Source organism: Ranitomeya variabilis, chromosome 4 (genome assembly GCF_051348905.1).
Source record: "Ranitomeya variabilis isolate aRanVar5 chromosome 4, aRanVar5.hap1, whole genome shotgun sequence".
NCBI lineage: Eukaryota > Metazoa > Chordata > Amphibia > Anura > Dendrobatidae > Ranitomeya > Ranitomeya variabilis.
Window position 1 is genome coordinate 304,286,236 of NC_135235.1, and position 560,164 is coordinate 304,846,399.

General features: G+C 43.7%; 2 protein-coding genes and 2 long non-coding RNA genes across 14 annotated transcripts; 2 read left to right on the forward strand and 2 right to left on the reverse strand.

The window, feature by feature from the left end:
- Positions 1 to 69,353: 69,353 nt before the first annotated feature.
- On the forward strand, positions 69,354 to 69,774 carry LOC143768876 (uncharacterized). The gene is made up of 3 exons (XR_013214098.1): positions 69,354 to 69,409; positions 69,507 to 69,602; positions 69,738 to 69,774. It is a non-coding gene; the product is annotated as an uncharacterized LOC143768876 (long non-coding RNA).
- A 28,918-nt stretch (positions 69,775 to 98,692) lies between these two features.
- Positions 98,693 to 239,521, reverse strand: GPR153 (G protein-coupled receptor 153). Of its 2 annotated transcripts, none has more exons than XM_077250326.1 (6): positions 239,092 to 239,521; positions 164,445 to 164,950; positions 161,288 to 161,717; positions 121,827 to 122,016; positions 120,839 to 121,023; positions 98,693 to 100,243 (listed from the first exon to the last, which is right to left on the reverse strand). In XM_077250326.1, the coding sequence occupies exons 2-6, from the start codon at positions 164,819 to 164,821 to the stop codon at positions 99,470 to 99,472; spliced, it is 1,956 nt and encodes a 651-aa protein (XP_077106441.1). In that variant the 5' UTR covers positions 164,822 to 164,950; positions 239,092 to 239,521; the 3' UTR covers positions 98,693 to 99,469. The 2 variants fall into 2 exon arrangements, with proteins under 2 accessions (XP_077106441.1, XP_077106440.1); XM_077250325.1 differs by lacking the exon at positions 239,092 to 239,521 and adding an exon at positions 237,954 to 238,202.
- LOC143764607 (uncharacterized) lies at positions 190,344 to 273,716 on the forward strand. 2 transcript variants are annotated; one of them, XR_013213231.1, is made up of 3 exons: positions 190,344 to 190,402; positions 190,892 to 191,017; positions 273,501 to 273,716. It is a non-coding gene; the product is annotated as an uncharacterized LOC143764607 (long non-coding RNA). The 2 variants fall into 2 exon arrangements; XR_013213232.1 differs by lacking the exon at positions 273,501 to 273,716 and adding an exon at positions 197,185 to 197,302.
- ACOT7 (acyl-CoA thioesterase 7) lies at positions 267,267 to 485,330 on the reverse strand. 9 transcript variants are annotated; one of them, XM_077250330.1, is made up of 11 exons: positions 485,172 to 485,322; positions 475,291 to 475,400; positions 445,921 to 446,038; positions 409,730 to 409,886; positions 379,727 to 379,818; positions 368,128 to 368,242; positions 353,852 to 353,866; positions 344,404 to 344,490; positions 318,526 to 318,642; positions 295,889 to 296,073; positions 267,267 to 269,527 (listed from the first exon to the last, which is right to left on the reverse strand). In XM_077250330.1, exons 2-11 carry the CDS (start codon positions 475,341 to 475,343, stop codon positions 269,423 to 269,425), a joined length of 1,044 nt encoding a protein of 347 aa, XP_077106445.1. In that variant the 5' UTR covers positions 475,344 to 475,400; positions 485,172 to 485,322; the 3' UTR covers positions 267,267 to 269,422. The 9 variants fall into 9 exon arrangements, with proteins under 9 accessions (XP_077106445.1, XP_077106446.1, XP_077106448.1 ...); XM_077250331.1 differs by lacking the exon at positions 485,172 to 485,322 and adding an exon at positions 481,411 to 481,449; XM_077250333.1 differs by lacking the exon at positions 475,291 to 475,400 and having other exon boundaries at positions 485,172 to 485,330.
- Between the last annotated feature and the right edge of the window lie 74,834 nt (positions 485,331 to 560,164).

Genomic DNA, 560,164 nt, shown 5'->3' on the forward strand with positions numbered 1-560,164 from the left:
TGCTTCTCACAAAATTAGAATATCATCTTAAAGTTATTTTATTTCAGTTCTTCAATACAAAAGTTAAACTCAGATATTATATAGAGTCATTACAAACAGAGATAACTATTTCAAGTGTTTATTTCTGTTAATGTTTGATTATGGCTTAGAGCCAATGAAAACCCAAAAGTCATTATCTCAGTCATGATCCAGACCGGGTTTGAGTCCTGTTTTCCCTTTTTCTCAGTCTGGTTATGTCAAGAGGTAACTTTTCACAGCCTCTGTCTTGGCTCAGGTTGGCTATTTATGGCCACTGCTTCCTGTAGGCGATGTCAGTTATAGTTTTTGCCTAGTGCTGCTGTAGCTGACTCTGATTGCTCTGATTTGTCCTGCTGCATTGCTGTTTGAACCCGTGTCTCTGTTTTCCCCTATTTCCGTCTTGACTCCATGTTTCCCGTTAGTGTGCTGACTCCCTGGTTTTGACTTGGCTTGTATCCTGACTTGCTTCTGTCTTTTGGCTTATCCGCTCCTGACCGTTACTGACTGCCTGGCTTGTCTCTAACTGTGAGTTTGCTTATTCCTTTGGTACTGCCCTACAGTCTAGGATTTGACCTGGCTTGTTGGACTTTCTGCTACCACCTGTGGTAGTCTTACTGCTGCACTGCAGGCCAGCTCTGTATAGGTGCAGTCCTGCTTCCACTCTACTGCCATCTAGTGGAGCCTGCACATACCTGCATTGCAGCAGCGTGAAATTATAACTGACCAGAAACAGACAGTTTTGTGTTTTTTCTCTGCGCTGCTTTCTATGGATCTGCTCCCTACCTTGGCAGATCAAATGACTAGTTTGACACAAATGATGCAACATAGGAACATAGGGACTTGGCTACTTCACATAACCACCTGCAAAGACGGCTTTCTCACACGGTAAAATCTTTGCAGGAATCTTCTTCCCAGTCTGTCTGTAAGCACTCTGACACTGTTGATGTCTGATTGTACTCTCCTGAACCTACGGTCAGGCTCCCAGATACCTTCTCCGTGGAAAAGGAGAGGTTCTGTAGGTTTAAGGAGAGTTGCAAGCTATTGTTTTCTCTTAGACCTTGATCTTCTGGAGATGAGTCTGATGAGCCTGACCAGGTCAGTGTGGCAGAGAACACAATCATGAGTCTCTTTCAGGGTAAGCTCTTGGCTGAATGGTATAGCTACGAGTTCCGTCGATGGTCCACTGAGGTATCCTGGGATGACTCTGCGCTGAGATGTCTGTTCAGGAGAGGACTGTCGGATCACATGAAGGACGATCTAGCTCTCCATCCACCACCCAGCTCATTGGAGGAGGCTATGACTCAGGCTATCCATATGGATCGGAGGCTGAGGGAGAGAGGTGTTACACAGCGAGAGGTTCCATTGCTCCCTTCTAATCCTGTTGTTTTGTCACCATCTGAACCTATGGAGGTGGGGGCCACCAACCTCAAGGAGAAGGAGAGGAGACGGCGACATGAAGGAAAGCTGTGTTTTTACTGCGGAGATCCCGGACATTGGAAAAAGGACTGTTCCTCCTGCCCACCAAATAACAAGCGGCTGAGTCTGGGTGATTGTCCAGGAGGTCACCCAGACTCCCAGGTACCTTTTTCCTCATTCTCTAAAGTATTGTTTGAAGTGGAACTTAGTTGTGGGAGTTGCTTCACACCCACTTCTGCTTTCATGGACTGCGGGTCATCCATGAACTTTATTGACTCTGACTTGGTGACCAAGTGTAAATTAGGGACAGTTAGGCTGGAGACTCCAATTCATATTGTGCCATTGACAAAACACTGCTGGCTAAGATTATCATTAAATTTGTCTCTGAGAAGTTCCTCCTTAAAGTGGGTTCCTTACACCATGAACATATTTCATGTTTTGTTCTGGACAATCTGCGGGACTGGTGTTGGGGTTTCTTGGTTACAGTTACATAACCCTGTGATAGATTGGGAATTTCGGGACATTGTCAAATGGGGTCTTAATTGTGTCAAAAATCGCCTTACTACTGTACTTGTCATACGTTAATCTGGAAGGTATTCCGAAGCACCTGAAGGATTTTGAGGATGCTTTTTCTGAAAAGGAGGCCGAGGTCTTACCATGACACCGCCCTTTTGACTGTACTATTAATCTGGTTCCAGGTGTTAAATTGCTCAAGGCCCATTTGTACAACCTCTCTGGCCCGGAGCGAACCACTATGAAGGAGTATATTTCTGAAAGCCTACATAAAAGCCACATCCGTCCCTCTGTCTCACCTGTGGTGCCTGGATTCTTTTTTGTAAAAAAAAAAAAAAAGATGGTGGCTTGCACCTGTGCCTCGATTTTCCGGAATTAAATAAGATCACATTGAGAAATACCTATCTCTTCCTGCTTATCCCTGATTTGTACAATCAATTGTCGGGGGGCCAAATGGTTTTCTAAATTGGACCTCAGCGCAGCATATAATCTAATCCGTATTCGGGAGGGGAATGAGTGGCAAACAGCATTTCACACTTCTGAAGGGTTATTTGAGAATTTGGTTATACCCTTTGGTCTCACTAATGCACCAGCTTTTTTCAGAATTTTATCAACCATGTATCTTCTGATTTTATTGGGCGCTTTATGGTGGTATATTTAAATTATATCCTTGTGTTTTCATATAAGAAACAAGTTCACATGGATCATCTACGTGCGGTTCTCCAGAGGTTACGGGAGAACTCGCTCTTTGCAAAACCTGAAAAATGCACATTTTTTAGTCCAAGAATTGTCCTTTCTGGGGTTCATTCTGTCTGACAAGGGGTTTCGTATGGACCCCCAGACAGACGAGGTGGTTGCTTTTTTTTTTTTCACGCTTTAATTTTTCTATCACCTTTCTTCATGGTTCCAACAATGTCAGGCGGATGCCTTATCTTGGAGCTTGGATCCAATATCCCCTCCCGAACCTCCTTCCTCCATTCTTCAACAATGGGTGGTCGTGGCAGCAGTGTCCTCAGAATTGGAGCAGGAGATTCATGAGGCTCAGTCTCTTGCTCCTCCGTCTTTGCCTGACAACAAGATCTTTGTCCCGGTTCAGTACGGTTGAGGGTGCTCCAGGAGTTCCATGATTCTGCTCTTAGTGGGTATCCTGGAATCTCGGCCACTCATAGAACTATTGCTAGGCTGTTTTGGTGGTCCGCTATGGCTTTTGATGTCGCCGTGTTCGTGTCTTCCTGTGATACTTGTGCCCGTGCTAAAAGCTCTCATAACCGGCCGGCCGGAGAATTGGTGCCATTGCCAATTCCGGATGAACTTTATCACGGATCTCCCTCCTTCCAATGGCAAAACTGTGGTCTGGGTGGTGGTGGATAGATTCAGTAAACAGGTGCATTTTGTACCTTTGGCTGGACTGCCTAATGCTGAAACACTTTCTAGGTTGTTTGTTGAGCATGTGGTGCGATTGCATGGTGTGCCTTTGAATGTGGTTTCAGATAGGGGGGTACAATTTGTGTCCAAATTTTGGAGGGCTTTTTGTAAAAGGTTAGGTATTACTCTGGTCCTCTCCGTCTGACCATTGGTTTAAAGAGGATAGGCCGAGGATCAGTCTCTTGAAAAAAGCAGGATGACTGGTGTTCTTTGTTACCAGTGGCTGAGTTTGATTTTAATAGTTGTATTAATCAGTCCACGAGCGCCTGTCCGTTCTTTTGTAATTTTTGGCTTTCACCCCCATTTTGGTGAGTTTTCCAGGATGGACTCAGGGTGTCCAGGGGCTGATGCAGCCATTCAGCAGCTATGGAGTGAGGTCCAGAGGAACATTGAGGAAGCTCAAGGCAAACATAAACAGTTTGCGGATAAGCGACCATCTACAGGACCGCATTCCTGGTAGGAGATAAAGTATGGTTGTCTACCAAGAACATTCGGCTGAAAGTTCCTTCCGCTAAGCTAGGTCCCAGGTTTATAGGTCCTTATGATGTAATTGAGGTTGTTAATCCGGTTGCCTTTCGCTTATGTCTACCTCAGTCACTTCAGATCCCCAATGTATTCCATAAGTCTCTCCTGAAGCCATTTGTACCTTTCTCTGATGTGTCTCCATCTCCTCCGCCTCCGGTTTCTGTGAATGGGCAGATGGAGTATGAGGTGAAACGGATTGTGGATTCTCACATGGTCTGCAGTTCACTGCAGCATTTGGTCCATTGGAGGGGTTACAGTCCTGAGGATAGATCCTGGGTTCTGGCGCAATCGGTTCATGCCGATTGATTGATTCGGGCATTTCATGCGCGGTATCCTGGGAAACCTGGGAGTCCAATGGCACTCCCTTGAGAGGGGGGTACTATCATGATCCAGACCGGGTTTGAGTCCTGTTTTCCCTTTTGTCTGGTCATGTCAAGAGTTAACCTTTCTCAGCCTCTGTCTGGGTTCAGGTTGGCTATTTATCGCCATCTAGTGGAGCCTGCACCCACCTGCATTGCAGCAGCGTGACAATCTCATTAAATTAGAATAATGAACAAAAAACACTTGCAAAGGGTTCCTAAGTGTTTAAAGAGGTCCCTTAGTCTGTTTCAGTAGGCTCCACAACCATAAGAAAGACTGCTGACTTGACAGATCTCCAGAAGGCAGTCATTAAAACACTCCACAAAGAGGATAAGCCACAAAAGGTCATTGCTTATGAAGCTGGTTGTTCAGATTGCTGTATCCAAGCATATTAATGGAAGGTTGAGTGAAAGAAAAAGTGTGGTATAAAAAATTACACAAGCAACCGAGATATCCACAGCCTTCAAAGGATTAAGAAAAGGTCATTCAAATATTTGGTGGAGATTCACAAGGAGTAGACTGATGCTGGAGTCATTGCTTCAAGAGTCACCACATACAGACATATCCAGGACATGGGCTACAAGTGTCGCATTCCTTGTGTCAAGCCACTCATAACCAATAGACAAAGCCAGAAGCATCTTACCTTGGCCAAGGAGAAAAAGAACCAGACTGTTCTAAGTGGTCCAAGGTGTTGTTTTCAGATGAAAGTAAATTTTGCATTTCATTTGGAAATCAAGGTCCCAGAGTCTGGAGGAAGAGTGGAGAGGCCACAATCCAAGCTGCTTCAGGTCCAGTGTGAAGTTTCCACAATCAGTGATGGTTTGGGGAGCATTGTTTTCTGCTGGTGTAGGTCCACTGTGTTTTTATCAAGACCAAAGTCAGCGCAGATGGCTACCAGGAAATTGTAAACTTCATGCTTCCCTCTGCCGACAAGCTTTTTGGAGGTGGAAATTTCGTTCTCCAGCAGGACTTGGCAGCTGTCCACACTGGCAAAAGTACCAATACCTGGTGTAAAAACAACAGTATCACTGTGCTTGATTGGACAGCAAACTCGCCTGACCTTATTCTCTATGGGATATTGTCAAGAGGAAGATGAGACACCAGACCCCACAATGCAGACGAGCTGAAGGCTGCTATAAAAACAACCTGGGTTTCCATAACCCCTCAGCAGTGCCACAGGCTGATCGCCTCCATGCCATGCCGCATTGATGCAGTAATTGATGCAAAAGGAGCCCCGACCACGTATTGAGTGCATTTACTCAACATACATTTCAGTAGGCCAACATTTGGGATTTTAAAATCATTTTTCAACCTGGTGTTATAAAGTATTTTAATTTACTAAGATAATGACTTTTAGGTTTTCATTGGCTGTAAGCCATAATCATCAACATTAACAGAAATAAACATTTGAAATAGATCAATCTGTGTGTAATGGCTCTATATAATATATGAGATTCACTTTTTGTATTGAATAACTGAAATAAATTAACTTTTTGATGATATTCTAATTTTGTGAGAAGCACCTGTATAGTGTGAGACATACACTATCTATTGTGCAAAGGTCATTGCGAAAGCAGGGGAGCAGGGTCAGGTGTGACATCACCTTTCGTGATTAGTGGATCCCGTATTTTCAGCTGCATATAGAGGAGTTACCTGTCGTTGTAATCCTGCCTGTGGTGATAAGGAGCCTTGTGAAAACTCTCCCTGAAAGGACAGGAAGAATGAGTCTAAAAAGCCCCAGTGGCATTTTGTGTTTGAGATGCTTCTCAATGGTGGACATGGCCCTGAATCAACTTTTTTTGAGTTGAGTTGCTGACATCAATTTCTAAGTGAGTTAATTTTTTAAAAATATTCTCACAAAAACATATAGCCAAGGAAATTAAATCAAATGTGTAAACATAAATCTCCTTAAAACAAACTTTTAATGATAATACAGATAATACAAATATTAAAAAACACCTACCCAGCAAAAAAAAAGGGTTTGATACCAAGATAAACTGACCAACAAATTTGCCTAAAGATTCCCTGTAACAGGCCTACATCTGTCCCTACCTGACTGTGGAGGTTGGCACCCTAAAGAAACGATCTGGCGCCCCCACTCAACGTGGTCTATCCCTCAGTCCCCTATCACAACACTAATAATAAAGGTAGGAAAACAATGTCTCACAGAGTAGTAGGGATGAAGAAAGCCTTAAATAAAATCTACTATTGTTGTTCATCGTTCACCATCTCAATAAATGTAGACTTAAGAACCTGTACAGTCTGTTTATTGAGGCAATGGATGAAGGTTTAGCCGTATGCTAGAATCCACACCGCATCATACGTGGAGGAAGGCAGAACAAGTGAGCAAAACGACGCCAACACTCGCAGGTGTCCAGACAGGTTGCACATCAATGGGCGATCTGGCAATGGTGTGGCCATGGTTTGTCGATGGTGAGTCTCCGAACAACAGTATCAGGGGCTTTTTTACATGGTTTAGACAAAGGAAACTACACATTGCAGCAAACGGCGTATACATGATAACCTCATACTGCAGAGAGACGTGTATTTTAGGCCGATTTCACATTTGCGGTTGTGTCCACAGCGTTTCTTCCGCAAATATCCGCATGCGTTGTGTATTCCTATATTTAACATTAGGGACGCATTTGTCTGCGATCGTTCGCGTTTTGCCACGTTTGACGGCGCATGTGTCGTTTCATCGTCTGCGGTTTGCGTGTGGAAATGCAACATGTAGTAATTTTTAGAGGCGTCAATTTGCTGCCTGGAAACGTATGCGGTCAAAAAGCATTGCTGTCTATGTGATCGCATGCGTTCGCAAGCACATGCGTTTGCTTGCGTTTGTGAATGCATGCGTTGCACCAGAGAAAAACATGTCTAGACACTAATTAGCCACCCCCCACATACAAGGTGATAAAGGGAGGGAGTGGGCATTTGCAGGTCACTACTCAGCAGACAGCCAAGCAGACGAGACGCAGGCTACATCCTTGGAGGAAAACAAGCCTCTGAACAATGTGAGTATATCCTAGCCAATGCCAATATTTTCTATTTTCTGTCTCTACATGTCCTAATTTCTGCCATTTCTTTCTGCATGCATCAGAATGTCGTCTTCTTCTTCTTCTGATGAGGATCAAACGCCTGGGCCTGCACAAGCGGAAAATGTCAGCGAAGTGAGTATTCACCTCCTCAGATTGGTAAGTATTCACTGTCACATCTACACATATGACAATTTATTTTTTCCTTTTTTCAGAGCACTTCCTCTACTGCGGCAGAGACTGGGCAGGAGCAGCGGAGTCACGGTCGGGTGGCACGGCGGCAGCGTGTAAGTATACCTGGCTGACTGTTTATTGTATACTCGCTTTACATTTCTTGAATCTTCATTTCTTTACTTTTCTCTTTCTTTACCTTTTGCTTCTGCACTCCTTTTTTTTGAATGTCAATATTCATGCCATTTCTCTGCTTCTGTTTTCTTTCTTCCTTCTGTTAATGTCTCCAACATTTATGTCCTTTTTTTTTTTTTAGGTTCCAGAACGGGATGAGGACCTCATAGACAATGACCACCTCATCTCCCTGTTCCAAGTGCGAGTCCCGTTGTGGGACACCTGGGTTCCCCAGCACTCGGACAACGTAACGATCCGGCGCCTATGGAATGAGGTGGCCAAAGCGATGTGGGATGGCTGGGCCAATGCCCCGACTCGGGTCCGAACTGCATTTGGTAAGTATTGCAATGCAGTGTGATGCAGCAAAGACCTTGGCCATGCTCACACAACTGTGTATGATGAGAGAAAGTCATGAGATTTTCTCTCAGCACACACAGTTGTGTGAGCACGGTCAAAAGACCATTGTCTAACCATTATCTTTTGTTTTTTCAACAGTGGCCAGAGTCAAAACACGTTGGCGATCGATGAAGGACCGCTTCAACAAGGACCTGCGTCAAGAGAGCCGGCTTCCTAGTGGTTCTGGAGCAAGGATCCGAAAATACAAATACCACCGCATCCTTGCATTTTTGAGACCTGTCCTTGCCCAGAGAACATAAGTATATTTTTGGTGAAAAAAAATATGTTTTGTACTGCATTGGGCTCCCTGTCACACTAGCATTTGTTGGTCACTATTTTGCATCAGTATTTGGAATCCAAACCCCGGAATGGTTGATAAATGCAGAAGTGGTGCATATGTTTTTATTATACTTTTCCTCACATTGTTCCACTCCTTTTTTTGGCTTCCAATAGTGATGTAAAATACTGAGCAAATACTGACAGTCTGACGGCAGCCTACACAACAGATCTATAGTCATCAAGTCAGGTGTCAGAAATAATGAATTCATGATGCACAAATTAATGCCTCATGAAATCATTATTTCTGACACATGTCCTGGTGAGTATAGATATGCCTTGTATCACCTCCATCGTCCCTTCATATTTTACATCAGTATTTTGGAATCCAAAACCAGGAGTGGGTGATTAATGCAGAAGTGGTGCATATGTTTCTATTATACTTTTCCTCGTACTGTTGTACTCCTTGTTTTGGCTTACAAAGTCTGATGCAAAACTCTGAACAAATACTGCTAGTGTGACCTCAGCCTTAATCTGTATGTTTATATTCCACAGGACTTTGCGTTTTGTAAATGTTTGGTATTAATTTTTTGTCTTCTTTTTTCACAGCACATGGAGCACCACTGTTGGCCCAGGTTCAGGAGCAGTCCTTCATCAGACAGCTACCCGTCCCAGCCATCCTCCAGCGCTGCAGCAAGTGGGCCTGCTACACTAACTGGAGACCAGGAAGCTGGTCCATCAGGTGATCCCCTTCCCCAGTCCTCTGCCTCTGCCCATTTTTTTTTGGGCTCCTCCCGGCAGCGGCAGAGGGCCGCGGACAGGTCACTCATGCCCGAGTTTTTGCACTTGAGCTCGGTTTTCCACGAGGGACTCAAGGCGATGGGTGACTGACTGGATACTGCCATTAGCCATATGAGTACACATATCCAGGAGGTTACCACAGCCCTTGCCAAAGTGAAAGCCGACCTCCAGAGGCCAGCACATCATTTTTTTTAATCAAATTGAACAGGGCATGTCAGAGCACCTTACTCCCGATCTCCAGATTAGTGATATGCAGGCCTGCAATGCTGCTTACGTGCAGGCTATGCAGCAGAGTCGGTTTTTTCAGCAGACAGTGGGGGAATTTCCACCTGTGCCCACACTGTCACGCTTTACCTCTATGCTGACCTCTGCTGCATACCACTGCACGGCCACCTCCATTCCAAGCACTGCCGGACACCACTATAGCACCACCACCATGCCGAGTGCTGTAGGACAGTCCACCGCCACCACCATGACAACCGCTGCTCCTGCTTGGACCTCCTCCACTGCCACCACCATGCGGCAGCCGCAGGACCCTGGCATGGCCTTCACTACCGCCACCACAAGAATGCCGCTGCCGGACCCTGGCATGGCCTTCACTACCGCCACCACAAGAATGCCGCTGCCGGACCCTGGCATGGCCTTCACTTCCGCCACCACAACAGCAGTGCTGCTGCCGGACCCTGCCCTGGCGTTCCCCGCCTCCACAACAGCAATGCCACTGCCGGACCCTGCCCTGGCGTTCCCCGCCACCACAACAGCAATGCCGCTGCCGGACTCTGCCCTGGCGTTCCCCGCCACCACAACAGCAATGCCGCTGCCGGACACTGCCCTGACTTTACCAGCCACAACAGCAATGCCGCAGCACAGGCACACGGACCGTGACAGGTTGGCCACCACGGCCAGGCCAATACCAATGAGCCCAACGAGGCTCCCAGGACAGCTGCGCCGATCCAAGAAAGGGAAAGGCAAAAAAAACCCAAAAGACGATAGCTATCCCTCCCCCCTTACCTCCCAATGTGTCTGTAATGTCTGGTTTGTCTCACCCTTCCAGTGTGTCTCTGCCCTCTCATGTGTCTAGCCCAATCCCCGAATTTCCAGACCCCAGTAATTTTATACCACCTTCTCCAGCCACCCCTGCGTCGTCGACAGTTAGCCAGCCCTCACTGCTCCACACCCCCCATTTCCGTCAATCAACCCCAAGCAGGTGCAGTTAATTTTTTATTTTGGTTTGTTTTATAAAAAAAAATATTCATGTTTTTTGCCCCCTATAAGGTTTGGTTAATTGTGTATTTCGATGCCGGCAACACACACCGTGCGCCAAATAAAAAAATGCTCCAAACACTTTTTTTGGGGCCACCTCCTAGCTCCAGTAGTTAGTCAGTACAACACTGAAGCTTTGTTTGTGTTTGGTATAGAGCTATGAGGTGGCCCAAAAAATAATACTTGTATTTTCTCCAAAAACTCTTCTTTCTGTTTACTCTGTGACTTTTTGTCGCAGACTGAAGATAAAATGGTGGTAATACACAGCTGAATACACAGCAGAACTATACTCAACAGGTCATGTGTTAAAAAAATGATTAGTTATGCCACCTGACCTGGTGAGTTGAGAAATGCCTTGTATTACCTCCATTTTATCTTCTTTGTACATTAAATCTATTTCACACAAAGTGAAGGGACGATGGAGGTGATACAAGGCATATCTATACTCTCCAGGACATGTCATAAATAATGATTTCATGAGGCATTTAGTTGTGCATCATGAATTCATTATTTCTGACACCTGACTTGATGACTATAGATCTGTTGTGTAGGCTGCCGTCACAGTGTTAGTATTTGGTCAGTATTTTACATCACTATTGGTAAGCCAAAACCTGGAATGGAACAATGTGAGGAAAAGTATCATAAAAACATATTCACCACTTCTGCATTTATAAACCACTCCTGGTTTTGGCTTACAAATACTGATGTTAAGTACTGAACAAATACTGCTAATGTGACGGCACCAAACAGCCATCGTCTCTTCAGTCTGCGTCAAATAGCTACTGGTGAACAGTCAGGACGCAATGACGTCAACAACCTAAAGCCCAAAAAACCAAAGTGGTTTGTAAAGGAAATACATAGGAGACATGGTGAAGATAATAAAACACTTTTTTTTATTACAACAAACATTAGTAACATTTAAAACATAACTGTTACAGACCCGAAGCAAACAGGACATTTTACACAATATTGTCCTGCCATGCCACACGTCCAATCTCAAAATCAAAAAAGGCAGCAAATTGGTCTCACATGTGGCCAACTTCAAAAGTTGACCGCAGCGGGTGATGCCGGTAATCAGGCAAAGGGTTTGCAACTTGTTCATCAAGTTCAATGGTGGGTCGCTCCATAGCCAGAATGTAATTGTGGAGAACCACACAGGCTTTTACCACCTCATCGACTGTCTCCATTTTTAGATTTATGGCTGTTGCAAGAACGCGCCATTTGGACACCATAATCCCAAAGGCACTCTCTACTGTTCTGCGGGCCCTGGTTAGTCTGTAGTTATAGATCCGTTTTGTGCGGTTCAAGTCCCGACTTGAATAGGGCTTCAGTAGATTTTCACTCATCTGAAATGCCTCATCCCCAACTATTACAAATGGCATCGGTGGGCCTTGAGTGTTGGGGAGAGGTCGTGGCTGTGGAAAATTAAAATTCTTGCCATAAACACGTCGGCCCATATCTGCGTTTTTGAAAGTCTGTGAATCGTTGCCACGGCCAAAAGCACCAATGTCCACGGCAATGAAGCAACAGTCCGCATCGGCTATTGCCATGAGAACTACTGAAAAATATTTTTTGTAGTTGAAGAACTGTGATCCCGTTCTGGCTGGTTTGATAATCCGGATGTGCTTCCCATCCACCGCACCCAAACAGTTGGGGAAATCACACACAGTCCAGAATTTATCAGCTATTTCCATCCACATGTCCTCGGTGGGTATGGGTATAAATTCTTCACGGAGAATGTTCCACAAAGCCCAGCAGGTGTCAAAAACTATTCCGGACTCTACTGGAATTGCTCTACGGAGCTGGGTGTCCTGTCTCCGGATCATTCCTTGAACACGAGCAAGCAACTCCAAAAAAGAGTCTTGCGACATCCTGGTATATTCCGGGAATTTGTCCGGGTTGTCATTGAGCTCGCCATACAGTGTGTGATATGCACCACGGCTCTCCCGCAGTTCTATAATGGGGTGTTGCCAAAAACGCCTACGCTGTGTCCTTCTCCATCTTTCACGGTTTCGGTGTTGCTCCCAAGCAAACGCACAGGCAATAAAAAGCTTGATGCTTAGATCCAGGTTGAAGTAAAAGCTATCCATGTGAAGATCCATCATGACACAGGATACAGTAGCACACTGGTAAGATTTCAGCAGTCCTAGGTTCTATATATAGATATCCCATAATACACGCCCTCTGTAGTCCCATTGGTGGGGTCTGGTTATCTAGATTTTTCTCCTGTAAAATTATCCACCATGCGCACTAAAACGCAAACGCATGAAAAAGCATGGAAACGCAGCGTTTTTTAACCGCATGCGTTCACGCATGCGCCTAAAAACCGCTGCGTTTGTACGCGCTTCTATGCGTTTTTCCGGGACTTGCGCATGCGGATTAAACGCTGCAGATTTTAACGCAGATGTGAAAGTAGCCTTAGACAACAAAAAAAAGTAATAATGCAGCATGATGAAGCGATCGCCGGGGGACCACCACGGTGCAGGAAGACTACTGTACACAAGATGAGGTGCAAACAACAAAGGGTAGATTTATTGGAAGGCAAGGAATGAAGTGGATGAGGAAGATGCAAACAGGGGTAAACAATGGCAAAAGACAATTTACAAGAATTATAAACTTTATCTTTTCCGTAAAATAGCACGGTGCTCCAACTATTACTCAAAATATGTCTAACAAGCAAATGTAAACAATAAACAAGTGATGATGCTACTCTACATATAACCTCCCTGGCCTTTACTAAGCAGGCCACACGGCTCCCGTGTACTGACTATTGAAGCCTACACTAGGCCCTAACAGGTGCATCAAGCAGGAACACACTCACGGTGATGGTGGGGATTCAGCTCCAGTCCCAGGGGGCCCCCAGCAGTCTAATAAGGTGGTGCGCACTGCTTTCTGTCAGCTCTGTGAAACGGGGTCTTCTCCTTGCTTCTGGATCCTAGGGATGCTCCTGGAAATTGTAAATTCCTTTCTCTGTATCTTCGTGGCTCTCTTGCAGCTATATTAGGACACAGTTCTTCTCTCTTTCTGCTATCAGCACCAAAAGTCCTCTCTGCAGCAGCCTCAGCTCACACACGCTGCTCCAGCTCCACACCTGCACTCTGCACAGACTAGTTCATTACAGCGACTATTGCAGGGGAGAAGCAGAACATTCCATCACGCCAGACAAGGGGGTGCAGCCTCTTAAAGTGACAGCGTGTTCCTTACTGTCCATAACAGCACCACCCTCTTACAATGACAGTATTTCACCAAACTTTATTACAATCCATAAATCCCCATGCCCTTTTTAACTTACAGTTGTGGCCAAAAGTATTGACACCCCTACAATTCTGTCAGATAATACTCGGTTTCTTCCTGAAAATGATTGCAAACACAAATTCTTTGGTATTATTATCTTCATTTAATTTGTCTTAAATGAAAAAACACAAAAAGAATTGTCCTAAAGCCAAATTGGATATAATTCCACACCAAATATAAAAAAAGGGGGTGGACAAAAGTATTGGCACTGTTCGAAAAATCATGTGATGCTTCTCTAATTTGTGTAATTAACAGCACCTGTAACTTACCTGCGGCACCTAACAGGTGTTGGCAATAACTAAATCACACTTGCAGCCAGTTGACATGGATTAAATTTGACTCAACCTCTGTCCTGTGTCCTTGTGTGTACCACATTGAGCATAGAGAAAAGAAAGAAGACCAAAGAACTGTCTGAGGACTTGAGAAACCAAATTGTGAGGAAGCATGAGCAATCTCAAGGCTACAAGTCCATCTCCAAAGACCTGAATGTTCCTGTGTCTACCATGCGCTGTGTCATCAAGAAGTTTAAAGCCCATGGCACTGTGGCTAACCTCCCTAGATGTGGACGGAAAAGAAAAATTGACGAGAGATTTCAACGCAAGATTGTGCGGATGTTTGATAAAGAGCCTCGACTAACATCCAAACAAGTTCAAGCTGCCCTGCAGTCCGAGGGTACAACAGTGTCAACCCATACTATCCGTCGGCGTCTGAATGAAAAGGGACTGTATGGTAGGAGACCCAGGAAGACCCCACTTCTTACCCCGAGACATAAAAAAGCCAGTCTGGACTTTGCCAAAACTTACCTGAAAAAGCCTAAAACGTTTTGGAAGAATGTTCTCTGGTCAGATGAGACAAAAGTAGAGCTTTTAGGGCAAAGGCATCAACATAGAGTTTACAAGGAGAGAAAAAAGGCATTCAAAGAAAAGAACATGGTCCCTACAGTCAAACATGGCGGAGGTTCCCTGATGTTTTGGGGTTGCTTTGCTGCCTCTGGCACTGGACTGCTTGACCGTGTGCATGGCATTATACAGTCTGAAGACTACCAACAAATTCTGCAGCATAATGTAGGGCCCAGTGTGAGAAAGCTGGGTCTCCCTCAGAGGTCATGGGTCTTCCAGCAGGACAATGACCCAAAACACACTTCAAAAAGCACTAGAAAATGGTTTGAGAGAAAGCACTGGACACATCTAAGGTGGCCAGCAATGAGTCCAGACCTGAATCCCATAGAACACCTGTGGAGAGATCTAAAAATGGCAGTTTGGAGAAGGCACCCTTCAAATATCAGGGACCTGGAGCAGTTTGCCAAAGAAGAATGGTCTAAAATTCCAGCAGAGCATTGTAAGAAACTCATTGATGGTTACCGGAAGCGGTTGGTCGCAGTTATTTTGGCTAAAGGTTGTGCAACCAAGTATTAGGCTGAGGGTGCCAATACTTTTGTCTGGCCCATTTTTGGAGTTTTTTGTGAAATGATCAATGTTTTGCTTTTTCCTTCTTTCTCTTTTGTGTTTTTTTCATTTAAGACAAATTAAATGAAGATAATAATAACAAAGAATTTGTGTTTCCAATCATTTTCAGGAAGAAACTGAGTATTATCTGACAGAATTGTAGGGGTGTCAATACTTTTGGCCACAACTGTAAGTTAAAATAGGCATGGGGATTTATGGATTGTAATGAAGTTTGGTGAAATACTGTCATTGTAAGAGGGTGGTGCTGTTATGGACAGTAAGGAACACGCTGTCACTTTAAGAGGCTGCACCCCCTTGTCTTGCGTGATGGAATGTTCTGCTTCTCCCCTGCAATAGTCGGTGTAATGAACTAGTCTGTGCAGAGTGCAGGTGTGCAGGTGTGGAGCTGGAGCAGCGTGTGTGAGCTGAGGCTGCTGCAGAGAGGACTTTTGGTGCGGATAGCTGAAAGAGAGAAGAACTGTGTCCTGATATAGCTGCAAGAGAGCCACGAAGATACAGAGAAAGGAATTTACAGTTTCCAGGAGCATCCCTAGGATCCAGAAGCAAGGAGAAGACCCCGTTTCACAGAGCTGACAGGAAGCCGTGCGCACCACCATATTAGACTACTGAGGGCCTCAACTGTATTACATAGCCCTTTCTTGTTAGATATAAAATGACTCTTGATGGACCAACCGGTGACCAGAAAATCCGTCCATCAGTCATTTAATTTAATATCTAACAGGAGAGGACGCTATGAAGTATAGAACAGGATGCTATAAACAATAAAATATATATATATATATATATATATATATATATATATATATATATATATATAAAATATTACATCTGTAGCTAGCACCGATCGTGGGCATTTAACCCCTCTGATGTGCTGCGCTCTCCCACCGGAACAACGCGATGCAATCGTGTTGTTCCAGTGGTCCCCATGGAGACCCCAGATCCAAAATAGCTGCGGGTGTCCTTCCGGGTCCTTCACTGAGGTGGCTTGCCGGCGCCTGCTGAGAGCAGGCGCCGGCAAGCCTCCTACACTGCCTGTCAGATCGCTGATCTGAAACAGTGCTATGCAAAGTGTCAGATCAGCGATCTGACTTTATATAGTAATGTCCTAATCTGGGACAATGTAATAAAGTAAATAAAAAAAATAGAATGTATAAAAAAAAAATCTCCAAATAAAGAAAAAAGTAAATAAATAAATATTTTCCAATAAATCCATTCATTTATGTAAATAAAAAAAATAAATAAAAGTACATATATTTAGTATTGCCATGTCCCTAACAGCCTGCTCTATAAAACTATCCCACTAGTTAACCCTTTCAGTGAACACCGTAAAAAAATAAATAAAAAACGAGGCAAAAAACAAGGCTTTATCATCATACTGCCGAACAAAAAAGTGCAATAAAAAACGCGATCAAAAAGACGGATATAAATAAACATGGTACCGCTGAAAACGTCATCTTGTCCCACAAAAAAAGTCACCATTCAGCTCCATCAGCAGAAAAATAAAAAAGTGATAGCTCTCAGAATAAAGCGATGCAAAAACAATTATTTTTTTATATAAAAATAGTTTTTATTGTGTAAAAGCGCCAAAACATAAAAAAAGATATAAATGAGGTATCACTTAATCATACTGACCCAAAGAATAAAACTGCCTTATCAATTTTACCACACGCGGAATGGTATAAACGCCCCGCCTTAAAAAAAATCAGGAATTGCTGGTTTTTGTTCATTCTGCCTCCCAAAAATCAGAATAAAAAGCGATCAAAAAATGTCATATGCCCGAAAATGGTACCAATAAAAACGTCAACTCGTCCCGCAAGAAACAAGACCTCACATGACTCTGTGGGCCAAAATATGGATAAATTATAACTCTCAAAATGTGGTGATGCAAAAACTATTTTTTTGCAATAAAATGCGTCTTTTAGCATGTGACAGCTCCCAAACAAAAATCCGCTATAAAAACCAGCTATAAATAGTAAATCAAATCCCCTTTCTTCACCTCCTTAGGTAGGGAATAATAATAAAATAAAAAAATTTATTTATTTCCATTTTCCCATTAGGGTTAGGGTTGGGGCTAAAGTTAGGGATAGGGTTGGGGATAAAATTAGGGTTATGTTTGGGGCTTAAGTTAGGGTTGGGGCTAAAGTTGGAGTCAGGGTTTGGATTATGTTTAGGGTTGGGATTAGGGTTAGGGGTGTGTCAGGGTTAGGGTTGTGGTTAGGGTTGGGATTAGGGTTGGGATTAGTTGTGTGGTTAGGGTTATGGATAAGGTTGAGAATAGGGTTGCGATTAGGGTTAGGGGTGTGTTGGGGTTATGGTTAGGGTTGGGATTAGGGTTAGAGGTGTGTTTGGGTTAGGGGTGTGGTTAGGGTTATGGTTATGATTGGGATTAGGGTTAGAGGTGTGTAGGGGCTAGGGTTGGAGTTAGAATTGGGGGGTTTCCACTGTTTAGGTACATCAGGGGCTCTCCAAACGCAACATGGCATCCGATCTCAATTCCAGCCAATTCTGCGTTAAAAAAGTAAAACCCACATAAGGGGTATCAGTGTACTCAGGACAAATTGGACAACAACTTTTGCAGTACAATTTCTCCTGTTACCTTATATATTAAATGTTTTTTATTTTCACGGCTTTGCGTTATAAACTTTAGTGAAACACTTGGGGGTTTAAAGTTCTCACAACACATCTAGACAAGTTCCTTGGGGGTCTAGTTTCCAATATGGGGTCACTTGTGGGGGGTTTCTACTGTTTAGGTACATCAGGGGCTCTGCAAAAGCAACGTGACACCCCCAGACCATTCCATCAAAGTCTGCATTCCAAAATGACGCTCCTTCCCTTCTGAGCTCTGTCATGCGCCAAAACGGTGGTTCCCCCTCACATATGGGGTATCAGCGTACTAATGACAAATTGCACAACACCTTTGGGGGTCCAATTTTTCCTGTTACCCTTGGGAAAATAAAAAAATGCGACCTAAAAGATAATTGTGTGAAAAAAAAAGGATTTTTTAATTTTCATGCCTCTACATTATAAACTTTAGTGAAACAATTGGGGGTTCAAAGTGCTCACCACACATCTAGATTAGTTCCTTAGGGGGTCTACTTTCCAAAATGGTATCACTTGGGGGGGGGGGGGGGTGTTTAGGCACATCAGAGGCTCTCCAAACGTGACATGGTGTCCGATCTCAATTCCAGCAAATTTTGCATTGAAATGTCAAATAGTGCTCCTTCCCTTCTGAGCTCTGCCATGCGCCCAAACAGTGGTTTACCCCCACTTATAGGGTATCGGCGTACTCAGGACAAACTAAACCTGATTCGGTCACTGCCCAAATATTTCTGGACCTAACTGTAAATGGAACTGGGTATCACCAACTTGTATTCTTCGCCTATCAGTTAGAAGGGGAAGGTGTCACATCGCTATAGACAGTTATGCATTACATTATCTATTTTATTGTTATTAGATGACCAGGGAGCTTTAGAGAAACTAGGAGACAGAGGACTAACAGAACAAAATGGTAAGATCAGGTCATGTAGACAACTAAAATACATGTCATTTGGTGCTTTTTGTGGTGCTGTGTATTAGGATAGAAAACGTGGCCTCTCTCTCCTAGACAAAAGGTCACTCTTTTCCATGGTCTGTTTCTGGTATCCATGTGACTGAACTGTAGCACCCAGCAGCGGCCACTACACATTGAATGGAGCTCTGCGTAAAGTGTGTACATCCGGTAACCGCAGGAATAAAGAACAGATTATGAAATAATTGCATCCTAGATTTCATCCAGAAAACTTGGACAATTTTCTAATTTTCATTGGATTTTAATCTATGCGCCATCCGTCTGTGATCTGCTTTTATACAACTACTTTAAAACACGTCCATGATCACATACAGTTTCCTAGGTTTCCATGTGGGATCAGATTTTTTTCTCGCACCCAAAGACTTCAGTGTGTGAGTCTCATCCGAGTGCCTGATGAGCTTTTATTCTCATGGACAGTTGAAGCGAAAAAAAAAATCATTCAACTGAACAGCCCTAATGCATAACATTGCACATGGACATTGCAGTGCAGTGTCCATGTGCAATCTGATCACAAATCAAGACAGCAGAAGGCCCCTGTAATGCTTGTCTGCATGAGCCCCAAGGCCACATTCACACATCCATTGTGAGAGATAAAATCCAAGAGAAACAGACCAATGTTTCCTCAGGTGTCATCCTAGTTATACCTATTTGCTTCTGTGTGTGGAGGAGTCCATGCTTCCAAGGCAATAAAAACCTTTGGAAGTTCACGATTTTACTCAGGTTTATCACTAAGCAACAAATCCGTGATGAAAAACGGAAGCAAATGTGAAGCCTCCGATCTGCATCTGTGTCTCACGGATCCCCATAGACCTGAGTAACCGAGTCTGATCAGCTGATAGGATAAGATTAAGAACTGTTCTGAGTTACAGGGATCTCGCTACCAGATCTATGGTTATAACAATGTGTGAATACATCTATTCTTCTTTATGGGACAAATATGGAAAAAATTAAAAATTGAACAGCACCCAGACAACATGGACTGACCTCATCACCCGAGCATGACAGGTGTATAGACATACACTCAGGTCAGGAGAGCCGTCGGCCAGTCCGAGCACTGCGATGTGATAGCCATCCAAGTTATATAGCCTCCTGACTGCGCCTCAGGCCAAGGTCCTGCAATGAGTCTTTTGCTACATGCAATTTATTGTGTTTCCACACATATAGCCCAGCAACCTCATATGTACCCCCATATAGCTCTGCATATGTACCCCCACAAAACCCTGCAACCCCCCTATAGTCCTGCATATGTACTCTCATATAGCCCTGCAACCCCCCACATATGTACACCCATATAGTCCTGCATATGTACCCCAACTATAGCCCTGGAACCCCCCACATAGCCCTGAATATGTACCCCCATATATTGTTGCAACCCCCCTATAGCCCTGCATATGTACCCCCACATAGCCCTGCAACCCCCCCTATAGTCCTACAACTCTCCATATAGCCCTGCATGTGTACTGCTGCTCTACCACTAAGCCACAGCTTATAATGAGAACCAAGAGAGAATTTGGTCATCTTCACCTCTATTGCAGGCACTGAACCCAGTAACACAATATACATAGAGATACATTGGATATATAACAATGTATTTCTATGGTCCCTGTATACTGAGGTGAAGAAAAATACTTTTTTTCCTATAAAAGTAGTAAAAATACTAATAACCAATCATAAAAATATAATTTTATTTATATATCTTTGCTTTTTCTCCTGTGAGCAGTACTCCACTAGGACTTGAATTCATGTTCACAATGTTTATAAGCTGGTGCGCTACCACTGCACCACAGCTTATAATGAGACCCAGAAAGAATTTGGTCATCTTGACCTCTGTTATATCCATAGAGATACATTGGATATATAACAATGTATTTCTATGGTCCCTTTATACTGAGGTGAAGAAATTTTTTTTTTTACTATAATAGTAGTATAAATATTAATGATCAATTATAAAAATATAACTATTTATATATTTGCTTTTTCTCCTGTGAACAGGACTCCACTAGGACTTGAATTCATGTCCCAGTGTTCAGAGTTTATTGCTCTACCAACTTGCCACAACCTGTAATGATGCACACAGGAGGATTTGGTAATCTTGACCTCTATCGCAGTAAGTGAACCCAGAAACAGAATATACATATCCATATATATACATTTGATATGTAACAATGTATTTTTATGGTCCCTGTATATTGAGGTGATGAAAAAGATTTTTTTTGCTCCTATAAAGGTAGTAAAAATAATAATGACTAATAACAACAATATCATTCCTTTCACTGGTTCTCCACGGTATTTGAACCCACAATCTCAACACTACAGGAGAGAGACTAAGCTACTGCACCACAAACTCTGGTGATCTTACTAGGAGGCAGATTACATAGAGATACATTGTGAACAGCGAGAGAATACGATTTTTTCATCCTTTTAAAATTAATAAAAAATAATAATGAAAAACACTTGATAATGAAAAACAAAATGTCATGTTTATTATTTAAACTGAAAATGCATTAAAAAGCACAAAGACATAATTGGTGTCACTGTAATAACCTGCACAATCCCCCAGGACTAGAGTTTATGTCTCTATTTTGAGGCTGTTGCTCTAACAATGATCCACAGCCTACAATAATACACAGTATTGTATTATGCCCGCAATAAGAATTTTGAGAGGCCTACCTGTAACATTCTTTTATATGTACATGTATACCCACAGGGGTAAATGTTTTTCAGCCCATGCACGTAGTTCATGCGCATTACCAGTGTAGGATACCCACTCCTTAGTAATGGGAGAAAAATGTTTTCTGAGGTCCTCCACTATGTGTCTTCAAAGGGGTATTGTAGTGCCTCCTTCTAATTTTTGGCATCCTTGGTGCTTAGTGCATACGCTTTATATGTTTTCTACCAACAACCCCTACTTCTACTATATACTATGCTTTGGTAGATATGTAGGTGACCTGCTTCTTGCCTGGCAGGGAAATCCATCTTCCATAGAGGGTTTCTCGTGGTATCTGAGCTCAAATTATTATAATCTAAAATTTACTGTCAGCAGTCCCTCCAAACAGACTCCCTTTTTGGACATTAAATTGTCTGGTAATCCTGTAACACATAAAGTGGAAACCTCCTTGTTACGTAAAAAGGTCTCTGCAATACAGTTCTGCATCACTCTAGTTCACATCCTCCCATACCATACAGGCTATACGTGGTGAGTGGAATTGAGCTTAACACATTTGCTCTACTGCAAGACTTTTATGGACGAAGGTGCCACTATCAGTAAACGCCTTGTTGACAGGGGTTATAATCATCAGGAGATAAAACGGGTTTTGAAAACTATTTCCAATAGACCCAGACCTCCCTTATGTCCTACTACACGACCACCCCGCGGGAGTGATACCCAGTCCGTGGTCACCTATTCGACTGCTTACAGTCCACAATTTAATGCAATACGTAGTATTATACCCAAATATTTGCCTATTACCAACCAGGATGATGTTCTACGCACTATTATTAACCAAGGTTGTAGGTGTGTTACCAAAAGAGGACTCACCCTTGGCAACATGTTATCTGCTCAAACATCGTATTCCTACGTCCAATTGGGTTTCTATCAAGGGCTTCCACAAATGTGGTGGGAATAGACGCATTGTATGCCCTTATGGCCTAAACAAAATAAAATCCTTTCCTATGTTATTATTATTATTATTATTATTATTTATTGTTATAGCACCATTTATTCCATGGCGCTTTACATGTGAGAAGGGGTATGCATAATAAAAACAAGTACAATATTCTTAAACAATACAAGTCATAACTGGTACAGGAGGATAGAGGACCCTGCCCGCGAAGGCTCACAATCTACAAGGGATGGGTGAGAACAGGCTCAGACTGGCCCACCGGAGAACCGGAGGATTCTCCGGTGGGCCCAGGCACTGACTGGGGCCCCCACTGCTCCAGGGGCCCCCACTGCTCCAGGCCCCCCCCCGGCCAGCCGCCTCTCACCGTTTCCAACCCACCCCCCTTCCTTGAAGACGATACTCACCTTTCTCCAGCGATGCCTGTCTCGGCGTCTGCAGCTCGTCCTGAATGAGCGGTCACGTGGTACCGCTCATTAAGCTCATGAATATGCACATATTCATGAGCTTTAATTAGCGATATCACCTGACCGCTCTCGCAGGAAGAAGGTGCCGCGCCGGTGAGGACAGAGCGGATGTCGGCGCGGCCGCGCGGTGTGTCTGGGACAGCCAACAGGTGAGTATGAGGGACGGGGGCAGGAGACGGGGGATGAAGGAGGAGGACATAAGCAGGAGCGGAGCGAGCGGGCAGGGGACCCGATAAGCCATGCATTCGGGGGGGGAGGGGGAAGAAATATGAGCCATGCATTCGGGGGGGGGGGGAAATATGAGCCATGCATTCGGGGGGGGGGGGGAAATATGAGCCATGCATTCGGGGGGGGGAATATGAGCCATGCATCCGGGGGGGGAGAAATATGAGCCATGCACTCAGGGGGGTGGAGAAATATGAGCCATGCATTCAGGGGGGGGGGGGAGAAATATGAGCCATGCACTCAGGGGGGGGGAGAAATATGAGCCATGCATTCAGGGGGGGGAGAAATATGAGCCATGCATTCAGGGGGGGAGAAATATGAGCCATGCATTCAGGGGGGAGGGGGGGGAATATGAGCCATGCATTCAGGGGGGGGGGGAGAAATATGAGCCATGCATTCAGGGGGGAGGGGGGGGAAATATGAGCCATGCATTCAGGTTCAGGAGGGGAGGGAATATGAGCCATGCATAATACAGGAGGGGGGGTCATTATGCAGTATTAAGCATCATGTGGGATCATTATACAGTATGGAGCATCATGTGCAGCCATTATACAGTATGGAGCAACATGTGCGGTCATTATACAGTATTGAGCATCATGTGGGGCCATTATATAGTATGGAGCATCATGTGCGGCCATTATACAGTATGTAACATCATGTAAGGCCATTATACAGTATGTAGCGTCATGTGCGGCCATTATACAGTATGTAGCATCATGTGCAGTCATTATACAGTATGGAGCATCATGTGTGGCCATTATACAGTATGGAGCAACATGTGCGGTCATTATACAGTATTGAGCATCATGTGGGGCCATTATATAGTATGGAGCATCATGTGCGGCCATTATACAGTATGTAGCATCATGTGCAGTCATTATACAGTATGGAGCGTCATGTGTCATGATTCCCAATGGCAGGGAAACATCAGAACACAAAAATAACGAACGAGCTCTGGGTGATGGAATCTCGAGCTGACCGTGAGCTAAATCTACCACACAACTAATAGTAGCCAGGGAGCATACCTACGACTTCCTAGATGCCACGCGCCAGCCGGAGGACTAACTACGCCTGGTAGAGGAAGGAACAGACCTGGCTTACCTCTAGGGAAATACCCCAAAAGATGATAGCAGCCCCCCACATGTAATAACGGTGAGTTAAGAGGAAAAGACATACACAGTATGAAAGTAGATTTAGCAAAGAGAGGTCCACTTACTAGATAGCAGAAGGATACAAAAGAGGACTTCACGGTCAACTGAAAACCCTTTCAAAAAACCATCCTGAAATTACTTTAAGACTCCTGTGTCAACTCATGACACAGGAGTGGCAATTTCAGCCCGCAAGAGCTTCCAGCTACAGAGAATAACAAAAACTGCAAACTGGACAAAAGATACAAAACAAAAGGACAAAGTCCACTTAGCTGATCAGCAGACTAGTAGCAGGAACATGCAACCGAAGGCTCTGGTTACAATGATGACCGGCAAGGAAATGACTGGAGAGCAAGGCTAAATAGGAAACTCCCAAACACTGATGGGAGCAGGTGAACTGAGACAGCAAAGCACACACAAGTCACCAGTACCACCAGCAACCACCAGGGGAGCCCAAAAAGCGGATTCACAACAGTACCCCCCCCTTAAGGAGGGGGCACCGAACCCTCACGAGAACCGCCAGGGCGATCTGGATAAGCCCTATGAAAGGCACGAACCAAATCCGAGGCATGAACATCAGAGGCAGTTACCCAATAATTATCTTCCTGACCATAGCCCTTCCATTTAACCAGATATTGAAGTCTCCGTCTGGAAATACGGGAATCCAAGATCTTCTCTACAACGTACTCCAATTCACCCTCCACCAGCACAGGAGCAGGAGGTTCAGTAGAAGGAACCACCGGTACCTCATATCTCCGCAACAACGACCGATGGAATACATTATGGATAGCGAAAGATGCCGGGAGGTCCAAACGAAAGGACACAGGGTTAAGTATCTCCAAAATCCTATAAGGACCGATGAACCGAGGCTTAAACTTAGGAGAAGAAACCCTCATAGGGACAAAACGGGAAGACAACCACACCAAGTCCCCAACACGAAGGCGAGGACCAACACGACGATGGCGGTTAGCAAACTGCTGAGTCCTCTCCTGGGACAACTTCAAATTGTCCACCACTTGTCCCCAAATCAGATGCAACCGATCCACCACCGCATCCACTCCAGGACAATCCGAAGATTCCACCTGACCAGATGAAAAACGAGGATGAAACCCTGAATTGCAAAAGAAAGGAGAAACCAAAGTGGCAGAACTAGCCCGATTATTAAGAGCAAATTCTGCCAACGGCAAAAAGGCAACCCAGTCATCCTGATCCGCAGACACAAAACACCTCAAATAAGTCTCCAAAGTCTGATTAGTTCGCTCCGTCTGGCCATTAGTCTGAGGATGGAATGCAGATGAAAAAGACAAATCAATGCCCAACCTGGCACAGAATGCCCGCCAAAATCTAGACACGAACTGGGTTCCCCTGTCAGAAACGATGTTTTCCGGAATACCATGCAAGCGAACCACATTTTGAAAAAATAGAGGGACCAACTCAGATGAGGAAGGCAACTTAGGCAATGGTACCAAATGAACCATTTTAGAAAAACGGTCACACACCACCCAGATGACAGACATCTTCTGAGAAACAGGGAGATCAGAAATAAAGTCCATAGAGATGTGCGTCCAAGGCCTCTTCGGAACAGGCAAGGGCAACAATAACCCACTAGCCCTAGAACAACAAGGCTTGGCCCGAGCACACATATCACAAGACTGCACAAAAACACGCATATCCCGAGACAGGGAAGGCCACCAGAAGGATCTAGCCACCAAATCTCTGGTACCAAAAATTCCAGGATGACCTGCCAGCGAAGAAGATGACTCTACTGGTCCAATCATCAGGAACAAACAGTCTACCAGGCGGACAACGATCAGGTCTATCCGCCTGAAATTCTTGCAAAGCACGTCGCAGATCTGGGGAGACAGCAGACAAAACCACCCCATCCTTAAGGACACCAGCAGGTTCAGAATCCCCAGGAGAGTCAGGCTCAAAACTCCTAGAAAGAGCATCTGCCTTAACATTTTTAGAACCCGGTAAGTATGAAACCACAAAATTAAACCGAGAAAAAAACAACGACCATCGTGCCTGTCTAGGATTCAGGCGCCTGGCAGACTCTAGATAAATCAGATTCTTGTGATCAGTCAAAACTACCACCTGATGTCTGGCACCCTCAAGCCAATGATGCCACTCCTCAAATGCCCACTTCATGGCCAAAAGCTCCCGATTACCAACATCATAGTTTCGCTCGGCGGCCGAAAATTTTCGAGAAAAGAACGCACAAGGTCTCATCACTGAGCAGTCGGAACTTTTCTGCGACAAAACCGCCCCCGCTCCGATCTCGGAAGCATCGACCTCAACCTGAAAGGGAAGAGAAACATCAGGCTGGCGCAACACAGGGGCAGACAAAAAGCGGCGCTTAAGCTCCCGAAAGGCCTCCACAGCAGCAGGGGACCAATTGGCAACATCAGCACCCTTCTTGGTCAAATCCGTCAGAGGTTTAGCAACGCCAGAAAAACCAGTTATAAATCGACGATAAAAATTAGCAAAGCCCAAGAATTTCTGAAGACTCTTAAGAGAAGTAGGCTGCGTCCAGTCACAAATAGCCCGAACCTTGACAGGGTCCATCTCAATAGAAGAAGGGGAAAAAATGTACCCCAAAAAGGAAATCTTTTGAACCCCCAAAACACACTTTGAACCCTTTACACACAAAGAATTCTCCCGCAAAACCTGAAAAACCCTCCTGACCTGTTGAACATGAGACTCCCAGTCATCAGAAAAAATCAAAATATCATCCAAATACACAATCATAAATTTATCCAAATATTCACGGAAAATATCATGCATTAAGGACTGAAAGACTGAAGGTGCATTAGAAAGGCCGAAAGGCATTACCAAATACTCAAAATGGCCCTCAGGCGTATTAAATGCGGTTTTCCACTCATCCCCCTGCTTAATTCGCACCAAATTATACGCCCCACGAAGATCAATCTTAGAGAACCACTTAGCCCCCCTTATGCGAGCAAACAAATCAGTCAGCAAAGGCAACGGATACTGATATTTGACTGTAATTTTATTCAGGAGTCGATAATCAATACAAGGCCTCAGAGAGCCATCCTTTTTAGATACAAAGAAAAAACCAGCTCCTAAAGGAGATGAAGAAGGACGAATATGTCCCTTTTCCAGGGACTCCTTAATATACTCTCGCATAGCAGCATGTTCAGGTACAGATAAGTTAAACAAACGACCCTTTGGAAATTTACTGCCAGGAATCAGATCTATGGCGCAATCACAATCTCTGTGGGGAGGGAATGAACCAATTTTTGGCTCCTCAAAAATATCACGATAATCAGACAAAAATGCCGGAATCTCAGAGGGAATAGATGACGAAATGGAAACCAAAGGTATGTCCCCATGAGCCCCCCGACATCCCCAGCTTAACACAGACATTGTTTTCCAGTCAAGGACTGGGTTATGAGATTGTAACCATGGTAATCCAAGCACCAAAACATCATGCAAATTGTACAACACAAGGAAGCGAATCACCTCCTGATGGTCTGGAGTCATACGCATAGTCACTTGCGTCCAGAATTGTGGTTTATTACAAGCCAAAGGCGTAGAATCAATACCCTTCAGAGGTATAGGGACTTCCAGAGGCTCTAAATCAAACCCACAGCGCCTGGCAAAGGACCAATCCATAAGACTCAGAGCGGCGACAGAGTCCACATAGGCATCCACGGTAATAACTGATAATGAACAAATCAAGGTTACAGACAGAATAAATTTAGACTGTAAAGTGCCAATTGAAATAGACTTGTCAACCTTCCTTGTACGTTTAGAGCATGCTGATATAACATGAGCAGAATCACCACAATAGAAGCATAACCCATTTTTACGCCTATAATTCTGCCGCTCGCTTCTGGACAGAATTCTGTCACATTGCATTTTCTCTGGCATCTCTTCAGAAGATACCGCCAAATGGTGCACGGGTTTGCGCTCCCGCAAACGCCAATCAATCTGAATAGCCATTGTCATGGACTCATTCAGACCTGTGGGCGCAGGGAACCCGACCATAACATCTTTAACGGCATCAGAAAGGCCCTCTCTGAAATTTGCCACTAGGGCGCACTCATTCCACTGAGTAAGCACAGACCATCTACGAAATTTTTGGCAGTATATCTCAGCTTCCTCTTGCCCTTGAGATAGGGCTATCAAAGCTTTTTCAGCTTGAATCTCCAAATTAGGTTCCTCATAAAGCAACCCTAAAGCCAGAAAAAACGCATCCACATTGAGCAACGCAGGATCCCCTGGTGTCAATGAAAATGCCCAATTTTGAGGGTCACCTCGCAGCAAAGAGATTACAATCTTAACCTGCTGGACAGGATTTCCAGAGGAGTGAGGTCTGAGAGAAAGGAACAATTTACAATTATATTTGAAATTCAGGAACCGAGATCTATCTCCGGAAAACACCTCTGGTGTAGGAATTTTAGGTTCAGACATCGGAGTATGTATAACAAAATCTTGTAAATTTTGAACCTTGGTAGCAAGATTATTTAAACCTACAGCCAAACTCTGAGGGTCCATCTTTAAACAGGTGAGATCAGAGCCATTCAAGGATTAGAAGGAGAGAAAGGCAAAGGCTGTAATTAAAGCTGAAATACAACTGATCCAACTATGGAGCAAGCATAGGGGGGAAAAAGAAAAAAAAAAAAAATCTACAGACTTCTTTTTTCTCTCCTTTCTTCTGCCAATAACTTTAACATAGGCCGGTCATACTGTCATGATTCCCAATGGCAGGGAAACATCAGAACACAAAAATAACGAACGAGCTCTGGGTGATGGAATCTCGAGCTGACCGTGAGCTAAATCTACCACACAACTAATAGTAGCCAGGGAGCATACCTACGACTTCCTAGATGCCACGCGCCAGCCGGAGGACTAACTACGCCTGGTAGAGGAAGGAACAGACCTGGCTTACCTCTAGGGAAATACCCCAAAAGATGATAGCAGCCCCCCACATGTAATAACGGTGAGTTAAGAGGAAAAGACATACACAGTATGAAAGTAGATTTAGCAAAGAGAGGTCCACTTACTAGATAGCAGAAGGATACAAAAGAGGACTTCACGGTCAACTGAAAACCCTTTCAAAAAACCATCCTGAAATTACTTTAAGACTCCTGTGTCAACTCATGACACAGGAGTGGCAATTTCAGCCCGCAAGAGCTTCCAGCTACAGAGAATAACAAAAACTGCAAACTGGACAAAAGATACAAAACAAAAGGACAAAGTCCACTTAGCTGATCAGCAGACTAGTAGCAGGAACATGCAACCGAAGGCTCTGGTTACAATGATGACCGGCAAGGAAATGACTGGAGAGCAAGGCTAAATAGGAAACTCCCAAACACTGATGGGAGCAGGTGAACTGAGACAGCAAAGCACACACAAGTCACCAGTACCACCAGCAACCACCAGGGGAGCCCAAAAAGCGGATTCACAACAGTCATGTGTGGCCATTATACAGTATGTAGCATCATGTGCAGTCATTATACAGTATGTAGCGTCATGTGCGGCCATTATACAGTATGTAGCATCATGTGCAGTCATTATACAGTATGGAGCGTCATGTGTGGCCATTATACAGTATGGAGCATCATGTGCAGTCAGGCTCGGACTGGCCCACCGGAGAACCGGAGGATTCTCCGGTGGGCCCAGGCACTGACTGGGGCCCCCACTGCTCCAGGGGCCCCCACTGCTCCAGGCCCCCCCCCCCCCCGGCCAGCCGCCTCTCACCGCTTCCAACCCACCCTCCTTCCTTGAAGACGATACTCACCTTTCTCCAGCGATGCCTGTCTCGGCGTCTGCAGCTCGTCCTGAATGAGCGGTCACGTGGTACCGCTCATTAAGCTCATGAATATGCACATATTCATGAGCTTTAATTAGCGATATCACCTGACCGCTCTCGCAGGAAGAAGGTGCCGCGCCGGTGAGGACAGAGCGGATGTCGGCGCGGCCGCGCGGTGTGTCTGGGACAGCCGACAGGTGAGTGTGAGGGACGGGGGCAGGGGACGGGGGATGAGGGAGGAGGACATAAGCCGGAGCAGGAGCGGAGCGAGCGGGCAGGGGACCCGATAAGCCATGCATTCGGGGGGGGGGGAGAAATATGAGCCATGCATTCAGGGGGGGGGGGAGAAATATGAGCCATGCATTCGGGGGGGGGGGAAATATGAGCCATGCATTCGGGGGGGGGGATATGAGCCATGCATTCGGGGGGGGGGAGAAATATGAGCCATGCACTCAGGGGGGTGGAGAAATATGAGCCATGCATTCAGGGGGGGGAGAAATATGAGCCATGCATTCAGGGGGGGGGAGAAATATGAGCCATGCATTCAGGGGGGGGGAGAAATATGAGCCATGCATTCAGGGGGGGGGGGAGAAGTATGAGCCATGCATTCAGGGGGGGGGGAGAAATATGAGCCATGCATTCAGGGGGGGGAGAAATATGAGCCATGCATTCAGGGGGGGAGAAATATGAGCCATGCATTCAGGGGGGGAATATGAGCCATGCATTCAGGGGGGGGGGGAGAAATATGAGCCATGCATTCAGGGGGGAGGGGGGGGAAATATGAGCCGTGCATTCAGGTTCAGGAGGGGAGGGAATATGAGCCATGCATAATACAGGAGGGGGGGTCATTATGCAGTATTAAGCATCATGTGGGATCATTATACAGTATGGAGCATCATGTGCAGCCATTATACAGTATGGAGCAACATGTGCGGTCATTATACAGTATTGAGCATCATGTGGGGCCATTATATAGTATGGAGCATCATGTGCGGCCATTATACAGTATGTAACATCATGTGAGGCCATTATACAGTATGTAGCGTAATGTGCGGCCATTATACAGTATGTAGCATCATGTGCAGTCATTATACAGTATGGAGCATCATGTGTGGCCATTATACAGTATGGAGCAACATGTGCGGTCATTATACAGTATGTAGCATCATGTGCAGTCATTATACAGTATGGAGCATCATGTGTGGCCATTATACAGTATGTAGCATCATGTGCAGTCATTATACAGTATGTAGCGTCATGTGCGGCCATTATACAGTATGTAGCATCATGTGCAGTCATTATACAGTATGGAGCGTCATGTGTGGCCATTATACAGTATGGAGCATCATGTGCAGTCATTATACAGTATGGAGCATCATGTGCAGTCATTATACAGTATGGAGCGTCATGTGCGGCCATTATACAGTATGCAGCGTCATGTGTGGCCATTATACAGTATGGAGCGTCATGTGCAGTCATTATGAAGTATGGAGCATCATGTGCAGTCATTATACAGTATGCAGCGTCATGTGTGTTCATTATACAGTATGGAGCGTCATGTGCGGCCATTATACAGTATGCAGCATCATGTGTGGCCATTATACAGTATGGAGCATCATGTGCAGTCATTATACAGTATGCAGCGTCATGTGTGTTCATTATACAGTATGGAGCGTCATGTGCGGCCATTATACAGTATGCAGCATCATGTGTGTTCATTATACAGTATGGGGCACTGTGTGGCCATATTTTTTTGTTTATAATTATTGTATATGAAACAGTATGATTAGCAGTGCTAAATGGGTGTGGTTGGGACGTGGATATGGGTGTGACTAATTATGAATGGGTGTGGTCAGAGGTGTGGCCTAAAATTTACCGCGACGCGCTTCGCGCGCCGCAAACTTTGCCCCTCTTTCCCATCTTCAAAAGTTGGGAGGTATGATATACAGGATGTGTCCCGTGTGGTGTAATATATAGAGGATGTTTCCCTTGTGTAGTATATATTATACTATTTCTATATAACTGCATGGTGGGCCCCAAGAATGACTTTTCTCTGGTGGGCCCCAGGTACTCCAGTCCGACGCTGGGTGAGAATACAGTAGGTGAGGATAGAGCTGGTTATGCAGCGGTTTGGTTGATCGGTGGTTACTGCAGGTTGTAGGCTTGTTGGAAGAGGTGGGTCTTCAGGCTCTTTTTGAAGGTTTCGATGGTAGGCGAGAGTCTGATGTGTGGTGGTAGAGGGTTCCAGAGTAGGGGTGATACGCAAGAGAAATCTTGTATACGATTGTGGGAAGAGAAGATAAGAGGGGAGTAGAGAAGGAGATCTTGTGAGGATCGGAGGTTGCGTGTAGGTAAGTACCGGGAGACGAGGTCACAGATGTATGGAGGAGACAGGTTGTGGATTGCTTTGTATGTCATGGTTAGGGTTTTGTAGTGGAGTCTCTGGGCAATGGGGAGCCAGTGAAGGGATTGACAGAGGGGAAAGGCCGGGGAATAGCGGGGGGGACAGGTGGATTAGTCGGGCAGCAGAGTTTAGAATAGTTTGGAGGGGTGCGAGAGTGTTAGAGGGGAGGCCACAGAGCAGGAGGTTGCAGTAGTCAAGGCAAGAGATGATGAGGGCATGGACTAGGGGTTTTGCAGATTCTTGGTTGAGGAATGAACGGATTCGTGAAATATTTTTGAGTTGAAGTCGGCAGGAAGTGGAAAGGGCTTGTATATGTGGTTTGAAGGAGAGATCAGCGTCAAGGATTACCCGAGGCAGCGAGCTTGTGGGATAGGGAGAGTGGGCAGCCATGTACTGTAATGGATAGGTTCGTTGGGGGGGTCGCGTGAGATGGGGGAAAGATGATGAATTCTGTTTTGTCCATGTTAAGTTTCAGAAATCTAGCGGAGAAGAAGGATGAAATAGTGGACAGACATTGAGGGATTCTGGTTAGTAGGGAGGTGATATCTGGTCCAGAGATGTAGATCTGTGTGTCGTCAGCATAGAGGTAATACTGAAAGCCATGAGATTCTATGAGCTGTCCCAGGCCAAAGGTGTAAATGGAGAAGAGCAGGGGCCCAAGGACTGAACCTTGTGGGACTCCGACAGATAGGGGGCGAGGTGAGGAGGTGGTGTGTGAGTGGTAGACGCTGAATGTCCGGTCTGTTAGGTATGATGAGATCCAGGATAGGGCCAAGTCTGTGATGCCGAGGGATGAGAGAGTCTGTAATAATAGGGAATGGTCCACTGTGTCAAAGGCAGCCGACAGGTCGAGCAGGACAGAGTAGTGTCGCTTGCTCTTGGTGGTTAAGAGGTCATTGGTGACCTTAGTTAGGGCAGTTTCAGTGGAGTGGTGTGACCGGAAGCCAGATTGTAAGCGGTCAAAGAGGGAGCAAGAAGAGAGATGGGAGGACAGTTCAAGGTAGACGTGTTGTTCCAGTAGTTTGGAGGCATAAGGGAGAAGTGATATAGGGCGATAGCTAGATACAGAGGATGGGTCAAGAGAAGGCTTTTTGAGGATAGGTGTGATTGAGGCATGTTTAAAGCTTGAGGGGAAAACACCAGTTGTTAGTGATAGGTTGAAGAGATGGGTTAGGGTTGGGATGAAGACTTTGGTGAGGTTTGGGATGAAGTGGGATGGGAGCGCGGGTCAAGTGCACAGGTGGTGAGATGCGATCTTGAGAGTAGAGTGGAGAGTTGATCTTCTGTAATGGTGGAGAAGTTGGTTTTGGAGGTGGAGGGCTGGGAAGTCGGGAGGAAGGGCTCTGGGGGTTGTTGACCAAAACTGTCTCTGATGTTATCAATCTTCTGCTTGAAAAATGAGGCAAAGTCTTCAGCTGAGATAAGTGGGGAGGGAGGAGGTGCTGGGGGACGGAGGAGAGAATTGAAAGTGTTGAATAACTGTTTAGGGTTGTGAGACAGGGAGGATATGAGAGATGAGAAGTAGGTTTGTTTAGCTGTGGCGAGTGTGGTCTTGAAAGTAGTGAGGGACTGTTTGAATGCGATGAAGTGCTTGTTGGAGTGGGATCTTTTCCATCTGCGCTCAGCAGCCCTGGAAGCTCGTCTAAGTTCTTTGGTCAGGCTGGTGTGCCAGGGCTGTCTGTTGATTTTGCGAGCTTTGGTATGTGTAAGTGGGGCAGCAGATTCCAGAGCTACAGCTATTGTGGTGTTATATAGAGCGGCAGCGTCATCCGCATTGTGTAAAGAACTTATGTCTGTGAGAGGGAGGAGGGATTCAGAGAATGAATGTAGGTCAAGATGTTTAAGATTTCTGCGAGGGTGTGAAAGTTTGTGGGGTGGGGATTGTAGACATGGAGTGGAGAGGGAAGAGAATGTGAGAAGGTTGTGGTCAGAGAGAGGAAGTTAGAGTTAGAGAGGTTAGATAGGGAGCAGAGGCGGGTGAAGATGAGGTCCAGTGTGTGACCATCTTTGTGAGTGGCTGCAGAAGACCATTGAGTGAGGCCAAAGGAGGAAGTGAGAGATAGAAGTTTAGTGGCAGCTGAGAGGGAAGTGTCAATGGGGATGTTGAAGTCGCCCATGATGATAGTGGGGATGTCCGCGGAAAGGAAATGAAGTAGCCAGGTGGTGAAGTTGTCAAAGAAGGTCGTGGCTGGCCCTGGGGGGCGGTAAATGACAGCCAGTTGGAGGTTGGAGGGGGAGTAGATGCGCACAGAGTGCACCTCAAAGGAAGGGAGGGTAACAGAGGGTGGAAGTGGGATTGGGGTGAAGGAGCAGTTATCTGACAGGAGACAACCAACTCCTCCGCCATGTTTGCTGCTGCAGTGGGGGGTGTGAGAAAGGTGGAAGCCACCGTAAGAGAGTGCAGCAGGGGAGGCTGTGTCGGAAGGGGTGAGCCAGGTTTCGGTGATGGCGAGGAAGGAAAGTTTGGTAGTAACAAAGAGATCATGGATGTAGGAAAGCTTGTTGCAGACAGAGCGAGCGTTCCACAGAGCTACTGTTAGTGGGACTGGGGAAGTGGGGGCTGGGCGAATGGGTATAAGGTTAGAGAGGTTACGGAAATTTGTGATAGAACGTGGATGGGCGGTAGAAATGACTGTGGGAATGTGGTGAGGAATATGTCACCCACATCTAATCAGAACATTACTTCTTTCATTAATTGTGACACAAACTATGTTTGGTATTGCGTTAGATGCCTAGATTGTCAGATTTGTTATATCGGTTGTACAATCCGCAAACTTAAAAAAAGGACTGCGGAACATATATCCAATATATGGTAATTGGTAAGAACAGCTCCTACTCTGGAGCAACAAAACATTTTACATGCACTCACGAAGATGACCTTTCACACTTTGCGTTTTGTGGGATTAGAAAAAGTTGGACCTCTGAGACGAGGTGGTGACTGGCAGAGAAATCTATTGATGAGGGAAGCTTTTTGGATTTTACGTTTGGATACCAAGTTTCCAAACGGAATGATTTTCAAAAGGAATGTATTTTATATTTATTGGTGGTATATTGCATGTTGACTTGTCCTTTGGTATGTGATCATCTGCTGTTTCTAATATGTAATCAGGGGATACGCTTTTGATTGGATTTCGTCCTCTACTTATAGCCATAACAATAAACTTTTATGTTTCTGGAGAATAACTGCTATAAGTCTTTAAATTATGTATAAATGCTGATATAGCCATATTATGGGGAATGCTGGGGTAAAGAATATTCACATCACAACTTAACCATATACATGATTTAGACCATTGTTTTTTATCCAGAGAAGAGATTACATGTTTAGAGTTACCAGGGTCAGACTGGCCTGGCGTGGTATCGAGAAAATCCCCGGTGGGCCCTTGGCAGTGGGAAGAAGGAGAGGAGAAAAAAAAGGCTGTGGTTTTTAGGGGCATGGGCCCTTTAAGAGCGCAGACAGAGAAGATGCAGGGGCACGCGCACGCAGTGTTCATTACTTGAACTGCGGCGGCACACGTCCTGATCGTATCTGTCAAGTGTGCACCCGTCATCACCGGCGTATGACGTCATTGTCATGCGCTGCATGTGATGGGCGCACATCAGCAGCCGGACTTTGCAAGGTCGGCAGCCAATTTACTATGTTTGCACCGGACCTGCAGAGGAGGAGGACGCCTGGCACTAGGAGCACAGGAAAGTAAGAGGAATCTTTTTGTCTCTCTCTCTCTGTCTCTCCATGAAGCCAGGATAAGGGGCCAGGATGGATATATGGTGGCAGGAAAAAAGGACCAGGATGGATATAAGGGGGGCGGCAGGATGGATATATGGGAGGCAGGAAAAAAGGACCAGGATGGAAATAAGGGGACGGCGGGATGGATATATGGAGGCAGGAAAAAAGGACCAGGATGGATATAAGGGGGGCGGCAGGATGGATATATGGGGCAGGACAAAAGGACCAGGATGGATATATGGGGGCAGGACAAAAGGACCAGGATGGATATAAGGGGGGCGGCAGGATGGATATATGGGGGCAGGACAAAAGAACCAGGATGGATATAAGGGGGGCGGCAGGATGGATATATGGGGGGCAGGAAAAAGGACCAGGATGGATATAAGGGGGGCAGCAGGATGGATACATGGAGGGGCAGGAAAAAAGGACCAGGATGGAAATAAGGAGGCGGCAGGATGGATATTTGGGGGGCAGGAAAAAAGGACCAGGATGGATATAAGGGGGGCAGCAGGATGGATATATGGGGCAGGACAAAAGAACCAGGATGGATATAAGGGGGTGGCAGGATGGATATATGGGGTGCAGGACAAAGGACCAGGATAGATACATATGGGGCACGGGGAGCCAGGATGGATACATATGGGAAGGCCAGGATAAATATATGGGGGGGCAGGACAAAGGACCAGGATGCATATATATGGGGGAGCCAGGATGCAGATATATGGGGGCAGGATCGATATATGGGGCGGGGGGGCCAGGACAAGGGACCTGGATGCATATATATATGGGGTCCAGGATGCATATATATGGGGGGTCCAGGATGCATATATATGGGGGGTCCAGGATGCATATATATGGGGGGTCCAAGATGGATATATATTGGGGAGCCAGGATTGATATATATTGGGGAGCCAGGAAGGATATATATGGGGGAGCCAGGATGCATATATATATATATATATATATGGGGGATCCAGGATAGTTATATATGGGGGATCCAGGATGCATATATGTGGTACCAGGATGGCTATATTGGGGGAGCCAGGATGGATTTATGGGGTGAAGGCTATAGGACAGTGGACCAGGATGGATATATGTGGGTGAAGGAGAGATATATGGGAGGGGGGCAGGACAAGGGACATATGTGGGCCAGTATGGATAGCTGGGGGGCAGGATGGATATCTGGGGGCCAGGCTGGACAAGGGACATAGGGGGCCAGGCTCCATAAAACTTCCCCATTCTTCCGATCGGTGCAGTTTCTAATGGTCAGACTTAAGCGAATCACCTATCCTGTGGAGCCCATGGATCGGTGATAACTTGTTTTAACCATAGAACCTTTAATGTAAAATACTGTAATTGTACATCCCAGTTATGGGGTCGCACAGTAGATGTGCAGGAGCAGCCTGTGTTTTTCTCTCGATGCTCCACTATAATGGGGATAACGAATTACAGATATTTGCGTGTAGCTGTAGGGTGGGCCCCTAGAGTCAATTCCCCTAGTGGGCCCTGTACGACCCTGCTTGTAATACATGCAAGTACTTTTAGTTCCACCACAGCTAAAGAGCAAAAGGTTACCCTAGTGTATACCATTACTTTTCTTACACGTGAAGGCTGCAGTGGGGTCCAGTGTGCAGAATCTTCTCCTTTAAATGCAATAAAATGTAACTTTAAGAACAAATTCCCATTTGAAAGGTGCAGATCAGGCTGCTGTATTGGATGTGGTATCAGCATAACAAGGAGCCTGCTGATCAGTCACAGGCTCACAGCCCATGTGAAAGGCTGGAGGAGCAGAGCAGTTTATGACAAGGAAGAACATCATTAGGTAACAAATTGCCCTAAACAAGACCCCTAGTTCTCCTGACAATGGGAGGTCACTGCATGTCCACACTCATCTGCCCACACAATGGAGCTGCTGCCTGCACAATGCAACACATCATCTCTGCAAATGATTGTGCTCAGCTCTAATGGGGAAATCTACATTCACTTCATTCAGAGATGTGAAGCTGGAGCGTGCTGTGCCCAGCAGCCTGTCACTAAGATGTCCCCTACCACTACAATTACAGGAGCCCACTCATAAAGTGCTGCCTGCCGCTATGCAGATGTGTAGTGTGTAAGGAGACCTACTGCATCTGTCTATTATCTATGTATCTATTACCTATCTATTATCTATCATCTATTGATTTATGTCTATCCAGTGGCATAACTGGAGTCTGACGGGCCCTGACATGATTATATATATATATATATATATATATATATATATATATATATGTATATATACACTCCCTCCATCCATGCTGCCCCCCCAGAGGCATACATAAAGGTCATGGGACCCCATAGCAGAAGCATAATGTACTCCTCATAGTCCTCCATAAAGTATAACTCACAGCCCATAGTCGACCCTAAAGTATAATGCACTCCCCATAGTCCTCCATATAGTATAATGCATCCCATTGTCCTCCATATAATATACTGCACAGCCCACAGTCCTCCATGCAATATAATGCACAGCCCATAGTCCTCCATAAAGTATAATGCACAGCCCATAGTCCTTCATACAATATAATGCACAGCCCATAGTCCTCCATAAAGTATCAAAAAGAACCTGAAGACCTACCTCTTCCGACAAGCCTACAACCTGCAGTAACCACCGATCGACCAAACTGCTGCACGACCAGCTCTACCCTCGTCTACTGTATCCTCCCCCATCCCTTGTAGATTGTGAGCCCTCGCGGGCAGGGTCCTCTCTCCTCCTGTAAAAGTTGTGACTTGCATTGTTTAAGATTATTGTACTTGTTTTTATTATGTAAGTGCAGCACCCCAGAGTTCTGGTTGCTGCAGTAATGTTATTCTTCCACCAGGAGGAGTGATATTACGTCTGATGGCACTAAAGGAGTTCATCTTTCCAGGTATCATGGCATCACACACACTTCACACTCCAGACCACCAGGGGGAGCCATGCTCCTATCTAGTAGGGCACTCCTCACAGAAGGGTAAAACTGGTGGTTTGGATAGAAAGTTAAGGAGAAGCTGACTGGGCCCAGGCAACACCTGTCAGGCAGACAGGGGAAAGGAGGAACATCTGAGCTGCAGACAGAGGGTCCCTGTCAGGGGTGGGATCCTGGCAGAGGCCAAGCACGAGATAGAAAGCTACGGAGCTGCGCCTGCCCCACGTGCGGCAGTATCCTAAGAAAGAACAAGAGGAGAAGTGTATTGTAGAGAGTGAGAAACGAAGTCACTGCACAAGGAGAAAACACCGGGAGGAGTTCTGCCCCGAGACAGGCAGCCTCCTTCTGAGGCGCGTAGCCGGTGGCCGGAATACCGAGGGAGTAATTGACTCTACGCATTACTTCAGAGACCGGCAGGACAGTCAATTCCAAGTTGGCTACCCGACCTTAATACCTAAGAAGACACGGTGGCAAATTGTGGGGGTTGGGGCGTCTCTAGGGTCCCTATAAACAAGCCTCAGGCCATCCCAGTCATACGGGTTTGTCCTAGCCATACCATCTGGGGGACAGAGAGAGAAAGACATCTAGAACATCCACGAAAGTTGTGAGGACTATCCCGTGGTGCTCAGCAGGGAAGTACTACAACACACAGGCGCTAGTAGGAAGGCTACTGATTTCCACCTGGATAAGGGAACTCTGGATTTGCCTTCGGACCGGCCAGACTCTGCCTGCCCTGTGATCTGTACTCTGGACTGTGGACGCTGAAGTCTTCAGTAAAAGGTAAAGAGACTGCAACCTTGTGTCCTCGTTATTCCCTGCACCTCACATCGTCCACCATTACCATCTACACTTCTGGGAAGCCCTGGGGAAACACTTCACCTGTGGGAAGGTATACCATCTTGCTGCCATAACACCACCCCAGTGGACCCCTAAGCACCGTCGGTCACCCTGACCGAGTACCACAGGTGGCGTCACGAACACCGTACAAACTACACCTTTAATTGGACGCCCCTCAAAGGGCCACGGACCAGGTCAGGCCACCGTGACATCCCCAGAACCGAGAGGGATCCGGTACCGAGTACCCCATTGCCCTTGCGTGGGGGCGCTCCATATACCCCTCCTCACATGTAAAGCACCATGGAATAAATGGCATTATAATAATAATAATATTGCACAGCCCATAGTCCTACATATAGTATAATGTACAGCCCATAGTAATACATCCAAGCTCTTGCCACCTCCTGTCGCCTCCAGCTCAAAAATATTTCCAGAATCCGTCCTTTCCTCAACCCACTCTCTACCAAAATGCTCGTGCATGCCCTAATCATCTCCCGCCTCGACTACTGCAACATCCTCCTCTGTGGCCTACCTTCTAACGCTCTCGCACCCCTCCAGTCTGTCCTTAAAGGTACCGTCACACTCAGCGACGCTGCGGCGATATAGACAACGAGCCGACCTAAACTAGATCGCTGGAGCGTCGCTGTTTAGGTCGCTGTAGAGACGTCAAACACAGCAACTCCAGAACGATGCAGGAGCGATCCAGTGACGTAACGGTGACTCCCTTCTCGTTCTCGCTGGTTGTTAGCTCCATGTCAAACAGCCGGAGTGTACCGACTGGCTAGAAGGAGACGCTGCGACGCCCCCTATGCTCGTTGCTGGCGTCGTTGCTTTTGATGTCAAACATGACGATACACGCCGACCTGGTGACGAAATAAAGTTCTGGACTTCTAGCTCCGACCAGCGACGGCACAGCGGGATCCAGATCGCTGCTGTGTGTCAAACAAAACGAGATCGCTATCCAGGACGCTGCAATGTCACGAATTGTTGTCGTTCTCTTTGCAAAGTTGCTGAGTGTGACGGTACCTTTACTCTACTGCCCGACTAATTAATCTCTCTCCTCACTACACTCCTGCTTCCCCTCTTTGCAAATCCCTTCACTGGCTCCCGATTTCCCAGCGTATCCAGTTTAAATTACTAACACTGACCTACAAAGCCATCCATAACCTTTCTCCTCCGTATATTTCCATACTAATCTCTCAATATCTTCCCTCACGTAATCTCCGATCCTCCCAAGACCTTCTCCTCTCCTCCACGCTTATTCGCTCCTCACCTAATCGCCTCCAAGACTTCTCCCGAATATCCCCCATCTGGAATTCTGTGCCCCAATATGTCCGGTTATCCACTACTTTTGGATCCTTCAAAAGAAACCTAAAAAAACCCACCTCTTCAAAGAAGCTTACAACCTGTAAAGACCACACGGCCACCTCAACACCATCGGAGCTACTGCAACCCTTAACCTACTGTCTCCTTCCCCATAATCCTGTAGAATATAAGCCCGCAAGGGCAGGGTCCTCTTCCCTCTGTACCAGTCTGTCATTGTTAGTTTTGTTAACTGTAAGTGATATTTGTATTTTGATGTAACCCTTTCTCATGTACAGCACCATGGAATTAATGGTGCTATATAAATAAATAATAATAATACATGTAGTATAATGCACAGCCCATAGTCATACATAAACTATCATGCATATCCCATAGTCACCCATATGGTATAATGTACAGCCCATAGTAATACATGTAGTATAATGCACAGCCCATAGTCATCCATGTAGTATAATGCACAGCCCATAGTCATACATAAACTACCATGCATATCCCATAAGCCCATAGACATATAAAATAAAAAATAATATATCAAGAGAAAATGCTTAAAGGTGGCAGAGAAATCTGTAAAATTAGTAGTGAATTTAGAATAAGATGAATGAGTAAATATAGAGTAATAGCCCTGCGGCCAAGAAGCCAGACCAAAGTAGTGATAAGTGGACAGTCGGGAATTGGAAAAAAACAAAAAGTGAGAACCACAGAAAAAACGACCAAAAAGTCCCGTATATTGTAATATGAAAACACAATAATTTATTAATTGAACAGGTACAATAACAGAAAAAACATCAATAAAAATATTACATTAAAATTACATACCAAAAAGGAATGTGAAGAAAAAATAATCTGCATGGTACAGCACCAAGTAAGGTGTGTACAAATGCACACTGGAATAATAAGAATAAATTGTAAAATTGAGACCTAAGTAGAAGGTGACTTACAGTGGCAAAAAGGATCTCTGGCACCTCCCCGTTTTGGCACGCTGCCTTCGAATGAAGCAGCACCAGCCCCAACATAGGGTCCAAGCCTATCTCTATACACCAGCATTTTCCTGAAAGCAGTATTGCCCAAGAAAACTTAGTGGTGGAGCCAGCGTCTAATAACGCTGTGTGCACGAAGCCTAATTCGGCAAAAAAAAATCTGTTTTCTTCATGTGAATTTTGCCTGGTATCTGCCTGAAAAAGTGCTGCAAAAGCGCCCAATAAAGTAAACACAGTGCACAGCAGTGTCAAAACTGTTGTGAACATGTTCTGTCTATGTCACGTCTTAACCATTTCAGGGTTCAGAAACCTGTGACATGCCCATTCTCATTCTTCGAGTGGCTTCCACGTATAAGCCGCCTGCTCTCCATGTTTCACAGTGTATAGAGAAAGACGCAGGGTCATTCTCCTGAAGCGGCTTCACCCGGGAAAACTTGGGGTATGTGCACACAGCATCTTTTTCAGGTGGGTCTGCACAATACACTGACATTGCAGTGCACATGTTCTGTCTAAGGCAGCAATGTTAAACTCAAATACACAGAGGGACAAATTTAAAAGCTCGGACAAAATCGCGGGCCAACCTTGATATTTATTACAAAAATTTCTACAATTCAGGAAGGTTGTCTTTATCAAATATAACGATTAACTTTTTCATATGGAAACAGACTTAAAGGGGTTATTCCACTAACAAAGTACATTTAAATTAATAGATCTTAGAATAACATATTTTAATAATATAATATGTTATGTAAGAGCAGTAAAAAGCATATGGCCCAATGGCATAATTTAAATATGTAATAATGGATAAAAAACCCTTAAGAAATACAGATAATAAAGTATGATGCTAACAAGTGCCCCCACAGTATGATACCCCCACAGTGAATACCTCCATAGTACCCTCCACATGCACAATATGATGATATCCTGCTCCCTCAATCCCCTCAACAAAGAATGGTGACCCCCATCACAGTATGATTCTCCAACTGTAATGCCCACACAGCCCTCCATACAGTACATATCCCTCCAAACAGTATAACGGGGCTCTGCAGTGCCTTCTCTACGGTACAATGGCACCACATAATGCTCCATACAGTATAATGGCTCCACATAGTCCTCCATACAATATAATGCACCCCACATAGTGCTCCATATAGTATAATAGGCTCATATACTGATGCATACAGTATAATGGGCTCACATAGTCCTCCATACAGTATAATGCCGCCCTATATAGTCCTCCATACAGTATAATAGGCTCACATAGTGATCTGTACTATATAATCCACTCCACATAATGCTCCATGCAGTATATTAGGCTCACATAGTGCTCCATACAGTATTATGGGCCCCACTATGTGCTCCATACAGTATCATGGCCTCACATTAAAAAAATAAATACTCACCTCTGTCCGTCCCCCTACTGCTCTTCATGGTTTTTTCAGATCCTCTGCACATCTCAGTTCAGCAGGCGTGTTGTAGTGTGCAAGACATCAGACACAGAGGGGAAATGATGGGAGAGGGAGCGTCAGCTGACACTCCCTACTCCATGATTGATTTCAACTGTATCGGCATTTTGGATGTTTTTTCGGTCAGATCCTCAGTTTTTCTGATGTTTTTTTATGAGGATTTGTCCATGGTTTTTGTGATGTTCTTTTTACTATTATTTTTTCACTCCATTGAACCATGAAGAAACCACCAGCACTGTTTTACCCCTTTCCAACATCAGGCGTGGTAGTACGCCAATGTTGGACTCCCCCTGTTTAGTGCAGACTCCTGCAGATATATACAGCTGACATGTGCCCACAACTAGTTAAATGCCGCTGTCAATCTCTTGACAGCAGCATTTAACTTGCGCTTGCCGGAAGCCCGTCACTACACCCGCCCATCGGTGACCCCGTCACATGATCGCGGGTCACCGATGGCTTGGCATGACAACCAGAGGTCACCAGCAGACCTCTATGGTTGTCATAGCCAGATTGCTATGAGCGCCGCAAGTGAGCATTTCTGCAACATACAGGCGATCTGATCATTGCCTGTATGTAGCAGAGCTAATCAGACAACTGCAGCTTCTAGTTTCCCATGGAAACTATTAAAGCATGCAAAAAGCCCATGACACCAGATATATACAGCTGACATGTGCCCACAACTAGTTAAATGCCGCTGTCAATCTCTTGACAGCAGCATTTAACTTGCACTTGCCGGAAGCCCGTCACTACACCCGCCCATCGGTGACCCCGTCACATGATCGCGGGTCACCGATGGCTTGGCATGACAAAAAACTTTAAAAAATATAAAAGTTCAAATCATCCCCCATTCACCCTATTCAAAATAAAACAATAAAAAAACAAATATACACATAATTGGTATTGCCGCTTTCAGAATCCCCTAATCTAGCAATATAAAAAAGAGAATTAACCTGATTGTTAAACGGCGTAACGAGAAAAAAAGTCAAATTGCAAAAAATACATTTTTTGGTCGCCACAACATTACATAAAAATGCAATAACGGGCGATCAAAAGATCGTATCTGCACCAAAATGGTATAATTTAAAATGTCAGCTTGGATCACAAAAAAATAAGCCCTCACCCAGCCCCAGATCACAAAAAATGGAGACACTACGGGTCTTGGAAAATGGCACAATTTATTTAATTTTTTTAAGCAAAAGGTGTAATTTTTTTCACCACTTCAGTAAAAAAGAACCTAGACATGTTTGGTGTCTATGAACTCGTAATGACCTGGAGAATCATAATGGCAGGTTCAGCATTTAGTGAACATTTCACCACACTTGGAATTTTTTCCCAATTTCCAGTACCTGATATGTTAAAAGCAATGGTATTGTTCAAAAGTACAACTCGTCCTGCAAAAAAACAGCCCTCACATGGCCATTTTGCCTAAAAAACAAAAAAGTTATGGCTCTGGGAAGAAGGGGAACAAAAATCGAAAATGCAAAAACAAAACTACCTAGGGTAGTTAAGGGGTTAAGCAAAATGATGATAAAACACTATACACTGTATACTATGTATAGAGCTTCTGTATATAATGTCACTTATAGTAATATTAGTAGTGTGGTTTTTTTAATGCTCAGTATTGTAGTATTTGGTCACTATGTGGTAATATGTGGTCTGGCCATGATGTGGTGGTATTTGTTCCTTGTATGTGGTGTTTATTCAGTCACTATATGGTGGTTATATGTGGTCTGGTCATGGTGTGGTTGGATTTGTCCCTTGTATGTGGTATTATTTGGTCAGTATGTGGTCTGGTCATGGGGTGGCAATATTTGTGCCTTGCATGTGGTATTATTGGTCATTTTAAAAAATGGATGCGACTCATTCCCTTAAAGAAAAATAAATAAAAATATACCTAAAAAGAGTATTGGGTATTTTAAGAAATGTTTAATAAGTTAGAGTAGAGTAGGGCCTGCCAAGAGTCTACCTTGTCCTGGTGGCGGCTTAAAAAATCTTTTTGCCAAAGCAAAATCTGATGGCTATATGTGTGATATAGTGTTCTATGTGAACTGATAATGTGTGATTGGTGAGGACATGGTGCAAAAGGGGAGTTCTTCAAAGAGTGGGCGGAAGGACTGTGGAAGGTTCAAGTGGTGGAGGCAGAGCTGGGGTGGAGCCTGGGCGGAGTCTTAAAGGGCCTGAAAATTTTGCTAGTATGGGACCCTGAAATTCCTTGTGGCAGCCGTGTACACAGCTCCTGTTGCAATGAATGGGATTAGAGAGAACTCCAATCCTGGACATTTAATGTGTTAAATTCTGAGATATTAGTGACTGCGGCATCTAAATGGTCATACAGAGGGAGGGGGAAGGTTGCTGATGGCAGATCGGGGATGAAAAAAGGCCCTCTAGGGTCTGTCAATCTTAAGGTTGTGGTTACATGGAGTCATAGCGCAAGTAAATAAGGCCCATTTCAGCACATAAGGTAGTACAACAAGCAAGTCACATAAGTTGGATTTCTTATGGTTTCTTGTCACAGTCAGCCTAACTTGTGGGACGCAATGTGACCCAATTCACTTGCATTATGCTGCAATCTTTGGCCACATGATCAAAAAGATGACATGTAGCCCAGCCTAATGCTTGTATTAAAATATATATATATATATATATATATATATATATATGTATGTATGTATGTATGTATGTGTATATATAAGTATGTATGTGTATATATATATATATATATATATATATATATATATATATATGTATGTGTATATATATGTATGTATGTGTATGTATATATATGTATATATATATATATATATATATATATATATATATATATATATATATATATATATATATATATATATATATATATATATATATACAGCGCCCCAGAGTCCTGGTTGTTGCAGTACTGTGGCTCCGCCACTAAGGGGAGCTATGGTACGTCTGATGGCACTGAAGGAGTTCATCTGATCAGGTATCACAGACACCAATACATTTCACCGCCGGGCCTCCAGGGGGAGCTAAGGGTTCTATTCATTAGGCCACTCCTCCCACACTGGTAAAACTGGGGGTCAGGCAGGAAGTTAGAGAGAAAGCTGACTGGGTTGGAACCAGGCAACACCTTGTGGCAGAGGGTGTTGTGGGGGAAGATACAGTAGGGTCTCTGTCGGGGGTGGGATCCTGACAGAGACTTGGCAACTTGAGCGAACGTAACGGGACCGTGCCTGCTCAGGATAGTGGCGGTGCCCAAGGAAGGATCAGAAGCGAGATAGATTGTGCTGAGTGAGAAACGAGATCAAAGCAATAAGGAGAACACCAGTAGGAGTCGTGCTGTAAGACCGAGGCAACATCCTACTGAGGCGCACAACCGGTGGCCGGAACGCCGAGGGAGTATTACAATATTCAGCTTCAAGCAATACTCTAAACAGCGGCAGGACAGTCAGTCTAAGGCGGGCTGTCTCACTTAAATCACCTATGCAGTCTTGGGGGGCAACTTGTGGAGAGGGGCGACTCTAGGGTCCCGGAAGAGCTCCGAGCCTACCCGTCAAACGGGTGCCGTCCTAACCGTAACATCAGGGAGGGACGGAGGATTAGCAGAACATCATCTAATCGAGTTGTGAGGGAACTTAAGAAACAGACACAACAGTTGTGGGGACTTTCCGTAAGCACAGCAGGGAAGGACCGCAACACATAGCGCTAGAAGGAAGGCACAGATTTCCACCTGCTAAGAGAACTCTGGAGGTGCCATTGGGCCGGCCGGACTTGCGCAGCCTGGTTATCCAGATTCCGGACTGAGGACCCAGAGATCTTCAGTAAAGAGGTAAAGAGACTGCAAAGTTGGTGTCCTCGTTATTTACTGCACCGCACCATCTACATCCGTCACATCATTCACTGTGCGCCCCTCGGCAGGGTCACGGATCGGGCCTAGCCACCGTGACAACCCCAGAGCAGAGACTCAGAGGCCCGGTACCGGGTACCCCTCGGCCCTGCGGCAGTGGGGGCGCTACATATATCTATATATATATATATATATATATATATACTGTATATATACAGTGGGGCAAAAAAGTATTTAGTCAGTCAGCAATAGTGCAAGTTCCACCACTTAAAAAGATGAGCGGCGTCTGTAATTTACATCATAGGTAGACCTCAACTATGGGAGACAAACTGAGAAAAAAAAATCCAGAAAATCACATTGTCTGTTTTTTTATCATTTTATTTGCATATTATGGTGGAAAATAAGTATTTGGTCAGAAACAAACAATCAAGATTTCTGGCTCTCACAGACCTGTAACTTCTTCTTTAAGAGTCTCCTCTTTCCTCCACTCATTACCTGTAGTAATGGCACCTGTTTAAACTTGTTATCAGTATAAAAAGATACCTGTGCACACCCTCAAACAGTCTGACTCCAAACTCCACTATGGTGAAGACCAAAGAGCTGTCAAAGGACACCAGAAACAAAATTGTAGCCCTGCACCAGGCTGGGAAGACTGAATCTGCAATAGCCAACCAGCTTGGAGTGAAGAAATCAACAGTGGGAGCAATAATTAGAAAATGGAAGACATTCAAGACCACTGATAATCTCCCTCGATCTGGGGCTCCACGCAAAATCCCACCCCGTGGGGTCAGAATGATCACAAGAACGGTGAGCAAAAATCCCAGAACCACGCAGGGGGACCTAGTGAATGAACTGCAGAGAGCTGGGACCAATGTAACAAGGCCTACCATAAGTAACACACTAGGCCACCATGGACTCAGATCCTGCAGTGCCAGACGTGTCCCACTGCTTAAGCCAGTACATGTCCGGGCCCGTCTGAAGTTTGCTAGAGAGCATTTGGATGATCCAGAGGAGTTTGGGGAGAATGTCCTATGGTCTGATGAAACCAAACTGGAACTGTTTGGTAGAAACACAACTTGTCGTGTTTGGAGGAAAAAGAATACTGAGTTGCATCCATCAAACACCATACCTACTGTAAAGCATGGTGGTGGAAACATCATGCTTTGGGGCTGTTTCTCTGCAAAGGGGCCAGGACGACTGATCCGGGTACATGAAAGAATGAATGGGGCCATGTATCGTGAGATTTTGAGTGCAAACCTCCTTCCATCAGCAAGGGCATTGAAGATGAAACGTGGCTGGGTCTTTCAACATGACAATGATCCAAAGCACACCGCCAGGGCAGCGAAGGAGTGGTTTCGTAAGAAGCATTTCTAGGTCCTGGAGTGGCCTAGCCAGCCTCCAGATCTCAACACTATAGAAAACCTTTGGAGGGAGTTGAAAGTCCGTGTTGCCAAGCGAAAAGCCAAAAACATTACTGCTCTATAGGAGATCTGCATGGAGGAATGGGCCAACATACCAACAACAGTGTGTGGCAACCTTGTGAAGACTTACAGAAAACGTTTGACCTCTATCATTGCCAACAAAGGATATATTACAAAGTATTGATGAAATTTTGTTTCTGACCAAATACTTATTTTCCACCATAATATGAAAATAAAATGATAAAAAAACAGACAATGTGATTTTCTGGCTTTTTTTTTTCTCAGTTTGTCTCCCATAGTTGAGGTCTACCTATGATGTAAATTACAGACGCCTCTCATCTTTTTAAGTGGTGGAACTTGCACTATTGCTGAATAACTAAATACTTTTTTGCCCCACTGTATATATATATATATATATATATATATATATATATATATATATACATACCCAAGAGAGGCATGTTTAGCAGGATAGGTACCCATCAGGGGGAACCTTGCCATGGTTGATGGGCATATATGAGTGGGCCAATTAAGAACTTTCACTTTTTTAAGTATATTTTATTTAGCAACAATGCAGTTTAGATCTCACATATTCAAAATGTGCATTAATCTTGGCCCTTGTGTAGTGGTTTCCATATATATGGAAAGACTGACTATTTTTATAGGAAAGTGATATTTTTGTGTCCCATAGTGAATATTAGCTCTATAGATATGGGAATTTTCTAATGACGATTATTTGCTGAGTTGCATTAATGCCCCTCGCATGCCAATGAACCAATTTGCTCTTACCCCTTTTTTCCTCCTTTCTTTGTAATCTGCACATTTCCCGCCAAGATACAGTATAATGACCCTGCTCCTTGGTTATTGGGTTACTTATGCATGGCAGATGCTTAGCAATTCAAAGTAGCCAAGTGTCAAATGTCTCCTGTATGGGGACAAAAGTGTGGGCTCCCTAAGTGCCACAAGCCCCATTGTCCGGGGCGCAGACAATGCCCAGTAATCCTATAAGTAGCCCCGATGGCCTCTCCGGGGGGGATTCTGAGCCCTCTCTTGTTTATCTGCATTTGTCTCCATTTACCATTCTCCCCAGTACAGTTTTTCTGGAAAGTCTTTGTTCTTCTTCCAAGTCAGAAAACTTTAAACAACTTTTACAAGTCTATAGAAATTCTCCAGGGCTGAGTGTTTGGATACAGGAGAGAGCAGGATGGAGACACGTGCCTGTACCCCTGTTCTGCTGGGGCTTGTGGTGCTCCAGGCAGGAGAGGTCATTTTGCTGGAGCTATACACCACCTGCCCTCCAGATAGGACAGGTCTCGCTGTTGGGCATTATCGTGGGCAGGTGATTCTACTGAGACTTGTGGTACCTCAAGCAAGAGAAGGTCAAACAGGACAATTTATTCTGCAGGGAAGTATCAAGCGCCAGATTATTTTTCTGAGACTTGTGGTTCCCCATGATGTAGAAGATACCTTGATAGAACTTGCACTCGCCATGGCATTAACACAATCCCTATGTCCCTATGCTATAAGGGAGTTTGTTCTGCTGAGGCTTCTAGTGCCCCAGGCTGGGCAAGTTTATTAGCGGAGACTTGTGGTGCCTTACGCTTAACCCTTTTCTGCATTTGTGCTGCCCAAAATACACGTGGTTCCTCTGAAACTAAAAAGTAAGGTCACCCAGCTGTGTCTCCTGGCTCCGCAGGAAGTAGAGCTTGCGCTTCTGAGACTTGTGGTGCCCCAATGAGAACAGTGCAGCAGAGAGCAGCTGCATATGAAAGGCTGACACTGCTCCTTGTAATTTTCCACACTGTATGGTGTCATCCTGCCATGGGGGGCTCACACAGAGAGGGGCAGGGACTCAAATCAGGAGCAACAATACAAGGGAAAGTAGCAATTACTCAGGATGACTGGCAGATAAGAGCAACACACTGATATGTGGGAGACTGGACAAGGAACACCAGAAAGCTGTCTATAAGGCTAATATCGATTCTATGTATCTAACTCATCTGTCTACTCATTTATGTTATACCTATCTGTCTATCTATCTATCTATCTATCTATCTATCTATCTATCTATCACCCATCTATTTATCTATCTATTATCTATCTATGATCTATTATCTATCCATCTATCTATTATCTATCATTTATCTATTATCTATCTATCTATCTATCTATCTATCTATCTATCTATCTATCTATCTATCACCTATTATCTAGCAATCATCTTTTTATGCATCTCATATTTCTTCTAATTTATCTAATATTTGGCTGTAGACATATTGCTATATGAAGGATTAGAAAGAAATACAAATAACCTACATACTGGGTCTATATGGCTATGGGAAGCCAAGCACAAAATACTATAAAAACCATTCACTTAAATTGGCACAGGCCACAAATATTCCTACTTTGAAAATCTCCGATAATCACATGGATTTTCTTTCCCATAAGGAACAATTGAATTTGCCCCATAATCTACAAGTGACTTCATGTCTAATATAAACATGGCCATGTAAATATTAAAAGAAAGTTAAAGAAACGTGCCAATTTTGGAGGAATCTGCCCATCTCATATGTATGGGGTGTCAATGTGTCATGTCTATTCTTAGAGGGCAGATGTTTGGGGAAAGAAACATGTTGAATTTCACAACACATGAGCTGAACGTTGACCACTAATGGGATTCTATTGGGATTATATAGGAATCTACGGTGATCTGGGTTTTAATTCAGTGTTGCAGATTTAATATGGACCCTGCAATGGGGCTTTATTGTGGCCAACTAGAGTAGATTTTACGCCTATATCACATTAGGAAGCTGATGTTGTATCTCATCATCACACTAATCTCAGACTTCTGTTATGTGTTAAGTGTGAATATTTAATTTTTTTAGAGAAAACAACAACACCCAAAGCTGAAACTTTCTATGCTTGTATACAGTATATACACAGCCCACTATAGGGAGGACAGTGACATATGCCTGCAGTGCAGAGTTTATGGGGCAATACTCTACCTAGGACATTGGATCCTGCCATAATGTCCAGTCTTGTTTTGTTCCTTTTAACTGCAAATGACCGGTGGCGGCCTGGTGACATTCCCCCTGCAGGCACAGCCAGAGCATCATTAAATAACAAATTGCCTCTCCAGCTCTGCTAATTTGTTAATTTGAGGCTCTTGTGTTGCACACCACACTGTTCTAATGCACAGAGGTGCTGACTTATTGTACTGCTGAATTACACCTATTAACTGCCAGTCACAAAGCCCTACTGTAGGACATATGCAGGGGGCCCCGCTCTGTTATGGAGGGAGAATGTAAAATTATACCTCCCCTGGTCCTAAATTCAGGATTACTTTACTAGGAGTCACAATGGTTGACACTTACTTTTGCTATTCTGCTCAAATAACAATATAAATTGTGTCTTCCTTGTGGAGCAATTCAGTTAAGAAGAAACAATTAGTTTAATTTTTATTTCCTAAATCAATAGTATACATGAAAATAAGCAACTTTATGATATATCCTATCAAAGAAATACACTTTTGTACCCTCCTGGAATGATCTTTCACTCTCAATTCATGGGTAAAATCAGTGACCTGAGATAGGAGATGACAGTGCTCACAAGATTCTATGGGAAGAGGAGGAGCTGGAGGCAGACAGACATTCTGCTGCAAAGACAAATTCAGTTCTCCATAGAACTTCATGAGCACTAACTGTCTTCTCATATTTTGGTAATTGGAAAATCTGAATTCACCGAAAACAGATTTTTACCTGTGAATTGAGAATTTTGAGAATGAAAGATGAATACAGGAGGAGAATTTACCCCTTTACCCCCCAAGGGTGGTTTGCACGTTAATGACCAGGCCAATTTTTACAATTCTGACCACTGTCCCTTTATGAGGTTATATCTTTGGAACGCTTCAACAGATCTTGGCGATTCTGACATTGTTTTCTCGTGAGATATTGTACTTCATGTTAGTGGTAAAATTTATTCGATATAACTTGCGTTTATTTGTGAAAAAAACGGAAATTTGGCGAAAATTTTGAAAATTTCGCAATTTTCCAGCTTTGAATTTTTATGCCCTTAAATCACAGAGATATGTCACGCAAAATGCTTAATAAGTAACATTTCCAACATGTCTACTTTACATCAGCACAATTTTGGAACCCAAATTTTTTTTGTTAGGGAGTTATAAGGGTTAAAAGTTGACCAGAAAGTTCTCATTTTTACAACACCATTTTTTTTAGGGATCACATCTCATTTGAAGTCATTTTGAGGGGTCTATATGATAGAAAATACCCAAGTGTGACACCATTCTAAAAACTGCACCCCTCAAGGTGCTCAAAACCACATTCAAGAAGTTTATTAACCCTTCAGGTGTTTCACAGGAATTTTTGGAATGTTTAAATAAAAATGAACATTTTACTTTTTTCACACAAAATTTATTTCAGCTCCAATTTGTTTTATTTTACCAAGGGTAACAGGAGAAAATGGACCCCAACACTTGTTGTACAATTTGTCCTGAGTACGCTGATACCCCATATGTGGGGGTAAACCACTGTTTGGGCGCATGGCAGAGTTCGGAAGGAAAGGAGCGCCATTTTACTTTTCAATGCAAAATTGACTGGAATTGAGATGGGACACCATGTCGCGTTTGGAGAGCCCCTGATGTGCCTAAACATTAAACCCCCCCACAAGTGACACCATTTTGGAAAGTAGACCCCCTAAGGAACTTATCTAGATGTGTTTTGAGAGCTTTGAACCCCCAAGTGTTTCACTACAATTTATAACGCAGAGCCGTGAAAATAAAAATTCTCTTTTTTTTTTTCAGAAAAATGATTTTTTTAGCCCCCAGTTTTGTATTTTCCCAAGGGTAACAGGAGAAATTGGACCCCAATAGTTGTTGTCCAATTTGTCCTGAGTACGCTGATACCCCATATGTGAGGGGGAACCACTGTTTGGGCGCATGGCAGAGCTCGGAAGGGAAGGAGCGCCATTTGGAATGCAGACTTAGATGGATTGGTCTGCAGGCGTCACGTTGCATTTGCAGAGCCCCTGATGTACCCAAACAGTAGAAACCCCCCACAAATGACCCCATATTGGAAACTAGACCTCCCAAGGAACTTATCTAGATGTGTTGTGAGAACTTTGAACCCCCAAGTGTTTCACTACAGTTTACAATGCAGAGCCGTGAAAATAAAAAATCCTTTTTTTTCCCACAAAAATGATTTTTAGCCCCCCAAATTTTTATTTTCCCAAGGATAACAAGAGAACTTCGACCCCAAAAGTTGTTGTCCAATTTGTCCCGAGTACGCTGACACCCCATATGTTGGGGTAAATCCCTGTTTGGGCGCACGGGGGAGCTCGGAAGGGAAGGAGCACTGTTTTACTTTTTCAACGCAGAATTGGCTGGAATTGAGATCGGACACAATGTCGCGTTTAGAGAGCCCCTGATGTGCCTGAACAGTGGAAACTCCCCAATTCTACCTGAAAGCCTAATCCAAACACACCCCTAACCCTAATTCCAACGATAACCCTAACCCTGACACACCCCTAACTCTAATCCCAACCCTAATCCCAACCGTAAATGTAATCCAAACCCTAACCCTAACTTTAGCCCCAACCCTAACCCTAACTTTAGCCTCAACCTTAACCCTAACTTTAGCCCCAACCCTAACCCTAACTTTAGCTCCAACCCTAGCCCTAACCCTAACCCTAGCCCTAACCCTAACCCTAGCCCTAACCCTAACCCTAGCCTTAATGGGAAAATGGAAATAAATACATTTTTTAAATTTTATTATTTTTGCCTAACTAAGGGGGTGATGAAGGGGGGTTTGATTTACTTTTATAGCATTTTTTATATCGGATTTTTATGATTAGCAGCTGTCACACCCTAAAAGACGCTTTTTATAGCAAAAAAGTTTTGCGTCTCCACATTTTGAGACCTCTAATTTTTCCATATTTTGGTCCACAGAGTCATGTGAGGTCTTTTTTTTTGCGGGACGAGTTGACGTTTTTATTGGTAACATTTTCGGACACGTGACAGTTTTTGATCACTTTTTATTCCGATTTTTGTGAGGCAGAATGACCAAAAACCAGCTATTCATGAATTTCTTTTGGGGGAGGCGTTTATACCGTTCCACGTTTGGTAAAATTGATAAAGCCGTTTTATTCTTCGGGTCAGTACGATTACAGCGATATCTCATTTATATCATTTTTTTATGTTTTGCGCTTTTATGCGATAAAAGATATGATTTATAGAAAAAATAATTATTTTGGCATCGCTTTATTCTGAGGACTATAACTTTTTTATTTTTTTGCTTATGATGCTGTATGGCGGCTTGTTTTTTGCGAGACAAGATGACGTTTTCAGCGGTACTATGGTTAGTTATATCCGTCTTTTTGATCGCGTGTTATTCCATGTTTTGTTCGGCGGTATGATAATAAAGCGTTGTTTTTTGGCTTGTTTTTTTTTTTTCTTACGGTATTCACTGAAGGGGTTAACTAGTGGGACAGTTTTATAGGTTGGGTCATTACGGACGCGGCGATACTAAATATGTGTACTTGTATTGTTTCTTTTGTTTTTTTTAGATAAAGAAATGTATGTATGGGAATAATATATATATATTTTTTTTTACACATGTGGAAATTTTTTTTTTTTACTTTTTTACTTTGTCCCAGGGGGGGACATCACAGATCGCTGATCTGACAGTTTGCACAGCACTCTGTCAGATCAGCGATCTGACATACAGCCGTGCAGGCTTACCAGTGCCTGCTGTGGACCCGGAAGTACTCCCTGCAGGACCCAGATGCAGCCCCGCGGCCATTTTGGATCCGGGGACTGCAGGGAGGAGACGCTCGGTACAAGGTGAGTACATCGCCTTGTACCGATCGTCTCAGGGAAGCACGCAGGGAGCCCACGCCCTGCGCGATGCTTCCCTGTACCGCCGGTACACTGCGATCATGTTTGATCGCAGTGTGACAGGGGTTAATGTGCCGGGGGCGGTCCGTGACCGCTCCTGGCACATAGTGCCAGATGTCAGCTGCGATAGTCAGCTGACACCCGGCCGCGATCCCCCCGTGAGCACGGCCGATCGCATATGACGTACTATCCCGTCGGTGGTCATACGGGCCCACCCCACCTCGACAGGATAGTACGTCAAATGTCAGAAAGGGGTTAAGCAGTTTTTCTGATAATATACACTGCTCACAAAATAAAGGGAACACTAAAATCCCACATCCTAGATATCACTGAATGAAATATTCCAGTTGTAAATCTTTATTCATTACATAGTGGAATGTGTTGAGAACAATAAAACCAAAAAATGATCAACATAAATCACAACTAATATCCCACGGAGGTCAGGAGTTGGAATGATGCTCAAAATCAAAGTGGAAAATGAAGTTACAGGCTGATCCAACTTCAGTGGAAATGCCTCAAGACAAGGAAATGATGCTCAGTAGTGTGTGTGGCCTACCCGCGCCTGTATGATCTCCCTACAAATCCTGGGCATGCTCCTGATGAGGCGGCGGATGGTCTCCTGAGGGATCTCCTCCCAGACCTGGACTAAAGCATCCGCCAACTCCTGGACAGCCTGTGGTGTAACGTGACGTTGGTGGATGGAGCGAGACATGATGTCCCAGATGTGTTCAATCGGATTCAGGTCTGGGGAATGGGCAGGCCAGTCCATAGCTTCAATGTCTTCATCCTGCAGGAACTGCTGACACACTCCAGCCTCATGAGGTCTGGCATTGCCCTGCATTAGGAGGAACCCAGGGCCAACCGCACCAACATATGGTCTCACAAGGGGTCTGAGGATCTCATCTCGGTACCTAATGGCAGTCGGGCTACCTCTGGCGAGCACATGGAGGGCTGTGCCCCTCCAAAGAAATGCCACCCCACACGATTACTGATCCACTGCCAAACCGGTCATGCTGAAGGATGTTGCAGGCAGCAGATCGCTCTCCACGGCATCTCCAGACTCTGTCACATGTGCTCAGTGTGAACCTGCTTTCATCTGTGAAGAGCACAGGGCGCCAGTGGCAAATTTGCCAATCCTGATGTTCTGTGGCAAATACCAAACGTCCTGCACGGTGTTGGGCTGTGAGCACAACCCTCATCTGTGGATGTCGGGCACTCAGACCATCCTCATGGAGTCGGTTTCTAACAGTTTGTGCAGACACATACACATTTGTGGCCTGCTGGAGGTCATTTTGCAGGGCTCTGGCAGTGCTCCTCCTGTTCCTCCTTGCACAAAGGCTGAGGTAGCGGGCCTGCTGCTGGGTTGTTGCCCTCCTACGGCCCCCTCCACATGTCCTGGCCTGTCTCCTGGTAGTGCCTCCAGCCTATGGACACTATGCTGACACACAGGAAACCTTCTTGCCACAGCTCGCATTGATGTGCCATCCTGGATGAGCTGCACTACCTGAGCCACTTGTGTGGGTTGTAGAGTCCGTCTCATGTTACCATGAGTGTGAAAGCACAACCAACATTCAAAAGTGACCAAAACATCAGCCAGAAAGCATTGGTACTGAGATGTGGTCTGTGGTCCCCACCTGCAGAACCACTCCTTTTATTGAGTGGGTCTTGATAATTGCCAATAATTTCCATCTGTTGTCTATTCCATTTGCACAACAACATGTGAAATTGATTGTCAGTCAGTGTTGCTTCCTAAGTGGGCAGTGTGATTTCACAGAAGTTTGATTTACTTGGAGTCATATTCTGTTGTTTATGTGTTCCCTTTATTTTAATGAGCAGTGTATATTACAAAGTTTATTAATTTCACATGTACTGTTTATTTTATGAAGCAAAAAGTAGACATTTCAAAAGTGTCAAGAAAGCGGGCATGGATTTGACAAATCTAAAAAATGTGCAAGATTTATAACTGACTTGCATTACTTTTTGGTGGAAATTTTTTACACCAACTAAAGTAATAAATAGAAAGTGTCTAACAGGATGGCACAAATCTATTAAATATAATGCATGCCTGTCAAAAATTTGGCACATTTTTAAACTGCATGAATTTGGTTTACAGCACTAGTAAATGTGGGCTAAGATTTCTATAATTTCGTTTTATTTCTGATATTTTTATACACCAGCCTGCTTCCCCCATATCGAAAAGATGACACATAACCACAGTGAAGAACTACTGTCCATTGCTTTGGTAGATCCTCAAGGTCCACGTTGGCTGGGTACTGTTGGTGGTTAAAGGGTTACTTCTAACATACCGCTTCCACCAGAAATCCTGTAGCGAATAAATGGAGCAGTATGCTCGGGTTCCTATTTATGCAGATGGGTCATCTGGGAGCCCCATTCTTAGGATTCCAGTGGTCGGAGTCCCACTGATCCTTAACTTATTACCTGCAGATATGCGATATCTTTAATTGCTTTTAACAGTCCATTGAATATACAGGTTCAAAAAAGCAATCTATAATGGAGGTGAGCTTCAATTATATATATATATATTTAGTTTTATTACCTTGATGGCATGTGCAGGTGACCAGGTTAAATCAAAAGGGCTGTTCAGATGACAGCAGTATTCTCTTCCGAGTCTCAGATAAGACTCACCCATTCAAGTCTATGAAATCCATATGGAACATGTGATTTAAATCTGATTTTTATGGATATCTTGCCATTATTAACCTAGCAAACTGTAATTGAGCATGTACATTTTAAAATGCTGATGTATAAAAACAGATGACACACGGATGTAACACAGATGACAATATGGATGAAAATCACCTTAGTTTTCCATAAACTTAAACACGGCCTTGAATACTACCTTGTATCTTTCCATATAAATAAGTCTACAATTCTGTGCTGATTAATTGCACAAAATCTAACTTCTTACCAACAGGAGCTGTTTTTTAATACACCTGCACACCAATGGTTAAATATGAATATTTTGGTTATCTACAACCACCACAAGGGGGAGTTTTGGAGCTCAATTTAGAAGCAAATGAAGTCGGCTCCCCCTAGTGGCAGAAGAATGCAGCAGAATTTTTAAATGATATGAAGTCTGTAATAATTTTGATGTCTTAAGTTGCTACCCGTCTAGAACAATGCTAGAGAAGGAAATGCAGACATACCCATGTTTGCCATCACTGATGAAGCATACATTAGAACATGCGAATATCTCCTGACCTGCACTGGACAGGTGGGAAGGGTTACTGTCATTAACACAGGACACTTTATAGATGAAGGAACGCCAAGCAGACACTTCATGAGTCATTTACATACAGTTAAAGTGGTTGAAAGTTCATTTTGTTAGATATACACTCACCGGCCACTTTATTAGGTACACCATGCTAGTAACGGGTTGGACCCCTTTTGCCTTCAGAACTGCCTCAATTCTTCGTGGCATAGATTCAACAAGGTGCTGGAAGCATTCCTCAGAGATTTTGGTCCATATTGACATGATGGCATCACACAGTTGCCGCAGATTTGTCGGCTGCACATCCCAAAGATGCTCCATACAAGGCAGGATGGATCCATGCTTTCATGTTGTTTACGCCAAATTCTGACCCTACCATCCGAATGTCGCAGCAGAAATCGAGACTCATCAGACCAAGCAACGTTTTTCCAATCTTCTACTGTCCAATTTCGATGAGCTTGTACAAATTGTAGCCTCAGTTTCCTGTTCTTAGCTGAAAGGAGTGGTACCCGGTGTGGTCTTCTGCTGCTGTAGCCCATCTGCCTCAAAGTTCGACGCACTGTGCGTTCAGAGATGCTCTTAGGCCTACCTTGGTTGTAACGGGTGGCGATTTGAGTCACTGTTGCCTTTCTATCAGCTCGAACCAGTCTGCCCATTCTCCTCTGACCTCTGGCATCAACAAGGCATTTCCGCCCACAGAACTGCCGCTCACTGGATTTTTTTTCTTTTTCGGACCATTCTCTGTAAACCCTAGAGATGGTTGTGCGTGAAAATCCCAGTAGATCAGCAGTTTCTGAAATACTCAGACCAGCCCTTCTGGCACCAACAACCATGCCACGTTCAAAGGCACTCAAATCACCTTTCTTCCCCATACTGATGCTCGGTTTGAACTGCAGGAGATTGTCTTGACCATGTCTACATGCCTAAATGCACTGAGTTGCCGCCATGTGATTGGCTGATTAGAAATTAAGTGTTAACAAGAAGTTGGACAGGTGTACCTAATAAAGTGGCCAGTGAGTGTATGTTATTACTGTTGGCAAACATGGTTATAATTGCACTTCTTTTCCTAGAATCTATTTAGGTGTGATAAGAGCTAAAATGGGTTGAAATGATCATTCCCATTCCTTCTCTGTGCAGAGGATTCAGAGCTTTGTATAAGAAAAAAAAAATTCAGTAAAAGTGGAAGAGAATTCCTGCCCCCCTCCGGTCTCCAGCCTTTTCTCTCTGATTCGCCACACTTTCTTGGAAGAAGAATGCAGCTGAGAGGACAGTGACAGCAGCTGGGCAGCTCCAGCAAATACCCAACATGTCAGCTCTGATGTATCCGGAGAGTGACCAGACTGGGCATAAGGCAAACACATAGGAAATAGATATGAGAGATAGATAATAGATGGCTTAAATGCACCCATTTAACTTTTAGTGCTGTTCCATTTCTTCTATCTAGATAGATAATAGATAGATAATGAATAGATAGAAAATGGATAGATAATAGATAGATAATGTATAGATAGATAGACAGGTACAGACTGGGGGTGATATTCAGCCCTGGCATTTGGAATCACACAGGCCCATGTTGTCCCCGTCCCCAAGCACCAGATGGGATATATTACTAATATTACCCTGGATGGAGGAAAGGAAGATTTTCTACCAGACCAATATTTCTAATGAGACCCGTGGCCTCCTGGGATAAGTGACAGAGTCAGCAGCTTTGTGTTCTGTCACAACTCTTAACAGTATGGGTATCTTGAGAACACCGATTCTATTAACAACGTAGCAGACATGGTGGCCCATGACCAGACAGGCCCTTCCGGCATTTGCCAGAATTGCCAGATGGCCAGTCCTGCCCTGTAGATAGATAATAGATAAATAGATAGATGATAGATAGATAATAGATATATAATGGATAGATAGATAGATAGATAATGGATAAAAAAATTGATGATTAACATATAAATGATAGACAGATAATAGATACATAAATAGATAATGGATAGATAATAGATAGATGGATAACAGATAGATTATTGATGGATAGCTAGATAGATAGATAGATAGATTATACATAGATAGATAATAGATGATATATAGATAGATGATAGAAAGATAATAGATGATAGATAATAGATGATACATAGATAATAGATAGATAATAGATGATAGATAGATAATAGATGATAGATAATAGATAGATAATAGATGATACATAGATAATAGATAGATAATAGATAGATAGATAATAGATGATAGATAGATAGATAGATAGATAGATAATAGATGACAGATAACACTGGTCAACAGCATTTTTGGTGCCAAAGATATTTAATCGAATTTAGGGTATTTTTGGGGTGCTGATTCTGAATATGCTATCAGTTTTGCCAGATTGGCTCAAGTTTTTGAGATTTTTGGTATCTTATTTATAGCACTTGTTGGTAAATGCGACGCATCATCTCATTAATTTCTTTGGATTAGTACTTGAACTGAGCAGTTCTCAATATAGTTTTGTGTTAATTAGTGTTCTAAAAGTTTGTTCATAGCTTGATTTTTGCACTAACTTTATGTTGTTGTCTGTTTTCCAGTGAAAAGCATGAACTCATCAAGAAGAAGTTGTCTTAACGATCCAGACTCATTCTGTTACATTTGTGGTGAATACACACTGCCAAAACATAGAAGAAACATAACAGACTTTGTAAAAAAAAGTGTATTTTGCCTATTTTGGGGTTATGCTTGGGGACCAAGACAAGTTTTGGGCACCACACATAGTGTGCAAAGCATGTATCGAATTATTACGAAAATGGAGCAAAGGACAAAGAAAAAGCTTCAAATTTGGTGTTCCAATGGTGTGGAGAGAGCCAAAAAATCATCATGATGACTGTTATTTATGGTAAACACAGGTACAGGCACATCTTCACAATGAGGGACAGGCCTTCTTGCAGATTCCATGTTACTCCCATTTTCGTTTCTTATGCTTATTGAATCCTTGCACTTGCACTGCACAGAAATAACAGTCATCATGATGATTTTTTGGCTCTCTCCACACCATTGGAACACCAAATTTGAAGCTTTTTCTTTGTCCTTTGCTCCATTTTCGTAATAATTCGATACATGCTTTGCACACTATGTGTGGTGCCCAAAACTTGTCTTGGTCCCCAAGCATAACCCCAAAATAGGCAAAATACACTTTTTTTACGAAGTCTGTTATGTTTCTTCTATGTTTTGGCAGTGTGTATTCACCACAAATGTAACAGAATGAGTCTGGATCGTTAAGACAACTTCTTCTTGATGAGTTCATGCTTTTCACTGGAAAACAGACAACAACATAAAGTTAGTGCAAAAATCAAGCTATGAACAAACTTTTAGAACACTAATTAACACAAAACTATATTGAGAACTGCTCAGTTCAAGTACTAATCCAAAGAAATTAATGAGATGATGCGTCGCATTTACCAACAAGTGCTATAAATAAGATACCAAAAATGTCAAAAACTTGAGCCAATCTGGCAAAACTGATAGCATATTCAGAATCAGCACCCCAAAAATACCCCAAATTCATTAAAATATTTTGGACACCAGAAAAAAATTTTTTTTTTGTTGACCTGTGTAATAGATAGATGATAGATAGATAGATAGATAGATAGATAATAGATATATAGATAGATGATATATAGATAACAAATGATAGATAGATAATAGATAAATAGATGATAGATAGATAATAGATGATAGATAATAGATAGATGATAGATAATAGACATTGCTAAATCCCTTCTGATTTCCTAATAAAAGGTTGACATGTTAAATCTTTTCCCACCTTTTTAACCCCTTAATCCCATATGACGTACTATCCCATCAAGGTGACCTGGGACTTAATTCCCAGTGACGGGATAGTACGTCATATGCGATCGGCCGCGCTCACGGGGGGAGCGCGGCCGGGTGTCAGCTGACTATCGCAGCTGACATCCGACACTATGTGCCAGGAGTGGTCACGGACCGCCCCCGGCACATTAAACCCCGGCACACTGCGATCAAACATGATCGCAGTGTACCGGCGGTACAGGGAAGCATCGCGCAGGGAGGGGGCTCCCTGCGTGCTTCCCTGAGACAATCGGTACAAGGTAATGTACTCACCTTGTACCGAGCGTCTCCTCCCTGCAGTCCCCGGATCCAAAATGGCCGCGGGGCTGCAGCCGGGTCCTGCAGGGAGTACTTCCGGGGTGCAGACCAGGCTCTGGTAAGCCTGCACTGCTGTATGTCAGATCGCCGATCTGACAGAGTGCTGTGCAAACTGTCAGATCGGCGATCTGTGATGCCCCCCCCCCCGCCCCCGTAAAAAAGTAAAAAAAAAAAAAATTCCACATGTGTAAAAAAAAAAAATCCTAAATAAAGAAAAAAAAAATATTATTCCCATAAATACATTTCTTTATCTTAAAGATAAAGTCCGTAACGACCCAACCTATAAAACTGTCCCACTAGTTAACCCCTTCAGTGAACACGGTAAGAGAAAAAAAAAAAAAACGAGACAAAAAACAACGCTTTATTATCATACCGCCAAACAAGTGGAATAACAAGACGGATATAAATAACCATGGTACCGCTGAAAACGTCATCTCGTCCCGCAAAAAACGAGCCATGATACAGCATCATAAGCAAAAATATAAAAAAGTTATAGTCCTCAGAATAAAGCGATGCCAAAATAATTATTTTTTCTATAAAATAGCTTTTATCGTATAAAAGCGCCAAAACATAAAAAAATGATATAAATGAGGTATCGCTGTAATTGTTCTGACCCGAAGAATAAAACTGCTTTATCAATTTTACCAAACGTGGAACGGTATAAACGCCTCCCCCAAAAGAAATTCATGAATAGCAGGTTTTGGGTCATTCTGCCTCACAAAAATCGGAATAAAAAATGATCAAAAACTGTCACATGTCCGAAAATGTTACCAATAAAAACATCAACTCGTCCCGCAAAAAACAAGACCTCACATGACTCTGTGGACCAAAATATGGAAAAATTATAGGTCTCAAAATGTGGAGACGCAAAAACTTTTTGGCTATAAAAAGCGTCTTTTAGTGTGTGACAGCTGCCAATCATAAAAATCCGATATAAAAAACGCTATAAAAGTAAATCAAACCCCCCTTCATCACCCCCTTAGTTAGGAAAAAATAATAAAATAAAAAAAATGTATTTATTTCCATTAGGGTTAGGGCTAGGGTTCAGCGCTAGGGTTAGGGTTAGGGTTAAAGTTAGGGCTAAGGTTAGGGCTAGGGTTAGGGTTGGAGCTAAAGTTAGGGTTAGGATTGGGGCTAAAGTTAGGGTTAGGGTTTGGATTACATTTACGGTTGGGATTAGGGTTGGGATTAGAATTAGGGGTGTGTCAGGGTTAGGGGTGTGGTTAGGGTTACTGTTGGGATTAGGGTAAGGGGTGTGTTTGGATTAGGGTTTCAGGTAGAATTGGGGAGTTTCCACTGTTCAGGCACATCAGGGGCTCTCCAAACGTGACATGGCGTCCGATCTCAATTCCAGACAATTCTGCGTTGAAAAAGTAAAACAGTGCTCCTTCCCTTCCGAGCTCTCCCGTGCGCCCAAACGGGTTTAACCCAACATATGGGGTATCAGCGTACTCGGGACAAATTGGACAACAACTTTTGAGGTCCAAGTTCTCTTGTTATCCTTGGTAAAATAAAAATTTGGGGGACTAAAAATCATTTTTGTGGGAAAAATTTTTATTTTTATTTTCACGGCTCTGCGTTGTAAACTGTAGTGAAACACTTGGGGGTTCAAAGGTCTCACAACACATCTAGATAAGTTCCTTGGGAGGTATAGTTTCCAATATGGGGTCACTTGTGGGGGGTTTCTACTGTTTGGGTACATCAGGGGCTCTGCAAATGCAACGTGACGCCTGCAGACCAATCCATCTAAGTCTGCATTCCAAATGGCGCTCCTTCCCTTCCGAGCTCTGCCATGTGCCCAAACAGTGGTTCCCCCCACATATTGGGTATCAGTGTACTCAGGACAAATTGGACAACAACTTTTGGGGTCCAATTTATCCTGTTACCCTTGTGAAAATACAAAACTGGGGGCTAAAAAATAATTTTTGTGAAAAAAAAAAGGAATTTTTATTTTCACGGCTCTGCGTTGTAAACTGTAGTGAAACACTTGGGGGTTCAAAGCTCTCAAAACACATCTAGATAAGTTCCTTAGGGGGTCTACTTTCCAAAATTGTGTCACTTGTGGGGGATTTTAATGTTTAGGCACATCAGGGGCTCTCCAAACGCAACATGGCGTCCCATCTTAATTCCAGCCAATTTTGCATTGAAAAGTAAAATGGCGCTCCTTCCCTTCCGAGCTCTGCTATGCGCCCAAACAGTGGTTTACCCCCACATATGGGGTATCGTCGTACTCAGGACAAATTGCACAACAACTTTTGTGGTCTAATTTCTTCTCTTACCCTTGGGCAAATAAAAAATTGGGGGCGAAAAGATCATTTTTGTGAAAAAATATGATTTTTTATTTTTACGGCTCTGCATTATAAACTTCTGTGAAGCACTTGGTGGGTCAAAGTGCTCACCACACATCTAGATAAGTTCCTTAAGGGGTCTACTTTCCAAAATGGTGTCACTTGTGGGGGGTTTCAATGTTTAGGCACATCAGGGGCTCTCCAAACGCAACATGGCGTCCCATCTCAATTCCAGTCAATTTTGCATTGAAAAGTCAAATGGCGCTCCTTTCCTTCCGAGCTCTGCCATGCGCCCAAACAATGGTTTACACCCACATATGGGGTATCATCGTACTCAGGACAAATTGCACAACAATTTTTAGTGTCCAATTTCTTCTCTTATCCTTGGGAAAATAAAAAATTGGGGGCGAAAAGATCATTTTTGTGCAAAAATATGATTTTTTATTTTTACGGCTCTGCATTATAAACTTCTGTGAAGCACTTGGTGGGTCAAAGTGCTCACCACACATCTAGATAGGTTCCTTAGGGGGTCCACTTTCCAAAATGGTGTCACTTGTGGGGGTTTCAATGTTTAGGCACATCAGGGGCTCTCCAAACGCAACATGGCGTCCCATCTCAATTCCAGTCAATTTTGCATTGAAAAGTAAAATGGCGCTCCTTCCCTTCTGAGCTCTGCCATGCGCCCAAACAGTGGTTTACCCCCACATATGGGGTATCAGCGTACTCAGGACAAATTGTACAACAACTTTTGGGGTCCATTTTCTCCTGTTACCCTTGGTAAAATAAAACAAATTGGAGCTGAAATAAATTTTGTGTGAAAAAAAGTAAAATGTTCATGTTTATTTAAACATTCCAAAAATTCCTGTGAAACACCTGAAGGGTTAATAAACTTCTTGAATGTGGTTTTGAGCACCTTGAGGGGTGCAGTTTTTAGAATGGTGTCACACTTGGGTATTTGCTATCATATAGACCCCTCAAAATGACTTCAAATGAGATGTGGTCCCTAAAAAAAATGGTGTTGTAAAAATGAGAAATTTCTGGTCAACCCTTATAACTCCCTAACAAAAATAAATTTGGTTCCAAAATTGTGCTGATGTAAAGTAGACATGTGGGAAATGTTACTTATTAAGTATTTTGCGTGACATATCTCTGTGATTTAAGGGCATAAAAATTCAAAGTTGGAAAATTGCGAAATTTTCTAAATTTTCACCAAATTTCTGTTTTTTTCCCAAATAAACGCAAGTTATATCGAATAAATTTTACCACTAACATGAAGTACAATATCTCACGAGAAAACAGTGTCAGAATCGCCAAGATCCGTTGAAGCGTTCCAGAGTTATAACCTCATAAAGGGACAGTGGTCAGAATTGTAAAAATTGGCCCGGTCATTAACGTGCAAACCACCCTCGGGGCTTAAGGGGTTAAGGAAGATTGATAAGCAGAAAAAAAAGTATCATTTTTCACAAAATAGTACAAAAGGACATGAAACAGAAGACAGAACTGGGAGATCGATAAATAAAAATAGATATTCTCAAAATATTCAGAACATAGAGTATGATACTCGCTGCTCCTATTAATATCCATGTGGCAGCCCCCAGAGGTCATTTTCCCCAGCAGGTGACCCCCACACTGAGCTGGGGATATGGCCATTGAGCCTTTTCTTGGCTGGTTTCATGCTCCTTCCTAATCTACAGCCTCCTCCTCATGCTCAATGTGCTGATTAATAATAGTACTTTTCTGCTCCCTGTAGGTCGGAAGTAAAAGATGATCTAATGTTCTGCTTGTGATGAAGACATAAGAACCACACAGTGCAGTTATCTCCCCCTCACCATCCACCGGTGTCCCCCAATCCACACTGCCCCTCCACCAGCACATCACTATGAGGTCTATACAATGCAGAGGACTCCAGAGAGACTGCAGTAATCCATGTACAGTACATTACATCTACAGACAAGTGGAGCACAGGCCATATTCCAATCTATTTATGTTTTAGTCCAGTATCTATTTAGCATCTATATATCAATGATCCGTCTATCTAAAGATTAAAGGGAACCTGTCACCCCCCCAGTCGTTTCAAACTAAAAGAGCCACCTTGTGCAGGAGTAATGCTGCATTCTGACAAGGTGGCTCTTTTAGTTCTGGGTGCTGTAACTAGAGAAATAATCAGTTTTATAATTTGTCAGAAATACCTGGTCCTCAGTCAAGTGGGCCGGCATTTCCCCCTTGCTTCAGACGCCACACAGCCGTCACTCAAATCTTCTTGGCGCTGGGCGCCGCCTCCTCCTCACCGCTGTTTTCAAAATAGCCTGCGCCTGCGCTCTTTTCCCCTGCCTGGTGCAGGCGCAGTGAGCGCTGGCCGTCTTTCCTCATATGCAGCCCAGCTGACTGCGCCTGCGCGGCCGCCCTGCCTGTGATTCCCCGCCCCGCAGTGTCGTCTTGTTTATGCATACTACGGGGCTGGGATTCACAAGCAGGGCGGCCGCGCAGGCGCAGTCAGCTGGGCTGCATATGAGGAAAGACGGCCAGCGCTCACTGCGCCTGCACCAGGCAGGGGATAAGAGCGCAGGCGCCGGCTATTTCGAAAACAGCGGTGAGGAGGCGGCGCCCGGCACCCGGCGCCAAGAAGATTTGAGTGACGGCTGTGTGCTGTCTGAAGCAGGGGGGAAACGCAGGCCCACTTGACTGAAGACCAGGTATTTCTGACAAATTATAAAACTGATTATTTCTCTAGTTACAGCACCCAGAACTAAAAGAGCCACCTTGTCTGAATGCAGCATTACTGCTGCACAAGATGGCTCTTTTAGTTTGAAACAACTGGGGTGGGGGTGGGGGGGGGGGGTGACAGGTTCCCTTTAAAAAAAACAAGTTGCAAACTTTTGGACTCCAGCTGTAACCCTCTGTATACAACCTTGAAAGAGTCCATAGGTTTGGGATGAAATTCTACAAATCAGGGTGAATAGCTTTTTTTTTACTGAATTATTTGCAGTGTTGGCAATGGCAACTTTTAGATTTTTGTTATCTTTGGATCAATCTTCCTATATTGCATTCTGTATATTATTTATCTGTATTCTATCAACTATTTATCTATCTGTCTGTCTGTCTGTCTATATTATTTCTATCTATTGTTCTATTTATCTATCTACAGTGTTATCTATCTATTATCTATCTATTGTTCTATCTATCGTCTATCTATGATCTATCTATTGTTCTATATATTATATATTGTTCTATCTATTATTATTATTATTATAGCGCTATCTATCTTCTATCTATCTACTTATCTATTGTTCTATCTATTGTTCTATTATTATTATAGTGCTATCTATCTATCTATCATCTATATGTCTGTCTATATTATATCTATCTATTGTTCTATTTATTGATCTACAGTATTATCTATCTATTATCTATCTATTGTTCTATCTATCATCTATCTATTGTTCTATCTATTATCTATTGTTCTATCTATTATTTATTATAGCGCTATCCATCTATCTATCATCTATCTATCTTCTATCTATTATCTATCTATCTATCTATCTATCTATCTATCTATCTATCTATTATCTATCTCTCTCTCTCTATCTATCTATATTTCATCTATTTATCTATCTATTATCTATCTATCCTTATAGATGTCTGTTGAAAACAGAAGCGGGATCTCTTTTGTAAAGTAGGTTCTATAAAATCAGTGTTTCTTCAATCATTGAGCTATGAAAGAGTTCATGGTTGATTGGACATTGGAGAGGGTCTTTGTCTTGTGATGGCCAGAGGCCACAGGTCAAGTGCCCTTTTCAGATGTAAATGCCTAGATTGTATAAATGGGGATTCCTTCAGTGGCATCATCACACTTGCAGCTTATCTTCCCAGAGAACCATTACCAATCTCCACCATGGTGACCCATCCTGAGTCCAGGGAGCCCAGCAGCTTCAGAAAGGTCAGTAACATTTCACTATGGTGGCATCTTTCTTCAGCTGGTGTTAAATAAAGTACAGGTGTAACAGACTGACCCTAATGTTCTCCTTATCTTACAGGTCTCCAAACCACTGATGGAAAAGAAGAGAAGAGCCAGGATCAATGTGTCCCTGGAGCAGCTCAAAACTCTTCTAGAAAAGAATTATTCACAGAATGTAAGTGACTGGTTTATAACTTGACAAATGTTCCCTAGATCCATTCCTTAGATGTTCTATATGTAATTATTAAAGATCAGATACATGGAAAGCAGAGCTGTTTGTAATTAATGGCATTCATTTATTCTTTTACAGATTCGAAAACGCAAGTTAGAAAAAGCAGATATTCTAGAACTTACTGTGAAATACCTGAAAGCTCTCCAGAACTCTGTACAAGGTAAATCATCTCTCTTAATATGAGTAGTTTTCAGATCTATCTATCTACTATCTATCTATTATCTATCTATCTATCTATCTATCTATCTATCTATCTATCTATCTATCTATCTATTATCTATCTATCTATCTATTATCTATCATCTATCTTTGTACTATCTATCTATTATCTATCTATGTAATATCAATCTATTATCGATCTATTTATCTATATATCTATTATCTATAATCTATCTATATATTATCATCTATTTATTTATTATCTATCTATTTATCTATCATCTATCTATCTATCTCATATCTACATATTATCTATCTATTGTATGTCTATTATCTATATATTATCTATCTATCTATCATCTATCTATCTATCTATCTATCTATCTATCTATCTATCTATCCATCTAATATCTATCTATCTAATGATTTATCTGTCTATTTTTCTATCTAGCTTCTATCCAATCTCATATCTAGCCCCTGCCATCCCTGTTTTTTATTGAAGCTGACCAGTGATGTATTTTTCAGCAGGTGCCACCATTTTCAGAAGTTCAGAATATGAGGCTGGATTCAGGAACTGTCTGAACAGTGTGAGCCAGTTCCTGCTGAAGTCTGAGGAGTGTGGTGGACTCATAGGACATCTCTCCTTGGTTAAGGACCAGTCCCTGATGTTGCAGACATCTTGCTTCAGCACCAAGAACAGCAGCCCCATTCCCACTGCGGTATCTCCTCCAGCAAATGTCGCACACCCCAATACCTGGAGTCATCAGCCCCATAAAGTCACGTCACCATGTCATGAGCCAGCAGAGTCTGTATGCAGCAGTAAGCAGCCAGCCCTGTCCATAGCCCATAGTCCTGTCTTCCTGACCCCCAGTATCAGTAACTGTCCGGTGCAGAATGTGTGGAGACCCTGGTGATGCCTCCAGACCCACATAGCTTCCCTGGAGCCAAACCTTCCTGTTCTTTATAAGAATACATGTAATCTGGTGTATACCGGTGATAGAGAGATTGTATATAGATTATATGAATAGTTCTATTTTTTTTAACTGATAATTGTATATGCGATGTCAAATAAAGGCTGAAATGTATCAATATAAAGCATGTGGTCAAGTGTTTAAAGTAACATAATAATTTGGGGATTTTATGCATTTTAATGGGGAATAGGGAAATGATGGTCCTTGTTTGGCTTCCTCTATCCCTTTTTAATTAACAGGGTGAGAATAGCCAAACTGGTCAAATTGACCTGAGTATTGATAATTATTTGTGACCCCCTGAGTAACTAAAAGTAATCTATGGGGGAATCTGGCAAGTTTTACCTTTCCTGTGGAGTCACTACATTACACAGCCCCAGAGAGCTGCTTGTGGGAAGCCAGGAAACCAGAGCCGCAGGCACTCAGCGCACTCAAATCAGCAGCTGGTCTCTGGAAGATAAGGGAACATATTTTTTTTTCACTCAAGCTGCCCTGATAGATTATTATTTTTTAAAGCACATCCCTTACAGGCACAGTTTACATATTATATTGATAAGAGTATGTAATCAGAGGCCTGGATTTTTCCTATGGTGCATAGTCTTGCTTTTTGGCATCAAAATATGCTGCCTGGTATAAAGACACTATGATATAGTGGTAGGTGCTTTATCTGGAGTTATGTATGCATCATGTTTGATATAAGGAGGGAAAATAATGTTCAGTCTGAAATAATGTACGTACAATGGAAAAAAGAAGTACACAATAATTAAGAGCTTAACACGTCTCAGAAGGTCTCTGAGTGCTGGGGGCTTATTAATGGCTCCATCTGACTCTGAATTAAATGCTGATGTACTAAAATAGTTTTCTTTTTCTGCATGAACTGTTCAGGGCATTATATAGTGGTCACAATCAGAGAAGAAAATCCTGTTTGTTACATTTTATTCCAAAGCAAAACAGAGAAAACGTGAATGAGGAGAAGATGTGATGACAGGACAAACTAATCACTGAGGAGACAATCTGATCTTCACCAGACCAAACTTTTTAGAAAGCAGGGTATATGTGTGCTTTCACAGAGTCATCATAATAAAGCTTGATAGATAAATAAATAGATGATAGATAGATAGATAGATAGATAATAGATAGATGATAGATAATAGATAGATAGATAATAGATAGATAGATAGATAGATAGATAGATAGATAGATAATAGGTAGATAGATAATAGATAGATGATAGATAGATAATAGATAGATGATAGATAATAGATAGATACATAATAGATAGATGATAGATAGATAGATAGATAATAGATAGATACATAATAGATAGATAGATAGATAATTCAAGAAATAGGAGGGAGCACACCATTCAAAGTGAAAAAAGTGCTGTTTAATGGCCCATCACGGCGATCTTTCTTTTCTTGAGGAAGGTTCTCACTTTAGATCTGAAACGTCGCCATGATCGGCCATTAAACAGCACTTTTTTCCACTTTGAATGGTGTGCTGCCTCCTATATCTTGAATTATATTGAAGGTTTGGTCTGTACTGAGGAGACCTGGCACCCAGATAATGATAGATAGATAGATAGATAGATAGATAGATAGATAGATAGATAGATAGATAGATAGATAGATAGATAATAAATGGATGGATGGATAGATAGATAATAAATGGATGGATAGATAGATAGATAGATAGATAGATAGATAGATAGATAGATAGATAATAGCTAGTCAGATAATAGATAGATAATAGATAGTCAGATAATAGATAGATAATAGTCAGATAATAGATAGATAATACATTGTCAGATAATAGATAGTTAATAGATAGATATGCAACAGATAAATGATTGATGTGAGATAGATATGAAATAGATATAAGAGGTATGTAGAGAGAGAGATATTAGGTAGATAAACGTTATAATTTGTGGCATAATTAATTTGTCAATTAGCTTATCTCATCATTCTTCTGTAGACACATAAACACAAGTAGACCATAAATACAAAATATTATACGTTAGCTCAATGTTTTTATCCATTATTTACATATGACAAATTATTATGTAATGTTAATGAGGTTATATTGTAGAAATATAGATAAATAAACCACCAAAAGGAAGGCAGCATTTCATATTAAATGTAAAATAGGTGGCCTTTATTAATCGCAAATGGCACGTTTCGGTTCACAGAACCTTAGTCAAACCTCAAATTAGTATGTAATAATGTTAATGAGGCTATATTATAGATATCTAGATAAATAAATATGAAACAGTTATAAGATAGATAGATGATAGATAGATAATAGATAGATTATAGATAGGTAATAGATGGATGATAGATAGATAATAATAGATAGATGATAGATGATAGATAGATAATAGATGGATAATAGATAGATAGATAGATAGATAGTGTTGTGTGGGTCTCTGGGATGTCGCACTTCTCTGTAGATCCTTCTCACTGGCATAAATAATTGGTACAAACTGCTTATCCAGCAATTCTTGTCCCTAACCTCCATTAATAGCTCCAGTCCATTCTGACATTAACTAGTGGAAAATTAGGAGACATGTTCAATTAAAGAGAAGCTGTTCTGGTCCCAGGAGGGGTGCTGCCTCTTGTGGGATGGGGCTGCTCCCTCCCGGGATGTGTGGAATCGGTTTCACGGTCTCTCCAGGAGCTTCTGCCAACAACCAACTTGTCTCAGCAAATTTGCAATTGTATACGGTCCTACAAATAGTCCACAACAGGTCCCCGGCCTCCAGGATAGACCCCCAAGCCCTAACACAGAGCACATATAGTAACAGTTATAGCAGGGGTGTACTAAGCTTTATTGTCACTATTGCTGTTATTATTATTAATACTTCAACTACTGCCACTGATGGTACATAGTAATAATACTTGTATTGCCAATACTACTGTGATCAGTAATACTAGACTAGCGATAAACCCTCCTTCTACAACTAAAATAAATAACAGTAGTTTTAATAGTAATAACAGTGCTACTGCCGCTACTATGACACTATTAGTTCTATTACTAACACAATAATACAATGATAATGAATACTACTATAATAATTACACTACTTATAATTATAGTAATAATTTTAATAAGCTACTACATCAGAGAATGTTAAAAATGATACTAGCTCCACTACTTCTAATGATACTACTACTATTACTACTATAATACTACTAGTATTACTACCACTTCAACTACTGCTAATATTATTACAATTACTGCAACTATTATTCATACTTTAACTACTACTATCACTACTTCAGCTACTACTACTATTACTATTACTGCTACTATTATTAATTCTACAAGTACTACTATCACTACTAAAACTATTACTAATATTATTACTACTATTATATTAACACTACTACTACTACTACTACTATTACTACTACTGTTACTATTATTAACACTACAACTACTACTATCACTACTTCAACTATTGTTTAAATTTGGGTTTTCAGGATATTATTAAATAATATATTTGTATAATTTTTGATGCCTATTTCTATAAATAATATGACATTTCCAAATGTATTAAATCAAATTTTGTAAAACCCTAAAGGAAAGTATTCATTTTAAAAAAAATTTATTAACTGATACATTATTGATAAAGGTTCCTTTGGGCTTTTATTCTGCAGGATACACAGGAAAACTTTCAATTCATCATTGTGAAAAAGAAGGTTGACAATGACAATGTGTCGTGCTCACTAACCCGGGAGCTGCCTCCTATATACCTAATATCAATCTAGAGGGAAAGTCACAGAAATATGGAAGACAGGTAAGAGTGACAAAGACTTCAGAGGGCACGTGTCCATCCTGAGCCCCCTCCGATCAGAGCGGAGGCGTCTATGGAGCTGGCTGGGGAGTTGTTTAAGGGCTCGGGCTTTGGTCTGGGGACAATGGCGGATACTTCAGCTGGGCATTTGATGTGAAGAGCAGAACAGGGGCCTGGAGGCTTATTAACATCAGATTGTGTCGCTCAGCCTCTCCATGGACATAATAAAAGGGAAAGTAGATTTATCTGCCCCATTGTTGGTGAAGGGCTCTTACCCTTTGTGGTGCAACTCTAGAAGAAGAAGCCTCCATAGAGACAAAGGCTGCGGCTTCATTGTTATACATGAGGCCCGGGCCATTGTCTGCTGTGAATTAGTAAACATCTGTCCGGCCACTAAAGCCACTTTACAAGCCCAACATGACAAAGGGGCAGGGAGCTGTGCCCACTGGAGAGAAAGCTACCGGCAAACTGCCCGGCGGAGTGCCTGCACCAGTGTGTACAGTGTCTGCCCATCCCCTGACACAGGAGCTCTGTATTATCTGTGTATACAGAAACAACCCAGAGCCTCATCTTTATACATATCAAGGTTTATGATAAAATAAACCTTTATCAATCCTCTGAAAGGCTCTATGAACTGTAATGTTGCCATTTGTGCTTAATAAAGTCTTATTTTTTCAACTTTATTTTTTGGATTGGAGTGCTGCTTTCTTTCTATTTATCTATCTCTATCTATTATCTATCTATCTATCTATCTATCTATCTATCTATCTATCTATCTATCTGTATATCTATCAATTATCTCTCTATCATCTATCTATATTCTATCTTTCTATCTATTTATCTACACTGCTCAAAAAAATAAAGTGAACACTTAAACAACAGAATATAACTCCAAGTAAATCAAACTTCAGTGAAATCAAACTGTCCACTTAGGAAGCAACACTGTTTGACAATCACTTTCACATGTTGTTGTGCAAATGGAATATACAACAGATGGAAATTATTGGCAATTATCAAGACACCCCCTATAAAGGAGTGGTTCTGCAGGTGGGGACCACAGACCACATCTCAGTACCAATACTTTCTGGCTGATGTTTTGGTCACTTTTGAATGCTGGTTGTGTTTTCTCACTCGTGGTAGCATGAGATGGACTCTACAACCCACACAAGTGGCTCAGGAAGTGAAGCTCATCCAGGATGGTACATCAATGCGAGCTGTGGCAAGAAGGTTTGCTGTGTCTGTCAGCGTAGTGTCCAGAGGATGGACACTGTGGCTGGAGTGTGTCAGCAGTTCCTGCAAGATGAAGGCATTGAAGCTATGGACTGGCCCGCCCATTCCCCAGACCTGAACCCGATTGAGCACATCTGGGACATCATGTCTCGCACCATCCACCACCACGACAGACTGTCCAGGATTGGTGGATGCTTTAGTCCAGGTCTGGGAGGAGATCCCTCAGGAGACCATCCGCTGCCTCATCAGGAGCATGCCCAGGCATTGTAGGGAGATCATACAGGCACGTGGAGGCCACACACACTACTGGGCATCATTTCCTTGTCTTGAGGCATTTCCACTGAAGTTGGATCAGCCTGTAATTTGATTTTTCACTTTGATTTTGAGTATCTTTCCAAATCCAGGCCTCCATGGGATATTCATTTTGATTTACATTGATCATTTTTATGTTTTATTCTTCACAACGCTTTCCACTATGTAATGAACAAAGATTTGCAACTAGAATATTTAATTTAGTGATATCTAAGATGTGGGATTTAGAATATTTAATTTAGTGATATTTAAGATGTGGGATTTTAGTGTTCCCTTTATTTTTTTGAGCAGTGTATTATCTATCTATCTATCCATCTATCTATCTATCTATCTATCTATCTATCTATCTATCTATCTATCTATCTATCTATTATCTATCTATCTATGTAGCTATTATCTATCTATCTATCATCTATCTATCTATCTATCCATCCTTTATCTATCTATCTATCTATCTATCTATCTATCTATCTATCTATTATCTATCTATCTATCAATCATCTATCTATCTATCTTATCTATCCATTATCTATCTATGTTGACCATTTATATTATATTAACTCTTTTATCAGCTGTGAAGTCTTCTTTGTACAATGCCTGCTGCTGATTCTCACTTTCTGCAAGAATTTGAGCATTTTGAACAAGAACAAATCACTCTTGTGTATCTGTGGAGAAAATAAAGCTTCTATGGCAAAATCCCAGGGAACTTTGGACACTCCAGAGCGAGGAAAATTGCTGCAACGCCCCTGCCTATTCACTATGAGATGGGTTTTTGGGAGATGTCATCTTCCCACCATGACAAAAAGCTTGCAATCTATGGCCATAGCAGAGCTCCTATGTCGCTGCATATCTATACATGAAGGTATTGGGGCTCATCCAGTTATATAATCAAAGGAGAACACAACCAGAACTATGGGGGATATCAACCAAATCTAGTGATTGTTAAACCAAACTCACTCCCAGGGGACAGAAAGTCAGTAAAGTGGGAGGAAGCTCGGGATCCATTAACATAACAGTGAGCTGAGTCAGTAGGTGCAGGGCAGTGAGTTACACACAATGGGCCTTTATGGCCTCTTAACTAACAAATCTTTTGTGAAGACATTTTTCCTAGACGAAAAAGTTAAAGGGCAAATACATTGAGAAATCCTCATTTTTTGAGAAAACAATACTAGAGAATAATAAGTGAAATGCCTCCCCAGCAACAAACAGAACAACTTCATCAGTAGTTGGAGTTAACATAGGGAAGACTGATTTAACCCCTTAATGACAGCCAATAAGTCTTTTAACTGACCTGAGATATAAGAGAATAGCATTCCCATACAGGTGACAATCCAGCAGCTGTCGGCTGGACACTATAGCTGATAACTTGCTGCATCATCCACGATCAGTGTTTGCAAATCGGTTTAACCCCTTAGATGCTGCTGTCAATAGTGACTACATCATATAAATGGTTCACGGAGTGTGGGGGCTTCCTATTTATCCCAATTGGTGCTCTCAGATCATGATTTTGTGGTCCTGATGTTTGCCGTGGCAGTTCATGACCAAATAGCGGCCTTAGAGTCTGCCGGCTGTAGTAATCTGTTCAGAACTTAGAAGCATTTAGGTGGTAAAAATACACATTTTCATTTCTGTCATGTCACTTTGCATTAATTCCTGAAAAGCACCTGAAGGGTTAATAAACTACCTGACAGCAGTTTTCAATATGTCAGGGGTGCTATTTTTTAAAATTGTATCACTTTTGGGGGTTTCCCAATATATGGGTCCACTAAAGGCACTTCAATCATGGATAGGTCCCTATAAAAATAAATTTTGTAAATTTCCTTGAAAAATGAAAAATTACTGCTACATTTTTAAACCTCCTAAAATGCTAACAAAATAAAATAACATTTTACAAATGGTGCTGATGTAAAGCCGACATGAGGGAAATTTTATTTATTAATGGTTTGCTGTAGTATGACCATCTGGATTAAAGGGATAATCATTCAAAGTTTGAAAATTGCTAATTTTTTTAACATTTTTCTCAAATTTCTGATATTTTTTATAAATAAACACAAAACATATCAACCTAAATTTACCATTATCATAAAGTATAATGTGTCACGAAAAAGCAATCTCAAAATCACTGGGATTTGTTGAAAAATATTTAGAATTGAGAGTCCTCAGTGGTTGATACCTTTTAATGGCTAACTGAAATATTTTCAGTTAGCCATTAAAAGGTATCAACCACTGAGGACTCTCAATTCTAAATATTTTTCTATCTACTGGCTAACACGGTACCAAGATATATATCTTTCCTGTATCAAAATGGGATTTGTTAAAGTATTCCAGAGTTATTACCACATAAAGTGACACTGGTCAGATTTTTAAAATTTGGCTCCGTCACTAAGGGGGTAATAACTAGCAAAATAAATAATCCGATTGATAGATATAGAGAGGTAGAGAGTAGTGATGAGCGAACGTGCTGGGATAAGGTGTTATCTGAGCATTCTCAGGTGCTAACCGAGTGTCTTCGGCGTGCTCGAATAATATGTTCAAGTCCTATTCGACAGTTGCAAAACATGCCGGATTGCCTGCTGTTGAACAGCCACGGTGACTCAAACATGTTTTCAAGCATGCAAAAATCACTAGGTTAGCGCCCGAGCATGCTCGGATAACACATTATCCACACACGTATGTTCATCACTAGTAGAGAGAATAAAAGATAGAGTAATAAGCAGATAGATATATATGAGATAGAACAAAACATAGATATACAGCTCTGGCAAAAATTAAGAGACCACTGCAAAATTTTCAGTTTGATTTTTCTCTTTATAGGTATATTTTCGAGTAAAATGTAAATTGCTCTATTATTCTATAACTTCTGACACCATGTCTCTGAAGTTCCAAGCAATAAATTTTGTATTTATTTTCTGAAAATGAGAAATGGTCAAAATAACAAGTTCATACTCATTTAGGAACAGCAATACTAATGTTTTATCTCATGAACAGTTCAGAAATCAATATTTAGTGGAATAACCATGATTTTTAATCACAGCTTTCATGCGTCTTGACATGCTTTCCACCAGTCTTTCACACTGCTTTTGGGTGACCTTGTGCCACTCCTAGTACAAACATTTAAGCAGTTCTTCTTTGTTTGATGGCTTGTGACTATCCATCCTCCTCTTGATTACATTCCTGAGGTTTTCAATGGGGTTCAGGTCTGGAGATTGGGCTGCCCATGACAGGGTTTTGATGTGGTGATCCTTCATCCACACATTGATTGACCTAGCTGTGTGGCAAGGCGCATTGTCCTGCTGGAAAAAAAACAGTCCTCAGAGTTGGGGAACATTGCTTGAGCAGAAGGAATCCACTGTTTTTCCAGGATAACCTTGTATGCAGCTTGATTCATACGTAATTCGCAAAGAACAATCTGCCCAATTCCAGCCTTGCTGAAGCATCCACAGATCATCACCGACCCTCCACCAAATTTCACAGTGGGTGCAAGTCACTGGCTTGTACGCCTCTCCAGGTCTCCGTCTAACCATTAGACGACCAGGTGTTGGGCAAAGCTGAAAATTAGACTCATCAGAGAAGATTACCTTACTCCAGTCCTCTATGGTCCAATCCTTATTGTCTTTGGCAAACTTCAGCCTGGCTCTCCTTTTCTTCTCATTGATGAAAGGCTTTTTTCTAGCTTTACATGACGTGAGTCCTGCCTCTAGGAGCCTGTTACGAACTGTTTTTGCCGTATACTTCACACCAGATGCCATTTGCCATTCCTTTTGTAGGTCACTTGATGTCATCCTGCGGTTGCTGAGTGACATTCGAATAAGATGACGGTCATCCCGGGCAGTGGAGGGTTCTTTTAGCCCTCTGCCGGTCTGTAGCTTTGTTGTCTCCAATGTCTCCTGCTTGACCTTGTTGTAATTTACTGCCGTCTTAGAAATTTTAAGGATAGAGGCAACATGACGCTCACTGTGTCCCTTTGCTAGTAAAGCCAGAAGTGAGCCCTTCTTTTCCTCAGTCAAGACTTTTCTTTTCAACTCCTTTGGCATGGTTAAAAGTTATTTTTTCATTCCTATCACTTTTGGGATATTCCTAGCACTTGTTTTGCCATCCAGCTTGTCCTATTGCACGAGGATTGTGAACACCACAGCAGTGTTTTTTATACTTTCCTTTGTTAAATAAGATTTGGTTCAGGTAATCACCTAATCAGAAGCACATTAAGTAGAGTGAGGTGTACTCTGGTTGGAATTCAACTGACACTGGAATGGAATGACTATCAGACATGTAGAGAAGCTGATTTTTATAAAACTGTGCAGTGGCCTCTTAATATTTGCCAGAGCTGTGTGTGTATATATATATATATATATATATATATATATATATATATATATATATATATATATATATATATATATATATAAAAGTAGCACTGAATAAGTGATGGAATCAAGTACATTTCTTTATTTGCTCATGTGAAACATTTGCCTATCAATATCAGAGCCTTTTTTGACCAAAAGGGTGCACATGCTTGAATAAAGAATCCTACTGTTTTCATTACTGTTACGCACCTGTCCCAGTTCTGGGTTTTGTTTCCTTCATCCGCTAAACTCTGTTGTGCTCCACGTCAAGCTTTGCAGATGGCCCGGTATGATCGTTTGCCTGGGCCTATATAAGGCTCACCAAGACAAGCACCTGTTTCATAGCATTAAGACTTTAGTGTTTCTGAGTCCTGTGTGCCTGCGACTTCCAGTACCTCTGCTACATACCTCTCTGTGGTCTCCAGGACATGTCCTGTCTGTTTGCAGCTTCCTGGACCTCTGCTACTTGTCTGAGATCTCCGAGATGTCTCCTTTCTGCCTGTAGCTTCCAGTACCTCTGCTCCCTGTCTGAGATCTCCAGGATGTCTCCAGGATGTCTCCTTTCTGTCTGCAGTTTCCAGTACCTCTGCTGCTACCTCCCTGTGGTCTCCAGGACATATCATGTCTGCTTGCGGCTTTCAGGACCTCTGTTACCTGTCTGTGGTCTCCAGGACATCTCCAGTCTGCCTTTGGCTTACAGTACCTTAGCTACCTGTTCCCAGTCGCTTGTCCGACTGCGGTCTCCAGTACTTTCACTACCTTTCCCGCTTGCCTACTGCATTATCGCCTGTGTGCCCACCTGGACCTTGGGCTTGGAGGATGTACTTCACCAGGTGAACCTAACAATCACATTTACAGGAATCCTGTCTGTTTTTGGATTTATGTTAATGGTGACCTCTCTGTGCCAGAGGATTATTGCCTTTGACTAGTGCTTCAAAATATGTATTTTTTCAATATAGATAGATAAATAATAGATATAAGGCAGGTAAGACCAGACTAGGATAACAAAGCAGCCCTGGCACACAAACTCCACCAGCTCACATCGAATTTCCCCTCTACATCACAGAACAATTATAGCTTTAATTGGCAACATAACACCCCTCACGTATTTCTTAAAGGGAACCTGTCACCTAGGAAAATGCTTTATACATGCCGGTAAAAGGTAAATCCACTAGTAAATAGCATTACAATGTTACCTGTCTGCCTCTGAAAGTGCAGATACCAGGAGATAATTAACTTATTTTCTCCTGGGAGCCGCCGACTTTCAGTCATAGGGGCGGAGCAGGGAGCGAATACAGTCATTGGTCACAGCACTCTGGTATGTAAGCATTATGCTGTGGTCGCAGCACTTCTCACTTTAATTAACAGTCTGCTCCGAAGCGCATTATGTGCAGAGCGATATGTTAATCAAAGCGTCAGGGTGGGCTCACAGCCACCATTCCATATAAATATATCACTCCTCAACATTGAAATCACAGGATGGATAGACAAGGTAATGATCTGCAAATTATGACAAAAATGGAGACAACATTATCAAAACATACTATTAATGGGGAATGTAATGTAGGGGTTTTATACTGTGTGTGTGGGGGGGAATGTACTGTGGTGCATCATACTGTGTGTGGGGGGGGGAATGTACTGTGGTGCATCATACTGTGTGTGGGGGGGGGAATGTACTGTGGTGCATCATACTGTGTGTGGGGGGGCATGTAGAGTGGGACTGTATGTGGGGGAGAATGTACTGTGGGACATTATACTGTATGTGGGGTTGTGCTGTGGGGTATTATGCTGTGAGGAGATTGTTTGAAGTAAAGCTGGATAACACCCAAAATAGCTGCCATTACAGCTTTTACAGAGCGTATTGCAGGGCTTGTAGACAGACCACAATGCCTGGTGCTGACCACCGGTCTCCTGACCCAAAGTAATAGCCTGACGGACACATATGATGCTGTGAGTTCAGGTTTGGAGCCCCAGAGTCTGTATAGTTAATGTTCTGTCCAGCAATATAATTGCTGTCTAAAAAGTTTAGTCATTTTTGTGTCTCAGTTATCACAGACATTGTATTTTCTGTTTATATTAATCCTTCGTATATTTTTGTATTGTAAGGTAACAGCACCATCTGCTGGTGGTTTAATGTATACATTCTAGTTTAGTTTGCAATGTATTATGGGAAGTTCCTAGAGCATTGTAGGATTGTTCCTGTGCATTGTGGTGTTATTATGACACTGTGGAAGGAACAGCAGCCATTGTACCTGTATGCTTCTGAGGAGAAACCACATCACTGGTTTTTCTGCATGCTCCTTGTAAACAGCCTGTCTAAGCACAGTTGGTAAGTCACTATCTATGTGTTACAGCCCTGTGTTTATCAGTATGTTTGATGTTTTGAATAGGTAATCATCAGCTAATATTACATCATGTTACTGTGTACTGCAGACTATCAGTATCGTATGCATTGTACAGTTATATATTCTGAAATGCTCCTGTTGCTGCATCTTATAGTTTCACCCTTTCCTGTCATGTCTGCAATCAATGAAAGAAGGTTACAACTTTACAGCCTCTTTTCTTAACCCCTTCAACTCCAGAGCTTTTTTCACTTTTGCGTTTTCATTTTTCGCTCCCCTTCTTCCCAGAGCCATAACATTTTTTCCGTCAATATGGCCATGTGAGGGCTTGTTTTTTAGAAACGAGTTGAACTTTTGAAAGACACTATTAGTTTTACCATGTAGTGTACTAGAAAAAGGAAAAAATTCCAAGTGCGGTGAAATTGCAAAAAAAGTGCAATCCCACACTTGTTTTTTGTTTGTCTTTTTTACTAGGTTCACTAAATATTAAAACTGATCTGCCATTATGATTCTCCGGGTCATTACCAGTCAGTGGCGTAGCTAGAGCTTTCGCCGCCCGGGGCTGTTCCCGAGTTTGGCGCCCCCCCCCCCCCCCCCCCCGGCCCCATACCACACAAAGGTTACCAAAAATAGTATACGACAGAAGGCGCAGAGCCCCACGTATATGGCAGACGGCACACAGCCCCGCGTATACAGCAGAAGGCGCAGAGCCCCGCGTATACAGCAGAAGGCGCAGAGCCCCGCGTATACAGCAGAAGGCGCAGAGCCCCGCGTATACAGCAGAAGGCGCAGAGCCCCGCGTATACAGCAGAAGGCGCAGAGCCCCGCGTATACGGCAGAAGGCGCAGAGCCCCGCGTATACGGCAGAAGGCGCAGAGCCCCGCGTATACGGCAGAAGGCGCAGAGCCCCGCGTATACGGAAGAAGGCGCAGAGCCCAGCGTATACGGAAGAAGGCGCAGAGCCCAGCGTATACGGAAGAAGGTGCAGAGCCCAGTATATACGGAAGAAGGTGCAGAGCCCAGTATATACGGAAGAAGGTGCAGAGCCCAGTATATACGGAAGAAGGTGCAGAGCCGGCCCCCGCGTATACGACTGACGGCACAGAGCGAGGTTCCCCTATAACAAACACCTAGCCGATCTTCTTACCTGAACATTCTCATGTACACTCATACATCGGTACATACTGCGCACTACATAACCCTCGTACAGCAGTTAGTACACAGCACAGCCGTCAGCCTACATTGTGACGAGTCCTCCCACACACGTGACTGATCACAGGTATCTACGACGTCGGGGTCAGGAAAGGTCCTTTGGCTCAGTCCATCCTGACCGAAGGGGGGGGGGTGTTACAGTGTCCTGGGCTATGGAGATGTGTGCACGCACTGTGTTAAGCATGCACGCCACCCCCACAAGTCTCTCCACTCTTTAGAGACACCACACTCTGCTCCTTTTCATCTGCAGCGTCTCAGTGATGCAGAAACAAGCACTAGTGATGGAGTCGGAGCGTCACAGCTTTGGACTACAATACGCCCCCCGCATTGTGCCGCCCGGGGCGGACCGCCCCCCCCCGCCCCCCCCTTCCTACGCCACTGTTACCAGTTCATAGACAACAAACATGTCTAGGTTCTTTTTTTTTCTAAGTGGAAAAAAAATCCAATGATATCGGGTTGGGTGAGGGCTTATTTTTTGCGCGCCGAGCTGACGTTTTTAATTATACCATTTTGGTGCAGATATGATCTTTTGATCGCCCGTTATTGCATTTTAATACACTGTCACGTCGGCGACCAAAAAAACGAAATTCTGGCATTTTGACTTTTTTTTCTCGCTACGCTGTTTAGTGATCAGGTTAATCCTTTTTTTTTTCATAGATCGGGCGATTCTGAACACGGCCGATACCAAATATGTGTATGTTTGATTTTTTTTTTGTTTTATTTTGAATGGGGAGAAAGGGGGGTGATTTGAACTTTTATATATTTTTTTTATATTTTTGAAAACTTTTTTTAAACTTTTGGCATGCTTCAATAGTCTTCATCGAATAAACTGGAGAGATCAGCGCAAATAGGGTCATATCCGATGTACAGTGAGGTAACAAATGGATTATACTCACCAGATGAAGCTATTGTTGTAGCGTGTACAAATATCCGCTGCAGCAGATCCATGGGTTAGCTATTGACCATACTAAAGATAGATGAAGGGGTTAATGTGGATAGGGTCCGCAAATGGTATTTGTGTAGTATTCTCTGATGAAGAAGTCACTAAGACTTTGAAATGTGTTGAATAAACCACCATTCTTTATATGAAATATCTTTTGGATTTACTATATATCTGCAGCACGGACCGAATCCACATTAACCCCTTTATCTGTCAATAGTCTTCATGGGAGACTAGAAGGTGCCACAACCCGCTCGGCTCTGCTACATAGAGGCGATGATCACATCGCTTCTATATAGCAGAATTACTTGCTATGAGCACTGTCCACTGGTTGGCGCTCACAGCCAGCTGGCACTGACAACCATAGAGATCTCCAGGAGACCTCAGGGTGTCATGCCAACACACCGCTTATCCGCGATCACGTGATGGGGTCACCGGTGTGCGTATTTCCAGAGCGATTGCCAGAAGCGCTTGTTAAATGCTGCTGTCGGAGTTTGACAGCGGCAATTAACTGGTTAATAGCAGAGGGTGGATCGCGATTCCACCCTCGGCTGTTGCGAGCACATGTCAGCTGTTCAAACCAAGTGACATGTTCCAAGAAAGATGTGGGCTCACCACTGGAGCCCACATCAAAGAGAGGGAGTCTGCCATCGGCATACTATTATGCCCGATGTCGGAAAGGGGTTAAAGAAGACAGGGGGTTTTAGCTACATGTCTCATTACACACCGTGCTAACGTGTAATTCATTCTGGATACAGGTGACTTCTTGAACAAATTACATGATATCAATCAGGTTCCACCTGAGAGCATTCTATGTACCCTAGACGTAAACAGTGTATATACCTCTATTGTCCATGACAAAGGAATAGAAGCAGTACGCCTCACTTTACAAGAAGCCAACATTGACAGGGGGTCTCAAGATCTATGCCTAGACCTACTTAATCTCATCCTGAGGGAAAACTTCTTTCTTTTTGAAGACGATTTCTATATACAGACATGTGGGACCGCGATGGGGTCTAAAATAGCCCCGGCATAAGCAAATCTATATATGGACCATTTTGAACAAGAGTACATATATTCTAATCCCTAACACCAGGCCCTGACGTGGTATAGATATATTGACAACATCTTTTGCATTTGGCAGGGTGACCAAACTAGCCTCTTAAGAGTTCTACAACTATATCAACGCTATTAGACCTGAACTAACATTTACATTATCGTACCAAACTGATGCAGTCACATTCCTTGACACTAAGGTCCTCAAGGACACTAGGGGAACACTAAGCACTGACATCTATATCAAACCTACAGATTGCAATAGCCTTCTCCTATACAGCAGCTGTCACCCTAAAGCAACAAAAAACAGCCTCCCGAGATCTCAGTTCAAAAGGGTGATCAGGATCGTATCCGACACTACAATTAGAGAAACCAGACTACACGAGATGGCCGAAAAATTTAAAGTTCGGGATTACCCATCACAACTGCTTGAAGCAGAATCCAGCAGGGCATTCAACTAGGCTAACGCTAGCACAATTTCAACCAACAAGACCCCGAGACTGCCGTTTGTCCACAACCATCACCCATCTATGCTTAGGGTTCATAACATGATCCGGAGACACCACACGTGTACAAGATGCCCAAAGAACATAAGAGACAAGGTGGTTAGGGCTGAGCTAGGATCTTGCAAGTCTACATCAAGTAGGACTCTCAGTGGGCACAAAAGGACGGATACATTCCCATATTTAAATTGCATGAGTTGCTCTAATGTAATCAAAGGTAACGAGATGGTTTATCCACGAACGGGTAAATCCTATCCCATTAAGGACTACTACACTTGTGAGTCCAATTTTGTCATCTACATCATTAAATGTCCCTGTGGCTTACTATATGTGGGCGATACAACCCAAGCCATTAGGGACCGCATTTCTAGTCTCAAATCGACAATCAGATGTGAGAAAATATGGTTACCCCTACCGGCCCATTTCAAGGATGCCAAACACAATGTGGCCCAACTCAGGTTTCAGGTAAAAGAAAAGGTCCCAAGACTGAGGAAGGGTGGTAACCATATCCAGTTGTTGAAACAGCGGGAAACATACTGGATTTACACCCTTGACACACCTCACCCTAAAGGTCTCAATCGTGAAATGGATTGGTTAACATAATAAACCTTTGGTCTCTTTCTCCTAGATCAATTGACTTTATGCACATGTAGTCTTGACCCATATCGTATCTGAGATGGTAAGATTCATCGTTCAACCCCCCACACCCTAGGTCTTTGTATAAGTTTCCTTCTTTCTCTATTTTTTCTATTTTCTCTTTTCTTTTTTCTAATTTTCTCTACAGTTTGGACTCCTAAGTTGTTTTTTATTTGATTTTTATTTGATTTATTTATTCATATTCATGATTTCCATTGGATGTATTTATTTACCTATGTTTATTTACTCATCTCCACTTATGATCTATATGATTTACATCTATTTATTTATCCATACTTGTTTATTTATTTACTTATTCATCCTCACTCATTTGTATGTATGATTTTCATTTTTCATAATTTTTCATATTGTTGTATTGGTCCACTTCGGTATCAATCGATTTACTTGGTATTCACTATACATCCTTGTTATAATGTATAATGCTTCCTTCCATTTATGTTTCTTTCATTTATGTATACATGGATACAGGTTCTAACAATGCATCTGCTGAATATGCGGCACCTTATTCTCTCCTCCCTCTAACATCTCACATACCATAACGCTGTAATTATTCCATTTCCTCACTACTTCAATTATATCAACACACTGCATTATACGAACGCGGCCATGGCAACATGTAAACATTGCACTGTCAGGACACGCAGCATTAGGAAGCTCTTTTCCTTCTGCGCATGCGCTGGCGGTGTCCGTCACAGTGGGGTGCACTGGCCATTGCAGCCTCTCCTCCCACTTAACCACCAACGTCGGCTTGTACAGCCACGACTTTCCAGATACCACCGGATGTAAGCCCATCTTCAGTTCAGATAAGTACCAGTCTATATATAACCATAATACTTACCAGTACAAACTTTTGCCCTACAGCACTAAGAGTGCATGTCATTAACAGTACTGCGGCTACAACATTATCCTTATTTAACGTGGTAAATATGTTTTTCCTTACTTATTTCCAACATAGATATTTATACAGACATCATCTGAATCCTCATCTATGTAATCCTTTCCCCTTTTTAGTCAAACTACCATTGAGCATACCAATTTTGCAACTCCAGTGCATGCTTCATCCAGTGTGGTAAACTTGGCTCCCCTTATTCAATGTTCCACCACATTATTTCACGGATCCGTACATTCCTAAACCAAGAATCTGCAAAAACCCTAGTCCATGCCCTCATCTCCCGCCTCGACTACTGTAACCTCCTGCTCTGTGGCCTCCCCTCTAACACTCTCGCACCCCTCCAATCTATTCTAAACTCTGCTGCCTGACATCCACCTGTCCCCCGCTATTCCCCGGCCTCTCCCTTCTGTCAATCCCTTCACTGGCTCCCCATTACCCAGAGACTCCAGTACAAAACCCTAACCATGACATACAAAGCCATCCACAACCTGTCTTCTCCATACATCTGTGACCTCGTCTCCAAGTACCGTATTTTTCGGACTATAAGACGCACCGGACTATAAGACGCACCCAGGTTTTAGAGGTGGAAAATAGGGAAAAAAATATTTGAAGCAAAAAAGGTGGTAAAATATTTAGTAACATACTATTATATGTGTTGTTATTATATATAATAGTATGCTATTATGTTGGAAGCTACGGGACCAGTGTGGTGGCTGTGAAGTACTATATATGAAGACGCTGGAGGGTGAGTATAAGAATGGGGGCACAGGGCTTATATTTAAAGCACCACTCCAGCACTGAAAAATAACACTGGAGTGCTGTTTTAAGAACCCATGGGAGAACTATAACTCCCAGCATGTCCTGCAGATCCTATGGCGTGCTGGGAGTTATAGTTCACCACAGGAGTGGCAGAGTGCTTTATTGTGTGTTGTAAAGACTAACCTTTTAATTGTGGCAGCCAGCCAGCTGTGGTGAGGTAAAATGCTGGAGCATCCCATCCCATGACACCACAGAGCGCTCCCTGCCTCTCCACAGCACAGGAGGAAGCTTGCAGATTGTAGTGTGGTGTCTGAAGGACCTGTGATGACATCAGAAGAGGGAGGGCTCTGTGCTGCCATGTGATGCTCCAGCCCGCCCACTCCTGACATCACACAGGTCCTTGTGCTGGAGCACTCAGCACCCAGCACAGCCCCAGCCCAGGCAGGTATGCAGCGATCTTGTGTCTCCTCTCTGGCCCCTGCTGTTCCTGCCTCCTCCTCCACCAGACACACAGATCTCCCCAGCTGCTGCAGGAATCCAGCGCTGGGGAAACCATGTGTGTCCCTGTGAAGGAGTATTCATTTGCAGCTCCTGGATCACTGCTCAGCTGACAGGTGGGCAGGGAAGCAACTAATGAATATTCACTGCACTTTAATGATCGGGACCATGTGGTTTCCCCAGCCATGATTCCTGAAGCCAGGCAGGGACATTTTTCTGCCTCCTAGTGCAATCCCACTCGCTGCTGCCCCCTCCCCACCTTACATCCCTACCATAAGACGCACCCACACTTTCCTCCCAAATTTGGAGGGAAAAAAGTGCGTCTTATGGTCAGAAAAAGACGGTACTTACCTGCACAAGATCTCCTTCTCTACTCCCCTCTTATCTCCTCTTCCCACAATCGCATACAAGATTTCTCTCGCGCATCACCCCTACTCTGGAACTCTCTACCACAACATATCAGACTCTCGCCTACCACCGAAACCTTCAAAAAGACCCTGAAGACCCACCTCTTCTGGCAAGCCTACAACCTGCAGTAATCACCGATCGACCAAACCGCTGCATGACCAGCTCTACCCTCGCCTACTGTATCCTCACCCATCCCTTGTAGATTGTGAGCCCTCGCGGGCAGGGTCCTCTATCCTCCTGTACTAGCTGTGACTTGTATTGTTTAAGATTATTGTACTTGTTTTTATCATGTATACCTCTCCTCACATGTAAAGGGCCATGAAATAAATGGCGCTATAATAATAAATAATAATAATTATTACTTCCCTTCCATTTTTCATTCCCTCTCCATACCTCATAATCACTGTACCAATTATACACATTGTCTTTCCTTATACCCCACCACTGATAACTTGACACATCCTTTTTTTTCCTTTGCATGCGTTGCCCATTCCACCATACCACTCAGTATCCATTATAAATAAAACTATCTACAAAGGGAGTTTACGATACTCTATTATTCCTAACAGGACATACCTATCAATATATCTTTTCCCAAAGGGGATGCACGAGTACGACTTGTTGATGCACCAATAGAACTCTATGTCATTTTTTTTCACTTGTTCATTTCTTATTTTTATCTTTCCATCTCACTACGCTATACAACAACACCATTGATTAGTCTTGACAACCCCTTTTTTACTTAGCCTCTGATTGATGTTCTCACACCAATGACACGGGTCCTTTATCCAACTGTGATCAGTGAATAACCCGACTCATTTGTTTTGGATTCTACCTGACATGTTTTCAGTTTCTCTGTAAATATGTATGATATGTCTTATACCTAAGTGATTCACTGTATATACTGTACATTATATATATTTTTTTTTCATTTTTTCAGCGACATTGTGATCAAGGCCACAGTATTCACGCACTGAAGTGTGGTGTATTCAATGCGTTTCAGGGTACAATGACCCGTTCATCAGGATATGCCACATGTGCCCGCATATGCCCGGCATGCCAAGATGAGGAGACTTTTAAGCTTTGCAATGTTCCTCTGTGAAATTAAATATGCAAATTGTCTCTTTAGAGAGGAAGAGGATTAGAACTCTAGTGCCACCTCTGTAAGACTTGTAACAATTTTTTACTTTTCACAGTCAAATCTCTTTTTTTGACCCCCGAAGAAAACAAGATGCCTAATAATTCTGCACACCTTGATGAGGGGCATTGTATCTTGAGGCTGCACCCACCTCATTACACAAATACATATCTGATCTGCTTCCAATGAACATTCACAGTTGAACAGCGTGGAGGTGGAAAATCTACAAAAAAATGATGATATGGTCAAAATACAAATAATTGTCTAATAATTGTGCACACATTGGATGGAGGTGCGTTTTGCCAGTCCATTAAAAATATTTACATATGGCCACCTCCGGACCACATAATAGCTCATCTGTCAGGGTGTCAGATGTCAGACCCCAACCATCTAATATCGTCATCAATACGTCAGGAAAGTTTTTTATGAGTTATTTAACCTCTAAAGTTGGTGAAGTTTCGGCAGGGGACTGTGTTGGCCCCTATATTTACCCTCGGGGTTAGATGTTCTGTAGGGTTACACATTGACATAGTTAACTTACAAAACTATATGCTAACACAATATAGTAGCGCCCTCTACTGACACAACTTAGTTATTAGGACCATCTACACTATACACTTACATTTTCTGTAATTCCTAGGAGTCTACTCCATATTTTTATTGGTTCCAAACATTGAAGCTCCAGAATACGGAGCTAAGTCAGATAAAGCAGTTATCTTGTTTCTCAAAAATACAGCATTGTCCAAATTAGTCCTGTATTTCCCAGATACATGGACAGTTTTCGATAGAAATACCCTTTTTAATATATCATGAAAACACGACGTAAGAGCTGAAGTCACATGGAAACGCATCTTAAAAAGTGTATAATATTAACGTTTAATCTTCATATTACATAACATCCACACACATGCGTCATACAAAGTCATCAGTTCTTAATCATGCATGCAATAATCATAGACATGTATCCCCCGCATCGAGGTAATCCGGTAATCCGCACATGGAGATCCGGGTTGGATTTCTAGGATTACATTCAGTCACATTACAGATGCAGCAGAGCTGGGCTTCTCATGTCACCCGCCGTGTGTTATCCGTACATGTGCATAGGACTATAGGTTGGTTTATTTTGTTAATCATGAAGTACAGAAAAAAAGTTAAATAATAAATTCATTTCTGCTACATCTGTATAAGACATAATGTATCAGTTCACATAAACAGTGATTGCAAAATATTCAGCAAAAATGTTAAATCTGTAACGAAATTGCACTTGGTCAACAGCAACCAGGCAGCGTCACACTATAGGAGGCGCTATAATGTAGGTCGCAGGACCTGGAGGGATATGGCTTGTTCACTATGAGGCTGTCGTCACACTAGCAGTATTTGGTCAGTATTTTACATCAGTATTTGTAGCCAAAACCAGGAGTGGAACAATTAGAGGAAAAGTATAATAGAAACATATGCTCCACTTCTGTATTTATCACCCACTCCTGGTTTTGGCTTACAAATACTGATGTAAAATACTGACCAAATACTGCTAGTGCGATGGCAGCCTAATTGGTAGGAAAGGCCAGGTGATGCAAATTTCCCAGCGTTATAAAAACCCAGCCTCCTCTAACCTTGTGCCAAAAAACTGCAGCCATGGGTTCTTCTAAGTAGCTGCCTAGCACTCTGAAAATGAAAATGGTACAGGCCCAAAAAGCAGGAGGAGGCTATAAGAAGATAGCAAATCGTTTTCATGTTGTCCTTAATTCAATCCAAAATGTAATTAAGAAACGGCAGTTATCAGGAACAGTGGAGGTCAACATATGGTCTGGAAGACCAAGCAGAATTTTAGAGAGAGCTGCTCATAGGATTGCTAGAGAGGCAAATCAGAACCTTCGTTGACTGCAAAAGATCTTCCGAAGGATTTAGCAGACTCTGGAGTTGTGGCACATTGTTCTACTGTTCAGACACCTGCACAAATATGGCCTTCATGAAAGAGTCATCAGAAGAAAACCTCTCCTGCATCCTCACCATAAAATTCAGCTTCAGAAGTATGCAAAGGTGAATATATTAAAAACCTGATACATTTTGTAAACATGTCCTGTGAACCGATGAGATTAAAATATAGAACTCTTTGGCCCCAATGATCAAATATACGTGTGGAGAAAAAAGGGCACAAAATTTCAGGAAAAGAACATCTCGTCAACCACTAAGCATGGGGGTGGATCAATCATGTTTTTGGGTTGTGTTGCAGTCAATGGCACAAGGAACATTTTAGGGGTAGAGGGAAGAATTGATTCAATGAAATTTCAACAAATTCTTGATGTAAACATAACACCATGTGTAATAAAAGTTGAAGTTGACAAGAGGAAGAGGATGGCTTCTACAAACGGATAAGGATCCTAAACACACATCAAAATCCATAAATCCAAGGAAGAATGGATGAAATCCCTCAAACAAGAATTGAAAGACTCTTGTCTGGCTACAAAATGTGTTTACAAGCTGTGATATTTGAAAAATGGGGTGCTACTAGGTACTAACCATGCAGGGTGCCTAAACTTTTACATTGTCCCATTTTCCTTTATGTAATTTTTAAAATGTAAAAAATGAAAAAAAAAAAGTATATATTTTTTTCCTAAAATACACAGGAAATGTGTCATCTATAACTTTCGACCTTTTAGAGATCATTTCATCTTTATCTTGCTTAACTTTTACATATCACTGTACATCCTGTATTATACCCCAGAGCTGCACTCACTATTCTGCTGTCAGAATCCTTATGTAAATACATTACTTATGTGGGACTGATTCTGTATTATACCATAGAGCTGCACAAACGATTCTGCTGGTCTGTTGGAAACAGTCAGTAAGCTTGTTGTCAGAAATGCCCCACAGAGCTAAGCTTTGCGTCTATAATCCTACAGCCTGCATTTTTCCCAGTTTGCCAGTCCTTATATCGCTCATGTGGCGCTCTTATAGGACATGTGTAATAATAATACCTTTCTCACTGTCGTTGGCTTCTCTCACTCAAACAACCCCTTGAGTTACAGAGCTGCAATGGTGATCATCCGATCGCTGCGGGATAAACTGCTGCTAACCCTGAGCAATTAGTGATTATATTAGGGGGAGATGCAGCTAAATGTATATGTATCCAGCCCTAGTGCACCTGAGGAACAAACTAATGTCGGTGGAGTGTCCCCGTAGCACCAACATTAGCCGACATTTACACCAATGGCTGCACTAGTAATCACAATGGCTGTAGTAGTAATCAGATTTTCCTAAAAAAAAAAAAAAAAAAAAACAAATTTGCAAGGAGAATTTCATTTAGTCTTTACTGCAGATTTTCACTTTGAGAAATCTTAGTAAATTACCCCCCTGCCCCAGCACAAGACATAAATCACATGAAATCAAGGCCATTAGTGTAGATTAAATGGAAGAGCGCCTCAGAGTCCAATAAAGGGATAAAAAGATAAAAGCAGTAAAATAAATGTCAACCTTGAACTGTAAAAATGTAATAATAATCCATAAAATCTAATAATCCAGCTGCTGCCCGGTCCAGCATCAGAATAATGTTACTTACTGTACATAGAGAGCTGGGTGACAACTTGATAGGAGCTGTAATGGCCGTCGTTGGCAGTAAATGGCAGCCCCACATTTTAATTCTAGCAAAACTCCCAAATCATGGGAAATTTTGCAGCAAAAGACACATAATAAATGCAAAATTGGTCAAGAAAGATTCTTTCCTCCCTGTGCGCCGAAAGTTGGGTGAAAACTAAGACTGGTGGGAGTAGTGATGAGTGAACGTGGTGGGATGGGGTGTTATCCGAGCATGCTCGGGTGCTAACAGAGTGACTTCGGCGTGCTCGAATAATATGTCCGAGTCCCTATGGCTGCATGTCTCGCTTCTGTGCTACAGTTTTGTGTATACAGCTCTTATGCAGATGTGTCTCCATGGCTACAGACTACAAACAAGACCTTTGTAGTCTCACATGCAGTCAGGCTGCACTTCTACCTTCTCTTGGTAATAACTAACAGAGAAAGTTGTGGCTGTCGGGAGTCAAGAAATAGCAGGGGCACCCGGCACGGCCCCGGAGCCGGTACAGGCAGCAACCTTGGCCTTCACCAGAAGAAACAAAAAACCATCCAGTGTCAGACAACTGCCAAAGAAGCCACTTCTGTTCCGATTCATCATTTGCAATTTTTGGAAGTCACTTTTTTTTTCTCTTTTGACATTCTCTGGGGGGGGGGTTTGGCACCAATTTCATCAAAATAGTGCACAGTTCATGACTTTTTGCACAAAAAAAAGCTAATTATTTTTGTCTTTAGTCTGCCTTGTTAATTTTTAGAGCAAAAAAGTTGGCTCTCTACTTGAGCTATACATACACAGCTGTTTGTCTTTGTCAATGTGAATACTTGTGCAATAAATAATGGAGATATACACTGAGTGTATAGCTAGGTAATGTTTGCAAACACCCAAGCAGCTGTTTGAATCTTTAGCTTTTAGTGCTTCCAGGTCGTGTAGATGTATTAAATGGATTAATCATGGCTATTTAATTTTTTACTACTACGGGCCTAAGAACCAAAAAGTCAGGTAGTTTCTAACGGTCACAGACCGCTCCTGCCAGCGATTCAACGGCTTCCGCTGATGTCACATTGGCACAGCAGCAGCTTCTCTTCTGTTCTGCCTTGTTGATGAGGCATGACTGCTGACATCATGCTGATTGACAGCCGGCTCCCCATTACCTGACTGCAGGGAGCCCATTGTCAATCGGCATGACGTCGGCAATGACGCCCCGTCAACAGAGCAACCCGGCAGAAAAATAGCTGCTCTCTTGACGTGGGGCAGCTGAATCGCTGGAAGGAGCCATCAATGACTGCTCTGCGCCGGCTTCAGATAGAACAGGCAGATAGTTTACCTTTAAGAAAGTGAGAAAATACAGAGAACATATAGGAGCTGTACATACATAATAGTTTATATAAAGTTTTAAATCCCCTTTTATCAATCGTTTTGATAAAATTAGGCAAAAGACAAAGCATTTTTCTTGGACTGTAGTTAGAGGATCTCCAGGGAGATATCTCCCATGCCAGATGAGAACATTTGGTAATTCAGCATAATTATTATTATTTTTCTGTTACTTGTAAATTGTCTTTATAGCAATTATTTGTATAATTTTATGCTGTTTCTGCCATAATACAATAAGTACAAATCATAATTTACTCTCATAAGGCAGATTATATATATATATATATATATATATATATATATATATATATATATATATATATATATATATATATATATATATATATATTATATATACAGTACAGACCAAAAGTTTGGACGGTGTGTCTCATTTAAAGATTTTTCTGTATTTTCATGACTAAGAAAACTGTAAATTCACACTGAAGGCATCAAAACTATGAATTAACACATGTGGAATTATATACTTAACAAAAAAGTGTGAAACAGCTGAAATTATGTCTTATATTGTAGGCTCTTCAAAGTAGCCACCTTTTGCTTTGATGACTGCTTTGCACACTCTTGGCATTCTCTTGATGAGCTTCAAGAGGTAGTCAGTGGGAATGGTCTTCGGACAATTCTGAAGGAGTTCCCAGAGATGCTTAGCACTTGTTGGCCCTTTTGCCTTCACTCTGCGGTCCAGCTCACCCCGATTGGGTTCAGGTCTGGTGACTGTGGAGGCCAGGTCATCTGGCGTAGCACCCCAACACTCTCCTTCTTGGTAAAATAGCCCTTACACAGCATGGAGGTGTGTTTGGGTTCATTGTCCTGTTGAAAAATAAATGATGGTCCAACTAAACACAAACCGGATGGAATAGCATGCCGCTGCAAGATGCTGTGGTAGCCATGCTGGTTCAGTATGCTTTCAATTTTTTAATAAATCCCCAACAGTGTCACCAGCAAAGCACCCCCACACCATCACACCTCCTCCTCCATGCTTCACGGTGGGAACCAGGCATGTAGAGTCCATCCGTTCACCTTTTCTGCGTCGCACAAAGACACGGTCGTTGGAACCAAAGATCTCAAATTTGGACTCATCAGACCAAAGCACAGATTTCCACTGGTCTAATGTCCATTCCTTGTGTTCTTTAGCCCAAACAATTTTCTTCTGCTTGTTGCCTGTCCTTAGTAGTGGTTTCCTAGCAGCTATTTTACCATGAAGTCCTGCTGCACAAAGTCTCCTCTTAACAGTTGTTGTAGAGATGTGTCTGCTGCTAGAACTTTGTGTGGCATTGACCTGGTCTCTAATCTGAGCTGCTGTTAACCTGCGATTTCTGAGGCTGGTGACTCGGATAAACTTATCCTCAGAAGCAGAGGTGACTCTTGGTCTTCCTTTCCTGGGGTGGTTCTCATGTGAGTCGGTTTCTTTGTAGCGCTTGATGGTTTTTGCCACTGCACTTGGGGACACTTTCAAAGTTTTCCCAATTTTTCGGACTGACTGACCTTCATTTCTTAGAGTAATGATGGCCACTTGTTTTTCTTTACTTAGCTGCTTTTTTCTTGCCATAATACAAATTCTAACAGTCTATTCAGTAGGACTATCAGCTGTGTATCCACCAGACTTCTGCACAACACAACTGATGGGTCCAACCCCATTTATAAGGCAAGAAATCCCACTTATTAAACCGGACAGGGCACACCTGTGAAGTGAAAACCATTCCCGGTGACTACTTCTTGAAGCTCATCAAGAGAATGCCAAGAGTGTGCAAAGCAGTCATCAAAGCAAAAGGTGGCTACTTTGAAGAACCTAGAATATAAGACATAATTTCAGTTGTTTCACACTTTTTTGTTAAAGGGCCACTGTCACCCCCCCCCAGCCGTTATAAACTAAAAGAGCCACCTTGTGCAGCAGTAATGCTGCAGTCTAACAAGGTGGCTCTTTTAGTTTTTGATTCATTTATTACCTCAAAAAAGCGTTTTAAAAATTGGCCACACATACCAGATATTGTACCTGGAGGCGGTCCGAATCGTCCTCTATCAATCTCCCAACTGCCGTCACTCTTCTCTTCAGGGGCGATGGTCGCCGCCCCCTTCGCGCTGTTGCTTCTTAAATCCGGTGCCTGCACTGTGCGTGCCAGCCTGGGGCAGGCGCAGTCTTCATTGTCAGTCACAGCTCAGACGCAGGGTGCCTGACTGCGCCTGTGCGGGCAGTGCGGCCACCCTGTTCCTGAATCCCCGCCCCGCACTGTGTTATTCATTATGCACAGTGCGGGGCTGGGGTTCCTGGGCATGCGCACTGCGCTGTTTAGACGCTCCCCAGCTCCGACGCTCCCCAGCTCCCCCGCCTTCCCAGGAACCCCAGCCCCGCACTGTGCATAATGAATAACAGTGCGGGGCGGGGGATTCAGCAACAGTGTGGCCGCACTGACAATGAACACTGCGCAGGCCCCAGGCAGGCACGCACAGCGCAGGCGCCGGATTTCAGAAGATAACAGCGCTCAGGGGGCGGGTACCATCGCCCCTGAAGAGAAGAGTGACGGCAGTTGGGAGCTTCATACAGGACGATTCGGACCGCCTCCTGGTACAATATCTGGTATGTGTGGCCAATTTTTAAAACGCTTTTTTGAGGTAATAAATGAATCAAAAACTAAAAGAGCCACCTTGTTAGACTGCAGCATTACTGCTGCACAAGGTGGCTCTTTTAGTTTATAACGGCTGGAGGGGGGTGACAGTGGCCCTTTAAGTATATAATTCCACTTGTGGTAATTCATAGTTTTGATGCCTTCAGTGTGAATTTTCAATTTTCATAGTCATGAAAATACAGAAAAATCTTTAAATGAGAGGGGGTGTCCAAGCTTTTGGTCTGTACTATATATATATATATATATATATATATATATATATATATATATATATATATAATATATCATTTTTGGAGACTAAGAATTAAAAAGGCGCAAACTTCAGCATTGATGACCTTGTCATACAAAATCAACATACAGCAAATTACTTCCGCTTCTTGTTAAAAAAAGATACATTACAGAGGATACCATACAGAATAAGTACAATATTTTGAGATTTTTCCTTTTTTTTTTTTTTTAAATCATAACTTTTTTTTTTCAGTAAAACAATTTTTTTTTTAACTCATTAGCAAAACCCACACAAAACAAAATTTCATTCAGTAATAGAAAATCTTAAAATGTATATCAAAAAGTCACTTATAGAGAGTGGACGGAGGAATTACATAGGCATGCATAATATATTTATTGATGACGTGTAAAGAGATAATGATTTTTTTAAGACACATTTTTGCATGTACAACAAATTGGATGCATTATTACAATTTTTTTTTTAGAAAATAAACGTATTTAGCATTTTTTTTCCTTCTTTTTTCTACATCAGGAGAATCCAAGATAATAGTAACCTGTAAATCTGTATTCCTGATTTTAATTTTTTTTTTTACATTTTTTTCCCTATGAAAAAAAGTTAAAGTTTTTTTCTGTTGAGATAAGTAAAATACAAAGTTATCTTCTTTGGTGCTGTTTCCAGTTCCGGGTATTAAAATACAAGAAAAAGAGAAATTTATAAACCCTGAAACAAAGTACCTGTTCTTGACCAAAAAGGATATGTCCAAAAATTACCCCCCAAAAATGAATCCCTAAGACGTAGATCCAATGGAATCTGAATGAAATGTTATGTAACCGGATGACGCAGAAGGTGAACTTAAAAAGCTGTTTGTACTTCCCTTATCTTCTATCTTGTTGGGTTGGTCCTGTCCAGTCCATGTATTGCTTAGCCCCTTCTGACAATTGTTTGAGTCACCAGAGTTATTTTTGGACGATACCTCATCCAATTTCTGAGATTCAGCCTTCTGAACATGTCTTTGACTATTACGGGCTCTTCTGTGACCTTCGGTGTAGAATCTTTTGTGGTCATCATGAGGTCTATGATGACTAGGAACATTTAGAGTACAACTTTTCCCATGAGGAGAAAATCTCCGTAATACCTGTGGCTCTCGCTCAAAGTCCGTCAGGGTAAAATGAGTAAGTGTGGGATGCTGTAGGGCATCAGGAATGAGAGCAATAGAAGAAGACCTAATGGGACCTTTCCTTGGACTTGGCAGAGGAGTGTCATCGATAAAACTGACCACTTCTTCTCTGCTAAAGCACTTAAAGTCGTCTCTGTAAAGTTCTTCCAGGGTGAAGTGTTTTAGTGAAATGAGGCTCTCGGAGGCTTTTCGGCACTTTCGATAGGGCAAGCTGGCGTCTTCATGGTACATTATTAGGCTACTGCGTCTTTCACGTCTCGGCAGTGTGAAGAATGAAATAGCAGCAATATCTTCTGCGGATCCCCAGCCGTGAATGAATGCCGGTATCTGTCCCGTAGTAAAAATATCCGTTTCATCATGGGAATAACGTCTCGTTGGAGGGACCTAGGGTAAATATTCCAGAAGACATTAAAACAGGCCGCCGGGTCACCTTGTTGGGACAAGTAAACTTTTAATCTACGTAAAAAAATAAAACAAGCAGTCTTCATAAAACATCATGGCTTGGTGTCAATCATAATGAATATTGGTAGAAAAGATGATTAAATTATAGATGACTAATATGAACATAGTCTGGTACTATATGGTACTATGAGCCTGTAGTCAAGAGAGCAAGATGTCCAAAGGCCTTTATGTCTTAAGACTATGGTGTGTTTGGCTGCAGCGGTCTAGAAAACATAAGAATGAGGGAGACTTGGCCAATTGGATGAAGGAGGGGGAATAAGGCAACCAGAGGGAGTATATATTATTAATTTTTGATACCATAAATAAAACTGCAAAAATCTCTGAAAATTCCCTTTAAGGCCTTAAGTCATACTTTAAAGAAAGTTTTTGCAGATTTTTTTAGTGTGTTTTTTTGGCGCAGTACATGTTTATAAAGTTATTTTTTTCACCAAAAAAGCAGCAAAAACCCATGGTTGTGTTTTTTGCACTCTCATTGCTTACTATGGTGAAAAAAATGCTACAAAAATGCTTAAAGAATTGACATGCTGCAGTTTTCAAAAACACAGCAGTTGTCCAATTCAGTCAGGAAAAAAAACAAACAAGCATGTACATGAGATTTTCTGAAATCTTGTAGTTTTTACTGGTGCTGTAAAACACAGCTTTAATTTGCATAAAAATACCCAGCAAAAATGCAATGTGTAAACATAGCCTTATACAGGTCCCTTTTCCTGTTACACACCATTTAAACGGTACTGTTCTACTCTTATGTGGCAGAGTGGTCAACAGGACAAATACACATTTCCAAATTTTATGCCCCCCCCCCTATTCGTACTGTACTAACAGTGTTTCTACACAAACCAAATTCTGCAAAAATACCACAAAAAGACCTTACGATGACACGAAGACTTGACAAGTAAAGTATTATATTTATTCTCTTCTTTCTGAAAAATAATATAAATGATAAAAACTTGATTGATAAATTTAAGAAATTTGAATTAATCCTACCAATAAATTCTAAAATCTCCTCCCCTGTAATTCCACAATATCCAGCCAATCAAAGTTCAAGACTAGCACAAGTGTTAGCAAAACTTATGACTTTAAAGGAAACCTGACATTTTCTCAAATTCTATTAACCTGCAGATATAAGGTTAATCTGTATGTTAATAGTGTTACAATGTTAGCCGGCTGCAGCACTGAAAGCACTAACCTTTAAATATTATTTTCCCGTGAGCCGCCGGCTTTCAGTTATGGAGCAGCTACAGTCACCGCTTAATAGACAGTGAGCATTGACTGTTGGCAATTTGATTGACAGATAACTCTATAGCGTATCTGTGCAGAACAAACTATCAAAGAGCCGGGGTGTGCTTACAGCTGCTGCTCACAGTACTGTGGGCACTGAGAGGGGTGACGTCGGGCACGCCTTTATGACTGAAAGCTGGCAGCTCCCTGTAGGAATAAACTTAATTTTTTTCCCAGTAGGTGCGCTTTCAGTAAGGTGGCTGGACACCATTGTAATGCTATTAACCTGCAGATTAAAGGGAACCTGACAGCAAATACATGCTGTCCGATCCATGGGCAGTATGTATCAGACACTGGCTGCGGTATTTCAGAGAAAAACATACTTTAAAAGCTGTCGGGGCCCGAGCCACATGGAGGACTAATCAGAAAGACTTGTCTACGGTGGCTTCTCCCCACTCGCTGCCAGTGACAAAAGTCTCTCCCTGTGTGTATATATATGGAAGGACCTTTCACGCCAGGACAGCGGGCGGGAAGAAGCTGCAGCAGACGCGCCTGTCTGACTAGACTCCCATGTGGATCGGTCTCTGGTAACTTTTTTAAAGTATGTTTTTCTCTGAAATGCCGCTAAAAAGTGGATAGGCAGGATGTGCCTGCTGTCAAATTCCCTTTAACGCTATATCTGCAAATTAAAACCATTTGGGGACATGACAGGTCCCTTTAAAAACTCAAAAGAAAACACTCCTTTCAAACTTTGATACAAATATTACATGGAAAATTGATGTATGATCCTATGAGAAAATCATCATCTTATAGATCAATTTCTAAATGTATATTTCAGACTACTGAATACGATAATGCTTGTCCAAACTCCCCCTAAAAAAAATTATTTTACAGTACAGACCAAAAGTTTGGACACACCTTCTCATTTAAAGATTTTTCTGTATTTTCATAACTATGAAAATTGTACATTCGCCCTGAAGTGATCAAAACTATGAATTAACACATGTGGAATTATACACTTAACACAAAAGTGTGAAACAACTGAAAATATGTCTTATATTCTAGGTTCTTCAAAGTAGCCACCTTTTGTGTTGATGACTGCTTTGCACACTCTTGGCATTCTCTTGATGAGCTTCAAGAGGTAGTCACCGGTTTGCGTTTAGTTGGACCATCATTTATTTATCAACAGGACAATGACCCCAAACACACCTCCAGGCTGTGTAAGGGCTATTTGACCAAGAAGGAGAGTGATGGGGTGCTACGCCAGATGACCTGGCCTCCACAGTCACCAGACCTTAACCCAATCGAGATGGTTTGGGGTGAGCTGGACCGCAGAGTGAAGGCAAAAGGGCCAACAAGTGCTAAGCATCTCTGGGAACTCCTTCAAGATTGTTGGAAGACCATTTCCGGTGACTACCTCTTGAAGCTCATCAAGAGAATGCCAAGAGTGTGCAAAGCAATCATCAAAGCAAAAGGTGGCTACTTTGAAGAACCTAGAATATAAGACATATTTTCAGTTGTTTCATACTTCTTTGTTAAAGGGAACCTGTCACCCCGTTTTTTCCGTATGAGATAAAAATACCGTTTCCCGTTCAGGAAAATGGCCGCCGAGATCTCCATCTGCGCACGCGCGGCATCCCGCGGCCATTTTCCTGAAGCCCCGGGCAGCAGAGCGCTCCATCTGCGCACGCGCGGCCACAGGAAGATGGCCGCCCCCACCGATCACCAGGGGAATAGCGCAGATCGCGCTCTTTTCCTTCAGCTGCGCAGTGGATTCGCCTGTTGGGCATGCGCAGACCACTACGCCACCAACGGACAGATGAGCAGGATCTGAGGGAGAAACAGCGATGTCACCACACCCATATGACCAGACCAGCGTGAGTGACAGCCCAAAACGGCGACTTTACAAAGGTATTGTGGCAGCATAGGTGGGGAATAAAGGCACAAAAAATACACTAATGTAAAGCACAGCTCTGCCCCTATTTAACGCTATTTTTATCTCATCTTGAAAAAACGGGGTGACAGGTTCCCTTTAAGTATATAATTCCACATGTGATAATTCATAGTTTTGATGCCTTCAGTGTGGATGTACAATTTTCATAGTCATGGAAATACAGAAAAATCAGTAAATGAGAAGGTGTGTCCATAGTTTTGGTCTGTATTGTATGTACACAAATATATATATATATATATATATATATATATATATACACACACACACGGTTGAAACCAGAAGTTTCCATACACTATATAAAAAGACACATATGCATGTGTTTCTCACTATCTGACATGAAATCGGGATAAACCTTTCCCGTTTTAGGTCAATTAGGATTAGCATAACTATTAATATTTGCCTAATGCCAGAGTAATGAGAGAGAGAGAATGTTTTACGGTATTTTTATTACTTACTGCAAAGTCAGAAGTTTCCATACACTAAGATTACTATGTCTTCAAACAATTCTGGATTGCCAATGTGATGATGTCTTGTGTTTGGAAGCTTCTTTTTTGCAACATCTGAGCTAATTAGAGACACACCTGTGGATGTATTTTAATGCACACCTGAAACACACTGTTTCTTTGTGTAGCATCATGGGAAAGTCTAAAGTAATCAGCCAAGATATCTGGAAGAGAATTGTGGACTTTCTCATGTCTGGCTCATCCTTGGGTACAATTCCAAGATACCTGAAGATGCCTCGTTCATCTGTACAATTATATATAAGTTCAAACAAGATGGGAATGTCCAGCCATTATACCTCTCAGAGTGGAGACGGGTTCTGTGCCCCAGAGATGAATGTGCTTTGGTCCAACATGTGCATATCAACCCAAGGACAAAAGCAAAAGACCTTGTGAAGATGATGGTGGAAGCTGGTAAGATGTGTCAATATCCACAGTGAAATGAGTACTGTATCAACATGGGCTGAAAGGCCACTCTGCCAGGAAGAAGGCATTACTCCAAAAGAAACGCAACCAGATTAATGTTTGCAAATGCACACAGGAACAAAGACCTTAATTTTCGGAGATGTGTCCTGTGGTCTGATTAAACTAAAATTGAACTTTTTGGGTATAATGACCATTGTTACATTTGGAGGAAAAAGGGAGAAGCTTGGAAGCCTTAGAACACCATCCCCACTGTGAAACATGGGGGTGGCAGCATCATGTTGTGGGGTTGTTTTGCTGCAGGAGGGACTGGTGCATTTCACAAAATAGATGGCATCATGAGAAAAGAAGATTGTGTGGCAAAACTGAAGCAACATCTCAAGACATCAGCTTGGAAGTTAAAGCTTGGGCGGAAATGGGCCTTACAAATGGACAAACTGTCAAAATAGTAACAAAGTGGCTTAAGGATAACAAAATGAATGTTTTGTAGTGTCCATCACAAAGCCCTGATCTCAATCTTATTGAATATTTATGGGTAAAGCTGAAAAGGCCGATGTGAGCAAGGCGACCTACAAACCTGGATCAGTTACACCAGTTTTGTCAGGAGGAATAGGCCCAAATTCCAACCAACTATTGTGGAAAGCTTGTGGAAGGAGATCCCAAACGACTGACCCAGGTCATTTAGTTTAAGGGCAATGGTACCAAATACTAATGAAATGTATGTAAACTTTTGACTTTGCAGTAAGTACAGTTTCAACTGTCAAATAACTCGGTATACAGACTTCTTCTCTTTAAAGCAATGCTTCTTTAATCATTTATCACAGAATTTACATACGGCAAGTACGATTTGAGGGTTAACGTTTCTTTTTATGAAGAGTGACAAGCCAAGCCTGGCATGTCAGAGTGAGGAGACTTATAGGCCATTCAATGCTCCTCTTGCTTCTTTAGAGAGGAAGAAGACTAGAACTCTAGTGCCACCTGTTGGAAGTAGCAATCCTAAAAGTCAATATCGACCCTTTAATGAGCCTTGTCACAAGGCTTAGGATAAAAGCCAAAGCAGAATCTCAATTTGCAGACACGGTGTTTTGGTATTTTTTGCATGGGGTAAGAATAAATGCAATTGTACACCCACCATATTCACCACAGTGATCCTGATACATAGGTTTGGTGTGGATGAATCCTCTTCACTCAGCCAAGCCGACAATATGAAGAGTAGAGACGCTGCTCGACACTGAAGGAAACCGTGCCTGTCGTGATGTTTTGGGAATCCTTCCCCTTTTTCAAGCTCCTCATTCTAATCCTTTTCCTTCCTTTTAAAGGATCCCCCAAGTGGCAACCTCCGCCAGACTTCAAATGAATATAAAACCAGGTATGATCATTACAATCACAATCGCCGTAGTTATAATTAAGACCAAAGCAAATGTGCATGTTAATCAGTATATCCTTCTAGGTACATTACCATGCTAATTTATTACATATTTATTTTACTACAAATATACATAATGAAATAGATGCAGAAAAACTCATCAATGAAGCGCATTGGAGAAAATGAACAACCAGCATCAGCAAAGTAATAAATACATCATAAAGAAAACCCGCAAGATGGAAAAAAATGGGACTTATGTATATTTGTAGTAAAATAAATCTGTATTAAATTAGCATGGTAATGTACCTAGAAGGATATATCGATTAACATGCAGATTTACTTTGGTCTGAATTATAAACTACACCAATTGTGATTGTAATGATCATACCTGGTTTTATAGTCATTTGAAGAATTTGGTGGCGGTTGTCACGCTTTTATCCCAAGTCATATTGCAAGGCTTGTTAAAAGGAAGAAAAAGGATTAGAATGACAAGCTTGAAAAAGGGAACGATTCCTGAAATGTCACAATAGGTTCGGATTTTGAGCAACATCTCCGCTCTTCATACTGTCGGCTCGGCTGAGAGAAGAGAAGAGAATCATCTACGTTGTACTTATGTGTCTGGATCACTATGGTGAATATGGTGGATGTGTGATTGCATTTATACTTACTACATGCCAAATCAAATCTCATACTTTGCGCTGATGAGCAGCAATAACCTGTAACACAGTGTCTGCAAATTGAGATTCTGGTTTAGTTTTTTTCCTAAATTATTATCACGGTTCCACCCCTCAGTGTGTCTAGGATGCAATTACTGACAGCTTGGACATCCAATCTGTTACAGGGGTGTACTGAGCTGCCAGAGTGTTGATTGACAGCTCAACTATCCAATCTGAGACTTGGAGGCGTCAGCTGTCTCCAAGTGTTCATTATCCCGGGTGATTGCCGTACTACTTAACTGAGCTGCTTCTCCCAGACCTCTGCCAGATGTACATTCAGCTTGTGAGGTTGTACTCCTTGTGCCTCGAGTTCTGCATGCTTTTTTGTTGCCTGACCTTGGATTTCGTTCTGAACATCCATCTGTTTAACTCCTTCTGCTCTGATCCGTTTCCATCCTGGTATTCTGACCTCGGAACGTCACCTGACCAAGTTTTTGTCTCTTCCTTCTGTTTATGACGTAAACTCCTGACCTTGGACTCCTTGACCATTTTGATTCATGGCTTGGCTGTGAGAAGTGACTGGCGTCACAGTTATATTGCAAGGCTTGTTAAACAGTCGATATTGACTTTTAGAATTGCTACTTCCAACAGGTGGCCCCAGAGTTCTAGGCTTCTTCCTCCCTGAAGAGGCAATTTCCATATTTAAATTTCCCAGAGGAGCACTGCATGGCCTAAAAGTCTCCTCACTATGACATGCCAGGCTTGGCTAGTCCCTCTCCACATGGAGAAACGTTACCCCTTAAACCCTACTTGCCCTATGTAACTTCTGTGATAAATGAGAAAAGAAGCACTGCTTCAAAAAGAAGACATCTGTAGACCGCGTTATTTGTATTGCGAGATTTATAGCAGCTTTGGGAACAGCCGAATTGTGGCGAGTTCTGATGGGTGTAGAGTGACCAATCTGAAAGTCTAGTTTCTGTCGTACACAGGTTAATCAAGAATTGCGCATCTACAGCATGTGAAAATCAGTATAGAAATAAAATTTGCACCTGTAGATTTTTTTTGCCATAATATTATGAAGTTTTTGCTTTTCGTTCAGTATACCGAATGAATGACTAAATCAGAATTTTAGATAGATAACCCAAGCCAGATGTAAAATGATAAGACAATGGCACATCAACGCATGCAGATTGAAATAAAAAACAAAAAGTTGCACATGTTGAATTAATAAATCGAAGCTTAATAGCCCTAAAGATAAAAAATAATCAGGTTATCTCCACCACCAGCGAGAGTTTACAAGCCTCTGGAGAACATTTTTGCAGTAGACTGGTATGAGGTACACAAGAGAGATGGATGGGTATGGGTTTGGTTGCACTTGAAGCCACTCCTTTGTAATAATAATAAAAAAAAATAAAAAGAATCGGGTAAGAAACAGACCAATCAGAATTTAGAAAGCAGAAGAAAGATTGACATAAACGTCCCAAAAATCAAGAAACAAAATAGCACAAGACACCAGGGCAGCCGAAGTGCAAGCAAACAGTCCATAGAAGTAAAAATTCCTTTATAAAACAAAGCAAAAAAGAAAAATAAAATTACAAAAAAAAAATGTTGTTTTTTTATTTTTATTTTTTAAATCAAATCAGCAACATAATTTTAGAAATAACTAAAATTCTGGAAAAAAAATAAAAAAATATTACGTGCAAATTGTTAAATCCCTCTGTGCTGCCATTCTTCATTTTGCCCAGCATAATAATCATGTATACTAAAAATAACAACAAGAACACAATAGTCAGACATTCAAGAGTAAGAATCCCAGACCGAATGCAACTTGAAAATTCCGGCAGATTTTGACAAGATCAAGTAAAATGTTAAAGTGAATTCGTAAATTGGGAGTAAATGATAGAATCCTGGTTAGGTGTTTGGATATATGTTTTCATTATGCATTCAAATACTTAAAAAGGACACGTCCGTCAAATATAGGTATTTTTATATTCATATTTAAAGGTGTTGTCCAGGATTGGGGTTCCAGTCTGGATTCACTGCACGTGACTGCAGACTTGTAAATCCTCACAGTGTGCACTGTCAGGATTCTTTGGTACCGCAACAGTCATGTAACTGCAAGTATGCGATTTGCATACTTCTGGACACATTCCAACTAGACATGTTCGGCCTTTCTCAAAGCACTTGCACTGAGCAAGGCAGTACATGTCTAGTTGGCACGTGACTGCATGTATGCAAATTGCATACTTGCGATCTCCCAGCAACGGAGAATCCTGACTGCGTGTACACTACACGCTGTGAGGATTCAGAAGACTTTAATTCGCATAGTTACTAGAGGCTGGTACCCCAAACCTGGACAAGCCCTAGATCATTTTAGGGGGGATTTTGCCAGTTTTTATTTTCAACTTCATCAATATAATGCATTTAGAAAAGAAATATGAGATACAAAATATTGTCCTTTTCAAGCAGTGAACACAGTAAGGTAAAGAGCCTGAGAAGGACTGGAGTTTACTATTGCCAATATAATAGTAGGTGGCGGAGTAGAATGACTGACAGCATCTCAGCTTTATTCTCTTGATAACATAATAAACATGACAAATACAGACAAGGAAATATAGGAAAAAAGTCAACTGTAGTCTTAAAGGGAATCCGTCAGCAGGTTTTTGATATGTAATCTGAGGACTAAGTTAAAATACAGATCTCAGTGATGCCTCTCTTATCAGGCTCCCTAGTTTTGTTTGCTTCCAATGATTGTTTTAACACCAGATTATCATTGCTGTGACTCTGCAGAGCATGTATGCTAGTCAGACACGCCCCCTCCTGTGATAGGCAGCTCATTGTCTGTGGACATTGTATATAAAGAGCCTGGTGTGGGCGGGGTTAGCTTCCTCAGCTCTGCTGCATTGCCAAATCTAAAAACTCTGATTGTGTCAGAACGGTTGCACTCAGTAAATTAAGTGATACATAGTTGGATTCAGCTTCTCTTTGCCTACATCAGGCTGCTCTCAGGTGAGGTAGCAAAATTCTGCTGACAGATTCCCTTTAAGTAAGTGTCATCACTGAACCGTAACTCAGCTTTTCCAACAATGGCAGCAGGTTCACAATGTATCATTACTGAACTGCAACCCTGCTTTCTAAGTTTTTATAACAGTTTTATCATCACTGCCACATGGGGACTCTGCGAACCGCCTCCTACCTGATGGTTTCCTCTACTCCTCTTTCGATTAGCCTGACGCTAATTAAAAGAGGTGCTGGACATGGCAGCCAATAGTAGGCAGTTCACAGGGAATATTCATGTGGCCACTGGACTAGGGCCCTGCAAATTGATTCTCTCATTGCTACGAACCACCAATTTTTCTTAAAACTAAATTCTATATGATCACCAAAACATCTATGAATTAAACAAGAACTAGAATGCTGATTTCTTCCCTACAGGTATCTATTAAATCATTATAAAAGTGCCATTATGGCCATACCTTTATTTTAACATACTAAATTGTGATGACAGGTTCCCTTTAATACGAGGACTTTTTTGTTGGATGTGTCCCTTTAAAGGAACACTCCAGGAAAAACTCATCCACTGTGTTATACCTAATGTAGGGTATGAGGGTTTGACTTCTCCAGCATTGTCCTTTTCGGGCTCTGTATAAAGCATAACAAGAAGTATTTTTCCAGGCATGTTACTTTAAATATTTACTTTCATTCTCCAAAAAAGTGCCTGGATGCATTTTTGTTCCAGCATTTTTACACTTCCTCATTGCTTTCTAGGGTGAAAAATGTTGCAAACACGCTGAAAGATTTGAAATGCTGCAGTTTTAAAAAATAATAAAAAAAGTTTTCCAATTCAGTGAAGAACAGGAAAAGCAAACATGTGCATGAGATTTCTTAAATCTCATAGCTTTTGCTTTAACTGTAATAAGCAGCTTTTAATTTTTTAACATAAAAAACATGAAGATACCCATAATGAGCGAGGAAAAAATCTGCAACAGAAATGCATTTAAAAAACTAGGCAAAATCGCGCCTATTTTATGCACCGTGCTTCCTGCCAAGAGATGCCGAAATGGTGCAGAAAGTTCTGCTGCAAATTCTTAACTGATGACTTGATCTAGTGGGGGCAGGTGTTTTTTGGCTAGTTTGGCATAATTTAGACTGAATAATATTTTAGCTGTTTTTTGCCATTTGGATAAAAACAATCTTTTTGTTCCCTGAAAGCAAAGATGTATAATATGGCAAAGAATTAAAACAAAGTATGTTACGAAGTTGTAGAACTTTTCATTATACAACGATTACGTGTTATATACGGTGCCTTGCGAAAGTATTCGGCCCCCTGGAACTTTTCAACCTTTTCCCACCTACCATGCTTCAAACATAAAGATACCAAATGTAAATTTTTGGTAAATAATCAACAACAAGTGGAACACAATTGTGAAGTTGAACGAAATTTATTGGTTATTTTAAATTTTTGTGGAAATTCAAAAACTGAAAAGTGGGGTGTGCAATATTATTCGGCCCCTTTACTTTCAGTGCAGGAAACTCACTCCAGATGTTCATTGTGGATCTCTGAATGATCCAATGTTGTCCTAAATGCCTAATGATGATAAATATAATCCACATGTGTGTAATCAAGTCTCCGTATAAATGCACCTGCTCTGTGACAGTCTCAGGGTTCTGTTTGAAGCACAGAGAGCATCATGAAGACCAAGGAACACAACAGGCAGGTCCGTGATACTGTTGTGGAGAAGTTTAAAGCCGGATTTGGATACAAAATGATTTCAAAAACTTTAAATATCCCAAGGAGCACTGTGCAAGTGATCATATTGAAATGGAAGGAGTATCATACCACTACAAATCTACCAAGACCCGGCCGTCCCTCTAAACTTTCATCTCAAACAAGGAAAAGACTGATCAGAGATGCAGCCAAGAGGCCCATGATCACTCTGGATGAACTGCAGAGATCTACAGCTGAGGTGGGACAGTCTGTCCATACGACAACAATCAGTCGTACACTGCACAAATCTGGCCTTTATAGAAGAGTGGCAAGAAGAAAGCCATTTCTCAAAGATATCTATAAAAAGTGTCATTTAAAGTTTGCAACAAGCCAACTGGGAGACAGACCAAACATGTGGAAGAAGGTGCTCTGGTCAGATGAAACCAAAATCGAACTTTTTGGCAACAATGCTAAATGATATGTTTGGAATAAAGGCAACACAGCTCATTACCCTGAACTCACCATCCCCACTGTCAAACATGGTGGTGGCAGCATCATGGTTTGGGCCTGCTTTTCTTCAGCAGTAACAGGGAAGATGGTTAAAATTTATGGGAAGATGGATGGAGCCAAATACAGGACCATTCTTGAAGAAAACGTGTTGGAGTCTGCAAAAGACCTGAGACTGGGACGGAGATTTGTCTTCCAACAAGACAATGATCCCAAACATAAAGTAAAATCTACAATGGAATGGTTCACAAATAAATGTATCCAGGTAAAAGAAAAAGGAGATTACCGCGCTGATGAGGCACTTGTGGATATCCGGATGATCCTGTGTGTGATGGGCAAGATGGCGTAGGAGCTTCCTCCCCACTGTCCGTTTGTGCCTAATGCGGGAGCGTCCTCCCCAAGGCTGAAGAGCTCACGACCGCTCACTGCCTGAAACCACCGCTGCGCGCCTCGGCCGATGGCGCCGCTGTCAGGGTAGCGTGGTGAGCAGGGGGCGTGATGGACGAGAGGCGTGGTTGTGTGGTGACGTCACCTGTCTGTCTGTAATGGACATATGTATGGGCCATCCCGACGCGTTTCGTGGGAAACGTCCCTCTTTCTCAAGGTATGGCTACTACACTGCCGTTACTCCCTTTATACCTATCCACGCCTCCCATGCTCTCCACCCACCAATCCCACAAAATGCTTAATCGCACTAAATCACAGCAAGTTATTATCCCTGTATGTCCCTATGTCTCTCCGGAAATACACAATCTCACTTATAGCAGCCACTACTTACTAGGAACTGCTCCCACAAACAACCTATTTGCAAATTGTTAAAAAAATACATAAATACCCCCCAATATAAAATTATATTTTTATTCAATGCATCCCTAAAAACCTTTTATAAAAAGAAAAAGACCCCTACTTAAATATCCCCTAAAAATAAAACAAAAATGATTAATATTTAAAGCCTATAAAAAAGACTAAAATTTTTTTATAGCTAGAGGCAATTATCAATTCCCCATAAATCCTGAAAAGCGTACCGTTCAATTTCCTGATTCAGTCCCTTAGGGGCTAAACTATCTAATGTAAAAAATTTAATTAGATTCAATGCGGGACATATTCTTAATGTAGTCCCCCCCTCTTGGATTTTTCGGGACGGTTTGAATTCCGCAAAATGAGATTCCTTCACATGACTTCTTATGCTTAACTGCAAAATGACGCGAGAGGGGGTGCCCCTCAAATCCCTTTGCAATATTGTCCAGATGCTCCTTCATTCTGTCCCTCAATCGTCTCTTGGTGCGGCCCACATATATTTTATCACAGGGACATCTGATCATATAAATGACTCCCGTGGAGTGACAGGAAATATTTTCTTTAAAATGAAATTCTCTAGTTTTGTCCATATCCCAAAAAGATTCTTGTATTGCTTTTGGGCATTTAATCCGTATACAACATGGACAATTTCCACAATGGATAAAACTCCCCCTACTGGGGTTCGTGCTATTTTTGCCCTTAAGGGTCTGAAAACCCAGACCCATTTTTATGGTGGGTGCTACAATATTTCCAATGTTTTTGACCTTTTTATAAACAAATTTTGGTTTAGCGGGCAGTAATTCCCCCACAACCTTATCCTTCTGTAAAATAGGCCAATATTTTCAAATAATCCTTGAAAATTTACCATGATCTGCGTGGTATTGAGTAATCAAAGGGATCTTGCCAATTTTCTTTGCCACAGATGAAGGATTACCCTTGGGTCTCTCCATTCCATGGATCAAATTATTCCTTGGTATAGCTCTAGCTTCCTGACTAGCTTTTTCAAGGGATAAATGGTCATAACCTCTCTCTGCAAATTGTTTTTGCAGCACCTGCGATTCTATCTCAAAGTCCCTCTCTCTTGTACAATTTCGTCTGATCCGAATAAATTGACTTTTTGGGATGTTGCGAAGCCATGAGGGGAGATGACAACTATCCGTCTGGATGTAACTATTACAGTCTACCTCCTTATGATGACATTTCGTGTACAAAGTATCATTTTCAACAAAAATATTCAAATCCAGAAAATTAACCTCCGTTTTACTCATGGTAACTGAAAATTACAAACCATATTCATTATCATTAAGGCCTCCCACAAATTCTCCCAAGAGGTGCTGAGAGCCTTCCCAAATGAAAAGAATGTCGTCGATATACCGACGCCACATAATCAGACCCTCACGCAATTGACCATCCAGAAAAATATGGGACTCCTCCCATTTTCCCACATACAGATTAGCATAGCTAGGGGCAAACTTTTTCCCCATAGCTGTTCCCCACGTTTGTAGATAAAATTGTTTCCCATACACAAAATAATTGTGTTGGAGGATGAATTTCATACTCTCTATGATGAATGCCGTTTGTGTGGGATTATAAATACGGGATTTGTTTAGAAAGTATTTAGCGGATTCACACCCTTTTTCTTGATTGGTTACTGTATAAAGGGACTTTATATCCAAAGTCCCAAGGGTGTATTTGTCAGTCCACTCAATACTTTCCAAGGCCCTGATAGTATCTCGGGTATCTTTAAGATATGCTGGGAGTGATGGAACACATTTTTGTAGATGTATATCCACATATTCTGATAAATTTGCCATTAGGCAATTAATCCCTGATATGATTGGTCTCCCCGGGGGACATTTAGAGTCCTTATGTATCTTTGGGATATGATAAAATATGTCCAAACTCAGTGTTTTATTGTAGATTAATTCAAATTCCTTTTTATTTAAAATCCCCGCTGTCTTCCCTTTCGTGGCCAAAAGATACAATTTTTTCACAAACCGGGAGGTGGGGTCTCCCAGTAATTTCTTATATGTAATGCTGTCATTTAAGAGTCACAAGGACTCCTCATGATATTGACTACGGTCCAACACTACAATACTTCCACCTTTATGCGCACTACGGACCACTATGTCATTGTCATCCTGGAGATGAATGAGAGCTTTCCTTTCTTCCCTAGTGAGATTCTGTGAGCTATATCTCAAGTTCCCTTTTTTCATCTTTCTTATATCTGAGGTAACCAAAGTCTCAAATGTATGGAGAGCATTTGAATACTCACTAATAGGATTAAATGCTGACGGTTTGGCCAATGTTGTGTGGACATATTCACTTGCATTAGGATGATTTAAATTAAGTCCTGCTATTTCTTTCTTCAGGAAATATTTTTTAAGGGCTAAATTCCGAAGGAATTTCTTCATGCATACATAAAGATTTGTTTATAAAAAGGTCAAAAACATTGGAAATATTGTAGCACCCACCATAAAAATGGGTCTGGGTTTTCAGACCCTTAAGGGCAAAAATAGCACGAACCCCAGTAGGGGGAGTTTTATCCATTGTGGAAATTGTTCATGTTGTATACGGATTAAATGCCCAAAAGCAATACAAGAATCTTTTTGGGATATGGACAAAACTAGAGAATTTCATTTTAAAGAAAATATTTCCTGTCACTCCACGGGAGTCATTTATATGATCAGATGTCCCTGTGATAAAATATATGTGGGCCGCACCAAGAGACGATTGAGGGACAGAATGAAGGAGCATCTGGACAATATTGCAAAGGGATTTGAGGGGCACCCCCTCTCGCGTCATTTTGCAGTTAAGCATAAGAAGTCATGTGAAGGAATCTCATTTTGCGGAATTCAAACCGTCCCGAAAAATCCAAGAGGGGGGGACTACATTAAGAATATGTCCCGCATTGAATCTAATTAAATTTTTTACATTAGATAGTTTAGCCCCTAAGGGACTGAATCAGGAAATTGAACTGTACGCTTTTCAGGATTTATGGGGAATTGATAATTGCCTCTAGCTATAAAAAATTTTTAGTCTTTTTTATAGGCTTTAAATATTAATTAATCATTTTTGTTTTATTTTTAGGGGATATTTAAGTAGGGGTCTTTTTCTTTTTATAAAAGGTTTTTAGGGATGCATTGAATAAAAATATAATTTTATATTGGGGGGTATTTATGTAATTTTTTAACAATTTGCAAATAGGTTGTTGTGGGAGCAGTTCCTAGTAAGTAGTGGCTGCTATAAGTGAGATTGTGTATTTCCGGAGAGACATAGGGACATACAGGGATAATAACTTGCTCTGATTTAGTGCGATTAAGCATTTTGTGGGATTGGTGGGTGGAGAGCATGGGAGGCGTGGATAGGTATAAAGGGAGTAACGGCAGTGTAGTAGCCATACCTTGAGAAAGAGGGACGTTTCCCTCGAAACGCGTCGGGATGGCCCATACATATGTCCGTTACAGACAGACAGGTGACGTCACCACACAACCACGCCTCTCGTCCATCACGCCCCCTGCTCACCACGCTACCCTGACAGCGGCGCCATCGGCCGAGGCACGCCGCAGTGGTTTCAGGCAGTGAGCGGTCGTGAGCTCTTCAGCCTTGGGGAGGACGCTCCCGCATTAGGCACGAACGGACAGTGGGGAGGAAGCTCCTACGCCATCTTGCCCATCACACACAGGATCATCCGGATATCCACAAGTGCCTATCAGCGCGGTAATCTCCTTTTTCTTTTTCCTTGCATTGTATACACACAGGCCGGTGTTCACGCCACACCAGTCCGATTACCTGCTGCTTTGTCTTTCTGGCACACGTGCTCAGTGCCATTGTGATATATTGTTGTAGTTCTTTGAAATGTATCCAGGTGTTAGAATGGCCAAGTCAGAGTCCAGACCTCAATCCAATCGAGAATCTGTGGAAAGAGCTGAAAACTGTTCACAAACGCTCTCCATCAAACCTCACTGAGCTCGAGCTGTTTGCCAAGGAAGAATGGGCAACCAATAAATTTCATTCAACTTCACAATTGTGTTCCACTTGTTGTTGATTCTTCACCAAAAATTTACATTTGGTATCTTTATATTTGAAGCATGATATGTGGGGAAAAGGTTGAAAAGTTCCAGGGGGCCGAATACTTTCGCAAGGCACTGTACATTAAGCTCCTTTAAAGGCAGCATGAAAAAAGGGTATTTATTGAAAAGGACATAAATCCCCCCCCCCAAAAAAAATACAGAAATAGCAGCCATACTTACCAATACTAAGGCACTGCAGTGCTTTATTATTGTGACCAGGTGTTGGTAAGTATGGCTGTTTATTCTTCTGTGATAAAGAAGGGATACAATAATAATCCTAATCATCTTCTTAAGATTTGCATTGGATTGGAATCTTCAAAACTGAAGGCCCCGGATATGTGCCTGTGTCTTACTTGTGTTTCCACAATTCACTGTTAATAAGCCTTAAAGAATAAACACCATTTTAATTTTTATTTAATAAACCAATAGTACACGTGAAAATAAGCAACTTTGCAATATATATATAAAATCTGTTTTCAATGAAGTTAGATGCTCTCATTGGTGAGATAGGAAATGACAGTTGGTGTTTTTAAAATTCTATGGAGAGGGAGGAGCTAGAGGCAGACACAGACATTCTAGGAAAGAGCTAGAGGGAGACACAGACATTCTAGGGAGGAGCGAGAGGCAGACACAGACATTCTAGGGAGGAGCCAGAGGCAGACACAGACATTCTAGAGAAGAGCTAAAAGGCAGACAAAGATATTTTAGAGAGGAGCTAAAAGGCAGACACAGACATTCTAGGGAGGAGCTAGAGGCAGACACAGACATTCTAGGAAGGAGCTAGAGGGAGACACAGACATTCTAGGGAGGAGCTAGAGGCAGACACAGACATTCTAGGAAGGAGCTACAGGCAGACACAGGCATTCTAGGGAGGAGCTATAGGCACAAACATTCTAGGGAGGAGCTATAGGCACAAACATTCTAGGGAGGAGCTAGAGGGAGACACAGACATTCTAGGAAAGAGCTAGAGGGAGACACAGACATTCTAGGGAGGTGCTAGAGGCAGACAGGCATTCTAGGGAGGAGCTAGAGGCAGATACAGACATTCTAGGGAGGAGCTAGAGGCAGACACAGACATTCTAGGGAGGAGCTAGAGGCAGACACAGACATTCTAGGGAGGAGCTAGAGGCAGACACAGACATTCTAGGGAGGAGCTAGAGGCAGACACAGACATTCTATGGAGGAGCTAGAGGCAGACACAGACATTCTAGGGAGGAGCTAGAGGCAGACACAGACATTCTGGGGAGGAGCTAGAGGCAGACACAGACATTCTGGGGAGGAGCTAGAGGCAGGCACAGACATTCTAGGGAGGAGCTAGAGGCAGATACAGACATTCTAGGGAGGAGCTAGAGGCAGACAGACATTCTAGGCAGGAGCTAGAGGCAGAAACAGACAGTCTAGGAAGGAGCTGGAGACAGACACAGACATTCTAGGGAGGAGCTGGAGACAGACACAGACATTCTAGGGAGGAGCCGGAGGCAGACAGACATTCTAGGGAGGAGCTAGAGGCAGACACAGACATTCTAGGGAGGAGCTAAAGGCAGACACAGACATTCTAGGGAGGAGCTAGAGGCAGACACAGACATTCTAGGGAGGAGCTAGAAGCAGACAGACATTCTAGGGAGGAGCTAGAGGCAGATACAGACATTCTAGGGAGGAGCTAGAGGCAGATACAGACATTCTAGGGAGGAGCTAGAGGCAGACACAGACATTCTAGGCAGGAGCTAGAGGCAGAAACAGACAGTCTAGGAAGGAGCTAGAGGCAGACACAGACATTCTAGGGAGGGAGGAGCTACAGGCAGACACAGGCATTCTAGGGAGGAGCTACAGGCAGACACAGGCATTCTAGGGAGGAGCTAGAGGCAGATAGACATTCTAGGGAGGAGCTCAGGCAGACGCAGACATTCTAGGGATGAGCAAGAGGCAGATACAGACATTCTAGGTAGGAGCTAGAAGCAGACACAGACATTCTAGGCAGGAGCTAGAGGCAGAAACAGACAGTCTAGGAAGGAGCTAGAGGCAGACACAGACATTCTAGGGAGGAGCTACAGGCAGACACAGGCATTCTAGGGAGGAGCTAGAGGCAGACACAGACATTCTAGGGAAGAGCTAGAGGCAGACAGACATTCTAGGGAGGAGCTCAGGCAGACGCAGACATTCTAGGGAGGAGCAAGAGGCAGATACAGACATTCTAGGGAGGAGCTAGAAGCAGACACAGACATTCTAGGCAGGAGCTAGAGGCAGAAACAGACATTCTAGGGAGGAGCTAGAGGCAGACACAGGCATTCTAGGGAGGAGCTAGAGGCAGACACAGGCATTCTAGGGAGGAGCTAGGGGCAGACACAGACATTCTAGGGAGGAGCTAGAGGCAGACAGACATTCTGGGGAAGAGCTAGGGGCAGACACAGACATTCTATGGAGGAGCTATAGGCACAAACATTCTAGGGAGGAGCTAGAGGGAGACACAGACATTCTAGGGAGGAGCTAGAGGCAGACACAGACATTCTAGGGAGGAGCTAGAGGGAGACACAGACATTCTAGGGAGGAGCTAGAGGCAGACACAGACATTCTAGGGAGGAGCTAGAGGCAGACGGACATTCTAGGTTCGAGCTAGAGGCAGACACAGACATTCCAGGGAGGAGCTAGAGGCAGACAGACATTCTAGGGAGGAGCTAGAGGCAGAGACAGACATTCTAGGGAGGAGCTAGAGGCAGGCACAGACATTCTAGGGAGGAGCTAGAAGCAGACACAGACATTCTAGGGAGGAGCTAGAGGGAGACACAGACATTCTAGGGAGGAGCTAGAGGCAGATACAGACATTCTAGGGAGGAGCTAGAGGCAGATACAGACATTCTAGGGAGGAGCTAGAGGCAGATACAGACATTCTAGGGAGGAGCTAGAGGCAGACACAGACATTCTAGGGAGGAGCTGGAGACAGACACAGACATTCTAGGGAGGAGCTGGAGACAGACACAGACATTCTAGGGAGGAGCAAGAGGCAGATACAGATATTCTAGGGAGGAGCTAGAAGCAGACAGACATTCTAGGGAGGAGCTAGAGGCAGATACAGACATTCTAGAGAGGAGCTAGAGGCAGATACAGACATTCTAGGGAGGAGCTAGAGGCAGACACAGACATTCTAGGCAGGAGCTAGAGGCAGAAACAGACAGTCTAGGAAGGAGCTAGAGGCAGACACAGACATTCTAGGGAGGGAGAAGCTACAGGCAGACACAGGCATTCTAGGGAGGAGCTACAGGCAGACACAGGCATTCTAGGGAGGAGCTAGAGGCAGATAGACATTCTAGGGAGGAGCTCAGGCAGACGCAGACATTCTAGGGAGGAGCAAGAGGCAGATACAGACATTCTAGGTAGGAGCTAGAAGCAGACACAGACATTTCTAGGCAGGAGCTAGAGGCAGAAACGGACAGTCTAGGAAGGAGCTAGAGGCAGACACAGACATTCTAGGGAGGAGCTACAGGCAGACACAGGCATTCTAGGGAGGAGCTAGAGGCAGACACAGACATTCTAGGGAAGAGCTAGAGGCAGACAGACATTCTAGGGAGGAGCTCAGGCAGACGCAGACGTTCTAGGGAGGAGCTAGAGGCAGACAGACATTCTGGGGAAGAGCTAGGGGCAGACACAGACATTCTATGGAGGAGCTATAGGCACAAACATTCTAGGGAGGAGCTAGAGGGAGACACAGACATTCTAGGGAGGAGCTAGAGGCAGACACAGACATTCTAGGGATGAGCTAGAGGGAGACACAGACATTCTAGGGAGGAGCTAGAGGCAGACACAGACATTCTAGGGAGGAGCTAGAGGCAGACGGACATTCTAGGTTCGAGCTAGAGGCAGACACAGACATTCCAGGGAGGAGCTAGAGGCAGACAGACATTCTAGGGAGGAGCTAGATGCAGAGACAGACATTCTAGGGAGGAGCTAGAGGCAGGCACAGACATTCTAGGGAGGAGCTAGAGGCAGACACAGACATTCTAGGGAGGAGCTAGAGGCAGACACAGACATTCTAGGGAGGAGCTAGAGGCAGGCATAGACATTCTCCTGCAAGTTCTCCTGGAATGACAGTTACAGTTCTCCATAGAACTTTATGGGAAACAACTACCATTTCCTATCTCAGTAATGAAGCAGTGTGTTCACTGGATACTGGTAAATTGAACATTTTGAGAATGAAAACTTAGTCCAGGAGGAGAAAGAAGATCTTATTTTCACATCTACTATTGATTTAAAAAATAAATAAGTAAAAATTAAAATGACAGTTACTCTTTAATAACATTGCTGCTAAGAACGTCACCATACCTGGAGATAGTGCATTTTATCTTCTTGAGTCTCCTTCATAGGATACATCTGCGGGATTCCCCTCTCTAAAGCCGAAAAGTCATACTTGGTAATGCGTTCCATAGCCATGATATCACCCCCATAATTGTAGTCATAAGGTCTTTCATATATGAGATCAGAGTGCACTCCACCATCAGGACTGTGGTCTGTACAAAATACAAGAGACAGAGAAGGTGTAATGTGATGTCCACGTACCACCATTGAGCACCAACCAAGAGCACCACCCATGAGTATGTACATGATCACCACGTAAGAGCATCACCTATTGGTACATACATAACCACCACCTAAGAGCACCCCCCAAGATCACTACCAAAGAGGACCCTTTGTGAGTACATCCATGACCACCTCCTAAGAGCAACCCTCATGAGTACATCCTTGACCACCACCTAAGAGCACCACCTATCAGTACATCCATGACATCACCCAAGAGCAGCAGCCACGAGTACTTCTATGACCACCACTTAACAGCATCCTCATAAGTACATCCATGTCCCCCACCTAAGAGCACCACCCATGAGTACATTCTTGATCACCATCTAAGAGCGCCACCTACTAGTACATAAATGACCACCATGGACCACCCATGAGTACAACCATAACCACTCCCTAAAAGCACCCCTAATGAGTACATCCATGACCACCACCAAAGAGCACCCCTCATGAGTACATCCATGACCACCACCAAAGAGCACCCTCCATGAGTACATCCATGGCCAGCTATCCATGAGTACATCCATGACTACCACCCAAAAACACTAGCCATAAGTATCATCTGTTAGTACTGTCTAAGAACATCACCCAAGAGTATCAACTTTGATTTTCCAGCACCATCCAAAAAGTAAGTACCCCAAATTAATGACATCAACATAAATGCATCGTTGTAACCATCCTACCAGAACCGTGGGATGATCATTTTATTGATGTCCTCCATTGCTTTGTTCCTCACCTTCATTTTCATCATCATTGGACATAATGGCTATACATTTGTCCCAGACGGCTTTCACATCTGCTCGGTATCGGTCACAGGCCCAGAGGAACATCGGCAGTAGAAGAGCTTGAACTACAGAACACCAGAGGACACCCAGGACCATCCATTCATCTGATTTGTCAAACTTCAGGCTGGCAAAACTTACAACCTGTGTATATAAGAAGACATATCAATTAGACTTATAAAAAAGAATCCAATACTCCCAAGTGGTAGGAGGCGACGCTGGGCAGGGAGTAGAGCTGGAGTGACAGAGGTTTCAGATCTACCAAAGCTCTTTATGCTCATTTGCATATCATTTACACTGCTGATTTCTCAGTAATGGAGAAATGGACTGTCCATGTAGAGACATTGATGGAATTGTCTTTGAAAGAGCTACATGTGCAAATAAATATTTTGATTGGAGTTTGGGGTGATGTGAAATCCTGCTTAGAGATTCCCTTTAACTCTGCTAGATGTGACAAGCTCAGCTCTGCATCCTCTCATTATACTTAAAATTTGTATTTTTAGGATTTTGGCCAGGTGTTTGATCCTTAGATAAAAAAATAAAAATCAAAGTTTTGGTGTAACACTAGACTCAACCACCAGAGGGCAGTGTTAGCAGTTTCGTTGCACCAGTCCTTCCATTGTTCAGTCGCTTCCTCTGGCAATATACAAAATATCAGGTAACAAGATACAGAAGACAAATACAACATACAACAATGCGGAATTGCTGGAGACAGAGACATCAATCCTGTACCAGCATAATCCAAAATTTATGCACTGATTAACCACTTGAATACCAGTTGATTCCATCAGGCTGCGTGAATCCGACATTGGCTGCGGACCGGCCATGGACCATGGGTCTAATATTAATATATCTACGTAGTAGAACTTTGATTTCTGACTTCTATAACTCTGGCTGCATTTAGCATTTTACTGGGGCAGTAAAATTGCACATAACATAAGTTTATACAGGCCATACTGTAGGCCAGTGATTTTCAACCTTTTTTGAGCCGCGGCACATTTTTTATACTTAAAAAATCCCGAGGCACACCACCAACCAAAATGGCACAAAATGGTGCGTCCAGGTTTGAGATGAAAGTCTGCAGTCATTCTGTGTGACTGCAGGCTTCTGAATTCTCACAGCGCAAGCACTGCACACTTTCAGGATTCTCCCTTGCCGGTGGCCAGAGTGGACGGTCATGACAGCACAAGTATGTGATTTGGATACTTCTGGTCACATTCTAACTAGACGTGTCCGGCCTCAGTCAATTCATTTTCATTGAATGAGGCCACACATGTCTAGTCAGCACGTGACCGCATGTATGTAAATCACCAACATCAGAGAATTATGATAGCAGTGTGCACTGTGAGAATTCAGAAGTCTGCAGTCACATAGTATGACTGCAGACTCATCACAACCTTGGGCATCCCCTTTAATGTTCCTAACAAATAAAAATGAGAATTAGTATCACAAAAAAAACACATTTACATCCAGGTACCTGATAGATGACGTTGTTTGTGGAGTCGCCTCTTTCTTTTCATCTTCACCTTGTCCAGATGCCATGATGACTCTTCTCATCCACCGGCAGAGCTCGTTTCTGCAGACTTCCATCTTCTCCTGTCTTCTGCAGCACATCCCGACACAACACCCTTAAAGATAGCAGTGTTATTATAATGCTCCGGAATAACAATATCTGCCCTAGGCTGAGCCTCTGAGTAAATAATTGCCCCTCACTTTATTCCCAGCACATAATATGACCCTCACTGTCCCTCTTATGGTACATGCCATCCACACTACCCTCTCTCTCTTTTCCATACTTCACACTGCCTTCTCATACGGTGTCCCTCATAGAGAGCCCAGTCTCTCTACTGTGCCCCTTCATTACACTCCTCCTACTTGGCATACTGTCTCCTCCTGGCTGTTACCCTCACACTACTCAGTATCTATTATGTGTCCACTCACACTTTCATCCCCCCATACTGTCTGCACACATTTCTAATAGCCTCCTCCTGTACATCCCCCCCCCCTGCTAACATACCCCTTTGCTCTCTCCATATTTCCTCCTCACACATTCCCCCCTCACACATTCCCCCGACTCCCCATACTGTCCTCACACATCCCATCACCGTTGTTCCCAGTACTGTCAGCACACATTTTTCCCCTCGCTACTGTGTCCACCCCCATCTCCCCACTCACCCCCACAGAATATATCCACTGCCCTTCCGATAGAATAAATCCATCCCCTTCCACAGAATAAATGCACCCTGCCCCACACATGCTAAATAAATTCCAGCCCCCCCCCACGTACACACTGAATAAATCCCCCACACACACTGAATAAATCCCCCCACACACTGAATAAATCCCCCCCCACACTGAATAAATCCCCCCCCCCACACTGAATAAATCCCCCCACACTGAATAAATCCCCCCACACTTAATAAATCCCCCCACACACTTAATAAATCCCCCCACATACTCCCCATAAACCCACCCCACGCTGAATCTTCGGTGTCTTCAGCTCCACAGCACAGGAGCACTTACCACCAAGTCTCTTCTTTCTCCTGCGCGCCGGATAGTGACGTCAGCAGCGTGATCACATGACTTGATCACGCTGCTGGCGTCGCTCTGACCCGGCAGTCAGAGCCTCAATTGTACTCGCAGCTGGTAGATGTCTGCGAGTACAATTGATCTCCGGGAGCCGGCGCGCTGCAGCTTCTCTGTGCCGGCTGTCAGCTTGACAGTCGGCACAGAGAACAGCTGACTCCCGTTCCCCGCGGCACACCCGACCATGTGTCGCGGCACACTGGTTGAAAAACACTGCTGTAGGCAATGGGAGCTGGAGCAATGTGTATGCTGTGAGCTCCCCCTAGTGGTGTCTGCAGGCAACCACAATAGCAATTTAGTGACCGCTCTCCTGCCTACTTAGACCCAATATCAATTATGCCCCCTATGGTAGGTACGCCACCTGCTGGCAATTATAAGATTTACACACAATGTTCAAAATGTTAAAAATAGTTTCCCCAACTTTTGTACATATAGATCCCCCTCAATGCTCTGAACTTATTGGTCAGATTAACTGGAATTATTAGTCTAATCGTAGAGGGCTTAGTAATGAAGACTAAATGAGAACTCCACTATTGGTGGTCTCTATGGATGGGAGTTCTCCTGTTACCCCCAACATGCAATGTGAAGGTACCTTACGGGGTAAATAAACTTTCTGCCTGATCTTCCATATGTTGCAGGCACATTACCTGCAGATCTGTGGGGTCCGGACGGGTCTTCAGAATTCTAGAGGCAGCTTTGTATGTGACTAGAGTGTCGGCTGTGATAAATGGGGTGAAATGAAGACTAATCTTCTGGATTTACGACGCTGCCTATAATACGACTTTACAGGTTATTCCTATATTTGGTTTTTAAAGGTTACCAGCGACGTCTTATATGCGGGCTGCTGCTTAGTATAAATTTTACATTAATCTTTCATTTCATATTAAATTACAAGCCGTGAGAGCTTCAGATGACGAGTAACCAAAAGAAATGCGATCATAGATCAATGTTATTCGTTCATTTCGGGATTTTACTGCTTCCTTTACCTACAGAAAGGGGAGTTTCACCGGCTCAGCATCTGCAATGTGCCTGCCATTATTACTACATATTTTTCAGCAATGGCCCTTACAATCCTCACTACAGTTCTGGGAAGGAAAACTGAACTTATTTCATGCAATAAAATACAAATTAATTATGCAAAAATCATACATTGTGATTTTCAGTTTTTTTATTTTTAGATTTTGTCTCTCACAGGTGAATTGTACCTATGATAAATATTACAGACCTCTCCATTCTTTGTAGGTGGGAAAACTTGCGAAATCGGCAGTGTATCAGATACTTATTTTTCCCACTGCACTAGTGAACATGATGATGGAGGCAGGAGCCGTGTGGGGGTACATCATACTGTATGAGGGGGCTGTGATGGCCGTTATACTGTGTGTGGAGGGCTGTGTCGGAACAATATACTGTTTGAGCTGATGTGATGGCAATCATACTGTGTGGTGGGACTGTGAGGGCCATCATACTGTATGTGGGACTGGCGGGCCTCCATACCTGTGTGGTGGGACTGTGGGGGCCATCATACTGTATGTGGGACTGGCGGGCCTCCATACCTGTGTGTTGGGACTGTAGGGGCCATCATACTGTATGTGGGACTGGTGGGCCTCCATACCTGTGTGGTGGGACTGTGGGGGCCATCATACTGTATGTGGGACTGGCGGGCCTCCATACCTGTGTGGTGAGACTGTGGGGGCCATCATACTGTATGTGGGACTGGCAGGCCTCCATACCCGTGTGGGGGGCTATGGTGACACCATGCATTTTGGGGAGTTGCGGGTAAAGCCATGCTTTGTGTGGGGATGTAGAGGCACTTTACTGTGTAGGGGGTCTGTGAGGACATCATACTGTGTTGGGGTCTATGGGGACATCATACTGTGTAGGGGGTCTGTGAGGACATCATACTGTGTTGGGGTCTATGGGGACATCATACTGTGTAGGGGGTCTGTGAGGACATCATACTGTGTGTAGGGAGCTTTGAGACCATCATTCTGTGTTGGGGGCTGTGGTGGATCAGTTAATGTTAATATTGAGCAGAATTAATTTCAGCTTGTTGTTTCTGCCCTCCATAGCACTCATGGTCTCTTGTGTGACTCCTCTGGAAAAATAATTGCCCAACCATGTCTTAGAAGCATCAGCAGTCTGTAAAGGGGACAAAATACCCCATAGGGCTTAAAAAATGACACATAAGTAAGTTTGTTGGGTTAAATTAAAGAAGGAGGGTCCCAAGCAAAGATGAAAATGGACGCCCTATTAAAGCTCCAGATTTTATGATCCAGAACAGGGCCGGACTGGCCATAGGGCAGTTCTGGCAAATGCCAGAAGGGCCGGTGGCAGTAGTGGGCCGCTCGAATGTGCCGCTGTCGGCACACTCTCCCCGCTGTCGGCACACTCTCCACGCTGTCGCGGCACACTCCCGGCCCCGCATTCAACTATACCGGCGTCATAGACGCCGGTACAGTTGAATGCAATGATGGAGGAGAGAGAGTCTGCTGACGCCCCCTCTCCCATCATTCCCCGCTCTGCCTGCCGCTGACACTGGGGTGCGCGATGACGTCATATCATCGCGCACCTGCTGTGTGACCGGGCGGGCAGACTGCGACTGCTGAGACCAGAGCCAGAGCAGTGCGGGACACGAGGAGAGAGGTGAGTAGAGTGTTTTTTTTTTTTAATCAATGAGTGATGACTGGATTGTGGAGCTATTGGGGGGGGCTGCCTGCCTGCATTACTTTCTATGGGGGCTGCCTGCCTGCATTACTTTCTATGGGGGCTGCCTGCCTGCATTACTTTCTATGGGGGCTGCCTGCCTGCATTACATTCTATGGGGGCTGCCTGCATTACATTCTATGGGGGCTGTGCTGCATTATATTGTATGGTGGCTGCCTGCATTACATTCTATGGGGGCTGGCTGCATTCCATTCCATGGGCCTGTGCTGCATTATATTCTATGGGGCTGGCTGCATTCCATTCCATGGGCCTGTGCTGCATTATATTCTATGGGGCTGGCTGCATTCCATTCTATGGGCCTGTGCTGCATTATATTCTATGGGGCTGGCTGCATTACATTGTATGCTGGCTGTGCTGCATTATATTGTATGGGGCTGTGCTGCATTATATTCTATGGGGCTGTGCTGCATTATATTCTATGGGGCTGTGCTGTATTACATTCTATGGGGCTGTGCTGCATTTAATTCTATGGGGCTGGCTGCATTACATTCTATGGGGGCTGTGCTGCATTACATTCTATGGGGCTGGCTGCATTACATTCTATGGGGGCTGTGCTGCATTACATTCTATGGGGACTGTGCTGCATTAAATTCTATGGGGCTGTGCTGTATTACATTCTATGGGGGCTGCCTGCCTGCATTACATTCTATGGGGGCTGCCTGCCTGCATTACATTCTATGGGGGGCTGCCTGCCTGCATTACATTCTATGGGGGGCTGCCTGCCTGCATTACATTCTATGGGGGGCTGCCTGCCTGCATTACATTCTATGGGGGCTGCCTGCCTGCATTACATTCTATGGGGGGCTGCCTGCCTGCATTACATTCTATGGGGGGCTGCCTGCCTGCATTACATTCTATGGGGGGCTGCCTGCCTGCATTACATTCTATGGGGGCTGCCTGCATTACATTCTATGGGGGCTGTGCTGCATTATATTGTATGGTGGCTGCCTGCATTACATTCTATGGGGGCTGGCTGCATTCCATTCCATGGGCCTGTGCTGCATTATATTCTATGGGGCTGGCTGCATTCCATTCCATGGGCCTGTGCTGCATTATATTCTATGGGGCTGGCTGCATTCCATTCTATGGGCCTGTGCTGCATTATATTCTATGGGGCTGGCTGCATTACATTGTATGGTGGCTGTGCTGCATTATATTGTATGCAGCTGTGCTGCATTATATTCTATGGGGCTGTGCTGCATTATATTCTATGGGGCTGTGCTGCATTATATTCTATGGGGCTGTGCTGTATTACATTCTATGGGGCTGTGCTGCATTTAATTCTATGGGGGCTGTGCTGCATTACATTCTATGGGGGCTGTGCTGCATTACATTCTATGGGGCTGGCTGCATTACATTCTATGGGGGCTGTGCTGCATTACATTCTATGGGGACTGTGCTGCATTAAATTCTATGGGGCTGTGCTGTATTACATTCTATGGGGGCTGTGCTGTATTACATTCTATGGGGGCTGTGCTGCATTACATTCTATGGGGGCTGTGCTGCATTACATTCTATGGGGGCTGTGCTGCATTACATTCTATGGGGCTGTTCTGTATTACATTCTATGGGGCTGGCTGCATTACATTCTATGGGGGCTGTGCTGTATTACATTCTATGGGGGCTGTGCTGTATTACATTCTATGGGGGCTGTGCTGCATTACATTCTATGGGGACTGTGCTGCATTAAATTCTATGGGGCTGTTCTGTATTACATTCTATGGGGCTGGCTGCATTACATTCTATGGGGGCTGTGCTGTATTACATTCTATGGGGGCTGTGCTGTATTACATTCTATGGGGCTGGCTGCATTACATTCTATGGGGGCTGTGCTGTATTACATTCTATGGGGGCTGTGCTGTATTACATTCTATGGGGGCTGTGCTGTATTACATTCTATGGGGGCTGTGCTGTATTACATTCTATGGGGGATGTGCTGTATTACATTCTATGGGGGCTGTGCTGTATTATAGTCTATGGGGGCTGTGCTGTATTATAGTCTATGGGGGCTGCGCTGTATTACATTCTATGGAGACTGAGCTGTAATGCTGGATACAGCTGTAATTATATGTTATATAGTCGTGTTACACTCCCCTCACTTCTTGTAGCCTACAAGTGTACAAAGATATTATACAGTCACCATGCGACAAGTGGGCCTGTGTGACTTCAAATGCCAGGGCTGAATTTTAGTCCCAGTCCGGCCCTGATCCAGAATACAAGGTCCTGTTTTTTGGTTTTGTTCTCCTTGCTCATCCGTGACCATCCAAGAGGATCCTTATCTCTTAGCCAGAATGAAAAACATCCACAAACAGCATCTGCGATCGTGAAGTACCTGACCTGTGCCAATAAGTGGCTACATCGGCAATGTGCTGTACTACTGGCACGTGACTGCTGCAGCCACTGATTGCCTGCAGCGGTCACATGCAGTTGTCATATAAACTAAAACTGGAAACTCTGCAGCAGGGTCAGCGCTGGATCATTGGGCAAGAAAGTAGGTGAGTACTGATACTTTGAATTTGGAAAATGGATAACCCCTTAAAGTCACTGGGGATATCAGTAGAGGGAGACTCTGAACAACTTTTTTCAAGGGCTACTTCTAATAAGGCCGGTTTCACATGTCAGTGTCTCCGGTACGTGTAGTGACAGTTTTCTCGCGTACCGGAGACACTGACACACGTAGACACATTCAAATGGATGGGTCCATGCACATGTCAGTGTGTTTTGACAGACAGTGTGTCCGTGTGCAAAACACGCAGACGTGTCCGGGCCCGCGAAACATGCAGCACACAGAGAACAGTGCACACTGTCCTCCGTGTGCACGGACGGCCGCCGGAGAAATAGTGCTAGTGTAAGCGCTGTTCCTCTGCGTGTGGTGCTGAAGCCGGCTGTCATCCCTTCTCCCCTGCTCTGCCGGTGAGCAGCGTGAGCAGGGGAGAATGAATGAAAGAAAAACCCGACGTGGGGTCCCCCATGTTTTTAAACCGACCCGGCAAAACTCATAGGTGTGGGCTGCTATTCTCAGGCTGGTAAAGGGCCATGGCCCCCCCAGCCTAAAAACAGCAGCCCGCAGCTGCCCAGAAAAGGCGCATCTATTAGATGCGCCAATTCTGGAGCTTTGACCAGTTCTTCCCACTTGCCATGTAGCGGTGGCAAGTGGGGTAATGAGGAGTTAATGTCACCTTACTATTGTAAGGTGACATTAAGCCGGCATAGTAATGGAGAGGTGTCAATAAGACACTTATCCATTACTAATCCTATAGTTGTTAAAGGGTTAATAAAACACCACACAGTTAGAATAAAGTCTTTTAATGAAATCATACACCACAAAGTTTTCCATCTTTATTAATCTACCAATCCAAGCAAAGCCCTCGATCTCCTGTAAAAAAAAAAAAAAAAAGTAAAAATAATAAACCAACAATATACCCATACCTGTCCGGCGTACGGTCAGTCCTACAGCGTAATCCATATCTGGGAAATGTACAGTTTACAAGCGGGAGCGGTGCTAATGTGACCGGCCCCAGCTGTAAACTACTGGGGAATGAATGAGAAGCAGCGGGCGCAGGCTCAGTGATGTCACCACTAGTTACTGAACCTGCGCCCGCAGCGTCTCATTCATTCCCCAGTAGTTTACAGCTGGGGCCGGTCACATTAGCAGCGCTCCTGGTTGTAAACTGTACACTCCCCTAGATATGGATTACTGCGTGGGACTGACTGTACGCCGGACAGGTATGGGTGTATTGTTGGTTTATTATTTTTACAGGAGATCAAGGGCTTCGCTTGGATTGGCAGACTAATAAAGATGGGAAACTTTGTGGTGTATGATTTCATTAAAAGACTTTATTCTAACTGTGTGGTGTTTTATTAACCCTTTAACAACTATAGGATTAGTAATGGAGAGGTGTCTTATTGACACCTCCATTACTAAGCCAGGTTAATGCCACCTTACAATAGGAAGGTGACATTAATCCCTTATTACCCCACTTGCCACCACTACAGGGCAAGTGGGAAGAACCCGGCAAAGCTCCAGAATTGGCGCATCTAATAGATGTGCCTTTTCTGGGCAGCTGCGGGCTGCAGTTCTTAGGCTGGGAGGGCCATATCCATGGCCCCTTACAAGCTTGAGAATAGCAGCCCACACCTGTGAGTTTTGCCGGGTTGGTTTAAAAACATAGGGGGGACCCCACTTTGGGTTTTTCTTTAATTCATTCTCCCCTGCTCGCGCTGCTGCCGGCAGAGCAGGGGAGAAGGGATGACAGCCGGCTTCAGCATTCAGCACCACACGCAGGGGAACAACGCTTACTGTAGCGCTGCTTCCCCGGCGGCCGTCCATGCGGGACTGATGTGGCACATGGTTGCCACACATGTGCCGCACATAGTACACAGATGGACACACGGACACATATCTCCGGTACCGGTTATTCCTGTACCAGAAATATCAGGACATGTGAAACTGGCCTAACAAAGTATTCAGACCCCTTCTAATTGGATGCCCAGTCTTATAAAACAATAGTTATCATCATCATCATCATCATCAACCCTCAAGTGGGCACTTAACTGTTGCAATGACTTACAGATGGCATACAGAAAAGTCAAAAATCATTTGAAAAGGGATTGCAAAAAAAATGGACATTTCCTTTAAGGCAGAGTAAGTTGTAATACTGATTTGTGGCACTAGATGGCATTTTCACTTGAAGCCTATGAATGATGTGATCAGATAAATCCATAAGGTTACTTTCTTCATAGACATTTTGCTTTTATCAGTCTCTCGGGGTTAACGTGAATGCACTCTTCATCTGCTTCCGAGCTGGATCAGGTTTAATGTCTCTTTTATCAATTTAGTGATTGGTGGGAATCTTTATATTATAAGTTTGAAAAATCCTGACTGTAAAGTTTTGAATGAACTTTTCACCTTGACATTTTTATCTTAGCAGCAGCATTAAATCTATGTATAGGTTTAAAGACCTGACAGAAAAGGGAGAGACTTTTCCAGAACATTACAGGGAGAGTGCTGAACTTTTGTGGAAAGGTGAAAGTGAATGGCAGAAAACAGAAGACATGCGATAATATTCAGATCTGCTCCAATTACCCAGAATCTTATGTTAAACATTTCGCTCACGATCTTGCTTTTTTGGTGCAGAATGTGACAAATGATCTTTCTATGTACCTCATATTGTTATGTTTAAATAAAGTGGGTTTTGAAGTTTTGGATATAATATTAATTAGTAGAAATATATATAGTCCACTGGCACTAGACACAAGGTTCTGTGGGAGTTCTAGCTGCCTTTTTGGGTGACAACAACCAACTGTTGTCAAGAAGTAAAAATTGGAACAAAATTAGTAAAAGTCCAAAACGGTGCTCAGAAATCAATCGCTATGCCACTAGTGGTAAAGTGAGGCCGCAAGAAAAAAGAAGGTATGTCCTCACATGGAAATATTCCAAGGGCCAGTATACAGGAAAATACGGTTCCTGGAACCTCGCTGGGGGAAAGTATATTTAATATCACCGGAAGGTGGAAGATGCGGAAACAACTAGGTCCACACGATAAGGGTATAGATCTGGCAGCGGTGTGCCAGAGGGGTCACCAAGAGTGCGGTGAAATTCCAGGAGAACAAAATGGACACCAAAAAATTGTATATAATGACTCAGATAAAATATATTAGGTCCCAGGGTCCTCCAGTGAATTATACCAATGATCCGGTGCCCTAAGTGCCACTACTAATAGCAATATTTATACCATGCAATTAATAAAAGAATTACCTTAGTCATTGTAGGTTGATCCTGGCACAGTGCGTTGGTTGCAGAAAGAAGATGGATAGCGATCAATGTTGGGAAAGCTGGGTGCACTGGCTGTTAGGAGAGCCACACCATAATGACTGCTGTGGAAAGCTGGGTGTGGTGGTAGCAATCTGACTATGCTGCTGATGATGCGTTGGTTGTAAAGAGAAAATGGATAACGATCAATGTTGGGAAAGCTTTATCCTTGGACTAACATGAAGCAGGTCAGTGGATGGTACAGCCCTGCACCCAGCTTTCCACAGCAGCCTTCACAGTGTGGCTTTCCTAACAGCCAGTGCACCCAGCTTTCCCAACATTGATAGCTATTCATCTTCTTTCTACAACTAGCGCACTGTGCCAGGAACAACCTACAATGACTAAGGTAATTCTTTTATTAATTGCATGGTATAAATATTGCTATTAGTAGTGGCACTTAAGGCACCGGATCATTGGTATAATTCACTGGAGGACCCTGGGACCTCATATATATTTTATCTGAGTCATTATATACAATTTTTTGTGTCCATTTTGTACTCCTGGAATTTGACTGGACTCTTGGTGACACCACTGGCACACCACTGCCCTAATCTATACCCTTATCGTGTGGCCCTAGTTGTTTCCACATCTTCCACCTTCCGGTGATATTAAATATACTTTCAACCAGCGAGGTTCCAGGAGCCGTATTTTCCTGTATTCTGGTCCTTGGAACACTTCTATGTGAGGACATACCTTCCTTTTTTCCTTGCGGACTTGCTTTACCACTAGTGGCATAGCGACTGGTTTCTGAGCATCGTTTTGGACTTTTACTAATTATGATATTAATTAATATAACCAGCAATATAACCATAAAACATTTTTAAGAGATATTGACAGATAGAGACCTAATGACAATGAACACCTCAGAGGCTTCAACAGTGACAGTTACAGTGCCCCATAACAGTAACATCTACAAAGAGTCATAACTGTGAGTGCTGCAGCACCGCCATACCAGTGACAGACACAAAGCTCCATGGCAATGACAGGCATAAAGCCCAATAACAGTTACAGGCACAAAGCTCCATCACAATGACAGACACAAAGCTCCATAACAGTTACAGGCACAAAGCCCCATAACAGTGACAGCTACAAAACGTCATAACTGTGAGTGCTGCAGCACCGCCATACCAGTGACAGACACAAAGCTCCATGGCAATGACAGGCATAAAGCCCAATAACAGTTACAGGCACAAAGCTCCATCACAATGACAGACACAAAGCTCCATAACAGTTACAGGCACAAAGCCCCATAACAGTGACAGCTACAAAACGTCATAACTGTGAGTGCTGCAGCACCGCCATACCAGTGACAGACACAAAGCTCCATGGCAATGACAGGCGTAAAGCTCCATAACAGTTACAGGCACAAAGCTCCATCACAATGACAGACACAAAAATGCATAGCAGTGACAGGCACAAAGCTCCATAACAGTTACAGGCACAAAGCCCCATAGCAGTGACAGGCACAAAGCTCCATAACAGTTACAGGCACAAAGCTCCATCACAATGACAGGCAGAAAGCTCCATAACAGTTACAGGCACAAAGCTCCATCACAATGACAGGCAGAAAGCTCCATAACAGTTACAAGCACAAAGCCCCATAGCAGTGACAGCTACAAAACGTCATAACTGAGAGAGCTGCAGCACTGCCATATCAGTGATGGCCATAGACACTCATAACAATGACCGGCACAAAGCTCCACAACTGTGACAGGCACAAACCTCCATAACAGTGAAAGGAACAGACTTCCATAACCGTGAAAGTATTTTTTTAAATGTTATTTTTTACTTTTACAACAACATTTTTTTATGTTAGTTTTCCCCCCCCAGCATTTTCTGGACAACCACAGTGCCCCCATAACAATGACCACTACTACTGTATCTATCTCCTACAAGTTTGAGGCCCCAAATCATTCTAAAAGTGGCAACCACAGCACTTAACAGTGACAGCCACAGTATCCCAGTAACAGAGCCACAGGACCTCCACAACAGTGACAAATGCAGTCCCACGTAAAAGTGACAGCCACAGGACCCCCACATCTGTGACAGCTGAAAACTCACATAATAGTGACCGGCACAGCACCTGCATGACAGTGACAGCCATAGACCCCCATATCAGTGACAGACACGGAACCCCATAACAGTGACATAAAGTGAAAATGTTTGAGAGCTTCTATTGATCAAGTTAGGATCATTTTGATGGACGTCTACCTTGAGGTAATGATCATCAAATTCCCTAACAATTTTGCTCTTCTCCTCAGTTGTAGCTTATGAGCCCAGTGGGCGGTCCTTCTAAGTGACTCTAAGTCTTCCCTATGTAGGTAGAGCCGCCCACTGGACTCATAAATCCAAAGTGACCAGTGATCTAGATCAATGAAAAAAGATATACTGCGTCTGACCCATAATAGTATCAGTCTGCTCAGCTCCCACTACCCCAAAACATGGTGCTGACAGGTAATTGCTGCACTGTGAGGGACAGTTTTGCCTTTAAACGCCGTCAATGCAAGTAAAAATTCAATGAACTCAACAGCATTGTCCTTTCAGTCACACGTGTCCATTATGCGCCTGAAGGGGACACATGACAGGAAATGATTCTGGTAAATGTTATTACTTGTGTCCGATCCACAAGACGCCGAAGACGGACGGGGGATCTGATCGACTCATTATTTATATGTAGCATCTGGCGGAATTAGAGCCGTGTAACGCAGCTGATTGAATCAGAGAGTTTAGAGGGAGATTAGCGACCCTGAGCTGCAGTCACAAACTGTAAGAAACGTCGTATAATATTGACAGGTTAATCTGGATTTCAACTGGGATTCCCTAAAATCCGATAATACCTATTGTGCCGTAATCGCTTGTTGAGTGATGCTGGAGCCTACATAGTTTACACGGAAGAGAACGATAATTACTGACTGGGAACTAGGAAAGACCCGTCTCCCGATAATCTTGCCATCTAGACAGGCTGCCAATAGCCTGACGAATGAGCAAAATCTGGTGAAATGATCCTTTGTGCTGCTCAAAAGATCATCGTCCTCGGCAGCACATCCTCCTGTGTAAACAGGACTCGTGCTGCCGAGAACTTCGCGATTTATGTGCAGTGGACAATTTATTATAGATCATTCCGTGCCCAGCTAAAGAAGGGGTTGGTCAGTGTAAGAGGCTATTAGACGACAGCCGACCACCTAACATGTTGACGGTTGGGGTCCATTTAACACCGCGCATCCTGTGTAAAGAAGCCCCATTTTTTAGGTTTGTGTTCTGTTTTGCGTTTTTCCACGGATAGGCCACATTACGATTTATGGAGCTGTTCACATGTCCGTATTTTATGCTGACCGTGAGTCCGCCAAAAGCAAATCACAGAGATGCCCCTTTCGATCCAAGTCACAGATCAAAATTACCCTATGGGTCCGTGAAACTTTCACTGATGGCACACATCGCCGTCCACACACTGTCCGAATTTAGCATTGTAATACATAGGAGAAGCTTTGCAATCTTTTTTCCATACGAGAAAATCACTGATGGAACACTGATGGTAAAAACTAGCACTGAGCAAACTGATAAAAATATGATCCAAAACATTGATGGAAAATGTATAGCTTTTTTTTTTTTTATACCTGTACAATTACTCTTGTCTGAATGAGGCCTTAGACCTCCATTATTCTGATCAGAGTTTGATCAGAGTGTGGTATGTCATCCGATTTTCTTGTAGGTGGAGAAATTTAAGGGAACCTGTCACCTCAAATTGGCGGGATATTTAAATGTCCCGCAACACAGCAAAATACTTCCGGGACATAGTGCGCGGGCGCATGCGCAGTAATACTTTTTGGCTTTGCCTGCAGTTGGGCAAAGCATACTGCGCGTGCGCCACCGAAGATTGCATTGCGCACGCGTCAACTATGGCGCACACGTACTCTAATTCACTAACATATTGCGGACAACAGGGACGGACGGGGTGGAGAACAGAAGAAGAAAGGCCGCCCATCGGACCGGTAAAAACTTATTTAAATATCCCGCCAATTTGAGGTGACAGGTTCCCTTTAAGAAAAAAGTTTCTCAAACCTTCTCCTTTCTGACAGTCCATAAAAATCGGACCGCACTCGGATGTCATCAGAGTGATGTTAGATTTATTTCACAGACCCATTGCTGCATTGCTGATTTTGGTCCAACCCTTGGATCAACGTTTTTGCCACTGTATTAAAAAAAAAATGTGAGTGGAAGAAAAATTCCTCAAAATAAAAAGTACCATGATTGCAACCTACGAACTCAGCCTAAGAGCCCTGCAAGGACAGTGTAGCTCCTGCAAAGGCTATGACCCCCTTAATGCTTTACGTGATATTTCGCAAAACGGAGGCCTCGGAGCACCATGGACTCATTGATTTGTTGATTGAAATGGTCAAATGATATTTCACCAAAGTCTGCACAAGAGCTCAGAGAACCCACTGTTCACTGATCACTGGTGATCCCCACAAATTACGCTTTATCCGCAAGGTGCCCATACACATTAGACTTTATGCACATGGTGCCCATACACATTAGACTTTATGCACATGGTGCCCATACACATTACACTTTATGCACATGGTGCCCATACACATTAGACGTTATGCACATGGTGCCCATACACATTTGACTTTAACCACATGGTGCCCATACACATTACACTTTATGCACATGGTGCCCATACACATTAGACTTTATGCACATGGTGCCCATACACATTACATTTTATGCACATGGTGCCCATACACATTACATTTTATGCACATGGTGCCCATACACATTACACTTTATGCACATGGTGCCCATACACATTAGACTTTATGCACATGGTGCCCATACACATTACACTTTATGCACATGGTGCCCATACACATTACACTTTATGCACATGGTGCCCATACACATTAGACTTTATGCACATGGTGCCCATACACATTACATTTTATGCACATGGTGCCCATACACATTACACTTTATGCACATGGTGCCCATACACATTAGACTTTATGCACATGGTGCCCATACACATTACACTTTATGCACATGGTGCCCATACACATTACACTTTATGCACATGGTGCCCATACACATTACACTTTATGCACATGGTGCCCATACACATTACACTTTATGCACATGGTGCCCATACACATTAGACGTTATGCACATGGTGCCCATACACATTACACTTTATGCACATGGTGCCCATACACATTACACTTTATGCACATGGTGCCCATACACATTAGACTTTATGCACATGGTGCCCATACACATTACACTTTATGCACATGGTGCCCATACACATTACACTTTATGCACATGGTGCCCATACACATTACACTTTAGCCACATGGTGCCCATACACATTAGACTTTAATTAGGGTGACATCGTAATAATTGTTCATCAATCAATGGATGTTCCACCATCAATCTACTTCTAATCTGTGTCCGACCACCTTCAGGATTGGACATTAATATATGATCTTAACTTTTTAACACATTTTCAAATATATGAATATTATCTTTTTATGCGGCTGCAGGAAAGTCTTGAATTGTGTCCTCCCTGCATGGTATTATTTCCCTTATAGACATTTCATAGGTAATGTGATCTAATTACAGTCCATTGGTTCACTATTATCACTGATCTGGATTTAGACCCATTAAGTCTCAGCTAGGGGAATCCAATAAAAGCCACTATAAATAACCCAGGACTGTCACATTTCCACGTCTCAGTGCTGATGGAGACTTATACTGTCATTCAGTTATGTCGTTGTCTGGATCATTGAAAGGGACTGTATTTTTTAACATCACCTTAGCAAAGTGTAGTGAGCTGGAGAGGGAAATTACTCAGTACGTATTGGAATTTATGTGTAACTAGCTGAAGAGCCCGGCGTTGCCTGGGCATAGTAAATATCTGTGGTTAGTTATAGCACCTCACTTCTCTTATTTTCCCATCACGCCTCTCATTTTCCCCATCACATCTTTCATTTTCCCCCTCACATCTCTCATTTTCTCCCTCACACCTCTCATTTCCCCCTCACTCCTCTTATTTTCCCCCTCACTCTTCTCATTCCCCCCTAACACTTGTCATTTTGACCACACATCTGTCATTTTCCGATCACTCCACTATTTTCCCTCACTCCTCTCATTTTGCACTCACACCTTTTCATTTTCACTTCACACCTCTCATTTTCACCTCAGTATATACATGTTTGTCATCTCCCTTATATATAGTATACACCTGTATGTCATCTCCTGTATATAGTATATACCTGTATGTCATCTCCCCTGTATATAGTATATACCTGCTGTGTGTCATCTCCCCTGTATATAGTATATACCTGTATGTCATCTCCTCCTATATATAGTATATACCTGTATGTAATCTCCTCCTGTATACAATATATACATACCTGTGTGTCATCTCACCTATAAATAGTATATATCTGTGTGTCATCTCCTCCTGTATATAGTATATACCTGTATGTCATCTCCTCCTATACATAGCATATACCTGTATGTCATCTCCTCCTGTATATACTATATACCTGTAGGTAATCTGCTCCTGTATATAGTATATACCTGTGTGTCATCTCCTCCTGTATATAGTATATACCTGTATGTCATCTCCTCCTGTATGTAGTATGTACCTGTATGTCATCTCCTCCTCCTATATAGTATATACCTGTGTCATCTCTCCTGTATATAATATATATCTGTGTGTCATCTCCTCCTGTATATAGTATATACCTGTATGTCATCTTCTCCTGTATGTAGTATATACCTGTGTGTCATCTCTCCTGTATATAGTATATATCTGTGTGTCATCTCCTCCTGTATACAGTATATACCTGTGTGTCATCTCCCCTGTAAATAGTATATACCTGTGTGTCATCTCCTGTATATAGTATATATCTGTATGTCATCTCCTCCTGTATTAGACCTCGTTCACACGTTATTTGGTCAGTATTTTTACCTCAGTATTTGTAAGCTAAATTGGCAGCCTGATAAATCCCCAGCCAACAGTAAGCCCACCCCCTGGCAGTATATATTAGCTCACACATACACATAATAGACAGGTCATGTGACTGACAGCTGCCGGATTCCTATATGGTACATTTGTTGCTCTTGTAGTTTGTCTGCTTATTAATCAGATTTTTATTTTTGAAGGATAATACCAGACTTGTGTGTGTTTTAGGGCGAGTTTCGTGTGTCAAGTTGTGTGTTGAGTTGCGTGTGGCGACATGCATGTAGCGACTTTTGTGAGATGAGTTTTGTGTGGCGACATGCGTGTAGCAACTTTTTGTGTGTCGAGTTGCATGTGACAGGTTAGTGTAGCAAGTTGTGTGCAGCAAGTTTTGCGCATGGCGAGTTTTGCGCGTGGCGAGTTTTATGTGTGGTGCCTTTTTTGAGTATGTGCAAGTTTTGTGTGAGGCAACTTTTGCATGTGTTGCAACTTTTGTGCATGTGGCAATTTTTCCGCGTGTGCAAGTTTTGCATGTGGCGAGTTTTCCATGAGGTGAGTTTTGCACGTGTGGCGAGTTTTGCATGTGGAGAGTTTTGCGCGTGGCGAGTTTTGAGCGGCGACTTTTGTGTTTCGACTTTTATGTGGCGAGGTTGGTGTATGTGTGGTGAAATGTGCGCTGAGGGTGGTATATGTGTTCGAGCACGTGGTAGTGTGTGGCGCATTTTGTGTGTGTGTTCATATCCCCGTGGTGGTGTGGTGATTATCCCATGTCGGGGCCACACCTTAGCAACTGTACAGTATATACTCTTTGGCGTCATCGCTCTCATTCTTTAAGTCCCCCTTGTTCACATCTGGCAGCTGTTAATTTGCCTCCAACACTTTTCCTTTCACTTTTTCCCCATTATGTAGATAGGGGCAAAATTGTTTGGTGAATTGGAAAGCGCGGGGTTAAAATTTCACCTCACAACATAGCCTATGACGCTCTCGGGGTCCAGACGTGTGACGGTGCAAAATTGTGTGCCTGTAGCTGCGACGCCTCCAACACTTTTCCTTTCACTTTTTCCCCATTATGTGGATAGGGGCAAAATTGTTTGGTGAATTGGAAAGCGCGGGGTTAAAATTTCACTTCACAACATAGCCTATGACGCTCTCAGGGTCCAGACGTGTGACTGTGCAAAATTTTGTGGCTGTAGCTGCGACGGTTCAGATGCCAATCCCGGACATACACACATACACACACACACCCATTCAGCTTTATATATTAGATAAATAATGTTGGTCCTCCACTCAGAATTTCTCTAAATTCTTATAGGGATATAGAAAAAAGTTACTGTAGCCCACTTAAAGGGGATCAGTCACTAGCCATAAACTTGTATTTTTTTAACCTGGTGTAAATGGAGCGCCCCCACGCCGCCGCAGGGCCGAGGGGTACCCGGAGTCGGGCCTCTGAGTCTCAGTTCTGGGGTTGTCACGGTGGCTAGACCCGGTCCGTGGCCCTGTCTGTCAGTGGGGGACGTCCGGTGCAATAAGTGGTGTTGTAACGGTGCAGTTGTGGGGTGCAGGTCGCAGTAAATAATGAGGACACCAGGTTGCAGTCTCTTTACCTCTTTACTGAAGATCTCTGGGTCCTCAATCCAGAATACGGCTCACCAGGCTGCGCAAGTCCGGCCGGTCCAATGACACTTCCAGAGTTCTCTTCACAGGAGGAAATCTGTGCCTTCCCCCTAGCGCTATGTGTTGTAGTCCTTCCCTGCTGTGCTTACGGAAAGTACCCCACAACTGTTGTGTCTGTTTCTGATGTTCCCTCACAACTCGACTAGATGATGTTCTGCTAATCCTCCGTCCCTCCCTGAGGTTCGGGTAGGAACGGCACCCGTTTGACGGGTAGGCCTGGAGTTCTTCCGGGACCCTAGAGACGCCCCTCTCCCACAATTGCCTCCCAAGACTTCATAGGTGATTTGAGTTAGACAGCCCGCCTGAGACTGACTGTCCTGCCGCTGTTTGGAGTATTGCTTGAAGCTGAATGTTATTCTACTCCCTCGGCGTTCCGGCCACCGGTAGTGCGCCTCAGTAGGATGTTGCTTCGGTCTTACAGCACGACTCCTACTGGTATTTCTCCTTTGCGTGATCCCGTTTCTCACTCAGCACAATCTATCTCTCTTCTAATCCTTTCTTGGGCACCGCCGCTACCCGGAGCAGGCACGGTCCCGTTACGTTCGTTCTCGTTGCCAAGCCTCTGTCAGGATCCCACCCCTGACAGAGACCCTACTGTATCTTCCCCTACAACACCCTCTGGCACAAGGTGTTGCCTGGTTCCAACCCAGTCAGCTTTCTGATCTAACTTCCTGCCTGACCCCCAGTTTACCCACTATGGTGGGGAGTGGCCTAATGAATAGCACCCTTAGCTCCCCCCGGAGGCCCGGCTGTGAAATGTATTGGTGTCTGTGATACCTGATCAGATGAACTCCTTCAGTGCCATCGGACGCACCATAGCTCCCCATAGTGGCGGAGCCACAGTACTGCAACGACCAGGACTCTGGGGCGCTGCACTCCCCCCTGGTTAAACACAGTACTCCGGGACTGAGAAGAAAACAAAAATACAAGTTTAGCAAAAAGACATACAATTTTTGTTGAGTGCAAATAACAATACGTATACTTGAACAAGCTTCCCTTTATGGGAGGTGAGAATACTTGAACGTTACAAAACATGGTTAAACATTAAACATTATAAATTACAGGCTATAAATAACTCCTGTTACCCAACCGGGTATTCTACTAAGTGCAAAAATTGCTGAACAATACTTTAACATTGCCTTTAAGGACATACACTCTGTATCCACCAAAGACCTTCCTATAATCACATTATAAGGTAAATTAACTTTTTTCATTCTCCTTCTTTGAATCTGCAGGACCGCCTGTCCTATCGGCACCAGACCTACTGCCTCTCCTTTCTGTTACAGGACCGCCCCGTTCAGCCAGGGCCTACTGCCTTTTCAACTTCTATACACAGTATAGATCATAACATTACTTTCAGTTTTAGAAGCACTGAGCCGTCTACGTATGGCTCCTAGGAGGACTCACTACCCAACCCCTACGGGTTCACTTTCTGTCTTCTGTAACACATTATTAACTCTTTCTTTACAATAACTAACTTACTATGGAGGACTCAGGGTTTACCTTCTATCCCTAGTTTCTTATCAACATTCTCAACTATCCCCTTATAACATCAATCTTCATTACTATTTTCTTTCTGGAAACATCATCTGCATTTCTCTACATTTAACCAATCAAATACATATAACTTTTACATGTAAGAATTATCATCACTTTCGCTCATCAAGACATTATTGCTATCCATCAATCTTAAAGCAATACGATTCTTCAAATATACACGTGGATGTCCCCTTTAAGAAGGGACCAAGTCTTCAGGAGGTAGCATTTGTTCTCTAGCTACCAGTCCATACTCAGCAAAGGCTCCGGTGCGGTATCTTCGCAAAGAGTCTCTTTCTAAGTAAAACCAGTAGGAAACACCCTTAAGAAGGTGTGAACTATGTACAAGAAGTTTGTATCATGCACTGTTCATGATTGCGGCAGTTTTTTAAGACTTGTGCAAAAACTTAGAAAAAAATAAACAAAACAACAAGGATCCCGGGTCAACAAAGGGATCCATAAGGAATTAACCCTGAACGGGTTTAACAGCAACAGTAAACAAACAGTTAAAAAAGAAGAACTATTTACACTTTCTTAAAGCATTCATGCTTACTCTTTTTCAAAATCCCCCACGAGGCGCCACCTGGCGGGTGAACCCCTGCAGCCCAGGTTCCAGGTCCACTCCCGCTGCCAGGTACACCCCATGGGTTCGGGTCTGTTGCACAACCAGGTCGTGTGCGGTAATAAAGGTCTGTGTCCCCACTTCTCTCTGTGCTGGCACAGCAGGAACACCGGTCACTCGAGGAGGCGCCTCCTTGGCCACTACAGTGGTGGTGGTGGTGGCCAGACTGCAGGTCACAGTTTCCGTTAATGTACAGGTGGGGGTGACCAAGGTGGCCACCGACCGGTCACACGGGGACACTTTGGCTACAGGGGCCGGTTTTTCCGGCACCTTGGGCGGGGGTTCCATTGACCTCTTCTTGCGCACATTCAGAGCGAACCACCCCTTCTCCCCGAAATGTCTGGTGTAGATGACACTGTCTCCTGGGTAGAGGTCTCGATCGGGGTGGCCCTCCCTGAGATGCGACTCAACGTCCCGGCGGTTAACAAAGACCTCCGCGTATAACCCCGGTTCCTTAATAAAGCCCCAGCCTCCTCGGAGCTTAAAGGTGGTGATGATGCCCTGCCTGCGCGGGGCCTGGTGAGCGGTGGGGTCCTTGCGGGCCCGATCCTTTACTGCCAGGTCCTTCTGATGATAAGCCTCCATCCCAGCCCGGTGTAACAGGCCAGATTATACCCCCAGGCCAGACTATACCCGGGGTTAAAGTGGCCTAGGCTAGATTATACCCCGGGTATACTTTGGCCTAGGCCAAACTATACCCCGGGGTATAAAATAGCCTAGGCCAAAGTATACCCCTCCAGGCCAGATTATACCCCCCAGGGTAAGCTGAGGGAAAGCTGCTCATTCTTCTAGGTCACAGCTCCCCCTCCCATCGGGCACTGCTCCTTTTCAAGCTCCTCCACCTCTGGTGACGCCAGGGATCTCCCTTTCTAAGCCCCACCCCCTCCCTATAGTCACATGTGACATGAAATCTTCAGCCCTGCTCGTGCCAGCTCGTTGTCTTGGCGCCTTGGATATGCTTGGAAAAGGGCTTTGTATACCTAGGGGGCACTGACGAGCACTGAGGGGTGGGTGGGGAACCCCTTTACTGGTTGCTATGGGATATAGCATGATCACTCTATCCTAGCAACACCTTGGATACGCTTGGAAAAGGGGTTTATCTATCTTGGGGGCACCATTGCAGCACTGCGGGTGGGTGGGGAAACCTTTTACTGGTTGCTATGGGATTTTACATGATCACTCTATCCTAGCAACGCCTTGAATACGCTTGAAAAAGGGGTTTATCTACCTTGGGGGCACTCTCGCAGCACTTAAGGATAGGTGGTTAACCCCTTAGGTGGTTGCTATGGGATTTTACATGACCACTTTATCCTAGCAACGGCTTGTATACGCTTGGAAAAGGGGTTTATCTACCTTGGGGGCACCCTTGCAGCACTGTGGGGAAGCCGGGGAACCCTTTTACTGGTTGCTATGGGATTTTACATGACCACTTTATCCTAGCAATGCCTTGTATATGCTTGGAAAAGGGGTTTATCTACCTTGGGGGCACCCTGCTTGCTATAGGGTTTTACATGGTGTAAGTACCTTAGATTGATCATTTGAAATCGCTTAGCAACCAGGAAAAGAGTTCCCCAGCCTCCATGCAATGCTGCGACAGTGCCCCCAAGGTAGATAAGCCCCTTTTCCAAGCGTATCCAAGGCGTTGCTAGGATAAAGTGGCCATGTAAAATCCCATAGCAACCAGTAAAAGGGTTCCCCGGCTTCCCCGCAGTGCTGTGAGGGTGCCCCCAAGGTAGATAAACCCCTTTTCCAACCGTATCCAGGGCGTTGCTAGGATAAAGTGGCCATGTAAAATCCCATAGCAACCAGTAAAAGGGATCCCCACCCACCCCGCAGTGCTGTGAGGGTGCCCCCAAGGTAGATTAACCCCTTTTCCAAGCGTATACAAGGCGTTGCTAGGATAAATTGGTCATGTAAAATCCCATAGCAACCAGTAAAAGGGTTCCCCGGCTTCCCCGCAGTGCTGTGAGGGTGCCCCCAAGGTAGATAAACCCCTTTTCCAACCGTATCCAGGGCGTTGCTAGGATAAAGTGGCCATGTAAAATCCCATAGCAACCAGTAAAAGGGATCCCCACCCACCCCGCAGTGCTGTGAGGGTGCCCCCAAGGTAGATTAACCCCTTTTCCAAGCGTATACAAGGCGTTGCTAGGATAAATTGGTCATGTAAAATCCCATAGCAACCAGTAAAAGGGTTCCCCGGCTTCCCCGCAGTGCTGTGAGGGTGCCCCCAAGGTAGATAAACCCCTTTTCCAACCGTATCCAGGGCGTTGCTAGGATAAAGTGGCCATGTAAAATCCCATAGCAACCAGTAAAAGGGATCCCCACCCACCCCGCAGTGCTGTGAGGGTGCCCCCAAGGTAGATTAACCCCTTTTCCAAGCGTATACAAGGCGTTGCTAGGATAAATTGGTCATGTAAAATCCCATAGCAACCAGTAAAAGGGTTCCCCGGCTTCCCCGCAGTGCTGTGAGGGTGCCCCCAAGGTAGATAAACCCCTTTTCCAACCGTATCCAGGGCGTTGCTAGGATAAAGTGGCCATGTAAAATCCCATAGCAACCAGTAAAAGGGATCCCCACCCACCCCGCAGTGCTGTGAGGGTGCCCCCAAGGTAGATTAACCCCTTTTCCAAGCGTATACAAGGCGTTGCTAGGATAAATTGGTCATGTAAAATCCCATAGCAACCAGTAAAAGGGTTCCCCGGCTTCCCCGCAGTGCTGTGAGGGTGCCCCCAAGGTAGATAAACCCCTTTTCCAACCGTATCCAGGGCGTTGCTAGGATAAAGTGGCCATGTAAAATCCCATAGCAACCAGTAAAAGGCTATAGTCTGGCCTGAGGGTATAGTGTGGCCTGTTATAGTTTGGCCTAGGCTGTTTTACATCCTTAGGTATAGTTTGGCCTAGGCCAAAATATACCCAGGGTTAAATGTAGCCTAGGCCACTTTAACCCTGGGGGGTATAATGTGGCCTGGAGGGGTATAGTTTGGCCTAGGCTATTTTACACCCCGGGGTATAGTTTGGCCTAGGCCATTTTATGCCTGGGTATAGTTTGGCCTAGGCCAGTTTATACCCCGGGGTATACTCTGGCCTAGGCCAAATTATACCCGGGGTTAATCTGGGACGGGGTTACTTTGGCCTGTTACACCGGGGTTAATCTGGGACGGGGTTACTTTGGCCTGTTACACCGGTACACCTCGTCCTCTTCCTTCCATTGCTGTTCCAGCTGGGCCTGGTATGTGTCCCAGCTCAGGGCCTGCACCATCTCCCCTTCCCGCGTCTCCACCCCGGGGAATCCCATGAGGTCGGGTCCGGGGTTCACCCAGCGGTATACCGTGCGCTCCACACGGGTCTCGCAGGACAGGGTGATTGGTGTGATCGGGGCCTTCATACGATGTTCCATGCCCGTAGCTTCCTCCCAGGGCAACAGACGTTGGAGCTTATGAGTCCCAGGGGAAGGGGGCGCTGCAACGGGGCCCACTAACACACCCTCTGCTAGCGGGGCAGGATCGGCGGACTCACCAACCGGTGCGAGTTCACTTTCCGCGACAGGTCCCGCTGGTTCCTCCGGTGAGGTCTCCGATGTCCGGGAACTCTCTGCCGGCACCACTAAGCGCGGAGCCTGGACCCCCACATTCAGTTGGAGAAGTTGGTTGAATAAGTCCTCCATCTCGGCCCTCGGGAATCTGGTGTTGTCCACGGAAGACGGGCTGCTGTGCTCATCCGGGTAGTCGGGGGAGATTTCCACTTCAACCCCACTGTCGGGTTCAGAGCTGCTGGCCATGGCGTCCTCCACGTGGGTCACTTCCGGGTCTCTTTCCCGCTCTCTCCTTCGTGGGCGGTGTCGTTTTCTCGGTCTTCGCCCTCCATTGAGGATTAGGAGGCGGATCTCTGCCGCTGACGGACACGTCCTCACCGTGCAGAAATATTTAGACTGGGCGGCCATTGTTTTTCGCGCTCTCCAGCTTGCCTACGCCCACTCCACGCCCCTCTTCTCTTCCGGCGCTCTCCTCAGCGCTGCAATGGCGGCGGATTTTGGCGGCAAGTGGCGCAGCACACAGTCTTTGCAATAAAGTACAGTCCAAGCACAGTAAATCACAGTTCCAAGGCACACATGACCTGATTCTTCAGGCTTAAGTAGATCCTGTTCATGACGCCAAGTTGGAGCGCCCCCACACCGCCGCAGGGCCGAGGGGTACCCGGAGCTGGGCCTCTGAGTCTCAGTTCTGGGGTTGTCACGGTGGCTAGACCCGGTCCGTGGCCCTGTCTGTCAGTGGGGGACGTCCGGTGCAATAAGTGGTGTTGTAACGGTGCAGTTGTGGGGTGCAGGTCGCAGTAAATAATGAGGACACCAGGTTGCAGTCTCTTTACCTCTTTACTGAAGATCTCTGGGTCCTCAATCCAGAATACGGCTCACCAGGCTGCGCAAGTCCGGCCGGTCCAATGACACTTCCAGAGTTCTCTTCACAGGAGGAAATCTGTGCCTTCCCCCTAGCGCTATGTGTTGTAGTCCTTCCCTGCTGTGCTTACGGAAAGTACCCCACAACTGTTGTGTCTGTTTCTGATGTTCCCTCACAACTCGACTAGATGATGTTCTGCTAATCCTCCGTCCCTCCCTGAGGTTCGGGTAGGAACGGCACCCGTTTGACGGGTAGGCCTGGAGTTCTTCCGGGACCCTAGAGACGCCCCTCTCCCACAATTGCCTCCCAAGACTTCATAGGTGATTTGAGTTAGACAGCCCACCTGAGACTGACTGCCCTGCCGCTGTTTGGAGTATTGCTTGAAGCTGAATGTTATTCTACTCCCTCGGCGTTCCGGCCACCGGTAGTGCGCCTCAGTAGGATGTTGCTTCGGTCTTACAGCACGACTCCTACTGGTATTTCTCCTTTGCGTGATCCCGTTTCTCACTCAGCACAATCTATCTCTCTTCTAATCCTTTCTTGGGCACCGCCGCTACCCGGAGCAGGCACGGTCCCGTTACGTTCGTTCTCGTTGCCAAGCCTCTGTCAGGATCCCACCCCTGACAGAGACCCTACTGTATCTTCCCCTACAACACCCTCTGCCACAAGGTGTTGCCTGGTTCCAACCCAGTCAGCTTTCTGATCTAACTTCCTGCCTGACCCCCAGTTTACCCACTATGGTGGGGAGTGGCCTAATGAATAGCACCCTTAGCTCCCCCCGGAGGCCCGGCTGTGAAATGTATTGGTGTCTGTGATACCTGATCAGATGAACTCCTTCAGTGCCATCGGACGCACCATAGCTCCCCATAGTGGCGGAGCCACAGTACTGCAACGACCAGGACTCTGGGGCGCTGCATAAATGCCGCTGTTCTCCTGAATCTGGCGTGGTTTTTCTTTTGTCCCTGCGCCTCTCCATTCATGAGATATGGTCTCATCTTCCCTGTTTGTGAATCTAGGCTTAGGGTACCGTCACACAGTGCAATTTTGATCGCTACGACGGCACGATCCGTGACGTCGCAGCGATCGTATGATTATCGCTCCAGCGTCGTAGACTGCGGTCACACGTTGCAATCACGGCGCTGGAGCGATGCCGAAGTCCCCGGGTAACCAGGGTAAACATCGGGTTACTAAGCACAGGGCCGCGCTTAGTAACCCGATGTTTACCGTGGTTACCAGCGTAAAAGTAAAAAAAAACAAACCGTACATGCTCACCATCTGATGTCCGTCCGGTCCCTTGCCGTCTGCTTCCTGCTCTGACAGATCCGGCCGTACAGTGAGAGCAGAGTGCAGCGGTGACGTCACCGCTGTGATCTGCTCTCACTTTCCGGCCGGCAGACAGTCAGAGCGGGAAGCGGACGGCAAGGGACCGGACGGACATCAGATGGTGAGCATGTACGGTTTGTTTTTTTTTACTTTTACACTGGTAACCACGGTAAACATCGGGTTACTAAGCGCGGCCCTGCGCTTAGTTACCCGATGTTTACCCTGGTTACCAGCGAACGCATCGCTGGATCGCTGTCACACACAACGATCCAGCGATGTCAGCGGGTGATTAAGCGACGAAAGAAAGTTCCAAATGATCTGCTACGACGTACGATTCTCAGCAGGATCCCTGATCGCTGCTGCGTGTCAGACACTGCGATATCGTAACGATATCGCTAGAACGTCACGAATCGTACCGTCGTAGCGATCAAAATTGCACTGTGTGACGGTACCCTTACTATCTAAGAGGGTGTGGTCATCAACTCTTCTCTGCTGGAATCTTCTCTGCTGGAATCTTCTTGAGGATCACTCCCACCTAGCTAAAAAGGACATATTTAAATGCAGTGAAAAAGGGGCCAAATCTCAGGAACGGAGAGGCGCAGGAACAAAAGAAAAACAATGCCGGATTCAGGAGAACAGCGGCATTTACACCAGGTGAAAAAAATTACATATTTATGACATGTGATAGGTTCCCTTTAATGCCCTTTCTGAATGGAAATTGAACAAACAATAGTGTGTCCCTTACTTTTGCTGTATGTGATATCCAGTGTTCCCAACTTTTTATTTTTTTCTTAACAGCTTATCAAAAAATCACGGACAGACTATTATAGACACATTGTAAAACCATAATAAATCATTATAATCCTACGTGATACACAAGTACAGCCCATCATTCTGATAAGATGACATCAGCTGTATTTACTGTAAAATGATAATTACAGTCAAAATAATCTGGGTAAGTTTCTTCAGCTTAAAAAAAATCATGGTTGCCTCAAATCTATTTTTACAGACAAGGAAGGCAAAAATGTGCCCTGTTTTTTTTTTTTTACTGTCCTGGAATTCCTGGACAATCCAGATGATAGCTGGAACAAAAAACATCTGCACAAATGCATAAGAATGAATAAAAACAGCATGCACGGCAGATGCTCCGTTTCATATACAACAATTTTCTCAAAACATGGAAAAAAAAATCTCCCTGGATGGGGAATGTTTACATTCTGGAAAAAATGATTTTATTCAATGCTCCATGCAGTGGTGACCTGGCATGCAATGTGCCCTACATATGCTTGACCAAACAGCTGTATCCTGACATCTGCTGGTTAATATGAAAACATACAGATCTAAAAAAGACTAGAAGTACAGGATCCACCCCAAGAAGACTCCTGCGACCAACCAACTGCACCATGATTAGTTAAAGGATCGCTGGAGGAGAGGCTTTAGATTCGGGTCTGGAGCGGTACTGTGTCTCCTTATGGAGACTACCAACTGGAATAAGGGAGTCTTAGGGTGTGAACACACTTCATTGTTTTCACACTTTCTTTGAACTGGCTGTTCCGTAAAATGCCTGAAAGAGTGCTCAGAAAACAATTAAAGCACAAGAATGTACAAAAAAAAGTCAACCTTAAAAGTTAAAGGAATATGGCAAAAAAATAGCCTTCCCACATGACTTATAATAAAAGCCAAAACATAATCTCCATTTGCAGACATGTATATCAGGGTTTTGCCTCTCCTTAGGGCAAGCATTGCATGGCCTATAAGTCTCTTTACACTGTCAAGTCAGGCATGTCACTTTCCACAAGGAGAAACATTACCCAGTTGTTAGACCCCAGTTAGAGGCCTGTCATACAGCCAAATCAGAACTCATGCTTTTCACTGAGGAGGGGCAATACCCTGAAATAAGTGTCTGTATATGAGGATTCTGGTTTGGCTTTTATCCCAAATCGTGTGGCAAGGCTGGCTAAAGTGTAGATATTGACTTTTAAGATTGCTGCTTCCAGTAGGTGGTGCTCTGAAGAGGCAATTTTCATATTTAATTTCACACAGGAGCGTTGCATGGCCTATAAGTTTCCTTACGTTCACATGTCAAACGTTCCTCCTTATGCCCCATATCAGCCAGGCAATACTTCTTGGGTGAAAGAGTAAGCGAATTAACTCTCCCCCAGAACAATGAAAGCTGTCTATACTGTGCTACTTAATGGTGGAAGCCATTCTATAAGTCAATCTCCAGCCTTTTAAGAGGCCTTGCCAATTATTTTAGCCATACAAGAGTGTGAAGGATGGCACCAGAGAGATCACACAGGATTCCACTGCTGCCACCACATGTGATGAACCCGCACCTCATCACCCCACCTGATGTTACTTATTGTTGCACTGTGTGACAGTACCCTAACACATGGACTCCGCAGGAGGTCCTCCTGTAGGAGTTTGGATACTAGCTAGTGTGGTTGGACCACCTGCTGAGCCAGGTATCCTGTTACAGCTAGACATGCTTTCAGAAGGATTGTAAGATGCCATTAAATCCCCCATTCTTCACAAAGAGTATTTTCCAAAAGAAAAAGATACTCATCCGAAAACCACAGTAGTCTCAACATCACTTGCAAAATGCAAGCCGCTGTAAAATGCAACCGCTTTCTTTCTGAAAGTTTATTAAGAAATAACTACAGAAAATCGTATTGCTGTAACTTGTAAATATCATTCAAAGTGGATCTACATTTTAATGGATAGGTCACAGACAGCCATGTGTTCTGCTTTACAGCAAAGATCCTGCACATGACAATCCACAAACCCGAAATAAACTCGTGATGATATTGTTACTTTGTCGACACGAAAGATCATATTTATGCAAAATGTCTTCTTGAATGATAATTTCTCAGTCACTGGATGCCAAACCATTCCTTAAGAGAATTACATGATGACAGTGGGAGCAAGCATTAACATAACGAATGAAAATAGGTTAATTACATTCCTAGTTGGCAACTGTAACAAGTGCTGTACTTGGCGAAGAATCTGTATTATTGAGCTGAAAAAATAAAATAAAAACAAGAGCGGCTCCAAATATTGTGTCTAATACAATAAATCTGGGTCTGTATGATCACAGCTGGCCGTAGACATCAGATTTTTGCTACTACAACGCACTACATTCGGCGGGGTGGGAAGGAAATGACAACTCGTGGTGAATATCTCTGTGCCATCTATCATCTATCTATCTACATATCTATCATCTATCTATCTATCTCATATTTATCTATCATCTATCTATCTCTATCTATTCATCCAGAGTCGGACTGACCCACCGGAGAACTGGAGGATACTCTGGTGGGCCCAGGCACTGACACCTGCTGGCATACAGGACCGGTAGCTGCCTAGGACCCCCCGCTGCTCCAGGGGCAACCAGCCAGTGGCATGTCGCTAATAGCGGCACACCATGCAGCTGCTATGGGGCCCCTGAGTCAGGGGTGCCCGCCTGGTGCCAGCAGAGCAGCAGTGGGAGACAGGAGGCAGAAGCCTGTCTCCGCTGCTAAAGAGAAATGAATATTCACTATTCTCCATGCCCCCATTGGCATGGAGAGGGGTGAATATTCATTTCACTTTTAGCTGCAGGCTGCAGCTAACATACCACGTGTAAAACTGGTGTGGCTGCACCGGAGGTAGAGGGGAGCCCCTGCAGGCGGCTAACACTGAGGGCTCTGGGGGCCACCTGGCCAAATTGCCCTCATGTGCAGAGGGCACTGGGGGTGATGGGGCAGGAGGCAATGATGAAGGTGGTGGAGTGGGCAATGATGGGGAGAAAGCAATGATAGAGGTGGTAGAAAAGGCAATGATGGGGTTGTGAGTGAGAAGGCAATGATGGAGTTGGTGGGGAGGAGGCAATGATGGAGGTGATGGAATGGGCAATGATGAGTGAGAAAGCAATTATAGAGGTGGTGGAAAGGACTATGATGGAGGTGGTAGAAAGGGCAATAATGGGGGTGATGGGGAGAAGGCAATGATGGATGTGGTGGAAAGGACAAAGATGGGGGTAGTGGGGCAGAAAGCTATGATGGAGATGGTAGAACAAATATGGGGTAGTGGAGCAGAAGGCAATGATGGAGGTGGTGGAAAGGGCAATGATGGGGTGGTGGGTGAGAAGGCAATGATGGAGGTGGTGATGAGGACAATGATGGAGGTGGTGGAGAGGGTAATGATGGGGGCTACATTCTATTCTATGAGGGGGGTTACATTATATTCTATGAGGATTGCATTGTATTCTATGAAGGGGCTACCCTGCTACATAATTAAGACGTGTACTACCTTATATTATAACCTGATATTAGCGTGTTTTACCGCACAATCGGTGGTCTTGTATTTATTTCTATGTAGCTACATAGTGGGCCCCAACAATGATTTTCTCTGGTTTGTCCAAGGTGCTCCAGTCCGATGCTCCATCTATCTATCTATCTATCTATCTATCTATCTATCTATCTATCTATCTATCTATCTATCTCCACTAATTTTGGACATTTGATGAAATATTGCTTCCTATCCTGCTTCTTGAAAAACAAAATGAATGGAAAAAAAAAATCAATGAAATACAGTGCGTTTCATAGAAAATTGGAAGAGATTCAGCAATATATTCATTGTTCTTTTCCTGTGTGTGGACGTTTGTACAATCATTGCCAGAAAAGCTTTTATGTCCAAGTCTAAATGAATGTAGTGTTGATTTTAAGGTGGTTGCTCATTTTAGCGAGTGGTGAATTATTACAGCAATCATCATTTGTTGAAGCCAGCGAACACCAAGCGGCCGGGAGAAAGGCTGGGACATATTCGTTGGTGGGAGCAATAACCCTGGGACAAAAAACAAATCTGCCCAGCACCTCCGAACAAATGAAACAAATGTGAACAGGTGCCAGCTGCTGTGACTGCAGTATGTACATATCAAAGACTGCAGCAACAGAAAGATATAGGCAAATGATTCTAACTAGTGTTAGAAAAAAATCAGAAATTTGTGAAATTTTTTTTCTTCCATTTTCCAAGACCCATAACTTTTTCATTTTCACGCTGATGTAGCTGAGCGAGGGCTGTTTCTTTTTGCTTGGCGAGCTATTGTTTTTATAGATACCATTTTGGGGTAAATACACCTTGATGTTGTATCTACACTAAAACGATTTCTATTAAAACATTTCTTCTTGCATTTTTTGGTGGAGCTGTGGCAACTGGAAAGCCACAATTCTGGAGTTTCCATTTTTAATATATATATATTTTTTTAATATCTTAACGACATTTGTCAATGGGGTTAATTAATTCTACATTTTGATAAATTAGACTTTGAAGGACAAAGCAGCACCAGATAGGTTTATGTTTTAAATTTGTTTATACCTTTATTTTTAATGGGGAAAAAAAAACCAGAAGTTGAATTTTTCTTTAAAAAAAAAACTTTTATTTTAGCCCCCTTGGGGCCTTGAACCTGCAATCGTCCGATCACTTATCCTATATATTGCAGTCTAATATACCGTATATACTCGAGTATAAGCCGAGATTTTCAGCCCAAATTTTTGGGCTGAAAGTGCCCCTCTCGGCTTATACTCAAGTCACGGTCCGTGGCAGGGTCGGCGGGTGAGGGGGAGAGGGCGCTGAGGCATACTTACCTAGTCCCGGCGACCCTGACGCTCCCCCTGCCCGTCACACTGTCTTCGGGTGCCGCAGCTCTTCCCCTGTACAGCGGTCACGTGGGACCGCTCATTAAACTTATGAATATGGACTCCACTCCCATAGGGGTGGAGCCGCATATTCATTTCTCTAATCAGCGGTGCCGGTGATCGCTGATAGAGGAAGAGGCTGCGGTACCCGGAGACCAGCTGTCTGAGGGAAAGAGCGGGACGCCGGGAGCAGGTAAGTATCGCATATTTACCTGTCCACGATCCACACGCCGGGCGCCGCTCCATCTTCCCGGCATCTCTCCGCTCTGACTGTTCAGGTCAGAGGGCGCGATGATGCATATAGTGTGCGCGCCGCCCTCTGCCTGATCAGTCAGTGCAGAGAGACGCCGGGACAGGACGCTGGGGAGCTGCAAGCAAGAAAGGTGAGTATGTGTTTTGTTTTTTTAATTGCAGCAGCAGCATTATATATGGCACAGATTTATGTGGAGCATCTATGGGGCCAAACTGAACGCTGCAGAGCATTCCATATGGGGCAGCTTTATAATGAGCATCTATGGGGCCAAACTGAACGGTGCAGAGCATATAGGGCACAGCTATATAAGGAGCATCTATGGGGCCGAACTGAGCGGTGCAGAGCATATAGGGCACAGCTTTATAAGGAGCATCTATGGGGCCAAACTGAACGGTGCAGAGCATATAGGGCACAGCTTTATAAGGAGCATCTATGGGGCCAAACTGAACGGTGCAGAGCATATAGGGCACAGCTTTATAATGAGCATCTATGGGGCCAAACTGAATGGTGCAGAGCATATAGGGCACAGCTTTATAATGAGCATCTATGGGGCCAAACTGAACGGTGCAGAGCATATAGGGCACAGCTTTATAATGAGCATCTATGGGGCCAAAGTGAATGGTGCAGAGCATATAGGGCACAGCTTATAATGAGCATCTATGGGGCCAAGCTGAACGGTGCAGAGCATATATGGCACAGCTTTATAATGAGCATCTATGGGGCCAAACTGAATGGTGCAGAGCATATATGGCACAGCTTTATATGGAGCATCTATAGGGCCATAATGAACGGTGCAGAGCATTGTATATGGCACAGCTTTATATGGAGCATCTATGGGGCCATAATGAACGGTGCAGAGCATTGTATATGGCACAGCTATATATGGATAATATATGGGGCAATAATCAATGGTATGGAGCATTATATATGGCACAGCTTTATATGGAACATCTATGGGGCAATAATGAATGGTATGGAGCATCTATTTTTATTTTTGAAATTCACCGGTAGCTGCTGCATTTTCCACCCTAGGCTTATACTCGAGTCAATAAGTTTTCCCAGTTTTTTGTGGCAAAATTAGGGGGGTCGGCTTATACTCGGGTCGGCTTATACTCGAGTATATACGGTATATACACTCACTGGCCACTTTATTAGGTACACCTGTCCAACTTCTTGTTAACACTTAATTTCTAATCAGCCAATCACATGGCGGCAACTCAGTGCATTTAGGCATGTAGACATGGTCAAGACAATCTCCTGCAGTTCAAACCGAGCATCAGTATGGGGAAGAAAGGTGATTTGAGTGCCTTTGAACGTGGCATGGTTGTTGGTGCCAGAAGGGCTGGTCTGAGTATTTCAGAAACTGCTGATCTACTGGGATTTTCACGCACAACCATCTCTAGGGTTTACAGAGAATGGTCCGAAAAAGAAAAAAAATCCAGTGAGCGGCAGTTCTGTGGGCGGAAATGCCTTGTTGATGCCAGAGGTCAGAGGAGAATGGGCAGACTGGTTCGAGCTGATAGAAAGGCAACAGTGACTCAAATCGCCACCCGTTACAACCAAGGTAGGCCTAAGAGCATCTCTGAACGCACAGTGCGTCAAACTTTGAGGCAGATGGGCTACAGCAGCAGAAGACCACACCGGGTACCACTCCTTTCAGCTAAGAACAGGAAACTGAGGCTACAATTTGTACAAGCTCATCGAAATTGGACAGTAGAAGATTGGAAAAACGTTGCTTGGTCTGATGAGTCTCGATTTCTGCTGCGACATTCGGATGGTAGGGTCAGAATTTGGCGTAAACAACATGAAAGCATGGATCCATCCTGCCATGTATGGAGCATCTTTGGGATACCCGTTACTAGCATGGTGTACCTAATAAAGTGGCCGGTGAGTGTATACACACTGGAGAAAATAAGTGTTTGATACACTGATGATTTTGCAAGTTTTCCCACCTACAAAGAATGGAGAGGTCTGTAATTGTTATCGTAGGTACACTTCAACTGTGAGAAACAGAATCTAAAAATAAAAACCAGAAAATGACATTGTATGATTTTTACATAATTAATTTGCATTTTATTGCATGAAATAAGTATTTGATAAAATAGAAAAACAGAACTTAATATTTGGAACAGAAACGTTTGGCCCATTCCTCCATACAGATCTTCTCCTGGTTTCAGGGCAGTCGCTGGGCAACATTGAGTTTGAGCTCCCTCAAAAGACTTTCTATAGGGTTCAGGTCTGGAGACTGGCTAGGCCACTCCAGGACCTTGAAATGCTTCTTATGAAGCCACTCCTTAGGGTATGTGTCCACGTTCAGGGTTGCATCAGGATTTGGTCAGGATTTTATGCAGGTAAAATCCTGACCAAATCTGCACCTGAGGTCACTGGCAGGTCACCTGCGTTGTTCTTGCGTTGTTTCAGCAATGCAAGGACATGCTGCGTTCTTAAAAGACGCGCCGCATGTCCGTTTTCGCGGGTGTGCCGCATGCGTCTTTTACTGCATAGTGGAGACGGGATTTCATGAAATCCCCTCCATTATGCTGTAACATCTGGACGCTGCGTGTTTGATGCTGCGGCTCAACGCAGCGTCAAACACGCAGCGATTCCTGAACGTGGACACATACCCTTAGTTGCCTGGCTGTGTGTTTCAGGTCAATGTCATGCTGGAAGACCCAGACACGACCCATCTTCAATGCTCTAACTGAGAGAAGGAGGTTGTTGGCTAAAATCTTGCGATACATTACCCCATCCATTCTCCCTTCAATAAGGTGCAGTCATCATGTCCCCTTTGCAGAAAAGCACCCCAAAGTATGATGTTTCCCCCCACAATGCTTCACAGTTGGGCTTGTTTTGTTGGAGTTGTACTCATCCTTCTTCCTCCAAACACAGCATGTGGAGGTGATACAAAAAAGTTATATTTTGTTCATATTACCTAATTACCTTCTCCCATGTCTCCTCTGGATCATCCAGATGGTCATTGGTGAACTTCAAACAGGCCTGGGCATGTGCTGGCGTGAGCAGGGGGACCTTGCGTGCCCTGCACGATATTAATCCATGACAGCATAGTGTATTACTAAGGCCGGAGTCACACTACAGCGAGATACGGCCGAGCTCTGGCACCGACACTCCTTAGTGTGCGGCTCCATGTATTGCTGTGCGGCCGCACGCTCCGCTCTGGAGTGCCGGTGCCAGAGCTTGGTTTTAACCCTCGAGACTCGGCCGTATCTCGTTGTGTGTGATCCCTGCCTAACAGTAATGTTTGAGACTGTGGTCCCAGCTCTCTTCAGGTCATTGATCAGGCTCTCCCATGTAGTTTTGGTCTGATTCCTGACCTTTCTCAGAATCATCTTGCTGATTCTTAGGCGATCTAATACTTATTTCATGCAAAAAATGCAACTGAATTATTTAAAAATCATACAATGTGATTTTATTGATTTTTTTTTTTTTTTTTTAGATTCTGTCTCACAGTTGAAGTGTACCCTATGATAAAAATTACAGACCTCTCCATTCTTTATAGGTGGGAAAACTTTCAAAATCGGCAGTGAATCAAATACTTATTTTCCCCACTGTATATATACTCTGGTATTACAGTACATAGGACAAATCATGGTCTCTTATGAAGGCCAGCCACAGGTGTTACAAGAGTATCATCATAACAAGTCATGTTGCAGGAGAACCAGTGGGCAAACGGAATTGCGCCCCCTAGGCTACGTGCTCTAAATGATGCTGCCAGAAATTTCACAGAGGCATTTGAGAGGTTAATAGCAGCGGGAGGCGCTCCGCTTCAATAGTGAAAATGTTGTAAAACGATCCTGCTTCAGGGCAACGCTGCAGTAGACGGCTGTGTATTCTCTCATTCGAGAGAATAGGGTCATTTATGGACTGACACAATGGAGAAAGTGGAGGAATTATTTTCTCAACTTCTCCATATTGGAAAGAACTGGATCACACTCTGATCAGAGTGTGATCAGAGTGTGATCAGGTTCTCTTGGATAAGGAGAAGATGAAAAAAAAAATTCCATCTTCTCCATTGTGCCAGTGTGTGGAAATGATTTAGGGTACGTCTCCACGGTCCGTTTCGCCGGCGGGATCGCCGCAGCGGCGAAGCCGCTCGGCGCTAAGCCCCACCCCCTTAATGGGACGCGATGGTGCCGGATGTGTACAGTACACATCCGGGATCATCGCACCCCTCGCCATAGGGCCCTGTGATATGCCTTGCGGGGACGCTGCGTCCCCGCAAGGTGTACGGACATGCTGCGTTCTGAAAAGACGCGCAGCATGTCCGGAGTCGCAGGGCCGCCGCGTGCGGGTTTCCACGCATAGTGGAGACGGGATTTCATAAAATCCCCTCCACTATGCTGGAACATCTGGACGCTGCTTGTTTGACGCTGCAGCGTCAAACAAGCAGCGTTTACGTACCGTGGAAACATACCCTAACACAAACTCATTGACGTGCATGGTTGCGTGCGATCCGAATATCGGATCAAACTCGGACATGCTGGATGTTTTTCATCGGACCGGCTTGGTCTAAGGAAAAAAAAAAATCACAGATATGTTCGGCCCCATAGACTAACAATAGTCCGATGTTTTGTCGGATTGCGCTCAGACCGAAAATATGGTCACGTGCACAAGTCCTCAGAAGTATAAACTTCAGTAGTTAAAACATAAGGATACGGTGTTCTTTAAAAACGCAACGAGTTTCAATATAGAATATCATAGGTACAAGAGCTACCCATGAAAACCACAGACAGGCCTCGTACGAGAACATTGATTGCGTGCACGAGCCCTATACACATGGGCAGCATGGTGGCTCAGTGGTTAGCACTGCAGCCTTGCAGCGCTTGGAGTCCTGGGTTCAAATCCCACCAAGGACAACATCTGCAAAGAGTTTGTATGTTCTCTCCGTGTTTGCGTGGGTTTCCTCCGGGCACTCCGGTTTCCTCCCACATTCCAAAGACATGCTGATAGGGAATTTAGATTGTGAGCCCCATTGGGGACAGCGATGATAATGTGTGTAAAGCGCTGCGGAATATGTTAGCGCTATATAAAAATAAAGATTATTATTATTATACACGTTTACAACTTGCCATACATGACTTGTTGCCTATCTCAATAAATTGCCTCCCGTGTGCGTGCGTTTCCTACAGGTGTTAACAAAAGGAGGTTAATCTGATACATACTGCGGGCATATAAACATGGATTTCTTTTTTTAATCTCATATATGCCAAAAGTAAGGACGCTCTGAGTTTTTTTTGGTGACTGCATTCTTCACATTCATCCACACTTGGAAAACGTGAGCTGTGTTTCCATTTTACTTGCTCAGCTTCAATAAATGCTATTAGAGGCAGATGCCGGCTGTATAACACAGCCAGCACCAGCCCGGTACTACGCACCTTCAGCTCCAGAGCCGGCATCATCTACGACAGTACAGAAAAGTATATGTCCAATTATGAGAAGGGGTTAAGATGCATTCATGCTCTGTAGAGTTTACTTATAAAACGAAGGGCATGGCAAAACCAAGCCGTAAAAAGTGTCCGGTTAATGGGCATCATGGCATTTTTTTTTTTGAGCATTCACATCCCCAATATTATATTAAAAATATTTAATAATAATGATGCATACAGTCTCTGCTTCTTCGATTTCTGTCACGCCTCGAGATTTGTGTCTGATAGCAATAAAATAGCCATGGCCAGTCCTAATATTCATTCATAGATTGACCTAATTGATGCCGCTTTGTATGCCAACCTATATATATAAAAAATCAATCTAAGCATCAAACGCTTTAAGTTCACATTGCCAACGGCCAGAACATATACACCCGAACCAGGAAGAATGAGCCCGCACTTACCAGTATTGGGAATCCCATCAGGAAGTCATATATAAATACAATCCCAGATATCAAATAGGTTATCTGCAGGGACGTTTTAATGGGTTCTGATCCATCAATTGATGACCTTCGTTTTCCATGAGCGTCCTCGACCACAATAGTGGGCACATTGAATTTATTTTTGTCAATATTCTGCCCGGTTTGTATAGAGAATGTCTGAAAAAGGGAGATTCCAATGCAGACGACCCCTACCACCACGCTGCCACTGATCAGTAAGAGGAAACACAGTCCGAAGCCCAGTCCAATTTCTGTAACAATAAAGCGGCAGTCCCCGGCATAGAATCTCTGAGTGGGATTGTGCCATCCAACGGCAGGTAAGGTGGAGAGGATGAACGATACCATCCATATTCCCATCACTGTGTGCACGGCTTGCTTCTTTGTATTGCTTAACCTAAGGGTAATAAATGCAAAGTTACCATTAAATAGCATATACAACACTTATTTACAGTAGACAGAATTAAAGAGTATGGCTATCCTATATTGTACTCTAGAGCTGCACTCACTATTCTGCTTGTGCAGTCACTGTGTACATACATTACATTACTGATCCTGTACTGATCCTGAGTTGCATCCTGTATTATACTCCAGAGCTGCACTCACTATTCTGCTGGTGCAGTCACTGTGTACATACATTACATTACTGATCCTGTACTGATCCTGAGTAACATCCTGTATTATACTCCAGAGCTGCACTCACTATTCTGTTGGTGCAGTCATTGTGTACATACATTACATTACTGATCCTGTACTGATGCTGAGTTACATCCTGTATTATACCCCAGAGCTGCACTCACTATTCTGCTGGTGCAGTCACTGTGTACATACATTACATTACTGATCCTGTACTGATCCTGAGTAACATCCTGTATTATACTCCAGAGCTGCACTCACTATTCTGTTGGTGCAGTCATTGTGTACATACGTTACATTACTGATCCTGTACTGATCCTGAGTTACATCCTGTATTATACTCCAGAGCTGCACTCACTATTCTGCTGGTGCAGTCACTGTGTACATACATTACACTACTGATCCTGTACTGATGCTGAGTTACATCCTGTATTATACTCCAGAGCTGCACTCACTATTCTGCTGGTGCAATCACTGTGTACATACATTACATTACTGATCCTGAGTTACATCCTGTATTATACTCCAGAGCTGCACTCACTATTCTGCTGGTGGACTCAATGTGCACATACATCACTTATATTGTACTGATCCTGAGGTACAGCCTGAATTAAACTCCAGAGCTGACAAAACAATGCTACAGGTGACAATCTGCAAAGTTGTTACCCCCTGCTTGTTGTGTACAATGCTTGCTCTGGTGATTAGAATTCTTTGAAATATTTCCGAGCACTGTGCAGAATTTTGAAGGTGAAACTAGCTGTACTAAACTTAACTTAGTTGTTAGGGGTGTGTCTATCATCAAGCATGTTGACAGATTCCAGAAAATATACTGTAGCAGAATTATGAATACAGCTCTGGAGTAAAAAAACCCACAAAGTAAATATTATGTATTTAAAAAGTTTCGCATCTGGTATGAAGGTAGAACACTATGTGGAAGGACTATAAAGCCAGGAATAATGCAATGACAAGGCCAGGCTCTACGTAATTCTCTGCCTATCTGCAGGGGACCTTCACCTTTGTAGTGCTTTTTATATTCCCCCTTCTTTGGTGGAATCGTACACGTCTGTACAAGTCTGATATATTTATCCTGTATGTTCAAGGAGAAAATAAATTCAGGCATCCAGCCATGAATTCATTGTGGATCTGAAGGTCAAAGAAAGAATGTGATCTTACTAGGTCACAGGATCTCATAAATAACCATGGAAATCCACTACAAATGGGAATTTGTGATAGTGACTATTAATATAATGACAGTAACATCCATTAATATGTTACTTGTAGTAACACACAAAACATTAACAATTCCCCTGGAACAATCAATAGAGAAATTTTATATGTTTGCCACGTCTCAAATTTTGCCTTTGACTTCCTCCTCTAGAATTTCCACATTATCCGAAGATAAGGCAGGAATAAAATATTAGCTATCCAATAACAAATATAGACTCTGACACCGACCACACCTACAGATCAATAAATATTAATCACTGGCCACCCCATATCGATTTATAGGCTAATTTATTTTTCGCTTTCATTATTGACCAAAAATATCTACAAAATGGAAGATTAATCAAAAATGGTTAATCTATTCTTAACTTTAACGTGTTTATTTATTCATGTAATGTATATAGTTTAGAAACACTGAGTTGGCTTATCTAGTCATTCTCTGTGCAAGCTTACATTGAGCAGATCCAAAAAAACAGACATTTTATTTCTTGCTGGGGCACCCAACCAGCCCCATCTACCTCCATTTTAGCAAGACATAAGGGCCTGGCCTGGCACTCTCCTTCCCAATATATTGTGGAGAGGAAGAAGACTTGTTTGTCCCTCTCCAACAAATGCCAAACACAAAGCTATTGGGTCAAACTGCAAAATTGGTAGCGAGAAACCTAACTATTAAGCATCATTTATAGTCCTCGTCTACTCATAGGCTCGCATGAGGCAGAAGGACGTTTGGCCTTCTTCAAGATCTTGAACCAGGGGTGAATTATTCTGCCCCCCACTCACTTAAGGTATTGAGTTGAGAGGACGACTATGGATAAGTGTAAGGACTCACATGTTTGTTGCAAAATCCGCTATTCACTACATGTACAGTTTTTTGCTCTAAATACTATGGCTTGTTGGCACCCTCCTGACACTAGGCACCCAGCGTAATTGGGATCAGACATCTTTCAGTTCTCAACCTTCCAACCTTGGTTAAATATCTATGGATATCTCACATGGTAGGTAAAGACCACGCTTCCATATTTTCCAAATGATTAGAATCATGATGTTCCTCTTAAATTTTCCAACATGTAGGCTACATATGGACATTTTTTCGCACTTTTGGGAAGATGTGGCTATATACTGGGGGTCCCTATATTCATTGGAATACATTTAGTGACTAATTTTCATCTATAATACTTGATAGGATAGGGTCATGGAGAGATTGAAATGTTTCTTCACTAAGAACTAGAAATTGAGGTCTTTTTTTTGGATTCTGGAGACCTACCTGTAGTTTACTGGCCAGCGCACCATCCACATACGATGATAGGATAAAGAGGTGACAGAGAAGCAGGTGACAAGGCTTAAGGTGTAGAACGTAGAGACAAACACTTTGCAGACCCCTTCGTTCCATTCATAGTCCGAGTGCTGTTTTCTTAGCTGAACCACCGAGTACATGGTGATGGGTATGGCCATATTAAGGATATGAGTTCCGGCCAATGTGCAGATTAAAAATTCCAAAGGCTTCCATTTCTTCTGTTTGGCACTTATACTAAGAATCCCCCAGGCATTAGCTAAAAGTGAGATCCCTGAACATATTAGCCAGGCTACCGCGTTGTTGTGCAGTCTCTGCTCATCATTCATGGTGGAGGGTGAAGGCACCATTAGGAGAAGATAGTAGTGGATCAAATTTGGAGACCAGGAATAATGTTAAATGCATCTTCTGGTACAAGTTGTTTGACTAGTGGAACTGTGTTCTGGAAAATAACAATATACCCATTGTGGTTGGGAAACCTGTAAGATATAAATATGTGAAGATTATATTAACAAAATATCGCAGTGCAGGTATCATTGCTGTATCACAGTTTAATTCTGAGCAGTGGGAAGAAACCAATAGCTATGTGCCCATACTGTACCGCTGTATGCCATGGATGTCTACATTGCAGTTGCAATGGGAGAGATGGGTGACAACTGCTCTGAGCAGAAACCAGTTTTATAGAAGTGGTTGTCACAATACCAGTCCATTTAACCATTAATTTTACTTTGCAAGCACTCTATAATATTGGTCCCATGAACAAGAATATAAGTACTATACCTCTTCCTCCAATGTACGAGAACATAACTAATGTAATACTGTCCCCTTTTTACAAGCGTATGACTACTGTACTACTACGTCCAATGTACGAGAATATAACTACTATAACACTGATCCTATGCACAAGAATAAAGCTACTATAATACTACTAAACTCTATACAGTGTGGGCCGTGTATATGGATACACCTAAATAAAATGGGAATGTTTGGTGATATCAACTTCCTGTTTGTGGCACATTAGTATATAGGAGGGGGAAAACTTTTCAAGATGGGTGGTGACCATGGCGACCATTTGAAGTCGGCCATTTTGGATGCAACTTTATAAATGGCCCATCCAGGTGTATCCATATAAATGGCCCACCCAGGTATATCCATATAATTGGCCCACCCTGTATACAAAAATATAAGTACTATAATAATATTACCCATGTACAAGAATATAACTACCATAATACTGCCTCTACATACAAGAATATAACTATAATACTGCCCCAATGAACAAGAATATAACTACTATAATACTGCCCCAATGTACAAGAATATAACTACTGTAATACTGCCCCTATGTACAAGAATATAACTAATCTGATACGGCCCTACGTTCAAGAATATAACTACTATATTACTGCCCTCATGTACAAGAATATAACTACTATAATACTGCCCCTATGAACAGTAATATAACTACTATAATACTGCCCCTATGTACAGGAATATAACTAATATAATACTGCCCCTACGTACAAGAATATAACTACTATAATACTGCTCCTATGTACAAGAATATAACTACTATAATACCGCCCCTATGTACAAGAATATATAACTACTATAATACTACCCCTATGTACAAAAATATAACTACTATAATACTGCCCCTATGTACAAGAGTATAACTACTATAATACTGCTCCCTATGTACAAGAATATAAGAATATAACTACTATAATACTGCTCCTATGTATAAAAATCTAAATAATATAATACTGACCCTATGTACAAGAATATAACTACTATAATACTGCCCTTATGTACAAGAATATAACTACTATAATATCGCCCCTATGTACAAGAATATATAACTACTATAATACTGTCTCCTATGTACAGGAATAACACTACTATAATACTGCCTCTTATGTACAAGAATATAACTACTATAATATTAATATAACAATGCTTCTTCCCATTAGAAAATATATATATACTATTTGGACAAAATGATTCCTATCCTACTGCCCCTTAGGGTGAAAAATGTGGATCTGAACAGATAGAAGAATGTTCTTGACCAAAGTGTCAAATCCAGGAAGAGACATGGTGATGTAAAACGGGTCTATCAAAAGCCAGTCATCCAGTTCCATCCTATCTGTAGGTAACAGCTGCTGTCCTCAGGGATGACGTTCTCTCTCAGGACACTGAGTTTCACTTGTAGGAAAGTGCAATTTCCTATCATAAGTGCTCTACATTTTCCTTCAGTTTTTCAATCTGAGCTGTAACTGTGTCTGTAATGTCTTTCTGCGGAGATATTTTGTCTTAAAGCCTAAAGCCTTGAACATCAATCTGAACACCTTTTTCTCAAAGTACAGAATGTAATAAAACGATGAATCACCAAAGTGTGGGTTTCATAATGCAACAGATAAAAATAACCTGAACGCTGATACTTCTGTCAAGTGACCTTTACATCTTAATAATCACACTAATCTCCATGCCAGGCATAATCTTTTAAAGAACTTGTTTAAATGGAAGATATATATTTGGTCTCTGAGCAGCTTCTATCTTCTAGATATTTTGGGGAAAAAATATATTACCATACTTCATTGAAAACCATATCGAACGAACACTCATATCTCTGGTTGGAATTGTTCTACGATGAACATTTTTATGTTTTTTTCGCTCCTCTAATCATCTTGGACAAGATTTTAAAACTGTGAGTTTCAAACTCTTTTAGTTCAACAGAAAAGTAAAAACATTTCTTATATGCCCGAAACTTATGGCAAAGCACGAGTGACCTGTTGACGTACATCCCAAACCTTTCCGTTCTTAGTTTTTGGACACGTACACAAAATGATGTGGTGCTCCAAGAATGCAACAATTGTACTTTGAGGCTTATTGGGCCAACATTTGCCAATATTTACAGTGCAAATTTGGGAAATTTTGGGAAGGCTAGGAATGTCCCAAAAATGCTAATTAAACCCTTTATGCTATTCTTTGCCCAATTTGTACTCCGGTTGAATAAATGATCCCCTTCCTACAATGTTCCATGATATGGTGTCTCCTTATGTGGCAGAGGGGTCTTCGAATTTCCCCTTTACCAGGGTCTGGGTGTAACTTGTACTTCTGCACAGATATTTGCTAACGAGGAAAAACAATAAATTGTCAAGATTAAGACATAAAACGAGTAGTTTTGTTACGGCTACTTTCATGAAAGTTTCTCATTCTTTACCGAGATCCCTATGAATTGGTTTTCGGAGAGTTCTTCAGTGGATACATTTTTATTGTGTCGGGAAATAAGGTATGCTTAGGTCAGGTGAGGATTTCCATATCCATGGATCATTATAAACCCACTAGACTGTGGCCCGATTCTAATGCATCGGGTATTCTAGAATATGCATGTCCCCGTAGTATGTGATTCGCGGCAGACTGTGCCCGTCGCTGATTGGTCGAGGCAACCTTTATGACATCATCGTCGCCATGGCAACCATTATGACATCATCGTCGCCATGCTGTGCCCATCTCTGATTGGTCGAGGCCGCCCGACAAACCGTCGACCATTCCATATAAGGTATGGTCTACAAACCGCCAACCACTCCATATAAGGTATGGTCTACAAACCGCCGACCACTCCATATAAGGTATGGTCTACAAACCGCCGACCACTCCATATAAGGTATGGTCTACAAACCGCCGACCACTCCATATAAGGTATCCTGTTTGTAGACCATACCTTATATGGAGTGATTTCCAGGACAGACAGACAGACAGACAGACAGACAGACAGAAAGACAGACAGACAGACAGACAGACAGACAGACAGACAGACGGAAAAACCCTTAGACAATTATATATATAGATGGGCTGCAGTACATCCTGGATAATGGGGTGCCCCATCTCATACAGATCACTGTCAACCACCCCTCCTCTGGGTTTTGATTCCACTTCAGAAGTTCCATCACAATATTACATGGCACTAACTCAAATACATCAGTTTATCACAAACTGTCTTATTTTTGTGGTTTATTGGACCTGGAATGGAAAATTGGTTTTCAAGTGTTATCCTTGTTTTCTAATTTGCAAATAGTGGAAAGTTTACATACCAGAAGTATAGCCCTTGTGGCTCTTAAAGGAGACTGAAGACAAAGGGGCACAACCTAGGTGGGCTTCATCCTTCCACGTAGTCATAGCAAATATTACAGAGGGGGAACCTAAGGGACCGTAACATTGGAAGCTTGGTGGCATGAACAAAGCAGCAGGCTACATTAAAGCAATCCATATATGGAAACAGTACAGTATTCACATCCACCGCACGAAACGGCCAAAAACGGGCAATTATGATAAAAATGCAAGTATATAAAATCCATCTGTAGACAACATCTCCTTATGTCAGGCATGTGAAACAAAACGTTTCCAATTAGACCGGCCATGGAAAATGTGATTCAGTGGTTTTCAGTTGAGCCAAATACAGGAAACTTATTTCAGTAGAAAGCAAAAGTATGCACCCGAAAATTACATGTTGCCTTTTTTTTTATGGAAAAACCCTGGCGGCAAGGGGTTAATGCAAAATATACAAAACACTGTACATTGCGGAATCCAGGAGAAGTGATGTGTGATGAGGACCGGCCCCAGATCGTGTTTATGTTGCAGCTTGTTGCACAATGTTCTCTATAGGGAACAAAGAAAACTTTTTCTTTTTTTAGTTAGCGACTTGGGATATGAGATGGATGCACAGAGAGATAGAGTAGTGCGCAGCGAGGCATTCATGATTGATTTTCTGAGCAAACAGATCTGCTCTGAAAGAAAGGCAAGAGCAGGTCAGCCACATCGCTACAAAATACCCATTTTTTTTTTATATAATGGCGTGGTCATATCCACTTTTAAAGGGATCCGGATTCTAAAAAAAAGAATTTCTACTCTACAAACAATTTTATTTTAAACTTAATATTCTCAAAAGTTTCAGCTGTTTGATTTTTTAAAATAGCTTTATAGTGATAGGAGTTTTGTTATTTCCTATACAAGCTTCAAATTCCCTATATGAATAGAAATGAATCAGATGTTGGCTACCTGTAGTCACCACTAGAGGGTGCTTACGAGCTCGCTGTATATAGCGTATACATTCATTTCATAAATCAATAGTACACATGGAAATAAATAACTTTGTAGTATATCTTATCAGAGACATCTGTTTCTTTCTCCTACAGAACTGATTTTTAACTCTCAATACCAACATATGCTCTGGCTCAATTTTTTTGGGCTAGTTTTTGTACCTTGGACAAACAAAGGGCGTTGCTTCCCTTTTTTGGGCTGTTCATTTGTTTGTATAGCTTTCCACAGGCAGGAGCCTGAGCAGTCAGTCAGGACCCAGGTCTTAGGCCTTCTTCACACGTCCCGGCGACTCCAGTACAGGAAAAACCAGTACTAGTGAGATCTGTGGTCAGTGTGCCATGGTCTTCAGCTGTAAGCGCCTGGGAACAGCGCAAACTGTAACACTTTTTCCCAGGCGCCGACAACTGTGGAAGAGCTGCTCTGCTGACGTGAAGCAGCTGAACCACTGGCAGGAGCGGTCAATTCTCAAAATCAGATCATAGATGATTATATAGATTTTTGTTCACTTTGGGGATTATTAGAATTTAATTTCGCCATTTTATTCTAGCCATACTAATGTATCCAATAGATTTTTAGGAACTCTACTCAAAATCTTTGTCAAACTAACCTTAGATATCTCGTACAAAAAGGTATCAGGCCAGTTAAATTTCAACTAGTCTAGTGTCTATGATCTGTCCGACATAAGCAGCGCCAGATTACTAATTAGGTATAGTAGGCACCAGCCTACTGGCCCTGTGTCTTTTGGGGGTCATGTGTAAGGGATGAAAAAATAACATTGATTTGATGTTGAAAGAAATTCACAAGCAGTGTGCTGGCAGTTAGGGCCAGCTGGAGCCACGCAGCTCCGATGTGAACATTAGTAAGCGGCAGTGAAATGCTGTTTCGGATATTGTCAGGTACATTTCAGAATTCATAAGTAGCAGCAGAAGCAGCGATCCTCAAAGACAATATCGACTCTTTAACGAGCCTTGCAATATGACTTCGGATAAAAGCCAAACCAGAATCTCAATTTGCAGACGCAGTATGTCAAGATGTTGTAAATTGAGATTCTGGTTTTGCTTTTATCCTAAGTCACACTGCAAGGCTCGTTAAAGAGTCGATATTGACTGTTAGGATTGCCACTTCCAGTAGGTGGCACTAGAGTTCTAGTCCTCTTTCTTTTCTATTTAATTTCCCAGAGGAGCATGCATGGCCTATAAGTCTCCTCAATCTGACATTACATGCCTGGCTTGTCCCTCTCCACAAGGAAAACTGTTACCCCTTACAACCATGGTGACATGTTAAAATCTGAATATAAATGTAGACTTCCAGTCCCACCGATGGCTGAAGACAGGAAACAGCTTGAATTCAACATAGTAAATGAAATATTTTTAGGTTTAGTTTCCCTTTAACTCCGAGACAAAATCTCATGATGCACAGCACACTGACACATACAGGCTGAAAAAAAAAGTGACAAAATCAGCAAATAATCCAAATAATTTCCCATCATTAAAGCATTTACTAAATTAATTCTAATTATTAAAATGGGGAAATCCATGTGCAAATTATCGTCAGCTCTTTGGGTGAACCACAAGAAAACCGGAGTCTGATGAAAAAGATTTTATTTTTTTGAAAAGCTTTTCTCGAGGTGCCTGTCTTATCAGAAGTGAAGAATAAATGATTCAATACTTTCTTTTCTAATAATAGCGGCGCTTAAAGTGGAACTAACGCGATCCGGGCCGCTTAATATAATCTGATTCTGATTAAGAATTTATACGGCCCACATACAGCTCCAAATGAGAAAAAGATTGAACGTCTATCTCCCGATATGAGAATGGGATTCTGAATAATGTATTTTACCACGCTCAATACATCACCTTAGAAATAATGGATTTATTATGTTTTTTGTCAGTGGGTAGGAAGATGTTTTTTTTTCTCAAGAAAAAATAAGCCTGGAAAAGTTCACATCGGAACTTTTTTCCATATGAAGAGCAGGTGTATTCTGCAGAGAACGCCACCACATAGGACGCGTTTTCTAGTGGAAACTGCTCCACTTTGGGGAGTTTTTGGAGGAGTTTTTTTTAAGAGTTTTTGCATTTTTTCTAAATCATTTTTCAAAGCCTTTTGATTGGCCATTGACTAGTTTGGAGCGTTTTTCCATCAAAGAAGTGACATGCACTTTCATTCGCCCCACCAGATTTTTTTTTTCTTTTGGAAACAAGAAGCAGGAAAAAAAATGCTAAAAAAACTGAACGAATGAATAGCAAGTTGTTTTACTATAGAAATGGAAAGCAGAATCTTTCTAGAGTTTTTCGAGCGTTTTTTCATGCAAGTTCGCACCAAAAGGCTCCTAATGAAAAACTATGTGTGCATATTCACTAATTCTGCAGATTTACCCAAAATCTCAGTATAATGATCTTCAGATATTTCGCATTAGTGAAAAGAGGGATCAGACTGGATTTCAACCAGTCTGATCCTATTACTCTGTCTGAGACAAGCAGCGCTAGTAATGCCTGTCAGTCACTCCTCTCCGCTCTACATAGAAGCACCATGCCATACGGGCAGCCTTGGTGAAGAAATATTTAGAATTGGTCCAAAGTTTATAAACAGTGGGTTTAGGAGGAAATAAACATCAGGTTAGGCCCTGGACAATCCAAAAACAGATCTCCTACTCCACCTTCTCCTCCTCCTCCCAGGCCATCTGTAACAAGTACTCTGTGCAGATTTCAGTGTTAAACCCAAAGGAGGGAGCTAATGAGAGAATAAAAGTGATCCACAAGAGGACCCTAAATGGCTATATATTACACAGACTACAAAATAAATTGGATAGGCTTGTGCAATACTTTTTTTCCCCTGTGGAGGCACTGCAGAGAAACTGAATACATACTGCCAGGTTCCTGGATAATATGAGAACCCTATATTTTTTAAATTATTCTACTTAAAAGAGTCTTATTTATCAAGAGACTATAAGCAATGGAAAAACTGGCCTTATTTCTGTCAATCAAAGCTCCGCTATCATTTCTGCTTTGGAAATATGAGCGTCACCCTGTGATTTGTTATCATAGACAATACGGCCTAGATTTGTGAAGAATGGTTAATGTGTTTTCTGTGGATCCTGAGATTCAACTCTACTGTATTCACTCATTCACCGTCTACAAAGAGCCTTTGTGGAGCTAGTATCTACCGCCATATGGTCACTACATAGGTACGATACTGGTCTCTCTGTAGTGGATTTATTAACAGCATGGTAAAATTGTTTAGTCACTATGGAGTTACAATGAACAAGGTCATGGTATGGCAGTAATAGTTGGGATTTGTGTTGAGGTAATTTGGGGCTTTATATAGTGTTTTGTTGATTAACAGAATGCAGGTAATATTTATGTCATGCTGTTATGGTCTTCAGTAAGGAAGAGGGGCCTCAAACGGTCCCTGGAACTAGGATCCTAACCATCCCAGTTCCGGGGGTACTCTTAAAGGTAGAGAGGCCTGAGTCTCCAACCTTACTATGCTACTGTAAAAACCCTAATCTGTCCCCACCCCAACCCATGAGGAATGGGACAGAAATGAAAGGTAAACCAGACACAAAACAGGGATAACGGAATACCTCTATCATACAAAAACATTAAATAACAATTGGGAGGAGCATAGGGACAGGGAGGAATAAACTAAATGGAAAAAGGGAACAGGTGATGAACACACACGTACAACTTCAACTCCAAAATTCAACTACTTAGCTTTAGCACACAGCACAGGAAGATAAACATCCAATAGCAACAACAAACTCCTATTCAGCACAGCATCTCCTAAGAGTAAAGAAGCAGGATTTTCACTGGCAATGCAGAGAGGGTCTGGCCAGGTATTATAGGAAGAATTACAATCAGATCAGAAGCAGCTGAAATGGAGCTGCATGTTTCTGACCAGCATAGAAAGGGTCGTTAACCTCTTCAGCAGTAAAGGAAACCAAATTAAATTTATATGGGATCAAAACACCCAGAATAAATGGAAGATATGCAATTCACAATATGCAGTGATATTCTACCCCCAGATTTTGCAGTTTGGAGTGACACACTCATGACAATTTAACCACTATAAGATTGTAAACATTCTTTAAAGAGGACCTTTCACCAAATTGTTCATGTTGAACTGGACCCCATAATGTAATAGTGGTTGCAGAGTGGAATAAAACTCTATTTTTTATTTTGCCTCTCTGTTGCAGACATATTAGCAATCAAAGTTTTGGCAACTCATGAGTTAACTTTTACGTCCAAGTGGGTGTTATAATATAACTCGCCCCCAGTGATAACAATTCATACAGGGAGAAGTGCTCGGCTCCAGTGATAACAACTCATATAGGGAGAAGTGCTCGCCCCAGTGATAACTCATATAGGGAGAAGTGCTCACCCCAGTGATAACAACTCATATAGGGAGAAGTGCTCACCCCCAGTGATAACAACTCATATAGGGAGAAGTGCTCACCCCCAGTGATAACAACTCATATAGGGAGAAGTGCTCGCCCCCAGTGATAACAATTCATATAGAGAGAAGTGCTCACCCCCAGTGATAACAACTCATATAGGGAGAAGTGCTCACCCCAGTGATAACAACTCATATAGGGAGAAGAAGTGCTCGTCCCCAGTGATAACAACTCATATAGGGAGAAGAAGTGCTCACCCCCAGTGATAACAACTCATATAGAGAGAAGTGCTCGTCCCCAGTGATAACAACTCATATAGGGAGAAGTGCTCACCCCAGTGATAACAACTCATACAGGGAGAAGTGCTCGCCCCCAGTGATAACAACTCATATAGGGAGAAGTGCTCACCCCCAGTGATAACAACTCATATAGGGAGAAGTGCTCGCCCCCAGTGATAACTCATACAGGGAGAAGTGCTCGCCCCCAGTGATAACAACTCATATAGGGAGAAGAAGTGCTCGCCCCCAGTGATAACAACTCATATAGGTAGAAGAAGTGCTCACCCCCAGTGATAACTCATACAGGGAGAAAAAGTGCTCACCCCCAGTGATAACAACTCATATAGGGAGAACAAGTGCTCGCCCCCAGTGATAACAACTCATATAGGTAGAAGAAGTGCTCACCCCCAGTGATAACAACTCATATAGGTAGAAGAAGTGCTCACCCCCAGTGATAACTCATACAGGGAGAAGAAGTGCTCACCCCCAGTGATAACAACTCATATAGGGAGAAGAAGTGCTCGCCCCCCAGTGATAACAACTCATATAGGGAGAAGTGCTCACCCCCAGTGATAACAACTCATACAGGGAGAAGTGCTCACCCCCAGTGATAACAACTCATATAGGGAGAAGAAGTGCTCGCCCCCAGTGATAACAACTCATATAGGTAGAAGTGCTCACCCCCAGTGATAACAACTCATATAGGGAGAAGAACACACCTCCAGTGATAACAACTCATGTAGGGAGAAGAAGTGCTCACCCCCAGTGATAACAACTCATATAGGGAGAAAAAGTGCTCACCCCCAGTGATAACAACTCATATAGAGAGAAGAAGTGCTCGCCCCCAGTGATAACAACTCATATAGGGAGAAGAAGTGCTCGCCCCCAGTGATAACAACTCATATAGGGAGAAGTGCTCGCCCCCCGTGATAACAACTCATATAGGAAGAAAAAGTGCTCGCCTCCAGTGATAACAACTCATATAGGAAGAAGTGCTCGCCCCCAGTGATAACAACTCATATAGGGAGAAGTGCTCGCCCCCAGTGATAACAACTCATATAGGGAGAAGAAGTGCTCGCCCCCAGTGATAACAACTCATATATGGAGAAGTGCTCGCCCCCAGTGATAACAACTCATATAGGGAGAAGAAGTGCTCGCCCCCAGTGATAACAACTCATATAGGGAGAAATGCTCACCCCCAGTGATAACAACTCATACAGGGAGAAGTGCTCACCCCCAATGATAACTCATATAGGGAAAAGTGCTCGCCCCCAGTGATAACAACTCATACAGGGAGAAGTGCTCACCCCCAGTGATAACAACTCATATAGGAAGAAGTGCTCACCCCCAGTGATAATAACTCATATAGTGAGAAGTGCTCGCCCCCAGTGATAACAACTCATATAGGGAGAAGAAGTGCTCGCCCCCAGTGATAACAACTCATATAGTGAGAAGTGCTCGTGGAGCGCCCCCACACCGCCGCAGGGCCGAGGGGTACCCGGAGCCGGGCCTCTGAGTCTCAGTTCTGGGGTTGTCACGGTGGCTAGACCCGGTCCGTGGCCCTGTCTGTCAGTGGGGGACGTCCGGTGCAATAAGGGGTGTTGTAACGGTGCAGTTGTGGGGTGCAGGTCGCGGTAAATAATGAGGACACCAGGTTGCAGTCTCTTTACCTCTTTACTGAAGATCTCTGGGTCCTCAATCCAGAATACGGCTCACCAGGCTGCGCAAGTCCGGCCGGTCCAATGACACTTCCAGAGTTCTCTTCACAGGAGGAAATCTGTGCCGTCCCCCTAGCGCTATGTGTTGTAGTCCTTCCCTGCTGTGCTTACGGAAAGTACCCCACAACTGTTGTGTCTGTTTCTGATGTTCCCTCACAACTCGACTAGATGATGTTCTGCTAATCCTCCGTCCCTCCCTGAGGTTCGGGTAGGAACGGCACCCGTTTGACGGGTAGGCCTGGAGTTCTTCCGGGACCCTAGAGACGCCCCTCTCCCACAATTGCCTCCCAAGACTTCATAGGTGATTTGAGTTAGACAGCCCGCCTGAGACTGACTGTCCTGCCGCTGTTTGGAGTATTGCTTGAAGCTGAATGTTATTCTACTCCCTCGGCGTTCCGGCCACCGGTAGTGCGCCTCAGTAGGATGTTGCTTCGGTCTTACAGCACGACTCCTACTGGTATTTCTCCTTTGCGTGATCCCGTTTCTCACTCAGCACAATCTATCTCTCTTCTAATCCTTTCTTGGGCACCGCCGCTACCTGGAGCAGGCACGGTCCCGTTACGTTCGTTCTCGTTGCCAAGCCTCTGTCAGGATCCCACCCCTGACAGAGACCCTACTGTATCTTCCCCTACAACACCCTCTGCCACAAGGTGTTGCCTGGTTCCAACCCAGTCAGCTTTCTGATCTAACTTCCTGCCTGACCCCCAGTTTACCCACTATGGTGGGGAGTGGCCTAATGAATAGCACCCTTAGCTCCCCCCGGAGGCCCGGCTGTGAAATGTATTGGTGTCTGTGATACCTGATCAGATGAACTACTTCAGTGCCATCGGACGCACCATAGCTCCCCATAGTGGCGGAGCCACAGTACTGCAACGACCAGGACTCTGGGGCGCTGCACTCCCCCCTGGTTAAACACAGTACTCCGGGACTGAGAAGAAAACAACAATACAAGTTTAGCAAAAAGACATACAATTTTTGTTGAGTGCAAATAACAATACGTATACTTGAACAAGCTTCCCTTTATGGGAGGTGAGAATACTTGAACGTTACAAAACATGGTTAAACATTAAACATTATAAATTACAGGCTATAAATAACTCCTGTTACCCAACCGGGTATTCTACTAAGTGCAAAAATTGCTGAACAATACTTTAACATTGCCTTTAAGGACATACACTCTGTATCCACCAAAGACCTTCCTATAATCACATTATAAGGTAAATTAACTTTTTTCATTCTCCTTCTTTGAATCTGCAGGACCGCCTGTCCTATCGGCACCAGACCTACTGCCTCTCCTTTCTGTTACAGGACCGCCCCGTTCAGCCAGGGCCTACTGCCTTTTCAACTTCTATACACAGTATAGATCATAACATTACTTTCAGTTTTAGAAGCACTGAGCCGTCTACGTATGGCTCCTAGGAGGACTCACTACCCAACCCCTACGGGTTCACTTTCTGTCTTCTGTAACACATTATTAACTCTTTCTTTACAATAACTAACTTACTATGGAGGACTCAGGGTTTACCTTCTATCCCTAGTTTCTTATCAACATTCTCAACTATCCCCTTATAACATCAATCTTCATTACTATTTTCTTTCTGGAAACATCATCTGCATTTCTCTACATTTAACCAATCAAATACATATAACTTTTACATGTAAGAATTATCATCACTTTCGCTCATCAAGACATTATTGCTATCCATCAATCTTAAAGCAATACGATTCTTCAAATATACACGTGGATGTCCCCTTTAAGAAGGGACCAAATCTTCAGGAGGTAGCATTTGTTCTCTAGCTACCAGTCCATACTCAGCAAAGGCTCCGGTGCGGTATCTTCGCAAAGAGTCTCTTTCTAAGTAAAACCAGTAGGAAACACCCTTAAGAAGGTGTGAACTATGTACAAGAAGTTTGTATCATGCACTGTTCATGATTGCGGCAGTTTTTTAAGACTTGTGCAAAAACTTAGAAAAAATAAACAAAACAACAAGGATCCCGGGTCAACAAAGGGATCCATAAGGAATTAACCCTGAACGGGTTTAGCAGCAACAGTAAACAGTAACTATATACATACTCATGGTATCGAGGTTTATTCTTACTCAGGTGGCCTTGGCCCCTGGCCCCCGACTACTGTGGCACGGATACCAGCGGCAGGCCCCGCAGGGACCACCAGGTCACCCGGTGTCTGAATTTGAAGACTGACCTTGCTTGCGAGTTCAGCAGCCGCTACTACGCGTACGGTGGTGATGGTCACAAGATCTGACAAATCCGGATCTGTCATGATCGGGGCAACAGGTGAGGCCCCCTCAGGTTCACATCGCCGAACATCCCGAGCACACCATCCTCGTGTGCTCCTGTGACGGGTGTACGTCACCTGGTCCCCCCTTCGTAGTGGATCGCCATTCCGGTCGCAGCAGGGAGTCTTCACATTGTAACTTGTAACAAAGACGTCAGTGGGTAGCCCCGGCTCCTGGATGGAACCCCAACCCCTCTTTGGGTGGAAGGCCAACACAGTCCCCCGCTTTACCACGCCTTTCCTGCCCTGCACAGACTTTCTGCGTTGCGTTTCCGGGTGTTCAACCTCGTCTCGATCCTTCCAGTGATGGATTAGGCATTGCTTATATTGCTCCCAAATAAGCACGGCAAGGGTGAGGCCGTCCTCCTGGGCTCCACCTGGCCCGGTCCAGGGGGTGGCCCACCGGAGGACCACCCCGTCTGGGCCCACATCTATGGGTTCTCCCATCTGGGTTGGTAGTGGAGGCACTAGCTTCCCCATCGTGCTAGAGGTGAGGATCACCCGCTCCACCGAGAAGAAACGATTATTGCTGGGGTGAGGAACGCTCACAGGAGCGGGATCGATCAGGGGAACCGGATCGGTCAGGGGAGCAGAATCGGCCGGGGGAGTAGGGGCGCTTTCCATACCTGCGCCTGATATGATTCCATCGATGTCGATCCGGTCCGCTGACAAGAACGCTGGGGTCGGCTGCTGCTCGGACCGCGGCTCCTCCAATGCGGTCCTCGAACGCGGCTCCGCTCGCTGTGGTCCCTCCTCCGCTGGCTCCGGGGTCGGGATTGGTGGACTCAGCTCCGCTATCTGTTCCAGGGGCTTCGAGTCCGCCTCCGATAAATGAGGGTAAACCGGGACTGCTCCTTCCCCGTTCCGGCGCTCGCTGTTCTTCGTCATGATCCGCTGATCGGTGGCAATGCATGCATCGGACTCCGCCATTTCTCCGGGGCCGAGCTTCTCCATCTCCTGCTTCCCGCCGTTGCAAATCAGGGGGTCGTCCTCTGCTTGAGGGCAGGTCCTCACCTTGCAGCCAGAAGCGCAGGGGGCGGTAGCCATTTCTCGCGCCACTCTGGTAGTCTCCTCCCATGGCACGCCCTCCTTCTTCTCTGGCGTAGCAATGGCGGCGGCTTTTGGCGGGAACTTCTCTTGGTCAATGGCAATACACAGTCTCTCAATAAAGTACAGTCCAAGCACAACAAATTACAGTTCCAAGGCACACATGACCTGATTCTTCAGGCTTTAAGTAGAGCCTGTTCGTGACGCCAAGTTGGAGCGCCCCCACACCGCCGCAGGGCCGAGGGGTACCCGGAGCCGGGCCTCTGAGTCTCAGTTCTGGGGTTGTCACGGTGGCTAGACCCGGTCCGTGGCCCTGTCTGTCAGTGGGGGACGTCCGGTGCAATAAGGGGTGTTGTAACGGTGCAGTTGTGGGGTGCAGGTCGCGGTAAATAATGAGGACACCAGGTTGCAGTCTCTTTACCTCTTTACTGAAGATCTCTGGGTCCTCAATCCAGAATACGGCTCACCAGGCTGCGCAAGTCCGGCCGGTCCAATGACACTTCCAGAGTTCTCTTCACAGGAGGAAATCTGTGCCTTCCCCCTAGCGCTATGTGTTGTAGTCCTTCCCTGCTGTGCTTACGGAAAGTACCCCACAACTGTTGTGTCTGTTTCTGATGTTCCCTCACAACTCGACTAGATGATGTTCTGCTAATCCTCCGTCCCTCCCTGAGGTTCGGGTAGGAACGGCACCCGTTTGACAGGTAGGCCTGGAGTTCTTCCGGGACCCTAGAGACGCCCCTCTCCCACAATTGCCTCCCAAGACTTCATAGGTGATTTGAGTTAGACAGCCCGCCTGAGACTGACTGTCCTGCCGCTGTTTGGAGTATTGCTTGAAGCTGAATGTTATTCTACTCCCTCGGCGTTCCGGCCACCGGTAGTGCGCCTCAGTAGGATGTTGCTTCGGTCTTACAGCACGACTCCTACTGGTATTTCTCCTTTGCGTGATCCCGTTTCTCACTCAGCACAATCTATCTCTCTTCTAATCCTTTCTTGGGCACCGCCGCTACCCGGAGCAGGCACGGTCCCGTTACGTTCGTTCTCGTTGCCAAGCCTCTGTCAGGATCCCACCCCTGACAGAGACCCTACTGTATCTTCCCCTACAACACCCTCTGCCACAAGGTGTTGCCTGGTTCCAACCCAGTCAGCTTTCTGATCTAACTTCCTGCCTGACCCCCAGTTTACCCACTGTGGTGGGGAGTGGCCTAATGAATAGCACCCTTAGCTCCCCCCGGAGGCCCGGCTGTGAAATGTATTGGTGTCTGTGATACCTGATCAGATGAACTCCTTCAGTGCCATCGGACGCACCATAGCTCCCCATAGTGGCGGAGCCACAGTACTGCAACGACCAGGACTCTGGGGCGCTGCACTCGCCCCCAGTGATAACAACTCATATAGGGAGAAGAAGTGCTCGCCCCCAGTGATAACAACTCATATAGTGAGAAGTGCTCGCCCCCAGTGATAACAACTCATATAGGGAGAAGAAGTGCTCACCCCCAGTGATAACAACTCATATAGGGAGAAGTGCTCACCCCCAGTGATAATAACTCATATAGGGAGAAGTGATCGCTCCCAGTGATAACTCATATAGTGAGAAGTGCTCACCCCCAGTGATAACAACTCATATAGTGAGAAGTGCTCACCCCCAGTGATAACAACTCATATAGGGAGAAGAAGTGCTCGCCCCCAGTGATAACAACTCATATAGGGAGAAGTGCTCACCCCCAGTGATAACAACTCATATAGGGAGAAGTGCTCGCCCCCAGTGATAACAAATATAGGGAGAAGAAGTGCTCGCCCCCAGTGATAACAACTCATATAGTGAGAAGTGCTCGCCCCCAGTGATAACAACTCATATAGGGAGAAGAAGTGCTCGCCCCCAGTGATAACAACTCATATAGTGAGAAGTGCTCGCCCCCAGTGATAACAACTCATATAGTGAGAAGTGCTCACCCCCAGTGATAACAACTCATATAGTGAGAAGTGCTCACCCCCAGTGATAACAACTCATATAGGGAGAAGAAGTGCTCGCCCCCAGTGATAACAACTCATATAGGGAGAAGAAGTGCTCTACCCCAGTGATAACAACTCATATAGGGAGAAGTGCTCGCCCCCAGTGATAACAACTCATATAGGGAGAAGTGCTCGCCCCCAGTGATAACAACTCATATAGGGAGAAGTGCTCGCCCCCAGTGATAACAACTCATAGAGGGAGAAGTGCTCGCCCCAGGGATAACAACTCATATAGGGAGAAGAAGTGCTCACCCCAGTAATAGCAACTCATTCAAGTACAAGAAGTGCTCGCCCCCAGTGAAAAGTCATACAGGGAGAAGAAGTGCTCACCCCCATGATAAAACTCTTACAGGGAGAAGAGCATGCCTCCAGTGAACTTGGACTTGCCTAAAGTTAACTCATCAAACTGTCAAATACTTTCGGTGCCAATATCTCTGCAATTGAGAGGTGAAATAGTAAAAAAAAGGTTTACTCCTTTCTGCAAACACTATTACTTTGTGTGTCCAGCTCCAGCTCAACATAAAAAATTTGGTGAAAGGTCTTATCTTCCAACAGTCAATTGGGTTAAATCTCTCCCGCTTATTTCCACTAGTGCACTGGTTTATAATAACCTGAAGAAAACAGACCACTTCCCACACCACAGGTCAGCTAGTCCCCCATCCGCTTGTCCCTTTTTCTCTGTTCCACAGTGCTCACTGCCCCACACATGGCCTCCAATCAGGCTTACATAGCTCACAGACTTTAGAAGACACACTGCCTTTTCATTTGTACACTCTGACATTGGTGGCACCAATTTGACACCTATAGGCCTCTATCTTAACATTAACGTACCGACCGTGCAATTTCCACTCATGCACACCATCACTCATTACAGCTTCCATCCAATGGTCATGCTCCTCGCTAAACTAGTCCAGACCTGCTGCACTCGCTGATCTATGAAAAGTTCCTCAACTCACAAACACCATCTTCTCAGTGAATAGACTCAGGCTCTCACTCATTTTTTCGTCCCTTGTCCCTCTGACTCACTTGATACTTGAAATCCCAGTCTACTCACTTCACACAATTTAAGCAGGGTCCCCTAACACAACATGTGGCTGCAGCCACACACTCACTCACTTTCTGCTACCAGCTCCCTTATATCATCTTCTGGTTGGAAAGATATTACATGCAGATATACAATCTAGATACCTGTAAATATTAATCTTCAGCATGACCACACCGTGTCTACCACAGCCTCCTTTAGACATACACTAGCTTATTCGAGATTGATGAGGCTTCTAATGTCGAAAACACACATCCACAAAGTATTTACTAGGAAGATAAGAATGTCCATTAATCATGCTGAATAAACCACAATGACATTGAGCACTTGACAATATTGCCACTTATATAAATGCAGTAATTAACAAAAAGGAAAAATAACAGTGATTGGGACGAGTTCTCCGAGTCAGTGCTGAACATCCTGTTATGGATTAATATGTCTGGCTCCAGTCGACATCAAGCTGGCCGCAAAATACACTCACACTACACCATTTTTTCTCTCTCCTTTAGTCATAATGAGACATAATATCAGTAAATTACAGGAGAAGACAGCGGTGTGACAACTTCACAACAATTTACTACCACCACATGGAAATTAATGCATCCAGGAACAAATAATACATAATAGAGCTGCGGTCTAATGGTGGAAGACAACCATTAATATAGACCCTATGCGGCCCAGGGGTCATCTATAAGGTCTAGTGAGGAACAGTAATGGCCGCCTTGTCTTCATTTTATTATTTGGAATAGGAAAATGTCATCTTAAATGTGATTACTTTTCTTTAGAGGCATGAAATGTGTTATTTATGATACTATAATCCTCTCCACTGCCTTTCAGCCCTTTTCAGCATTAGGACACATTGTGACTGCTGCCCCTGCGCCCCCTTTGGATGTATATCTTATATATATTCTGAGATGTAGCCATAGGAGTTGTCCTGCCAATAGAGATGTAATTTGGACTGGGTCTGCTGAGTTCTCTTAGCCAGAAGAAAAAAAATAGTTGAGCAGTATGGTGGCTGTGGATAAGTTCAAGACAGAAGTGGAGGCAGCATTGTGGGACGATAATAAGTATAATATGGGCACTGTTCATAATTTTATATTTTGTATTGTAGATGCTATATGGGCATTGATGAAAACTGTGTGGATACTTCTTTATATTGTGTGCAGGATATTGTATGCGTATATTGTGTTGCACCACCCTATATCTGCTCCTCATCGCTGTCTACATCTCCACCCTCATCTCTATTTATCACCCTACCCATTTTCTCCATAGTTCTGCACCAACCTACATCTCCTCCCTCATCTGTTTATCACTCCACCCATCCTCTCCATAGTTGTGCACAGCCATTCATCTCATCCCTTTTTTATGTCTACCACCAGTCCTCTCCATAGTGCTGCTCCGCTCTACATCTCCTCCACATCTTTGTCAACTTCTCCTCCGTACCCATCCTCTCCACAGTGCTGCAGTGTGCTACATCTTCTTATCATCTCTGTCTACATCTCATCCTTCATCTCTGTCTATCACCCTACACATCCTCTCCACAGCACTGCACAGCCCTAACACCACTTCCCTGATGTCGGTCTGCCACAATAACCGTGCTGTCCACAGTGCTGCACTGCCCTACATCTCCTCTCTCATCTATGTCTACCACCTGTCTCCTCCACAGTGCTGCACCACAATATATTTCCTCTCTAATGTATGTCTACCACCCATCCTCTCCACAGCTCTGCACCCTCCTATATCTCTTCCCTCATTTATGTGTACCACCCATCCTCTCCACAGTGCTGCATTACCCTATAGCTCCTCCCTTATTTCTGTCTACCACTGGTCCTCCCCACAGTGCTGCAGCACACGACATCTCCTCCTACATCTCTTTCTACCACCCTACCGATGTTCTCCAGAGTGCTGCACCATCCTACATCTCCTCGATAATCTGTCTACCATCCTACCCATCCTCTCTACAGTGCTGCAGCACCCGACATCTCCGTCTACATCTATTTCTACCACCCTACACGTTCTTTGCGTTCTGATAATTATCCAATACTCCTAAAACCTCTTTCATAATACAGGCCTCCCACTCCCATCCCCAAGACTTGTCTCGTGCTGCATCAGTTCTCCGGAATTCACTACCTGTGGCAATCAGGTTAATTTCTAGAGTACACAGTAATAAGCATGCCCCTAAAACAATTATTTTAAGACAGGCCTATCACAACAACTCACTAATCTAACTTTTCTCTATACTCCTACATTATTCTCAGAATCGTGTTCTCTCAACTGTAACCACACCTTCCATGCACTCAGGATCTCGACATACACACATATTGATTAATAACTGGTCCATGCCACTTTACATGAGCACCCTTATACAATATGGCCGGTTCATACCATACTAGCACTTTGCACCCTCTAGTCTCCAGCGTTTCCTCATAGAGTGTAAGCTCTTGAGTTCATGGTCCTCATTCCTCTTGATGGAATTGCTGAATTATGTGTTATGTCTGATATTGATTGTGCCCGTATCTCTGAATTGTAAAGTGCTACTAATATGTTGGTGCTATGGACGCTGCTTATTATTGTTTAAGTACATCTGTATGTTTTAGGCTGGGGTCACACATGCGTGTTTTACGTACGTAAGAGCGCAAAAACTACGTACGTAAAACTCGCATTACATACGGCACAATGCTTCTCAATGGGGCTGCTCCTATCAGCCGTATATTACGGATCCGTAATATACGGCTTTCTACGGCCGTACAAAATCGCAGCATACTGCGTTTGTCAGCGTATTGCGCAAATAATACGCCAATGAAAGTCTATGGGGGCGAGAAAAATACGGATTCCACACGGACCTGCAGTGTGACTTGCGAGAAATACGCAGCGCTGTTAGTGAAAAGTCGGTAATTCAATTGCCGGCTTTTCATTTCTCCTGCACAAACACGACAGGATATGAGACATGGTTTACATACAGTAAACCATCTCATATCCCCTTTTTTTTGCATATTCCACACTACTAATGTTAGTAGTGTGTATGTGCAAAATTTCAGCGCTGTAGCTGCTAAAATAAAGGGTTAAATGGCAGAAAAATTTATTAATCCATTATTAATCTGGCTTAATGTCACCTTACAATAGCAAGGTGGCATTAACCCTTCATTACCCCATATCCCACCGCTACAGGGAGTGGGAAGAGAGTGGCCAAGTGCCAGAATAGGCGCATCTTCCAGATGTGTCTTTTCTGGGGTGGCTGGGGGCAGATGTTTGTAGCCACGGGGGGGCCAATAACCATGGACCCTCTCCTGGCTATTAATATCTGCCCTCGGTCACTGGCTTTACCATTCTGGCGGAGAAAATTGCGCGGGAGCCCACGCCATTTTTTTCCGCCATTTAACCCTTTATTTCAGCAGCTACAGCGCTGAAATTTTGCACATACACACTACTAACATTAGTAGTGTGGAATATGCAAAAAAAAAGGGGATATGAGATGGTTTACTATATGTAAACCATGTCTCATATCCTGTCGGGTTTGTGCAGGAGAAATGCAAAGCCGGCAATTGAATTCCCGACTTTTCACAGATCTCGCGCTGAATGAAATCTAAATACAGAATATATATATATGTGTCTCAATGACATATATATATATATATATACTGTATATATGTTTTCCCTAACATTTGAGCACATAAATCCATTAGATGTCGGTTTTTCAAGCCTGCGCGAAAATCTCGCAGTACGGATGGCATACGGATTACATACGGAGGATGCCATGCGCAAAATACGCTGACACACCCTGCCTACGGATCACTATTTTGGGAACATTTCTCCGTATTACGGCCGTAGTACGGACGTATAATACGTGGCGTATTGTCTTACGCCATGTGTGACCCCAGCCTTATAGATACTGCATAATAATGTACTGGCATTACTAAATAGTGTATGGAAACGGATGTAAATAGTATGTGCACAGCTCTAAATTACAGGAGCACTAGTGAACACTGTATGGGCATTTAATTATATGTACCATACATTGTATCGGCATTGTTGGATATGCACTGCATGCCGACTATGTGTTGTACAGTATGTGCATGTACTGTATATATATATATATATATATATATATATATATATATATATATATATATATACACACATATATGTACTGCATGAGCAGTTTAGACCAGTATTTTATTTTCTATTTTGTATTGTCACTGCTGTATATTATATTACCATTATTTTATATATTATAGCAACAGTATATCCTATATGGAAATAGATATGACTGGTGCAACTGTAGAAACACTTATAAATAGGCAACTATTTAAAAATGTCTTCTCTGCGAGGTTACTATGGTGCCATGGTGGGGTTGAAAAGCCATGGGCGTCACATGCTGACATACAATAACAACTAAGTATAGTGTTGATTATAAAGGGATGTAAAAAAAGTGTAAAGAGGACCTGTAACGTGCTCAACAGATTGAGTTAAATACCTTGGAAAATTCCCTGACCTCTCCTGATTCTGCTGGTTTTTTTTTCTGCTTTGCGCTGCATTGTTCCATTAGTGAGATATTCACATTTTATGATTTTATAGCACAGTATGTGAAATCTCTGCTTGCAGTGCAACTGGGCGTTTCTTCAGAGTCTTCTTGGAGGGCGTGTGCTTTCATCCTCTATCCTAGATGCTGCCAATGACAGCTTGGCAGTGTTTGAAACTGTTGGTGCTGTGACTGGCAACATCTGGGAGGGAGAAAACGCCCAGTTGCACTGCAAGAAGAGATTTCACATATTGTGCTCCAGAAGAAGCAAATGTGAATATCTCTGCAATGGAGCGACACAGTGCAAAGCGGTAAAAAACTACAGAATCAGGGGAGCTCTGGGATTTTTACAAGATATTTACTCAAATTTTTAAGAAAGTGGCAGGTCCTCTTTAAGTATAGTGTTGACTATAATGAGATGTAAAAAATATATAATGACTAGCTGTTTCCAGCCAGCTAACGCTCGGCATGCTCATTGCTATCTAATTAACGCTGCTAGTGATTAAACTAAAGTAAATAATGACAACATTCAATAGCGCTGGTAAATTAACTTAAAATGAAGTTAATAACAAAAATAATAATTAAAAATCAGAAAAATACTAATACATTTCACAGTGTAAAATCAAAAGCAAACTGGATTTGTGTGGTAATGTGTGGGGACAGAGCCTCGTGTGGTAATGTGTGGGGACGCAGCCTCGTGTGGTAATGTGTGGGGACGCAGCCTCGTGTGGTAATGTGTGAGGACAGAGCCTCGTGTGGTAATGTGTGGGGACGGCGCCTCGTGTGGTAATGTAGAGGGACGGAGCCTCATATGGTAATGTGTGGGGACAGAGCCTCGTGTGGTAATGTGTGAGGATGGAGCCTCGTATGGTAATGTGTGGGGACAGAGCCTTGTGTGGTAATGTGGGGGGACGGAGCCTCGTGTGGTAATGTGTGGGGACGGAGCCTCGTGTGGTAATGTGGGGGGGCGGGATTATGTGTGGTAATGTGGTGGGGGGGCGGGATTGTGTGTGGTAATGTGGTGGGGGGCGGGACTGTGTGTGGTAATGTGGTGGGGGGGCGGGATTATGTGTGGTAATGTGGTGGGGGGCGGGATTGTGTGTGGTAATGTGGTGGTGGTGGGGTGGGATTGTGTGTGGTAATGTGGGGGGTGGGATTATGTGTGGTAATGTGGTGGGGGCAGGATTATGTGTGGTAATGTGGTGGGGGATTATGTGTGGTAATGTGGTGGGGGGCGGGATTATGTGTGGTAATGTGGTGGGGGCGGCATTATGTGTGGTAATGTGGTGGGGGCGGGATTATGTGTAGTAATGTGGTGGGGGGCGGGATTATGTGTGGTAATGAGGTGGGGGGCGGGATTGTGTGTGGTAATGTGGTGGGGGGCGGGATTGTGTGTGGTAATGTGGTGGGGGGCGGGATTGTGTGTGGTAATGTGGTGGGGGGCGGGATTATGTGTGGTAATGTGGTGGGGGGGCGGGATTATGTGAGGTAATGTGGTGGGGGGCGGGATTGTGTGTGGTAATGTGGTGGGGGGCGGGATTATGTGTGGTAATGTGGTGGGGGTGCGGGATTATGTGTGGTAATGTGGTGGGGGCGGGATTATGTGTTGTAATGTGGTGGGGGATTGTGTGTGGTAATGTGGTGGGGGGGCGGGATTGTGTGTGGTAATGTGGTGGAGGGCGGGATTGTGTATGGTAATGTGGTGGGGGGGTGGGATTGTGTGTGGTAATGTGGTGGGGGGGCGGGATTATGTGTGGTAATGTGGTGGGGGGGCGGGATTGTGTGTGGTAATGTGGTGGGGGGGCGGGATTATGTGTGGTGATGTGTGGGGCGGAGCTACTGTGCAGGGGGCGGGATTAGCGAGTAATCACGATGCCTCTTATATATATAGATATTAAGTATCATGTTGACTATAAACGGATACTAAAAAAGTAACAAACAAAATAACAATAACATGAAAACAAATTTCTTTTCATTTTATTATAACATACCCTATATAGTGCAATAAACCTGGATTTAGTACACCCTGGGTTTAGTATACCCCCGGGTTTAGTACACCCTAGGTTTAGCGCATCTTAGGTATAGTACACCACAGGTTTAGTACACCCCAGGTTTAGTACACCCCAGGTTTAGTACACTCCAGGTTTAGTACACCCTAGGTTTAGTACACCCTGGGTTTAATATACCCTAGGTTTAGTATAACCTAGGTTTAGTACACCCTGGGTTTAGTATACCCTAGGTTTAGTACAACCTAGGTTTAGTACACCCTGGGTTTAGTATACCCTAGGTTTAGTATAACCTAGGTTTAGTACACCCTAGGTTTAGTACACCCTGGGTTTAGTACACCGTAGTTTTAGTACACCCTGGGTTTAGTACAACCTGGGTTTAGTACACCCCAGGTTTAGTACCCCCTCGGTTTAGTATACTCTGGGTTTAGTACACCCTAGGTTTAGTACACCCTGGGTTTAGTATACCCTAGGTTTAGTATACCCTAGGTTTAGTACACCCTAGGTTTAGTACAGCCTGGGTTTAGTATAACCTCGGTTTAGTACACCCCGGGAAGTACACCTTAGGTTTAGTACACCCTAGGTTTAGTACACCCTGGGTTTAGTACACCCTAGGTTTAGTACAACCTGGGTTTAGTATAACCTCGGTTTAGTACACCCTAGGTTTAGTACAGCCTGGGTTTAGTACACCCGGGTTTAGTACACCCTGGGAAGTACACCTTAGGTTTAGTACACCACAAGTTAGTATACCCTGGATTTAGTATACCCTAGATTTAGTATACCCCAGGTTTAGTACACCCTAACATCTACCTAAATCTCCAGTTATTGTGCAGCTGAAAACATTCTATTGTTTTCTGTTAACAGCCACATTCCTAAGTCGACTGCACAGAGAATCTTCTAAATGTTTTATTAGATTATTTCCACTCACACAATATTTTCCACTCACTCTATTTATAGATCATTTTACACCTGAAGCTAAAAATAGACGAAGCGATGTTTGAGGACAATGACTCCCCGAGAAATCCTCCTAGACTTCAATGGTTGCTATGGGCTTGTCTCTTGCTTTTAGGTGACAGAATATTATGTGGAGTGACCGCGGTACATCCTGGGATGGGGGAGTAGTAAAACATTACATGAAAGAGTAAACATCCCCCCCCCCCCCCCCCCCCCCCCCCGACCAACAACTCGCGTGCATAAGGATATCCTAAAGTCTAACGCGTGTCTCAAGGGAACAAGGCCCAAGGAATGGTCTGTACTGGTTAACAGTAAGTGTTGTGCTGCCACATTATATGACAGAGGGGGCGATGGAGGTGTGAGGAGCTGGTCTCTATAACTGCCGCAGAGGTTATGTTGCCTAGCAACAGCACAATGGAAAAGTATCTTACATTGTAAAATAGCAAAGAACCTATGAAGCAGAATTTTAGTATAAAGGACACCTTTCTAGGTGAAACCCCCCCCCCCCCCCCCCACATACGTATATAGACTTCTGTAACCTTATTGCTTCCACTATAGGGTTACACAGGTATAGACCTTTTTTTTCTTGGATGCTGTTTTGTATGATCTTTACCAAAGGGGTGGTGCCCACAGGATTCTTTTGGGGCGTATTTTTAGGGTGCACTGCAGAATTAACCTGTGAGCAACCATCAACATTTGCATATTGAAAGCACTAAATCTAAAGCGCCCCCACCCCCACCCCCGTAGTGATGCAGCTCTTCCGTTATCTAGATTAGTATGGATCCCTGTAGATTGGACTTAATTTTTAACATATTTAAGACCACCCCAGAGGTAAGACCCCTGCTAATAGTCAAGCCCAGTGATACACCATCACTTTTTAGAAGGGAATACCCCTTTAAATCACTTTTTCACTGTAATTGCTCATCCTGCAGGTCACGATGTGCATATGAGGACAAATGTGGAAAGATTACGTGCTGATAGTGGAGGAAAACAAATACAGAACACTGGTATATTGTCACTTAATGTGGGTCATTAGTATGTCATTTATAATCTTCAGGCTGGCACACTGGGAAACCATTTGTCTTTCTGGAGAACGATAATTGTAATCTGGACATCTTGCAAATTACCGAGAGCAAGGAATGCATTAGTATTTCCCAATGCCCACTGGAGGAAAAATCTCAAGGTATGGCCAGTAATTACATCCCAGGAGAAGTTTATATTTGCGGTATTTGTTCTGGTCAACAAAATCTGAGGCGGTGTAAAATCCCCCCCCCCCACCTCCGTCCCTGCCCCATGCCAACCCCACTGTCACCTGAAAACAGCGCAGGGAGTGTGTTCACAGCTGATTATGCAGAGCTCAACAGACGAGATGAGTTTGTCATTGGCTGCTGCGCTCTGCATAGGCAGCAATTTAAATGAGAAAGCTTTGCATAACGAAGTGAGCTTTTTGATCTCGGTCTCTACCTATGCAGAGATGATGACAAACTCATCCCGAGTTTGGAGCTCTTCATAAACGTCAATCAAGATGACAGAAAATGAGACGATGATGAATGAAAACAGTATTGTATCACGTACAATGCATACGATTCGCTACTGCCTTCATTCATTACTAAGAGCTGCTTTTATATTTGTATACTGTTTATCACCCCAAGTAGGGTTAGGGCTAGGGATTGTTACTGTGAGCAGCTTGCATAGCCTAAACATGCTACCATGGCCTGCAGCGTCTCCAGACTTGTCTCCATCGAGCACATCTGGGGCGTCATTGGTTGGTAAATGTAAAAGGAGCTGCCAGGAACGGATCTTGATGATTTGCCCAAGTGCAATCACTCCCTTCAGATAAACTTTTGATATTAAAATGAGCTTTCTATGAGCCCAGCTACAAGAAAAAATAGTCAGTTTATTATAAGGAGCATTTAAGAGATGAATTTAATTGTACTACAACTCTGCACAATTCTCTTCAATGGAGCGAAGCTGCATTACCATATACAACCTGCAGACAGGTGTGGCGCTCTTATTGGAAGATAGCAGCCATGTTATTCTAAAGCTGTGCAACCTCATAAAAAAATATAGTCCCTTAGTATTTCATATGTCTACATAGTTTTCTTTGCTCCTGATTATGACACAGAAAACATTTATAAAAAAGGAACCCCAGTCATTAACACAGATCTGTCTCATATGGAAATAGCTTGTAAAAAATCATCGGTCTTCCGGGATGTTATAAACTTGATTAAAGACACTTTCAAGAAATCTTTTTGTTGATTGCAAGTGAATATGAAGCATGCTGGCTTGTCTGGAGTACTGATCTGTGCACTGATGTGTGGATCAGCACCGGGCATTATTATCAGGACTGGTATATAATCGTACATACAGTTGTGGCCAAAAGTATTGACACCCCTGCAATTCTGTCAGATAATATTCCGTTTCTTCCTGAAAATGATTGCAAACACAAAATCTTTGGTATTATCTTCATTTAATTTGTCTTAAATGAAAAAACACAAAAAGAATTGTCATAAAGCCAAATTGGATATAATTCAACACCAAACATAAAAAGGGGGTGGACAAAAGTATTGGCACTGTTTGAGAAATCATGTGATGCTTCTCTAATTTGTGTAATTAACAGCACCTGTAACTTACCTGTGGCACCTAAGAGGTGTTGGTAATAACTAAATCACACTTGCAGCCAGTTGACATGGATTAAAGTTGACTCAACCTCTGTCCTGTGTCCTTGTGTGTACCACATTGAGCATGGAGAAAAGAAAGAATACCAAAGAACAGTCTGAGGACTTGAGAAACCAAATTGTGAGGAAGCATGAGCAATCTCAAGGCTACAAGTCCATCTCCAAAGACCTGAATGTTCCTGTGTCTACCGTGCGCAGTGTCATCAAGAAGTTTAAAGCCCATGGCACTGTGGCTAACCTCCCTAGATGTTGACGGAAAAGAAAAATTGACAAGAGATTTCAACGCAAGATTGTGCGGATGTTGGATAAAGAACCTCGACTAACATCCAAACAAGTTCAAGCTGCCCTGCAGTCCGAGGGTACAACAGTGTCAACCCGTACTATCCGTCGGCGTCTGAATGAAAAGGGACTGTATGGTAGGAGACCCAGGAAGACCCCACTTCTTACCCCGAGACATAAAAAAGTCAGGCTGGAGTTTGCCAAAACTTACCTGAAAAAGCCTAAAACGTTTTGGAAGAATGTTCTCTGGTCAGATGAGACAAAAGTAGAGCTTTTTGGGCAAAGGCATCAACATAGAGTTTACAGGAGAAAAAAAGAGGCATTTAAAGAAAAGAACACGGTCTCTACAGTCAAACATGGCGGAGGTTCCCTGATGTTTTGGGGTTGCTTTGCTGCCTCTGGCAAAGGACTGCTTGACCGTGTGCATGGCATTATGAAGTCTGAAGACTACCAACAAATTTTGCAGCATAATGTAGGGCCCAGTGTGAGAAAGCTGGGTCTCCCTCAGAGGTCATGGGTCTTCTAGCAGGACAATGACCCAAAACACTTCAAAAAGCACTAGAAAATGGTTTGAGAGAAAGCACTGGAGACCTCTAAGGTGGCCAGCAATGAGTCCAGACCTGAATCCCATAGAACACCTGTGGAGAGATCTAAAAATGGCAGTTTGGAGAAGGCACCCTTCAAATATCAGGGACCTGGAGCAGTTTGCCAAAGAAGAATGGTCTAAAATTCCAGCAGAGCATTGTAAGAAATTCATTGATGGTTACCGGAAGCGGTTGGTCGCAGTTATTTTGGCTAAAGGTTGTGCAACCAAGTATTAGGCTGAGGGTGCCAATACTTTTGTCTGGCCCATTTTTGGACTTTTGTGTGAAATGATCAATGTTTTGCTTTTTGCTTCATTCTCTTTTGTGTTTTTTCATTTAAGACAAATTAAATGAAGATAATAATACCAAAGAATTTGTGATTGCAATCGTTTTCATTAAGAAACTGAGTATTATCTGCCAGAATTGCAGGGGCATCAATACTTTTGGCCACAACTGTACAATGTACATACGTCCCTGTATTACAGTACAGGGTAATGAGCCATCACCACCCTCCTGCTGCGGCAGACACTATAATGTCATCTCAGACACACGACTATTACAGATGATTATTTATCAGTGGTGTGAACATTATAATGCACTTTTTTTGCCATTACTCTACACTTTGCTGCGGAATTTATTAAATTTTACATTTAATCCTTCATTATCAAATCCTTCAAATTCTTTGCTGTTTGTAAACATGAAGATGTTTGTTTGGACGCAAGACTCTGTTCACACATCCGTTCCAACATTCTGTCAGTTTTGTTTTAGGAATGGAATTCCTGATCTGTTACATCACTTATGCGGACAGAAGGAGAAGGGTACTGTTTGATTTCCGTTTTTTTAGAAAGAAAAAAAAAAGTCCTGTAAGAAAAATGTATTCATTCAAAGAAAAAAAAATCAAACCAGATGGACCCCATAATAATCATTGGGGTAATAATCATTGGGGCCCCTCTGCGCAACTGATCCAATGCAACTGATCACTTATCCTGTTTGTTGAACAAAGTCTAAGGCTGGTTTCACACTTGCGTTTTTGTCTGCAGCGTTTTTTGCACAAAAAACGCATGCGTTTTTTTTTTCCTATATTTAACATTGAAAACGCATGCGTTTTTTGCACATGCGTTTGGTCGCGTTTTCAAACGCATGCGTTTTTTGTCTGCATGCGTTCATTTTAAAAAATGCTACCTGCAGTATTTTCTTGCGCGTTTTTTTGCAAAAAAATGCATTGCTGTCTATGTAAACGCATGCGTTTTTAAGCACATGCGTTTGTTTGCGCTAAAAACGCATGCGTTTTTATAGAAAAAAACCAGAAAACACACTGAAAAGCCACCCACCACCATCAAGGTGATAAAGGGATCCAAACCCTAACCCTAACTCTACCCCTAACCTCACCCCTAACCGTTTAATGAACATTTTCTGACAGTCATATTGCCACGTATTTAAGTGCCACGTATCACGTATTTCAGTGCCACGTATGCCACGTGCCACGTATTTAAGTGCCACGTGGCACATATTTAAGTGCCACGTGCCACGTATTAAAGTGCCACGTGCCACGTATTTAAGTGCCACGTGGCACATATTTAAGTGCCACGTGCCACGTATTTAAGTGCCACGTGCCACGTATTTCAGTGCCACGTATGCCACGTGCCACGTATTTAAGTGCCACGTGCCACGTATTTAAGTGCCACGTGCCACGTATTAAAGTGCCACGTGCCACGTGCCACGTATTTAAGTGCCACGTGCAAGTGCACGTGCCACGTATTTAAGTGCCACGTGCCACGTATTTAAGTGCCACGTGCCACATATTTAAGTGCCACGTGCCACGTATTTAAGTGCCACATGCCACGTATTTAAGTGCCACGTATTTAAGTGCCACGTGCCACATATTTAAGTGCCACGTGCCACGTATTTAAGTGCCACATGCCACGTATTTAAGTGCCACGTGCCACGTATTTAAGTGCCACGTGCCACGTATTTAAGTGCCACGTATTTAAGTACCACGTATTTCAGTTGCACGTATTTCAGTGCCACGCATTTCAGTCACGTTTAGGGTTAGGGTTAGGGGTAGGGGTAGGGTTAGGGTTTTCTTGTTTTTTCTTGTGTTTTGTGTTTTCTTGTGTTTTTCTATAAAAACGCATGCGTCTAAAAAACGCATGCGTTTTACCGCGTTTACATGCGTTTTTCACACATGCGTTTTTTTAAAAAAACGCATGCAGACAAAAACGCAAGTGTGAAACCAGCCTAAGGCCTCATTCAGATGTGCAATGGTCACCTTTAGCTTTAATGGATAGCACACGTACCTGAGAGGCCACCGTCACCGCTGTTGCTTTCACTTTCAGTTTAGGGCCGGCGCTTTAGTGTCAGGAAGCAGAGGCTGGGGGACGCGCAGGTGAGTATGTACTGTTTGTTTTTTTAACTTTTACGCTGGTAACCAGGGTAAACATCGGGTTACTAAGCGCGGCCCTGCGCTTAGTAACCCGATGTTTACCCTGGTTACCAGTGTAAAATATCGCTGGTATCGTCGCTTTTGCTGTCAAACACGGCGATACACGGCGACCTAGCGACCAAATAATGTGCAGACCTTCTAGCAGCGACCAGCAATTTCACAGCGGGATCCAGATCGCTGCTGCGTGTCAAATACAGCGATATCGCCATCCAGGTCGCTGCAACGTCACGGATTGCTGGCGATATCGCCTAGTGTGACGGTACCTTTAGTTTTCATGGACAGCACTCGTACCTGAGGGGCCAATAACTTGTCAGTGATACCCTTAATTTTTATGGACAGCACTCGTACCTGAGAGGCCATTAACTTGTCCGTGATACCCTTAGTTTTCATGGACAGCACTCGTACCTGAGGGGCCATTAACTTGTCCGTGATACCCTTAGTTTTCATGGACAGCACTCGTACCTGAGGGGCCAATAACTTGTCCGTGATACCCTTAATTTTTATGGACAGCACTCGTACCTGAGAGGCCATTAACTTGTCCGTGATACTCTTAATTTTTATGGACAGCACTCGTACCTGAGGGGCCATTAACTTGTCCGTGATTTTTCACGGAGACATGTCTAATTTTGATCTGCGTGTCGGATCAAAATCGACAATGTGAGTCTATGGGTCCGTGAAAAAATAAGGATGAAAGTCAAGTGTGGTCCAATTTTAATGGGCTTTCACATTGGAGAAGGTACATAAATTATTTTTTTTTCTTCGCATATGAGAAAAGTTGATGACACTTAGACCAAAATCTGATCAAAATAATCAATCACTTTTCTAGTACGTGAGAAAAACTGAGGTCTTAGGCTGCGTTCACTCATCCATATGAAATGTCCGTGTGCTGACGATTTTTTTTTATCGGACAGCACATGAACCCATTGAGTAAAATAGATCTATTCGGACATCCATTTAACAGAGGGGTCCAAGAAAGAGATCCGTGAGACTCAAAGCATGTCCTATCCTGACCCATACTCAATGGGTCTGTGTGCTAACAGATAAAAAACGGACACGTCACCTGGATGTGTGAACGCAGCCTTATACTGTTCACAATTGGAGATCTACTACAATTGTGTCCAGTTTTCACAATGAGAGATAAACACAAGTGCACAATTTCCCTTTTGCTCTGACAGTTTGGTAGAATGTGGTAAAAGCTGGAATCCAGACTGAATGATGCTCTCAGCGGTGTGCAATGCCCGTCTACGCAGATGCCCTGTAACGAATCCATCTGTCGTGTCAGCAGGACAATGTCAGGGTCTCATATCAGCACGACAAGGTCAGGGACTGTTACATTTAAACAATGAATATTACCTTTTACTAACAGCGAGAAAAAGATCATGAAAATTATGAAGAATATATAATACTGCAACGTGGCGCTGGCATTTACTAAAGAGCAGCATTTCCTGTACTATTTGTCATGAAAAGAGCACCGGAGAAAAAAGGTGAGAAATGTACCCAGAACCAACAATGAGGAGCACAGAAATGTGACATCGATACACGTGACTGGGGACGCACGCTCTCAATGGACTACCAGCGACAGAACAATATGGTGCATGAAAGACTCAGAACACATAACTTTTACTGAGATGAAAAAATATGCAATAAAACCACTAGTACAACAACCGAGTAACCCGATGGAGGACCACATACACAGATACATATGCTCAGAAATAAATCTTACTAGGTTAAATAACCTTACTGGAGCCAATGATGATTATATATGGCAGGTAGTGATAGCACGTGGCCCTGGCACCCCAACGCGCGTTTCGCCCTTGCTTCAACAGGGGACACCTTACCCTTCCACTAGGGGTGTAAATGTACAGCATTACACTTGGTAGTAATATTTATTTCTGAGCATATGTATCTGTGTATAAGGTCCTCCATCTGGTTACTCTGTTGTTTCATTACTGGTTTTATTGCATATTTTTTTTCTTAATAGATTGTTGCATCATTTGCCAGTCTGTGCACCAAACAAAGCAAATCGACACCTGCTATGGTATGGGTTGGTGAAGATCTGTGCAACAATTTATGTCAATTTCTGGCTTCCATTATAGTGTTTTTTGGGGTTATGGGAGACCACGACCCTTCATCTAAGGGCTTGTGCAGACGACTGTATAACTTGGACAAGTGCTACCTGTGGTTTTGATGGATAGCGCTAGTCCCCATATTATTTAATCAGGCCGTGCACATGCCGATTTTTCCCTTGGACTGAGTGGTGCACCGAGTCATGCACGATTTACATTCATGTCTATGGGTCCGTGAAAAACATTGGACCGCACTTGGATGACGTCTGATGATGGGTGACAGACTGAATGGAGAAGATGGATAAATTTTTTGATTTTTAATTCTCCAATCAGATGACACTCTGATCACACTCTGATTTGCATAATTGGCCTGACTTTCTGAGATGGAGAACATACGGTTGTGTGACCTTAGTCTAAATCTGATCCCCTTTCTTTAGGAATGCTATAAAAATAATATAATAAAATAATATTGCACATTTTTCCACAGAACAATAATTGCATCCAAAAATTTACTTATATTTTTTTACATGTAAATTACTCAGCAGGGGGCGATAGAGTTTGCATCATCCATGTCATATTCTGTCTATCTATCTATCTATATCTCACCAATGCTCTGCTCATCAGTATGCAAATGCATGCCTTGCCGGCCACATGGGCGTCTACAGTAAATACATGTAGTGAATACATGACACCTACACGTCATCCAAAGTCTCCGAGGCTTCAGAAAGCAGACATGAGAAAGTCCTGGTGCATCGCACCATCTGTTCTTTTTTATATTTACTACATAAATATCCTGATAATATGCATCCAATTAACGCATGGCGTATAGAGAGCAAACTGCAGAACATAAGTGGCAACAGCTGATCTGAGAGTTATAATCCCAGTTATTCCAGTGCAGCTATTACAGTTTATTAGCGTGTGGTCATTTGTAGTGTACCCACACTGTGATACCAGACCAATGGCCCAGTATGAGCTTCACTCCCGGGGACCTTATGTTATTGGACCAATTCCAGTCATTATTTTATCTTGTTGGCAATTTCTCTGCTACTATGCCCGAGGATATATCAAAATAGTCAAATGCTTTACAGAAAACTATCCCCGAAAGCGATTGTAAAAAATGTTTCACTAAATTGCCCGTCATAGATAGCTTTATACTGTGTCAACACCCAACTGAAAAGGACATGAGGGAACACCCACAGTAATGATGATAGGCTGAGAACAGTCACATTGCTCCTCCCACAGGTCCTTTTCAGTTGGATGCAAGCACAATATACTTTCTTTTCTTATGATGGAGTCTTGAAAGAGTGTTTTCATATCCAAAGGGTATGCCAAAAGTGCCTAATAGATGTACAGTGCCTTGCGAAAGTATTCGTCTCCCTGGAACTTTTCAACCTTTTCCCACAGATCATGCTTCAAACATAAAGACACCAAATGCAATTTTTTTGGTGAAGAATCAATAACAAGTAAAACACAATTGTGAAGTTTAACAAAATGTATTGCTTATTTTAAATTTTTGTGGAAATAAAAAAACTGAAAAGTGGGGTGTGCAATATTATTTGGCCCCTTTACTTTCAGTGCAGCAAACTCGCTCCAGAAGTTCATTGTGGATCTCTGAATGATCCAATGTTGTCCTAAATGCCTAATGATGATAAATGTAATCCACCTGTGTGTAATCAAGTCTCCGTATAAATGCACCTGCTCTGCGATAGTCTCAGGGTTCTGTTTGAAGCACAGAGAGCATAATGAAGACCAAGGAACACAACAGGCAAGTCCGTGATACTGTTGTGGAGACATTTAAAGCTGGATTTGGATACAAAATGTTTTCCAAAATTTTAAACATCCCAAGGAGCACTGTGCAAGCGATCATATTGAAATGGAAGGAGTATCATACCACTGGAAATCTACCAAGACCCGGCCTTCCCTCTAAACTTTCATCTCAAAATCTCAAACAAGGAGAAGACTGATCAGAGATGCATCCAAGATGCCCATGATCACTCTGGATGAACTGCAGAGATCTACAGCTGAGGTGGGACAGTCTGTCCATAGGACAACAATCAGTCGAACACTGCACAAATCTGGCCTTTATGGAAGAGTGGCAAGAAAAAAGCCATTTCTCAAAGATATCCATAAAAAGTGTAATTTAAAGTTTGCAATAAGCTACCTGGGAGACACACCAAACATGTGGAAGAAGGTGCTCTGGTCAGATGAAACCAAAATCGAACTTTTTGGCAACGATGCCAAACTATATGTTTTGTCGTAAAGGCAACACAGCTCATCACCCTGAACACACCATCCCTACTGTCAAACATGGTGGTGGCAGCATCATGGTTTGGGCCTGCTTTCCTTCAACAGGGACAGGGAAGATGGTTAAAATTGATCGGAAGATAGATGGAGCCAAATACAGGACCATTCTTGAAGAAAACCTGTTGGAGTCTGCAAAAGACCTGAGACTGGGATGGAGATTTGTCTTCCTACAAGACAATGATCCCAAACATAAAGCAAAATCTACAACGGAATGGTTCACAAATAAACGTATCCAGTGTTAGAATGGCCAAGTCTGAGTCCAGACCTCAATCCAATCGAGAATCTGTGGAAAGAGCTGAAATCTGCTGTTCACCATCGATCTCCATCAAACCTCACTGAGCTCGAGCTGTTTGCCAAGGAAGAATGGGCAAGAATTTAATTCTCTCCATGTACAAAACTGATAGAGACATACCCCAAGTGACTTGTGCAGTGCCCCAGAGACCTGGTCGTTGCAGTAACGTCGCTCTGCCGCTAAGGGGAGTGATGGTACATCTGATTGCACTAAAAGAGTTCACCTGACCAGGTATCACAGTCACACATTACACTTCACACTCTGGCCACCAGGGGGAGCAAAAGGTTCTATGTATCAGGCCACTCCTCACACTCTGGTAAAACTGGGGGTTGGATAGGAAGTTAGGGAGAAGCTGACTGGGTTTTGCCCAGGTAACATCTAGTGAGAGGAGAGCGTTACTTGGGAAGATTCAGGGGGGTCCCTGTCAGGGGTGGGATCCTGACAGAGGCCTAGCAAAAGGACAGATAGTTACGGAGCCGTGCCTGCACCTCATTGCGGCGGCATCTTAAGAAAGGACACGAAGCGAAGGATATTGTGGAGAAGTGAGAAACGAGATCAGAGCACAAAGGCGATAGAACCAGTAGGAGTCGTGCCCCGAGATCGGCAACATCCTACTGAGGCGGCCGGAACGCCGAGGCAGTAATAGACTCTACGCATTACTTTGAACCAACGGCAGGGCAGTTAACTTTAGGTTGGCTGTCTCACCTTTTACACCTAATAAAGACAATGGAGGCAATTGTGGGAGAGGGGCGTCTCTAGGGTCCCTATAAAATAACTCCAGGCCTACCCCGTCATACGGGTGCGTCCTATCCATATCATCTGGGGGACGGAGAGAGAAAGAACAGAAACATACACGACAGTTGTGAGGACTATCCCGTGGTGCTCAGCAGGGAAGTACTACAACACCCAGGCGCTAGTAGGTAGGCTACTGATTTCCACCTGCAAAGGGAACTCTGGATGTGCCTTCGGACTGGCCGGTCTCAGCCAGCCCTGTTAGCAGTGCTCTGGATTGCGGATGCCGAAGCCTTCAGTAAAGAGGTAAAGAGACTGCAACCCTATGTCCTCGTTATTTACTGCGACCTACACCGTCACCTACATCTTTAATTGGGCGCCCCTTAGCAGCGCCACGGGCCGGGTCAGGCCACCGTGACATCCCCAGAACCAAGAGAGACCCGGTACCGAGTACCCCGCTGCCCTGCGCTTGGCGGCCGCTCCAAACGTGGCGTCACGAACAATCTACTTAAGCCTGAAGAATCAGGTCATGTGTGCCTTGGAACTGTGACTGAATTGTGCTTGAACCGTGATGTATTGCAAAGACTGTGTATTGCTATTCGCCGCCAAAAATTCCCGCCAAAACCGCCGCCATTACAGCGCCACGAGGAGCGCAGGAGAAGAAGGGTGTGGATTTGTGGGTGTGGACAAACTGAAGAGCGCGAAGAACAATGGCCGCCCAGTCTAAGTACTTCTGTACCTTGAGGACGTGTCCGTCAGCAGCCGAGATCCGCCTCCTGATCCTCAATGGAGGGTGGAGACAAAGAAAGCGAAACTGCCCACGAAGGAGAGAGCGGGAAAAAGACCAGGAAGTGAGCCACGTGGAGGACGCCATGGCCAGTCGCTCAGACCCAGAATGCGGGGTTGAAGCAGAGGACTCCCCCAGCTACCCGGAAGAGCCTAGCAGCCAGATCTCCACGATTGGAACCGGCCTCCTGCAGATCGAGATGGAGGAATTGATTGAGCAGCTCCTCCAACTACAGGCGGAAACCAAGGCCTCCTACCAGGAGACGCCAGCGGAGGATTCCCCGACATCGGTTCCTGTACCGCTGCAAGAGCTGCTGCCGATGTCTCCACCGACGTCATCGCCAGCGGAGCCAGCCGCGATGGAGGACGCCGCGCCGGCCGGTAAGCACGCTGACCCTGCCCCGCCAGCCGAGGACCTGCTGACAGGCCCCGTCGCAGCACCACCTCCCCCTGGGACCCATAGACTCCTGCGCCTTGCACCCTGGGATCAGGCCACGGGTATGGAGCAGTTCCTCAAGGCCCCGATTTTGCCAACCACCGTGTCGGGTGAGGTCTATGCGGAGTGGACTGTATGCCGCTGGGTGAACCCAGGGTCAGACTTAATGGGGTTCCCCGGGGTGAAGACGCATGAAGGGGAGATGGTGGAGGCCCTTAGCTGGGAGGAATACCAGGCCCAGCTAGACCAACGGTGGGAGAAGGAGGAGAAGGAGTACCAGGCCCGGAGGGAGGCCCACCACCAGCGGGACCTAGCGGTGAAGGACCGGGCCCGCAAGGATCACACCACCCACCAGGCCCCACGCAGGCAAGGCACCGTTATAGCCTTCAGACTCCGTGGGGGTTGGGGCTTCATTAAAGAACAAGACCTGTATGCCGAGGTCTTTGTGAACCGACGAGATGTGGAGTCCCACCTCAGAGAAGGCCACCCGGACCGGGATCTTTACCCGGGAGACATTGTCACCTATACCAGGCATTTCGGGTAGAAGGGCTGGTTCGCGCTGAATGTGCGCAGAAAGCAAGACCTAGTAGCACCTTCACCCGGGGTGCCAAGGAAAGTGTCTCCCGTGGCCGTGGCGTCCCCTCGTGGTCAGGCTATGGTTACTACCAAGACCACCGTGGCTACCCCGACGTGCACCATCGTCAAAACTACGACCTGCACCGTTGCCACCACCACCACTGTTGTGGCTAAAGAATTGACCGCAGTGATGGCTAGTGCCCAGGCCATCTCAGGATCCAAAACTGTGGGTACCCAGACCCCTGTCTGGAGTGAGGGAGCTCCTGGTACAACACCTGGTAGCCGCAGGTATCCGGGCAGATGGACTCACCCATTGCTACCTGTGGAGCTACGGTCGCGAGAGCAAGAGTAAACCTCGGAGCCATGAAACTGTAAATAGTTCTTTCAAACCGTTTTTCCTGTTTTTGCTGCTAAAACCCGACCAGGGTTAGTTCTTAAAGGGATCCCTTCGTTTACCCGGGATCCCTGTTGTTTTATGTTTGTTTTTGCGCAAGTTGACTACGTTTATCAAAGACTGCCGAATCATGGACGGTGAATGATTCACAAACTGTTGCTGTATATAGTTGCACCTTCTTAAAGGTGCCCCCTACTGGTTTTACAAAGAAAAGAGCTTTTTGAAGAGACTGTTCCTGGATACAGCGCAGAACTTCTTGTTTACCGCAGACTTGCAAATTAATAGTTTGCACTACCTCAAAGAGACTTGAGATGTCCATCTTAAAGGGAATGTTCATTGTTGCAATAAGCCAAAATATAATGTTGCCTTAAGAAAGTTAAATGGTAATGTTTTACATAGTAGTAGTATGTAGATAAAAAGATAGTGATAAGGAATAGAAATGTTGATAATGATATGTGAATAAAATTGAAGTTAAAGTGATTATCGGAACTAATGATAGAGAGCCAAGGAAAGATGCAGTAGGCCCATGGGGTAGACGAGAGAGTCCTGCATATGAGAAAGAGAGCTCAGGAAAATGTTGAGTTGCACTTTTAGTCTTGTAGCATGCCTTTAGTGGGTACCTGCCCTTACGCCCTTAAAGGAAAAGTTAAATTATTGTTCGAGAAAAGTTTGCACTTAAGTAGATAGTAGATAGAATGCTTGGCTGGGTAATGATAGTTATTTATAGTCAGTTATTTAATAAGTGTTATTTAAAATCTTAAGCACCATGTAAATATGTTTCTGTTTGTAACGTTCAAGTGTCCTCACCTCCCATAAAGGGAAGCACTGTTGAAATTTACTTGTTTACAGCATTTCAAAATTTTGTATCTTTTACTAACATGTATTGTTGTTCTTCTTTCCCAGTCCGGGAGTACTGGATTTAACGGGGGGGGGGGGGGGGGAGTGCAGCGCCCCAGAGACCTGGCCGTTGCAGTAACGTCGCTCTGCCGCTAAGGGGAGTGATGGTACGTCTGATTGCACTAAAAGAGTTCACCTGACCAGGTATCACAGTCACACATTACACTTCACACTCTGGCCACCAGGGGGAGCAAAAGGTTCTATGCATTAGGCCGCTCCTCACCCTCTGGTAAAACTGGGGGTTGGATAGGAAGTTAGGGAGAAGTGTTGTGAACTCTGTTTTCAGGTTCCCTCTTGTGGTCACTGGTGGTATGGTGTGACTTTTGCTTTGGGCTCCCCCTGGTGGCTTTGTTTGTTATCCTGCTGGTCTCTGGCTATCAGCTGGTTCGTTATCCTCTGGGAGGTTCCTATATAGCTCTGTTTTACTTCCACTTGTTGCCGGCTGTCGATGTAATCAGTGCTACTCAGATTTCTTCTGACTATCTCTCTCCCTGTCCATCCAGGACAAGCTAAGTTTTGTTTGCTCATTTTTTGATCAGCAGTGTTTATCATGTTTTCTTGTCCAGCTTGCTAAAATGTGATTCCCTCGCTTGCTGGATGCTCTAGTGGGCTGAGTTTCTCCCCACACACCATTAGTTGGTGCGTGGGTTCTTGAAATCTCAGGATGGATATTTTGTAAGGGTTTTTTATTGATCGCATAGACCCCTGCTCTATTTTCTGCTTTCTAGTACTAGTGGGCCTCTTTTGCTGAATCTGATTTCATCCCTACGTATGTGCCTTCTTCTTACTTCACCGTTAATATTTGTTGGGGGCTTCTATATCTTTGGGGATTATTTCTCTGGAGGCAAGCGAGGTCTTTCTTTCTCTCTAGGGGTAGCTAGTTCCTCAGGCTGGCTCGAGACGTCTAGGAATTTTTTAGGCACGTTCACCAGCTACCTCTAGTGTGTTGGATAGGTTCAGATTTGCGATCAGTCCAGTTACCATCTCCCTAGAGCTTGTCCTTAGTTTATTCACTTGCTGGCCTATTCGTGATCCTCAGCCACTAAGGATCATAACAGTACAGCCGGCCCATAAAGTGTTAATTGCATGGCAGAAGCAGGAGAAAAGAAGCCTTGAGAAATTTTTTTTTTTTTGTGTTGTTGTTGCCGTGTGTCTAGCTGCTGTGGCTAGCTTCTCTCCTCCTCTTAATCTTGGTGTGGCTCTGAGTTCAGCTGCTGACATGGATGTCCAGAGCTTGGCTTCCAGTCTGGATCATCTTGCTGCTAGGGTTCAAAGTATTCAGGATTTGGTTGTTCACAGTCCTATGTCAGAGCCTAGAATACCTATTCCGGAGTTGTTTTCTGGAGATAGATCTAGGTTCCTGAATTTTAGGAATAATTGTAAGTTGTTTCTTTCTTTGAAACCTCGTTCCTCTGGTGATGCCGTTCAGCAAGTTAAGATTATCATTTCCTTTTTGCGTGGTGACCCTCAAGATTGGGCCTTCGCATTGGCGCCAGGGGATCCTGCATTGCTTAGTGTAGATGCGTTTTTTCTAGCCCTTGGATTGCTCTATGAGGAACCTAATCTTGAGAACCAGGCTGAAAAAACGTTATTGGCCCTCTCGCAGGGGCAAGATGAAGCAGAGGTGTACTGCCAGAAATTTCGGAAATGGTCGGTGCTTACTCAGTGGAATGAGTGTGCCCTGGCTGCAAATTTCAGAGAAGGTCTTTCTGAAGCCATTAAGAATGTCATGGTGGGGTTCCCTACGCCTGCAGGTCTGAATGAGTCAATGACTCTGGCCATTCAGATTGATCGGCGTTTGCGGGAGCGCAAACCTGTGCACCATTTGGCGGTGTCTTCTGAACAGACACCTGAATCTATGCAATGTGACAGAATTCTGACCAGAAGTGAACGGCAAAATTATAGACGGCAAAATGGGTTGTGCTTTTACTGTGGTGACTCAGCTCATGTTATCTCAGCACGCTCTAAGCGCAAAAAAAAGGTTGATAAATCTGTCACCATTGGTACTTTACAGCCTAAGTTCATTTTGTCTGTTACCCTGATTTGTTCCCTGTCATCTTACCCGGTTAATGCTTTTCTAGATTCAGGTGCCGCCCTGAGTCTGATGGATTGGTCATTTGCCAGGCACTGTGGTTTTGATTTGGAGCCTTTAAAATTCCCTATTCCACTAAGGGGAATTGATTCTACACCATTGGCTACGAATAGACCTCAGTACTGGACACAAGTGACCATGTGCATGACTTCTGTTCATCAGGAGGTGATTCGCTTTCTTGTACTGCATAATTTGCATGATGTCGTCGTGTTGGGTCTACCATGGTTGCAGACTCATAATCCAGTCCTGGATTGGAAAGCTATGTCGGTGTCAAGTTGGGGTTGTCAGGGAATTCATGGTGACGCTCCTGTGGTGTCAATTGCTTCGTCCACTCCTTCTGAAGTCCCTACGTTTTTGTCAGACTACCAGGATGTATTTGAGGAGCCCAAACTTAATTCTCTACCTCCTCATAGGGACTGTGATTGTGCTATAAATCTGATTCCTGGTAGTAAGTTTCCTAAGGGACGACTTTTCAATTTATCTGTGCCGGAGCATGCTGCCATGCGGAGTTATATAAAGGAGTCTTTAGAGAAGGGACATATTCGCCCATCCTCATCCCCTCTTGGTGCAGGATTCTTTTTTGTGGCTAAAAAGGATGGTTCCCTGAGACCCTGTATTGATTATCGCCTTTTGAATAAAATCACGGTCAAATTTCAGTACCCTTTGCCATTGTTAACTGATTTGTTTGCTCGCATTAGGGGGTCTAGTTGGTTCACCAAGATAGATCTTCGTGGTGCGTATAACCTTGTGCGTATAAAACAGGGTGATGAATGGAAAACTGCATTTAATACGCCTGAAGGCCATTTTGAGTACTTGGTGATGCCTTTTGGACTTTCTAATGCTCCTTCAGTCTTTCAGTCCTTTATGCATGACATCTTCCGTGAATATCTGGATAAGTTTATGATTGTGTATCTGGATGATATTCTGTTTTTTTCGGATGATTGGGAGTCTCATGTTAAGCAGGTCAGGATGGTCTTTCAGGTCCTGCGTGACAATGCTTTATTTGTGAAGGGCTCAAAATGTCTTTTTGGAGTCCAGAAGATTTCTTTTTTGGGTTTCATTTTTTCTCCTTCTACTATTGAGATGGACCCAGTCAAGGTTCAGGCTATTCATGACTGGACGCAGCCTACATCTGTTAAGAGTCTTCAGAAGTTCTTGGGTTTTGCTAATTTTTACCGTCGCTTCATAGCTAATTTTTCTGGCGTTGTTAAGCCTTTGACGGATTTGACCAAGAAGGGTTCTGATGTGACTAATTGGTCTTCTGCGGCTGTGGAGGCCTTTCGGGAGCTGAAGCGTCGGTTTTCTTCGGCTCCGGTCTTATGTCAGCCAGATGTCTCACTTCCCTTCCAAGTGGAGGTTGATGCTTCCGAGATTGGAGCGGGGGCTGTTTTGTCGCAGAGAAGCCCCGATGGCTCTGTGATGAAGCCATGTGCTTTTTTTTCAAGAAAGTTTTCGCCTGCCGAGCGGAATTATGATGTCGGTAATCGGGAGCTGTTGGCTATGAAGTGGGCATTTGAGGAGTGGCGACATTGGCTCGAGGGAGCTAAACATCGTGTGGTGGTCTTGACTGATCACAAGAATTTGATTTATCTCGAGTCGGCCAAGCGGCTGAATCCCAGACAGGCTCGTTGGTCATTGTTTTTCTCTCGATTTGATGTCATGGTCTCGTACCTGCCGGGTTCGAAGAATGTGAAGGCTGATGCTCTTTCTAGGAGTTTTGTGCCTGACTCTCCTGGAGATTCAGAGCCGGCTGGTATCCTTAGAGAAGGGGTGATTTTGTCTGCCATCTCCCCAGATTTGCGACGTGTGCTGCAAGAGTTTCAGGCGGATAGACCTGACCGCTGTCCACCGGAGAGACTGTTTGTCCCAGATATATGGACCAACAGAGTCATCTCCGAGGTTCATTCTTCGGTGTTGGCGGGCCATCCTGGAATATTTGGTACCAGAGACTTGGTGGCCAGGTCTTTTTGGTGGCCTTCCTTGTCGCGGGATGTGCGTTCCTTTGTGCAGTCTTGTGGAATTTGTGCTCGGGCTAAGCCTTGCTGTTCTCGTGCCAGTGGTTTGCTGTTACCTTTGCCTGTCCCGAAGAGGCCTTGGACGCACATTTCCATGGATTTTATTTCAGATCTCCCTGTCTCTCAGAGAATGTCTGTCATCTGGGTGGTGTGTGATCGTTTTTCTAAGATGGTCCATTTGGTGCCCTTGCCTAAGTTGCCTTCCTCCTCCGAGTTGGTTCCACTGTTTTTTCAAAATGTGGTTCGTTTGCACGGGATTCCTGAGAACATTGTTTCTGACAGAGGATCCCAGTTTGTGTCTAGATTTTGGCGGACCTTTTGTGCTAAGTTGGGCATTGAATTGTCTTTTTCGTCGGCCTTCCATCCTCAGACGAATGGCCAAACCGAGCGAACTAATCAGACCTTGGAGACTTATTTAAGATGTTTTGTTTCTGCTGACCAGGACGACTGGGTTACTTTTTTGCCGTTGGCCGAGTTTGCCCTTAATAATCGGGCTAGTTCTGCTACTTTGATTTCTCCTTTTTTTTGTAATTCGGGGTTTCATCCTCGTTTTTCCTCGGGTCAGGTGGAGCCTTCTGACTGTCCTGGAGTGGATGTTGTGGTGGATAGGTTGCATCAGATTTGGAATCATGTGGTGGACAATTTGAAGTTGTCACAAGAGAAGGCTCAGCTCTTTGCCAACCGCCGTCGCTGTGTGGGTCCCCGACTTCGCGTTGGGGACTTGGTGTGGTTGTCTTCTCGCTTCGTTCCTATGAAGGTCTCCTCTCCTAAGTTCAAGCCTCGGTTTATCGGTCCTTATAAGATTCTGGAAGTCCTTGGCCCTGTGTCATTCCGTCTGGACCTCCCGGCATCATTTGCTATTCATAATGTGTTCCATCGCTCGTTGTTGCGGAGGTATGTGGTACCTGTGGTTCCTCCGGTTGAGCCTCCTGCCCCGGTGCTGGTTGAGGGAGAATTGGAATACGTGGTGGAGAAGATCTTGGATTCTCGTGTTTCTAGACGGAGGCTCCAGTATTTGGTCAAGTGGAAGGGCTATGGTCAGGAGGATAATTCTTGGGTTGTCGCCTCTGATGTTCATGCGGCCGATTTGGTTCTTGCCTTCCATGTGGCTCATCCTGATCGCCCTGGGGGTTTTCATGAGGGTTCGGTGACCCCTCCTTAAGGGGGGGGGTACTGTTGTGAACTCTGTTTTCAGGCTCCCTTTTGTGGTCACTGGTGGTATGGTGTGACTTTTGCTTTGGGCTCCCCCTGGTGGCTTTGTTTGTTATCCTGCTGGTCTCTGGCTATCAGCTGGTTCGTTATCCTCTGGGAGGTTCCTATATAGCTCTGTTTTACTTCCACTTGTTGCCGGCTGTCGATGTAATCAGTGCTACTCAGATTTCTTCTGACTACCTCGCTCCCTGTCCATCCAGGACAAGCTAAGTTTTGTTTGCTCATTTTTTGATCAGCAGTGTTTATCATGTTTTCTTGTCCAGCTTGCTAAAATGTGATTCCCTCGCTTGCTGGATGCTCTAGTGGGCTGAGTTTCTCCCCACACACCATTAGTTGGTGCGTGGGTTCTTGAAATCTCAGGATGGATATTTTGTAAGGGTTTTTTATTGATCGCATAGACCCCTGCTCTATTTTCTGCTTTCTAGTACTAGTGGGCCTCTTTTGCTGAATCTGATTTCATCCCTACGTATGTGCCTTCTTCTTACTTCACCGTTAATATTTGTTGGGGGCTTCTATATCTTTGGGGATTATTTCTCTGGAGGCAAGCGAGGTCTTTCTTTCTCTCTAGGGGTAGCTATTTCCTCAGGCTGGCTCGAGACGTCTAGGAATTTTTTAGGCACGTTCACCGGCTACCTCTAGTGTGTTGGATAGGTTCAGATTTGCGATCAGTCCAGTTACCATCTCCCTAGAGCTTGTCCTTAGTTTATTCACTTGCTGGCCTATTCGTGATCCTCAGCCACTAAGGATCATAACAGAGAAGCTGACTGGGTTTTGCCCAGGTAAAATCTAGTGAGAGGAGAGCGTTACTTGGGAAGATTCAGGGGGGTCCCTGTCAGGGGTGGGATCCTGACAGAGGCCTAGCAAAAGGACAGATCGTTACGGAGCCGTGCCTGCACCTCATTGCGGCGGCATCTTAAGAAAGGACATGAAGCGAAGGATATTGTGGAGAATTGAGAAACGAGATCACAGCACAAAGGCGATAGAACCAGTAGTAGTCGTTCCCCGAGATCGGCAACATCCTACTGAGGCGCGTAGCCGGCATCCGGAACGCCAAGGAATTAATAGACTCTACGCATTACTTTGAACCAACGGCAGGGCAGTTAACTTTAGGTTGGCTGTCTCACCTTTTACACCTAATGAAGACAACGGAGGCAATTGTGGGAGAGGGGCGTCTCTAGGGTCCCTGTTGTGAATTCTGTTCTCGAGCTCCCTCCTGTGGTTATGAATGGTACTTCGGCGAGTTCTGTTCATGGACTCCCTCTGGTGGCTGTGAGTGGAGCTGCTGGTTCTGAGATTCCTTCTCCAGCTGATCTCGTTCAGTCCTTGGCTGGCTGCTCTATTTAACTCCACTCAGATCGTTACTTGATGCCAGCTGTCAATGTCCCAGTACTGGTTCAGTTCTCTTGGATCTTTCAGATGACCTGTCTACTTCAGCAAAAGCTAAGTCCCTGCTAGCTTATTTGTTACCACTGTGTTTTTGTCCAGCTTGCAATTATATTTATTCTTGTTAGCTGGAAGCTCTGGGATGCAGAGTGGCACCACCACGCCGTGAGTCGGTGCGGTGGTTCCTTTTGCACACTCTGCGTGGTTTTTTGTTAGTTTTTTATGCTGACCGCAAAGATACCTTTTCTATCCTCAGTCTGTTTAGTTCAGCCTGGCCTCCTATGCTGAAACTTATTTCATTCCTGTGTTTGTGACTTCCATCTTAACTCACAGTCAATATATGTGGGGGCTGCCTATTTCTTTGGGGCAAGGTAGGCTGTATTTTCTATCTTTAGGGGTAGTTAGCTCTTAGGCTGTGAAGAGACGTCTAGGCAGAGTCAGGAACGCTCCACGGCTATTTCTAGTTGTTGTGATAGGATTAGCGGTTGCGGTCAGCAGAGCTCCCACTTCCCAGAGCTCGTCCTGTATTGCTAGTTTGCTCATCTGGTCATTTCTAGTGCTCCTAACCACCAGCCCAACATAACAGGTCCCTATAAAATAACTCCAGGCTTACCCCGTCATACGGATGCGTCCTATCCATATCATCTGAGGGACGGAGAGAGAAAGAACAGAAACATACACGACAGTTGTGAGGACTATCCCGTGGTGCTCAGCAGGGAAGTACTACAACACCCAGGCGCTAGTAGGTAGGCTACTGATTTCCACCTGCAAAGGGAACTCTGGATGTGCCTTCGGACCGGCCGGTCTCAGCCAGCCCTGTTAGCAGTGCTCTGGATTGCGGATGCCGAAGCCTTCAGTAAAGAGGTAAAGAGACTGCAACCCTGTGTCCTTGTTATTTACTGTGACCTACACCGTCACCTACATCTTTAATTGGGCGCCCCTTAGCAGGGCCACGGACTGGGTCAGGCCACCATGACATCCCCAGAACCGAGAGAGACCCGGTACCGAGTACCCCACTGCCCTATGCTTGGGGGCCGCTCCACTTGCAGCTGTAATCGCAGCAAAAGATGGCGCAACAAAGTATTAAGTTAAAGGGGCCGAACAATATTGCACGCCCCACTTTTCAGTTTTTGAATTTCCACAAAAATTTATAATAACCAATAAATTTCATTCAACTTCACAATTGTGTTCCACTCGTTGTTGATTCTTCACCAAAAATTTACATTTGGTATCTTTATGTTTGAAGCTTGATATGTGGGAAAAGGTTGAAAAGTTCCAGGGAGCCGAATACTTCCCCTCTTACTACCTAAACAGCTGAGTAAAAGAGTTGTTTGTTCATCTAACACTCATAGAAGTAAACAGTGGCGTAACTACAAAGTTATGGGCCCCGGTGCGAACTTCCAAATGGGCCCCCCCCCGCCATAAAATTAAATGTAACCCCCATAGAATACAATGCAGCCCCCCTCATAGTATAATGCAGCCCCTCCATACAGGGGCAGTGAGAAAGACACAAGCAAATGGTGACGAGGGGGCAGGGGAGAGGGCACAAGGGGGCAAGGAAGACAGGCACAAGGGGACACATGGGGGCTAGGAGTCAGGGGAGAAGGTTACAAGGGGACTAGTGGGCAAGGGAGACTGACACAAGGGGACAATGGAGACTGACACAAGGGGCACACGGGGACAAGTGGACAAGGGAGACTGACACAAAGGGCACACGGGGACTAGTGGGCAATGGAGACTGACACAAGGGGACACACGGGGACAAGGGACAAGCACAAGGGGACAAGGGAGACAGGCACAAGGGGACACACAGGGACTAGTGGGCAAGAGACTGACACAAGGGGACAAGGGATACAAGCACAAGGAGACGCACAGGGACAAGTGGGAAAGGGAGACTGACACACAGGGACTAGTGGGCAAAGGAGACTGACACAAGCACAAGGGGACAAAGGAGACTGACACAAGCACAAGGGGACATAGGAGACAGGCACATGGGGACACACAGGGACTAATGGGCAAGGGAGACTGGCACATGGGGACACAAGCATAAGGGAGACAGGCTCAAGGGGACACACGGCCCCCTGACCTTCCAGAGCCGCTTGCAGCTGCGACCGTGGTAGTTACGCCGCTGCCTCACACATACACATACTACAGATATCACACACACACTACAGATATCACACACACACATCATACTACAGATATCACACACACACACACACACATCAGTTATCACACACACACTACAGATATCACACACACACACACTACAGATATCACACACACACATCAGTTATCACACACACTACAGATATCACACACACACACACACACACATACTACAGATATCACACACACACACACACACACACACTACAGATATCACACACACTACAGATATCACACACACACACATCATACTACAGATATCACACACACACATCAGTTAACACACACACACATACATACACATACTACAGATATCACACATACACTACAGATATCACACACACACATCATATTACAGATATAACACACATACTAGTTATCACACACACACTACAGATATCACACACACACACATACTACAGATATCACACACACTACTGATATCACACACACACACACCATACTACAGATATCACACACACACTACAGATATCACACACACACACACATCATATTACAGATATCACACACATACTAGTTATCACACACACTACAGATATCACACACACACACACAGACCTACTACAGATATCACACACACACTACAGATATCACACACACACACATCATACTACAGATATCACACACACATACTACAGATATCACACACACACTACAGATATCACACACACACATCATACTACAGATATCACACACACATACTACAGATATCACACACACACACACACACACCAGAGATACCAGCTCATATACACAACTCACAATCTCATCTCTGGTACTAAAGCGGCTCTGTCCCGCACCTCCCCCCTGCTCTCGCCTTCTGTCCCGGGGTTATTTTGGCTTTCTCTTAAATACGATCTCATTCAGACGTACATGAGATGTATGAGGGGGGAAAAATACAGACTGAGAAGCTGTCTCATCGTGATGACTGGAGCTGCTTCCTGTCTCTCACGTGCCCCGGTTGCCCCCTTCCCCTAGATACGCCTCGGACTGTTGCCGTGCAGGAGGAATCTCCTGCACTGCAACATGGTGTTGGGTGACAGCACAGCCCGCACAGTGGTCTATCCAGCACATCCCGCACAGTGGTCTATCCAGCACAGCCCGCACAGTGGTCTATCCAGCACAGCCCGCACAGTGGTCTATCCAGCACAGCCCGCACAGTGGTCTATCCAGCACAGCCCGCACAGTGGTCTATCCAGCACAGCCCGCACAGTGGTCTATCCAGTACAGCCCGCACAGTGGTCTATCCAGCACAGCCCGCACAGTGGTGTATCCAGCACAGCCCGCACAGTGGTCTATCCAGCACAGCCCGCACAGTGGTCTATCCAGCACAGCCCGCACAGTGGTCTATCCAGCACAGCCCGCAGTGGTCTATCCAGCACAGCCCGCACAGTGGTCTATCCAGCACAGCCCGCACAGTGGTCTATCCAGCACAGCCCGCACAGTGGTATATCCAGCACAGCTCGCACAGTGGTATATCCAGCACAGCCCGCTCAGTGGTATATCCAGCAGAGCCCGCACAGTGGTATATCCAGCACAGCCCGCACAGTGGTATATCCAGCACAGCCCGCACAGTGGTATATCCAGCACAGCCCGCACAGTGGTATATCCAGCACAGCCCGCACAGTGGTATATACAGCACAGCCCGCACAGTGGTATATACAGCACAGCCCGCACAGTGGTATATACAGCACAGCCCGCATCTCTCGCCCCCCCCCCCCCCGAGAATGCCCCCACAGTCCAGTAAAAAAAAAAAAAACACTCTCCTTACCTTTCCTCTTGCCAGCGTTGCTTCCTGCTCGGCTGCAGTCTGCCCGGGACACAGTAGGTGCGCGATGATATGACGTCATCGCGCACCCGCAGTGTCAGAGGCAGAGCGGGGAATGATGGGAGAGGGAGGATCTGTGGACGCTCTCTCCCCCGTCATTGCATTCAACTGTACCGGCGTCATAGACGTCGGTATAGATGAATGCGACGGCAGGGGGGTGAGTCGGCGGCGGCGGGGGGAGGCGGATTGAGCGGCCCATGACTGGCACCGGCTCTTCTGGCATTTGCCAGAAGTGCCCGATGGCCAGTCCGGCCCTGCTCTGACCTGCCGGCCCCGGGCCCCTGACCTGCTGGGCCCGGTCGCAATGGCGACCGCTGCAACCGCGGTAGTTATGCCCCTGTCCATACTGTACAATGGCCACACATAGTGCTCCATACTGTACAATGGCCACACATAGTGCTCCATACTGTACAATGGCCACACATAGTGCTCTATACTGTATAATGGCCACACATGATGCTCCATACTGTACAATGGCCACACATGATATTGCCTACAGTATAATGGCCACACATAGTTACTCCTACACACGCGGCTGAGCTCCGTACACATTGCACATGCGGCTCCCCTCCGTACACCTCGTACACACCCGGCTCCGCTCCGTATACCTCGTACACACATGACTCCGCTCCGTACACCTCGTACACACACGGCTACGCTCCATACACCTCGTACACACACGGCTACGCTCCGTACACCTCGTACACACACGGCTATGCTCCGTACACCTTGCACACACGGCTCCGCTCTGTACACCTCATACACACGCGGCTCCGGTCCGTACACATCGTACACACCCGGCTCCGCTCCATATACCTCATACACACATGGCTCCGCTCCGTACACCTCATACACACCTAGCTCCGCTCCGTACACCTCGTACACACCCGGCTCCGCTCCGTACACCTCGTACACACCCGGCTCCGCTCCATACACCTCGTACACACACGGCTCTGCTCCATATACCTCATACACACCCGGCTCCGCTCCGTACACCTCATACACACACGGCTCTGCTCCATATACCTCGTACACACGGCTCCGGTCCGTACACCTCATACACACGCGGCTCTGGTCCGTACACCTCGTACACACCCGGCTCCGCACCATACACCTCATACACACCCAGCTCTGCTCCGTACTCCTCATACACACCCAGCTCTGCTCCGTACACCTCATACACACCCAGCTCCGCACCATACACCTCATACACACACGGCTCTGCTCCATACACCGCATACACACCCAGCTCCCCTCCGTACACCTCATACACACCCAGTTCCACTCCGTACACCTCGTACACACCCAGCTTTGCTCTGTACACCTCGTACACACCCGGCTCCGCTCCGTACACCTCATACACACCCAGCTCCGCCTTGTACACCTCATACACACACGGCTCCGCTCCGTACACCTCATACACACACGGCTCCGCTCTGTACACCTCATACACACACTGCTCTGCTACATCCACACAAACCCCTCCTGACCTCACACAAAAGCTTACCCTCCTCCAGCACGATGACAACCAGCACTGCACTACTGTCCTGCACTACACGGAAGCCCTTGATCATGTGACTCCGACTCCTCCCCTCCTGTGACCTCATCACAAGTCCTGTGCGCACAGAGCAGCTGCAGCCATAGTTGTGGTGTGCGGCTCTCTGCGGTGGAGGGGCTCTGCTGCGGGACAAGTGCAGTCCCACCCGTGATCTCGCATGCACTGAGAGAGTACACGCGCACCAGGGCCTGTAAAGAAGATTTATTTAAAGGGCCGGCGGCCCATTTTGTAGCTCAGAGTTCTTAGGGGCCCACCCAGTCTGCTGGACTGGGCGGGCCCCTAAGCACTGCGGGCCCCGTCGCAATTGCGACCCCTGCGAACGCGGTAGTTACGCCCCTGGAAGTAAATCTACTAAATCTAGATATCCTGGACAAAACAGAGCAGCACCCTAATTTTACTAGTTCCCCTATCTATACTCGAATTAGTATTCTTCTAAAGGTCACTATTTACCCTTTATAGGACAGATAGGAAGCCAAAACAGAAACTCTATTTGCAGACACATGTTTTGTGGTTCTTGCCCCTCATTAGTACAAAGCATGAGAATTGGTTGTCTGGGTGAGAGGTCATTGACATGGGATATAAGGGGTAACGTTTCTCCTTGTGGAGAGCACCAAGTTGGTGTAGGGAGATGATACACTGGGAATTGATATATGTAAATCAGAGAAGAAGAGGACGGGGACTCCAGTGTATTGGCTTAATGAAGAATTTACACAGTAGCAAACTTCTTAAAAATGGATTTAATGTTTTCTCTTAAAGTAGAACATTTGCTTATCTGGCACTTTCTGGGTTAAAGGTATTTTCTTGTAGCTGACATCATGGCTAAAACCGGATGTGAAAGCTACTCTGCGCTCACTCTCTGTATAAGACCTGAGGTGACAGATGCCTCTATGTATAGAAACCAATGGAATGGGAGGTCAAAAAGATCTTCTCCGGGTCACTAGGACTTCTGGCCGCTTCCTGGGCGTCTTCTCCATTTACTGTCCTTGTGGCCTTTTTTTGGAAATCGCACTATATTATTTGATGTGAGTGAGAGCCTAGAGGAAAAATCTCAGAAAGGAAACAGCTGAAAAGATACCTAGAATGTAATATATCATGTACCAGGAGCACAACACGAGCCAGAACCCACAGCCTCAGATAATAATAATATACTGTATAATAATGCTAGGTTATAATGTATCAGCATGCATGTATTCTGCTGAGCCGCTGTGTGTGATACTGCACAGACCATCATAGAGCACTACAATCACCATCATGGGCTGATGACTTTCTATACTTATTTATTTTCCTTATAAATTCCACAGCAATTTACACACATTATTGGCACTGTCCCCACTGGGGCTCACAATCTAGATTCCCTATCCGTAAGCATTTGGAATGTGTGAGGAAACCGGAGAACCTAAAGGAAACCCAAGCCAACACGGGGAGAACATACAAAGTCATTACAGATGTTGTCTTTGGTGGGATTTGAACCCAGGACCCCAGCGCTGCAGAGAAACCATGCTTACCCCAGTGCTGCCCCCAATATCTAAACCCATCATGTATGATGCTCTCTCTCAGGACCAGACTCCACTCCATTCCCCATCATGTCAGCACAGAATTTCGCTATAATCTCTAGTTATAAAGAACTGCAAAATCTATGTATCTAAGCACATTGCGTGTGATACAGCCCCAGGGAACCACGCTGCACCATTTTTTCCCATTATGAAATGTAATTGCCACTATGTAAGAATTTTTAGAGGCAATGTGCTATTAGGACTGAAATCTAATATGATCATATAAGACTTCTGTTAAATGTTGTGACCATCCATGGAAATTAGGGGCAGTTGTACACTATGCAAACAGTGATGCACATATATATAAATATACTAGATGGTGGCCCGATTCTAACGCATCGGGTATTCTAGAATATGTATGCATAGTGTATAGCACAGCCCATGTACTATATTGCACAGCCACGCAGTACATTGCGCAGCCCACGTAGTACATTGCGCAGCCCACGCAGTACATTGCGCAGCCCACGCAGTACATTGCGCAGCCCACGCAGTACATTGCGCAGCCCACGCAGTACATTGCGCAGCCCACGCAGTACATTGCGCAGCCCACGCAGTACATTGCGCAGCCCACGCAGTACATTGCGCAGCCCACGTAGTACATTGCGCAGCCCACGCAGTACATTGCGCAGCCCACGCAGTACATTGCGCAGGCAACGCAGTACATTGCGCAGCCCACGCAGTACATTGCGCAGCCCACGCAGTACATTGCGCAGCCCACGCAGTACATTGCGCAGCCCACGCAGTACATTGCGCAGGCAACGCAGTACATTGCGCAGCCCACGCAGTACATTGCGCAGCCCACGCAGTACATTGCGCAGCCCTCGCAGTACATTGCGCAGCCCTCGCAGTACATTGCGCAGTCCTCGCAGTACATTGCGCAGCCCAAGTAGTACATTGCGCAGCCCACGTAGTACATTGCGCAGCCCACGTAGTACATTTCGCAGCCCACGTTGTACATTGAGTGGGGGCGCTAACTGTACCCTTTTCCCTGCATAAGTTTGAGGACCTGCAGTGGTGTCATGATCACGTGACAGTGCATGTGATGTTACCTCACCTGTGGGTGTGGTTACAGGCTACCTAAAGGAGGTGTGTTTAGCTGCACATAGTAGTGAGTGTTTGGGAGTCTGTCAGGGTGGACAGATTTCCATGTGTCCTGGCTGGACACTACAGACAGGAGTCTGTGTGTTGAGAGGAAGAAGCCCTTCTGTGTCTGTGGCTTCAGACAGAGCCTGAGTGCTGGACATTGCACAGTCTGTGTGCCGTCAGGCCTGAGAAGAGCAGAGCTCTTCTATGGACTTTTATGCTATGTCGGCCTGATGTACGGACTGTTTTCCTTTTTGTTGCTGCCTTGCTGGTTTATGGAGCAAATAAACCCACATGGACATTAAAGAGAATGTGCCTCCTGTTTCCCCCTATGCATCTGAGCGGGTACAAACCTTACTATATATATATACGTATGTACAGTATATGGTGATTTACATATATACAGATCTGCATACAGTGATAGACACACGCATATATACATATATAGGTATGCATAAAGTGATGTACATAATGTATGCATACAGTAATGTGTGTATACACTGTATATATATATATATATATATATATATATATATATATATATACAGTATATTCACAGGTATACCTATATATACCATACTGACATGCATAAAGTGATGTACAAATATATACAGGTATACCTATATATACTTCACTAGTATGCAGCCAGTGATGTACATTTTATATATATGTCTGTGTGTATATATATATATATATATATATATATATATATATATATATATATATACCTCACATAAATTTGCCCTCAATGTTTTGCCCCATAACCAGGGGAACAAGTACCACTAGGCACAATATATAAGTCACTTTTTTTTGGAAGATCTATAGTATATAAGACTCCAAAACAGGTGATACTTAGAATTAAAATATGAATTTATTGAAAAAAGACTTAAAACCAAATATACATATCAGTCAATCAAAAAAATAAATAAATCAACAAGTGCAGATTCCATTAAAAGAGGGACTGTTTAGCCATAGGGAAGCCACCAATTGTCTACAACGCTATGATGTCTGGTATATTACAATAATAAGAATTACTATTAGATGCAAAACTAAATTGCAAAATAATATACTGCCAAATATTAGATCCCGTGAGTAACCATAATAGCCTTTGTAAATAATATAATGTCAAGGTTCTAACAAGTAGGTAACCCTGATATAGTTACATTTAAGGCTTACGATGTTACATGGGCTAATGATAGTGTGGTAATAATGGCTAAAAGAGAGATGAAAACAAAATTACGATGTTACTTTACCAGAGCGATGTAGTGTGGCTGTGCCTCGGCGTCCCTCTGCCCCGACGCGCGTTTCACAGACCGCTTCTTCAGGAGGCGTGTCTAGGCAGGGGGAAGGCCGGTTTTTATATGTGAAGAACCTTATGCGATTGGAGGAAAATTCCGTTGCAGGAGGACCAAAGAAATGATTACTTCCGGCCGCGGCGTCACTATGGATACTTCCGGCCGCGGCGTGACCATGGATACTAAGATGCCTGGAATTGTCTATATTGGATATTCTATCTAAAGGGTGTTGCGCATGCGTAAATAGCACTAAATATAGGCGTTGCAAATGGGAACATACAGAAGCCATTAATGTAATGCCATGGGCATAAACTAAAGCTGAACATAATACGAGACGTCTGTAAATAACTATATAAGTAAGGCAGTATAAACGCCTATTACGGAAGACCAAAGAAATTGGTTACTTCCGGTTGCGGTGTAACCATAGATATTTTTAACGCCTTGAATAGCCGATACTAAATTGACTTACTGGTAAGTATTGCGCCTGCGTAAATGACGTCATCTAAGACGTTACTATAATGTGAACAAAACTAATTAATAAAACTAATTAGTAAAGTACTAAGTGCATCAACTAAGGTAAGACATAAGTACATGGTGCGAACAAGTCTTGAAACTGCTATATTAACTCTGTAAAATACGTCGGCTGGGACGTATAGAAGGGAAAAAAAAAAAAAAAAAAAAGGACGAACTAAACATATGTGAATAAATATCTGGCAATATATGCATAATTGTCCATAACTAAAATAACTGGGACAATGGCATTAAAAGAGTGATGAAAGGAAAATTTTTTCTCACTCACATGTCACATTAGCACAGTAAAGACTATTTTCATACACTTCCAATTAGAGAGGTGCGCATCCTCACGTGTTGGTACCTGGTGGAGATGGGGGGTGGACACGGGCGCTGCTCTGGGCCATCCATCACACTGATGGTGGGCCTGGGTCACCGCCAGTCTACCCTGCACATCACCCACACACAGGACCACCATTTAGGCATGCGCCGTAACTCTCTCCATTTCACAGTGACCTTCCACAGAGGTATCAACCTCCCAGGTTTTCCTACAATATTTATCTTGTCATCACACATAGGTTATTTTGCTTAAATGCACTATAGCACACAGTACCTTTCACTTTATCACCCTTACAATGTCATTGTCCTAGTCATTCCAGTAATGGACAATTAAGTAAACATTATCAGGTACTCATTCACATATATTTTTTGTTGGTTTTATTTTATTCCAATACGCTCCAAGGAGGCGTATTCTACACAGTTAATATAGTAGCTTTAAGACTGATTTTCACCTTGGTTCATGCACTCAGCACTTTTATTACTCGGTTGAGTTCATATTTTCAGTAACGCCCTGGATGGCGTCATTTACGCAGGTGCAATACTTACCAGCAAGTTAGTTCAGGGGTATTATCTTTTCGTCTTTTTTTGGTTGGCCATCACATGCAGTTTTAATGCACCACAACACACAGTATTTTCCTTTCATCACTCTTTTAATGCCATTGTCCCAGTTATTTTAGTTATGGACAATTATGCATATATTGCCAGATATTTATTCACATATGTTTAGTTCGTCCTTTTTTTTTTTTTTTTTTTCCCTTCTATACGTCCCAGCCGACGTATTTTACAGAGTTAATATAGCAGTTTCAAGACTTGTTCGCACCATGTACTTATGTCTTACCTTAGTTGATGCACTTAGCACTTTACTAATTAGTTTTATTAATTAGTTTTGTTCACATTATAGTAACGTCTTAGATGACGTCATTTACGCAGGCGCAATACTTACCAGTAAGTCAATTTAGTATCGGCTATTCAAGGCGTTAAAAATATCTATGGTTACACCGCAACCGGAAGTAACCAATTTCTTTGGTCTTCCGTAATAGGCGTTTATACTGCCTTACTTATATAGTTATTTACAGACGTCTCGTATTATGTTCAGCTTTAGTTTATGCCCATGGCATTACATTAATGGCTTCTGTATGTTCCCATTGCAACGCCTATATTTAGTGCTATTTACGCATGCGCAACACCCTTTAGATAGAATATCCAATATAGACAATTCCAGGCATCTTAGTATCCATGGTCACGCCGCGGCCGGAAGTATCCATAGTGACGCCGCGGCCGGAAGTAATCATTTCTTTGGTCCTCCTGCAACGGAATTTTCCTCCAATCGCATAAGGTTCTTCACATATAAAAACCGGCCTTCCCCCTGCCTAGACACGCCTCCTGAAGAAGCGGTCTGTGAAACGCGCGTCGGGGCAGAGGGACGCCGAGGCACAGCCACACTACATCGCTCTGGTAAAGTAACATCGTAATTTTGTTTTCATCTCTCTTTTAGCCATTATTACCACACTATCATTAGCCCATGTAACATCGTAAGCCTTAAATGTAACTATATCAGGGTTACCTACTTGTTAGAACCTTGACATTATATTATTTACAAAGGCTATTATGGTTACTCACGGGATCTAATATTTGGCAGTATATTATTTTGCAATTTAGTTTTGCATCTAATAGTAATTCTTATTATTGTAATATACCAGACATCATAGCGTTGTAGACAATTGGTGGCTTCCCTATGGCTAAACAGTCCCTCTTTTAATGGAATCTGCACTTGTTGATTTATTTATTTTTTTGATTGACTGATATGTATATTTGGTTTTAAGTCTTTTTTCAATAAATTCATATTTTAATTCTAAGTATCACCTGTTTTGGAGTCTTATATACTATAGATCTTCCAAAAAAAAGTGACTTATATATATATATATGTATATATTTTATATACATATATTCACACAGGTATTCATATAGTGATGCACCCATATATTCTGGTGTGCATACAGTCACGTACATACATAATGTATGTAGTGATGTACCTATATATACAGGTATTCCTACATATACTGCACAGGTATACCTATCTATACCATTTACATATGCATGCAGTAATGTACATATACAGCTCTGGCAAATATTAAGAGACCGCTGCAAAATGTTGTTTGTCTGATTTTTCTCTTTATAGGTATATTTTTGAGTAAAATGTTAATTGTTCTTTAGTCTATAAACTTCTGACAACATGTCTCCGAAGTTCCAAGGAATACATTTTTATATTTTGTATTTTTTTTCTGAAAAGGAGAAATGGTCAAAATTTAAAAAAACTCAGTGCTTTCAGACCTCAAATAATGCAAAGAAAACAAGTTCATAATCATTTAGAAACAACAATAATGTTTTAACTCAGGAAGAGTTCAGAAATCAATATTTTGTGGAATAACCATGATTTTTAATCACAGCTTTCATGCGTCTTGGCATGCTTTCCACCAGTCTTTCATGTGGTGGTCTCTACATTTTCATCAGAGCTGTATACACAGGTTTGATGTATAAATAAATAAATATATATATATATATATATATATATATATAACTAAGCATACAGCGAGGTACTTATATACACAGCTAAGCATACAGCGAGGTACTTATATATACAGCTAAGCATATATAATAGAGTGCAGGGTCGCGTATGTCACCACGGAACAGACAGACCAACTGTTGAGGGGAATTTATTAACAGGAGTAGATTCTCCTCGCAGGGAGTAAACAGGGGGTTAATAGAGGTAAATCAATAGTAAACAGTTAAACGGAAACGAAAGGGTTAACGAGCGTTCTTGTAACTTATCAGTCCAGCGAGGTCCTGACTGAAGGGTCCTTATTCCAATGTGGGTACAGTCACCAGCAACACTTGAAGAGTCTGAAGTCTTTCTGGCCTTCTGAGAACTGGAGACTCCTGCAGACTCCGGGGTTAAACTTTTGCAGTCTGTTCTTCTCAAAGTGAAACTGGAACCAGGAAATAGCACAGTCTCCGTCGCTGCTGCAAGAGCCTCTGTGCACCAGGCCGACAGTCTCTCTGTAGTAACGGTGTCACACACACACTGGGCAGTTACTTATCACACTCAGGGATCTTTGCTTGTCACTGCGGTCACCAGGGCTGCACAGTCACTGTCTCTGATTCAGGAGGCTTCCAAATCTACACCCCCACATCCAGCCTTCACTCTGGTGGGTATCTCAGCCTCAGTGCCCTCACGGGGAGCACTACTTTTAGGGGAGCACGGCGCTGCAGCCTGCCCTCTCTTTGGCGCGCTGCCTTCTCTCTGCTCTCCCGCTCTTTTCTGACCACTCCCCTCTCTTTTCCCAGCAGTCACCACGTCCCCTCTGTCCAGGGCAGAAAGTCTTCCCCCCAACAACCCAGCTGTCTGGCTAAGTGGTTCCAGGCAAGGAGCAGGGAAAGCAACCTCCTTACATTCCCCCTCTCTTAAAGCTCGCCATTCCACGGGCGAGGACTCTTCGTGCTTCTCTTTGTTCTTTGGAGGGGAGTCAGATACCTGCGATTCTCGCATCTCCTTCTGCCTTTCTTCTTGTACATACTCCCAGACTAAATGGTTTAGGAGCTGCTCATCAGTCAGGTTGAGATATGCTTTCTCTGCTTCATCAACAACTGCTGTCTTCTTCTTTTTCTTTTTCTTCTTCTTAGCTTTGCCGCTAGCAGATGTCTGCGTAGATGATTCATCCTCCTCCTTGTCGTTATCGGAAACTTTAGGGACTTCTTGTTCGGGCTCCTCAGTTTGGGGGCTTAGTCAGGGCCGGTTTTAGGCAAAGTGGGGCCCTAGGCAAAGTTTAAAATGGGGCCCCAAATGCTAACATATTGCACGTCACACAGAAGCATTTCGGTTGTATTTACCTGCGCTGATCTCAGGCCGCTAAACGAGTGTGATCGACAATACTGAAGTCGTTGGACGCTTGTTTCCCGGCCTCTTTCCATCATCTGAGAAAGAATGATGGGACAGAACCATCACTAATAGATCACTAACAGATCACCATACAGTATCATGTTATCAACAGCACATCTACAGTTTACACCGGCGATGTGCTGCTGAGAACAATGATTTTTATTCCGGCATAAACAATCCAATCACCCAATGAATATGCAGCATTTTGCTTGTTTAGTATAATACACCCCATAGTCCTCCATATATTATAATGTGCACCACAGTCCTCCATATTGTAAAATGCACACCCCATAGTCCTCCATATAGTATACAGCAGAGCCCCCAGTGGTATACAGCAGAGCCCCCAGGGGTATACAGCAGAGCCCCCAGGGGTATACAGCAGAGCCCCCAGTAATATACAGCAGAGCCCCCAGGGGTATACAACAGAGCTCCCAGGGGTATACAGCAGAGCCCCCAGGGGTATACAGCAGAGCCCCCAGGGGTATACAGCAGAGCCCCCAGGGGTATACAGCAGAGCCCCCAGGGGTATACAGCACAGCCCCCAGTGGTATACAGCAGAGCCCCCAGGGGTATACAGCAGAGCCCCCAGGGGTATACAGCACAGCCCCCAGTAGTATACAGCACAGCCCCCAGTGGTGTACAGCAGTGCCCCCAGGGGTATACAGCACAGCCCCCAGGGGTATACAGCACAGCCCCCAGTAGTATACAGCACAGCCCCCAGTGGTGTACAGCAGTGCCCCCAGGGGTATACAGCAGAGCCCCCAGGGGTATACAGCAGAGCCCCCAGTAGTATACAGCACAGCCCCCAGTGGTGTACACCACAGCTCACATCCCCCCCTCTCCTCCCCTCTCCTCTCCCCCCCTCTCCTCTCCCCGTCCAGTAAAAAGAAAAAAAAAAACACAAGCTCCTCACCTCTCCACATGTGCCCGCGCTGCTCCTGTGTCGGCGGCTGCAGCTGCTCTGCCTGGGACACAGTGAGTGCGCGCGCACCCGCTGTGTCAGAGGCAGAGCGGGGAATGATGGGAGAGGGGGCGTCAGGTGACGCTCTCTCCTCCATCATTGCTTTGAACTGTACCGGCAGACGCCGGTACAGTTCAATGCGGCGGGGGAGTCAGCGCTGGCGGCAGGCGGGCCCCCTGCCTCACAGGGGCCCCATAGCGGCTGCGTGATTTGCCGCTAGCTGGGGGCCCCTGGGGGAGTGGGGGCCCCTGGGGGAGTGGGGGCCCCAGGCAGCTGCCTGGCCTGCCTGCCCCTAACGCCGGCCCTGGGCTTAGTACAAGCAATTCTTCTCCATAGCTCCCCCTCTCTTTGACAGGAGCATTCTCGTCAAAGCTTGAGTCAGATAAATTAAGACCTTGCAGGCCGGACTCTTTGTCATCTACGCCGGGCTCTGCGGACATCACTTCCCAGGGCTTCTCAACTACACGCCCTGTCTCACACAGCTGTTCCATTTCCCCTGTCCGATCAGGAACTGGTGAGCTGACAGCCAGCACATTCTTCACCTCAAGGGATGACATCAGTGGTTTCTACTTCTCATTGGCTCGGACCTTGAAAACGAGTGTCGCAGGAACACTTGGCACTTTCTCTCCTTCTTCGGGAACTCGTGCTGGGCAAGGCAGTAAAGCACTTCGGTGGTCTTCTTGAGTGAACGTCACTTTCTTTCCTCCGGACTGAGTCTCACCAACAAAACCTTCAGACCCAGGCTGTAGATCCACCAGGTTCGCCTTTACGCGTTGGGACAGCGCAGTCATTTCACCAGAGATGCTTGACACCTTATCCACCTCTCCTTGGTGTCCGACATTGTGATACTGTCTTGTCCTAGGTGGAACTCTTCTCTTCCTGCCGTACCATTCCCTCCAGGGGCGACGTTCCCTCCAGTTAGCAGGACCCTCAGAGGGGTGAGCGGATCTCTGCCACCGCTCTTCTCGGGTAGGGCAATTTCTGGACATGTGTCCCACCTTTCTGCACGACCAGCACTCACGTCTGCGTCGGTCTGGAGGGCGCTTCAGTCTGGATCGTCGACCTCGGCGGGGGACGTCTCTCATCTGCGGTTGCTCTTCACCCCAGGATATGGAGTTACACTCTGGGGCCACCACTGAAGCCATCTTCATGCTGCGCACCTCTCCTCTATCTCTTTCTGGTGGCTTCCGCACGTTACCTCTGGGTATGCCGCTGGTCCCCAAAACGGCAGTAAGGGCTTTCCCCAGACTCTCAATCTCCTCCCAGATTCTTCTTATCTTCAGCTGGGAATCTCGGGTCCACATCGCCTCCTCTTCATTGTGACTGGGTGCTCCGCAGTTGTAGCATCTAGGCAGTCGTCTTCACCGAGCGGCACTAGTCTCACTTTGGGGGGCGGTCTCTCCTTCTCGCACTAGAGGGCTGTACTCTGCAGCAGGGATCTTCTTATATTCAGCCACCTCCTCACGGACTCGCTTAACCTCCGTCTTCAAGTCTTCTACCCATTGAGGGGCTGTTACCTCCCTGCTCCATACCTTTCTCACTGGCCCTACCACCCCTTGCTCTCGCTCGCGCGTGCGTGCCTCACTCCCGACCTCAGAGAAAGTCATATCTAGCTTTACGCGCATGCGCTCTCGCAGGGCCTGTTTCACTAACACATCTCGCAAGCCTGTCACCAGTTGGTCTCGCAGTACAACGTCAATTGACCCCACACCTATGCTGTCCTTCCGTATAATGGCAGTATGAAGCTCCTGCAGTGCGTTCATATATTGCGTCACGGTCTCCCCCTCTCTTTGTACCCGGCGGAACAGTCGCATGCGCAGCTCCCCTACGTCAGTGGGGTCCCCATGCGTCTCCTCAAGTATACATAATACTTTGTCCAGGGTATCTCTCGCCTGGGGGGGTCTGAGCATAACAGAGTCCCGTGCATCCCCCTCTAGGGCCATCACAGCTATTTCCGCCTGCAGAGCCGGTGTCATAGGATGCATCCGCATCATCCCTCGGATGCGCTCCGTCCAACCCCACAACATGACATTACTCCCTGAAAATCTTGGCAGGTTAGCTAACATGGCTCCCAGGGAGATGCTAGACCTGGGACCTCCATCAACTGCTTGGTCTGCCCCTTCCGCGCTACCGTGTGACATCCTGCCAACTTCGCCAAGTATAATAGAGTGCAGGGTTGCGTATGTCACCACGGAACAGACAGACCAACTGTTGAGGGGAATTTATTAACAGGAGTAGATTCTCCTCGCAGGGAGTAAACAGGGGGTTAATAGAGGTAAATCAATAGTAAACAGTTAAACGGAAACGAAAGGGTTAACGAGTGTTCTTGTAACTTATCAGTCCAGGGAGGTCCTGACTGAAGGGTCCTTATTCCAATGTGGGTACAGTCACCAGCAACACTTGAAGAGTCTGAAGTCTTTCCTGTCTTCTGAGAACTGGAGACTCCGGGGTTAAACTTTTGCAGTTTGTTCTTCTCAAAGTGAAACTGGAACCAGGAAATAGCACAGTCTCCATCCTGCTGCAAGAGCCTCTGTGCACCAGGCCGACAGTCTCTCTGTAGTAACGGTGTCACACACACACTGGGCAGTTACTTATCACACTCAGGGATCTTTGCTTGTCACTGCGGTCACCAGGGCTGCACAGTCACTGTCTCTGATTCAGGAGGCTTCCAAATCTACACCCCCACATCCAGCCTTCACTCCGGTGGGGATCTCAGCCTCAGTGCCCTCACGGGGAGCACTACTTTTAGGGGAGCACGGCGCTGCAGCCTGCCCTCTCTTTGGCGCGCTGCCTTCTCTCTGCTCTCCCGCTCTTTTCTGACCACTCCCAGCAGTCACCACGTCCCCTCTGTCCAGGGCAGAAAGTCTTCCCCCCAACAACCCAGCTGTCTGGCTAAGTGGTTCCAGGCAAGGAGCAGGGAAAGCAACCTCCTTACACATACAGTGAGGTACCTATACACAACTAAGCATCCACTGAGGTACCCATATATATACAGCTAAGCATACAGTGAGGTACCTATATACACAGCTAAGCATGCAGTGAGGCACCTATATATACAGGTATACATACATATATACACAGCTAAGCATACAGTGAGGTACCTATATACACAGCTAAACATGCACTGGGATACCTATATACACAGCTAAGCATATAGTGAGGTACCTATATACACAGCTAAGCATACAGTGAGGTACCTATATATACAGGTATACATACATATATATACATATATATACAGCTAAGCATACAGTGAGGTACCCATATATACAGCTAAGCATACAGTGAGGTACCTATATATACAGCTACGCATACAGTGAGATACCTATATATACAGCTAAGCATACAGTGAGGTACCTATATATACAGGTATACATACATAGATATACCGCTAAGCATACAGTGAGGTACCTATATATACAGCTAAGCATACAGTGAGGTACCTATATATACAGGTATGCACATATATATATATATATATATATATATATATACAGCTAAGCATACAGTGAGGTACCTATATATACAGCTAAGCATACAGTGAGATACCTATATATACAGCTAAGCATACAGTGAAGTACCTATATATACAGGTATACATACATATATACACAGCTAAGCATACAATGAGGTACCTATGGACCAATCAGAGACGCAGGATTTCCAGGACAGACAGACAGACAGACAGACAGACAGAAAGACAGACAGAAAGACAGACAGACGGAAAAACCCTTAGACAATTATATATATAGATATATATATATATATATATAGCTAAGCATCCAGTGAGGTACCTATATATACAGCTAAGCATCCAGTGGGGTACCTATATATACAGCTAAGCATACAGTGAGGTACATATATATACAGCTAAACATCCAGTGAGGTACCCATATATACAGCTAAGCATCCAGTGAGGTACCTATATATAAATCTAAGCATACAATGAGATGCCTATATATACAGTTATACATACATATATACACAGCTAAGCATGCAGTGAGGTACCTATATATCCACAGGTATACATGCATATAATGTACAGGTATGCAGGCAGTGAGGTACCTATATCTACTATATAATTGTCTAAGGGGTACTTCCGTCTGTCTGTCTTTCTGTCTGTCCCAGAAACCCCGCGCCGCTGATTGGTCTCGCCAGCTGCCTGTCCTGGCTGCCGCGACCAATCAGCGACGGGCACAGTCCAGCCAAAAATTAGTCCCTCCCTACTCCCGTCCAGTCAGTGCCCGGCGCCCGCTCCATACTCCCCTCCACTCAGCGCTCACACAGGGTTAATGACAGCGTTAATGGACCGCGTTATGCCGCGGGTAACGCACTCCGTTAACGCAGCTACTAACCCTGTGTGACCAACTTTTTACTATTGATGCTGCCTATGCAGCATCAATAGTAAAAAGATCTAATGTTAAAAATAATAAAAAAACCTAAAAAACCTGCTATTCTCACCTTCCGTTGTCCGCCGAGGCGCGCACGGCTGCCGCCAGCTTCCGTTCCCAGAGATGCATTGCGAAATTACCCAGAAGACTTAGCAGTCTCGCGAGACTGCTAAGTCATCTGAGTAATTTCGCAATGCATCGCTGGGAACGGAAGCTGGCGGCAGCTGCGCGTGCATCGACACAGCTTCACTGGACGACGGAGGGTGAGTATATAACTATTTTTTATTTTATTTTATTTTTTTAACAGGGATATGGTGCCGACACTGCTATATACTATGTGGGCTGTGTTATATACTGCGTGGCTGCTATATACTTCGTGGCCAGTGTTAGATACTGCGTGGGCTGTGTTATATACTACGTTGGCTGTGTTATATACTACGTGGCCAGTGTTAGATACTGCATGGGCTGTGTTATATACTACGGGGGCACTGTTATATACTACGTGGGCAGTGTTATATACTGCGTGGACGGTGTTACATACTACGTGGGCAGTGTTATATACTGCATGGGCTGGGTTATATACTGCGTGGGCTGGGTTATATACTGCGTGGGCTGGGTTATATACTACGGGGGCACTGTTATATACTACGTGGGCAGTGTTATATACTGCGTGGGCGGTGTTATATACTATGTGGGCGGTGTTATATACTGCGTGGGCTGGGTTATATACTGGGTGGGCTGTGTTATATACTGCTAGGGCTGTGATATATATTATGTGGGCAGTGTTATATACTGCGTGGTCTGTGTTATATACTGCGTGGGCTGTGCTATATACTACGTGGGCAGTGTTATATACTGTGTGGTCTGAGCTTTATACTATGTGGCTGCTATATACTAAGTGGGCAATGTTATATACTGCGTGGGCTGTGTTATATACTGTTTGGTACGTGGCCTGTGCTATATACTATGTGGCTGCTATATACATACATACATACATACATACATATTCTAGAATACCCGATGCGTTAGAATCGGGCCACCATCTAGTGTATATATATATATATATACATATATATATATATATATATATATATACACTCACCGGCCACTTTATTAGGTACACCTGTCCAACTTCTTGTTAACACTTAATTTCTAATCAGCCAATCACATGGCGGCAACTCAGTGCATTTAGGCATGTAGACATGGTCAAGACAATCTCCTGCAGTTCAAACCGAGCATCAGTATGGGGAAGAAAGGTGATTTGAGTGCCTTTGAACGTGGCATGGTTGTTGGTGCCAGAAGGGCTGGTCTGAGTATTTCAGAAACTGCTGATCTACTGGGATTTTCACGCACAACCATCTCTAGGGTTTACAGAGAATGGTCCGAAAAAGAAAAAAAATCCAGTGAGCGGCAGTTCTGTGGGCGGAAATGCCTTGTTGATGCCAGAGGTCAGAGGAGAATGGGCAGACTGGTTCGAGCTGATAGAAAGGCAACAGTGACTCAAATTGCCACCCGTTACAACCAAGGTAGGCCTAAGAGCATCTCTGAACGCACAGTGCGTCGAACTTTGAGGCAGATGGGCTACAGCAGCAGAAGACCACACCGGGTACCACTCCTTTCAGCTAAGAACAGGAAACTGAGGCTACAATTTGTACAAGCTCATCGAAATTGGACAGTAGAAGATTGGAAAAACGTTGCTTGGTCTGATGAGTCTCGATTTCTGCTGCGACATTCGGATGGTAGGGTCAGAATTTGGCGTAAACAACATGAAAGCATGGATCCATCCTGCCTTGTATGGAGCATCTTTGGGATGTGCAGCCGACAAATCTGCGGCAACTGTGTGATGCCATCATGTCAATATGGACCAAAATCTCTGAGGAATGCTTCCAGCACCTTGTTGAATCTATGCCACGAAGAATTGAGGCAGTTCTGAAGGCAAAAGGGGGTCCAACCCGTTACTAGCATGGTGTACCTAATAAAGTGGCCGGTGAGTGTATATATATATATATATATATATATATATATATATATATTAATACTATTAGTCCATCAAAACATTAATTGCCCAAAGGAACACTCAACATAGAATTAATCAAAAAATTTATCCACGGGTACAGTTGCCCAGGATAATGAGTGAAAAAAGGCCAAAAACCAATAATAATTAAAATAATTTTTTATTGAAAAGAATATATATATAAGAAAAAGGGTATATAAAAAAAACAGGGCTAAAAAACCTCCAAAGAGAGGAAAACGGGTACAGACACAGACAATATATGTGGTAAAAATTATTAAATATACAATTTTGTAGTGGCAAGGCTGTAGTGAACACAACTAAGCACCTATGGATACTGCTAAGGTAGATAACACACCACCGTAGTACGACAACCATGCAATCTATGTATAGAGATACAACAGTATGCTAGTAAATGCGCAATAGCTGTAATATAGTACTAATCTAGTATACAGTTTGCATTGCAATATGCGGATTGCCTATAGCATCAAAGGCACATTATAAGGTGAAGATGTTAGAAAGAGGAAGGCTATCAGAGGTTTTAGCCCTGTTTTTTATATATACCCTTTTTCTTATATATATATTCTTTTCAATAAAAAATTATTTTAATTATTATTGGTTTTTGGCCTTTTTTCACTCATTATCCTGGGCAACTGTACCCGTGGATATATTTTTTGATTAATATATATATACAGTATATATATATATATACACACACAGTACAGACCAAAAGTTTGGACACACCTTCTCATTTAAAGATTTTTCTGTATTTTCATGACTATGAAAATTGTACATTCACACTGAAGGCATCAAAACTATGAATTAACACATGTGGAATTATATACTTAACAAAAAAGTGTGAAACAACTGAAAATATGTCTTTTATTCTAGGTTCTTCAAAGTAGCCACCTTTTGCTTTGATGACTGCTTTGCACACTCTTGGCATTCTTTTGATGAGCTTCAAGAGGTAGTCACCGGGAATGGTCTTCCAACAATCTTGAAGGAGTTCCCAGAGATGCTTTGCACTTGTTGGCCCTTTTGCCTTCACTCTGCGGTCCAGCTCACCCCAAACCATCTCGATTGGATTCAGGTCTGGTGACTGTGGAGGCCAGGTCATCTGGCGTAGCACCCCATCACTCTCCCTCTTGGTCAAATAGCCCTTACACAGCCTGGAGGTGTGTTTGGGGTCATTGTCCTGTTGAAAAATAAATGATGGTCCAACTAAACGCAAACCGGATGGAATAGCATGCCTCTGCAAGATGCTGTGGTAGCCATGCTGGTTCAGTATGCCTTCAATTTTGAATAAATCCCTAACAGTGTCACCAGCAAAGCACCCCCACACCATCACACCTCCTCCTCCATGCTTCACGGTGGGAACCAGGCATGTAGAGTCCATCCGTTCACCTTTTCTGCGTCGCAAAAAGACACGGTGGTTGGAACCAAAGATCTCAAATTTTGACTCATCAGACCAAAGCACAGATTTCCACTGGTCTAATGTCCATTCCTTGTGTTCTTTAGCCCAAACAAGTCTCTTCTGCTTGTTGCCTGTCCTTAGCAGTGGTTTCCTAGCAGCTATTTTACCATGAAGGCCTGCTGCACAAAGTCTCCTCTTAACAGTTGTTGTAGAGATGTGTCTGCTGCTAGAACTCTGTGTGGCATTGACCTGGTCTCTAATCTGAGCTGCTGTTAACCTGCGATTTCTGAGGCTGGTGACTCGGATAAACTTATCCTCAGAAGCAGAGGTGACTCTTGGTCTTCTTTTCCTGGGGCGGTCCTCCTGTGAGCCAGTTTTTGCCACTGCACTTGGGGACACTTTCAAAGTTTTCCCAATTTTTCAGACTGACTGACCTTCATTTGTTAAAGTAATGATGGCCACTCATTTTTCTTTACTTAGCTGCTTTTTTCTTGCCATAATACAAATTCTAACAGTCTATTCAGTAGGACTATCAGCTGTGTATCCACCAGACTTCTGCACAACACAACTGATGGTCCCAACACCATTTATAAGGCAAGAAATCCCACTTATTAAACCTGACAGGGCACACCTATGAAGTGAAAACCATTCCCGGTGACTACCTCTTGAAGCTCATCAAGAGAATGCCAAGAGTGTGCATAGCAGTCATCAAAACAAAAGGTGGTTACTTTGAAGAACCTAGAATATAAGACATATTTTCAGTTGTTTCACACTTTTTTGATAAGTATATAATTCCACATGTGTAAATTCATAGTTTTGATGCCTTCAGTGTGAATGTACAATTTTCATAGTCATGAAAATACAGAAAAATCTTTAAATGAGAAGGTGTGTCCAAACTTTTGCTCTGTACTGTACATATAAAGTACAGGTATGCAGGCAGTGAGGTACCTATATATACAGGTATAATACATATAAAGTACGGGTATGCAGGCAGTGAGGCACCTATTTATACAGGTACACATACATATAAAGTACAGGTATGCAGGAAGTGAGGTACCTATATATACAGGTACACATACATATAAAGTACAGGTATGCAGGAAGTGAGGCACCTATATATACAGGTACACATACATATAAAGTACAGGTATGCAGACAGTGAGGTACCTATATATACACAGGCATAGATATATATATAAAGTACAGGTATGCAGGAAGTGAGGTACCTATATATACAGGTACACATACAAATTCAAATTCAAAGAAGCTTTATTGGAAGGACCAAATAAGCATTAGTTTTGCCAAAGCACAAGTACAGTAGGGAGTAGGGACTGTGGGGATAATGGGTCGGGACTGTGGGGATAATGGGTGAGGACTGCGGGGACGATGGATGGGGTACAGGGTGGGGGTAAGGAAGTCCATAGCATATCATGGCTGTCTTTCTCGCAGTCTATGGCAAGCGCTCACATACTGCGCTGCTATCTCCACCGCGCTCTCTTCTTCCCCCAGCAGGATATATGTTTTCTCTTCCTCCTTCATGGAGCTAAAATCCGTGAAGAGATCGAAGAGTCTCCTGAAGTGAGTGTCCCTCACTGCTGAGTATTTGGGCAGTTTAGCAGAAAGTGGGTCTCATCCTCCAGGGCCTCCAGGTTACAGTGTAGGTACAGTCTGTCTTCTCTGGGCTTGTAGCTCTGCCTGTGTCGACCGACCTCGATGGACAGATTGTGGGCACTGGGTCTATACTGGCTCAGGATCTGGCGGTCTCTGCGGTGCGATAGTTTCTCCAGATATGGAGCCAGTCTGTAGTCTCTCTGTAGACTCTGGTACATGGTCAGTTTCTGTGAGCTGCTGATTTTGTTCCTCCAGACACTGACGTACCTCTCCTGCCCCTCCTCTACCATCTTCCTGATTGTGGCTTTTGTCAGGTTGTTTTGGTTGACGGTTCGGTCAGGTTGGGTTTGGGTGAGCTGTTCTAGGGGTCCTGGTTTGTGGGGACCACCTATATGTAGCATGGCTTTATGGTAATGGGAGCTTGGGTTGCTACTCTGTAGGTGAGCCTGGAAGGACAGCACCCTCTTCACTACTGCTAGGTGCAGTAGGAATCTGCCCAGCTCAGCGTGGCAGGCATTGTTGGTGGTGCTCCGATGGACCTGGAGAAGGTGTTTACAGAATTTCAGGTGGAATATTTCTGTTGGACTGGAATCCCACTTTGACCAGTCTGGGTATGTGTGAGGACCCCAGACTTCACTGCTGTACAGGAGGATTGGGGTGATTATGGCATCAAAGATTTTTAGCCAGACCCTCACTGGCGGCTTCAGATGGTAGAGTTTCCTTCGGATGGCATAGAAGGTTTTGCAGGCCTTGTCCTTCACGGTCTCTATGGCTTGTTTGAAGCTCCCTGACTGGTGAATTTCCAGGCCCAGGTAGGTATATTTGTCCATTTCTGTAAGAACGCAGTTGATTAGCACGAATGGAAGGTGCTGGTTCGGTCTTGGCTTTCTCTTCTGGAACACCATGATGTTGGTTTTCTTTGCATTGATCGGTAGTGCCCATGTGGAGCTGAATTTCTCCAAGATATTCAGGTTTTCTTGGAGACCTTTCTCAGTCGGTGACAGCAGCAGTAGGTCATCCGCATACAGCAAGAAAATACATATAAAGTACAGGTATGCAGGAAGTGAGTTACCTATATATAGGTACACAGGTATGCAGGCAGGGAGGTGCCTATAAATACAGGTACACATACATATAAAGTACAGGTATACAGGCAGTGAGGCACCTACATATACAGGTACACATACATATAAAGTACAGGTATGCAGGAAGTGAGTTACCTATATATACAGGTACACATACATATAAAGTACAGGTATGCAGGCAGTGAGGCACCTATATATACAGGTACACATACATATAAAGTACAGGTATGCAGGAAGTGAGTTACCTATATATACAGGTACACTACATATAAAGTACAGGTGTGCAGGCAGTGAGGTACCTATATATACAGGTATACATACATATAAAGTACAGATATGCAGGCAGTGAGGTGCCTATATATACAGGTACACATACATATAAAGTACAGATATGCAGGCAGTGAGGTGCCTATATATACAGGTACACATACATATAAAGTACAGGTATGCAGGCAGTGAGGCACCTATATATACAGGTACACATACATATAAAGTACAGATATGCAGGCAGTGAGGTGCCTATATATACAGGTACACATACATATAAAGTACAGGTATGCAGGCAGTGAGGCACCTATATATACAGGTAAACATACATATAAAGTACAGGTATGTAGGCAGTGAGATACCTGTATATACAGGTACACATACATATAAAGTACAGGTATGCAGGCAGTGAGATACCTGTATATACAGGTACACATACATATAAAGTACAGGTATGCAGGAAGTGAGGCACCTATAAATACAGGTACACATACATGTAACGTACAGGTATGCAGGAAGTGAGGCACCTATATATACAAGTACACATACATATAAAGTACAGGTATGCAGGCAGTGAGATACCTACTGTATATATACAGATACACATACATATAAAGTACAGGTATGCAGGCAGTGAGGCTCCTATACACACAGGTACACATACATATAAAGTGCAGGTATGCAGGCAGTGAGGCACCTATATATACAGGTGCACATACATATAAAGTACAGGTATGTAGGCAGTTAGATACGTGTGTGTGTGTGTGTGTGTGTGTGTGTGTGTGTGTGTGTGTGTGTGTGTGTGTGTGTGTGTGTGCATATATATATATATATATATATATATATATACATACATACACACAGGTAGGGTCAGTGCATGGATAAGGAAGATACAAAACATTCCTATAATATATCACCTTGGTCACAGTGTTGGGGTCCTCAGCTTAGGATACATCAGTGTATATAGGGAAGTGGTCTTGTTGCCTTCTGTGCCCTACCAGCACATACTGCATGGTGGGATTTCCTGAAAACCCCCTATCGTGTCTTCTCCATTAACCCCCTGGTGCCCGCTTACAACCTTGCAGCGCTTTCCATTAAACACGTGTGCTGTGAAGCATTACAAATAAAAAACATCCACGCGTGGGAGAGCTGGCATTAGACTCGTCTTTATCGGATCTGACATGATGTAATTGTAATGAAATGTATCTCCTCCTAATAATATAGGCAGCAATGAGCCATCCACCCACCTCCCCTCTTACATAACACATGACAAAGGCAGATCCCCTGTGCTGTCTGTATCAAGGTGAAGTTTCTTTGTTTAAACACTTTGGAGAATTTATTTTTAACAATGGGGAGACCCCTGTGTAGAAATGGGGGGGGGGGGGGTGGTGGTGTCCCCTTCATCTAACCTAAATGTGTTAAGGAGAATTAGGGGTACCTCTACACCTTGGCTTCAGGCTGGTGATTTCTGAAGATTGATGGTCCTCACTCATCTACCTCTGTTATACCCCTAGGATTGGGGTCCTTGCACCCCTTATTTGATATTTAACCCTAATCTTTCTCCAGTATTAGGGGTTCATACGTCCCTTTACCTGACCTATTCAATCTGAGACCATTTTCAAGAATTTGGGGTTGTGCTCATTCCTGAAGCTGATGCTGCTTATTAGGGGTTCATGTACCCTCTTACCTTTATTCAGCCTGAGGTTGCTTCTAAAGATCTAGGGTTGCTGCAGCCCTTTACCTTTGCTTAATCTAAGGCTTTCCCTAAAACTGAATATGCTGGCACCCCTTTAATTGTTCAACCCAAGGTCTTCCTCAGTTTTCATGAATTAGGGGATCTTTTTATTCATTGCCCTTAGTCGTAATTGTTCTTGAAACATTCCAAAATTAGCTTTTTATAGACCCTTTATCCTAATTTTTGATGGTCCTTGCACCCCTTTACTTTTGTTGGACCTGACCCTATGTTAAGGATTGGGGGTCATTGCTCCAGTTCACCTTTGTTCTCTGGGATCAGTAAGTTTCATGCAGCCAGTAAATACAGAAGCTCTTTCTTACCTTCTGGATGGTGATTCCCAGGATCTTGAGGAACATATCTCAAAATAGCAGACACCAAGCTTGCAGTAAATGGATGGAAACAGCAGCTCCTCGGAGCTCCACAGCTGATCCGATCGCAGACTCTCCACTTGCAAAGTGAAATTCCAGGGTGCTTGTGCTAAGCAATCTCACCCCACTCAGCTTCCCCGATCCCCCGTGGGTAAGCATTGTTCCAAAGACAAGCGAGGTCTGGAGAGATCCCTTTGTGGAGCTGTGCTTTGCAGGAGCTGCCCCTCAGCCCACCCGTAACCATGGGCTCCTCTCCCTCTCTGCTGTCATTGCTCCCAACCCAGCCCTCACTTCATCATTTGGTTTGGATGTGTGTCTGAGAGGATGGCAATAGAGAGCGCATGCTTCACTCGGCTTCCTCCAGCAGCCACTTCTTCTTCATCATCTGAGATGGAAAATTGCAATCTGACAACTTTACCTACAAATGTGTAGGTTGCAGCTTGGACACACTCCTTATTTTAGTATGCAGCAATCCTCAGGTTTGGATATGCGTAAAATGGAGGTTTACATGGAAGGGTTAAAACATGGACTGATGGCAGGAGAAGGTCACAGCTGTCAATCATTTACAGTTGAGCTCTAGATCCTACAGTCTTCTTCATATCCATTCTTTACACCTCAACGTGTAGGGTTAGTTTGGTAGATACAATGACCCAGCCTCAGAAAAAGGAAGGTCTAGATGTTCTTTAACAGGGTTCTCAAGCAGAGGTGCCTTGTTACCTTCATGTGTTTCATGGACCCTTCTGTGGGGTCTACTGCTTTATCACTTCCACCTTATTGTAGGTGCTTTCATTCCTATGCATCTGGGCTGGAGGAACATCATGTAATAATCAAATAAGGAACATTCAAGATATTTTAGGATCACATGTGATGAAACTGTCAGGGATGGCTTTGCTCTGATGGCTGCAGAAGATCCTGGGGAGACAAGGTTGTCAATCAAATAGCTTCTTCAAGTTGTGACTTAGATTTTCCTTAGCTTCCATCATCCATTCCAGATAGACATCAGCAGGGTCAATGTGTCATCCATCCTTGGAGGGGTGTTTGAGCAGCACTAGTTCTGTTCTGCATAGACATAGTCCTTAACTCTGAGTTGCCTCCTGTTCTTTTCTATCTACCCATGTTCTCCTTGAAGGCTTCTGCTACGTTAACCCTTTCTACCCTGATGTTTTAGCCCAGATCCTTTGTCTTCAATCCTTATTGCTCTTCTTAAGCCTCAAACCATGGATGAATTCTAGAGTCTTTTGAACTTGCCTGGGAGGCTGCAGAAGCTCTTGGGAGGACATAGCTGTCAATCATTCCTCCTATCCTTGAAGTTGTGACTTTTATGTAGTCTTATCATTCCTGTTAGAAGCATGGATAGTGTGTTACACTTCTTTGGAGCGTGTCAATGTTTGAGTGTCATCCTGCTCTCTCCAAGGTCCTCAGATGCAATCTTGAGCTCAGACTGCTCTGCTGTTCTGCAGGCATGTATCTGTCTATGCTCTGTATATTTCAGACATTTCTCTCTGCCTGAAGCTAATCAGTCACCATTTTCACCTTCAGATCTACTGCTGATTTAACCCTCTCATTGCCACACGCTCCAGCTGTCATCTCTTTTCCATTGACCATTTCTGTTGACTCTATTGAACCTTCAGATGAAATGATCCCATTCCCCTTGGGTGGATTAATGCAATGTAAATCATTTTAGTCTCGGTTTTCCTGTTTCTAAATATAGGCCATCCCGGATTCCTAGCAACGTAGTGACTTCCTGATTTCACATTGGTCTTACTATGTCGATAAATGAAATGTTGGTCTCCTTGGAGCAATACCATAATTGTTGTCTATGAGATTAAATCAATTTTTTCCAATGTCTACTGGATGCACAAGTTCCATATTTGTTCAACTTGCCTGTTCCCATATACCAGTTATATTAAATCTTTCGATACACAACTAGGGGGAGAAGATAGCTACTTCCTGCCTCATTGATGTCACTATTAGTTTACACTAGATATGGTGTTGGTGGGGCACTAGGGCCATTCATAGGTTGGGTGGTGCCCCCTACAGTACCTCCCATTGATAGCCCTATCTTATAGTATACCATATTGTGCCCAAGTTTCAGAAAAAGCCAGGTTTTCCTCCTTAATATGTAAACAAGCTGTTAAGATCTATGAGCTGGGCATAGATCTTCCTTGAAATCTGCCTCCAGAGCTTGCATTTATTGACAGAAGGCATTACCATTGTGAGACATACTGTATAATGACTGAAACTTTCGTCTTCTGTTCTCACTGCAGAGCTATGTGTGACTATAACTAGAGTTAGCACAATACAACAGTTAGCACAGTACAGCAGATCTCAGCTTTGCCTCACTACAAACATATTTGATGTTGTATGCTGTAACCCCCCCCCCCCCGCTTATAGTGCTTTCAACTCTGCTGTACTGCCCTTTCCCTGCAGCTAAAGCACTGTCAGAGGAGAACTACAACTGCAGATGTGTTTGTAATGGGACTAAACTAAGCTCTGCTGTACTGTGTTAATTGTAGAGGGTTACAAAGATCTGGAGAAAGTCCCTTGTAAGTGTTAACTTTCTGCTTCGTAACACTTTTTCTGTGTATTAGTTTAAAAAATGCTACATCTGTAACCTAATATCAAATTGCTGCGGTTTCTGGAGGAAAGCAACTATGTTTTCTAATTTCAAAAAAGCAATTTAAATAAGACTTGTCACCATTTTGTTTTACAAATAGTTACATTAACTACAAAATTAGAAAATCAGAATTCCAGACCATTCAGCTGTTATTCCTTTAAGAATTCTATGACAACTGGGTGTAGCCAATGGGGGTGTGTCCCGACAAACTATGGCACTGTCCAATCGGTGGTTAGAGTATCAGACTGTGCAGAGACACACCCCTCTAGGAAGTCCAATGTTAACACCCAGATGCCGATGTAGCCATACATTTCCATGGGTAATAACAGGGACATAGAGCAAAACAGAATTATAGGAAAAGATTATCCTAAATTACTTTGCAGGGAATACAAGCACTTATTAAAACCGACATGTCAGGAAAAATGATTGCTTATCTGTAATCTTCATCTACTTCACAGATAATTTCATAGGATAAGGAGAGGAACAAAGCTCCAGGGAAGCCTTTAGTCATAATTCTTTACATAAATTCACTTAAGTATGAAAGATCTTCAAACGCTTTTATCAGATTATCGTGTTTTTCAATGCGATCCTTACAAGTTGTTCTTACGATTGATGGCATTCTGCATGAAATCCTACATATAGTGAATGCAGATAACGGCACGGAGGGTGAAATCATGACCCTAAATGCTTACAACCTATCAGCGAGTGTCAATAAGGTGGAAGCCACCCGCCTCGGAGATCAAATACGCCTTACCGTAAGAGAACGATGGGAAAACTTCAGCACTTCAAGCATTACAGGGCATTAAGGCTATTTTAAGCTTTCTCTGCTGAAATTGGCTGACGGAGTAATATGGTTTGAAAGGCAGGAAGAAAAAAAACCTAGAGAGTTGTGAGCGAGAATATGCTTTATTTGGCACAAGTGCTGTTTTGTGTTTTACATGGCTTCGAGATATTTGTCAAGACGAACGCAATTTACTCGGTTGAATATGCTCTATAGACTCTCAGAAAAAAGGATCTATACCATAGACATCGTCATCACTGTCCCCATTGGGCCTCACAGTCTACATTCCCTATCAGTATGTCTTTGGAGTGTGGGGAAACCGGAGAACCCGGAGGAAACCCACGCAAACACGGGGAGAACATACAAACTCCTTGCAGATGTTGTCCTTGGTGGGATTTGAACCCAAGACCTCAGGGCTGCAACGTAACAGTGATGCCCACTGAGCCACCATACAGTGCTAACCACTGAGCCACCCTACAATGCTAACCCCTGAGCCACCATACAGTGCTAACCACTGAGCCATCCTACATTGCTAACCACTCAGCCACCATACAGTGCTAACCACTTAGCCACTCTACAGTGCTAACCACTGAGCCACCATACAGTGCTAGCTACTGAGCCACCATACAGAGCTAACCACTCAGACACCATACAGTGCTATCTACTGAGCCATCCTGCTGCCCAATTATGTTAAACAGTAAAAGATCCTGACTGAGTTAAATTGATTTAGAGTAACTTAACAAGGTATTTGAAAATGGGTTTTCTAAATGAGTCAACAATTTTTAAAGTAACATTCCTTTTGCTAATGAAAAAAAAAATCCCCTTTATGTATACATCCATACATGTCTTTATTTGTCTGCTCGTATCGATATCTATTTACTGGTTTATTTCATTTATTTACTATTTTTTATTTTTTATAATTTTTATGTATTAATAATATTTATTTTAGTAATCAATACTGAACATGAAAATGAGTACTATAATACTGCCCCCTATGTAAATTAATATAAATGTTATCATATTGCCCTCTATACACAGGAACTTAATTGCCCCTATATACAAGACTATAACTACTATTATAATGCTCCTATGTACGAGAATATAACTACTATAATACTGCCCCTATGAACAACAATATAACTACTATAATATTGCCCCTATATATACAAGACTATAACTACTATAATACTGATCCTATGTACAAGAATATAACTACTATAATACTGCCCCTATATACAAGAATATAACTACTATAATACTGCCTCCTATGTACAAGAATATAACTACTATAATACTGCCCCTATATACAAGAATATAACTACTATAATACTGCCTCCTATGTACAAGAACATAACTAATATAATACTGCCTCTATATACAAGACTATAACTACTATAACACTGCTCCTATGTACGAGAATATAACTACTATAATACTGCCCCTATATACGAGACTATAACTACTATAATACTGCCCCTATATATACAAGACTATAACTACTATAATACTGCTCCTATGTACAAGAATATAACTACTATAATACTGCTCCTATGTACAAGAATATTGCTACTATAATACTGCCCCTATGTACAAGAATATAACTACTATAATACTGCTTCTATGTACAAGAATATAACTACTATAATACTGCTCCTATGTACAAGAATATAACTACTATAATACTGCTCCTATGTACAGGAATATATGTAATATAATACTGCTCCTATGTACAAGAATATAACTACTATAATACTGCTCCTATGTACAAGAATATTGCTACTATAATACTGCCCCTATGTACAAGAATATAACTACTATAATACTGCTCCTATATACAAGAATATAACTACTATAATACTGCTCCTATGTACAGGAATATATGTAATATAATACTGCTCCTATGTACAAGAATATAACTACTATAATACTGCTCCTATGTACAAGAATATAACTACTATAATACTGCTCCTATGTACAGGAATATATGTAATATAATACTGCTCCTATGTACAAGAATATAACTACTATAATACTGCTCCTATGTACAAGAATATTGCTACTATAATACTGCCCCTATGTACAAGAATATAACTACTATAATACTGCCCCTATGTACAAGAATATAACTACTATAATACTGCTTCTATGTACAAGAATATAACTACTATAATACTGCTCCTATGTACAAGAATATAACTACTATAATACTGCTCCTATGTACAGGAATATATGTAATATAATACTGCTCCTATGTACAAGAATATAACTACTATAATACTGCTCCTATGTACAAGAATATTGCTACTATAATACTGCCCCTATGTACAAGAATATAACTACTATAATACTGCTCCTATGTACAAGAATATAACTACTATAATACTGCTCCTATATACAAGAATATAACTACTATAATACTGCTCCTATGTACAGGAATATATGTAATATAATACTGCTCCTATGTACAAGAATATAACTACTATAATACTGCTCCTATGTACAAGAATATAACTGCTATAATACTGCTCCTATGTACAAGAATATAACTACTATAATACTGCTCCTATGTACAAGAATATTGCTACTATAATACTGCCCCTATGTACAAGAATATAACTACTATAATACTGCTCCTATGTACAAGAATATAACTACTATAATACTGCTCCTATATACAAGAATATAACTACTATAATACTGCTCCTATGTACAGGAATATATGTAATATAATACTGCTCCTATGTACAAGAATATAACTACTATAATACTGCTCCTATGTACAAGAATATTGCTACTATAATACTGCCCCTATGTACAAGAATATAACTACTATAATACTGCCTCCTATGTACAAGAATATAACTACTATAATACTGCCTCTATATACAAGACTATAACTACTATAACACTGCTCCTATGTACGAGAATATAACTACTATAATACTGCCCCTATATACGAGACTATAACTACTATAATACTGCCCCTATATATACAAGACTATAACTACTATAATACTGCTCCTATGTACAAGAATATAACTACTATAATACTGCTCCTATGTACAAGAATATTGCTACTATAATACTGCTCCTATGTACAAGAATATAACTACTATAATACTGCTCCTATGTACAGGAATATATGTAATATAATACTGCTCCTATGTACAAGAACATAACTACTATAATACTGCTCCTATGTACAAGAATATTGCTACTATAATACTGCCCCTATGTACAAGAATATAACTACTATAATACTGCTCCTATGTACAAGAATATAACTACTATAATACTGCTCCTATGTACAAGAATATAACTACTATAATACTGCTCCTATGTACAGGAATATATGTAATATAATACTGCTCCTATGTACAAGAATATAACTACTATAATACTGCTCCTATGTACAAGAATATAACTACTATAATACTGCTCCTATGTACAAGAATATTGCTACTATAATACTGCCCCTATGTACAAGAATATAACTACTATAATACTGCTCCTATGTACAAGAATATAACTGCTATAATACTGCTCCTATGTACAAGAATATAACTACTATAATACTGCTCCTATGTACAAGAATATTGCTACTATAATACTGCCCCTATGTACAAGAATATAACTACTATAATACTGCTCCTATGTAAAAGAATATAACTACTATAATACTGCTCCTATATACAAGAATATAACTACTATAATACTGCTCCTATGTACAGGAATATATGTAATATAATACTGCTCCTATGTACAAGAATATAACTACTATAATACTGCTCCTATGTACAAGAATATAACTGCTATAATACTGCTCCTATGTACAAGAATATAACTACTATAATACTGCTCCTATGTACAAGAATATTGCTACTATAATACTGCCCCTATGTACAAGAATATAACTACTATAATACTGCTCCTATGTACAAGAATATAACTACCATAATACTGCTCCTATATACAAGAATATAACTACTATAATACTGCTCCTATGTACAGGAATATATGTAATATAATACTGCTCCTATGTACAAGAATATAACTACTATAATACTGCTCCTATGTACAAGAATATAACTACTATAATACTGCTCCTATGTACAAGAATATTGCTACTATAATACTGCCCCTATGTACAAGAATATAACTACTATAATACTGCTCCTATGTACAAGAATATAACTGCTATAATACTGCTCCTATGTACAAGAATATAACTACTATAATACTGCTCCTGTGTACAGGAATATATGTAATATAATACTGCTCCTATGTACAAGAATATAACTACTATAATACTGCCCCTATATACAAGAATATAACTACTATAATACTGCCTCCTATGTACAAGAATATAACTACTATAATACTGCCTCTATATACAAGACTATAACTACTATAATACTGCCCCTATATATACAAGACTATAACTACTATAATACTGCTCCTATGTACAAGAATATAACTACTATAATACTGCTCCTATGTACAAGAATATAACTACTATAATACTGCTCCTATGTACAGGAATATATGTAATATAATACTGCTCCTATGTACAAGAATATAACTACTATAATACTGCCTCCTATGTACAAGAATATAACTACTATAATACTGCTCCTATGTACAGGAATATATGTAATATAATACTGCTCCTATGTACAAGAATATAACTACTATAATACTGCTCCTATGTACAAGAATATAACTACTATAATACTGCTCCTATGTACAAGAATATAACTGCTATAATACTGCTCCTATGTACAAGAATATAACTACTATAATACTGCTCCTATGTACAAGAATATTGCTATTACAATACTGCCCCTATGTACAAGAATATAACTACTATAATACTGCTCCTATGTACAAGAATATAACCACTATAGTACTGCTCCTATGTACAAGAATATAACTACTATAATACTGCTCCTATGTACAGGAATATATGTAATATAATACTGCTCCTATGTACAAAAATATAACTACTATAATACTGCTCCTATGTACAAGAATATAACTACTATAATACTGCTCCTATGTACAGGAATATATGTAATATAATACTGCTCCTATGTACAAGAATATAACTACTATAATACTGCTCCTATGTACAAGAATATAACTACTATAATACTGCTCCTATGTACAAGAATATAACTGCTATAATACTGCTCCTATGTACAAGAATATAACTACTATAATACTGCTCCTATGTACAAGAATATTGCTATTACAATACTGCCCCTATGTACAAGAATATAACTACTATAATACTGCTCCTATGTACAAGAATATAACCACTATAGTACTGCTCCTATGTACAAGAATATAACTACTATAATACTGCTCCTATGTACAGGAATATATGTAATATAATACTGCTCCTATGTACAAAAATATAACTACTATAATACTGCTCCTATGTACAAGAATATAACTACTATAATACTGCTCCTATGTACAAGAATATAACTACTATATTACTGCTCCTATGTACAAGAATATTGCTACTATAATACTGCCCCTATGTACAAGAATATAACTACTATAATACTGCTCCTATGTACAAGAATATAACTGCTATAATACTGCTCCTATGTACAAGAATATAACTACTATAATACTGCTCCTGTGTACAGGAATATATGTAAAATAATACTGCTCCTATGTACAAGAATATAACTACTATAATACTGCCCATTTGTACAAGAAAATAACTACTATATTACTGCCCCTATGCACAAGAATATAAGCACACTGCTCAAAAAAATAAAGGGAACACTAAAATCCCACATCCTAGATATCACTGAATGAAATATTCCAGTTGTAAATCTTTATTCATTACATATTGGAATGTGTTCAGAACAATAAAACCTAAAAATGATCAACGTAAATCACAACTAATATCCCACGGAGGTCTGGAGTTGGAATGATGCTCAAAATCAAAGTGGAAAATGAAGTTACAGGCTGATCCAACTTCAGTGGAAATGCCTCAAGACACGGAAATGATGCTCAGTAGTGTGTGTGGCCTCCACGTGCCTGTATGATCTCCCTACAATGTCTGGGCATGCTTCTGATGAGGCGGCGGATAGTCTCCTGAGGGATCTCCTCCCAGACCTGGACTAAAGCATCAGCCAACTCCTGGACAGTCTGTGGTGCAACGTGACGTTGGTGGATGGTGCGAGACATGATGTCCCAGATGTGCTCAATCGGATTCGGGTCTGGGGAACAGGCGGGCCAGTCTATAGCTTCAATGCCTTCATCTTGCAGGAACTGCTGACACTCTCCAGCCACATGAGGTCTGGCATTGTCCTGCATTAGGAGGAACCCAGGGCCAAGTGCACCAGCATATGGTCTCACAAGGGGTCTGAGGATCTCATCTCGGTACCTAATAGCAGTCAGACTACCTCTGGCGAGTTAATCGAGGTCTGTGCGGCCCTCCAAAGAAATGCCACCCCACACCATTACTGACCCACTGCCAAACTGGTCATGCTGAAGGATGTTGCAGGCAGCAGATTGCTCTCCACGGCATCTCAAGACTGTCACATCTGTCACATGTGCTCAGTGTGAGCCTGCTTTCATCTGTGAAGAGTACAGGGTGCCAGTGACGAATTTGCCAATCCTGGTGTTCTGTGGCAAATTCCAAGCGTCCTGCACGGTGTTGGGCTGTGAGCACAACCCCCATCTGTGGACGTCGGGCACTCAGACTATTTTCATGAAGTCGGTTTCTAACCGTTTGTGCTGACACATGCACATTTGTGGCCTGCTGGAGGACATTTTGCAGGGCTCTGGCAGTGCTCCTCCTGTTCCTCCTTGCACAAAGGCGGAGGTAGCGATTCTGGTGCTGGGTTGTTGCCCTCCTACGCCCCCCTCAACATCTCCTGGTGTACTGGCCTGTCTCCTGGTAGCGCATCCAGCCTCTGGACGCTACGCTGACAGACACAGCAAACCTTCTTGCCACAGCTCGCATTGATGTGCCATCCTGGATGAGCTGCACTACCTGAGCCACTTGTGTGGGTTGTAGAGTCCGTCTCATGCTACCACAAGTGTGAAAGCACAGCCAACATTCAAAAGTGACCAAAACATCAGCCAGAAAGCATTGGTACTGAGATGTGGTCTGTGGTCCCCACCAGCAGAACCAGTCCTTTATTGAGGGTGCCTTGATAACTGCCAATAATTTCCATCTGTTGTCTATTCCATTTGCACAGCAGCATGTGAAATTGATTGTCAAACAGTGTTGCTTCCTAAGTGGACAGTTTGATTTCACAGAAGTATGATTTACTTGGAGTTGTATTCTGTTGTTTAATTGTTCCCTTTATATTTTTTTTAGCAGTGTACTATAATACTGCCCTTATGTACAGGAATATAACTACTATAATACTGCCCCTATGTACAAGAATATAACTACTATAATACTGCTCCTATGTACAAGAATATAACTACTATAATACTGCTCCCTATGTATAAGAATATAACTACTATAATACTTCTCCTATGTACCAGAATATAACTACTATAATACTGCCCCTACGTACAAGAATATAACTACTATAATACTGCTCCTATGTACAAGAATATAACTACTATAATACTGCTCCTATGTACAAGAATATAACTACTATAATACTGCTCCCTATGTATAAGAATATAACTACTATAATACTTCTCCTATGTACAAGAATATAACTACTATAATACTGCTCCTATGTACAAGAATATAACTACTATAATACTGCTCCTATGTACAAGAATATAACTACTATAATACTGCTCCTATGTACAAGAATATAACTACTATAATACTGCTCCTATGTACAAGAATATAACTGCTATAATACTTCTCCTATGTAAAAGAATATAACTACTATAATACTGCTCCTATGTACAAGAATATAACTACTATAATACTGCTCCTATGTATAAGAATATAACTACTATAATACTTCTCCTATGTACAAGAATATAACTACTATAATACTGCCCCTACATACAAGAATATAACTACTATAATACTTCTCCTATGTACAAGAATATAACTACTATCATACTGCTCCTATGTACAAGAATATAACTACTATAATACTGCTCCTATGTACAAGAATATAACTACTATAATACTGCTCCTATGTACAAGAATATAACTACTATAGTACTGCCCCCTATATACATGAATATAACTACTATAATACTTCTCCTACATACAAGAATATAACTACTATAATACTGCTCCTATGTACAAGAATATAACTGCTATAATACTTCTCCTATGTACAAGAATATAACTACTATAATACTGCTCCTATGTACAAGAATATAACTACTATAATACTGCTCCTATGTATAAGAATATAACTACTATAATACTTCTCCTATGTACAAGAATATAACTACTATAATACTGCCCCTACGTACAAGAATATAACTACTATAATACTTCTCCTATGTACAAGAATATAACTACTATAATACTGCTCCTATGTACAAGAATATAACTACTATAATACTGCCCCTATGTACAAGAATATAACTACTATAATACTGCTCCTATGTACAAGAATATAACTACTATAATACTGCTCCCTATGTATAAGAATATAACTACTATAATACTGCAAATTGTAAATGTAGTATTCCGTTTGCTTTGCACAATATATCCTCTCCTTGGTTGCACAGACTGTTTTTGGAAAGGATTCTGGAGCCCAGGAAGATATGAGTCAGGAATCACGCTGTTCTCCGTAGGGATTGTAGTTTTCACGCTCACTAATCAGTGACTAATTCCATCCAATCGAACAAGTTGTGCCATCTTCTCAGTGAGCATCGGCGTTAGGTATCTGTGTCGCGTCATTATGCTTCTCCGCCATGCTGCCCTTATAGCTAAGAGAAGTAACAGACATGTCAGTGTAGTTCACTTGGTTCTGACGGTGACAAACTAGAAGGGGATTTACAGTTCAGTGGAAATCTTTTTCATATAAAACTGACGCAGGAACCGGGCTTCTTACACGGTAACAGATGTGGGATATCATGATTTAGGAACATTTCTGTCCAATGACAGCAATGAATTGAAACATGTTTCATAAGTGAAGAATAAAAAAATGACATTATTCTAGAATTCTTACTTGTACATTAATTAAAGTCTTACTATCATTTTCGGTTTTGTTTCCTAATGCAGATTTACAGGATTTGATGCTTCACTTTGTAGTCCTTTTCCTTCACGTAACCATTTATTAAATTCTAATATTTTGGATGACTGCAGCGACCACTAGGGGGAGCTGATGCGAATATGTATTTTTACAGCTGAACATTGAACACAATGATACAGTTGTCTTCAATAAGCTCTTAAGTTCCCCCTAGTGGTGACTGCAGGAAGGCAAAATAATATAATTTGAAGAGGGCCTATCATCAGGTCAGAAGTGGCCTGTTTTTCTCTTATTTTAATCCTTTACTCCTCCTGCTCCTCTAAGTGTTCAGATTGTTTTATTTATATCAGTTCACACCAAAAACTAGCTACTTTTAACCTTGGGAAAGGCCTTTTTAAAGGGGGTTTCCCATCCTCAAGATCCTATCCCAATATATAGTAGGTGAAATAATAATAATATTAGCAAATACCTCCAAACAGAAAATAGTATAGTTTTCCTGATAAGCTCTGTATTTTACCTTATGTGCAGGCATTACAGTAGCTTAGGTATCCATGGCTAAGACAATTCATATAGTGACAGTTACTAGTGTTCGTAACCATGGATACCTAAGCTACTGCCAAGCCTGCACATGAGGAAAAAGACATAGTGAATCAGAAGAACTATACTACATTTCTAATTGACAGTATTTGCTAATATTATTATTATTACACTTTCTACATATTGGGATAGGATCTTGGAGATGGAAATACCCCTTTAACACTAGGTTTTTGCTACCCCATCTGAGAGCAGCATAATATAGAGTAAGTGTGTCACTTACTGGGCTGCTTGCTGTGGTTTTGATAAAATCCCTATTTTATTTGGACTCCCATGACAGCACTACGAGAGAGGGGATCCGCCCTTCAGGAACAGGAAACCTACAGATACAAAAGGGCGGCACCTCTCCCTATGCATCAGTTGGTTTCCTGTTCCTGGAGGGACAGGATCCTACAGATGAATCCTATGGATCCCAGGCCGGCTGGCCGAATCTGGTAGCGGGGGGGTCTCCTACCTCGGCCGGTGCGGATGTCCCTGGAAGACGCCACGGTGGTCCTGGCTGGACTGCGGGGTCCGGAGGATTCCTGATCTCCATTAAGTGCCGGCGTCGGTAAGTATAGCCGCCCCTTCGGTCCATGCGGCGGTGCAGCGGTGTGGTGAGGTGGTGGCGTCAGGAGATGGACGCCGTCCGGAGCGCTGCTGTACGTCTCCGGCGTCCTGCACCGCTCTCAGTAGCGTTTCCGGGCTGCTGTGATGCCGGGGGCGGAGTCAGCGGGCGCTTCCGGGTCACTGGGTGGCTGCGCGTGCGCAGTCTATCCAAGATGGCGGCGCCCATCGGTCCTGAACGCCGGATTCCTCATTAGCTACCGCTGACCTCCCAGCTGCGGTATGAATAGCAGAAACCAATGGGAATGGCGCCAGGCAGCCTGCTGACCGGAACTCAGGGGGATTTAAGCAGGTGTCGGATTTAGAGCCCTGCTTTTGGCCACATCTTCATCATGGAGAGTGATGGTGAGCAGCAGCCTCAGCTGCTGGATGAAGTGCGACAGAAGCCCACGGAGAAGGAGCATGTCAGAAGTGACCAGTCCAGTCGTAAGAGCTCATCCAAGCTGGGATCAAGAGCGTTGACTGGGAAAGAACCCCCTCGTGTTCTGGTACCTCTTTTTTTGGCGTACGCCGGTAAGTGATCTACGTGAATGTTCACTCAGTGACACGGGCCCCTTATACTTTGTCATTCTAGGGAAAAAAAGTACAAAGACGAAACATAAGGAGTGTGTGCCCTATGTGGAATCCCTTTACCAGATTCTTATTCCAAAAAATTATGCGCCCCCTGTATACAGCGGACGGTGAGGTCTACAGGAGTGGTAGGGGTTGAGTGACATCAGGTTAGATAGAAGGTTATCACCCTTATTGTCCTCCCCTAGGTAGCGGAAGAATCTGCGACTACGGCTAATCTAAAGGAGATGATCCGTATGGAAGTAAGGGAATCCCTGCGGTCTCTATCCCAGGCGGGAAGTTCAAAGCATAAAGCGCCCTTGATCTCTGATTCTTCGGAGGAAGAAAGAGAGGAAGGTTCCTATGGCTCTATTCCCTCTTCCTCTTCATCAGAAGAGGACTCTGGCCGATTTTGTCTACCTCTGGACCGGGTTGATAAATTAGTTAAATCGGTCAGGGGTACGATGGGCCTAGAAGAGCCTAAGACGCAACTTTCCAGACAAGAAATAATGTTCAGCGGGTTGGATCATAAAAAACGTAGATCCTTTCCGGTGAATGATAAAATTCAGGATTTAATCCTCCGGGAGTGGAAGAAACCAGAAAAGAAAGGTTCGTTGCCACCAGCGTTAAAGCGCAGGTATCCCTTTGAGGATGCGGCTGTTGATACCTGGGACAAGGCCCCTAAGTTAGATGCTGCGGTGGCAAAGGCATCAAAGAAAGCCTCATTACCATTTGAGGACATGGGGACCCTTAAAGATCCTCTTTATAGGAAGGCAGACACCTTCCTTAAAGGTACCTGGGAAATGGCGGCCGGATCTTTGAGACCGGCAGTGGCCGCAACATGTACAGCCAGATCTTTAATGGTCTGGCTGGATCAGTTGGAGTCACAACTTAAGGAAGGCGCATCCAGGAATACAATCCTAAATGCGCTCCCGGTAATTCAAGATGCTGCAGCCTTCCTGTCAGACGCTTCAGTAGATTCAGTCAGAATGGCGGCCAGAGCAGCAGGACTTTCCAACGCGGCTCGTAGAGCCTTATGGTTGAAGTGTTGGTCTGGGGACATTCAATCAAGATCCAAGCTCTGCGCTATCCCATGCAAGGGGGAATATCTCTTCGGGCCAACACTGGATGAGTTGCTTGAGAAAGCAGGGGATGACAAGAAAAAGTTCCCTAATTTGTCATCAACATCTTACCGTCGCCCTTTCAACAGAAGGAGATTTGGTCGCGGAAGAAAACGTGTATCCTCACCCTCTAGAGATAATTTTAGATGGGAGGATAGACGCAGGAGAGGTACGGGCTACATATTTCGCCGTTCCTCAAAAGAACGTAAAAAGCCAGACCAATGACTAGCAATCCCTGTGGGAGGGAGATTGGCAGCCTTCTCTTCCGCATGGTCTGACATCACAAATAGTCACTGGGTCCGAGGCATTATATCAGAGGGTCTGAGACTGGAGTTTAATCACTGGCCTCGTGATAAGTTTAAACTAACTCCCTTACGTTCCTCCACTGTTGAACAGACAGCTTTGGAAGCAGAGGTCATGAATTTATGCCTTAAAAAAGTGCTGATTGAAATCCCAGAATCAGAAAGAGGAAGAGGGTTCTACTCTCCTCTATTTCTGATTCAAAAACCAGATAAATCATTTAGAACTATCATTAATCTTAAGTCCCTTAATGAGTACCTGGTTAATAAAACCTTTAAAATGGAGTCAATCAGTTCTACAATAAAGATGTTGTTCAAACACTGCTTCATGGTAGTTGTAGATTTAAAGGATGCATACTATCATATACCTATCCATGAGAACTTCCAGAGGTTCCTCAGAGTTGCGGTATCTATGGGGGGAATTGTTCGCCATTTTCAGTTTAGAGCCCTTCCCTTCGGCATTTCAGCAGCACCTAGGGTGTTTACAAAAGTAGTCGCTGAGGTCATGGGCATTTACGGGAATTCAATATCCTCATTATTCCTTATCTGGATGATTTCCTTATAGTGGGGAATTCAGCAGACCATTGCCTTTCACAAGTAAAGACAGCTACGACCAAACTAGAACGTCTGGGCTGGATTATAAATTATGAAAAATCCCGTTTACAGCCCCTAAAACTTCAGAGATTCCTTGGGCTGTTATTGAATTCAGAGACCCAACAATGCTGTCTTCCACCTGATAAATTACTCCATATTCAACAACAGGTGTTAAAAGCGATTAATAAACCGTCCATGACCCTTAGGCAGGCTATGTCACTGTTAGGATCCCTAACTTCGTGTATTCCCGCCGTCCGTGGGGCCCAATTCCACACCAGACCTTTACAGTTTGAGGTACTGGATAATGATAGAGCCTTACATGGGTCCTTGCAGGGTCAGGTGACTTTAAGTCCTGTAGTTCTTACATCTCTCAGATGGTGGCTAGAAGAAGACAAACTGTCAGCAGGAGTTCCCTGGGTGACACATGTGACTCGTGTAATAACAGACACCAGCCCTACGGGGTGGGGGGCACACATGGGTGACATTGTAGTTCAGGGTCTATGGGACCCCCAAACATCAGCCTCTTCTAATCAGAGAGAGTTAATGGCAATTGAATTTTCAGTTAAGGAACTCCTCGTATATCTACAGGGTCACCATGTCAAGATCCTCTCCGACAACCGGGTGGCGGTAGCCTACGTAAATCACCAGGGTGGAACACATTCCGATTCTCTGATGGAAGTAGCGGACCGCCTGCTCCAGACAGCAGAGAGCCATTTACTATCTTTAACTGCACTGCATTTAAGAGGAGAAGAGAATATAAAAGCAGACTTTCTAAGCCGCAACACCTTAAAACAAGGGGAATGGTCTCTGAACAGAGACATCTTCAATCAGATTGTCCACATGTGGGGTCATCCCGAGGTGGACTTATTTGCCACCAAGGACAACAGAAAAACAAAAAAGTTCTGTTCCCTAAATCCCAGGGAGAATCCGTTGGCAGTGGATGCCTTCCTGATCAGATGGAATTTCCAATTGGCTTACGCGTTCCCCCCACTGGGCCTATTGCCTCTTGTGGTCAGAAAGATAAGGGAGGATCGAGCAAGAGTCATACTGATCGCCCCATTCTGGCCCAGAAGGGCTTGGTTTGCCTGGCTCAGAACCATGTCGGTGGAAGACCCCTGGGTACTTCCGGACATTCCGGATTTACTCCATCAAGGTCCGATCAGCCATCCACAAGTGAAGGGGCTCCATTTGACGGCATGGAGTTTGAGAGGTCATTGTTAAAAAACAGAGGTTTTCCCCAAATTTAATTGATACCCTTATGAAGAGTAGAAAACAAATAACAACAAGAATCTACTCTAGAACCTGGAGGAAGTTCCTGGCCTCTTCAGATTTTAATATTGAAGAAGGGTTACCAATTAACCAGATTTTAGAATTCCTGCAGAAGGGGTTAGAGCTAAATCTATCTACAAGTACGCTAAAAGTACAAGTCTCAGCCCTAGGGGCCCTGTTTTCTTGTAACATTGCTAATAACCATTGGGTATCAAGGTTTATTAAAGCATCGAGTAGAGCTAGACCTATACACAAGAACAGGTCGGTGCCTTGGGATCTCAACCTAGTCCTTTCAGCCTTGACTAGGGAACCGTTTGAGCCCTTACATTCAGCCTCAGTTAAATTATTGTCCCTCAAAACAGCATTTTTAGTAGCAATAACATCTGCTCGTAGGGTAGGGGACATACAGGCGCTCTCTAGACTCTCCCCTTATACAGAGTAGTCCTCAAACCGGACCCAGCCTATTTGCCAAAAGTGGCCTCACATTTTCACAGATCACAGGAGATAGTTTTACCATCATTTCTCCTTAATCCTTCTAATACTAAGGAAGAACTACTCCATAAATTAGATGTTAGGAGATGCCTGTTAGAATATATCGCAGTCACTGACGCTTAGAAGAGAGATAATGCGTTATTTTTATCCTTCCAAGGTCCTAGGAAAGGGCTTAGAGTATCGAAGTACACACTAGCGAAGTGGATTAGGGATGCTGTCTCTCTGGCTTATACTACAGGTGGAGGTCCGGCTCCGCACAATCTGAGGGCGCATTCCACCCGGGCCATGGCTACATCCTGGGCGGAAAGATCTGGAGTATCGATCGACCAGATATGTAAGGCAGCTACGTGGTCATCCCCTTCCACCTTTTTTAAGCACTATCGGTTGGACTTGGGGTTCTCCTCTGATCTCACCTTCGGGTTAAGGGTGCTACAAGCTATAGTCCCTCCCTAAGGTAGTTTACATCTCTGTAATTCTCTCGTAGTGCTGTCATGGGAGTCCGAATAAAGCATTAAGCTACTTACTGGTAGCGGCATTTTTTGGAGGCCCATGACACCACCCTTAGTTCCCTCCCTATTCACGTGGGGGGTGCACTTCCTATAATGTATATAATGAAATAGATAGATCTCACGTGTGGTATCTAGTTACAATGCAATGGATTATTTTTGTATATGAACTGTATATAATGTATATTTGTGTGCCACTAACCGCTGTAGTCCTCTCAGGCTCTGAAATACAACTGATGCATAGGGAGAGGTGCCGCCCTTTTGTATCTGTAGGTTTCCTGTTCCTGAAGGGCGGATCCCCTCTCTCGTAGTGCTGTCATGGGCCTCCGAAAAATGCCGCTACCAGTAAGTAGCTTAATGCTTTCTCAGCTGCAAATCTAGCAGTTCTCTGAATGCTGAGCTCTGTATAACCCTGCCCACATCACTGATTGGCAGCTTTCTGTGTGTACTATGCATAGGCAGAAAGCTGCCTATCAGAGATGGGGCGTGGTTAGACTACATGGCAGCAGGTTTACTAGTCTTCTACTGATAAAACCCCTTTTTTTTATCAGAATATTATCAAAACTACAGCAAGCAGCCCAGTAACACATCACTGGAATCAGGGTCTCTGCCCCTACATCATGCTGCTCTCAGATTAGGCAGCAAAAACCTTGTGACAAATTCCCTTAAACTCATTAGCTGCAGGAATGGCAGCAGGGCAACATATACAGTGTTAGTCTATAGCTCCTCTTCCCATTATACTAGATTATGTGCTTGGTGCATCCATTGGTCCAACAGATAACTGTAATCACAAGGTCAGTGGCCGATCATCTACATGGTGAAGGCAGGGGAGAAGCCACTCTCACGCTTAGTGATTCCTTGCATTGATTGATTGGGGACCCGACTGAGTGTCACTGTTCCCCCTTTCTTCCATCTATACCCTGCAATGGTGAAACCCATCCTACACGTACCCTGTATACTAGTGACTGTAGAACATATCTGCTGCAGCGCTTTTCTCCTTCGCTGCCCAGATCACGCTCGCTGCTCTCATTTTTCAGTCTGTGGCTGTATTCGCATCTGACATTGCCAGGTCCCATAACAGTTAAAAGTATTATTTTACATAAGAAAGTACGCATTGACTGGGAACTCAACTGGGTATTCCCCCTTTCTTCCATCTATACCCTGCAATGGTGAAACCCATCCTACACGTACACTGTATACTAGTGACTGTAGAGCATATCTGCTGCAGCGCTTTTCTAATCCGCTGCCCAGATCACTCTCGCTGCTCTCATTTTTCCCTCAGTGGCTGTATTCGCATATGCCATTGCCAGGTCCCATAACAGTTAAGTGTTATTTTACGTAAGATAAGAAAGCACGCATTAAATATTTAGCGATGGAAAGGCTGCTCCTGGCTGCAGCGATGCGGGCGACGCATCTTCAGAACAGAAGATAATTAGATTGTGAGCTCTTTGTGACACAGATTAACTTTATTTGCTCAGTTACATGATTCAGACTGAAGGGTTAGCTGGCAGCATTAAACGTGGAAGCAGATGGTGTGACACAATGATTAGGCTGTCAGGCTTTGTAATAAGTAGGTTTACAAAGGACTGCTGAATTGTGCAAATATGTTAACCCCATTACTCCACATAGAGCTTGGTATATGTGCATTTTAGGAAGCAGGGAAATAGTGGTAGGGGGTTCACAGGTAGTACACCTGAGTCCTGACTTCTGAGAAAGCCCCTTCACCTTGTAGAGACATCAGTATTATAAAAGGGACATGGAAGGTGAGGATACATTTAGTATCCGAGTGAGATGTCCACACCTGCCCGAATCTGCTGTGCAAGAGCGGACATGTCATTAGTACAACCTTTTCATCCACACAGGGGACCAAGAGGTAAAGGGGCCACTACCACCTCCAAAGAAGTGAAAATTTGTATTACAATGAATTATTGACCTTCAAAGGGCCCATATATTGTTCTTGCACAGGGGCCTCTTCTGTCTGTGCCCACAATTGCTGCTCTGTACAATAAAGGATTAAGAATTCAGCACAGTAACATATGTTTTCAGATCCATAGTATTAAGAGCAGAGCTGTCAATCACACTGCCCGAGTCTCGCCAGGCGGTAAGTCAGTATGTCCCTGGCCAAAATTGTTACCTGAGACTCAGGAACCTCAATGTGAAAGCACGGACCCATATGGTGGTCCCATCGTGCTTTGAACTCCCCCTTTATGTGCACCCTATGAAGCCCTGTACTAGACTCCTCACTGTTCCCCATCTTGGCCGGTTCGTCTTTGCAGCCCTCTGAGGGCACATTCACAGGTCAGTGCCGCATTACACGTCCAGATCACACAGAATGCCCTGTACCCATAATGTGCCCTGCATCAATGTTTTAGGAGGTAATGAGCTGTTAACTGCAGGAATGGCTCTCGCGAGCGTGAAGCCCGTCATAAACTGCGACCGGCCTGCTACATAACATCTCACTTCTCTTAAATAAAACTATCTTTTCAGACCCGTCACTTCTTCTTTGAGCGTCTTCCTGTTAAAGTTACCAATATGACTTGACTATGCTTCAGTATGACTTATTGGAGCCATCAAAAATTTGAAAAAGTGTCTGTTTCTTTACGTCTAGAAATAGCGCCACTCCTCGCCATAGGCTGCATATAGAATTGCAGTTCAGACTCAGTCACTGAAATTACTTGTATATAGAAGAATAACATTTAAAATCTTAATGTGCCCCCCTTCAAAATGGTGGTTTATGCCATCAATGTCCAGCAAGGTCAGGCATACACATTAGTTAGTTCTGGAAGGTATCTCAGGGGTATTCTGAGGTTTGGAAGTCACCCCCTATTTATGTGATCGGGAATAATTTTGTGTTTGCTGGGGTCCAACCTCTGAGACCCCTACCGATCCTTAGAACTTGAAGTATTGATCACAAGAACATTCACTCTATTCATTCTTAATGAAAGTGCTGTAGACAGCCTAGCGCTGCACTTCCCTGGTCTTCAGCACTTCCATAACAATGAATGGAGCACCAGGGATCATGGTCGACCACCAGGGAGCATGGTCGACCACCAGGGAGCATGGTTGACCACCACTCCATTCACATGGCGCTCTTCAGAGCCCAGTTTCTGGGGATTGGAGGGTTCCTAGAGATCTTGGACCCCCAGCAATCGGGAAGTTTATCTTCTGTCCCGTGGATAGGGAATAAATTTAAAACTTGAAAATCCCCCTTTAAGTATATATTTTTTTTTCCTTCTTGGAAGGGCTTGAGGTGACATGTGGAGGACCTGATTGGAGCCGGACACCCGTAAGCCCCCTCTGCCCTCCCAGATCCATCAGTGATCTGACAGTGAATAGGTTAATTGCTGTTTTCATTACACGGAAAGCCGTATAATTCCCGATAATATTATTAGCAGCGAGCGCTTGTTGCCAAGGTAATTAGATTGTAATTTATGGAATATATAAATAACCAGGTACAAATGATGGAATATACAGCCGGCCGCGTGGTGATCAGCGCGTTCTGCTTTTATCGTGGGAACTCAATTAACTAAAGTTGCCTTTTTCTATAAAAATTGGAAGTTTTTGAAATTAAAAGACCCATTTGACTCTTGGAGATGTGTGTCCATTTTGAAGGAGAAAAGGTGTAAAGCCGGGATTTATGTACCCCACCTGATAAAACATCTAATATGGCGTATGTACAGTAGTGGCAGACCGTATAACTGCTTTACGGTTGGTTTCATCCCATGGGGTGACCGGTACTTACAGTATACAGGACCTCAACCCCATCCAACACCTTTGGGAAGAACTAGAGCAGAGATTATGAGCCCGACCTCCCCCAACATCAGTGTCTGACCTCACAAATGTTCTTCTGGATGAACGAGCAAAAATTCCCACAGACGCATCCAAAATCTTTCCAGTAGAGCGGGAGCTGTTATAGCTGCAAAGTGGGGACCGACTCCATATTACTTTATTTTAACTAAAACTTCCCTGGCGGTGTAAAGTGGCCGGATCATTATAACATTTTATCATTTTAATGCCGTAGGGTAAAATAGGGAAGTAATAGATCTATTAGTATTTCTCCACAGCATGTGTATTATACACATATACAGCACGCACATTATGTATACTCACTGCAGCGCACACACATACACAACACTACTGCATGGACAGTACATGCACACTCAGCTCTGCTACATACACACATGGCTCTACTACATGCACATTTACATATACTGTACATTCAGCTCTGCTACATTCACATACACAAGCATCTCTGCTACATGTGCATGCGCGCACACACACTATACATTACCCCATTTTGAAGTTTATTCCACTTATGTAACGCATCGCATGACCTGAATCCCATGCAGCCCCGGTAGCAGTTCCCAGTAGCTTCCTCTTCTGCCCTGCACTGATCACATACAGTAGATCAGTGTGGGGCAGGAGGAGAAAGAGCAGATCTCTGTGATCAGGTAGAATGCATCCAATCTATAAGATACACATACTTTTTAGCAAGAATTTTTCTTGCTTAAAAGTGTATCTTATAGTCTGAAAAATATGGTAATGTCTGTGGATTTAGAATGGGAGATCATAAAGGTCCTGTAGGTATAATGTGGGCATGTCCCAATACTTTTTTGTTCATATAGTGTGTTTTAGAACTGTCCAAACCTGAAATGGTACACGGTTTTATACAAATGGGCATTTCTGGGAAGTTTTGGGGGCATTCCTGGGTAGATCAGGAACACGGATTGCAAATTGAGGATTCAAATATTGGCTGGTATCTTAGGAGTGAAATAGTTGTGTTGACCTGATGAGGTGGCAGGAGTCTGTTTGTACCATCAACCCCTCAATCTGCTTATATTTGCAAGATATAAACACCTTTATGTCTTATATCTGTTGCTGCATTCTGGACAATTCAGAGCTTTAATTAACATGCAAATGAGGAAAAAAAAATGCCAGAGCACTTCCCGAGCCTCTGCCTTCCAAGGTTGTTTCTCCACCCAGAAGACGTCTCTTCAGCCTGATAGATCATTATCTAATAACCTTGCCTGACACCTTATGTTGTACGGAAAGTAAGCTATCAATCAAGCAAAGAGGCTGGTGCTGGGCAGCAAAACAACCTCGGGAGGCAGAGGCTCAGGAAGTGCTCTGTCAGGTACCAGAACACTTAATGCCTAATTTGCTTATGAATTAAATCACTGATTTCTCAGGAATGCAGCAACAGATAGAAGACATAGCTTAGCTTTTAAAGATCTCAGGCTCAGTCACTGAGCACGACCAGTTCCACATTTCACTAGAGCTCACGGATGATGCCATCACAGAGGCTCTTGACAAAGACCATATTGGTTGAAACGTTGATGATCCTGCCTGTACTTTCCATTCTGTCGGAATCATTAAATACACTTTCAGTGCTTCTTGTTATCATCCTGGGAAAAGATCTATCGTAAGCAAGTTGTCATAATTGTCAGTTCATATTAATGGCAGATGAAGTAGGTGTATAGTCGCAGACATATGCTCCATCCTTGAGGGAGATCAGCCAGACTCCTTTTGTTTCGTCTTCCTTCCTTCTCGCCTTAGTCTGTTTTCTACATATCCCACACATTTTGTAAATTTCCAGGTCACTAATCTTGCTGCTGAAACTATTCTTTCCACATCAAAGCAACTGCAAAAGAGTCAGGTAAGCGACAGAGGCAGCTCGCGCAAGCAACATTTTCTGTTAATTGATTTTTTTTTGTTTTATTCTCCCCAACTCGGGATGGATCGAACTTCAAAGCGCACACTTGTTCTCAATGGGAGATAATTGAAGATCGTGCATTTTTGTGGGCTATTGATACGATTCCTGCTTTTGTCTGTAGGCTCTTGTGTGACGGGCATCTGGAGATTGGACCTACTTGAATCAAAATCAATTGATAAAATGCCAGGAAAGCAGGCCTCTTATCTAATGGACATCTGCTGAAAAAGCTTTCCCAAGCGCTCCTCAAAACCCAAACCTTAGCCACAGCGACACCTCTTTATATCTGATCCTTGCCGCCTGCCCAGGCCGCTCAGTACTAACTGATTCTACATCTTGTAGATGGGTCCAAAAGTAGAGGTTGCCATTTTAGCAGTCATAGAGCTACCATATAGTCACCCACGAGATTGCATACCCCTGTCCTCCCTTTTATTAGGAGATAGAGTATAACATTATTTTCGACAATCATCTGAAGCCCCTCTGCACCTTAAGAACGGGACAACATGGCAACTTTTTCTGCAACTAAAGTCGTGACTCTCGTGGCCAACTATCCCTGTATGATGCATCTACATGTGAAGGAGGTTCAGACTTTTTGCGACTTGATTGTCACAGCGGGCTGCAATGCAACCACGTTCACTTGCATTATGCTCCGATGTTGCAGCATAATGAGTCCAGTGGGCGGGCCTACTGACTAACAGCCATCTCTGCAGGCGCAGTCATACAGGGAAGATTGTCAATCACTAGTAGGACCGCCCACTGGACTCATAGGCTACAAGCACCAGGGATTTCAATAAAACTTTTCCAACAAAATGTATATTAGTTTGATCAGCTCCTCCTGGTCTATAACCTCCTGCCTGCAGATCAGCGACCATACCCAACATGACAGGTTCCCTTTACAAAGCTCTTTAACTTTTCACAACTGTTCTTTTTCTATTTGGCTAAGGCAATACAGCAACAGATTTTTTATTTGTACTAAAAATGTAAAAATAGTTTTTGACAATGGTGGAAGTTCCTATTATTCTGTATATACTGTATGTAGCCTTCAGAGACAGTGGGGGTCTAAAACAGGAATCAGCCTGTGTGGTCTGATATGGGGGGGGGTACATTCATTTATTTCAAAATTAGGACCACATATAGGACATAAAACCTCATTTTTCTATAATGCCGAAGTGCTGTTTAGGTGATGGTCATTTATTGCTCTCTGTTATCAGTCTGCTGAGAGTCAGTCATTTAGTTAAAAAGCACCATAGACACAGTTTAAAAGTCCCCCCATTATGATCACAGCTGAGAACTTCCAGCACATTTACATACTTGGGCACCTGTGCCATTTAAAGAGAACTTTCCCTGGATTTTTTGAGTATTTCCTCCATTTGGGACCCTTCTCCACTGATTCTGAAACAGTTTATCTTTTTCTTCTGTGCCCCTCCGATCCAAAGTTATGCCCTCCGCTAATAAAGATGGAAATTTTCCCTTCAACCAACTGGATGTACACCACAGAACTTCTCTATGGGCATGTGCTTTTCTCCTCTGATGCTGACCAATCAAAACAAGGCTACGCCCACTGACAAGTTCGGTGGCACACACCCAGTTGAAGGGAAAATTTGGACCTTTATTACCAGGGGCAAAACTTTGGAACGAAGGGGCACAGAAGAAAAAGAAAATCTGTTCCAGAATCAGTGGAACAGTGGCTCTTGGAAGGGGTGTGCAGTTTAAATTAAAAAAATCCACTGAAAGGATCCCTTTAAGTCTGCTTTGTGATCCATTAATTAAAAGCATGTAATAGCGCTGTTTTTCTCTTTGCTTGTGACAAACAGGAGCTGTCTACTCTGTGTGATGGGAATGTAGATCACCGGAATCATTCTAAGCATGACTAGTTATCAAGGTTACAAGAAGCGAATGAAAAATGCAGAGAAGTGACACGAGTGTAAGCATGTGTAAAACTAGGTTAAGGATCAAATGAGGTCTTAGGTATTAGACAAGATAAAGGGAACAGGAAATTAAAGGAATCAGTTGTTGTGCAAAGCGAAATCCTGTTCCTTTAGTGGGATATTAGGAGGGATAATTCCTTTTTGGCGTTCCATTATTGCATCGTTACCTTTCCCACTATATAAAGAGATAGATCCCTGATGAGAAGCCATGAGGTTGGAGAGGGAGGAGAACACTGGGCTAATACGTTTCTATGAAACCCGGACTAAAAGATCACTCCCAAAAAGTAGCTAAATCACGGCAGTCTTTTTTTTAAAGTGACAGAGGAGGAAAAAAATCAACAAAAAAATGGCATCGCAGTGATGGAACAGCAGCAGATTTCTCAGTACAACTGTTTTTAGATTCGACTTGAGAGGTTTAAATAATTTACCCTTTGCTTCCTCCTGTTGTGACATGTACTGCATGAAAAGTGTCACCTTGTGCCAGCACGCTCCACTTTACACAACATGAAGGGTTCATTAGGACAACGGAAATGGAAGTCAGAAATCTTCTGATGCCGATAATACGTGCATTATACAAATTCCCATATATACTGTGGGTGCCAAGAGGGTAGCATGCTTTAAAGGGGATGACCGTATGTGTTAGATAGAGGGGCCATCTATAGATAAGCTAATAACACAGTGTCCTGCTGCTCACTGTCTGCGGGAGAAGCTTGTTCGGTTCCCGTGCAGCTAGTGGTGCAGCGCAAGATTCTTATGAATGCAAACATTAAATAAAAATAGTACTACTTCCTTAATTTTTCTCTTGAAATCTTGCATATAGAAGAGGCCATAGGCTCTCCAATATTCTCCATTTCATGGCGCAATGATGTAATTGCAAGAAAGAGAGATTGATTATTGGCTAAATGATTGAAGGGTTCGTACTCATCTCCCAGACCGGAGTTATTACAGCAATGTCAGGGTGCCGTGTCTCCCGCCGGTTGTTTAAATCAGTGCCCGTCGATTGGCTGCAGCCTTCATACTTTCGCCAGTCTGGGAGGTTTGTGGGTTTTCTTTTTTTTTTTTTTTTTTTTATATTTTATCTTGGACACTATAGCATTAAAGAATGGGTTGTCCAGTAGAAAATGCCTTTGAAATCTTTAGAGGAACCTGTCACGTGGAATAAACTCTATTAACCTGAAGATATAGGGTTAATAGTGTTCTGAACCTGCCAGGCACCGCCACTGAGAGCCCCACTGCCAGGAGAAATGGAACTTTATTCCTTCCGGTAGCATTCGGCGATCAGTCATATGGGTGGCACCGACGGTGGTTCACTCACCCCTCTGTGTATAGAGAGCTGCGGCTGTAACTGCATCCCAGCATTGACTGACAGCCATCTCTAATGCTGATCCTGCTGTCAGTCGGTGCCGGGGGCGCGGTTATAGCCGCAGCTTTCTATACACAGAGCGGGTAATGAAGCGGTGCTGGCGCCACCTCCATGACTGACAGCTGAATGCTGCCAGGAGGATTACAGTTCATTTCCTCCTGGTGGTGGGGCTTTCAGTGGCTTCGCTGGGCAGTTTCAGAGCACTATTAACCCTATATCTGCAGGTTAATAGTTGTTTATTTCATGTGACAGGTTTCCTGTAATGGTGGATTCAGCTCTATTAATGGATTTATAAGGTTTTTCTAAGTTCCTTTAAAATTTCCTCCGATAACCAGTCACCCTAATTCTTTATATGTGTTGGACAAACCCATCAGGTGACAGCGGATCAAATAAAAATATTTGAGACATAATTAAAAACACACTAGCGCCCCCTATTGGACACAATGCGGGAAATAAAATTACATTTACCCGCAAAACGAACCTTTCTATACAATATCTTGTATTACGTGTTCCCAAATCATGACTCTGTAATCCAAAAAGTTTCCACAGATTTTTTTTTTATTAGAAATAAAATATGCAGTGAAGACCATATAATATTGCTCCATCTTCTACATCACACAGCTGCAAGCGGAAAAAAATACATATCTCTATTGCCGAAATACTAAAGTTATTGGAGATATTTGGTCTGAACACTTCTTCTGTATATTAGGTATGAAAATATTTTGACCTCTGATCATGGACATGATAAAGCTTAGAAAGTGCTTACAATACAGCAGAGGAGTCAATGACTTATTCACACTTTTAAGCAACTTATTCCAGAAATGAGGCGGAGCACATTCTCCAGTTCTGGCCTCTATATAACTATTAACAAGGGGTTTTGCAGGCGATTGTACAGAAAATGTAACTGCTGCATAATGAAAAATTTGGTAAGTTTCTAATAAACTTTGGGAGGAATTTGTCATTCCCTGAACCCCCGTTTTTTTTTCTAACAATTGATTTGTACAAACATTTTGCAACTTTTGGTCCTTTTCTGCCAACCATTTCTTAAAAGTGAATGAGGATTAGTAAAACGGGAAAACAGCCAATCACAGCGCAAAGAATTCACTCTAAGGAACTCCAGGAAACTAGTGTAAGTTGTAGCTGAAATCGAGGTGGCACAACCCAACCTTGTAATAAATGTAGCGCCCCTTAACCCAATAGGATTGGGTATGGCAAGCTCAGCTTGAGAAATCCTCCAATTGCGGTTTTATTTCTCAACATTTCAATATTTCTTCTTGCTGTCAGTGAATGAGAACATTAGTCTCAAAAGACCCAATATATCTCGAGACTCGGGTTTGCTACAATTGTACTCAGTCTACACAAGCCTCTTTGTGAACTACTCCTAGATGAACTACTACCATCAACAGTCAGCCAGGAAAGAAAACCACAAGACAATAAGGCAGAAAGCGGTAGTGAGGCAATCACAACGCAAAAAAGTTCTAAGGTTTTCCAAATACAACACTTTGGGTCAACAAATCAAATTTAGAATCAGACGCTACAGAAAGCGGCATCCGATTTTATGTGATTCTCATCATGGCGGGAGCACTGGGTCCACTCGGCACAGGAAGGGCCACCAACTTTGGCCAGCGTTTTGGTAAAATTTTGATGTTGCTCATGTCACTCACCCAGATCGTAGCACCATGACATGGATGAGAGTCACAAAATAAAACTATATGGTTAGTTCCTAGAGGTGACCAGGCAAATTTGGGTGACTGTCAAGGATAGGTCTCAAGAACTGTAACCAGAGGTCAAAACGTTCTCAAGAAAAGGTCTGTAGGCACTCAAAAGGCCCACCATGTGAAGGCTATGGGAGTCTAAGGGTGCGCAGTGGGATAACTCAACTCTTGTGAGCACCAATGCAAAATCTTTATCGGGACCCCCAGTTATGAAAGCTCCTTAATAGTATTGGTCTTCTTGGGCCCTCCAAGTCTCCAGGTTCAGGTGCGATTCTGCCCTGAGGTTTCAGAGGTATAGCATTTACTCATGAGTAGTCAAGTCATTTCAGAAGAAAAGATCTAGAAGGTGCATAAAAGAAAGCTGGTGGAATAGATAAGGCAAAACCAAAGGTCCCTTTACATTTTTCGAAGAGGTCCCCTTAAATTTATGTGGTCTCCATGGTTTACAGACATGTTTTTTACCCTTTACTCCTCCTTTTTCCATGACTCTTAATCCAATATCCCATCCCTTCATAGCTAAATATCCATTTCTTATGGAAAGTCGTGCTCGGGTTTTTGCCACCTAGTAGCAAACATTTGGAACCAACTAGGGCCGTGCCTCCCATCTTTGAGCCCCCCCATAGCAGTTGTATAGTTTGTCATTCTTTAAAAGCACATACAGCCCAAAGTGTTTTTTTGTAATGGGAAAACCCAAAAGGCCAATGTAAAGAAAGACTGTGCAATAATCTGGACTCGCAATAAACCTATTCTACTGTGCATTGCAATCTACGGAGTATTCTAAGCTGCACTACTGCTCATTACATGGACGCCACATTCCCACCTACATACGTGTTATCCGAGTGCACAAACAACGGCAGAGCATAAATAAGTTATCATTACATCTTACATCACAGAACACAATACTCAGTGATCATATTGGCAAGTGCTATCAGTCGAGGCTTTATTCTCTTCATCACTGAGGCAAATCCCTGAGAAATCCAGTTATTGTTGGGTCAGGGACTGTGCGTTCATCTGTCTCTTGGCTTTGGTTTGCAGGTAGCGGCCTTTCCCTTCCTCAAATCGCTTCCTTTCTTCTTCTGTCTCAATCTAAATTAGGAAAAACAAATATAAGCAGAGTAGTAAGCGTAAAGTATAAACGCAAATGAGTGATAAGCAACATGCAAAAGAGTAAACTTGTAGACGTATGTACACAGTGACTGCACCAGCAGAATAGTGAGTGCAGCTCTGGAGTATAATACAGGCTGTAACTCGGGATCAGTAATGTAATGTATGTACACAGTGACTGCACCAGCAGAATAGTGAGTGCAGCTCTGGAGTATAATACAGGATGTAACTCAGGATCAGTAATGTAATGTATGTACACAGTGAGTGCACCAGCAGAATAGTGAGTGCAGCTCTGGAGTATAATACAGGCTGTAACTCGGGATCAGTAATGTAATGTATGTACACAGTGACTGCACCAGCAGAATAGTGAGTGCAGCTCTGGGGTATAATACAGGATGTAACTCGGGATCAGTAATGTAATGTATGTACACAGTGACTCCACCAACAGAATAGTGAGTGCAGTTCTGGAGTATAATACAGGATGTAACTTGGGATCTGTACAGAATAAGTAATGTAATGTCTGAACACAGTGACTGCACCAGCAGAATAGTGAGTGCAGCTCTGGGGTATAATACAGGATGTAACTCGGGATCAGTAATGTAATGTATGTACACAGTGACTGCACCAGCAGAATAGTGAGTGCAGCTCTGGGGTATAATACAGGATGTAACTCGGGATCAGTAATGTAATGTATGTACACAGTGACTCCTCCAACAGAATAGTGAGTGCAGTTCTGGAGTATAATACAGGATGCAACTTGGGATCTGTACAGAATAAGTAATGTAATGTCTGTACACAGTGACTGCACCAGCAGAATAGTGAGTGCAGCTCTGGGGTATAATACAGGATGTAACTCGGGATCAGTAATGTAATATATGTACACAGTGACTGCACCAGCAGAATAGTGAGTGCAGCTCTGGAGTATAATACAGGATGTAGCTCAGGATCAGTACAGGATAAATAATGTATGTACACAGTGAGTGCACCAGCAGAATAGTGAGTGCAGCTCTGGAGTATAATACAGGATGTAACTCGGGATCTGTATGGGATACTTAATGTAATGTAATCTAAGTGTTTTGTCCTGAGAAAGAATCAGGTGGTGATAAATAATAACAGCATTTACATGTCTATGGTCTCCTCCCACACCTTATACCTTTGGCAGTACGGATGTCGCTGTGTGGATCTGCAGCAGCCAAGATTTTCCAAGTTGATACAGGGGTTGTGACTTTCACAACCTTTACATGTGAGAATTTTCTCATTTAACCCAGTTAAGACTGTATTGTGCTCATTATGTATCCAGTTTTTATTACAATCATGTATGTGCAAAGAGACTCCTCCAGCAGATTACTGAGCGCAGCTCTGGAGTACAATATATACACACATTTTTCTGTATCAAGTGTTGCAGTTTAGTTCCAGATAAACTTATGGATAGAGTACTTTTCTTTTTGGGCAAATGGAGAAATCAACCCTTTGGAAGAATCCCAGACAATCCCTTTTTTTAGAACAACTATTGTATTAAAAATTAAAGCAAGAAAAGTTTATGGAATATAGAAAAATTATAGTGTAAGTAATGTGGACAGGTGGACATCCTTGGTTGTGAATATTCAGCATTATGATGAAATCTGCACTACTGCTCACCCAGCCAAACTCACTATTTATGAATGTAGAATAATAGTTAAAAAAAAAAAAAAAAAATAATAAAATATATATATATATATATATATATATATATATATATATATATATATATATATATATATATATATATATATATATATATATAAATAGGGGTGAACAATTGGGCTGCTGATAGAGGTGGAATAGTTTTGCACAGTTTTTATTCATGATAAACAAGAGACGCATTTCGGCAGATCCTCAGACCAGATTACAGGAACCAATAACTGGGATTTATATACATGATGAGAACAGTAAAAGGGAATGATGTTATGGGTTTGGCACATCACATGGAAGAAAAAAAACATTTATAAAAAGTCCTTGATTGAATTTGATTGATTCCAAAATTGTTATCTTCCAATACTAGAATCCAGTCAAGGGTAGCAGCACATCCTCATAAACTGAGCATACTGCTCCTCTGATGGTCTCGCCATCATTATTAAATCATAAGGATCTCTGCACTACGGAGAGTCGTTTCTTATTTCATTAGGTATCCATTCAGGAATCTGGGACAGCTGGCTTAAACCTATCTGGACTCTGTCGTGGTGACCCGATTGGTTGTCACTAAGCTTTTTTAGGGTCAGAGACAGATGAATAGGACAGAGAGAACTTAAGAACTGGTTTCCTAAGCTTGAATTATTACAAAAAGTGAAGGATATAATGTTAAATACCATATAATACCGCTGCTACTACGGGAGAGCGGGGTCAGGAATGAAGACTAGGACGATTATGAAGTACATTTTGTACTTCTCAAAAATTGAAAAATGGAAAATTGTGGGACGATCAAGGAATGCAAAAAAGAAAAGACTATAATAAACTCAAATATGAGCTTTATGTAATAATCACACCATTAAGGCTGTGGTTTATCTGTACTCTGTCTCCGAGGAGAGCTGCTCGCTCTCATACCTTAAGGCAAAAATACTACATCTGTCTGAAGAGTCGTTCCAAAAAATGTTCTGGCAGAGAGAGACTGATTTCAGGTCTGGAAAACAATGGAAAAAAAACTGCTCAAATTTATTACCAGTTGCAGCTTGGAGTGGGAGAAAAAAAAAGGGATTTTTTTTTTAAATGACCCTTCTGTTCAGATTTAATCATATGGGGTCCATGAGATTAGAGGGTTGCTGACCGTAAAACTTTATTCCGATCCAGAGTCATACAAAAAAAAAATCATAAATGCAATGAGGGATGTGATCTTTAATTTGGAAAAAATATTCTTATTTTTGCAACTCAATCATTCACTTCTAGAAATATCAAGGCCAAATACGATGATTTCATGTCCTGAGCAAATTGGAGTGGCATCCCCAGTACATTCTGGGATACACAAATGAGTCGTCATCAGGAGGCAGAGGCTGCGATCATTGCTGCAGCTTCTGCCCCACAGTGAAACGAAGCGCCATCAATGACATCAGTTTCAGGGCCTGGGTTAGTCTCTGCTCCACTGAGTATGTGTCGGTTGTCAATTCCAACGGATGCTCGGTAGGATCTTGTCAGTGTAAAATATGCAAAGTGACAGTGCGCTCCCTCACCTGGACTGATAAGGAGTGACGAGCCGACGAGAGAGCGCACTGTCAGTGCACATTGAAAGGAGAAAATGACTGAGCATAGATCAGCGCTGCCCCACACAAATAACGTCAGTTCATTGGTGAAACAAAAACTTAAAGCTGAAGACTCCTAATTTAAAATCTGTAACAGGGTCCCCAATGAAGACAACAGTTAAGCCCTTGGTGGGACATTTGCCTGTTGGCGCCAATGACATTAGTATATTTCATTGTGAGCACTATTAGCTAGAATTCTATTTTTCCTTCAGATAATATCCTCACCGCTCATATTGTTCTCCAGAAGACACAGATTTGGGTCTAATCAAGTTTTTGACTGTAGACAGAAATGAACTTTTAACACCTCTGTGCCACGCTGAATTCCTTATACCGTGAAGCTCTGCCTCCTCAGCCAGCACACATTTCCATCCAGCTTAAAACATTCACATTCTTCATTAAACATCTGAAAACACCTAGAGGTGCGAGCGGCTATTTTTATCATTCATCATACAGAGCTCACGATCTGTTCACAGCTCCTCCGTTCTTTTAATCTATTTTATCTCCATACATTCACCCAACAATGGTTATCTCGCCCCAAAATAGTCATTGTATGTGACCCATATCCATTATAAATGGTGTAATCTGACTGATACTGGATATGCTTTTCTAATTTTTTTTTAAATGTATTTTTGGATGGAGAAAATGGGGGTGGGATGATTTATTTTATTTATTTTTTTAACCCTTAGGTCTAACCCTATGAAGCTGGCACCTGACCTGTGTAAATTGAGATCGTCGCTTGAGCCTGTTCATTACAATTTCCATATGACGTAATGGTTCCTGATAAAGGGTTAAAAAGGATTGGGGTTTTGTGTTTCCAATCATATAAATTATGCATTTAAGAAGAAAAGAAAAAGGGAAACGGTACAAACCACCAAGGACTTCGAAACAGATCTGTCACTGGATTTCACAATCCAAACTGCATCGCAGTTTTAAATAAAAGTATTAAGTTTGATGAGACTGGTGTACTTACTTTGAAAATAAATTCCAAAATAGATTTAAAATGCCAATTATAAGATATGCAAATTGTCTTTTCAGAGAGGAAGAGGACTTGAACTCCAGTGTCACCTATAGGAAGTATCAATCCTAAAAGTCAGTATCAACCCTTTAACGAGCCTCGTCACATGACTTAAAATAAAAGCCCAAAACTTGATACTTCCTATAGGTGGCACTAGAGTTCTAGTCCTCATCCTCTCTAAAGAAACAATTTGCATATTTCCCTGAGGAGCATTGTGGCTTAAAAGTCTCCTCGCCTCGACATGTGATTTTATGCAAGGAGAAACGGTACCAGTGGGATTTTAAGATAAGCATTTTAAAAATCCATAGAAGAGAGCTCACGAGTCCACGTGTATCCAGTTCCTGCCCACCCTGCATGACTGACAGCTGCAGCTTGTTCTGAGCAGTGTGAGGTCAGCAGGAGAGTGGAGGGACAGTGAGGAGCAGTCTTTCAGGCTAGGTAGGTGGAGACTGAGTTTAAACTTTCAAATCAGATTAGACAGCCATTTTGACATAGATTATCAGAGTAATGGAAGGGTTGGAGGATCATTAGTGTGATCCAAACTATTATATCCCTCCATTCTTATACTACAACTCATACATAGGTTTATATATTCATTAACTGCACTAGAATCCTACCTGTGACGCAGCGTAGCTCACATGCTCCATATAAGTGGATGTTATACAGCGGCTCCTCGTAAGTGATGCCGCTATGCTAATGACGCCCGTGATCGAGCAGAAAGCCGTACATAGGTGGAACCTGGGACTATCACTTTCAGACCACGACATGTTTCAAAACACTGGAACCGGATGGATTAGCGTGATGGCAAAGCAGGGCCGAGCGAGAGACTATTGCATTGTCCCTGTATCTTTATGCTGCTGTCAAACAAGACGGCAGCACAAAGCACTAACCTTGGAGCGCGGCTGAGTGGGATGACAATGGCAAGTGAACTTGGAAGATCTTGTGATGAAGTGCGGAACAAGAACAGCAGATGTGTTTGGGAGTTAACTGGTGAAATCAATAGGATGGAAAAAGGTCAAGAAAAGTAGATTTATCGGAGAAGCAAAAACCAATATGACCTGAAATCCTTGAGGTGTGAAGACGAGAACGGGGTTTTCCTACCATAGACTTTTTTTTGGGACAACAATTTGTTAAGAGGCCCATACAGATTAGATTATTGTTGACCAGGCCGATCGATTTTGGTTGGACCATCTGATGTTTATGGGGTATCCCACCTCTAATCCGATGGCCAAATATCTTGGGAAAGAAAGATCGGCATCTTGGATTATATCATGTGATCCTGCAGCCAGAGGTGCATGACCACGGCTTATGCCTCTTCCTTTATTGAGTACACATACGTGCTGGGCCATGTACAGTGTCCACACGTGTGGAAATCAGAGAGAATCCACCTTGGTACTAGGTTCACATTGCGTTATGGCTGTACGTTAAACGGACTACGTTACACCGTGGCATAACGCGTTGTAATGTAGTCCGTTAACGCCGCCATTGAAAGCAATGTCTGACGCATCGCTAGCGCACGCCCACGATGGGCGTGCGCTAGGCGATGTGCCATCATTGAGTGACGGACCCGAGACGCGGGCTGCAGCGTTTCCGGGTCCGTCACTGCTAGCGCAGATGGAGCTAGCAGATGCTCCATCTGCGCTAGCGCTGTGCCAAAGTCGGCACTTGCGTTAGCGCAGTCCGTTAGCGTATGCGCTGAACGGACTGCACTAACGCAATGTGAACCTCACGCTTCTTTAAGCCCTACTAATCAGCGGTGCATGGTATAGCATTCTCCACTAGGGCGTATAAAGGGGGCCATCACTTTGACCTCCATATAACATTTACTGAGGCTTATGGAAAGAGGTTATCCTAATGGTCTAAGAATTGTGGCCCAAACTGTAGGATCCTCGTGGATATTGTGAATGGAAATGACCATTTGGACGGGTGAACTGGGCATGTATGAAAATAAAACAGTCCGAGAGAATCAGTCCAGTGATCACCCAAGTTGCTCTCCTCTTTGGCTAATATTAGGGGTATTCAAAGATTTCCGTAATTTGGGAAAATTGAATAACTGTCTTCATCGGACAACTTTTCGACTTCCCTTTTACAATCCAGGGTCACAGTCTGACAAATTGCACCTGACCAAGAATAGTATAGTACTGTATAATGGCCCTTTGATGTCTAGCTATCCAGTGGATGTCAGTAGGGTACTAACCACAGACCACCTCAATCCTGGTTCTCCGGAGAGTGAATTTAGTGTTTTATGTACATTGTAAAAAATACTAGGAAATACTATTCTTCTAAGGTTGAAATAGCGGCCTTCCCTGCTGGGCCAATGAACATTTGGCCCAGAGTAATACCCCAGACCCGTTTGTAATATGACAAATGAAAGCTCTGCTGCACAGACCACCTAAAGACGCACTTAAGGTTTATATAGAGAATATAACCCTCGTACAAGTTAGTTGGCTGAACCTGACAATTTTGGAGGGACTGGTGGACTACCGATGTGTATGGGGGGTCTCCAGACATTTCCTTAACAAATGTTGGGAGAAGAGACGGATCGCTTACTGAAATACTAATGCCTGGTCCTATTGTTTTCAGAAAAGAAAAGCCGCTGCCAAAGGAGTCTGGCTGCGTCTTTTTCCTCTCCGCCCATTAACAATACAGGAGGGCTTGGCTGAGCGGAGCGCTTATGTGCATGGGGGAGTTGGGAACATTCAGGTAACAGCTATTTCAAGAGCGTTTCCAGCTACTCTGTTCACCAAGTCCAGTACAGAATAAGTTGACCCTTCACAAGCCTATAATATAAACTGCATGCTTTCTCATATTGGACCTCTTGCTATAAATTACAGCAAATTAGTCATAGCTAAATATTGGAGGCTAATTATGTGTTCAAATCCCGTCATGGACCGAAAAGTTCTTGATCGCTATAACCTTCCCTTGTCAGCCTCCTAGACTAATACACCTTCCAAAAAAGATATTCCGCTCTCCCTATTATGCAATTTACATATCGTGTTAACAGCTGACGTCGCATTCTGCTGCGGTGTAAATTGGTCTGACCGGTCTGCTCTGCCTGGAAATATCAGCTTGTACAAATTGCTCATTTACATTCATGCCCCTGATAAATCCCTTGAAGATCCGCTTGGTGCAAGAGAGGACTCATTTTATAATCTATCAAATCTTGACAGAGTAACAAGGTTTCCATTACAAAACAGAAGTAGCAATTTGTGAGTTTGTGCAATTAACACATGGAAGGATTTGCTGGTGACGGCTTCACGTGGTGCAGTTGAGAGTCTCCACATCCCCTCCCTGAATAACTATCACCCCAAATACTGTAATATATCCCCTTAACGAAACGGCCAATTTCAATTTTTGCGCTTTCATTTTGTCCTTCCCTTTAACCCCCCTGAGATAACTTTTTTAAAATATTTTTCTGTCCACATAGACCTATGAGGGCTTGAGTTGTACTTTAGAATGACACCATTCAAAAACCACATGGAACTGTGTACCGGAAAATGGGAAAAAAACTCAAAGTGGGGAGAAATTGTGACTAAAATGCAATTCGGACATTGTTTTTTGGGAATTGTTTTTATGGTGTACATTTTGTGGTACAAATAACCTTATAATATGATTCAGCCCATAAGTACGATTACAGTGATACCAAACATGTCCAGAGTTTTTATTATTTTAGTGGTAAAAAAAAAATCTGAAGTTTGCAATAAACTTTTTAGGCTTTATGTCACTATTTTCCAGAGACATTTAACATTTTAATTTTTCTGTTGATGGAGCTGTGTGATGGCTTATTTTTTTTAAGATTTTGATTATTAACATATTTTTGAACGTGGCGATAACACACATGTATATGTATTGTAATGCAGAGGCGTTCACAAAGTGAGGTAAAGACGCAGTGACCCAGGTTAGCCCAACTTAAAAGGCCTTATTATGGCAACTTACAACAAAAAGGCAAATGTTACCCTCCGGATCACAGCCGGATTACCCATTACAGTCCGTAACAACATTCCGCTGATGTGGGTGAATGCACCACCGTATCACTCGGGTGTGCGTCTGTGGCTTTGCTTCTCTGGCCTGTGTTCAGACTGACAGACCTGTCCTACACAGAGCTTCCTACTCGGCGGCTTGCAAACAAAAACTGACTGACGGACTTAAACTGAAAGTTTAAATGTGAATCAGGGACATGGGCCACTCCCAAGACCCAGAGTGGAGGTAGAGATCCGCCCCACTACCAATCCTATAGATCTCTCCAAAAACAAAAGCCCAAGCCAGGTTTTCCTAAATCTGACCTGGTCAAATAGCTTGACCAAGGCCACACTTCCTTTTATTTTGTATTGTAACCACAGCTGTAGTTGGAATTACAATGCACTACAGCGGGTTCAATATGCCTCTATGCGCATCCTAGGAGACACATAGCGGCCCTCGCATATGATATAAAAATATATAAATCTACACACACACACACACATATATTATAATATTAATATATATATATATATATATATATATATATATATATATATATATATATATACACACACACACACACATACACACATGTATAAATATATTTATTTTTTAATGAGGGAAAGGGGGGTGATTTTAACTTATTTTTTTTTATTTTTCAGATTTTTTTTCACTTTTCTTAACAGTTCCCTTCATCTGATCGCTGTACATAGCACAAGCGATGATACAACTTTGCTGCATATAGCAAAAATCACGGGCTACAGACATGATTTCAGAGGAGCTCCATAATGACAAACACAGGGCTCTTCAGCAGACCCCCTACATAACAATCTATTGGCGACATGCGATTATGTCACGGGTGTGCCGATGGGCTCTTGAAAGGATGCAAACCTATGCCGGTGAGTGTTAAATGCCACTGTCAGTGTTTGACTACAGCATTTAACAGGCTAACAGTCACGGGTGGGCTCCTCTCCATGCACAGTTGTTATAGGCAGGTCCTGGTTTTAACACACAGCTATGATCTGCCGGTAGGGCGGGCTCACCCTATGAGCCTGCTCCATACACCGACTTCCGACTTGCGCTGAGCCTGCACTCCACTTATTACATGCACATCAGATTGTCCAAACTAGACGCTGAGTTGTTTTCTGCAGATAATCCCTTTCATCGTCAATAAGTGTCGCAGAGGTTGGTATCCTACAGATTAATCATGGATGATCTATCCTATGGCGATAAAATCTATACCCTTTACAGACTTTAGAGAAACTGAACTTTTTCTCTAGTGCCCTCCTAGGTTGTGCAGACAGACAAAAATACTGTAAAAATTGAAAACATTTTTCATTATATAACCAATAATTCTATAGTGTTGAGGAGATGACGAGTGACAGTTATCCTTTAATAAAATTCCAGTGTCTGGCTACTGCCACAAGGTAGTTCACATACGTACTCTTCTATACAGCGCCTATCAAGCCATTGACAATATCACTGGGTCATAGAAAACATCATCATTATCTTCTAGCTTATTTAATTTGATACTACAAATTACAAAAAAATAATTATTATTATTTACTATTATTATAAATAATAATCATAATGAATAATAATGAATATTTCTGGTGGTGTTATTATTTATCAGTATTTATTGTTAATATTTATTTACTGTTGATAATAGTACTAATAATAACAATAATAGTAATAATACTATTATTATTAATAATAATCACACTTTTTGCTTAGTTATAATAGTTTTTCCTTTTAGGTGAAAAAAAAAAAAAAAGGCCTGACAAACTGAATCCATGGTATGTAGCAGACATAGGACAAAAGTGCCAGTCTAGCTGTAGCCTAACAAATGCCAGTACCGTAGCTCGGAGGCACCCTAAAGTAATTTCTAGGTCACCAATCATTGCTGGAATAATCTGGCCTAATCTTTCCCTCGTCCTCTTCTTCATCGCCTCAGGACACAAACATCTTTCATGCAGAAACCAGAGCAACAGCAACGGCACGCAGCTCCCGAAAACCGGACAATGGGGTGGCCGCAAGACACCAGGTGAATCAACCTCAAGTAAATGAGAGGAAAAGGCGTTCTTAAAGGGGTTACTCCATCAGCTCACCCCCTTTTACGTCTCTCATTAGGGCATTTGGGCATGATAGAAGGGAGTCTCCAGGCTCACCAGCTCCTGACCATGTTACTAACCTCAATAGAGGCGCATGTTAACGTAACATCCAACAGCCGAAACGCGTTGACCTGGACCGGTGTGAAGTTGCGTGTAATTTTACATAATTTTCTATCCCTCTGAAAAAGCATTCATAATGTACATTCTGGGACTTTTGCCCAATGCATCCAGCCAAAAATTGTTCTTACTACTTAAAAAGCTGATCAAAAAAGTCTTCCCTTGCTGAAGACTGGCAGAAGTTCAATTTCCCTGCAGAAATACTACAGTGGACGGTGGGTCTTAGAAAGTGCCCCTTCATGGGGTGTCTGAACTAAAGAAAGGACAGTGAGATACTAATCAGAGGAGGGAGCGTTGTTAAACCATAACTCACATGATTTGTAGTCCGGGCAGTGATAATCTCCTGGTGATTAAACCTTCATTGTATGGAAACGGCACACAGCCTATCTGTGTCTCAGCCCCTATATTACCCTCTACTCAGATTATACAGAAAAAAACCTACTGGCAGATATTCCCTTTAACACAGGACCTCTTCTATGTAGATTATAAGCCCTTGCAAGCTGTGCCCTCTTTGGCATTGTACTTGCCTATCATGTGTAATTAAGGGTGATAATGATAATATCAACGCAGAATTTCTTTACAGGGTTTACGAAAAGAAGCTCTTAAAGGGAATCAGTCAGCAGGTTTTTGTTATGTAATCTGAGAGCAGTATGATGTAGGGGTAGAGACCCCTATTCCAGCAGTGTGTTATTTACTAAGCTGTGTTTTGCTGTTTCAACAAAAAAAAAACAGTTGTTTTATTAGCAAGAGATTATCACTACAGGACTAGGGGTCTTGTGCCTCTTGGTCCAACCACTCTCCCACCACTGATTAGAAGCTGTCAATTTTTTAATGTACACAGAAATCAGCCAATCAGTGGTGTGGGCGGGGTTGTATCACAACTGCTGCACCCACTAAACTAAGTGATACATAGCTGGAATCAGGATCTCTGTCCCTTCATGATGCTGCAGTAAAATTACACAGTAAAAATCTGCTGATAAATTCCTTTGAATGCTCCTGTGCATGATAGAATGGCTTGTTCCTGGCGCCCAAAGTAAATGTAAATTGTCCGCTATAAGGTTTAGAGCTGAAACAAAAAATTTCTAAAAAAAATCTAAAAAAAAAAATCAATATCTCCTTGATCTTGAATGCGCCCTTACAGGTTTCTTATTTATAGCAATTGTTCCATATCCCTTACAGATCATGTTTAATATTTATGAATATCTTTATTTCGGAGACACTATACAATAATGTCATGCACTTGCATCATTTTTCACAGACGTCTCAGATCCATGTTCGGACACTATAATTAGAGACGAGAGCCAGAAAATGACTGATGTTCCATTAGAATCATTTACAAAAATAGCACAGGCTAATGAGAGCTTTTTTTTGGTGCGGAGCCTATCAGGTACTTGATGAAAGGGATTCTAGGAAATGGGAAAAAGAAGGGAAAAAAGCTTTCCAACTGATGAGAATTTTAGAGTTTATCTTGTTATTAATCACTTGAAAAGTAAACGAAACATCTTCAAAGAGCTGAAACCGAGCTCCAATCAAGACAGATGAATGTTAAGAATGTATACATAGAACGAGAATGGATGACAGTCATTCACATAAAATATGTCCGCAGCTTAAATCCCACCAGACTCTTCCCAATGGATTCATGGAAGATTAATTATAATGAGCAAAAGGGTAAGAGTCAACTCTTGTTTTTTTTTTCTGTAAGCTGGAATGTAGGAAAAAATAAAAGCTAAAGGAGGCATTTAAGAAGACGTAGGCACAAGATCATAAGTAAAATGTCTGGTTTCGTAAAAAAAAAAATATTTTGCTCAAATTTCAATGAAGAAAGAGGATAGGGCCAATCTCATCTGGTCATAACCCACCATGGGACCTATAACTTTCCAAGTAAGGGTTCATGCAACCTCATTGTCCCTACAACATCAGGAAATATCATCAGGAACGGAAAACCAGAAGCATGTTGGTGTTCATGCCTTCCTATCACATAGTAGACATGGGTGGTCCAGATACCTCCACCATTCTTTGGTCATGTTTCATGAGCGGAAAGTGAACTATGACATCTTTACATCCGAGGAAGGAGGAAAGGGTGTATCATCATGGACTTCAAAGCGACAGGTGCCTACACTCTACCTACAAAAAGCACCGCTTTCCTCCATACAGGGTTTGCACACCACCTGGACCCAATGACATCCAATTCTATTTGATGGTGAAGAAGCTGTCTGAATCTTCACAACTACCAAGAAGAGGAGTCATAAAGTCATGTCATTCAGTGGTGAACCATTATGGGCCATAAAGCTGAAGACATCTGTACTCTACCAGTATCAGTCATGTCAACAGTCACCCAAGGCAACAGAACAAGAATAACGGGGCTTGCTGGTGTCCAATACTTCCATTTGTAGGAGCCATGTATGGTCCAGAGGCCTCCACGTTATTTGTTGAGGGAGCTATACTGTAGCTTCAAACTTCCTATTAAGAAGGGTAATAAAGCTAACCTAAATTTTATGACCTAACATTATGGGCCCCTATAAAACGCACTACTTTTCATTAACATCCATCTAATAAGTTAACCAAAGCGTCCTCAATGAAAAGAATTTTATGAGTATTGGGAATCCTTTGTATCATTACGAGCGTATTAAGTCACCTTCTTCTTCTCCAGCCCTTTTATTTCCTGGATGGAGCTAGTACAATGGTAATGATTTAATTAGTTTTAGCACTTTCTTAGGTGATGAAGCGTGTCTCCTATTATAGACTCTTAAAGCCTTTACTTCTAATATATATTCTTAGGAGGTGTGCAGATACTTGTGAAGTGCATGTAACAGAAGTCAGATTCTCAATGGCTCTTATCAGCTTAATTAGACATTTCTTAAATAGGTTAATATTTTAATTTTACTAAATGTGTTCTAGATAAAATGATAGGACCATTCAACACAATTTTTTTGTATTATTGTAGTTGTATTCTTGTACATAGGGACAGTATTACAGGAGTTATATTCTTGTACATAGGGGCAGTATTATAGTAGTTATATTCTTGTACATAGGAGGCAGTATTATAGTAGTTATATTCTTGTACATAGGAGCAGTATTATAGTAGTTATATTCTTCTACATAGGAGCAGTATTATAGTAGGTATATTCTTGTACATAGGGGCAGTATTATAGTAGTTATATTCTTGTATATAGGGGCAGTATTATAGTAGTTATATTCTTCTACATAGGAGCAGTATTATAGTAGGTATATTCTTGTACATAGGAGCAGTATTATAGTAGTTATTATTCTTGTACATGGGAGGTATTATAGTAGTTGTATGCTAGTACATAGGGGGCAGTATTATACTGCAGTTGCACAGATACACTATATGGAGAAAAGTATTTGGAAATAAAACTCAATCATTGAACTCAGTTTTATCCTTAGGTTCTCCTGTCAGAGGTGTGTAACATCCATTAGCCCGCCATGCCATCTGTCTTTATAGACATTTGTGAAAAAATAGCTTGTTCTTAAGACCTCACTAATACTAGTGAGTCCAGTAGTAGGAGCCACCTGTGTAACAAGTCCGTTTATCACATTTCATCCCTCCTCTTTATCACCCTTGACCGGTGAAACACATTAAGTGAAAAAAAAAACAGCCAAGAAGCGGAGACCATGTAAAGTAAGGGCAAGGTCACCGAGAGCTGAGGAACAGAGGCAGAAAAGTCACCACTGCTTTGCTGATTCCATAATTGAAGAATCCAATCCTTCTCTGGTATTAATATCAGGACACTGCAACCCCGCCAGGAGCTTCACGGCCCAGCAGCTGCACACAAGCCTCACATCACCAAGCCCAATGCCAAGCGTTATATGGAGTGGTGTAAAGCCAACGCAACTGGAGCAGTGAAAACATGTTCTGTGGAGTGATGGATCACACTCTCTATCTGGCATCTGATGGATGAGTCTGGGTTTGGTGAATTCCAGGAGAACGTTACTCGCCTGACTGCATTGAACCAGATGTAAAGTTTGATGGAGGGATTACTTTTTCAGGGGTTGACCTAGACCCCTTAGTGGACATTTTGGACAATTATAGCTTCCAGGTTAGTGGTACAGATAACGGAAGACCCTTTTCTGTTCCCAATAATGGTACACAAAACCGTGTCCATAAAAGTATGGTCAGGGGAGTTAGGTGTGAAAGAACATGACCAGCCGCACAGAACCCAGTCTTCGTGGAAGAACTAGAGCGAAGATTGTGAGCCCGACCTCTCCCCAACATCAGGGTCTGACCTCACAAATGTTCTTCTGGATGAAGGGGCAAAAATTCCCACAGACACTTCCAAAGCCTTGTGGAAAACCTTCCAAGAAGAGCTGAAGCTACTATATCTACAAAGGGACCAACTCCATATTAATGCAGATGAATGTAGACCGGGAGGTCAGAGAAGCTTTGTAGATGTAATGTTAGGGGGGACGACAATACTTTTGTCCATATCGTGTATTTCCTGAAATGACTCCGTCCTCAGATTATTCTTCTGAAGTGAAAAGCATATTAATAGTTCCCAATTATGCTACTAATGTCTACTCCAGCATTTTGTCATCGATTATTTATTGCATTGGTGGAGAGCGGAGTCTACCACTGATTTATGAGCTGTGTCCTTGTTATGGAGGCCTGAGGGATTCTATGTTATGCTGGATGAATTTTAATGAAGCTCACAGTCGTGTATTTATAGCCCGGGTATGTTTGCATTGTAAGATCTCCTGTCTCATAAAAATACACGTATAATCCCGAAACGCAAATGACGTGAACTGCTGAAAGATTCTACCTATGGAACGGAGAGAAAGTAAGGAAGTTCCTTAAAGGACATGTCCTCTACAACAAAAAAAAAAAAACTACACCGGTTCTTCAGTAAATGTTTTATCAGGTTTTGTTTAGTTAGTGACTAGGTAGACAATTTTTTACAGTGGCATGTAAAAGTTTGGGCACCCCTGGTCAAAATTACTTTTCTTGTGAACAGTTAAGCAAGTTGAAGATTAAATGATCAGTAAAACGTTTAAAATTAAAGATGACACATTTCCATTGTATTTTAGGCAGAAAAAAATAAAAATAAATATACAGTGGGGCAAAAAAGTATTTAGTCATCCAGCAATAGTGCAAGTTCCACCACTTAAAAAGATGAGAGGCGTCTGTAATTTACATCATAGGTAGACCTCAACTATGGGAGACAAACTGAGAAAAAAAAATCCAGAAAATCACATTGTCTGTTTTTTTATCATTTTATTTGCATATTATGGTGGAAAATAAGTATTTGGTCAGAAACAAACAATCAAGATTTCTGGCTCTCACAGACCTGTAACTTCTTCTTTAAGAGTCTCCTCTTTCCTCCACTCATTACCTGTAGTAATGGCACCTGTTTAAACTTGTTATCAGTATAAAAAGACACCTGTGCACACCCTCAAACAGTCTGACTCCAAACTCCACTATGGTGAAGACCAAAGAGCTGTCAAAGGACACCAGAAACAAAATTGTAGCCCTGCACCAGGCTGGGAAGACTGAATCTGCAATAGCCAACCAGCTTGGAGTGAAGAAATCAACAGTGGGAGCAATAATTAGAAAATGGAAGACATTCAAGACCACTGATAATCTCCCTCGATCTGGGGCTCCACGCAAAATCCCACCCCGTGGGGTCAGAATGATCACAAGAACGGTGAGCAAAAATCCCAGAACCACGCGGGGGGACCTAGTAAATGAACTGCAGAGAGCTGGGACCAATGTAACAAGGCCTACCATAAGTAACACACTACGCCACCATGGACTCAGATCCTGCAGTGCCAGACGTGTCCCACTGCTTAAGCCAGTACATGTCCGGGCCCGTCTGAAGTTTGCTAGAGAGCATTTGGATGATCCAGAGGAGTTTTGGGTGAATGTCCTATGGTCTGATGAAACCAAACTGGAACGGTTTGGTAGAAACACAACTTGTCGTGTTTGGAGGAAAAAGAATACTGAGTTGCATCCATCAAACACCATACCTACTGTAAAGCATGGTGGTGGAAACATCATGCTTTGGGGCTGTTTCTCTGCAAAGGGGCCAGGATGACTGATCCGGGTACATGAAAGAATGAATGGGGCCATGTGTCATGATCTCTGCAGGCAGAGATCATAGCAAGCCTATAGAGGGACAAGCTCTCGGAAGATGGAACTATACTGACCATGAACTAAGCCTGCCGCGCAACTAGAAATAGCCAGGTAGCATTTCCTATTTATCGCTAGATGCCCAGCTCTGGCCTAAGACCTAAATAGCTAGCATAGGGAAATATAAGACCTGGCTCACCTCTAGAGAAATATTCCAAAGAAGACAGTAGCCCCCCACATATAATGACGGTGAGTTCAGATGAAACAACAAACGCAGCAGGAAAATAGTCTTAGCAAATTTGAGGTCCGCTTACTAGATAGCAGAAGACAGATAGTATACTTTCATGGTCAGCAGAAAAACACTAACAAAACACCATCCAGAGATTACCTTAAACTCTGGCATTAACTCATAACGCCAGAGTAGCAATCCCTGATCAACGAGAGCTTTCCAGACACAGTAACAAAACTTCAGCTGTGAACTGGAACAAATAGGCAAAACAAAACATGGACAAAAGTCCAACTTATCTAGTAGTTGTCTAGAAGCAGGAACAAGCACTGAGAGGCATCAGATAACATTGTTGACCGGCAAGAAACCACCAGAGAAATGAGCTTAAATAGCGACACCCACTACTGATGGAATCAGGTGAAACAGGAAAGAGGATGACAAGTCCAATTCCACAAGCGGCCACCGGGGGAGCCCAGAATCCAAATTCACAACAGTACCCCCCCCTCAAGGAGGGGGCACCGAACCCTCACCAGATCCACCAGGGCGACCAGGATGAGCCCTATGGAAGGCACGAACAAGATCAGAAGCATGAACATCAGATGCATTGACCCAAGAATTATCCTCCTGGCCGTAACCCTTCCAGTTGACCAGATACTGGAGTTTCCGTCTGGAAACACGAGAGTCCAAAATTTTCTCCACAACGTACTCCAACTCACCCTCAACCAACACCGGAGCAGGAGGCTCAACTGAAGGTACAACAGGTACCTCATACCTGCGCAATAACGACCGATGAAAAACGTTATGAATGGAAAAGGACGCAGGGAGGTCCAAACGGAAAGAAACAGGATTAAGAATCTCCAATATTCTATAAGGGCCGATGAACCGAGGTTTAAACTTAGGAGAAGAGACCCTCATAGGGACAAAACGAGAAGACAACCACACTAAATCTCCAACACAAAGCCGAGAACCAACACGACGATGACGGTTGGCAAAACGCTGAGTCTTCTCCTGGGACAACTTCAAATTGTCCATAACCTGCCCCCAGATGTGATGCAATCTCTCCACCACCGCATCCACTCCAGGACAATCCGAGGATTCCACCTGACCGGAGGAAAATCGAGGGTGAAACCCCGAATTACAGAAAAACGGGGACACCAAGGTGGAAGAACTGGCCCGATTATTGAGGGCGAACTCTGCCAATGGCAAAAAAGCAACCCAATCATCCTGGTCAGCAGAGACAAAACACCTCAGATATGTCTCAAGGGTCTGATTAGTCCGCTCGGTCTGGCCATTAGTCTGAGGGTGAAAAGCAGATGAAAAAGACAAATCTATGCCCATCCTAGCACAGAATGCCCGCCAAAATCTAGACACAAATTGGGTACCTCTGTCAGAAACAATATTCTCAGGAATACCGTGCAATCGGACAACATTCTGAAAAAACAGAGGAACCAACTCAGAAGAAGAAGGCAACTTGGGCAGAGGAACCAAATGGACCATTTTAGAGAAACGGTCACAGACCACCCAGATGACAGACATCTTCTGGGAAACAGGCAGATCTGAAATAAAATCCATCGAGATGTGTGTCCAAGGCCTCTTAGGAATAGGCAAGGGCAACAGCAGTCCGCTAGCCCGAGAACTACAAGACTTGGCCCGAGCACAAACGTCACATGACTGCACAAAGACTCGCACATCTCGTGACAGAGAAGGCCACCAGAAGGATCTTGCCACCAAATCCCTGGTACCAAAAATTCCGGGATGAGCTGCCAATGCAGAAGAATGTACCTCAGAGATGACTCTGCTGGTCCAATCATCCGGAACAAACAGTCTATCAGGCGGACAACGATCCGGTCTATCCGCCTGAAACTCTTGCAAGGACCGCCGCAGATCAGGAGAAACGGCCGACAAAATTACTCCCTCCCTAAGGATACCTGTGGGTTCAGAATTACCAGGAGAGTCCGGGTCAAAACTCCTAGAAAGGGCATCTGCCTTAACATTCTTAGAACCCGGTAGGTATGACACCACAAAATTAAAGCGAGAAAAAAATAAAGACCAGCGCGCCTGTCTAGGATTCAGGCGTCTGGCAGTCTCAAGATAAATCAAATTTTTGTGGTCAGTCAATACCACCACCTGATGCCTAGCCCCCTCGAGCCAATGGCGCCACTCCTCAAACGCCCACTTCATGGCCAAAAGCTCCCGATTCCCAACATCATAATTCCGCTCTGCGGGCGAAAATTTGCGAGAAAAGAAGGCACAAGGCCTAATGACGGAGCAGTCGGAACCTTTCTGCGACAACACTGCCCCAGCTCCGATCTCCGAAGCGTCAACCTCAACCTGAAAAGGCAGATTCACATCAGGCTGACGCAACACAGGGGCAGAGGCAAAACGGCGCTTAAGCTCCTGAAAGGCCTCTACAGCATGAGGGGACCAATTAGCAACATCAGCGCCTTGTCTGGTCAAATCAGTCAGTGGTTTAACGACATCCGAAAAACCAGCAATAAATCGGCGGTAAAAGTTGGCAAAGCCCAAAAATCTCTGAAGACCCTTAAGAGAGGAGGGCTGAGTCCAGTCACAAATAGCTTGCACCTTGACGGGATCCATCTCAATGGAAGAGGGAGAAAAAATATACCCCAAAAAGGAAATTTTCTGGACCCCAAAAACGCACTTAGACCCCTTCACACATAAAGAATTAGACCGCAGAACCTGAAAAACTCTCCTGACCTGCTGGACATGAGAGTCCCAGTCATCAGAAAAAATCAGAATATCATCCAGATATATTATCATAAATTTATCCAGAAAATCGCGGAAAATATCATGCATAAAAGACTGGAAAACTGAAGGGGCATTAGAAAGACCAAAAGGCATGACCAAATACTCAAAGTGGCCCTCGGGCGTATTAAATGCGGTCTTCCACTCATCCCCCTGCCTGATCCGCACCAAATTATACGCCCCACGAAGATCAATTTTAGAGAACCACTTAGCACCCTCTATACGAGCAAACAAATCAGTAAGCAATGGCAATGGGTATTGATACTTAACAGTGATCTTATTCAGAAGCCGATAATCAATACATGGTCTCAAAGAGCCGTCTTTTTTTGAGACAAAGAAAAACCCAGCTCCCAAGGGAGAAGAAGATGGACGAATATGTCCCTTTTCCAAAGACTCCTTTATATATTCCCGCATAGCAGCATGTTCCGGCACAGACAAATTAAACAAACGACCCTTTGGATATTTACAACCCGGTATCAAATCTATGGCACAATCGCACTCACGGTGCGGAGGTAACGACCCAAGCTTGGGTTCGTCAAAGACGTCTTGATAATCAGAGAGGAACTCAGGGACTTCAGAGGGAATGGACGACGAAATAGAAACCAAAGGTACGTCCCCATGAATACCCTTACATCCCCAGCTCAACACAGACATTGCTCTCCAGTCCAAGACTGGGTTGTGAGACTGCAACCATGGCAATCCCAGTACCAAATCGTCATGTAAATTATACAGCACCAGGAAACGAATAATCTCCTGGTGATCCGGATTGATACGCATGGTTACTTGTGTCCAGTATTGTGGTTTATTATTAGCCAATGGGGTGGAGTCAATCCCCTTCAGAGGAATAAGAGTCTCCAAAGGCTCTAAATCAAAACCACAACGATTGGCAAAGGACCAATCCATAAGACTCAGAGCGGCGCCAGAGTCAACATAGGCGTCCGTGGCAATGGATGACAAAGAGCAAATCAGGGTTACAGACAAAATAAACTTAGACTGAATGGTGCCAATGGAAACAGACTTATCAAGCTTCTTTGTACGCCTAGAGCATGCCGATATAACATGAGTAGAATCCCCACAATAGAAACACAATCCATTCTTCCGTCTAAAATTCTGTCGCTCGCTCCTGGACAGAATTCTATCACACTGCATACTTTCTGGCGTCTTTTCCATAGACACCGCCAGATGGTGCACCGGTTTGCGCTCCCGCAGACGCCTATCAATCTGAATAGCCATTGTCATGGACTCATTCAGACCTGCAGGCAAAGGGAACCCCACCATAACATCCTTAACGGCATCAGAGAGACCTTCTCTGAAAGTTGCCGCCAAGGCGCACTCATTCCACTGAGTAAGCACAGACCATTTACGGAATTTTTGGCAGAAAACTTCAGCTTCGTCTTGCCCCTGAGATAGTGCCATCAAAGTTTTTTCTGCCTGAAGTTCCAAATGAGGTTCCTCATAAAGCAAGCCCAAGGCCAGAAAAAACGCATCCACATCGCGTAACGCAGGATCCCCTGCTGGCAATGAGAAGGCCCAATCTTGAGGGTCACCCCTGAGCAAGGAAATCACAATCCTAACCTGCTGAGCAGGGTCTCCAGCTGAACGAGACTTCAGGGACAAATAAAGCTTACAATTATTTCGGAAATTCTGGAAGCTAGCTCTATTCCCTGTGAAGAACTCCGGCAAAGGAATTCTCGGCTCAGATACCGGAGCATGTACCACAAAATCTTGTAAATTTTGTACTTTCGTGATGAGATTATTCAAACCCGCAGTTACACTCTGGAGATCCATTATTGTCAGGTGCACACAGAGCATACAGAGATTAGGAGGAGAGAGAGAAAAAAGACTGCAGCAAGGCAGACTGGAGGAAAAAAAAAAAAAAAAAAAAAAATTCCAGCAGACTTCTTATAACTCTCCTTTCTCAACCTGGGTCTTTAACACTTTATTGGCCGGTCAAACTGTCATGATCTCTGCAGGCAGAGATCATAGCAAGCCTATAGAGGGACAAGCTCTCGGAAGATGGAACTATACTGACCATGAACTAAGCCTGCCGCGCAACTAGAAATAGCCAGGTAGCATTTCCTATTTATCGCTAGATGCCCAGCTCTGGCCTAAGACCTAAATAGCTAGCATAGGGAAATATAAGACCTGGCTCACCTCTAGAGAAATATTCCAAAGAAGACAGTAGCCCCCCACATATAATGACGGTGAGTTCAGATGAAACAACAAACGCAGCAGGAAAATAGTCTTAGCAAATTTGAGGTCCGCTTACTAGATAGCAGAAGACAGATAGTATACTTTCATGGTCAGCAGAAAAACACTAACAAAACACCATCCAGAGATTACCTTAAACTCTGGCATTAACTCATAACGCCAGAGTAGCAATCCCTGATCAACGAGAGCTTTCCAGACACAGTAACAAAACTTCAGCTGTGAACTGGAACAAATAGGCAAAACAAAACATGGACAAAAGTCCAACTTATCTAGTAGTTGTCTAGAAGCAGGAACAAGCACTGAGAGGCATCAGATAACATTGTTGACCGGCAAGAAACCACCAGAGAAATGAGCTTAAATAGCGACACCCACTACTGATGGAATCAGGTGAAACAGGAAAGAGGATGACAAGTCCAATTCCACAAGCGGCCACCGGGGGAGCCCAGAATCCAAATTCACAACAGCCATGTATCGTGAGATTTTGAGTGCAAACCTCCTTCCATCAGCAAGGGCATTGAAGATGAAACGTGGCTGGGTCTTTCAACATGACAATGATCCAAAGCACACCGCCAGGGCAACGAAGGAGTGGCTTCGTAAGAAGCATTTCAAGGTCCTGGAGTGGCCTAGCCAGTCTCCAGATCTCAACCCTATAGAAAACCTTTGGAGGGAGTTGAAAGTCCGTGTTGCCAAGCGAAAAGCCAAAAACATCACTGCTCTAGAGGAGATCTGCATGGAGGAATGGGCCAACATACCAACAACAGTGTGTGGCAACCTTGTGAAGACTTACAGAAAACGTTTGACCTCTGTCATTGCCAACAAAAGATATATTACAAAGTATTGAGATGAAATTTTGTTTCTGACCAAATACTTATTTTCCACCATAATATGCAAATAAAATGATAAAAAAACAGAATGTGATTTTCTGGATTTTTTTTTCTCAGTTTGTCTCCCATAGTTGAGGTCTACCTATGATGTAAATTACAGACGCCTCTCATCTTTTTAAGTGGTGGAACTTGCACTATTGCTGACTGACTAAATACTTTTTTGCCCCACTGTATGTGTATATATTATATATATATATATATATATATATATATATATACATACATACATACATACATATACATACACACACATATACACAAACATACACACATCCAATAGATAGATAGATAGATAGATAGATAGATAGATAGATAGATAGATAGATAGTCATATTTTACATTTTATAAATTACAAAAATGAAAATGGGTTGATGTAAAAAGTTTGGGCACTCTTAGATTTGTGTACTCAGATAAATTTGACTAAGGTTTCAGACCTTAATTAGTCTGTTAGGGTTATGGCTTGTTCACCATCATCGTTAGGGAAGGCCAGGTGATGCAAATTTCCCAGCTTTATAAAAACCCAGCCTCCTCTAACCTTGTGCCAAAAAACTGCAGCCATGGGTTCTTCTAAGCAGCTGCCTAGCATTCGGAAAATGGTGGAAGCCCACAAAGCAGGAGAAGGCTATTAGAAGATAGCAAAGCATTTTCAAGTTGCCCTTACCTCGGTTCAAAATGTAATTAAGAAATGGCAGTTAGCAGGAACAGTGGAGGTCAAGATTCTTTCTGAAAGACCAAGCAACATTTCAGTGAAAGCTGCTTGTGGGATTGCAAAGAGGTAAATCAGAAGCCCAGCTTAACTGCAAAAAACCTACAGAAAAAATTAGTAGTTAGTGGAGTTGTGGTATATTAATTCTGCTGTTCAGGGACACCTGCACAAATATGGCATTCATGCAAAAATTATCAGAAGAAAACCTCTCCTGCATCCTCCCCATAAAATTCAGCGTCAGAAGTATGCAAAAGAACATCTAACAAGCCTGGTCTTGTGGATAGAGGAGGCTAAAATAGAACTCTAAGTCTTTAGCCACAATGATCACAAGGCATGTGTGGAGAAAAAAAAGGGGCACAGAATTTCAGGAAAAGAACATCTCGCCAACCAGTAGGCATGGGAGTGGATCAATCAAGCATTGGGGTTGTGCAGCCAATGGCGCAGGGAACATTTCACGGATAGAAGAAACAATGGATTCAATGACATTTCCACATATTCTTGATGCAATTCTTGATGCAAATATAACATGATCTGTAAAAAAGCTGAAGTTGAAAAGAGGATGGCTTCTACTAATGGATAATGATCCCAAACACACGTCAAAATTCACAATAGACGACCTCAAAAGGCGCAAGCTGAAGGTTTTACAATGGAAACTCACAGAACTGGAAGAGTTTTCCAAGGAAGAATGGATGAAAATCCCTCAAACAAGAATCGAAAGACTCTTGTCTGGCTAAAAAAAGTGTTTACAAGCTGTGATACTTGTAAACGGAGTGCTACTAGGTGCTAACCAAACAGGGGACCAAACGTTTGCATTTGTCCATTTTCATTTCTGTAATTTTTAAAACGTAAAAGATGAAAATATAATTTTTGGGGGGCTAAAATACAAAGGAAATGTGTCATTTTTAACTTTAGGCCTTTTAGAGATCATTTTATCTTCAACTTGCGTTATTGATCACAATAACAGTAATCTTGACCAGGGGTGCCCAAACATTTACATGCCAGTGTAGATGCATGTTCTGCGTTCATATAAGGGTACGTTCCCACGTTCAGGATTTGCTGCTGTTTTGACTCTGCGTATTTACGCAGCGCCAAAACCGCAGCGACCAGATGTTTCAGCATAGAGGAAGGGATTTCTACAAATAGTGTGTATAGAGATGTTTTACATTGTTAGTATGAAGCTGTAGTCTACCCAGCCACAGGTAACTGGCAGAGACAGGGAGAATTGTGATACAGTTAATGTTTGGGAATAGCCCACGGTGGGAGGGGCTGGTACCAAGGAAGTCAGATTACTTCCAGAAAGAGGAACTAAGAAGTTGGAGAGCAAAGAGCAAGCAGTGCTGCCAAAGGGAGATTCACAGCTAGAAAGACGGGAACTGATAGAGACATAGTGGCCTTCCACCTTAAAGGGGACCATGGAAAGGATGACGTGTCACGTGAAACCTTGAGCTTGATAAATGCTGAAGAGGACTGAGACTGAGGGATTAGTGAGGGTCCTGAGCAGTGGATCCGGGGCGGCCAAAGTGATAGGACCTGGAACCACTGAGTGGGTGCAGAGAAACTCATTGAACAGTACTGTGGTGACAAGTTAGGCTGTGACAAAGTAATGCAAAGCAGTGTGCTATACCGGCCCTGGAGAACACTACAGTGGAAGGATGAGGTCTGCGAGAAGGCTTCTTGCTGTGAATGAAACGTGCTTCAGACTGTGTAGTCACTATTCCTTGTACATAACTTTTATTAAGTTCAGTAAAGTTCCCATGTTTGCAGGAAGTCTGCTTCATTAATCTGTGGAATTCGTGGTTCTGGCCAGCCAATACCATCGGCTACTGGTGGTCTATATGGGCACAAGGCCCTCAAAACACTAACTCCCAGTCAGGACCCACAATTCTCTGTAACGTCCCTGGGTGTTGGACACATGACACTCGCCTACGGCTACCACCCCGGTCACCGTTACATTTGCACACAAAAAAGTAGACGAACTTCTTTTGTTTCATGAAATCCACATGTTCATAGACACAGTTGTTAGACCCCGATACTATCTTTTATATTGAGATGTGTAATGAGGAAGAGCAGGGTGAGCTGTGACATCGACTATTGTGATTGGTGGATCCTGTATCATCTACTGTATATAGAGGTGTTATCAGTCATTGTACAGGAGGAGGAGGAGGTGAGATGTGACATCACCTATTGTGATTGGTGGATCCTGTGTTATCTACTGGATATAGAGGTGTTATCAGTCATTGTACAGGAGGAGGTGAGCTGTGACATCACCTATGGTGATTGGTGGATCCTGTGTCATCTACTGAATATAGAGGTGTTATCAGTCATTGTACAGGAGGAGGAGGTGAGCTGTGACATCACCTATTGTGAATGGTGGATCCTGTGTCATCTACTGTATATAGAGGTGTTAACAGTCATTGTACAGGAGGGGGACGTGAGCTGTGACATCACCTGTTGTGATAGGTGGATCCGGTGTCATCAGCAATGTATGGAGGTGTTACTTCTCATTTCAGAGCCACCATAACAGTAGAAAATAGTAAGAACGGTCCTAGGAGCGTTGGAAATGAGACCAAAGGGATTTTAGTGTTAAACCACAACGCGTTTCAACGGTTAAACCGTTTTCATCAGGTTGGGGTTCAACACTAAAATCCTTGTTTTGGTCTCATTTCCAACGCTCCTAGGACTGTTATTACTATTTTCTACTACATTTTGTATCCTCCTAGGAGGTTAACGGCTGGAGCTGCGGTGGACCTTTTGTCTTCAATTTTAACAGTGACCCTCACAGCGCTCCCTAGTGACCTCTTTCTTTTCCCTTGAATTTAAACCCTAACAGTGAGTGTCACCAGAACTAGAGGAGGTCTAGAGGAGCTTGGTGATAACCCTCAGCGGCAGTAATGGATGACATACTGGTTGTTGTGCAAGTTTCCTTAGAAGCGGAGGAGACTTTTTAAAAACTTGACAGTAGAGGATGATTAGAAATGGGACATTGCACTCACCACAATCTGAGGAACAGGCAGAGGTTTTGCCTCCTTGCTGAGAGAGACAAAAGTGAAGAAAGCGCTTACTGCCCTGTATCGTTCCTGGGTATCACCAACTAGGGGGTCTGCGTCCACAAACACTTCGATCTCCATGGATTTGTTACTGGTGAATGTTATACGGCCAGACACGGTAATGATGCAACCTGAAGGACAGAGAAGATGTGTGATTATCACACGCACAGCGGCCATGCTATATTCAATATATTGCTATTATCAGTCAAAAACGACCATAGATGATGTGTACAATATTGCAACCATTTATATTGGCAATAGCAATTTTGCAAACAGTCTTGTTGTGGCCTGAGCTATAAGGCACCTTTGGCAGCGACAGCAGTCCTGTGACCAAAGTTAGCTCGGTACCACTGCTACATACAAGTGAAATGATCGCATTGTGACAAGTATACTACCACGACGAGCAAGTCACACAACATCCATCCGAATCTGACTTTTTGCAATTTGCTTGTCGCAGCAGTATAGGTGTCCCAATGCGACCAATTCACTTGTTTAGCACAGCGATGTAGCAGAGGCACTGAACGACCTCTGGTTGCACCACGGCGAAAGTCACAATATAGTCCTACCCATGAAAGTCAAACATTTGGTGCCTACAACTTGCATGTAAACCCAGGGTGGGAAATATTTTTTTCTGCCAAGGGCCATTTGGATATACCGCCCCTCGGGGGCCGTACAAACTGTGCGCTAACTCCGCCCACAAGGTACCTCATGATGCTGTCAGGACCTAATCTTTCATTGCAGGCGACTCAGCGTTCAGTAGTGAATAGTGATGAGCGAGTATACTCGTTGCTCGGGTTTTCCCGAGCACGCTCGGGTGGTCTCCAAGTATTTATGACTGCTCAGAGATTACGTTTTCATCGCCTCAGCAGCATGATTTACAGCTATTAGCCAGCTTGATTACATGTGGGGATTCCCTAGCAACCAGGCAACCTCCACATGTACTCAGCCTGGCTAATAGCTGTATAGCTGTAAATCATTCAGCTGCCGTGATGAAAACTAAATCTCCAAGCACTAACAAATACTCGGAGACCACCCGAGCGTGCTCTAGAAAACATGAGCAACGAGTATACTTGCTCATCACTAGTACCGAACACTGCGTGTGCTCACAGAGAAAGAAGGAATTAATGGGCAGGCGACCGGCAAAATACAGCTGCGGAATCTGCTCGGGAGGCGACTAAAAGGTCATCGTAAATGGCCCATGGGTCGGAGGTTCCCCACACCTAATGTAAACCCATGTTTCTCTAGGGTTACCCGTTTGTAGTGTGACATTGCAGTAAGGTGTCCATCTACCTCCTCCGTCCCATGTACTTGCTAATTTGCACACAATAGAAAAGAAAAATACAGTAGATGGATTAAACTGTATAACTGGGACGAGCGCTATTCATTGTTTTAAGGGATAGTTCTGGTCCCCATGTCATTCAATGAGGCAGTGTGGCCGTGCATATGTCGGATTTTTGCCTACAAGGAAAAAAAAATCGTAGCATGCAATTTGCTTTCAATATCAGATCGCACCCTTCCAATCAAGTCTATGGTTCGGTGGAAAACATCAGACTGCAGGCAGATGACGTCTGATTTCCATGGACAGATTGAATGGAGAAACTCTTTTTTCTCCTCGTTTTAAAAAAATGTGATCACCTGCCAAACTCCAATCAGAGTGATTAGCATAATCAGACCAATTTTCTTGAAGGAGAGACAAAATGGCGGTGTGACTCTAGCCTAATACATGACTGCAGGAGCAGACTACAAAGCAGTTGTAGTCTGTTGCCATGGAAATACATAGGTCTGCAGAGGAACTGTATACAGCAAATAGTAGAATATTTTTAGTCATCTTAGAGTTCCTTTATTTTAGTTTTTTTTATTTATTTATTTTTTAATGTTTGAATTAAACAATCTACTAGCAAACGTATATCCACCCTTATAAAAACCCTTTTAGTAATTTATTCACAGATGTTCTACCCTTGATAGTGGTTCCCGGGGGGTGAAAGAGAGACAACTATTATCTCGAGTGATATTTTACGCAAGTAATAGGAAGGAGAACCATCCAGCCATCCAGAATGCCCGATCATCTGTCATGAGATTATCAGTTTTCTTGCGCTTCACGTTAGTACAATGTAATGTTCGGAAACTTTAAACATTAGACATGTGGCTATGAAAAGAGCAAAATTAGTCAAGCCTGAAATGTCTGCCAAAAAATCCTGCCTTCTCCAGGGCATTTTAATATATTTAGAAGCGGCTCCTTGCATGGTATAGCGGTAGCAATCTGTGCCGCTCGCTTTCTCCCGCAGCGTTTCGCCGACCTCTCCATACAGCAGCGGCCGGATTCCTGTTTGCTGGCAGACATAACTCTAGATGCATTACTGTATTAAACATTAAGGCATCTGCTGTAGATTCTCTACATGGGAGACGAAAAGTTATGAAAACAACAAGTAGGTGCTGAGCTCCATAATTGAAAACATGGGGGACTCAATTAGGAGGAAGACATGTAATGCACCAAAATCCACGATGAATAATTAAAGGCAGTAAAAGCATTGCAGAACTTTACACACGGGTAGATGTGGGGGACAGATGGCCGACAAGATGAGAAAACCCATCTCCGAGACAAGCCCTATACCATACATGTATACACACATTTATTACTTGTTTCTGCTGGTGTAAAATCCTACACTTTATGATCTATGAACACTGCTGTCCACCATGCTGCACCTTCCTACATCTCTTTCTCTCTGCGGCATTTACACACAGGACTATGGTAACAAAAAAATGTATTTGCCCTGGGGGAACACTTTATCCATGATCCTGAATCTTACAGCCAATGTCCCATGCTGGGACTTTCTTATACATGCAGTCAATATACTTGATTGTTAGGACTTGCACTTTATTGCCTGAATTTTTCACATTTGTCAGGAAAGATATACTGTATATCTTTATACCGTGTTAGCCAGTAGATAGAAAAATATTAAGAATTGAGAGTCCTCAGTGGTTGATACCTTTTAATGGCTAACTGAAAAGATGGTAACAAATTGCAAGCTTTTGAGACTAATTAGGTCTCTTCATCAGGCATAAACTATAGTCTATGCCTGATGAAGAGACCTGAGTAGTCTCGAAAGCTTGCAATTTGTTACCATCTTTTCAGTTAGCCATTAAAAGGTATCAACCACTGAGGACTCAAATATTTTTATAATGGCATAAGGGCAGTGCATGTGTACCTGCAGCGCCCCAGAGTCCTGGTCGTTGCAGTGCTGTGGCTTCGCCGCTAAGGGGAGCCATGGTACGTTCGATGGCACCGAAGGAGTTCCTCCAATCAGGTATCACAGACACCAATATGTTTCACAGCTGGGCCTCCGGGGGGAGCTAAGGGTGCTATTCATTAGGCCACTCCCCACCATAGTGGGTAAACTGGGGGTCAGGCAGGAAGTTAGAAGAGAACGCTGACGGGATTGAACGGAGCAACACCCTGTGGCAGGGGGTGTTGTGAAGGGAGAGACTGTAGGGTCTCTGCCAGGGGTGGGATCCTGGCAGAGGCTTGGCATTGAAAGAACGTAACGGGTCCGCGCAGGCTCCTGGAAGCGGCGGGACTCAAGAAAGGACTAGAAGCGAGATAGATTGTGCTGAGTGAGAAACGAGATCAAGCAGAAGGAGAATACCAGCAGGGGTTTTGTTGAAAGAGGCAGCACCCTGCTGAGGCGCAATACCGGTGGCCGGAACGCCGAGGGAGTGGATTAGAATACAGCTTCAAGCCATACTCCAAACAGCGGCAGGACAGTCGGTCTCAGGCGGGCTGTCTACCACATATCACCTATGAAGTCTTGGGGGGCAATTGCGGGAGAGGGGCGACTCTAGGGTCCCGGAAGAACTCCAGGCCTACCTGACAAACGGGTGCCATTCCAACCTGAATACAGGGAAGGGGTGGATTACAGAGGAACATCAAATCGAGTTGTGAGGGAACTTAAGAAACAGACACAACCGTTGTGGGGTTACTTTCCGTAAGCACAGCAGGGAAGGACTACAACACATAGCGCTAGAAGGAAGGCACAGATTTCCACCTGAGAGGAGAACTCTGGAGGTGCCATTGGACCGGCCGGACTTGCGTAGCCTGGTGAACCGTGTTCCGGACTGAGGACTCAGAGATCTCCAGTAAAGAGGTAAAGAGACTGCAACCTGGTGTCCTCGTTATTTACCGCGACTTACACCCCACAACCGCACCGCTCCATCGCTACCATTACTACCACCTATTACACCGGACGTCCCCCACTGACGGACAGGGCCACGGACCGGGTCTAGCCACCGTGACAACCCCGAGACTGAGAACTAGAGGCCCGGCTCCGGGTATCCCCTCGGCCCTGCGGTGGTGTGGGGGCGCTCCATACCCATCACTGTACGAGCCCTAACTAGTGTGAGTTTCATGTGAGTATAATCTGATTTTTAACACCTAGCATCCGATTGACAGCTATGCGATTTGAACATGAGCTTTTACACATTTTCCAAAGAACTATTCTTCAATATATATACTAGCTGTTTCCAGCCAGCTAACGCTCGGCACGCTCATTGCTATCTAATTAACGCTGCTGGTGATTATGAAATTAAATGTACGTTTACCTTGGCTGAAGTGGTTGAATTACATAGAAAGGAAGTGCTGCGTGTGGTAATGTGTGAGGACGGAGCCTCGTGTGGTAATGTGTGAGGACAGAGCCTCGTGTGGTAATGTGTGGGGATGGAGCCTCGTGGTAATGTGGGGGGCGGAGCCTCGTGTGGTAATGTGTGGGGACGGAGCCTCGTGTGGTAATGTGGAGGGACGGAGCCTCGTGTGGTAATGTGTGGGGACGGAGTCTCGTGTGGTAATGTGGGGGGCAGAGCCTCGTGTGGTAATGTGGGGGGCGGAGCCTCATATGGTAATGTGTGGGGACGCAGCCTCGTGTGGTAATGTGTGGGGACGGAGCCTCGTGTGGTAATGTGGAGGGACGGAGCCTCGTGTGGTAATGTGTGGGGACGGAGTCTCGTGTGGTAATGTGGGGGGCAGAGCCTCGTGTGGTAATGTGGGGGGCGGAGCCTCATATGGTAATGTGTGGGGACGCAGCCTCGTGTGGTAATGTGTGGGGACGGAGCCTCGTGTGGTAATGTGGAGGGACGGAGCCTCGTGTGGTAATGTGTGGGGACGGAGCCTCGTGTGGTAATGTGGAGGGACGGAGCCTCGTGTGGTAATGTGGGGGGACGGAGCCTCGTGTGATAATGTGTGGGGACGGAGCCACGTGTGGTAATGTGTGGGGACGGAGCCTCGTGTGGTAATGTGGAGGGACGGAGCCTCGTGTGGTAATGTGGAGGGACGGAGCCTCGTGTGGTAATGTGTGGGGACGGAGCCACGTGTGGTAATGTGTGGGGACGGAGCCTCGTGTGGTAATGTGGGGGGGTGGGATTATGTGTGGTAATGTAGTGGGGGGCAGGATTATCTGTGGTAATGTGGTGGGGGGCGGGATTATCTGTGGTAATGTGGTGGGGGGCGGGATTATGTGTGGTAATGTGGTGGAGGGGCAGGATTGTGTGTGGTAATGTGGTGGGGGTGAGATTATGTGTGGTGATGTGGTGGAGGGGCGGGATTGTGTGTGGTAATGTGGTGGGGGGCGGGATTATGTGTGGTGATGTGGTGGGGGGCGGGATTATGTGTGGTAATGTGGTGGGGGCAGGATTGTGTGTGGTAATGTGGTGGGGGGCGGGATTGTGTGTGGTGATGTGGGGGTGGAGCTACTGTGCAGGGGCGGGATTAGCGAGTGATGTGGTGAGGGGCGGGATTGTGTGTGGTGATGTGGTGGGGGGAGGGATTGTGTGTGGTAATGTGGTGGGGGTGGGATTATGTGTGGTAATGTGGTGGGGGCGGGATTGTGTGTGGTGATGTGGTGCGGATTGTGTGTGGTGATGTGGTGGGGGGGCGGGATTATGTGTGGTAATGGGGTGGGGGGTGGGATTGTGTGTGGGGGGGCGGGATTGTGTGTGTGGTGGGGGGCGGGATTGTGTGTGGTGGGGGCGGGATTGTGTGTGGTAATGTGGTGGGGGGCGGGATTGTGTGTGGTGATGTGCGGATTGTGTGTGGTAATGTGGTGGGGGCGGGAATGTGTGGTAATGTGGTGGGGGCGGGATTATGTGTGGTGATGTGGTGGGGGTGGAGCTACTGTGCTGGGGGCGGGATTAGCGAGTGTGATGTGGTGGGGGCGGGATTATGTGTGGTAATGTGGTTGGGGCGGGATTGTGTGTGGTAATGTGGTTGGGGCGGGATTGTGTGTGGTAATGGGGTGGGGGCGGGATTCTGTGTGGTGATGAGGTGGGGGCGGAGCTACTGTGCAGGGGGCGGGATTAGCGAGTAATCACGATGCCTCCTATATATATATAGATATATATATATTACATGTAAGATAGACTGATAGATTGATGAAGACGGCAATTCATCTGCCGTGTACAGTAAAATCACAGCGTACAGAAAAATCACGGCACAACCAGACAGAATAGATATATACACATAAAATAGAGAGATATAAAAGAGGTCAGTCACATATATGACGAGTACAGTGCTTTTACAGCTTACTGTACATGTATTTAATTAATAAATTATTTTTCTGAAAAAAAAAAATGGCTTGAGCTCCCGAATAATTTTTATAACCAGCAGAGGGAAAGCTGACGGCTGATGTTTACAGCCTTGGAAGGGGGTAGTAACCTTGGCGGTTCCTAGGGTATTAATATCAGCTCTCAGCTGTATACTTAGCCATTACTGGTTATCAAAATGTGGCACACTAAAAAAAAAAAAAATAACTTGGAGTCACCTAAATAATTAATAACCAGCAAATGCTAGGCAGACAGCTGTGGGCTGATATTAATAGGCTAGCAAGGGGTCATGGATATTGGCCCTATCCCAAAACTAAAAACCATCAGCTTTCAGCCGCCCCAGAAAATGGTGCATCTGTAAGATGCGCCATATCTGGCACTTTGCCTCGCTCTTCCCACTTGCCCTGGTGCAGTGGCAAGTGGGGTGATAGTTGAAGGGGTTGATGTCACCTTTGTATTGTCAGGTGACATCAAGCCCAGAGGTTAGTAATGGAGACGCGTCTATAAGACTCCCCCATTACTAACCCCATAGTGATATTGTATAAAAAAAAAAACAACAAAAAACACACACTCAGAATAAAGTCTTTTAATTGAAAGAATGAAACAGACTCATTTAATGAATCTAAATGAAACCATACTCACATCATCACACATTCCAGTAAAGTCAATGTTCCCTGTAACAGAATTAAAATAATAAACAACAATATTCCTCACCTGTCCGCTGAGAAGATAATAATCACGCCTTACTATTATAATGGTGAATACCGAATTTGGGGGAAAAATTATCTAAATATTACGAATTCTAATTTCAACAGATTCAATCATCTCTAGTAGTTATATTCTTCTACAAGGATGGCAGTAATATAATAGTTTGTCTTGTAAATAGGGGGGCAGTATTATAGTAACAATTTTCTTTTACATGGGAGGCAGTATTATAGTAGTTACATTCTTGTACATAGGGGCAGTATTATAGTAGTTATATTCTTGTACATAGGGGCAGTATTATAGTAGTTACATTCTTGTACATAGGAGCAGTATTATAGTAGTTACATTCTTGTACATAGGGCAGTATTATAGTAGTTATATTCTTGTACATAGGAGCAGTATTATAGTAGTTACATTCTTGTACATAGGAGCAGTATTATAGTAGTTACATTCTTGTAAATAGGGGCAGTATTATAGTAGTTATATTTTTGTACATAGGGGCAGTATTATAGTAGTTATATTCTTGTACATGGGGGCCGTATTATAGTAGTTATATTCTTGTACATAGGAGCAGTATTATAGTAGTTACTTTCTTGTACATAGGGGCCGTACTATAGTAGTTATATTCTTGTACATAGGAGGCAGTATTATAGTAGTTACTTTCTTGTACATAGGAACAGTATTATAGTAGTTATATTCTTGTACATAGGAGGCAGTATTATAGTAGTTATATTCTTGTACATAGAGGCAGTATTATAGCAGTTATATTCTTGTACATAGGGGCAGTATTATAGTAGTTATATTCTTGTACATAGGAGCAGTATTATAGTAGTTATATTCTTGTACAAAGGGGCAGTATTATAGTAGTTATATTCTTGTACACAGGGTGAGTATCATAGTAGATATATCCTCTTATGTGGGAAAATAGAAAACTGTATTCCATTAGTTATATTCTTGCTCATATAACCACTATATTCTTGAAGACAGAGGGCAGAATTCTACAGCTAGGGCATATTCACATATGCTGGTAGTGCACCACATGGCTAAAAAACACATTTTATGCAGTTTTTCATCTCAATTTTATTAGTGAAATTTTTCTTTACAGGTGTAACCAGTAAAAGATATACAGCTAAAACGCCCATTGCAAAAAGTGTTAATTAACTGTGAAAGGCATGCAGTTTTGTCTCACTACCCACCTATGTGAATACACTCTTATCACATCTCGATTGTGAAAAAAAAACAACATAGACTGAGCTCTCTGGAAAAAAAAATGATTAAAGGGAGTTTATATTTTTGCATATTTAGTTTTAATTGTTCCAATGCATTAAGGAAAAAGCAAAGAAAGTATTTCAGCATATGACATATGAATATACAGGGTTTGCTGATCTGCACCAGCTCCGTCACATTAGATGGTTTCCTCTGGTGAACAGCAATCTTCAAGTCTGACCAAATATTCTCAATTGGATTAAGGTCTGGGCTTTGACTAGGTCACTCCAAAACATTTACACATTTCATCTTAAACCACTGGAGTGTTACTTAAGCAGTTTGCTTTGGGTCATTGTCTTGTTAGAAGGTGAACCTCCGTCCCAGTTTCAAATCCCTGACAGACTGAAACAAGTCTTGCTCAAAAATATCGCTGTATCTCTCACCATCCATATTCCCCTTGACTCGGACCATTTTCCCTGCCCCTGCTGTCCAAAAACATCCACCATGTTTCACTGTGGGGATGGTGTTCTTGAGGTGATGAGCTGTGTTGGTTAGGCACTAGACATAGCGTTTACCTTTGTGGCCAACATGTTCAATTTTGGTCTCATCTGACCACAGCACCTTCCTCCATACATTTGGGGAGTCTCCCACATGTCTTTTGGCAAACTCAAAACAAGCCTTACAATTTTTGTATGTAAGTAAAGGCTTTTTTTCTGCCCACTATTCCATAAAGGCCACATCTATGGAGTGTACGACTTATTGTGGTTGTAAGGACAGATACTCCAGTATCTGCTTGAGAACTCTGCAGCTTCTTCAGGGTCACCTTTTGGTCTCTGTGCTGCCTCTCTGATTAATGTTTTCTTAGCCCGGGCTGAGAGTTTGGTGGGCGGCCCTCTCTTTGGCCGGTTTGTTGTGGTACCATGTTTTTTCCATTTGATGATAATGGATAAGATGGTGCTCCGAGGGATCATCAAGATATTGTGATTTTTTTTTTTTATATAACCCAACCCTGACTTGTACTTAACAACTTTAAACTGAGGACTAAGAACACTACACGTGTTCGAAACGCGTTCAGTTATTCAAGACATTCCTTCCCCCTGTATGCACTGGTTTGTCAAGCAGCTTACTTTTTAAATTTGTCCAAATAAAGACTTTTGATTTTATTTCCTGAGCTGGATACCTTAACTTTCACTTAACAACTTTGTCCCTGACTTGTTTGGAGAGCTCCTTGATTTCCATAGTGTTGTTTGGAGACCTCCTTGGTCTTCATGGTGTTGTTTGGAGATCTCCTTGGTTTCCATGGTGTTGTTTGGAGATCTCCTTTGTCTTCATGATGTTGTTTGGAGATCTCCTTGGTCTTCATGGTGCTGTTTGGAGATCTCCTTGGTTTTCATGGTGCTGTTTGGAGATCTCATTGGTCTTTATGGTGTTTGGTAAGTGGTGCCTCTTGATAATGGTGTTGCACCTTCTGTGGCCTTTCAGAAACGGTAAAGTGTATATACTGACAGATCATGGGACCCTTAGATTGCACACAGGGGGACGTCCAGTCACTAAGCATGGGACATATGAAGGTACTTGCTTACACCAGAAACTTTTAGGGGCTTCATCGCAAAACGGGTGAATAAATATGCACATGCTAATTTTTAGTTATTTGATCCCATAAACTTAATTGATGCCAATATTTTTCTAACTTCACCATCTTAGACTATTTAGTGCTGATGCATCACACAAACAGGAGATTCCCAAAAATGTAAACACAGATTGTAATGTAACAAAATAGGTAAAAGGCCAAGGGGGTAAATACTTTTGCAAGCTACTGTACATAGTAATACATTATAGTGTCCTAATAATACCGAAATATGATGTCAATAAACACTACTTATACAATGACCAAACAACAATGCCCAGGTCCAGAGAGTTCAAGCATTAGAACCTGGCAGCTGTTATGACTTGCCACAAGATGGACGGCAGAGGCACATACATGGGGGAGACCTAAAGGGCATATTTGGACCCTTCTATATTCCACTCTTGAGTCTTCAAACTCCGGAGAGTCATGATTAGTGCTCCTCATCAATTTAGTGATTGGTATTAGGTTTCCTGTTTTTGGAGAGGTCAGCAGAACTTCCAGAGCAGTTTCTGTCCCTCTCTGGTCACATGACAATAACTTTGAAGTAGCAGGAAACTTTTTAATCATGGGGACACATGTTTTTCCGGGCTGCAGGAGCCACAGTGTTTCCATTACATGCAAGGTCTATTTCATGTCTATCTGTTCCCGCTGGGCTCATAAACATTCGTGAATCACATCCAGGTGCTACCAGTTTACATTATCCCAAGGAATTTATTTCTGTAAAAAGTTACAGTGTGCAACGTCGAATCCACAGTAATTGACTTTCCAGTGCGCTGTTCCTTTAAGCTCATTTTAGATATCTCATACAATGCTTTTCGTTAAATATGTAACGGTGGATTAGAAAAATTTGTGGAGAAATTCCATTAAATGCAGCTGGGGGATATTTTATGAAGACATAATTACAGAGGTTTCCATCCTTATAAATATTTGCTCAGAGCAGCTTAATTTTTTTATATATATATATATATTCTAAACTTTAATTTGTAGATAAATGTAGGCCAAACATTCTGCCTTCTATCCCCGATATCAAGATTAAGGGAAAGAAAATCAATTAAACTCCAATTTGTCCTCTGTCGTATCAATTTTTTAGGAAAGCGGGGTAAGGCTGGAAACAGACACCGAGTGTTGTTTTTTTTTCAATAACTTTTTATTGGGGGAGAATGTAGGGGTCAAAAACGCTTTGAAGAGATGTCACTTTAAGGCCACGTTCACGCGTTCAGTATTTGGTCAGTATTTTACATCAGTATTTGTAATCCAAAACCAGGAGTGGAACAATCAGATGAAAAACATATGTAAAATAGAGGTATACTAGAAACATGTCACCACTTCTGTATTTATCACCCACTCCTGGTTTTGGCTTACAAATACTGAGGTCAAATACTGACCAAATACTGAACGTGTGAACGTGGCCTTAGGGGTAACATTCCCTGCCTCCACATTCGGCAATCCGATTAGTTTCCTGGATCAACGTCCCATCACAGGAGACATACATGTCCTGTTTTTTTATTTCATTGAGAGCTCAAGTACCAGTTATAGTCTATGGTGCTATTCACATATCCATGTTTTTTTCACGGGGCCGTCTGTCCATGCAAAACTCATACAGTTGAGACATGTCTGTTTTTTTCTGGTATCACGGATGGAAAAGGCCAACACAAATCTATGGGTCCATGAAAAACTTGTACAGCACTCAGATAGCGGAGTAGCTTTGCAATTTATTTATTAATATATCCATACTTGGAAAAAAAAATAAGATTGCCAAATTGATGGTAAAAACCAACACACTGATACAAAAACTGCTGACACCGCTACAATTTTTTCATATACGTGTTGAAACACAGATGTGTGAATGAGGTCTTAAGATGTATTTATACTTTGCGATTATTTCATGATAATCATGCAGTCTAAACAGTCTGCCGATCACTCAACGAGCAAGCAAAATGCATGTTCGTAGGGTGAAATAATCATTTGGTTTGCCAAAAAGATCATCTTTCTCCTTCTGTGTAAACAGGAACTGTGCTGCCCAGAACAATGGCAGCCTATGTGCACTGAGCGATCTATTAATGATTGCTCAGTGTGCGGTCTGTCTGTGTAAACAGGCTATTAAACGCCCACAAATTGGTAATCACTGCATTGCGCTGTGTAAACACACCCTTATCGGTCTTCCTTTAGGGTATGTGTCCACTTTCAGGATGGCCGGCGGTTTGGACGGAGCGGCAAACCCGCTCCGCCAAAGCCCCACCCCCTTCTGTGACGCGATGATGCCGGATGTGTTCATTGCACACATCCGACATCATCGCACCCCACACATAGGGCCCTGTGATATACCTTGCGGCGGCGCAGCGTCGCCGCCAGGTACACGGACATGCTGCGATCTTAAAAGACGAGCAGCATGTCCGGAATCGCAGGGCCGACGGATGGGTGTTACCACGCATAGTGGACACGGGATTTGATAAAATCCCCTCCACTATGCTGTAACATCTGGACGCTGCGTGTTTGACGCTGCGGCCCCACGCAGCGTCAAACACGGAGCGTTTCCTGAACGTGGATACATACCCTTACATTTTCTTGTAAGTTGATTTTAGACCACATTCAACATCAAAACTCAGAAGAAGAAAAGAGTTACACGTTCTGTCTTCAGATAAATTCCTGGCTGCTGTACAGCCAAAGAGTCTATTACATTAGGGTGGTTGGTTGTTCAGTGCAGGTACATGGTGATAGACCCTCTGTGGAGGTAGGTGGTCACAAAAGGTGGCAGGGGCTCCTTGCATAGGAAGACACAAGGTTGTTGACAGGTTTTGTGGAGGAACCTGCGGATGCAAGGTGTCAAAAAAGCAATGCAAGAGGAGGCATCAAGGGTCTCTATGTTGGGTTAGGGGGAAACAAGGTGGCAGGACCATTGTCAGAAAGGGGCACTTATTCTAGCCCTTTTGTGTTCATACTGTTAAACTAACTGTATAAGTGGTGGGCTCCAATGTGTTGATATCTCAGTGCCATATTAAAGTGGGCAGCTAGGACCCCAATCGAGACTGTTCTGTTCAGTTGGCAGCCCTGCACCAGTTTATCAGAACCATGGCCAGCAAGAACCATGGCCAGCAAGAACCATGGCCAGCATGAACCATGGCCAACAGGAACCATGGCCAACAGGAACCATGGCCAACAGGAAACCATGGCCAACAGGAACCATGGCCGGCAGGAACCATGGCCGGCAGGAACCATGGCCGGCAGGAACCATGGCCAGCAGGAACCATGGCCAGCAGGAACCATGGCCAGCAGGTACCATGGCCAGCAAGTACCATGGCCAACAAGTACCATGGCCAACAAAAACCATGGTCAGCAAGAACCATGGCCAACAAGTACCATGGCCAACAAAAACCATGGCCAGCAAGAACCATGGCCAGCAAGAACCATGGCCAGCAAGAACCATGGCCAGCCAGCTAGAATGAGAATCAATCATAACAATTGGTTCAACACATACAGTTAATTCTTCTGGGAATTAAGACACATAGACAAACTCTATAAAAAGAAAAGGAGTTGTTATATATGACCTTGGCACGCGGCAGATGACATACGATAAAAATAGCTGTGCACATGTTATTTGAGAAAGTATCAGGTCAGCTTTCTACGCCGCGACCAGAAAGTAAACAACCGGTTTCCTACATCCTATTTCTTTCTGCACTAAGTGAACATTGTGTAAGAAATATATCCTCTTAGATGTTGTATGTGAGCTGCCTTCTCAGATCCATATCCTCAGGGCACCTATTCCACAAGAAGAAATACTGGAGAGTAGGAGCCATTTAGTTTGTGTGGCATAATAAAAAGACATAATCTGATGCTATTCACTGCAGGACTAAAAACTGGATGGATCTCATTGATCTCCATTAAAGGACACTCATCTAGCATGGAAAAGCCAGAGAAACTGTGGAAGACCCATAGCCATTTACTCTGAATACTTGGACTAAGCCTTAATGGGACTAATGGCTGTATTAAAGGAACTGTCTTATCTCAGAAAACTTCTCCAATTCAGGAACCATCTGATCACTGAATTTATATGTCGTCTGTTTATCAGACCGTGATTTCTTTAAAATCTTATGTGACTAGAGGAGAAGCCTGCAGCTTGTGAAAATTAGACAAAATCTAATAGTTTATCTGTGATTAGGATATTGCAGTTGCAAAAAACATAATATAACGTGCATGGCATGAGGACGAATAACAGCACTTCTACAGGTGCCCGTCTCTCAAGAACTGTCTGCCATAGATCCTCCAGTCACAGTTTAGAAGTAGAAGATAGCAATTTATAGAGCTCTTGTTTGAAAATGTTAGACCTAAGCTAAAACAATGTTTCAGCCAATATTGTGCCCTTCCTCAGGCTTTGATTGGAGTACATCGTGTATAGAATAGGGTGGCTGCATAAATTCATGACATAAAAGGGCCCAAGTTAAAGTACCCAATACAATAACTCTTATAGCTTCTTCGGCCAACATTTACCTCTCACATCTTCCTGATGTTGCATGTTACGCTTGGTTTGGCCACGCAAACATATGTTTCAATTGGTGAAAGGGGAGCTAGCCACCTCCAGACCTCTAGAACAAAAGGATCAGGTGTCGTAATTCTACTTTTTGCCTGACATTATCTCTCCAGCTTCACCTTTACACAGGAACGATCGATGGACTTGACTATCTCCTAGAAAAACAAAAGAATCGGCTGCTGAACTTCAACAGGCCGAATCTTTCCCTCCTCGACAGATATGAGTTAGTAGGCCCCCATGAACATTAAGGCCCCATGTACATTAGTCTAATGTCGGCCACACCTGCTGATATCGATGGGTTCCACCAAGATGCTAATATGCATGGGACGTCAGACATCTCCTCAACGATCAGTTGTCCATCAGATATGTCCAATTTTGGACTGCTCGATACGTCTGTCGGTGGACAATGGAGCACTCAGTCGTATGGGTAACGGACAAGATGGTTTTAGGCCGTTATCCAATCTTGACGGTATCAGGAGGTTCGGCTGACTTTAGTCTAATGTTTATGGGGGTCTTTAGACGTGCCTCTACATGAAGCAGCTCCCATAGAGGGAGCCATTTTTCAATGTGCCCCTGCATATATTCATTTCATGCTCTTTATATATTACCAGGTACATATTAATACAAGTGAATATTCAATAAGAACTTCTCTGCCTGTAATTGCTTAGCATTTCCCTGACAAAAAGTAAGGCTGAACAGATGTCAATAATTAAAGCAAATTAATTAGTACCGGTCAGACAAGCCCGAGCCATGAATTTTCCTTCTCATTACTTGAAAATCTGCGTCTCATTATATTAACTGTACTTTGTCTAATGAGCACCTTCATGGAGAATGGAAAATTGCCAAATGTCAAGAATCCTCAAGAAAAGTAGTTATCACAGCAGCTAAAGTTGAAGAAGACAAAACAATGAACATATTGCTGGGAATTAAGGCTAAGAGGTTTGAGGAGTTTATCTGGTTATTAAGACAATTGGTTAAAAAAAATTGCCGTAAGGAAAGTTTCCATGTAAGGATTTTGTTCCAAATTGTGATGAGGGAATGTGCTCGGAAAAGGTGTTATCTGAGTATGCTCAGGTGCTAACAAAGTATCTTCGGCGTGCTCGATAATAGAAATGAATTTTAGCATTGCACCTACAGAACGTCACATCTGATATGACCATATTACAGCCAGGTGTGGCACCATGTCTGTCGCAGTGGTGTGCCATGTGTCCTTGTCTAAAATATAGCAGAGCCATTGGATGGCGTATGAATGACAACTTTCTCCATATAAGTCAACAGAAAACGAAAAAATTATATCAGGCTTTATGTACCACGAGTGCACAAAGGTGATTGGTTTTGAAGCAGAAAATTCACATGGTAATCGTACGGAATACCATATGAAAACACTGGTAAAAAAAAAAAAATGGTACTAAGCACTTTCATTTAGTTGTGTATATGAAGTATAAAAAGCCCAGCACCCATATAATCATTAATTGTGAGATTTTAAAGGACATATTAGCCATTATCACTGTGTATACAATTATCATTCTGTAGTATCTGTACTAAAAATGTGTGTGATCTTTTATCCTTAGAAAATGACTGCAAGATTAAATTATATGGATATAGTGAGAGATATCTATGTATCTATCTCATCTATTTTTCTATTATCTGTCATCTATCATCTATCTATCAATCTATTATCTATCAATCTATGATCTATCATCTATCTATCATCTATATATCTATTAATTTATTATCTACTCATCTACATATCTATCATCTATAAATCTATTTATATATTATCTTTTATATCTATTTATTATCAATCTATTATCTATCATCTAGGTATCATCTATCCATCTACATAACTATTATCTATCCATCTATCTACACTCACCGGCCACTTTATTAGGTACACCATGCTAGTAACGGGTTGGACCCCTTTTGCCTTCAGAACTGCCTCAATTCTTCGTGGCATAGATTCAACAAGGTGCTGGAAGCATTCCTCAGAGATTTTGGTCCATATTGACATGATGGCATCACACAGTTGCCGCAGATTTGTCGGCTGCACATCCCAAAGATGCTCCATACAAGGCAGGATGGATCCATGCTTTCATGTTGTTTACGCCAAATTCTGACCCTACCATCCGAATGTCGCAGCAGAAATCGAGACTCATCAGACCAAGCAACGTTTTTCCAATCTTCTACTGCCCAATTTCGATGAGCTTGTACAAATTGTAGCCTCAGTTTCCTGTTCTTAGCTGAAAGGAGTGGTACCCGGTGTGGTCTTCTGCTGCTGTAGCCCATCTGCCTCAAAGTTCGACGCACTGTGCGTTCAGAGATGCTCTTAGGCCTACCTTGGTTGTAACGGGTGGCGATTTGAGTCACTGTTGCCTTTCTATCAGCTCGAACCAGTCTGCCCATTCTCCTCTGACCTCTGGCATCAACAAGGCATTTCCGCCCACAGAACTGCCGCTCACTGGATTTTTTTTCTTTTTCGGACCATTCTCTGTAAACCCTAGAGATGGTTGTGCGTGAAAATCCCAGTAGATCAGCAGTTTCTGAAATACTCAGACCAGCCCTTCTGGCACCAACAACCATGCCACGTTCAAAGGCACTCAAATCACCTTTCTTCCCCATACTGATGCTCGGTTTGAACTGCAGGAGATTGTCTTGACCATGTCTACATGCCTAAATGCACTGAGTTGCCGCCATGTGATTGGCTGATTAGAAATTAAGTGTTAACAAGAAGTTGGACAGGTGTACCTAATAAAGTGGCCGGTGAGTGTATATCTGTATCAAAAGTATTTTAATTTCTTGCTGGATTCACAGCTACGCAGTTCAGTACAGTTGTATTATGTCCCTTTAATTTTGCTACTTCTGTCCATGTGCTACAAAGAAGAGGACCAACATTCCAACTCTTTGCAGTGCATGGGAGACATCATTGCAGCTAGTCTCTACCCAGTAGGTCAGAGAGAACTAAAAATCATAGATCGAACCAGTAGAAAAGAAAATTTGTGAAAAATGCAGGATACAAGCCATATACAGGCCAGAAGTAACCAATTATTCTGAAAATGACAAGTGCATTTTAAAAGCTTTGTCTATTTCTAGTCATTCGGATGTATCGGTTACTTGTTCCCAAGATGTGACATAAGGGTCTAACTTTCACATATACAATCCCAAAACGACCCAGTGATTAAAGTGTTTTTTTCGGGGGGTTTGGAGAAAATGTTTTAATTTGGGACCTTCAAGTAGCCAAATAAAAAAAAAACCCTGCTACAAAGACCACATCTCACTCTGGAGTACCAGGTCCATCCACAGGCAGCCTACCGAGCAAAACGTTATGCTTCATTTCCCCTGTGGTGGCGCTACAAGGAAATGAAACGTGCTGGACCTTTGCTGGTTTGTTGGGTCCAGACATACAATGGACTCCTGTGCATTGTGGCTTATATTAGAATTATTCCCGTACTCGTGTTCGGAGCCCACGTTACATTCAGACGTCTTCATTGAAAACTCTGGGATTACTGAGCAGGGATTAATGTTTTTAATCTATTCCAGTCAGCAGCCCACGTAACAGATTGACAGTCCCCAGTCGTTCTCTCCGCTGGTTTATTTCCAATCTAGGTGCGCGCTTGTAGTCGGAAGATGACATTCTGGACGGAAACCTTGCTGGAATCACTTAAGACGCTTCCTAGCATATGCCTCATCTTTTCCTGTAACCTTTTAATTACAGAAGGAAAATCATTTTCTCTCTTAATTGTGATTTCTAAATTAATCCCTGCGTTTCTGAAATTACAGGCTTCTTTAAAAACACAATCACATAAATAATAGAAAATGTTCTGCTGCTCAGTGGGAAGCAATTTAGCAATATCTGCCTGAAGACCCATCAACATACATTACCCAGGAACATTTATCTTCCAGTCACTTCTGCTAAAGGGGAGAGAACAGAAATCTCGCTGTGAAATCTAGTAAAATCCCAGGCATTCGGCAGATTAGATTTAGTGAGTGTTATTATAGGAGCGGGACGGAAGCAGAAATTCTGTTAGCTAATGAAATGTTTTCGGTTACATGCCGATTTGGTTGTCCTCCATTTATTGCTAGTCCTGGCGCCTGTGCATTATCAATCCATAATACTAATTGTATCGTTAGTTGTATATGTGTAAACAGATCTATACGTAATCTATAAATAATTCCTATGCTCCATTATAATTTATTACCCAAAATATTCCGTAGCGTGTACAAAGATGGTCGCTTGTCATATCTGACACTCAAACACAGAGTATTGCCAATCTAAGGTGAAGCCCATGAGCTAGAGATGAGCGAATATGCTGAAATTAGAATTTGATAGAAGTACTCAAATTAGGCCCAGCACTTTTTATTTGCACCGACTTTATTTTATGTAAATCGAATTTGTCATTTTGAGGGATTAAAAGGAAATAATAAAATAATAATAATATATATATATATATATATATATATATATATATATATATATATATATATATATATATATATATATATATATATATACAGGTAGTCCTCGACTTACGACGTTGTTCCGTTCTTACACGGCGTCGTAAACCGAATTTCGATGTAAGTCGGACCATACATTCATACAGTACTGTACCATAATAACAGTACAGTACTGCAAACACTTAGCCTATCCAAACACCTATCCTAACACAGTACCCTACATAATTAGGGTGTTATGGCGTGCAGGAGACTCGTTTTCCTCGTGTAACCGGGTACAGTGTACAGTACTGGACTCTATTCTTCTGCCACTGCAAGTAGTTGCATGTAGTTCGACTTACGACGCAAACCGTGTAAGTCGGAACGAGGCGTCGTATAAAGCGTTGTAACCACGAAACGATGTAACTCGAGACCGTTGTAACCCGAGGACTAACTGTATACACACACACACACACATATATATATATATATATATATATATATATATATATACACATACACACATTATATATATATATATATATATATATATATATATATATATATATATATATATATATATATATATATATATATATACTGTACATACATACATACACACACAGAGTACAGACCAAAAGTTTGGACACACCTTCTCATTAAAAGATTTTTCTGTATTTTCATGACTATGAAAATTGTACATTCACACTGAAGGCATCAAAACTATGAATTAACATGTGGAATTATATACTTAACAAAAAGTGTGAAACAACTGAAATTATGTCTTATATTCTAGGTTCTTCAAAGCAGCCACCTTTTGCTTTGATGACTGCTTTGCACACTCTTGGCATTCTCTTGATGAGCTTCAAGAGCTAGTCACCGGGAATGATCTTCCAACAATCTTGAAGGAGTTCCCAGAGATGCTTAGCACTTGTTGGCCCTTTTGCCTTCACCCTTCAATGTGAATTTACCATTTTCATGTCATAAAAATACAGAAAAATCTTTAAATGAGAAGGTGTGTCCAAACTTTTGGCCTGTACTGCGTGTGTGTGTATATATATATATTTTCGGATTTGCATTTTCGTTTTTCGCTCCCCTCCTTCCCAGAGCCATAACTTTTTTATTTTTCCATCAATATGGCCATGTGAGGGCTTGTTTTTTGTGAGACGAGCTGTACCTTTGGTTTTAACATATCATGTACCAGAAAATGGGGAAAAAATCCAAGTGTGGTGAAATTGAAAAAAAGGGCAATTCCACAATTGTTTTTTGTTTTGCTTTTTCACTATGTTCACTAAATGCTAAAACTGACCCACCACTATGATTCTCCAGGTCATTACGAGTTCATCGACACCAAACATATCTAGATTCTCTTTTATCTAATGGTGAAAAAAAAAATCCATTTCCTAATACCCGCAGCGTCTCCATTTTTCGTGATCTCGGGTTGGATGAGGGCTTATTTTTTGCGTGCCGAGCTGACGTTATTGACATAATTTTGGTGCAGATATGAACCTTTGATCGCCCGTTATTGCATTTCAATGCAATGTTGCCATGACCAAAAAAAGTTATTCTGGCGTTATGACTTTTTTTCTCGTTATGTCGTTTAGCGATGAAGTTAATTTTTTTTATATTGATAGATCGGATGATTCTGAATGCGGCGATACCAAAATATGTGTATATTTGATTTTTTTTATTATTTTATTTTGAATGGGGCAAAAGGGGGCGATTTCACCTTTTATATACATATAACTTTTTTTTTTTTTTTACTTTTGGCATGCTTCAATAGTCTCCATGGGACAAGCTGTCATAACCCAATAGGCTACATACAGGCGATAATCAGATCACCTGTATGTAACAGAATTGCTGACTTGTCATCAGTGCTGACCACCAGGCGGCGCTCATAGCAATCTGGCGGTGACAATCATAGCGGTCTGTTGGAGACCTCTGGTTGTCATGCCAACCCATCGGCGACCCGCAGTCATGTCACATGGGCGCCGATGGGCGGGATTTCCGGCGCGCTTGCCAGAATCGTGTGTTAAATGCAGCTGTCAGAGATTGACAGTGGCATTTAAAGGGTTAACAACTGTGGGTGGATCGCAATTCCTCCCGCGGCTGTTAGCGGCGCATGTCAGCTGTTCAAAACAGCTGACATGTGCCGGAAAAGATGCGGGCTCACCACTGGAGCCCACATCTGTGTTATTGAGATATTGTCTCCTAGAGCTATTATTTCTAAGGAAGAATACAGAGCCCCATGGAAAAATATAATAGTGGAAACATGAGTTCCTCCAGCCCCATATTATAGAAGCCAAAGGAGACACAAGGAGGTGGCACACTAAATGCCCTCAGCTCCATAACACAGAACTGTACTGGGCATGGACTCTTACCATAAAAGCAACCCCTGCCCAAAAGTACCATAATATGACAGGTTAGAAGTATCCGATCAGTGGGGTCTAATTCTTGGCGCCTTCGCTTATCAGCTATTTGAAGTGACCATGGCAGTGCCTGCTATAGTGGCAGTGCCTGGTGCAGTGGAAGTGCCTGGTGCAGTGGAAGTGCCTGGTATAGTGTCAGTGCCTGATGCAGTGGAAGTGCCTGGTATAGTGGCAGTGCCTGGTGCAGTGGAAGTGCCTGGTACAGTGGTTTGTACAGTGCCTGGTATAGCAGCGGTGTCTGATACAGTGGCAGAGCCTAGTGCAATGGCTGCGCCTGGCACAGGGGCAGCAGTGGATACTGTGGCTTTGGCTTGTACAGTGGTAGTGGCTGGCACAGCGGCAGCAGTGGGTACAGTGGCTGTGTCTGGTACAGTGACTTTGGCTGGAACAGTGGCTTTGGCTGGCACAGTGGCTTTGGCTGGCACAGCGGCAGCAGTGGGTACAGTGCCTTGGGTGGTACAGTGGTTGTGGCTGGTACAGTGGCTGGTACAGTGGCAGTGGCCAGTACAATGGCTGTGCCTGGCACAGCGGCAGCAAAGGGTACAGTGGCTTGGCTGGTACAGTGGTAGTGGCTGGTACAGTGGTAGTGGCTGGTACAATGGCTGCGCCTGGCACAGCGGCAGCAGTGGGTACAGTGGCTGTGTCTAGTACAGTGACTTTGGCTGGCACAGTGGCTTTGGCTGGCACAGTGGCTTAGGCTGGTACAGTGGCTGTGCCTAGCACAGTGGCAGCAGTGGGTACAGTGGCTTTGGTTGGCACAGCGACAGCATTGGGTACAGTGGCTTTGGCTGGTACAGTGGTAGTGGCTGGTACAGTGGCAGTGGCTGGTACAGTGGCAGTGGCTGGTACCGTGGCTGTGCCTGGCACAGTGGCAGCAGTGGGTACAGTGGCTTTGGCTGGCACAGTGGTAGTGGCTAGTACTGTAGTAACCTGTAACTCTGTCCCATTAACCTGAAAGGATCTGAGCTGCAATACCTGACACAGACAGTAGCAAAATCACATCGCTCAGCCTACTACACATGTAATTACTTTTTAGACCTATAATCGACACGACTGTCAGTAAGACATACGGTACCTTTTTGGATTTTACGGTGAAAGTTAATGGCATCTACTGAGGCTGTAACGATATTTGTTTTACAGTGTCGAGCTGCTACAATCCCAGCCACTTCATCCATTAATTTCATTGTAACACCTAAAAAAAGAAGGAAAATCATACCATAAAAATAATATAACCTTTTGGATACAAGATAAAATGGAAAACAACATGTGCAGGGTATTATATAATATACCAAAAGAGAGAATCATTCTGCATGTGTGCACCAGGTATAGGTCAATTTATCAGTGTAATGACTTGTACAGTTATACACAAACATCGCTGCTTTCTTTCAAAAACAGTACCAGGCCTAGCAACAGGTACCCCTGTGCAAAAAAAAAAAAAATGGAAGCAAAGTTTCAGATCATTCAAAACTGTTGGGAAGAAAACGTACATAATTAAATTAGCTCTAGGGCTCTTTAAGCAACAGAGAGTAAAAAAAAAACACCTAATATTCCAATTAAAAGTTAATTGGTAACGAATAAATGTCAGTAATTCCGCGAGTTCTGTCGCTAGGCTGATCTGACTCCAAGGATAATATGGACAGATTGTACGTGACAGTGTGACACCTCGGCTAATCACAGGTAATGTGTAAATATAGCCCTACCAAAAAAAACACCTTCACAAATCGGATGAAAAATGCCATGAATATTAACCCCTTCCCAGCCGAGCCTTCTCACGCCAGAATTATAAATCCCATTTTCTCCAGTACGGCGCAGATTATCATAGGAGATGGAAAGAACGCATGATTATTTAATGAAGTCCACATAATTCAGATGGATCTGTGGATATTTACATATCAAGCAAGGAAAGCCCCCGAGGGCAGTGACTTATGATTTATTCACATTGCGGGGCTGGGAATCACAGGCAGGGCGGCCGCGCAGGCGCAGTCACCGAGTCTGCATATGAGGAAAGACGGCCAGCACTCACTGCGCCTGCACCAGGCAGGGGAAAAGAGCGCAGGCGCCGGCTATTTTCAAAACAGCGGTGAGGAGGAGGCGGCGCCCGGCGCCAAGAAGATTTGAGTGACGGCTGTGTGGCGTCTGAAGCAGGGGGGAAAGGCCTGCCTCCTTGACTGACGACCAGGTATTTCTGACAAATTACAAAACTGATTATTTCTCTAGTTACAGCACCCAGAACTAAAAGAGCCACCTTGTCAGAATGCAGCATTACTGCTGCACAAGGTGGCTCTTTTAGTTTGAAACGACTGGGGGGGGGGGTGACAGGTTCCCTTTAAGCTGTTACCCAGAACAACTAATCAGTTTGTGGTTGTTATTTTTAGAGATTTTTTTTTTTTTTATTAAACTTTGAATAATCCCCAATTATGAGAATGGTCAGTTGACAATAGGCTAATTACTAAGGATTTCTCATAGATCAGCTGTAATTTGTGTGTAACCCTGGCGGTAAGATTTGGATTTCCCTACAGTGCCCACCATAGGGCAAACTGAGAATTACACAGGGTCCATTCATGTCAATGAGTTGTGTAATGCATGATATGACAGGTCCTCAATGGAGACACTCTTTGTAGCAGATTTTTACTATGCCTAAGTGATGAAGATATGGATCATACGGAGGGCCGTCTCTATAAACTCAGGGTATATGAAAATTAGTATTTAACACTAGACAAACATTTTAGAAGAATCGTGTGTGGGGTCCAAGAAATATGGCAAACTTGTCGCCTCCATATTGTGCTCAGTCTTTGCTTTCAAATATATAGGTTTAATGTCTTTTGTGGAGCCGCTGTAAAGCTCAATGTAAAGGGAATGATCCCGGGAATGTGAGCATGGAATTTAATAAAATATTTAACCCCTGTCATTTGCAGAATGCTGAAACCCAGTTTTGGCCTCCAAGTTTATACCGGCAGTAAATCTATGGTTTCTAAGCAGAGCGACCGGGTCAATGGCCTAGAATATATTTTTATAACAAGGGAAAGTCTACAAGATCTAAACATTTTTCCATTCAGGCTCCAGTTTAGAAAATTTCCACCTACTGAGTTAAGATTCTATCTATCTATGTAGCATCTGTTGGGTAAAAACCATTAAGGTCCATTTTTTACTCCATTTCCATTTCTACTGGTTCTCATTAAAACGGCTACCTTCAAGGGAAGTCATTGAACTGTCAGCTTGATGTCAACCCCCATTCCAAACTATTTACATGTGCATCTCAAGTCAATCCAATACCTTTATCAGGAAAATACATTCCTTATTTACCCCCCAAAAAAATCACCATTTTAATCAATATGTAAATGAGGCTGAAGTGCTTTGGGCATTTCCCGAGCCTTTGTCTCCCAGTTCTATTCCCTGCTGAGCACCACCTCCAGTCAGTCAGTCAGTCAGTCAGTCAGTCAAGATGGAGAAAGCAGTGCTCAGAGGGTTATAGAGCCAGGCACTCAGAGGCTTGGGAAGTGCTTCATCACACCCAAAAGCACTTCAGACTCATTTACATATCTTTCAGTAATGGAGGAATGGACTTTCTAGGTAAAGGTAAGTATAGACCAAAACTTGATATGCAGATAAACAATTGTGGGTGTGTGTGTGTGTGTGTGGGGGGATGAAATCAAGTTGACAGATTCCCTTTAAACAGTGGTGTTTTTATGCCTTTTAAAGTTTTGCCATATTGAAGGGATAATTATAAAAAATAAAGAAGTATTACTACTCCAGTCCTCTGTTTAGCTCTGCTCAGCCCAGAAGTTATAACACCCTGGGTGCTACGCCAGATGACCTGGCCTCCACAGTCACCAGATCTGAACCCAATCGAGATGGTTTGGGGTGAGCTGGACCGCAGAGTGAGGGCAAAAGGGCCAACAAGTGCTAAGCCTCTCTGGGAACTCCTTCAATATTGTTGGAAGACCATTTAAGGTGACTAGCTCTTGAAGCTCATCAAGAGAATGCCAAGAGTGTGCAAAGCAGTCATCAAAGCAAAAGGTGGCTACTTTGAAGAACCTAGAATATAAGACATATTTTCAGTTGTTTCACACTTTTTTGTTACGTATATAATTCCACATGTGTTAATTCATCGTTTTGATGCCTTCAGTGTGAATGTACAATTTTCATAGTCATGAAAATACAGAAAAATCTTTAAATGAGAAGGTGTGTCCAAACTTTTGGTCTGTACTGTATATATACCAAAAATCCCACGGTAGAGATTACGGTCAGGACTTTTCTAAGAGAGGGTAAAGCCTTCTTTAAATGATTATTACATTTTGATCAATGACATTGCACCTTTAATTGCAATCTATAGGGGTCACTTGGAATAGAGTTTCACACCTAAAACAGTGCCCCCCATAGCAATCTTTTGTCACATTTCTCCAATAGGTGCCCATTCTATTGCAAACTTGAGGACCACTTGAGATGCCATTTATTGGCCAGCGGGGCAAACACCATACTGTTGGCATAATACCACCGACTGAACCCAGACACGGAGTCACCAGCAGCTGCATTACGTCTGTGATGGTGGTGCGGCCCAGAATGTTATGTGGCTTTCTGTATCACAATCAGTAACTTTTATTAGTTCCAGAAATGTCCCAGATGTGCGCTCCACCGGATATGCCAACAGCTGTGTATCGTTCTGGGATTACATCGAGCCAACTGTGTCAGGGGACATAATAAAGGGAAAAAAGGCTGCACGGCCATACAAAGGGCAGGATCTAACTAGTAAGAACAATATGGGAAGACAGAACAAGGCGAATACAAGCAAAGGCATCCAAAACCAGACAAGAATATCTTAAAGTGATTGTCCAGGGTTAGAAAAAATATATTTTTTTCCAAGGAACAGCGCTACCCCTATCTATAGGTCAAGTCTGGTACTGCAGCTCATCCCCATTTTATGGGGTTTTCTCATACTGAAAACGAATCACCTATCCACAAATTGGGGGATAGATTTCTGAGTGTGGAAGGAGATGAGGATATGACATTACAAGAAATGGGGCCCCAAATCGCTTGAGGGAATGGAGCCACATATCCATGCTACATTCTTTAGAAGACTGATGGAAATAGGCGAGAACAGCACCAGACTAGGCTAGTTGGACACCATACATTGGAGACCACCCATTTTTAAGCCAAACTGCCAAATAAAAATAATGGCAGACCTTTTTGTAGCCTAATACTTTAAGAGGCAATTCCAGTAACTGTTAGGGTGCTTTCACGCTACATTTTGGGAACCATTCTTTGGTCCCGTCGGGGCTATGAGCCAAAGAGCCATGGACTAGAATGGTGCCGACAGAGTGAACCTGCGCTCTGTCGCCATCATTTTCGGATTTGTACACCTACTGGAGACGGACACCCATACGCAGTCTACTACATATGTCAGTGCTTCACCCTTGCAAACACATAGTTAAATAATAAAATTCTAATTGCCCACAGCCACCACTAGAAGGAGCATACGGCTATGTTACTACTTTACATACATAAAACAGTATACAATATGCTCCCAAGCTCCCCCTAGTGGTGACTACAGGCAAGTAGATTTTTGTTAATTACCTCTATGTCTAGGACACTGATTTGAAGCCTAGAGACACAGTGCTACGAAGCCCATAAATATAGCTTTTAAAAACATTAGAAGTACAGTCTACTGGATGTACTAATACTATATGTTCACATTCAGGATACAAAAAAAAGGCTGGTGTATTGAGCCTCATTGGAGGAGGCGGTGCATGGAGACTCATTGGAGGAGGGGGTGCATGGAGACTCATTGGAGGAGGAGGTGCATGGAGACTCATTGGAGGAGGCGGTGCATGGAGACTCATTGGAGGAGGGGGTGCATGGAGACTCATTGGAGGAGGAGGTGCATGGAGACTCATTGGAGGAGGCGGTGCATGGAGACTCATTGGAGGAGGCGGTGCATGGAGACTCATTGGAGGAGGCGGTGCATGGAGACTCATTGGAGGAGGCGGTGCATGGAGACTCATTGGAGGAGGCGGTGCATGGAGACTCATTGGAGGAGGCGGTGCATGGAGACTCATTGGAGGAGGCGGTGCATGGAGCTTGGTTTGGTCTGGTACCTCTGAAGGGGGCTGCTTTTGATGCAAATAGGGATTCATGTTACAGCACGTTCACCTCCTGGTTCTCCCTGTATAGCACAATATGGGAGGATCTTTTTTCTATAGGGGTTGACGACCATGCAGAACGGTCATCAAACAAAAAGTCATTTTAGTGGAGAGATCACGGTACCTGGGCTGTGCTTGCGGAAATGAAGAATCCATTTATCATCTTTTTCAAGGCAAAAAAAACCCCCGACACTTGTTTTTTTTACCATGAAAAATATGCCAGTCCGGTGCCAAAGTGAGTTGGTGTAATAAAAACCTTCATTTTATACCATTGAAGATTCTTCATTTCAAGACAAAATATGGTGATCTCTCCACTAAAGGGAATTGGTATCTGGAAGTATCTTTTCCTCCAGCCACGGATTCTAAGGGTCTTATTGGTGATGTGTCCATACACAACCCCCCTCCCAAGTGAGCACCACCATCACACTCACCCTATCTTATTGCTCTTGCGGTATGTGCCTTATTGTGCGCTTCTGTCCTATCCAGACCTGATCAAGCACAGAGTCATGCTGTAGAACTCATGTCATGCTGCAGCCAATCAATGGGCTCAGTGGTGATGCCGATATATATAATCAGCAAGAATAGTTAATCCTAGATATTGGCTGTAGCGGTCACGTGAGCTTTAGCCATGATCTTACCGCTATCAACAAAGGCCAAGAGCAGGCACTGGGGCAGGGTGATTGCGAATATAGTCAGTTTTATAATTTTTCTGTAGAGCAAGCTGAAGGGGTTAAGGAATATATTCATCACATAACTCCTTTAATTTCTCTCTGGCTCCAGCGCTTGCCATTTCCCTACCAGTCTGTATTTGCATGGCAGAAGAAATGACGTTACAGCCGGTAGTTATGGCATCTCATCATTGGTGCTATGTAAAAAAAAAAAAAACACATCGGCGATGCAGCATCGACAGACGTAACAGGTAAGGATTGCGGTATCCACATTGCTTGAAGCTTTCTCTTCACTGGACAAACCTTTTATCTTAGGGTATGTGTCACGATATGAGGCACATGGGGTCTAAAAAGAAACAGGATCTAGGTCTAAAAATTTTCCGCTTTCTGCGATTTTTGCTCAAACTGTCCAGAAAAAAAAAAAATAGAAGAGGATAACAACCCAGGTCTGAAGAGACACGTCTAATTGTTATCTAAGGAGAAAATCTCTAGTTACTATGGTTATCCAAAATTCCGCAATCCCAAGTAAAGATCACGGAAGAAAAAGGCGTCAGGAAGAAGACGATGTGAAAAGCCGTAACATCTGCCGTGAAAGATGGAAAACATGTCTAGGATGCAAACTGTAATCACATATATAGAAAGTTTGGACTCCCTTATCATATAATGTCTCAGAAAAAACCTCCCTGGAGCCAGAACATTAATATTACATGATGACAATTTTACTGCCATCAAAGGAGTGGAACTGTCAGCTTGCGTCATGCAGAATCTGCTGCTAATGACCAGTATATGTTAGACTGTGAATGTGCTGAATGTTACTTTTTTACGTTGTTTTCTTTTACTGTAGAGTTTTAATTGTAAATGTAAAAAAATGGGAAGAACCTAAGTGGTAGGATTCTCTGTCGATCATCTATTTGCGATCGTCCATCACAAGACCCTCGACAGTCAGCAGAACCAAAGGGCTACAGCTAAGGTAATGTGAAGAGGAATGGGACAGAGTGGAGTTAAGAGGCAATGCCGCTCCCATTCACACTGCTATATATGTCACTATGCCTGGAAAAAACATTAGGTCAGTAAGATCAAGCCATCTACATAGGCATGCAGGTCATAGGAAGCGGAATAAAATGATACCTTGATATCTGTGATCCGGTGTCATATTTCAGAGAAATCCACATTTTTCTTAATATTTAAATGAGCTGTTAAGATCTATGGGCCTGGCATAGATCTCCCTGAAAATCTGCCTCCAGACGTTACTGTAAATGAACATGGACGTTACCGGTGTGAGACATGTAATAAACAACGGTCTGCTCTCCTGATCTACACGTCTCACACTGTTAATATCCCCTTTCATTTAAAATAATCTCTGGAGGCAGATTCTCAGGGAGATCTATGTCCGACCCAATAGATCTTTAAAGCTCATTTACATATTAAGAAAAACGAGGATTTCTCCGGAATAAGACATGGAATCGCAGAGATGAAGGTATCATTTTATTCAAATTCCTATGACTTACATGCCCATATGTACAGCTGAGGAAAAGTTCTCCCTACTGACAGACTCCCTTTAAAGGGAAAATATAATCAGTAAATAATCTATTGTTCAAATAAGGTTTTTGTGTTTTAAATGTATTTCTTAAAAAAAATTAAACCTTCTCAAAAAATATTTAAGTATCAAAATCTATATTCAAAGTAAATAAAATAGAAATCTAGGCTTCTAGGGCTTTTATACACTAACGTTTTCATGTTTCAGGAAACAACACATGTATGTAGTCACAATGGTCAGACCCGACCTTATATTTTAAATTGAGGCATCTAATGAGAGTGTGCACATGTGATTTTAAGGGAGGATTGGTGGATCCTGTGTAATCAGCAGAGTTGTAACTTTTCACTGCAATCCTGCCTCTGATGATAAGGAGGCTGCTGAAAAATCTTCCTGAAAGGACAGGAAGTAAAAATCTAAAAAAGCCCAGTGGGACAGTTTGAAAACAGCAAGATTTCTATTTTTCAAGTTTATGATATGTAAAAAAAAAAACATAGCCAACATTTTTTTCAAAAATACATGTATCACAAAAACCTCAATTTAAACAATAGGTAAGAGAGAGGATTCAAAACGATATAAATAAACTGGAGCAGTGGGCAGCAACTAACAGAATGGTTTTTAACAAGGAAAAATGCAAAGTACTACATCTGGTCAATAAAAATGAAAAAAGCATATACAGAATGGGAGGAATAGGGCTAAGCAACAGCACATGTGGGTATACTAATAGATCACAGACTGAACATGAGTCAACAGTGTGATGCAGCAGCAAAAAGGCAAATACAATTCTGGGATGTATTAACAGAAGCATACAGTCTAGATCACGTGAAGTCATTATTGCCCTCTACTCCTCTTTAGTCAGACCTCACCTGGAATACTGTGTCCAGTTCTGGGGAAACACATTTAAAAAAAAAGACATCAACAAACTGGAGCAAGTTCAGAGAAGAGCGACCAGAATGGTGACCGGTCTGCAAACCATGTCCTATGAGGAACGTTTACAGGATTTGGGAATGTTTAGCTTGCAAAAAAGAAGACTGAGAGGAGACTTAAAGGGAACCTGTCACCACGTTTTTGGAAGATGGGATAAAAATAGCGTTAAATAGGGGCAGAGGTGGGCGTTACATTAGTGTGTTTGTTATGCGTTTATTAGCCACCTAAGTTGCCGAAATACCTTTGCAAAGTCTCCGTTTTCGCCTGTCAATCAGGCTGGTCTGGTCAAAAGGGCGTTGTCTTCCCCCAGATTTTGCGTAGTTTTCCGTTGGTGGCGTAGTGGTGTGCGCATGCCCAAAGTCCTGAATCCTCTGCCAGGGGATTTAAAAGAGCGCGCTGTTCGTTTTCATTGGTGATCGGTGGGCGCGGCCATCTTCCTTTGGCCGCGCGTGCGCAGAAGCGGCGCTCTGCTGGCCGCGGCTTCAGGAAAATGGCCGCGGGATGCCGCGCGTGCGCAGATGGATATCGCGGCGGCCATTTTCCTGAAGCCGCGGCCAGCAGAGCGCCGCTTCTGTGCACGCGCGGCCAAAGGAAGATGGCCGCGCCCACCGATCACCAATGAAAACGAACAGCGCGCTCTTTTAAATCCCCTGGCAGAGGATTCGGGACCTTGGGCATGCGCACACCACTACGCCACCAATGGAAAACTACGCAAAATCTGGGGGAAGACAACGCCCTTTTGACCAGACCAGCCTGATTGACAGGCGAAAACGGAGACTTTGCAAAGGTATTTCGGCAACTTAGGTGGGTAATAAACGCATAACAAACACACTAATGTAATGCCCACCTCTGCCCCTATTTAACGCTATTTTTATCCCATCTTCCAAAAACGTGGTGACAGGTTCCCTTTAATAGCTGTCTACAAATATCTGAAGGGCTTATAGAAGGATCATCTTTATTCTCATTTGCACAAGGAAAGACTAGAAGCAATGGGATGAAACTGAATGGGAGGAGACACAGATTAGATATTAGAAAGGTGATCAATGAGTGGAACAGGCTGCCACGAGAGGTGGTGAGTTCTCCTTCAATGGAAGTCTTCAAACAGAGGCTGGACAGACCTCTGTCTGGGATGATTTAGTGAATCCTGCTTTGAGCAGGGGTTTGGACACGATGACCTAGGAGGTCCCTTCCAACTCTACCATTCTATGATGATAGCTTCCCTCTAAGAGCTGCATCCTTCTCACCATTTCCCACAGTTTCCAGTTGCTGATGCCAATCAAGTGAAGATCGGTGTGGGTATTCAGTGGTCAGACCATCATTCATAAGGGATGGCATTATTCTCAGGGATGGAAATACTCCCTTAACTAGGAGCAGCACGAGTCTGCCTACTTTAAAAGATACAAGAAAAACTGATACTTTCATGATGTAGAAAGACCCAAAATACACACGTTGCACTCAGTTTATGACAGCGCTATATCTAATGAACTTCTGTAGGTGCCTAAAATACAGAGTGCCTTTTTAAGGAGTCTAAAACCCTATAAGGGCCACAACTATACCATGCTATGTAAGCCGCTTCCTATAATACAATCCCTGAAGGTATACTGCATGTGTTTTTAATATGATCGCTGCTCTAGTCATCTTATGTTCATACTTTTTCAATTAACTGATTTTTTTTGTTTGCTTTTTTTTGTATGCATGCCAAAAAAGTGTACCTTGTTCTCCAGCTGTATTTAGTAATCCTTTATTCTAGCAGTTTAGAAACTGTTAAAGTGGCAGTACATCTAAAATAAATGCTGCCCGGCACGGAAACTACTTTGTTGTATTGATAAATCTTCGAATGTCAGTTATCAGACCAGACACTCAACTTCAATCAAACTTTGCGGTTTTTTATTCCGTAGTACCAAACAAACGTTTCGGCCTAGTGTGGCCTTCATCAGTTACTAAACCCACAAAAGTGAATAAAGTGAAGAGGAAAAATGGCGCTGATCGTACCGTACACTAGGGTGGCTGGAAATGCGCTCAGGGAGCGTGATGGATCCGTAGGTAATCACTTGTAAATAGTCCGCTATAGGAATAATGCTGCTGTGAGCTTATGTGGTCCGGGTCCTGACGCGGTGTCCACCGCTGTCGGCGTGAATGCCCGGTGTGGACACCGCGATTGAAGTTGAGTGCCGGGTTTTTTATATCTATGCATATAAGGTGTGGGAACCTACCCGTGCACCTCTGTAGCAGTGCTCACGTCTTTTGATTCAGTTATCAGACCAGGTCACCAACTTATTGCCCGCCCAGGTGAGTATAATCTAACCTCTTTTTCTCATTTTTCAGGATACATCGGGGGCTTATCTACAGCATTACAGAATGCTGTAGATAAGCCCATGATGCCAGTGGGCTTAGCTCAACTTCCATTTTGGGGGTGACAGGTTCCCTTTAAAGGGGTCATGAAGCGGAAAGTCTCTGCTCAGACCATATAGAAAGATGCAGCCAAACTGTATATACACTAGATGGTTAGATAGAGTCCTCTGCGCTCGCTGCACAGGGTTTGAAAACTTTCATTTTTAACATGACTTTTCTGGCAAAGTCTCAGCTGCAGCTGAGCTGAGTGAAACAAGCTGTTGGTTGCAGGCAGCGGAGCTTCGAAGTGTTCCATTAGAGCAGATGGAAGCCATGTGCTTTCACTTATGTGACATGGATTTCTTTTTTGTTTCAAAAGGTCAAATTTTGTCCAGCAATGGAAAATATGATTATTCCTATGACTAAAATGGAATATTGCTTTAATTCCACCTTATCATTCCCAGTAGTTGAGATAAGCCTATAATGCGATAATTATTAGAAAAAAGTATATATTCTACATCGTAGGGGGGGGGGGGGGGATGTGCGGACCAAGGAGGGGCTGCTGATTTTAGACATAAGACTCGGATTATTGTCCCACTGAAGCAGAATGGTCGTAAAGGAACACAATACGCGGAAAACATACCTTTGGCCCTATTCACACAGGGTCAGCACTTTGCATAGATTGAACAGCAGCACACAATATGTGCTGCCATACTGTACACCAAATGTCAATGCTATAGAGACATCCATAATTTGTAACCTAAACATGCACTGATGTATAATATAGACATAGGTTTTGCAGTATTATGGTTCAGTAATACAGCGAAGAGTATGAGACAATAGCATTAAAGGGGTTATCCAGACTTGGGGTTAAAGTCTGCAGTCACTCTACATGACTGCAGACTTGTGAACCCTCGCAATGTGCATGCTGTCAGGATCTTCCATTGCTGACCCTGGGAATGGGTGGGTACATGCCTATTCATGCAATCTACCGTACATATATGCGGTCACATGCTGACTAGACTTGCCTGGATACAGTCTAGTCGGAATTTGTCTAGAAGTATACAAACCTCATACATGCGGGCACACAATCACCTGCTTCTGCCGCACACACCGTAGGATCTTGACAGTATGCACACTGCTTGCTGCGAGGATTCACAAGTCTGCAGTCATGGACAGACCCTCTTTTAAGAGGGGCGTTTGCCACTTTAAAAAAATAGATTTTTTTTTAATCCCTACAGCACAACTTTTTCACCACTGATGGCAGTATTTTTTTTATCAATAAATAATATTACTATTAAACTTTGCTTATATAGCACTATCATATTCCGCAGCACATTACATACATTATCATTGCTGTCCCCTTGGGGCTCACAATCTAAATTCCAAATTAATATGTCTTTGGAGTGTGGGGGGAAACCGGAGACCATACAAACTCCTTGCAGATGTCGCCCTTGGTGGGATTTGAAGCCAGGACCCCAGCACTGCAAAGCAACAGTGCTAACCACTCAGCCACCCTACGGTGGTAACCAATGAGCCACTCTATGGTGCTAACCACTGAGCCACCATGCCGCCCCCAGTTGTTTAAAACAGAAACCTAAAAATTAAACTTTGAGATACAATAACTTAACAATAAAGTAATTCCCACTCATGGTAGAGTTAACATTTTAATCAGCAAGAAGAGCTGTACATAAGCCTGATGTCCAGGAAATAGGTGCTACCTCCCCTTAAAATGGTAATGAATTGTTTGCATTATTACTGTAATTGATGTGAATTGCTGAATGAGAGGTATCCACCTACAAACTAAGGACAATTATATTAATTACTGAAGGAAGATATTGATACCGGAATAATGGAGCCAATAAAACAAGGTATCTGGAATAATAATATGTACTTATGGGTTAGTAAATAGTATTTTTATATAATTTGGTAATGTACCCTAGACCAGTGATTTTCAACCTTTTTTGAGCCGCGGCACACTTTTTATACTTAAAAAATCCCGGGGCACACCACCAACCAAAATGGCACAAAATGACACTAAAACAGTACATATTCTACATATAGTTAATAATATAGATTCTAAATGTAATTATACTCACTCAGTGTGAAACCTGGGCCTGTTTCGATAAACACAAAAGGGATATCCTGGCAGGAATTGTGGAAAGACACACACGAAGCTCTTCCTCAACAGTTCTCAGTCTCTCCCTGTTTTTAGTTTTTTTTTGTGCACATGCCCTAACCCTAACCCTACCCCTAACCCTACCCCTACCCCTAGTTCTAACCCTAACCCTAGTGGAAAAAGAAAAAAATATATTTTCTTTTTTTTTTTTATTACTGTCCCTACCTATGGGGGTGATAAGGGGGGGGGGGGGTCATTTACTATTTTTTTTATTTTGATCACTGTGATAGGTTATATCTCAGTGATCAAAATATACCTGGAAGGAATCTGCCAGCCGGCAGATTCGGCGGGCGCACTGCGCATGCGCCCGCCATTTTGGAAGATGGCGGCGCCTGTTATGACCCCAATGGCGAGGGTCTCAGAGGAACGTGGAAGTCTGCAGAATACAAAAATCCAGCTCATAGGGTAGTGGTAACTGGGTTGACCATATATCTACTCCTAACGCCAACACTAGAAGTAGCCGGGGATCATTCCTACGTTGATTCTAGATGACACGCGCCAGCCGGAGAATCTAGCTACCCCTAGTAGAGGAAAACAAAGACCTTTCTTGCCTCCAGAGAAGGGGACCCCAAAGCTGGATAGAAGCCCCCCACAAATAATGACGGTGAGGTAAGAGGAAATGACAAACACAGAAATGAACCAGGTTTAGCACAGAGAGGCCCGCTTACTGATAGCAGAATAAAGAAAGGTAACTTATATGGTCAACAAAAACCCTATCAAAATCCACACTGGAAATTCAAGAACCCCCGAACCGTCTAACGGTCCGGGGGGAGAACACCAGCCCCCCTAGAGCTTCCAGCAAAGGTCAGGATATAGATTTGGAACAAGCTGGACAAAAATACAAAACAAATAGCAAAAAGCAAAAGGCAGACTTAGCTGATATAACTGGAACCAGGATCAGTAGACAAGAGCACAGCAGACTAGCTCTGATAACTACGTTGCCAGGCATAGAACTGAAGGTCCAGGGAGCTTATATAGCAACACCCCTAACTAACGACCCAGGTGCGGATAAAAGGAATGACAGAAAAACCAGAGTCAAAAAAACTAGTAACCACTAGAGGGAGCAAAAAGCAAATTCACAACAGGCGCCCATGGAGAAGACGGACGGACACCGGGAGGCCCGGTAAGTATGAGGGGGGGGGGGGATCTGAGTATGGAGGGGGGGATCGGAGGACGGGGGGGTGGCATCAGAGCATGGGGGGAGCGGGCAGGAGGACGGGGGAGCGGACAGGATGACGGAGGGAAGCGGAGCACCGGACGGAGGACCGGAGAGGAGATCGGTGGTGGTGGGGGGGTACATAAGTGTTTCCAGCCATGGCCGATGATATTGCAGCATCGGCCATGGCTGGATTGTAATATTTCACCAGTTTTTTAGGTGAAATATTACAAATCGCTCTCATTGGCAGTTTCACTTTCAACAGCCAATCAGAGCGATTGTAGCCACGAGGGTGTGAAGCCACCCCCCCTTGGGTGAAGTACCACTCCCCCTGTCCCTGCAGATCGGGTGAAATTGGAGTTAACCCTTTCACCCGATCTGCAGGGACGCGATCTTTCCATGACGCCACATAGGCGTCATGGGTCGGATTGGCACCGACTTTCATGACGCCTATGTGGCGTCAAAGGTCGGGAAGGGGTTAATGAGCTGTTGCTGACTTAATGATTATACACAGCATTATTGGCGGGCATTACCTTGGCGGCGGGCAAATGCGAGAGTCTCTCCGCTCTCAGGATGACGCGCCGGCCTCGGTGACGTCATTAAGTCGCGCGAGCGTTCAAAGCTCGCGCATGTGTTATTCCGTGGCTGCGCATTGCCGGGGAACAAAACAAAGGGGGCACCATAATTTGGGGAACTTTCCCCACGGCACACCCGACCATGTGTCGCGGCACACTAGTGTGCCGCGGAACACTGGTTGAAAATCACTGCCCTAGACAATAGCCAAAAGCCATTAAGTGAGCCACTGACCCCGATATTGGCATGTAATATCGAACATGTGCAATAATAAGCGGGCTACAACATATTACCTCTAGTAATCAATTATCCAAGTAATTGCCCTAAGACGCACAAGGTCCTCATTTCTATACAATGTATCGACACGGAATCTCCATTTGTCATGTAATAATGCAGTGCGGCACTGACTCATTTTCAATTATTCGTCCTAGAGAAGCAGCCAGGAAAAAAAAAAAAAATACTTATCTAAAAATTGGAAAAGAAATAAAAGAAAACCCATTGGGATTCTAAAATGGAATAATTCCCTAATAGAATAGAAAGTGGAAAGGATTATATTAGATATTATTAACACGGTCTAAATATAAACCCACAAATGTATTCCATTTTGAAAAGTGGTTTTTTTTTTTTCTTTTTTAAATGACTGTCTGGAACTGTGTAATTAAAGCAGAGTAACTGCTTGATAATGAAGGGTTACTATGGAAACTGATTTTATTTTCACCATAAAGAGCACTGGAGGCTTCGGTTGTAGGTGCTCATGAGAAAATAAAATTATGTCATTATATCAGTAAAGAAAAAAAAATCATTTAGTAAGAAGCACAGAGTTTCACTTGACATAATTCCATTCTATAAAAATGATTTATAGGAACATAAAAAAATGATATAAAAATGTTGAAAAATGTAGATGTTTACAGCATATAGTAAAAAAAAAAGTAATCCTAGTAATAAAATCTATTTTAGGATTAGGGTAGCTTTCTAGGTAATGATTGAAAAGATATGACTTTAGCTTGGTTGATTGAAATTATTTTTGTATCATTTATTTTTCCATTTCCATGACGCAATGCTTTTTTTTTTTTTTTTTATATTAGGAGTATTTTTCAGAGTTTTTTTTTACTATTTGTATTTGAAGTTACATAAAGTGGAAATAAAATACATTTTTAAAGGGTTTCGCTGCCGATGCTGTTCCAGCGGTGTCGGCACTGGCTCTCCCCAGGGATGGTGTGACACTGTTATGTCACGCAATCCCTGCAGCTAATCGGTGATGGCTTCACTCTCCCCACCTTTAGATAAATCACATACATCCAGAGGAACTGGAAGCTGCTGCTCTCTCATTCATTTCTTCCGGATATTTGCTATTCATTGTTACGTCACGTAATCCCTGGGAGAACCCGTACCGACACTGCTATAAGGGTTGCCGACTGTTCAGAAATTCAAGGACAGTCCACATCGATAGGGCCCTGCGTAGACAGCGGCATAGAAACATATCACGCTGTCACGTTCAGGTCACGAGAGGTGCCGACCAGTCCATGGACTGTGACGTCATCCTCATACCACAGTCCATGGACTGTGATGTGATCCTCACACGAGTAATACGTCAGTCTATCCTCCCTTTAAAGTGTGTAATCCTCATGTTAGTAATTTTGATACAAAAGATAACATGTACTGAGTCATCAGGGTTGTTTTTTTATTCATTTTTTTTCTTTTTTTTTTTAATCATTTCTAATTTTTTTATTACACATTGTACCACCCATAAGCTTACATGTAGACCCTTTTATGAGTCAATAACATTTGCTAGAATTACCTGTAGGCTAATCATGAACGCCTTATAAAGAGAAGCCATGACATTAGTGTGAACAGCGTCAACACATCTCATACCGATTCAGAGTTCTACGAGTCCCAGCCTGTATTACAACCCAGAGCTGCATTAACAATTATGCAGCTACGGAGCTGAAATCATCCATCATTCATTTGCTACAGCCACCGGATGTAGGAAAGATTAACTGCCCCTGTAGTTTAGATCCAGTCCGGGGTGTGTAACAACAAACTTTTGGACTGTTTCCAGCAGAATTGACATGAAAAACTGCTCACAATAATACATTGTACCATGTTTTGAGACATTGGGTAGACCGAAAGTGGTTAATAAATCTCCAAATCATATCATGCAGATATTTCTTTTTTCCAAAGTGATGCATTTACTTTCAGGTTTTAGGGCGAAGGTGGAAAAAATTGTCGGCAATTGTATGTTATTACCGCAGACCAGCAGTCTCACTGATATAATGATAACCTTCTGCAGAACTGACAATTCGAACACAATGTGACTCATAAGAGTCAAGAAAAAGTGAAAATTATAAACCTGCGAAGATAATAAAATTATGAAACAAGTTAACAGACAAAATAAATGACAAGGTATACAAAAGTAAGTGCCCACTACAGGACTCAAAAGAGATACAAAACCTGAAAGAATAAAAAAAAAAAGTTACACTATAATAATTGAATGTCTTTTTCACGACATTAATTTCATCCACACGGGGAAGATTACCTAGAATTTATTTTTGCAGCCATTTTCAAACTTTGGATGTTGCTAAAACATGCAGTTTATATTGGGGCAGACACTACCCCTCTGTTACTCATATCCACATGCATCCGAATCTACCCCACCACCCAATGGCTAATCGAGGACCAACAACAGACGACCTTATGTCCTCGGGATAAGGAAGGACATTTATATCACCCTATGTAAGGTCTCCATTTAGTAGCCCACCTTTGAAGACTAATTTGAACAGATACCGACATACTTGGTAACACCTACTGCCACCCACCCAGGGTGGAGGTGCCGAATATAAATGTGGACAATAGAGCAACTCCCATACTAACTGGAAACCTATAGAGAACTGGAGTATTATGCCCCTAAATAATGAAAGATTACAACAACTAATATTATCAAAGAATTACTTTATTAAATCTAAAATACATACAAAAAAGACATATAACTGGTATAAAATGACCGGAGATGGTGATGACACAAAGAGACGGAGCCAGTGACACCCCAAAATTGCCAAATGGCAGCACTACATAACACCTAAGGGATACCTGGTGTGTATGAACCCCCTAAAAATATATACTGCAGACAACTGTATGTTATCTATGTAACCAAAATCTCAAAAGAGTAAGAGGTGCAGCAGCGCCTATTCAGAGCCCAAAGTCCTAATGTTCAAAGGGCATAATAAAGTGCAAGAAAAGTACATGACATGGATGCTGCTACAAGTGCTTACCCATGTGGGTGCGGTGTCAGCTGGATCCGTGTAGCCCCGACGTACGTTTCGCTGTATCTAGCTTCCTCGGGAGGCCTGTGTGTGTTGTCGCTGTGAGGGGAACTTATAAATGCCTGTGCCAGCTGATCATAATCAGCGCCGCTCACTGGAGCGCATGGTGGGCGGAGTTCGGGCCGCAAACATGTCACATCCGGCCATCCGGGTACAGGAGGGAGTCTGGGAGGAAACGCCTCCCTTGACGTCAATGACTGACTCCTGACCCACTAGGATGCCGTCAGGGGCACGAGCTAAGTCCGAGGCCGCCGGGCATGCGCGCACCGCGGTCGCCATTTTGTTTACTGGCGAAATTATGGGCAAGTATGATGTGCGCATATATTCAATATCCCTGTGTAATGAAAATACCACCTAATGCGCCCAAACAATAGAGCAAGCATACATAAGCGCAGAGAGAAAGGATATTAATACATTAGACACAATGTGCAACATGCATGATATTTCAGTTAGATCTTTATACAAATAATTAAAACTGCATAGAAATATTTTCTCTCCTCCACTCTCCTTGGGCATTATCGCGCTGTAGCCGACATCATAGCAAAAAGTCCTCTCCATAGATAGCTCGTGGCGACAAAATTCCAACAATCATTACTAAACATAAACAGATTAGAAAAACAAGGTTAAAAACAAAGCAACAAATTAAAAACAGGGGAGACAGGGCTCATGAGAGTATTACTCAAAGTACTAAAAGACGATCCAGCACGATCTCAGGGTCCTCGTGGAAAAAGAGAAACCACATGCATACAAGAAAAGTGGGGTGGCTACCCGGGGGACAGGGAGAATGAGATACACAGAAGAGATACAAAAGAGAACTATTACATTTAACCCCTGAGATACCGTCGTCCCGAGGGGGAGTGAATTTCACAGAAAAGGTACAAAAGAGAGCTTTTCATTCAGCCCCTGGGGTGTCATTGTCCCAAGGGTAACTATCCAGCGGCACTCCATTCGGGCGTTTCCTCCCAGACTCCCTCCTGTACCCGGATGGCCGGATGTGACATGTTTGCGGCCCGAACTCCGCCCACCATGCGCTCCAGTGAGCGGCGCTGATTATGATCAGCTGGCACAGGCATTTATAAGTTCCCCTCACAGCGACAACACACACAGGCCTCCCGAGGAAGCTAGATACAGCGAAACGTACGTCGGGGCTACACGGATCCAGCTGACACCGCACCCACATGGGTAAGCACTTGTAGCAGCATCCATGTCATGTACTTTTCTTGCACTTTATTATGCCCTTTGAACATTAGGACTTTGGGCTCTGAATAGGCGCTGCTGCACCTCTTACTCTTTTGAGATTTTGGTTACATAGATAACATACAGTTGTCTGCAGTATATATTTTTAGGGGGTTCATACACACCAGGTATCCCTTAGGTGTTATGTAGTGCTGCCATTTGGCAATTTTGAGGTGTCACTGGCTGCGTCTCTTTGTGTCATCACCATCTCCGGTCATTTTATACCAGTTATATGTCTTTTTTGTATGTATTTTAGATTTAATAAAGTAATTCTTTGATAATATTAGTTGTTGTAATCTTTCATTATTTAGGGGCATAATACTCCAGTCCCCTTTGAAGACTAATGCTTCAGCAGTAAGATCATATTTTAGGTGCTACAGAGGAGTCAAAATACATAGTAACATAGATGTCCACTATATACAGACTCCACCTGTACGATATGATAGAGGCGAACAGTTTCGGAGAGGCGCAGGCAGGCTACAAAGCACAGAGGCTGCTCATGCCTTCGCTCCTTGCCCGGGTAACTAGGCACTCTGGAACTGCAGGTTGGCTTCTAACTTGGGCAATGAGCAGTAAACTATCAAATCAAAATTCCCTCTGATTTTTAATAAAAAGGTAAATTGCAAACTTGCTTATTTTTAAAAGCAAACTAGCAATGTTATTCATCTACAAACTTGAGATATCTCTTTTAAAGTAATAGTTTAGAAAGGTGGACATATTGTTTTAGGGTGAACAATTATTATTTTCTAGTTTGTCATCCTCATTTTAAGTCAGCACAATTTGGTAATGCAAAGTAACGACCAGGCTGAAATACTGATTACGTTGATACCTTTGGTGAAGAAATCGACTTCGTGTTTCTTCTTTAATCAGATGTTTTCTGCTAATTAGAGTTCGGTGCACAGGGGCCGGGTGGTGCACGTGGTCTTTTCCCGCTGGTCTGTGATCCTCCGGCCCCCTCCACCTACTTCTGGTCTTTGACAGGTCAAACAGAGGAGGCAGATAATCACAGTCAGGAGGAACCAGGGAATCACAGACAGGCAAAAAACGACCCAGTGCACAGTCCGGCCCCTGTGCACCGAAATCTAATTAGCAGAAAACTTCAAATGGTGATTAAAGAAGAACCACAAAGCGGATTTCTTCACCAAAGGTATCAGTTTAACCTGCATTACAGCGCCATTATAGCCACATCTTTACAAAATTGTGCCGACAGGTTCTCTTTAATGGCTGTGCCTGTATGCTGCCGTTATTTCACAATATGTCCAGCGGAGCCTTACATTACAGACAGCCACAATCTGTCCTTTTACTTTTCATAAATGTCACCATTTGAATTGCACCTTATCGTAACATTATCGTCACTGTATCTAGTTCTGCAAGTTCTTTGCTTTTTCCAATTTACAGCTATTTCACATAGACATGCTTCAGACAAGCTCTGGAAGATTTATTTAGAGCAGCAGGATTCCAAGTATTCACATAGATATAGGGAATAGCGGTGAGGAGGAGCGGGCGGCTACATGTCCTATTGTCTCCATTCTTACATATCATATGCACTAATCAGGTCCATGTGAGAAAATTGCTGTTGTATGAGTATGAAGAACTAGCAGAAATAAAATACGGACAGCATATAAAAGGAGATAAATAGCTAAAGATGGAGAACTTCCATGTATACTAAAATTAACAGAGGATAGTTGGGTCTGCACATATACGCAGTGAATAAGGGCCTATGGACAGTAAACAGGGTAAGGAACTCTCACTCCATGGATTCTCCAGTGTCAGCACTGGGGGTGGCAGACGTGTGACCACAAGTATATGATTTCCATACTTCCGGCCACATTCCAACTAGACATGTTCGGCCTCACTCCATACACTTTAACAGAGCGAGGCCATGCCCATCTAGTCGGCATGTGACTACATGTATGCAAATCATATGTTTGCAGTCACGTGCTGACTGCTGCCGGCATCGGCACTGGAGACTGCTCACAGTCTCATGGAGTGACTGCAGACTTGTAACCCAACGCCAGACAACCCCTTTAATAAGTGATAAGTTGCTGATCACAGGGGAGCCAACTGCCGTGAACACCATCCTAAGAATGGGACTCTCATATCTATGGAACTATGGAATATAGAGATAATAAAAACAAAGCGTTGTACTCTATCAGTCCCATAAACAATGAATGGAGTGGTCAAGCACATGCTCAGACAAAAGCTAAAAACAAACGGATGACTCCAGATGACTGACGTCTGTGGGGTGCCTAAGCTTTAAATAAATCCTATCAGGACACTCAACCTGACAGGTGTTATGAAAGAAAGACTAAACATAGCCACCGTTTGCCCTTGTTCATGTCTGAGAAAATCAAGTTTTATTCCAGCTCAGCAAGTGTCCTATGGGCATTGCTTAAAGGGGTTGTGCCACGAACAAAAGTATATTTTAATCAACAGATCTTGGAATAATAATTTCCACAATTGGTTGTCGTTAAATAAAATGTTCCTGTGCTGAGGTAATCTTATAAATGTGCCCCTGCTCCCTGCTGTGTACTGTGTAATGGCTGTGTCTGACCGTGCAGGAACATGATCTGATCATACCACAGCTACTGGGCAGGGGAGGATGCAAAAAGAGAGAATACAGACAGGACATCAGAGGAGGAAGCAAAATAGAGGATACAGACATTACAGAAGAGGAAGCAAAAGAGTATACAGACATTACAGCAGAGGAGGAAGCAAAAGAGAAGATACAGACATTACGGCAGAGGAGGAAGCAAAAGAAAGTATACAGACATTACAGTAGAGGAGGAAGCAAAAGAGAATATACAGACAGGACAGCAGAGGAGGAAGCAAAAGAAAGTATACAGACATTACAGTAGAGGAGGAAGCAAAAGAATATACAGACAGGACAGCAGAGGAGGAAGCAAAAGAGAGGATACAGACATTACAGCAGAGGAGGAAGCAAAAGAGAATATACAGACAGGACAGCAGAGGAGGAAGCAAAAGAGAGGATACAGACATTACAGCAGAGGAGGAAGCAAAATAGTATGCAGACATTACAGCAGAGGAGGAAGCAAAAGAGAGGATACAGACATTACAGCAGAGGAGGAAGCAAAAGAGTATACATACATTACAGCAGAGGAAGAAGCAAAAGAGAGGATAGAGACATTACAGCAGAGGAGGAAGCAAAAGAGTATGCAGACATTACAGCAGAGGAGGAAGCAAAAGAGGATACAGACATTACAGCAGAGTAGGAAGCAAAAGAGTATGCAGAAATTACAGCAGAGGAGGAAGCAAAAGAGAGGATACAGACATTACAGCAGAGGAGGAAGCAAAAGAGAGGATACAGACAGGACAGCAGAGGATCACAGCTGATTCTTTGTTTAAATATTGTTTCAAAACAGGCAGGGAAATGTTTTACTCACAAAAATAATCAGCTGTGATCTCGTGCTGTAATGTCTGTATACTCTCTTTTGCTTCCTCCTCTGCCCAGGAGCTGTGGTATGATCAGACCATGTCCCTGTACGGTCAGACACAGCCATTACACAGTACACAGCAGGGGCACATTTATAAGATTATCTCAGCACAGGAACATTTTATATAAACACATCCAATTGTGGGAGTTTATTTTTATTCCAAGATCTCTTGATTAAAATATACTTTTGTTACTAGGAAAACCCCTTAAAGCTGGGAAGTGCCCTGGTTTGGCAAGGAAATCCCCACCCACCCCAACATCTTGATTCACAGGCATGTTTAAAGGGAATGTGTCAGCAGAAAATTACTTACTGTCTAAATCAGGCTGTATGATAAAAATGTTCTTTTTTTTTCATATCACAATCTGTATAAAAAAATAGAGAGCTTGCAGTTTCCTGCTATTGCTTTCCACTATTCATTGCCATATACATGTAATAGAGTGGAGCCCCCCACACTGGAGCCCCTCTATTGGCTAGTAAGGAGAATCAGAAGTAAGAGTCTCTTATTCTTGAGGAACCAGCATTACATGGACAGACCATTGATTTCAGCAGATTCTGTCCTCTGCCACATTCCTCCCACAGTGTAAAAAGAGGCATCTGCAGCCCTGGAGGAGGAGGAGTGTGGGAAGTATTGTATCACTGCCTGGAAAGAACATCTGTAGGCCAAACTAACAGGTTACACACAGATCAACTAATTCCAGAACATCACATGTTTCATTTCTTATGTGGCAATCTTGTGACCCCCACGCCAAGTGTAGATTCGGAGCGTTGTACTTGTGCGGCTTCCACCGAGTGGAGTGAACTGAGAATAATAGTGATAAAATATTAACTGAACAACTAAGGTCCAAAAAGATCTTGGAGGCAGAACCCTTTTAACACTTTCTTCCAAATGTCGCATCTCACGGGAATATTTTTCCTTGTAAGCAGGAAGATTTGCAAATAGAAGACTTGGCTGAAACATTTCCATAGATTTCTGCAGAACATATTTGCGATGTGGAGGCAAAGGTGGACAAATAAAGTCGCACTCTGTAGTGCTACAGCATGTAAATATGAAATATATGAGATAAGAATAGCCTTACTGCTTTAGATAACAAGAAAAAAATGGAGATACTAGCACATACCGTAATTTGGCCAATTCACGTATGCCTAGCTGCCAACGACAAGGCGATCTCTGGTTTGCTGGGTCCTATGTGTCTAGTGTGAATACTTCTCTCAGACTGAATCCTGAATTTATGGGTAGGTGTCAATACCTCTCAGGCTAAAGCTCATTGGCCTTTTCTCAGATCCTCAGCATGGGTCACACATGTACTTTGATTACCGTATTTTCCGGCGTATAAGACGACTTGGCGTATAAGACGACCCCCCAACTTTACCAGTTAAAATATAAAATCTTCTTAAAAGTCGGGGGTCTTCTTATACACCCTATGTCATCTTATAGGGCCGGTGAATATGTGCCTTTTGGGGGGGGGGGGGGGGGGAGTGGTCCTGATGACGACGAGGGGGCGTCTCACAGGAAAGTGAGTATCCCCCATTACCTCATCATAGCGCTGCAGCGTGGGGTCTCTGTGCTGGGAGCGGCGGCTGCTGTGCTGTGGGGCGGCGGCTCCTCTTCTGCAGTGTGGGGCCTCTGGTGCTGTGGGGCGGCGGCGTATCTTTATGCAGTCGGGGCTCCTCCAGCATCTGCTTAAAGCTCGGAGGCCCCGCTGGCCGCTCCATCGGTACAATGCGGTGGCCTCCGGGAAAATGGCCGCTGCTCAGATTCAGATCTCGTCCCGAGATCTCGGGAGACGAGATCTGAATCTGAGCAGCGGCCATTTTCCCGGAGGCAGCTCAATAGGTGCGATGCGGTGGCCTCCGGGAAAATGGCCGCTGGGGGCGGCGCATGCTCAGATTCAGATCTCGTCCCGAGATCTCAGGACACGAGATCTGAATCTGAGCAGCGGCCATTTTCCCGGAGGCCACCGCATTGTACCGATGGAGCTGCCAGCGGGGCCTCCGAGCTTTAAGCAGATGCCGGAGGAGCCCCGACTGCATGAAGATACGCCGCCCCACAGCACCAGAGGCCCCACACTGCAGAAGAGGAGCCGCCGCCCCACAGCACAGCAGCCGCCGCTCCCAGCACAGAGACCCCACGCTGCAGCGCTATGATGAGGTAATGGGGGATACTCCCTTTCCTGTGAGACGCCCCCTCGTCGTCATCAGGACCACTCCCCCCCCCCACACCCACCATATACACCCGGCGTACAAGGCGATACCCGGCGTATAAGACGACCCCCGACTTTTAAGAAGATTTTCAGGGGTTAAAAAGTCGTCTTATACGCCGGAAAATACGGTACATAATGAACTGATTATTTGTCAACATCGTCAATCTTAGTGTCATTCCATCTATTCTATTGGCACCGGTAGCTAATATCTACTGTACTTACATAGTATATTACCATGGACATATGGTTGTTTTACTATTATGCATTCAGGGGTGTGGCTAGTTTGCACTTTTTGTGGTTTTAGATTTCCTTGTTCTGTCCATTTGTGTCAATAAAGCATACTTTCATTGATTATTCAGGTATCCACATCTTATATTTATCGTCCTTTTCTTCCCTCTATTTGATTTTTCTGCGTTTTTTTTCCTGCTACATTTGTCTCTTGTGCATGCTGATACAGTTTAGGGGTAAAAATCATATTCTACTTTGTAAGGTTTTGGCATTAAAAAAAAGAAGCAAAACCTGATACCTGCGTTTATTACTTTCAATGGGTGAAAAGCGATGAATAACCCCTGAAAGAAGTGACATGTTCTATTCTGCAAAAAAAAACTAAGCAAGGCACAAAATACAGCGGGCAGAAAAAACAAGCTGTGTGCATGAGATTTCTGAAAGCTCATAGACTTTCCTGGTACTGTAAAACGCAGCTGAAAATTTGCATTAAAAAAAACGCCTAGTGTGAACATACCCTAACGGGTATGAGACGTTTGACTTAAAAAAATATATATACCACAAGATTGGATCCAGCGCACCAATGAATAGTCAGTTTTACATCATACATAAAAAAAATGAAAACAAAAGTTTGTGTAACTTTCTTAGTCTCAGATATAGGATTGATTAAGAAACCCACTGAAAGAGACAGATGTGTCATCCAGGGCTGATACACAGTTTTGTTGGTTGTCACTGGGAAATGTTGACAAGTTTGTTGTCAGACGCATCCTATAATGGGAGATTGTTCGATTACTCTACATCAGAAAATTGTACAGGAGTAATGGTGACATTTCTTACAATACCCAACACCAAAGTCATGCACACATTGAGCTTGAAAAGAAATTAGTAAAAAATATTGCATTGTATTTACAAAGCTGCAGTATGTAGAATATATGGAATATGTCAGATATTCCATGTATACCACTTGTATCTATGACTGTAATATGTATTGTAAAATATCCAAGAACTCACCTCCATGGACATAACCGTGCAGAGTACAATCCGATGGTCCCACTAAATGAATAAGACTGGACTGACTATATCCAACAGTGTACTGATCTAAAAATAAGCAAAAGGAATCATAATTAGATATTTGTGAATAGATCTAGGCAGTGAGGCGATGCAGGGCAGTACAGAATATCTGCCCCTGAAACCGGTAATTAGTAATATTATCAATAGACGACCACTCATATTCATGAAGTACAGTAGTCGTCATTGTCTGCTGCAAGCAACACCTTAGAAAATAGCTTATAGCGGTGCAAGTGCAGTGGAAGCTCCTTTGTAGCTACCGTATGTTTATTATAAACGAGGTTACAAGATGAAGATCAGTGATCACTGAGGGAGATGGAGAATGGAGGAATTGGAGAAATGTAGTGGATAAGGCAACTTGACCCATAAGAGTCCACGAAAAGTATGAATGAAGAACATATGATAGCAACAATTCATTTTCGCAAAGTGTAGTGGGGTAGGGAGTCATCCAGGATTCACTATGGCCCTCTAAAGTTACGTGTTAATGTATATGGCGATCTTTTATTTGGGTCCCAACTCTATAAGCCAAAGTAAATACACACTGCAAAGAGTAGCACCCATTAATGCATTTGTAAGAATTCTTTGGTAAGGAGACTTATAGGCCATGCAATGCTCCCATAAGAAATTAAATATGCAAACTGCCTCCTACGAGATGACGAGGACTTGAACTCTAGTACCACATATTGGAAGTAACAATTCTAAAAGTCAATACCGCCCCTTTAACGAGCCTTGCCTCATGCCTTAAGACTAAAGCCAAACCAGACACTATATGCAGACATGTGTTTTGGGAGGTTTTCTCCTCCTCAGTGAAAAGTGTAATGCAGCGGATTCCATGACAGTGCAGTAACGAGGTAGTGACTTGTTTTAGTTGAACTAACCTGTCTTTATTTTGGCAACTTACAAAAATAACTCAAACACTATCCTCCGGTTCGCAGTCGGATCGTCCCTAACAGTCCGTATAAAATTGTTGCCGTGGGCAACTGCACCACCGTATCACTCGTGGGTGCATTAATGGCTTTGCTTTCTATGCTCAGTCTCACACAGACCTGACATACACAGAGCTCCTGCTCTGATGCTTGCAAAGGAAAACTGATACACCCAAACCTTAACTAAAAGTTTAAATGGGAATCGTGGACATGGGCGGCTCCCAGGACCCGGAGTGGAGGGAGAGATCTGTCCCACTATCTTCCTACAGATCTATCCAAATATAAAAGCCCATGTCAGGTTTTCCGAAATCTGAATTGGTCAAATAGTTTGACTAAATCCACACAGCTGTGGCTGTGATTAGAATGCACTCCAGCGGGTTGAATATGTTTCTATGTGCATCCTGGGGGACACATAATGACCCTCATATACGATTCCCCTCACTGCCTCACAAAAGCAAGAGGTCTAATTTGGCTCGTTGACAAGCCTCTGATGAGGGTCTGAGGAGTGAAGTCTCTCCTTGCGGAGAGTGTTAAGCAGGTTTAAGTGGACTTAAAGGCCTTGAAATGCTTCTATAGGAAATTAAATATGTAAATAGTCTCTTCAGAGAAGAAGAGGAATAAACTCTAGTGCCGCCTATTAGAAATTACAATATTAATACTCAATATTGAACCTTTAATGAGTCTTGCCACATGAGTACAAACAGCCAGAAACGCGTGTCTGCAAATAGAGCATCTAGTTTGGCTTTTATCCCAAGTCATGTGACAAGACTCGTTCAAGGGTCAATATTAACTTTTAAGATTGCTACTTCCAATAGGTGGCCCTAGAGTTCTTTCCATCTTTCTCTCTGAAGAGGATATATGGATATTTACTTTCCCAGCATTGCCTATAAGTCTCCTGACGCATGGCATACCAAAGAGTTCTTACAAATGTGGTAATGGGTGATACTTCTTGAAATGTGTATTTGCTTTGGCCAATAGAGTTGGGACCCAACTGAAGAAACGCCATATACAATAATGGGTGGTATTAAAGTAATTTGGCCTAATGTGTAAGGAGTATGTAATAAATAGTAGGTGTACAGAGCAGCGAAACAGTGATGGAAGCCTGGAAGCAGATGGAATCCAGGTTCCCAATTTCACCATGCAGACTCCAGACTAAATGACCGCCAATCAGCTTGAATGTAGCCAAATCGGCGGTTGTTTAACTACCGTGATCGTGTAATGTGTTCACACCTTGGATCCAGAGGGCTGTTCTGTGTTCTCAGGTGGGCACCAGTCTCAGCCCAGGAGTGCATTATGCTCTCAGCGTACCCATGTTAAATCCTATGTCCTTCCAGGCGTATCATACTGATTGAGGCCGAGTTATTCAATGGTTTGACTTTATTTGCTGAGTGAGAAGGATTTTGCAAGCGCCTGCTATATGACAACCCTCGGCGATGGCTGTGGTGAAGGGATAAATTGCTGTAATTCACTCGGAGGAGCTACCTGTCAGGCCTGGATTTCATCCTTCATTGGAATTGTCGTCTTTGCATGCTAAACCTAGCAGTCTAATATCATCAGAGAGCAGCGTCCGACACTGCGTCCGGTTACATGAATACGATTCACGTGAATCAATTAAAGTGCATGCACCGTGGAGAATGGCGAGGGATGAATCAGGGTTTACGTGGGTAAAGGGAGAGCACAGATAACACTTGCCGATTGTACTAAGGATTGATCACTACAAAGCAGTGGAGATAACGGTCACATTAAATTTGGCAATTTGTAATACAAAGAATTCTGTGCAGAAAGATAATGAGGGAGGAGAAATGTCAAATAACTTTTAATATATTTTTAGCTAAAATTGGTATACCCAACCACATAAAAAGACGGACTCACAGGAAAAATTCCCATCCACAGGGAATAAACAAATCACCAAATCCCCGAGACCTTCTAGACAACACTTCAATGTCAGTCTCTAAAGGGAAACAATTCACTCCTATGAGGGAGCACAAAACACGTATAGATCACAAACCGCATGTCTCTTGTCTCCATCAATCATATGGAGATGCAGTAACCGTGATTCGTGTATAATAATCAGAACGATCTCACCTCAGGATTTCCTTTTTCAGTAAGGGTAAGACCGCTCGTATCCGCAGCATCTGGAAGGGGGGGGGCCCACAGTTCTGGCCGCACACATGCCCGTCCACGCTGTCATGAACGTAATTTTAACCCCAAAATACCAAACACATTTCCCTACGCGTTTCGTTGTGTGTAACTCATCAGGGGAAACTAATGTATAGTCCCTCCAACTCCGTGGGGGACCCTAAAAATAGGGGTATGCAGGTAATCTCTCTGGAACAGCATTCCTCGTTCTTAAATAGCCCGCCCAGTATTACCTGGGCTAACTGGATGACGTAATGTCCTATGCGCCCCACATGGAACGCAGCTCTTGGACCGCACACGTCACTTCCGGCAGTACGTACTATTTGGTATTTGGAACCACGCCGCATTAGACTAGATGGAGGCTCAGATGCCGTTTATTAATACAGGGCCATTTCTCAGTTCACTATTACTGATCCTACCACAACCTTCTCTTAGAAGGGAGGATCGTACCCACAGGCATGTATTGGCTGCATATCACAAGGCTTTTTGGTTCCATATAGGGACCTCTTTTCAAGCCTATTGAATTGAATACTGCACGGGCTTGGTCATACATTGGCCCCCAGTTTCGTTTTTTCCCCTCTTGTGATATGCAGCCAATACATGCCTGTGGGTACGATCCTCCCTTCTAAGAGAAGGTTGTGGTAGGATCAGTAATAGTGAACTGAGAAATGGCCCTGTATTAATAAACGGTGCAATACGCTGTGAGTAGCATCTTTAGCAACTGTGTAGGGGTTAATACACTTCTCATTTACATGACGCGGCATCTGAGCCTCCATCTAGTCTAATGCGGCGTGGTTCTGGGACTCCGGAAATCAGTAAGCAGCAGGAGCGCCTGGACCTGTGGATACGGTCGGGCAACGCGCTGCTATGGCAACCGGACTGGGGCACATTACCGGAAGTGAAGCGCAAGGTACAGCGAGGCTCCCCAAGGTCTGCGATGTGATTGGGCAGTACGCTGCCATAGTAACCAAATAGTACGTACTGCCGGAAGTGACGTGTGCGGTCCAAGAGCTGCGTTCCATGTGGGGCGCATAGGACATTACGTCATCCAGTTAGCCCAGGTAATACTGGGCGGGCTATTTAAGAACGAGGAACGCTGTTCCAGAGAGATTACCTGCATACCCCTATTTTTAGGGTCCCCCACGGAGTTGGAGGGACTATACATTAGCTTCCCCTGATGAGTTACACACAACGAAACGCGTAGGGAAATGTGTTTGGTATTTTGGGGTTAAAATTACGTTCATGACAGCGTGGACGGGCATGTGTGCGGCCAGAACTGTGGCTCCCCCCTTCCAGATGCTGCGGATACGAGCGGTCTTACCCTTACTGAAAAAGGAAATCCTGAGGTGAGATCGTTCTGATTATTATACAGGAATCACGGTTACTGCATCTCCATATGATTGATGGAGACAAGAGACATGCGGTTTGTGATCTATACGTGTTTTGTGCTCCCTCATAGGAGTGAATTGTTTCCCTTTAGAGACTGACATTGAAGTGTTGTCTAGAAGGTCTCGGGGATTTGGTGATTTGTTTATTCCCTGTGGATGGGAATTTTTCCTGTGAGTCCGTCTTTTTATGTGGTTGGTTATACAAATTTTAGCTAAAAATATATTAAAAGTTATTTTTTATATATTAGTCACACCCTGCTTTGAATTATCGTTTTTTTGATTGGTGGATATCCCGTTTTTTTGAGGAGAAATGTAATTTTAATCAAACCATCATTGGGATCATTTGCTAGCAAAAAGTATAGATAATTGTAAGAGAAAACCCTTTCTCTTATAGGTTTTATTGAGCAATTTTAGAGGGATATTCCAAAGATAATACAGCAATCCCTATGCTACCGATAATAGAAAACTTATTGATGGCTGGGGGTGCAAATGCTGGGTACCCAGGAACTGGACTCTGCAGAACTGCATTTTGAATGGAGCATAGGAGCACATGCACAACCATTGCTTTATTCACTGTCTATGGGACTGCCAGAAATAGTAGAGAGCTTTCTATAAACAATGACTGGAGAGGAGGTTGCACTTGCACACCTCCCCTCTATTCAAGATCCAGCCATGCAGATCCCGGTTCTAGAGCCCCGTTCTTGGATCCTTTGCAGACCCCGATTCTCGAGCCCCATTCTTGGGCTCTCTGGGGGTCCAACTGCTGAATAGGATAAAATAGGGGATAACTTACTATCTTAGGAGTAAACATTAAGGTCACAGAGGATTGAGTAGACAGGTTGTTTGTTATTTTTGACAAATCAGAAAACATGATTCTGGGGGTCACCCTCCATCTATACAAACATGTCGTCATCCATCTATAACTGCATTGTGATCCTTACTGTTCCCTTTCTACATATATGAAATATTATTCATAAAGATCTAAAAGGTTATTTAAATCATCTTATAAGAATTAGACCTCAGTGGTGAAGTATAAACTCCAAAGTCACCTTCAAACTGCGTGGCCATCATGTATGTGTAAGGAAGTGGACAAGAAAGAAGAATACAGTTGAAGTTGATGCCTAGCTGAGTAATTGAAAGGGAACACTTCCATCTGCTGGTCAAAGGCAAAAGTGAAAGGAAAGAAATTACAGTAGTAGGAGCTTAATAGTGGGAACCCATGTTCCCATAGGAAGAATTTAAAGACGACACCAGGTCAGGTGACACCTGTGTCGCAGATAATTATAAAAGGCTGAGCTAAGAAGAGAGAGTTGGCACCAGAACATGGACCAGGCAAGTCGTTTGGCTGCAGAGTGGGCTTAAAGCCACCATCGCCATAGTAGGATTCAAGAGTGGTCAGATGTCGGGGAAGGCCTGAGCTGTGAGAAAGACCCATGCCCCAAGCCTGTAGCAACATCAGTAGAAGATTCGTGAACAACGACAGTAGAAGATCCATGAGCAGTGCCAGTAGCAGATCCGAGAGCACCGCTACTAGCAGATCTGTGAGCAGCGCCAGTAAAAGATACGTAAGTAGCGCCAGTAGAAGATACGTAAGCATCGCCAGTAGAATATACGTAAGCAGAACCAGAAGATAAGTAAGCAGAACCAGTAGAAGATACGTAAGCAGCGTCAGTAGAAGATACGTAAGCAGCGCCAGTAGAAGATACGTAAGCAGTGTCAGTAGAAGATACATAAGCAGTGTCAGTAGAAGATACGCAAACAGCGCCAGTAAAAGATATGTAACCAGCGCCAGTAGAAGATACGCAACAGCGCCAGTAGAAGACACGTACGCAGCATCAGTAGAAGATACGTAAGCAGCGCCAGTAGGAGCTCGGAAGGGAAGTAGTGATGTTTTAAAATGCAGACTTTGATGGAATGGTCTGCGGGCGTCATGTTGCATTTGCAGAGCTCCTGATGTACCTAAGCAGTAGAAACCCCCCACAAGTGACCCCATTTTGGAAACTAGACCCCCCAAGGAACTTATCTAGATATGTGGTGAGCATTTTGAACACCCAAGTGATTCACAGAAGTTTGACGCAGAGCTGTGAAAATTAAAAAATCATTTTATTTTCCACAAAAATGATTTTTTAGCCCCCAATTTTTTTTATTTTCGCAAGGGTAACAGGAGAAACTGGACCACAAAAGTTGTTGTCCAATTAGTACTTAGTACATTGATGCCCCATATGTGGGGGTAAACCACTGTTTGGGCGCACGGCAGAGCTCAGAAGGGAGGGAGCACCATTTGACTTTTTGAGCATAAAATTGGCTCCTTTGGAGACCCTCTCATGTACCTAAACAGTTGAACCTCCCAATTCTAACTCCAACCCTAACCCCAACACACTCCTAACCCTAATCCCAACCCGATCCATAATCCTAATCACAACCCAAACCATAATCCTAATCACAACCCTAACCCCAAAACACCCCTAACCATAAACCCAACCCTAATCAAAACCCTAAGCCCAACAAACCCCTAATCCTAATCTCAACCCTAACCTCAAACCTAACCCTAATCCCAATACACCCTTAACCCTAATCCCAACCCTAACCTTAACCCTAATCCCAAATGTAACCCTAATACCAACCCTAACCCTAATGCCAATCCTAACTTTAGCCCCAACCCTAACTTTAGCCCCAACCCTAACCCTAACTTTAGCCCCAACCCTAACCCTAACTTTAGCCCCAACCCTAACCCTAACTTTAGCCCCAACCCTAACCCTAGCACTAACCCTAATTGGAAAACAGAAATACATACTTTTTTATTTTATTATTTTTTCCTAACTAAGGGGGTGATAAAGGGGGGGGGGTTATTTACTATTTTTTTTAAATTTTGATCACTGTGATAGGATCTCACAGTGACCAAAATAAAACAAAAGGGAGAATCTTCCTCTGCCGGCCTGCAGATCACGGCGGGTACACTGCGCATGCGCCCGCCATTTTCTTACCGAAGCAAGAAGACGGCGCCCAGGAGAGGAAGCAGGAGGACCCAAGGACACCGGTAAATATAACAGGGTCCCCGATCCCCCTATTTCTCTGTCCTCTGATGTGCGATCACATCAGAGGACAGAGAATGACGCACCGCTTTTTTTTTTTTGCGGTCGCCGGTAAACTGTTAATTATCTGCTATCACAAAACAGGGGTCGGTAAAAACCGACCCCGATCATGTTCTTTGGGGTCTCGGCTACCCCAGGCAGCAGAAACCCCAAAGATCTGCCGGGTGACAACCATTTTTTTTCCGGGAGAAGATGGCGGCGCCCATGGAGAACCACGAGGAGCACCGGGGGAGACGGGTGAGTATTGTGGGGCTATCGGGCTTCCCCATTTCTCTGTCCTCTGATGTGCGATCACATCGGAGGACAGAGAAATTAAAATGGCAAATCGCTTTTTTTGCGACCGCTGGTAAACTGTTAATTACCGGCGATTGCAACTTGAGGGTTGGTAAAAACTGACCCGAATCATGTTCTCTAGGGTCTCGGCTACCCCCGGCAACCGAGACCCCAGAGAAAATCCGACTCTGGGGGGCCCTACACACTTTTTCCACAGCGCCGTTAATTAAAGGCGCTGTGGTTTAAGTACCCTTAACTGCTGCCGTTAAAAGGCGTATCAGCGGTCGTTAAGGGGTTAACAAGAACGGTGTATATGTAATAGAACATTGCATAGATATTGTATTTAGTTGCATTGCTGTGTCATAAAATACATAATAGATGCCTCCCGAGATTTCAATCTGCGCATGCAGCCATTTTCCTGAAGTCAACTGCAGGGATTTCAAAGGAAAATGGACTCCACTCACAGACGCTGACACCTTCTGAGATTCCATGCACCGCAGCATCCTGCCGCCGCCGGCGACCCTGCCTCCTGTGACCCAGCTCCACCACCGCCGCTGGCCCGCGGTAAGCTCACTTCGGATTTTAAGTGTGTCTTATAGTCAAAATAATACGATATATGTCTATAGGTCAGGACAGCTACAGCGGCTTCACTGTATGGATCCACTGTTTGTTTCATCAAAGCAAAACTGCAGCCTAGATCCTTGGTTCCTTCCAACCCTCCATCACCCTACAGACTGACCATTCCTGCTGGACCTCCTCACAGTACTGTGCTGGAACACATGGTAAGTGCATATCCACCCCGAGGCCTCCTGGGGGGGTTCTTACACATTGACGTGTTATTCCATGAAGCATCCTTATTTATTCTTACTTCCTCATAATGAATAGGTCTTGCAGGAAAAGCTGTATATGGTTACAGAAAACCAGCATGATGCTAGATATCGTATAACACAAGAATACAGATCCCAAAATGTAGTGGCCAAACGGAACACTGGCCAAAAACCTGGATCAGAAAATAAGTGGATTTATTTAACAAGCTGAACATTCATCTAAGGCTTGGTTGAAACAAAGCAAATGTAAAATCGCCATGTTTTGTAATGAAAAAAACAAAACTCATTTTTACATCCATATTGCATCTGTATGTACATTCCTCGTCTGTGTGCCATCTGTATGTCTGTTTTGTTATCCGTTTTGTACATGAACAATTTAATACCGTAAATACATTTTCCTATTTTAATAACTGTAATGGATGCATGAAATTCATATAACCTATGGATGGTAACCTGTATGTGATCCGCTTCATACACGACCATTGACTAATAATGGACGGGTTTAATTTCGGAAGAAGGATAAAAGTACTGCATGTTGCGAGTTTTTTGCAAGCGGACTATGGGGCGTTTGTGTGAACTACCACATTGAATCGCGGTGGTTTTTCTGCTGAACAATACCGGTTTTGCATATGTGAAGCTTCATACTCTCGTCTGAACGAGACATTATTCATCTTGCAGAACATACAATGTTTTGTGCTCTTTATTCATGTGCACAGATGCAGAAAATCCACATATTGATCACTTACCTTTATTTTGTCTGTCTGAAGCAATAAAAAAAGAAAAAAAAACAAATAACTGCTATTGGCAATGGTCCTTGAAATACAGAATTTTTTTTTTTTTTTTTAATGTTGCAGTTACCGCAATTAGATGAAAAAAATGAGCCAGATTATTCAATAGTCTGGAATATTAGATGACAGTGTTACATAAGAAGGTTTGGTTGAAAGCAAGGTTTAGGAATAGGGATCTATTAAGAAAATGAGAATAAAATTTTACTATACAATCTGCTGCTCTAACTACTATAAACATAGGGGTATTTCCACCATTACAGCACATAGGTAGTCTGATATTTGGGGGACTGACTACTGGGACCATGGTCAATGCCTAGAAAGTTGTAGAAATTAATAAAGAGCAGAAGGTCTATTGATTTTATGTTTATTTTTATGATTTTTTGTTTTTTATTTATTTATTTTTTTTACATATACAGCGCCCCTACCCGGCCTGAAAATGTGACTTTATTCACTGGGTCAGTAGAGGGGCTATACCTGGTGAAATTCAAAGAGGGTGCAGCCCTCAAGTTCTTATGTTCAAAAGCTTGTATAATTGGTGCAGAAAACTTTCAAAAATTCTGCTAGGGAATTCAGAGTTAAAGGAGTTGTCTGATGAAAATAAGTTATCACCTATCCACAACAAAAGTGATAACTTACTGATTGGTGGGGGTCTGAATACTGGGACCTGCAATGATAAGCAGAACGTTTGTTTTTGTTTTTTTGTTTTTTATTCCTGACAGACAGAACACTTTTAATCCCATTACAAAATGGACAGGCAGGTCAGATGTCTGACCGATGCTCCACTCATTCTCTGTGGGGTATCCACAGCACTCGGCAGTGCCATAAGGAATGAATGGAGCGCAGGTCGGATGTCTGACTGATGCTCCACTCATTATGGGGTATCCACAGCACTCGGCAGTGCCATAAGGAATGAATGGAGCGCAGGTCGGATGTCTGACTGACGCTCCACTCATTATGGGGTATCTGCAGCACTCGGCAGTGCCATAAGGAATGAATGGAGCGCAGGTCGGATGTCTGACTGATGCTCCACTCATGGCCTCATAGAACCCATTCATACAATAAAAACACAAAACGCTTTAATTGTGGATAAAAATGGCCGTGTAGTTTATTTAGGGTTACATAAATTAATTAATCACCAATAAATAAACTCCATAAATTATAAAACCAAAGTACCAAACTTTTCCAATAAACCAATCCACCCAGACATGGGTGATTTTCCCACAATTAAACTACACGACAGTAAATTTACAAGAATTCAGGGGAGGGAGGGTGGGGTCTTCTTTATCTTCTTCCGCTGACAGAATGACCAGATACCACAAAACAGGTGTGTATATATTCAAAAAAAGAGCGGCAAAGCTGCTTACAGCCAATAGAAAACCGTTTCAATAGCTGCCAAACATACCAGAAAAAACTGGATAAAACCAGTTTCACACTTTCAGAGATGACTGACCTGACCTTTACTTGACCTTTCTTCTGACAGAAAGCCATATTAAATGACAGGGTCCATGAGGCCATGAGACCCCCGCTATATTTCTTTCAGGTTTACGCGGGGGGGCTAACATGGCCTCATAGAACCCATTCATACAATAAAAACACAAAACGCTTTAATTGTGGATAAAAATGGCCGTGTAGTTTATTTAGGGTTACATAAATTAATTAATCACCAATAAATAAACTCCATAAATTATAAAACCAAAGTACCAAACTTTTCCAATAAACCAATCCACCCAGACATGGGTGATTTTCCCACAAGGCCATGACTCAGCGAGACATGGCCCCCCCCAAACCACACAGCCATTTTTCAATGATAGTTTGTAAGTCCAAATTAAAAATATCAAGGCCAATATCAGATAAATGAACCAAATCAGGCCTATAAAGGCCCGGTAAAAAACCCTCCAAATCCAAATGCCGGAATGAAAACCCTGAAATTAAAAGAAAAAATTTTTCCATGGATTTATTGACCCTTCTCCGGATTTTATCTAAAAAAGAAAATTAATTGTTGTGCCACAAAAGTCTGGGAATAATCTTGAAAAAACAAAGTTTGAATCAGGCAGAATTTGTTTAAGATAAATAAAATCGGATCGCATGGCCGATAATAAGTCAAGAGTCCTGATTTTTCCAAGATCATTCCCAGCTACATGAAATATAATTAAATCAGGGGAAGGAAATTTAATTAGCCATTTCTTCACTTCAGCAACCAGGCAATGCCATTTCAAGCCGCGAACTCCATGCCACCAGACCTGAATATCAGAAGGATTAAAGGATAAATATTTAGTATAAGATCGTTGGCTGGCCCTCTTCCTGGCCCAGAAGATAAAAGAGTGTCCGACTATCCAAATGACTAGCGGACCTGAAAGAAAAACAATAATTAATAGTCATAAAGATCATGTTGTAAATATAATTTGAACCTTTTGGAGTTCCATCTTCCCAATTCCTTTATCCCTGAATCAGAAAGCCCGGCCCTAGAGGCCTCCGTAGCTGCTCCGATTCTAAACGAATGAGATGTGATTTTAAGGTGTTTTTTACCCAAAAAGCTTAAACATTTCTTTAGGACAAAATTAAATTGAAAGACAGTAACAGGAGAAAAATCTCTAAGAATGAATAATGGGCCCTGTCCCATAGGTCTGACCTTAATCCAATTTGCCGTGTTATCAACAGGGCAAATGATAGAGACATGGATCGCGTTAATTTTCAACCTAGATCCCCTGCCTAATTGATCTGTCTTTAATTTTATTATAAATAAAATTAAAAAACGACTCATGAATCTGGACATCCAAAATCATGAGTCCCGAAGGCTCCGATTTCTTAACAGAAACCACCTCACCAACGCGAAGTGCTCCAAAAAAGGACAGAGAAAAAATAGAGCTAAATAATAAGGCTTCCTCAAAACTTACATAAACGTGGATGAGACAGGAGCACAATTCTTTCAATAAAGGTGGTCTCGAGTCAGGTATAAAATTGGTTTTCCTAAAGCCTTTTAAAAACTGCTTACTGGGAAAAGATTAGTTAAAGCAATACTGCCAGAAAGTTTAAAGGAAAAATGAAACTCCTGCTAGGCATTTCGCTATTGCCGAGTAAGACAAACCGTTTTCTACTATCGATTCAGCAAACTTTAGTGCTGCTACCGGATTAGAAACTGTTGGGTCAAAATAATGTAGGTTGCAAAAATTGTTCCATTTCAGCCATGCAGCCGAATAGTCAGCCCATGATCTATTAGATAACGATTTTTTGATAAAATACTGTATCAGAGTGCAACCATGTCCCAAATTGAAAGGGGTAAGAGGGTCCTTCCGAATCCACGTTGGGAACCTGCAGGAAAAAATTCGACCACTGACGATTTTGTAAAGAGTCAGTTATGAAAAGAAATTTGCTCTTTCCCAACTTTGCTTTCAGGCATTGTAAGACCAATTGTCTCAAAATTCTGTCAGCAAAAGTATTTTAGAAGATAACGTGTTGATAGAAAAAAAAATAAAAAATAAAAAAAATAAAACTACTGCCTGGTTAGTGGAAAGGAGTAAAATCCTGGAATTCTGCATTAGTGATCCCCAAATAAATATTCCTGCAAAAATAGAAAATAAAAGTTCCAACACATTACGTTTGAAGATAGTTTCTTAGACACCCAACTTATTGGCCACTGGATGGACATCCAATGAGAGTCAAATAAAATACTGAAGCCACACTGGCTATCCGCTGTGAAAAGAAAGGGAAAAGAATCGCCAGAGACAAAAGATCTGCCATTATGCTCTGACAAAAAGGAGAGCCAAATTCTAGCATCTTCCTTTAGGTCAGAATGGATACTAACATGCGAACGAGGTGAAGATACACCTTTAGTGGCATCCTATAAACTTCTGCCAAAAGCCCGACCTATAGGAATGACGCGAACCGCAAAATTCAATAGACCTAACAATGATTGAATTTCCTTAAGAGTGACCTTGCTCTTGGCTAAAAAATTTGATAACGCAATGCGCAGTTTAAAAATTTTCTCATCAGGAAGTCAGATTCCATTTTTTGATAATCAAGAGTGATTCCCAGAAACTCGAGGGATCTAGGCAGACTAACTGTTTTTTTTTTTTTTTTTTTTTTTTTTTTTTTTGAGCAATAGGAACACCAAAGTGCTCACACATTTGGATAAATTTATTGAGGGTATCTTCGCATATTGAGGAACCATAAGGACCGATAAACAAAAAATCGTCTAAATAATGGAGGATACCTGCATCCTTACAATTAGTTTGTAAAACCCAATGAAGAAATTAAGAAAAACTTTCAAAATACGAACATGACAAAGAAAAGCCCATTGGCAGGCACTTATCAAAAAAAAAAAAAAAAAAAAAAAGCAGTCATCAAAATAAAAATCTAAAGAATTAAATCCACACGGGTGAACAGGAAGGAGTCTAAAAGCAGACTTAATATCTGACTTGGACATTAAAGCATTAAAACCAAATTTCTTGAGGATAAGTGGTGAATTAGCCGGAAAGAGCCCTCATCTATTTTTTTTTTTTTTGGCATAATACCCAATGGTGATATATGGAAATTAACAAACAGCGGGGTTAAAAAAGGGGCCTGAAACTCTGCTTAATTGAATTTCATTAATAATTTTATCCCTAGCTACCTCAGGGTGAGCCTTTAAAGAGGGTAAATTAGGAACAACAAAACAACCCGCCCCTTTAAATTGTGGGATAAATAATCATTCAGAAAAACCATTAAAAAGCAGCTCACTGGTCTCCTCGTTGGGATATTTGCTTAGCCATACTGACATGTTTGCCAGAATCACTGGCATCTGTGCTTTTTGAATTAGGCTCCTTACGTGAGGACTGTTGAGCTGCTTGTTACTTAAAACATTTAGACATAGGGTGTGAGTTACCACAGAACGAGCACTCATGGCGGAATCTACAGTTGTTCCACTTACAAAAGGAATCGTTGAAAGCGAAACAAACACAAAATTTGTGCCTGAAAGCTTCATCATAATTCCAGCTTCCAGGATTATGTCCAAGTGCTGAAATATCTTGCTGCAGAAATGGGGAGATTTTTCACCCAAAACAGCAGCAAAAACAGAAAAAGCTTGCACCCAGTTATTGAAAGATTTAAAGATGGATAAAATGATTATTCCAAATAAGCTCTTTAACAGAAGGGCTTAAATGGAATCCTAAGGGAGACAGCTCACATGTCAGAGCTTCTTTAAAAGAGTTAACAGGGGCGGTGTTAGCTGATGAAATGTCAGAGATTGCAGCACTGTGTACAGCTGATGTGACAGCAAGGGGGGGGGGGAATAGCTTCTTTTAAAGTTTCAGCTAACACTTTCTTTATGATGTCTTTTTAATGTGAGTGTGGGACAGACAAAGAAACATTGAAAGTCTCACCCCTTGATGAATGCTGGTCGTTTCTCTGCTCCATACAGCAGCTGGAGCTCGAGCCCTCCATGTTGGGCAAGCTCATATGGGAAAGCTGCTGTAAGCGGCGTTTCTTCATCCTCTTCTGAGTGTGACGACAGGGGATCCTCCCGAACCGGTGGTCTGGACCGCAGCAGCAGAAGCCACCGCTGTTGTAGAATCCAATGACACCGCAGCGCTTTTACGGCTGCTGTGTGTTGAAGACATCCCGGCCGCTTCAGATGAGGCGGTCGGCGCTCTGTCATGACGCTCGTGGTGGAAGTCTCACGCTGGGCTGCGAGAATTCTGAGGAGGGCGGCGCCGCAACTTCCTTCTTCCTTCTTGGACACTGCGGCTGGAAGCAGGCGGCGACAGCGACTTCGGAGAGTATGGGGTCCTTTGCCTCCTGCGCCTCCCTGAAGCGGTGGGTGTCGGCAGGACCAGAGAGGCTTGACACGGCGACCGAAGGGTATCTTCTGGAGGATGAGGGACAGCATCGGCAGGCGCTAAGATAGGTTTCATAGCCAGGCACTGCCTCAGCCAGTCCGCTCCATCCTCGCCGTCGGCTCTAGTCAGGAGCTGTTGCAGGAGATTCTCCATCCTGGGGTATGTGTCTTCTTTATCTTCTTCCGCTGACAGAATGACCAGATACCACAAAACAGGTGTGTATATATTCAAAAAAAGAGCGGCAAAGCTGCTTACAGCCAATAGAAAACCGTTTCAATAGCTGCCAAACATACCAGAAAAAACTGGATAAAACCAGTTTCACACTTTCAGAGATGACTGACCTGACCTTTACTTGACCTTTCTTCTGACAGAAAGCCATATTAAATGACAGGGTCCATGAGGCCATGAGACCCCCGCTATATTTCTTTCAGGTTTACGCGGGGGGGCTAACATTATGGGGTATCCGCAGCACTCGCCAGTGCCATAAGGAATGAATGGAGCGCAGGTCGGATGTCTGACTGATGCTCCACTCATTATGGGGTATCCGCAGCACTCGGCAGTGCCATAAGGAAGGAATGGAGCGCAGGTCGGATGTCTGACTGACGCTCCACTCATTATGGGGTATCCGCAGCACTCGGCAGTGCCATAAGGAATGAATGGAGCGCAGGTCGGATGTCTGACTGATGCTCCACTCATTATGGGGTATCTGCAGCACTCGGCAGTGCCATAAGGAATGAATGGAGCGCAGGTCGGATGTCTGACTGACGCTCCACTCATTATGGGGTATCCGCAGCACTCGGCAGTGCCATAAGGAATGAATGGAGCGCAGGTCGGATGTCTGACTGATGCTCCACTCATTCTCTGTGGGGTATCCGCAGCACTCGGCAGTGCCATAAGGAATGAATGGAGCGCAGGTCGGATGTCTGACTGACGCTCCACTCATTATGGGGTATCTGCAGCACTCGGCAGTGCCATAAGGAATGAATGGAGCGCAGGTCGGATGTCTGACTGACGCTCCACTCATTATGGGGTATCTGCAGCACTCGGCAGTGCCATAAGGAATGAATGGAGCGCAGGTCGGATGTCTGACTGATGCTCCATTTATTATGGGGTATCTGCAGCACTCGGCAGTGCCATAAGGAATGAATGGAGCGCAGGTCGGATGTCTGACTGATGCTCCACTCATTATGGGGTATCCGCAGCACTCAGCAGTGCCATAAGGAATGAATGGAGCGCAGGTCGGATGTCTGACTGATGCTCCATTTATTATGGGGTATCTGCAGCACTCGGCAGTGCCATAAGGAATGAATGGAGCGCAGGTCGGATGTCTGACTGATGCTCCACTCATTATGGGGTATCTGCAGCACTCGGCAGTGCCATAAGGAATGAATGGAGCGCAGGTCGGATGTCTGACTGATGCTCCACTCATTATGGGGTATCTGCAGCACTCGGCAGTGCCATAAGGAATGAATGGAGCGCAGGTCGGATGTCTGACTGATGCTCCACTCATTATGGGGTATCCGCAGCACTCAGCAGTGCCATAAGGAATGAATGGAGCGCAGGTCGGATGTCTGACTGATGCTCCATTTATTATGGGGTATCCGCAGCACTCGGCAGTGCCATAAGGAATGAATGGAGCGCAGGTCGGATGTCTGACTGATGCTCCACTCATTATGGGGTATCTGCAGCACTCGGCAGTGCCATAAGGAATGAATGGAGCGCAGGTCGGATGTCTGACTGATGCTCCACTCATTATGGGGTATCCGCAGCACTCGGCAGTGCCATAAGGAATAAATGGAGCAGCGGTCGATCATGTTCACTGCTCTCAATTCTAACGTGGATAAAAGCTCCCCGTTCTGCCGATCATTGAGGGTCCCAGCAATTAAGCCTCCACCTATCAGTAAGTCACCATCTATCCTGTGAATAACTTCTTTGTTCCAGACACTCCCTTTAAAAGAAAGCAGACAGACCTCCATGAATAAGCTGCAGATGAGCCAAAGAGGGCCCCACTACATGGATTTCAATGGGCAAAATTGGCATGCTACATTCTTCCCCATGTTGGTGCCATAGGGAAATTAAATGCTTTCTGATAGATTTCTCAAAATACAAGTGATCAATAGGATGCCAGCGGAAAGGCACCATAAGGAACTGCCCAAAGTCAGCAACCCCTTTAAATAAATAAAAGCCTGCACAGCAGCCACGTCACGTCCGATTCTCACTACAACACCATTTGGGAATTGCTAGTTCAGCGCTCCTTTAACATTCCGTAATGGATGCTCACAGTGAAGCCCGCGTTATGTGAGAAATGGAAAATCTCGGTAATGGGAGTGATCAGCCGCGAGCCCAGCCGCGTTACCAGTGACCATCCCTATCTAGTAAAGGTTAGTCTTCCTGCTATATAAATCACCAATATTTTTTGCGTTACCCACCAGTGTCAATATCCACAGGAACTGCAAAAGCAATAAACACCGGCGCCAGCTGCTGAGGAGATCTGGTTACCACAGAGATCGCAAACTTCACTCTCAATGTACAAAGTAATGGAACGTGGGATCGGATTCATGTGGTTTCTGTTTACTGAAGTCTTCACAGAAAATAAACACCAGACGCTGCGCCGACAACGCCGCCTCCCTCCGCGATCAGGGTCATATCATAGGTTTCAGGTTACAACAGCAGATTTCATTTGTGCCATTTTTAGTTTCTAAAAAAAATCATGCAAGATTTACGAGCTGATCTCAGTTTACGGAGACCGCGACGGCCTGCATTTACATCCACAAATTAACTGTCAGTCAATGGAAATCATTAAAGGGATCCTGCCATGTTAAAATGGCATCTTGGCGGCAGGCAGGAGGTTATGAAGCAGGAGGAGCCGAGCAGAGGGATTCTTTTCTTAAAAAAAAAAAAAAAAAAAAAAAAAAGGCTCACCAAAACTTGCATTTTATTAATTGAAATCCCTAGTGTTTGCAGCACGAGTCCAGTGGGCGGTCCTACAAGTGATTGACAGTCTTCCCTGTATGACTGTGCTGGCAGAGAAGCTGTCAATCACTAGTAGGCCCGCCCACTGGACTCATACATATAAACACCAGGGTTTTCAATGAATAAAACAAAAGTTAAACTTAATATTTTCCCATAAACCCATATATTATTCTGCTCAGCTTCTCCATCTCTATACCATACTGTTCACAGATCGGACGGCATGTACAACGTGACAGGGTCCCTTTAGTTTGCGCAAATATAGTTTTCTATTATTGGATTCAGTATTCTATTGTAAGTAGCTGTTAAAAGGATTAAAAAAAAAAAAGAAGTCCGCAAGCCCTGCTTACCCCGACCACACACTGCCGATTGGCCTCCTATATGAAGAATTAAACATGGAGGTATAAATCAGCAGAGACTGGGTGCAGGAACAGGACTCACAGCTTTTCTTAATAAGTTCGGTCAGACTTAAAGGGGCTCCTATTCAGGACTTTTTTTTATCTATAGGCCTAAAAACTGACAGACAGGTAGTTCATTATTGTGCCCGGCGCGGATTTCTCCTAGCTCAGAGCTGTCACAGACCATTCCTACTGGCAGTTCAGAAACTGATGTCACATTGACAGAGCAGCTTCTCTTCCAATCTGCTCTGTTGATTGGGCGTGACTGCCAACATCATGCCGATTGACAACTGGCTCCCCGCTGTCTAACCGCAGGGAGCCAGCTGTCAATCAGAATGATGTCTGCAGTAACACCCAGCTGACAGAGCAGCATAGAAGAGGAAGAGCTGATCTGTTGAAGTTGAGCAGCTGAATCGCCGGCAGGAGCAGTAAGTGACCGCTCTGTGCGGGCACCAGGTAGAACAGGCAGGTGGTTAGCAACTAGTTGCCTGTTAGTTTTAAAGGCCCATTGTAAAAAATAAATACATTTTATAAAAAGTAGAACAGTGAGCACACTAGCGTTTATTTTTCATTATTTTTTTTTTACTCACATACATAGCGCCATTAATTCCACAGCGCTTTACAGACATGATCTAGTTGGTTTTAGTTATATATACAAATATTACATGTGACATTAAACTGTGCAATACATCTTATTAGAGAAAAATGCTTCTTTGACCATTTATTAACCAATTTATGTTACATTGATCTTTCACTTTAAAAAACTACTCAAATCTGTCTGCAGTGATGGATCAAATTTCACCTGCTGCTATATAACTATTTAGAAGATACAGAGAAATAAAAGTAAAAAAGAACAAGGAGAAAAGTACTCAGGATTCTAGTAACGGGGGAACATGACCGCTAAGAATGCAGGATGCAAGTCAGATAATGGCCAGAAATAGCGTTATTCCTCTTATACACACACATCTTCACAGCTTATTCTGAAAAGTCACTTGAAAGTGCAGTGTACTTTAAATAGCTTTTGAAAGATTTCTGCTTCAATCCATTTAATTTGGATGTTTTTTTTTTTTTAACTGGCGTGAAGAACCGTTCTAAAGAGTCATCAAAATGAGCTGATCTGAAAGCACTTGCCTGCTGTCTGGAGCTCACGCAGATACAGAAACTGTGAACATCCACATTTTCTAAAATAAGGCACAGAGATACCATGAAGAGATAAAAGATTTAAAAAAAAAAAAAAAGTAGTGAAAAAGGAACTATAAAATAGCTGTAAGGATTTTTGCCACAGATTGGTTTAGTCTAAAAATAAAGACTTAAACATTTGTCTGAAGAAAAATAACTGCCGACCCTCAGGGCTACAGACTAGTTCAGCTCAATATAATTTTTCCATACTCTGACAGACATTTTTTTTAAAAATGAACCACCTAGTTTATACCCGAAAAAAAAGGATATGCTTTAAATTGGTGCTCCAAGCTTAAAAGCTCATAAAGGCAAAAACCCCTGAAAAAGTCAACTCACTGGCGAAACATGTGGGAATACTCTCACCCATTCGGGCTTGGAAACTACTCTTGGAACTGGTATTTATGTTATTCTATAGCATCATAGCAACAGTCTCTTTATTCACTTATTGGTGCATTATAATTATGCCTTTTCAAATGATGATTAGGCATTTCCTTCGTTTATTATTTCTTTGTCGTTATGGGAGTTACTGCCCCTTTTTTTTGGGTGGGCTTGTTTTACATTTTAATGTGTTTTGAAAGGAAGCTATAAATCAGAAAATGACTTCTTGTTTGAATCTGCATTAAAAATAAAAATAGAAATCTTGCAATTTTCACATTGGCCACTGCAACCTTTTTGGATTCTAATTTCCTGTTTCAAGAAACAACACATGTACACACCCACAAAGAACACACCCAATCTTTTTAATGGAGGCATCTAATGAAAGTGTGAAAGGGTAATTGTGCAGAGGCTATTGTGACTGGTGGATCCTGCGTTATTAGAGGTGTTACCTGTCATTGAATCTTCTTAGTGCTCACCCTTTGTCTTTTATTCTCCATATCCACAAGCTACACCACAAATGCTTTAGAAGACCAATCCACCTGTAGGACACTTACATATAGAATAAATGAGGTGGCTGCTTGTGCTGGGCCTTTTCTGTTAACCCCTTCACCCCCATGTGATTTTCAATTTTTTTCGATTTTGATTTTTTTTTCCTCCCCTTCTTCCAAGAGCCATACATTTTCTATTTTTCCGTCAATATAGTCATTTAAAGGCTTGTTTATTTTTTGTGGGACAAATTGTTTGTTTGAATGACATCATTCATCCTACCCCATAATGTACTGGAAAAAAATTACAAGTGTGGTGAAATTGCAAAAAAAGTGCAATTCCACAATTGTTTTATTTTTTTAATTTTTTGTTTTATTTACCCTGTTCACTATATGGTAAAACTGACCCAGATCAGTACAAGTATGTAGATACCAAAAAATTTGCGTGGCAGAAAAAAAAAAAATGCGGAAATTTGTAAGAAAAAATATTTTCCTTTTGTCGCCATTTTTCAAGACTCGTTCGGTTTACATTTTTTTCAGGATCTGGGGCTGGGTGATGACATTTTTTGTGCCCTGGGCTGATGTTCTTATTAATACAATTTTGAGGTACATACAATATTTTGATGGCCTCATTGCATTTTATTGCAATGTTGCGGCGGCAAAAAAAAACAAATTGACATTTTTTTTCTTTCTTGTTACACTGTTTAACAATCGGGTTAATTTATTTTATATTTTGATAGATCGGACATTTCTGAAAGCAGCGATACCAAGTACCGTGTTTATTTTTTGAATTGTTTTATTTGCAATAGGGTAATAATGGGGAGATTTGAGCTTTCTTTCATATTTTTATTCCTGAAAACACACTGGCACCCCGTAATCATGTCATGGGCATGCCAATGGGAGCATTGAATGAGGCGTTCCCTTGCAGCGCATGTTTAATTTCGCTGTCAGAGATTGACATATATGTATGTCATAAAGGGGTTCAAGTCTACAGTAGTTACAGAAAGATTAAAATACACAGGAGGCGTAGGATGTCATGTAGATATACCATGAATATTATTGATGAGAATACCACTTTTTGACTTTTGCACCAAAGTGTAAAGACTACATGTTTATTACCTATACACAACAGTGTAAGGTTGGAGGGAGGATTACACGACCTATAACAGTGTTGGATTAAAGGGAACCTGTCACCCCCAAAAATCGATGGTGAGGTAAGCTCACCGTCATCAGGGGCTTATCTACAGCATTCTGTAATGCTGTAGATAAGCCGCCGATGTTACCTGAAAGAGGAGAAAAAGAGGTTAGATTATACTCACCCAGGGGCGGTCCCGCTCCGATGGGCGTCTCAGGTCCGGTACAGCGTCTCCCATCTTCATTCCATGACGTCCTCTTCTGGTCTTCACGCCACGGCTCCGGCGCAGGCGTACTTTGTCTGCCCTGTTGAGGGCAGAGCAAAGTACTGCAGTGTGCAGGCGCCGGAAAGGTCAGAGAGGCCCAGCACCTGCGCACTGCAGTACTTTGCTCTGCCCTCAACAGGGCAGACAAAGTACGCCTGTGCCGGAGCCGCGGCGTGAAGACTAGAAGAGGACGTCATGGAATGAAGATAGGAGGCACCGGAGCGGACCTGAGACACCCATCGGACCGGACCGCAGCGGGACCGCCCCATGGGTGAGTATAATATCTAACCTCTTTTTCTCCTCTTTAAGGTAACATCGGGGGCTTATCTACAGCATCACAGAATGCTGTAGATAAGCCCCTGATGACGGTGAGCTTACCTCATCATCGATTTTGGGGGTGACAGGTTCCCTTTAATGAGTCATCCACAATGGAGACTGTGATGCTTCTGTAAGATGGCATGACCTGTCAGGGTGCAGACCAAAGTCACTGGCATATCCCATGTCAAATGTTGGAAAGCAACTTCTGTACATCAGCCCAAATTTATTTTTCGGTGCCAGAAGTTTAAAGCCAAGTGAAATTAACAGGTAGGGAAAAGTTGATTTATGGAAAAAGCGAGATCTTAAATTCGTAAAAAGTTATCATCTGCAAGCCATTCCTCCAACTTAAATTCATTTTTACTTCACTCTCTCTCCGACACCTCTTCGTTGCGTTCTTTCCTTTCTAAATTTTTCTGATAAAGAGAGAAAAGCACGCGGCTTAATTTGAATGACAGAAGGACATCTTAAGATTCGGACCAAACATAACCAAGAAGATCTGGAGCTACAAAACAAAGGTCACGCTTGTCTCGAATGTTAAGAAACTGCTTAGATCAATTCTTTTCTCGTCACTTTTTATACTACAGTGAAGACTGCAGACATAACAACTTGACAAGTCCCTCGCAGCAGAACAGACACTTATCTTTTCACTTGCAGCCTTCAGCCAGAAACCAGGAAGGTTAAAAAAAGAAATCTAAAGAACACATTCAGCCCAACTGGAAACTACAACATACAACAGATTTTATTCTGCAAGGAAAGCTCAGTTCTCCCAATTAACTCATTATATATCAGTGCTAATAACAGCAGAGGTGTATAGTTGCCTTGGACACTAAAATCCAATATACCGGCATGTCTTGGTTTTTAATGGGAAAATACCTTACTGACACCTAATATATGTGAGAGACACTTACACCACTTCAAAAGGGGTTGTCAGATGTGGGCAATTCCTTTCCATATCCTTGTTGGGTATATAGACATCTTATTGGGACAACCCTTACTCTGGGGGGCTCACTATGACCCAGCAACTGCAAAGAATGGTTCCCACTCTTTGGTAGACTCTACATCTACGTATGTCATGGTTGCCCATTTATTTGAACAAGTGCCGCATAATACTACTTTGTCCGTATGGAGATACCCCAGCTAAGACATCTTCATCTTATGAAGGAATTTTCCATGTAAGACTTTTTGGGTTTTTCCATATTTTGGAAGAGTAAGGGGCTGATGCATCAAAAAGGGATATAGACCAAACTCAATTTTTAAAAAGATGAAAAAAAATATATATTATTATTAAATTACCTGGGTTAACGACAGGCATAATGTATTCACCATTCTTCTGCCTGGTTTCGAAACGCTCTAATTTCTGATTTTCATATCTTTTCCTTCCTTCCTCTTCTTGCACTGGCTTTTCATACTATAAAAAAGAATGAAAGTGCAGTCAATGGATAGATAATTAGTTAGAAATGTTCTCTTATTTTAGATATATGAAAAAATAAAAACAAGACAATGGAAGAGCTCATCGAAAGAGATAACAAAAGGATGATTAGTAAGAAAATTGAGGTGGTCATTGAAATGAAGAGAACAACAACACAAATCGTAAAAACATCATTCAGTTGTCTGAGGACTCAGCTCCCGAGAGGATATACTACAAAAACCCTATTCAATAGGCCACCAGTAATGGAAATTCAATAATAACAGGATTATACATTGAAGTACTACCCGTTCGAATAAGCCATTGATCACACTTTGATGACCCTTTCTATGGGTGGCATCACCGATCAGCAGAATATTCAGAAAAGGTGTTACCTAATTCAACTTCTTTGTTCTAATTATCTGCTGTGGTGAGAGCTGTAGTATCGAGCCGAGATGAACTAAGGAGATTGAAATAAAGAAATGGTGTACAAACTTTTCTTGCTGTTAATCCTGTTTAGTCAGCTGGACAAGGAGACACAGAATTGAAGCCTTCTAGAAAAACACCAATATTGAATTTCCATGGGGTTCTCCGGGTAATAAGTTCTCATTACCTGGGGATTGGATTCTGTAAAAATAACAAAGAGAATCAATCATACTCACCTAATGTTACCCTCCTGGATGCAGTGTAGGCCACTCCGTGGTCTGCCATGGCAGAGACCCTGCAGCTTCTGATAGTCTTGTGATGGTGCCTCATGAGAAAATCTTCTAGTGACGCCGCTAGTTGGTTCGATAATGCCACTATTCAGAACGGTCAATGACGCAGGAGCGACCGCCCTCCCAGACTAGCTGAGGAATGGTGCCCACTAGTGATGAGCGAGTATACTCGTTGCTCAGGTTCTCCAGAGCACTCTCGGGTGGTCTCCAAGTATTTGTTAGTGCTCAGAGATTTCGTTTTCATCGCCTCAGCTTCATGATTTACGGCTGCTGGACAGCCTGAATACATTTGGGAATTCCCTAAAAAACAGGCATTCCTCACATGTATTCAGCCTGTCTAGCAGCCGTAAATCATGCAGCTGCGGCGATGAAAACTAAATCTCCGAGCAATAATGGAACCTCGGAGACCACCCGAGCAACAAGTACACCTGAACAGACAACATGGGCCAACCCTTCAGGAGGTTTACATATTGTATTTTCAATAGGATCACTGGAGATCAGACTGATTACACGTTGATGGCTTATTCCTAGGGTAATTATCACCAATGAGTAGAACATTTAGACATGTTATTACTTAATTCACATAACTTGGCACCTTTGCTCTAGAGACTTGAGGGGCCAACGCCGTAGCGCAAAGCCTGGATGAACAGTAAGGGAGTGCCACGGCTCCTTCATCCTCATGATCATGGGGATCCTAGGATTAGATCACACAGCCACAGGACAACCCCTAATGAACTAGAAGTCCTCGTTTGTTGGTGCAGCCTTATTTATACATATAAAAATGAATGTCTGATGTCTGCCAAAATAACAGGACCAATCTGCACCAAACTTGGTGCACAGGTAAATCATGCGCTTCTGAAAGTATTGGGCCAGATAACAGCTCTCTAGGACCTAATGTTCTCAAGATATGTGCAAAAAAAAGCACAAATATTAATTTACAGCCAAAACAACATGACCCACATAGGTATCATCACATCACATATGTAAATTAGAAACTCCTAAAAGTTTTACTTCGGTTTTCAGCTGTGGGTCACTGTTCTTGAGAGATTCGCCCAAAAAAATTGAATATGAAAGCAAATATTAATTTAAGGCCCAACATTGGGACCAATCGGCACCAAATTTGGCATTAAAAAGGTAGATTAAGCTCTTATAAAGGTTTCAAACTGTGTTTCAGCTCTCTAGAACCTACAGTTTTCGAGATATTTGCAACAACAATCAGAAAAAATAGAACAGAAAAGCAAATATGAGCAGCAAACGAAGAACTTTTTGTACTTTAGATCCGCAGCTACCCCTATCAATTATATCTTGTGAGCGACCACGGCTACCGTCTGTGTGATTGCCTAACCTGCTCATACTGTGATGCCGAGGTTAGCAAGGATACAATAGTAAGCAATGTACCTTGCTATATCAACTAAGGTTTCTTTTACACATACATTTGTTAAAACTCGTGACAAAGCGATGCCAATTTCCACAAAGGGATATAAAAGAAACAATTTTAGGTAATCATTCAATCAACAACAAACGACTTCTCGCTGATCGTGCAGTTGTTCCACATGTACACACAGGAAAAGGATTGTGAACTTTTCCTCAATATTAGAATATTTGAGAAGAATTCAGATTTTTTTTACATTGTTGGCAGGCCTTCTTCCTAACAAGTTTAAGAAAAAAACAACCTTTCAACTTGGTGACTCACAGCTGTAGTACCGTCACACGTCGCTCCAGAAATGTGTGTGTCTGGTATTTTTCCCAAACAGGAATATAATTAACACATTGTCAGCCTTGTGATTTTGGTATTGAAGAAAAAAAACATTTTTAAGCAGAAAATAAGGTGGAAAAATTTCAAAGAAAAAAAAAACTTGACATCACAGCTGTGCACTACATCTGTCTGCACAGACACCTCCATTCCAGGGACGTATCACATCACTGAGCAAAGGAAAGACCATGGATTCCTAAAATACTAAAGTTTCTTCTTTTATCCACAAAAGAGAACTTTTTCAGAGGTGAACGACTGCAAAAGGTAAGTTTCCCTTGATACAACTTCTCAGTTCTATTCCTAAGGTCTTCCCCGTCAAACATGGACCCATGCCACACACAGGCTGAACACATGCCACGCGTTCATGCACTGGTCACGCACCACTCAACAGTATCTAATTCAGTCATCCAGACACTGCTCTGTATGGATGAGAGGCAGGCACCCTGCTACTAACCTGTCCCGGCTCTAGTGCCGGGTTCAGCATCTTCCTTTTCTTGTGCATGGCTCCCTCTGTTCCAATGCTTGTTGGGTTAAAATGGTAACATATGTCACATTTTTGGTAGCCCAGATCAGGTGAGTTGTTGGGAAGTTCAGCATCCTTACTTCTACCACGTTTCTTAACTCTGCCATCAGTGTGTCAAACTCAGCTCTTCTTTCCCCAAAAGGAGTCTCCTGCCAAATTCATCTCTTCGTATCACCTTTTTCTCAGGGGTGGACAGAGACAGAACAGAGACCATGCGCAAGAACCATACACGGACCCTTTGCAGTTCAATAACTCCTCTTATTCACCAGCTTATAGGTCTGCTTAGATATGCCAACTACTGTTTTGGAGACGAAAACAGGCCTCACTTCCTCTTAGCCATTGTGTGGCTGCACAGATGGCACCACTGGTGTTTCCATCCCTTGTTCTGGAACAGCAGAGACAAGTATGCAGACATGCAATTTGGATTAAAAGAGCCGAGAATACAGAACTACACTTTGCTAATCCAAGGTGCTTTCTGCATACTCGTCTCTGCTATTCCAAAGTATCGTTCTGTATTCTCGGCTCTGGTATTCCAAGGTGCCCATCGCAAACACAGCTTAGCTGTTCCATCATCACGCTGCCATCCTGCATACCCAGCTCTGTCGTTTGACGACTAAGGTGCCAACTAACATGCTTCACTGTCGTTTCATAACTCAAGTGCCATCTGTCTATCCAGCATTGATATTCCAGGTATCGTTCAGCATATCCGTTGCGCTACAAAAATGCCTCTAGTCCTTGTTGCTCATCCAGACCTATGGCTTCGATAATCCACCTTACCAGGTGAGCCATAATGTACCCTTAGTTATCTGCAGATGGGAGCCGGGCTTGGCTAATATCCCTGGTTATTTTGCAAAGTTTGCTAAAATGTTAGACAATACATGGTATAACAATATTTCCCTGTAAAATAGGTGACGACAACTTTGAAGGAGACATGCTTATGGGAGGGAAGTTGGTTCGCTCCACTAAGTTCCATCAATGATCTTGAAGGAGATCACCTGGAATAAATCTATAGCCACTATACCGCAGAGAGGACTATATTTAGCCATAGTGAAAAGTGCAATCTAAATGTATAGAGATCACAGGATATAAACATGGTGATAATTGAGTCACATGTGAGATGATTTGCTCTTATATACAATCCCCCTGTGTTTACAGCAGTGGAAAATTTTAATTCGATTTTCCACTAAAGCGTATTTTTCTGCTTAGCTATCAAGTGAATGCTGTGATGGAAAAAAAAAATGGAATTTAGCCGGCCAAAAAAACAAATTATCAGACTGGGACTAGAGCGCAGACATGGATTTCAGATTTCTGCTAGAAGAATTTGGTTGTTCGTTCACATTCCTGATCCAGATTTATTCCTGTCCTAACATTCAACAACAAAATCTCATTTTAGACAGAAAAGATTTCTTTTCTATAGAACATGGAATATGGGAACGGTTCCAGTTGTTGCATAATAAAATATTAACGTTTTGAAATTCTGAAATATTCTGGGGCTTCTTCTAAATTCACAGAACTATTTGCCATTTTTTATGAAAAATAACAGTTGAATTTCAACACATTGTAGCACAGCTGGTGTATTTTGTGTCTTTAACATAGCCACAAATCTAATGGTCATCCAAAGACCGGGCCATGGTTTGTGGCCAAAATTTGCCCTAACACTCATGTGATTTAATTTTTTGCATGGTTAAGGATTAGAGATGGGCGAACCCAAACAGTAAAGTTTGGCATCTGTACTAAACACCTAATCTTTGGGCATGGACACCGAACACAGGCTTCACCAGGAAGTCTGTTACTGTTCGGGTTCAGCCCACCGAACACCGGGTGTTTGTAAAATCATAATCGCCGGTTAGACAGCCACGGTTCCCACGCTGTCAAATGATAGCGTGAGCCCACAGTTATGATCGGAGGTATAAAGTATATTATTTGAAATAAAACAAAATCCTTTTCCATTTTTATGTAAAAATAAACACAGTTATACTCCCCTAAAGGTACCTTCACACGAAACGACTTTGTAACGATATCGCTAGCGATCCGTGACGTTGCAGCGTCCTGGCTAGCGATATCGTTTAGTTTGACACGCAGCAGCGATCAGGATCCTGCTGTGATGTCGCTGGTCGCTGAATAAAGTTCAGAACTTTATTTGGTCGTCCGATCGCCGTGTATCGTTGTGTTTGACAGCAAAAGCAACGATACCAGCGATATTTTACACTGGTAACCAGGGTAAACATCGGGTTACTAAGCGCAGGGCCGCGCTTAGTAACCCGATGTTTACCCTGGTTACCAGTGTAAAATGTAAAAAAAACAAACAGTACATACTTACATTCGCATCCCCCGCCGTCTGCTTCCCACACTGACTGAGCGCCGCAAAGTGAAAGTGAAAGCACAGCACAGCGGTGACGTCACCGCTGTGCCCTGCTACTGCCGGCGCTCAGTCAGTCAGTCAGTGCAGGAAGCGGACGCCGGGGGACGCGCAGGTGAGTATGTACTGTTTGTTTTTTTTACATTTTACGCTGGTAACCAGGGTAAACATCGGGTTACTAAGCGTGGCCCTGCGCTTAGCAACCCGATGTTTACCCTGGTTACCCGGGGACCTCGGCATCGTTGGTCGCTGGAGAGCGGTCTGTGTGACAGCTCTCCAGCGATCAAACAGCGACGCTGCAGCGATCGGCATCGTTGTCGCTATCGCTGCAGCGTCGTTTCGTGTGAAGGTACCTTAACGCCTAATTCCACATCTCCTGTAATAAAACAAAAATAAAAAAACAACAATATCCCTCACCTGTCCGTTGTTCTGTCCCACGCCATAATCCATGTCTGGGGGATAAACAGTTTTCAACCTGGATGGTGCCAAGATGCAACCGTTCAGGCTGAGAACCACTGGGGAATGAGCTGCTGTGAGCGCAGCCTCAGTGAATAGCGGTAAGTCAGAGGTTACTGCTGATCACTAAGGCTGCGTTCCCAGCCGGGCTGAACTGCGGTGACCTCGGTGAGATCACAGCTAGCACAGTGAGAAAGTCTCACGGTGCAGAGGCGAGTTCACCACAGTTCACTGGGAGAATTTCACTGGGATGAATTTGAAATGCGGTGAACTCGCCTCTGCACCATGAGTTCTTCTTTAAATCTGACAAAACTTATTAAGGGTACGTTCACACTGTGCGTTTTTGCTGCTTTTTTTCTGTAGCAAAACCTGATTTCTTGGCAGGAAAGAAGCTGCGGCTGTATTTTTTGGGCTAACTTGTGTCTCTTTGTGCATAGTGCCCCCAGGACTTTTATGCAGAAAAAACGCTGCAAATAATGATACCTGCGTTTTTGCAGCACCCATTCAAGCCAACGGGTGAAAAACGCTGCAAAAACACTGAAAGAAGTGACATGCTCTATGTCCAAAAAAAGCAGGAAAGCACAAAATCCTGATGGACACAAAAAACCAAAGAGTGTGCATGAGATTTATGAAATCTCATAGGCTTTGCTGGTAATGGAAAAAGCAGCTGAAAATTAGTATAAAAAATACGCAGCAAAAACGGCCAGTGTGAACATACCCTAAAAGAGAGCCTGTGAGTCTTATTCCATCGCCCAGGCACTGCTGATTTAAACCTCTTTATTCTTCATATAGGGAGCCAATTGGCAGTGTGTGGTCAATATATTGAGAGAATAAAAATTTTGATGGCACTGCTTCTTTAACAATTTTCCCAGGTAGGGTTATCATTAGGCCAATATTAGGGTCATGACCCCTTATTCCTCACCTTTACAGCTCCACCCTGTTTAGTATATAAGCCCCTCTTTTTTCATCACTCATTTATTACGTTTATGTACATAGGAGGGTCTTTTTTTGTTTGTTTTGAGGCACTGTCATGTACTAAGCTTTGCTAAAACTAAAAAATAGTACTTATATGTATCAAAAAACAATATAAGTACTATCCCTTGAACTCACATTATCCTTCTGCGGACCATAAATGACATTTTGCTTTCCAAAACTCTAACACAGACTGAGATAAAGGACTCTCAAAACACAGAATCTAACAAGCCCTCTAGTCTAAAATCTCTCCTCTAACCCAGAAATACAATCCTGCTCATTCCGCTCAGCTCAATTATGCAATTAATTTGCCCATTTTCCGGCTGAAATACAGAATTAAACCTCGGTGCTGGCTTGCTCGGGTTTCATGCTGTCTTTTCATTGTCATTGAAAAGCTTTTCTGTGCACGAATTCCTGTGGGCTCTCTTGATGTTGTACTTGGCTCCTTCTCGCGGACTCCAATGGGCAAATCTACCAGGATGATTTCTGCTTAGATAATTTTTCCCCAAAAAACACAAGACAAAAATTATCAGCAATGTTTTTGAATGTGTGTGGAAGATGACACCCATGGGTATGCTTTATATATATTAACACCACCCACAACAGACCTCAGATAATTATTTCCTGGCATACACTAAATGGCCAAAAAATATAGGGACATTTCTAAATCACACCTAAATTAGCTTTTATGACCTCCCATTTTAAACACAAATGCATTGATATCTACTTGGCCTTCACTTTGAAGCTAACACAGCTTCCACTCTTATTTCTGGCCTAATGAAGACACCACTTCAGTAGCGAAACGCATCATTTGTATATCTTAGCAATAAAGGAGCCTTGACCACATCTTTTATTCTTTGAAAGGTCGTTATCAGCAATGACTGTGTCCTTCATTTTTTGCAACATCATTGAAAAGGTTTTCTACATGAATATGGAGGAGTTTGTTGGAAATTTCTGGGCTCCTTCATCCGTAATATCGTTTGTGAGGTCGGACACTAATGTTGGAGCAGTGGACCGGGCTCACAACATCCACTCTAGCTCATCCCAAAGGTGTTGAGGTCCAGGATTTGAGCAGCCAGTCAAGTTCTTCCAGATCAAACTACCTCAACCCTGACTATAATTTTTTTTGTGCCAATCAATGAATAGCGGTCTGCTGACAACCAAGCCTTTATGAATACACATCTTATTTTTCACTGCCTTGCCCAATCCCTTTCTTCCTCAGTTGAGTACATTTCCTTTCTCAGACACCATAGATAAAGTTCTTAAGATATATTACCACCTCGTATCAAAGTCCTAACAGGTCAACAGAAAAGTCCAGGAACTAATTCTCTGTTGCATCTGAAGAACCAAGGCAAAACAATTAAAGACTATAAAGTGATATGGGCTTGCACAACTAAGGCCAGTGCAAATCGGAAAATTATATGCAACCTCCTATTTTTGTAGTCACTCCTCAACAGTTGTGAATGCCAATAACCCATCAAGGCCACAAAACATGGTATTCGCAAATAAAAGGGTGGTCACTAGTGATGAGCGAATATACTCGTTGCTCGGTTTTCCCGAGCACGCTCGGGTGACCTCCGAGTATTTGTTAGTGTTCGGAGATTAAGTTTTCATCTCCTCAGCTGAATGATTTACAGCTATTAGCCAGCATAAGTACATGTGGGGATTCCCTAGCAACCAGGCAACCCCCACATGTACTTAGCCCCGCTAATAACTGTAAATCATTCAGCTGAGGCGATGAAAACTTAATCTCCGAACACTAACAAATACTCGGAGGTCACCCGAGCGTGCTCGGGAAAACCCGAGCAACGAGTATATTCGCTCATCACTAGTGGTCACCTTTCAGAAAAGTTTTAGTCATAAGTTGTAGTCATTAGTAGTAAAAAACCAAACTGTTCCTTACTTGCCCTGGCACGCACCAGCACTCAGTCTCCACCGCTGCTGCCGGTCCCTGTTATCGACTGCAGTGCTGACGTCACATAGACCGCCATGAAGACAACTGGAGCAGATGAAGACGGCACGAGCCGCAATGTGATGTCAGCGCTGCAGACAACAGCAGACATTGGGAGGAGCGTTCAAGACTTTGTGCTGGAGCCGAGGAGGGCAAGTGAAGAACAGTATATTTTCTTACTACTATCGGAACTTTTAGGAAAACTTTTCTGAAATGGGACAACCCTTTTATTATCAAGTACCGACATTTAGTACTGTAATAGTTGCATGCTTTGCACATTCCAACTAAAGCCTCCGGGATGATTTTTTTGCATGGGGCAGATCCCTATACAGTCCCATATTAAGAGATTTTTAAGATCCTTATGAAAAACAAGAAGGAAGGTGTTCACCTCATTCGCATCCTTGGGGAAGATTGCCTTGGTCCTTTAACTATATATTTGAATTATATTTACCATCAAACAATCAACAATATCAAAATAAATCTATAAATAAAGTTTAGGTAGTAAATGTAAGAAATTAAACTGAAAATTTAAAAATACATAACTTTTCCTATAGGATCAGATATGCGCTAGGCACAAATCGTGAAGGAATTAAGGAAAAGCCATCCATTTTATCTCAGGAGGATCCTTTGCATCTAAAATATTTACTGTGTAAGGAGCAATGAATCTGCCAATTACGGATCTGTTTTAGCAGCTGCTACACAAAGGATTTCTTCCAAAGCCTTTCAGTAATTTCCTGTCCCCACAGCGTGGTCCAAATATTGAGTTATCCTCATGAGCGATCATTTCACAGTGGACAACACACTGCAGCATTTTTTTACGAAAGATATGCTGGTTTACCCCATTAAAGGGAATCTGACAGCAGAGAAATGTTGCCCGAACCATAGGCAGCATGTATCAGACACTGGCTGTGTAATTTTTGCCATGTAGGTTTGCCTAAAAAATAAAAAAATAAAAAACACAGGAAAAAAAAAAACTTGAAATAGCAACCAGGTACCGAGCTGCACAAGGAAGTAGTTGGAAAGGCCAATCCTCTTGCCCGCTGCTAATGACTGATGGGTCTCTCACTGTGTATAAGGAGACCTGTCAGTCATTGGCAGTGGGTGAGGCGGTGCCACCGGGGAACCACCTTTCTGACCCCTGTCCCTTGTGACTTGGTCCCCGGTGGCTGATAAAGCATGTTGAGTCAAACACACCTCTCTAAAATCGTACAGCCAGTGCCTGGTACATGTTGCCTGTGGATCGGACATCATGCATCTGCTGTCAGGTTCCCTTTAAACTGAAAAACAAATTAATAGAAATCTTGCAGCTTTCACACTGGCCACTGGGAGTATTTTAGACTCATACTTTCTGTACTTTACAATAGACTTTTCAGAAGTCTCATTACCGTCACAGACAGAATTATTCTAACAAGTAACATCTCTATACACAGCTGATTACACAGGATCCACTGTTCACAACTCCCTTAACAATCAACTTAGCAAGCACTTATTAAATACTTCAAAACAAATAATGTGGTTTAAATTAAGCTATTGCTGCTAATGTGCATATTGATTTCTTGGGGGAAAAAAAAGTATTTGTCAAGATTAGCCCCCCCCCCAGCAAGTGTAAAATGTCAACTTTTTTTTAATGCAGATCATGATTTGAGAATTAAAATATTAGGAATATTAAAGAAAAAAACATTTGAAAGTGAATCTGTCAGAAAGTTCAACACTCACCTCCCCTCAAAACTTCACATATAAGCATGCACATCAACACTTTTATATCTTCTATCTATTGCTGCATTCCCAGAAAACTGGTGTTTTAAATCATATGTAAATAAGGTGTTTAGTGCTCTGGGCGTAACAGAGCACTTCCTGAGCTTCTGCCTCCAGTGGTGGTTTCCCTGCCCAGCATCGGCCTGTTTAGTATAACTGACTTAAGTTTAGCTCATTGTCTGATTTCCTTTCCTGATGCCCGACATCACACAGAAAGTAAGCTATAAATCATGCTAAAGAGACTGGTGCTGGATGGGGAAAAAAACATCAGGAGGCAGAGGCTCAGGAAGTGCTCTGTCACACCCAGAGCACATAATGCTTCACTTAGATAATATTTTAATTAATAATTTCTGAGGATTTCAGCAACAGATAGATGATATAAAGGTGCTGATGGATTTACATTTCAAAGACTTACATGCCCATATATGAGGTTTGGTGATGGCTGTGGGAGGTTAAAGGTGTTGTCCACTACTAGGAAAACCCATTTCTCATTCTCCATGCTTGGTCCAAATAAAATAAAGCCTATACTCACCTCCCGTACTGGCGCCATTCCTGCGGTGTCCGCACTCGCGAACCCAGGGCTCTAGTGCAGTTGTATGACACGTGACCCATGTGCCCAATCGGCTCTGGCGTCACTGTCCCCGCCTTTGGACAAATTTAACATGAAGAGGAAGTCCGGGCTGCGGCTGATCTCTGACTTCCTCTTCATGTTCAATTCGACAGAAGGCAGGGACAGTGACGCCAGAGCCGATTGGGTGCCGGGCACCACGTGTCATACAGCCGCACAAGAGCCCCGGGGCTGAGTGCCGACACCGCAGGAATGGCGTCGGGCCAGGAGGAGAGTATAGGCTGCTTTATTTTTCTTTAATCTTACTGAAAGAGTCCCTGAAACATGAACCGATTTAAATAGTAGGTCATTTTCTGATGACCCATTCCTTTAAGGTCAGACTGGGCATGGTTGGGGTCATACTTGCACAACATGCCAAGAGGAAAACAAATTACCTGAATTGGAGGAACTTCAGTGACTTTATCCACATTTGTCAAGGAAAGTGGGACATACCACAAGGTTGCTCTGTTGGTCATTCTTTTTGTCCCTATTGAAAAAAAAAAAATAGTTTACAACATCGTAGGTGACTGAATATTACATAATCAACAATACATGAAATTATAGGAAAGTCTATGAATCAATGCATAGTAGACACATCTACTAGTAATTATAAAGCGATTACAAGACACCAATGAGTTCAAGGTCACAGGATGACTAGCTTGGAGATGGAGAAGCTTGGAAGCCTATGAACACCATCCCAACTGTGAAACACGGGGGTGGCAGCATCATGTTGTGGGGTTGTTTTGCTGCAAAATAGATGGCATCATGAGAAAAGCAGATTATGTGGCAATACTAAAGCAACATCTCAAGACATCAGCCGGGAAGTTAAGGCTTGGGCGGAAATGGGTTTTCCAAATGGACAATGACCCGAAGCATACTGCCAAAATGGTAACAAAGTGGCTTAAGGATAACAAAGTCAAATGTTTTGGAGTGGCCATCACAAAGCCTTGATCTCAATCCTATTGAAAACATATGAGCAAAGCTAAAAAGGCCGGTGCGAGCAAGGCGACCTACAAACCTGGGTCAGTTACACCAGTCAGGAGGAATGGGCCCAAATTCCAACCAACTATTGTGAGAAGCTTGTGGAAGGAGATTCCAAACGTCTGACCCGAGTCATTCAGTTTAAGGGCAATGGTACCAAATACTAATGACATGTATGGAAACTTTTGACTTTTTTAGTAAGCAATAAAAATGCCTTAAAACATTCTCTCTATCTCTCATTATTCTGGCATTTGCCAAATAATAATAATGGCAATCCCATTTGTCCTAAACCAGGAAAGGTTTAGTCTGATTTCATGTCAGATAGTGAGAAAAAAGTGCAGATATGTCTTTTTATATAGTGTATGTAAACTTCTGGTTTCATCTGTACATTACTGATCCTGAGTTACATCCTGTATTACACTCCAGAGCTGCACTCACTATTCTGCTGGTGCAGTCACTGTGTACATACATTACATTACTGATCCTGAGTTACATCCTGTATTATACTCCAGAGCTGCACTCACTATTCTGCTGGTGCACCGTGCAGTCACTGTGTACATACATTACATAACTGATCATGAGTTACATCCTGTATTATACTCCAGAGCTGCACTCACTATTCTGCTGGTGGAGTCACTGTGTACATACATTACATTACTGATCATGAGTTACATCCTGTATTATACTCCAGAGCTGCACTCACTATTCTGCTGGTGCACCGTGCAGTCACTGTGTACATACATTACATAACTGATCATGAGTTAAATCCTGTTTTATACCCCAGAGCTGCACTCACTATTCTGCTGGTGCAGTCACTGTGTACATACATTACATAACTGATCATGAGTTACATCCTGTATTATACTCCAGAGCTGAACTCACTATTCTGCTGGTGCTATCACTGTGTACATACAGTATATTACTGATCCTGAACTGATCCTGAGTTACATCCTGTATTATACTCCAGAGCTGCACTCACTATTCTGCTGGTGCAGTCACTGTGTACATACATTACTGATCCTGTACTGATCCCGAGTTACATCCTGTATTATACTCCAGAGCTGCACTCACTATTCTGCTGGTGCAGTCACTGTGTACATACCTTACATTACTGATCCTGTACTGATCCTGAGTTACATCCTGTATTATACTCCAGAGCTGCACTCACTATTCTGCTGGTGTAGTCACTGTGTACATACATTATATCACTTATCTTGTACTGATCCCGAGTTACGTTGTGTATTATATTGCAGAGCTGCACTCAATTTTACTTTTTTCCATTGGGAACAGTGAACTAGATTGTTGTCGCTCACATCTAAAAGCTCAGGGAAATCCCTATAATGCAGAGGAATTGTGAATGTCTCCTACACTAGATGTACAATACAGAGGGATACTTACCAGAATGCTAGGGAACCTGTCAGCAGGATTGTGCACAGTAACCTACAGACAGTGTCTGGCCGGCGCCCTTATACTGATTACAATGATACCTGGTGATGAAATCCATCTTGTGGTTGTTGTTGTTTAGTCTTTATTTGTAGTTTTCAGTTAATGATCTGCTCGTGCTCCGGGGCGGGTCTGGGGGTGGGGCTTTATGTGATGCTCTGCTTACATATTCATACTGATGGCTTATGACAGGTCACTGACACTTCACTGTCCTGCCTCCTATTTTACATATTGAATAGAATATATAGTGTGCAAAAAAAAAATTAACATTCATCAGGCAGGCACTGTCGAATGATTCAAAGGATAATATGCATACAGTATATTCTTTTATGCTTTAGTCACGTAGTATTGTGGGGAGTAAAAAAACAATTATCTTGATCAAGATGGGGTTCCAATAAATGCTGCTGTTAAGGCGCCATTTTGCTAGAGGAAAAAAAAAATTGGCTTCATCAAGATGGTGGAGGAGCAGTAGCATCTATCGGAACATGATAGATGCTACTGCGCAGGCACCACTGCAATTTTGCTAGAGAAAAAAAATAATTTGGGTCGATCAAAATGGTGCCGGCGGCAGTGCCTGTGCATCTATCTGGGATAGATGCTACCGCGCAGGTGCCTCCATTTTGATGGAGCCCAATTTTTGTTTCTCTAGCAAAATGGCACCTGCGCAGTAGCATCTATCAGAACACGATAGATGCTACTGTGCAGGAGCGGCTGCCGGAGCCATTTTTATCAAGGGCATGCATTTCCTAAATTAATAAACAGTTTAGTCCCAGGATTATTTAGCATTCCGGATGATTGCATTATCAAATATACTGGATAATTGGATGCCAGAATATACATCAATATCATATGTACTGTTCATACAGAACAAGTCACGTGGCATTTTTCAGCTCCGTTCTAGACAAACTACTAACCTGAGCCTCTAGGGCGTCATCATCAAATAGCTACAGCAATTTTAGTAACCTGGGCATTATATCCTGGGTGTTAGATGGCACATTTATTAAATCTGCACTGATTGCTAAAGGTTTAATTAAAATTCAATTATAAATTAAGGTTAAACAGGAATGTCCCTTGACAGTATAATAAAAAGAGCTCATTATCTAATCTATTAATCTAGGAATTTAAGCATATCATAAACTTGATTCCGTACCATGGTTACGATGGGTATGTGATAGAAATACTGGTAGACATTATGAGGCTGTAACACCAAATATCAGTAGACATCCGTGCTCCTGGACATAAACATGACAATCTTTTTGAATTTCCTAATTTATTTCTAAAATGTCTGCCTTCTTTTTCGAAAGAAAAACATTGTTACTTTCCTGTCCCGGCTCTAGTGCCGAGTTTTGCCTCGCCCAGTCTCCATCCAGCTTCTCCTGTGCTTTGGGTTTTTGTTGCAAACGGATGTCATGTTGCCGGACTAAACCTGCCTCGGATCTTCTAATCACTCCTCCCTAGATACACTCCCTGTTATTGTATGACCATTATGCAGGCTCTCAGCTACACCCAGGGGGAGAGGTGGGGGCGTGATTAAAAGAACCAAAAGGAAGGACTAGATTAGGGGAAGAGATGCCTTGCCAGACTAGTCCTCCCTCATAAGAATATGTAACACTGCAGAAAAAAAAGCTTCACTCCTCATACATTGTAACATTAGTCATCACATAAAACACATCAGATTAAAGAAATATGCCTGACATTTTTACTTTAATCTGTTTTCAGTGGCTAATTTGGTTCCAGCACTTCTACAACCTCTGCTATTCTAATTACCTTTGCTCCAGCTCTGCTACATCAGACATTGCTATTCCAGCTCAGCTACATCAGACATTGCTGTTCCAGCTCTACTACATCAGACATTGCTATTCCAGCTCTACTACATCAGACATTGCTGTTCCAGCATGGCTACATCAGACATTGCTGTTCCAGCACGGCTACATCAGACATTGCTGTTCCAGCACGGCTACATCAGACATTGCTGTTCCAGCTCAGCTACATCAGACAGTGCTGTTCCAGCTCAGCTACATCAGACAGTGCTGTTCCAGCTCGGCTACATCAGACATTGCTGTTCCAGCTCGGCTACATCAGACATTGCTGTTCCAGCTCGGCTACATCAGACATTGCTGTTCCAGCTTGACTACATCAGCACTGCTGTTCCTGCTCAGCTACATCAGACATTGCTGTTCCAGCTCGACTACATCAGACGCTGCTGTACCAGCTCTGCTATATCAGACATTGCTGTTCCAGCTAAGCAGCAAGAAAGTCCAACCTCCTAGGATGAAATTCACAGGGTGCACACCACCAATTAAATAGTAGGGAAAGGGAACTATGAATAAAAATAGACTTATTGTAAATCATGAATTAAAATATCAGATTTTAAATTAAATTACCATACATCATCTAGATGTACATTGGATCACAGTGTGTGACTGGTTATATATAAGCACCATTGTGATCCACTAGATCCCAAGTGATTCGAATTCAGAGTTAAAAGAAAATAATATGAAATGGAGTCCCAGCCAGTGACCCAATAATTAGGGTCTGGAGCACTTTTATTATTATATCTGCAGGTTAGTCTTCACCTAATTTACCAGAGGGGGTAATGGTTCAAATAAGTGCCGATGATCCCCGGTCAACCTGTAGGTGTTCGCTGCAGGGATTATTGGCACTACAGCTTCACCTGCTATGCTTGTTGCACTGCTGCGAGCTAGAGCGACTGAATGAATATATGGCCGCCTGGTAAGAACGCACTCCGAGGGAGAGGTGCGCGCTGATCAGGCACGCTAATCTCCTAGAAGTTCACGTATCTCACAATTAGAGAACATGTGAGGATTTAAATTAACATGCCAACTCCTAGATGTCATTACCAGCGTCTCACTGAGAGACCTGGCGGGGATAGGAGTAGAGTGCGGCGGCTAGACAGATTGTGCTGGCATTACTCTGAGATCATTTCAACCTGGGATTATGTCCCAGACGCGCGTTTCACCAGGGGAACCGGTTTTCTCTTGATAACTCTGGGTTCAAATCACTTGGGATCTAGTGGATCACAGTTGTGCTTATAAAATAACCAGTCACACACTGTGATTCAATGCACATCTCTATGACGTATGGTAAATTTATTTAAAATCTGAAATTTTAATTCGTGATTTACAATAAAAGTTAATTTTTATTCACAATTCCCTTTCCCCTTCCCTCCTGTACCTGCTAAGCTACATCAGACATTGCTGTTCCAGCTCTGCTACATCAGTCATCACTGTTCCTGCTCTGCAACATCAGTCATCACTGTTCCAGATCTGCAACATCAGTCATCACTGTTCCAGCTCTGCTACATGAGTCATTAGTGTTCCAGCTCTGCTACATCAGTCACTGTTCCAGCTCTGATACATCAGTCATCACTGTTCCAGCTCTGCTACATCAGTCATCACTGTTCCAGCTCTGCTACATCAGTCATCACTGTTCCAGCCTGCAACATCAGTCATCACTGTTCCAGCTCTTCTATATCAGTTCATCATCTCCTCTTCTGCCTGTTACATCTTCAACATCATTTCACCAAATCTCTTTAGTCAACCCATCTGCGCTATTCTGCAGAACCATCGCAATCTGTCTGTGCTGCATAAGTAACGCTCTGGACCAGAGGCCTCAATGATCCACCTTACCAGGTACAACAAACATTTACAAGAAATTTAATCAAAATTTTGAAAAAAAAACCATACCTATGGCAGCCAAAAATTACCTAAAAATTCCACAGATTGAAAATTAGGATAAACTTTGTTGTCTGATTTGCAAAACAGTCTTACATAAAAGACACTTGTATGCAAGAGCATTAATGACAGATTGCTAAACATCATCAATGTCTGTGTGATTGGACCACTATGGATCCCAAGAACAAAAGGGCAGCAAAGCTTGGCCTTAAAGGGGTTGTCCAATAGAAAATATGTGATTGTGCGAGCAAAGAGAAATGATCTACATGCGATTGTAGCTATAAATAATACACTAAGTGATACTCGCCTACCAGCACCCGCCTGGATCCAGCGCAAGACACTCCGCTGTCTATGTAACACAGGAAGAGGAGGAGTTACCACTAACATAGGTCCTATGAAGTCTGATTGGCTGCAGAGGTCAGATGACTTAAGCAAAGTATAATCAGAAAACACCTGATGACGTACTACTCAAGTCACCTGACCATTGCAGGCAATCACAGGCCGCAGAAATGACTTCTCCCCTTCCTGTGCTGCGCAGACAACTAAGTGGCCTGCATTGGGTCCAGGTAAGCACTTTAGGGGAGTATCAACTACTCTGTAATTACACAGCTAAGCCACATGAGATACTTTATTTTTTTCTCTCAGCAACCCCTTTAACAACTTTAGTAACTTGCAAGTGATTTTCTTGAGTCAGAGAATACTTTTACTGTTTTTTTTTTAGTTGATCATGCCCATTTGGTTTAAAGTTAGCTTATTGTAGGGGAATCAGCAATTTGAAAAAGGGTGGCTAAAATATCTGTCTGCTTTTTAATAGAAAATATGCAAAAATCAATGAATAAAAGGAGGAATTATTATCTAATAGATAACATGACCGTGACAACATCCGTATTGCATTAAAAAATTCACCATGCACAGATTTGGGAGGCATCAGAATTCAAGAAAAGACAAAAGAAGATTATATATATATATATATATATATATATATATATATATATATATAATGTATATATATATATATATATATATATATATATATATATATATATATATATATATATATATATATATACACATACATACATACATATACACACATACACAGCCGTTCTATATAGTAGGGTAACAATATAACAAGGTTGTACACTGTGTGGGGGTGGGGACGGGGGGCTGCCAGAGGCAACGCTTGCTTCATATTTTCCTAAGTGATAAAGAGCTGCTGTCAGGATTTCCATGTATTGAATTAAACTGTGAAACTTCTATCTGGAAGCACAATTATTAATAGAAATAATGAGAGCATAAAATACAAGTACTGAAAACAAGGCCTGCGATGCCTGCACTTTTATAGAAGCAAAGATAGACAAGCAGACAGAGAAAGCGTTGGATAGACAGACGGACGGATAGATCTCACCTATGGCCTTTCTGCTTCTATTTTATAACGAGAAACAGAAATATTTTTGTGCAAGACAATGTGTTTTGTTTTTTTCTTCACCATCAGAGGTTACCATAGTGACCAGACTCTTGGGTAAGACATTATCCTGACCTCTCCGTGACAGTCATCGGCACTTAAGTCTCCGATTTACAGGAGTCTCCCCCTGCAATACATCTGCTTGCTTTATGCATCTGTAGCCCTGGTCATCTGCGGGAAACCTGATAAGTAAAGTAATCGGAATACCGAGTTCTTGTCCAGTCCCTAAATTTCATAGGGGAAATCATTCAAGTGAAGAACAAAGCAGAGTTCAACAAATATTGATTCTTCGTGTAAAAAATGAAATGTAGGAATTGGAAATGTTCTATATCAGTATTTGCAAGAAAGAAAGGAGCGCTCTTCCAGCTACAACTTTCTAATATAATATAATATAATCCACGTCATTTTCAAGATCTCTGTTTGCTGTCAGTGATTGAAAACAATCATTGTTTAGATTATAGGACGAAAACCTTTCCAGACCTAACACCACTCACAACTGAAAGCTTGCTACAGTCTCGTCACAGACAATATGTGAGCTCTGATCTGACCGGTCTACAATAGTTTCATATATAGATACAGGGGGCACGCGCTGCCAGTATAACCAGATCTGGTCAGAACCGTCTGGGCGCTAGAGCTGGCTGACACTGTTCTGTTTATGGAAGTTTTATTCTGGTGGCGCTCACCCACACTGACTTTCGCATTGTTTATGGGACAATGATGTACTCAAGGCGGACATCCCGGCTTTGTTTGTAAGGGCAGACTCTACCAGTCTGTGTACTTGGTGACTTTTTATAGACGCACTCTCTGGTACTGGTTTTGGGTTGCTCTTAGGCCAGTTCAAATTTGGGACACTCTCTAGTAGTGTTTATGAAGGGTATCTTATTTTAGGGGCACTATCTCGCTGACATTACACCGATTATGGGGGCTGCTTGACATGGCATACACTGTTAGGGGGCATTTTTTGGTTAGCCCTCTTCAGGGGCACGCTGTGGCTCCTTCTGACGAGGGTATTTTCCATTTGGTCTTGGTGGTATGGGGCATTGGTACAGAGGGCACCCTAGCTCTGTATGAGGCTGCTCTCTGGCTCCATTTGTGGGTCTCTCCTGGGATCCACTGTATTCAGTTATCGTTTGTCTATCGTTTTCTTGCTGTGGTATACTAATATATCGGCTACCATTGCCTTCACACTCCTTACCTAGGGTCAGATTCATACGAGCAGCTGTGACATTTTCTGTAACATTAACTGTATAAAATCTATATCTAAAGAAGCAGGAAGACATCAGTATAGATGTGAAGTAACCAGGGGAACGACTGTACTCAGAGTGAGGATCCTCCTGGTCTACAGCTCCATCGCTGCCAAATCCGGAGCATTTAAATGCAATTATACATTATGTGAAAAAGTACAAGAAAATAATATGGAAAATATTTCTAGTGCACTTTGACTAAGAGCGGATCTGACAACATGCTTTTGGGAATAAGAATTACCATTGGACCTTAATAAAACCATCCTGACAGGCCGGTTGCCACAGCAACCATGAGCCATGTCTCTCCTTCGGCCTACGTGAACAAAGCATGGTTTATTAGGAGGCTTAATTTTATTGTATTCTCCAAACATTAGTCCGACAGGGGAGAGAAATAAAGGGGGCAGTTTATGCCAAAATATTTCCTTTAGTCCTAAAAAAGGGAATTATTGACCTAGAAAATAAAATGTCATCAAAATTGCCTTTTTTAATATAATAAGAGATTATGTACCCAAACCTACGCTATTGGCCCCCTACCCCTATTTAACTCCTTCATTCAGGGGTGGGGGACATTTATACTTTTTGCACCTTCATCCCTCCCCCGTTTTTCAAGAGCAATAACTTTTTTTTCCCCCATATGGGGGTTGGTCGATGGAGTGGTGTGGGATTTTTTTTTTTTGCACGCCGAGCTGTAGTTTTTATCGATGCCATATTTGCGGTACATATAAAGCTTTGGTTGCTTTTTACAGCATTTTTTGGAGAAGTTTCTGACATTTCCTTTTGGAGATTAATGTAAAAGAGTAAATTATATAATATTTTTATAGATCGGACTTTTACAGACATTACAATACCAATTAATGTATTATTTTTTTCTCTTTTCTTTATTTTTGAGGGGAGAGTTTCACTTTCATATAGGTTTCTTTACTTTCATTTTTTTTATGTAAATATTTTTATTTTTATTTTTTAGCCCTCATAGGAAAATTGAACCTGCGATGATTTGATTGCTTGTCCTGAATACTGCAACTTGTACTTGTACATAATGAAAAAAATAAATCTCATGGTTTCCTATGAGGATCAAGATCGCAGCAACAGGGGTCTTCAGTAGACCCCCACCCGTCTTGGCAACCTGTCAGTATCCTCCAATCGTGCTGCGTGAGTGGTGGGGGATGATCAGCAGTGATTGACCCTGGCATCTAACCTAGTAAACATCAGTGATCAGAGCTCGCTCTGGTTGCTGCTATTAGTGGCACCTGTCTAGTATGGAGAACATGTGTTTTGTTTTCTTTTCTGGATTGTCCACTGAACAAGACCATGGGAGTGGTTTATACAATTATCATTTATCCCCCTTTATGACTAGCAATTTTTTTTCCACTTTTGCTTTCCCCCTCTCCCATCTCCTTCCTTTAAAATCCATAGCTTTTAATATTTTTGCATTTACAAACATATATGAGGGCTTGTTTTTCGTGCCACAAATTTCAGCTTTAAAAAGTCAAACATTTAATTTACCCTATGACATACTGAAAATGTAGGAAAAATGTTATGCATAATGCTTGACTGACGGCATAGAGGCTGTCAGTGAAGCAGGAGGAGGCGGTGCTGAGTGAAGAATAGAGCTGGAGTGACAGAGGCTTCAGATCTACAGCTGCATTTGCATATCAATTTGAATGCTGATTTCTCTGTAACGGAGGAACGGACTGGCGATGTAAAGGTATTGAGGAACTTGTCTTTGAAAGAGCAACATGCACATATAAAATAGTTTGAGGTGTGTAATCCCGCATACAGCTTTCCTTTAAATTTAACAACTACTCTCCCACTGCCTAAGAGTTCACATCATATCAAGGAAAGGTTATGTGTGCTTCTCATGGTTGAAAAAAAGGTTGAAAAAGGATATTATATCCGAAACGTTGCCACACCGTACAGGCATTAAAAGCCCACTTTTTTCTATTTTTTGTGTGCGGTTTTCCTTTTTCTCTCTTATGATTGAAGCCATTGGACCATTGGTTTGGAAAGCTTTGCACTACAATTGTGGTAATATGATGCTATTCAGATTTTGTTCTCTATCTCTCTCTATATATATAAAAATTTAGATCCAATGCCTTTTTTATTTTATAAAAATATAAACTTTTTTGTTCAATTATTTACATAAACATTCTAAAATTCACGTTCATTTCATTATTTAGAAAATACGTTTAATAGTGGTGGCTTGATATACATCTACATTTTTTTTTTTTGGACGGTTGAATGTGGCTTCCAAAATAAGAAAAAAGTAAAATGTCATGTGTCATGCATCAATACTGTTTGATGTGGTATTATGGATCGGTATCTATGTAATTGGGTGCAAACATATTTTTTAGAGACAGGTCCAGGTGCTCCTGGTTTCATATTTTGGAGCTGCAGAAACTTTGCACTGTGCCTTTATCCATAAATCATGGTATTAGTAGAATGTTTGAAAACTTTTTTTTTTTTTTAAACATATACAGTTAGGTCCATATATATTTGGACAGAGACAACATTTTTCTCATTTTGGTTATAGACATTACCACAATTTAATTTTAAACAAAACAATTCAGATGCAGTTGAAGTTCAGACTTTTAGCTTTCATTTGAGGGTATCCATATTAAAATTGGATGAAGAGTTTAGGAGTTTCAGCTCCTTAACCTGTGCCACCCAGTTTTTTAAAGGGACCAAAAGTAATTGGACAATTGACTCCAAGGCTATTTCATGGACAGGTGTGGGCAATCCCTTCATTATGTCATTCTCAACTAAGCAGATAAAAGGCTTGGAGTTGATTTGAGGTGTGGTGCTTGCATTTGGAAGGTTTTCAAATGTCAAAAGTGCTCTCCATGAAGGTGAAACAAGCCATTCTTAAGCTGTGAAAACAGAGAAAAAACCCATCCGAGAAATTGCTACAATATTAGGAGTGGCAAAATGTACAGTTTTGTACATCCTGAGAAGGAAAGAAAGCACTGGTGATCTCATCAATGCAAAAAGACCTGAGCGCCCACGGAAGACAACAGTGGTGGATGATCGCAGAATAATCTCTATGGTGAAGAGAAACCCCTTCACAACAGCCAACCAAGTGACCAACACTCTCCAGGATGTAGGCGTATCAATATCCAAATCTACCATAAAGAGAAGACTGCATGAAAGTAACTACAGAGGGTTCACTGCATGGTGCAAGCCACTCATAAGTGTCAAGAATAAAAAGGCTAGACTGGACTTTGCTAAAAAAAACAACAGATGGACAGATGAAACCAAGATCATCCTCTACCAGAATGATGGAAAGAGAAAAGTATGGCGAAGGCGTGGTGCAGCTCATGATCCAAAGCATACCACATCATCTGTAAAACACGGCGGAGGCGGTGTGATGGCTTTGGCCTGCATGGCTGCCAGTGGCACTGGGTCACTAGTGTTTATTGATGATGTCACACAGGACTGAAGCAGCCGAATGAATTCTGAGGTATTCAGAGCCATACTGTGTGCTCAGATCCAGCCAAATGCAGCCAAACTGATTGGTCGTCATTTCATACTACAGATGGACAACGACTCAAAACATAAAGCCAAAGCAACCCAGGAGTTTATTAAAGCAAAGAAGTGGAATATTCTTGAATGGCCAAGTCAGTCACCTGATCTCAACCCAACTGAGCATGCATTTCACTTGTTAAAGACTAAACTTCAGACAGTAAGGCCCACAAACAAACAGCAACTGAAAACCACTGCAGTGAAGGCCTGGCAGAGCATCAAAAAGGAGGAAACACAGCGTCTGGTGATGTCCATGAGTTCAAGACTTCAGGCAGTCATTGCCAACAAAGGGTTTTCAACCAAGTACTAGAAATGAACATTTTATTTAAAATTATTGAATCTGTCCAATTACTTTTGGTCCCTTTAAAAACAGGGTGGCACATGTTAAGGAGCTGAAACTCCTAAACCCTTCATCCAATTTTAATGTGGATACCCTCAAATGAAAGCTGAAAGTCTGAACTTCAACTGCATCTGAACTGTTTTGTTTAAAATTCATTGTGGTAATGTCTATAACCAAAATGAGAAAAATGTTGTCTCTGTCCAAATATATATGGACCTAACTGTACCATGCAAACCAATGCCAGATATTTGGATCTGTGTGCCCACTGACTTAGTTTGTAATTTTAGCATTTATCACAGCATCATGCTTTTGTATCAGTATCAAACGCTTGAGGCTAAAGGTACCTTCACACGAAGCGACGCTGCAGCGATAGCGACAACGATGCCGAGCGCTGCAGCGTCGCTGTTTGATCGCTGGAGAGCTGTCACACAGACCGCTCTCCAGCGACCAACGATGCCGAGGTCCCCGGGTAACCAGGGTAAACATCGGGTTGCTAAGCGCAGGGCCGCGCTTAGTAACCCGATGTTTACCCTGGTTACCAGCGTAAAAGTAAAAAAAACAAACAGTACATACTCACCTGCGCGTCCCCCAGCGTCGGCTTCCTGACACTGACTGAGCTTCGGCCCTAACAGCACAGCGGTGACGTCACCGCTGTGCTTTCACTTTCACTTTAGGGCCGGCGCTCAGTAAGTGTCAGGAAGCGGACGCTGGGGGACGCGCAGGTGAGTATGTACTGTTTGTTTTTTTTACTTTTACGCTGGTAACCAGGGTAAACATCGGGTTACTAAGCGCGGCCCTGCGCTTGGTAACCCGATGTTTACCCTGGTTACCAGTGTAAAACATCGCTGGTATCGTTGCTTTTGCTTTCAAACACAACGATACACGGTGATCGGACGACCAAATAAAGTTCTGGACTTTATTCAGCGACCAGCGACATCACAGCAGGATCCTGATCGCTGCTGCGTGTCAAACTAAACGATATCGCTAGCGAGGACGCTGCAACGTCACGGATCGCTAGCGATATCGTTACAAAGTCGTTTCGTGTGAAGGTACCTTAAGGGGTGGAGTGCTCGGTCAGAAGGCTAATACAAATATCATTGCAGGATTCTACCCCTCTATCGAGATATAGACAAAAGTCCAGAAAGTCCGGTCTAGGTTCCCAGAGAGATGTAGACTGTCTAAGTGAGGATTGGCATTAGATCCTGGCATCGAGAATCGCCTTAACGTGGCTGCCAGGTACACATGAATTGGCCAATTTATGCGCTAAGCATTCTCAATTTTTCATATTTCTAGTGCAGTAATGCAATTCAATTTTCATATTTTATGTTTGCATGCTATAGCGCTACAGAGTGCTGGCTTAACAGTTTCATTCAGCATTATGCTTTCAGGTTAATAAATTTGACTTATGGGAAGTTACAGTATATAAACATCAGCTGTATGGGCAACATGGATAGTGGACGGAACCTGATGGTTACTATTCGAACGTCTAAGACCCCAAGAGAAAAATTAAATGAGTTGTCTCATTAGTATCAGCCATTTTTAGAATGCAGCTGCAGAATAACCCCCAGCTGGCCTTTTAGCACCCCCCAGAAAACTGCCGATTTTACTGGGACGAAGCCACGGCAAAAGCGGCAACTAATACGCTGCGGCACACACTGGAAACAATACTACTTTATTGTCCACACAGAAGAGAGAAGTGGTTCAATATACAGATTTTCAGTTATCTTGTTTTCTGCCAGAAGGTGTCAACACGTGTAATGGCAAAGAGAAGATGATGTATTGTGACAATGGGAAGACACAAATGCAATAAACAAAGCTGACAAAAACAAATGTTCTAAGTAAAATACATCGTTGCCATGTTCGGTACAAAATACACTAAGTAGAATTGAAATGAGGCTTTTATCATTCCTTCCTATTGTTTGAGTAATGGGCAACTATCTAGAATATTACAATAGATATAAATTTCTTTTATGGCTTCTGTTTCCGAATATTTATATTTTGAGTGTACACGGACTTGACATGTTAAGGGGAACTCCAATGTAGATATTTATTGTGCATATTTCTATCCAATTGTTTGAATATCTGCATAACAAAAAAAGGGGTTACCTTCTAAAGGGAGCAAAACTGGGAGATTGCCCAGGAACTCAATTTGCAAGGTGTCCCAAGGATGGGAATCCCAAAAGCAAACTGAAACCATCCAGTAATATTTGCAAAATACACTTTAGTGCTACTTGGGGAGTACATGGTAGTAATTAAGTAGGATCCTTCGGGCAGCAGCAATTGAACATTGCCAATTATTTGAGCACTTTATGGTATTTGATGGCTTGAATAGGATTGTATAATTTGGGCAGTTTATTGTGGTATTATTTGGGCAGAAATTGTTATTTCAGTTAGGGAAGAATTGCAAAGAGCTCTACTTTTTTCCCAGGACCCCATTTTCTTGGACGTTACAAAAATAGGAACCCGAAGAGCAAAGTCTTTGTTTAATGCTCACAAGGAGGCAAGGCTCTTAGTAGTCACAACTTACTAGGTCTAGGAAGGGCAAAGCTTGATGTTCATCTCCAGGCAGAGGTAGCAAACAAACACAGTACAGGTAAAGTCATTGTGACAGCACCACCAGGCTAAATTCAGGTTGTGGCATTGGCTCAGTAGGCCAACGGGTCACTTACATGGAGGATGATTGAGTCCACCCCAACTGGATTGGTAGGATTCATGAAGTAGTTGCATGTTGCTACCTAACACAATCTCTCATGGGGCAACAACTATGCTCTCTCTACACATTATATTTCGGAGTGGACTTGTGGCTTGAATTACTGAAGTCTACATAGTCTCCAGTCTAAGTTCTACTCTGGCACAGCCATGCTTTTCTCTTGGGCCCGAGAAGCTCCTTCATGTGAACGTCTATCTTGAACATGCTTGATTAATCAAACCCTTTGAGGGTGGTGTGCACAACACAAGAACATACACCTAAATTCTTATTTGGTGATAACCTTGCCCTTTTTACAATATCAGTACCTCCCCCAACCAATGTCATGGTCCAATGTCTATGCAAAGCCCATACAGCCAGCAACAGTCCCAGTTAAAGACTCTAATGTCCCCAAGACCCGACCCACAGGGAAAAGACAAATGCCACCACTTCCAACAGAACCTTTTCTGTTGCTCGGAGAACAATAGAGAGCAGGCTGTTGTTGATGCCTTTTCCCTTATTACTAAGTAATGGCACGGTCCTTTCCAAAAAAAAAAAAAAAACTATATTGATAGCAATCAAGGGAGTGGGGGCTTGACTCAAAGTTCATGAAAAGGTGATGAAGAGAGGAAACGGATGCCAAGCTCTCCTGTCTTTGGTGGCGAAACCTGGCACCATAAAAAGGAGGGCTCTATAAATCTTATGTATGAGATCCCTCTTTTCTAAATACATAATTGCCTTGTACGTAATAAACCTCACATGGCATGATCACATCAAATATGGCCGTACACGGGGCAGACGAGCTTTTTACAGTTGGAAAAACATTGGAAGAAAGGCTGGAGGCACCAACATTACCAGATCAAATATCTAGCTCCACAATCTGATCCCCACTAGAATTAATGGATAATAAAAGCTGGAATCAAATTTACAATGTAAAGGACCGGTAACTGAAGAAAACAAACTGAAGATCCATTACACGTCAGACACAAACTTCATAGTCGCTCACCCCTGAAGTTCATTACCAAGGAAACTGCACTTTCAATGTGACATCTGGTAGAAGATGCTACAGAAATGTAGGAGTATGTAAGAACGAGAGGTAAAAAAGCCGTGAATGAGAAATAGCTGAAAAGCTTTTTTGGGGAGACTACAGTATATATTTGGAGGTCATATCTATTATATTTTTCAAACTGGTTTTTAATATTTTCCTTCTAGGCTGACGAATTGAAGCTTACCTGCAAAAGATTTCTGATGACAACCTGTGCACTTCTGATTTCAGGTGCAGAGTGGTCATGAGACATTGTGTGGATCCAAAGCACCAAATTCATACACAAGAAATGGTCACCATCTAAATATTGATGATTATTGATTTGCACCCATCTTATTTAATGACTTTTGTAGGGTCCATTATTGTACAATTTTCTACTTTTGTGCCACATAGTTTGAAAACCTTGAGCAAATTCACACAAGGGGCACAGCTAGTTGGGGGCGGCCAGAAGATGTGGCTTGGGAACAGTGGCGTAACTTCAAGCTTGTGGCCTCCAAAATGGCCCCCAACTATCATGGATATGTAATAGCATCGGTCTTCTAGTACTAGCGAGAGGGACCATTTGGGCGCCTTAGACGAATGAAACACTTGCACCCATTTTAGTTACGGCCATTGAGGAGTACACAGTGCCAGAAAATGGGCACTAATAAAACACTTCGCCTTAGCCAGGATATTTACATATATGACGAGGGTATCATCCTGAACCTTTCCCTTGTGAAACACCAATGTTTTACAGGCCAAAATTGAGACAATTACATTTGACCCAACAAATGTCTTGAAAACCAGTAAAAACACTACTTTTGGGTAAGGATTTTTCCTTTTTCTCCAGACATGGAACTATTATCGCTTTGAGCTACCCTTCTGTTACCACTAGAGGGCGATATCGTAATAAGTATAAATATTGCATAAAATAATGGTGTCATCTGTAACTAAAGAGTTAATCTGCCCTCTTCATTAACTGATGGCAAATAATGAGTACATTTGGCTCAGTCCTACAAAAGCGATAGCGGACATTAGAAACTCTAGAGAATATTTTTTTACCATTATTAAGAGTGCACGAGCATAATGCCAATAGCAAAAACAATTGTAATTTGCAGTAATTTACAGCCACTGAGCAATGTTGATTCGTAACCCAAAATAATACATTAAAAAAAAAAATCAATTCAAAATAAAAGATACTAAAATCAAATAAAAAATAAATCAAAATAGAAACAATGTACAGCTTTGCTAATTGTTACCATATATTGATAACTAATTATTAAATGGCGCTGTCCACTACTTTTATACTGACGACAGTCATCCATATAACAATGGGGTCCGACACCTGACACCTTATCAGGACCGTTAGCGGCAGGATATAAACAGAGTGCGGAGACGGAACACTACAGCGCCACACGTTGTGTAGTGGCCATTGCCAGGTACTGCATATCAGCTCCGATTTTTTTCAATAAGAAATCTATCTAGCTATGCCTCAAGTATGCAATTTATTGCACAACTCCAAATTTTTCTAATAGTTCTAGCATGTGTTATATAGGAGATTTCATTAATTAAATTACAAATTATTTTCAGTCATTCAGGAAAGGAAAAAATAGATGAATCAGCTTTTCAACAACTCTCTGCTCCTGGAGGCTCCAAGCATTTTGATACGCACTATAAATTATTCATACAGGCAATGATAATCAAGACTTGTCTATCGCTATCTCCAACTCTGCTGAGTTCATGAAAACAGCTCATCCAGGACAAAACCATCTCCGGGTGTCAATAACAACAACAGAGACCTCAGAATAGCACAAGTGATAAAAATAACGGGACAACGGCCACGGGGCTTTATTATTACATGTCATAGTATTTTAATGTACGGTATATAATACACACACACACGTGCAAAGGTTTCTGGGAGGTGTACACAAATTGCTGAAAACTAAGAATGCTTTCAAAATAGAAATGTTAATACTTTGCATTTTGTAATTTGATTAAAAAAAATTAAGTTAATGCACAAAATTAATCTTCAAAAATCAATATTTGGTGTGACCTCCATTGGCCTTCAAAACAACCCTTAGTAACCACTTGTATTATTATTGAAAGCATTCTATAGCACTTTTTTTTTTTGCTGCATTTTTTCCGTAGCTGTTGTAAAGTTATTTTTTATCATTTGTGCTGCTAAGTAGTATTTTAAAGGGTTTGTCCAATACTAGGGCAACCCCTTCTCATACCTCATGCTTAGCCCCGAAAAAATTAAAAATAAGCCTATACTCACCTCCCATGCCGGCGCCGTTGCCGCGGTGTCGGCACTCGCTGTCTCCAGGCTCTCGTTCGGTTGCATGACACGCGGTGCCCGAGGAGCGATCAGCGCTGGCGTCACTGTCTCCGCCTTCGGACAAAATGAACATGAGAGGAAGTCTGATTTTGGACTTCATTTTCATGTTCAATTCAACAAAAGTCGGGGCAGTGACGGCAATGCTGATTGGCGCTGGGTTCACATGTTGATACAACAGCACGAAAGACCCGAGACGGCGAGTGCAGAGACCGCGACAGTAGTGCCGACACCGCGACAGTAGTGCCGACACCGCGACAGTAGTGCCGACACCGCGACAGTAGTGCCGACACATGAGGCGAGTATAAGCTTTTTTTTTATTTTATCGGGGCCAAGCATGGGGTATAAGAAGGGCTTGTCCTAGTAGAGGATAACCCCTTTAAAAGGCCTCTCTCTGTTGTTGCAGAACTCCAATATACTATATGATACAACATATACATAAAGGCTAGACCTGAATGCAGAATCTATAACAATCCCCCCAACTTACCATGTGCTGTTTATAATACAGGATATTGCGCCTCCTTTTCACCTTTCTTGTACACGTTTGTCATGTTCCCCCTAAGACTTCTCTTAGGCTACGTTCACATTTGCGTTCGGCGCCGCAGCGTCGCCGCATGCGTCATGCACCCCTATATTTAACCTGGGGGCGCATGGACATGCGTTGCATTTGCGTTTTGTGACGCATGCGTCGCTGTGGTGCATGCGTCAGGGCGCAGAGAACGCAGCAAGTTGCAGTTTTTTCTGCACCTAAAACCATGCAAAAGTGGACACATGTGTCAAAAAACGCTGCGTTGTGCATGCGTTCACACTTGCGTTGTGCGTTGCGTCGCCGACGCTGCGGCGCACAACGCAAATGTGAACGTAGCCTTATCAAGGCTAAATAAATGTAATTCTTAGTTTGGTGTCATCTGTCTTCTATCATTCATCACCTTTAATATTGATATAGAAGACCCAACATTGAACCTTGGGGTACGCCTCTGGTAGACGGAAACCATTCAGAGAAGTCACTCACTACAACTCTCCGGGTCAATGAAACAGTTTTAAACACAATTACAATTTAAGCCTATGGACATTAATTTACCCATTAGGCATCTATGTGGGACACTGTCAAAATGCTTTTTTAAAGTGTGGCATGCCTCCACCCTCGGTGGACCGGGAGTACTCACTTGGCTGGTCGTTGAGAAATATACCCGGGACACTCAGGTTTAAAAGTCCACTCTGTTTATTCGTACACAGCATAAACCTCTTTTCAGGAACGTGGTAACAGAGCATCCCGTACACCGTCCAGCAACCATTCGGCCTCATAGAACGCACAGTCCTCGCAGAGCCCCGGTATGGTATGCCCAATACTGGTTAGAGTCCGTTACCTGTCAGCAATGCCCGCACAGGTTTCCCGGGTACCTGTTATCCTCAGAGGCATCCTCCAAACACTTCTCACTCTGCCTCAGACTCTCCAGCACTGCCGACCCGTGCACAAACACACAGACTCCATCTTGGGTCTCCAGACACAACCCCATGTAGATGACTGGACCCACCCATCTCTCCAAGTCACCTGGAAGCCTTCCCAATGTATAGTAAACCCTCAGCAGTAGCGAAAACAAGCTCAGCAGCTTGCAGACCTCACCATGCTGCTCCATATCAGGGCTGGGGCCGACAAGCGTTTTCTCTGCCCCTGTCCTGGTGCCGAAGTGTTAAAATGTATTCATGTCTGAAGGACTGCAGACTTGTAGTGTAAGGCCGGACAACCCCTATAGGCTATGCATTTAACTCCTTAAGATACCGTTACTCTCAGCGACGCTGTGGCAATATAGACAACGAGCCGACCTAAACTAGATCGCTGGAGCGTCGCTGTTTAGGTCGCTGTAGTGACGTCAAACACAGCAACTCCAGAACGATGCAGGAGCGATCCAGTGACGTAATGGCGACTCACTTCTCGTTCTCGCTGGTTGTTAGCTCCATTACATCCATTGTTAGCGTCGTTGCTTTTGATGTCAAACACGACGATACACGCCGACCGGGCGACCAAATAAAGTTCTGGACTTTAAGCTCCGACCAGCGATGGCACAGCGGGATCCAGATCGCTGCTGCGTGTCAAACACAACGAGATCGCTATCCAGGACGCTGCAACATCACGGATTGTTGTCGTTCTCGTTGCAAAGTTGCTGAGTGTGACGGTACCTTTAGTCTTTGCCAAATAGAGATTATACATAGATGTCCTCTAATGATGAGCAAACATGGTTGGATAAGAGGTTATCTGAGGATGCTTGTGTGCTAATCAAGTGTCTTCGGCGGGCTTGGAAAATATGTCCGGCTGTTTGACAGCAGCAACACATGCAGGGTTTGCCTAACAAATAAGTAATCCCATTATGGGTTGCATGAGACACGCAGCCACGGGGACTCGAACATATTTTGCGAGCAGGCAGAAGACCCTTATCCGAGTAGGTTCCCTCATCACTAATGTCCTCCATAAAGACCCAATAGAATATGCTTTGGCCCTCTATGCCATCTGACAGGGTATCACATATAAAGATAGATCTACAAACAGCTCAGATTCCTCCGCTTCTTCAGGGACAATCCGACAGACATCACCATATGGTTCTCAATCTCCTGCGTTTTCCGCCCACAGCACGAGAAGCCGTGTAAGAAAACAAGATATAAAAAGGAGCTAATTTGAGCAGAGCTTTAAATAAAATATATCTCGTCTCTGAAAAACTTCACAAGTTCAGCAAGAGTCTCTTCTATGCACCCAAGTCCTGGCTCGCCTGAGGAATCGGAGATTAAAGTAAACTTAAAGACAGCTCAACCGGCGGAAAATTCTACACTGAAAGGGGTCAAACAAGAAGAGGACGTTGTGAAATAAAAGTTAAGTTCAGGTGGGAGGAATCATCACGAAAAAGACCAAGAATGTGTGTTAAAGTAAAAATTAAAAAAAATATGTTGCTATAGTAACCATCGTCTAGTGACAGAATCATGTTAGAATCTCCAATATCCTATATTCCATTACATTGTGGGATATAGGGGGCAAAGTCCGCAGCTGTAATATATTATATATATATATATATATATATATATATATATATATACACACATACACACACACACACACATGTACATACACACACCCATATATACATACATACACACGCACACAGCACACATATACATTACTGTCTGGCATAAATTTTAGGCAGGAGTCTAAAATACTGCAAAGTAAAAATACTTTAAAAAATAGAAATGTTACTAGATTATATTTTATTAACAAAATGCAAAGGGAATTAATAAAAGACATCTAACTCATCAATATTTGGTGACTGTCCACTTTCAAAACAGCCTCAATTCTTCTAGATACACTTGTATCTGACAAACGCGCGTCGGGTGTGATGGGTGAGCAGCATCTCTGCATTTGGTCCACCATTTGTCCCCTTCATTTTTCCACTTTAAATTTATTATTCTTACGGGATGTTCAAATAGTGTTGGCACCTTTATCTACACTTTATTTCCACTGTGTGATTTGTACCTTGCTTTACACCCCCTTTTTTCTTATGTTTGATACTTATTACCATTTCTCTAGATCAGGGTATATACCAAGGTATATTTTATATAATCTATTATGCTTTCATATCTCTATGTATTTTATACATTTTATTTGGTGCTCACCCACCATTTCTGTATCTACTATTCCAAAGTTAAATAATTTATTCTCACATTATTCCTCTTCCTTATTCAGTTCTCTTTGCTAAATTTCATAAATATAGATTTAAACTATTTTCAAGTATCTTCCGAACATGTCTTTTTATTGGTTTTCATATCCAGCCAGTGCAAATGGGACATTTGCTCCACCCGGGGATATTTTTAGTTTCCAAATAAGCATAAACATTTCAGTCACTATGTAAATATTTTACATTATTTATCTGGTACCAACCTTGAATATACTCCAGAGCTGCACTCACTATTCTGCTGGTGCAGTCACCGTGTACATACATTACATTACTTATCCTGTACTGATCCTGCGTTACGTCCTGTATTATACTCCAGAGCTGCACTCACTATTCTGCTGGTGCAGTCACTGTGTACATACATTACATTACTGATCCTGAGTTACATCCTGTATTATACTCCAGAGCTGCGCTCACTATTCTGCTGGTGAAGTCACTGTGTACATACATTACTGATCCTGAGTTACATCCTGTATTATACCCCAGAGCTGCACTCACTATTCTGCTGCTGCAGTCACTGTGTACATACATTACATTACTGATCCTGTACTGATCCTGAGTTACATCCTGTATTATACTCCAGAGCTGCACTCACTAGTCCGCTGGTGCAGTCACTGTGTACATACATTACATTACTGATCCTGTACTGATCCTGAGTTACATCCTGTATTATACTCCAGAGCTGCACTCACAATTCTGCTGGTGCAGTCACTGTGTACATATATTACTGATCCTGTACTGATCCTGAGTTACATCCTGTATTATACTCCAGAGCTGCACTCACTAGTCCGCTGGTGCAGTCACTGTGTACATACATTACATTACTGATCCTGTACTGATCCTGAGTTACATCCTGTATTATACTCCAGAGCTGCACTCACAATTCTGCTGGTGCAGTCACTGTGTACATATATTACTGATCCTGTACTGATCCTGAGTTACATCCTGTATTATACTCCAGAGCTGCACTCACTATTCTGCTGGTGCAGTCACTGTGTACGTACATTACATTACTGATCCGGAGTTACATCCTGTATTATACTCCAGAGCTGCACTCACAATTCTGCTGGTGCAGTCACTGTGTACATATATTACTGATCCTGTACTGATCCTGAGTTACATCCTGTATTATACTCCAGAGCTGCACTCACTATTCTGCTGGTGCAGTCACTGTGTACATACATTACATTACTGATCCAGTACTGATCCTGAGTTACATCCTGTATTATACTCCAGAGCTGCACTCACTATTCTGCTGGTGCAGTCACTGTGTACGTACATTACATTACTGATCCGGAGTTACATCCTGTATTATACTCCAGAGCTGCACTCACTATTCTGCTGGTGCAGTCACTGTGTACATTGTATCTAGAGCATAGTAAAGGATGTAACTCAGTATAAGTAATGAAATGTATGGATTTTTATCTTGCCATCTATTAGTAGCTTCCCCTGTGTGAACGTTTTGTAACAAGACACATTTTCTAATGGATTCTCTTTTCTCAGTCCCCAGCTCTGTGTGATATCTCCGTGCACTGCGATCCTGTGTTGGAAACCTTCGCCAGACTATCAGACGCTGCAGATTAGTAGATGCCGTATTAGCAGAACACAGTCACAGTTACCCTGTATTTTATGCTTTCTTAGCTCATCATTAACAAAGAAGCTGAAAACGCTAAAAGCAACTGTGCAGCACAGGAAAAATACAGACAAAAAGAGAGAAGAGAGAAGTAATCCGGACAGAAAGTGGGGCAAGAGCTGGAAGGAAAATGAAAGAAAATGTGTCAAGAGAGATAAACATATAACACGGAATAAGAAACGCATTCAGCGGGCCGGTAATCCCACATTAGACGCCCGGGTCGAGCACAGGGCACAGAAGTGAACGCACGGGGGCGTCTATAAAACTGCAGAAACACAACATAATCCTGACAAAATAGAGACAATGTGTCACATGTCAAAGCTTAGATTGGGGGTTTCTAGTATCAGCAAGGCAAGGGGTTGTCTGATTTTTGAAAAACCAGGCTAAAAGTAGCAAATACATGAAAATAATAAAATAACTACAATTCTCATATTCAGTCCCCAGTCCAGAAATTGTGATGTTACATGACCGCTGCAGCCAATCAGGTGACCTCAGGTGTAAGGAATTTGACTGCTGATGTGTTACTGGCAAATTCTCGTCAATCTTCTCCTACCACTAGGGGGGGCAGGTTTTAAACTTCCTATTAGTGGGAATCTGTCAGCAGGTTATTGCTATGTAATTTGCCAACAGTATGATGTAGGGACAGAGACCCTGATTGCCTTAGTTATCAGGGTGCAGAAGATGTAATAGAATCACAGTTTCCTCTGCTGTGCTCTAGCAGTGTTCAGAATGCTGAGCTCTGAATAACCTCACACACACACCACTGATTGTATATTGACAGAAAGCAGCCAATCAGTGGTAAGGGCGGGGTTGGACTAGGTGGCACGAGGGAGCTAGTCCGCTAATGATAATCTCCTGCTGATCAAACAGATTTTATTGCAACAGCAAAACGCTACTAAGTAAGTGACACATCGCTGGAATTGGGGTATCTGTCTACATCATGCTGCTCTCAGATTACACGTCAAAAACCTGAAGACAGATTACTCCCTTTATTACAAAATAGAAAAATGTGTGGTTTGGCCCCTTAGTGGTTGGAACAAATGCACCATATTTTTGTATATTGAACAAAATATAACAAAGATGGTGCAGCTAAAACTAACACCGTATTTTAGTCTACATGCAAAAAAAATTGGAACCACGGGCTGTTTTTCTGTGCAATATAATTGGAATAGGAAGCAGGATTGAGATGCACATCCAGCTGTGGGATAATATAGTGGAGCTTTGTCTGGAAGCATTTCCAGTGATATATCATACATTAACCTACATGACATGTCTTAGCACACAGTGTGACAGTACTAAGGGAATGAAAGCTTCTCTCCAATAGAGAGTGAGGCACAAGCTCTCCAAGCCGTCCCATTGTGAACCCGACAGTCACTCGTCACACTGTTAATGCTTAGTGCGTATCTGCTGCCGTCTATGCCACAAACGCGTGGTGCTGAACAGGTGGGCATTTTAAGACCTCTTGTGTTAGGATATAAATACTATAATACTGCTCCTATGTACAAGAATATAACTACTATAATACTCCCCCTATGTACAAGAATATAACTACTATAATACTGCCCCCTATGTACAAGAATATAACTACTATAATACTGCTCCTATGTACAAGAATATAACTACTATAATACTGCCCCTATGTACAAGAATATAACTACTATAATACTGCCGCTATGTACAAGAATATAACTACTATAATACTGCCCCTATGTATAAGAATATAACTACTATAATACTGCTCCTATGTACAAGAATATAACTACTATAATACTGCCCCCTATGTACAAGAATATAACTACTATAATACTGCTCCTATGTACAAGAATATAACTACTATAATACTGCCCCTATGTACAAGAATATAACTACTATAATACTGCCGCTATGTACAAGAATATAACTACTACATGTCCAAATGTTGATTTATTTGTACAGATTGTTAGTAAGGAACTGTGTGAGATACCACAGTATATCTATAATGATAATCTCACCAGGGGTGAACGGGAGCGTCTAGGTGTCCTTAAAAATTTAACTGATGTGGTTTTTAAACCAGCGGACAAGGGGGGGGAACGTGGTGGTGTGGCCTAAAATCTTGTATGAAAAAGAGGCATTTCGCCAATTAGACAATGCCACATGTTATAAAAAACTCACGTTCAACCCCTTGTCCGCCTATTCCTCACAGTTGAAATCTATTGTTGTTGGGGCAAGAGAGGTGGGAACAATAACAAAAGATCTGGCTGATGCTTTAATTGTATCTGATCCTGTTGTTCCCACTTTCTACTTGCTACCGAAATTACACAAGGACACACGGACGCCTCCCGGTCGCCCCATTATCTCAGGGCGAGGGAACTATCTTGAACATATAAATAGATGGATAGATTCTAAACTTCAACCGCTAGTCGAAGCTTTGCCATCTTTTTTGAAAGACACAGGAGAATTGTTGAGGCGGGTGGATGGCCTCTCTTTGGAGGACGATATGGTGCTGGTGACGGGGGACGTCGAGTCCCTCTACACCAGTATCAGGCATGCTGATGGTGTCCGTGCTGTGAAATTCTTTTTAACTATGTCTAACTTACCAGGTGATATTAGAAAATTGGTCATTGATTTATTGAATTTTACTTTGACTCATAATTTTTTTGTGTTCAAGGGGTCTTTCTTCCTGCAGCTCCAGGGTACAGCAATGGGGGCTTCTTTCGCCCCGGCGTATGCCAATCTGTTCCTGGGGCTGTGGGAGAGAGACCTCATCCTGCCTGATCAGCCGTCGCCAATGTGCCGCGTCCTATCTTGGACGCGGTACATTGACGACACTTTGCTGATCTGGCAGGGATCAATTGATGATCTTCATGTATTCATGAGGTCATTAAACGATAATGACCAAAATATCTTTATCACCTATAAGTGTGACAATTCAGTTATAGAGTTTTTAGATGTCACATTGAAAAAAGATAATAGGGGTGAGATACAGACGGACATCTTCCGCAAACCCACCTCCACAAATATGCTGTTGCACGCCACCTCCTCTCATCCGAGACACATGATCCAGTCTGTCCCCACCGGACAATTTTTGCGGTTGCGGAGACTCTGCTCCACAGAAAGTGATTTTTATAAACAGGCGGAAGATTTAAAACAACGCCTGAGGGAGCGAGGTTTCAGCAACCGTATGATTAAAAAAGCCTACAACCGTGCAAAAGGGTCCTCCAGAAATGATTTATTATATGGGACACGCCAACCTAAGGAATGTGGAGATGTAAGATTTGTCACCAACTTCCACTCACACTTTTCGAAAATGAGGAAAATTCTTGACAAATCTTGGCACATCTTGAAGGCCGACCCAGTAATTGCGAGATTTGTCCCGGATAGAGCTGTTATTACAGCTAGAAGATCTAGAAATTTACGGGACCAATTAGTTCGCAGTCATTACACGGGTGAGCCAACAACCACATTCCTTGACCGGATAAAAAGATGCCACGGTAGTGCCCCATGCGGCCATTGTGTGGCCTGTGTTAATATGGAGCGAACAGATTCATTTAAAAATCAAGATGGCTCTAGGGAATTTAGAATAAAAACAAATATTACGTGTACTAGTAGAAACGTAATCTATTACGCTGTCTGCCCATGTGATATGATCTACGTGGGGATGACGACTAGACAGCTCAAGATAAGGATCCGTGAACATGTCTTGGGGATCGAAGCAGCAGCCACGGCAGATGACGTGACACTGCTTAAAACGATCCCCAAGCATTTCCACAGGTCCCACGGGTGTGACAGTAGACAGCTGCGGTTTAGGGGCATCGATATGCTGGATGGTAATATTCGGGGTGGTGGAATGTTTAAGAGGTTGGCTCAATTAGAGTCCAGGTGGATATGGACATTGGGTACAGTCCATCCATCTGGGCTCAACGAGAATTTGAGCTATACCCCATTTCTTTAATCCCCACTCTCTGTGCTATAATCGGTGCATAATGCGCTCTGTGTGTGCATATTTTAACTTGTTTTTATATTTTTTAGTCACAGGTATTTGTGGAGTCATTGTGGATCCTATTGATAGATACATGGAACGATGGATGTACTTGCACATGTTAGTCGTGGGAAATTATCTATATGGATGCAAGAAGGAATAACATCATAAATCTACTACTGTTGTATACTATGTTATATATATGTGCATATTGGTTTATGGTTTTCTGCTTTATATTGATAAGTAATATTGTCCCTGAGTGACAGTTATGCAAGTATATCCTTACATGTTGTATTGCATCCACTATGTTGCCTCTACATGACCTGGTTTTTATTTATGTGGTGTTCGTTTTATGTGGTTACGGTGCAGATTGGATATGTGGTACATATATATGTATATAAGTATCGGGTTTTGCAAATCCTTGCCCTGTACGCGCTCGTCGCCTAGGGCGCCGCGGTGGCTGCGGGTTATCGGAGTCTTTACATGGAGGCTGGGTCACGTTACCTTGTCTTCATGTGACTCCGGTGCTTGCTGTTGTTGCGGTTGCCTCGGCGACGTGGCGCGTCATTTCCGGGTCGGGTGCGCAACTTCCGGTGGCGTGGTCACCATATACATTATCGGTATACTACTTAAGGCGGGCAGAGAACAGCGTAAATTAGGCCCCTTGAAAAAGGTATAGGTCCGAAACGTGCGTCGGGGCAGACGCTCTCGCCCGGACTACAGCCTCACCTTGGTATCCCTGCGGCATAGGTAACATCATTTATTTATTATATGGTCGCTATTAGGAATTATTGGGTAAAGTGAAGCAGGTGTGCCCTGTTTATTGCGCCAGTAAATAGCGGTAGTTACTAGCACTTTTGCATTATGTATGGAGTAAGCAATGGCTATAGTTACTGGTGCGTTACATATATAGAGGGCTAATACATACATATTGATACCAGGTGGTTGTTTGGCTGCGGTGCCGGGTGTGTGTGTCAGTCACCCATGTATCACACGGAGCGCATTGTAGTGCCGATGTTCACTCTCTGTTCCAAATTGGTGTGATGGAGTTTTTAATGTGTGTTAAATAAAGTTTATAATAATATTTTCTATACATTGGCTATTGTATCATCTTTTTTGTGGTTTTTCATTTATGGTTTATGATGATGGGTCTCATAGTCCTAGCAGACACATGATGTGGGTAAATATATTGCAGGTAATTTGGATCATGTGTCTGTCATTTTTGCTTTATATCCCTATGTACAAGAATATAACTACTATAATACTGCCCCTATGTACAAGAATATAACTACTATAATACTGCCCCTATGTACAAGAATATAACTACTATAATACTGCCCATATGTACAAGAATATAACTACTATAATATTGCCCCTATGTACAAGAATATAACTACTATAATACTGCCCCTATGTACAAGAATATAACTACTATAATACTGCTCCTATGTACAAGAATATAACTACTATAATACTGCTCCTATGTACAAGAATATAACTGCTATAATACTGCTCCTATGTACAAGACTATAACTACTATAATACTGCCCCTATGTACAAGAATATAACTACTATAATACTGCCCCCTATGTACAAGAATATAACTACTATAATACTGCCCCCTATGTACAAGAATATAACTACTATAATACTGCCCCTATGTACAAGAATATAACTGCTATAATACTGCTCCTATGTACAAGAATATAACTGCTATAATACTGCTCCTATGTACAAGACTATAACTACTATAATACTGCCCCTATGTACAAGAATATAACTACTATAATACTGCCCCCTATGTAGAAGAATATAACTACTACTAGACTGTGGCCCGATTCTAACGCATCGGGTATTCTAGAATATGCATGTCCCTGTAGCATATGGACAATGATGATTCCAGAATTCGCGGCAGACTGTGCCCGTCGCTGATTGGTCGAGGCAACCTTTATGACATCATCGTCGCCATGGCCACCATTATGACATCTACGTCGATACTGTGCCCGTCGCTGATTGGTCGAGGCCTGGTGGCCTCGACCAATCAGAGACGCGGGATTTCCATTATGACATCATCGTCGCCATGCTGTGCCCGTCGCTGATTGGTCGAGGCCTGGCGGCCTCGACCAATCAGAGACGCGGGATTTCCAGGACAGACAGACAGACAGACAGACAGACAGACAGACGGAAAAACCCTTAGACAATTATATATATAGATAATACTGCCCCTATGTACAACAACGTAGCTACTGTTCTACTGCTCCTATGTACAAGTGCACAGCTGCTGTATTACTGCCTCCTATGTACAAGAAACAATACCACTATGATACTGCCCCATATGAATATAAAAAATATGTCTTACCTGTCAATATGTTTTCAGCCATAACATTAACTTGAACCTCCACTGAGTGCTTGGAAGTATAGGAGATTTCTGCACTGACGTGGCCCACCTCTCCAATACACATGGGAGTGAGGAAGTCTGTGCGCTCCACTCGGGCCAAAGCAGCAACACATTTCTCCTAGAGTGAAACAGTTGAAATTAAAAATATAGAAAATGCCACATAAATAGTGACCTTATCATAACGCCTGTCAGATTTTCAGATTTCAGATGATAATAGTAAGAAACACAAATTATATTAAGCTGAGAATATTTCATATTTATAATATTATATTTAATAAAAAAAGGACTATTAAACCTCAGGTGTATACTGTGTTATTCTCCAACAGCTCAGGTAACTATTATGATGTGCTTCAGAAACTGAGCCTTCTACGGTGGCTTGTGACAGCATACACCTCCTTGGCTTTTTACCTATTTTGCTACATTACATCCTGTGTTAAAATATTTTTGTGTGATGCATTAGCACTAAATAGTCTAAGTTTGTGAACTGAGAAAAATAAAGACATAAATTACATTTATGGAATCAAGTAACAAAAAATTGGCATGTGCATATGTATTCACCTCTTTTGCTATGAAGCTCGTAAAAATTGATAGTGCAAGCAATTCTCTTCATAAGTCCCATGCTTAGTGACAGGACGTCCCCCTGTGTGCAATCTAAGCTTCACATTGTCAGTATATACACTTTACCTTTAATGAAAGGCTACAGAAGGTGCAACACCATTAACAAGAGGCACCACTAACCAAACACAAGGAACACCAAGGAGATCTCCAAACAAGTCAGTTAGAAAGTTGTGGAGAAGTACAAGTCAGGGTTGGGAATAAAAAAAATAAAAATATCCCAATCTGTGATGATCCCCCGAAGCACCATCAAATCCATTAGAATCAAATGGAAGGACCATGGTACCACAACAAACCTGCCAAGAGAGGGCACCCACCAAAAGTCCCAGCCCGGGCAAGGAGGGCACTAATCAAAGAGGCAGCACAGAGACCAAAAGGTGACCCTGAAGGAGCTGCAGTGTTCCCAAGCCGAGACTGGAGTATCTGTCCTTACAACCTCAATCAGATGTTCACTCCATAGAGGTGGCCTTTATGGAAGGGTGGGAAGAAAAAAGCCTTTACTCACACACAAAGATTGTAAGGCTCATTTTGAGTCTGCCAAAAGACATGTGAGAGACTCCCCAAATGTATGGAGGAAGGTGCTGTGGTCAGAGGAGACCAAAATTGAACTTTTGGCCACCAAGGTAAACGCTATGTCTGGTGCCAAACCAACACTGCTGATCATCTCAAGAACACCATTCCCACAGTGAAACATGGTGGTTGCAGCATCAAGCTTTGGGGATGTTTTTCGGCAGCAGGGGCAGGAAAAATGGTCCAAGTCGAGGGGAAGATGGATAGTCTAAAATACAGGGATATTCTTGAGCAAAACCTGTTTCAGTCTTTCAATGATTTGAGACTGGGACGAAGGTTCATCTTCCAACAAGACAATGACCCAAAGCATACTGCTAAAGCAAAACGCAAGTGGTTTAAAGAGAAACGTGTAAACGTTTTGCAGTGTCCTAGTCAAAGCCCAAACCTTAATCCAATTGAGAATCTGTGGTCAGACTTGTAGATTGCTCTTCGCTAGAGGAAACTGTCTAAAGGTACCGTCACACTAAGCGACGCTGCAGCGATACAGACAACGATGCCGATCGCTGCAGCGTCGCTGTTTGGTCGCTGGAGAGCTGTCACACAGACCGCTCTCCAGTGACCAACGATGCCGAGGTCCCCGGGTAACCAGGGTAAACATCGGGTTGCTAAGCGCAGGGCCGCGCTTAGTAACCCGATGTTTACCCTGGTTACCAGTGTAAAATGTAAAAAAACAAACAGTACATACTCACATTCGCGTCCCCCGGCGTCCGCTTCCTGCACTGACTGAGCGCCGGCCCTAACAGCAGAGCGGTGACGTCACCGCTGTGCTGTACTTTCACTTTACGGCCGGCGCTCAGTCAGTGCAGGAAGCGGACAGCGAGGGACGTGTGACAGACATCAGAGGGTGAGTATGTACTGTTTGTTTTTTAACATTTTTCACTGGTAACCAGGGTAAACATCGGGTTACTAAGCGCGGCCCTGCGCTTAGTAACCCGATATTTACCCTGGTTACCATTGTAAAACATCTCTGGTATCGTTGCTTTTGCTGTCAAACACAATGATACACGGCGATCTGACGACCAAATAAAGTTCTGAACTTTAATCAACGACCAGCGATATCACAGCAGGATCCTGATCGCTGCTGCGTGTCAAACACAACGATATCGCTATCCAGGATGCTGCAACGTCACGGATCGCTAGCGATATCGTTTAGTGTGACGGTACCTTTACTTGAAGGAGCAGTTTTGCATTGAGGAATGGGCAAAGATCCCAGTGGCAAGATTTGGAAAGCTCAGAGACTTATCCAAAGCGACTTGCAGCTGTAATTACAGTGAAATTCCAGGTTGTGAGGTAACAAAACACAAAAGTGCCGGGGGGTGGGGGGTGGGTGAGGTGAATACCTTTGCAGCCAACTGTATTATAAAGTCCTATATTATGCGATTGTGCAGCTGACGGAGGTGTGCAATATGAGGTTGAGCTGAGGTGTTTTGTTATGATGTTCACAGAGGAGGAATTTGTTATGATGTTCTGCAAAATGTATGTTTTTATGATGTACCGTATATATGAGGTTCTGCAGCAGTTTAGGTGTATATTATAAGGTTCTGCAGCAGCTGACACGTGTTTAAAGAGGTTCTGCAGCAGCTGAGATGTGTATATTGAGGTTCTGCAGCAGCTGAGATGTGTATAATGAGGCTCTGCAGCAGCTGAGATGTGTATAATGAGGTTCTGAATCAGCTAGATGTTTATTATGAAGATCATAATGCAACTCCTTTTTAATTGCAGGTATGAACATTGCCTTTCCGCCAATCAGCGGTTTGCAGATGAGAAGTAAAGAGTCATCTGTGACAGACGTCTCCTGCCAAAGAAATGCTAAACCAAGGATTGACCGCCATCTAGTGGTTAACATTCATACTATTCTGATATCAAGTATTAGCTGCCAAGAAGGGTCATATCTAATCATTAATAAAATGACTGAATTGTTCAACTTCTGTGATAGAACAGTGCAGCTACTGAACAGAAAAATAACCCTCCGTTTGACCAACACAAGTGCACTCGTTTCTTATCTACATACATATTTTTATATAATTGAACACAGCTTTTACACAACACTATTTTATAGGGGAAATCTACTTTTACAATATTTCAGTTTAACTCTACATAACATTTTTAATATCTTTGCAAAACCTCCACTCTTTTCTGGATTTTCCTTGTCGCACAACATAATTTTGTCCTTCAATCTTATGTAATGGTATTCATTAGTGATGAGCGAATATACTCGTTACTCGAGATTTCTCGAGCACGCTCGGGGGTCCTCCGAGTATTTTTTGTTGCTCGGAGTTTTATTTTTTATTGCCGCAGCTGAATGATTTACATCTGTTAGCCAGCATAAGTGCATGTGGGGGTTGCCTGGTTGCTAGGGAATTCCCACATGTAATCAAGCTGGCTAACAGATAAATCATTCAGCTGCGGCGCTAAAAACTAAATCTCTGAGCACTAAAAAATACTCGGAGGACACCCCAGCGTGCTCGGGAAATCTCGAGTAACGAGTATATTCGCTCATCACCAGTATTCATCACTTTCAGTGTTAAAAACACCAACACACGTGCTCAAAAGCCCTCTTTCTCGGCAGATGATGACTGAATTATTCAACCATCATCTGCTTCTAACAGCCGCAGCAGGAGCGGAGTTCCAGACGCAGTTGTTAATCTGTTAAATGACCCAATCCCATTGGCCAGCTAGTGAAGTGATCGTGGGGTGCCATGACAGCTGGGGGTCTGCTGAAGACCTCCGTGGTTGTCATGACAGCGCCTGTAGAAGCCGGCATTTAGCTGGAGATCGGGATTTTCTCTATAGATAGCAGGGCTGATGTACAGCTATGTATAGTACAAGCAATCAGACGATTGGAGCTTCAAGTCCCCTAAGGGGGCTAACAAATACAGTAAAAAGTAAAAATAATGTTTTTAAAGATATGAAATAAAAAAAAATTATAAGAGTTTATATTACTGCCTTTTGTCTCATTAAAATAAACCAATTTAAAAAATATACATAGTTGGAGTCAATGCATTTGTAAAAGTCTGACCTATCAAAATATAAAGTAAATTAATCTGATCAGTAAACGATGTAACAAGAAAAAAAAATCAAAACAACAGAATTACTTTTTTTTGGTCACCACAACATTGTAATGAAATGGAATAACAGGTGATGAAAACATTGTATCTGTCCCAAAATGGTATCAATAAAAACATTGACTCAGGGCGCAGAAAAGAAGCCCTCACCCAACCCCAGATCCCAAAGTATGAAAATGTTACGAGTCTCGGAAAATGTCAGCACTAGGGTTGAGCGAAACGGATCGTTCATTTTCATAAGTCGCCGACTTTTGGCAAAGTCGGCGTCTCATGAAACCGAGCCGATCCCTGTGTGGGGTCTGCCATGCGGTACGCGACTTTCGCGCCAAAGTCGCGTTTCAATGACGCTAAAAGCGCCATTTCTCAGCCAATGAAGGTGGACGCAGAGTGTGGGCAGCGTGATGACATAGATCTCAGTCCCCACCATCTTAGAGAAGAGCATTGCAGTGATTGGCTTGCTTTCTGCCGCGTCACAGGGGCTATAAAGGGGCGTTCCCGCCGACCGCCATCTTACTGCTGCTGATCTGAGCGTAGGGAGAGGTTGCTGCCGCTTCTTCAGAAGCAGGGATAGTGATAGGCAGGGTACATAAAGCCACAAACCGCTTGTGCTGTAGCGATTTCCACTGTCCAACACCACCTTTTGTTTGCAGGGACAGTGGAAGCTACGTTTTTTTTTCCTCAGCGCTGTAGCTCACTGGGCTGCCCTAGAAGGCTCCCTGACCCTGATAGCTGCGTTGCTGTGTGTGTACGCCGTGCGCTGTGCAAACCAACTGCTTTTTTCAAAGCACAAATCCAGTTGTTCCTTCCTTTCTGCACAGCTATCTTGTGTGTTTGTCCCCACTTTTGTGTGCAGCAGTCCTTTTTATAGCTGCCTGCCATACTTTTCTGAGATTACTGCAGGGAGATAAAGATTGGCAAGTCTGCCTCTGTGCCAGTCCTGTGTGTGGCATCTGTCTCTCATTGTGTGCCACCGAAAACCACTGTGTAATACTTGGCCATTTATTTTTTTTTGGGTAAATTCTCCCTGTAAAAAAAAAAATAATTAGTGGGAGATAAAGATTGGCAAGTCTGCCTCTGTGCCAGTCCTGTGTGTGGCATCTGTCTCTCATTGTGTGCCACCGAAAACCACTGTGTAATACTTGGCCATTTATTTTTTGGGGGTAAATTCTCCCTGTAAAAAAAAAAATAATTAGTGGGAGATAAAGATTGGCAAGTCTGCCTCTGTGCCAGTCCTGTGTGTGGCATCTGTCTCTCATTGTGTGCCACCGAAAACCACTGTGTAATACTTGGCCATTTATTTTTTGGGGGTAAATTCTCCCTTTTAAAAAAAAAATAATTAGTGGGAGATAAAGATTGGCAAGTCTGCCTCGGTGCCAGTCCTGTGTGTGGCATCTGTCTCTCATTGTGTGCCACAGAAAACCTAGTGTGTAATATTGTTTTTTTTTGTTATTTTTTAAATTCTCCCAGAAAAAAAAAATTAAATAGTGGGAGATTAAGATTGGCATTTCTGCTTGAGTGCTGGTCCTGTGTGTGCCATCTGTCTCAAATTATTGGGGCACAGAAAACCTAGAGTGTAACATTGGGCCTGATTTTCCTTTCAGTGTCAGGCACCTATAAAGGTATATAAATCCTACAGAAGTTTGAGTTCACCTTATGAGTTGTTTTACAGTAACAAATAGCGTTACTTTGGTTACGTTTTGCAAACAATGAGGAAGTCTAGTGGAAGAGGTCGTGGCCGTGGGCGGTCATTGTCAGCTGGTAATGATGGTAGTGGTGGTGGAGCATCAGGTGGTCGTGGTAAAAGCAGTACAGCACCTAAGTCTCGAGTTGTTGAGCCAGGTTCGTTGTCTGGCTACACAAGGCCTCGAACGCTCTCTTTTCTGGGAGTGGGAAAACCACTTTTGAAGCCGGAGCAGGAGGAACAAGTATTGGCTTTCATTGCTGACTCTGCCTCTAGCTCTTTCGCCTCCTCCTCGGAAGGTGCCAAATGTCAGAGCAGTGTATCGTTAGTGGATGTTCCCGGTCAGGAACAAGTCGCTTCCTTGTGTCCTTCACCCAGAACAAGAGTGAAGGATGCGTCAGTCGACAGAACAGGTTACTCCATGGAGCTCTTTACACATACCGTTCCTGGGTTAGACAGTGAAACAGTTAACAGGCCATGCCCATTCGAAGTTGAATCGGACATGGAGTGTACAGATGCACAGCCACAGCCAGATTACTATGCTGTTCCTTTGACTCAGACCAGAACATTGCCCTCGCAGTGTACTGAGGCAGAATCAAACCCAGCGGAGACTATGGTGCCCCGTCACGAACGCAATACCACTGGCTTACACGGTGACACAGACGAAGTTGCACACGACATAGAAGAGGAGGTCATAGATGACCCAGTTGTTGACCCCGATTGGCAGCCATTGGGGGAACAGGGTGCAGGCGGCAGTAGTTCTGAAGCGGAGGAGGAGGAGCCGCAGCAGGCATCAACATCACAACAGGTTCCATCTGCCGGGCCCGTATCTGGCCAAAAACGCGTGGCGACACCAAAACCAGTTGGAGGACAGCGTGGCCATCCGGTTAAAGAAGCTCAGTCTGCAATGCCTGAAAAGGTATCCGATAGTAGAAAGAGTGCAGTCTGGCATTTTTTTAAACAACATCCAAATGATCAGCGCAAAGTCATCTGTCAAAAATGTTCAACTACCTTAAGCAGAGGTCAGAATCTTAAAAGTCTAAATACAAGTTGCATGCATAGACATTTATCCACCATGCATTTGCAAGCTAAGCTGGACTAACCACCAAACGTCCCTAAAGGTTGCAGCACCCTCGGCCAATGAAGCTAGTCAGCAACGCTACATCCCTTCCCTCCCTGTAAGCCCACCATTTCCCGCGCCACCTGCAGTATCTGTGCAGCTTTCGTCGCCAGGCCAAAGCAGTCAGGGAATCACCAGGTTAGTAGTAGGAAACACTGCATGTAGGGCACCGGCAAGAATACCATCTCCAACCCTCTCTCAGTCACCCATGTCCACCGGCACCACCGCTAGTTCCACGATCTCCAGCTCTCCAGTCCAGCTCACCCTACATGAGACTCTTGTTAGGAAAAGGAAGTACTCATCCTCGCATCCGCGTACACAGGGTTTGAACGCCCACATTGCTAGACTAATCTCATTAGAGATGATGCCCTACCGGTTAGTTGAAAGCGAAGCTTTCAAAGCGCTGATGGACTACGCTGTACCACGCTACGAGCTACCCAGTCGGCACTTCTTTTCTAGAAAAGCCATCCCAGCCCTCCAACAGCATGTTAAAGACCGCATCGTCCATGCACTCAGGCAGTCTGTGACTACAAAGGTGCACCTGACAACAGATGCATGGACCAGTAGGCATGGCCAGGGACGTTACGTGTCCATCACGGCACACTGGGTGAATGTGGTGGATGCAGGGTCCACAGGGGACAGCAATATTGGGACAGTTCTGCCTAGCCCACGGTCAAGGAAAGAGATGGCTGTAGGCGTTCGCCCCCCCTCCTCCTCTTCCTCCTCCTTCTCCTGCAGAAGCGAGAGCTCGTCCACAGACCGCAGTCGCACATCCACTCCATCCGCAGCTGCCACTGTTGCACACCAGGTGTGCCATTATGGGACAGCTAGTGGCAAGCGTCAGCAGGCTGTATTGGCAATGAAGTGTTTGGGCGACAACAGACACACCGCGGAAGTTCTGTCCGAGTTCTTGCAGAAAGAAACTCAGTCATGGCTGGGCACTGTACATCTTGAGGCAGGCAAGGTAGTGAGTGATAACGGAAGGAATTTCATGGCTGCCATAGCCCTTTCCCAAGTGAAACACATTCCTTGCCTGGCTCACACCTTAAACCTGGTGGTGCAGTGCTTCCTGAAAAGTTATCCGGGGTTACCCGACCTGCTCCTCAAAGTGCGCAGACTTTGCTCGCATATCCGCCGTTCGCCCGTACACTCCAGCCGTATGCAGAACTATCAGCGATCTTTGAACCTTCCTCAGCATCGCCTAATCATCGACATTGCAACAAGGTGGAACTCTACACTGCACATGCTTCAGAGAGTGTGCGAACAGAGGCGTGCTATTATGTATTTGTGGGAGGATACACGGGCAGGCAGTTGGATGGCAGACATGGAGTTGTCAGGTGTGCAGTGGTCGAAGCTACAAGACCTGTGTCAAGTCCTTCAGTGTTTTGAGGAATGCACACGGCTGGTTAGTGCAGACAACGACATAATAAGCATGAGCATCCCCCTAATGCGTCTGCTGATGCAAAGTTTGACGCACATAAAGGAGCAGGCGTCTGCAGCCGAGGAAGAGGAAAGCCTTGATGACAGTCAGCCATTGTCTGGTCAGGGCCGTGTAGAGGACGCGGTAGCGGGCGAAGAGGAGGAGGAGGACAAGGAGGATGATGGGGATGAGTACTTTTTTAATGAGGAAGCTTCTCCTGGGCCAACAGAAATTAGTGGCGTTGCAAGGCCGGGTTCTGTTTTTTTAAGGGAGACAAGTGACGTAGATTTGCCTGTAACTGCCCCTCAAACCAGCACAACCGCAGATTTGACAACTGGAACTTTGGCCCACATGGCGGATTATGCCTTACGTATCCTCAAAAGGGACCCACGCATTAGTAAAATGATGAGCGATGACGATTACTGGTTGGCCTGCATCCTTGACCCTCGCTATAAAGGCAAATTGCAAAATATTATGCGACATGAGAACCTCGAACAAATATTAGCAACCAAACAAGCTACTCTTGTAGACCGTTTGATTCAGGCATTCCCAGCACACAGCGCCGGTGATGGTTCTCACACAAGCTGCAGGGGGCTACAGGGCAGAGGTGTTAGAGGTGCACAGATCAGAAGTGGCGTTGGACAGAGGGGTTTTCTGACCAGGTTGTGGAGTGATTTCGCAATGACCGCAGACAGGACAGGTACTGCAGCATCTATTCAAAGTGACAGGAGACAACATTTGTCCAGTATGGTTACTAACTATTTTTCATCCCTTATCGATGTTCTCCCTCAACCGTCATTCCCATTTGATTACTGGGCATCCAAATTAGACACCTGGCCTGAATTGGCAGAATATGCATTGCAGGAGCTTGCTTGCCCAGCAGCTAGTGTGCTATCAGAAAGAGTATTCAGTGCTGCTGGTTCAATATTAACCGAAAAAAGGACTCGTCTGGCTACCCAAAATGTGGATGATCTCACCTTCATTAAAATGAACCACTCCTGGATTTCAAATTATTTTGCCCCACCTTTCCCGGCTGACACCTAGCTTTCCTATAAAAAGGTCTTGCTTGTGGACTGGTCTTACTGAGTGCTCCAATCTCTTAATTTGCAGCAGCTGTTTGTCCAGCATACGACATGTTTACACCTCCCTCAATGGGAAAATTCCCCCCACGGGGCCGTGGTCTCGCCACTTGGCGCAAGCACCCGTTACAGTGCTGTTTGTCTGAAGAGGTGGGTGTGCCTGCTTTTGGTCGACGGCACTGCCACTGGGTCCCTCATAGTACAATGAAGTGTCTCTGGCGGTGGTTGTGCGCACCCAACGTCAGACACACCGTTGTAACATGAGGGGCCCTGGGACGGTACCGCCGGCCACAAGAGAGTTCCCCTCCGCCCCAGCTCAAACTGTGCTCTACCACGTGCAAAATTATCTCGCACAGCTCCACCAATGTTTAGTCTATGCGCTGACATCATTCAATGCCTGGCACTGACAATACCAATTTGTTGACATCTATGATGCTAGTTAAAGTAGTCTGGGTCAGTGTCCTATATTGACACCAGTAAATACTTACTGCCAAATTACTTTGTCAGAAACTCAGCAGATGAGCCCACCCCTGTACCTAAGTATGCCACACTTTTTTTTTTTTTTTTTTGCGAGACATTAACATCTATTTATTTTTTGTGAGTACTAACTGTGTCAGACACTCCTTGCAATCCTCCTCCGCTGACCACAATGCTGCCTGTGTATCCATGTAACCGATTTAAAACTGCCTTGAGCCTATTTTTTGTTATTTTAGGCCTTGGTTAGCCTGTCTGCGGTCCCTCCTTGCAATACTCCTCCACTGACCACAATGCTGCCTGTGTATCCATGTAACCGATTTAAAACTGCCTTGAGCCTATTTTTTGTTATTTTAGGCCTTCATTAGCCTGTCTGCGGGCCTTCATTAGCCTGTCTGCAGTCCCTCCTTGCAATACTCCTCCACTGACCACAATGCTGCCTGTGTATCCATATAACCTATTTAAAACTGCCTTGAGCCTATTTTTTGTTATTTTAGGCCTTCGTTAGCCTGTCTGCGGTCCCTCTTTGCAATACTCCTCCACTGACCACAATGCTGCCTGTGTATCCATGTAACAGATTTAAAATGGCCTTGAGCCTATTTTTTGTTATTTTAGGCCTTCATTAGCCTGTCTGCGGGCCTTCATTAGCCTGTCTGCAGTCCCTCCTCGCAACACTCCTCCACTGACCACAATGCTGCCTGTGTATCCATGTAACCCATTTAAAACTGCTGCGGTACAATAAATAGGAAAAAGTGAAGTGGCACAACTCAACTTCGGAGTTTTGTTTGCAGGTTACATACCCAAAGACGTTTCAAAACAGCGGTGCTAGCGTGAGAAAGCAGTAACAAGTCCTGAATACAAAAATAAGAAAAGACGCTGCACTCACTGTTAGTCGGTAGTCTTCTTTATTGCGGCATACCATTATGCATCTTCACGGCACGGGGGAGTATTGGTGAACAAGGACGTGAGCGGCGGGACGACGGCCGTTTCGCGCTAGATAATTGCGCTTCTACGGGTCTGAATCCGAGGGGAAACCACGCCGGAGAAAAAGGGGGAGGAAACTCCTCCTCTCCAGCGTCATCTCCGATCAGACTGAAAAAAGTGCAGCGTGCAAGGGTGAGTTTAAAATTAATTAAAAACAACATCGGAATAACTTCAAATTCACAAGGTCTGCATTAGTACTCAAGCACCGAAAGGAGAAGGAAGAAATTTAACAATATGCTCATAATTATCAGCATTTTTTCTAATCCAAGAATAAATACATTTTTCATAACTCTACCATGCTATTTAGCGGTTTAACTGAGACATAATTCTATGTGCATACAGACCTGTCTTTTAATCGGAAACCGAGTCAAAGGAGAGCGGAGGGTACAGACACAAATTCCTCAGCTGAACGCATAACAGGCAGTGCGAGGAATACCCATATCACTTATCTCAGTGCTTTCATCTATGTGTTCTTCCATCAGCCTACATCGCAGGGGGGGGGGGGGGAAAAGAGGAGAAGGGAAGGGGCACAGAGTGCAGGGAGCTGCACAGAAATAGCACTACAAAAAGATGGACATATCTGTCCTGTCATTAAAGCCGGCGGGCCCAGTCGCTTTAGTTCTCATGATCCACCTGGCTTCTCGTTGTAATAAAATTTTTCCTAAATCCCCTCCCTTAACAGTTGGGAACACTCTTTCTACCCCTGCATAGGTAAGGACTGTGGGGTCGCCTTGATGGTGGTCTTTTATATGGCTAATAAGCCTCGGTACCCCTTTGCCCGTAGATATAGATTTAAAATGCTCTCTGAACCGAATATACAATTTCTTGATGGTTTTCCCTACATAAAAGCGTTTGCAAGGACAGTAAAGTACATAAACAACGTATTCAGTTTTACATGAAATAAAATGGGGAACATGATGTGCAATTGATCCGATCACTAAATTCTGACCTATTTCGTGATATTGACAAAACGGACAATGTCCACATCGAAAATTACCCTTTAAGGTGGTTTTATCTAGCCAAGTCCCTTTTTTTGTTTTTGTTATTCGATTACGTACCAGAACATCTCTGATTCGAGTGCTTCTTCTGGTGGATATCAGGGGTCCTGACATGGTTTTATTGGCGAGATCTTTATCTCTCTCCAGTATGTGCCAATGTTTACGGATGGTGGAACGTATCTCACCATCCATAGGGCCATATTGGAAACAAAAAGTAAATCTCTGCTGGGAGTTATTAGGGGCGTTCGCATTTTTACGAGGTGTGCTATTGATTCGTTCGACTGCCGATTTTAACACCTTTTCAGGGTACCCTCGCTCTTGAAATCTCTGAAGGATCTCTTTAGATTGAATTTGGAAACTATCTGTTGTATTATTCACTCTCTTGGCTCTCAACAATTGGCTGTAAGGAAGGGATTGTTTTACATGGTTAGGATGGTAGCTGTTGAAATGTAATAAAGAGTTAGCAGATGTGGGTTTGCGGTAAATAGCAGTGTTAATCTCCCCCTCTATTATCTCTACTGTTACATCTAGGAAATCTATGTTCTGGTCTCCAAAATTGTATGTAAAGGACATGCCCATCGTGTTCTCGTTATTGAGATAACTGACAAATGCTTCAAACTCAGTTTTTGTCCCATCCCAAACCAATATCACGTCATCTATGTATCTCATGTATAATTTGATATGCTCCAAAAACGTGTTCCTATGGGAATATATATAGTCTTCTTCAAATACAGCCATAAAAAGATTGGCAAAAGTACATGCAACCGGGGTCCCCATGGCAGTCCCTGTGGTCTGTCTGTACCAGTGATCAAGAAACATAAACGCATTGTGCGTAAGTATGAAATTTAGCCCTTCACAAACAAAATCTATGTAATCTGGGCTCTTATCAGTGGTGAGAAGCACCCTTCTGATAGTATCTACACCAAGAATCTGGGGGATGTTAGTGTACAGACTGACCACATCGATGGACGCCAGGGAGAACCCCGGTTGCCAGGAAAAATTGTGTATTTGTCTCAAAAACGAATTGGTATCCTTGAGATATGCTGGAACGCTAGTGAGCAAAGGACGTAAAAGCCAATCGATGTACTGGGACAGGGGCTCAGTTAGAGACCCTATCCCAGACACGATTGGCCTCCCGGGGGGGCAAATGATGGACTTATGAATTTTTGGTAGATAATATCAGTGAGGCTTGGTGGGGTGATTATTAAAGAGCTTCTCTGCCTTCCTTTGTGTCAGAATTCCGCTCTCCACTGTTTTTCTAAGAAAGGTATTGAGATTATTTTTATATTTTAAAGTGGGATCACCTGGTAATTTGATATATGCATTAGAATCCGACAATTGTCTTTCCGATTCCATTAGATATGCTTCCCTAGATATTAAAACACCTATGCAGGGGTAGAAAGAGTGTTCCCAACTGTTAAGGGAGGGGATTTAGGAAAAATTTTATTACAACGAGAAGCCAGGTGGATCATGAGAACTAAAGCGACTGGGCCCGCCGGCTTTAATGACAGGACAGATATGTCCATCTTTTTGTAGTGCTATTTCTGTGCAGCTCCCTGCACTCTGTGCCCCTTCCCTTCTCCTCTTTCCCCCCCCCCCCCCCCCCTGCGATGTAGGCTGATGGAAGAACACATAGATGAAAGCACTGAGATAAGTGATATGGGTATTCCTCGCACTGCCTGTTATGCGTTCAGCTGAGGAATTTGTGTCTGTACCCTCCGCTCTCCTTTGACTCGGTTTCCGATTAAAAGACAGGTCTGTATGCACATAGAATTATGTCTCAGTTAAACCGCTAAATAGCATGGTAGAGTTATGAAAAATGTATTTATTCTTGGATTAGAAAAAATGCTGATAATTATGAGCATATTGTTAAATTTCTTCCTTCTCCTTTCGGTGCTTGAGTACTAATGCAGACCTTGTGAATTTGAAGTTATTCCGATGTTGTTTTTAATTAATTTTAAACTCACCCTTGCACGCTGCACTTTTTTCAGTCTGATCGGAGATGACGCTGGAGAGGAGGAGTTTCCTCCCCCTTTTTCTCCGGCGTGGTTTCCCCTCGGATTCAGACCCGTAGAAGCGCAATTATCTAGCGCGAAACGGCCGTCGTCCCGCCGCTCACGTCCTTGTTCACCAATACTCCCCCGTGCCGTGAAGATGCATAATGGTATGCCGCAATAAAGAAGACTACCGACTAACAGTGAGTGCAGCGTCTTTTCTTATTTTTGTATTCATTTAAAACTGCCTTGAGCCTATTTTTTGTTATTTTAGGCCTTCGTTAGCCTGTCTGCGGTCCCTCCTTGCAATACTCCTCCACTGACCACAATGCTGCCTGTGTATCCATGTAACCGATTTAAAACGGCCTTGAGCCTATTTTTTGTTATTTTAGGCCTTCATTAGCCTGTCTGCGGGCCTTCATTAGCCTGTCTGCAGTCCCTCCTCGCAACACTCCTCCACTGACCACAATGCTGCCTGTGTATCCATGTAACCCATTTAAAACTGCCTTGAGCCTATTTTTTGTTATTTTAGGCCTTCGTTAGCCTGTCTGCGGTCCCTCCTTGCAATACTCCTCCACTGACCACAATGCTGCCTGTGTATCCATGTAACCGATTTAAAACGGCCTTGAGCCTATTTTTTGTTATTTTAGGCCTTCATTAGCCTGTCTGCGGGCCTTCATTAGCCTGTCTGCAGTCCCTCCTTGCAATACTCCTCCACTGACCACAATGCTGCCTGTGTATCCATGTAACCTATTTAAAACTGCCTTGAGCCTATTTTTTGTTATTTTAGGCCTTCGTTAGCCTGTCTGCGGTCCCTCCTTGCAATACTCCTCCACTGACCACAATGCTGCCTGTGTATCCATGTAACCGATTTAAAACTGGCTTGAGCCTATTTTTATTTATTTTAGGCCTTCGTTAGCCTGTCTGCGGTCCCTCCTTGCAATATTCCTCCACTGACCACAATGCTGCCTGTGTATCCATGTAACCAATTTAAAACGGCCTTGAGCCTATTTTTTGTTATTTTAGGCCTTCATTAGCCTGTCTGCGGGCCTTCATTAGCCTGTCTGCAGTCCCTCCTTGCAATACTCCTCCACTGACCACAATGCTGCCTGTGTATCCATGTAACCGATTTAAAACTGCCTTGAGCCTATTTTTTGTTATTTTAGGCCTTCGTTAGCCTGTCTGCGGTCCCTCCTTGCAATACTCCTCCACTGACCACAATGCTGCCTGTGTATCCATGTAACCGATTTAAAACTGCCTTGAGCCTATTTTTTGTTATTTTAGGCCTTCATTAGCCTGTCTGCGGGCCTTCATTACCCTGTCTGCAGTCCCTCCTTGCAATACTCCTCCACTGACCACAATGCTGCCTGTGTATCCATGTAACCTATTTAAAACTGCCTTGAGCCTATTTTTTGTTATTTTAGGCCTTCGTTAGCCTGTCTGCGGTCCCTCCTTGCAATACTCCTCCACTGACCACAATGCTGCCTGTGTATCCATGTAACCGATTTAAAACTGCCTTGAGCCTATTTTTTGTTATTTTAGGCCTTCATTAGCCTGTCTGCGGGCCTTCATTAGCCTGTCTGCAGTCCCTCCTTGCAATACTCCTCCACTGACCACAATGCTGCCTGTGTATCCATGTAACCGATTTAAAACTGCCTTGAGCCTATTTTTATTTATTTTAGGCCTTCATTAGCCTGTCTGCGGTCCCTCCTTGCAATACTCCTCCACTGACCACAATGCTGCCTGTGTATCCATGTAACCGATTTAAAACTGCCTTGAGCCTATTTTTTGTTATTTTAGGCCTTCATTAGCCTGTCTGCGGGCCTTCATTAGCCTGTCTGCAGTCCCTCCTTGCAATACTCCTCCACTGACCACAATGCTGCCTGTGTATCCATGTAACCTATTTAAAACTGCCATGAGCCTATTTTTTGTTATTTTAGGCCTTCGTTATCCTGTCTGCGGTCCCTCCTTGCAATCCTCCTCCGCTGACCACACCAATGCTGCCCGTGTACCCCTGGAACCTATTTAAAAGTTCATAGAGCATATTTATATATTTTATTTAATATTAATAAAGCCATGATGGACTACGCTGTACCACGCTACAAGCTAACCAGTCGACACTTTTGCGAGAAAAGCCATCCCAACCCTCCACCAGCATGTAAAAGACCGCATTGTCCATGCACTCTGGCAATCTGTGAGTACAAAGGTGCACCTGACAACAGACGCATGGACCTGTAGGCATGGCCACGGAAGGTTACGTGTCCATTACGGCGCAATGGGTTAATGTGGTGGATGCATGGTCCACAGGGGACAGCCTACTAAGTCTGTCTGCAGTCCCTAATTCAAATTGTCCTCCACTGTCTAAATCTGAGCTTCAACCTTCTGGCTCTCCTTAAAGGGAGGGTGCCGTGATTTTAGTTTTTGTATTAATAATTATTGATTATACAATCAATTATTTTTAATACAAAAGTAAATGTACCTCTTTCATACTTTTTTATTTATTCACTTTTACATTCACCACTGGAGGCCGCCATTTTCATTAGTGTGGGTGTAAGTGTCTGGGCATGACACTTGCACACCTCACTTACGGCAGCCATGGACATAGGAGCCAACGGTCGGGCTCCGACCGCATCTCCTGCCTCTCAGCTGTGACTTGGCCACGCCCACTGAGCTCCCGCGTCACAGCTGTGAGAGGAGATCGCGGCCATTTTGTTTATTTCCCTCTGCCATCGCACACACAGCTCAGTGCGTGCGATGGCAGAAGCTGCTGTTGGGAGAAGCTGCTGCCGAGCGTCCAGGGTAAGTATCTGCAGCGAGGAGCTGTGATTGCAGCCTGTACTTAGTATTACATTACAGGCTGCAATCACTGCCAACCTGTTCAGAGCACAGCAGGGAGATCGTCGCACTGCTCTGCCCTGAACATGACTCAGCACTTCCTGGTAGAGGAAAGAAGTACAGCGTTTTTATTTTCTTATGCATCTACCACTGCTACCAGCCCCTATATAGCACCTAGCACTGCCTGCCTCTGTATACCACTGCCTGCCTGCCTCTGTATACCACTGCCTGCCTCTGTATACCACTGCCTGCCTCTGTATACCACTGCCTGCCTGCCTCTGTATACCACTGCCTGCCTCTATATACACCTACCACTGCTACCTCTGTCCTGGGTAGCTAATCCTGTCCCGTGTACCGTGTCCTCAACAGTCAGTATCACACAGGACAGGATTAGATACACGGCTCAGCAGTCGGTATCACACAGGACAGGATTAGATACACGGCTCAGCAGTCGGTATCACACAGGACAGGATTAGATACACGGCTCAGCAGTCGGTATCACAGGACAGGATTAGATACACGGCTCAGCTGTCGGTATCACACAGGACAGGATTAGATACATGGCTCAGCTGTCGGTATCACACAGGCCAGGATTAGATACACGGCTCAGCAGTCAGTATCTAATCCTCTCCTATGCACTCCTCTCCCCCCCCCCCCCGCGTGTCTTTCCTCAATGTGGTTTATTATTTTTGTTGTGGGAGATGAGGGAGTCGAGGATTATGCATTCGGTATGGATTAAAAAAGATTAATAAAGGACTTTATTCTGGCCGAGTCTTTATTTACAATACAACTATAGGATTAGTAATGGATGGGTGCCTTATAGACGCCTCTCCATTACTAAGCCGTGGGCTTGATGTCACCGGACAATATGAAGGTGACATTAACCCCACAAATATGAACCCCACTTGCTACCGCTACAGGGCAAGTGGAAATTGCCAGGCAAAGCGCCAGAAAAGGCGGCTGAGAGCTGATGTTTTTAGCCTGGGGGGGGGACAGTATCCATGGCCCCTTCCTAGGCTATTAATGTCAGCCCGCAGCTGCATAATATTTGATGGTTAGTAATTATAGGGGGCCCCACGTCTTTTTTGGGGGGGTGTCCCCCATTTTAATAGCCAGTAAAGGCTATAAGTACAGTTGCGAGCGTGTGAGTGTGAGCACACCCTCCCACCCACAGACCAGTACACTGCTCTCCTGAAATACTGTGCTCCTGTCACCCTGCTCCTTCCACCATACGTCTCTCACCTCCCTAGAGCAGCACAATACCATATGGATCACGTATAATGCCGATATATATATATATATATATATATATATATATATATATATATATATATATCACATAATACTCCCATAAAGACCACACATTATGTTGGGATATTATAATATATATATAATATCACACATTATGCCGCCAAGTATTGTGTGATCTATGTGTGATCTATGTGACGGTATTATATGAGATCTATATGGCAATATTATGTTTGATCAGTGTTGTGGAATGATGTAAAAACTATATGACGGTGGTATATGAGAACTATATTGTGGGATTATGTGTGATCTATGTGGAAGTACTAGGTGAGAATTATATGGCGGTATTATTTGTGATCTATATGGTGGTATGTGAGAACTGTATGACAGTATTGTGTGATCTATTTGATAGTATTGTGCGTGATGTATATGGCGGTATTATGTGTGATCTATATGGTGGCATTATGTGAGAACACTATGGCGGTATTATGTGAGAACTCTATGGCAGTATTATCTTCAGAAAGCGGACCCATTCTATGGTGGTTGTGGCTGAGCACCTGCACGTGGGTCTGGGGTAATAGAGGGGGCAGCATGACCTCCAGTTAGGTGCAGTCAGGGCTGGTGATGCAGCTGAAGAGAGGGGTCTCATTTTTATCGTTACTATAAGGCTACATTTCCTTCCCAGCATCACCCCGGACTGCGCCTGACGTCTCGCTTTTACACATTGCCAGGACAGGATGGAGAAAACAGGATCTGAGGAGGGGAATGGGGTCTTTGCATGCAAAGTCTGGATCAGAACAGGACATCAATCAGCAGAAATGTTTCCTGGATTTCTGTGGAGCAGACGGTCCATCCATGTGTATAAAAGACAGCGTTCTATGTACAATCCCTGGCTGCTCCGCGCACTGAACATGGTGCCCCTCCATAGACCAACACACTGCTCTCCTGAAATACTCTGTGCTGCTGTCACCCTGCTCCCTCCACCACATATCTCCCAGAATCCTTGCTGCCTGCCATCCTCGGTGACTGTCTACTTGTCAGTACAAGGCTGCGGTCACACATTCAGTATTTGGTCAGTATTTTACCTCAGTATTTGTAAGCCAAAACCAGGAGTGGGTGATAAATGCAGAAGTGGAGCATATGTTTCTATTATACTTCTCCTCTAATGGTTCCACTCCTGGTTTTGGCTTACAAATACTGAGGTAAAATACTGACCAAATACTGCTAGTGTGACGGCAGCCTTACTCTGCAGTCACCAACAAAATGGCTGCTCACTGGGTTCCTGAATATCATCCTCTTATCCCTTAGCAGACACCCAGAAGGGAAGGAGAGGAGACATCACACAGGTCATCAGACTCCGCCCATAATTACTGCAGTGCAGTAATGTGAGCTAGTTGTACACGAGGTTTTTCTGAAATTTCAGCAGCTGCTCCCCCTAGTGTTTAAAAGTGGAAATTCCAAAGCTTTTCAAATTATTTTTCATATTTTACTAAATTATAAACAAATGAAAATATTTTTTAAGAAAATTTAAACATTAATTCTTTACATTTTTACAATTGCTGTAAAAAAAAATTTTTTTATGGCACCTTCCCTTTAAGTGCTTTTTTTTTTTTAAAAATTGGTGTTTGGGGCCTAATACCTCTGTTTGCCGCTCACTGGTGTTCTCCTCAAATGAATAAATCTGAGCTTTAACCTTCTGGCTCTCATTAAGTGCTTTTTAAAAAAAAAATTGGTGTTTGGGGCCTAATACCTCTGTTTGCCGCTCACTGGTGTTCTCCTCAACTGAATAAATCTGAGCTTTAACCTTCTGGCTCTCATTAAGTGCTTTTTTAAAAAAGAAATTGGTGTTTGGGGCCTAATACCTCTGTTTGCCGCTCACTGCTGTTTGTCCTCAACTGTATAAATCTGAGCTTCAACCTTCTGGCTCTCATTAAGTGCTGTTTTTTAAAAAATTGGTGGTTAGGGCCTACTAACGGTGTCTGCCGCTCCCTGGTGTTTGTCCTCAACTGTATAAAGCTGAGCTTCAACCTTCTGGCTCTCATTAAGTGCTGTTTTTTAAAAAATTGGTGGTTAGGGCCTACTAACGGTGTCTGCCACTCCCTGGTGTTTGTCCTCAACTGTATAAAGCGGAGCTTCAGTCTTTAGGCTTTTGGCCCATAGTAGCAGATCTTAAACTGCATTTGGCCTACTAGTGTGGTTGGGCCCTTAAAACAGTGTCTGCTGCTCCTGGGTTTGCTACTCCACTGAACAAAGCAATGCCGCCTGTTTAGTCCTGTTACCAATTTTGAACTGCATTTAGCCTACTTTATTCTTTGGCCCTATATCTGTGTTTCCTCCTCATCCTGCCCATTGCCCAGCCACTGCTAGATGAGTCTGCTGGTACATTGACCTAGACCACTACATTCCCCTTGCACTCTACACAGCCAGAATCTAACCCTGCTGAAAGTAAGGTTCCCCTTCCCGCATGTTATACCACCTTACACAGGGACAAAGAGGAAGGTGCAGATGAAAGTGCAGGTTCCTTCATCAGGTGGGGGGGCATACTCGTTGGCGACGTCACTGGCACAGGGCCCCTCAGAGTACGCAAAAGTGTCGCTGCTGGTGGGAGGCGCCCCCGCCGTGCAAACACACCGCTGTACTTTGAGGGGCCCTGTGCCAGTGCCAATGCCAACGAGTGGGCCCCCCCTGCTTGCTTAGGATCACAGCACTTGCAAACTTGACATACTTACCTCTCACTGCTCCACCGCCGTGACGTAGTCCACGTTTCCTGGGCCCACTAAAACCTTGAACCAGCCCTACCCCCCACAACTTTTGCCAAATGACCCCCAATTTCCAATGCCCAACTATTATTATAAAGTTAATTAAGATTGACAAGCTTCAGAAACAAGAATGGATGTTTTTTGGCATTAAAATGGGCACTGTAGGTGTTTTTCTGGCCTCCACTCACTGTCGACTATGTTTCCCCATTGACTTGCATTGGGTTTCGTGTTTCGGTCGATCCCCGACTTTTAGCTATAATCGGCAGACTGCACTCGACTCGACTCTGGACAAAGTCGGGTTTCGCAAAACCCGACTCGATCTTAAAAAAATGAAAGTCGCTCAACCCTAGTCAGCACAAGCAAATTTTTTATTTAATCAAATCTTTTATCTTTTTTTCCTTCACTTAAATAAATAAATTATATATATATATATACATACAGTGCCTACAAGTAGTATTCAACCCCCTGCAGATTTAGCAGGTTTACACATTTGGAATTAACTTGGCATTGTGACATTTGGACTGTAGATCAGCCTGGAAGTGTGAAATGCACTGCAGCAAAAAAGAATGTTATTTCTTTGTTTATTTTTTTTTTAAATTGTGAAAAGTTTTTTCAGAGGGTCATTTATTATTCAACCCCTCAACCCCCCAGAATTCTGTTTGGTTCCCCTAAAGTATTAAGAAGTAGTTCAGGCACAAAGAACAATGAGCTTCACATGTTTGGATTAATTATCTCTTTTTCCAGCCTTTTCTGACTATTTAAGACCCTCCCCAAACTTGTGAACAGCACTTATACATGGTCAACATGGGAAAGACAAAGGAGCATTCCAAGGCCATCAGAGACAAGATCGTGGAGGGTCACAAGGCTGGCAAGGGGTACAAAACCCTTTCCAAGGAGTTGGGCCTACCTGTCTCCACTGTTGGGAGCATCATCCGGAAGTGGAAGGCTTATGGAACTACTGTTAGCCTTCCATGGCCTGGACAGCCTTTGAAAGTTTCCTCCCGTGCCAAGGCCAGGCTTGTCCAAAGAGTCAAGGCTAACCCAAGGACAACAAGGAAGGAGCTCCGGGAAGATCTCATGGCAGTGGGGACATTGGTTTCAGTCAATACCATAAGTAACGTACTCCACCGCAATGGTCTCCGTTCCAGACGAGCCCGTAAGGTACCTTTACTTTCAAAGCGTCATGTCAAGGCTCGTCTACAGTTTGCTCATGATCACTTGGAGGACTCTGAGACTGACTGGTTCAAGGTTCTCTGGTCTGATGAGACCAAGATCGAGATCTTTGGTGCCAACCACACACGTGACGTTTGGAGACTGGATGGCACTGCATACGACCCCAAGAATACCATCCCTACAGTCAAGCATGGTGGTGGCAGCATCATGCTGTGGGGCTGTTTCTCAGCCAAGGGGCCTGGCCATCTGGTCCGCATCCATGGGAAGATGGATAGCACGGCCTACCTGGAGATTTTGGCCAAGAACCTCCGCTCCTCCATCAAGGATCTTAAGATGGGTCGTCATTTCATCTTCCAACAAGACAATGACCCAAAGCACACAGCCAAGAAAACCAAGGCCTGGTTCAAGAGGCAAAAAATCAAGGTGTTGCAGTGGCCTAGTCAGTCTCCTGACCTTAACCCAATTGAAAACTTGTGGAAGGAGCTCAAGATTAAAGTCCACATGAGACACCCAAAGAACCTAGATAACTTGGAGAAGATCTGCATGGAGGAGTGGGCCAAGATAACTCCAGAGACCTGTGCCGGCCTGATCAGGTCTTATAAAAGACGATTATTAGCTGTAATTGCAAACAAAGGTTATTCCACAAAATATTAAACCTAGGGGTTGAATAATAATTGACCCACACTTTTATGTTTAAAATTTCTAAAAATTTAACTGAGCAACAAAACTTTTTGGTTTGTAAGATTTATGCATCTGTTAATAAATCCTGCTCTTGTTTGAAGTTTGAAGGCTCTAACTTATTAGCATCTTATTAAACCTGCTAAATCTGCAGGGGGTTGAATACTACTTGTAGGCACTGTGTATATATTATATATATATATATATATATATATATATATATATATATATATATATATATATATATATATTTATTTTTGGTGTCTGCGCACTCGTACGGGCCAGGAGAATCATATATTTAATTCCAGTGCATCACATGATAGAAAAAATGATGTACTTTTGAATGACATCTTGTGCTGCAAATAAACAAGCCCATATACCACTGTGTGTGGTTAAAAAAAAAAAAAAAAAAAAAGTTATAGCTCTTGGAAGAAGGGGATGTTTATATTTTAAAATATATCTAACTTATTCATAACATTAAGCATATAAATAATAATATTTGTGACTAGTGTGGTATCGCAGAGGAGATAGCGGTGTTCTTGGGTTTAGCTTAAAGCAGGTGCGGTACCAGGGCTGTGGAGTTGGAGTTTGAGCACATTTTGGTGGAGTCGTAGTCGGTATAAATTGGACCGACTCCTAAAATATATAATAAATTGAGTACAGTAGTTCAATGCAGTTTGTGGGGAATATTTTTATCATAAGAATTTGGGAAAGTTATGAAATGTTCTATAAATGTCTGTCCCATTCCTGATCTAAGGTCTATACTTTTAGCTGAGATGAATCTGTGCTGCAGTTTATGTTCATGATAAGTAGTGAAACTCCTCCTCTACAGAGAAGGGGAATAATAACAAACACACAGGGAAGAAATGCCTGCGTTTATCTCAGAACTTCTGGACTGACCAGGAAAGCAGGATTAAGGCAAGTACTTCTTAAAGCATATCTAAATTTTTAATAAACTGTGCATAAATCAATAGTCCAGTATATGTTGTCTTCGTATTCTTGATGTTTTAGTTTGTTTTTCCTCTTAGCTCATGTTTGGAGAAATTAGCTGCCCTGATGACTTATATACACTATACATAGAATATAAGGGGAAAAACTGTTTTCTAACATCTCAAATTCAGAAATACAGTAACAGGATTGATGAGGATGTGTGTGTGTGTGTGTGTTCTGCAATATGATTCAGCACAAACATGCTCCCTCCCTCCTCCGCTCTTCATAGACTGAAGAAATATGTGAAGCATTTAGTGAGCTGTACCCTGAGACAAGCCTGACATTGAAAGTTCAGCATAAAGCTATCTAGCATTTTACAAACTTTATACTTATCATCTGTCCTATTGATTTATGCAAATATTGTTTTATTTATATCCTAAATTATACAGTGCATGATTCCCTATTCTTGCAAGAATTACAATATACCTTATTTTTTTTACAGGACAAAATTATTTTGAGAACGAATTTACATAATTACAAATGTGTGTCAGTATATAACTGACCCAGATGAAAAATGCTATGATGCCAAAATCATTTTTTTGGAAAAAATGTGGTAAATTTAAGGAGTGCTATGGCTATAGAGCACACTGCAATAGATTAGTGGTGAACAAACCTTTTATTGAACCACTACGCGTTTCGGCAGCGGACTGCTACCTTCCTCAGGTGGATTTACCCTATGATGCCAAAATCAGTCAGTGATAAAAATGCTCCTTCAAGAGCTTCCAATCTAAGAAGACATTTACAAAGCTCCCACCCAGAAGTTTACAAAGCTGTGATTGAAAAAGATCACAGCAGCACCAAGAAACCAGAGACCAGCACTTCCCGCCAGGCAAAGTAGGAGGAAAGAGTGTCTCAAACATCAGTTACAAAATATTTTGTAAGTGACAAAGTTACTGTAACAATGACAGAAGACGTGTTTAAAAGACAGCTCATCGAGCTTGTTGTGAAGGACAGTGTACCATTATCATTATTTGCACGACCAGTATTACAGCTCTTCGAAATGGCCCACAAACTTGGTGTTTCTCTTAAAAGAGAAAGTATTAGAAAATTAGTGATTGAAGAAGCCCTTAACCAAAAGGAAGATCTTAAAAAGACTCTCAAGAGTCTTTAAAATGGATGCCTGCACAAGTCACAGAGTGAACTATTTTGCTATGAACGTTTGATATCTTTGTGACAACAAAAAAATTGTTACTAAGACGCTGGCAGTAAAAGATACTAACGCTCTTCACAGCAGCCAGTTTCTCCACACCTTAGTGGAAAAAGTTCTGCAAGATTATGAACTCAAAAAAAGAACAGGTTCTTGCTATTGTAACTGATAATGCTTCAAATATGATAAGTACAATTAAACTGATGAATGAGAATAATGAAAGTGAACAGCAGCTAGAAGAACATTTGCCGATAACTACAAGTATTGTGTTAATATCATGGGTTATTGGTATATTTTGTGTGTTGGTTCCAATACTATATGGGAGTTTTCCATAATAGTTGGTAGTTTTGGGAGCATGTTCACTGAGGGAGTATTCTTGCATGGTTTTTAATTGTATATATATATATATATATATATATATATATAAAATTGTCTAAGGGGTACTTCCGTCTTTCTGTCGGCAACTTCCGTCACGGATATTCATTCGCTGATTGGTCTCGCCAACTGCCTGTCATGGCTGCCGCAACCAATCAGCGACGGGCACAGTCCGATTAGTCCCTCCCTACTCCCCTGCAGTCAGTGCTCGGCGCCCGCTCCATACTCCCCGCAGTCACGGCTCACACAGGGTTAATGCCAGCAGTAACGGACCGCGTTATGCCTCACTCCGTTACCGCCGCTACTAAACCCTGTGTGACCAAGTTTTTACTATTTAGGCTGCCTATGCAGCCTCAATAGTAAAAACATCTAATGTTAAAAATAATTAAAAAAACAAAAAAACAACAACAAATCATTATACACTCACCTTCCGCCGCCTTTCCGACGCTCCGGTGACTGGTCCATGCAAGCGGCAGGTTCCGGTGCTAAGGTTGGTGTGCGACAAGGACCTGCCATGATGTCACGGTCATGTGACCGCGATGTCATCACAGCCCCTGCGCGAGAAGGACCTGCCATGACGTCACAGTCATGTGACCACGACGTCATCGCAGGCCCTGCGCGCCAAGGACCTGCCATGACGTCACGGTCATGTGACCGTGACGTCAATCACACCCTCGGACCGGAAGCTGCCGCCTGAACCGAACACAGGCGACAGAACTACAAGGGGCCCTGTTGTGAATTCCGTTCTTGGGCTCCATCCTGTGGTTGCGAATGGTATTTTTGGGAGTTCTGCTCTTGGGCTCCCTCTGGTGGTTTCAAGTGGAACTTAGCAGCTGCGTTCACTAATCGGTTCCCTGGCCTTTGTTATTTAACTGGGCTTTTGGCTGTAGTGGATGCCAGCTGTCAATGTATTTCCTGTGGATTCAGTCCTTTCCTGGAAGTTCTCTGTTGGCCAGCCAATTTTCAGCTTAAGATAAGTCTGCTAGTTTTTGGGTGTTCCCCTGCTTATGACCTTCTGTTCAGTTTAATATATGTCTCTTTGTCCAGCTTGTCATTATAAAATATTCCGGCTAGTTGGAAGCTCTGGGGTCGCAGATTTGCCCCTCCACTCCGTGAGACGGTGTGGTGGCTATTTTTTGTAAACTCTGCGTGGACTTTTTAGTTTTCATACTGACCGCACAGTAGCCTTTCTATCTCTGTCTATTTAGATAGTATTGGCCTCCTTTGCTAAAAATCTAGTTTCATTTCTGAGTTTGTCATTTCCCTCTCCACTCACCGTCAATATTCGTGGGGGGCTGTCTTCCTTTGGGGGTTTCTCTGAGGCGAGATAGTTTTCCGTTTCCATCTTCAGGGGTAGCTAGTTCTTAGGCTGTGCAGAGGCGTCTAGGCAGAGTTAGGTACGCTCCACGGCTATTTCTAGTGTTGGTGTTAGGAGTAGGGATTGCGCTCAGTAAAGTTACCACCTCCTCAGAGCTAGTTCATTATTTGTTTTACCCACCAGGTCATTTCAGTGCTGCTCCGTATTCACTAGGTCATATCAGTGATTACTGTCTGTGGAGCTGCTACCTCCTCTAAGTTTGTCCATGATTGGTTTTACCCACCAGGTCATCTCAGTACCACTCCGTAACCACCAGGTCATAACAGTACAGCTGGCCCACAATGTATTAAATGCATCTCAAAAGAGGGAAGAGAAAGTTCTGAGTCATTGTTTTTTTTTTTCTCTTGTTGCTTGTTTCGTCCTTTCTTTTCCCCTTGATTTTTGGATGGTGCAGGAGCTTGGTACTGATATGGAGGTTCAGGGTCTGTCTGCGCGTGTTGATCATCTCGCTGCTAGGCTACAGAGTATCCAAGACTATGTTGTCCAAACTCCTGTTTCTGAGCCTAGAATTCCTATTCCTGATTTGTTTTCTGGGGATAGATCTAGGTTTTTGAACTTCAAAAATAGTTGCAGATTATTTTTTGCTCTGAGACCCCGTTCCTCTGGTGACCCCATTCAGCAGGTGAAGATTGTTATTTCTCTGCTGCGTGGCGACCCGCAGGATTGGGCATTCTCCCTTGAGCCAGGGAATCCTGCATTGCTCAATGTAAATTCATTTTTTCAAGCACTTGGATTGCTTTATGACGAACCCAATTCTGTGGATCAGGCAGAAAAAATTTTGCTGGCTCTGTGTCAGGGTCAGGAAGCGGCAGAGATATATTGTCAGAAATTTAGAAAGTGGTCTGTGCTTACAAAATGGAATGAGGATGCCCTGGCGGCTATTTTTAGAAAGGGTCTTTCTGAAGCTCTTAAAGATGTTATGGTGGGGTTTCCCACGCCTGCTGGTTTGAACGAATCAATGTCTCTGGCCATTCAGATTGATCGGCGCCTACGTGAACGTAAGGTGATGCACCATATGGCAGTGTCCTCTGGGCAGAGTTCTGAGCCTATGCAATGTGATAGAGTTTTGACGAAAGCAGAACGGCAGGAGTTCAGACGTCAGAATGGGCTGTGTTTTTACTGTGGTGACGCTACTCATGCTATCTCTGACTGCCCGAAGCGAACTAAGAGGGTTGCTAGGTCGGTTACCATCAGTACTGTACAGCCTAAATTTCTCTTGTCTATTACCCTGATTTGCTCATTGTCGTCCTTTTCTGTAATGGCATTTGTGGATTCTGGCGCTGCCCTGAACTTAATGGGCCTAGAATTTGCCAAGCGCTGTGGTTTTTCCTTGGAGCCTTTGCAGAGTCCTATTCCCTTGAGGGGGATTGACGCTACACCATTGGCCAAGAATAAACCTCAGTACTGGACACAGTTAGCCATGAACATGGCTCCAGCACATCAGGAAAATATTCGCTTTTTGGTGTTGCATAATTTGCATGATGTGGTTGTGCTGGGGTTTCCATGGTTACAGGTACATAATCCAGTGCTGGATTGGAAATCTATGTCCGTGACTAGTTGGGGTTGTCAGGGGATACATAGTGACATTCCTCTGATGTCAATTTCCTCGTCCCCTTCTTCTGAAGTTCCTGAGTTTTTGTCGGATTTCCAGGATATATTTGAGGAGCCTAAATCCAGTCCTCTGCCTCCTCATAGGGACTGTGATTGCGCTATTAATTTGATTCCTGGCTGTAAGTTCCCTAAGGGTCGACTGTTCAATCTGTCTGTGCCAGAGCATGCTGCTATGCGGACTTATGTAAAGGAGTCCTTGGAGAAGGGGCATATTCGCCCGTCTTCGTCACCGTTGGGAGCGGGGTTCTTTTTTGTTGCCAAGAAGGATGGCTCCTTGAGGCCCTGTATAGATTATCGCCTTCTCAATAAGATCACGGTCAAATTCCAGTACCCTTTGCCTTTGCTCTCTGATTTATTTGCTCGGATTAAAGGGGCTAGCTGGTTTACCAAGATTGACCTTCGAGGGGCGTATAATCTGGTCCGCATCAAACAGGGTGATGAATTTTTAATAAGCATTTAATAAGCCCGAAGGCCATTTTGAATATCTTGTGATGCCTTTCGGGCTCTCTAATGCTCCATCTGTGTTTCAGTCTTTTATGCATGATATTTTCCGGGAGTATTTGGATAAATTTATGATTGTATATTTGGATGATATTTTGTTTTTTTCCGATGATTGGGAGTCTCATGTGAAGCAGGTCAGGATGGTATTTCAGATTCTTCGTGCTAATACACTGTTTGTGAAGGGGTCTAAGTGCCTTTTTGGAGTTCAGAAGGTTTCTTTTCTGGGGTTCATTTTTTCTCCCTCGGCTATTGAAATGGACCCTGTTAAGGTCCAGGCTATTTATGATTGGACTCAGCCCACATCTGTGAAGAGCCTTCAGAAATTTTTGGGCTTTGCTAATTTTTATTGCCGCTTCATTGCTAATTTTTCTACTGGGGTTAAACCTCTGACTGATTTGACCAAGAAAGGTGCAGATGTGGTGAATTGGTCCTCTGCGGCTGTGGAGGCCTTTCAGGAGCTTAAGCGTCGTTTTACTTCTGCCCCTGTGTTGCGTCAGCCAGATGTTTCTCTCCCTTTTCAGGTTGAGGTTGACGCTTCTGAGATTGGGGCAGGAGCTGTTCTGTCTCAGAGAGGTTCTGATGGCTCTGTGTTGAAGCCGTGTGCTTTCTTCTCCAGAAAGTTTTCGCCTGCTGAGCGTAATTATGATGTCGGCAATCGGGAGTTGTTGGCTATGAAGTGGGCATTCGAGGAGTGGCGACATTGGCTTGAGGGAGCCAAGCATCGTGTTGTGGTCTTGACCGACCATAAGAATCTGATTTACCTTGAGTCGGCCAAGCGGTTGAATCCTAGACAGGCTCGGTGGTCTTTGTTTTTCTCCCGTTTTGATTTTGTGGTCTCGTATCTTCCGGGATCTAAGAATGTGAAGGCTGATGCCTTGTCTAGGAGTTTTTTGCCTGATTCTCCTGGAGTCCGTGAGCCGGCTGGTATTCTCAAGGAGGGGGTGATTCTTTCTGCTATCTCCCCTGATTTGCGGCAGGTGCTTCAGGAGTTTCAGGCTGATAGACCCGACCGCTGTCCTGTGGGGAAATTGTTTGTTCCTGATAGATGGACTAGTAAGGTGATTTCTGAGATTCACTGTTCGGTGTTGGCTGGTCATCCTGGGATCTTTGGAACCAGAGATTTGGTTGCCAGGTCCTTTTGGTGGCCTTTCTTGTCACGGGATGTGCGTTCCTTCGTGCAGTCCTGTGGGATTTGTGCCCGGACTAAGCCCTGCTGTTCTCGTGCTAGTGGGTTGCTTTTGCCTTTGCCTATCCCTGAGAGGCCCTGGACGCATATTTCCATGGATTTTATTTCTGATCTTCCTGTTTCTCAGAAGATGTCTGTCATCTGGGTGGTTTGTGACCGGTTTTCTAAAATGGTCCATTTGGTACCTTTGCCTAAGTTGCCTTCCTCCTCTGATTTGGTTCCTTTGTTTTTCCAGCATGTGGTTCGTTTGCATGGTATTCCGGAGAATATTGTGTCTGACAGAGGTACCCAGTTTGTTTCTAGGTTTTGGCGGTCCTTTTGTGGTAGAATGGGCATTAATTTGTCTTTTTCTTCGGCGTTTCACCCTCAGACAAATGGACAGACGGAGCGAGATGCTTTGTATCTGCTGATCAGGATGATTGGGTTACCTTCTTGCCGTTGGCCGAGTTTGCCCTTAATAATCGGGCTAGTTCGGCTACTTTGGTTTCGCCTTTTCTTTGTAATTTCGGTTTTCATCCTCGTTTTTCTTCAGGGCAGGTTGAGCCTTCAGACTGTCCTGGGGTAGATTCTGTGGTGGACAGGTTGCAGCAGATTTGGACTCATGTGGTGGACAATTTAACATTGTCTCAGGAAAAGGCTCAACGTTTTGCTAACCGCCGTCGGTGTGTGGTCCCCGGCTTCGGGTTGGGGATTTGGTCTGGTTGTCTTCTCGTCATGTTCCTATGAAGGTCTCTTCCCCTAAGTTCAAACCTCGTTTTATTGGTCCTTATAGGATTTCGGAAATTATCAATCCGGTGTCTTTTCGTTTGGCCCTTCCAGCTTCGTTTTCCATTCATAATGTGTTCCATAGATCTTTGTTGCGGAGATATGTGGTGCCCATGGTTCCCTCCGTTGACCCTCCTGCTCCGGTGTTGGTTGAGGGGGAGCTGGAATATGTGGTGGAGAAGATTTTGGATTCTCGTCTTTCAAGGCGGAAACTTCAGTATTTGGTCAAGTGGAAGGGTTATGGCCAGGAGGATAACTCTTGGGTTTTTGCCTCCGATGTCCATGCTGCCGATTTGGTACGTGCTTTTCCTTTGGCTCTTCCCGATCGGCCTGGGGGCTCTGGTGAGGGTTCGGTGACCCCTCCTCAAGGGGGGGGGGGGGGGGGGGGTACTGTTGTGAATTCCGTTCTTGGGCTCCATCCTGTGGTTGCGAATGGTATTTTTGGGAGTTCTGCTCTTGGGCTCCCTCTGGTGGTTTCAAGTGGAACTTAGCAGCTGCGTTCACTAATCGGTTCCCTGGCCTTTGTTATTTAACTGGGCTTTTGGCTGTAGTGGATGCCAGCTGTCAATGTATTTCCTGTGGATTCAGTCCTTTCCTGGAAGTTCTCTGTTGGCCAGTCCATTTTCAGCTTAAGATAAGTCTGCTAGTTTTTGGGTGTTTCCCTGCTTATGACCTTCTGTTCAGTTTAATATATGTCTCTTTGTCCAGCTTGTCATTATGAAATATTCCGGCTATTTGGAAGCTCTGGGGTCGCAGATTTGCCCCTCCACACCGTGAGTCGGTGTGGTGGTTATTTTTTGTAAACTCTGCGTGGACTTTTTAGTTTTCATACTAACCGCACAGTAGCATTTCTATCTCTGTCTATTTAGATAGTATTGGCCTCCTTTGCTAAAAATCTAGTTTCATTTCTGAGTTTGTCATTTCCCTCTCCACTCACCGTCAATATTCGTGGGGGGCTGTCTTCCTTTGGGGGTTTCTCTGAGGCGAGATAGTTTTCCGTTTCCATCTTCAGGGGTAGCTAGTTCTTAGGCTGTGCAGAGGCGTCTAGGCAGAGTTAGGTACGCTCCACGGCTATTTCTAGTGTTGGTGTTAGGAGTAGGGATTGCGCTCAGTAAAGTTACCACCTCCTCAGAGCTAGTTCATTATTTGTTTTACCCACCAGGTCATTTCAGTGCTGCTCCGTATTCACTAGGTCATATCAGTGATTACTGTCTGTGGAGCTGCTACCTCCTCTAAGTTTGTCCATGATTGGTTTTACCCACCAGGTCATCTCAGTACCGCTCCGTAACCACCAGGTCATAACAGGGCCCCTCCGAAGGTGAGTATATGTTTATTTTTTATTTTTTAACCTGTGACATACGTGGCTGGGCAATATACTATGTGGCTCTGTGCTGTATACGTCGCTGGGCAATATACTACGTAACTGGGCAATATACTACATGGCTCTGTGCTGTATACTACGTCGCTGTGCAATATACTACGTGGCTCTGTGCTGTATATTACGTAACTGGGCAATATACTACGTGGCTCTGTGCTGTATACTACGTGGCTCTGTGCTGTATACTACGTCGCTGTGCAATATACTATGTGGCTCTGTGCAATATACTACGTAACTGGGCAATATACTACGTGGCTGTGCAATATACTAAGTCACTGGGCAATATACTACATCACTGGGCAATATACTACGTGGACATGCATATTCTAGAATACCCGATGCATTAGATTCGGGCCACCATCTAGTTACCAATAAAGCTTGTGTTTTTTGTACTGAAATTCTGGTGGTGTGCATACATTCTAGTGGCTCCTTTTTCTGTTTTCTTTAGAAGAACATTTCACATTCAGTATGTTGGAGATGGAAGGCCACAGTCCTGTTCCCATAACAGAGGAACAAACAAATATTACTACGGAAGAACAGCAAAATGATTCTTTACAATTAGATGATCTGGTTGAAGCTGCTGCACACCTCTTTCCTATTCATCACATGCGCTGTGTTGTGCACACACTGCAGCTGGCAATAAAAGATAGTAAAACCATTGCCGCAGGGAAAAAGATTCCACTCCAATAGAAAACAGATTGACCATATTTCAGCAACATTATTCACTTGCTCTCAAAGTAGAAGAGTTCCATCGTTCATCAAAACTGACTGCGGACGAGGCAATTCCTTTATACCCTGAAATTGTTAGAGATGTTGCCCATGTGGTTACTGTTTTGCCACCAACCCAAGTTAGTGTAGAGAGGTTGTTCTCTAGCCTTAAAATAATTAGGTCAGATGTGAGGTCATCTATAAAAGAGGATCTGATACTATTTCTCAGAACAAATTCATAGACTGCACAAATATTATTCAGTACGTTTTGCTGAAAACTTTTTTTTACACTTACTGCAGAGTATATAATAAATTGTAAATATGAAAAAGTTTTTTGTTCTAAAGTTGTATTCCAATAAATATATTTTATGTTCTATGTAAATGGCTTGATTATTGTATCATAATAATGATTAAAAGCCTGATGTTACCATTTTACCACAGTAAATTTGTCACTTAAACATGAGCCATGAATGAGGGAGTTGGAGTCGGAGTCGTGGAGTCGGAGTCATGGAAATTGAGGAGTCGGAGTTGGAGTCGGAGATTTAGCCTACCAACTCCACAGCCCTGTGCGGTACTGCAACTAAAACAAACCTAAAGTGGAACCGTACTTTCTATAAAATTTGCAGAAATCAAAAGTTCAGGTGAATATTAGACACTTTGGAGTATATCTTAACAGAGAAATCTTATAAGAAACTTCTTTCCCTCCCTTCTGCCTCCTGAACTTGCTCACTATGGTGTCATTTGATGTAGCCCATTATGCTCTATGGAGATATGGCGGAGAAGGAGTGAGGAGCAGAGTGAGAAAAAGCAGAGCTAGACAAAGAAGGATCATTATGAGCAAGTTTGTTACCTTCTCCCACCATTGCGGTGTTCATACTACACACATCAGTACTGCTGTATAACTTTACACATGCTGTGCTGCTGTCACTTCTGTGTGTGTGTGCTACTTTTCCCGGAAAATTAGCATAACTACTAAAAGACAGTCGACCGTACTGAAATTTGGACTGTACATATTTCGGTTCATGAGAAGTAAGAACGCAATGAACCTCAGTGACTAGAAACATCCTCGCGCCGAATGGTCTCACCAACTTGTCGCGCTGCCGGTCATCTCCACTGCCAGGTAGCCTTGATGCACGCCTTTCTGCGAATCGGTAGTTTTTGTGATTGCATTTAGTTTGTGTTTTTTGTGCCTGCATATCTCTCCTGATGAATTTCTTCTTTATTTGCTAATAATGTAGAGATACAGTTTGGAGGAACTTGTTTTGATTGTGAAAACAGAGTCCTTAAAGGGCACCAAAGTGAGTTTCCAAAGAATGTTTGGAGGTCAAAATCCTCCATCCAAACAGTGTATTCTATCATTGGTTGTGAATAAGCTGGAACGTACAGGAACATTACTGGATAGGTATTATGGAGGACATCTGAAAATGTCTGAGGAGCAATTCAAGATGTGAAACAGCAACTTCTGGCATTTCCATGTAAATCGATGCACGGTTTCCCCAGGAGACAGGCAGGTCTCTTATTCCACATGTCAAGGCGTGGCCAAGAATGGTCGTGTTCGACCGTACAGAGTCACTGTCGTTCAGGAATTGAAAAGGGCCCAATCAAGAGAAAAGAATTTGCTGTTGTCAGTGGTACAAGACCTTCACTTAAGAAAAAAAAAAAAAAAAAAAAAAAAACCAACACATATTGGACTATACATGGTACACTGAAAAAGCCTGGTTTTATGGCTACGTCTATTCACAAAACACCCGTATTTTGGAAGATGATGAATGTGCTTCATGAGACGTTACTTCATCCATAAAAATGACAGAGTAATCTCAAAGGTACTGTGGCCACCAATATCGCCTGATTTAACACTGCCAGACTTTTCCTTTGGGGCTAGATGAAGGATCGGGTATATAGTAACAAGCCACAAACATTACAGGCACTCATGGAGAACATACAGCGAGAAATTCAGGCTATGACCAGATGTCCTCCGTTACACATTCAATAATATGGAACGGCGCGGGCAGACGTGCTTGGATACGAACTGCGGACATTTTCATAATCTGCTTTAAAACATCTGCTTCTCATGAACCAAAAGTATAAACAGTTCAAATTTCTGTATAAAAGATTCAGAACCTGTGGCAAATCCTGATGATAATTCTATGACCTGTGCAATACTAAGGAAATCCTGAAAACATGATGTGTTGGGGTCTGTGAGGACCGGAGTTGGGGAAACACTGGTTTAGATGTTCACCAATTCACTTGTGTAACTTTCTACTAGTGCGCCCTATAGACTGGTAATGTCAGTATTTCCATAGGGATGAGATTTGTAAAACCTCATTCACTTGCATGCTACTAAAAACCGCTGTGGATTTTAATGTGTGCAAGTTACAATCCATAGCAGTTCCTCCCCATGGATCTACCCTTAGACGGTATCATTACAGCACATATACAGTACTACTATCATACGGCAATATAGTGCTACAATAATATCGCCACATACAGCCCATACAAAACCACCATATTGTACATGGGCAGCACGGTGCCTCAGTGGTTAGCACTGGTGCTTTGTTGCAGCACTGGGGTCCTGAATTCAAATCCCACCAAGGACAACATGTACAAGGAGATCGTATGTTCTCCCCGTGTTTGTGCAAGGTTCCTTCTGGTTCTCTTTTTTTCCCCTATATTGACCGGCAATGGGCACAGTGATGATGATGATTTAGTAAAGCGCTGTGGAATATGTTGGCGCTATATAATTGAGTAAACTAAATTAAAAAAATGTTTTTGTACCCAAATACTAAGCCATATCCAAGGGAAATCAAATAACAGTCACAAATAATATTACCAAATACACCTCTATATAGAGTGTTTTTTATTCCTTTCTTGGGTTCTAATGTTAGAAGTCCAAAGTAATAATCAAGTTTACTGCTTCCGAAAACCATTCTAAGGCTATGTTCACACATTGCGTTTTTTGCTATTTTTTTTTTCCCGAACACAAAACCTGCTCTCTTGGCAGTAAAAAAAGCAGCTTACAAAAAGCAGGTTTTGCTGAGTTTTTGCTGCGCTTTTATTGTCTCTTGTGCATACTGATAGAAGTTTAGTATCACCCAAAAAACATGATTTAACTTATGTTTTTGAATGAAAAATGCAGCAAAAACGGATACCTGCGATTTTTGCACTTACACATTGTTTCCCAAGAGTGAAAAAAACGCTGCAAATATGCAGAAAACATGCTGAAAGAAACCGCCGTTTTCCAAATCAGTCAGGAAAATAAAACCAATGTGTGCATGAGATTTGTGAAAATCTCATAGCCTCTGCTTGAACTGTAAAACACTGCTTAAAATTTGCATAAAAAACAGCAAAAAAGCAACGTGTGAACACAGCCTTAGTGAACATGATTTGCTTATGATGTGTATCCACATGACAAGTCCTTACCCCGGACTCGCTGTTACAATGGCGGGTGCTGATGATGGCGCCAGCCTCCTCAATCATCTTCAGAATGGTTCCTCCATGCACATTTCCCGCAATGTTTGCGTCATCTGGACGCATGATCCTATCAAGAAAAATATGAAAAACAGTTTGATTATACAGATGGGCATTTCATGCAAGATTGGATTCATTTAGAAGATTGGATTCAGCTTAGAAGTGGGTGACGAGGCATTGATGGTATGGAAAGTCAAGCATTAGGAGAATACAAAGCTCCTTCTAGGCAGAAGACAATCGTTTTTGCATTATTTTTTTTTTTGCATTTTTCATTTTTTTTTTAATTATTTCTCACCAAAGAAATTGATCACACTCAAAAGAGATAACCCGAGTCTGACCCCTGAGACCCCCACTTTAAAGAGGCTTCAAACTTTCCCTTGACATGCTCCGTACACCTTCCTATATGCAAGTTGTACAACTTTCTAACAATACTAATATTTAAATTTCTCACCATTTAAAGGGAACCTGTCACCCCCCCCCCCCCCCTTCCTTTCGTTTCAAACTAAAAGAGCCACCTTGTGCAGGAGTAATGCTGCATTCTGACAAGGTGGCTCTTTCAGTTCTGGGTGCTGTAACTAGAGAAATAATCCGTTTTATAATTTGTCAGAAATACCTTGTCTTCAGTCAAGGAGGCAGGCCTTTCCCCCCTGCTTCAGACGCCACACAGCCGTCACTCAAATCTTCTTGGCGGCGCCCGGCTCCGCCTCCTCAGCGCTGTTTTGAAAATAGCCGGCGCCTGCGCTCTTTTTTCCTGCATGGTGCAGGCGCAGTGAGCGCTGCCCGTCTTTCCTCATATGCAGTCTCGGTGACTGCGCCTGTGCGGCCGCCCTGCTTGTGAATCCCAGCCCCGCAGTGACAACTCTGATTGCACTCAGTGAATGGGATATTTTTTTGCTGGAAGCTAAGAACCAAGACAAACCCCATAGTTCTCTAAGATTAGAGTATCCAGTCTATGCAATCTTCTGTGAGCTTATCAGTCACCAGACTGATACATTTTACATGCACTGATACGTTGCAGCAAACAATCAGGACAGGAGAGAGATTTGTTCTGCAGATGTATTTAGTATACAAAAGACTCAGGGGTGTACATACCACCAGTGCAGTAGCATTGGGGTCCGGAGGTGGAGGGGGGCCTTGTAGGGAGGCTAATAATGAGGGCCATCTGGACTGTTTCTCAGATCCCAAAGCTCCGTGGAACCCATGGCCAGATTGTCCTCATTATGTGTGGCGGGCAGGGAGCAATCCTGCAGTTGCACTGCCTACAAGAGGCTTCCTGCCCGGCATGATATCAGCATACGTCACGCGCCTGTGTCATTTAGAAAGTTGCCAGAGAGGTAAGTGTGCTTTTTTTTCTCTCCAATACATTGGGGAGATGACAATGAAGGGATGTGCTGCAGGAGAGGACAATGATGGGATGTGCTGCAGGAGAGGACAATGATGGGATGTGCTGCAGGAGAGGACAATGATGGGATGTGCGGGAGAGGACAATGATGGGATGTGCGGGAGAGGACAATGATGGGATGTGCGGGAGAGGACAATGATGGGATGTGCAGGGGAGGACAATGATGGGATGTGCAGGGGAGGACAATGATGGGATGTGCAGGAGAGGACAATGATGGGATGTGCAGGGGAGGACAATGATGGGATGTGCAGGGGAGGACAATGATGGGATGTGCGGGAGAGGACAATGATGGGATGTGCGGGAGAGGACAATGATGGGATGTGCGGGAGAGGACAATGATGGGATGTGCGGGAGAGGACAATGATGGGATGTGCGGGAGAGGACAATGATGGGATGTGCGGGAGAGGACAATGATGGGATGTGCGGGAGAGGACAATGATGAGATGTGCGGGAAAGTACAATGATGGGATGTGCGGGAGAGGACAATGATGGGATGTGCGGGAGAGGACAATGATGGGATGTGCGGGAGAGGACAATGATGGGATGTGCGGGAGAGGACAATGATGAGATGTGTGGAAGAGGAAAGAATGATGGGAGGTGGGGGAGAACAATGATGGATGTGGTAAAGAACAATGATGGATGAGGGGAATGCACAATGATGGTAGTGGAGGAGATGACAATGAGGAGAGTGGGGAATTGGGATTTGAGTAAGGTGGACTTATAATGACTTATGAACAGGGAGAGGGGGAGGACATTAGATGTGGATGTAAAATTAATTGGGTGGTGGAGGAGGGTACCAAGTCACTGGTAATGTCATAATGAATTGTGAGATGGGGTGGACGCCATCAGGGAACAAAAACATAGCGTGTGCACAAAGCCTTACAGTTAATTGGGGAGAGCCACAGAGAATGAATAAATTATATTTATTGGGCGGTGGTAGTTTTAGTCAATGGGGAACAGTGCTGTTTATCACTTTATATTTTGATTGGTGCGTGGCTAATAGTACATTAATGGATGGTGACCCCACCATACAATGTATGTGACCTTGTTATTTTCAGGACTGTGACAATCATCGTGACAATACAAGTCGTAGCTGGGAGATGTCGACACGAAGGTCTGACCAGATGGAGAAGAAACGGCAGAAAATGACTAAACAGTCTTCAGCGATAAGTGCCTGAATGTAAATATTATTCTGTATCTGCACTGTGTGACTCGGAGTAATACTGTTAATTGTAAAATCCCTTAGGCCACAATCTTACATTTGCTCCATCAGCCATCATTGCAGTTTATATCTAACAAAAGAGGACGGTATGTGATAAAATAACAAAACAAAAACAGGGCGCTACATAACCCAATATGTAAGGGACGGTGCTGTACATAACAATAGAGGGCACTGTGTAATAAGAGATGGCAATATACATAATAAAGGAGACTATGCAAGATATAAACAGTATATACATGTGGCTATATAGATCTGTCATAAATGGAGGGGGGCCAAAACACATTTCTTGCAAAGGGCCCCCAGCTGCCTGTGTCAGCCCCTGAAAAGACTGCGGGGACCAGACAACTGTAACATTGTCCTCGGAGAAGTCTCATGTCACTCGTAGAATGTTCCTCTTCCTTGACAATAAGCACAGATACTAAAACGATTGAAAAAGTAAAAAAAAATATATATATATTTTAGGAAATTACAAAACTTTACATTATACACATATATAACCTTTAAAAAGGCATAGCACTAGGACAAAATTAAGCAGTTTTTGCTCTGATTTTATTCCCACTACTCCCCTCAGTATAGAGGAGAGATATGGGCCTTTATATTTAGTTCTAGTTTTTGTGATCTTTACAAAGGGGCGTGGCTCACAGGGTAGTAATGCAGAGGAGTCTAAACACACGCTCCCATAAAATCCTGTGAGCCACGGCCCCTGGTAAAAAAACATAAAAAATTTAGCACAAAAAAAGCCCATATCCCTGCAATACGGCCGATTAAAAAAAAACAACCCAAAACAAAAAAAGGACAATACTAAGTGGACAAGCAGGAATTGTGACCCGGTGACAGATCATCTTTAACCCCTTCCTGACATTTGCAGTATATATATATATATAAGAATGTTATTTCTTTGTTTATTTTTTTTTAAATTGGGAAAAGTCTATTCAGAGGGTCATTTATTATTCTTCCCCTCAACCCACCAGAATTCTGTTTGGTTCCCCTAAAGTATTAAGAAGTAGTTCAGGCACAAAGAACAATGAGCTTCACATGTTTGGATTAATTATCTCTTTTTCCAGCCTTTTCTGACTATTTAAGACCCTCCCCAAACTTGTGAACAGCACTCAAACATGGTCAACATGGGAAAGACAAAGGAGCATTCCAAGGCCATCAGAGACAAGATCGTGGAGGGTCACAAGGCTGGCAAGGGGTACAAAACCCTTTCCAAGGAGTTGGGCCTACCTGTCTCCACTGTTGGGAGCATCATCTGGAAGTGGAAGGCTTATGGAACTACTGTTAGCCTTCCACGGCCTGGACAGCCTTTGAAAGTTTCCTCCCGTGCCGAGGCCAGGCTTGTCCGAAGAGTCAAGGCTAACCCAAGGACAACAAGGAAGGAGCTCCGGGAAGATCTCATGGAAGTGGGGACATTGGTTTCAGTCAATACCATAAGTAACGTACTCCACCGCAATGGTCTCCGTTCCAGACGAGCCCGTAAGGTACCTTTACTTTCAAAGTGTCATGTCAAGGCTCGTCTACAGTTTGCTCATGATCACTTGGAGGCAGGGCCGGACTGGGACTAAAATTCAGCCCTGGCATTTGAAGTTACACAGGCCCACTTGTCACATGGTGACTGTATAATATCTTTGTACACTTGTAGGCAGGGCCGGTTTTAGGCAAAGTGGGGCCCTAGGTAAAGTTTAAAATGGGTCCCCAAATGCTAACATATTGCACATCACACAGAAGCCTTTCTGTTGTATTTACGTGCGCTGAGTTTAGGCCGCTAAACGAGTTTGATCGACAATACTGAAGTTGTTCAACGCTTGTTTCCCGGCCTCTTTCCACCAGCTGAGGAATAATGATGAGACAGAACGATCACTAATAGATCACCATACAGTATCATGTTTTCAGCAGCACATCTACAGTTTACACTGGCAATGTGCTGCTGACAACAAGGCTTTTTGTTCCAGCAAAAACAATCCGAATATGCAGCATTTTACTTGTTTAGTAAAATACACCCCATAGTCCTCCATATATTATAATGTGCTCCATAGTCCTCCATATAGTATAATACACTCCCTATAGTCCTCCATATATTAAAATACACTGCTCAGTCCTCCACATAGTATAATACACTCCTCATAGTCCTCCATATAGCATAATACAATCCTCATAGTGCTCCATATAGTATAATGCACCGCCACAGTCATCCATGTAGTACAATTCACTTCCCATAGTATAATGCACCCCATAGTTCTTCATATAGTATAACGTATTCCCCATAGTCCTCGATACAGTATAATGCAGCCCACATATAGTATAATGCAGCCACCCCAGAGTATAATGCAGCCACCCCAGAGTATAATGCAGCCACCCCAGAGTATAATGCAGCCACCCCAGAGTATAATGCAGCCACCCCAGAGTATGTAACCCCCATAGAATATAATACAGCCCACCTCCCCATAATATATAATGTAGCCCCCCATAGAATATAATGCAGCCCCCCATAGTATATAACGCAGCCTCCCCCATAGAATATAATATACCCCCACAATAGTATATAACACAGCCACATAGTACATAACATGGCCTCCCCCATAGAATATAATATACTCCCCATAGTATATAGCAAAGCCCGCATATTATATAGCACAAACCGCATAGTATACAGCACAGCCTGCATACTATAGCACAGCTCGCGTAGTAGATAACACAGCCCACACAGCAGTATTCAGCACAGACCACACAGTAGTATACAGCACAGACCACACAGTAGTATACAGCACAGCCCACGTAGAAGTATACAGCACAGTCCACACAGTAGTATACAGCACAGCCCACAGAGTAATATATACAGCACAGCCCACAAAGTAATATATACAGCACAGCCCACAAAGTAATATATACAGCACAGCCCACAGAGAACTATATACAGCACAGCCCACAGAGAACTATATACAGCACAGCCCACAGAGAACTATATAAAGCACAGCCCAGAGTACTATATACAGCACAGCCCAGAGTACTATATAAAGCACAGCCCAGAGAGTACTATATACAGCACAGCCCAGAGAGTACTATATACAGCACAGCCCACAGAGTACTATATACAGCACAGCCCACAGAGAACTATATACAGCACAGCCCACAGAGAACTATATACAGCACAGCCCACAGAGAACTATATAAAGCACAGCCCACAGAGAACTATATAAAGCACAGCCCAGAGTACTATATACAGCACAGCCCAGAGTACTATATAAAGCACAGCACAGAGAGTACTATATACAGCACAGCCCAGAGTGTACTATATACAGCACAGCCCACAGAGTACTATATACAGCACAGCCTACAGAGTACTATATACAGCACAGCCCACAGAGTACTATACACAGCACAGCCCACAGAGTACTATATACAGCACAGCCCACAGAGTACTATATACAGCACAGCCCACAGAGAACTATATACAGCACACAGTAGTATACAGCACAGAGCACAGCCCACAGAGAACTATATACAGCACACAGTAGTATACAGCACAGAGCACAGCCCACAGAGTACTATATACAGCACAGCCCAGAGAACTATATACAGCACACAGTAGTATACAGCACAGAGCACAGCCCACAGAGAACTATATACAGCCCACAGTAGTATACAGCACAGAGCACAGCCCACAGAGAACTATATACAGCACAGAGCACAGCCCACAGAGAACTATATACAGCCCACAGTAGCATACAGCACAGAGCACAGCCCACAGATAACTATATACAGCCCACAGTAGTATACAGCACAGAGCACAGCCCACAGAGAACTATATACAGCACAGAGCACAGCCCAGAGAACTATATACAGCCCACAGTAGCATACAGCAGAGCACAGCCCACAGATAACTATATACAGCCCACAGTAGTATACAGCACAGAGCACAGCCCACAGAGAGCTATATACAGCCCACAGTAGTATACAGCACAGAGCACAGCCCACAGAGAACTATATACAGCCCACAGCAGTATACAGCACAGAGCACAGCCCACAGAGAACTATATACAGCCCACAGCAGTATACAGCACAGAGCACAGCCCACAGAGAACTATATATAGCACAGAGCACACAGTAGTATACAGCACAGAGCACAGCCCACAGAGAGCTATATACAGCCCACAGCAGTATACAGCACAGAGCACAGCCCACAGAGAACTATATACAGCCCACAGCAGTATACAGCACAGAGCACAGCCCACAGAGAACTATATACAGCCCACAGCAGTATACAGCACAGAGCACAGCCCACAGAGAACTATATACAGCCCACAGCAGTATACAGCACAGAGCACAGCCCAGAGAACTATATATAGCACAGAGCACACAGTAGTATACAGCACAGAGCACAGCCCACAGAGAGCTATATACAGCCCACAGCAGTATACAGCACAGAGCACAGCCCACAGAGAACTATATACAGCCCACAGCAGTATACAGCACAGAGCACAGCCCACAGAGAACTATATACAGCCCACAGCAGTATACAGCACAGAGCACAGCCCACAGAGAACTATATATAGCACAGAGCACACAGTAGTATACAGCACAGAGCACAGCCCACAGAGAGCTATATACAGCCCACAGCAGTATACAGCACAGAGCACAGCCCACAGAGAACTATATACAGCCCACAGTAGTATACAGCACAGAGCACAGCCCACAGAGAGCTATATACAGCCCACAGTAGTATACAGCACAGAGCACAGCCCACAGAGAACTATATACAGCCCACAGCAGTATACAGCACAGAGCACAGCCCACAGAGAACTATATACAGCCCACAGCAGTATACAGCACAGAGCACAGCCCACAGAGAACTATATATAGCACAGAGCACACAGTAGTATACAGCACAGAGCACAGCCCACAGAGAGCTATATACAGCCCACAGCAGTATACAGCACAGAGCACAGCCCACAGAGAGCTATATACAGCCCACAGCAGTATACAGCACAGAGCACAGCCCACAGAGAACTATATACAGCCCACAGTAGTATACAGCACAGAGCACAGCCCAGAGAGAACTATATACAGCCCACAGCAGTATACAGCACAGAGCACAGCCCACAGAGAACTATATACAGCCCACAGTAGTATACAGCACAGAGCACAGCCCACAGAGAACTATATACAGCCCACAGTAGTATACAGCACAGAGCACAGCCCACAGAGAACTATATACAGCCCACAGTGGTATACAGCACAGAGCACAGCCCACATAGAACTATATACAGCCCACAGCAGTATACAGCACAGAGCACAGCCCACAGAGAACTATATACAGCCCACAGCAGTATACAGCACAGAGCACAGCCCACAGAGGACTATATACAGCCCACATCTCTTCTCTTCCTCCCCTCACCTCCTCCGAGAATGGCCCCACAGTCCAGAAAAAAAAAAACTCTCCTCACCTCTCCTCGTGCCCAGCGTTGCTTCCTGGTTCCTGCTCCTGTCTCAGCAGCTGCAGTCTGCCCGGGACACAGCAGGTGCGCGATGATATGACATCATCGCGCACCCGCAGTGTCAGAGGCAGAGCGGGGAATGATGGGAGAGGAGCGTCTGTAGACGCTCTCCTCCATCATTGCATTCAACTGTACCGGCGTCTATACGCCGGTATAGTTGAATGCGACGGCGGGGGCGGCGGATTGAGCGGCCCACCACTGGCACCGGCCCTTCTGGCATTTGCCAGAAGTGCCCTATGGCCAGTCCGGCCCTGCTTGGAGGACTCTGAGACTGACTGGTTCAAGGTTCTCTGGTCTGATGAGACCAAGATCGAGATCTTTGGTGCCAACCACACACGTGACGTTTGGAGACTGGATGGCACTGCATACGACCCCAAGAATACCATCCCTACAGTCAAGCATGGTGGTGGCAGCATCATGCTGTGGGGCTGTTTCTCAGCCAAGGGGCCTGGCCATCTGGTCCGCATCCATGGGAAGATGGATAGCACGGCCTACCTGGAGATTTTGGCCAAGAACCTCCGCTCCTCCATCAAGGATCTTAAGATGGGTCGTCATTTCATCTTCCAACAAGACAACGACCCAAAGCACACAGCCAAGAAAGCCAAGGCCTGGTTCAAGAGGCAAAAAATCAAGGTGTTGCAGTGGCCTGGTCAGTCTCCTGACCTTAACCCAATTGAAAACTTGTGGAAGGAGCTCAAGATTAAAGTCCACATGAGACACCCAAAGAACCTAGATAACTTGGAGAAGATCTGCATGGAGGAGTGGGCCAAGATAACTCCAGAGACCTGTGCCGGCCTGATCAGGTCTTATAAAAGACGATTATTAGCTGTAATTGCAAACAAAGGTTATTCCACAAAATATTAAACCTAGGGGTTGAATAATAATTGACCCACACTTTTATGTTTAAAATTTATAAAAATTTAACTGAGCAACTAAACTTTTTGGTTTGTAAGATTTATGCATCTGTTAATAAATCCTGCTCTTGTTTGAAGTTTGAAGGCTCTAACTTATTTGCATCTTATTAAACCTGCTAAATCTGCAGGGGGTTGAATACTACTTGTAGGCACTGTATATATATATATATATATATATATATATACACACACTCACTGGCCACTTTATTAGGTACACCTGTCCAACTTCTTGTTAACACTTAATTTCTAATCAGCCAATCACATGGCGGCAACTCAGTGCATTTAGGCATGTAGACATGGTCAAGACAATCTCCTGCAGTTCAAACCGAGCATCAGTATGGGGAAGAAAGGTGATTTGAGTGCCTTTGAACGTGGCATGGTTGTTGGTGCCAGAAGGGCTGGTCTGAGTATTTCAGAAACTGCTGATCTACTGGGATTTTCACGCACAACCATCTCTAGGGTTTACAGAGAATGGTCCGAAAAAGAAAAAAAATCCAGTGAGCGGCAGTTCTGTGGGCGGAAATGCCTTGTTGATGCCAGAGGTCAGAGGAGAATGGGCAGACTGGTTCGAGCTGATAGAAAGGCAACAGTGACTCAAATCGCCACCCGTTACAACCAAGGTAGGCCTAAGAGCATCTCTGAACGCACAGTGCGTCGAACTTTGAGGCAGATGGGCTACAGCAGCAGAAGACCACACCGGGTACCACTCCTTTCAGCTAAGAACAGGAAACTGAGGCTACAATTTGTACAAGCTCATCGAAATTGGACAGTAGAAGATTGGAAAAACGTTGCTTGGTCTGATGAGTCTCGATTTCTGCTGCGACATTCGGATGGTAGGGTCAGAATTTGGCGTAAACAACATGAAAGCATGGATCCATCCTGCCTTGTATGGAGCATCTTTGGGATGTGCAGCCGACAAATCTGCGGCAACTGTGTGATGCCATCATGTCAATATGGACCAAAATCTCTGAGGAATGCTTCCAGCACCTTGTTGAATCTATGCCACGAAGAATTGAGGCAGTTCTGAAGGCAAAAGGGGGTCCAACCCGTTACTAGCATGGTGTACCTAATAAAGTGGCCGGTGAGTGTATATATATATGTATGTATATATATATATATATATATATGTATATATATATGTATATATGTATATATATATATATATATATATATATATATATATATATATATATATATATATATACACATACACACATATACACATATACACACACACACATATATACATATATGCACAGTATATGCGATCGCCGCTGGGTGTTATCTGATTCTGACAGCTGCTACCCAGCACTCCGTGCCAGGAGCAGTACCCGAACCGTTCAAGGCACTTTAACCTGCTTAATGCTGCAATCGTTATCATTTGCAGAATTTTGCTGGCATGCAAAGGGAGGGAGCCCCCTCTGTCCTCCGATCGGTGCCCCTGCGACATCATCGCAGGGGCCTGATCGTTGCCATGGTCACCCGATGTCATGATGACATCTGGGTCACCAGAGTTAGCAAACTTGTTACACCATGTTCAGATCATGGTGTAGCAAGTTTGTCTGTTAGTGCAGCGCTGACAGTTGTAAAGCATAGCAAAGAAGCTGCTGAATTGCTATCTATATAATCGTCTAAGGCTAGGTTCACATTGCGTTAATGGCAGTCCGCTGACGGAATCCGTTTCATAGCGGCACTAACGCTATGTAACGGATCCGTTAGCGCACCCATTGACTGCCATTATGTAGCGCATCGCTAACGCATGTCATAATCGGTATGCGTTAGCGATGTTCTGTCATTCTGTGACGGACCCTCGGACGCAGTCTGCAGCGTTTCGAGGCCGTCACCCGCTAGCGCAGATAGAGCCGATTATGACATGCGTTGCGATGCGCTACATAATGGCAGTCAATGGGTGCGCTAACGGATCCGTTACATAGCGTTAGTGCCTAAGGGATACTTCCGTCCGTCTGTCTGTCTGTCACGGAAATCCCGCGTCGCTGATTGTTCGCGGTCTGCCAGCCGTGACCAATCAGCGACAGGCTTAGTCCGGCCGCGAATTGGCTACTCCCTACTCTCCTCCAGTCAGTGCCCCCTCCCTACTCCCCTCAAGTCAGCGGCTGTGTGTCGCCCCATCCCGAACCAACTTTTTACTATTGATGCGGCCTATGCAGCATCAATAGTAAAAAAATATAATGTTAAAAATAATAAAAAAATGTGCTATTCTTACCTTCCGACGTCCACCGATGCGCGCGATGCGGCCGCCAGCTTCCGTTCCCAGAGATGCATTGCGAAATTACCCAGATGACTTAGCGGTACCGCTAAGTCATCTGGGTAATTTCGCAATGCATCTCTGGGAACGGAAGCTGGCGGCCGCATCGCGCGCATCGGGACAGCTTCGGTGGACGCCGGAGGGTGAGGATATAACTATTTTTTATTTTAATTCTTTTTTTTTTTTTAACAGGGATATGGTGCCCACACTGCTATATACTGCGTAGGCTGTGCTATATACTGCGTGGGCTGTGCTATATACTGCGTGGGCTGTGCTATATACTGCCTGGGCAGTGTTTTATACTACATGCGCAGTGCTATATACTGCAGTGGCTGTGCTATATACTACGTGGCTGTCTGTGCTATATACTACGTGGCTGTCTGTGCTATATACTACGTGGCTGTCTGTGCTATATACTACGTGGCTGTCTGTGCTATATACTACGTGGCTGTCTGTGCTATATACTACGTGGCTGTCTGTGCTATATACTACGTGGCTGTCTGTGCTATATACTACGTGGCTGTCTGTGCTATATACTACGTGGCTGTCTGTGCTATATACTATGTGGCTGTCTGTGCTATATACTACGTGGCTGTCTGTGCTATATACTACGTGGCTGTCTGTGCTATATACTACGTGGCTTTCTGTGCTATATACTACGTGGCTGTCTGTGTTATATACTACGTGGCTGTGTTAAGCGCGATGTACATACATACATACATACATACATATTCTAGAATACCCGATGCGTTAGAATCAGGCCACCATCTAGAGCTTTATAAGCGACCGGACTGCAAAAAGTGAAAGTCCCATAGTGGTACAAAGTAACAATAAGTGAAAAAAACTGTAACCAAAAAAAAAAAAAAAAAAGCAAAAGCACAAAATAATAAAACCATTTAAAATATATTGTACCCATCGTTAATATATTTATGGGAAAAAAAAAATAAAAAGTACACATTTGGTATTGCCGCATCCGGAACGACCTGATCTATAAAGTGTCCCACTAGTTAACACCGCAGAAAAAAAAAAAACACACAAGGCAAAAGACGATGCTTTATCATCATAGCGCTGAACAAAAAAAACAGAATAAAACGTGATCAAAAAGAAAAGTAAATACAGCATCTCTGAAAACATCATCTTCTTCCCAAAAAAAAAAATGTGAAATGTGGTATCGCTGTAATTGTACTGACCCAAAGAATAAAGATGCCTTATCAATTTTACTGCACACGGACAGACATTAAAAAAAATTCCTGACTTGCTGGCTTTTGTTCATTCTGCCTCCCAAAAATCAGAATAGAAAGAGAAAAACAAAATAACAGGTGGCCAAAAATGGTACAAATAAAAATGTCAACTCAGCAAAAAACAAACCCAAACATGACTGTTGGCAGAAATAGGAAAAATTATAGCTCTCAAAATATGGTGATGCTTTTTGCAAAAAAAAAAGCATAGTAGTGTGTGACAGCAGCCAAACATAAAAAAGTGATATAAATCTGGTATCGCTGTAATCGCACCGACCCAAAGAATAAAGTAGTCTAATCACTTACACTGCACAGGGAATGGTGAAAAAAATAAATAAAACACTTTTCACCTGCTGCTGATTTGTTCATTCTGCCTCCCAAAGATCGCAGTAAGGATTGGATCACAATCAAGCACGCTACGCTGAACGCTTACACCAGGGTTTCCACGTATATTTCTGAAATAAATTATTCAGATGGAACTCCGGCAAAAGATTCCCTATAATGAGGGAGATGGAAGCACTGTGGACACCGTCTGGCCTACAATCTGGTGCTGCACCTCTGAAAAAAAAAAAAAAAAAAAAGGACAACCCTGAACAGAGGCCAGACGGAGACCAGAGTAACATTACTACTTGAATATAGTGAATGGATCCCTCAGGGGTTTCATCTGAATCACATCATTCAGAGATTTAGATGGAAACCCCAATATAATTGCTCAACATAGAGCGCAGGATTAAAGTTATCTCAAATGTTATGCAAAATGTTCCCAACAAAAGCTTCAACTCAATACACAAAAAGCAAGTCCCCACACAGGTCTGTCATTTGTTAATGGAAATTAAGGGGCTTCCATGTTACTGATGGTACAAAGGCTCTGGAAAAGTGAAATGGCTACTTGCCCCCCACAAAATAAATTCAGCAAATTCTGCGTATCCAAATGGCCTCCTCCCTTCGGAGAACCAACTTTTGTTGAATACCAGGAGTTAGCGTCCATGTTTGGCATTTCTGTATTTATGAAAGCCCGCCTAATTTACAGGTGTGTGAGCTTGCCACAATGTACGGGCACTACACCGTACCAGGTTTTACAACAGCAGTTTGCAATTTTTACTCAGCAACATCAACTGCTGCTTGTTTCTGGAAAACACATCGAGTCAAAATCGTCACTACACTTGTAGATAAATTAACAAAGTGGAATAATTTACAAAATGGGGTCACTTGAGGCGATTCTGCTCTTCTAGCACTTAAGGGCTTTGTATATGGAGTCCACATTCTATACTAGGAAGATCTGCGCACCAGGAGGCAAATAGCGCTCTGTCCCTCCAGAATCTCACTGTATGGCTAATTTGTACTATATAGCCACATATGGGGTATTTGTACATTCAGCAGAAATTGTGGACACATTTTGGTGTCATTTTTACCAATTTAACGGTGAAAATGTAAAAATTTGGGGCGAATACAAAATTTTGGTGGTAAAAATGCATTTTTTTCTTCACTGCCCAAAGGTTTAAAATTCTGTGACACTGTGGTATCAATATTATCACTGCACCCCTAGATGAATTAATTGTGAGGTGTAATTTGTAAAATGAGGTCACTTATGGGGGCTCTGCTGTTCTGGCATCTCAGGGGCTCTGCTAATGTGACATCATAAACTAAAACTAGTCCAGCAAAATCTGAACTCCGACATGGCACATCGTTCCTTCGGAGCTTTGCACTGTGCCTCAAAAGTAGTTTTCGACCACATATGGGGTATTGCACAACAAATTTTGGGATCTATTTTCTCCTATCCTTGTGAAACGGAAACAATTTGGGGCTATAACAACATTTTTCTCAAAAAATATATATTTTTTATTTTCACAGATAAATGTTGTAAAATTCTGTGAATCGCCTGTAAGTTCAAGGTGCTCACCACACATTTAGATAAATTTCTTGGAGTCTAGTTTTCAAAATGGGGTCACTTGTGGGGGTTTCCACAGTTTAGGCACATCAGGGGCTCTCCAAATGCGACATGACACCCACAAACCATTCCATCAAATTCTGTGTTCTAAAACATCACTCCTTCCTTTCTGAGCCCTGCTGTGTACCTTAACAGTAGTTTTCCCTCACATAAGGGGTATCTGCATACTCAGGAGAAATTTCACAACAAATTTTGGCATTCATTTTCCCCGGTCACCCTTGTGATAAAGAAAAAAAATTAGGGGCTAAAAACATTTTTGTGGAAAAATGTGATTTCTTTATTTTCACAGCTGAAGGTTATAAATGTCTGTGAAGCACCTGGGGGTTCAAAGTTCTCACCACACATCTAGATAAGTTCCCTGAAGGGTCTAGTTTCCAAAATGGTATCACTTGTGGAGGGTTTCCACTGTTTAAGCAAATCAGGAGCTCTCCAAATGCAACATGGCATCCGCATTCAAAATGTTAAATGGCGCTACCTCCTTTCCAAGCCCTGCCGTACACTCAAACAGTGCTTTTCCTCCACATATGGGGTAACATCATGCTCAGGAGAAATTGCACAACAAAGTTTGGGGTCCGTTTTCTCCCATTACCCTTGTGAAAATAAAAAAAATTGGTTCTAAAGAAAAATTTGTGTGAAAAAAAAAAAAGAAGTTAACTTCATTTTTTCCTTACACATTCCATTAATTCCTGTGAAGCACCTGAAGAGTTAATATACATATTCAATGTGGTTTTTAGGATAGTGTCACTTTTGGGTATTTTCCGTCATATAGACCCCTCAAATTCACTTAAGAGGTCTTGTGGTCCCTAAAAAAAATGGTTTTGTAAATGTATTTCCAAATAAAAAAAAAAAAAAATCAAAATTGTGCGGATGTGAAGTTGACATGTGGGAAATGTTATTTATTACATTTTTTGGTGCCATAACTCTCCGATTTAAGGGCATAAAAAATAAAAGTTTGAAAATTTCTAAATTTTCACAAATAAATGCAAGTCATATTGAACAAATTTTATCACTATCACGAAATACAATATGTCCCCAAAAAAAAAAATCTAAGGCCTTTATCAGAGTGTGGCTGGTATGTGTGGTGACAGTTTTCACACATATCGGACACATTTACACATGTAGACCCATTTAAGTTAATAGGTCTGTGCATATATCAGTGTTTCCACGGAATGTGTGTCCGCGGGCAAAATACGTTGACATGTCCGTTTTTCAACAGCAGCACGGGCCGCAAAATGTTCCGCACACGTGCATACTCATCAGTACCACATGTACCGGCGCCTGGTAAGCAGCAGTACAGTTGGTGCAGTTCCCCGGCTGAAGGCTCATTCTCCCCTGCTCTGACGGTGATCAGCGCAAGCAGCAGAGAACAATGAGCATTATATTCAAGTAATAACAGTGAAAGAAGCTGGTGGCTGATGGGACATACTCCCATCAGCCTACACCTGCTGCCGCTAATAACAGTGAGAAAAGGAGGCGGATAATGGGAGTATTCATTAGCCACCAACTGAGCTATAAATAAATAAAACGGTGTGGGTCCCCCTGTATTTTTGATAACCAATCAGGCAAAACTGACAGCTGCGGGCTGCAACCCTCAGCAGTCAGCTTTAGCAAGGCTAGTTATCAATAGAATGATGTTCACGCTGTTTTTTTTAAATTATTTAAATAAAATACATTTTAAAAAAACAGCGTGGGGTTCCCCCTTTTTTGACAACCGGCCTTGCTAAATCAGACAGCTGGGGGCTGGAATTCTCAGGCTGGTAAAGGGCCATGCATATTGACCCCCCCCAGATAAAAATAACAGCCCACATACATCCAGAAAAGGCACAACTATTAGATGCGCCAGTTCTGGTGCTTTGCCTAGCTCTTCCTACTTGCCCTGCAATGGAGGCAAATGGGGTAAATATTTGTGGGGTTGATGTCACCTTTGTATTGTCTGGTGACATCAAGCCCACTGGTTAGTAATGGACAGGTATCTATAAGACAACTCTCCATTACTAATCCTACAGTTGTATTGTAAATAAAGACAGCCTGAATAAAGTCTTTTATTTTAAATAAAAACAAAACACACTTTTCCATTTTAATAAAAATAAACAATACAAAATAACAAACACAGTTATACTCACAATGCCCATTCCATTGAGAAGCCCTTGTCTCCTGTAATAAAACAAAAATATCCCTCAGCTGTCCAACATTCTGTCCCACACCGTAATCCATGTCTGAGGATTAATAGTTTTCAACCTAGACGGTGCCAAGACGCGACCGTTCAGGCTAAGAACCACTGGTGAATGAGCTGCTACGAGCGCAGCAACGGTGACCAGCAGTTTCATCATTGACGTTACTGACGGTCACTGAGGCTGCATTCCCAGCCGGGCTGAACTGCGGTGACTTCAGCACCAGGAGAAAAAGTCACTGAGTTCACCGTGAGCGTTCCAGAGTTATTACCTCAAAGTGACACTGGTCAGAATTGTAAAATTTGGCCTGGTCATGAAGGTGAAAAGGGTCCTCTTTAATTTTATATTCTTATAGACCAGACTTTTACAGATGCCATCTACCAAATATCCATTTATTTCCTAATTTCTTTCTTTGTTCTCAGATGGTAAAAGGGATGATTTAAACTTTTTTTTTCTTTTAACTTTTTTTTTATATTTTCTACATGGTTTTAATATAACTTTTACAAATTCTATTAGTGAGTTAAAACTGCGATAATTTGGGTGCTTGAACTCTATACTGCGATGCTTTAGTATGACAGCACCATACAGTAAAAATAACAATCTCCTATAAAGTCCAGCTTCAAATCGAGTTTTTTGGGAGCACCAAGACGCCAGTGGCAGTACTTTGTCTAGTCCCTCAGCTTCAGTAACTTTACCACCGGGGGGGGCCAGGTGGTGTGGCAAACCTGGGCTCCGAGAGGCCCACCAGGAGCTATACTAACGTTAACTATATCAGCGTGCGCAATTCGCTGGTATAGTTAAGCTCGGAGGTAGTGCCGGGATACATGATCTCCACGCGCTTCCACTCTCCTTTCTGTAGAGAGCAAGCTGCTTTTAGGCCTGCGGTCTACAAAACTGGCCGAGACGCCGGCGCACATGCAGGACGTCAGGAGTCCTGGAATGGTGACATCATGTTGCCATAACGAAACTCAGGTCCTGTGTGTGCGCGCGTCGGTTACATGACAGCACGTTTGTCCACATGCGTTTTTCTGGAGGACTCGTCAAGATTGTGGATTAGGCGAGTATATGACGCTTTTTATTTTGTTCAAAACTTGTGGTGCAACTGTGGTGGTATCAGGGTATGGGGGCCCCCCTCATACATTGTATTAACTACTGTGGGGGGCCCTTATACATTGTGGGATCAATTACACAGCGTGGGAGCTAAGGTTAGGACATTTTTACCCAGTGTGAGCAAATTTGGGGGCCATTATACAGCAATGGAGTTACTGTGCGCAATTATACAGTTTGTGGATTAATGGGGGCCATTATACATAGTGGGAGATAATGTGGGGCAAATATACAGTGCGCAAGCTAGTGTTGGGGGCCTTTTACAGCTTGGGATATAATGTGGGACAGCGTAAGACCCAATAAGGGGGGTCACTATACAGCATGGGAACTAATACGGGTCAATTATATAGCGTGGTTGGTAATGTGGGGTAATATATACTGTAGGTAGGATGTACATTGCTCTGTATAAAAATACTGTGCAAGGGTAGAATACCACTCCATATAGAATAGGATACCACTCACCAGGATGGTGAGTGGACTGCAATGTGTGCCCTATGAGGAACAATCACAGGATTTGGGAATGTTTAGCTTGCAAAAAAGAAGACTAAGAGGAGACTTAATAGCTGTCTACAAATATCTGAAGGGCTGTCACAGTGTAGAGGGATCATCATTATTCTCATTTGCACATGGAAACACGAGAAGCAATGGAATGAAACTAAAAGGGAGAAGATACGGATTAGATATTAGAAAAAAAACTTTGACATTGAGGGTGATCAATCAGTGGAACAGGCTGCCACGGGAGGTGGCGAGTTCTCCTTCAATAGAAGTCTTCAAACAGAGGCTGGACAGACATCTGTCTGAGATGGGTTAGTGAATCTTGCATTGAGCAGAGGGTTGGACACGATGACCCTGGAGGTCCCTTCCAACTCTAATATTCTATGATATACTCAGTGAATAAAGAATGTGGCACTCATCGGATGAGTGCTGGATTCTCTCTTCACTAGGTAGCGTGGGAGCCAACGGCCATTATACAGCGTGGAAACTAATGAGGGTACTTGACACACACAGCACACCTCAAGATGGACATTTTAATAATGCAGCGGTCTTGGTAACGGGGCCCAGGGTGGTAGTCGTGCCAAGGGGCTGCTGTATTCCCATCACACCCCGCTGCGTTAATAAAATATCCATCTTGAGGTGTGCTGTGTGTGTCAAGTATCTCACCCACCTGTGGGTCAGAAATCCCTTCAGAATACAGAGCTCCAGTCCTTTCCTGACACACACAAATATAATCAGAGCCCTTGTTCTTTTCCAATGAAACTTTACTGAACTTGGGCCTCTTCATGACAGTTACAGTCCATCCATTTTCACAATACACGAGTAATCCATCTCCTGCGTTTTCCCTGGTCTGCTCCCTCAGCTTTTCTTCCTGCACCGTGGTTCCCAGGCCCGCAGCTTCCTGAACCATCCAGCTAGCTGATATTCAGTGTTCCAGGTCCGCTTTCCTTATCTTGGGCGAAAATTCAGGTTGCCTCCGCAATTCCTGTTTGGACCACAAGTCCCAGATGTCACGGGAGGTAACCCACAGACTAGCCACCGATTCTTCCAGGCTGCCTCGCTCTCTCAACTCTACACTGTTGCTCTGTTCAGCTTTCTGTCACAACTGTCACTTTCTTCCAGAACAATTCTCCTCACACAGCTCTAGCTCCTCCCTCTAGCCCCTCCCACTAGCCCCCCATATTGGCTGAACTATTCTTCTAGAACAATTCTCCTCACACAGCTCTAGCTCCTCCTACTAGCCCCCCTTATTGGCTGAACTATTCTTCTAGAACAATTCTCCTCACACAGCTCTAGCTCCTCCCACTAGCCCCCCATATTGGCTGAACTATTCTTCTAGAACAATTCTCCTCACACAGCTCTAGCTCCTCCCACTAGCCCCCCATATTGGCTGAACTATTCTTCTAGAACAATTCTCCTCACACAGCTCTAGCTCCTCCCACTAGCCCCCCATATTGGCTGAACTATTTAACGGTTTCTACCTTATCGCAATCTAAATCTAACATGTTGTTACTTTCTAATTCCATAGCGCCCTCTACTGTCCCAAGCACTACATAGCCCCATACTATACTAAACACTAGATTACTAACAGTCCCTACCACAAGAGGTATACTTATGTAAGCAAAACATAACACATTAGCACTTAAAGACATGACATTAATCAACACACTAAAATAACACACGCAAACGTACCCGGTTTCCCTAGGTAGGCGCAAGCAGGAATGCAGGGCCCAAACCAACCACCTGCACACACCCTGACAGTCTCAAGGTTTTTTTTCTGTTCCCTGTGTAAATGACAGACACCTTGGTGGAACTCAGTGGACCTCGACATAAGTCAATGGGATCTGTTGGGGGACGTTACATTGACGAATTCTGCACAATGCAAATGAGATCCCAGCTCATCTGCAATTCCTCCACATTCCTGTGGTGGCGCTGTAGGTAAAACCTAACCTCAGTGACCACCAATACATCTTTTTACTGACCTGTGATATAAGAGAATAGCATCCACGTACTGGTGACAATCCAGCAGCTGTCAGCTGTACACTATAGCTGACAACTTGCTGCATCAGCCACAATCAGTGTTGGTACTATTGCCGTTTAACCCCTTAATTACTGCTGTCAATAATGACTACAGCATCTAAATGGTTAACAGTGTGGGGGCTTCCTCTTTATCTTCATCGGCACCCTGAGACCTTGATTGTGTGGTCTTGATGTTTGCAATGGCAGACTTTACGGCCGTTATTTGGCCATGAATTGCCAACTACAGTGTGTCCGTAAAGTCATGGTGCACTTTTGACCAGTCACAGGATGTATTTATAGTTTACATTTTGGCGCTCTTTCTCTGGCCCAATCATATCAGACCTGTTCATGAGGAGAGATAACAAGAACCAATCAAACAACACAAACTCATTTAAGCTGTTGCTGAGCCCCCAGTCAGATTAACCCCTGATAAACTGAACTCCGATTAATATACTGCCAGTTCTGTGACATCATGCACCCACAAGCTTATGCCAACTGTGTGGGTTTCCATGCCAGTCGAGATGTGGACGGTACAGAGGAAAGTTCAGCGTGTTCTGTGGCTCGCTAAATTCGAATCCGTGACCAAAAGTGCTACGTGAATATCGGCGCGTTTATACGAAGCGCCACCACATAGGAATAACATTACTCGGTGGGATAAGCAGTTGAAGGAAACCCGCAGTTTGGTGGAGGAGAAGCCCTGTTCTGGTAGGCCATCAGTCAGTGACGAGTCTGTAGAGGCTATACGGGATAGCTACCCAAGGAGCCCTAAATAATCCGTGTGTGTGTGTGCGCTCGACAATTACACCTAAACAAGACTACAGTTCATAAGGTGTTAAAGAAACGTCTCTGTTTTACGGAGTACAAATTGTGGCTGTTGACCACTATCAAACCGGCGGATAGACCCAAATGATGCGCGTTTGCTACAGATATGTTTCATGAGATCGACAATGATGTAAGATTTTTGCGGAAGATTGTGTTTAGCGATGAGGTGACCTTCCATATCTGTGGACATGTTCATCACCATAACGTCCGAATATGGGCTGCTGAACATCCTCATGCCTACGATAAGTACAAGCGTAACACCCCTAAGGCCTCTTTCACACTTCAGTTGTTTGGCGTCAGTCTAAATCCGCCATTTTCCTCAAAAAACGGATCCGTTTTTTTTTTTCGACGGATTCGTTTTTTTCCCCATAGACTTGCATTAGCGACGGATTGTGACGGATGGTCGTCCGTTCCATCCGTCATGCGACGGATCCGTCAAAATTTGGCGGACGTCATCTAGACATTGACGGTCATTGCAACGTTTTTTGTCTGCGTTGAAATGGCGGATCGCGACGGATCCGTCGCGTCCGTCATTTCATAGAATGGCCACCTATGGGCGACGGATCCGTCGCGACCGTCATTTCGGCGGATCCGTCGCCCCAATCCGTTTTTTCAATTTTTTTCAATTGCGCATGCTCCAAAAAGTATATACAACCCCCGAGTAACGGATCCGTCAAAAAAACGGATCCGTTACATCCGTTTTTTCAACTATTGTGACGGATCCGTCGATCCGTCATTATGTCGGAAGTGACTGACGCCAAAAAACTGAAGTGTGAAAGAAGCCTAAAGTGAACGTGTGGTGTGGCCTGATGCATGATAAGGTGATAGGCCCATTTTTTAGTCGCAGAGAGGTCTGTGACGGCAAACACGTATCTTGACATGTTGGAATTGTATGCAGTGCCACGATTTCCAGAAGGTGTCATCTTTCAACAGGACCGCGCTCCTCCACACTACGCCACTATTGTTCGCGAGTTTCTGGATAGAGCATTCCCCCGGCGGTGGAAAGGCAGGGGTTCTGTCATGCCATGACCACCACGATCCCCGGATCCGACGCCCTTAGACTTTTACTTTTGGGGTTATGTGAAGCAACAGGTGTACATTGAACGTATCAGCGACATTAATGACTTAAAACAGAGAATCACAGACGTTATTAACTCTGTTACACCAGATGTCCTTACTCGTGTGTGGCAAGAACTTCACTATCGTTTGGATGTGTGTAGTGCAACAAATGGAGCCCACATAGAACTGCACTGAATAAGTATGAAACTGGGAGAGTTTTTCTTTTATTTGGAGCAGTTTTCACATTTCTATCGTTTTTTGTTGCTTTCCAGTGACTGGTCAAAAGTGCACCATGACTTTACAGACACACTATATGGCGGTCTGATCAGAAATTATCAGCATCTAGATGGTAAAATAAAATTTCTTCATTTTTGTTATGCCACTTTGCATTCATTCCTGAAAAGCACCTGAGGGGTTAATAAACTACCTGAGAGCAATTTTGAATACGTTGAGGGGTGCAGTTTTTAAAATGGTATCACTTTTAGGAGGTACCAATATATAGGTCCCCCAAATCCACTTCAAAACTTAATAGGTCCATTAAAAAAATAGAGTTTTGTACATTTCCTTGAAAAAAATGAAAAATTACTGCTACAATTTTAAAATACTAATAAAATAAAAACATTTGACAGATGGTGCTGATGTAAAGCAGAGATGATGGAAATGTTATTTATTACTGTTTTTGTGTGGTATGACCATCTGGATTAAAGTGAATCATTCAAAGTTTGAAATGTACACATTTTTTAAATTTTTTGTAATGTTTCTGGTATTTTTATAAATAAAACACAGAAAATATCAACATAAATTTACCATTATCATAAAGTGCAATGTGTCACAAAAAAAGTCTCAAAATCAATGTGATATGTTGAAGCATTGGTCAGATTTAAATAATATGACCCTGTCACTAAGGGGTTAAGGATTGCTGATCTGTGGGGGTCCTCACTATGTAATCAGCCTTTTTATGAGGACCCTCCAAACGAAAAATGGAATGCAAAAAGCCAACATCGCCTTTAATAACCTGTAGCTGTCTAACTATCAAAGAAGTAATCCTCCCAGCATCCTCACCCCATACACCATGCAATTACCACACAGACCAGACAGCAGCCGAGGCTCCGCACACTACCTTGCAAGGACCTCTTCCATCTGGTCAGGAAGCCTGCTGGTGGTGAGGCAACATGCGGGCAGCCCGGACAGGGGATGAATGAGGTCTCCTGCCCATTGTGAATATGTATGTACCTGTGATGTCAGCGTGATGTCACTGTGCTGGTGACCACATGTGCAGGACATGAATGGTGGGGGGGGGGGGGCGCAACCTGCAAACCAGGGCGACAGCGCAGCCAATAGCATCGCACCCACTGTTACCATGGCAACTCAGTAGCCAAGTTATCAGCGTGACGGATCGAGACGTCTTCCTGTACTTTTTTTTTTTTGTTACAAGAATAGAAACAGCATGACCATGAATTTGCTATTTTAGATCAGGTTATATTATCAGAAAAAGTCTGCAATATTTATATACAGCATACTGTATCCTGTGCAATACTAATACACAAAAGGGTAAGAGTCGGAGTCATCATTTAATGACTTAAATTTTTTTTCATGTACTGTTATATTCATTGATACTATTTGCAGGAAATAGTTCAAAAATTGTTTTTGTTCTTTTTGTCTTTAAATTGAATTTGTCACCATGTTTTTGCTACCCCATCTCAGAACAGCATAATGTAGGGGCAGAGACCCTGATTCCAGCGGTGTGCCAATTAATGAGCTGCTTGCTGCAGGTTTAATAAAATCCCTGTTTTATCTGCTGCAGATCCAGAAGTTCTCAGAATACTGAGCCCTGTATAACCCCACCCACACCACTGATTGGCTGCTTTATGTGTACACTGTGCATAGGCAGCAAATCATTGGTGGGGGTGAGGTTATACAGAGCTCATGAATATGGAGGACTATATGGCAGCAGGTTTACTAGTCCTCAAGTGATAATCTCCTGCTGTTAAAACTGATTTTAATCAAAAACTACAACAAGCAGCCCAGTAAGTGACATCAACTGGAATCAGGGTCTCTGCTCCTACACTATGCTGCTCTCAGATTAGGTGACAAAAACCTGGTGACAGATTCCCTTTAACCTTCTTTGCGCTAAAAGTCACACTTTCTGATAAAATTTGCATACAAATCTGTATATAGAATCACCCCAGGGGGGGCAGACTGGAGTACATTAGCACACAAGAAATGCGACTTTAAAAAAAAAAAATAAAATCAAAAATGAAGAATTAGCTGCATTTGAAAAACCTAAAACATAACACACAATAACAAATAAACAAAAAAAAAAAAAACAACACAAACACATGTAAAATGGCCTTAAAGAAAGGCGCAAATGAAGAGAATAAAAAGTGCAAATGAAAAACAAAAAACACAAAATTAAGAATTAATCTTTTTTTGTTTGTTTTTTGAAAGAACAGTGCTACCTTATTTACTGGCTGTGGAAGGTATTTCAATGATTGAAAAGCCCATAGAGCGGGCTAGTCGCAGCAAGACGAGGACAGTAACGCCAGCGCTGATTGGGCACAGGGCTTACACGACATAACCTCATACGAGCCCCGGGAACGTGAGTGCCGACACCACTGGAACAGCACAGTAGTGGAACATTAGTAGTGTTTTATTTTAATGGGTGCAAACATTCAGATCAACAATCATCTGGAATTATGTGGTCAAATAGGCAAACTAACATATGATTAATTTCCACATAGTTAAACAAAAGAGGTGTAATGCCGCCATCAGTACCTGATTTACAGGATATTTTACAATCATCTAGGCCCGATTCATTATTCGTCATTTATTTTCGATTTTGATTTTTTTCATTGAAGTCCAAGAATGGGAAATGTATTATTAAAATAATCGATACAAGAAGAAACTAAGGGAATAGTTCTATTGAAAACGGAGGCTGAATGATGACTTTGGCCATGACACAGGTCACTCTGCCAAAGATCATTCTACACTGGTGATGCATAAATGCAGGTGAATGGGGTCAGTATAGAGCAATCTTTCGCTGCTCATCCTGTGCTGTGGCCAAAGTTTGCTTATTCGGTCTTTCCCGTCTCATGTATACATGAATGTCTGGCTGTCTATTGCTGGCTGCAGAATGAGTTAACTGCATATTTGTCAGTGAGCTCACTCAGATTGCAACTCTTATATGTCTTTCGATTTAAAAAAAGAAAAGCGGACATCCCCTTTAAACATCCAGTATTCTTGGCGGGGTTCTCGTCTGACATTTTTGAGCGTCGTACAAAGTAAATTCGGAATTTTCTCATATTTATTTTTTTCCCCCATTTGTTCTCTGTAATGCATCCAGGGGATTTTTCTCACCTTCAGACAGCAGGTGGGGAGCGACCTACACCAGGAGGCTGGGAACATTTTCTTAATATGAAGTTGTAAACAGACTATTATGAGAGTCACTGACTGAGGATCCGAGGACTTTCCATGGAATATACTTTGCAGTGCACCATTGGGTCACTGGACTCATCTAACCATATATCCACTGGCAGACACAGACAGAAGAGGCCCCTGTGCAAGAATATATAGGCCCTTGGCAGTCCAATAACGCATCATAATGCACAATTCCACCTGCATTGCAGATGGCAGTGGCCCCCTTACCTCTAGGGTCCGTATTTCATTCCCTACATATATCTTATTGTGAAATGTAAGGAGATGAACATATTGCCCTGCTCCCCCCCCCCCCCCACACACACACGAAGACATCACCGCTGTGTAATCTGAACAATGTCCTGTGTCTTGGGTACATCTCGTCTCATGTGAAGGGTCGGATGGTTGCTGATGTAATGTGATAATGTAAGGTATTATAACCTACAGTGATGTGATGCAAGAAAGACATAGGTTAGGACATAAGGGAGTGCTTGCATAGTATGTAGGTGAAAGGGCAACAGACTGCGGGGTCAGGGAGAGCATTAATCTTGGGACCAGCCCGCAGTGGGAGGATTTAGGGCTAGGGCAAGTGACCTGCTTCCTGAAGTTAGTCAGAGAAGGTAGAGTCTGAAGAAGTGACAGGTGTGCAGTGCTGATGTTTGGGTGAGCTTCAGTAAAGGAGACAAAGGGACAATGAGATAGCGCGACTAGGAACTGACAGAATAGGCAGAGTTGCCCTCTATCTTAAAGTGGTCCTTGGATAGGACGACGTGTCATGAGAAACCCTGAGTTTGATAAATGCTGAAGATACGGACCTAAAGAGGACCGAGACTGTGGGACTAGTAGGAGTCGTGAGCGGGGGATCCAGGCCGTCCATCGCGATGGGACGCTGAGCGGGTGTAGAGAAACTCGCTGAACTGTCCTGTGGCACAACAGGACTTCAATAATTGAATACATTCTATATCCAGCCATTTTCAGGTTATTAATATAACAAAAGGTAAAACAACAAGAAGCAGCTATAAAATCTATCCTATGCAATAATCACTTAGCCCACAAAGAGGTTTACAACTCAAATGCTTGCTCCGGTTTTGTAAAACCATTGACCCGGTTTCAGAAAACCCTTGACCCATGACTGCAACAATACAACTGTACATTACTCACCCACCTCAGGTCCCAAGTCTCTGCCACGGTTTCTTGTGTCTGATTGTCTGCAGCACTAACGTCACATTGACAGGGCTGCAGCCGATCAGTGTGCTCAGTTACTGGCTGCAGTGCTGTCGTTAAAGCTGCAGACATTAACAGGTACCAGAAGCAAGAGCAGGGACCTGGGGAGGATGAGTAAAGCTTACTTTGCGAAGTTGCAGCTGGGGGAACAGATTTTCCAAAATCAGAGAACCCCTTTAATCCTATGTCTCAAAACTGAAATGCAAGTAAGCTAGACTACCGGTAATCTCCTGTCCTGACCTTAGGAGCATGCAGAGATTCTTAATTATGGGAGGAGAGAAGGCGCCTGTCCCTTTTATTGCTAAACTGTTTTCCAGCGGTATAAACAAGAAATTATATAAATTCCATATGGAAAAATCTGTAACTGTAAGATTATATTCACATCAGGCAGGAAAGCTCCTAAAGTAAACGTTAAAGGGAACCTGTCACCAGTTTTGTCATATATCAAATAAAACTATCCCTATATTCAGCACCTGTGCTGCGTTCCATAAATGCTTATATAACCTCGACTCCCCCCCAAAAGCCTTGTTAAGTTCTTCCGTGCTGTATGGAAATCGGGTCAATCCGGTCTGATGGGTTTTGGGTCTCTCCATCCCTCCCCCGGCTGCTGCTCACCGTCCTGCTTCTTTGAGTGACGTAAATGATGCCTAAGGTGATAGTTTTAGTGATTATATGACAAAGTTGGTGACAGGTTCCCTTAAATAGATACTCGTGATGGATCCCCAACAGTGGCTTCTGCTACGCACATGCCCCGGTCCCTTTGATATTCTGGTCTTCCATGTTGGGAATTGCAAATAGCATGGCGTGATCCCTGTATTGTATTTCCAAGGCCTAAATAAATGCTCCCTAGAGACACATCTGAGTCTTGGTATTGCTCCAAGACGAGTAGTAGCTCTCTTTAGTTGTCTGTGGTTTCCAGTCCCTGAGTTACTTGTCTGTGGTTTCCAGTCACCTTTCTACCTGTCTATGGAGGACTTCACCCACTTCCCTGAGATTTCCAGCATCAACCTACCTGCAGTATCCAAAATGTCTCCCTAGCTGTCTGCAGCTTCCAAGATACTCAGACTTTCTTCTTTCTCCAGAATCCTGTCTGCTACTTGTCCCTGGTCTTCTAGGGCCTTTTCTACGAGTCAGCCTGTGGTTTTCAGGACGTCTTCCTGACTGCATGCAGCTTCCATGGAAATAGACTTTCTTGTTACTCCAGAGTTTTGTCTGCTACCTGCTTGGGACTCCCTGATGCTTCCTGTTTGCCAACGTACTGTACTTCAGTAACTCTGCTATCTGTCAGAGGTGTTCAGTAACTCTGTCATCTGTCTGTGGTTTCTATGACTTTATTAAACTTCTAGTTTTCATCATCTTACATTTCCGTGTTCCATGTGCTCCATCTGGCTGCTGCACCGACGCCCGTTTGTGCCACATATCTAATCAGTGCATTTTTAGGGCTCCCACCTATCAGGAAGGTAGATGTTCCATTCTCATGGGTTTACAGCCCAGAAAGAAGGAGACCATGCATTTAGCTCACTCCACTGTAGTTTATGCAGATACTGAAGCAGCCAAAAGTTTCCCTTCTCCAATAGACAACAATGAATAAAGTTAGATTCTGCAAGGCCATTTCTTCACCTCATCTTATGCTACAGGAGGACTCCCCATTCTGTCAAAAATATGAAAAATGACCAAACGGCACCCCATTCATAAATACCTATCCCTATGGTTATACGCACCACTGGTCTTCTCCACGTCATGGAAAATACATATGACCAGACACAGTCATGGCTGTGAGCAAAGAGTTGAGGGCTGCATGGAGGGGCATCTTAGGCTGCATGTGGCCCCCCGGTTGTGCACCCCTTCTGTAAGTCAGCATTTCTTTATACTTTGGAGGTTAAAACCCCATAAAGACCTGAAAGTAAGGGTATGTGTCCACGTTCAGGATTGCATCAGGATTTGGTCAGGATTTTTCATCAGTATTTGTAAGCCAAAACCAGGAGTGGAACAATTAGAGGGAAAGTATAATAGTAACATATGCTCCACTTCTGCATTTATCACCCACTCCTGGTTTTGGCTTACAAATACTGATGTAAAATCCTGACCAAATCCTGATGCAATCCTGAACGTGGACACATACCCTAAGAGTTTGCTATAATTTGATCATCTGTGGGAACCATGGCTTTCCGTGTGGCTTAGAGTTGTAGCTAACAGCTGGGGAGACACAGGTTGGACACCACAGCAGCACATAATGTATTTCACACACATACTGTATACAGCAACACACAAAAATCCCATGGCAGGGACCATACCTTACTTTACCATAAAAGAACGGTACATAAGCCTTCACCCTGGCGATGCCCAGAAGTCCAAACACGCGTGACATGCTGATCGCTCCAGATGACTGGATGATTTGAGACTATGATACATACAAACCTGAAAGCTATATATTTGCACAAACCCTAGGCACCATCTCCTTTTGTTCAGCATTTCTCACACTGGGATCAGTAACTGCGCAAGAGGAATTCAATGAAGAGCGTTTACCTGGAGTGGAACAGAAGTCCTTCCAAAAGGCGTCTAATACCTGGAAGCCGCATCCCCAAAAGTATGGTGGGTCACAAGGAACGGTCAAGAGTTTTGGAGAATCCTATGAGCTGAATAAGATGAAAGACGTTTTGCAGTCCAGAAATATCACCTTTGCACTAATGCAGGCAGGAAATCATAAGCAACTGATGAGGTGAGTAATATTTAACTTACTGTAATATTTCACAACAATGAATGGGAAGTCTACGCAGAGTATGCACACTACAATGAATGGAAGTGCACGTAAAGTATGGGCACTACAATGAATGGGAAGACTACGCATAGTGTGGACACTACAATGAACGGGAAGTCTACGCAAAGTGTGCACACTACAATGAACGGGAAGTCTACGCATAGTGTGGACACTACAATGAACGGGAAGTCTACGCATAGTGTGGACACTACAATGAACGGTAAGACTATGCAAAGTGTGCACACTACAATGAACAGGAAGTCTACGCAAAGTGTGGACACTACAATGAACGGGAAATCTGCGCATAGTGTGCACACTACAATGAATGGGAAGTCTACATAAAGTGGGGACACTACAATGAACGGGAAGACTACGCATAGTGTGCACACTACAATGAACGGGAAGTCTACACAAAGTGTGGACACTACAATGAACGGGAAGACTACGCATAGTGTGCACACTACAATGAACGGGAAGTCTACATAAAGTGGGGACACTACAATGAACGGGAAGACTACGCAAAGTGTGGACACTACAATGAACGGGAAGTCTGCGCATAGTGTGCATACTACAATGAACAGAAAGTCTGCGCATAGTGTGGACACTACAATGAACAGGAAGTCTACGCAAAGTATGGACACTACAATGAATGGGAAGTCTACGCAGAGTGTGGACACTACAATGAACAGGAAGTCTACGCAAAGTGTGGACACTACAATGAATGGGAAGAGTCAGCAAACTATGGTCATATCAGTTTACACTACAATGTTAGGAAAGTGTAAGCAACCTATATCTGCACTACACGGATAGGGGGCTAAGTATCAGTGTACACTACAATATATGGAAAGTGAAAACGTATGGTCTACAGTACAATGCATAGTAAAAGTATGCAAACTGTTTTCATTTTAGGTTGTTCTGCAATATATAGCAAGTATAAAAACATCTGGAGACACAAAACATAGGTGACAAAACAAAATTTTTCATGCATAGCAATTGCAAGAATAAAATTTCCAAATACTTCATCCTGTGTAGAGCTTACAACACTATTAAAGAAGACCTATAACTTACTCCACATAACTGAGTTAAATACCTTCTAAAAATCGCTGAGTTCCCCTGAACTCTACCACTTTTTTCCATTTTGTTTAGCATCACTATTACAGAGATATTCACTTTTTTTGCTTTGTGAGACAATATGTGAAGTCTCCACTTGCAGACCAACTGAGTGTTCATTTTTTCTGGGGGAGTGCGCCTTCACCCCTCTCTCCCGCAGATGGTGCCAATCACAGCTCAGCAGTGTCAGAGACTTCTAGATCTGCTGCTGAGTTACGATTGGCAGATTCTGGGAGGGAAGGGTGAAAGCGCACAGCACCAGAAAAGACTCTGAAGAAATGCATAGTTGATCTGCAAGCAGAGTTTTCACATGTGTTCCAATAGCAATTAATATGGATATATTTTCAATGGAGCAATGAAGCACAAAACAGAAAAAGGTGGCATAAATCAGGGAAGTTCAGGGATTCTTGGAAGGTGTTTAACTAAAATTATTTGAACAAACAGATCATTTCTAACTATTCAGGACTGCCTATAGACTATAATCATCTGGCCTCCACTTCATGCAATGACGGTCTAAAATGTCACTGCAGTGTAATAAGGTTGCACAAGATTGTGTATTTGTGGGTGCAGGTAGCTGGCTGTCAAGCACAGCCAGACTCCCCACAGAGAATATAATCCTGGTTTATTACATCCATGTTTACTTTTTCAATCTTTGTATACATGGTGCAAAATCAGTGTACACAGATTAGGAAGCACTGACAGTGCTTCATCCTCCGGACCCAGCAGTCATGTGATTCCTGGGTGCAGGAAGGGAACAGCAGCTGACGGGTCTTTGAAGACGGTAAGCTCTGCTATGCAGGTAGCTGAAATTCCTTGGTAATTGGAGCATAAAGACAAGCCCCAGTTACAGAAGAATAATGTATTAATATGTTAGAATGCACCCCTTAAAAAGGTCTTTGAAGACATCATAAGGGGAAGTGTGTGTGAAGTTAATGATTAAAGGGAACCTGTCAACCCCCCCCCCCCCCCCCCCCCCGGCGTTTGTAACTAAAAGAGCCATCTTATGCAGCACTAATGCTGCATTCTGACAAGGTGGCTCTTTTAGTTGCGGTCCCTGCCAACGCTGCAATAATCGCTTTTGTAATATGCCCCTCATACCTTGAAATCGCCAGGGAGGCAGGTCTTTCCCCCCTAACACAGATGCACCACAGCCATCACTCAGGGCCTCTGCGCGCCAGGCGCTGCCTCCTCCTCCTTCATTAGCATCCCCGGCGCCTGCGCTGTATGTTCGGAAGGCAGCGCAACTGCGCATGCTCGGAAAAAAAAAATTAAGGCGCAGGGGACGCTAATGAAGGACGAGGAGGTGGCGCCCGGCGGGCAGAGGCCATGAGTGACGGCTGTGGTGCGTCTGTGTTAGGGAAAAAAGACCTGCCCCCGTGGCGATTTCACGGTATGAGGGGCATATTATAAAAGCGATTATTGCAGCGTTGGCAGGGATCAGAACTAATAGAACCACCTTGTCAGAATGCAGCATTAGTGCTGCACAACGTGGCTCTTTTAGTTACAAACGCCGGGGTGGGGGGGTGACAGGTTCCCTTTAAAAAAAATTAAAGAAAAAGACAGTGGCAGTCTAAGTTGTAGTTTGTGAACAGTGCCTCTGTAGAAAAAAATCTTTATCCAATACATAAAAATATAATTTTATGAAATGGTGAGCACAATTTAAAATATTTAGTGGTCCAGATAATGGACACTTATTTCCTATTTTTCCTTTACATTTTAACCCGATATCAGCAAAAAAAAATATAAAACTGGCATAAAAAATTAAGCCAAATGTATAGTGAAAACAGAGGCACAAACTAGTAAATATCCTAATGAGAACAATTTTTAGAGCTGATAAAAATGCATGTATCATAAGACCCAAAATTGTGACTAGTCAGAACTGGGGTAAAATGTGCCAGTTTTGAACTGGTTAAGTAGAACAGGAGTTGTAGATGATGCAATAAATATATTTAATAGTCAGAATTTGTCAGTGGTATTGTCCATCTTTCATCATCATTTACTTTTGTAATATATTACTTATTTCTATTGATTCCGAGTTACATCCTGTATTATACTCCAGAGCTGTACTCACTATTCTGCTGGTGCAGTAACTGTGTACATACATCATATTACTGATCCTGTACTGATCCTGGGTAACATCCGGTATTATACCCCAGAGCTGCACTCACTATTCTGCTGGTGCAGTCACTGTGTACATACATTACTGATCCTGAGTTACATCCTGTATTATACTCCAGAGCTGCACTCACTATTCTGTTGGTGCAGTCACTGTGTACATACATTACATTACTGATCCTGTACTGATCCTGAGTTACATCCTGTATTATACTCCAGAGCTGCACTCACTATTCTGCTGGTGCAATCACTGTGTATATACATTACTGATCCTGTACTGATCCTCAGTTACCCCCTGTATTATACCCCAGAGCTGCACTCACTATTCTGCTGATGCAGTCACTGTGTACATACATTATATTACTGATCCTCAGTTACATCCTGTATTATACTCCAGAGCTGCACTCACTAAGCGTTATACATACATGTGCCTGAACTGCTTAGTTTGTTGCATCACTATGTTGGGGTAATAAAACGAGGTGTTTTTATGAATGAACAAAGCATATTTTATTAGGCTGCTGTGTTGTGAGGTTCCGGTTACTCCTCCTGGTAATGTACAAATAAATTACCGTAATAACGGAATGTTAAAATCCCCCTTGTTAATACTGTGTGCCCCCCCCCCCCCCCCATATGGCCAACACTGCTTAGTCAGAGCTAATAGTATGTGGATACACAACGTGATGACAAGTTCTTATTTTCTGGATATTTATAAATACAGTTTAGGACTCTGGTTTAATAAGAACAGATCTTTATCCACAGAGTGTTACAGTCTATGACATTACATGCTCTTCGGTAGACTCCGCTCATTATGTGCCCCATGGGGACGGTGGGGAAGCACTTACTATCCCTTGATAGTGACTAATATGTGGATATGTATTGTTTTATTAATTGTAATGGCCTCATAGGTTCAGAGCATGGTCTCCCTGAAGTAACGGAGATGGGTAATAGTTATGAAAGCCTCATCACACATTTCCATCATTCTACTATTATACATGTTACACCAGCAATAGCAGCTAGATGACTCCGGCTGGGTAATATAAATGTGCATTTGGCAATGAAAGATCTAGAATTGAAAGTGTAAGATTAATTTAAATTTTTATTTAATAAATCAATAATACACAAAAATATGCAACTTTGTAATAGATCTTAGAACAGAAGTCCGCTTCTTTCTCTGCCAGGATTGATCATTCATTTTTAACTTCTCAGTTCACAAGTAAAATCTGTATTCAGTGAAGAAAGATGATTTTTACATTAGGGAGATGGGAGATGATAGTTGGCGCTGATGAGATTCTATGTAGATGGGAGTGAAGTTCAGAGCTAGAGGCAGAGCTCCCCCCTTCACATCCCCCTCCCGTCTACATAGAATATTATCAGCAGCGACTCATGTTCTATGTAGATAGGATAGGGATGTGAAGGGTTAAGCTCTACCTCCGAACTTCACTCCCATCTACATAGAATCTCATCAGCACCAACTGTCATGTCCTATCTCAGTAATGTAAAAATCAGTCTCCTCTGAATACATAGTTTACCCATGAATTGGAAATTTGGAAAATGAATGATCAGCCCAGGAGGCAAAAGAAGCAGACTTTCCTCATAAAAATTTATTACAAAGTTGCTATATTTTCATGTGTACTATTAGTTTAAGAAATAGAAATTAAACACGATTTTTCATTTAATCTTGTGTCTTATAGGTGAAAATTAGTATTGAAAAATGGTTACAAAATTTAAACGGTGTAGAAGTTATAAATGCAAAAATAAGTACCGGACATAATAAAAAAAAGTTTGCCCGAGTTTAAAAGTTTTATTTAAACTTTTTTTTTTCTTTAAAAAGTTGAGTGAGAATATTATATTGGTGAAATCCGAGACCATGATTGCTAAGATTTATTTGCTTCAAGACTGACAACATTCCTTGCAGATTGTTTTGGCGATAAATGACTAATTGGCTATTTTCTTACAAGGATAGGTTTCGCCAGCGCAGATAGGAGGTGGATTGTATCTTTCCATTCAGAAAATCAGTGGTGATCTGCCGATACAGACTTCACCAATGAGATCTTCTCACTGGATTTCTCCCTTTAAAAGGAATTTTAAGGTGAAATTTTCCGACTAATAAAATGACATATTAAAATGTTGCAAATCTGCAAATGTGCTGCGTGTTGAGGCATCCAATAGAAGACGCTTTTCCTACAACTTTGACGATGGCCATGTCTATGGTTCAATACTGAACACGTAAAATTGTCATATTTGTTGCTATAAGGACAAACCCAGAATTAGATTAATCCTACAGTAGAATGTTTCGCAGCGTATGCTTACTATAAAATTATTTCAGATCCTATAAAACATTTCGCTATAGACAGTACCTCTATCTGGCAGAAGAAGTGGTGTCCTCTGTGCCATGGGATGACCTTCACCATAGGAGTACCGTAATTCTTAAACTATTTCTGCAAGCTGAGAAGGATTTGCAGGGGGGCCTAAGCCTTTTTTAGTATGAGGGGCACATAGCTATTAATAATGGCAATGCTAGCTACTGTGTAAGAGAAATTCTGCACAAGGAGAAAAGTTTGCAAAAGCGAAAGATACCATCATGTATAGCAATACCATGGCTGGTCAACAGGCCTGACCTAAACTGAACTGAGACATATTCCGCATTGCCTCCAACTACTTACTGCTCTCCTAAGCCTCCTCTGGGCTGATCTCCATTCTCTCTGTCACGCTAACACTTCTCGCAGTCTCAGTATCCTCTCACCCTCCCACTCTGGTGTGGGCTACGGAGGCCTCATTGCTCCCAAACTTTCTCAACAATCCTGCTTAATACTAAGCACTGAAGGCAGGGGGCGACATATCTACAAAACAAAGTGCAGCAGATAATGTCGTAAAAAATTCATTTACAGTGATATCCCTTTAATATGCAGAGTATCAAATGTTCTGGCTTAAGAGAGTCTCAGAAAAGTAAGAATTAGGCCAGGGTCACACTTGCGAGTTCAATGCGAGAAACTCGCGTTGAGTCTCTCGCATCCAGTCCCGGCACTGCCGCCGACACTCAGGACCCGAGAAATACATGCAGCCGCACACTCTGGTCCCGAGAGTCTGCCATCCCTATAATCAGGAACCCTATAACATGTTCAGCTTCCCTGTAGTAACAGCACACGGGAAATAGTGTATGGGGCCTCCAAGTCGCAAGTCTAAACTTTGGCTTAAGCCAGTTTCACACACGGTTCACGTATGGTCCAAGATGGGTTCACCGGCAGCGGACCTAGTGACCCAAACTCAACAACCACATAGATATAATTAAGGCTCCGGAGTTTAGGTCAAAATCCACTTCGACCATTAATGTCGGATATGTGAAACCTGCCCAACAGTTTGGAGAGAGAGCCCAAAATTGAAATCTCACTTAAAGTGACATGTTACTGGCGGAGAGTGGCACCTCAAGCAGAAAAAAGGTGCGCTGTATAACATCTACACCGGAAGAGAATAGCTATGGGCAAAACAACAATGAAGTCACTAGACAAGGCCTTCAAAATCAAAGAACATTTCACTGGAGAAAGACATGACTCGTATATAGTTTGGTCTTTTCTGTAGTAACATATGGATGCGAAACCTGGACCACAAAGAAACAAGACAGAAGAATTATCTACACCTTTGAAATCTCATGGATGACAAGAAGAAGAAACAAATCAATTTTGGAACAAATCAAGCCAGACATGTCACTAGAAGCAGGGATCACCAAGGTACGATTTGTTTACTTTGGACACATCATACAAAAGAAAGCAATCACTGGAGAAGATCATGATGAGAATAGAAGGAACAAGACAAAGAAGAAGACCAGCTACCCAATGGCTTGATACAACCAAGATAACGCCAGAAAAGACTAGCCAGGCTTGCACAAGATCGACCTTCCTACAGATTGTTCATCCAAGTTGCCTGGGTGGAAAGTCCACATTATGTCATCACAACCATATCATTACGAGGCTATTTACTTGAAGAAATGCAAAGTTCGATTCCTACAAAGTAAAATTCATATAAATCGACATATACGATATTCACAAACCTCATTAAAATCTATAGAAGCAAACAGATGCACAGATTCTGCACCAAATCAGAATGTCAACATCTAATTAGAAGTGTTGAACCAAATAAGAAAAAAGTTACCGTATTTAGCTTTGTCTTGTAAATGCCCTATGTTACAGATGCAGGTCCCAGCAAGTCGAGAGGCAGACAAAAACCTACAACTCAGTTCACTGATTTGTATGGGAGACGGAGTCATGAAATTTGCCAAGAAAGCACGGTTTTTGGAACTCCAATAAAAATGAATTTTAAATTCCATAATTTCATTTTTCTCTAGCTAGGAGGGTGTACTTATCACTTTTAAATAACACTAATTTAGGGTACGTATTAAGACAAAAAAAAAAAATTATAAAGTATAAGGGCATGGAAGCAAGGCAAAACCCTACTCCTCACCCCTTTTCCTCAGAGTTTACTATCTTTTTGGGGGGTTTATTCAAATGGAGCACAACTTATAGCACAAATTAAATAACTTAATTTTACATATAACAATAAAAAAATATGCTTTTTATTTTAAATACATTATTTATCCAAATGAACATTGTTTCTTAAAATTTTTTGGCCCCAACTCATCAAGACTAGCACAAACAACTCCACTCTTGATGGGCAGGCGTGTTGGAGCCAGAGACCCCCGATGAAAACCAATAAGTTTTGAAAACAAAGCAGTTTTATTTAGGCCTCTTTCACACTTCAATGCTTCATAAATGTGTTCTATCAGTTGTTTTTTTTGTTTTTGTTTTTTCCAACACTGATGACAAAAATGGACGCACAGATCAAACACTGACACAGTTTTTTCCCACATATGTGTTTAAACACAGATGTGTGAACAAGGCCTAAAAGCATGAAATACCAAAAAGACAAAACTGCAGCTGTAAATCAAGATTATAACAAATAATACTAAGACGCCACTCAAAAGCACAAGTAATTTAGCCTATTGGTGCAGAAAATCTGCAACATCGAAACCTTACCAAATACTCATCATAGTGGCACAATTGAAAAATGTACTTGGGCTACAAATAACGCTACCAAATAACGGAGATAGAGAGAATAAAACTCTTCTTTAATAGAGCTACGCATCTACGAGCTGCTCCAGCTCCTCCAGCTCCTTCCTCAGGCATAACTTCTTTTCTACGAAACGCATAGCTCTATTACAGAAATATTTTATTCTCTCTGTCATTTGGTAACACTATTTGTATTTTTTTCAATTGTGCTACTAGTTCTATCCTGGACCCCTATCATCCGAGATCCAGAGGGCACAGCTGCGGCCATTAGAAAGCGTAACCCGTGTCTGCACAAGCACAGCTGCGGCCATTAGAAAGCGTAACCCGTGTCTGCACAAGCACAGCTGTGGCCATTAGAAAGCGTAACCCGTGTCTGCACAACAGTTTCAGGTGAGCAACTGCACTCACCCATGTCTGCTATAGCCCTACTGATCCGCACAAGGAGCGCTTTCCTCTTTTCCCCCCCTATGTTACAGAATTGCAATGTAGTGATAAAACTGTGAGGCTACACTGTGTTTCTGTAGGACATTCAGTTCTTTGTCACGTACCTATAGACTCCAAGGAGTGAGAAACTAGCGCATGCTGCAATTTATTTTTTTTCCCACTTGCAGATTTGGCCAGAGGAGAAAAAAAAAGTGCTCTTCTGTGCTGCTCCATTGAATAACATTGATGCGGTCTGTTTTTTCCATGGACCGAAAATAGTCACATGGACGATCCCTAAATAGTGTAGTCAAGAACGATAATAGGTATTTTAACCGATCAACGATGATCAAACGTGCAGATGCCGATGGAAGCCGAACGCCAGAACGTCCTCTGTCAATCAAACAATACATGGCTACTATCCTAATGAACAGCTCATCATCCGACAGTATTGCATGAAGTCAACATATAGGGGTACAAGTGAGGAGCCCCCCACTCGCTCCACATAATATTTATAGAAAAAGGGCTAAACAGATGACACAGCCCCATCCCCAGCCAAGCCTGCAGTCATTCACAAAAACTGAGCTCATTCATGATACAAATATGGAAACTGGAGCACAATATTAAACAATGTGTCACACAAGGTGCATTGGAATATAATAGCAAACACTCCTGTGCCCCCAGGCATATATTATGCAACAGATCTGCACTGACTCATTAGCACAGTGCCCCCTGGTGGGTAGGGCGTTCAGTACAGGAGACCTGTGCCCTAGTTCCTCTCTCCAGCACAGGAGGCCTCACTGCTTTCTGCAGAGTCACAGCTCCCTCCCTCCATCGCATCACTGCTGTGCCGGCTTCCCACGTGCACTGCAGGCAATGAATGGCCGGCTCTCCCTCCAGCATGCTCTATGTGTATGCGGCCATGTCACCTCCTGCTGCTTTACCTGCTGATCTGGATAGCAGGGTGCTGCTGAGACATTGTGCCTTTTCTGGTGGATGATGGGCTGCTGCAGCTGCTGAAGGGGTCTGGTTGTTCCTGGATGCTGGTCCTGGAAAGGGAGGGAGGTATAGGAGGAGGAGAGCGGCTGGATGACAGAAGCTGGGTCCTCCTCCTGCATCCAAAACTCTGATCATCCTCCTGTAAGGGAATGAGAGGACACGCCTCTGCCTGCTGGGTATACTAGTCCCTTGCAGCAAGGCCATGGCAGCTGTGCACTAAGTCCATGCATTGCCTGCTCTTGACTGATATTAGAAAAGCACCAAAATCTGACCCTGATGTACCAGAGAAAAGGGGGTAATCAATAAAAGTGAATTGCTAAATATTGTCCATCTGTTTCTGGGAAAGTTGGGTAACAACCAATATAACAAGCTCCCAAAAGGGCGCAGTCAGATGAACATATAAATAGAGATCGGAACGCAGTGCACGGACCGGCCGGCAGCTCGCCTACAGGAACGTGACATCTGCATAGAAATACATGAAGCTGTCACTCTCTGGTAGAGAGAACCGCCGACCGGTCTGTGCACAGCATTCTGATCTCACTCTGATTTATACAGCCGTCTGACTGAACCCTTAGGGTGCGTGTCCACGGTCCGTAATGACGGCGCTTTGGACGGAGCGGAAAACCCGCTCTGCCAAAAGCACCGCCCCCTTCTGTACGCACGGTTATTCCGGATGAAGTTGGCGCGCCCTCACGTAAGGGCAATGGGGTACTCGGAACCGGGTCCCTCGGATCTTGATGGGGATGTCACGGTGGCCTGACCCGATCCGTGGCCCTTTGAGGGGCGTCCAATAAAAGGAGTTTCTATGGGAATAGTGTTCGTGACGCCACCTGTGGTATTCGGTCAGGGTGACCGATGCTGCTTAGGGGTCCGCTGGTGATGTGATGGCAGCTAGATGGTATACCTTCCCACAGGTGAAGTGTATCCCCAGGGCTTCCCAGAGTGCAGGTGGTGGATGATGTGAGGCGCAGTGAATAACGAGGACACAAGGTTGCAGTCTCTTTAACTTTACTGAAGGCTTCAGCATCCACAGTCCAGGGTACAGACCACAGGGTAGGCAGAGTCCGGCCGGTCAGAAGGCAAATCCAGAGTCCCCTTATCCAGGTGGAAATCAGTAACCTTCCTCTAGCGCCTGGGTGTTGTAGTACCTCCCTGCTGTGCGTCTCGGTAAGGTCCTCACAACTGCTGAAGATGTTATGTCTTTCTCTCTCTGTCCCCCTGATGGATAGGATATGACAAAACCTGTATGACTGATGGCCTGAGGCTTTTTACAGGGACTCTAGCATGCCCCAGCCCCCACAAGTTGCCACCGTGCCTCCTGGGTATGAGGTCGGGCAGCCAATGTGCAATTAACTGCCCTGCCAGTCTCTGAAGTAAAGCGTAGAGATCCTTACTCCCTTGGTGTTCTGGCTACCAGATTCTGCGCCTCAGAAGGAGGCAGCCTTTTGCAGGGCAGAACTCCTTCTGGATTCCTCTCCTTGTGCTATGACTTCGTTTCTCACTCACTACAAGACAATTCCCTTCTGATGTCTCTTCCTTAGGATGCTGCCGCACATGGGGCAGGCTGTTGTGAATCCGCTTTTTGGGCTCCCCTGGTGGTTGCTGGTCGTACTGGTGACTTGTGTGTGCTTTGCTGTCTCAGGTCACCTGTTCCCATCAGTGTTTGGGAGTTTCCTATTTAGCCTTGCTCTCCAGTCATTTCCTTGCCGGTCATCATTGTAACCAGAGCCTTCGGTTGCATGTTCCTGCTACTAGTCTGCTGATCAGCTAAGTGGACTTTGTCCTTTTGTTTTGTATCTTTTGTCCAGTTTGCAGTTTTGTTATTCTCTGTAGCTGGAAGCTCTTGCGGGCTGAAATTGCCACTCCTGTGTCATGAGTTGACACAGGAGTCTTAAAGTAATTTCAGGATGGTTTTTTGAAAGGGTTTTCAGTTGACCGTGAAGTCCTCTTTTGTATCCTTCTGCTATCTAGTAAGTGGACCTCACTTTGCTAAATCTACTTTCATCCTGTGTATGTCTTTTCCTCTTACCTCACCGTCATTACATGTGGGGGGCTGCTATCATCTTTTGGGGTATTTCACTAGAGGTAAGCCAGGTCTGTTCCTTCCTCTACCAGGCGTAGTTAGTCCTCCGGCTGGCGCGTGGCATCTAGGAAGTCGTAGGTATGCTCCCTGGCCACTATTAGTTGTGTGGTAGATTTAGCTCACGGTCAGCTCGAGATTCCATCACCCAGAGCTCGTCCGTTATTTTTGTGTTCTGATGTTTCCCTGCCATTGGGAATCATGACAGTATGACCGGCCCGTGTTAAAGTTATTGGCAGAAGAAAGGAGAGAAAAAAGAAGTCTGTAGACTTTTTTTTTTTTTCCTTCCCCCTATGCTTGCTCCATAGTTGGATCAGTTGTATTTCAGCTCTAATTACAGCCTTTGCCTTTCTCTCCTTCTAATCCTTGAATGGCTCTGATCTCACCTGTTTAAAGATGGACCCTCAGAGTTTAGCTGTAGGTTTAAATAATCTTGCTACCAAGGTTCAAAATTTACAAGATTTTGTTATACATACTCCGATGTCTGAACCTAAAATTCCTACACCAGAGGTGTTTTCCGGAGATAGATCTCGGTTCCTGAATTTCAAATATAATTGTAAATTGTTCCTTTCTCTCAGACCTCACTCCTCTGGAGATCCTGTCCAGCAGGTTAAGATTGTAATCTCTTTGCTGCGAGGTGACCCTCAAAATTGGGCATTTTCATTGACACCAGGGGATCCTGCGTTGCTCAATGTGGATGCGTTTTTTCTGGCTTTAGGGTTGCTTTATGAGGAACCTAATTTGGAGATTCAAGCTGAAAAAGCTTTGATAGCCCTATCTCAAGGGCAAGATGAAGCTGAGATATACTGCCAAAAATTTCGTAGATGGTCTGTGCTTACTCAGTGGAATGAGTGCGCCCTAGCGGCAAATTTCAGAGAGGGCCTTTCTGATGCCGTTAAAGATGTTATGGTCGGGTTCCCTGCGCCCACAGGTCTGAATGAGTCCATGACAATGGCTATTCAGATTGATCGGCGTTTGCGGGAGCGCAAACCCGTGCACCATTTGGCGGTATCTTCTGAAGAGACGCCAGAGAAAATGCAATGTGACAGAATTCTGTCCAGAAGCGAGCGGCAGAATTATAGGCGTAAAAATGGGTTATGCTTCTATTGTGATTCTGCTCATGTTATATCAGCATGCTCTAAACGTACAAGGAAGGTTGACAAGTCTATTTCAATTGGCACTTTGCAGTCTAAATTTATTCTGTCTGTGACCTTGATTTGTTCATTATCAGTTATTACCGTGGATGCCTATGTGGACTCTGGCGCCGCTCTGAGTCTTATGGATTGGTCCTTTGCCAGGCGCTGTGGGTTTGATTTAGAGCCTCTGGAAGTCCCTATACCTCTGAAGGGTATTGATTCTACGCCTTTGGCTTGTAATAAACCACAATTCTGGACGCAAGTGACTATGCGTATGACTCCAGACCATCAGGAGGTGATTCGCTTCCTTGTGTTGTACAATTTGCATGATGTTTTGGTGCTTGGATTACCATGGTTACAATCTCATAACCCAGTCCTTGACTGGAAAACAATGTCTGTGTTAAGCTGGGGATGTCGGGGGGCTCATGGGGACATACCTTTGGTTTCCATTTCGTCATCTATTCCCTCTGAGATTCCGGCATTTTTGTCTGATTATCGTGATATTTTTGAGGAGCCAAAAATTGGTTCACTCCCTCCCCACAGAGATTGTGATTGCGCCATAGATCTGATTCCTGGCAGTAAATTTCCAAAGGGTCGTTTGTTTAACTTATCTGTACCTGAACATGCTGCTATGCGAGAGTATATTAAGGAGTCCCTGGAAAAGGGACATATTCGTCCTTCTTCATCTCCTTTAGGAGCTGTTTTTTTCTTTGTATCTAAAAAGGATGGCTCTCTGAGGCCTTGTATTGATTATCGACTCCTGAATAAAATTACAGTCAAATATCAGTATCCGTTGCCTTTGCTGACTGATTTGTTTCTCTAAGATTGATCTTCGTGGGGCGTATAATTTGGTGCGAATTAAGCAGGGGGATGAGTGGAAAACCGCATTTAATACGCCTGAGGGCCATTTTGAGTAGTAATGCCTTTCGGCCTTTCTAATGCACCTTCAGTCTTTCAGTCCTTAATGCATGATATTTTCCGTGAATATTTGGATAAATTTATGATTGTGTATTTGGATGATATTTTGATTTTTTCTGATGACTGGGAGTCTCATGTTCAACAGGTCAGGAGGGTTTTTCAGGTTTTGCGGGAGAATTCTTTGTGTGTAAAGGGTTCAAAGTGTGTTTTTGGGGTTCAAAAGATTTCCTTTTTGGGGTAAATTTTTTCCCCTTCTTCTATTGAGATGGACCCTGTCAAGGTTCGGGCTATTTGTGACTGGACGCAGCCTACTTCTCTTAAGAGTCTTCAGAAATTCTTGGGCTTTGCTAATTTTTATCGTCGATTTATAACTGGTTTTTCTGGCGTTGCTAAACCTCTGACGGATTTGACCAAGAGGGGTGCTGATGTTGCCAATTGGTCCCCTGCTGCTGTGGAGGCCTTTCGGGAGCTTAAGCGCCGCTTTTTGTCTGCCCCTGTGTTGCGCCAGCCTGATGTTTCTCTTCCCTTTCAGGTTGAGGTCGATGCTTCCGAGATCGGAGCGGGGGCGGTTTTGTCGCAGAAAAGTTCCGACTGCTCAGTGATGAGACCTTGTGCGTACTTTTCTCGAAAATTTTCGGCCGCCGAGCGAAACTATGATGTTGGTAATCGGGAGCTTTTGGCCATGAAGTGGGCATTTGAGGAGTGGCGTCATTGGCTTGAGGGTGCCAGACATCAGGTGGTGGTTTTGACTGATCACAAGAATCTGATTTATTTAGAGTCTGCCAGGTGCCTGAATCCTAGACAGGCACGATGGTCGTTGTTTTTTTCTCGGTTTAATTTTGTGGTTTCATACTTACCGGGTTCTAAGAATGTTAAGGCAGATGCTCTTTCTAGGAGTTTTGAGCCTGACTCTCCTGGGGATTCTGAACCTGCTGGTGTCCTTAAGGATGGAGTGGTTTTGTCTGCTGTCTCCCCAGATCTGCGACGTGCTTTGCAAGAATTTCAGGCGGATAGACCTGATCATTGTCCGCCTGGTAGACTGTTTGTTCCTGATGATTGGACCAGTAGAGTCATCTCGGAAGTTCATTCTTCTTCGCTGGCAGGTCATCCTGGAATCTTTGGTACCAGAGATTTGGTGGCTAGATCCTTCTGGTGGCCTTCCCTGTCTCGGGATGTGCGTGTTTTTGTGCAGTCTTGTGAGGTGTGTGCTCGGGCCAAGCCTTGTTGTTCTAGGGCTAGTGGGTTATTGTTGCCCTTGCCTGTTCCGAAGAGGCCTTGGACGCACATCTCTATGGACTTTATTTCTGATCTCCCTGTTTCTCAGAAGATGTCTGTCATCTGGGTGGTGTGTGACCGTTTTTCTAAAATGGTTCATTTGGTACCATTGCCTAAGTTGCCTTCCTCATCTGAGTTGGTCCCTCTATTTTTTCAAAATGTGGTTCGCTTGCATGGTATTCCGGAAAACATCGTTTCTGACAGGGGAACCCAGTTCGTGTCTAGATTTTGGCGGGCATTCTGTGCCAGGTTGGGCATTGATTTGTCTTTTTCGTCTGCATTCCATCCTCAGACTAATGGCCAGACGGAGCGAACTAATCAAACTTTGGAGACTTATTTGAGGTGTTTTGTGTCTGCGGATCAGGATGACTGGGTTGCCTTTTTGCCGTTGGCAGAATTTGCTCTTAATAATCGGGCTAGTTCTGCCACTTTGGTTTCTCCTTTCTTTTGCAATTCAGGGTTTCATCCTCGTTTTTCATCTGGTCAGGTGGAATCTTCGGATTGTCCTGGAGTGGATGCGGTGGTGGATCGGTTGCATCAGATTTGGGGACAAGTGGTGGACAATTTGAAGTTGTCCCAGGAGAGGACTCAGCAGTTTGCTAACCGCCGTCGTCGTGTTGGTCCTCGCCTTCGTGTTGGGGACTTGGTGTGGTTGTCTTCCCGTTTTGTCCCTATGAGGGTTTCTTCTCCTAAGTTTAAGCCTCGGTTCATCGGTCCTTATAGGATTTTGGAGATACTTAACCCTGTGTCCTTTCGTTTGGACCTCCCGGCATCTTTCGCTATCCATAATGTATTCCATCGGTCGTTGTTGCGGAGATATGAGGTACCGGTGGTTCCTTCTACTGAACCTCCTGCTCCTGTGCTGGTGGAGGGTGAATTGGAGTACGTTGTAGAGAAGATCTTGGATTCCCGTGTTTCCAGACGGAGACTTCAATATCTGGTTAAATGGAAGGGCTATGGTCAGGAAGATAATTCTTGGGTAACTGCCTCTGATGTTCATGCCTCGGATTTGGTTCGTGCCTTTCATAGGGCTCATCCAGATCGCCCTGGCGGTTCTCGTGAGGGTTCGGTGCCCCCTCCTTAAGGGGGGGGTACTGTTGTGAATCCGCTTTTTGGGCTCCCCTGGTGGTTGCTGGTCGTACTGGTGACTTGTGTGTGCTTTGCTGTCTCAGGTCACCTGTTCCCATCAGTGTTTGGGAGTTTCCTATTTAGCCTTGCTCTCCAGTCATTTCCTTGCCGGTCATCATTGTAACCAGAGCCTTCGGTTGCATGTTCCTGCTACTAGTCTGCTGATCAGCTAAGTGGACTTTGTCCTTTTGTTTTGTATCTTTTGTCCAGTTTGCAGTTTTGTTATTCTCTGTAGCTGGAAGCTCTTGCGGGCTGAAATTTCCACTCCTGTGTCATGAGTTGACACAGGAGTCTTAAAGTAATTTCAGGATGGTTTTTTGAAAGGGTTTTCAGTTGACCGTGAAGTCCTCTTTTGTATCCTTCTGCTATCTAGTAAGTGGACCTCACTTTGCTAAATCTACTTTCATCCTGTGTATGTCTTTTCCTCTTACCTCACCGTCATTACATGTGGGGGGCTGCTATCATCTTTTGGGGTATTTCCCTAGAGGTAAGCCAGGTCTGTTCCTTCCTCTACCAGGCGTAGTTAGTCCTCCGGCTGGCGCGTGGCATCTAGGAAGTCGTAGGTATGCTCCCTGGCCACTATTAGTTGTGTGGTAGATTTAGCTCACGGTCAGCTCGAGATTCCATCACCCAGAGCTCGTCCGTTATTTTTGTGTTCTGATGTTTCCCTGCCATTGGGAATCATGACAGCAGGCGTAGCTCCGTGGCCTTCTGTCTTGGCCTTTGACAGGATCCCACCCCTGTCAGGGACCCACTACCTGAGAGGAGCTCAGATAGCAGCTCAATGGGTGAAGCCCAGCTCGCTTCTGCCTAATTTCCTGTCCAACCCACCAGTTTTACCTATATGTGAGGAGTGCCCTAGTGGATAGGAGCAAGGCTCCCCCTGGCGGACTGGAGTGTGAAGTGTATTGTGTGGTATGTGATACCTGTAAAGAAGATCTCCTTTATTACCTCCAGACATAATATCACTCCCCCTGGTGGAAGAACGACATTACTGCAACGACTAAGACTCTGGGGCGCTGCACGTTCATTGCACACATCCGGAATCTCCACACCACATACATAGAGCCCTGTGAGTTACCTTGCGGCGATGGAGCGTCGCCACAAGGTAAACAGACATACTGTGTAAAAAGATGCACCACATGTACATAAACGCAGGGCTGCCGGATGCGTGTTCGCACACATAGTGGAGACGAGATTTCATAAAATCCCCTCCACTATGCTGTAATATCTGGACGCTGCGGGTTGAACGCTGCGGTTGTACGCAGCGTTCAATCCGCAGCTAATCCGGATGTAATCCTGAACGTGGACACATACCCTTAGGCCATGTTCACACGTTCAGTACTTGGTGAGTATTTTAACTCAGCATTTGTAAGCCAAAACCAGGAGGAGTTGAACAGTCAGAGGAAAAGTATAATAGAAACACGTCACCACTTCTGTATTTTATTTATCACCCATTCCTGGTTTTGGCTTACAAATACTGACGTAAAAAAGTGACCAAATACTCAATGTGTGCACGTGGCCTTACATACTTATCAATACACCCACTTATTCTATCCTTTTGGCCATTTTCGCACGTTCAGTATTTGGTGAGTTTTTTACCTCAGTATTTGTAAGCCAAAACCAGGAGTGGAACAATGAGAGGAAAAGTATAATAGAAACACATCACCACTTCTGTATTTATCACCCACTCCTATTTTTGGCTTACAAATACTGAGGTAAAAAAACTCACCAAATACTCAGTGTGTGAATATGGCCTAAGGCTTGTCCACCAACTCTGCTAAATCCCTGAATGGCAATTATCTGGTCATACATTTCCCCTCCTGGAGAGGACCACGTGTAGCCAGACTTGGGAAAGGTGGGTGACAACCAGTGTGAAAGCCAAACTGGTTATAACTCCTCTTTTTTCGGTGCAGTGTAAGGAGGAAGACCGGGCTGCGGTCACCTGTACTGCGAAGGGTCTGATACTGTCGAGGCTGCATCCCAGGTTGTCCAGGGGAAAGAATAGGGAACTGGACAGACATCTTCACCCGGAAGCAGGGGGTGTGGCAAACAAAAGAACGCGCACAGCAACGGGCAGTTTCCCGCCGGCAGAGGCAGAGCAGGAGTGTGTGCAGCGTATTCCGGGTTCCAGGCATCAGCGCCACGACGGACTGCAGAGGACACCCCATGAGCACTGCACCGTGACTGTGAGCAGAGTCAGGGACGTGGGCTCAGTTTAGTTTGGGGCCGCGCAAGTGCATAGAAGTGTGGGCCGTGTATAGGAACTGGCACTGCGATCCCCCTTGCTGACCAGCGCATCAGAGACCTCACTTGATATTGGGGTTATGGCAGCTCCCTTGAATTTGGGTGCACGAGTTTATGGACTAGGGGCCCAACGGCGGAGACCAGAGACCACCTGTTGTCGCCAGAAGCCGGGCCGTGAGCTGTGGAGCCACCTCTGAGGACATTTCACCGGCCGTTGTTGGAACTAGAACCCTCATCAGATCATCCGCAGCTGAGGAAACCAAGGACACATAAGTTTATTAAGTGAACTGTTGCTGCATTGCCATTGTTTCCCTTTCCTTCATTTTCTATTTAACTGTTTATCTCCCTGCGAGGAGTACCTTCACTGTTAAATTATATTGTTAACCCTTGCTCTGCCTTTCTTACGTCACTGCATCCCGCAACCTGCTTACAGTAGGAGATCATAAATCTGGTTTTCAGCCTTTGAAATTCAACTTTTGGTTGCAATAAACTGAAGCAGCTTCAGGTATTCTCACTTCAAAGGAAAGGAAAGTTAGCAGCTTTAAAGGGCTCCATTCATCTTTTCCTCTTGAGAATAAAATTGAGGCCTCCTTCACATGTACATGTTTCTGGTACTTGTGGCATCTGGATATGTCCTGGAGACACGTGTCCAGTCCACACATACTTATTTAAACCCATGGTGATCTTATGTCAGTTTTTTACCAGCAGCACAGATGGTAGAATACAATACTGTGGGTCCGTGTAAAACACCTGCCGCACACAGGCAGGATCCGTATTCTGTATGTATATAACGTTAGCCGACATTTGTGGCACCCCAGGAGTTCAGGTACCACAGTGGTATTGCCTTCCTCTCGGGGAGGGTGATGCCATGCCTGGAAACGAGGAGGATCCCTTTGACATGTAATCTGTACATGCAACACTTTCTGACTCGAGGCCAGAAGGGGGAGCTCTAAACCCAGTTTCAGGGGAGCTTCCCTAGATATACATTCTGGCCTGGAGGAGGAGTTAAGTAGTCTGTAGCAGAAATGGAACATAGGAGAAGTCAGGAGCTGGAGGAGAGCGGTGACTGGGCTCCTTCCAAGCTGAAGCACAGAAACCGGGCATCGGGACCCCGAGACTGTGTGGAACTACAGGTCCCACGGCAGACCCGGAGGGCAAGAAATTGAAAGTGACTTGCCCACATTACACCCTGAGGTACAGCAACATAAAGAGCCCGGACTCACCGTGGATAGAGACCCCAATGAAACAGCTTGCATTGCCTATCATGCAGGAACTGTCCCAGGACAGAGAGTAAGAGAGGACCTTGAAGGAAGCCATAGGCAGCAAGGGACTATTATTCAGCGCATAGTGGAAGGCTCCCAATCTGACCTGGCAAAGGGAATTCTACTCGTTTTCAAGCTGCCTGGACCTCACCATCACCTGTTGCTGGTACCCTGAACTGTGGCTGTCTACCGTCGGTAAACCAAGTAAAGAGACTGCAACCCTGTGTCCTCTATTTATTTTCTGCCACCCTACCATCCTTGCCAAACACACTGGGAGCCCTGGAGACCCAGATTCACCTGTGGGAAGCCATACTATCCCTGCTGCCATAACATCACCCCAGAGGACCCCTTTATGGAGCGGCCCCCAAACGCAGGGCAGCGGGGTACTTGGTACCGGGTCTCTCTCGGTTCTGGGGATGTCACGGTGGCCTGACCCAGTCCGTGGCCCTGCTAAGGGGCGCCCAATTGAAGATGTAGATGACGGTGTAGGTCGCAGTAAATAACGAGGACACAGGGTTGCAGTCTCTTTACCTCTTTACTGAAGGCTTCAGCATCCGCAATCCAGAGCACTGCTAACAGGGCTGGCTGAGACCGGCTGGTCCGAAGCCACATCCAGAGTTCCCTTTACAGGTGGAAATCAGTAGCCTTCCTACCAGCGCCTGTGTGTTGTAGTACCTCCCTGCTGAGCACCACGGGATAGTCCTCACAGCTGTCGTGTGTTTCTGTTCTTTCTCTCTCTCCGTCCCCCAGATGATATGGATAGGATGCACCTGTATGACGGGGTAGGCCTGGAGTTATTTTATAGGGACCCTAGAGACGCCCCTCTCCCACAATTGCCTCCGTTGTCTTCGTTAAGTGTAAAGGTGAGACAGCCAACCTAAAGTTAACTGCCCTGCCGTTGGTTCAAAGTAATGCGTAGAGTCTATTACCTCCTCGGCGTTCCGGCCGCCGGCTACGCACCTCAGAAGGATGTTGCTGATCTTGAGGCACGACTCCTTCTGGTTCTACCTCCTTTGTGCTGTGATCCCGTTTCTCACTTCTCCACAATATGCTTCGCTTCATGTCCTTTCTTAGGAGTCTGCCGCTATAAGGCACAGGCACGGCTCCGTAACGTTCTGTCTGTCCTAGGCCACTGCCAGGATCCCACCCCTGACAGATCCTCTCTCGAGCTCTCCCCAGCTACTTTCTTCCTAACTTCCTATCCAACCCCCAGTTTTACCCAAGTGTGAGGAGTGGCCTAGTAGATAGGACCTTTTGCTCGCCCTGGTGGCCGGAGTGTGAAGTGTACTGTGTGTCTGTGATACCTGCAAGGTGAACTCTTTTAGTGCAATCAGACGTACCATCACTCCCCCTGGCGGAAGAGCGACTTTACTGCAACGACCAGACTCTGGGGCGCTGCACTTATGCAACCGAGTACCACAGGTGGCGTCAAACTTTTACTATTTCACAAACCCCTTTTAAGACCGTCCCTTTTTACTTGGGCGCCCAGGGCCACGGACTGGGTCACCGCCGCTGTGATACATCCCTTTAAGTACCAGACCTGGTACCAAGTACCCCATGGCTTTGGCGGGCGTTCCATATTAGTCCATAAACCTATGTACCACACGGTCACAATCCATACCTAGATATGCAACACATAATCCAGATCAACAGGATCCCGAATAAAGGAGTGATTGGATAAAATTGGAAAATAGACAATATTTTATTCAAAATTCATAACAACACTGCGGAAGCAGTGCAATTCAAACTTAATTACAATATTCTTGTAAGGGTATGTTCACACGTTGCGGATTTGCCTGTGGAATTTTCTGCGCGGATTCTTCCTCACTTAGCAGAAAACTCAGTTGAAAATCCAGATTTGATGCAGATTTTTATGCGTTTTTTTCATGCGGACTTGTATGAGTTTTTGTAAGCTAAATAAAGATATATTATTTAACAAAAAAGAATTGTGATGTAATTTCTTGTCCAACCTCTTTTACATACTCCATTGAAGACCATAATATTGTAGCACCCCAGGAGTTCGGGTACCACAGTGATGCTACCTTTTCCCTCAGGGGGTAGTGCCATGCCTGGAGACAAGTGGGATCCCTTTGGCAGGTAAATCTTACACACAACATATTCTAACTCCAGGCCAGAAGGGGGAGCTCAGAACCCTGTTTTAGGGGAACGTCCCTGATTTCCATCCTGGTCTGGAGGAGGAGATAGTTCAGTCTGGAGCAGACAGTGATGGGAGAGGAGTGATTAGGAGCTCAGGGAGGCTGCAATTGGGCCTCCTGTGAACCAGAGCGCAGAAATCGGGCATCGGGAGCCCGAGGTTGTGGATAACTACAGAGTCCACAGCAGAACTGGAGGGCATAGGACTGCATGTTTATTGCCCATACCATACCTGAGGTAAAGCAGCAGTTACCGAGTAAAACACCCCAAGAGAACAGCTCAAGCTGCGTACTGTGTGTCAGGACTCTGAACATTTTTATTACCTTTTGTGCATTACTGCCCTTTTCCAAGATGGCGTCTTTGGTCTCATGTGCACTGTGTTTTCCTGCTATAAAACTTCACCCCAGCCTTCACTCTGTGCTAGAGTATTCTGCCTTGCATCCAGCTCCTGACTCTGGTGACTCCCTGGCTATATACCTGCTCCTGTGAACCTGTGTGGTTATCCTGCTACTCTGCTCTGAGTTCCTGCTGCATACACCAGTTTCCAGTAATCCTCCTTCATCTGCTGCTCGTGTTTACTTCCATCTGCATTTGCTGGACATGTAAGCTGTTGCTGCTCTGCTTAAACCTGAGATTATCACCCAGGCCTTCCTGGTTAAGATAAGACATTGCTTGAACTGCCTTATAAGCATATCCATCTGTGTTTGGACTAAAACAAGGACTTATTCATGTCAAGTATCCTTAAGAATAACTGTGCGCTTTATAGACTTTGTGCGTGATTGCATTTTCCTCTGAAGTTCCCTATAGACTGCTAAGCTGCGTTTAATATTTACACCAAGTGTTGTGGACTTGAGTTTCTCTCTGCACCTGTTTGAATCACCATGTGATAATATAGACTTTACTACTTATAAAACTGTATCCTGTAGTTGTCTTGTTCCACGCAAAGAGTTTCCTGAGTTATCCCCAATAATTATTACACTGTGCAGGTTCTGTCCCAGGACAGGAGAGAAAGAAAGGAGTACTTTGTTAGCAAACCATAGGTAGCAAGTTACCAGAAACCCAGCGCATAGAGGAAGGCTCCCAACCTGACCTGCCAAGGGAGATTACTTTTTTCTGGGGTGCTTGACTCCTTCTGTACCTGTTGCCGGTAGCCTGGACTGAGGTCTACTACCGCTCCAGTAAACCAGGTAAAGACTGCAACCCTGTGTCTTCCATTATTTACTGGCAACCCACCATACACCTTGGGAGCCCTGGGGACCCTGCTTCACCTGTGGGAAGCGTCACCATCTTGCTGCAACACTATAACCCCAGAGGACCCCTTTAAGCAGCGTCAGTCCCTCTGACCGAAAGCCACAGGTGGCGTCACGAATAGACTTCATTAAACCCTTTAAAGACTTTCCCCTTTACGTGGAGTCCCAGGGCCACGGACCGGGTCTCAGCCACCATGACATCCCCTTTAAGAGCGACCGGACCCGGTAGAGTATCCCCTTCTCCCTGGTGGGCGACTCAACTTCATCACATACCATGATGAAATATGTTTACACACAAAACAAAGATAGATAATACCAAGCCCGATGTTTAGTAATGAACATAATAAAAGTTAAATAAAAACACACACACACACACACAAAATCTGCGTTAGACCGGGATCACACTTGCGAGAAACTCACACGAGTCTCGCACCTCAATACCAGGCACTACCACCAGCACTCAGAGGGAGTGTTCAGCTGCATAGAAATACATGCAGCCACACACTCCGGTCCCAAGTGCCGGCGTCAGTGCCGGGTATGGAGGTGCAAGACTCGTGCGAGTTTCTCGCAAGTGTGACCCCAGCCTTAAACGCCGTATCTGTTTATTTAAAAAAATAAATAAATAAAAAATGACATGGGGGTTCACCTATAGTTAATAATCAGAAAAGGCGATGCAGACAGCTGTGGGCTGATATTAATAGCCTAGGAAGGGGCCATAGATATTGGCTCCTCCCTGGCTAAAAACACCAGCTCTCAGCCACCCCAGAAATGGCATATCTATAAGATGTGCCAATTCTGGCACTTAGCCTCACTCTTCCTACTTGCCCTGTAGAGGTGGCAAGTGGGGTAGTAGTTGTGGGGTTGAAGTCAGCTTTGTATTGTAAGGTGACATCAAGTCCATGGCTTAGTAATGGAGAGGTGTCAATAAGACACCTATCCATTACTAATCCTATAGTTGTTACATGTTAAATAAAGAGACAGCCAGAATAAAAGAATTTTAATTAAGACACTACAGAGTTTGCCATATTAATTATACGCCTAATTCCTGCGACGCCCTCGTTCTCTTGTAATAAAAATAAACCAACACAAATACGCCCTGTTCCGATGTAATCCATTTAATAACGAGTGTCCCACAACGATCTCGCTTGTAGAGCGGTCACATTGGGAGATGTGACCGCTCTACCGGGCCTCCGATGATACACTGACTGGAGATAATACTCCCGCAGTGTAGTTCATCCAACTTCATGCTCTCACTTTACGGCACTACCACTGCATGAGAATTTTCTCACGCAGCGGTGCCGCAATTGACAGGGCGAACTCCGGTGACCTCTAGGCGGCGGAGTGATCCACTGCACGAGGATCACCTCCTATCACTGTATGACCGGAGCCCCTGTAGAGCGGTCACAACTCCCGATGTGACAGATCTACGCGGGACACTTGTTATTAAATGGATTACATCAGAACAGGGAGTATTGGGTTGGTTGGTTTATTTATTTATTTTTCTTTGCAGGCGAGGACATCAGGGATTAGCCGTTTTGGTGAGTATGTACTGTATGTGTATATGTAAATGGTGGGGTTTTTTTTGTTTGTTTTTTTTTACTATTCAACACAGTAGCCGGATGATGGGACTACTATCCCATCATCAGCTAATGCGGTCACTGTTCTATGTGACAGCAGACATAGCCAGATGGAACTAGTCGTCCCATCAGACGATGCCTGTCTACACACAGACCCACACACATACACACACACACAAAGCCGGGATCACACATGCGAGAAACTCGCACGAGCCTCGCATCTCAATACCCGGCACTCAGGACCGGAGTGTGCGGTTGCATGCATTCCAATGCGGCCGTGCACTCCAGACCTGAGTGCCGGCGGCAGTGCCGGGTATTGAGATGCGAGACTCGTGCGGGTTTCTCGCAGGTGTGATCCCGGCTATACACACACACACGCAGACAGACCCGCACATATTCTCCGCCCACACACTCTTGCACCTGCCTTTCTGCAGCGTTTTTCGCACGCACATCCGCAAACCTTTTTACACCTGTGGTTTTGCTGCGGACGGATTTGACTGACTCAATGGAAGTCAATGGGTGCAGAAACGCTACAGATCAGCAAAAAGAATTGACATGCTGCAGAAAATAAAATGCTGCAAATCTGCGAGGATTTTTAAGCAGCATGTTCACACCAATTCTGGATTCCCATAGATTAACATTGGTTGTGCACTACTTTGCGGATTTGGTGCAATTCTGCGTGTCCAAAAACGCTGCAGGTCCGCACAAAAATCCGCAACTTGTGCACATACCCTAAGGGGTTTCCATGGTCAGTAAACGCTGCGGGTTTGACGCTGCATGCAGCGTCCAACCCGCAGTGTCCAGATGTTACAGCATAGGAGATGGGATTTCATGTAATCCCATCCACACTATGCATTCAGAGATGCAGGTGGCAGACCTGCATAAACGGACATGTGGCGCTTCTTTATAGACCACAGCATGTCTATTTACAATGCAGCGACACTCCCTCCCCACAGCATAAATTTCCTATAGACTCATGAGATGCGGTCTGTCAAACAGCATCTAATTATTAGTCATATGCATAATAGCTGTGGGAACGCAGCTTACTACGCATGTGTACTAAAGGTACATTCACACGAAACGACTTTACAACGAGAACGACAACGATCCGTGACGTTGCAGCGTCCTGGCTAGCGATATCGTTGTGTTTGACACGCAGCAGCGATCTGGATCCTGCTGTGATATCGCTGGTCGTTGATTAAAGTTCAGAACTTTATTTGGTCGTCAGATCGGCGTGTATCGTCGTGTTTGAAAGCAAAACAACGATGCCAGCAATGTTACACATGGAGCTAACGACCTGTGAGAACGATAAGTGCGTCACCGCTACGTCACAGGATCGCTCCTGCGTCGTTCTGGAGCTGCTGTGTTTGACATCTCTACAGCGATGTAAACAGCGACGCTGCAGCGATCGGATCATTGTCGTTCTCGTTGTAAAGTCGTTTCGTGTGAAGGTACCTTAACTTAAATAATGTCTTACCTTGTGATACCTGAAGTGCGCGTCCACTGCAGTTCTCGCAATGACGGAGCTGACCTCGACAACTGCAGTGCAGGTGACCGCTGGAGACTGAGTTATCTGAGAGACACATGCTCTGCTGTGTCTGCTGGATGTCAGGCTGAGCCAGGCATCCAGATGTAGCAGAGCTGGAGATAGTCATGGGACGCTTGTTATTTAGGACTACTGTCGGACAGGGAGTATTTGTGTTGGTTTATTATTTTATGTTTATTACAGGAGATCCAGGGCGTCGCATGGATTAGGAGTATAATAAAAATGGCAAACTTTGCTTAGTGTTTTATTTCAATAAAATACTTTATTCTGGCTGTGTTTTTATTTAGCCAGTAACCACAATAGGATTAGTAATGGATTGGTGTCTTATAGACGCTCCTCCATTACGAATCTGTGGGCTTGATGTCATTGGACAATACACAGGTGACATCATCCCCACAACTATTACCCCACTTGCCACCGCTACAGGGCAAGTGGGAAGAGCCGGGTAACGTGCCACAACTGGATGCGCCAATTGTGGGGCGGCTGCGGGCTGTTATTTTTAGGCTGGTGAGGGCCAAAATCCATGGGCCTCGCTAGTCTGAGAATACCAGGCCACAGCAGTCTGCTTTTTACTTGGATGTTTAACAGAAATAGGGGGATCCCATGCTATTTTTTTTTTTGAGGGGATCTCCCTATTTTTGCTAACTATCCAAGGCAAGCAGACTGCTGCTGCCTGGTATTATCAGGCTGGTAAGGATATTGAATATTGGATCCTTACCAGTCAGAAAATACCAGTCCCAGTAGTCTGCTTTACTCTGGCTGGTTAACAAAAAAAGGGGGACCCTACGCAAATTTTTTATTTTTTTTGTAAAAAAAAAAAAAAGGAAAGGACATTACATATTACTGACCTCTCTCTGCTTTCAGGAACTTCCTGTGTGGCCGGTGTCACACTTGCGAGTGATGCGAGAAACTCGCGTGAGTCTCTCGTATCAACACCTGGCACTGCCGCCGGCAGTCAGGACTGGAGCGTGCAGCTGCATGTATTTCTATGCAGCCGCACATGCCGGTCCAAGTGCCAGCGGCAGTGCCGGGTGTTGATGCGAGAGACTCACGTGAGTTTCTCGCATCACACACGCAAGTGTGACCCCAGCCTGTCACGTACTTCCGAATGTGACACAAGATTCAACATATGTCAATTAGTACACATGCGTAGTAAGCTATGTTTCCACAGTTAATACGCATGTGACTAATAATTAGATTCGGTTTTGCTGCATCTATGTCTCCACGGTCCAGAACGGTGGCGCTTTGAACGCAGCAGATCCCCGCTCCGTTCAAAGTGCTGCCGGCTTTTGTACGCCCGGTGATTTCAAATGTGTTCATGGAACACATGCGTAATCACCGCATCCTATACATAGAACGGTGTTATTTATCTTGTGGAGACTGAGCGTCTCCACAGGATAAATAGACACGCTGCGGTCTATAAAGACACGCCGCATGTGCGTATACGCAGGGAAGCTGGAGGCGTCCCTGCACGCATAGTGGAGATGGGATTTCATAAAATCCCCTCCACTATGCTGTAACATATGGACGCTGCATCCACTCAAATACTGAACGTGGAAACATACCCTAATGATAGTCTATGTGAACGGGATCGGAGCATCTCCGCATCGTAAATAGACATGCTGCGGTCTGGAAAGACGCTCCTCATGTACGTATACGCAGGTCTGCTGCCTGCATCTTTGAACGCATAGTGGACATGGGATTACTTGAAATCCCATCCACTATGCTGGAACATCTGGACGCTGCAGGTTGGACATTGCGGCTGTACGCAGCGTCCAACCCGCAGCATTTACTAACTGTGTGCACATACCCTTATATATCTGCAGACACGAAATCACTTTTTTTACCTTCCCAGAAGCCAACTTTCAATTAGCATTATTTAAAGTGACAAAAAATGCATGTAAAAAACAAAAAAAACCAAAATATATAACACACATCAAAAACGCAGTTGACCTGCCAGTGACCTCAGATGTAGATTTGGTGCAGATATCACCTGCGTCAAATCCTGAGCCAATCCTGACCGTGTGCACATACCCCAACACTGCCTCAGGACTGCAGAGAAAGGGCGGACCTGCATGACGCTGGCTTATGGGTGTTGTAGCTGTTTGCGTTCTGACCCAATGTCAGATATGCCAGATCACCAGTGAGGCCAACTCAGGAGGTTACGCCCTTCATTTATCAGCGCGCTTGGAGAAAAAGGAAATCGCACACAGATTGCGAGCAAAGTCACTTTTATCTGATGTAATGCAGCAAGAGGCAGTATTTTATACCATTTACAACAAATGTATCTCAATGTACTGTAACTCATGTAGCCCCCACCATTACCCAGGGTCATACTTTATTTACCACGCACCCAGAACATGTTGTGGCTGACTATTGAGAATATACATGTTAAGAAGTATAGTCTCCTTGAAGAGGAAACCACCACTACTGCATCAACAGATTCTAGTAATTAAAGGCAAAAGGCACTTAAAGGCAAACTATTAACCCTTCTACGAGATATCAATTTCCCCCCTTTTGTAAATGGTATAACCTCTGCCACAGGGTCAGTTGATGTCCACAAAGGAGCTACTGTCTCATGGGTCTAGTACCCATAAGGGGGCTTTCTACCTGCTTCGCCCATCCACCCTCAGTGTGGACACTCACTTCCCCAGTCAGCAGTGGTTATCTGGGGTCTATGATACACTATGGATGGCACAGCCTTAGGTCCTTCCTTAGGCCGGAGACACACTGGTGCGAGATACGGCCGAGTCTCGCTGGTTAAAAGCAAGCTGTGGCACCTGCACTCTGGAGCGGAGCGTGCGGCTCCATAGCAATACATGGAGCTGCACGCTCAGCTCCGGAATGCAGGTGCCACAGCTTGCTTTTAACCAGCGAGACTCGGCCGTATCTCGCACCAGTGTGTCTCCGGCCTAAAACATACACTCTTCAATAACTTATGTAATGCATATATTAGCCCTTTTACAGCTACATAAAGCAATAAACAAAACAATAAAAATTGCATGCAAGTCGGTAAAATACCAAAAATAATCCATCCCGCTAGGCCGCTAAGCCAAGTGGCTGGATATAAAAAGGAGTCTCTATATTGTATTAGTCTCATTAAGAACCTTAAGGAACCTAGAAAATCCGGAGTCCAAGTCTCATTGTAAATGCAGTGTGGTGTTAATACCTTCCTTGGCTCCAGGGGTAAGGCTAAGTACAGCATAGTCCTTGCAGATACTGGGCTGTGTGTACAGACCCAACAGTTTTTGTCCTTCCATGTCCTTTATAAGAAGAGCATGATGTTGAATAAGTTTGTTGTCCCTGTCAACATTTAAAACTTTATTCAGTGTCTCTGTAGAGTGCAATAATCTTGCCACTGCCAGCAAGGTGATTAGGAAAACAGTCATTCTGCTGGTGAAAACATCTTTTTGCAGTGATTGGCATGGATCCAGGTGGGCTTTCCCTCAAGTTTCACGGAGGTGAATGTGGTCAGCTCGACTTTAAAATGGGCCGTCAAACCGTGGATCTAGGCTCCTTCACACGTGTGTGTATGACCACCCAATCTCCTGGATTCAGCTGATGTACGTCCACTGGCATTAGGATCTGGAATGGATGAAAACACATGTTTATGCACCACATTAAGTCTTTTCTGCAAGGCCTGGAAATAGGCTGTCATAGCACCGTGTTGCATTTGTAGCACCTGTGGGAAGTACAGACCAGTCTTTGGGGCACTACCAAACAGGACTTCAAAAAGGATATAAGCCTGTCTTTCTATTTGGAGTGTGTCTGACTGGAAAGAGTGCAAGAGGCAAGCACTCTACTCAGCTCTATCCTGTGTCTGCCATGGCCTTTGAATTTTCAGTTTAAGTGTCCTGTTTAGTCTTGCATCTTTCCCACTACGTTGTGGTCTATATGGCGTATGAAATGCTTGCTGTACTCCCAGGGCCTGCATGACTTCCCTCATTGTTTCTCCCGTGAAGTGTGTGTGGGACACCATACCTGCAGATCAGTTCTTTCATCAGTTTGTCTGCAGTCATTTTAGCATTTGCACATTTTACCGGATAGGCTTCCAGCCAACCAGAGAAGAGATCTACACATACTAGGACATTTTTCATACACTCCTACCTGGGTAGTTGTATGTAGTCAGTCTGCAGTCTCTGAAACGGGTAGAGAGGCCTGGGTGTCGCTTTCTTAGGGACTTTTATTGTTTTTCCTGGGTTGTGCTGTGCACAGATGAGGCATGACTGTACGAGGTTCGCGGCTGCGTAACTGAAACCAGGAGCGATCCAGAAGGCATTTACCATGGTACACGTGACATTTTGAGGTGTGAGTGGGGCCATGTGTTGCTTGCGCCATAATTAGGAACAGGGACCTTGGTATATACAATTTATCCTTATTCTCCCATACTCCTTTTGAGTTCAGCTCAGCTCCCATTCTTCCTTCTCTGTTTGGGCAGCTGGAGGGATTTCAGGACATCTAGGCTCAGTGTGGCTGGAATATGCTGACTCCTCACCACCATCCACTGCTCCCTAGGCCGCATTGCTGCTCCTTTAATCCGCCCTTCTGTTGCCCTCTACCTCCACGGAGTCACCGTTTGTGTGTGCTTTCACCTTGATTCTGCCAACCTGGACTGGTAACATCAATACCTCCATTAATTGTTTCACCAGCTCTGCATTTTTGGGGGGGCTTACCAGCTGATGTAAGAAACGCTCTGCTTCTCTAGATAGGGCCATAATCATGGGATATTCCCCATGCATAATTTGAATATGTGTAAATGTTAGCGACTTTACCTGCAGCAGCTCTACACGCCTCAGTGAGTGCCGTCAACTCTGCCTTCTGCACAGACATGTGAGGAGGGAGTGGTTTAGCTCTGATTACCTCATGTGAGGATACTACTGCATATTCAGTGTAGAATCATCCATCTTGATGGTATCTGGAGCCATCTACGAAAATAAAAACCTCAAAATATGCATTAGGAACAGGTTTTTTTCGTTAACATATGTAAAACCCACTGTCTGACTCATCAGTTCCTATGCAGTCATGTTCGTGCGTCATGTCAAAGTACTCTTCTTCACTTGCCAACACCGCCACCAATTCCTCCTTTTCTGAATCCAAAGGCAGATGAGTGGCTGATTCAGAACATTATATCTTTTGAGGGTGACGTAGTCAGGAATTAGTATTAGAGCACATCCAAGTCTGAGCTGTCTGGCCATAGACAGGTGTTTTGTTTGAACAGGTACGAGTATGGCATGGATGTCATGTGGGGAATAAATTGTCAAAGGAAAAAAGTCAGTGTGATCTCACATCCCTAGCAGTAATACAGCAGCTTTTACAGCACGGACACACGTAGGAGACCCTCTTTACTGGGTCTAACTGTGCTGAGTAGTAAGCTATTGGTTTCTGTTTCCCTCCAGGTTGTCGTGTCAGTACTGCGGTAGCATGCCTTCCCTGCTCTTTGCAAAACAAGAAAAATGGCTGATCATAGTTTGGAATGCCTAAGGCCGGAGCTGACACAATAAGCAATTTGAGAGAATGGAAGGAATCAATTGCTTCTTGGGTGAGATTTTAGAGGCCTGATGACAAGTGGTTGCATCATTAGTGAAGCAGACCTTATATAAGGCCTACAGTAGGTCACCAAGCCTAGGAAAGTGCGTAGATGCTGGTGTGACCTGGGCAAAGGGAGATTTTGAATTGCCTGTTTTCTGTCTTCAGTCAGGTGTCTTGTACCTCCAGCAATACAATGTCCTAAAAATGTCACCTTTAGTTTGCAGTACTATAATTTGTCACGCGAGACCTTGCAACCTTTTCTGCCAAAAAACATAGCAAAGAACCTGTAGCTTCCTTGCAGGACATCTGGTCCGGGCAGCAGAGCAGGAGGTCATGCACATACTATAATAGAGCAATGTGTGGATGAGGTGAAGAATGCATTTGCCAAATCAGTGATTGTGAAACATTTTATCGTCGCTGGGATCTGTGACAGTACGGTGTGGGCGCGGAGCAGGGAGAGGACGTGGGGATTCTGTGCCTGCTGCGGGCACCGGTGACTCATCAGCACCCACTTTCAGCAGGGAACAGTCATTCATGCGCAGCTTTGTCGGAGAGCGCCGTACACCGCTGCTGCGTGAAGACCAAATTGAAGCCGTTGTTGGATGGATGGCAGCTAATGCATCGACTTCAATTAGTGCCACATCCTCTCAGACACAGAGCACTGGAGAGCACCCATCTGTCTCTTCACCACCTGCCAAATTGCCCAGGCAGACAGAGAGCCCAGGACAGGAGCCGTCTCTACTTCTGTTCTCTGAATATCTTGGCTTGGAAACAGGGGGCCAGCCAAGCAGCATTGGAGAAATGGAAGAAGAGGCAGGGTGCAGTGATGCCCAACAGCTTTTTCTCTCTGAGTCTGAAGAGGCGGGTGGGCCAGTGCCTCCGGTCACCACATCGCAGGACGCATCCGCTGATGACACTCAGGTGCCACTTTCTGGTGCGTGCTCTGCTGCTGAGACTACCCAGGAGGAGCAGTTGGTGGCAGACGGTAGTGTAGATGATGAGGTCCTTGACCCATCTTGGCGTGAGGAACAGGAAGGTGGTGGGAGCAGCTCTGAGGAAGAGATTCCCCGAACGGGCCAAAGAGGGAGAGGGAGGGGGAAGAGTGCGGATCCTGCAGCCTCCACTTTGGCACCCGTTAGGAGCATGTCTCTTTCAAAAGCCAAAAAGGGCGCTCCCAAGACTTGCAGTGCCTGGTCCTTTTTTGACACAGTTGCAGATGACATTTGCTATGTCAAATGCAAGGTGTGTCATCACAAAGTCAAAAGAGGTCGAAATGTCAGCAACCTCAATACATCCAACATGTGGAAACATGTGCGGACCAGGCACGTGGCAGAGTTAGAAAAACACACTGAAGAGCTAGGCCAACCAACAGCGGCAGCTACCACCTCTTCAGCTCGTGTTGCCTCTTCCTCCAGCTCACATGCAGCTGGTTCGGCTTCCTCCCAGGATCGCCGTGGAAGAACCTCTGGCCCTGTTGTCCAGAGACCCACTGTAATTCCACCCGCAGCACCACGTTCCCAGGCATCCTCACACTCCCAGCCCAGTCTACAGCCATCGGTAGTACAGGCATGGGAGAAAAGGCGGCCTTTCTCGTCAAACCACCCACGAGCACAGGCTCTGACTGCAGGCATTGCCAAACTTCTGTCACTGGAAATGCTGTCATTCAGGCTGGTGGAGACTGAGAGCTTCCGTGACTTGATGTCATTGGCAGTCCCACAGTACAATGTGGCCAGCCGCTTTTACTTCAGCAGGCAAGCTGTCCCTGCCCTGCACAAGCATGTGGAGGGACACATAAAACACGCGCTACTGAACGCCGTCAGTAGCAAGGTCCACCTCACCACCGATGCGTGGACCAGTCAACATGGACAGGGGCGATACCTTTCCCTCACAGCCCATTGGGTTAATGTTGTTGAGCCGGGTACAGATCGTGCGAGTGGCGCAGGACGTGTCCTGCCCACTCCAAGGATTGCAGGAATCCAGTCTGTACGCATTGACTCCTCCTCTTACACCAGTTCCTCAGAATCATCGCTGCAGGAGCCGTCACAGTCCACCTCCACATGGACCCGTGAACGTTTACCTGTTACGACCGACATGAGCACAGCCGTGGCCAAACGTCAACAGGCCGTCTTGAAATTAATTTCTTTGGGGAATCGAAGCCACACAGCGCAGGAGCTCTGGAATGCCATCAAGCAGGAGAGCGATGTGTGGTTTGTGGCAGCGAATCTCCAGCCAGGCATGGTAGTGTGTGATAATGGCCGAAATCTGGTGGCAGCTCTGGGCCTCGGCAACCTCACTCACATCCCATGTCTGGCACATGTGCTCAATTTGGTCGTGCAGAGTTTTTTGAGGGACTATCCGGATCTTGATGCACTGCTGCACAAGGTCCACCTAGAGTGTGCTCACTTGCGGCGTTCCAGCACGGCAAAACCGCGCATTGCGGCTCTGCAGCGCCGATTCCTCCTTCCGGAACATCGCATCATATGTGACCTACCTACCAGGTGGAATTCCACGTTACATATGTTGGAGCGGTTGTGTGAGCAGCAGCAAGCAGTAATGGAGTACCAGCTGCATCAGGCGCAAAGAAGTCGCACTCCGCGCCGTTCAGACTTCACAACCACAGAGTGGGCCACTATGAAGGACGTCTGCCAGGTTTTGCGTCCCTTCGATTATTCCATGCGGATGGCGAGTGCAGATGATGCACTAGTCAGCATGACTGTCCCCCTTATCTGCCTGCTTGAAAAATCACTGCAAGCGCTAAGGGATGATGTTGTGGAAGAGGTGGAGGATGAGGATTCACCATTTCCATCATCTTCTGGACAGTCAGCGCCACATGGTTCCTCACAAACGCATAGGCAGGGGACACTTTGTGAGGAGGATGAGGAGGAGTCAATGGAGGAGGAAGACATCCGTCCAGAGGAGGGAGTTACACAATTGTCCAGTAGTCAGTGTGTACAGCGAGGGTGGGGTGATGACGAGCGGGCAGAGATCACGCCTCAAGCAGGGGACAGCGTTTCTTGGCCAGTTGGCAGTCTGCAGCACATGGTGGATTACATGCTGCAGTGCCTGAGAAACGACCGCCGCATCGCCCTGTCGGGACCACACTCAGTCGGAGCAGCCTTTGGAAGTGGGGAATCACCAGAAATAATACACAAGACACGTCTCGTATAGTATATCACTGGGAAGCCTCTGTAAGCACGCCTGCCTTCAAGGTGCTATCCCCTCTTTATATAGTTGTACAGGTAGTTTCAGTGGTTATACAAGTTTTGCTTGTTTAAACAAAGAGAGAAAAGAGAAGACAAAAAAAAACAGTTTCGGCTATGTGATAGTTTCACAACAAACAAAACAGTACAGTTTCGCCTAAGTGGCAGTTTCACAAACAAGAAATAGGATTTCACACTATAGCTAAAATGTCCTTGAATGGACAGGTCAATATTGATCACAAATTCTTTTTGGTTCATTGAGGTAACCATTTTTGTTCCGCTCTTCACAATCCCCCCTTTGACATATTCCATTCAAAACATTGTCATATAGACGATTATTTTAGTCATTCTTTTTGTGATATTACAAAAAAAACAAAAACTTTATATTCTCGCATCCATTACACAAAATTTATTTGTGCATACCGAGATACCCTTGAGTACAACCTTGAATAATACATATATAATTACAATAACTATAACTGTATGTATTAGGCTTTGCATAATCCCGGTAACCCACCCACCGATCCCCCTGAACCAATTGGCCGGGTTAAGAAAAGAAAAGGTATCTGACCACCAGCTATCCTTATTTTGGTCATTGTCTTTGTCATACTGATCCCTGAGTCGTTGTACGTCTTCTAATTTAAATCTCATACTCATAGTACTATTCGGGTCTATATAATGACAGCAGGTGGGTCTGATGATTTGACACATACCCCCTTGTGAGGCAGTTAGGTAATCCAATACCAGGGTATGTTGGTTAGTGACTATTATAAGCTGATTCTGTACAGCTATACTAGTATTTAATATGTCCAATATATCCCAAATCTGGTCATCTAGATAATCCGTGGCTCTAACTAATTTATCCCACATCTGTGTTAACATTATTAACATCAATATCATGAGTCTTATACTGCTTTTTTGCAATGGCTTGCATGTATCCATTATGCCTTTCCTTCAAGCTTGACTGCTGTTGGAGTTGTTAACAGGACTTGGAAAGGTCCGTCAAATCTCGGTTCCAGAGTCTTTCTGGTGTGTCTTTTCACGTAGATTTGATCACCAGGTTCCAACTTGTGGCCTCCTTCGAGATTTTCTGGATCTGGAAGGGAAGCAAAAACTTGCGAATGCACTTTAGTTAAACGTTTTTGTAATTCTTGTACATAAGCAGTTAAAGTCTCAGTATTCAACATCAGTTGTTGTGGAAAATAACAACCCAAATTTGCTGTTCTACCAAAAAGAATCTCATGTGGTGACAGCTTAGCCTTCCCCCTTGGGGCGTTTCGGATGGAATACAGGGCAAGTGGTAGACACTCGGTCCAAGGCTTTCCTGTTTCTGCCATGGCCTTCTGGATTTTTAATTTTATTGTTCCATTTAATCTTTCCACTTTACCTGAACTCTGTGGGTGATACGGAGTGTGAAACTGGTTTTCTACTCCCAACATTTTCATAACATTCTGGAATATTTCTCCAGTAAAATGGGTACCCCTATCTGACTCGATCACCTCAGGCATGCCGTAACGGGGTATCAGTTCATGTGCTATTTTAATGGCAGTAGTTTTTGCTGAAGCTTTACGAACTGGATAAGCCTCTGGCCACCCTGAGAACATGTCCACACACACAAGCACATATTCGTATCCATTGTACCTAGGAAGCTGGATGTAGTCGATCTGGAGTCTTTGAAAGGGATACAGTGGTCTTACATGATGCTTGGTTGGGGTTTTAATGGTCTGACCTGGATTGTGTGCCAGGCATATAGCGCATGCAGCACACATGTTCCGAGCGAAATTACCAAAGCCTGGAGCCAACCACCTTTCTTTTACCTTGAGCGTCATACCGTTTGCCGATACATGCGTAGGTAGGTGGAGGTCACTCGCCACTGCGGGGTACCAGGCTCTGGGTAAACACAACAAAGTTCCTTTTTTCCATAATCCTTGCTGATCTTCTGCCCCTTTTTTCTGCCACTGCCCTCGTTCTTCGTCGTCTACCTGTTTCTGAGCTTCCTTCAATCTCTCCTCATCATCTTCAGAGCTATCTAGTGTGTGGGCATGATGTAATGGTTTACGTGCTGCCTGTTTTGCTGCTTTGTCGGCTTTATCGTTACCCCTGGCTTCCTCGGTGTCGAGTCTCACATGTGCAGCTACCTTTATCACCGCTATTTCTTTAGTTTCTTGTGCTGCCTCCAGAATCTGTCTAATGAGGGAGGCATGTTTAACAGGTTGGCCTGAAGCAGTCATATAACCTCTGGCTCTCCATATTACGCCAAAATCGAAAATAATGCCATGTGCATATCTAGAATCAGTGTATATGTTTGCTGTCTGATCTTTGGCTATTTTTAGAGCTTCAACTAATGCCGTAAGTTCTGCTTCTTGTGCAGACTGATTAGCAGGGAGAGGTTCTGCTTTCAGCACTTCATGCTGAGTTACTACCGCATAACCTGTATGAAATTGTCCATTCATATCTGCATATCTACTGCCATCTATGAAAAGTTCAAATGTAGCATTACAGAGTGGCTTGTCACGTACATTACGTAAGCCCTGAGTCTCTTGTTCCATTAATTGTACACAATCATGCATTGACTCTGATGGGTCAAAGGAGTTGGAGAGTGCAGTTTCCTCAGGTATGGTACCCCCCTCAGACTCTAAAGGGAGCAAAGACGCGAGATTAAGAGTCTGAACCCTGAACACCGCTGCGCTCTGCTCTCACTTTCCGGCCGGCACTCAGAGCAGGAAGCAGACGGCAAGGGACCTGAAGGACACCGACGGGTGAGTATGTACGGTTTGTTTTTTTACGTTTACGCTTGTAACCAGGGTAAACATCGGGTTACTAAGCGCGGCCCTGCGCTTAGTTACCCGATGTTTACCCTGGTTACAAGCGAAGACATCGCTGGATCGCTGTCACACACAACGATCCAGCGATGTCAGCGGGTGATCAAGCGACGAAAGAAAGTTCCAAACGATCTGCTACGACGTACGATTCTCAGCAGGGTGTCTGATCGCAGTAGCGTGTCAGACACAGCGATATCGTAACGATATCGCTAGAACGTCACGAATCGTAACGTCGTAGCGATGGAAATTTCAATGTGTGACGGTACCCTTAGTGTAGTCTGGGAGTCCCAAAGCCGGAGCTGATACCAGTGCTGTTTTCAAAGAGGAAAATGACTGTTTAGCCTCTTCACTGAGTGAATATGGCGTGTTGGCAATACAGTCATATAAAGACTGCATGAGTTGACTTGCATGTATGATCCACTGTCTACAGTGTGAAACAATACCCAGCAAGCAGGTAGGTGCACCTTTAGCAAATAAAAATTTGGATACAAAGGTTTAAGGGCCAAAGCTCACATTTAAAGGTTTTGTAAAGGGCAACGCCTGAATTTTACCATCATACCCTTCTGCATATGTTACCTTTGAGGATATATTGTCAGGATATGGTAAAAAGTCTTGATTTAAAATGGAGGATGTTGCTCCCATATCTATCAGAAAAGGTACATTTTTACCCTCAACCTCAACTTGTATTATTGGTCTTCTAGAAGGAAGAGAGACCTGCATAACCTTCAGTCATTCTGAGCTGTCTGTTTGATCAGGCGCTGGGTTATTTATCCTATTTTTGGGTACAAAGGTTCCTGAATCTATATCTGCTTTTCTCTTCCTACATTCCCTTTGGAAATGTCCTGGCTTCTTACAGTAATGACAAGTAAACTTTTGATTAGCAGAGCCAGTATTAGCCTGTGCAATTCTTACTGGCTTAGAATTTTCTCTTAAGTCCATTTCTATCCCTACAGCTTTCTGTCTAGCCAGGTGTGGGTCTTCCAAGGTTCTCCAATCAGGGGTTGCGGCCTTAAGCTTTTCCTTCACTTTTGGAGACAATCCATCTATAAAGGTTTTTGTAACTAACCTCATCATTCCTGAAGCGGTTAGATCCATGCCTTCATCTCTGAAATTATTTTCTACACTTAGATAATATTCGTCTACTGATTGTCCAGATTTCTGAGCCACCACTCCCGTTGTTCCTCTCTGCCTCTGTTTTTCCCTCATGAAAACCATTAAGTGATCTACAAATTGCGTACCTGATTCTATCGTTTGTAAGGCACCATCTCCTGCCTGGGGCCTATGTACCTGTAGATTTGCTAATAGCTCCTGGAAGAGTCCAGGAGTCATTTTCATTCTACATAATTCTTCTCCATCTGCCCAAACTCCAGCGTGAGTCTGCATAATTTGCTGTATATATTGTGCAAATCTAACTGGACACTGGGTGGGATCTGGTGCGTTATGCAAGAGAGACATGCCTTCAGCGGGGGACCAAGGGAAATATTGTCGAGTTTGGTGATATCTAGTTCCCATTACTCCGTCAGCACCAGGTTCCCTAAAGGGTCTTGGTACTACCCTAACAGGGGCAAGTACAGCGCCATGTCTAGGTGTACCACAGGCTAGGCAATCATTTCTCCAGTCTGGATTTTGTTGTCCACAGTGCGGACATACCCATCCTCCTGGTCCGGCTAAACTTTGAGGTGGTGTTTGGAGAAAAGATGGGGCATGTGGGTTAAGGTATGGGGGTGGGGTGTTCTTATATTCCACATTTTGTTTTTCTCCATAGCCTGCGGGTCTAATACACCACTTTTTATTCTGTTGATTATATGTCCATCCCTCTTTTTCTGCTACCCTAGAGACATCAATCAACGCTTGGATCTGATCTATCCATTTCTTGTCTCTGATTATGCCTTTTTTTTTTTCCTGAATTCCTTCCCATTTTTTTCTACTAAAGGCTTCTGCCTTAGTAACTCCAAACTTACTAAAAATCTTTCTCAGCCCCTTAGTGGCATCTTCACCACTTCTCTCCTTTATGATAGTATAGATATCTAATTCTTCTGGTTCCGACTTTGTTTGCTTATTCCCCATTTTCTTATCCTGAGCTTTTTTCTTTTCTTGCCCTAGGTGGCGTTTGGGTATGAGAATACCTCGTTACCTTCTTCCTAAGGAGCTAGGATGTTTAACGGCTTCTGCGTACCGTGTTGATGTAAGAAAATCCTGATTCCTACACCTATAGCAAACAACACAAATGCAACCAGACAGAGGATCAAAATACAACGTATTCCCAGGCTAATTTATCTGTCCTGGGCTCATACTATCATACACTTATCCGTCACCAGGTTTTCGTCAAAGACAGGATCAGAGATTGAACATAGGCGCGGAGGTCTCCCCGAAAGGACGCAACCACGTTGCCCAGTGGGACAGTCACTTCTTCTGTTTCAACACCCTGGGCGGCTTATAGGGCTATTCCCAACTTCAACACACCTTCTATTCACATTCACTCTCATTCAATGCCGTACTCCGTGAGGTGGTCAATTCCTAAGTAGTTCAAGAACCCGAGCTATAGGTATCCTCCTCTACTAGAACTACCCGCTAAAGGACACGACACAGAAAATCTTACGGACAGTGCAGGGCAGATATAAGAGATCTAACAGTGTCTCTTACCTGGCCAGGTTTTTATTCATCTGCCGTCCATTATCCCAGATTCTCTTTTCGTTCGTATTCTGCCGGTGTTCTTGAAGGAGTACACAGACCTCGGGTCCCTGTTCAGGCGCCAGGAAATGTCGGGACCACACTCAGTCGGAGCAGCCTTTGGAAGTGGGGAATCACCAGAAATAATACACAAGACACGTCTCGTATAGTATATCACTGGGAAGCCTCTGTAAGCACGCCTGCCTTCAAGGTGCTATCCCCTCTTTATATAGTTGTACAGGTAGTTTCAGTGGTTATACAAGTTTTGCTTGTTTAAACAAAGAGAGAAAAGAGAAGACAAAAAAAAACAGTTTCGGCTATGTGATAGTTTCACAATAAACAAAACAGTACAGTTTCGCCTAAGTGGCAGTTTCACAAACAAGAAATAGGATTTCACACTATAGCTAAAATGTCCTTGAATGGACAGGTCAATATTGATCACAAATTATTTTTGGTTCATTGAGGTAACCATTTTTGTTCCGCTCTTCACAGCCCACATTCTCAGCATGTCTGATTATTGGGTATTCACCCTCCTCGATCCTCGCTACCGGGACAACATAGAAAGCCTCATCACACCGTTGAACCGGGAGCGAAAAATGCGGGAGTACCAAGAGACACTGGTGAATTCCATCATCTTCTCCATTCCAACTGAGAGAAGTGCTGCTAGTGCATTACAAAGCAGCTCAGTGCGTCCAGGCAGTGGAGGAGGCTCTGCACAAAGGCAAGACCAGTATGGCCCAACTGTGGCACAGTTTTGTGTGCCCGCCACAAAAGTCTACACCATCACAGATGGCTCCAGTCAGCAGGAGGCAACGGTTCCGTCAGATGGTGACAGACTACATGTCTTGCCCTCTTGCTGTACTCCCAGACGGCTCTTCCCCTTTCAAGTTTTGGGTCTCAAAGCTGGATACATGGCCAGAGCTAAGCCAGTATGCATTGGAGGTGCTGGCTTGCCCTGCGGCTAGTGTATTATCGGAACGCGTCTTTAGTGCTGCAGGTGGTGTACTAACAGACCGACGCATGCGACTATCCTCCGATGACGTTGACCGGCTTACTTTCCTGAAAATGAACCAGGCCTGGATCTCGCAGGAATTTGCCACTCCTCTTCCTGATTAAATAATTAGCTGACTGTCTACAGTATCCAGGTCTCCAGTTGTGTTCATCTTTCTACCACCTGAACTTTAATTCCTGGGCTCCAACACCGCCAGTTGAGGCTCAGAAGTGCCGTCTGCACAGTCAAAACATACGACCCAGTGTCATTGGGTGTCAGTAACGTCAGCTGATCCCCAGCTGTGTAGCCGGCAATGTGTCCTGCGACCGCCACGCTGACACAACTGAAATGTAAGGGAACCTGTCCCCCCCCAAGGCGTTGGTTACTGAAAGAGCCACCTTGTGCAGCAGTAATGCTGCACAAGGAAAAGGTAGCTATTTTTGTTTAGCTCCTTGCACACGCAGAACTTAACACTTATAAAATGTGTTCACTGATACCGTAAAACCGTCCCGGAGGTGGGACTTTCCTTCGTAATGTGACGCAGCACAGCCGTCATTCTTCCCCCCCCCCCGGCGCCGTGCGCCGGCTCCTCAGCGTTGTTTGATTCTGTCTCGAAGCCTGCGCTGTTATGTTATCCCTTGGCCAGGCACACTTAGCGCTGCCCCTCTTCTGACATCATTTGGTGTCATGCTGACTGCGCCTGTGCAGCCGCGCTGGCCGAGATCCCGCCTCGCAGTGTCTTCTGATTTAATCACACTGCGGGCCTGGGATCTATGGGCATGCGCAGTGCATATCTTCACCTCCGCCTCTCACTCATCTCCCTTCGCCTTCTTCAGACTGTGCGCCGTCAGCTGATCCCTAATAGCATGCCATGGCCGTGACACCGCACAGTCTGAAGAAGCCGGAGGGAGGGGAGTGAGAGGCGAGGATATGCACTGCGCATGGCCACGGATCCCAGGCCCGCGGTGGGATTACATTAGACGACACTGCGAGGCGGGAGGTGAGGACACTTAAACGTTACAAACATGGTTAAATACTTTTAAATAACATTTCTTACCCAACCGGGTATTCTACTAAGTGCAAAATTTTAAACATTAATTCAACCTTGCCTTTAACCCCTTAATCCCATATGACGTACTATACCGTCGAGGTGGGGTGGGCCTTAATTCCCGGTGACGGTATAGTACGTCATACGCGATCGGCCGCGCTCACGGGGGGAGCGCGGCCGATCGCGGCCGGGTGTCGGCTGCATATCGCAGCTGACATCCGGCACTATGTGCCAGGAGCGGTCACGGACCGCCCCCGGCACATTAACCCCCGGCACACCGCGATCAAACATGATCGCGGTGTACCGGCGGTACAGGGAAGCATCGCGCAGGGAGGGGGCTCCCTGCGGGCTTCCCTGAGACGATCGGTACAAGGTGATGTACTCACCTCGTACCGAACGTCTTCTCCCTGCAGGCCCCGGATCCAAAATGGCCGATGGGCTGTATCCGGGTCCTGCAGGGAGCACTTCCAGGTCGGAGCAGGCTGCAGATGAAAGCTGCAGCCTGCTCCGATGAAAGTATGATCACGGATCTGATAGAGTGCTGTGCACACTATCAGATCTGTGATCTGTGATGTCCCCCCCTGGGACAAAGTAAAAAAGTAAAAAAAAAAATTTCCACATGTGTAAAAAAAAAAAATAATAATTCCTAAATAAATAATAATAAAAAAAAAATATTATTCCCATAAATACATTTCTTTATCTAAAAAAAACAAACAAAAACAATAAAAGTACACATATTTAGTATCGCCACGTCCGTAACGACCCAACCTATAAAACTGGCCCACTAGTTAACCCCTTCAGTAAACACCGTAAGAAAAAAAAAAAAAAAACGAGGCAAAAAACAACGCTTTATTACCATACCGCCGAACAAAAAGTGGAATAACACGCGATCAAAAAGACGGATATAAATAACCATGTTACCGCTGAAAACGTCATCTTGTCCCGCAAAAAACGAGCCGCCATGCAGCATCATCAGCAAAAAAATAAAAAAGTTATAGTCCTCAGAATAAAGCGATGCCAAAATAATTATTTTTTCTATAAAATAGTTTTTATCGTATAAAAGCGTCAAAACATAAAAAAATGATATAAATGAGGTATCGCTGTAATCGTACTGACCCGAAGAATAAAACTGCTTTATCAATTTTACCAAGCGCAGAACGGTATAAACGCCTCTCCCAAAAGAAATTCATGAATAGCTGGTTTTTGGTTATTCTGCCTCACAAAAATCGGAATAAAAAGTGATAAAAAATGGTCACGTGTCCGAAAATGTTACCAATAAAAACGTCAACTCGTCCCGCAAAAAACAAGACCTCACATGACTCTGTGGACCAAAATGTGGAAAAATTATAGGTCTCAAAATGTGGAGACGCAAAAACTTTTTTGCTATAAAAAGCGTCTTTTAGTCTGGTTTCACACTTGCGTTTTTATCTGCATGCGTTTTTTAAAAAAACCGCATGTGTGAAAAAATGCATGTAAACGCGGTAAAACGCATGCGTTTTTATAGAAAAACACAAGAAAACAAGAAAAAAACAAAAAACCCTAACCCTACCCCTAACCCTACCCCTAACCTGAAATACGTGGCACTGAAATACGTGGCACTGAAATATACGTTTATATACGTATATACGTATATAAGTGCCACGATATTTCAGTGGCCACGTATAAAAGTGCCACGTATTTAAGTGCCACGTATTTAAGTTCCACGTATTTAAGTGCCACGTATTTAAGTGCCACGTATTTAAGTGCCACGTATTTCAGTGCCACGTATTTCAGTGCCACGTATTTACGTGCCACGTATTTAAGTGCCACGTATTTAAGTGCCACGTATTTAAGTGCCACGTATTTCAGTGCCACGTATTTCAGTGCCACGTATTTTTCAGTGCCTGAAATACGTGGCACTGAAATACGTGGCACTGAAATACGTGGCACTGAAATATTGTGGCACTGAAATATCGTGGCACTTAAATACGTGGCATTTAAATACGTGGCACTTAAATACGTGGCACTTAAATACGTGGCACTTATATACGTGGCACTTATATACGTGGCACTTATATACGTGGCACTTATATACGTGGCACTTATATACGTGGCACTTTTATACGTGGCACTTATATACGTGGCACTTATGACTGTCAGAAAATGTTCAGTAAACGGTTAGGGGTAGGGTTTCAGGTAGAATTGGGGAGTTTCCACTGTTCAGGCACATCAGGGGCTCTCCAAACGCGACATGGCGTCCAATCTCAATTCCAGCCAATTCTGCGTTGAAAAAGTAAAACAGTGCTCCTTCCCTTCCGAGCTCTCCCGTGCGTCCAAAAAGGGGTTTACCCCAACATATGGGGTATCAGCGTACTAGGGACAAATTGAACAACAACTTCTGGGGTCCAAGTTCTCTTGTTATCCTTGGGAAAATAAAAATTTGGGGGGCTAAAAATCATTTTTGTGGGAAAAAAAATATGTTTTATTTTCACGGCTCTGCGTTGTAAACTGTAGTGAAACACTTGGGGGTTCAAAGTTCTCACAACACATCTAGATAAGTTCCTTGGGAGGTCTAGTTTCCAATATGGGGTCACTTGTGGGGGGTTTGTACTGTTTGGGTACATCAGGGGCTCTGCAAATGCAACGTGACGCCTGCAGACCAATCCATTTACAGTGCCTACAAGTGGTATTCAACCCCCTGCAGATTTAGCAGGTTTAATAAGATGCTAATAAGTTAGAGCCTTCAAACTTCAAACAAGAGCAGGATTTATTAACAGATGCATAAATCTTACAAACCAAAAAGTTTTGTTGCTCAGTTAAATTTTTAGAAATTTTAAACATAAAAGTGTGGGTCAATTATTATTCAACCCCTAGGTTTAATATTTTGTGGAATAACCTTTGTTTGCAATTACAGCTAATAATCGTCTTTTATAAGACCTGATCAGGCCGGCACAGGTCTCTGGAGTTATCTTGGCCCACTCCTCCATGCAGATCTTCTCCAAGTTATCTAGGTTCTTTGGGTGTCTCATGTGGACTTTAATCTTGAGCTCCTTCCACAAGTTTTCAATTGGGTTAAGGTCAGGAGACTGACTAGGCCACTGCAACACCTTGATTTTTTGCCTCTTGAACCAGGCCTTGGTTTTCTTGGCTGTGTGCTTTGGGTCGTTGTCTTGTTGGAAGATGAAATGACGACCCATCTTAAGATCCTTGATGGAGGAGCGGAGGTTCTTGGCCAAAATCTCCAGGTAGGCCGTGCTATCCATCTTCCCATGGATGCGGACCAGATGGCCAGGCCCCTTGGCTGAGAAACAGCCCCACAGCATGATGCTGCCACCACCATGCTTGACTGTAGGGATGGTATTCTTGGGGTCGTATGCAGTGCCATCCAGTCTCCAAACGTCATGTGTGTGGTTGGCACCAAAGATCTCGATCTTGGTCTCATCAGACCAGAGAACCTTGAACCAGTCAGTCTCAGAGTCCTCCAAGTGCTCATGAGCAAACTGTAGACGAGCCTTGACATGACGCTTTGAAAGTAAAGGTACCTTACGGGCTCGTCTGGAACGGAGACCATTGCAGTGGAGTACGTTACTTATGGTATTGACTGAAACCAATGTCCCCACTGCCATGAGATCTTCCCGGAGCTCCTTCCTTGTTGTCCTTGGGTTAGCCTTGACCCTTTGGACAAGCCTGGCCTTGGCACGGGAGGAAACTTTCAAAGGCTGTCCAGGCCATGGAAGGCTAACAGTAGTTCCATAAGCCTTCCACTTCCGGATGATGCTCCCAACAGTGGAGACAGGTAGGCCCAACTCCTTGGAAAGGGTTTTGTACCCCTTGCCAGCCTTGTGACCCTCCACGATCTTGTCTCTGATGGCCTTGGAATGCTCCTTTGTCTTTCCCATGTTGACCATGTATAAGTGCTGTTCACAAGTTTGGGGAGGGTCTTAAATAGTCAGAAAAGGCTGGAAAAAGAGATAATTAATCCAAACATGTGAAGCTCATTGTTCTTTGTGCCTGAACTACTTCTTAATACTTTAGGGGAACCAAACAGAATTCTGGGGGGTTGAGGGGTTGAATAATAAATGACCCTCTGAAAAAACTTTTCACAATTTAAAAAAAAAATAAACAAAGAAATAACATTCTTTTTTGCTGCAGTGCATTTCACACTTCCAGGCTGATCTACAGTCCAAATGTCACAATGCCAAGTTAATTCCAAATGTGTAAACCTGCTAAATCTGCAGGGGGTTGAATACTACTTGTAGGCACTGTAAGTCTGCATTCCAAATGGCGCTCCTTCCCTTCCGAGCTCTGTCATGCGCCCAAACTTTGGTTCCCCCCCACATAGGGGGTATCAGCGTACTCAGGACAAATTGGACAACAACTTTTAGGGTCCAATTTATCCTGATACCCTTGTGAAAATACAAAACTGGGGGCTAAAAAATCATTTTTGTGAAAAAGAAAAATAATTTTTATTTTCACGGCTCTGCGTTATAAACTGTAGTGAAACACTTGGGGGTTCAAAGTTCTCACAACACATCTAGATAAGTTCCTTGGGGGGTCTAGTTTCCAATATGGGGTCACTTGTGGGGGGTTTGTACTGTTTGGGTACATCAGGGGCTCTGCAAATGCAACGTGACGCCTGCAGACCAATCCATTTAAGTCTGCATTCCAAATGGCGCTCCTTCCCTTCCGAGCTCTGTCATGCGCCCAAACAGTGGTCCCTCCCCACAAATGGGGTATCAGCGTACTCCAGACAACTTGGACAACAACTTTTGGGGTCCAATTTATCCTGATACCCTTGTGAAAATACAAAACTGGGGGCTAAAAAATCATTTTTGTGAAAAAAAAAATAATTTTTATTTTCACGGCTCTGCGTTATAAACTGTAGTGAAACACTTGGGGGTTCAAAGCTCTCAAAACACATCTAGATAAGTTCCTTAGGGGGTCTACTTTCCAAAATGGTGTCACTTGTGGGGGGGTTTAATGTTTAGGCACATCAGGGGCTCTCCAAACGCAACATGGCATCCCATCTTAATTCCAGTCAATTTTGCATTGAAAAGTAAAATAGCGCTTCTTCCCTTCTGAGCTCTGCTATGCGCCCAAACAATGGTTTACACCCACATATGGGGTATCGTCGTACTCAGGACAAATTGCACAACAACTTTTGTGGTCTAATTTCTTCTCTTACCCTTGGGGAAATAAAAAAATGGGGGTGAAAAGATCATTTTTGTGAAAAAATATGATTTTTTATTTTTACGGCTCTGCATTATAAACTTCTGTGAAGCACTTGTTGGGTCAAAGTGCTCACCACACATCTAGATAAGTTCCTTAGGGGGTCTACTTTCCAAAATGGTGTCACTTGTTAGGGGTTTCAATGTTTAGGCACATCAAGGGCTCTCTAAATGCAACATGGCGTCCCATCTCAATTCCAGTCAATTTTGCATTGAAAAGTCAAATGGCGCTCCTTCCCTTCCGAGCTCTGCCCTGCGCCCAAACAATGGTTTACACCCACATATGGGGTATCAGTGTACTCAGGACAAATTGCACAACAATGTTTGGGGTCCAATTTCTTCTCTTACCCTTGGGAAAATAAAAAATTGGGGGTGAAAAGATCATTTTTGTGAAAAAATATGATTTTTTATTTTTACGGCTCTGCATTATAAACTTCTGTAAAGCACTTGTTGGGTCAAAGTGCTCACCACACATCTAGATAAGTTCCTTAGGGGGTCTACTTTCCAAAATGGTGTCACTTGTTAGGGGTTTCAATGTTTAGGCACATCAAGGGCTCTCTAAATGCAACATGGCGTCCCATCTCAATTCCAGTCAATTTTGCATTGAAAAGTCAAATGGCGCTCCTTCCCTTCCGAGCTCTGCCCTGCGCCCAAACAATGGTTTACACCCACATATGGGGTATCAGCGTACTCAGGACAAATTGCACAACAATTTTTGGGGTCCAATTTCTTCTCTCACCCTTGGGAAAATAAAAAATTGGGGGTGAAAAGATAATTTTTGTGAAAAAATATGATTTTTTATTTTTACGGCTCTGCATTATAAACTTCTGTAAAGCACTTGTTGGGTCAAAGTGCTCACCACACATCTAGATAAGTTCCTTAGGGGGTCTACTTTCCAAAATGGTGTCACTTGTGGGGGGTTTCAATGTTTAGGCACATCAGGGGCTCTCCAAATGCAACATGGCGTCCCATCTCAATTCCAGTCAATTTTGCATTGAAAAGTCAAATGGCGCTCCTTTGCTTCCAAGCTCTGCCATGCGCCCAAACTGTGGTTTACCCCCACATATGGGGTATCAGCGTACTCAGGACAAATTGTACAACAACTTTTGGGGTCTATTTTCTCCTGTTACCCTTGGTAAAATAAAACAAATTGGAGCTGAAATAAATTTTGTGTGAAAAAAAGTTAAATGTTCATTTTTATTTAAACATTCCAAAAATTCCTGTGAAACACCTGAAGGGTTAATAAACTTCTTGAAAGTGGTTTTGAGTACCTTGAGGGGTGCAGTTTTTAGAATGGTGTCACACTTGGGTATTTTCTATCATATATACCCGTCAAAATGACTTCAAATGAGATGTGGTCCCTAAAAAAAAATGGTGTTGTAAAAATGAGAAATTGCTGGTCAACTTTTAACCCTTATAACTCCGTCACAAAAAAAAATTTTGGTTCCAAAATTGTGCTGATGTAAAGTAGACATGTGGGAAATGTTATTTATTAAGTATTTTGTGTGACATATGTCTGTGATTTAAGGGCATAAAAATTCAAAGTTGGAAAATTGCGAAATTTTCAAAATTTTCGCCAAATATTCGTTTTTTTCACAAATAAACGCAAGTTATATCGAAGAAATTTTACCACTAACATGAAGTACAATATGTCACGAGAAAACAATGTCAGAATCGCCAAGATCCGTTGAAGCGTTCCAGAGTTATAACCTCATAAAGGGACAGTGGTCAGAATTGTAAAAATTGTCCCGGTCATTAACGTGCAAACCACCCTCGGGGCTTAAGGGGTTAAGGATGTACACTCTGAATCCACTAAAGACCTTCTTATAACACATTATAAGGCTTAAGCAACTGTGCTACATTCTCCTACTTTAAATCTGCAGGACCGCCTGTCCTAACTGCTCCAGACCTACTGCCTCTCCTTTCTGTTACAGGACCGCTCCTTTCCGCCCGAGCCTACTGTCCTTCCACTACTATACACAGTATAGAACATATCATTTTTCTTTCAGCTTAAGATCACTGAGCCATCCCTATATGGCTCCTAGGAGGACTCACTACTAACCCCTACGGGTTCACTTCCTGTCCTCATCCTCCTATCAACATCATTAAACATTTCTTACAATTAACTCATTGGTTACATATAACTTCTTCACATTAGCATCATTACTTTCTCTTTTAAGACATTATCACCATCTAACTGTCTTAAGGCAATACTTTTCTTAATTGCAACATATGAACATCCCCTTTAAGAGGGGACCAAGTCTCTATGAGGTAGTGCAACTTCTCAAGCTGCAAGTCTGTTCGCAATAAGGACTCCAATGCTGTTTCCAGGAACAGTTTCTTCGCAAAGAGTCCGTCTTTTATGTAAAACCAGTAGGGAGCACCTTTAAGAAGGTGCAAACTATATACAAGGAGTTTGTATCATGCATTGTTCATGATCCAGCAGTTCTCTCAACAAAGATACAACAGGAAACAAAAACAAAAAGCAGAAGAAGGGATCCCGGGTAAACAAAGGGATCCCTTTAAGAGTTACCCTGATCGGGTTGTAGCAGCAAGAGGACAAACAGTTAACTATTTACATTTTCGTGGTATCGAGGTTTACTCTCGCTCTGGCGGCCGTAGCTCCGCATAGACCTCGCTCGGCAAGGTGATCGGCGAGATCGGGGCCTTTAAGAAGTGCTCCATACCCGAGGCCTGATCCCAGGGTGTAAGGTGCTGGAGTCTATAGGTCCCAGGGAGAGGGGGTGCCGCGACGGGGCCTATCAGCAGGTCCTCTGCTGGCGGGGCAGGGTCATTCTTCATACCTGCTTCAGATGCGGTCCCTCCGGTGCCGATCTGCTCCGTCTCCGCTGGGATCTGGAACGCTGGTTGCAAGGCCTTGCGCTGCGGTGCTGTCATCTCCGTTTGCAGCATCTCGCTTTCCGGCAGGGCCTTGCTTTCTGGCTTCGGAGCGCTGGAACTTCTTTCTTGCTCCGGACCAGATGAGGCTGCCGACAGACTTCTGGCGAGGCTCCCGATGATGGTCTCCTTCCACCCGGCCTCAGTGCTCAGCTGCGTCTGCAGGAGTTGGTGGATCAGCTCGTCCGCTCCGATCTGCAGGAGGTCAGCGTCAGCTGCGGAGGTCTGGCTGCGGTGCCTCTCCGGGTAGCTGGGGGAGTCCTCGGCTCCGACCCCACGCTCTGGCTCCAGGCGGCTGGCCATAGCGTTCTCCATGTCGTTGACTTCTTCTTCCTGGTCCTTTTCCCGCTCTCTCCTTCGTGGGCGGTTTCGTTTTCGTTGTCTCCGCCCTCCATTGAGAATCAGGAGGCGGATCTCGGCTGCTGAAGGACACGTCCTCACGGTGCAGAAATATTTAGACTGAGGGCCATCGTCGTTCGCGCTCTCCAGCTTGCCTACGCCCACTCCACGCCCCTCTTCTTCTCCTGCGCTCTCCTCAGCGCTGTAATGGCGGCGGATTTTGGCGGCAAATGGCACAGCACAGTCCTTGCAATAAAGTACAGTCCAAGCACAGTAAATCACAGTTCCAAGGCACACATGACCTGATTCTTCAGGCTTAAGTAGATCCTGTTCGTGACGCCAAGTTGTAGCGCCCCCACTGCCGCAGGGCCGAGGGGTACCCGGTACCGGGCCTCCAAGTCTCTGCTCTGGGTTTGTCACGGTGGCTAGACCCGGCCCGTGACCCTGCTGAGGGGCGTACAGTAGTAGATGTGGATAGTGGTGGTGGTGCGGTGCAGTAAATAACGAGGACACCAGGTTGCAGTCTCTTTACCTCTTTACTGAAGGTCTCTGGGTCCTCAGTCCGGAATACGGTTCACCAGGCTGCGCAAATCAAATCCGGCCGGTCCAATGGCACCTCCAGAGTTCTCTTTGCAGGTGGAAATCTGTGCCTTCCTGCTAGCGCTATGTGTTGTGGTCCTCCCCTGCTGTGCTTACGGGATAGTCCCCACAACTGTTGTGTCTGTTTCTCGTGTTCCCTCACAACAACTCGATTAGATGATGGTCTGCTAATCCTCCGTCCCTCCCTGATGTTACGGTTGGGACGCACCCGTATGACGGGTAGGCTCGGAGCTCTTCCGGAACCCTAGAGTCGCCCCTCTCCACAGGTTGCCCCCTATGTCTGCGTAGGTGATTTAGGTGAGACAGCCCACCTGTGACTGACTGTCCTGCCGTTGGTTTGAAGTATTGCTTGGAGCTAGGTATATAAATACTTCCTCGGCGTTCCGGCCGCCGGCTGTGCGCCTCAGTAGGATGTTGCCTCGGTCTTACAGCACGACTCCTACTGGTATTCTCCTTCTTGCTTTGATCCCGTTTCTCACTCAGCACAATATATCTCGCTTCTTGTCCTTTCTTAGGGCACCGCCGCTATGCTGAGCAGGCACAGTCCCGTGACGTTCTTTCTCGTTGCCAGGCCTCTGTCAGGGTCCCAAACCTGACAGGGACCCTACCAAATCTTCCCCCACAACACCCTCTGCCACAAGGTGTTGCCTGGTTCCAACCCAGTCAGCTTTCTGTCTAACTTCCTGCCTGACCCCCAGTTTTCCCACACGGTGAGGAGTGGCCTAATAAATAGCACCCTTAGCTCCCCCTGGAGGCCCGGCTGTGAAATGTATTGGTGTATGTGATACCTGGTCAGATGAACTCCTTCAGTGCCATCAGACGTACCATAGCCCCCCTTAGCGGCAGAGCTACAGTACTGCAACGACCAGGACTCTGGGGCGCTGCACTCTCATGGTACAAGAATTGAGTTTCCAGAAATCTACACAAAAACGCAGAGTCCCATCCTTCTTCCGCACCAGCACTATCGGAGCAGCCCATGGACTCTGACTCTCTCTGATGACACCTTTCTGCATTACTTGTCCCAACATGCTCTTCACCTCTTGATACAGCTGTGGTGGGATTTGTCGATAGTGTTCTATAATGGCCGCGGTATTTCCAGTAGGTATCTTGTGTGTGATAGCCGTGGTGCAGCCAAAATTTTCTTCATGGCGAGCGAACACGCCCCTATATCGCCTTATCAGAGCTTCCACCTGTTGCTCCTGTGCATGAGTGAGTTCGGCCAATTTGGCCCGCATTTGTTCCAGAACAAGTCGTCCATCATGAATGTGTTGAAGCTCTGGTGACGAAGAGGAGTTCACGGTCACAGTCCAGGGATCTCCTTGCTGTACCTCCAGCTGTACAGTCTGAGATGGTACTATCTCTTCAGGCATACTCACAATCTGTGCTACTTCATATTTGGGGAAAACTGTGATGTCTTGATCCTCTAAATTGACGCAGCGTACAGGAACAGTCCCATTGTGCACAATGGCTAACGTACGTGCCACCAAGAATCCTGAGAGAAGTTACTCTGAGAAAGAAGCTCAATTTGAATCTCAACTCTTTCCAATGGGATGCGAGCTCGGACGGGCAAAGCGAGTACTGTTTGTCCGGTTGAAAGAATGAGTTTGGAAGAAGCGGGAACGATCACTTTTCCTAACACTCCTCCTTTACGGCAAGATTCTTGAGCTTGAGCTGCATGCACTAATTGTTGGAATACTCTTCTTTGAGGCGTATGTGGATTCCACTGCTTCAGAGTCTCGTTAGAGGGTTCATTGATAAGGAGACTCCCAAATTCCTTCAGAACATTTATCCCTAAAGTGACTGTATGTCTGCTACTCACTTCTCCCTGGGTTAGCACCACACCATTTCGTCCCAGATCTTTTCCACAAATGGAGATTTGCATCCAAACCACTCCTGCGACTGGAATGGGCAGTTGGTTGGCAGCCATCAACTTTATCACTGGGCCCCACTCAGGTCATCTAGCTTCAGGAAAATGCCGTCAGAAATAAGTTTCTGGCATCGTTGTTACCTGTGAACCCTTGTCCACCAGGCAGCGCACTGCATGACCATCAAATTCAGCCCAAACTAGAGGACACGCTGACGCTAGACTTGAGGGACTTCCACTACTCCTCTGCATCTGTTCTGGCTCCGGGCGGTGTCCCCCTCGGCTCGGAGCCTGTTAGTTTAGCGGACGACGGGGTGGAACTCTTCCCCGATGTGTGCACTCTCACGCTATATGTCCACTCTCACCACAATTAAAGCAAGTGAGAGGTCTCTGTCGACGTAGCATTCTAGTGTCACGGTGGGACTCCGGGCCTTCCCTGTCCTGAAGCATTTGCGGCTGTCACTGACTTCTTTTTAACGTCAGCCAATTCTCCTTTAATATTCAGAAGTTCTCTCCTCAATTCTTTGACCCATTGGGGTTTGGTGATTGCATTTACGGTCACCTCCCCGCTCCGGACCTTCCCCACCGGGACTGTCACCCTCTACTCCTGTTCATGCGTGCGTGCTTCACTTGCTATCTCAGCAAAAGTCACTCGAGGGTTTACCTGCACATGCAGAGTCTGTTTCATCATTGTGTCCCGCAAACCCTTCACTAAAAGTCTTGCAATATTATGTCTGTAGGGCCTATACCAATGCCATCTTTCCTGACAATCGCAGTATGTAATTCCTGCAGTGCATTCATATACTGATTCACGGTCTCCCCCTCCCTCTGCATGTGACTAAAGAGACGTGTCCTCAGGTTCCCTACGTCTGTGGGATCCCCATGGGTCTCTTCCAAAATGTGCAGCACTTTAGTAAAAGTGTCTCGCTCCCTGGGGGTCCGCAGCATAACTGAGTTTCTGGCTTCTCCATCTAATGCCATTATAGCCACTTCGGCTTCCAATGCAGGGGTCATGGGGTGCATCCTCATCCATACCCTTATACGCTCAGTCCATCTCCACAACATGGTGTTACTCCCCGTAAAGTTTGGTAAATTGTTCTACATTGCCCCCAGCGAGATACTGGACCTAGGGCCTTCCCCAACTGCTTGGTCTGCTGCCTCCGTACTGCTGGATTGCATCCTGCCGACTACGCCAAGTGTAAGGTTCTAGCAGGAACGCGGGATGCAGTGAAGAGCAGGAGGCAGAGCAAGAGTTATCAAGTTTTATATATATATGGTTATCTTAACAGTAAGTACTCCACGCAGGGAGTAAGGGGGTGTAAATATACAGGCCCACAATGTGTATATGGCAATAAAGTAACTACAACGGGTGAAATAACGGGTTAACTTATCAGTCTCTGGTTCCTGGACGATGATGGCTGGAAAATCCCACGATGGTGCCATAGGTGGCGCGAGAAGTCTCTGAGCCGGTCCTGGAGAAAAGGGTAGCACTGTCTCTGTACTGCGACGAAGTATCCTTGTCTTCTTTCACGTGGCCTTGTGATACTGGAACGTGTTGCTGAAAGCGGAAAGGTCTGCTGCAGGGCTAAGGATGTACAAAGTCCCGGACTGGAGGCCGCAGTCTCACCGCTGCAAACTGTGTGCAATGTCGGATCAGTGTTACCAAGAGGGACAGCAGATGACAGATGTACTGACCGGTTAGTGCTATTAAAATCGGAGGATAATGGGGAGTTGGTCTCAGGAAATGCACAGTCTGTATGCGCGGGGGATGAAATGCTGCAATGCGGGCCTGTCAATTGGCATCTGTCAGCGGAGAGGGAATCAACCTTCTCCTGTAGCGCACACTGGGTACCCACCAAAATGCGCAGTCTCTTTTATATCACACCCGCCCCCAACAGTCAGGTGCAAAGGTCTACTCCAGTCAGAAAGTGCTTTCCCCAGCAACAATGGTGACAGTCCTGACAGTACTGGCCCAGACACACAAGAGAGACCACTATTCTGGTCCATCTTTCTACAACATCGTGCTACTTCTACCGAAGGAGGACATCACATGAACTGAACATTGTTGCTGGACTCTGTCACAGCGGGGAGCATACTTCCTCATACCCCAGCCGTGTTAGGACATAAAATGCTCTGCGTGTAACCGGACTTGAAAACTTCTCCATGGATTAAACATTGCCATTGGATTGTTGGGTTGGTGGAAGAGTTGGCTTGTTGCAGCTTCCCCAACCTGAAGATGTTTTTTTTACTAAACTCATATTCATTTTTTACTGTTTATTCAAGGACTACGCATCATCGTTCAAGTATGGACTTGAATTGTTGCATTGTTGCATATTGTTTTCTTCTATCCTCTTTTTAGGTTCCATGTCGGCGTTGGAGAGCAATGACTCATCACGTCACACAGAGGCATTATGAAATCCGAAGATTTCAGACGGGGAGTGTTGTCTCCCATGAATGGGAACAGCTTGCTGTGTATTTTTCTATGTTGTGCATTGCATTCTGTTGTTGTTATGGAGAAGCTCTGCCCTCTAAGTTTGTCCCTTGTCTCTCCTGTAGTTGATGATGTTAGCCCTTCCCCCCCTTCATCTTCATTATCAGTTTGCTGTAGCCATCTTTGGATGCACATGCATATTTCTCTGTTTGGGATTACTCTTTCCACCTGCTGCATTGTACTTAATGCAAGATGTCAGAGAATATCAACTCTTTTTCTCCTGGACTCTTATTACAAGTCAGTATGGCTGAGTTGGCACTGTCTGAGGATGCCTGGCATGTGAGTACAACAATCATACAGTTATCTAAGGGAATGATGGCTAAGGATTTAGAGACTCATTCTGCCTTGAAGAGTCAGAATAACCTCAATTCTGATCCAAACTAATACAAATACACTTATCTGGACACATATAATGATTGATTCACTACAAACGATCAATGAGTGTCTGGACGCCTTTCTTGAAAAATTTAATATTACAGGTTATGGCACTGGATTCTGCGATGAGACATTGACCCAGGAAACTAGTCTGATTGCTGTATGTGGAGATGAGGAGTTTTTCCCCTAATATGGGGCAATTAGCATCTGTCTGATGGGGTTTTACCTTCCTTTGGATTAACATGTAAGGGCTCGCTCACACGAGCGTATAACTCGTCCAACTGCTTTGCCATAAAACATTGCATATCACTCGGACCAGTGTTATACTATGGGGCAGCTCAGAGCTGAGATTATTTTCTATTATACCCTATGAGGGGACTACATTATACCCTATGAGGGGGGCTGCATTATACCCTATGAGGGGGGCTGCATTATACCTTATGAGGGGGCTACATTATACCCTATGAGGGGCCTGGATTATACCCTATGAGGGGGGCGCATTATACCCTATTTGGGGGCTGCATTATACCCTATGAGGGGGCGCATATACCCTATGAGGGGGCTGCATTATACCCTATGAGGGGGCTACATTATATTCTATGAGGGGGCTGTTTTATACTCTATGAGGGGGCTACCCAAACCCTGCTATATCATTAAGACGTGTACTACCTTATATTTTACCTGATATTAGCGCATTTTATCCTATACCCTGCTGCCCCACTAATCTACCTATCTCCCTGCTACTTCCCAGCCTCTCCCCTATGCCAAGCCCTTCACTGGCTTCCTATCGTCCAGAGATTCCAGTTCAAAACCCTAACTATGACATACAAAGCCATCCACAACCAGTCTCCTCCATACATCTGTGACATGGTCTCCCGGTACTTACCTACACGCAACCTTCGATCCCCTCAAGACCTCCTTCTCTACTCCCCTCTCATCTCTTCTTCCCACAACTGCATCCAAGACTTCTCCCGTGCTTCCCCCACACTCTGGAACTCTCTACCCCAACTCATCAGACTCTCGCCTACCATAGAAACCTTCAAAAAGAACCTGAAGACCCGCCTCTTCCGACAAGCCTACAACCTGCAGTGATCCTCAACCTACTGAACCGCCGCACAACCAGCTCTACCCTTTCCCAGTGTATCCTCACCCATCCCCTGCAGACTGTGAGCCCTCGTGGGCAGGGTCCTCCCTCCTTCTGTACCTGTTAGTGCCTTGTTTTTTGCTCATGTTTATTGTATTTGTCTATATTTGCCCCTTTTCACATGTAAAGCGCCATGGAATAAATGGAGCTATAAAAATGTATAATAATAAAACAATATTATATTGTGACTTTATAAATTACAGTAGTACATATGTAATATATACGGTTACCAGCAGTATTTGTAATCTCTCCAATGTAGGCTGCACAACACGAAAACTCTGGCAGCGCATCAGTGAACACCTCAGGGATCCAGTCACCAGAGATGCATCTAATCCCTCTAATGTATAGAAAAAAACATGTGCACGGTGGCAATTTGAGCGGTTTCCAGTTTTTCGGAATGTAAAGGGTCAGAAAGCCCAGAAGGGGCGGAGCTTGGCAACAAAAACTTCTTAGCCGAGAAACCCATTGGATCCTGATGATGGAGACCGCCCACCCCACCGGTTTAAATAAGTGCGTATATATATGATATTGTTTTATTAATATTGTTCACTGACCTTTTGACTGTGCAATGCATTATACTGTTGGTTTTAAGTTTGCATTTTTAAACTGGTTAAAGATTTTTAATGTTGTAGGTGTGAAAAAATTGAACCATGTACACTGGCATCCCCAGTTCATTCTTTACCCCTTTCATGATTAGAGTTGTCTGAAGAAATGCTAGTGAAGTTTTTCCAGTTTATTTTTTTTAGGCTATCTGTCTTCATTGCTGAAGAAAGGGTTACGATTACGAATACTTCATTTATTTTTACGTATGCCAATGTGATGTGAAGTTGGGAGACCTTTTATCGCCTTATCAAAAGTAGAATATTAGTAAAACAAATTGGAAACTTTAACATTTCCACTAGTGGCCACTAGGAGCAGTGTTTAGCGTAATCTTTGGACTATACTATGAGACTGCAAATAATGTTATTATGCCAATGACCAACAGATGGCGCCAGCACAATGGCTAAGTTTTTAATGTACCGTGTGATATATATCTTTTACGTTTTTAATAAAAGTTAAACTTGTAAATAATCGGTCATGTCCTTTAATCTCAGTCCATTCTGATTAAACTGCCGTATAAATTAATTGGTGTCGTTTTAGCTCAGGCTCTACTGCCTCATTTCATGTGTGTTCTACCAAATTCTCTCTTATTTATTAAGTTAAAGACGAATAGATTAAATTGTTACACAGCAAATAAAAATAATTGTAAAAAAAATGTAAATATTTTATATCTCTAGTTTTTGGCTAAAATGTTAGTTTTCATCTAAAGCAAAGATGGCACAATTGACTGGGCATGAGCATCCTTTTTAACATTCTGACAAAACCCGCTGTAACATATCACTGAGAATGTTGCATTGGACTCTGTGACAAACCTAGCCCTGCTATAACACTGGGTTATTTGAATTGGACTCAGTGACAAACCTAGCACCAGCTCTGTTAAATTCTTGGTTAGCTATGCTATTTCACTGTCCCTGCTCTGCATGAGTTACTGCTCTGCTACATTAAACCTCAGAGCAAACACAGCTCTGCTTCTCCAGTCGCCATTGTTCCAGTTCTGCAATCGTTGTTTCAACTGGACCGCTATCAGCTGAATCAACACCTGCATATAAACTGCCCTACTGCACTAAGGGTTTCAAGGATCCACCTCACCATGTGAGACCTGGCCAAATCTTTAATCAACATCATTTTAGGTATCCCTCAACACACAATATGAGATGATCTAAAAGTCAAATTGCCTTTGTTACTTGCATCTCAGCCAGTGGTGTATCACCAATGGCGGCAGGCCATGTGACTGCTATGGGGACCGTGAGCCAGGGGGGCCGGTGTCAGCGCCTGCATCAGCCCCCCTCCGCCTGTCAGCACCTACACTGGGGCCCCCCCTCCGCCTGTCAGCGATGTTTAGAGGACCATTGGGAGAGCATTATATTCTATGGAGGACCACGGGGAGTGCATTATATTGTATGGAGGACCATGGGGAGTGCATTATATTCTATGGAGGACCAGGGGGAGTGCATTATATTGTATGGAGGACCATGGATAGTGCATTATATTGTATGGAGGAGCACGTGGGGTGTATTATATTCTATGGAGGACCATGGGGAGTGCATTATATTCTATGGAGGACCACGGGGAGTGCATTATATTGTATGGAGGGCCATGAGGAGGGCATTATATTGTATAGAAGTGCATGTGGGGTGCATTATATTGTATGGAGGACCATGGGGAGAGCATTATATTGTATGGAGGACCATGGGGAGAGCATTATATTGTATGGAGGACCATGGGGAGTGCATTATATTCTATGGAGGACCATGGGGAGTGCATTATATTCTATGAAGGACCACGGGGAGTGCATTATATTGTATGGAGGACCATGGGGCGTGCATTATATTCTATGGAGGATCATGGATGGTGCATTATATTGTATGGAGGACTATGGGGAGTGCATTATATTGTATGGAGGACCAGGGGGAGTGCATTATATTGTATGGAGGACCATAGGGAGAGCATTATATTGTATGGAGGACCATGGATGGTGCATTATATTGTATGGAGGAGCATGGGGAGTGCATTATATTCTATGGAGGACCATGAGGAGTGCATTATATTCTATGGAGGACCATGGGGAGTCCATTATATTCTATGAAGGACCACAAGGAGTGCATTATATTGTATGGAGGACCATGGGTCGTGCATTATATTCTATGGAGGATCATGGATGGTGCATTATATTGTATGGAGGAGCATGGGGAGTGCATTATATTGTATGGAGGACCATGGGGAGTGTATTATATTGTATGGAGGACCATGGGGAGTGCATTATATTCTTTGGAGGACCATGGGGAGTACATTATATTCTATGGAGGACCATGGGAAGAGCATTATAGTCTATGGAGGACCATGGGGAGCGCATTATATTGTATGGAGGACCACGGGGCGTGCATTATATTGTATGGAGGACCATGGGGAGTGCATTATATTGTATGGAGGACCATGGGGAGTGCATTATATTCTATGGAGGACCATGGAGAGTGCATTATATTCTATGGAGGACCATGGGGAGAGCATTATATTGTATGGAGGACCATGGGGAGTGCATTATATTGTATGGAGGACCATGGGGAGTGCATTATATTTTATGGAGGACCATGGGGAGTGCATTATATTCTATGGAGGACCAAGGGGAGTGCATTATATTCTATGGAGGACCATGGGGCGTGCATTATATTCTATGGAGGACCATGGGGAGTGCGTTATATTCTATGGAGGACCATGGGGAGAGCGTTATATTCTATGGAGGACCATGGGGAATGCGTTATATTGTATGGAGGAGCATGGGGAGTGCATTATATTGTATGGAGGAGCATGGGGAGAGCGTTATATTCCATGGAGGACCATGGGGAGTGCATTATATTGTATGGAGGAGCATGGGGAGAGCATTATTTTCTATGGAGGACCATGGGGAGTGCATTATATTCTATGGAGGACCATGAAGAGAGCATTATATTGTATGGAAGTGCATGTGGGGTGCATTATATTGTATGGCGGACCATGGGGAGTGCATTATATTCCATGGAGGACCATGGGGAGTGCATTTTATTGTATGGAGGAGCATGGGAAGAGCATTATATTCTATGGAGGACCATGGGGAGTGCATTATATTGTATGAAGGACCATGAGGAGAGCATTATATTGTTTGGAGGACCACGGGGAGTGCATTATATATTATATGGAGGACCATGGCGAGTGCATTATATTCTATGGAGGACCATGGCGAGTGCATTATATTCTATGGAGGACCATGGGGAGAGCATTATATTCTATGGAGGACCATGGTGAGTGCATTATATTCTATGGTGGACCATGGGGAGAGCTTTATATTGTATGGAAGTGCATGTGGGGTGCATTATATTGTATGGCGGACCATGGGGAGTGCATTATATATTATATGGAGGACCATGGTGAGTGCATTATATTCTATGGAGGACCATGGGGAGAGCATTATATTCTATGGAGGACCATGGGGAAAGTGTTATGATCTGGTGACCTTGGAGCCGCATGTGAGACTTTCTCAGGAGTAGGTGGTACCTGTACTGACCGCAAACCCTAAACTAACACCGCAACTAGAAGTAGCCGTGGGATGTACCTAACACGTCCTAGACACCTCGACACAGCCGGAGGACTAAATACCCCTATAGATGGAAATGGGAATTCTATCTTGCCTCAGAGCAGAACCCCAAAGGATAGGCAGCCCCCCACAAATATTGACTGTGAGTATAAGAGGTCATCAGAATTATAGGCACATATGACCATCACCATCAAAGGGTAAGAGAAGCTATTAATAAACATTGGGATATACTAATGATGGATCCGGATCTTAGAGGTATTCTAAACATACATCCGGACATCACCTTCAGAAAAGGAAAATCCCTGAAAGATAGTCTAGTACATAGTCATTACAGGAAACCAATGACTGAGGCTTCCTGGCTGGGGAGAAAACCATGCGGGTTTTACCGGTGTGGGGGATGCCAGCTATGTAGGTGGATGAAACCTAATAAATCATTTATGAGTTCTTCAACACATAAGATCTTTTATCAAAGTGATTTCTCGAATTGTAAATCTGTGGGTGTCGTATACATGGCTACATGCCCCTGTCCTAAAGATTACATCGGAAAAACCAAAAGGGAATTCCGTAGGAGGGTAGGGGAGCATATAGGGGACATTAGAAATGGACGCGACACATCTCTGGCACGACACATGAGATTACAACATGCCAATGACTCGCTGAACATAAAATTTGTCATAATTGAAGTAGTTAAACCTAACCCCAGGGGGGGAGACTGGGATAGGGTGATTCTACAGAGGGAATGTGAGTGGACGTTTAGAATGGACTCCATGTCCCCTAAGGGGATAAATGAACAACAGTCATTCACTTGTTTCTTGTAGGGCCTTGGCTCTTAAAATGTATGCACTAACCTTGTATATTCTGGTTTATATGGACTCTAAGTTAAATTTTGGTACCTGGTCCTGCTTCCGACCTCTGTTGGCCCCCATGATATAGGGGCATACGTAGATTAGTATGTTTATCTTTTGGACGATAGAAATCCTCATTTATCTCCAGCCGGTACGTGGTTGGTTATGACCCGTGAGTTTTGGGGGGGTAGCAAATGTGATAGGCTTGACTCATCCATATGGATAGGGTAAACCTCCCATCAGGACCATGACAATGTACTGAATTAGTTGATATGATGGTCTGTTCTTATCTGTTATGATTTGTATCACAAACATCTTCTAATTTCGGTATTAGTTTAATATAAGCATTCTCTTAATTGAGTGTGGTCCGGAAAATTTAGCATCGAAGCCAGTGAATAGGATTTTATCTTGATCTCGACTTCCGGATATAGTAGATTCTAATATAATTAACATAGAAAATGCTTATGAAGCGCCCCCACCGCCGCAGGGCCAAGGGGTACCCGGTACCGGGCCTACGGGTCTCTGCTTCTGGGGTTGTCACGGCGGCTAGGCCCCGGTCCGTGACCCTGCCGTGGGGCGCACAGTGAAGGATAGGTGTGGATGTTGGTGGTGCAGTTGTGGGGTGCAGGTCGCGGTAAATAACGAGGACACCAGGTTGCAGTCTCTTTACCTCTTTACTGGAGATCTCTGAGTCCTCAGTCCAGAATATGGTTCACCAGGCTTCGCAAGTCCGGCCGGTCCAATGGCACCTTCAGAGTTCACTTCACAGGTGGAAATCGGTGCCTTCCTTCTTAGCGCTATGTGTTGTAGTCCTTCCCTGCTATGCTTACCGAAAGTACCCCACAACCGTTGTGTCTGTTTCTTAAGTTCCCTCACAACTCGATTAAATGATGTTCTTCTAATCTTCCGTCCCTTCCTGATGTTACAGTTAGAACGGCACCCGTTTGTCGGATAGGCCTGGAGTTCTTCCGGGACCCTAGAGACGCCCCTCTCCCGCAATTGCCTCCCAAGACTTCATAGGTGATATGTGTTAGACAGCCCGCCTTAAACTGACTGTCCTGCCGCTGTTTAGAGTATTGCTTGAAGCTGGTTATTGTAATACTCCCTCGGCGTTCCGGCCACCGGTAGTGCGCCTCAGTAGGATGTTGCTCCGGTCTTACAGCACGACCCCTACTGGTATTCTCTTATTGCTTGATCTCGTTTCTCACTCAGCACAATCTATCTCGCTTCTAGTCCTTTCTTGGGTCCCGCCGCTTCCCGGAGCTGGCGCGGACCCGTTACGTTCTTTTCAATGCCAAGCCTCTGTCAGGATCCCACCCCTGACAGAGACCCTACTGTCTCTTCCTCCACAACACCCTCTGCCACTAGGTGTTGCTTCGTCCAATCCAGTCAGCTTTCTGATCTAACTTCCTGCCTGACCCCCAGTTTACCCACTATGGTGGGGAGTGGCCTAATGAATAGAACCCTTAGCTCCCCCCAGAGGCCCGGCTGTGAAATGTATTGGTGTCTGTGATACCTGATCAGATGAACTCCTTCAGTGCCATCGGACGCACCGTAGCTCCCCATAGTGGCGGAGCCACAGTACTGCAACGACCAGGACTCTGGGGCGCTGCACTCCCCCCTGGTTAAACACAGTACTCCGGGACTGGGAAGAAAACAACAATACAAGTTAGCAAAAAGACATACAGTTTTGTTGAGTGCAATAACAATAAGCATATTTGAACAGAGCTTCCCTTTATGGGAGGTGAGGACACTTGAACGTTACAAACATGGTAAAATATCATAGCAACATGCTATAATTAACTTTTCTTACCCAACCGGGTATTCTACTAAGTGCAAAAATTGTTGAACAATAATTTAACTTTGCCTTTAAGGACATACACTCTGAATCCACTAAAGACCTTCCTATAATCACATTATAAGGTATTTTAACTTTTTCATTCTCCTTCTTTAAATCTGCAGGACCGCCTGTCCTATCGGCACCAGACCTTCTGCCTCTCCTTTCAATTACAGGACCGCCCCGTTCAGCCAGGGCCTACTGCCTTTTCAACTACTATACACAGTATAGAACATAACATTACTTTCAGTTTAAGAGCACTGAGCCATCTCTACATGACTCCTATGAGGACTCAGGGTTTACCTTCTATCCTAACTATCTATCAACATTATCAAGCATTTTCTTCTGAACATTAAGCCTTCTCATTATCTTTCTTTCTATCATGCATGCTGGACTCCACATCTATCCCTACGGGTCCACTGCACCCTTCTTCTATCTTTCACCTTTTACTTCTCAGAGCACATTATCAGTATTTCTTCACATTTAACTAATTAAACACATATAACTTTTCTCATATAAACATTATCATCATTTCCTTTGGGCAAGACATTATTGCTTCCGGTCTTAAAGCAATATCACGGTTTAAGCGCAACAAATGAACATCCCCTTTAAGAGGGGATCAAGTCTCTGTGAGGTAGCGTATTTTCTCAAGCTACCAGTCCATACTCAGCAAAGGTTCCAGTGCGGTATCTTCGCAAAGAGTCCTTCTTTAAGTAAAACCAGCAGGGAGCGCCTTTAATAAGGTGCAACTATATACAAGGAGTTCGGATCATGCACTGTTCATGATTTCAGCAGTTCTGTAAACTTTGTGCAAAAACTTGAAAGACAAACATGAAAACAAAACAATAGGGATCCCAGGTCCATAGAAGGATCCCTTTAAAAGTTTACCCTGGACGGGTTTAGCAGAACACAGGAAACAACCAGTTAAAAACTATATACATATTAACCCCTTCCCGACCCATGACGCCACGTAGGCGTCATGAAAACCCGTGCCAATCCGACCCATGACGCCTATGTGGCGTCATGGAATGATCGCGTCCCTGCAGATCGGGTGAAGGGGTTAACTCCTATTTTACCCGATCTGCAGGGAGAGGGGGAGTGGTACTTCAGCCCAGGGGGGGTGGCTTCACCCCCCCGTGGCTACGATCGCTCTGATTGGCTGTTGAAAGTGAAACTGCCAATCAGAGCGATTTGTAATATTTCACCTAAAAAACTGGTGAAATATTACAATCCAGCCATGGCCGATGCTGCAATATCATCGGCCATGGCTGGAAATACTGAAGTGCCCCCCCCACGCCCACCGATCGCCCCCCCCGTCCTCCGTTATGGGGTCCAGTCCCCTCCGTCCGCCTGCCGGCTCCCCCGTCCTCCTGTCCGCTCCCTCCTTGCTCAGACCCACCCCCCCCTGTGCTCCGTTCCCCCCCCCCCGTGCTCCGATCCACCCCCCCACCACCCCTTCATACTTACCGATCCTCCCGGTGTCCGGCCGTCTCCTCGCTGGGCGCCGCCATCTTGGAAAATGGCGGGCGCATGCTCAGTGCGCCCGCCGAATCTGCCAGTCGGCAGATTCCTTACAGGTACATTTTGATCGCTGTGGTAGGTTCTATCACAGCGATCAAAATAAAAAAATAAATAAATAACCCCCCCCCCCTTTATCACCCCCATAGGGACAATAATAAAATAAAGAATTTTTTTTTTTTTTTTCCCACTAGGGTTAGGGTTAGAATTAGGGTTAGAACTAGGGGTAGGGTTAGGGGTAGGGTTAGGGTTACGGGTAGGGTTAGGGGTAGGGTTATGGCATGTGCACACAGAGCGGATCGGCCGCGGATCCGCCGCGGATCGGCAGCGGATCGGCCGCGGATCCGCAGCAGATCGGCCGCGGATCCGCAGCGGATCGGCCGCGGATCGGCAGCGGATCCGCAGCGGATCGGCAGCGGATCCGCAGCGGATCCGCAGCGGATCGGCAGCGGATCCGCAGCGGATCGGCCGCGGATCCGCAGCGGATCGGCAGCGGATCGGCAGCGGATCCGCAGCGGATCGGCAGCGGATCGGCAGCGGATCCGCAGCGGATCGGCCGCGGATCCGCAGCGGATCCGCAGCGGATCCGCAGCGGATTGGCAGCGGATCCGCAGCGGATGGGCCGCGGATCCGCAGCGGATCGACAGCGGATTGGCCGCGGATCCGCAGCGGATGGGCAGCGGATTGGCCGCGGATCCGCAGCGGATTGGCCGCGGATCCGCAGCGGATTGGCCGCGGATCCGCAGCGGATTGGCCGCTGCGAATTCGAAGCAGTTTTCCATCAGGTTTACAGTACCATGTACACCTAAGGAAAACCAAATCCGCTGTGCCCATGGTGCGGAAAATTCCGTGCAGAAACGCTGCGTTGTATTTTCCGCAGCATGTCAATTCTTTGTGCGGATTCCGCAGCGTTTTACACCTGTTCCTCAATAGGAATCCGCAGGTGAAATCCGCACAAAAAAACACTGGAAATCTGCTGTAAATCCGCAGGTAAAACGCAGTGCCTTTTACCTGCAGATTTTTCAAAAATCGTGCGGAAAAATCTCACACGAATCCGCAACGTGGGCACATAGCCTTAGGGTTAGGGTTGGAATTAGAGTTAGGGTTGGAATTAGGGCTAGGGTTTGAAATAGGGTTAAGATTAGGCTTGTGGTTAGGGTTACGGATAGGGTTAGGGGTGTGTTGGGGTTACAGTTGTGGTTAGGGTTGGGATTAGGGCTACGGTTGGGATTAGGGTTAGGATTAGGGTTGGAATTAGGGTTACGGGTGTGTTGCGGTTAGGGTTGTGGTTAGGGGTGTGTTGTGGTTAGGGTTGTGATTAGGGTTATGGCTACAGTTGGGATTAGGATTAGGGGTGTGTTGGGGTTAGTGTTGAAGTTAGAATTGAGGGGTTTCCACTGTTTAGGCACATCAGGGGTCTCCAAACGCAACATGGCGCCACCATTGATTCCAGCCAATCTTGCATTCAAAAAGTCAAATGGTGCTCCCTCCCTTCCAAGCCCCGACGTGCGCCCAAACAGTGGTTTACCCCCACATTTGGGGTACCAGCGTACTCAGGACAAACTGGGCAACAACTGTTGGGGTCCAATTTCTCCTGTTACCCTTGCAAAAATAAAAAATTACTTGCTAAAACATAATTTTTGAGGAAAGAACAATTATTTTTTATTTTCATGGCTCTGCGTTATAAACTTCTGTGAAGCACTTGGGGGTTGAAAGTGCTCACCACACATCTAGATAAGTTCCTTCGGGGGTCTAGTTTCCAAAATGGGGTCACTTGTGGGGTGTTTCTACTGTTTAGGCACATCAGGGGCTCTGCAAATGCAATGTGACGCCCGCAGACCATTCCATCAAAGTCTGCATTTCAAATGTCACTACTTCCCTTCCGAGCCCTGACGTGCGCCCAAACAGTGGTTTACCCCCACATATGGGGTATCAGCATACTCACAACAAACTGGGCAACAAATATTGGGGTCCAAATTCTCCTGTTACCCTTGTGAAAATAAAAAATTGCTTGCTAAAACATCTTTTTTGAGGAAAGAAAAATGATTTTTTATTTTCACGGCTCTGCGTTGTAAACTTCTGTGAAGCACTTGGGGGTTGAACGTGCTCACCACACATCTAGATAAGTTCCTTGGGGGGTCTAGTTTCCAAAATGGGGTCACTTGTGGGGGGTTTCTACTGTTTAGGCATATCAGGGGCTCTGCAAACGTAACATGATGCCCGCAGACCATTCCATCAAAGTCTGCATTCCAAAACGTCACTACTTCCCTTCCGAGCCCCGGCATGTGCCCAAACAGTGGTTTACCCCCACATATGGGGTATCAGCGTACTCAGGAGAAACTGGACAACAACTTTTGGGGTCCAATTTCTCCTGTTACTCTTGCAAAAATAAAAAATTCTGGGCTAAAAAAATATTTTTGAGGAAAGGAAACACATTTATTATTTTCACGGCTCTGCGTTATAAACTTCTGTGAAGCATTTTGGGGTTCAAAGTGCTCACCACACATCTAGATAAGTTCCCTTGGGGGTCTAGTTTCCAAAATGGAGTCAATTGTGGGGAGTTCCTACTGTTTAGGCACATCAGGGGCTCTGCAAACGCAACCTGATGCCCGCAGAGCATTCCATCAAAGTCTGCATTTCAAAACGTCACTACTTCCCTTCCGAACCCCGACGTGTGCCCAAACAGTGGTTTACCCCCACATATGGGGTATCAGCGTACTCAGCAGAAACTGGACAACAACTTTTGGGGTCCAATTTCTCCTGTTACTCTTGCAAAAATAAAAAAATTCTGGGCTAAAAAATATTTTTGAGGAAAGGAAACACATTTTTTATTTTCACGGCTCTGCGTTATAAACTTCTGTGAAGCACTTGGGGGTTCAAAGTGCTCACCACACATCTAGATTAGTTCCTTGGGAGGTCTAGTTTCCAAAATGGGGTCACTTGTGCAGGAGCTCCAATGTTTAGGCACACAGGGGCTCTCCAAACGCGACATGGTGTCCGCTAATGATTGGAGCTAATTTTCCATTCAAAAAGCCAAATGGCTTGCCTTCCCTTCCGAGCCCTGCCGTGCGCCCAAACAGTGGTTTACCCCCACATATGGGGTATCACCGTACTCAGGACAAACTGGACAACAAAATTTGGGGTCCAATTTCTCCTATTACCCTTGGGAAAATAAAAAATTCTGGGCTAAAAATCATTTTTGAGGAAAGAAAAATTATTTTTTTATTTTCATGGCTCTGCGTTATAAACTTCTGTGAAGCACCTGGGGGTTATAAGTGCTCACTATGCATCTAGATTAGTTCCTTGGGGGGTCTAGTTTCCAAAATGGGGTCACTTGTAGGGGAGCTCCAATGTTTAGGCACACAGGGGCTCTCCAAACGCGACATGGTGTCCGCTAACGATTGGAGCTAATTTTCCATTCAAAAAGTCAAATGGCACGCCTCCCCTTCCGAGCCTTGCCGTGCACCCAAAAAGTGGTTTACCCCCACATATGAGGTATCTGCATACTCAGGAGAAATTGCCCAACAAATTTTAGGATCCATTTTATCCTGTTGCCCATGTGAAAATGAAAGAATTGAGGCTAAAAGAAATTTTGTGTGAAAAAAAGTACTTTTTCATTTTTGCGGATCAATTTGTGAAGCACCTGGGGGTTTAAAGTGCTCACTATGCCTCTAGATGAGTTCCTTGGGGGGTCTAGTTTCCAAAATGGGGTCACTTGTGGAGGAGCTCCAATGTTTAGGCACACAGGGGCTTTCCAAAGGGGACATGGTGTCCGCTAACGATGGAGATAATTTTTCATTCAAAAAGTCAAATGGCGCTCCTTCCCTTCCGAGCCTTACCATGTGCCCAAACAGTGGTTTACCCCCACATGTGAGGTATTGGTGTACTCAGGAGAAATTGCCCAACAAAATTTAGGATCCATTTTATCCTGTTGCCCATGTGAAAATGAAAAAATTGAGACTAAAATAATTTTTTTGTGAAAAAAAAGTACTTTTTCATTTTTACGGATCAATTTGTGAAGCACCTTGGGGTTTAAAGTGCTCACTATGCTTCTAGATAAGTTCCTTGGGGGGTCTAGTTTCCAAAATGGGGTCACTTGTGGGGGAGCTCCAATGTTTAGGCACACGGGGGCTCTCCAAACGTGACATGGTGTCCGCTAAAGATTGGAGCCAATTTTTCATTCAAAAAGTCAAATGGCGCTCCTTCCCTTCCGAGCCCTGCCGTGCGCCCAAACAGTGGTTTACCCCCACATATGAGGTATCAGCGTACTCAGGACAAATTGGACAACAACGTCCGTGGTCCAGTTTCTCCTTTTACCGCTGGGAAAATAAAAAAATTGTTGCTAAAAGATCATTTTTGTGACTAAAAAGTTAAATGTTCATTTTTTACTTCCATGTTGCTTCTGCTGCTGTGAAACACCTGAAGGGTTAATAAACTTCTTGAATGTGGTTTTGAGCACCTTGAGGGGTGCAGTTTTTAGAATGGTGTCACTTTTGGGTATTTTCAGCCATATAGAACCCTCAAAATGACTTCAAATGTGAGGTGGTCCCTAAAAAAAATGGTTTTGTAAATTTTGTTGTAAAAATGAGAAATCACTGGTCAAATTTTAACCCTTATAACTTCCTAGCAAAAAAAAAAATTGTTTCCAAAATTGTGCTGATGTAAAGTAGACATGTGGGAAACGTTATTTATTAACTATTTTGTGTCACATAACTCTCTGGTTTAACAGAATAAAAATTCAAAATGTGAAAATTGCGAAATTTTCAAATTTTTTGCCAAATTTCCGTTTTTTTCACAAATAAACTCAGAAATTATCGACCTAAATTTACCACTAACATGAAGCCCAATATGTCACGAAAAAACAATCTCAGAATCGCTAGGATCCGTTGAAGCGTTCCTGAGTTATTACCTCATAAAGGGACACTGGTCAGAATTGCAAAAAACGGCAAGGTCATTAAGGCCAAAATAGGCTGGGTCATGAAGGGGTTAATAAAGCAATTATGCTTACTCGTTCTTTGTGGAACCGGATGGTCTCCGATCTGGCCTCACCAGGCCAACGGATCGCACTGGTGAGCCAGGACGCGGTTCCGGTCCCAGCAGCGATAAGATCCCTCGCCGGGAGGCCCTTCTCACTGGCAGGTGCACACGTCCCTCCGGGGCACGGCGAGGCCGGGCTTCTCGAGGTTCCGCAGGGCCGGGCTCTGCTGCCCCCTTCACGGGATCTTCTTCTTCCGGTGTTCCGGCAGCAGCCTGGAGGGCAATGCATCGCTGTACGCCTCGGGCTATCCAGCCCGTCTCACCAGCTTCCCTCCTCCACCTCGTGTAGGTTACAGCGTCGCCCGGCTCCAGATCACGAGCGAACCTCATGCTGCAGGGCTCCACCTCCTCCCGATCGACACGGACCTGCAGCGGCTCTCCAATCTCCTGGATAACTCCTCTTCCGTGCCGGGAGTTAAAAGACACTACCACACCCCAGTGTGACGGCGGGATCTCTGGAGCTCTGACCAAGTCAATCGGCGCTGCAGGCTGGGGCCGGCTCCGCCACGCTGCCATCAGACGCCGTAAATGTTCGGCGTCCGGCATGATCTTCAGGTCCGGCGCCTGTAACGTACCTCCAGCCGCGGCCAGGTGGGAGGGAACAGGGGACACTGGGGACAACCGGACCTCCGTGGGCTGGCCCAGCCGAGTAAGCACGCGGGCATCAGCCTTCAGCCGGCGGGCTAGCTGTCGGGCCTCGGCTGCAGCCACACACTCCTCAGCCAGCGGAAAAGGGGGTCGGCCCATCGGTGGTTCCGTGAGGGTCAGACCCCGCAGCGTTGGCGCTTCTGGGGCTGTGTCAGGTTGTGCAGCCTCAGGCCGGATCGGGTCAGCCCCACGCGGTGCTCCTGGTGTCGCCATCTTTGCCTTTCCTCCAATGTCTTCTTCCCACGGTCTCTTTCGTGGGCGGCCCCGTCTCCATGGTCTCCACCCTCCAAACAGGATCAGGAGGCGGACCTCGGCCGTTGACGGACACGTCCTCAGGACCAGGAAATGTTTAGACTGGGCGGCCATTGCCCTTCGCGCTCTCTAGCTCGTCTACGCCTACTCCACGCCCCTCTTCTCTTCCTGCGCTCTCCTCAGCGCTGTAATGGCGGCAGATTTTGGCGGCAAATGGCGCAGCACAGTCCTTGCAATAAAGTACAGTCCAAGCACAACAAATTACAGTTCCAAGGCACACATGACCTGATTCTTCAGGCTTAAGTAGATCCTGTTCGTGACGCCAAGTTGAAGCGCCCCCACCGCCGCAGGGCCAAGGGGTACCCGGTACCGGGCCTACGGGTCTCTGCTTCTGGGGTTGTCACGGCGGCTAGGCCCCGGTCCGTGACCCTGCCGTGGGGCGCACAGTGAAGGATAGGTGTGGATGTTGGTGGTGCAGTTGTGGGGTGCAGGTCGCGGTAAATAACGAGGACACCAGGTTGCAGTCTCTTTACCTCTTTACTGGAGATCTCTGAGTCCTCAGTCCAGAATATGGTTCACCAGGCTTCGCAAGTCCGGCCGGTCCAATGGCACCTTCAGAGTTCACTTCACAGGTGGAAATCGGTGCCTTCCTTCTTAGCGCTATGTGTTGTAGTCCTTCCCTGCTATGCTTACCGAAAGTACCCCACAACCGTTGTGTCTGTTTCTTAAGTTCCCTCACAACTCGATTAAATGATGTTCTTCTAATCTTCCGTCCCTTCCTGATGTTACAGTTAGAACGGCACCCGTTTGTCGGATAGGCCTGGAGTTCTTCCGGGACCCTAGAGACGCCCCTCTCCCGCAATTGCGTCCCAAGACTTCATAGGTGATATGTGTTAGACAGCCCGCCTTAAACTGACTGTCCTGCCGCTGTTTAGAGTATTGCTTGAAGCTGGTTATTGTAATACTCCCTCGGCGTTCCGGCCACCGGTAGTGCGCCTCAGTAGGATGTTGCTCCGGTCTTACAGCACGACCCCTACTGGTATTCTCCTATTGCTTGATCTCGTTTCTCACTCAGCACAATCTATCTCGCTTCTAGTCCTTTCTTGGGTCCCGCCGCTTCCCGGAGCTGGCGCGGACCCGTTACGTTCTTTTCAATGCCAAGCCTCTGTCAGGATCCCACCCCTGACAGAGACCCTACTGTCTCTTCCTCCACAACACCCTCTGCCACTAGGTGTTGCTTCGTCCAATCCAGTCAGCTTTCTGATCTAACTTCCTGCCTGACCCCCAGTTTACCCACTATGGTGGGGAGTGGCCTAATGAATAGAACCCTTAGCTCCCCCCGGAGGCCCGGCTGTGAAATGTATTGGTGTCTGTGATACCTGATCAGATGAACTCCTTCAGTGCCATCGGACGCACCGTAGCTCCCCATAGTGGCGGAGCCACAGTACTGCAACGACCAGGACTCTGGGGCGCTGCACTTATGATAGCAATATTATAGTAACGAGTATTATGGGTCGGAATGAGCATGCGCAAATAACATAGGGCTGTGCAGAGATGGACTTAGAGTTCCACCCTGTGCAGGCGCATTAGTTATCGTAGTCCCGGATGGCATTTTTCACTTGCTCCAGCCCCTTTCTTTTGATAACACCTCCCTGGTTTCTTTTGGACAGGTGCAGTTTGTTCCCGGTGGAATGCAGGGATTGGTCTAGCGTTTCACGGCTGAGCAAGCGTAGTAGGTGATTCCTCTATCTGAAGAGAGACATCATGCGCTACGTCACTTCCTGGATCCTTCTGTGCAGGCGCAGTATTTTCCCGGTGGAACACAGTGATTCATCTAGCGTTCCACTTTTGAGCAAGTGCAGTAGATGACTCCGGTATGCGCAGGAGAGATGTCATGCTCTACGTCACTTCCTAGATTTATACAGGAAGTACATGCGTGAGATGCTCTGGCGGTCTGGTTAAAAATGAGGTAATATTATCAGTATCCCTAAGGTTTATCAACTATCGAGACACATGGCACTATATCCAGCCTCCTGATGAGCCAGAGAGGCGAAACGCGTTGAGGCTACACAGTGACAAGGCGGACGGCACTTTAACCCCACGATGAGTATCTAATGTGGTGGCTTGTAAATGGACTATATCTCTATGGGAATCTGATGGCTAGGCTTTTGTGGCCATAAAGGGCATAAGTTCCATCATATGCAAATGCATTATCTGGCATAATCGGTGTTACTGTGGTGATAGGCATCCCAGAGGGGATAAATCAGAGATTTGTGGGTTATCATTAACTCTATGTATCGAGCTCTTGCACGCCATTTTGGGCATTGCCATTATCTAAACGGTATACATGATAACACTGCTGCTAGTGACCACTATCTTATAATATAATATTTTGATGTCAGATGGTTCATCTAAACCTATAAAAAGCAAGGCTAGCCTATGCAAGCAGTTAAAAGTGGGTTACATTTTTTCTAATATATGTTGCCATTCATCTTTGGTTCATATTAACCTGCAGATAGCTACGCCAGCTTGTGCAAGCAGTGATCTTTTTCAATACATGCTGCCATATGCCTTTGTCTACATGTGCTCTATCTATGTTTTTATATTCACGGTGTGGGGTGTAGGATTCCCTAGATGGTAGTTTGGTCTCTGTTTAGCTCGTAGGGGTCCTTTAGTACACGATTGTGTGGGTAGAGGGGTCCAACGGTTTGTTAGGGCCTTATAGGGACCCTAGGGCGAGCCGCCGTGGAGCGGGGGCGCCATAACGCTATCCCACAGGGTGCCAACCCCCGCTGCTAGGCAGACCAATACGATAGATAGTAAATAGGGTTTACTACTTCTCCTCACCAGTTTTTTCACAGTGTTGTTTTTGGTTTTTTGGGATAGCCACAGGGTTGTGGTTTTTAAATTACATTTAATAAAATATTTATTGTTTTTTGAGTAATCCATGTTTTCAAAAAAATTCTTACTCTAAAGTATTTATTCAAAAGTCGTAAAACTGTGAGTATAAGAAAGGCAGAAAAACAGGATTTAGCAAAAGAGGCACTTCTAGCTAAATAGAAAAGGATAGGACAGAATTCTAAGCGGTCACTATTAAAATCCTAAAAATATCCACAGCGGATAATACAAATATTCTACATCTAACTAAAGACATAGAAAGTATATCTGCATCTCCTGAGAATCCAGCATGACTGAAAAATCCAAACAAAGTCTAGGCTGGACAAAAAACACAATGAATTGCACTGAAATGCAAAGCACACTGCATGTGTTCACAGAGACAAAAACACAGACACTTATCTTAGCTGAATTGGCAGCAGGGCATGAGGAACCAGAGAGAGATGCAATCCCTCCAAGAACAATGGACAACTGGCAAGGACTCATGGATCCTGCACACCTAAATACCTAATAGAGCTGCAATCAGCAGAAACACCTGCCCCGGATTACAACCCCAAGACCACTGCACTACCACCAACAACCACCGGAGGGAGCCCAAGAGCAGAATTCACAACAGGAGAGCATTATATTCTATGGAGGACCATGGAGAGAGCATTATATTCTATGGAGGACCATGGCGAGTGCATTATATTCTATGGAGGACCATGGGGAGAGCATTATATTCTATGGAGGAGCATGGGGAGTGCATTACACTATATGGAGGATTATGGGGGTCGAATTATACTATATGCAGGACTATATGGGGCCCATTATACTATATGGAAGGCTATGTGGGGCCATTATTATATTTGAAGGGCTATGTGGTTGCCATTATACTGTATGCAAGCAATTATACAGTGTGAATGTTTGTGTGAGGTCTGTTATACTGTTTGGAGGGCTGGTGGGGTCCATTATACAGTGTGGTGAGGTGTAGGTGCCATTATATTGTATGTCGGCTCATTAGACTGCATGGAGAGCTTGGGGGGTCAAAGTTAGGTGATCATACTGTGTTGGGGTCACCATATTTTGCCTTGGAAGTTGAGGTGGGGTACAGTAGGGCCATTATACTGTACATGTAGAGTCTAATATGGAGGACTTTACCATGGGGGTATCATACTGTGTTTAGGGGGCACTTTTGTTGGCAATGAAAAGGGAATCTAGGGTTCCAGCAGGAAGAACATTACTGTGTAAAGGCTAGAAAGTTGTGAGATATGCTCTTCTGTGACCCTGACAATTATTTAATTTTTATTTATTTATTTTTTGGGAGGGGGGCCCAATTAGAACTTCTGCTATGGGACCCCATGATTTCTATGTATGCCCCTGGTCCCAGCCGTCAGACCCTTATGTCAACACTAAGTATGGTGGACTTCTCTTTTGCAATGAAATGATCCTAAAATAGCAAGAGACGCTACATATAGATAATTGTGGATGGTGCGTTGGTTCTGTAATGAGTGCGTTATGTTCCCATGTGGATGATATAATAAGGCAACAAGAGATTGACGGACCATACCGATAAGGTCAGTGACTGAGGTTCAAAGATCACAATTCCCCAAAATACTAGGATCTATGTCAAATGAACCATCAGCAACAAAAACACGTGCCCTGGAGCTATTAGGGGACTGCACTGGTAGGCGATAACGAGGCGAGATGGAAACATGATGCTTTACACAAAGAGACAAATGCAAACCTCTGCAATTGGGTAATAAATGTGAATTCCAGGTGTATGAAACTAAAACGTAATAACTGTATAAATATATAGACTTAATTTCTATATTCTAATATTCTTTGCATGTCAGTTTTTTTTTTACATTTTTCAAGTTCACTGTTTCCTGCCCGTGAATAGACACATTCTTGTTTATAAAGCCCGAAAACCTGACTTCATCACCACTGTATCAGGTGCAGAGCTAAATCCCCCAAAATTGGTACATGGTAACAAGGCCAGTATTGTTACGGCAAGCATGGACAATCGTATTTTTGCTCCGAGTGCAATCCGAGAAAACATCAGATTACACTTGGACCAATGTTATTGGTCTGATATATGATATACTGATTTTTCTGATGCTGTGCAGTATGTTCACTTTTTGCAGCTCTTTTTCAGGTGAGTTTCAGGCGAAACCCACCTGAAAATATGTTGTGTGCACATACCCTTGAAGTCTTTTTGATGCATCCTTGGAGAGGGCTTTTTCTTTAAAATAAAATAAAAAAAATCCCTGAATATATGAACAGCAAAGTTAGGGCATGTGCACATTGAATTTTTTTAGGAGTTTTTGGAGCAGAAACAGGCTATGTGCACACATTTGTTTTTTTGTTTGTTTTTTTTTTAGGCAGATTTACATTATACATATAGGACTTGTCTTTAGAAAATAGTATTCAGAGCAACCAGTAAAGTTGGACTTTCCGCTTTACAATTTTTACTGAGTTGTACTTGTAATTTCAGTTACCATAATAAAACCATTCTGCCACATAGATCCTGTATAAAGCGACCCAATAGTGCACAAACACTCCCTCTCAAAGCCCACATAATACAGCAATTATTTACCAAGAAATACCATCATATGATCTGAGATAGTTTTAGGGTATGTGCACACGTTCAGGTTTTTTCGTGTTTTTTTTCACGTTTTTTTCGCGATAAAAACGCTATAAAAATGCATAAAAACCGCATACATATGCATCCTATAATTTAGAATGCATTCTGCAATTTTTGTGCACATGATACTTTTTTTTCCACAAAAAAAAACGCATCTCGGTAAAAAAAAAGCAGCATGTTCATTAATTTTGCGGATGTTTTGCATTTTTCCCGCTATTTAATGCATTGGGAAAAACCGCGAAAAAAACACACAAAAACGCGCAAAAAATGCATAAAAACGCATAAAAAACACGAAAAAATGCAAAAAAAACGCATGCAGATTTCTGGCAGAAATATCCGTTTTTGGTCAGGAAATTTCTGCAAGAAATCCTGACGTGTGCACATACCCTGAGGGTATGTGCACACGTCAGGAATTCTTGCAGAAATTTCCTGAAGAAAACCGGAAATTTTCTGCAAGAAATCCACTTTTTTTTTTTTGCGTTTTTTTCCCGTTTTTTTCGCGGTTTTTTAGCATTTTGCAAGCGTAATTAGCTTGCAGAATGCTAAAGTTTTCCAAGCGATCTGTAGCATCGCTTGGAAAACTGACTGACAGGTTGGTCACACTTGTCAAACATACTGTTTGACAAGTGTGACCAACTTTTTACTATAGATGCTGCTTATGCAGCATCTATAGTAAAAGATAGAATGTTTAAAAATAATAAAAAAAAAAAAAAATGGTTATATTCACCTGCAGACAGCCGATCTCCTCAGCGGCGTCCGTTCCTATAGATGGTGTGTGTGTGCAGGACCTTCGATGACGTCGCGGTCATGTGAGCGGTCACATGAGCGGTCACGCGACCAATCAAAAGACCGCGACGTCATCGCAGGTCCTTCACACACAGCATCTATAGGAACGGAAGCGGCAGCGTGCACTTGAGAGGCGGGAAGACTCCGGGGGCCATCAGAGGGTGAGTATATCACTATTTTTTATTTTAATTCTTTTTTTTTTTACCAATTATATGGTGCCCAGTCCGTGGAGGAGAGTCTCCTCTCCTCCACCCCGGGTACCAACCGCACATAATCTGCTTACTTCCCGCATGGTGTGCACAGCCCCGTGCGGGAAGTAAGCAGATCAATGCACTCCTAGGTGTGCGGAATCCCCGCAATTCCGCAAATTTAATGAACATGTTGCTTTTTTTCGCATCGCGGAAAAAAATGCAACATTTGCACAAAAAATGCGGAATACCCTGAAAATAATGGGAGGCATATGTTAGCGTTTTTTTCGCATTTTTATCACGTTTTTATAGCGAAAAAATGTGAAAAATACTTAACGTGTGCACATGGCCTGAGTATTGTTCTGGAGTTCCCATCCTGGAGAGGTTCCTAGGACATGGAAACCCTGGTCAAATGCCCAGTTTGCCTCTCCCTAAAACCTGCCCTGAATCTATGTATCTATGGTATCTGCTAATGGAGAATTTCCTTATTTACAAATTGTAATAATTGTAATACATTCTTTATGTTATGTTTTATTTATTGCTGTTTTGTGTTGTTGTTGTTATTATTATATTTGATCATTATATCACTATATATATATATATATATATATATATATATATATATATATATATATATATATATATCAGAACAAGAGTTTTACAACCTTGGTATCACTATACATGTCCTCCAAATCTCTGCTCATTTAAAAGAGAAACATCCCATTAATTTGACCTGCAGAATTTGATCATTAGTCTGTGGTTACACGTAATTGATGGTGAGAATAATAAACCTCACCTGTGCTGCTTGAATGAGTGACTCCATTGTGCTCCCATGTCCATCTCCTTGTAAGGCTTTGATCTGGTCTTAGAGTGGTGATCCCCAGATGAAGATAAGATCATCAAAGCACCAGGGTGAATCCACTGCTAACCCTAATATCCCCTTTATTTCCAGTGACAACAAGCTGGGCTGGTTCCCCTGTTGGGTGCAGGTAACATCTTGTTATCAGTGAAAAGTTACACTGAAGGGATCATCATCGCTTTGTAACCTTTGATCCAACATCAGTCGTAGAATAATCTCATTAACAGAAGTCTATTACTGACCAAAGGTATTTTAGGGAAGATCACCTGGGCTTACACAAAATGTCCTTTCATCACCACATTGTCTTTCTCACCTGGAGAATACGATGCCACCTAAACAATCACTTACTGATCTCCTCTATGCTAAAAACAAAAATAAGACCATACGTAGTTTCTACCATAAATGGATCTGTGATGGACCACCAGTGTGGAGCGCTGGAGAATTCCAAAACGTGAAGTAGTTTTGCCGTGTCCCAAAAAATAAAATAATATTTAATATTTCTCCTAATGTACTAGTCTCTAAGATGTCACCAATATCAACCCTCATCAAAAAGTGTGGGCAGCTTCTAAAATTGCACCCCTATGTGTATCAACGATTGCTGATTCTGCTGACCCTACATGTAAGGCAACGTTCCCACAAAGAGTTTTGACTATGTGGTTTTTGTCTCTTGCTGACATGTCATACTTTAAATTTCTGTACTTAATACAAGTCTATGGAGAAATTCCGCCCAGAAAACTCAGCGTACCCGCAAAACAAATTGGGGTAAAGTTGGGGTAAGGTTTCTCGTTGTGGAGAGTGACATGCCAGGCCTGGCACGCCTTTATGAGGAGACTTAAACACCTTGCATGCTCCTCTGGGAAATTAAACATGTAAATTGTCTCTTCAAAGAGGAACAGAACTTGAACTCTAGCGCCACCTATTGTAAGTAGCGATCCTAAAAGTCAATATCCACCCGTTAATGACTTTACAATATGACTTAGGATAAAGCCAAACTAGGAATCTCAATTTTCAGACATGGTGTTTCCGGGTATTGCCCCTCCTCAGTGCAAAGTATGAGATATGATGTGGCTAAGTGAGAGGCTAAGACGTGAATCTAAGAGGTAAGTTTTCTCCTGGTGGAGAGTAACATGCTTGATCTGGCACACCAGAATGAAGAAACTTAAATGCTTTGCATGCTCCTCTGGGAAATTAAATATGCAAATTGTCCCTTCATAGTGGAAGAGGACTAGAACTCTAGTGCCGCCTATTGGAAGTAGCAATCCTACAAATCCTGCTGCAAGCAAAAATAACAGCATGTGTAATGTACTGCACACTCAGCTTTGTTGTATATGCACACACACAGCTATACTTCATACACACACAGCACATCTACATACACACACAGCTCGGCTACACACACTCAAATCTGCTACATGCACCCACTCATAAATCTGCTCCATCCAGTCTTGGACTGGCCGATAGAGGAACAAGTGAATCCCCTGGTGGGCCCTTGTAATGGAGTCCCCTATCTTTATTCTGCATGTTTGAAAATCAGCACCACATGTCAATTTCTATGTGAAAAAAATCCTCACAATAAAGAGTAAGATACAATATATCTGTTATGAATGTAACACACACTCACTGGAAACAGAAAAAGGGAAGACTTTCTACGGGGAGGTGCCGTACCCACATCCCACTGGTCCCTATACAGACTAGAAAGACCCTAGCCACACAACTCAAAAATACCACCTCAGACCTGACTCCCTAAAAGACTATTGAGGGGTTTCTTGTACATCCCGAGGAACCAGAAGGGCATCCTCAACATACTGCCAACATGAGGAGAGGAAAGTGTGCAGGTAGATAAGAAAACTTGGGCCAAAAAATTAAAACACGTTTATATAAGTTAGAGAGGGAACGCTAAGGAGAGCCAAAAGTAAATGGAAATAGTATAACCCCCCAGAAACCTAAAGAGGTGAAAGGAAGAAGAACTGGGAAGAAAAACAAATAGACTCACTGCAAGAATTCAGCTATTTTTTACCATTTTACCATGCAAGGTAAACCCTTTAGCTGAAGGAATGGAGCTCCTAAACCCAAGTCCACCTAGAGTTATAGCCAGCAAGGAAGTGCAGTAAAGGATGACAATATAAAACCCAACCCTGAATATGATAGGGTAGACTAAAATGGGAAAATGGAAAACACTTGGAGAGGAGCAAATTAAGAAGGGGGAACAAAGACATTAGAAGCCATTAGAATTTGGACAAGGAAGAAAAGAATCAGTGGATAGAATCCCCAAACCGACCCGTGACAATATCATCTACTTGGCTGCTATTATGCTCTGCTGTGGATTTCTAAAATTGGGAATATTCCTACCCCTAATACAGTATGTGCCTTCTCCATGGTTCTGACCTGCTTTCTGTTCCAGGCAGAGACTTTTTGCCCCTTGACCCTCTTTCAGATACATAACTTGAGTCTTCTAAGCTCCATGATAAATTCTCATGCCTACCATGTGCTATTATTAGGGCTGAATTTCCACTGGCCAGGTGTGTTCATTAAACGATTGCAGATTGGCTACACCCAAGCCGATTAGCAGACATCTATTAGCCTGTTTTTTGGCTTACACGGAGATTATTAGCACAATTGTTCTGGGCACACAGCATATTATCTTATCGACAGCAAATATTCTGTTTACACAGGACAATGTGCTGCCGAGAACAAGCTTAAAAGTCATTTTGCCCAACAAACAATCGTTTTGCTCAATCGTTGGGTAACTGCTGTTTTTATAGATAGATCAGTAATTTTTAAATAGGTATTCCTAGAAACACTCATTCCTGATTATTGGCCAGTGTAAAATGTATCCTAATAGTGATGTCTTCTTATGTGGCATAGGGGACTTTGGGTAAGTGCCACCTCTGCATCCCCCATAATTACACCTCTGCTCACCATGAGGCTAAGTTCTAATGAGCATATAAAACATTGTTTGATTTTCATCCAGAAAACATAGACTATTTTTCATGTTTATTGTTCATTTGCACAGCATTTATTTTTATACATCTGCAGTGAATAAAATTTGCAAGACCAAACACAGTTCCCTAGGTTAATAATGGCAATGTATCTGTAAACATCGGATGCTATATGGTTGGTCCTTATGGGATCCGATTTTTTTGCACACCTGTATTCTAGAATGAGCGCGCCTCATTAGATGTTCAGAAGAGACTATTGGATACTGCAATGTTTCATGCAGACATTCGGCCATATGTAAAAGCTGTCATCTGTGCTGCCCAATTGAAGATCATTGGTCCTAGTGCTGCCCATGTTTTTTTCGTTAGACTTGCCTCGGGTGGTGGCACGGGCTCTCAATTTAGTCATTATGCCACTTGTTAATATGTAATGTGCTCAACTGGAGAGTCCTCCTTTATACAAGTTTCAACTAAGACCTCTTATTAAATGCCATTCGTTCTGAATTCTTCACTTTCCACAAGTAGCAATGACTTTTTCTTTCTCCCCCTCAGGCTTTTCAGAACTTGGTGTAAATACAGATAAAAATTGATAATGATTTCTGAATCTCTGAGAACGCTTATATCACTTGTAGATTATACATTTTCCCATGAAACTTGTGTGCGGTGAGAAAAGGAGCAGCTGTCCCTGGGCCTCACGCGCCTCTTGTATATACAGATACCTTGTTTATTAGTCAAGCCCCTTAGGAGATAAAACAAACACTATACTCTAATGTGAAATTTTATTGTAGAAAACAATTAAAATCCCCCCCAATTCTATAAATTGAGTCCAAAGGATCTTCTGAATGGCTGAATAAGGTGAAAAAATACAATGGAATTTTATATATTCTATATATATATATATATATGTATATATATATATATATATATATATATATATATATATATATATATATATATATATATATAAAATTATTATTATTATTTATATATTCATCTACAATCTGGTTTCCGCCCCATCACTCAACTGAGACAGCCCTGACCAAAATCACTAACGACTTACTTACCGCCAAAGCTATCGGACAATACTCTGTACTGCTCCTTCTAGACCTGTCGTCTGCTTTCGACACAGTTGATCACTGCCTCCTACTACAGATCCTCTCCTCCTTTGGCATCAAAGACCTCGCCCTATCCTGGATCTCCTCGTACCATTCCAACCCCACATTCAGCGTCTCCCACTCCCACACTACCTCCTCATCCCACCCTCTCTCTGTTGGAGTCCCCCAAGGCTCTGTTCTAGGACCCCTACTCTTCTCAATCTATACACTTGGCCTGGGACAACTCATAAAGTCCCATGGATTCCAGTACCACCTCTATGCTGATGACACTCAGATCTACCTCTCTGGCCCAGACGTCACCGCTCTGCTGTCCAGAATCCCAGAGTGTCTATCAGCCATATCCTCCTTCTTCTCCTCTCGCTTCCTCAAACTCAATGTGGACAAATCTGAACTCATCATCTTTCCTCCATCCCATAGATCTTCCTTACCTAACCTATCTATCGCAGTCAATGACATCATGCTTTCCCCAGTACCGGAAGTCTGCTGCCTCGGAGTAACCATTGACTCTACCCTCTCCTTCAAACCGCACATCCAAGCTCTGTCCACCTCCTGTCGTCTCCAGCTCAAAAATATCTCCAGAATCCGTTCTTTCCTCAACCGTCAATCTACTAAAATGCTTGTGCATGCCCTCATCATCTCCCGCCTTGACTACTGCAACATCCTTTTCTGCGGTCTCCCTGCTAACACCCTTGCACCTCTCCATTCTATCCTTAACTCTGCTGCCCGACTAATTCATCTCTCCCCTCGCTACTCCTCCGCTCCCCCCCTCTGCAAATCTCTTCACTGGCTCCCATTCCCTCAGCGTATCCAGTTCAAATTACTAATACTGACCTACAAAGCCATCCATAACCTGTCTCCTCCATATATCTCTGAACTAATCTCCCGATATCTTCCCTCACGTAATCTCCGGTCCTCCCAAGAATTCCTTCTCTCCTCCACACTTATTCGCTCATTATCCAATCGCCTCCAAGACTTCTCCCGAATATCCCCCATCCTCTGGGATTCTCTGCCCCAACACGTCCGACTATCAACTACATTCGGATCCTTCAGACGGAACCTGAAAACCCATCTCTTCAGGAAAGCCTACAGCCTGCACTGACCCTGCTGCCTCCTCACCACTACCTAAGCTACCGCCTCACCAACACCGGAGCTCCTGCAGCCCTCAACCTATTGTCTCCTTCCCCATAATCCTGTAGAATGTAAGCCCACAAGGGCAGGGTCCTCGCCCCTCTGTATCAGTCTGTAATTGTTAGTTTGATTACTGTAAGTGATATCTGTAACTTGTATGCAACCCATTCTCATGTACAGCACCATGAAATCAATGGTGCTATATAAATAAATAATAATAATAATAATAATAATATATTCATTGAATCGAAAGTAAAAAGACAGAAAAGTACTAAACGGTTTTAAAGGTTGTCAGGGACTATAACATTGATGACCTATTTTTTGGATAAGTTATCAATGCCTGATTGAT

Bases quoted from the DNA above. Each gene is read 5' to 3' on its own strand.
- GPR153 (XM_077250326.1), bottom strand. From the start codon at position 164,821: ATGGTGCCTTCACCCTCCACCATGAATGATGAGCAGAGACTGCACAAC. The intron at 161,718-164,444 runs GTAGGTCTCCAG...TATTACCCTTAG, and splicing joins CGCTGGCCAGTAAACTACAG to GTTAAGCAATACAAAGAAGC. The intron at 122,017-161,287 runs GTAAGTGCGGGC...TTATATACACAG, and splicing joins TGATGGGATTCCCAATACTG to GTTGTAAGTTTTGCCAGCCT.
- ACOT7 (XM_077250330.1), bottom strand. From the start codon at position 475,343: ATGCGGCTTCCAGGTATTAGACGCCTTTTGGAAGGACTTCTGTTCCAC. The intron at 446,039-475,290 runs GTAAACGCTCTT...TTTTCTTGATAG, and splicing joins GGACTTCTGTTCCACTCCAG to GATCATGCGTCCAGATGACG. The intron at 269,528-295,888 runs GTGAGTGCAATG...TTCCTAATTTAG, and splicing joins TGCCTGTTCCTCAGATTGTG to ATTGAGACAGAAGAAGAAAG.